The sequence below is a fragment of the Neolamprologus multifasciatus genome, chromosome 2 (genome assembly GCF_963576455.1).
Source record: "Neolamprologus multifasciatus chromosome 2, fNeoMul1.2, whole genome shotgun sequence".
Classification (NCBI taxonomy): Eukaryota; Metazoa; Chordata; class Actinopteri; order Cichliformes; family Cichlidae; genus Neolamprologus; species Neolamprologus multifasciatus.
In genome coordinates, this window is record NC_140440.1 from 25,505,638 (window position 1) to 26,078,556 (window position 572,919).

The 572,919-nt window shown below is 41.0% G+C and overlaps 33 protein-coding genes and 1 long non-coding RNA gene across 58 annotated transcripts; 21 read left to right on the forward strand and 13 right to left on the reverse strand.

Moving 5' to 3' along the window:
* Window positions 1-15,317: 15,317 nt before the first annotated feature.
* LOC146524464 (spindle and centriole-associated protein 1-like) lies at window positions 15,318-43,273 on the reverse strand. Of its 3 annotated transcripts, XR_014877671.1 has the most exons (9): window positions 42,374-43,273; window positions 41,416-42,308; window positions 34,131-34,218; window positions 33,173-34,065; window positions 25,258-25,345; window positions 24,300-25,192; window positions 16,386-16,473; window positions 15,428-16,320; window positions 15,318-15,353 (listed from the first exon to the last, which is right to left on the reverse strand). XR_014877671.1 is itself a non-coding variant. In XM_085183180.1 (6 exons), exons 4-6 carry the CDS (start codon window positions 33,287-33,289, stop codon window positions 24,855-24,857), a joined length of 543 nt encoding a protein of 180 aa, XP_085039306.1. In that variant the 5' UTR covers window positions 33,290-34,065; window positions 34,131-34,218; window positions 41,416-42,308; window positions 42,374-43,270; the 3' UTR covers window positions 24,449-24,854. The 3 variants fall into 3 exon arrangements, 1 of the variants encoding a protein (XP_085039306.1); XM_085183180.1 differs by lacking the exons at window positions 15,318-15,353; window positions 15,428-16,320; window positions 16,386-16,473 and having other exon boundaries at window positions 24,449-25,192; window positions 42,374-43,270; XR_014877672.1 differs by lacking the exons at window positions 15,318-15,353; window positions 15,428-16,320; window positions 16,386-16,473; ... (2 more) ...; window positions 33,173-34,065; window positions 34,131-34,218 and adding an exon at window positions 41,306-41,341 and having other exon boundaries at window positions 42,374-43,265.
* Window positions 20,281-23,498, forward strand: LOC146524465 (uncharacterized). Its single transcript, XM_085183170.1, has one exon. The coding sequence runs from the start codon at window positions 20,535-20,537 to the stop codon at window positions 23,268-23,270; it is 2,736 nt and encodes a 911-aa protein (XP_085039296.1). The 5' UTR covers window positions 20,281-20,534; the 3' UTR covers window positions 23,271-23,498.
* LOC146524466 (uncharacterized) lies at window positions 38,170-49,381 on the forward strand. The gene is made up of 2 exons (XM_085183206.1): window positions 38,170-39,495; window positions 46,884-49,381. Exons 1-2 carry the CDS (start codon window positions 38,281-38,283, stop codon window positions 49,053-49,055), a joined length of 3,387 nt encoding a protein of 1,128 aa, XP_085039332.1. The 5' UTR covers window positions 38,170-38,280; the 3' UTR covers window positions 49,056-49,381.
* A 455-nt stretch (window positions 49,382-49,836) lies between these two features.
* On the reverse strand, window positions 49,837-69,156 carry LOC146524467 (spindle and centriole-associated protein 1-like). 2 transcript variants are annotated; one of them, XR_014869315.1, is made up of 7 exons: window positions 68,789-69,156; window positions 67,831-68,723; window positions 60,014-60,101; window positions 59,056-59,948; window positions 51,141-51,228; window positions 50,183-51,075; window positions 49,837-50,108 (listed from the first exon to the last, which is right to left on the reverse strand). XR_014869315.1 is itself a non-coding variant. In XM_085132586.1 (4 exons), the coding sequence occupies exons 2-4, from the start codon at window positions 67,945-67,947 to the stop codon at window positions 59,611-59,613; spliced, it is 543 nt and encodes a 180-aa protein (XP_084988712.1). In that variant the 5' UTR covers window positions 67,948-68,723; window positions 68,789-69,156; the 3' UTR covers window positions 59,205-59,610. The 2 variants fall into 2 exon arrangements, 1 of the variants encoding a protein (XP_084988712.1); XM_085132586.1 differs by lacking the exons at window positions 49,837-50,108; window positions 50,183-51,075; window positions 51,141-51,228 and having other exon boundaries at window positions 59,205-59,948.
* LOC146524468 (uncharacterized) lies at window positions 55,039-58,253 on the forward strand. Its single transcript, XM_085132574.1, has one exon. The coding sequence runs from the start codon at window positions 55,291-55,293 to the stop codon at window positions 57,925-57,927; it is 2,637 nt and encodes an 878-aa protein (XP_084988700.1). The 5' UTR covers window positions 55,039-55,290; the 3' UTR covers window positions 57,928-58,253.
* A 3,380-nt stretch (window positions 69,157-72,536) lies between the features above and the next one.
* LOC146524469 (uncharacterized) lies at window positions 72,537-75,969 on the forward strand. The gene has a single exon (XM_085170391.1). It carries the CDS (start codon window positions 72,735-72,737, stop codon window positions 75,453-75,455), a length of 2,721 nt encoding a protein of 906 aa, XP_085026517.1. The 5' UTR covers window positions 72,537-72,734; the 3' UTR covers window positions 75,456-75,969.
* Window positions 75,970-82,953: 6,984 nt separating this feature from the next.
* On the forward strand, window positions 82,954-140,880 carry LOC146524470 (interferon-induced very large GTPase 1-like). 2 transcript variants are annotated; one of them, XM_085179630.1, is made up of 10 exons: window positions 82,954-83,155; window positions 89,366-89,403; window positions 93,524-93,616; window positions 93,756-93,787; window positions 93,898-94,006; window positions 100,085-100,672; window positions 133,427-133,461; window positions 133,640-133,748; window positions 135,063-135,100; window positions 135,226-140,880. In XM_085179630.1, exons 3-10 carry the CDS (start codon window positions 93,553-93,555, stop codon window positions 139,975-139,977), a joined length of 5,727 nt encoding a protein of 1,908 aa, XP_085035756.1. In that variant the 5' UTR covers window positions 82,954-83,155; window positions 89,366-89,403; window positions 93,524-93,552; the 3' UTR covers window positions 139,978-140,880. The 2 variants fall into 2 exon arrangements, with proteins under 2 accessions (XP_085035756.1, XP_085035746.1); XM_085179620.1 differs by lacking the exon at window positions 89,366-89,403.
* A 6,460-nt stretch (window positions 140,881-147,340) lies between these two features.
* hspa4b (heat shock protein family A (Hsp70) member 4b) lies at window positions 147,341-155,669 on the reverse strand. The gene is made up of 19 exons (XM_085171432.1): window positions 155,353-155,669; window positions 154,712-154,769; window positions 154,349-154,489; window positions 153,956-154,078; window positions 153,046-153,145; window positions 152,521-152,654; window positions 152,187-152,431; window positions 152,028-152,104; window positions 151,779-151,930; window positions 151,519-151,625; window positions 151,272-151,405; window positions 149,874-150,058; window positions 149,681-149,782; window positions 149,359-149,514; window positions 149,142-149,267; window positions 148,928-149,035; window positions 148,707-148,826; window positions 147,993-148,154; window positions 147,341-147,902 (listed from the first exon to the last, which is right to left on the reverse strand). The coding sequence occupies exons 1-19, from the start codon at window positions 155,457-155,459 to the stop codon at window positions 147,696-147,698; spliced, it is 2,544 nt and encodes an 847-aa protein (XP_085027558.1). The 5' UTR covers window positions 155,460-155,669; the 3' UTR covers window positions 147,341-147,695.
* A 1,619-nt stretch (window positions 155,670-157,288) lies between these two features.
* On the reverse strand, window positions 157,289-158,863 carry uqcrq (ubiquinol-cytochrome c reductase, complex III subunit VII). Of its 2 annotated transcripts, none has more exons than XM_085171583.1 (3): window positions 158,734-158,863; window positions 157,918-158,089; window positions 157,289-157,469 (listed from the first exon to the last, which is right to left on the reverse strand). In XM_085171583.1, the coding sequence occupies exons 2-3, from the start codon at window positions 158,069-158,071 to the stop codon at window positions 157,375-157,377; spliced, it is 249 nt and encodes an 82-aa protein (XP_085027709.1). In that variant the 5' UTR covers window positions 158,072-158,089; window positions 158,734-158,863; the 3' UTR covers window positions 157,289-157,374. The 2 variants fall into 2 exon arrangements, with proteins under 2 accessions (XP_085027709.1, XP_085027716.1); XM_085171590.1 differs by lacking the exon at window positions 158,734-158,863 and adding an exon at window positions 158,397-158,551.
* Window positions 158,864-159,597: 734 nt separating this feature from the next.
* Window positions 159,598-163,849, reverse strand: gdf9 (growth differentiation factor 9). Its single transcript, XM_085171524.1, has 2 exons — window positions 163,044-163,849; window positions 159,598-161,540 (listed from the first exon to the last, which is right to left on the reverse strand). The coding sequence occupies exons 1-2, from the start codon at window positions 163,417-163,419 to the stop codon at window positions 160,600-160,602; spliced, it is 1,317 nt and encodes a 438-aa protein (XP_085027650.1). The 5' UTR covers window positions 163,420-163,849; the 3' UTR covers window positions 159,598-160,599.
* Window positions 163,850-164,567: 718 nt separating this feature from the next.
* On the forward strand, window positions 164,568-180,092 carry LOC146524474 (septin-8-A-like). 3 transcript variants are annotated; one of them, XM_085171499.1, is made up of 10 exons: window positions 164,568-164,676; window positions 172,049-172,163; window positions 172,293-172,488; window positions 172,951-173,137; window positions 173,213-173,374; window positions 173,691-173,787; window positions 173,940-174,108; window positions 174,524-174,656; window positions 174,755-174,945; window positions 177,749-180,092. In XM_085171499.1, the coding sequence occupies exons 1-10, from the start codon at window positions 164,638-164,640 to the stop codon at window positions 177,750-177,752; spliced, it is 1,293 nt and encodes a 430-aa protein (XP_085027625.1). In that variant the 5' UTR covers window positions 164,568-164,637; the 3' UTR covers window positions 177,753-180,092. The 3 variants fall into 3 exon arrangements, with proteins under 3 accessions (XP_085027625.1, XP_085027608.1, XP_085027617.1); XM_085171482.1 differs by having other exon boundaries at window positions 178,602-180,092; XM_085171491.1 differs by lacking the exon at window positions 164,568-164,676 and adding an exon at window positions 170,233-170,388 and having other exon boundaries at window positions 178,602-180,092.
* sowahab (sosondowah ankyrin repeat domain family member Ab) lies at window positions 164,668-169,225 on the reverse strand. The gene has a single exon (XM_085171470.1). It carries the CDS (start codon window positions 169,134-169,136, stop codon window positions 167,763-167,765), a length of 1,374 nt encoding a protein of 457 aa, XP_085027596.1. The 5' UTR covers window positions 169,137-169,225; the 3' UTR covers window positions 164,668-167,762.
* On the forward strand, window positions 179,933-183,949 carry ccng1 (cyclin G1). The gene is made up of 6 exons (XM_085171558.1): window positions 179,933-180,123; window positions 181,013-181,276; window positions 181,364-181,617; window positions 181,943-182,021; window positions 182,253-182,363; window positions 182,799-183,949. The coding sequence occupies exons 2-6, from the start codon at window positions 181,013-181,015 to the stop codon at window positions 182,988-182,990; spliced, it is 900 nt and encodes a 299-aa protein (XP_085027684.1). The 5' UTR covers window positions 179,933-180,123; the 3' UTR covers window positions 182,991-183,949.
* Window positions 183,530-187,844, reverse strand: nudcd2 (NudC domain containing 2). The gene is made up of 5 exons (XM_085171574.1): window positions 187,742-187,844; window positions 187,381-187,662; window positions 186,884-186,932; window positions 186,448-186,599; window positions 183,530-184,307 (listed from the first exon to the last, which is right to left on the reverse strand). Exons 2-5 carry the CDS (start codon window positions 187,567-187,569, stop codon window positions 184,224-184,226), a joined length of 474 nt encoding a protein of 157 aa, XP_085027700.1. The 5' UTR covers window positions 187,570-187,662; window positions 187,742-187,844; the 3' UTR covers window positions 183,530-184,223.
* A 117-nt stretch (window positions 187,845-187,961) lies between these two features.
* Window positions 187,962-196,638, forward strand: gabra6a (gamma-aminobutyric acid type A receptor subunit alpha6a). The gene is made up of 10 exons (XM_085171512.1): window positions 187,962-188,286; window positions 188,366-188,472; window positions 188,583-188,650; window positions 189,045-189,265; window positions 189,395-189,477; window positions 189,577-189,720; window positions 190,665-190,817; window positions 190,900-191,150; window positions 193,433-193,677; window positions 195,676-196,638. The coding sequence occupies exons 1-10, from the start codon at window positions 188,240-188,242 to the stop codon at window positions 195,692-195,694; spliced, it is 1,338 nt and encodes a 445-aa protein (XP_085027638.1). The 5' UTR covers window positions 187,962-188,239; the 3' UTR covers window positions 195,695-196,638.
* A 114-nt stretch (window positions 196,639-196,752) lies between these two features.
* gabrb2a (gamma-aminobutyric acid type A receptor subunit beta2a) lies at window positions 196,753-228,466 on the forward strand. Of its 2 annotated transcripts, XM_085171447.1 has the most exons (10): window positions 196,753-196,954; window positions 197,092-197,192; window positions 197,639-197,706; window positions 209,999-210,219; window positions 218,025-218,107; window positions 221,585-221,722; window positions 221,939-222,091; window positions 224,373-224,617; window positions 225,087-225,227; window positions 226,396-228,466. In XM_085171447.1, exons 1-10 carry the CDS (start codon window positions 196,881-196,883, stop codon window positions 226,750-226,752), a joined length of 1,581 nt encoding a protein of 526 aa, XP_085027573.1. In that variant the 5' UTR covers window positions 196,753-196,880; the 3' UTR covers window positions 226,753-228,466. The 2 variants fall into 2 exon arrangements, with proteins under 2 accessions (XP_085027573.1, XP_085027583.1); XM_085171457.1 differs by lacking the exon at window positions 225,087-225,227.
* Window positions 228,467-228,589: 123 nt separating this feature from the next.
* atp10b (ATPase phospholipid transporting 10B) lies at window positions 228,590-251,117 on the forward strand. Its single transcript, XM_085171421.1, has 21 exons — window positions 228,590-231,458; window positions 235,364-235,568; window positions 235,873-235,958; window positions 236,271-236,377; window positions 238,232-238,363; window positions 238,586-238,713; window positions 238,863-239,115; window positions 239,482-239,678; window positions 240,433-240,597; window positions 241,038-241,560; window positions 241,651-241,751; window positions 241,840-241,966; window positions 242,070-242,254; window positions 244,597-244,864; window positions 246,437-246,513; window positions 246,605-246,730; window positions 246,832-247,032; window positions 247,146-247,226; window positions 247,386-247,490; window positions 248,183-248,370; window positions 249,509-251,117. The coding sequence occupies exons 1-21, from the start codon at window positions 231,049-231,051 to the stop codon at window positions 249,771-249,773; spliced, it is 3,930 nt and encodes a 1,309-aa protein (XP_085027547.1). The 5' UTR covers window positions 228,590-231,048; the 3' UTR covers window positions 249,774-251,117.
* Window positions 250,746-257,633, reverse strand: fbxl3l (F-box and leucine-rich repeat protein 3, like). 2 transcript variants are annotated; one of them, XM_085171543.1, is made up of 5 exons: window positions 257,194-257,633; window positions 255,494-255,854; window positions 255,100-255,222; window positions 254,722-254,893; window positions 250,746-253,764 (listed from the first exon to the last, which is right to left on the reverse strand). In XM_085171543.1, exons 2-5 carry the CDS (start codon window positions 255,833-255,835, stop codon window positions 253,121-253,123), a joined length of 1,281 nt encoding a protein of 426 aa, XP_085027669.1. In that variant the 5' UTR covers window positions 255,836-255,854; window positions 257,194-257,633; the 3' UTR covers window positions 250,746-253,120. The 2 variants fall into 2 exon arrangements, with proteins under 2 accessions (XP_085027669.1, XP_085027662.1); XM_085171536.1 differs by having other exon boundaries at window positions 255,494-255,878.
* A 4,557-nt stretch (window positions 257,634-262,190) lies between these two features.
* Window positions 262,191-280,563, forward strand: atp7a (ATPase copper transporting alpha). The gene is given in 24 exon segments (XM_085175739.1): window positions 262,191-262,482; window positions 263,780-263,910; window positions 265,066-265,570; window positions 267,237-268,019; window positions 268,142-268,354; window positions 268,444-268,607; window positions 268,779-268,940; window positions 269,051-269,127; window positions 271,446-271,668; window positions 271,803-272,036; window positions 272,153-272,244; window positions 273,596-273,657; window positions 273,660-273,722; window positions 274,623-274,777; window positions 274,868-275,002; window positions 275,084-275,278; window positions 276,511-276,693; window positions 276,790-277,003; window positions 277,095-277,241; window positions 277,322-277,464; window positions 277,635-277,838; window positions 278,162-278,279; window positions 278,386-278,488; window positions 278,587-280,563. Coding segments are annotated over 23 exon segments (4,572 nt in total). The 5' UTR covers window positions 262,191-262,482; window positions 263,780-263,790; the 3' UTR covers window positions 278,864-280,563.
* A 1,694-nt stretch (window positions 280,564-282,257) lies between these two features.
* sfxn1 (sideroflexin 1) lies at window positions 282,258-291,008 on the reverse strand. The gene is made up of 11 exons (XM_085175768.1): window positions 290,876-291,008; window positions 288,667-288,836; window positions 288,403-288,573; window positions 288,003-288,101; window positions 287,809-287,884; window positions 287,454-287,539; window positions 285,418-285,545; window positions 285,282-285,331; window positions 285,029-285,078; window positions 282,785-282,832; window positions 282,258-282,639 (listed from the first exon to the last, which is right to left on the reverse strand). The coding sequence occupies exons 2-11, from the start codon at window positions 288,828-288,830 to the stop codon at window positions 282,543-282,545; spliced, it is 969 nt and encodes a 322-aa protein (XP_085031894.1). The 5' UTR covers window positions 288,831-288,836; window positions 290,876-291,008; the 3' UTR covers window positions 282,258-282,542.
* A 325-nt stretch (window positions 291,009-291,333) lies between these two features.
* LOC146524484 (serine/threonine-protein phosphatase 2A catalytic subunit alpha isoform-like) lies at window positions 291,334-295,431 on the reverse strand. 3 transcript variants are annotated; one of them, XR_014876585.1, is made up of 9 exons: window positions 295,167-295,431; window positions 294,532-294,741; window positions 294,037-294,210; window positions 293,862-293,951; window positions 293,503-293,664; window positions 293,270-293,388; window positions 292,284-292,374; window positions 291,552-291,613; window positions 291,334-291,446 (listed from the first exon to the last, which is right to left on the reverse strand). XR_014876585.1 is itself a non-coding variant. In XM_085175788.1 (8 exons), exons 1-7 carry the CDS (start codon window positions 295,266-295,268, stop codon window positions 292,302-292,304), a joined length of 930 nt encoding a protein of 309 aa, XP_085031914.1. In that variant the 5' UTR covers window positions 295,269-295,431; the 3' UTR covers window positions 291,490-291,613; window positions 292,284-292,301. The 3 variants fall into 3 exon arrangements, 2 of the variants coding, with proteins under 2 accessions (XP_085031914.1, XP_085031907.1); XM_085175788.1 differs by lacking the exon at window positions 291,334-291,446 and having other exon boundaries at window positions 291,490-291,613; XM_085175781.1 differs by lacking the exons at window positions 291,334-291,446; window positions 291,552-291,613 and having other exon boundaries at window positions 291,647-292,374.
* A 4,792-nt stretch (window positions 295,432-300,223) lies between these two features.
* Window positions 300,224-304,763, forward strand: atp5po (ATP synthase peripheral stalk subunit OSCP). The gene is made up of 7 exons (XM_085175846.1): window positions 300,224-300,331; window positions 300,603-300,653; window positions 300,738-300,848; window positions 301,142-301,271; window positions 303,349-303,461; window positions 303,637-303,723; window positions 304,509-304,763. Exons 1-7 carry the CDS (start codon window positions 300,305-300,307, stop codon window positions 304,617-304,619), a joined length of 630 nt encoding a protein of 209 aa, XP_085031972.1. The 5' UTR covers window positions 300,224-300,304; the 3' UTR covers window positions 304,620-304,763.
* A 122-nt stretch (window positions 304,764-304,885) lies between these two features.
* Window positions 304,886-307,041, forward strand: LOC146524486 (uncharacterized). 2 transcript variants are annotated; one of them, XM_085175821.1, is made up of 2 exons: window positions 304,886-305,329; window positions 305,485-307,041. In XM_085175821.1, the coding sequence occupies exon 2, from the start codon at window positions 305,566-305,568 to the stop codon at window positions 306,310-306,312; it is 747 nt and encodes a 248-aa protein (XP_085031947.1). In that variant the 5' UTR covers window positions 304,886-305,329; window positions 305,485-305,565; the 3' UTR covers window positions 306,313-307,041. The 2 variants fall into 2 exon arrangements, with proteins under 2 accessions (XP_085031947.1, XP_085031956.1); XM_085175830.1 differs by having other exon boundaries at window positions 305,590-307,041.
* A 33-nt stretch (window positions 307,042-307,074) lies between these two features.
* nsd1a (nuclear receptor binding SET domain protein 1a) lies at window positions 307,075-321,304 on the forward strand. Of its 4 annotated transcripts, none has more exons than XM_085175712.1 (24): window positions 307,075-307,200; window positions 308,233-308,482; window positions 309,043-309,908; window positions 310,230-310,371; window positions 310,517-310,689; window positions 310,774-312,565; window positions 312,661-312,776; window positions 313,736-313,955; window positions 314,060-314,163; window positions 314,268-314,327; window positions 314,427-314,621; window positions 314,717-314,809; window positions 314,923-315,046; window positions 315,128-315,328; window positions 317,006-317,185; window positions 317,889-318,045; window positions 318,138-318,343; window positions 318,428-318,540; window positions 318,633-318,902; window positions 318,999-319,115; window positions 319,226-319,367; window positions 319,508-319,614; window positions 319,722-319,920; window positions 320,217-321,304. In XM_085175712.1, the coding sequence occupies exons 3-24, from the start codon at window positions 309,060-309,062 to the stop codon at window positions 320,996-320,998; spliced, it is 6,342 nt and encodes a 2,113-aa protein (XP_085031838.1). In that variant the 5' UTR covers window positions 307,075-307,200; window positions 308,233-308,482; window positions 309,043-309,059; the 3' UTR covers window positions 320,999-321,304. The 4 variants fall into 4 exon arrangements, with proteins under 4 accessions (XP_085031838.1, XP_085031847.1, XP_085031828.1 ...); XM_085175721.1 differs by lacking the exon at window positions 307,075-307,200 and adding an exon at window positions 307,218-307,769; XM_085175702.1 differs by lacking the exon at window positions 307,075-307,200 and having other exon boundaries at window positions 307,776-308,482.
* A 1,044-nt stretch (window positions 321,305-322,348) lies between these two features.
* slu7 (SLU7 homolog, splicing factor) lies at window positions 322,349-327,186 on the forward strand. Its single transcript, XM_085175755.1, has 15 exons — window positions 322,349-322,557; window positions 322,789-322,945; window positions 323,037-323,190; window positions 323,282-323,362; window positions 323,516-323,680; window positions 323,782-323,847; window positions 323,945-324,076; window positions 324,607-324,704; window positions 324,836-324,903; window positions 325,321-325,460; window positions 325,816-325,977; window positions 326,070-326,171; window positions 326,287-326,364; window positions 326,465-326,584; window positions 326,670-327,186. The coding sequence occupies exons 2-15, from the start codon at window positions 322,797-322,799 to the stop codon at window positions 326,847-326,849; spliced, it is 1,695 nt and encodes a 564-aa protein (XP_085031881.1). The 5' UTR covers window positions 322,349-322,557; window positions 322,789-322,796; the 3' UTR covers window positions 326,850-327,186.
* Window positions 327,187-327,302: 116 nt separating this feature from the next.
* Window positions 327,303-335,225, forward strand: c1qtnf2 (C1q and TNF related 2). 3 transcript variants are annotated; one of them, XR_014876590.1, is made up of 4 exons: window positions 327,303-329,181; window positions 329,537-329,749; window positions 330,933-333,354; window positions 333,674-335,225. XR_014876590.1 is itself a non-coding variant. In XM_085175806.1 (3 exons), exons 1-3 carry the CDS (start codon window positions 329,160-329,162, stop codon window positions 331,571-331,573), a joined length of 921 nt encoding a protein of 306 aa, XP_085031932.1. In that variant the 5' UTR covers window positions 328,226-329,159; the 3' UTR covers window positions 331,574-335,224. The 3 variants fall into 3 exon arrangements, 1 of the variants encoding a protein (XP_085031932.1); XR_014876589.1 differs by having other exon boundaries at window positions 328,226-329,181; window positions 329,492-329,749; window positions 333,674-335,223; XM_085175806.1 differs by having other exon boundaries at window positions 328,226-329,181; window positions 329,492-329,749; window positions 330,933-335,224.
* Window positions 335,226-335,460: 235 nt separating this feature from the next.
* On the forward strand, window positions 335,461-352,877 carry ccnjl (cyclin J-like). Of its 2 annotated transcripts, none has more exons than XM_085181468.1 (6): window positions 335,461-335,778; window positions 336,418-336,501; window positions 339,927-340,137; window positions 348,874-349,173; window positions 349,265-349,424; window positions 349,516-352,877. In XM_085181468.1, the coding sequence occupies exons 2-6, from the start codon at window positions 336,433-336,435 to the stop codon at window positions 350,027-350,029; spliced, it is 1,254 nt and encodes a 417-aa protein (XP_085037594.1). In that variant the 5' UTR covers window positions 335,461-335,778; window positions 336,418-336,432; the 3' UTR covers window positions 350,030-352,877. The 2 variants fall into 2 exon arrangements, with proteins under 2 accessions (XP_085037594.1, XP_085037587.1); XM_085181461.1 differs by having other exon boundaries at window positions 335,462-335,778; window positions 336,415-336,501.
* Window positions 352,878-356,278: 3,401 nt separating this feature from the next.
* LOC146524491 (gastrotropin-like) lies at window positions 356,279-357,518 on the reverse strand. Its single transcript, XM_085181480.1, has 4 exons — window positions 357,366-357,518; window positions 357,098-357,258; window positions 356,901-356,990; window positions 356,279-356,773 (listed from the first exon to the last, which is right to left on the reverse strand). Exons 1-4 carry the CDS (start codon window positions 357,430-357,432, stop codon window positions 356,714-356,716), a joined length of 378 nt encoding a protein of 125 aa, XP_085037606.1. The 5' UTR covers window positions 357,433-357,518; the 3' UTR covers window positions 356,279-356,713.
* Window positions 357,519-359,834: 2,316 nt separating this feature from the next.
* On the reverse strand, window positions 359,835-370,785 carry LOC146524492 (alpha-1A adrenergic receptor-like). The gene is made up of 2 exons (XM_085181448.1): window positions 369,153-370,785; window positions 359,835-361,011 (listed from the first exon to the last, which is right to left on the reverse strand). Exons 1-2 carry the CDS (start codon window positions 370,114-370,116, stop codon window positions 360,467-360,469), a joined length of 1,509 nt encoding a protein of 502 aa, XP_085037574.1. The 5' UTR covers window positions 370,117-370,785; the 3' UTR covers window positions 359,835-360,466.
* Window positions 370,786-422,655: 51,870 nt separating this feature from the next.
* Window positions 422,656-428,421, forward strand: LOC146524493 (T-cell immunoglobulin and mucin domain-containing protein 4-like). Of its 2 annotated transcripts, XM_085131995.1 has the most exons (6): window positions 422,667-424,544; window positions 424,686-425,021; window positions 425,109-425,165; window positions 425,247-425,335; window positions 426,223-426,310; window positions 426,459-428,419. In XM_085131995.1, the coding sequence occupies exons 1-6, from the start codon at window positions 424,502-424,504 to the stop codon at window positions 426,542-426,544; spliced, it is 699 nt and encodes a 232-aa protein (XP_084988121.1). In that variant the 5' UTR covers window positions 422,667-424,501; the 3' UTR covers window positions 426,545-428,419. The 2 variants fall into 2 exon arrangements, with proteins under 2 accessions (XP_084988110.1, XP_084988121.1); XM_085131984.1 differs by having other exon boundaries at window positions 422,656-424,544; window positions 425,109-425,335; window positions 426,459-428,421.
* A 7,513-nt stretch (window positions 428,422-435,934) lies between these two features.
* Window positions 435,935-441,327, forward strand: LOC146524494 (uncharacterized). 5 transcript variants are annotated; one of them, XM_085131760.1, is made up of 14 exons: window positions 435,935-436,129; window positions 436,236-436,574; window positions 436,728-436,856; window positions 436,928-437,119; window positions 437,237-437,307; window positions 437,381-437,627; window positions 437,720-437,809; window positions 437,928-438,080; window positions 438,225-438,353; window positions 438,449-438,613; window positions 438,973-439,016; window positions 439,120-439,222; window positions 439,298-439,328; window positions 439,405-441,327. In XM_085131760.1, the coding sequence occupies exons 1-14, from the start codon at window positions 436,066-436,068 to the stop codon at window positions 439,460-439,462; spliced, it is 1,815 nt and encodes a 604-aa protein (XP_084987886.1). In that variant the 5' UTR covers window positions 435,935-436,065; the 3' UTR covers window positions 439,463-441,327. The 5 variants fall into 5 exon arrangements, with proteins under 5 accessions (XP_084987886.1, XP_084987884.1, XP_084987887.1 ...); XM_085131758.1 differs by having other exon boundaries at window positions 435,937-436,129; window positions 437,720-437,803; window positions 437,895-438,080; XM_085131759.1 differs by having other exon boundaries at window positions 435,942-436,129; window positions 436,952-437,119; window positions 437,720-437,803; window positions 437,895-438,080.
* A 31,214-nt stretch (window positions 441,328-472,541) lies between these two features.
* Window positions 472,542-476,178, reverse strand: egr1 (early growth response 1). Its single transcript, XM_085180832.1, has 2 exons — window positions 475,968-476,178; window positions 472,542-475,146 (listed from the first exon to the last, which is right to left on the reverse strand). The coding sequence occupies exons 1-2, from the start codon at window positions 476,176-476,178 to the stop codon at window positions 473,813-473,815; spliced, it is 1,545 nt and encodes a 514-aa protein (XP_085036958.1). The 3' UTR covers window positions 472,542-473,812.
* Window positions 476,179-476,810: 632 nt separating this feature from the next.
* On the forward strand, window positions 476,811-513,617 carry LOC146524496 (uncharacterized). 2 transcript variants are annotated; one of them, XM_085180839.1, is made up of 5 exons: window positions 476,811-478,435; window positions 478,521-478,592; window positions 486,041-486,102; window positions 497,867-497,953; window positions 498,845-513,617. In XM_085180839.1, exons 1-5 carry the CDS (start codon window positions 478,348-478,350, stop codon window positions 498,872-498,874), a joined length of 339 nt encoding a protein of 112 aa, XP_085036965.1. In that variant the 5' UTR covers window positions 476,811-478,347; the 3' UTR covers window positions 498,875-513,617. The 2 variants fall into 2 exon arrangements, 1 of the variants encoding a protein (XP_085036965.1); XR_014877287.1 differs by lacking the exon at window positions 486,041-486,102 and having other exon boundaries at window positions 476,811-478,592; window positions 497,867-513,617.
* A 54,881-nt stretch (window positions 513,618-568,498) lies between these two features.
* LOC146524497 (uncharacterized) lies at window positions 568,499-570,241 on the forward strand. Its single transcript, XR_014869309.1, has 4 exons — window positions 568,499-568,687; window positions 568,931-569,016; window positions 569,344-569,415; window positions 569,575-570,241. It is a non-coding gene; the product is annotated as an uncharacterized LOC146524497 (long non-coding RNA).
* Window positions 570,242-572,919: the final 2,678 nt, after the last annotated feature.

Genomic DNA, 572,919 nt, shown 5'->3' on the forward strand with positions numbered 1-572,919 from the left:
CACAGGAGCCGCTGGAGCCCCTTTCTGCACACAGCTTTAGTGTTTGCTTTGAAATTCAGCTTTGAATCAAAAGGGAGATATTTATAACACTGAACACTTTCCACATTTTGACTGCACACTCCTAAGTTAGAGGCAGGGTAACGATGCTGTAAAGCATGGCCCGCTTTACCTAAATAAATAAAGAGGGCCACAATTAGTAACCGACACATAGTGTTGTATTAAATGAAACTCAGTAAGAAATTGTCTGGAAATTGCCTCCCCCAGGCCATAACAAAAACTTCACTATCATGGGACCACCTTCTTGCTCCTTTCTTAACCTCAGGCTATCCATGTTTGCACATGGAAGTGTGGGATATCCCAGAACACAGATGGATTAATAATTTTCTTTGACCAAAGGTCTCCTGCCTATATGATAAACTGGTAATGGTCAATCTCCAAAAGTTAATTCTGTTCATCTGGACGTAGCGTTTTCAGTGGGAGAAACGCTTCGTCACTCATCCGTCTTAGCTGACTGCAGGTTTCCCCAAAAGATGGTAATGGTCAGGTTTTGCTTTCCCCTCCAGCACTCAGGAGAAGATACAGGAGTGTAACAGTATGATAATTTGGCTCAGTGATAAAACACCCAGGACTTAATTACCTGCAGCGCAAACACAGCACAGGTTGAGAATAAATGAACGATGTGACATATTTTCAGTGCCTACCAAACAAACCTGAGCGCTGCATTGCGATGAGGTGTGCAAGCCAGCAGGTGCAGGTGGAGTGGCTAATTTCGGAACAAACAGTGATGGAGCTTCTCCTTCGCACTTCACACAGACACATTTACTCTGCTGGAGAATATTCAGGCAGAGCAGGATGTGCTGCCACTTTTTAAAACATAATTTGCTCGACGAGAGTTCTGTTGAGCAAACACGCAGCTCATTTAAACACAGCTGAATTATCCTGATGTTTCAGCCCTCTGCTGGGGTCCAATTGAAGGTAATAAATTAGAAAACATTCTCTTCAGTGTCCGCTGTTCTCACTTTATGGCTATTAAACATCACAAATAGTTTAATTATATTTGTTTCCTAAATGCCTACTCACTTTCTACAGAATTTATTATCACCACACTGTGAGACCTGGATTTGATAAATATGGGAAGGACCTCAGGTTTTATGAATGTAGTGTACCAAATGCCTACTACCTGAAATCTAAATCTTTGGCTGTGTCTGTCCTTCCAGTGTTCTCCTTGCTTCAGTCAGAAGTTAGAGCACACATCACCGGCTTCTGCTGTCCAAATTTGTTTGGTTGTGTGCCGGTTTTTCACAGAGGGGCCAGCGTCAGTGCATCACTACATGCTGCATTTCGGTTTGCTGGCTAGTAGCAGCAGCAGCTACGCTCAGATGATCAAGCTAAATTTCTGACACTGTCACAGTTTTATTCCACACCACACACTGTGATGCAGGACCAGGACTGAATTATAGGAACTGAGGTGAGATGACAAAGCTTTGAGAGCAGCTCCATGAAAATATAAATATCAGTGTTATCCTTCAGCCTCTTAGTAGCTGCACATATAGAATAAATTTCAAAATCCTGCATCACCTCAGTCTCAAGTGACAAGACTTGGCATCAGACCTCGAGGTCAAGGTCACGAAGATGCAAACTTTTCGAGACTTGTACTAGATGTATCTCTGGTATCAATTTGAAAATACAACATTGTATTTGCAAACCTGGGCGTCCATAGCATGCAGGCAGGTGGCAAGTTCAAGGTGGGATCCTTGACCTTTAAAAGGAAGCAGGAAACAAACAGAAGATAACTGACTGAAGATGAGCTCGAGCATGATCACAGACAGTGAAGCACAGAAGACAGAAGCACGTGAAGGGATATAAATCTGTCTAATTAAGAAGCAGAAACCACTGTGAGTCTATTTCAACCTCGTTAGTTTAATATTAAAGCGACAGCAGGTGCAAAATTACAAAACTCTGAAGCAGAGAATGGCTTGGCAGACCGTTGTTCTCTCCTGACGGATTTTTGTCTACCTCTGATTTTCTTTGTGTCCATCCCACCAATTCCGGTGGTCTCGGGCAAATGCCAGTTCAATAAAGGGAGAAATTTCAGAGATGAATTCTTCTGCGTCTCTTTCCGTTATACGTGTGATGTCTTATCCTTCATATTTTGTTCTGACATGTGTTTGTAAGCCACCATGGCATTTTCTGGCCACACACTGAGTTTGTTTCCTCAATTTGGCTCTTATCAAACTTACAAGGGGATAAAACTAAACTGAGACTAAAGTTACACTGAAACAACAATGCTTCTCTTTACTCTGTGTTGCCTCTGAAGTATAAAACCCAGTGGGAAACATAATCAGGTTTGTCTGCAACAAACCAGCATCACTCAGCGTGAAACTAAAGGTGACTGTCTTAAAAACAAGAACCAGATTTCTTTTGCTTTCCAGGAGTTCTGTTATCCTCGCTTATTGTGGATGCAAAGACCTGATACAGTTGTTTGTAAGACAACATTTATGGTTATTCCTGACATACAAAGTGTGCAACAGACACATTACATAGTTATCTATGATGTGCATAAATGAGGAAAAGGACAGAATTTCTTCTGAATTTCCACTTTCATTGATTTCCACCTGTGATGTTTCATTTCCCAGCATTTTCACATGGCACAGTTTAACAAACCCATAATACGATCATATAAACTGCAATATTGAATAAAACAAGGAGTCAAACAGAAAAACAAACAAACCAAAAATGGTTTTAAATCCTGATTTGTATCAGCTACCTGTTAACCTATATTAGTTCCTTTCAGATTAATCAAAGTTTCCTTTAGTTGTTCTTCTAACTCTCTGATCAATACAATCGATAGAACTCCACTCCGTTCTATTGATTAAATTTAACCTGATTCAGTCCACCCAATGCTTTCACTCACTGTATGCGCAAACTGTCTAGTTATGATACCCAGTAACACTTCAACGAGTTACCAATACAACTCAGACACAATGAATTTGTCTTGAAAGGTGCTATATAAATAAAACTGTACTTTTATTTACTTTCTTTACTCACTTTTTATGTTATTGCAATAACACTTTTTACACTGTTTTTAACACAAAAGAATTATCCTCATTCAAAAGTCATGTAAGAACCTCATTAGCTTACGGAATGTTGATGTTATTTAAAAAATTCATACAAAAACATGACCTCATTCAAAAATGTCATGTGACAACCTCATTGGCTTATGGAATTCTGATGTCACAGGCTTCTAGGGCTTTGATCCTTTGAAGCTTTGATTTTAGTCCGTTATTTGCAGCACTTGTGTTAGCAGCATTCAAACGTTCACCAGTAAAGCATTTTCAAACATTTGGATCCTTTTCGTACTCACGGTATACAGACTGCAACATGTCTCAGAAAGAGCAAGAAAGACAAGAAGCTGACCCCAGCTCTATTCCATGGTATGAGTCCCTAGACCCTTATATCAGCTCTCTTCCTTGGGATGAACAGGTAGAATTAGAGGAAACGCGATTGGAAGAAATGGAGAATGAAAATCTCATGAACAGAGAAAAGATTAAGATCCTGACAGAAGAAAACGAGAGAAAGAGCGCTGAATTAGAAAAATTATCCTACCAGCTTCAGGAAAGGGAAGGAATCATTGAGGAGAAACAATGTGCTCTCCAAGATAAGAAGAATCACGAGCTCCAAGAAAAGCTTGATGAAGCTCTGGAAAAAATTAAAGATCTGCTCCAAAAGGAGAAAAAAGAGAGCATTAAAGGGGATAAAATGCTCAAGAAAAATCAGGAGCTCCAAGAAAAGCTTGATGGAGCTCTGGAAAAAATTAAAGATCTGCTCCAAAAGGAGAAAAAAGAGAGCATTAAAGGGATAAAATGCTCAAGAAAAATCAAGGGCTCCAAGAAAAGCTTGATGGAGCTCTGGAAAAAAATAAAGATCTGCTCCAAAAGGAGAAAAAGAGAGCATAAAACAGGAAAACATGGTCAAGAAGAATCAGGAGCTCCAAGAGAAGCTTGACGATGCTCTGGAAAAACTGAAAGAAATTCACCAAGAAGAGAAGCAACAGTCCACACAGCAGAGAGACATGCAGAGCAAACTCCAAGCCATGGAGGAAAAGTACAAAGCGCTGCAGGTGAAACATGATAAAACTCTGCACAAAAGTCAACAGTTGCTTCAAGACAAGAAGCAAATGGAAATGAAACAGAAAGAAATGGACTCCAAGCTTGACGAGATGGAGGAAAAACACAGATTGCTCCAAATCAAGCTTGAGAAAAACAGTGCACAGAAATAAAGAAATCATTCAAGAGAGAGAGCAACAAGAAATTCTCGAGAAAGAAACAGACTCCGAGCTTGAAGTCTTGGAGGAAAAACTGAAAATGATGCAAATAACTCTTGAGGAAACAGTGCTCAAAAATAAAGAGATGCTTCACGAGAAAGACCAAAAGAAAATACATCAGGAAGAAATGGATTGCAAGCTGAGGAACATCGAGAAACAAAATGAAGGCTTGCAAGTAATGCTTGATGAAGCTCTGGAGAGAAACAACGAGTTTCTTCACGAGAAAGACCAACAGAAAATACAACAGGAAGAAATGGATTGCAAGCTGAGGAACATCGAGAAACAAAATGAAGGCTTGCAAGTGATGCTTGATGAAGCTCTGGAGAGAAATAAGGAGATCCTCCAAGACAAGAAACAAGAGCGCGTAGAGCAGAGAGACCTGCAGAGCAAACTCCAAGCCATGGGAAAAATACAAAGCTCTGCAGGTGAAACATGATAAAACTCTGCACAAAAGTCAACAGTTGCTTCAAGACAAGAAGAAAATGGAAATGAAACAGAAGGAAATGGACTCCAAGCTTGACCAGATGGAGGAAAAACAGATTGCTTCAAGTCAGGCTCGATAAAAAAGTGCACAGAAATAAAGAGTTCATTCAAGAGAGAGAGCAACAAGGAATGCTCGAGAAAGAAACGGACCGCAAGTTTGAAGTCTTGGAGGAAAAATGCAAAATGCTCCAAATAACTCTTGAGGAAACACTCCTCAAAAATAAAGAGATGCTTCACGAGAAAGACCAACAGAAAATACAACAGGAAGAAATGGATTGCAAGCTGAGGAACATCGAGAAACAAAATGAAGGCTTGCAAGTAATACTCGATGAAGCTCTGGAGAGAATAAGGAGATCCACCAAGATAAGAAACAAGAGCCCGTAGAGCAGAGAGACATGCAGAGCAAACTCCAAGCCATGGAGGAAAAATACAAAGCTCTGCAGGTGAAGCATGACAAAACTCTGCACAAAAGTCAACAGTTGCTTCAAGACAAGAAGAAAATGGAAATGAAACAGAAGGAAATGGACTCCAAGCTTGACCAGATGGAGGAAAAACACAGATCGCTCCAAATCAGGCTTGATAAAAAGCGCACGGAAATAAAGAGCTGCTTCAAGAAAAAGACCAACAGAAAATACAACAGGAAGCAGAAAAACTTAATCTCCAGAGGAAAAATCAAGCACTCCAAGAATTGTATAACGAAACAAAGTACAAAACAACTGTACTGGAAGGAGAAAAGAAGAAACTGGAAAATCAATGCTCAGTGATGCAGAGTAGCATCAATGAGATGCTGAGAAAAACCACCGAACTTGAGGAACTTTCTAAGACCTTGAAGCACAAAAACACTGAAATCCAGGCGCAAAAGCAAGAACAACAAAAAAACATAAAGACCTGCAGGATAGACTTCAAAAAATCCAGAAGAGAAACCAGCAGCTGGAAGACATGCACACAGATGTGCACAATGCAAAGCGAATAGAGGAGGCAACAGTTAAAGAACTGAAAGACAAGCTTAAAGAAAAACAAGAACAATTAGAAGACATGGTGAACAGATGCAACAAACTTGAGAAAGCAAACGCAGAAACAATCGATGAGCTGAAAACCCTCATCATTGAGAAAAAAGTGCTCGTGGAAGAGTATCTGAAAATGAAGAAAAAACGCTTCCACTGGTTCTGGAGGAGGGGCACTGCTGCTTCTCACCTGATGTAACCTCGTCTTCCTCCACCTCTATTCCATCTTCATTTCCCCCTTCCCCTTCCCCTCCCTCCTTTTTCCTTTTTCACCCCCGACCAGTCCGGCAGTTGACTGACCCTCCTGAGCCTGGTTCTGCCATAGGTTTCTCTTTTAGGTTTGGTTCACTTTAAAAGGAGTTTTTCCTATCCACTGTCGCCTGGTGCTTGCTCAGAGGGGATTGTTGGGGTTTTCCTCTCTCTCTCTTTCCTCTTTCTATCCCCCCTTTCCCCCCCTTCTGCCTTTTCCTTTACCCAATAAACACAATTGCCCACATTTTACATGTGTTTGAAAAATGTCTTCATTCAAACAATAATTCATCTTAGGTATAAAAACAAGAAATAGGTAATAGCTGCATGTGTGTTTGTGTGTGTGCATAATATACATACTTGTTTCCCAGAAAGAATGAATACTAGATGGATAGAGACAGGTTTTAAAGACTAGAAATGAAAACATGTGAGTCCTGTCTTTAAATAAAAATATATAATTCCCTATATTCCTATCTATTCCAAACAACGGTAATAAGTAACAAAGTTTCAAATTTGTCTTTCACTTTGACTCTTAATTTACTAACCATGAACAAGAGTTCAGAGGTCAAATGTGGCACGATACCTTAAATCTTTCTATGATACTTTCTGTATGTGGACCAGAGATGGGCAACACCGCATAGTCTGATTTCTTTTTTCAAGTAACGAGTAAAGTAAAAGATTACTATTGCAAAAAAGATCATCAGATTACTGTTACTTTCCCGTAAGCAGGCTACATTACTGTGTTACTAATCCTCGTCATTTTCTTCGTGAGAGTGTCTCATGACAATGACGTACGAGCGTGCGACGTCCGTGGCAGCAACAGACGTGTGTAGATCAACAAAGGATAATATGGAGTGCAGGAGAGAGTACGACCATGCAGGGTTTAAAGCTCACTTTGAGTTGATTCCGTAAAAAGTGACAAAAACATTGAAAACATACAGTAGTGAAGTTCTTAGCTCCCTGTTTTAGGCTCTGCCGTCCGCTGCTGTAAACCCTGCCTGAGAGGCACATCGTCACCAACTCATGATTTATCAGCATAGCTGGACTAACAATAACCTAAGCCCAGTCCCACCTGCAGGGCTGTAGCCTCCTCTCTCAGAGTCATGGTTTCAGCAGTGAGAGCTCAATGAGCCTCTGCTGGCTCTTTCAGCTCCTCCTCCAGTTTTCTCCTCTCCTGTGCCTCCTTCATCTTCCCTCTAACACATTACAGGCAGACAGTGATTTAAAACACATATAGCAGACTGCAAATATTTGCATCAAAGCAAACCTGCGCTAAATTTAAAAACTGATTCTATTTATTTACAAATGTGAAGACCCCTGAAAAAGATAAGAACTGTGCTTCAGCATATTTACATGAGACTTTCAGCATTAGTGATGCTAAATCAGTAATAGTAACAAACATTTTACAGATCAAGCATTTCTAAAATGTGCTTTTGCTGCTATCTAAAGATTTCAAACTTGGAATTCATGTCTCCTTGCATCCCCATCAATGACATGACTTTTTAAATAAACCAACATTTAATAAGAAATGAGTGTATCCTATATCCTATAAGCTAAAAGATGCAGTGACAATGGTAACACAGTCTTATTTTTTGTTTATGTGAGTAAAGCCTGCATGGATTATCTTTAGTTTGAATAATAATTTCCAAAAGCTTGTGTGACAAAACCTTTTTTGATATCCGGCAGTACCTTTTTAAGGATGTGCACCAAACATCCCAGTGTAGAGACCAAGGCCAAAGAAAATCCAGTGTGGCTTTGTGTCCTGTGCTTTTTGGGACTCTGTGCAGATGTTGGTGCTGTAACAGGGCTCAGTGCAACCAAATCCAGCTCCACCTGACCCAACATGGCCTGCAGCAGGCCCAGACTGGACTGATCCCCGCTGAGAGAGGCAACAGGGGAGCCGTCCAGCTCTGAACCCTGGGAAACACACTTCCTGGCTCTGCTGGTGTGATTACCGATCCAGTCTGTTCAGCTCATCTTCAAACAGAGTATTTCATTTTGGAGAAAATCCATCCCTTGCAGATATTACCTGACTTGCTCTGAGGCGGATCAGGATTAAGAACCTGAGAAACCAGGACTGATGTTTCCTCTCTGAACAGCCACGGTGGCATTGAGAGCTGAAATGACATTAGATAAGTGTTTATGTTCACCTCTAATGCCAGATATATAATAAACGATTTCAAAGAAAGTTCACATCAGCTGTGTTTTTTTAAGCCGTTTCTTCTGCAAACCACTTTGCAACCAACCTTCTTTTTCAATTTGCCAATTACTTCTATGTGGACGCTGGGTTTGGAACTACAGTGCTGGGAATCCTTGATTTGAACATTTTAAGGTTCAGGTATTTAATATGTAACTGTAGTTAGATTTGTTCTCAGGAATTGAAGAAACAACAGAAAACATAAAAGTACAGCAAAAAATACTGACAACAAAACTTAACACTAATTTTGGCCATCATATAATCCACAAATGTGACTTTTTAAATCTTGTCGTTTTTACAGTTTGGGACCAGAAACCTTTGTCCGGGAGGAAGAAAACGATTCACACTGTGTGAAGGATCATCAAGAAAAATTAACCAGCTGACCGCTGTAACTGTCTGGTTTACAGAAAATTTCAGCTGTGGTTCTCCAATCAGCCTTTTAGACCACTTAACAATCTGAGAGGGTTTCTGCTCTTTTCAGATAACTATCCAAACCACAACACCAAGGAAAAGGACAAAACAGATTCATTAAAAGCACGGTGAAATAAAACCATCATGGTTTTATCAACGTGGAAACAAAAAAGCCTTCTTAAACACAGGAGCCGCTGGAGCCCCTTTCTGCACACAGCTTTAGTGTTTGCTTTGAAATTCAGCTTTGAATCAAAAGGGAGATATTTATAACACTGAACACTTTCACATTTTGACTGCACACTCCTAAGTTAGAGGCAGGGTAACGATGCTGTAAAGCATGGCCCGCTTTACCTAAATAAATAAAGAGGGCCACAATTAGTAACCGACACATAGTGTTGTATTAAATGAAACTCAGTAAGAAATTGTCTGGAAATTGCCTCCCCCTGCAGGCCATAACAAAAACTTCACTATCATGGGACCACCTTCTTGCTCCTTTCTTAACCTCAGGCTATCCATGTTTGCACATGGAAGTGTGGGATATCCCAGAACACAGATGGATTAATAATTTTCTTTGACCAAAGGTCTCCTGCCTATATGATAAACTGGTAATGGTCAATCTCCAAAAGTTAATTATGTTCATCTGGACGTAGCGTTTTCAGTGGGAGAAACGCTTCGTCACTCATCCGTCTTAGCTGACTGCAGGTTTCCCCAAAAGATGGTAATGGTCAGGTTTTGCTTTCCCCTCCAGCACTCAGGAGAAGATACAGGAGTGTAACAGTATGATAATTTGGCTCAGTGATAAAACACCCAGGACTTAATTACCTGCAGCGCAAACACAGCACAGGTTGAGAATAAATGAACAATGTGACATATTTTCAGTGCCTACCAAACAAACCTGAGCGCTGCATTGCGATGAGGTGTGCAAGCCAGCAGGTGCAGGTGGAGTGGCTAATTTCGGAACAAACAGTGATGGAGCTTCTCCTTCGCACTTCACACAGACACATTTACTCTGCTGGAGAATATTCAGGCAGAGCAGGATGTGCTGCCACTTTTTAAAACATAATTTGCTCGACGAGAGTTCTGTTGAGCAAACACGCAGCTCATTTAAACACAGCTGAATTATCCTGATGTTTCAGCCCTCTGCTGGGGTCCAATTGAAGGTAATAAATTAGAAAACATTCTCTTCAGTGTCCGCTGTTCTCACTTTATGGCTATTAAACATCACAAATAGTTTAATTATATTTGTTTCCTAAATGCCTACTCACTTTCTACAGAATTTATTATCACCACACTGTGAGACCTGGATTTGATAAATATGGGAAGGACCTCAGGTTTTATGAATGTAGTGTACCAAATGCCTACTACCTGAAATCTAAATCTTTGGCTGTGTCTGTCCTTCCAGTGTTCTCCTTGCTTCAGTCAGAAGTTAGAGCACACATCACCGGCTTCTGCTGTCCAAATTTGTTTGGTTGTGTGCCGGTTTTTCACAGAGGGGCCAGCGTCAGTGCATCACTACATGCTGCATTTCGGTTTGCTGGCTAGTAGCAGCAGCAGCTACGCTCAGATGATCAAGCTAAATTTCTGACACTGTCACAGTTTTATTCCACACCACACACTGTGATGCAGGACCAGGACTGAATTATAGGAACTGAGGTGAGATGACAAAGCTTTGAGAGCAGCTCCATGAAAATATAAATATATCAGTGTTATCCTTCAGCCTCTTAGTAGCTGCACATATAGAATAAATTTCAAAATCCTGCATCACCTCAGTCTCAAGTGACAAGACTTGGCATCAGACCTCGAGGTCAAGGTCACGAAGATGCAAACTTTTCGAGACTTGTACTAGATGTATCTATGGTATCAATTTGAAAATACAACATTGTATTTGCAAACCTGGGCGTCCATAGCATGCAGGCAGGGTGGCAAGTTCAAGGTGGGATCCTTGACCTTTAAAAGGAAGCAGGAAACAAACAGAAGATAACTGACTGAAGATGAGCTCGAGCATGATCACAGACAGTGAAGCACAGAAGACAGAAGCACGTGAAGGGATATAAATCTGTCTAATTAAGAAGCAGAAACCACTGTGAGTCTATTTCAACCTCGTTAGTTTAATATTAAAGCGACAGCAGGTGCAAAATTACAAAACTCTGAAGCAGAGAATGGCTTGGCAGACCGTTGTTCTCTCCTGACGGATTTTTGTCTACCTCTGATTTTCTTTGTGTCCATCCCACCAATTCCGGTGGTCTCGGGCAAATGCCAGTTCAATAAAGGGAGAAATTTCAGAGATGAATTCTTCTGCGTCTCTTTCCGTTATACGTGTGATGTCTTATCCTTCATATTTTGTTCTGACATGTGTTTGTAAGCCACCATGGCATTTTCTGGCCACACACTGAGTTTGTTTCCTCAATTTGGCTCTTATCAAACTTACAAGGGGATAAAACTAAACTGAGACTAAAGTTACACTGAAACAACAATGCTTCTCTTTACTCTGTGTTGCCTCTGAAGTATAAAACCCAGTGGGAAACATAATCAGGTTTGTCTGCAACAAACCAGCATCACTCAGCGTGAAACTAAAGGTGACTGTCTTAAAAACAAGAACCAGATTTCTTTTGCTTTCCAGGAGTTCTGTTATCCTCGCTTATTGTGGATGCAAAGACCTGATACAGTTGTTTGTAAGACAACACATTTATGGTTATTCCTGACATACAAAGTGTGCAACAGACACATTACATAGTTATCTATGATGTGCATAAATGAGGAAAAGGACAGAATTTCTTCTGAATTTCCACTTTCATTGATTTCCACCTGTGATGTTTCATTTCCCAGCATTTTCACATGGCACAGTTTAACAAACCCATAATACGATCATATAAACTGCAATATTGAATAAAACAAGGAGTCAAACAGAAAAACAAACAAACCAAAAATGGTTTTAAATCCTGATTTGTATCAGCTACCTGTTAACCTATATTAGTTCCTTTCAGATTAATCAAAGTTTCCTTTAGTTGTTCTTCTAACTCTCTGATCAATACAATCGATAGAACTCCACTCCGTTCTATTGATTAAATTTAACCTGATTCAGTCCACCCAATGCTTTCACTCACTGTATGCGCAAACTGTCTAGTTATGATACCCAGTAACACTTCAACGAGTTACCAATACAACTCAGACACAATGAATTTGTCTTGAAAGGTGCTATATAAATAAAACTGTACTTTTATTTACTTTCTTTACTCACTTTTTATGTTATTGCAATAACACTTTTTACACTGTTTTTAACACAAAAGAATTATCCTCATTCAAAAGTCATGTAAGAACCTCATTAGCTTACGGAATGTTGATGTTATTTAAAAAATTCATACAAAAACATGACCTCATTCAAAAATGTCATGTGACAACCTCATTGGCTTATGGAATTCTGATGTCACAGGCTTCTAGGGCTTTGATCCTTTGAAGCTTTGATTTTAGTCCGTTATTTGCAGCACTTGTGTTAGCAGCATTCAAACGTTCACCAGTAAAGCATTTTCAAACATTTGGATCCTTTTCGTACTCACGGTATACAGACTGCAACATGTCTCAGAAAGAGCAAGAAAGACAAGAAGCTGACCCCAGCTCTATTCCATGGTATGAGTCCCTAGACCCTTATATCAGCTCTCTTCCTTGGGATGAACAGGTAGAATTAGAGGAAACGCGATTGGAAGAAATGGAGAATGAAAATCTCATGAACAGAGAAAAGATTAAGATCCTGACAGAAGAAAACGAGAGAAAGAGCGCTGAATTAGAAAAATTATCCTACCAGCTTCAGGAAAGGGAAGGAATCATTGAGGAGAAACAATGTGCTCTCCAAGATAAGAAGAATCACGAGCTCCAAGAAAAGCTTGATGAAGCTCTGGAAAAAATTAAAGATCTGCTCCAAAAGGAGAAAAAAGAGAGCATTAAAGGGGGATAAAATGCTCAAGAAAAATCAGGAGCTCCAAGAAAAGCTTGATGGAGCTCTGGAAAAAATTAAAGATCTGCTCCAAAAGGAGAAAAAAGAGAGCATTAAAGGGGATAAAATGCTCAAGAAAAATCAAGGGCTCCAAGAAAAGCTTGATGGAGCTCTGGAAAAAAATAAAGATCTGCTCCAAAAGGAGAAAAAAGAGAGCATAAAACAGGAAAACATGGTCAAGAAGAATCAGGAGCTCCAAGAGAAGCTTGACGATGCTCTGGAAAAACTGAAAGAAATCCACCAAGAAGAGAAGCAACAGTCCACACAGCAGAGAGACATGCAGAGCAAACTCCAAGCCATGGAGGAAAAGTACAAAGCGCTGCAGGTGAAACATGATAAAACTCTGCACAAAAGTCAACAGTTGCTTCAAGACAAGAAGCAAATGGAAATGAAACAGAAAGAAATGGACTCCAAGCTTGACGAGATGGAGGAAAAACACAGATTGCTCCAAATCAAGCTTGAGAAAACAGTGCACAGAAATAAAGAAATCATTCAAGAGAGAGAGCAACAAGAAATTCTCGAGAAAGAAACAGACTCCGAGCTTGAAGTCTTGGAGGAAAAACTGAAAATGATGCAAATAACTCTTGAGGAAACAGTGCTCAAAAATAAAGAGATGCTTCACGAGAAAGACCAAAAGAAATACATCAGGAAGAAATGGATTGCAAGCTGAGGAACATCGAGAAACAAAATGAAGGCTTGCAAGTAATGCTTGATGAAGCTCTGGAGAGAAACAACGAGTTTCGTCACGAGAAAAGACCAACAGAAAATACAACAGGAAGAAATGGATTGCAAGCTGAGGAACATCGAGAAACAAAATGAAGGCTTGCAAGTGATGCTTGATGAAGCTCTGGAGAGAAATAAGGAGATCCTCCAAGACAAGAAACAAGAGCGCGTAGAGCAGAGAGACCTGCAGAGCAAACTCCAAGCCATGGAGGAAAAATACAAAGCTCTGCAGGTGAAACATGATAAAACTCTGCACAAAAGTCAACAGTTGCTTCAAGACAAGAAGAAAATGGAAATGAAACAGAAGGAAATGGACTCCAAGCTTGACCAGATGGAGGAAAAACACAGATTGCTTCAAGTCAGGCTCGATAAAAAAGTGCACAGAAATAAAGAGTTCATTCAAGAGAGAGAGCAACAAGGAATGCTCGAGAAAGAAACGGACCGCAAGTTTGAAGTCTTGGAGAAAAATGCAAAATGCTCCAAATAACTCTTGAGGAAACACTCCTCAAAAATAAAGAGATGCTTCACGAGAAAGACCAACAGAAAATACAACAGGAAGAAATGGATTGCAAGCTGAGGAACATCGAGAAACAAAATGAAGGCTTGCAAGTAATACTCGATGAAGCTCTGGAGAGAAATAAGGAGATCCACCAAGATAAGAAACAAGAGCCCGTAGAGCAGAGAGACATGCAGAGCAAACTCCAAGCCATGGAGGAAAAATACAAAGCTCTGCAGGTGAAGCATGACAAAACTCTGCACAAAAGTCAACAGTTGCTTCAAGACAAGAAGAAAATGGAAATGAAACAGAAGGAAATGGACTCCAAGCTTGACCAGATGGAGGAAAAACACAGATCGCTCAGGCTTGATAAAAAAGCGCACGGAAATAAAGAGCTGCTTCAAGAAAAAGACAAACAGAAAATACAACAGGAAGCAGAAAAACTTAATCTCCAGAGGAAAAATCAAGCACTCCAAGAATTGTATAACGAAACAAAGTACAAAACAACTGTACTGGAAGGAGAAAAGAAGAAACTGGAAAATCAATGCTCAGTGATGCAGAGTAGCATCAATGAGATGCTGAGAAAAACCACCGAACTTGAGGAACTTTCTAAGACCTTGAAGCACAAAAACACTGAAATCCAGGCGCAAAAGCAAGAACAACAAAAAACACATAAAGACCTGCAGGATAGACTTCAAAAAATCCAGAAGAGAAACCAGCAGCTGGAAGACATGCACACAGATGTGCACAATGCAAAGCGAATAGAGGAGGCAACAGTTAAAGAACTGAAAGACAAGCTTAAAGAAAAACAAGAACAATTAGAAGACATGGTGAACAGATGCAACAAACTTGAGAAAGCAAACGCAGAAACAGATAGAGACAGGTTTTAAAGACTAGAAATGAAAACATGTGAGTCCTGTCTTTAAATAAAAATATATAATTCCCTATATTCCTATCTATTCCAAACAACGGTAATAAGTAACAAAGTTTCAAATTTGTCTTTCACTTTGACTCTTAATTTACTAACCATGAACAAGAGTTCAGAGGTCAAATGTGGCACGATACCTTAAATCTTTCTATGATACTTTCTGTATGTGGACCAGAGATGGGCAACACCGCATAGTCTGATTTCTTTTTTCAAGTAACGAGTAAAGTAAAAGATTACTATTGCAAAAAAGATCATCAGATTACTGTTACTTTCCCGTAAGCAGGCTACATTACTGTGTTACTAATCCTCGTCATTTTCTTCGTGAGAGTGTCTCATGACAATGACGTACGAGCGTGCGACGTCCGTGGCAGCAACAGACGTGTGTAGATCAACAAAGGATAATATGGAGTGCAGGAGAGAGTACGACCATGCAGGGTTTAAAGCTCACTTTGAGTTTGATTCCGTAAAAAGTGACAAAACATTGAAAACATACAGTAGTGAAGTTCTTAGCTCCCTGTTTTAGCTCTGCCGTCCGCTGCTGTAACCCTGCCTGAGAGGCACATCGTCACCAACTCATGATTTATCAGCATAGCTGGACTAACAATAACCTAAGCCCAGTCCCACCTGCAGGGCTGTAGCCTCCTCTCTCAGAGTCATGGTTTCAGCAGTGAGAGCATCAATGAGCCTCTGCTGCTCTTTCAGCTCCTCCTCCAGTTTTCTCCTCTCCTGTGCCTCCTTCATCTTCCCTCTAACACATTACAGGCAGACAGTGATTTAAACACATATAGCAGACTGCAAATATTTGCATCAAAGCAAACCTGCGCTAAAATTTAAAAACTGATTCCATTTATTTACAAATGTGAAGACCCCTGAAAAAGATAAGAACTGTGCTTCAGCATATTTACATGAGACTTTCAGCATTAGTGATGCTAAATCAGTAATAGTAACAAACATTTTACAGATCAAGCATTTCTAAAATGTGCTTTTGCTGCTATCTAAAGATTTCAAACTTGGAATTCATGTCTCCTTGCATCCCCATCAATGACATGACTTTTTAAATAAAACCAACATTTAATAAGAAATGAGTGTATCCTATATCCTATAAGCTAAAAGATGCAGTGACAATGGTAACACAGTCTTATTTTTTTTTTATGTGAGTAAAGCCTGCATGGATTATCTTTAGTTTGAATAATAATTTCCAAAAGCTTGTGTGACAAAACCTTTTTTGATATCCGGCAGTACCTTTTTAAGGATGTGCACCAAACGTCCCAGTGTAGAGACCAAGGCCAAAGAAAATCCAGTGTGGCTTTGTGTCCTGTGCTTTTTGGGACTCTGTGCAGATGTTGGCGCTGTAACAGGGCTCAGTGCAACCAAATCCAGCTCCACCTGACCCAACATGGCCTGCAGCAGGCCCAGACTGGACTGATCCCCGCTGAGAGAGGCAACAGGGGAGCCGTCCAGCTCTGAACCCTGGGAAACACACTTCCTGGCTCTGCTGGTGTGATTACCGATCCAGTCTGTTCAGCTCATCTTCAAACAGAGTATTTCATTTTGGAGAAAATCCATCCCTTGCAGATATTACCTGACTTGCTCTGAGGCGGATCAGGATTAAGAACCTGAGAAACCAGGACTGATGTTTCCTCTCTGAACAGCCACGGTGGCATTGAGAGCTGAAATGACATTAGATAAGTGTTTATGTTCACCTCTAATGCCAGATATATAATAAACGATTTCAAAGAAAGTTCACATCAGCTGTGTTTTTTAAGCCGTTTCTTCTGCAAACCACTTTGCAACCAACCTTCTTTTTCAATTTGCCAATTACTTCTATGTGGACGCTGGGTTTGGAACTACAGTGCTGGGAATCCTTGATTTGAACATTTTAAGGTTCAGGTATTTAATATGTAACTGTAGTTAGATTTGTTCTCAGGAATTGAAGAAACAACAGAAAACAAAAAAGTACAGCAAAAAATACTGACAACAAAACTTAACACTAATTTTGGCCATCATATAATCCACAAATGTGACTTTTTAAATCTTGTCGTTTTTACAGTTTGGGACCAGAAACCTTTGTCCGGGAGGAAGAAAACGATTCACACTGTGTGAAGGATCATCAAGAAAAATTAAACCAGCTGACCGCTGTAACCGTCTGGTTTACAGAAAATTTCAGCTGTGGTTCTCCAATCAGCCTTTTAGACCACTTAACAATCTGAGAGGGTTTCTGCTCTTTTCAGATAACTATCCAAACCACAACACCAAGGAAAAGGACAAAACAGATTCATTAAAAGCACGGTGAAATAAAACCATCATGGTTTTATCAACGTGGAAACAAAAAAGCCTTCTTAAACACAGGAGCCGCTGGAGCCCCTTTCTGCACACAGCTTTAGTGTTTGCTTTGAAATTCAGCTTTGAATCAAAAGGGAGATATTTATAACACTGAACACTTTCCACATTTGACTGCACACTCCTAAGTTAGAGGCAGGGTAACGATGCTGTAAAGCATGGCCCGCTTTACCTAAATAAATAAAGAGGGCCACAATTAGTAACCGACACATAGTGTTGTATTAAATGAAACTCAGTAAGAAATTGTCTGGAAATTGCCTCCCCCTGCAGGCCATAACAAAAACTTCACTATCATGGGACCACCTTCTTGCTCCTTTCTTAACCTCAGGCTATCCATGTTTGCACATGGAAGTGTGGGATATCCCAGAACACAGATGGATTAATAATTTTCTTTGACCAAAGGTCTCCTGCCTATATGATAAACTGGTAATGGTCAATCTCCAAAAGTTAATTCTGTTCATCTGGACGTAGCGTTTTCAGTGGGAGAAACGCTTCGTCACTCATCCGTCTTAGCTGACTGCAGGTTTCCCCAAAAGATGGTAATGGTCAGGTTTTGCTTTCCCCTCCAGCACTCAGGAGAAGATACAGGAGTGTAACAGTATGATAATTTGGCTCAGTGATAAAACACCCAGGACTTAATTACCTGCAGCGCAAACACAGCACAGGTTGAGAATAAATGAACGATGTGACATATTTTCAGTGCCTACCAAACAAACCTGAGCGCTGCATTGCGATGAGGTGTGCAAGCCAGCAGGTGCAGGTGGAGTGGCTAATTTCGGAACAAACAGTGATGGAGCTTCTCCTTCGCACTTCACACAGACACATTTACTCTGCTGGAGAATATTCAGGCAGAGCAGGATGTGCTGCCACTTTTTAAAACATAATTTGCTCGACGAGAGTTCTGTTGAGCAAACACGCAGCTCATTTAAACACAGCTGAATTATCCTGATGTTTCAGCCCTCTGCTGGGGTCCAATTGAAGGTAATAAATTAGAAAACATTCTCTTCAGTGTCCGCTGTTCTCACTTTATGGCTATTAAACATCACAAATAGTTTAATTATATTTGTTTCCTAAATGCCTACTCACTTTCTACAGAATTTATTATCACCACACTGTGAGACCTGGATTTGATAAATATGGGAAGGACCTCAGGTTTTATGAATGTAGTGTACCAAATGCCTACTACCTGAAATCTAAATCTTTGGCTGTGTCTGTCCTTCCAGTGTTCTCCTTGCTTCAGTCAGAAGTTAGAGCACACATCACCGGCTTCTGCTGTCCAAATTTGTTTGGTTGTGTGCCGGTTTTTCACAGAGGGGCCAGCGTCAGTGCATCACTACATGCTGCATTTCGGTTTGCTGGCTAGTAGCAGCAGCAGCTACGCTCAGATGATCAAGCTAAATTTCTGACACTGTCACAGTTTTATTCCACACCACACACTGTGATGCAGGACCAGGACTGAATTATAGGAACTGAGGTGAGATGACAAAGCTTTGAGAGCAGCTCCATGAAAATATAAATATATCAGTGTTATCCTTCAGCCTCTTAGTAGCTGCACATATAGAATAAATTTCAAAATCCTGCATCACCTCAGTCTCAAGTGACAAGACTTGGCATCAGACCTCGAGGTCAAGGTCACGAAGATGCAAACTTTTCGAGACTTGTACTAGATGTATCTATGGTATCAATTTGAAAATACAACATTGTATTTGCAAACCTGGGCGTCCATAGCATGCAGGCAGGTGGCAAGTTCAAGGTGGGATCCTTGACCTTTAAAAGGAAGCAGGAAACAAACAGAAGATAACTGACTGAAGATGAGCTCGAGCATGATCACAGACAGTGAAGCACAGAAGACAGAAGCACGTGAAGGGATATAAATCTGTCTAATTAAGAAGCAGAAACCACTGTGAGTCTATTTCAACCTCGTTAGTTTAATATTAAAGCGACAGCAGGTGCAAAATTACAAAACTCTGAAGCAGAGAATGGCTTGGCAGACCGTTGTTCTCTCCTGACGGATTTTTGTCTACCTCTGATTTTCTTTGTGTCCATCCCACCAATTCCGGTGGTCTTGTGCAAATGCCAGTTCAATAAAGGGAGAAATTTCAGAGATGAATTCTTCTGCGTCTCTTTCCGTTATACGTGTGATGTCTTATCCTTCATATTTTGTTCTGACATGTGTTTGTAAGCCACCATGGCATTTTCTGGCCACACACTGAGTTTGTTTCCTCAATTTGGCTCTTATCAAACTTACAAGGGGATAAAACTAAACTGAGACTAAAGTTACACTGAAACAACAATGCTTCTCTTTACTCTGTGTTGCCTCTGAAGTATAAAACCCAGTGGGAAACATAATCAGGTTTGTCTGCAACAAACCAGCATCACTCAGCGTGAAACTAAAGGTGACTGTCTTAAAAACAAGAACCAGATTTCTTTTGCTTTCCAGGAGTTCTGTTATCCTCGCTTATTGTGGATGCAAAGACCTGATACAGTTGTTTGTAAGACAACACATTTATGGTTATTCCTGACATACAAAGTGTGCAACAGACACATTACATAGTTATCTATGATGTGCATAAATGAGGAAAAGGACAGAATTTCTTCTGAATTTCCACTTTCATTGATTTCCACCTGTGATGTTTCATTTCCCAGCATTTTCACATGGCACAGTTTAACAAACCCATAATACGATCATATAAACTGCAATATTGAATAAAACAAGGAGTCAAACAGAAAAACAAACAAACCAAAAATGGTTTTAAATCCTGATTTGTATCAGCTACCTGTTAACCTATATTAGTTCCTTTCAGATTAATCAAAGTTTCCTTTAGTTGTTCTTCTAACTCTCTGATCAATACAATCGATAGAACTCCACTCCGTTCTATTGATTAAATTTAACCTGATTCAGTCCACCCAATGCTTTCACTCACTGTATGCGCAAACTGTCTAGTTATGATACCCAGTAACACTTCAACGAGTTACCAATACAACTCAGACACAATGAATTTGTCTTGAAAGGTGCTATATAAATAAAACTGTACTTTTATTTACTTTCTTTACTCACTTTTTATGTTATTGCAATAACACTTTTTACACTGTTTTTAACACAAAAGAATTATCCTCATTCAAAAGTCATGTAAGAACCTCATTAGCTTACGGAATGTTGATGTTATTTAAAAAATTCATACAAAAACATGACCTCATTCAAAAATGTCATGTGACAACCTCATTGGCTTATGGAATTCTGATGTCACAGGCTTCTAGGGCTTTGATCCTTTGAAGCTTTGATTTTAGTCCGTTATTTGCAGCACTTGTGTTAGCAGCATTCAAACGTTCACCAGTAAAGCATTTTCAAACATTTGGATCCTTTTCGTACTCACGGTATACAGACTGCAACATGTCTCAGAAAGAGCAAGAAAGACAAGAAGCTGACCCCAGCTCTATTCCATGGTATGAGTCCCTAGACCCTTATATCAGCTCTCTTCCTTGGGATGAACAGGTAGAATTAGAGGAAACACGATTGGAAGAAATGGAGAATGAAAATCTCATGAACAGAGAAAAGATTAAGATCCTGACAGAAGAAAACGAGAGAAAGAGCGCTGAATTAGAAAAATTATCCTACCAGCTTCAGGAAAGGGAAGGAATCATTGAGGAGAAACAATGTGCTCTCCAAGATAAGAAGAATCACGAGCTCCAAGAAAAGCTTGATGAAGCTCTGGAAAAAATTAAAGATCTGCTCCAAAAGGAGAAAAAAGAGAGCATTAAAGGGGATAAAATGCTCAAGAAAAATCAGGAGCTCCAAGAAAAGCTTGATGGAGCTCTGGAAAAAATTAAAGATCTGCTCCAAAAGGAGAAAAAAGAGAGCATTAAAGGGGATAAAATGCTCAAGAAAAATCAAGGGCTCCAAGAAAAGCTTGATGGAGCTCTGGAAAAAAATAAAGATCTGCTCCAAAAGGAGAAAAAAGAGAGCATAAAACAGGAAAACATGGTCAAGAAGAATCAGGAGCTCCAAGAGAAGCTTGACGATGCTCTGGAAAAACTGAAAGAAATTCACCAAGAAGAGAAGCAACAGTCCACACAGCAGAGAGACATGCAGAGCAAACTCCAAGCCATGGAGGAAAAGTACAAAGCGCTGCAGGTGAAACATGATAAAACTCTGCACAAAAGTCAACAGTTGCTTCAAGACAAGAAGCAAATGGAAATGAAACAGAAAGAAATGGACTCCAAGCTTGACGAGATGGAGGAAAAACACAGATTGCTCCAAATCAAGCTTGAGAAAACAGTGCACAGAAATAAAGAAATCATTCAAGAGAGAGAGCAACAAGAAATTCTCGAGAAAGAAACAGACTCCGAGCTTGAAGTCTTGGAGGAAAAACTGAAAATGATGCAAATAACTCTTGAGGAAACAGTGCTCAAAAATAAAGAGATGCTTCACGAGAAAGACCAAAAGAAAATACATCAGGAAGAAATGGATTGCAAGCTGAGGAACATCGAGAAACAAAATGAAGGCTTGCAAGTGATGCTTGATGAAGCTCTGGAGAGAAACAACGAGTTTCTTCACGAGAAAGACCAACAGAAAATACAACAGGAAGAAATGGATTGCAAGCTGAGGAACATCGAGAAACAAAATGAAGGCTTGCAAGTGATGCTTGATGAAGCTCTGGAGAGAAATAAGGAGATCCTCCAAGACAAGAAACAAGAGCCCGTAGAGCAGAGAGACCTGCAGAGCAAACTCCAAGCCATGGAGGAAAAATACAAAGCTCTGCAGGTGAAACATGATAAAACTCTGCACAAAAGTCAACAGTTGCTTCAAGACAAGAAGAAAATGGAAATGAAACAGAAGGAAATGGACTCCAAGCTTGACCAGATGGAGGAAAAACACAGATTGCTTCAAGTCAGGCTCGATAAAAAAGTGCACAGAAATAAAGAGTTCATTCAAGAGAGAGAGCAACAAGGAATGCTCGAGAAAGAAACGGACCGCAAGTTTGAAGTCTTGGAGGAAAAATGCAAAATGCTCCAAATAACTCTTGAGGAAACACTCCTCAAAAATAAAGAGATGCTTCACGAGAAAGACCAACAGAAAATACAACAGGAAGAAATGGATTGCAAGCTGAGGAACATCGAGAAACAAAATGAAGGCTTGCAAGTAATACTCGATGAAGCTCTGGAGAGAAATAAGGAGATCCACCAAGATAAGAAACAAGAGCCCGTAGAGCAGAGAGACATGCAGAGCAAACTCCAAGCCATGGAGGAAAAATACAAAGCTCTGCAGGTGAAGCATGACAAAACTCTGCACAAAAGTCAACAGTTGCTTCAAGACAAGAAGAAAATGGAAATGAAACAGAAGGAAATGGACTCCAAGCTTGACCAGATGGAGGAAAAACACAGATCGCTCCAAATCAGGCTTGATAAAAAAGCGCACGGAAATAAAGAGCTGCTTCAAGAAAAAGACCAACAGAAAATACAACAGGAAGCAGAAAAACTTAATCTCCAGAGGAAAAATCAAGCACTCCAAGAATTGTATAACGAAACAAAGTACAAAACAACTGTACTGGAAGGAGAAAAGAAGAAACTGGAAAATCAATGCTCAGTGATGCAGAGTAGCATCAATGAGATGCTGAGAAAAACCACCGAACTTGAGGAACTTTCTAAGACCTTGAAGCACAAAAACACTGAAATCCAGGCGCAAAAGCAAGAACAACAAAAAACACATAAAGACCTGCAGGATAGACTTCAAAAAATCCAGAAGAGAAACCAGCAGCTGGAAGACATGCACACAGATGTGCACAATGCAAAGCGAATAGAGGAGGCAACAGTTAAAGAACTGAAAGACAAGCTTAAAGAAAAACAAGAACAATTAGAAGACATGGTGAACAGATGCAACAAACTTGAGAAAGCAAACGCAGAAACAATCGATGAGCTGAAAACCCTCATCATTGAGAAAAAAGTGCTCGTGGAAGAGTATCTGAAAATGAAGAAAAAACGCTTCCACTGGTTCTGGAGGAGGGGCACTGCTGCTTCTCACCTGATGTTACCTCGTCTTCCTCCACCTCTATTCCATCTTCATTTCCCCCCTTCCCCTTCCCCTCCCTCCTTTTTCCTTTTTCACCCCCCGACCAGTCCCGGCAGTTGACTGACCCCTCCTGAGCCTGGTTCTGCCATAGGTTTCTCTTTTAGGTTTGGTTCACTTTAAAAGGAGTTTTTCCTATCCACTGTCGCCTGGTGCTTGCTCAGAGGGGATTGTTGGGGTTTTCTCTCCTCTCTCTCTTTCCTTCTTTCTATCCCCCCTTTCCCCCCCTTCTGCCTTTTCCTTTACCCAATAAACACAATTGCCCACATTTTACATGTGTTTGAAAAATGTCTTCATTCAAACAATAATTCATCTTAGGTATAAAAACAAGAAATAGGTAATAGCTGCATGTGTGTTTGTGTGTGTGCATAATATACATACTTGTTTCCCAGAAAGAATGAATACTAGATGGATAGAGACAGGTTTTAAAGACTAGAAATGAAAACATGTGAGTCCTGTCTTTAAATAAAAATATATAATTCCCTATATTCCTATCTATTCCAAACAACGGTAATAAGTAACAAAGTTTCAAATTTGTCTTTCACTTTGACTCTTAATTTACTAACCATGAACAAGAGTTCAGAGGTCAAATGTGGCACGATACCTTAAATCTTTCTATGATACTTTCTGTATGTGGACCAGAGATGGGCAACACCGCATAGTCTGATTTCTTTTTTCAAGTAACGAGTAAAGTAAAAGATTACTATTGCAAAAAAGATCATCAGATTACTGTTACTTTCCCGTAAGCAGGCTACATTACTGTGTTACTAATCCTCGTCATTTTCTTCGTGAGAGTGTCTCATGACAATGACGTACGAGCGTGCGACGTCCGTGGCAGCAACAGACGTGTGTAGATCAACAAAGGATAATATGGAGTGCAGGAGAGAGTACGACCATGCAGGGTTTAAAGCTCACTTTGAGTTTGATTCCGTAAAAAGTGACAAAAACATTGAAAACATACAGTAGTGAAGTTCTTAGCTCCCTGTTTTAGCTCTGCCGTCCGCTGCTGTAACCCTGCCTGAGAGGCACATCGTCACCAACTCATGATTTATCAGCATAGCTGGACTAACAATAACCTAAGCCCAGTCCCACCTGCAGGGCTGTAGCCTCCTCTCTCAGAGTCATGGTTTCAGCAGTGAGAGCATCAATGAGCCTCTGCTGCTCTTTCAGCTCCTCCTCCAGTTTTCTCCTCTCCTGTGCCTCCTTCATCTTCCCTCTAACACATTACAGGCAGACAGTGATTTAAACACATATAGCAGACTGCAAATATTTGCATCAAAGCAAACCTGCGCTAAAATTTAAAAACTGATTCTATTTATTTACAAATGTGAAGACCCCTGAAAAAGATAAGAACTGTGCTTCAGCATATTTACATGAGACTTTCAGCATTAGTGATGCTAAATCAGTAATAGTAACAAACATTTTACAGATCAAGCATTTCTAAAATGTGCTTTTGCTGCTATCTAAAGATTTCAAACTTGGAATTCATGTCTCCTTGCATCCCCATCAATGACATGACTTTTTAAATAAAACCAACATTTAATAAGAAATGAGTGTATCCTATATCCTATAAGCTAAAAGATGCAGTGACAATGGTAACACAGTCTTATTTTTTGTTTATGTGAGTAAAGCCTGCATGGATTATCTTTAGTTTGAATAATAATTTCCAAAAGCTTGTGTGACAAAACCTTTTTTGATATCCGGCAGTACCTTTTTAAGGATGTGCACCAAACGTCCCAGTGTAGAGACCAAGGCCAAAGAAAATCCAGTGTGGCTTTGTGTCCTGTGCTTTTTGGGACTCTGTGCAGATGTTGGTGCTGTAACAGGGCTCAGTGCAACCAAATCCAGCTCCACCTGACCCAACATGGCCTGCAGCAGGCCCAGACTGGACTGATCCCCGCTGAGAGAGGCAACAGGGGAGCCGTCCAGCTCTGAACCCTGGGAAACACACTTCCTGGCTCTGCTGGTGTGATTACCGATCCAGTCTGTTCAGCTCATCTTCAAACAGAGTATTTCATTTTGGAGAAAATCCATCCCTTGCAGATATTACCTGACTTGCTCTGAGGCGGATCAGGATTAAGAACCTGAGAAACCAGGACTGATGTTTCCTCTCTGAACAGCCACGGTGGCATTGAGAGCTGAAATGACATTAGATAAGTGTTTATGTTCACCTCTAATGCCAGATATATAATAAACGATTTCAAAGAAAGTTCACATCAGCTGTGTTTTTTAAGCCGTTTCTTCTGCAAACCACTTTGCAACCAACCTTCTTTTTCAATTTGCCAATTACTTCTATGTGGACGCTGGGTTTGGAACTACAGTGCTGGGAATCCTTGATTTGAACATTTTAAGGTTCAGGTATTTAATATGTAACTGTAGTTAGATTTGTTCTCAGGAATTGAAGAAACAACAGAAAACATAAAAGTACAGCAAAAAATACTGACAACAAAACTTAACACTAATTTTGGCCATCATATAATCCACAAATGTGACTTTTTAAATCTTGTCGTTTTTACAGTTTGGGACCAGAAACCTTTGTCCGGGAGGAAGAAAACGATTCACACTGTGTGAAGGATCATCAAGAAAAATTAAACCAGCTGACCGCTGTAACTGTCTGGTTTACAGAAAATTTCAGCTGTGGTTCTCCAATCAGCCTTTTAGACCACTTAACAATCTGAGAGGGTTTCTGCTCTTTTCAGATAACTATCCAAACCACAACACCAAGGAAAAGGACAAAACAGATTCATTAAAAGCACGGTGAAATAAAACCATCATGGTTTTATCAACGTGGAAACAAAAAAGCCTTCTTAAACACAGGAGCCGCTGGAGCCCCTTTCTGCACACAGCTTTAGTGTTTGCTTTGAAATTCAGCTTTGAATCAAAAGGGAGATATTTATAACACTGAACACTTTCCACATTTTGACTGCACACTCCTAAGTTAGAGGCAGGGTAACGATGCTGTAAAGCATGGCCCGCTTTACCTAAATAAATAAAGAGGGCCACAATTAGTAACCGACACATAGTGTTGTATTAAATGAAACTCAGTAAGAAATTGTCTGGAAATTGCCTCCCCCTGCAGGCCATAACAAAAACTTCACTATCATGGGACCACCTTCTTGCTCCTTTCTTAACCTCAGGCTATCCATGTTTGCACATGGAAGTGTGGGATATCCCAGAACACAGATGGATTAATAATTTTCTTTGACCAAAGGTCTCCTGCCTATATGATAAACTGGTAATGGTCAATCTCCAAAAGTTAATTCTGTTCATCTGGACGTAGCGTTTTCAGTGGGAGAAACGCTTCGTCACTCATCCGTCTTAGCTGACTGCAGGTTTCCCCAAAAGATGGTAATGGTCAGGTTTTGCTTTCCCCTCCAGCACTCAGGAGAAGATACAGGAGTGTAACAGTATGATAATTTGGCTCAGTGATAAAACACCCAGGACTTAATTACCTGCAGCGCAAACACAGCACAGGTTGAGAATAAATGAACGATGTGACATATTTTCAGTGCCTACCAAACAAACCTGAGCGCTGCATTGCGATGAGGTGTGCAAGCCAGCAGGTGCAGGTGGAGTGGCTAATTTCGGAACAAACAGTGATGGAGCTTCTCCTTCGCACTTCACACAGACACATTTACTCTGCTGGAGAATATTCAGGCAGAGCAGGATGTGCTGCCACTTTTTAAAACATAATTTGCTCGACGAGAGTTCTGTTGAGCAAACACGCAGCTCATTTAAACACAGCTGAATTATCCTGATGTTTCAGCCCTCTGCTGGGGTCCAATTGAAGGTAATAAATTAGAAAACATTCTCTTCAGTGTCCGCTGTTCTCACTTTATGGCTATTAAACATCACAAATAGTTTAATTATATTTGTTTCCTAAATGCCTACTCACTTTCTACAGAATTTATTATCACCACACTGTGAGACCTGGATTTGATAAATATGGGAAGGACCTCAGGTTTTATGAATGTAGTGTACCAAATGCCTACTACCTGAAATCTAAATCTTTGGCTGTGTCTGTCCTTCCAGTGTTCTCCTTGCTTCAGTCAGAAGTTAGAGCACACATCACCGGCTTCTGCTGTCCAAATTTGTTTGGTTGTGTGCCGGTTTTTCACAGAGGGGCCAGCGCCAGTGCATCACTACATGCTGCATTTCGGTTTGCTGGCTAGTAGCAGCAGCAGCTACGCTCAGATGATCAAGCTAAATTTCTGACACTGTCACAGTTTTATTCCACACCACACACTGTGATGCAGGACCAGGACTGAATTATAGGAACTGAGGTGAGATGACAAAGCTTTGAGAGCAGCTCCATGAAAATATAAATATATCAGTGTTATCCTTCAGCCTCTTAGTAGCTGCACATATAGAATAAATTTCAAAATCCTGCATCACCTCAGTCTCAAGTGACAAGACTTGGCATCAGACCTCGAGGTCAAGGTCACGAAGATGCAAACTTTTCGAGACTTGTACTAGATGTATCTATGGTATCAATTTGAAAATACAACATTGTATTTGCAAACCTGGGCGTCCATAGCATGCAGGCAGGTGGCAAGTTCAAGGTGGGATCCTTGACCTTTAAAAGGAAGCAGGAAACAAACAGAAGATAACTGACTGAAGATGAGCTCGAGCATGATCACAGACAGTGAAGCACAGAAGACAGAAGCACGTGAAGGGATATAAATCTGTCTAATTAAGAAGCAGAAACCACTGTGAGTCTATTTCAACCTCGTTAGTTTAATATTAAAGCGACAGCAGGTGCAAAATTACAAAACTCTGAAGCAGAGAATGGCTTGGCAGACCGTTGTTCTCTCCTGACGGATTTTTGTCTACCTCTGATTTTCTTTGTGTCCATCCCACCAATTCCGGTGGTCTCGGGCAAATGCCAGTTCAATAAAGGGAGAAATTTCAGAGATGAATTCTTCTGCGTCTCTTTCCGTTATACGTGTGATGTCTTATCCTTCATATTTTGTTCTGACATGTGTTTGTAAGCCACCATGGCATTTTCTGGCCACACACTGAGTTTGTTTCCTCAATTTGGCTCTTATCAAACTTACAAGGGGATAAAACTAAACTGAGACTAAAGTTACACTGAAACAACAATGCTTCTCTTTACTCTGTGTTGCCTCTGAAGTATAAAACCCAGTGGGAAACATAATCAGGTTTGTCTGCAACAAACCAGCATCACTCAGCGTGAAACTAAAGGTGACTGTCTTAAAAACAAGAACCAGATTTCTTTTGCTTTCCAGGAGTTCTGTTATCCTCGCTTATTGTGGATGCAAAGACCTGATACAGTTGTTTGTAAGACAACACATTTATGGTTATTCCTGACATACAAAGTGTGCAACAGACACATTACATAGTTATCTATGATGTGCATAAATGAGGAAAAGGACAGAATTTCTTCTGAATTTCCACTTTCATTGATTTCCACCTGTGATGTTTCATTTCCCAGCATTTTCACATGGCACAGTTTAACAAACCCATAATACGATCATATAAACTGCAATATTGAATAAAACAAGGAGTCAAACAGAAAAACAAACAAACCAAAAATGGTTTTAAATCCTGATTTGTATCAGCTACCTGTTAACCTATATTAGTTCCTTTCAGATTAATCAAAGTTTCCTTTAGTTGTTCTTCTAACTCTCTGATCAATACAATCGATAGAACTCCACTCCGTTCTATTGATTAAATTTAACCTGATTCAGTCCACCCAATGCTTTCACTCACTGTATGCGCAAACTGTCTAGTTATGATACCCAGTAACACTTCAACGAGTTACCAATACAACTCAGACACAATGAATTTGTCTTGAAAGGTGCTATATAAATAAAACTGTACTTTTATTTACTTTCTTTACTCACTTTTTATGTTATTGCAATAACACTTTTTACACTGTTTTTAACACAAAAGAATTATCCTCATTCAAAAGTCATGTAAGAACCTCATTAGCTTACGGAATGTTGATGTTATTTAAAAAATTCATACAAAAACATGACCTCATTCAAAAATGTCATGTGACAACCTCATTGGCTTATGGAATTCTGATGTCACAGGCTTCTAGGGCTTTGATCCTTTGAAGCTTTGATTTTAGTCCGTTATTTGCAGCACTTGTGTTAGCAGCATTCAAACGTTCACCAGTAAAGCATTTTCAAACATTTGGATCCTTTTCGTACTCACGGTATACAGACTGCAACATGTCTCAGAAAGAGCAAGAAAGACAAGAAGCTGACCCCAGCTCTATTCCATGGTATGAGTCCCTAGACCCTTATATCAGCTCTCTTCCTTGGGATGAACAGGTAGAATTAGAGGAAACGCGATTGGAAGAAATGGAGAATGAAAATCTCATGAACAGAGAAAAGATTAAGATCCTGACAGAAGAAAACGAGAGAAAGAGCGCTGAATTAGAAAAATTATCCTACCAGCTTCAGGAAAGGGAAGGAATCATTGAGGAGAAACAATGTGCTCTCCAAGATAAGAAGAATCACGAGCTCCAAGAAAAGCTTGATGAAGCTCTGGAAAAAATTAAAGATCTGCTCCAAAAGGAGAAAAAAGAGAGCATTAAAGGGGATAAAATGCTCAAGAAAAATCAGGAGCTCCAAGAAAAGCTTGATGGAGCTCTGGAAAAAATTAAAGATCTGCTCCAAAAGGAGAAAAAAGAGAGCATTAAAGGGGATAAAATGCTCAAGAAAAATCAAGAGCTCCAAGAAAAGCTTGATGGAGCTCTGGAAAAAAATAAAGATCTGCTCCAAAAGGAGAAAAAAGAGAGCATAAAACAGGAAAACATGGTCAAGAAGAATCAGGAGCTCCAAGAGAAGCTTGACGATGCTCTGGAAAAACTGAAAGAAATTCACCAAGAAGAGAAGCAACAGTCCACACAGCAGAGAGACATGCAGAGCAAACTCCAAGCCATGGAGGAAAAGTACAAAGCGCTGCAGGTGAAACATGATAAAACTCTGCACAAAAGTCAACAGTTGCTTCAAGACAAGAAGCAAATGGAAATGAAACAGAAAGAAATGGACTCCAAGCTTGACGAGATGGAGGAAAAACACAGATTGCTCCAAATCAAGCTTGAGAAAACAGTGCACAGAAATAAAGAAATCATTCAAGAGAGAGAGCAACAAGAAATTCTCGAGAAAGAAACAGACTCCGAGCTTGAAGTCTTGGAGGAAAAACTGAAAATGATGCAAATAACTCTTGAGGAAACAGTGCTCAAAAATAAAGAGATGCTTCACGAGAAAGACCAAAAGAAAATACATCAGGAAGAAATGGATTGCAAGCTGAGGAACATCGAGAAACAAAATGAAGGCTTGCAAGTAATGCTTGATGAAGCTCTGGAGAGAAACAACGAGTTTCTTCACGAGAAAGACCAACAGAAAATACAACAGGAAGAAATGGATTGCAAGCTGAGGAACATCGAGAAACAAAATGAAGGCTTGCAAGTGATGCTTGATGAAGCTCTGGAGAGAAATAAGGAGATCCTCCAAGACAAGAAACAAGAGCGCGTAGAGCAGAGAGACCTGCAGAGCAAACTCCAAGCCATGGAGGAAAAATACAAAGCTCTGCAGGTGAAACATGATAAAACTCTGCACAAAAGTCAACAGTTGCTTCAAGACAAGAAGAAAATGGAAATGAAACAGAAGGAAATGGACTCCAAGCTTGACCAGATGGAGGAAAAACACAGATTGCTTCAAGTCAGGCTCGATAAAAAAGTGCACAGAAATAAAGAGTTCATTCAAGAGAGAGAGCAACAAGGAATGCTCGAGAAAGAAACGGACCGCAAGTTTGAAGTCTTGGAGGAAAAATGCAAAATGCTCCAAATAACTCTTGAGGAAACACTCCTCAAAAATAAAGAGATGCTTCACGAGAAAGACCAACAGAAAATACAACAGGAAGAAATGGATTGCAAGCTGAGGAACATCGAGAAACAAAATGAAGGCTTGCAAGTAATACTCGATGAAGCTCTGGAGAGAAATAAGGAGATCCACCAAGATAAGAAACAAGAGCCCGTAGAGCAGAGAGACATGCAGAGCAAACTCCAAGCCATGGAGGAAAAATACAAAGCTCTGCAGGTGAAGCATGACAAAACTCTGCACAAAAGTCAACAGTTGCTTCAAGACAAGAAGAAAATGGAAATGAAACAGAAGGAAATGGACTCCAAGCTTGACCAGATGGAGGAAAAACACAGATCGCTCCAAATCAGGCTTGATAAAAAAGCGCACGGAAATAAAGAGCTGCTTCAAGAAAAAGACAAACAGAAAATACAACAGGAAGCAGAAAAACTTAATCTCCAGAGGAAAAATCAAGCACTCCAAGAATTGTATAACGAAACAAAGTACAAAACAACTGTACTGGAAGGAGAAAAGAAGAAACTGGAAAATCAATGCTCAGTGATGCAGAGTAGCATCAATGAGATGCTGAGAAAAACCACCGAACTTGAGGAACTTTCTAAGACCTTGAAGCACAAAAACACTGAAATCCAGGCGCAAAAGCAAGAACAACAAAAAACACATAAAGACCTGCAGGATAGACTTCAAAAAATCCAGAAGAGAAACCAGCAGCTGGAAGACATGCACACAGATGTGCACAATGCAAAGCGAATAGAGGAGGCAACAGTTAAAGAACTGAAAGACAAGCTTAAAGAAAAACAAGAACAATTAGAAGACATGGTGAACAGATGCAACAAACTTGAGAAAGCAAACGCAGAAACAATCGATGAGCTGAAAACCCTCATCATTGAGAAAAAAGTGCTCGTGGAAGAGTATCTGAAAATGAAGAAAAAACGCTTCCACTGGTTCTGGAGGAGGGGCACTGCTGCTTCTCACCTGATGTAACCTCGTCTTCCTCCACCTCTATTCCATCTTCATTTCCCCCCTTCCCCTTCCCCTCCCTCCTTTTTCCTTTTTCACCCCCCGACCAGTCCCGGCAGTTGACTGACCCCTCCTGAGCCTGGTTCTGCCATAGGTTTCTCTTTTAGGTTTGGTTCACTTTAAAAGGAGTTTTTCCTATCCACTGTCGCCTGGTGCTTGCTCAGAGGGGATTGTTGGGGTTTTCTCTCCTCTCTCTCTTTCCTTCTTTCTATCCCCCCTTTCCCCCCCTTCTGCCTTTTCCTTTACCCAATAAACACAATTGCCCACATTTTACATGTGTTTGAAAAATGTCTTCATTCAAACAATAATTCATCTTAGGTATAAAAACAAGAAATAGGTAATAGCTGCATGTGTGTTTGTGTGTGTGCATAATATACATACTTGTTTCCCAGAAAGAATGAATACTAGATGGATAGAGACAGGTTTTAAAGACTAGAAATGAAAACATGTGAGTCCTGTCTTTAAATAAAAATATATAATTCCCTATATTCCTATCTATTCCAAACAACGGTAATAAGTAACAAAGTTTCAAATTTGTCTTTCACTTTGACTCTTAATTTACTAACCATGAACAAGAGTTCAGAGGTCAAATGTGGCACGATACCTTAAATCTTTCTATGATACTTTCTGTATGTGGACCAGAGATGGGCAACACCGCATAGTCTGATTTCTTTTTTCAAGTAACGAGTAAAGTAAAAGATTACTATTGCAAAAAAGATCATCAGATTACTGTTACTTTCCCGTAAGCAGGCTACATTACTGTGTTACTAATCCTCGTCATTTTCTTCGTGAGAGTGTCTCATGACAATGACGTACGAGCGTGCGACGTCCGTGGCAGCAACAGACGTGTGTAGATCAACAAAGGATAATATGGAGTGCAGGAGAGAGTACGACCATGCAGGGTTTAAAGCTCACTTTGAGTTTGATTCCGTAAAAAGTGACAAAAACATTGAAAACATACAGTAGTGAAGTTCTTAGCTCCCTGTTTTAGCTCTGCCGTCCGCTGCTGTAACCCTGCCTGAGAGGCACATCGTCACCAACTCATGATTTATCAGCATAGCTGGACTAACAATAACCTAAGCCCAGTCCCACCTGCAGGGCTGTAGCCTCCTCTCTCAGAGTCATGGTTTCAGCAGTGAGAGCATCAATGAGCCTCTGCTGCTCTTTCAGCTCCTCCTCCAGTTTTCTCCTCTCCTGTGCCTCCTTCATCTTCCCTCTAACACATTACAGGCAGACAGTGATTTAAACACATATAGCAGACTGCAAATATTTGCATCAAAGCAAACCTGCGCTAAAATTTAAAAACTGATTCTATTTATTTACAAATGTGAAGACCCCTGAAAAAGATAAGAACTGTGCTTCAGCATATTTACATGAGACTTTCAGCATTAGTGATGCTAAATCAGTAATAGTAACAAACATTTTACAGATCAAGCATTTCTAAAATGTGCTTTTGCTGCTATCTAAAGATTTCAAACTTGGAATTCATGTCTCCTTGCATCCCCATCAATGACATGACTTTTTAAATAAAACCAACATTTAATAAGAAATGAGTGTATCCTATATCCTATAAGCTAAAAGATGCAGTGACAATGGTAACACAGTCTTATTTTTTGTTTATGTGAGTAAAGCCTGCATGGATTATCTTTAGTTTGAATAATAATTTCCAAAAGCTTGTGTGACAAAACCTTTTTTGATATCCGGCAGTACCTTTTTAAGGATGTGCACCAAACGTCCCAGTGTAGAGACCAAGGCCAAAGAAAATCCAGTGTGGCTTTGTGTCCTGTGCTTTTTGGGACTCTGTGCAGATGTTGGTGCTGTAACAGGGCTCAGTGCAACCAAATCCAGCTCCACCTGACCCAACATGGCCTGCAGCAGGCCCAGACTGGACTGATCCCCGCTGAGAGAGGCAACAGGGGAGCCGTCCAGCTCTGAACCCTGGGAAACACACTTCCTGGCTCTGCTGGTGTGATTACCGATCCAGTCTGTTCAGCTCATCTTCAAACAGAGTATTTCATTTTGGAGAAAATCCATCCCTTGCAGATATTACCTGACTTGCTCTGAGGCGGATCAGGATTAAGAACCTGAGAAACCAGGACTGATGTTTCCTCTCTGAACAGCCACGGTGGCATTGAGAGCTGAAATGACATTAGATAAGTGTTTATGTTCACCTCTAATGCCAGATATATAATAAACGATTTCAAAGAAAGTTCACATCAGCTGTGTTTTTTAAGCCGTTTCTTCTGCAAACCACTTTGCAACCAACCTTCTTTTTCAATTTGCCAATTACTTCTATGTGGACGCTGGGTTTGGAACTACAGTGCTGGGAATCCTTGATTTGAACATTTTAAGGTTCAGGTATTTAATATGTAACTGTAGTTAGATTTGTTCTCAGGAATTGAAGAAACAACAGAAAACATAAAAGTACAGCAAAAAATACTGACAACAAAACTTAACACTAATTTTGGCCATCATATAATCCACAAATGTGACTTTTTAAATCTTGTCGTTTTTACAGTTTGGGACCAGAAACCTTTGTCCGGGAGGAAGAAAACGATTCACACTGTGTGAAGGATCATCAAGAAAAATTAAACCAGCTGACCGCTGTAACTGTCTGGTTTACAGAAAATTTCAGCTGTGGTTCTCCAATCAGCCTTTTAGACCACTTAACAATCTGAGAGGGTTTCTGCTCTTTTCAGATAACTATCCAAACCACAACACCAAGGAAAAGGACAAAACAGATTCATTAAAAGCACGGTGAAATAAAACCATCATGGTTTTATCAACGTGGAAACAAAAAAGCCTTCTTAAACACAGGAGCCGCTGGAGCCCCTTTCTGCACACAGCTTTAGTGTTTGCTTTGAAATTCAGCTTTGAATCAAAAGGGAGATATTTATAACACTGAACACTTTCCACATTTTGACTGCACACTCCTAAGTTAGAGGCAGGGTAACGATGCTGTAAAGCATGGCCCGCTTTACCTAAATAAATAAAGAGGGCCACAATTAGTAACCGACACATAGTGTTGTATTAAATGAAACTCAGTAAGAAATTGTCTGGAAATTGCCTCCCCCTGCAGGCCATAACAAAAACTTCACTATCATGGGACCACCTTCTTGCTCCTTTCTTAACCTCAGGCTATCCATGTTTGCACATGGAAGTGTGGGATATCCCAGAACACAGATGGATTAATAATTTTCTTTGACCAAAGGTCTCCTGCCTATATGATAAACTGGTAATGGTCAATCTCCAAAAGTTAATTCTGTTCATCTGGACGTAGCGTTTTCAGTGGGAGAAACGCTTCGTCACTCATCCGTCTTAGCTGACTGCAGGTTTCCCCAAAAGATGGTAATGGTCAGGTTTTGCTTTCCCCTCCAGCACTCAGGAGAAGATACAGGAGTGTAACAGTATGATAATTTGGCTCAGTGATAAAACACCCAGGACTTAATTACCTGCAGCGCAAACACAGCACAGGTTGAGAATAAATGAACGATGTGACATATTTTCAGTGCCTACCAAACAAACCTGAGCGCTGCATTGCGATGAGGTGTGCAAGCCAGCAGGTGCAGGTGGAGTGGCTAATTTCGGAACAAACAGTGATGGAGCTTCTCCTTCGCACTTCACACAGACACATTTACTCTGCTGGAGAATATTCAGGCAGAGCAGGATGTGCTGCCACTTTTTAAAACATAATTTGCTCGACGAGAGTTCTGTTGAGCAAACACGCAGCTCATTTAAACACAGCTGAATTATCCTGATGTTTCAGCCCTCTGCTGGGGTCCAATTGAAGGTAATAAATTAGAAAACATTCTCTTCAGTGTCCGCTGTTCTCACTTTATGGCTATTAAACATCACAAATAGTTTAATTATATTTGTTTCCTAAATGCCTACTCACTTTCTACAGAATTTATTATCACCACACTGTGAGACCTGGATTTGATAAATATGGGAAGGACCTCAGGTTTTATGAATGTAGTGTACCAAATGCCTACTACCTGAAATCTAAATCTTTGGCTGTGTCTGTCCTTCCAGTGTTCTCCTTGCTTCAGTCAGAAGTTAGAGCACACATCACCGGCTTCTGCTGTCCAAATTTGTTTGGTTGTGTGCCGGTTTTTCACAGAGGGGCCAGCGTCAGTGCATCACTACATGCTGCATTTCGGTTTGCTGGCTAGTAGCAGCAGCAGCTACGCTCAGATGATCAAGCTAAATTTCTGACACTGTCACAGTTTTATTCCACACCACACACTGTGATGCAGGACCAGGACTGAATTATAGGAACTGAGGTGAGATGACAAAGCTTTGAGAGCAGCTCCATGAAAATATAAATATATCAGTGTTATCCTTCAGCCTCTTAGTAGCTGCACATATAGAATAAATTTCAAAATCCTGCATCACCTCAGTCTCAAGTGACAAGACTTGGCATCAGACCTCGAGGTCAAGGTCACGAAGATGCAAACTTTTCGAGACTTGTACTAGATGTATCTATGGTATCAATTTGAAAATACAACATTGTATTTGCAAACCTGGGCGTCCATAGCATGCAGGCAGGTGGCAAGTTCAAGGTGGGATCCTTGACCTTTAAAAGGAAGCAGGAAACAAACAGAAGATAACTGACTGAAGATGAGCTCGAGCATGATCACAGACAGTGAAGCACAGAAGACAGAAGCACGTGAAGGGATATAAATCTGTCTAATTAAGAAGCAGAAACCACTGTGAGTCTATTTCAACCTCGTTAGTTTAATATTAAAGCGACAGCAGGTGCAAAATTACAAAACTCTGAAGCAGAGAATGGCTTGGCAGACCGTTGTTCTCTCCTGACGGATTTTTGTCTACCTCTGATTTTCTTTGTGTCCATCCCACCAATTCCGGTGGTCTCGGGCAAATGCCAGTTCAATAAAGGGAGAAATTTCAGAGATGAATTCTTCTGCGTCTCTTTCCGTTATACGTGTGATGTCTTATCCTTCATATTTTGTTCTGACATGTGTTTGTAAGCCACCATGGCATTTTCTGGCCACACACTGAGTTTGTTTCCTCAATTTGGCTCTTATCAAACTTACAAGGGGATAAAACTAAACTGAGATTAAAGTTACACTGAAACAACAATGCTTCTCTTTACTCTGTGTTGCCTCTGAAGTATAAAACCCAGTGGGAAACATAATCAGGTTTGTCTGCAACAAACCAGCATCACTCAGCGTGAAACTAAAGGTGACTGTCTTAAAAACAAGAACCAGATTTCTTTTGCTTTCCAGGAGTTCTGTTATCCTCGCTTATTGTGGATGCAAAGACCTGATACAGTTGTTTGTAAGACAACACATTTATGGTTATTCCTGACATACAAAGTGTGCAACAGACACATTACATAGTTATCTATGATGTGCATAAATGAGGAAAAGGACAGAATTTCTTCTGAATTTCCACTTTCATTGATTTCCACCTGTGATGTTTCATTTCCCAGCATTTTCACATGGCACAGTTTAACAAACCCATAATACGATCATATAAACTGCAATATTGAATAAAACAAGGAGTCAAACAGAAAAACAAACAAACCAAAAATGGTTTTAAATCCTGATTTGTATCAGCTACCTGTTAACCTATATTAGTTCCTTTCAGATTAATCAAAGTTTCCTTTAGTTGTTCTTCTAACTCTCTGATCAATACAATCGATAGAACTCCACTCCGTTCTATTGATTAAATTTAACCTGATTCAGTCCACCCAATGCTTTCACTCACTGTATGCGCAAACTGTCTAGTTATGATACCCAGTAACACTTCAACGAGTTACCAATACAACTCAGACACAATGAATTTGTCTTGAAAGGTGCTATATAAATAAAACTGTACTTTTATTTACTTTCTTTACTCACTTTTTATGTTATTGCAATAACACTTTTTACACTGTTTTTAACACAAAAGAATTATCCTCATTCAAAAGTCATGTAAGAACCTCATTAGCTTACGGAATGTTGATGTTATTTAAAAAATTCATACAAAAACATGACCTCATTCAAAAATGTCATGTGACAACCTCATTGGCTTATGGAATTCTGATGTCACAGGCTTCTAGGGCTTTGATCCTTTGAAGCTTTGATTTTAGTCCGTTATTTGCAGCACTTGTGTTAGCAGCATTCAAACGTTCACCAGTAAAGCATTTTCAAACATTTGGATCCTTTTCGTACTCACGGTATACAGACTGCAACATGTCTCAGAAAGAGCAAGAAAGACAAGAAGCTGACCCCAGCTCTATTCCATGGTATGAGTCCCTAGACCCTTATATCAGCTCTCTTCCTTGGGATGAACAGGTAGAATTAGAGGAAACGCGATTGGAAGAAATGGAGAATGAAAATCTCATGAACAGAGAAAAGATTAAGATCCTGACAGAAGAAAACGAGAGAAAGAGCGCTGAATTAGAAAAATTATCCTACCAGCTTCAGGAAAGGGAAGGAATCATTGAGGAGAAACAATGTGCTCTCCAAGATAAGAAGAATCACGAGCTCCAAGAAAAGCTTGATGAAGCTCTGGAAAAAATTAAAGATCTGCTCCAAAAGGAGAAAAAAGAGAGCATTAAAGGGGATAAAATGCTCAAGAAAAATCAGGAGCTCCAAGAAAAGCTTGATGGAGCTCTGGAAAAAATTAAAGATCTGCTCCAAAAGGAGAAAAAAGAGAGCATTAAAGGGGATAAAATGCTCAAGAAAAATCAAGGGCTCCAAGAAAAGCTTGATGGAGCTCTGGAAAAAAATAAAGATCTGCTCCAAAAGGAGAAAAAAGAGAGCATAAAACAGGAAAACATGGTCAAGAAGAATCAGGAGCTCCAAGAGAAGCTTGACGATGCTCTGGAAAAACTGAAAGAAATTCACCAAGAAGAGAAGCAACAGTCCACACAGCAGAGAGACATGCAGAGCAAACTCCAAGCCATGGAGGAAAAGTACAAAGCGCTGCAGGTGAAACATGATAAAACTCTGCACAAAAGTCAACAGTTGCTTCAAGACAAGAAGAAAATGGAAATGAAACAGAAGGAAATGGACTCCAAGCTTGACCAGATGGAGGAAAAACACAGATTGCTTCAAGTCAGGCTTGATAAAAAAGTGCACAGAAATAAAGAGTTCATTCAAGAGAGAGAGCAACAAGGAATGCTCGAGAAAGAAACGGACCGCAAGTTTGAAGTCTTGGAGGAAAAATGCAAAATGCTCCAAATAACTCTTGAGGAAACACTCCTCAAAAATAAAGAGATGCTTCACGAGAAAGACCAACAGAAAATACAACAGGAAGAAATGGATTGCAAGCTGAGGAACATCGAGAAACAAAATGAAGGCTTGCAAGTAATACTCGATGAAGCTCTGGAGAGAAATAAGGAGATCCACCAAGATAAGAAACAAGAGCCCGTAGAGCAGAGAGACATGCAGAGCAAACTCCAAGCCATGGAGGAAAAATACAAAGCTCTGCAGGTGAAGCATGACAAAACTCTGCACAAAAGTCAACAGTTGCTTCAAGACAAGAAGAAAATGGAAATGAAACAGAAGGAAATGGACTCCAAGCTTGACCAGATGGAGGAAAAACACAGATCGCTCCAAATCAGGCTTGATAAAAAAGCGCACGGAAATAAAGAGCTGCTTCAAGAAAAAGACCAACAGAAAATACAACAGGAAGCAGAAAAACTTAATCTCCAGAGGAAAAATCAAGCACTCCAAGAATTGTATAACGAAACAAAGTACAAAACAACTGTACTGGAAGGAGAAAAGAAGAAACTGGAAAATCAATGCTCAGTGATGCAGAGTAGCATCAATGAGATGCTGAGAAAAACCACCGAACTTGAGGAACTTTCTAAGACCTTGAAGCACAAAAACACTGAAATCCAGGCGCAAAAGCAAGAACAACAAAAAACACATAAAGACCTGCAGGATAGACTTCAAAAAATCCAGAAGAGAAACCAGCAGCTGGAAGACATGCACACAGATGTGCACAATGCAAAGCGAATAGAGGAGGCAACAGTTAAAGAACTGAAAGACAAGCTTAAAGAAAAACAAGAACAATTAGAAGACATGGTGAACAGATGCAACAAACTTGAGAAAGCAAACGCAGAAACAATCGATGAGCTGAAAACCCTCATCATTGAGAAAAAAGTGCTCGTGGAAGAGTATCTGAAAATGAAGAAAAAACGCTTCCACTGGTTCTGGAGGAGGGGCACTGCTGCTTCTCACCTGATGTAACCTCGTCTTCCTCCACCTCTATTCCATCTTCATTTCCCCCCTTCCCCTTCCCCTCCCTCCTTTTTCCTTTTTCACCCCCCGACCAGTCCCGGCAGTTGACTGACCCCTCCTGAGCCTGGTTCTGCCATAGGTTTCTCTTTTAGGTTTGGTTCACTTTAAAAGGAGTTTTTCCTATCCACTGTCGCCTGGTGCTTGCTCAGAGGGGATTGTTGGGGTTTTCTCTCCTCTCTCTCTTTCCTTCTTTCTATCCCCCCTTTCCCCCCCTTCTGCCTTTTCCTTTACCCAATAAACACAATTGCCCACATTTTACATGTGTTTGAAAAATGTCTTCATTCAAACAATAATTCATCTTAGGTATAAAAACAAGAAATAGGTAATAGCTGCATGTGTGTTTGTGTGTGTGCATAATATACATACTTGTTTCCCAGAAAGAATGAATACTAGATGGATAGAGACAGGTTTTAAAGACTAGAAATGAAAACATGTGAGTCCTGTCTTTAAATAAAAATATATAATTCCCTATATTCCTATCTATTCCAAACAACGGTAATAAGTAACAAAGTTTCAAATTTGTCTTTCACTTTGACTCTTAATTTACTAACCATGAACAAGAGTTCAGAGGTCAAATGTGGCACGATACCTTAAATCTTTCTATGATACTTTCTGTATGTGGACCAGAGATGGGCAACACCGCATAGTCTGATTTCTTTTTTCAAGTAACGAGTAAAGTAAAAGATTACTATTGCAAAAAAGATCATCAGATTACTGTTACTTTCCCGTAAGCAGGCTACATTACTGTGTTACTAATCCTCGTCATTTTCTTCGTGAGAGTGTCTCATGACAATGACGTACGAGCGTGCGACGTCCGTGGCAGCAACAGACGTGTGTAGATCAACAAAGGATAATATGGAGTGCAGGAGAGAGTACGACCATGCAGGGTTTAAAGCTCACTTTGAGTTTGATTCCGTTAAAAGTGACAAAAACATTGAAAACATACAGTAGTGAAGTTCTTAGCTCCCTGTTTTAGCTCTGCCGTCCGCTGCTGTAACCCTGCCTGAGAGGCACATCGTCACCAACTCATGATTTATCAGCATAGCTGGACTAACAATAACCTAAGCCCAGTCCCACCTGCAGGGCTGTAGCCTCCTCTCTCAGAGTCATGGTTTCAGCAGTGAGAGCATCAATGAGCCTCTGCTGCTCTTTCAGCTCCTCCTCCAGTTTTCTCCTCTCCTGTGCCTCCTTCATCTTCCCTCTAACACATTACAGGCAGACAGTGATTTAAACACATATAGCAGACTGCAAATATTTGCATCAAAGCAAACCTGCGCTAAAATTTAAAAACTGATTCTATTTATTTACAAATGTGAAGACCCCTGAAAAAGATAAGAACTGTGCTTCAGCATATTTACATGAGACTTTCAGCATTAGTGATGCTAAATCAGTAATAGTAACAAACATTTTACAGATCAAGCATTTCTAAAATGTGCTTTTGCTGCTATCTAAAGATTTCAAACTTGGAATTCATGTCTCCTTGCATCCCCATCAATGACATGACTTTTTAAATAAAACCAACATTTAATAAGAAATGAGTGTATCCTATATCCTATAAGCTAAAAGATGCAGTGACAATGGTAACACAGTCTTATTTTTTGTTTATGTGAGTAAAGCCTGCATGGATTATCTTTAGTTTGAATAATAATTTCCAAAAGCTTGTGTGACAAAACCTTTTTTGATATCCGGCAGTACCTTTTTAAGGATGTGCACCAAACGTCCCAGTGTAGAGACCAAGGCCAAAGAAAATCCAGTGTGGCTTTGTGTCCTGTGCTTTTTGGGACTCTGTGCAGATGTTGGTGCTGTAACAGGGCTCAGTGCAACCAAATCCAGCTCCACCTGACCCAACATGGCCTGCAGCAGGCCCAGACTGGACTGATCCCCGCTGAGAGAGGCAACAGGGGAGCCGTCCAGCTCTGAACCCTGGGAAACACACTTCCTGGCTCTGCTGGTGTGATTACCGATCCAGTCTGTTCAGCTCATCTTCAAACAGAATATTTCATTTTGGAGAAAATCCATCCCTTGCAGATATTACCTGACTTGCTCTGAGGCGGATCAGGATTAAGAACCTGAGAAACCAGGACTGATGTTTCCTCTCTGAACAGCCACGGTGGCATTGAGAGCTGAAATGACATTAGATAAGTGTTTATGTTCACCTCTAATGCCAGATATATAATAAACGATTTCAAAGAAAGTTCACATCAGCTGTGTTTTTTAAGCCGTTTCTTCTGCAAACCACTTTGCAACCAACCTTCTTTTTCAATTTGCCAATTACTTCTATGTGGACGCTGGGTTTGGAACTACAGTGCTGGGAATCCTTGATTTGAACATTTTAAGGTTCAGGTATTTAATATGTAACTGTAGTTAGATTTGTTCTCAGGAATTGAAGAAACAACAGAAAACAAAAAAGTACAGCAAAAAATACTGACAACAAAACTTAACACTAATTTTGGCCATCATATAATCCACAAATGTGACTTTTTAAATCTTGTCGTTTTTACAGTTTGGGACCAGAAACCTTTGTCCGGGAGGAAGAAAACGATTCACACTGTGTGAAGGATCATCAAGAAAAATTAAACCAGCTGACCGCTGTAACTGTCTGGTTTACAGAAAATTTCAGCTGTGGTTCTCCAATCAGCCTTTTAGACCACTTAACAATCTGAGAGGGTTTCTGCTCTTTTCAGATAACTATCCAAACCACAACACCAAGGAAAAGGACAAAACAGATTCATTAAAAGCACGGTGAAATAAAACCATCATGGTTTTATCAACGTGGAAACAAAAAAGCCTTCTTAAACACAGGAGCCGCTGGAGCCCCTTTCTGCACACAGCTTTAGTGTTTGCTTTGAAATTCAGCTTTGAATCAAAAGGGAGATATTTATAACACTGAACACTTTCCACATTTTGACTGCACACTCCTAAGTTAGAGGCAGGGTAACGATGCTGTAAAGCATGGCCTGCTTTACCTAAATAAATAAAGAGGGCCACAATTAGTAACCGACACATAGTGTTGTATTAAATGAAACTCAGTAAGAAATTGTCTGGAAATTGCCTCCCCCTGCAGGCCATAACAAAAACTTCACTATCATGGGACCACCTTCTTGCTCCTTTCTTAACCTCAGGCTATCCATGTTTGCACATGGAAGTGTGGGATATCCCAGAACACAGATGGATTAATAATTTTCTTTGACCAAAGGTCTCCTACCTATATGATAAACTGGTAATGGTCAATCTCCAAAAGTTAATTCTGTTCATCTGGACGTAGCGTTTTCAGTGGGAGAAACGCTTCGTCACTCATCCGTCTTAGCTGACTGCAGGTTTCCCCAAAAGATGGTAATGGTCAGGTTTTGCTTTCCCCTCCAGCACTCAGGAGAAGATACAGGAGTGTAACAGTATGATAATTTGGCTCAGTGATAAAACACCCAGGACTTAATTACCTGCAGCGCAAACACAGCACAGGTTGAGAATAAATGAACGATGTGACATATTTTCAGTGCCTACCAAACAAACCTGAGCGCTGCATTGCGATGAGGTGTGCAAGCCAGCAGGTGCAGGTGGAGTGGCTAATTTCGGAACAAACAGTGATGGAGCTTCTCCTTCGCACTTCACACAGACACATTTACTCTGCTGGAGAATATTCAGGCAGAGCAGGATGTGCTGCCACTTTTTAAAACATAATTTGCTCGACGAGAGTTCTGTTGAGCAAACACGCAGCTCATTTAAACACAGCTGAATTATCCTGATGTTTCAGCCCTCTGCTGGGGTCCAATTGAAGGTAATAAATTAGAAAACATTCTCTTCAGTGTCCGCTGTTCTCACTTTATGGCTATTAAACATCACAAATAGTTTAATTATATTTGTTTCCTAAATGCCTACTCACTTTCTACAGAATTTATTATCACCACACTGTGAGACCTGGATTTGATAAATATGGGAAGGACCTCAGGTTTTATGAATGTAGTGTACCAAATGCCTACTACCTGAAATCTAAATCTTTGGCTGTGTCTGTCCTTCCAGTGTTCTCCTTGCTTCAGTCAGAAGTTAGAGCACACATCACCGGCTTCTGCTGTCCAAATTTGTTTGGTTGTGTGCCGGTTTTTCACAGAGGGGCCAGCGTCAGTGCATCACTACATGCTGCATTTCGGTTTGCTGGCTAGTAGCAGCAGCAGCTACGCTCAGATGATCAAGCTAAATTTCTGACACTGTCACAGTTTTATTCCACACCACACACTGTGATGCAGGACCAGGACTGAATTATAGGAACTGAGGTGAGATGACAAAGCTTTGAGAGCAGCTCCATGAAAATATAAATATATCAGTGTTATCCTTCAGCCTCTTAGTAGCTGCACATATAGAATAAATTTCAAAATCCTGCATCACCTCAGTCTCAAGTGACAAGACTTGGCATCAGACCTCGAGGTCAAGGTCACGAAGATGCAAACTTTTCGAGACTTGTACTAGATGTATCTATGGTATCAATTTGAAAATACAACATTGTATTTGCAAACCTGGGCGTCCATAGCATGCAGGCAGGTGGCAAGTTCAAGGTGGGATCCTTGACCTTTAAAAGGAAGCAGGAAACAAACAGAAGATAACTGACTGAAGATGAGCTCGAGCATGATCACAGACAGTGAAGCACAGAAGACAGAAGCACGTGAAGGGATATAAATCTGTCTAATTAAGAAGCAGAAACCACTGTGAGTCTATTTCAACCTCGTTAGTTTAATATTAAAGCGACAGCAGGTGCAAAATTACAAAACTCTGAAGCAGAGAATGGCTTGGCAGACCGTTGTTCTCTCCTGACGGATTTTTGTCTACCTCTGATTTTCTTTGTGTCCATCCCACCAATTCCGGTGGTCTCGGGCAAATGCCAGTTCAATAAAGGGAGAAATTTCAGAGATGAATTCTTCTGCGTCTCTTTCCGTTATACGTGTGATGTCTTATCCTTCATATTTTGTTCTGACATGTGTTTGTAAGCCACCATGGCATTTTCTGGCCACACACTGAGTTTGTTTCCTCAATTTGGCTCTTATCAAACTTACAAGGGGATAAAACTAAACTGAGACTAAAGTTACACTGAAACAACAATGCTTCTCTTTACTCTGTGTTGCCTCTGAAGTATAAAACCCAGTGGGAAACATAATCAGGTTTGTCTGCAACAAACCAGCATCACTCAGCGTGAAACTAAAGGTGACTGTCTTAAAAACAAGAACCAGATTTCTTTTGCTTTCCAGGAGTTCTGTTATCCTCGCTTATTGTGGATGCAAAGACCTGATACAGTTGTTTGTAAGACAACACATTTATGGTTATTCCTGACATACAAAGTGTGCAACAGACACATTACATAGTTATCTATGATGTGCATAAATGAGGAAAAGGACAGAATTTCTTCTGAATTTCCACTTTCATTGATTTCCACCTGTGATGTTTCATTTCCCAGCATTTTCACATGGCACAGTTTAACAAACCCATAATACGATCATATAAACTGCAATATTGAATAAAACAAGGAGTCAAACAGAAAAACAAACAAACCAAAAATGGTTTTAAATCCTGATTTGTATCAGCTACCTGTTAACCTATATTAGTTCCTTTCAGATTAATCAAAGTTTCCTTTAGTTGTTCTTCTAACTCTCTGATCAATACAATCGATAGAACTCCACTCCGTTCTATTGATTAAATTTAACCTGATTCAGTCCACCCAATGCTTTCACTCACTGTATGCGCAAACTGTCTAGTTATGATACCCAGTAACACTTCAACGAGTTACCAATACAACTCAGACACAATGAATTTGTCTTGAAAGGTGCTATATAAATAAAACTGTACTTTTATTTACTTTCTTTACTCACTTTTTATGTTATTGCAATAACACTTTTTACACTGTTTTTAACACAAAAGAATTATCCTCATTCAAAAGTCATGTAAGAACCTCATTAGCTTACGGAATGTTGATGTTATTTAAAAAATTCATACAAAAACATGACCTCATTCAAAAATGTCATGTGACAACCTCATTGGCTTATGGAATTCTGATGTCACAGGCTTCTAGGGCTTTGATCCTTTGAAGCTTTGATTTTAGTCCGTTATTTGCAGCACTTGTGTTAGCAGCATTCAAACGTTCACCAGTAAAGCATTTTCAAACATTTGGATCCTTTTCGTACTCACGGTATACAGACTGCAACATGTCTCAGAAAGAGCAAGAAAGACAAGAAGCTGACCCCAGCTCTATTCCATGGTATGAGTCCCTAGACCCTTATATCAGCTCTCTTCCTTGGGATGAACAGGTAGAATTAGAGGAAACGCGATTGGAAGAAATGGAGAATGAAAATCTCATGAACAGAGAAAAGATTAAGATCCTGACAGAAGAAAACGAGAGAAAGAGCGCTGAATTAGAAAAATTATCCTACCAGCTTCAGGAAAGGGAAGGAATCATTGAGGAGAAACAATGTGCTCTCCAAGATAAGAAGAATCACGAGCTCCAAGAAAAGCTTGATGAAGCTCTGGAAAAAATTAAAGATCTGCTCCAAAAGGAGAAAAAAGAGAGCATTAAAGGGGATAAAATGCTCAAGAAAAATCAAGGGCTCCAAGAAAAGCTTGATGGAGCTCTGGAAAAAAATAAAGATCTGCTCCAAAAGGAGAAAAAAGAGAGCATAAAACAGGAAAACATGGTCAAGAAGAATCAGGAGCTCCAAGAGAAGCTTGACGATGCTCTGGAAAAACTGAAAGAAATTCACCAAGAAGAGAAGCAACAGTCCACACAGCAGAGAGACATGCAGAGCAAACTCCAAGCCATGGAGGAAAAGTACAAAGTGCTGCAGGTGAAACATGATAAAACTCTGCACAAAAGTCAACAGTTGCTTCAAGACAAGAAGCAAATGGAAATGAAACAGAAAGAAATGGACTCCAAGCTTGACGAGATGGAGGAAAAACACAGATTGCTCCAAATCAAGCTTGAGAAAACAGTGCACAGAAATAAAGAAATCATTCAAGAGAGAGAGCAACAAGAAATTCTCGAGAAAGAAACAGACTCCGAGCTTGAAGTCTTGGAGGAAAAACTGAAAATGATGCAAATAACTCTTGAGGAAACAGTGCTCAAAAATAAAGAGATGCTTCACGAGAAAGACCAAAAGAAAATACATCAGGAAGAAATGGATTGCAAGCTGAGGAACATCGAGAAACAAAATGAAGGCTTGCAAGTGATGCTTGATGAAGCTCTGGAGAGAAACAACGAGTTTCTTCACGAGAAAGACCAACAGAAAATACAACAGGAAGAAATGGATTACAAGCTGAGGAACATCGAGAAACAAAATGAAGGCTTGCAAGTGATGCTTGATGAAGCTCTGGAGAGAAATAAGGAGATCCTCCAAGACAAGAAACAAGAGCGCGTAGAGCAGAGAGACCTGCAGAGCAAACTCCAAGCCATGGAGGAAAAATACAAAGCTCTGCAGGTGAAACATGATAAAACTCTGCACAAAAGTCAACAGCTGCTTCAAGACAAGAAGAAAATGGAAATGAAACAGAAGGAAATGGACTCCAAGCTTGACCAGATGGAGGAAAAACACAGATTGCTTCAAGTCAGGCTCGATAAAAAAGTGCACAGAAATAAAGAGTTCATTCAAGAGAGAGAGCAACAAGGAATGCTCGAGAAAGAAACGGACCGCAAGTTTGAAGTCTTGGAGGAAAAATGCAAAATGCTCCAAATAACTCTTGAGGAAACACTCCTCAAAAATAAAGAGATGCTTCACGAGAAAGACCAACAGAAAATACAACAGGAAGAAATGGATTGCAAGCTGAGGAACATCGAGAAACAAAATGAAGGCTTGCAAGTAATACTCGATGAAGCTCTGGAGAGAAATAAGGAGATCCACCAAGATAAGAAACAAGAGCCCGTAGAGCAGAGAGACATGCAGAGCAAACTCCAAGCCATGGAGGAAAAATACAAAGCTCTGCAGGTGAAGCATGACAAAACTCTGCACAAAAGTCAACAGTTGCTTCAAGACAAGAAGAAAATGGAAATGAAACAGAAGGAAATGGACTCCAAGCTTGACCAGATGGAGGAAAAACACAGATCGCTCCAAATCAGGCTTGATAAAAAAGCGCACGGAAATAAAGAGCTGCTTCAAGAAAAAGACCAACAGAAAATACAACAGGAAGCAGAAAAACTTAATCTCCAGAGGAAAAATCAAGCACTCCAAGAATTGTATAACGAAACAAAGTACAAAACAACTGTACTGGAAGGAGAAAAGAAGAAACTGGAAAATCAATGCTCAGTGATGCAGAGTAGCATCAATGAGATGCTGAGAAAAACCACCGAACTTGAGGAACTTTCTAAGACCTTGAAGCACAAAAACACTGAAATCCAGGCGCAAAAGCAAGAACAACAAAAAACACATAAAGACCTGCAGGATAGACTTCAAAAAATCCAGAAGAGAAACCAGCAGCTGGAAGACATGCACACAGATGTGCACAATGCAAAGCGAATAGAGGAGGCAACAGTTAAAGAACTGAAAGACAAGCTTAAAGAAAAACAAGAACAATTAGAAGACATGGTGAACAGATGCAACAAACTTGAGAAAGCAAACGCAGAAACAATCGATGAGCTGAAAACCCTCATCATTGAGAAAAAAGTGCTCGTGGAAGAGTATCTGAAAATGAAGAAAAAACGCTTCCACTGGTTCTGGAGGAGGGGCACTGCTGCTTCTCACCTGATGTAACCTCGTCTTCCTCCACCTCTATTCCATCTTCATTTCCCCCCTTCCCCTTCCCCTCCCTCCTTTTTCCTTTTTCACCCCCCGACCAGTCCCGGCAGTTGACTGACCCCTCCTGAGCCTGGTTCTGCCATAGGTTTCTCTTTTAGGTTTGGTTCACTTTAAAAGGAGTTTTTCCTATCCACTGTCGCCTGGTGCTTGCTCAGAGGGGATTGTTGGGGTTTTCTCTCCTCTCTCTCTTTCCTTCTTTCTATCCCCCCTTTCCCCCCCTTCTGCCTTTTCCTTTACCCAATAAACACAATTGCCCACATTTTACATGTGTTTGAAAAATGTCTTCATTCAAACAATAATTCATCTTAGGTATAAAAACAAGAAATAGGTAATAGCTGCATGTGTGTTTGTGTGTGTGCATAATATACATACTTGTTTCCCAGAAAGAATGAATACTAGATGGATAGAGACAGGTTTTAAAGACTAGAAATGAAAACATGTGAGTCCTGTCTTTAAATAAAAATATATAATTCCCTATATTCCTATCTATTCCAAACAACGGTAATAAGTAACAAAGTTTCAAATTTGTCTTTCACTTTGACTCTTAATTTACTAACCATGAACAAGAGTTCAGAGGTCAAATGTGGCACGATACCTTAAATCTTTCTATGATACTTTCTGTATGTGGACCAGAGATGGGCAACACCGCATAGTCTGATTTCTTTTTTCAAGTAACGAGTAAAGTAAAGATTACTATTGCAAAAAAGATCATCAGATTACTGTTACTTTCCCGTAAGCAGGCTACATTACTGTGTTACTAATCCTCGTCATTTTCTTCGTGAGAGTGTCTCATGACAATGACGTACGAGCGTGCGACGTCCGTGGCAGCAACAGACGTGTGTAGATCAACAAAGGATAATATGGAGTGCAGGAGAGAGTACGACCATGCAGGGTTTAAAGCTCACTTTGAGTTTGATTCCGTAAAAAGTGACAAAAACATTGAAAACATACAGTAGTGAAGTTCTTAGCTCCCTGTTTTAGCTCTGCCGTCCGCTGCTGTAACCCTGCCTGAGAGGCACATCGTCACCAACTCATGATTTATCAGCATAGCTGGACTAACAATAACCTAAGCCCAGTCCCACCTGCAGGGCTGTAGCCTCCTCTCTCAGAGTCATGGTTTCAGCAGTGAGAGCATCAATGAGCCTCTGCTGCTCTTTCAGCTCCTCCTCCAGTTTTCTCCTCTCCTGTGCCTCCTTCATCTTCCCTCTAACACATTACAGGCAGACAGTGATTTAAACACATATAGCAGACTGCAAATATTTGCATCAAAGCAAACCTGCGCTAAAATTTAAAAACTGATTCCATTTATTTACAAATGTGAAGACCCCTGAAAAAGATAAGAACTGTGCTTCAGCATATTTACATGAGACTTTCAGCATTAGTGATGCTAAATCAGTAATAGTAACAAACATTTTACAGATCAAGCATTTCTAAAATGTGCTTTTGCTGCTATCTAAAGATTTCAAACTTGGAATTCATGTCTCCTTGCATCCCCATCAATGACATGACTTTTTAAATAAAACCAACATTTAATAAGAAATGAGTGTATCCTATATCCTATAAGCTAAAAGATGCAGTGACAATGGTAACACAGTCTTATTTTTTGTTTATGTGAGTAAAGCCTGCATGGATTATCTTTAGTTTGAATAATAATTTCCAAAAGCTTGTGTGACAAAACCTTTTTTGATATCCGGCAGTACCTTTTTAAGGATGTGCACCAAACGTCCCAGTGTAGAGACCAAGGCCAAAGAAAATCCAGTGTGGCTTTGTGTCCTGTGCTTTTTGGGACTCTGTGCAGATGTTGGCGCTGTAACAGGGCTCAGTGCAACCAAATCCAGCTCCACCTGACCCAACATGGCCTGCAGCAGGCCCAGACTGGACTGATCCCCGCTGAGAGAGGCAACAGGGGAGCCGTCCAGCTCTGAACCCTGGGAAACACACTTCCTGGCTCTGCTGGTGTGATTACCGATCCAGTCTGTTCAGCTCATCTTCAAACAGAATATTTCATTTTGGAGAAAATCCATCCCTTGCAGATATTACCTGACTTGCTCTGAGGCGGATCAGGATTAAGAACCTGAGAAACCAGGACTGATGTTTCCTCTCTGAACAGCCACGGTGGCATTGAGAGCTGAAATGACATTAGATAAGTGTTTATGTTCACCTCTAATGCCAGATATATAATAAACGATTTCAAAGAAAGTTCACATCAGCTGTGTTTTTTAAGCCGTTTCTTCTGCAAACCACTTTGCAACCAACCTTCTTTTTCAATTTGCCAATTACTTCTATGTGGACGCTGGGTTTGGAACTACAGTGCTGGGAATCCTTGATTTGAACATTTTAAGGTTCAGGTATTTAATATGTAACTGTAGTTAGATTTGTTCTCAGGAATTGAAGAAACAACAGAAAACAAAAAAGTACAGCAAAAAATACTGACAACAAAACTTAACACTAATTTTGGCCATCATATAATCCACAAATGTGACTTTTTAAATCTTGTCGTTTTTACAGTTTGGGACCAGAAACCTTTGTCCGGGAGGAAGAAAACGATTCACACTGTGTGAAGGATCATCAAGAAAAATTAAACCAGCTGACCGCTGTAACTGTCTGGTTTACAGAAAATTTCAGCTGTGGTTCTCCAATCAGCCTTTTAGACCACTTAACAATCTGAGAGGGTTTCTGCTCTTTTCAGATAACTATCCAAACCACAACACCAAGGAAAAGGACAAAACAGATTCATTAAAAGCACGGTGAAATAAAACCATCATGGTTTTATCAACGTGGAAACAAAAAAGCCTTCTTAAACACAGGAGCCGCTGGAGCCCCTTTCTGCACACAGCTTTAGTGTTTGCTTTGAAATTCAGCTTTGAATCAAAAGGGAGATATTTATAACACTGAACACTTTCCACATTTTGACTGCACACTCCTAAGTTAGAGGCAGGGTAACGATGCTGTAAAGCATGGCCCGCTTTACCTAAATAAATAAAGAGGGCCACAATTAGTAACCGACACATAGTGTTGTATTAAATGAAACTCAGTAAGAAATTGTCTGGAAATTGCCTCCCCCTGCAGGCCATAACAAAAACTTCACTATCATGGGACCACCTTCTTGCTCCTTTCTTAACCTCAGGCTATCCATGTTTGCACATGGAAGTGTGGGATATCCCAGAACACAGATGGATTAATAATTTTCTTTGACCAAAGGTCTCCTGCCTATATGATAAACTGGTAATGGTCAATCTCCAAAAGTTAATTCTGTTCATCTGGACGTAGCGTTTTCAGTGGGAGAAACGCTTCGTCACTCATCCGTCTTAGCTGACTGCAGGTTTCCCCAAAAGATGGTAATGGTCAGGTTTTGCTTTCCCCTCCACCACTCAGGAGAAGATACAGGAGTGTAACAGTATGATAATTTGGCTCAGTGATAAAACACCCAGGACTTAATTACCTGCAGCGCAAACACAGCACAGGTTGAGAATAAATGAACGATGTGACATATTTTCAGTGCCTACCAAACAAACCTGAGCGCTGCATTGCGATGAGGTGTGCAAGCCAGCAGGTGCAGGTGGAGTGGCTAATTTCGGAACAAACAGTGATGGAGCTTCTCCTTCGCACTTCACACAGACACATTTACTCTGCTGGAGAATATTCAGGCAGAGCAGGATGTGCTGCCACTTTTTAAAACATAATTTGCTCGACGAGAGTTCTGTTGAGCAAACACGCAGCTCATTTAAACACAGCTGAATTATCCTGATGTTTCAGCCCTCTGCTGGGGTCCAATTGAAGGTAATAAATTAGAAAACATTCTCTTCAGTGTCCGCTGTTCTCACTTTATGGCTATTAAACATCACAAATAGTTTAATTATATTTGTTTCCTAAATGCCTACTCACTTTCTACAGAATTTATTATCACCACACTGTGAGACCTGGATTTGATAAATATGGGAAGGACCTCAGGTTTTATGAATGTAGTGTACCAAATGCCTACTACCTGAAATCTAAATCTTTGGCTGTGTCTGTCCTTCCAGTGTTCTCCTTGCTTCAGTCAGAAGTTAGAGCACACATCACCGGCTTCTGCTGTCCAAATTTGTTTGGTTGTGTGCCGGTTTTTCACAGAGGGGCCAGCGTCAGTGCATCACTACATGCTGCATTTCGGTTTGCTGGCTAGTAGCAGCAGCAGCTACGCTCAGATGATCAAGCTAAATTTCTGACACTGTCACAGTTTTATTCCACACCACACACTGTGATGCAGGACCAGGACTGAATTATAGGAACTGAGGTGAGATGACAAAGCTTTGAGAGCAGCTCCATGAAAATATAAATATATCAGTGTTATCCTTCAGCCTCTTAGTAGCTGCACATATAGAATAAATTTCAAAATCCTGCATCACCTCAGTCTCAAGTGACAAGACTTGGCATCAGACCTCGAGGTCAAGGTCACGAAGATGCAAACTTTTCGAGACTTGTACTAGATGTATCTATGGTATCAATTTGAAAATACAACATTGTATTTGCAAACCTGGGCGTCCATAGCATGCAGGCAGGTGGCAAGGTCAAGGTGGGATCCTTGACCTTTAAAAGGAAGCAGGAAACAAACAGAAGATAACTGACTGAAGATGAGCTCGAGCATGATCACAGACAGTGAAGCACAGAAGACAGAAGCACGTGAAGGGATATAAATCTGTCTAATTAAGAAGCAGAAACCACTGTGAGTCTATTTCAACCTCGTTAGTTTAATATTAAAGCGACAGCAGGTGCAAAATTACAAAACTCTGAAGCAGAGAATGGCTTGGCAGACCGTTGTTCTCTCCTGACGGATTTTTGTCTACCTCTGATTTTCTTTGTGTCCATCCCACCAATTCCGGTGGTCTCGGGCAAATGCCAGTTCAATAAAGGGAGAAATTTCAGAGATGAATTCTTCTGCGTCTCTTTCCGTTATACGTGTGATGTCTTATCCTTCATATTTTGTTCTGACATGTGTTTGTAAGCCACCATGGCATTTTCTGGCCACACACTGAGTTTGTTTCCTCAATTTGGCTCTTATCAAACTTACAAGGGGATAAAACTAAACTGAGACTAAAGTTACACTGAAACAACAATGCTTCTCTTTACTCTGTGTTGCCTCTGAAGTATAAAACCCAGTGGGAAACATAATCAGGTTTGTCTGCAACAAACCAGCATCACTCAGCGTGAAACTAAAGGTGACTGTCTTAAAAACAAGAACCAGATTTCTTTTGCTTTCCAGGAGTTCTGTTATCCTCGCTTATTGTGGATGCAAAGACCTGATACAGTTGTTTGTAAGACAACACATTTATGGTTATTCCTGACATACAAAGTGTGCAACAGACACATTACATAGTTATCTATGATGTGCATAAATGAGGAAAAGGACAGAATTTCTTCTGAATTTCCACTTTCATTGATTTCCACCTGTGATGTTTCATTTCCCAGCATTTTCACATGGCACAATTTAACAAACCCATAATACGATCATATAAACTGCAATATTGAATAAAACAAGGAGTCAAACAGAAAAACAAACAAACCAAAAATGGTTTTAAATCCTGATTTGTATCAGCTACCTGTTAACCTATATTAGTTCCTTTCAGATTAATCAAAGTTTCCTTTAGTTGTTCTTCTAACTCTCTGATCAATACAATCGATAGAACTCCACTCCGTTCTATTGATTAAATTTAACCTGATTCAGTCCACCCAATGCTTTCACTCACTGTATGCGCAAACTGTCTAGTTATGATACCCAGTAACACTTCAACGAGTTACCAATACAACTCAGACACAATGAATTTGTCTTGAAAGGTGCTATATAAATAAAAATGTACTTTTATTTACTTTCTTTACTCACTTTTTATGTTATTGCAATAACACTTTTTACACTGTTTTTAACACAAAAGAATTATCCTCATTCAAAAGTCATGTAAGAACCTCATTAGCTTACGGAATGTTGATGTTATTTAAAAAATTCATACAAAAACATGACCTCATTCAAAAATGTCATGTGACAACCTCATTGGCTTATGGAATTCTGATGTCACAGGCTTCTAGGGCTTTGATCCTTTGAAGCTTTGATTTTAGTCCGTTATTTGCAGCACTTGTGTTAGCAGCATTCAAACGTTCACCAGTAAAGCATTTTCAAACATTTGGATCCTTTTCGTACTCACGGTATACAGACTGCAACATGTCTCAGAAAGAGCAAGAAAGACAAGAAGCTGACCCCAGCTCTATTCCATGGTATGAGTCCCTAGACCCTTATATCAGCTCTCTTCCTTGGGATGAACAGGTAGAATTAGAGGAAACGCGATTGGAAGAAATGGAGAATGAAAATCTCATGAACAGAGAAAAGATTAAGATCCTGACAGAAGAAAACGAGAGAAAGAGCGCTGAATTAGAAAAATTATCCTACCAGCTTCAGGAAAGGGAAGGAATCATTGAGGAGAAACAATGTGCTCTCCAAGATAAGAAGAATCACGAGCTCCAAGAAAAGCTTGATGAAGCTCTGGAAAAAATTAAAGATCTGCTCCAAAAGGAGAAAAAAGAGAGCATTAAAGGGGATAAAATGCTCAAGAAAAATCAGGAGCTCCAAGAAAAGCTTGATGGAGCTCTGGAAAAAATTAAAGATCTGCTCCAAAAGGAGAAAAAAGAGAGCATTAAAGGGGATAAAATGCTCAAGAAAAATCAAGGGCTCCAAGAAAAGCTTGATGGAGCTCTGGAAAAAAATAAAGATCTGCTCCAAAAGGAGAAAAAAGAGAGCATAAAACAGGAAAACATGGTCAAGAAGAATCAGGAGCTCCAAGAGAAGCTTGACGATGCTCTGGAAAAACTGAAAGAAATTCACCAAGAAGAGAAGCAACAGTCCACACAGCAGAGAGACATGCAGAGCAAACTCCAAGCCATGGAGGAAAAGTACAAAGCGCTGCAGGTGAAACATGATAAAACTCTGCACAAAAGTCAACAGTTGCTTCAAGACAAGAAGCAAATGGAAATGAAACAGAAAGAAATGGACTCCAAGCTTGACGAGATGGAGGAAAAACACAGATTGCTCCAAATCAAGCTTGAGAAAACAGTGCACAGAAATAAAGAAATCATTCAAGAGAGAGAGCAACAAGAAATTCTCGAGAAAGAAACAGACTCCGAGCTTGAAGTCTTGGAGGAAAAACTGAAAATGATGCAAATAACTCTTGAGGAAACAGTGCTCAAAAATAAAGAGATGCTTCACGAGAAAGACCAAAAGAAAATACATCAGGAAGAAATGGATTGCAAGCTGAGGAACATCGAGAAACAAAATGAAGGCTTGCAAGTGATGCTTGATGAAGCTCTGGAGAGAAACAACGAGTTTCTTCACGAGAAAGACCAACAGAAAATACAACAGGAAGAAATGGATTACAAGCTGAGGAACATCGAGAAACAAAATGAAGGCTTGCAAGTGATGCTTGATGAAGCTCTGGAGAGGAATAAGGAGATCCTCCAAGACAAGAAACAAGAGCGCGTAGAGCAGAGAGACCTGCAGAGCAAACTCCAAGCCATGGAGGAAAAATACAAAGCTCTGCAGGTGAAACATGATAAAACTCTGCACAAAAGTCAACAGTTGCTTCAAGACAAGAAGAAAATGGAAATGAAACAGAAGGAAATGGACTCCAAGCTTGACCAGATGGAGGAAAAACACAGATTGCTTCAAGTCAGGCTCGATAAAAAAGTGCACAGAAATAAAGAGTTCATTCAAGAGAGAGAGCAACAAGGAATGCTCGAGAAAGAAACGGACCGCAAGTTTGAAGTCTTGGAGGAAAAATGCAAAATGCTCCAAATAACTCTTGAGGAAACACTCCTCAAAAATAAAGAGATGCTTCACGAGAAAGACCAACAGAAAATACAACAGGAAGAAATGGATTGCAAGCTGAGGAACATCGAGAAACAAAATGAAGGCTTGCAAGTAATACTCGATGAAGCTCTGGAGAGAAATAAGGAGATCCACCAAGATAAGAAACAAGAGCCCGTAGAGCAGAGAGACATGCAGAGCAAACTCCAAGCCATGGAGGAAAAATACAAAGCTCTGCAGGTGAAGCATGACAAAACTCTGCACAAAAGTCAACAGTTGCTTCAAGACAAGAAGAAAATGGAAATGAAACAGAAGGAAATGGACTCCAAGCTTGACCAGATGGAGGAAAAACACAGATCGCTCCAAATCAGGCTTGATAAAAAAGCGCACGGAAATAAAGAGCTGCTTCAAGAAAAAGACCAACAGAAAATACAACAGGAAGCAGAAAAACTTAATCTCCAGAGGAAAAATCAAGCACTCCAAGAATTGTATAACGAAACAAAGTACAAAACAACTGTACTGGAAGGAGAAAAGAAGAAACTGGAAAATCAATGCTCAGTGATGCAGAGTAGCATCAATGAGATGCTGAGAAAAACCACCGAACTTGAGGAACTTTCTAAGACCTTGAAGCACAAAAACACTGAAATCCAGGCGCAAAAGCAAGAACAACAAAAAACACATAAAGACCTGCAGGATAGACTTCAAAAAATCCAGAAGAGAAACCAGCAGCTGGAAGACATGCACACAGATGTGCACAATGCAAAGCGAATAGAGGAGGCAACAGTTAAAGAACTGAAAGACAAGCTTAAAGAAAAACAAGAACAATTAGAAGACATGGTGAACAGATGCAACAAACTTGAGAAAGCAAACGCAGAAACAATCGATGAGCTGAAAACCCTCATCATTGAGAAAAAAGTGCTCGTGGAAGAGTATCTGAAAATGAAGAAAAAACGCTTCCACTGGTTCTGGAGGAGGGGCACTGCTGCTTCTCACCTGATGTAACCTCGTCTTCCTCCACCTCTATTCCATCTTCATTTCCCCCCTTCCCCTTCCCCTCCCTCCTTTTTCCTTTTTCACCCCCCGACCAGTCCCGGCAGTTGACTGACCCCTCCTGAGCCTGGTTCTGCCATAGGTTTCTCTTTTAGGTTTGGTTCACTTTAAAAGGAGTTTTTCCTATCCACTGTCGCCTGGTGCTTGCTCAGAGGGGATTGTTGGGGTTTTCTCTCCTCTCTCTCTTTCCTTCTTTCTATCCCCCCTTTCCCCCCCTTCTGCCTTTTCCTTTACCCAATAAACACAATTGCCCACATTTTACATGTGTTTGAAAAATGTCTTCATTCAAACAATAATTCATCTTAGGTATAAAAACAAGAAATAGGTAATAGCTGCATGTGTGTTTGTGTGTGTGCATAATATACATACTTGTTTCCCAGAAAGAATGAATACTAGATGGATAGAGACAGGTTTTAAAGACTAGAAATGAAAACATGTGAGTCCTGTCTTTAAATAAAAATATATAATTCCCTATATTCCTATCTATTCCAAACAACGGTAATAAGTAACAAAGTTTCAAATTTGTCTTTCACTTTGACTCTTAATTTACTAACCATGAACAAGAGTTCAGAGGTCAAATGTGGCACGATACCTTAAATCTTTCTATGATACTTTCTGTATGTGGACCAGAGATGGGCAACACCGCATAGTCTGATTTCTTTTTTCAAGTAACGAGTAAAGTAAAAGATTACTATTGCAAAAAAGATCATCAGATTACTGTTACTTTCCCGTAAGCAGGCTACATTACTGTGTTACTAATCCTCGTCATTTTCTTCGTGAGAGTGTCTCATGACAATGACGTACGAGCGTGCGACGTCCGTGGCAGCAACAGACGTGTGTAGATCAACAAAGGATAATATGGAGTGCAGGAGAGAGTACGACCATGCAGGGTTTAAAGCTCACTTTGAGTTTGATTCCGTAAAAAGTGACAAAAACATTGAAAACATACAGTAGTGAAGTTCTTAGCTCCCTGTTTTAGCTCTGCCGTCCGCTGCTGTAACCCTGCCTGAGAGGCACATCGTCACCAACTCATGATTTATCAGCATAGCTGGACTAACAATAACCTAAGCCCAGTCCCACCTGCAGGGCTGTAGCCTCCTCTCTCAGAGTCATGGTTTCAGCAGTGAGAGCATCAATGAGCCTCTGCTGCTCTTTCAGCTCCTCCTCCAGTTTTCTCCTCTCCTGTGCCTCCTTCATCTTCCCTCTAACACATTACAGGCAGACAGTGATTTAAACACATATAGCAGACTGCAAATATTTGCATCAAAGCAAACCTGCGCTAAAATTTAAAAACTGATTCTATTTATTTACAAATGTGAAGACCCCTGAAAAAGATAAGAACTGTGCTTCAGCATATTTACATGAGACTTTCAGCATTAGTGATGCTAAATCAGTAATAGTAACAAACATTTTACAGATCAAGCATTTCTAAAATGTGCTTTTGCTGCTATCTAAAGATTTCAAACTTGGAATTCATGTCTCCTTGCATCCCCATCAATGACATGACTTTTTAAATAAAACCAACATTTAATAAGAAATGAGTGTATCCTATATCCTATAAGCTAAAAGATGCAGTGACAATGGTAACACAGTCTTATTTTTTGTTTATGTGAGTAAAGCCTGCATGGATTATCTTTAGTTTGAATAATAATTTCCAAAAGCTTGTGTGACAAAACCTTTTTTGATATCCGGCAGTACCTTTTTAAGGATGTGCACCAAACGTCCCAGTGTAGAGACCAAGGCCAAAGAAAATCCAGTGTGGCTTTGTGTCCTGTGCTTTTTGGGACTCTGTGCAGATGTTGGTGCTGTAACAGGGCTCAGTGCAACCAAATCCAGCTCCACCTGACCCAACATGGCCTGCAGCAGGCCCAGACTGGACTGATCCCCGCTGAGAGAGGCAACAGGGGAGCCGTCCAGCTCTGAACCCTGGGAAACACACTTCCTGGCTCTGCTGGTGTGATTACCGATCCAGTCTGTTCAGCTCATCTTCAAACAGAGTATTTCATTTTGGAGAAAATCCATCCCTTGCAGATATTACCTGACTTGCTCTGAGGCGGATCAGGATTAAGAACCTGAGAAACCAGGACTGATGTTTCCTCTCTGAACAGCCACGGTGGCATTGAGAGCTGAAATGACATTAGATAAGTGTTTATGTTCACCTCTAATGCCAGATATATAATAAACGATTTCAAAGAAAGTTCACATCAGCTGTGTTTTTTAAGCCGTTTCTTCTGCAAACCACTTTGCAACCAACCTTCTTTTTCAATTTGCCAATTACTTCTATGTGGACGCTGGGTTTGGAACTACAGTGCTGGGAATCCTTGATTTGAATATTTTAAGGTTCAGGTATTTAATATGTAACTGTAGATAGATTTGTTCTCAGGAATTGAAGAAACAACAGAAAACAAAAAAGTACAGCAAAAAATACTGACAACAAAACTTAACACTAATTTTGGCCATCATATAATCCACAAATGTGACTTTTTAAATCTTGTCGTTTTTACAGTTTGGGACCAGAAACCTTTGTCCGGGAGGAAGAAAACGATTCACACTGTGTGAAGGATCATCAAGAAAAATTAAACCAGCTGACCGCTGTAACTGTCTGGTTTACAGAAAATTTCAGCTGTGGTTCTCCAATCAGCCTTTTAGACCACTTAACAATCTGAGAGGGTTTCTGCTCTTTTCAGATAACTATCCAAACCACAACACCAAGGAAAAGGACAAAACAGATTCATTAAAAGCACGGTGAAATAAAACCATCATGGTTTTATCAACGTGGAAACAAAAAAGCCTTCTTAAACACAGGAGCCGCTGGAGCCCCTTTCTGCACACAGCTTTAGTGTTTGCTTTGAAATTCAGCTTTGAATCAAAAGGGAGATATTTATAACACTGAACACTTTCCACATTTTGACTGCACACTCCTAAGTTAGAGGCAGGGTAACGATGCTGTAAAGCATGGCCCGCTTTACCTAAATAAATAAAGAGGGCCACAATTAGTAACCGACACATAGTGTTGTATTAAATGAAACTCAGTAAGAAATTGTCTGGAAATTGCCTCCCCCTGCAGGCCATAACAAAAACTTCACTATCATGGGACCACCTTCTTGCTCCTTTCTTAACCTCAGGCTATCCATGTTTGCACATGGAAGTGTGGGATATCCCAGAACACAGATGGATTAATAATTTTCTTTGACCAAAGGTCTCCTGCCTATATGATAAACTGGTAATGGTCAATCTCCAAAAGTTAATTCTGTTCATCTGGACGTAGCGTTTTCAGTGGGAGAAACGCTTCGTCACTCATCCGTCTTAGCTGACTGCAGGTTTCCCCAAAAGATGGTAATGGTCAGGTTTTGCTTTCCCCTCCAGCACTCAGGAGAAGATACAGGAGTGTAACAGTATGATAATTTGGCTCAGTGATAAAACACCCAGGACTTAATTACCTGCAGCGCAAACACAGCACAGGTTGAGAATAAATGAACGATGTGACATATTTTCAGTGCCTACCAAACAAACCTGAGCGCTGCATTGCGATGAGGTGTGCAAGCCAGCAGGTGCAGGTGGAGTGGCTAATTTCGGAACAAACAGTGATGGAGCTTCTCCTTCGCACTTCACACAGACACATTTACTCTGCTGGAGAATATTCAGGCAGAGCAGGATGTGCTGCCACTTTTTAAAACATAATTTGCTCGACGAGAGTTCTGTTGAGCAAACACGCAGCTCATTTAAACACAGCTGAATTATCCTGATGTTTCAGCCCTCTGCTGGGGTCCAATTGAAGGTAATAAATTAGAAAACATTCTCTTCAGTGTCCGCTGTTCTCACTTTATGGCTATTAAACATCACAAATAGTTTAATTATATTTGTTTCCTAAATGCCTACTCACTTTCTACAGAATTTATTATCACCACACTGTGAGACCTGGATTTGATAAATATGGGAAGGACCTCAGGTTTTATGAATGTAGTGTACCAAATGCCTACTACCTGAAATCTAAATCTTTGGCTGTGTCTGTCCTTCCAGTGTTCTCCTTGCTTCAGTCAGAAGTTAGAGCACACATCACCGGCTTCTGCTGTCCAAATTTGTTTGGTTGTGTGCCGGTTTTTCACAGAGGGGCCAGCGTCAGTGCATCACTACATGCTGCATTTCGGTTTGCTGGCTAGTAGCAGCAGCAGCTACGCTCAGATGATCAAGCTAAATTTCTGACACTGTCACAGTTTTATTCCACACCACACACTGTGATGCAGGACCAGGACTGAATTATAGGAACTGAGGTAAGATGACAAAGCTTTGAGAGCAGCTCCATGAAAATATAAATATATCAGTGTTATCCTTCAGCCTCTTAGTAGCTGCACATATAGAATAAATTTCAAAATCCTGCATCACCTCAGTCTCAAGTGACAAGACTTGGCATCAGACCTCGAGGTCAAGGTCACGAAGATGCAAACTTTTCGAGACTTGTACTAGATGTATCTATGGTATCAATTTGAAAATACAACATTGTATTTGCAAACCTGGGCGTCCATAGCATGCAGGCAGGTGGCAAGGTCAAGGTGGGATCCTTGACCTTTAAAAGGAAGCAGGAAACAAACAGAAGATAACTGACTGAAGATGAGCTCGAGCATGATCACAGACAGTGAAGCACAGAAGACAGAAGCACATGAAGGGATATAAATCTGTCTAATTAAGAAGCAGAAACCACTGTGAGTCTATTTCAACCTCGTTAGTTTAATATTAAAGCGACAGCAGGTGCAAAATTACAAAACTCTGAAGCAGGGAATGGCTTGGCAGACCGTTGTTCTCTCCTGATCCCTCCTGATGGATTTTTGTCTACCTCTGATTTTCTTTGTGTCCATCCCACCAATTCCGGTGGTCTCGGGCAAATGCCAGTTCAATAAAGGGAGAAATTTCAGAGATGAATTCTTCTGCGTCTCTTTCCGTTATACGTGTGATGTCTTATCCTTCATATTTTGTTCTGACATGTGTTTGTAAGCCACCATGGCATTTTCTGGCCACACACTGAGTTTGTTTCCTCAATTTGGCTCTTATCAAATTTACAAGGGGATAAAACTAAACTGAGACTAAAGTTACACTGAAACAACAATGCTTCTCTTTACTCTGTGTTGCCTCTGAAGTATAAAACCCAGTGGGAAACATAATCAGGTTTGTCTGCAACAAACCAGCATCACTCAGCGTGAAACTAAAGGTGACTGTCTTAAAAACAAGAACCAGATTTCTTTTGCTTTCCAGGAGTTCTGTTATCCTCGCTTATTGTGGATGCAAAGACCTGATACGGCCGTTTGTAAGACAACACATTTATGGTTATTCCTGACATACAAAGTGTGCAACAGACACATTACATAGTTATCTATGATGTGCATAAATGAGGAAAAGGACAGAATTTCTTCTGAATTTCCACTTTCATTGATTTCCACTTGTGATGTTTCATTTCCCAGCATTTTCACATGGCACAGTTTAACAAACCCATAATACGATCATATAAACTGCAATATTGAATAAAACAAGGAGTCAAACAGAAAAACAAACAAACCAAAAATGGTTTTAAATCCTGATTTATATCAGCTACCTGTTAACCTATATTAGTTCCTTTCAGATTAATCAAAGTTTCCTTTAGTTGTTGTTCTAACTCTCTGATCAATACAATCGATAGAACACTCCGTTCTATTGATTAAATTTAACCTGATTCAGTCCACCCAATGCTTTCACTCACTGTATGCGCAAACTGTCTAGTTATGATACCCAGTAACACTTCAACAAGTTACCAATACAACTCAGACACAATGAATTTGTCTTGAAAGGTGCAATATAAATAAAACTGTACTTTTATTTACTTTCTTTACTCACTTTTTATGTTATTGCAATAACACTTTTTACACTGTTTTTAACACAAAATAATTATCCTCATTCAAAAGTCATGTAAGAACCTTATTGGCTTACGGAATGTTGATGTTATTTAAAAAATTCATACAAAAACATGACCTCATTCAAAAATGTCATGTGACAACCTCATTGGCTTATGGAATTCTGATGTCACAGGCTTCTGAAGCTTTGATCCTTTGAAGCTTTGATTTTAGTCCGTTATTTGCAGCACTTGTGTTAGCAGCATTCAAACGTTCACCAGTAAAGCATTTTCAAACATTTGGATCCTTTTCGTACTCACGGTATACAGACTGCAACATGTCTCAGAAAGAGCAAGAAAGACAAGAAGCTGACCCCAGCTCTATTCCATGGTATGAGTCCCTAGACCCTTATATCAGCTCTCTTCCTTGGGATGAACAGGTAGAATTAGAGGAAAAGCGATTGGAAGAAATGGAGAATGAAAATCTCATGAACAGAGAAAAGATTAAGATCCTGACAGAAGAAAATGAGAGAAAGAGCGCTGAATTAGAAAAATTATCCTACCAGCTTCAGGAAAGGGAAGGTATTATTGAGGAGAAACAATGTGCTCTCCAAGATAAGAAGAATCACGAGCTCCAAGAAAAGCTTGATGAGGCTCTGGAAAAAATTAAAGATCTGCTCCAAAAGGAGAAAAAAGAGAGCATTAAAGGGGATAAAATGCTCAAGAAAAATCAGGAGCTCCAAGAAAAGCTTGATGGAGCTCTGGAAAAAATTAAAGATCTGCTCCAAAAGGAGAAAAAAGAGAGCATAAAACAGGAAAACATGGTCAAGAAGAATCAGGAGCTCCAAGAGAAGCTTGACGAAGCTCTGGAAAAACTGAAAGAAATCGACCAAGAAGAGAAGCAACAGTCCACACAGCAGAGAGACATGCAGAGCAAACTCCAAGCCATGGAGGAAAAGTACAAAGCGCTGCAGGTGAAACATGATAAAACTCTGCACAAAAGTCAACAGTTGCTTCAAGACAAGAAGCAAATGGAAATGAAACAGAAGGAAATGGACTCCAAGCTTGACGAGATGGAGGAAAAACACAGATTGCTTCAAGTCAGGCTTGATAAAAAAGTGCACAGAAATAAAGAAATCATTCAAGAGAGAGAGCAACAAGAAATGCTCGAGACAGAAACAGACTCCGAGCTTGAAGTCTTGGAGGAAAAACTGAAAATGATGCAAATAACTCTTGAGGAAACAGTGCTCAAAAATAAAGAGATGCTTCACGAGAAAGACCAAAAGAAAATACATCAGGAAGAAATGGATTGCAAGCTGAGGAACATCGAGAAACAAAATGAAGACTTGCAAGTCATTCTTGATGAAGCTCTGGAGAGAAACAACGAGTTTCTTCACGAGAAAGACCAACAGAAAATACAAAAGGAAGAAATGGATTGCAAGCTGAGGAACATTGAGAAACAAAATGAAGGCTTGCAAGTGATGCTTGATGAAGCTCTGGAGAGAAATAAGGAGATCCTCCAAGACAAGAAACAAGAGCGCGTAGAGCAGAGAGACCTGCAGAGCAAACTCCAAGCCATGGAGGAAAAATACAAAGCTCTGCAGGTGAAACATGATAAAACTCTGCACAAAAGTCAACAGTTGCTTCAAGACAAGAAGAAAATGGAACTGAAACAGAAGGAAATGGACTCCAAGCTTGACGAGATGGAGGAAAAACACAGATTGCTTCAAGTCAGGCTCGATAAAAAAGTGCACAGAAATAAAGAATTCATTCAAGAGAAAGAGCAACAAGGAATGCTCGAGAAAGAAACGGACCGCAAGTTTGAAGTCTTGGAGGAAAAATGCAAAATGCTCCAAATAACTCTTGAGGAAACACTCCTCAAAAATAAAGAGATGCTTCACGAGAAAGACCAACAGAAAATACAACAGGAAGAAATGGATTGCAAGCTGAGGAACATCGAGAAACAAAATGAAGGCTTGCAAGTAATACTCGATGAAGCTCTGGAGAGAAATAAGGAGATCCACCAAGACAAGAAACAAGAGCCCGTAGAGCAGAGAGACCTGCAGAGCAAACTCCAAGCCATGGAGGAAAAATACAAAGCTCTGCAGGTGAAACATGACAAAACTCTGCACAAAAGTCAACAGTTGCTTCAAGACAAGAAGAAAATGGAACTGAAACAGAAGGAAATGGACTCCAAGCTTGACCAGATGGAGGAAAAACACAGATCACTCCAAATCAGGCTTGATAAAAAAGCGCACGGAAATAAAGAGCTGCTTCAAGAAAAAGACCAACAGAAAATACAACAGGAAGAAGAAAAACTTAATCTCCAGAGGAAAAATCAAGCACTCCAAGAATTGTATAACGAAACAAAGTACAAAACAACTGTACTGGAAGGAGAAAAGAAGAAACTGGAAAATCAATGCTCAGCGATGTAGAGTAGCATCAATGAGATGCTGAGAAAAACCACCGAACTTGAGGAACTTTCTAAGACCTTGAAGTACAAAAACACTGAAATCCAGGCGCAAAAGCAAGAACAACAGAAAACACATAAAGACCTGCAGTGTAGACTTCAAAAAGTCCAGAAGAGAAACCATCAGCTGGAAGACATGCACACAGATGTGCACAATGCAAAGCGAATAGAGGAGGCAACAGTTAAAGAACTGAAAGACAAGCTTAAAGAAAAACAAGAACAATTAGAAGACATGGTGAAAAGATGCAACAAACTTGAGAAAGAAAACGCAGAAACAATCGATGAGCTGAAAACCCTCATCATTGAGAAAAAAGTGCTCGTGGAAGAGTATCTGAAAATGAAGAAAAAACGCTTCCACTGGTTCTGGAGGAGGGGCACTGCTGCTTCTCACCTGATGTAACCTCGTCTTCCTCCACCTCTATTCCATCTTCATTTCCCCCCTTCCCCTTCCCCTCCCTCCTTTTTCCTTTTTCACCCCCCGACCAGTCCTGGCAGTTGACTGACCCCTCCTGAGCCTGGTTCTGCCATAGGTTTCTCTTTTAGGTTTGGTTCACTTTAAAATGAGTTTTTCCTATCCACTGTCGCCTGGTGCTTGCTCAGAGGGGATTGTTGGGGTTTTCTCTCCTCTCTCCCTTTCCTTCTTTCTATCCCCCCTTTCCCCCCCTTCTGCCTTTTCCTTTACCCAATAAACACAATTGCCCACATTTTACATGTGTTTGAAAAATGTCTTCATTCAACAATAATTCATCTTAGGTATAAAAACAAGAAATAGGTAATAGCTGCATGTGTGTTTGTGTGTGTGCATAATATACATACTTGTTTCCCAGAAAGAATGAATACTAGATGGATAGAGACAGGTTTTAAAGACTAGAAATGAAAACATGTGAGTCCTGTCTTTAAATAAAAATATATAATTCCCTATATTCCTATCTATTCCAAACAACGGTAATAAGTAACAAAGTTTCAAATTTGTCTTTCACTTTGACTCTTAATTTCCTAACCATGAACAAGAGGTCAGAGGTCAAATGTGGCACGATACCTTAAATCTTTCTATGATACTTTCTGTATGTGGACCAGAGATGGGCAACACCGCATAGTCTGATTTCTTTTTTTCAAGTAACGAGTAAAGTAAGGGATTACTATTGCAAAAAAGGTCATTAGATTACTGTTACTTTCCCGTAAGCAGGCTACATTACTGTGTTACTAATCCTCGTCATTTTCTTCGTGAGAGTGTCTCATGACAATGACGTACAAGCGTGCGACGTCCGTGGCAGCAACAGACGTGTGTAGATCAACAAAGGATAATATGGAGTGCAGGAGAGAGTACGACCATGCAGGGTTTAAAGCTCACTTTGAGTTTGATTCCGTAAAAAGTGACAAAAACATTGAAAACATACAGTAGTGAAGTTCTTAGCTCCCTGTTTTAGCTCTGCCGTCCACTGCTGTAACCCTGCCTGAGAGGCACATCGTCACCAACTCATGATTTATCAGCATAGCTGGACTAACAATAACCTAAGCCCAGTCCCACCTGCAGGGCTGTAGCCTCCTCTCTCAGAGTCATGGTTTCAGCAGTGAGAGCATCAATGAGCCTCTGCTGCTCTTTCAGCTCCTCCTCCAGTTTTCTCCTCTCCTGTGCCTCCTTCATCTTCCCTCTAACACATTACAGGCAGACAGTGATTTAAACACATATAGCAGACTGCAAATATTTGCATCAAAGCAAACCTGCGCTAAAATTTAAAAACTGATTCTATTTATTTACAAATGTGAAGACCCCTGAAAAAGATAAGAACTGTGCTTCAGCATATTTACACGAGACTTTCAGCATTAGTGATGCTAAATCAGTAATAGTAACAAACATTTTACAGATCAAGCATTTCTAAAATGTGCTTTTGCTGCTATCTAAAGATTTCAAACTTGGAATTCATGTCTCCTTGCATCCCCATCAATGACATGACTTTTTAAATAAAACCAACATTTAATAAGAAATGAGTGTATCCTATATCCTATAAGCTAAAAGATGCAGTGACAATGGTAACACAGTCTTATTTTTTGTTTATGTGAGTAAAGCCTGCATGGATTATCTTTAGTTTGAATAATAATTTCCAAAAGCTTGTGTGACAAAACCTTTTTTGATATCCGGCAGTACCTTTTTAAGGATGTGCACCAAACGTCCCAGTGTAGAGACCAAGGCCAAAGAAAATCCAGTGTGGCTTTGTGTCCTGTGCTTTTTGGGACTCTGTGCAGATGTTGGTGCTGTAACAGGGCTCAGTGCAACCAAATCCAGCTCCACCTGACCCAACATGGCCTGCAGCAGGCCCAGACTGGACTGATCCCCGCTGAGAGAGGCAACAGGGGAGCCGTCCAGCTCTGAACCCTGGGAAACACACTTCCTGGCTCTGCTGGTGTGATTACCGATCCAGTCTGTTCAGCTCATCTTCAAACAGAGTATTTCATTTTGGAGAAAATCCATCCCTTGCAGATATTACCTGACTTGCTCTGAGGCGGATCAGGATTAAGAACCTGAGAAACCAGGACTGATGTTTCCTCTCTGAACAGCCACGGTGGCATTGAGAGCTGAAATGACATTAGATAAGTGTTCATGTTCACCTCTAATGCCAGATATATAATAAACGATTTCAAAGAAAGTTCATATCAGCTGTGTTTTTTAAGCCGTTTCTTCTGCAAACCACTTTGCAACCAACCTTCTTTTTCAATTTGCCAATTACTTCTATGTGGACGCTGGGTTTGGAACTACAGTGCTGGGAATCCTTGATTTGAACATTTTAAGGTTCAGGTATTTAATATGTAACTGTAGTTAGATTTGTTCTCATGAATTGAAGAAACAACAGAAAACAAAAAAGTACAACAAAAAATACTGACAACAAAACTTAACACTAATTTTGGCCATCATATAATCCACAAATGTGACTTTTTAAATCTTGTCGTTTTTACAGTTTGGGACCAGAAACCTTTGTCCGGGAGGAAGAAAACGATTCACACTGCGTGAAGGATCATCAAGAAAAAGTAAACCAGCTGACCGCTGTAACTGTCTGGTGTACAGAAAATTTCAGCTGTGGTTCTCCAATCAGCCTTTTAGACCACTTAACAATCTGAGAGAGTTTCTGCTCTTTTCAGATAACTATCCAAACCACAACACCAAGGAAAAGGACAAAACAGATTCATTAAAAGCACGGTGAAATAAAACCATCATGGTTTTATCAACATGGAAACAAAAAAGCCTTCTTAAACACAGGAGCCGCTGGAGCCCCTTTCTGCACACAGCTTCAGTGTTTACTTTGAAATTCAGCCTTGAATCAAAAGGGAGATATTTATAACACTGAACACTTTCCACATTTTGACTGCACACTCCTAAGTTAGAGGCAGGGTAACGATGCTGTAACGCATGGCCCGCTTTACCTAAATAAATAAAGAGGGCCACAATTAGTAACTGACACATAGTGTTGTATTAAATGAAACTCAGTAAGAAAAAATTGTCTGGAAATTGCCTCCCCTGCAGGCCATAACAAAAACTGCACTATCATGGGACCACCTTCTTGCTCCTTTCTTAACCTCAGGCTATCCATGTTTGCACATGGAAGTGTGGGATATCCCAGAACACAGATGGATTAATAATTTTCTTTGACCAAAGGTCTCCTGCCTATATGATAAACTGGTAATGGTCAATCTCCAAAAGTTAATTCTGTTCATCTGGACGTAGCGTTTTCAGTGGGAGAAACGTTTCGTCACTCATCCGTCTCAGCTGACTGCAGGTTTCCCCAAAAGATGGTAATGGTCAGGTTTTGCTTTCCCCTCCAGCACTCAGGAGAAGATACAGGAGTGTAACAGTATGATAATTTGGCTCAGTGATAAAACACCCAGGACTTAATTACCTGCAGCGCAAACACAGCACAGGTTGAGAATAAATGAACGATGTGACATATTTTCAGTGCCTACCAAACAAACCTGAGCGCTGCATTGCAATGAGGTGTGCAAGCCAGCAGGTGCAGGTGGAGTGGCTAATTTCGGAACAAACGGTGATGGAGCTTCTCCTTCGCACTTCACACAGACACATTTACTGTGCTGGAGAATATTCAGGCAGAGCAGGATGTGCTGCCACTTTTTAAAACATAATTTGCTCGACGAGAGTCCTGCTGAGATAACACGCAGCTCATTTAAACACACCTGAATTATCCTGATGTTTCAGCCCTCTGCTGGGGTCCAATTAAAGGTAATAAATTAGAAAACGTTCTCTTCAGTGTCCGCTGTTCTCACTTTATGGCTATTAAACATCACAAAGAGTTTAATTATATTTGTTTCCTAAATGCCTACTCACTTTCTACAGAATTTATTATCACCACACTGTGAGACCTGGTTTTGATAAATATGGGAAGGACACCAGGTTTTATGAATGTAGTGTACCAAATGCCTACTACCTGAAATCTAAATCTTTGGCTGTGTCTGTCCATCCAGTGTTCTCCTTGCTTCAGTCAGAAGTTAGAGCACACATCACCGGCTTCTGCTGTCCAAATTTGTTTGGTTGTGTGCCAGTTTTTCACAGAGGGGCCAGCGTCAGTGCATCACTACATGCTGCATTTCGGTTTGCTGGCTAGTAGCAGCAGCAGCTACGCTCAGATGATCAAGCTAAATTTCTGACACTGTCACAGTTTTATTCCACACCACACACTGTGATGCAGGACCAGGACTGAATTATAGGAACTGAGGTGAGATGACAAAGCTTTGAGAGCAGCTCCATGAAAATATAAAAATATCAATGTTATCCTTCAGCCTCTTAGTAGCTGCACATATAGAATAAATTTCAAAATCCTGCATCACCTCAGTCTCAAGTGACAAGACTTGGCATCAGACCTCGAGGTCAAGGTCACGAAGATGCAAACTTTTTCGAGACTTGTACTAGATGTATCTATGGTATCAATTTGAAAATACAACATTGCTTCGTTTTCAAGTTATTGTATTTGTAAACCTGGGCGTCCATAGCACGCAGGCAGGTGGCAAGGTCAAGGTGGGATCCTTGGAAGCAGGAAACAAACAGAAGATAACTGACTGAAGATGAGCTCGAGCATGATCACAGACAGTGAAGCACAGACGACAGAAGCACGTGAAGGGATATAAATCTGTCTAATTAAGAAGCAGAAACCACTGTGAGTCTATTTCAACCTCGTTAGTTTAATATTAAAGCGACAGCAGGTGCAAAATTACAAAACTCTGAAGCAGGGAATGGCTTGGCAGACCGTTGTTCTCTCCTGATCCCTCCTGATGGATTTTTGTCTACCTCTAATTTTCTTTGTGTCCATCCCACCGATTCCAGTGGTCTCGGGAAAATGCCAGTTAAATAAAGTGAGAAATTTCAGAGAGGAATTCTTCTGCGTCTCTTTCCGTTATACGTGTGATGTCTTATCCTTCATATTTTGTTCTGACATGTGTTTGTAAGCCACCATGGCGTTTTCTGGCCACACACTGAGTTTGTTTCCTCAATTTGGCTCTTATCAAATTTACAAGGGGATAAAACTAAACTGAGACTAAAGTTACACTGAAATAACAATGCTTCTCTTTACTCTGTGTTGCCTCTGAAGTATAAAACCCAGTGGGAAACATAATCAGGTTTGTCTGCAACAATCCAGCATCACTCAGCGTGAAACTAAAGGTGACTGTCTTAAAAACAAGAACCAGATTTCTTTTGCTTTCCAGGAGTTCTGTTATCCTCGCTTATTGTGGATGCAAAGACCTGATACGGCCGTTTGTAATACAACACTATCATATAAACTGCAATATTGAATAAAACAAGGAGTCAAACAGAAAAACAAACAAACCAAAAATGGTTTTAAATCCTGATTTGTATCAGCTACCTGTTAACCTATATTAGTTCCTTTCAGATTAATCAAAGTTTCCTTTAGTTGTTGTTCTAACTCTCTGATCAATACAATCGATAGAACTCCACTCAGTTCTATCGATTAAATTTAGCCTGATTCAGTCCACCCAATGCTTTCACTCACTGTATGCGCAAACTGTCTAGTTATGATACCCAGTAACACTTCAACGAGTTACCAATACAACTCAGACACAATGAATTTGTCTTGAAAGGTGCTATATAAATAAAAATGTACTTTTATTTACTTTCTTTACTCACTTTTTATGTTTTTGCAATAACACTTTTTACACTTTTTTTAACACAAAAGAATTATCGTCATTCAAAAGTCATGTAAGAACCTGATTGGCTTACGGAATGTTGATGTTATTTAAAAAATTCATACAAAAACATGACCTCATTCAAAAATGTCATGTGACAACCTCATTGGCTTATGGAATTCTGATGTCACAGGCTTCTAAAGCTTTGATCCTTTGAAGCTTTGATCCTCATGAATCCTTAAGTAGGGGTGAGGATGAAAAACTTTTAGTCCGTTATTTGCAGCACTTATGTTAGCAGCATTCAAACGTTCACCAGTAAAGCATTTTCAAACATTTGGATCCTTTTCGTACTCACGGTATACAGACTCCAACATGTCTCAGAAAGAGCAAGAAAGACAAGAAGCTGACCCCAGCTCTATTCCATGGTATGAGTCCCTAGACTCTTATATCAGCTCTCTTCCTTGGGATGAACAGGTAGAATTAGAGGAAAAGCGATTGGAAGAAATGGAAAATGAAAATCTCATGAACAGAGAAAAGATTAAGATCCTGACAGAAGAAAATGAGAGAAAGAGCGCTGAATTAGAAAAATTATCCTACCAGCTTCAGGAAAGGGAAGGTATTATTGAGGAGAAACAATGTGTTCTCCAAGATAAGAAGAATCACGAGCTCCAAGAAAAGCTTGATGAAGCCATGGAAAAAATTAAAGATCTGCTCCAAAAGGAGAAAAAAGAAAACATTAAAGGGGATAAAATGCTCAAGAAGAATCAGGAGCTCCAAGAAAAGCTCGATGGAGCTCTGGAAAAAATTAAAGATCTGCTCCAAAAGGAGAAAAAAGAGAGCATTAAAGGGGATAAAATGCTCAAGAAAAATCAGGAGCTCCAAGAAAAGCTTGATGGAGCTCTGGAAAAAATTAAAGATCTGCTCCAAAAGGAGAAAAAAGAGAACATAAAACAGGAAAACATGGTCAAGAAGAATCAGGAGCTCCAAGAGAAGCTTGACGATGCTCTGGAAAAACTGAAAGAAATCCACCAAGAAGAGAAGCAACAGTCCACACAGCAGAGAGACATGCAGAGCAAACTCCAAGCCATGGAGGAAAAATACAAAGCGCTGCAGGTGAAACATGATAAAACTCTGCACAAAAGTCAACAGTTGCTTCAAGACAAGAAGCAAATGGAAATTAAACAGAAAGAAATGGACTCCAAGCTTGACCAGATGGAGGAAAAACACAGATTGCTCCAAATCAAGCTTGAGAAAACAGAGAAAAGAAATAAAGAGTTCATTCAAGAGAGAGAGCAACAAGAAATGTTTGAGAAAGAAACAGACTCCGAGCTTGAAGTCTTGGAGGAAAAACTGAAAATGCTGCAAATAACTCTTGAGGAAACACTGCTCAAAAATAAAGAGATGCTTCACGAGAAAGACCGACAGAAAATACACCAGGAAGAAATGGATTGCAAGCTGAGGCACATCAAGAAACAGAATGAAGGCTTGCAAGTAATGCTTGATGAAGCTCTGGAGAGAAATAAAGATTTTCTTCACGAGAAAGACCAACAGAAAATACAAAAGGAAGAAATGGATTGCAAGCTGAGGAACATCGAGAAACAAAATGAAGGCTTGCAAGTGATGCTTGATGAAGCTCTGGAGAGAAATAAGGAGATCCTCCAAGACAAGAAACAAGAGCCCGTAGAGCAGAGAGACCTGCAGAGCAAACTCCAAGCCATGGAGGAAAAATACAAAGCGCTGCAGGTGAAACATGATAAAACTCTGCACAAAAGTCAACAGTTGCTTCAAGACAAGAAGAAAATGGAACTGAAACAGAAGGAAATGGACTCCAAGCTTGACCAGATGGAGGAAAAACACAGATTGCTTCAAGTCAGGCTCGATAAAAAAGCGCACAGAAATAAAGAGTTCATTCAAGAGAGAGAGCAACAAGGAATGCTCGAGAAAGAAACGGACCGCAAGTTTGAAGTCTTGGAGGAAAAATGCAAAATGCTCCAAATAACTCTTGAGGAAACACTGCTCAAGAATAAAGAGTTGCTTCACGAGAAAGACCAACAGAAAATACAACAGGAAGAAATGGATATCAAGCTGAGGAACATCGAGAAACAAAATGAAGGCTTGCAAGTAATACTCGATGAAGCTCTGGAGAGAAATAAGGAGATCCACCAAGACAAGAAAAGAGAGCCCGTAGAGCAGAGAGACCTGCAGAGCAAACTCCAAGCCATGGAGGAAAAATACAAAGCTCTGCAGGTGAAGCATGACAAAACTCTGCACAAAAGTCAACAGTTGCTTCAAGACAAGAAGAAAATGGAACTGAAACAGAAGGAAATGGACTCCAAGCTTGACGTGATGGAGGAAAAACACAGATCGCTCCAAATCAGGCTTGATAAAAAAGCGCACGGAAATAAAGAGCTGCTTCAAGAAAAAGATCAACAGAAAATACAACAGGAAGAAGAAAAACTTAATCTCCAGAGGAAAAATCAAGCACTCCAAGAATTGTATAACGAAACAAAGTACAAAACAACTGTACTGGAAGGAGAAAAGAAGAAACTGGAAAATCAATGCTCAGCGATGCAGAGTAGCATCAATGAGATGCTGAGAAAAACCACCGAACTTGAGGAACTTTCTAAGACCTTGAAGCACAAAAACACTGAAATCCAGGCGCAAAAGCAAGAACAACAGAAAACACATAAAGACCTGCAGGATAGACTTCAAAAAATCCAGAAGAGAAACCATCAGCTTGAAGACATGCACACAGATGTGCACAATGCAAAGCGAATAGAGGAGGCAACAGTTAAAGAACTGAAAGACAAGCTTAAAGAAAAACAAGAACAATTAGAAGACATGGTGAAAAGATGCAACAAACTTGAGAAAGAAAATGCAGAAACAATCGATGAGCTGAAAACCCTCATCATAGAGAAAAAGGTGCTCGTGGAAGAGTATCTGAAAATGAAGAAAAAACGCTTCCACTGGTTCTGGAGGAGGGGCACTGCTGCTTCTCACCTGATGTAACCTCGTCTTCCTCCACCTCTATTCCATCTTCATTTCCCCCCTTCCTCTTCCCCTCCCTCCTTTTTCCTTTTTCACCCCCCGACCAGTCCCGGCAGTTGACTGCCCCCTCCTGAGCCTGGTTCTGCCATAGGTTTCTCCTTTACGTTTCTTTCACTTTAAAAGGAGTTTTTCCTATCCACTGTCGCCTGGTGCTTGCTCAGAGGGGATTGTTGGGGTTTTCTCTCCTCTCTCCCTTTCCTTCTTTCTATCCCCCCTTTCCCCCCTTCTGCCTTTTCCTTTACCCAATAAACACAATTGCCCACATTTTACATGTGTTTGAAAAATGTCTTCATTCAACAATAATTCATCTTAGGTATAAAAACAAGAAATAGGTAATAGCTGCATGTGTGTTTGTGTGTGTGCATAATATACATACTTGTTTCCCAGAAAGAAAGAATACTAGATGGATAGAGACAGGTTTTAAAGACTAGAAATGAAAACATGTGAGTCCTGTCTTTAAATAAAAATATATAATTTCCTATATTCCTATCTATTCCAAACAACGGTAATAAGTAACAAAGTTTCAAATTTGTCTTTCACTTTGACTTTCACTTTTGGGGCGATTGTGGCTCAAGAGTTCGTCTTGTAATCGGAAGGTTGCCGGTTCGAGCCCCGGCTCGGACAGTCTCGGTCGTTGTGTCCTTGGGCGAGACACCTCACCTGCCGCCTACTGGTGTTGGCCAGAAGGGCCGATGGCGCGATATGGCAGCCTCGCTTCTGTCAGTCTGCCCCTGGGCAGCTGTGTCTACAACTGTAGCTTGCCTCCACCAGTGTGTGAATGTGTGTGTGAATGGGTGGATGACTGGGTGTGTAAAGCGCTTTGGGGTCCCCAGGGGGGACTAGTAAAAGCGCTATGCAAATACAGGCCATTTACCATTTGACTCTTAATTTCCTAACCATGAACAAGAGTTCAGAGGTCAAATGTGGCACGATACCTTAAATCTTTCTATGATACTTTCTGTATGTGGACCAGAGATGGGCAACACCGCATAGTCTGATTTCTTTTTTCAAGTAACGAGTAAAGTAAGGGATTACTATTGCAAAAAAGGTAATTAGATTACTGTTACTTTCCCGTAAGCAGGCTACATTACAGCGTTACTAATTGTCAGGAGAAAATTGTATATAGTGTGATCAGCTTCATGAAATGTGTTCTTTTATTGATCACTAAGCAAATGTCTGCGTGACTTTTGACATGAACTCTTGTTTGATAAACAACTAACAGCTTCCTCTTTTCTAAGAACATACAGACTTAGAAATGGGGAACCTCAGCTCTGAGTTCTTAGAGTAACTCTGTTATCTTTGTACACAAATACACACAGACACAAGCTTGTATAAATAAAGAACGCAGACAGTGACACAGCGCGAGTCTGTGAGTGTATCCTGTACGAGCGCTCTGTGACCGTCCTCGAGAGTAAAGACAACTGCAGTGTTTGTGTTTTCTAACTCAGGTGTCTCAGCTGAAGAACTGCAGGGTGATTCTTAGAAATCCCCTGTCACTAATCCTCGTCATTTTCTTCGTGAGAGTGTCACGTACGAGCGTGCGACGTCCGTGGCAGCAACAGACGTGTGTAGATCAACAAAGGATAATATGGAGTGCAGGAGAGAGTACGACCATGCAGGGTTTGAAGCTTACTTTGAGTTTGATTCCGTAAAAAGTGACAAAAACATTAAAAACATACAGTAGTGAAGTTCTTAGCTCCCTGTTTTTGTTTTGTTGTTGTCCTCCCCGGTGTTCCCCTGACTCTCTTGGTATTTGATGCATGAATGCTTCCTCGGCTCAGCTCCTGTCCCCACACCCTGTCGTCACTTTTTTAAATACTTCCATCACACCAACAGGCACTTTAGAATCACCAATTGACAAGCATGTCTTTGGACAGGCTCAAACTGGAGAGGTGATCAATGGACCACAGCGCTGCACACCCCTGGCAACTTTGGGGGTAAATCCACTGGTTTGTGGTGGTTGCCAGGTGAAATCAGGGTCTGCTGCACCAAAAACATAATTGTGATTGCTTTGGTTGCAGTCAGATTGCCATAGTCATCTGCAGTTTGCATGTTGGATGCCAACTACTCACAAAGCGGTGGGAAAAGTTTGGTTTGGTTTAGTTTGGCTTTCATCTTTACTTTTGCGTCCTTTCTAAAAACGCTGACATATAGGTCTGGTCTACCTGGACTGGCAGCATGTTCGAGGTGTCCCAGGCTCGTCTGTTTGGTGACGCGGTAGATGAGCTCGCCCGGCTCGCTGTCCTGGTTGCTGGCTGACAGCTGCAGTGTGGTCAGCTTCTGAAAAATATATTTTCTTATGTTGCAAGTCTCAAATCTTGATTGCCTGGATCCATTTAGTGTTTTATCATATCTGCTTTAAGCAGTCAATCTCAGGTAAAATGAACTGTTCTAGCTGCCAGGAAGGACACAAGCACAGACCCAAGATAAACAAAGACTGGATACAGTCTTTATATTATCTGCATGTCGTTTGAAATCTACAAGACATGCTGACTCCATGTCTGTGTAGGTTACTAGTCAATCAGGTCATGCTTGTCTTAAGAGAGGCAGCTGGACTCCTTTAAAACATTTCACTTCTCATCCAAGAGGTTTGTTCAGCTTGAAAAACAAAAAGGTGAAGAGTCCCAGCTACTTAAACCCTAATGGATGTTGTTCTCTATGGAGGTGGTAGCTGACCTACCTACTATTAATCATGAGCTAAGGTTTGAAAAACCGCATGTGTCATTACCAACAGGGGCTCCAAGTAAAATCACTGGCATCATGGGAGAGTGTCTGCATCTAAATTTCACTCTTTCATGGATGCCAGCATAGGCTTGTCAAATAAAGCCTGATTTTAGTTTGGTTTTCCTTCTATAAATAGAGATATTTCTAAACTGGAAATGTTCAAACCTCAAACTGGCGCAGAAAAACAATTCAAAGGGTATTAAGTGTCTGATGGTTCAAATTACCTTGAAGGACAATCATTGCAGTATACTGTAAAATGAAACACTGCATATACATATTATACTAGAGAGTACCTGTGTGTAGTATGAATAACATAACCACCGCACCAGAGGTGTAAGCACCTTTTGCAAGGCACTCAAGGAAACCAATGAACAGCCTCAAAAATAAATGAACAGGTGGAGATGCAGACTGTATTTGCAGATTACAGCTCCACCACAAATCAAACTTCCATATTACAGCGAGACTGCTCAGCAAGGAAAAATAGTCAATCTCAGTAAGACTGAATGAAGACAGACTAAAAATTAATTGCATCTGCTCACACATTACTCAGCTGTAAGGGTTTCTAAGTACTCAGATGTAACACTGTGAAGGAAAACCCAAAGAAATGCCAAACAGAAGTTCATTCTAATAAATTGGAAATGTGGGTCAAGTCCGTCAAAACATTTTAATTAAATCATTAATAAAACAGATAAAAATATTAAGAAGACTCCGTGTAATAAACATCTTCAGGTATGCTGGGTTGTGCTTCTTGCTACCTCACGTGAGCAGACAATGCAAACCAGCTTTCTCGAGCTCTCTCCTTGTCCATCTATTGACAATGGAGAAAGTTTTTTTCAAATCCAAGCAATGACATGTGAATAATGCACAGTGTGTGTGTGTGTGTGTGTGTGTGTGTGTGTGTGTGTATGTAAAGACCTAGTAAAATCTGTGAGTCTTCAGTATTAAAGGAAAAATGTAACTTTTGATGCCTAAAGTGAGGGTCTGGGTGCTTGACTTTATCCTTTTAGAGGGAACCATAATTTTAAAGTAGTGTACGTTTTTTTCCTGATCAATCACCTCTTCAAGGTGAATTTAACATTTACAGTGAAGAGGGTGAAAATAATGTAAGATGACAGTGCCACTGCTGGCACTGACATCTCATGTGAAACCCACTTTAGTGTTTAAGTAGTACAAGAAACAAACAAACAAGAAAACATCCACAAATATTTCAGAAAATGTAGTGGTTTTTTTTTTTAATTTCAAATATTGTATAGCAAGAAAAAACTGCAAATGTGAACACATTTTTTTCTCACTCTTAACTAACTGAAGCCTTTCATTCACTACCAAAAAACAAATTGGTACTCTCTTTATGGCCAGACACGTGCCAGCACTTTTAATTTTGCTTCTACTTAACAAAATAAAAATGCAGACATAAGTGTACACATTAGTTTTTGACTGCTAGTGAAAATTGTTTTCTTTACAAGTAACTCTCTCACTGAGCTAACACAGCCAATCCCTCGACACGTTTGTGCTCTCCGCTCATATTGCCTTTGTATTAAATAATTTTTTTGCCTTTTAAAGAACTTATTTTAACATTGCACTGAACAATAAAAAAAATCCTCCCTAACAAAGAAAAGTAACTTCAAGGGCCAAAATGCATTATATTTTTTCACGTCAATATACGGGCTGCAAATAGGGGTGATGTGGGCCGGAAGTGGCCCCCAGACTGTGATTTTGAGACCCCTGTATTAGACAGTGATCTTGAGATTCACTAACAAGGAGCACTGAAGTTGTTATGCCAGCACATAGTTTTGCAGCACTTTACTAGGACACGTCCTGTTGGCTTTTCCTTGTCTGTATTTTACAGTTACACACCCATACTCAGGAGATCCAGTGAGATTAATTCTAGGTAAGAATTATACTGTAGTTCACCCTGCAGCAATATCACTTTCAGTTTCCTGGTACACCAGGTACAATAAAATATGCTATTTTATAACTAAATCACAGATTTGTACTCTTATGTGGCCTTCCCAAGTTTTACAGCTTCATTAGCAATGTCTCACTATCATGACGATCCTTTAACCACTAAATGACAATGAGGAGTGATGAGGAATTGTTTACGGTAGATGCTTTATGAAAGTACTTACAATACTATATTATACTACAAATAAACTGCGCAATTTTAAAAATGCATTAAAAATCCAATTTAAATTTTCAAAATTAAAAGTATTCATTCAACTGAAAAATCCCTTACCAATGTTATTCTGCATTATCATGGGCTCAGCTGAAATACTTTTGTAAATCCAGTTTATTAAATATGGGCCTCACAAGACAGCAACTAAAAACATATTATTTTATAGAATATGAAGAACAGGCAACAATTTTCCAATCTTCTGTTGTTGAATTTTGGTGAGCCTGTGTCACCTGCAGTCTCAGTTTCCAGTTCTTAGCTGAAACGAGTAGGACCTGGTGCGGTCTTCTCCTGCCGTAGCCCATCTGCTACACAGTTGGAAGTGTTGTGCATTCAGAGATGTTCTACTTCATTGTAACGAATGGTTGTTGAGTTAAATGGTTTGAGTTGAGCCTTCCTATCAGCTTGAAGCAGTCTGCCTGTTCTCCTCTGAACTTTGACATCAAGAATTATCACCCACCCACAAAGCTGGACTGCCCGGTGGGTCGATGGTGATTGGGCCAATGTTTTTCTCTCTCTCTTTTTTTGTAATGGTATAAACAATAAAAGGTGGTGGGTTGGCCAATTGGTCATGATCGACTCTGGGCTGGACCAATTACAGCCAAGGAGGAGGTCGGATGCACCCTCCCCCTTGATTGGGTAACGGCTCTGAAAGCAATCTTATTACAGAGAAACTGAAGAAAATAGCATTGAGGTGAAAGGGAACACGATTTGTCGCGCTACAATGAAAAAAGACACAAAGTTATTCTGTCTTTACGCTGTTATCTGCCTCTTCTTCTCTCCCCCTCCCTCTCTCATTGCTACTTCAACCATGAAACTAAACAATGATCAGCTGATCAGCTCTCTCTTGTTTGTTTATCTCCCACTTTGCGCCAGAAAGAGGAAACCAGCGGATGCCGCACTAAACAACAGCAGCACGTTTAACTTGATACGCTTGTTTTATAATTTCTTTAATGTTACTTTCTAGTAATATTAAAGCTGATGTTTTCTTGAGCCACAGCTGTAAAAGCTGCTGGTCATGATATAGTTTGGATATCTGGGGAGAGGAGACAATTTATCCAAAACCTCAGTGATATAAAAATGAAACGGGATCTTATTGATTTATTGCAAAAGGAATCTGGAAGTAAACGTTATCACGCCTTATTTCAGTTTTTAAAAGAGGAAAATGTTGGGTTTATCTAGGCACAAACCCTGCTGGAACACAAGCCCAAACTGCATGACAAAACAAAACAAGACAGAGCTCTTTGTCTTTGTGGCTCGCGAGGGAAGTCTTTTTTTTTTGTGCCTGTCCCGTTTGGCTCTTTTGCGATCAGAATTAGGCTATGTCCACACGTACCCGGGTATTTTTGAAAACGCAGATTTTTCTATGCGTTTGCACCTTTCGTCCACACGTAAACCGCGTTTTCGGTCACTGAAAACGGAGATTTCTAAAAACTCCGGCCAGGGTGGATATTTTCTAAAACTCCGTTTTTGCATTTACGTGTGGACGAGAAAAACGCAGAAAACGCAGCGTCAAAGATGTGCGCCTTTTTTGACATCACAGTGTGCGCCACGTTATTGTTTCGGTGAAAATTTCTACAATACTGTTACTGTTAATTGTAACAGTAGAAAGACGCCCAATGGATTTACTTTACCAAATGGACCATCCCAGCCTTGCCGTAATGGTCTATTTGATTCACCTTTTATTGTTTATTTTATTTTTTCTTTTCCCTTGCTAGATACGGGACAGACTTGAATGAGGAAAAAAAAGGGGAGAAAGAAAGAGGGAGAAAAAAAACAGGGAGAAAAAAACAGCGGAGAAGAGGGACGGGGATAAAGGGCAAAAAACAAAAACCAACAAAATAAGCAGACAAAAAATACATATATCAATCACCTGGATCACCTGTTGAGAGCAATAGAATAAACAACATCATAATGATCTATGTGAATATAACAGTAAATACTAAATGTTAAACATTATTGTGCAGCATGTAAGATGGACAGCGCACAGTGTGCTTTGAGGTAGGAGCCAAAAAGGGTGTTTGTGTGTGTGAGCACCCGTGTGTACACCTGTGAGCATGAATGCGCTTGTTTTTAAAAGGTTCCTACATGTAATGATCTGCTAGAGGGTGTGGGGAGCCACAGCCCTGTCCTCCAGGGCATGAAGCAGGCATATCTGAACAACATCAGTGTCTATATCGTGTGTGTGTGTGTGTGTGTGTGTGTGTGTGTGTGTGTGTGTGTTTCTAGCTATAGGTTACCATACATAGACATACGACCTGCACTCAGACCTAATAAGGATATGATTTTTATCAGCATGCAAATGATGATATATTTCTAAGCATAAATGACAATATAAAAAATATCACTTCCAACAGCAAAATTGCTTGGAAGGATTTGACGGTTTTCTCTTCTTCTTCTTCTTCTTTTTTTTGAGCGACGTTCCAGTTCTCACTCCATACTAGCAATGCACTTTTGAGGGTTTTTTTTTTTTTTTTTGCCAACTGCCAATAAAAATATAAAAAGAAGAAAAGAACTTAGGGGTCTCATGGAAAATTCCATGAGAAAATTCCACCCACACCACACCAGTTATACTTTCACTTCTCCTTTTGACATCAATGGCTTGAAAGTCATGCAACGATTCAAAGCTTCTTTTGCCTCTCACCAAAGCAGACAGGTTTATTAGGAGCAGACTCAGCATAACTTTTCTCTCTATAAAAAACAGCATCTGTTAGGGTTCATAAAAAGGAAGCTGCGTGGACAAAAACCAGATCGAAAAAAAGCAAAGGTGAGTTGAGCCAGCTTGGCAGTTTGTCTTGAAACAACGATTGTTGTCATTTTGACTTTTTTTCGCAAAATAATATTTCAATTTTGTGGCTGGAGTTGACGCACCTGAGTGGCATCCGCAATTAGCAAGTTCGGCCGAATGGCTCCCTGGCCTCAGTCGGGCGATGGGTGGCGGGACGTTGTCTGCGGAGCTGCTACAAGGAAGGCGGACGCACTTCCGTAATCCGTAATCACGCCTCACCGGCTCAAAGTCTGTGCTCTTACTGTTGTGGTTGTTGTTGTTGGAGTGTTTGGCAGAGCTGAAAAGCTGCAGCCGTGCGAGTAGTTAGCAATCATGAGTGTCAATAAAGATTATGCTGAAAGCATGGAAATATGGTCGGGTCTGCCGTGGTTCTGTTACAAACTTTAATCTCAAAATTTCTACTTTATTCTCAAAAAGATCAATAATATTTTTTCTTAATACTCTTTTTCTTAATACTACATAGATTTCTAACATGTGATTAATGCAAAATCTTACAGTTAATGCAGCGTTGTAGGAGACAAATGCCCAATCCATTCTAGGCAGTTTCTGAGTGATGTTACTAGTAAGCTCAAACTCATCTCTTTCTTCTAAGTCACATGATGTGTTGGAAATCGTGAGATGCTACCGTTATGCTTTCACTTTTTCTTTTGACATCACTGGCTTGAAACTCATGCAAATATCCAAAGCTTCATTTGCCTCTCAGCAATGCAGATGAGTTTGTTAGGAGCAAACTTGGCATAAATTATCTCTCTTTAAAAAAAAAAAAAAAAAAAAGTTAAAATTCTATTTTGAGAAAAAGTCAAAATGTGGAGATTAAAATTGTTGGGAGTTAGAGGAACAAATCAGCCATTTCATCTTGTCTTGTGAAACAACATACATGAGGGTGTAACCATTTGGTACAAATCTGGCCAACTCTTGCAAGGTTGTTTTTTTCTTTCCTTCTGACCAGATGCAACTTTCTTTCTTTTTAGCATCCTTATATGTATCACTACACTGTGATTATGTGTTAAAAGAAAAATAATTTCTGATGATTTCACTTACTCATCTACCCAGGGCATTTGAGGGTAAAGCCGCCTTGACAGTTTTTCTTGATCTAGCTTCAATTTTACAAATTGAAAATTTTTAAAATTTCTGCAATGTGTGTTTGTGTGTGAGTTGTAAAGAAGGATTACAAATTAAAGGAAAAACTGAACTTTTGATTTCTAAAGTGAGGAGGTCTGGTGGTGCTATGGATGTTGTCAAGTAGTGTCTGAGTGCTTGGCTTGGGTCCATTTATTCTCTTACAGGGAGGGGTCATTTTTAAAGTATAGTATTAACCCCGATTCTTTTGTCCCCATGATAGAACAGAGAAAACCGACTCATAGTGTGTTAAAACATTTATATTTCTTTTTATTCAATCATCTTCCGGAAGAGAGAGACCCCTGCACAGCCCAAACGCCAGTTGCAGGATCTCTAACATTAGAATCATAAACTGTGTCTCTCATAGGTATTATTTTGGTACTTTACACGTCACACAGTTTCGATACCAACATTCCTTATATGGCAAAGTTCCTCTTTTCTGTGTCTAAATCATCGGAAATTATTTCTCTTAATATGCCTGTGCACTAAAACTTCCTGTGCAGCTTGCAATAACTTCCCCTTTCTAAGGTTTGTTGCCAGGGCAACCTGTCTGAAATTAGTTTCACTCTGTCTGTTGCTCATACTGTACAAAAAACCTGCAGTTTCCTGTCAGCCTGTGACCTAGTCTCAAAGCTGGCCTTCTTTTCTACATAAAACAATCTAATGAGCAGATACGCATTAAAAAAATATCTCTCTATTTCTTAACAGTTCCCCCTTTTTCATTTCTCTAACTAATCCCTAATTTATCACATTAAGTTTATTTCAATTTAATCCAATTCAATTTTATTTATATAGCGCCAAATCACAACAAAAGTCGCTTCAAGGCGCTGAATAGGTACAGAGAAAAACCCAACAATCATATGACCCCCTATGAGCAAGCACTTTGGCGACAATGGGAAGGAAAAACTCCCTTTTAACAGGAAGAAACTTCCGGCTGAACCAGGCTTAGGGAGGGGCGGCCATCTGCTGCGGTTGGGGTGAGATAAGGTTGGGGTGAGATAAGGAAAACAGAATGAAAGACATGCTGTGGAAGAGAGACACAGGTTAATAACAGATTAAATGCCATGTTAAGGCTGTCATTTTTAGCATCTACATGGATGTTAAAATCACCCACAATAATTATTTTATCTGAGCTGAGCACTAAATCAGATAAAAAGTCTGTGTAATCAGACAGAAACTCTGTATAAGGCCCAGGTGGATGATAGATGATAACAACTAGGACTGGTTTTTGAGTTTTACAGCTGGGGTGGACAAGGTTAAGCATCAGGCCTTCAAATGAATTAAAAGTCTGTCTTGGTCTTTCGTTAATTAATAGGCTGGTGTGAAAAATTGCTGACATACCGCCCCCTCGGCCTGTGCTTCGAGGTTTCTGGTAGTTAGAATGACTCGGGGGTGTTGATTCATTTAAACTGACATAATCATCCTGCTGCAACCAGGTTTCTGTAAGGCAGAGTAAATCGATTTGTTGATCAACTATTAAGTCATGTACTAACAGAGACTTTGAGGAGAGAGACCTAATATTTAATAATCCACATTTCACTGTTTTACTCTTTGGTTCAGATGTGGATACTGTATCTTTCTTTCTTTGTGATTTTTTTTTTTTATGTTTAAGTTGTTTATTGCTGGTTTTTAGTTAGTTTTTTTGTCTTTTTGGGAGCTGACACAGTCTCTATGGAGATGGGTTTTTGGGAGGGGTACCATGAGGAGAGAAGCTCCAGAGAGGCGTGTTCCATGTTAAAAGCTAAACTATAACAAAAGAGATTATGCTAAACAAACAAAACCTTTCAATTGCCCAACCCTATCTGTCCCCTCAACCGGTTGTATGTTTTCAGTGTTTCCTCATTATTTTGTCATAATTACTTCTATCCACAACAAATAAATCAAACAAATAAATCAAGCTGTGAGACAGCACCTTGCATTTACGCCAGGCTGTGAGCTGCCCTAAATCTACTTCCTCTACCCCCTTTTCACCCAGTTTAATTTTCTTTCAATCCCAGTTCAAAACCACTCCCGACTTCCCTCAGTGCTCACTGTAAACTCCAAAAAGATATAATTAGCTTTTCTGGTAAAAGGTCCTAGATTATTTTGTCAACCTTTGGAAACATCCTCTATAGACTTGACCCGTTTCATCTTTAAAATTTAGGCCTGGTTTCTTCGCCCCCTTTAACGGGTAGCGCATATCTTTTATGCTCACATTTAACCTGTGTCTTATGAGCTTTTAATCTCCTAAACACATTTTCTGGAACAATGGTTCTCTGTGCTCTGTGCTTCTTTTTGGGGTTCCCCTTTCTCTGGTTGGTTCCATTCGGTCTGGGGCTTCCAGGATTCTCACCACCCCTGTGGCCGCTGTGGTCCTGGAATCTTCTCCTGTAAAGGATAGAAAACAAAACACCTCCCTCTGCTACACCTCAATAATCTACTGTGTTCATCCATTGTTCCCTTAATTATTCAAAGTTGGTTCAAAATATCATGTTCTGGGCTCTATCCTTTATATTAACTTTACTTAATCTTAATTTACTTAATCTCAATGCTCTTTATGTGTGTGAGCAACACTTTTAATTTTATTAAACACACCCAGGGTAAGATATACACCATCCCCATATCAGCATAACTCTCCGCTAGAAAGCACACTCCAAAATTTTGTCTATCAGGATTTACGCCTCTTTTTGCTTCAAGCAGATACATAATATGCAAAAGTTACAGTTAATGACAATTAGACAAGTTTCCGTTATCTGCAACATTTTTGTTTCAACCATCTCACCCCCACACGTTTCCTGTTGACTTATTCATGGCATACTTATCTTTAACACCTTCTACATCACTAGTTGCTAAGCAAAGATAAAGCAAGATGTGTTCCACCTTTACCCTAAAAAATAAATCTATGTGATGTTTGTGTATGTAAGCATGTTATGCATTCATCCACTACACTCCACGCCATCCCTGCAATATATCAGTTCAGACAGTCATGCTGAACGAAGCTTATGACCTTCTTAAGGCTGAGTGCTTAACAACTCTTTATGAGCACAAGGCAATGTGTATATGAAATGATTATAAACGCTTATTCTACTAAAATACATCCAACCCAAGTCAGACATTTTCAATCAGTTAAGCTTAAGCATATAAGGAATCACTTATGCATAACACCGTACTTAAATTATCAAACACCCAACAAGTCATAAAATGATCCTAAAACCCATTATTTCAAATTAAACCTAAAATTCCCCCTTTTGACACCTCTTATGTGTCACAAACTGAAAATGCTTTACCAGAGCTTAGGAAATCAAAAGAAAAAACGTTAGTCATATTATTTCTCAAAACACCTCAGCGATCCTCCTCTCAGGTATATCTGCTCCGGGCCTGCAAACCTGTGTTTAAGAGATGAAATCAATTTAATCATCATGTCAAATCTTTTCGAACTCCTGGCTCCATCCAGAGCCTGCATCCTTGGAACTTCCTAGAAACAAAACCTGTTAACCTGAACTTCACATTTCATACTCAGTTTTCCCCACTTATGATCCAATCTGTGTTATAAGAAAGAAAACTTAAAACAGAACAGTTATCAGTCATGTGTTTCTTCAGTTAATGGTAACATGAGTTATATCAAAAAAAAATTCCCCTTTAGCATTTGGCATTTTCCCAACAATATAATGTAATACCATACTCTAACCCCAGTCAATAAAACAGAAATTTTCTCAAAGCAAACGTCAGCAACCCAAAATCAGCATCCCCAGAATTAAGTCTTCCACTTCACTGTTGCTCTGCTTGGAGCGGCCCATCAGGGAGAAAGGACCCAAAGACACCTTGCTGTCAGAGCTGCCGGTTCGTTTGTGTCCCAATTTGAATTTCTTCTTAACATCAGGAGAGTTGACATTGAGACCAGATCAGCAGCTGCCACTCAGATATGAATTCTTCTCAGGCAGCGTCCCCAGTGTGGACATGGACTGTGAGATGTTATGCTACAAGTTTGATTTTTGGGCAAAGAGCTTTCGAGCTTAGATTTCTTTTTCTCATCCATGTTATTGCTCTTTAACATGTAACATGTTAATAATTAATAACTGTATTCATTGTCTTTAGCCAGGAGTGAGAGCTTGCTGGTGAGGTTTAGTAACACATGGCGCTTTGAACAATTCAACCAGAAACTTGGCCTGAACGTTTCCAGTGATGTTAACCTATAACTTTCTTCCGACTGCTGCATGTGGAAAATTGATCCAGGTCTGCTAAAAGTATTCTCATTCCTAAGTGTAAACGTGTTCTTCATTGCATTTATGTTATGTGGTCATATTAATTGATTGTAAGCTGCTTCTTCATTGCATGTGTATTTTATAATCAGGTTTAATTCATGCCTCTTTGCACTGAGCTGTGGATTCAAACTATCTCACTTCTGATTCTTTCCAAAAATAATTTCACATCTAACAATTTGTGTATGTGTGTTTTCTATTCATTCACGTAATTGTTAGTTCATGTATTTATCTTTCTCTGTCTTTTTCTTTTCTTTTTTTTTTGTGATGTGGTGGACAATCCTAAGCCCCCATGAGTTAAACCTCCATTTTCAATCCAATTATATCCTGTACTCTCTCACTCGAACTCGTCCGGGCTTGACCTCTCACTGGTCCCTGTCCCTCTTCTCACAGTGTCCTGTGTAGCCTTCAAATCTCCAGCAAACACAGGCCCAACTCAGCTGTTTCTTCTTCTCTGTTTCTTCTCTGTTGATCTTTTCAGTCTTTGCTTGTAGGTTATCTCCCAGCATGACAAATATCACGTCAAGTGCCTTCAAACAGTCATGTCACTTGTCAAGTTTCCAGCTTGTGATTGAAAGCTCATGTTCCATCAGTAGTATTTATACATGCTGCTGCTTGACCCTTCAGTGTTATAGGTCTTTTTCCTGCTGTTGACTCTTCAAGTCCACTGTGTTCTGTCTGTCTTCTGTCTTCATCAGGAGATTGACTGTCCTTCTTCTTAGGATGGGGACAGAATGAGAGGTGAAGCTGTAAAATTTCAAGCCAAAGGCTGGCCTGTTTGTTGTCCCAATTCTGTTAATCTATCCTTTTGCTGCTGTACTCATGTTTTTAGGTTGAGAAGAGTCCACCTGTATTAACACACTAAAACAGGTAATTAATATCATTTTATTACTTTTTTTTTAAGACATTCAGTCTCTAATTCCTCTGTTTTCATGTTGCAACGTCTCTCACCAGCTAACAAGCTATATTTAGACTTGCTGGTTCACTTCCTATTTGACACACACACACAACTCTCTTCTCTCAGACTTCCTCTTTTTCCCGCACTCTGCTATGAACCTACGTAGTGTTATTATTACTTATTTATTATTTGGTACGAATCACACAGAATCACTCAAATCCAGTACTCACAACATTCACACACTTAGAATCACTCAAAATACGCTTTCCTAAGAGTATTTTATCAAACATGCTTTTTAGAATCAGAAAGAAGAAGTAGACCGCACCCAGTAACTGCTTATTCAGCCTTAAACTGAAAGAAAAACAATTAAAACCTCTAATAATTCTCACATCACACACCAAAATGGAAAAAATAAAAACACACCAGCGTTTATTGCTGAAATTCTTGCCTGGTTGAACTTTCTATTCAAACAGAGATATTTTTGACTTTAATGCCTCAGGTTTTTAGGCCACAACCTCTGCAGTTTGCACAGTTCACCCACTATAGGCCCAAAAACAAATCAGTTTATCAACCTTCACTAAGACAAATCCAAACTTTATTTATTTTGTTCTAATATGCATAAGCCAGCATCGGAAAACCCACAAATTCAGCAAGGTTCACAAAAGTATATCTATATAATCAGCAATCATTGAAAGCATTTCACAGCATGCATATTGTCATTTCAACACACACTCTCAGCATCCTTTCAGCCTTTAAATCACTGTTAAATTGCAAAGTTATTTTAATTGCCAAAAATACTTATTTTATATTACAAAGATATCTCATAGTCATTACAACAAACACAGGGATCCTTGACATACTCAACACAAAATCATACACAATTTTGACAAATTTAACAAGCGTCCAACGCTAAGGTCCAACCTTTTTGTGATCAGTTAACCAGTATCAGTTCCAAACTGTGCCTGGCCCAATTTCTAAACACCCTATTTTAATTTTAAAAACATCCAACGGCCAAGGTCCAACCTTTGCTGCCCAAAAAAGTGCAGATACCATTCCAAACGGCAAAGTGATCCAATCACTGGCTATTTTAGACCAAGGCCCCAAATCTTGGCAGGTGCCACCTGGAGTAATTCCTCACGCCGGAGGGTCTTTTTACACATCTGTAAAAAGCGGGAGGTCTCCACCTCGAAGCTTATGCACTTCTTAGAAGTCAAACTTCTGTCCTAGGATACTTTATAATAATTTGAAACAACAACCAAAAGTCCACCAGAACTATTTGACTGATGCAGGTCCAACCTTATGATCAATAGGGACTCAAACCCATAAAAATGACCAATTACCTAACATCCTAAACACACATTACTCCTTTTTCTCTTTTACCATGAAACTCCATGTCCCTTTTAACTCAGTACTGTCATTCTCCAAGTTTCATTATCATTACTTCAAAGTTTTACTTTATTCTCAACACTTTAGTTTTACCACTACTGAGCCAATTTAATAGTTAAGATCATCAACTCAGCGAACAGATAATTTAGAATTCATCCAATCTGCGCAGATTTGCTTTTTCTCTGAACAGGTTTGTGCCTACCTTTAAATCTTTTTAGACCAGTCTTCTGTTCGCCTCATATCAGATCCAACCTTTGGCCACATTTGTTCTCTCTGTTGCAAGGAGAACTGTGCGGAAACACCAAATATTAACCCCGATTCTTTTGTCCCCATGATAGAACAGAGAAAACCGACTCATAGTGTGTTAAAACATTTATATTTCTTTTTATTCAATCATCTTCCAGAAGAGAGAGACCCCTGCACAGCCCAAACGCCAGTTGCAGGATCTCTAACATCAGAATCATAAACTGTGTCTCTCATAGGTATTATTTTGGTACTTTACACGTCACACAGTTTCGATACCAACATTCCTTATATGGCAAAGTTCCTCTTTTCTGTGTCTTATCTATTAATATGCCTGTGCACTAAAACTTCCTGTGCAGCTTGCAATAACTTCCCCTTTCTAAGGTTTGTTGCTAGGGCAACCTGTCTGAACTTAGTTTCACTCTGTCTGTTGCTTATACTCTACAAAAAACCTGTCAGCCTGTGACCTAGTCTCAAAGCTGGCCTTCTTTTCTACATAAAACAATCTAATGAGCAGATACGCATTAAAAAATATCTCTCTATTTCTTAACAATAGTATAAAGTTTTTCTGAATGATCATCTTTTTACCCTCAACAACATTTAACATTTAGCATGAAGAGAAGATAAATGCTACAAATCATAAGGTATAACCAGATCTCAGCACCAACGAGAATTTCTGAGTCAATATATTACACAGTGATCTCTGTCAGATTTATATTGTTGGATTGTCATTTATGCTTAGAAACATATAATCGGTAATGCTTAGAGATATATAATCAATTGCATATTGATAGAATGTCTCATCCTTAGTAGTCTGCAAAGACTCTGTGTGCGTTCCAGAGTGCTCTGGCATACACACATATCCTAAGGTCATGAGAGAGGTCGTACTTTCTCTTTCTGATTTATAGTATAGGAGGACACCTACTCTGTATCTGTTTACGTATAAGTGCCTTTTGTTTAGGTGGTCTGCTGGGCTCCTAGCACCAGCTTTGGGGAGTTGTTCGCAGGGTCATATTTTGACCCACATACACACACACACACACACATCCATGTACACATGTATACACACCCACACACACACATGCATACCTACACGTACACACAGACGGTACTCTTTGTTCACATATATGCCTGTTTAAGATGTCACATGTTAATGAACCTATGCATATTCATGTAACCATAATAAAGAGCAGTGCTACGGGGGAGCTGACTGAGAGTGACTGGGGTTCGAGCAGCAGGAACAGCACTCATCTCGGTCACCTCCCTCGTGCACAAGATCACACAAAGAGCTCTGGTGACTTGCGTCTTGCTTTTGCTAGTTGCAGTAAATTGCCTCGGCTGTTCCAGCAATAGGTTTGTGTCTGGACAGACCCATCAATCTCCAGCTTTACTGTCAAGGAGCACTGAAACTGCTCTGCCTCGACATTCTGTTGCAGCAATTTACTGAGACACATCATGGTGGTTCCTTTAACAAACACCTGTTTGTATGTTTGCTGTACTGTTATACACCCAGATGTAATAAATTTTCAGTGAAATTAAATCTATTCTGGTTGTTACTTATACCATGGTTCACTGTGAAGTCATCTTCCTATCAGTTTTCTCACCTTGGTACAGCTGCTGTGTAAAATAAAATATGCTATTTTATTACTAGTGTCTTGTTATATCAGTGGCTGGAGCTTGTCACAAACTACTTTTTCTGGTTGTTTGTGTGATGTCTGTGTAATGTCGTCTCAGGTTCGGGTTGGGATTGGATCAGTTTTGTAGCAACAGCCCCTTTTATTCAGCATCTGCATTTATGACAAAGGGCAACAAAGTAGAATGATTAATTCTCATGGACAACCAGCATGAGCCCTTTACTTGAATCCTCCATTACTCTGAGAATTACCCACAATTCTTTTCTCTTAACTGTATACATTTACATTCTGATGAATACATTGGCAGTGTGATTGTATTGTGGTTAAAGTTTATGCCAACAAAGAAAAGAACCTTAACAGAACTAATTTGCATCTCAAATTTTCAGTATAAATTTTTTATGAAAATGGAAAAATAATTTACATTGTAAATAATTATACAATTATTATACAATTATACATAATTTACAAAATGATACAAAAAGGCATTTTAAAGGAAAAAAAATTGTGTGAACAACTTAAAGCTGTTCTGCAGCAATGGAGGTTGATCAAACCTACAAAGTTGGTGCTACAAATTCCTACAGGTGTCCAAACATTTCTTCATTACTTAATACCACTCCCTCCACAAACAGAAGTGGTTTTAAAAGTCACACTGTGATGAGAATTTAAAAAAAAAAAAGGCATTTAAAATTGCAAGAGAGACAGGCCATCACAATTAAGTGTAGGCCTATCCTGCAGAGAAATTGTAAAGAAACTCAAAGTGTCAGTGGGTACAGTTTCCTTCATTCCACAAGGGAAAAATACTTTTGTATTTTCTGTCTCTGATACACAGACCTACAGTGAAGATGAGAAGCTGATGACATGGAGGATCACGATAATGCAGCAGGAGCAGGAGGAAGAGAAGAGATCAAATCATTGAAAAAAGGTCAGCTGAAACCAAAAACGTAAATATTTATGATTTAAATATGGTTAGCACACCAAGCATTGTTTGTATACTGATCTGGTACATTTGTTTGTTTTTTTTGTGTGTGTTTGTTGTTTTTTTCTTTTCTTTTCTTTTTTAGATGAGCTGACGGTAGATGAAACTACAGCAATGGTAAATACAATTGTGAATTGTATTTGGTTTCTACTGGTTATTTATTTATTTATTTTTTAAAGAAAACAATGTGAGCATGTATGTTATATAAAAATCACTTGTTTTCTTAGTCTGGTCCAGTAAATAAATCTGGTGAAACTCAACCTTCAGAGAATATCAATCAAAGTACAGGAGGAGAGTCTGAAAACGCATCTGAACCATCTGAAACCATTGACAGAGGTAATAAGAAAATGGAAAAACTGACTTAACATTTTAGAATGTGTGTGTTTTAAGTTTAACCTGTGTGGAAAAATCATTAAATTACTAGAAAACACCAGTTTGCAGAAGATGGTGAGAAGCTGAAGGACAGAAATCTGATACCTTTAAGAATTTCTACAGGCATAAACTAAAAAAATAAAATGTTTTTTTTTAGCCCCTGGCAGGGCTAGGGGGGCTGGGAGGAGGTGCTGGCCATCAGATTGGGGTCTGGGATGCGGGACCACCTCCCTGCTACTGCAGATAAGGAGGTGGTCCGCTTGCCTCCACCCCAGAGAGAAGGGTTACATCTCCTGGGTTTAGGTGCGGCTTGCCCCTCTGGGGGCGGGGGTACCTGGACCTGGGATATGGAGTATGTTTGGGGAGTGCGACTGTCTGTGCAGTATCTGTCTACACGTTGGGTAAGTGCCGAGTATTTGGGTGTGCATATGGGGTGGGAATGCACGTTTGTGTCCGCGTGCGCCTGTTCGTCTGTGTCTATATGTCAGGTTGGGTCTTAGACTCAACCTCTCTGGGTACATCTCAGGCCCTCCAAAGTACGGAGGCCTATCTCCCCTCACCACACTCCCTGCCTGTCACGGATAATGGAAAAATGCAGACTCAGTCGCGGAGCTCTGGGTGCAAAGTACACAGTGCGTTTATTTACAGTGCCCAAAAAACAGTTTCAAAACACAAAGTGAAGTGCAAAGTCCAACGGTGATCTTCTCCAAACTCCCAGTGGTGCGCAGGTGAGTTCCCAAAGTGACATCCAAGTGTGTGTTCTCCTCCAATAGCTTAACCCCACGGGCTCCTTCTCTTCAACCTCCAGCTCTGTATCTTTTCCTCCTACAAATGAGCAAAAACACCAAGTGAGGGGGCTAGCCGGCTAAGGCTAAGCTACAAGTCAACAAACACTTCACTACCAAGCTTCCAGTACAATCCAGCGTCGACTGCCATCTGGACACACAGTTAAATACCTCAGCTCACAACGAAGGATGATCAGTGACAGCTGGGTGGCAAATTAGGTGCAGGTGTGTCAGCCACTGGGTAGGGGAGGAGGAGAGAGAGAGAGAAACACACACACACACACACACACACAGGCAGGTCGCCCCCGGGAAGGACCGTCCGACCATGACAGTACCCCCCCTCTAACGGGAGCCACCGGGCGACCTACGAAACCTGTCAGGGTGCCGACGGCGGAACTCTCTCACCATACCGTGATCGAGAATTGCAGACCGCGGCACCCAGGAACGCTCTTCCGGACCGTACCCCTCCCAATCCACCAAAAACTGGAAGCCCCTACCGCGGCGCCTGGCGTCCATTATGCGAGTAATGGAGTACGCCGGAGCGCCAGCGATATCCCGGGCGGGTGGCGGGGGCCCGGGAGGCGGGCACAATGGGCTGGTCCGGACCGGCCTAATTTGAGAAACATGAAACACGTTGTGTACCTTCATGTTGCGCGGGAGGGCCAGTCGGACAGTCACTGGATTCAGGACGGCTTGCACAGAAAAGGGTCCAAGGAACCGGGGGGCCAGCTTCTTGGACTCAGTCCACAGAGTGATGTTCCTAGAGGAAAGCCATACCTGCTGGCCCACCCGATAGGCCGGTGTAGGGATGCGGCGGCGGTCAGCCAGTCTCTTGTTTTGTGCACTCGTACGCAGTAGGGCCGCATGACCTCCAGCTCCTGGTTCGCTCGCTCAGTCTGCCCATTAGTCTGCAGGTGGAAACCAGAAGACAGGCTGACCTGGACCCCCAGCTCGGTACAAAACATCTTCCACACCCGAGAGGTGAACTGGGGTCCACGGTCAGAAACAATGTCCAGAGGAATGCCGTGAAGGCGGAAAACATGCTGGGTCAAGAGCTGGGCAGTCTCTAGAGCGGTGGGAAGTTTGGTAAGGGCAACAAAATGGGCAGCCTTAGAAAAACGGTCAATGATGGTGAGTATAACAGTTTTACCAGAGGACGGAGGGAGGCCAGTGATGAAGTCCAGAGCGATGTGCGACCACGGCCGTCTGGGGACAGGCAGTGGTCTGAGGAGTCCCGATGGAGGGGAGTTGGACGTCTTATTTCGGGCGCACACAGGACATGCGGCCACATACTCCCGGACGTCCTGAGAGAGAGAGGGCCACCAAAACAGTCTTTGTAAAAAGGTGACAGTACGGTTCCTGCCCGGATGGCAGGTAAACCGTGCGGTGTGTGCCCAGTGGATGACCTTACCCCTGACCGCTGAGGGAACGTACAATCTACCTGCTGGACCGGTGCCGGGGTCGGGATCTTGTCGCTGAGCATCTCGGACCACCCTTTCTATCTCCCAGGTGAGGGTCCCCACAATGCATGAGGCCGGCAGAATGGGCCTCTCCTTCTCCTCGGGGTCCGCGTCTGGCGCGAACTGGCGTGACAAGGCGTCTGGTTTTGTATTCCGGGACCCGGGCCTGTAGGTAATGGTTAGGTTAAACCGTGCAAAAAACAATGCCCACCTGGCCTGTCGGGCGTTCAGGCGCTTAGCCGCTTGGAGGTAGGCGAGGTTCTTGTGGTCGGTCCACACGATAACAGGATGTTCGCTCCCCTCCAACCAGTGCCGCCACTCCTCCAGCGCCAACTTGATGGCAAGAAGCTCCCGGTCGCCCACGTTGTAATTCCTTTCAGCATGAGTGAGCCGACGGGAGAAAAAGGCACAGGGGTGTAGTTTACCTTCCTTGCGCTGAGAGAGAACTGCCCCAACTCCCGAATCAGAAGCGTCCACTTCCACCACGAACGGCAGGGCGAGGTCAGCCTGGGCCAGGATGGGGGCCAAGGCAAACAGACTCTTGAGACGGTCGAATGCTTGCTGAGCTGCTGGAGACCACAGGTACGGCTGTTTGGGTGATGTAAGTTGTGTGAGAGGCAGTGCTACCTTACTGAAGTCCCGGATGAAACGTCTGTAGAAGTTGCTGAATCCCAGAAAACTTTGCAACTTCCTCCGGGTGCCGGGCACAGGCCACTCCAACACAGCTTTGACCTTAGCCGGGTCTGCTCGCAACCGGCCCTGTTCAATGATGAAACCCAGAAAAGAGACAGTTGAGGCATGAAACTCACACTTCTCCGCTTTACAAAACAGCCGATTCTCCAGCAGGCGGCGCAACACCAGTCTCACGTGCTTAACATGCTCAGCTCTGGATCTGGAGAAAATCAGAATGTCGTCAAGGTAAACAAACACGAAGTGGTTCAAAAAATCTCGTAGAACGTCATTTACCAGGGCTTGGAAAACGGCAGGGGCGTTAGTGAGTCCGAACAGCATTACCAGGTACTCGAAGTAGCCCAGATGGGTGTTGAAGGCCGTCTTCCACTCGTCCCCCTCGCGGATGCGGACCAGGTGATAAGCATTGCGGAGATCAAGTTTGGTGAAATGGGTGGCTCCTTGAAGGAGTTCAAAAGCTGAGGCGAGCAGAGGTAGAGGATATTTGTTTTTGATAGTGATCTTGTTCAGTCCCCGATTGTCAATGCAGGGGCGCAGGGTCGTGTCTTTCTTTTCAACAAAAAAAGAAGCCTGCACCCAAGGGAGAGGTGGAGGGACGGATGATACCTGCTGCCAGGGAGTCGGTAATGTAGCGCTCCATAGACTCGCGCTCAGGTTTCGAGATACTGTAGAGTCGGCTAGTGGGCAAGGGGGCGCCTGGGAGCAAATCAATCCCGCAGTCGTACGGACGGTGGGGGGGCAGCGATTGGGCCCCGTCTTTGCTAAAGACTCGACCTAGATCATGATATTCGGTGGGCACGGTTGACAAATCGGGGCGAGTGGGCGGCCCCGCAGGGTCGTCTGACATGCAACCCGGCACTGCAGAGCGTAAACACTGCTCATGGCAATGGGTGCTCCACCCCACGATACATTCCTTGGCCCAATCAATCTGTGGATTGTGTCGCTGGAGCCAGGGGAATCCCAAAACTAAGGGTGTGTCAGGTGCCTTGAAGAGAAACAGGAACATCTGTTCAGTGTGATTGCCAGAGAGAGTGAGTGGTATTTCTTGAGTGCGGTGAGTGACAGCAGCTAAAGGCCTGCCATTAAGCGCTGACACCTTGAGCGTTTCAGGGAGAGGAACAACAGGCAAACCCATCTTGTGGGCCAAAGCCTCATCCAAAAAACTTTGTTCAGCTCCCGAGTCTATTAGTGCATCACAAGAATGGGTGCGGGCTCCCACGGGCTCCTTCTCTTCAACCTCCAGCTCTGTATCTTTTCCTCCTACAAATGAGCAAAAACACCAAGTGAGGGGGCTAGCCGGCTAAGGCTAAGCTACAAGTCAACAAACACTTCACTACCAAGCTTCCAGTACAATCCAGCGTCGACTGCCATCTGGACACACAGTTAAATACCTCAGCCCACAACGAAGGATGATCAGTGACAGCTGGGTGGCAAATTAGGTGCAGGTGTGTCAGCCACTGGGTAGGGGAGGAGGAGAGAGAGAGAGAAACACACACACACACACACACAGGCAGGTCGCCCCCGGGAAGGACCGTCCGACCATGACACTGCCGGTGGCTGATGCCCTCAGACGTTGGTGTGTTGGTGGTCCTCGTCAACTGGGGCTGGGCGCTCATGTATGTACTGGCTCACTCCTGGTGGCCGATTGGCGGGGCCTGGCGCCTGTGGCCCGGCTGGGCCCCTTCTTGGGGATGGGATGCCCTCTGGCCTCTGGGCCTGAAGCTCGGTCCTCTCTGGCACAGCTGGCTGCCGGCAGAGCCCGCGGGCACGCCACTGCAACCCCCTCTGGCCTCTTCTCCGTAGCTGCTGGGTGACCTCTCGTTTGGGGCTCTACTCAGCTCTTCCCAGGAGGGTGGCACGGTTCCCCCCCTTTTGGTGGTCCTCCTCGGGTCCTCGTATTCTGGGGCGTCTGGATATCTGGGGCCTGGATCTCCTCCATACCTGCTTCATACCCTGGGGGACGGGGCTATGGCTCCCCACACTCCCTAGCAGATCATTACATGGAGAAACCTTTGGAATACAAGCATGCTGATCCACACAGGTATGCACACAGGTGTACACACGGGTGTTCACAGACGCGAACTACACCTTTCTTGGCTGCTGCCTCAAAGCACATTGTGCGCTGTCTATCTTGCGTGCTGCACAATATTGTTTAATATTTAGTATCTACTGTTATCTACTGCTAGCTAGTTTATTGTGATGGTGCTGTTTTTTATTATGTTGCTCTTTTTTTGTTTGCTTTCTCTTCTGTTTTTTTTTTCCCCATACAGGTGATCCAGGTGTTTTGTTTGTTTTTCTTCCTTTCTTCCCCCCTTTCTCACCGTCTCTTCTCCCCTCTGGTTTTCTTTCTCTCCCTCTCTTTCTTTCATTCTTTCTCCCTGTCCTATCCCCCAGTCATGTCTGTCCCGTTTGTAGCAACCGAAAATAAAATAAATCATGATCCATAAAATGGATCATCATAGCAAGGCCAAGATGATCCACTTGGTAAAATAAATCCGCTTGGCATCTTTCTTGGCCTTAAGACAACAATTCTGATGGCTAAAGATCCAAACGGGACACAAAAAAACCAAACAAAAAAAAACATAAAATGTAGCGACTTCCACAGTCGCTAGAGGCCGGGGATGGAGCCTGCCTATTTGCCTGATGCGCTGTCAACTTTACGCAATAATGCAAGAGGTGGAATTGTTTGCTTATTTATTAAAGTGCTTTGAGAGTTTACAGAGTAATGTGATCATCTTGCGATTTGGACTCTTACAACGTCACAGGATCTAATGTAACAAGGCGAAACATGTTGTGCAGCGGTCAACAAAAACTACGGCTACCAGCCCTCCTCTCTGTCAAAATCAAAACCAGTGAATGACAGACTGACAACGCCCTCTTAATGTCACCGCTAGCACCCACGTGACTCCCATTACACACCACCATAGCAATCAAACAAATAAAACCCAGTGATCATCAAAAAATTCAATACATTTAATTATGGCTCCTACATAAAAATTACTTTAATTTCTTCTTATATCCAATTACTGTCATTAAAAATAATTATTCAGACTGTGGTTTCAATGATGTCTGTATTGTGACATGCTAATATTGTTCTTTTTCTACAGTGACTCCTGATGGCACACTTGTACTAATTGGTGATCCAGCTTCCATTGAGATCGGACCAAAGAACATTTTCCTTGACCATGACGAGCAAACAAATGTGGATCCGTTTTCACCAAACCTCTATAATCTGTGTGGTCGGCACATTTGTGTCATTAACATGCTCCGTCTACAAACAAAGGAAATCCCTTTAAATCAGGGATTTCGTGCCTTTGTCTTTCTATTACCCAACACTCTGCATAGCAGCCAGTACAGCTCAGGAGTGCAGTGGCTAGAGAGAACTTTTGGCAGAGGAGCACTTTCTTATTTAATGACAGTGGTGACTCATGAAACAGGTGAAACATGTGAAAGTGCATTAAAAGAGCTGAAAACTAACATAGATTTCAATGAAAAAAGATACCACACATGTAACAGAAGTATGATGAATGAAAAAGAGGTAGCCGATTTGTTAGAAAAAATAAATGTCATGGTCTCTGAAAATGATCCCCAAAGCTGCAGTGGACTGGTGTGTGCTGAAAATAGAGAGGAGGAAGGACACCTGGAGCACAAATCCCATGAAGAAGAAAGGAAAGACTTAAAGAGAAATGAAAGAGGTATCTATCTGTCTGTCTTTAAGTGTTTTAGGAATTTTTCAAGCACTGCTGCAGTTCTTAAAACAAATTCACATGGCCAGCACAAAAATGAACTGAACTGTGAATCTTAATTTTATTATGTATAATGAATTTAGTGACTTATTTCTCAACAGTGAATTTAGAATCAGCTCCTGTGATATTTTACCATACCAGCTTTATTTATAAAGCACTTTAAAACAATCCAGAGTTTACAGTGCTGTACATATACAAATAGCATAAACAGAAAATAAACTCAGGCATTATTATTGTTGAACCCATGAAAAATTTAACTGTCCTTGTCGGCAAAATCTGATTCATGTGATGGATCTGTGCTAGAGTGCTGTTTTTTTTTCTTGTCCAAACAATATTAAAATCAGAGGTGTAGATTCAAATTGATTTTAATTTCAATAATGCAATATTGATTCATTAGGTCCTGAATCTATTTTTAAATATAAATGCATTTTGCCAGAAATGCCAGAATCTAAAAAAAAGCATCGATCTGAACTCCCTCTCATTTTTGCATTTATTTCCTGCACAGCTCTCTCTTAATACTTAGAGCCCATTTCCCATAAAACATCTCAATTTTCTGCATTATTTGCTTGCTTATTGTGTAATTATATGTGACTCCCAGATAAACATAATCAGCCTATATTTGTAATACAGAATTTCCCAATTTGAAACACAATAACACGATGTCTTTCTCGAAGCCTCCCGAAGGTCTGTTTCTAATTCTGACAATACTCCAGTATCATCTGCACACAGAAGGACAAAGTCTTAGACAGATCTTAACATCATAACTCATTTCCATTCTAAATTTCTCAGCCAGAGCAAAGAACAGGGGTCAAATTTTCACCCTGTTGAACCTCTATATTACAATCAAACAATTTAAAATAGTGACTTAGCATTTTGATATAAATTATAAACAACTATATAAATTCTCCCATTTGTATCTTCAGCAATTAACATTTGCCATAATATACTTCTTTCAGTGAAAGCAAAAGCTTTTTTGCAATATATAAAAGCACCTCTTTTATTATTCTTTAAATGTTTTATCTGAATTTGGACCTCTTCTTCAGTGAAAAAGTCATTATTAAGATTCATTACTGAACATATATTGTCCGTAAAATATATTCCAAAAAAATAATATAAATTTTCATCACTGTTATGCTGATGACACCCAGCTCTACATTTCTTCTAAACCCAATTCACCCCATCATGCAATCATGCAAAACTGTTAATAGTGTATATCATAATGTTTTATAGATGTTGTTTAAAGTTGAAATAATAGGTAACAGGTTTGAAGTTTATGTTATGTGCTGTTTATATTTCCTGTGAAGGATCAGTCGATATGATAAATGTATTTTTGAAGAAATGATAGGCTGTATAAATATTCACGCTATGTTTAATGTACCCCTTTGTCTTATTGATGACTTATTGGATTATTTCTTTGAAATTTATACTGTAATTAATAGGTTAGGATTTCCCTTACCTGAATGAAGTTCAAGTAATTCTAAATCTGAATATGTCATATCATCAATTTGTATATATCATCAATTGTATCTAATTAATTTAATGCATCCCTAATTAACTTCTGATCTAGACAATCAAAACAAATTTGGAAAATCTTTTGTATAGTCTGGCCCTCATTATTCTTTACATTTATTGTTTTCCTCACTGGTACTACATTCTTAAGCTCAACACAGATGCGACAATGCTTATCAGATAACATTTTATCGAAAATATCACCTTCAAAATCTACCACATTAGACAAAATGAGGATGACATAACTGCATAATTAATAATACTGCTATCATTATATTTTTATTTAAGATAAGAGGCCAGCAGCTTTTTCTGTTTGTGCATTGTGCAATCAGTTATGATCAGCGCTTTGTACGAGCTCCTAGCATTAGCAAGTAAACGGGTTTCATTGATCTGTCAATGTAACAGATGAGATTCTTCTTGCTAACCAACCTGGACAACATGTGGAAATTAGAGAAGATGGGTGGGAAAATTAATTAGTAACTCCTTTAGTACACGAGGATGTAAGGGGCTAGGCAATGAAGAGAAAATAGTTCTGGGACCAAAGTAGGCGTTGGGGCAAAACTGAGGAGCTGGACCTGGAAGCAAGAGTGAAGCTGTTGAGGGTGCTAGCTCAGTGGCCATCACTGAAAAAGGACCAACTCTGAGGGTTGGCTGGTTTTCTTTGCCGTCTTGTCCCAGGAAGCCAACAATGGAAATAGGCCAACGATGATGGAGAACATTCATTGGAGTCTTGCATCGATGGAGTCGATGAGCTACCTCAAGTGGTATAGTTGGAAGTTGACATCCGCAACCTAGACCCTCAGTCTCTGACTCAGGCTCAATGGACAATGGTGGCAATGGACCCATAGTCTCTGGCGCAGGGACAGGCTAGGGGCTGGCCGCCACAGAGATGGGTGGCCTTAGGTGGAGCAAAACTTTAAGCAGTTTAAAATCGAGGAAGCTGATAAACACAAGCAGTCTCTGGCTGAGGACCAAAAAAGGATAGTCTCTGAGTTTGAAGTACTATTGGCAGTTCTTGAGTGAGACACACCATTAACATGTACACTATAAACTCGGCCACCAACAACATTTCAAAGCACCTCGCCATTCTAGCTCCCTTTGTGGGAAACAAACTGCATGACATCAAAAACTTCACTGACTTCATCAACAACATCTAAAAACTTACAGTGGATATTGATATGCTCTTATATCTTTTTTTATACCATTTTTAGTGTTTCGTTTGATATGCTTTTATTCCCATGTGAAGCACTTTGAAATAACTTCCTGTTTTAAAAACCGCCTTTTACTTACTTGCTTAGACCTCTGCCTTAACACCACATATTTTAAACACAACGAAGGTTTGTACAGACAAAAATATAGTGTCACCCATTTTGGCCAAACTTTACATGGAGAAGTTCGAAAGTATGGCCCTTGGCTCTTTTAAAGGGACAGCACCTAGCCAATTGTAAAGATATGTAGATGACACCCAGCTCAAAATCAAAACCCAAGAAGTAGGAACCTTCACTGTTCACATCAACTCAGTGGATAGAAACAAAGTTCACCAGGGAAGATACAAAGGCTAATAGTTTGCTATTTGTGGACCGTGCTGTGCACATTGAGAAGAATGGAAACCTCAACATTGTAGTTTACCAGAAGCCCCCCACACTCTTTCACTCCCTCCAACCTCTGGATTACAAACTTGGAGTAATATGGATCCTGCCACACTACGCAGAAAACATGACCTTTACGGCATAAGGGAAAGAAACGGAACACATTTGTAAAGAAAACTCTCAAAACGTGGCTATCATAATTTTCATTTCATTTCATTTATTTATTTATTTCACACTTGGTACAACAATTCAAACAAACCAACCACACTTTCTATCAAAAAGCACTACAACCATGTGTGAAAAGGAGCAGGAAGAAGAAAATATTCTTATTAAACCCTGCCCCCTATCTACAATCCAATTTATATTACAAGTGGGCACCAAAAATCAGGGAACAAACTAACATTAACATTTATCTCCGGTCCTAACCCAAACCAAACAACAAATTTACAATCAGAATATACAAATTTACAATCAGAATATACCACTCCACATAGTAACAAGGGGAAAAAATAAAATTAAAATAAATAAAACAAAAAATTATAATGGATCCTTTTTCAATGAACTCCAATTTCATTCACATTCTTCATATTGAGTTATCGTTTTAAGCATGTAACACTTTTTAAAACAATGTAAATTTATACAATTCTTTATATTATAATGAAGTGAGTTCCACAGTCGTATACCCCTAACCGTTGGACTCATTAATCTTTGTGTAGTCCTAGCTAACTGATGCTTAAAATAAAATTTCCTTCTGCTATCTTCTCCCCCTGAGCACAATAAAAATACTCTTTGTAACTTAAAGGGCAAAATATTATTTTTAGCCTTAAACATAATTAATAGTGTCACTAAATCTCCTAATTTTAATAATTTCAATTTTATGAATAATTTATTTGTATGTTCTCTATATTTAACATTATGAATCATTCGTATCACTTTCTTCTGTAATAAGTTTAGAGGTTTTATAGTATTCTCATATGTATTCCCCCAGACTTCAATACAGTAACTAAAATATGAGAAAAACAATGAAAAATATAAAATGTGCATTGTTTTATAGTCTAATAAATCTCTTACATTTCCCAAAATATAAATGTTTTTAACCATCTTCTTTCTAATATACTCAATATGTGATTTCCACGTCAAATTTTCATCTACTATTACACCCAAAAAACAAAATTCAGTAACTCTATCAATCAATTCTCCATTAATGGACATAATGACTTCATCCTCCTTTACACGATTGCCAAATATCATGAATTTCGTTTTTGTCAGATTCAAAGATAATTTATTTACATCAAACCATATTTTTAATCTTAACATCTCAGAAGTCATAATTTCAACCAAATCTTTCAAATTCTCTCCAGAGCAATAAAAATTTGTGTCATCTCCAAATAAAATAGAATTTAACCTTTTTGATACGTCACAGATATCATTAATATATAAATTAAAAAGTTTAGGTCCCAAAATAGAACCTTGAGGAACGCCACATACAATCTTCAATCTTTCAGAGGTGTTACCGAGATAATGTACATATTGCGACCTATTTTCTAAATAACTCCTTAACCAAGTCAATGCCACTCCTCTCACACCATAATTATACAATTTAGAAATCAAAATATAATGTTGTAACGTATCAAAAGCTTTTTTTAAATCAACAAATACCCCAACTGTATATTTATTATTATTGGTTGCAGATGAAATATCGTCAATGAAAGTCAACAATGCTAATGCCGTTGATCTATTTTTACGAAATCCAAATTGATTTTCATTTAATAGTTGATATTTTTCAATAAAACTATCAAGTCTTTGCGCAAAAAGTTTTTCGAGCACTTTTGAAACTGTGACAAAAGAGACGCTGGCCTATAATTGTTAAAACTATGCTTATCTCCTGAAATATATAAGGGTATCACTTTTGCCACTTTCATTCGATCAGGAAATACTCCTGATTGTAACGAAAGATTAAAAATATAGCAAAGAGGAATACTTATACAATCTAAAGTCTTTTTAATTACAACCATGTCTATACTATCACAGTCAGTAGATTTTTTATTTTTACAATTTTTTACAATTGCTACTATTTCTTTTATGGTAGTATCAGCCAAGAATATAGAATTAACCATTCTATTTTCTCCTTTCCAGGCTTCCTCATATTCTGGGTCATCATTTTTTATAATTAAATTTGCTAAAGTGGGTCCAACATTTACAAAAAAGGAATTGAATTCATTTGCTACTTCAGCCTTGTCATCGACAACTTGATTATTCTTAATGAAATAATTAGGCCGATCTAAGGGTGTGTTCTTGTTACCCAATACCTCCTTAAAAATATTCCAAATGCCCTTAATATTATTCTTGTTTTCCTGAAAAAGTTTATTATAGTAGTCTTTCTTGGCTTTCCTCAATATTAATACCAACTTATTTTTTATAAACTTTATATTTCATTTCCGCATTCTTAGTTCTCTGTGTTATATAATCCCTATATAAATTATTTTTCTTTTTACACGCATTTGCAAGACCCTTAGTTATCAAAGGTTTCATATTCTTATTCTTTTTCTTATACTTAAATGATACCAATGGACAATGTTTATCATACAAGGCCAAGTAAGTATTTAAAAAAAGCTCCATATGCAACGTTGACCTCATTAACATAAACTTCCTTCCAGTCCACTTCCATGAGCTCTTGTCTAAACTTGTTAATTGCCTCGTTATTTCTTAACCTTCTATGACTCACAAAACCAACTTCTTCCTTTCTTTTCATATAAAAATTAAAATTAAAATGACTGGTAGATGATCGCTTATATCATTTATGATGAGGCCACTCATAATATTACTCTCCAAGCTATTAATGAAAATATGATCAATTAATGTTTCTGATTTATCTGTTATTCTACTCAGCTTCATAATTAGAGGATAAAATCCTTTACCAAGTAATAATTCAAAAAAATCTGACGCAGCCTTATCATTTGCCTCTTTACAAAGATCAATATTGTAATCACCACACAAACATAAAGTCTTATTTCCCTTAGCCTTACTCAATAAGTCTTCTACTGCCTCTGTAAATAACTCAATCTGTGACCCCGGTTTCCTATATATACATGTTACAATTATATTACTTCTTCTTTCTATATCCAATTCCACTGTCACAGACTCCATTAAATCGTCTATAGCCACAGACATACATTCAACTTTTTTACATTTCAAATCACAATTAACAAAAAGTGCCACCCCTCCTGCCTTCTTCTTAGTTCTGTTTACAAAGTATAAATCGTACCCTTCGATACAAAAATGACAACCCCTCTTCTCATCTAACCATGTTTCAGACAGAGCAATTATTTGAAACCTGCCTCTCAAACTATACAGAAAATCTTTAATCGAAGCAAAACTTCTATAAAGACTTCTGCAATTAATATGAATTAATGAAAATGTATTAGCTGTTTCAACCTTATCCCTGAATTGCTCCTCTGTATAATATTCACATGTGACATTAATTGTATTAAGCACATTCCTTTCACGGTCAATACCTATTTCAAAATCATATGATTTATTATCTGAGTCGTCGAGCATTATGCATAATTATTCTAAACTATCTATTAACCTCAAAAAAGGAAAGGGATCCTTAGCAATCGCACATTCATTTATCGACATATTTTAAAGTCCGTTGATCTTGTTTTCTTCCATGTCCAATTTACAATTTCCTTTTGTCCTTTTCCACCCGAAGTAGCATCTGTTTTTGTAAAGGATGAACTAATTGTTTTTAGGCTCATAGCCATGATTGGTCGTAACCGTTTGCCTATCTTGATAATGTTATCTCGTATAAATGTCCAATTCCTCAAGATCCTTAATCGTTATAACCTTGGCTTCTTCTGGTGTTCCATTCAGTTTAATCATCACTTTATAGTTCCTGGTCCAGGTTGCTTGATTATTTTTCTCCTTCCGTAAAATGCGAGCTTGTCTAGCAATATCTGCATTTCTTTTTGTAAGATGTTCATTCAAATATACTCCGCTTCCTTTCAAAAGGCTGGAACGCCTCAGCAAATCAACTTTGTGTTTACGGTTTACAAATCTCACTACAATTGCTGGAGGAGCATTAGTGTGCCTTCTAGGAAGGGTATAGCATGCAGATATATTATTACTATGCAGGGGAAGTTTTTTATTCGAAAAGAATTCCACAACCTGCCGTTCCAATGACTGTAGCTCCTCCATCGGGGGCTCGTCTTCTCCTCTTTTTGCACCGGTCCCAGACTCTGTGACTCTCGCATAACTCCTGTGTTTAGTTTCCAGACCTGTAATAATCACTTCCTCAAGTCGAGCCTGCTGTTCTAGATTGTCCACCTTCCTTTCCAAAAACTGGATTGTCTTATCTTTCTCCTTAATCAGGTTTTTTAATTCTTTGATTTGGTCCATCATCGACATTAATATTCCTTGTTGCTTATTTACTTTTTCAATTTCCGACGTCAGCGAGTTAAGTGAATGTTTAATCTCCTCCAGATCTTCTTCGACTTTCTTCATCTTTGCCATTTTGTCTCTTATAAATGTCAATCTTAGTTTATTTATTTGCCCAAACAAGTTCTATAACTGAAATTGTTTGGAGTTTTAACACCAAACATCATGGCACCACCGCGAGGACGCCAATCCGGCTGTAATTGGGCTTTTATCAAATTGGCATAGATGCACAATAAACAAGGTCAGACACCAACTAGGGACGAATGGAATGACATCCCTTATGTAGCAGTTTTACCAGAGAAACTTAGGAAAGTCTTCTCCAAGCACAACATCCCTTCAGACCCAGCCACAAACTCACACAAAAACTGGTTTATCCTTAGTAGAAAATCCCAGACACAAGAAATGTTTTGTCACTCATCCACCAAGTGACTTCTTCAGTCTCATCTGACTGCAGGTTTCTCCAACCTTATAAACAGAACATTTGCAAAATGACTGAAACTAGCACCACTGGCGAACAATGGGCTGTGGGGTCAGTTCCTTGATCATTAATATGCAAATTGTCATGATCATTGATCAGTGACCATTGATCAATGATCATGAGTATCATTCCCAGAGAGTTGGGGAGTGGCTGCAATCATGTCGTTGTAAGATGGTAAAAGATTGTAAGATGGTGAAGGGGCCTTCATCAAATCAAGAAGGCCCTGAGTAAATGTGGTTATCCCAGCTGGACATTTGTCAAAGCTGGAAAAGCACCTAAAGAAAGCTCCAGCCGATGCAGGAGAGAAGGACAACGTTTGATAAGGAAAACGCTCGAAAGCACTTTCCGCCTGTGAGCAAAGACAAAACCAAAAAAACTCCATCCTTTCCTATTGGTGGAAAAATGTACCATGTCGACCAATCGAAAAGTGATATGGCAACATGGCATTTAGTTGTTTAGGAAGAGGGAAGTTTTAGGAGTGACGGCGGTATTTTGAGATGTGAGAGATTTGCGACGTTTAGCGCAAATCTTGTGTAGTTAGTGTGTAGTGTAGTCAGTAGTTTTGCTGTGTGTGTCAGAACAATGAGGCGACTGCTGAATGTTACAGGTGTTACAGGAGTGGCCTGCAGGTATCAGGCTGTTGTTCTCCTTTATCTCATAGTGGACAGAAATTATTTTTTGGAGTGGCACAAATAATTTGTGTGGCATCAAATTTTATGCAGAACACCTGATTGCTCTGTAAATAGTTTTAAATGTTTTTTTTAATGCCTTGGCTGCATTTTTAGGTAAACAGCTGCAAAACCTTTGTTGTTTGCAAATCTCAGTTACTTTTTTGAAGAAGTAACTATATAATTAATTGCCCAACATTGGTCTTTATATACTGTATTTTGCAGACAGAGAGGACTCTCAGGACAGGACTCTCTCCCAGACCACAGACTCATACTCATAATACAAGTCAGAGCTTTATAAAAAAAAAAGAAAAAAAGTTGTCTTCAAAATTGGAGTTCAAGTTATTTTTACTTCCAATAGTGTTAACATACTACACAGGTCATGAACAAAAATTTTAAATTTTCATTGTAAGTGAGCTAAAGCAGTTAATTAGAAGTAGTCTAACATAAATGTAAATGCCGTAATGTGATTATTTGAATAAACCATGTAACTTGGATGGATTCGATGCTGGCGTGACCACAGTGCACACATCTGTTGTTGCTCACAGTGATCCAAGTGTCCACTCAGGGAGTTTGTGTGTTCGCTCAGACACATGAAAAATTAGAGGGAACATTGCTCTTAATGATTCTCTGGAAAAGAGTAGAATTCTTAGAACAGAGTTTATTAAACATTGTCATATGAACAGCAGAACAGTATATTGCAGCAGAAATAACACATAGCAAGCAAAACAAACGAAAAGTGAAGCAAACCTGGGGTGTAAAGCGTTAAAGCAGCGGTCCACAACCCCAGGGCAGTCGTTTGGTACCGTGCCGTGATAGTTGAGGCTCGGGTGTGACAATCATGGTTTTCAGGGTATTTATTGGTTTTAGCATTATTTTTTTAATCGTTTTTATCGTTAACTCGGTTTCCCTGGGTCTTTTCCCTTGTGTTATGATTAAATCTTCTTTTTTGGTACCGGTACTGGTTTTACTTTGTTGTATTTATCTGCGACACGTTAAAGGCTGGTTTGTGAAAATATTTTCGGACATAAGCCGGTCCCAAAAAGGTTGGGGACCACTGCCTTAAAGCACAAACAGAAGACACACACAAAAGACAGAGAGGAAAGAAGCAGGAGAAAAAAACTACCCAATGCGTATCGGACTCATGTTATATAGGGAGAGTGATCCCCTCCTCCTGTCATCGGGTACCCTTTCATCCTTTTTTTTTCTTTCCATCTTCCACTTATGATACATACAACCCTACACCAGAACTTCTTGCAAACCAGTCTCTCATCCATCATTGCATTTGGGTCCCTTTGACAGTTTCACGGCCAAAGTGAGTCTGAAAGACCACAGAAAGGCAGTTAATCAGTTAATCCATTCAACAATTTTGTTGGGCGGGCATGCCAGACATAAACTGCTACCTCGCCTCTGTCAGTGCGCCCCAGGGTGGCTGTGGTTACATTGTAGCTTACCATCACCAGTGTGTGAATGTGTGTGTGAATGGGTGTGTAACCCAGTGAGTTTACACAACTCAGTAACACACTACAACATTGTTATTGTTAATTGTGATTCATCATTACTCTGTTAATCACTGAGTTGATCAAAAGTAAATCAATAATAAAAGATAAATACTATAAATATAAGAATGAAACCCAAAGAGTATATTTAACACCCCTACTGGTTAGGAAGGAACAAGCCCCGCCTTCCCCTGCTCTGTACCGTCACGTGCTCAGACACAGAGAGAGACGGAGGTGCATGAGACCATCGCTGATTTTCACCGCCAAGCTTTTTGCTGGAAAATAACTATTAACTTGATAAATTGAGCAAATATCCATACTGGAGATCTGCATGGACCTTGGAAAAACGGACCTGATTTGTTGTGAACATTTTGGACCTTGAAACCATCGCGGTGAGTCAGAAGCTGTTAAGCTAACCTTGAAGCTAAAAAAGCTAACAAGAAGTTAACGGGGAATATAATGGCCCAATTTCAATGTTGTAGATCTGCACGGGAGCGGATGAAGTGGACAAGATCCTCTCTGAGAGTTGAACATTAGAAGTGTGCTGGTGAGTTTAACTGGGACTGGGCGAATCAGGCTAATCGAAAAGCTAACTAGCCTGGTGCTTATAGCTGTAGCTGTAGCTGACCACGTTTTCACTGTGGGAGAACACACGGGGTTTCCCACGGAGTTCAGCCATTCTGAGCACTCAGCTTGTGTGCTGATGATATTCTAGTATTACTTGTTGAATATTAAATGCACTAAAATAAGATGATGGAATAAGTTAATTTTGATCTTAAAGGTCATGAATCTACTTTATTTTTGTTACATTTGATGCTCGAGCGGCACTGGATAGATGTCCGTGTGTATTCTTACTGTGCTGATACGTTACCACATACTGTAAAACTACAGCCTGTGGGTTTTTGTATATTCTTTTGGTAATTTTATTCTGTACATTGAGTGTAAATAATATATTGCTTCATTGCTATGCAGTGTAAAGCAATGCTCCTGTAATTCAGTTAAAGGGCAATACTGTAAAAAAATAATCTACCATAGTTTATGGTTTATTTCTGATTTCTGATAGAAATGTGTACCTTGATGAATAAGCTGATTGTGATTTAAAGATTGCATTCATGATTAAGATGCACTGTATGGACTATAGTTAGAAATTAGAATTAATGTTTTGTGCTTGTTTTGTTATAGCACTTGCATTATTTACACATATGGCCATGTATATCATTAGAGTGTGAACTGAATTAGTAATAGTCCTGTTGTTTACAGGCTAGGTTTTTTTTATGGGATCGTGAGACCTGGATTTCTTCCTGACGAGGAAGATGGCGAGCCTTTCCCTTTGAACCGAACCACAGCCATTCCGAGTTGGCCCAGAAGGGCAGGTTGCTCTTCTCTCACGAACAATTACAACAGTGCGGTAGGACGAAATCGCACCAATCACAGACTTCTGACCTATTGGATTTGACTTGACTGAACACTGACTATTAAGCCGGCAAGACTGACATATCTGAGCTCAGATAGGATTCTGATTGTTATTATTATTGCTGTCACTGTATTTTATTTTATGTTTTCATTTTTGTTCATGAAATGCTGTTAAATTGTTGCTAAATAGTTTAATACAATTCATAGCAAATTTACCTGTGGCTCCAGTCATTCTTCTCCACGCAACTCACTTTATCCCTCCTACGAATCTAGCTATTGGCCCAATCTCTCCATCTTACTTTAACTTTCCCTACCCTATCCTGTACTTGGCTACAGAAAGTGGCGAGCCAGCCAGGAGGGTTTGCAGAGTTGTTAGTCCACCCAAAATTTAATAAAACATTTAAGAGTGCCTGGAGCTTCACAGTGACTTGTTTTTTTTCTACTGGTACTTTTACGTGTCCTAACAATGGAAGTTGTGAAAACAGAGAATGTTAAAGTTCAAAATGCTGTCTTGGTCAGTGGTTTAACTAACACAGACATTGATAAAGACATAATTGAGTTCTTAGAAGCTTTCGGTCCTGTCAGTAGGCAGATTAAGTTACCAACTGGTGGTCAGATTATTGTGGAGTTTCAACATGAGGCTACTGCTAAAGAACTAGAGAAAAGATATTTGCCTTATGACAGACCTTGCACTTTGAAACCAGAAGTTGTCTATCACATTCAAGACCTAGCCAGTGCGTATAGCATTGAAACCAGCGCATCAGCTACTGTAACTTACCTGTCACAGCTTAAAGATGTGGCAGCACGAAGCAACCGATCCTTTAAAGACCTTTTGATGGATGAACTAGCTAAAATTGGGGAGTCATTGGGAAGGGATGCCCACACAGTTGAGCCTTCCACTGAACAAGAGCCAGTGCCCCACAGTGATGAGGCTCTACCTTCTCCCTCTTTAACACCCAATAGCAATCATGTAAGTGCCTTGAGTACTCACCCACCGGCAGAAGCTGAGAAACAAACCCCTCAGATTCCCACTAACCTTCTAAGCACGCCTGAAGTGCAGCGGGTTATTGTAGAGCACATTGTTAAAAGCAGTGAAATCGTTCCCCCACCAAACTCGCAATACAGACTGAAACCTTTTTCAGGAAGAGTTCCACATCCTCCTTTCGAAACTGACTATGACACTTGGCGCAGCAGCGTAGAGTTTTGCTTGACTGATCCCTCGCTCACCGAAACTCAAGTTGTGCGAAAGATTGTTGAAAGTCTTTCACCCCCTGCAGTGGACCTGGTGAAAGCTCTTGGTCCAAAAGCAAACCCCAAAACTTACCTTGAACATCTTGATTCTGCCTATGCAACTGTAGAGGACGGTGACGAACTCTTTGCTCGCTTCTTAAACACCAGTCAAAATGGAGGTGAAAAACCCTCACATTACCTGCAAAGATTGCACACAGTGTTAAACCTAGTCATAAAAAGAGACGGAATTGCTTCTAGTGACATCAATAAACAGCTCCTAAGACAGTTTTGTAGAGGGTGTTGGGACAGCTCATTGATTGCAAACCTTCAACTTGAACAAAAGAAAGACGACCCACCTCATTTTGCAGAGCTACTCCTCCAACTACGCACCGAGGAGGACAAACAGGCAAGTAAAGCAACCCGCATGAAACAACATTTGGGGATCCAAAAGACTCGTGTTTATTCTAACGTGCAAACCACACGCTCTCAAGGTAGGAACGATTATGAGCATGAAATGGACAGCAATTCGTCTGACCTCCAGAAGCAAATTGCTGACCTCAGGTCTCAAATCGCACAGCTCAGAGCGGACAAAACAGAGAAAAGATCGCAGAAACTTCAAAAGGAAGCAAAAAGGAACACAAGTACCAAAACTCAGAACAAGCTGGAACAGATACCACAAATTGCTGCAGTGTCAACCAAACCCAAACCTGGATACTGTTTCAAGTGTGGAGAAGATGGTCATATCGCTTCCAGCTGTAGTAATGATCCCAACCCAGCATTAGTAGCAGCTAAAAGGAATGCCCTCAGACAAAAGCAGCGAGAATGGGAAATATCCAGACCAGTTGATGAGTCCTTTAATTTAAACTAGAAGGAGCCCCTGTCGCGGGACAGATGGGTGCTAAATCTGAACCAAGTCCCACTGAGAAAAAGACAACAAAAGCCCAATGTGAAACAGCTAATGTTCACTCAGTGCCTAAACTTCCCAAAAGACTTGTGGGTAGAAAATGCACAGCCAGAGTTGTTATCAACGGCGTTGAATGTAGTTGCTTGCTCGACTCAGGCTCTCAAGTAACCACTATTGCCAAATCCTTCTATCAAGAACACTTACCTGATCATCCTATAAAACCCATCAGTGATCTCCTAGAGGTCGAAGGTGCGAATGGTCAGACAGTCCCTTACTTGGGATACATTGAGACGAGTATCATGTTCCCAAAAGATCTCGATCAGGCAGAGCTTGAACTATCTACTCTTGCCTTAGTTGTCCCTGACATTCGCTCAAACTCAGACACACCTCTACTAATTGGAACAAATACACTTGACCCCTTATATGAGCATCTTTGTGAGAGCACCTTACCTGACTTTAAGGTACTCCCTTATGGATACCAACAAGTGCTAAAGACATTAGCTTCCAGAAAAAGACAAACTGACAGTGGCAAGATCGGCTTGGTAAAACTTCAAAGTAGAACCCAAGAAGTCCTTCCTGCAAATCAAAAGCTACTAGTGGAAGGTTTTATGCATGCTAGCCACGCCAAGCCTGAACAGTGTGCACTTATTGAACAGCCCACTACCGGCTCCCTACCTGGTGGTGTGTTTGTAGATTGTTGCCTTATATCTCTGCCAAAGCACGGACCTTATAAAGTTCCTGTGTTGCTGAGAAACGAGACTAACCATGACATTACACTGCCCACTAACTGTGTAATTGCTGAGTTAGTTGCCCCTGACTGTGTCATGCCATGTCCTGAGCCTGAGAAAGGTGACCAAAAGGTGTCTGCAATGTGTAACTCTCAGCAGCAGACTTCAACCTCAAGACCCCCTCTCAGTTTCGACTTTGGTGAATCACCACTATCTGAAGAGTGGAAAAAGAAGATAGCTGAAAAGCTAAACACCTTCTCTGATGTTTTCTCACACAATGATCTTGATTTTGGGCATGCCACACATATAAAACATCACATCAACTTAAAAGACGAAACCCCCTTCAAACAGAGATCTCGCCCGATTCATCCCCATGATTACGAGGCAGTTAAAAAGCACTTACAAGCCCTCTTAGATGCAGGCATAATCAGAGAATCTGAATCTCCATTCTCATCACCGATAGTCGTGGTCCGCAAAAAGAATGGTGATGTGCGGTTATGCATTGATTTTAGGAAGCTTAACTTGCAGACCATCCGCGATGCCTATGCCCTGCCAAACTTAGAGGAATCATTTTCTGCTCTTGCAGGATCTCAGTGGTTCTCTGTGATGGACCTTAAGTCAGGGTACTATCAAATCGAGATGTGTGAAGAAGATAAGCCAAAGACTGCCTTCGTGTGCCCCTTCGGCTTCTACGAATTTAATCGTATGCCCCAGGGAATAACAAATGCCCCAAGCACTTTCCAAAGGCTTATGGAAAAGTGTATGAAAGACATCAATCTGAAAGAAGTGTTAGTCTTTTTGGATGATTTGATAGTCTTTTCCAGTTCCCTTGAAGATCATGAGACCCGACTCATTCATGTTCTTGAGCGACTCAGAGAGTACGGGCTGAAACTCTCGCCCGACAAATGTCGTTTCTTCCAAACATCAGTCCGTTATCTAGGCCACATTGCATCTAGAGACGGCATAAAGACTGACCCCGAAAAAACTGAAGAACTCAAGACCTGGCCGAGACCCCAAACCTTAAAAGAACTCCAATCGTTTCTTGGTTTTACCGGTTATTACCGGAGATTTGTCAAAGATTACTCAAAAATTGTCAAGCCCCTCACCTCCCTCACAGCTGGCTATCCTCCGAGACGAAAGCATTGTAAAAACCCACCCAGTGATCCAAAGTATCTTAACCCCAAAGAACCCTTTGGTGATCGTTGGGGACCAGAGTGCCAGAAATCGTTTCAAACTATTATTGAAAAACTCACCACCTCACCAGTCCTTGGGTATGCCGATGCAAAGCTACCTTACCTGGTACACACAGATGCCAGTACAACCGGACTTGGGGCAGCTCTTTATCAAGTGCAGAATGGAACCACACAGGTTATAGCCTATGCAAGTCGTGGTCTATCCCGTAGTGAAGCTAGATACCCCGCCCACAAGTTAGAATTTCTAGCTTTAAAGTGGGCCATAACTGACAAGTTTCATGACTATTTATATGGGAACACATTCACAGTCATCACCGACAATAACCCATTGACTTACCTTCTGACCACAGCAAAGCTTGATGCCACGAGTTATCGTTGGTTGGCTGCATTGTCCACCTATAACTTTGACATTAAGTACAGAGCTGGGAGACAAAATCTTGATGCAGATGGACTATCTAGGAAACCACATGACAAACCTGAAGACGATCCAGTTTTTATTGAGGAATGTCAACGCATTGACAAGTTCAGATCCCATCTCTTGTCCTCAGTCAAAGATGTTGAGCTCCAACTTCAATCTGATACTGTGATGGCAACCTGTCAAAGACATATGGCCTTGGACCAGACTGAACCCTCTTGTACTCTAGTCCAGTCACTTGCCATGTCTGCAGTTGCCATTCCAGACATGTTTCAAGAAGAAGGCAGTGATAACAATCTCCTAGCCTTACCCAGATACACCCATACTGATCTTGTCAACCTGCAGAGAAAAGATCCAGCCATTAGTAAAGTCATCAAGCTGCTGGCAGCTGACTCACGTCCACCAGCCAATACTAAGTCTGAGTCTCACGATGTTCTCTTACTTTTAAGGGAGTGGAAACGTCTTGACCTCCAAAATGACTTACTGTACCGGAAACGCCAGTTGGGGCCAGAGACCTTGTTGCAGTTAGTCCTTCCTGATTCCTTACGCTCTACAGTTATGCTCAGTCTTCATGACAACATGGGGCATTTAGGGGTCGAACGCACACTGGAACTCATTCGGTCACGTTTCTACTGGCCAAAAATGGCAATTGATGTCGAAAAGAAAGTGAAAGCTTGCAAGAGATGTGTCCGTAGAAAAGCCCTGCCAGATAAGGCTGCTCCTCTGGTAAATATTAAAACTTCCAGGCCCATGGAGTTGGTCTGCATGGACTTCCTCTCAATAGAACCAGACAGTAAAAATACTAAAGATGTCCTAGTGATCACGGATCATTTTACAAAGTGTGCTGTGTCCATTCCAACCAAAGACCAGAAAGCCACCACCGTTGCAAAGAACTTATGGGATAACTTCCTAGTTCATTATGGCTTTCCAGAGCGACTTCATAGCGATCAAGGGAGAGACTTTGAATCGCGTACAATCAAAGAACTGTGCTCTCTGCTCGGGATCCGCAAAGTCCGAACAAGTCCTTATCATCCTCGTGGCAACCCTGTTGAGCGATACAATCGCACGTTACTCAGTATGCTTGGTACCTTGAAAGACACTGAGAAACATCACTGGCGTGACTTCGTAAAACCACTTACTCACGCTTATAACTGTACAAAAAATGATGTAACAGGCTATTCTCCTTATGAGTTAATGTTTGGTAGACAGCCTCGCTTGCCCATTGATATTGCCTTTGGCCTGCCACAGCCAAACAAGCCACAGTTGACTCATTCTCAATACGTCAAGCAGTTGAAAAGCTACCTCGAACAGAGCTACGAAATAGCCATCAAAAACTCCCAGAAAGTAGCTGACAAAAACAAGAAACAGTTTGACAAAATCATCCGTGAATCCACACTACATGTGGGAGACCGAGTCTTGGTTCGAAATCTCCGCCTGAGAGAGAAGCACAAATTAGCGGACAAATGGGAGCAAACGGTATATATCATCACCAAACAAATGGAAAACTTACCAGTATATACTGTAAAACCGGAAAACGGAGATGGACCCAACAGAACACTCCACAGAGATCTGTTACTTCCCTGTGGATTTCTCTCACCAACAGAGCATGAACCAGAGCGAGTCACAAAAACTAACAGACCACGCACAAGACAAAGTTCAGCTTTGGAAGTTGACTCTGACCAAACACTTGAGGAAGAGGAAGATGAATTTTATTACCCTGAACCTCCACAAGTGAAAGACAGACATTTCTACCAAGTATGTGCCATGCCGCCAACACAAGGATTCAAACAAAACAAATATCCTGTAAATGATACCGAACAACCTAACACATTACCGGACATGACAGTCTCACCTGAAAAGGAAATTGAGAACGAAACTGAAACATACTTACCTGAGCAGGAAACTGAGAACGAAACTGAAACATACTTACCTGAAGGTGAAATTGGAAGTTCAACTGACACCAACTTACCTCAAATGGACAGTGAAACAGCCCTACCTCAGACAGAACGTGAAAGTGAAGCAAACTTACCACCAAGTGAAAGTGACACAAGCCTACAAAACAACACACCAAGTGAGTCTGAAACAGACACTCGAAAAGACAAAAATGTTTTGTTGACCAGTTTGTCAGATTCACCGTTGTCAGAGAACCCAACTCATCAACTTTCACCTGAAAGACAAGTTGAAAACGATGATGAACCTAAAACCTTGCAAACAGAAACACAGATCAGAAGATCTGAAAGAATTTGCCAACCGTCCCAAAGACTCACTTATCCTCAGCTAGGTAACCCACTAGTAACAGTGGTTAAATCACTCTTTCAAGGATTGAACAAAGCTTTCATCGACTCCCTTGCTCATGATGTTGACTATTCCTCTAGAGCCATGCACGGGGACGTGCATGAGATTTAAGGGGGGAGGATGTAACCCAGTGAGTTTACACAACTCAGTAACACACTACAACATTGTTATTGTTAATTGTGATTCATCATTACTCTGTTAATCACTGAGTTGATCAAAAGTAAATCAATAATAAAAGATAAATACTATAAATATAAGAATGAAACCCAAAGAGTATATTTAACACCCCTACTGGTTAGGAAGGAACAAGCCCCGCCTTCCCCTGCTCTGTACCGTCACGTGCTCAGACACAGAGAGAGACGGAGGTGCATGAGACCATCGCTGATTTTCACCGCCAAGCTTTTTGCTGGAAAATAACTATTAACTTGATAAATTGAGCAAATATCCATACTGGAGATCTGCATGGACCTTGGAAAAACGGACCTGATTTGTTGTGAACATTTTGGACCTTGAAACCATCGCGGTGAGTCAGAAGCTGTTAAGCTAACCTTGAAGCTAAAAAAGCTAACAAGAAGTTAACGGGGAATATAATGGCCCAATTTCAATGTTGTAGATCTGCACGGGAGCGGATGAAGTGGACAAGATCCTCTCTGAGAGTTGAACATTAGAAGTGTGCTGGTGAGTTTAACTGGGACTGGGCGAATCAGGCTAATCGAAAAGCTAACTAGCCTGGTGCTTATAGCTGTAGCTGTAGCTGACCACGTTTTCACTGTGGGAGAACACACGGGGTTTCCCACGGAGTTCAGCCATTCTGAGCACTCAGCTTGTGTGCTGATGATATTCTAGTATTACTTGTTGAATATTAAATGCACTAAAATAAGATGATGGAATAAGTTAATTTTGATCTTAAAGGTCATGAATCTACTTTATTTTTGTTACATTTGATGCTCGAGCGGCACTGGATAGATGTCCGTGTGTATTCTTACTGTGCTGATACGTTACCACATACTGTAAAACTACAGCCTGTGGGTTTTTGTATATTCTTTTGGTAATTTTATTCTGTACATTGAGTGTAAATAATATATTGCTTCATTGCTATGCAGTGTAAAGCAATGCTCCTGTAATTCAGTTAAAGGGCAATACTGTGAAAAAATAATCTACCATAGTTTATGGTTTATTTCTGATTTCTGATAGAAATGTGTACCTTGATGAATAAGCTGATTGTGATTTAAAGATTGCATTCATGATTAAGATGCACTGTATGGACTATAGTTAGAAATTAGAATTAATGTTTTGTGCTTGTTTTGTTATAGCACTTGCATTATTTACACATATGGCCATGTATATCATTAGAGTGTGAACTGAATTAGTAATAGTCCTGTTGTTTACAGGCTAGGTTTTTTTTATGGGATCGTGAGACCTGGATTTCTTCCTGACGAGGAAGATGGCGAGCCTTTCCCTTTGAACCGAACCACAGCCATTCCGAGTTGGCCCAGAAGGGCAGGTTGCTCTTCTCTCACGAACAATTACAACAGTGCGGTAGGACGAAATCGCACCAATCACAGACTTCTGACCTATTGGATTTGACTTGACTGAACACTGACTATTAAGCCGGCAAGACTGACATATCTGAGCTCAGATAGGATTCTGATTGTTATTATTATTGCTGTCACTGTATTTTATTTTATGTTTTCATTTTTGTTCATGAAATGCTGTTAAATTGTTGCTAAATAGTTTAATACAATTCATAGCAAATTTACCTGTGGCTCCAGTCATTCTTCTCCACGCAACTCACTTTATCCCTCCTACGAATCTAGCTATTGGCCCAATCTCTCCATCTTACTTTAACTTTCCCTACCCTATCCTGTACTTGGCTACAGAAAGTGGCGAGCCAGCCAGGAGGGTTTGCAGAGTTGTTAGTCCACCCAAAATTTAATAAAACATTTAAGAGTGCCTGGAGCTTCACAGTGACTTGTTTTTTTTCTACTGGTACTTTTACGTGTCCTAACAATGGAAGTTGTGAAAACAGAGAATGTTAAAGTTCAAAATGCTGTCTTGGTCAGTGGTTTAACTAACACAGACATTGATAAAGACATAATTGAGTTCTTAGAAGCTTTCGGTCCTGTCAGTAGGCAGATTAAGTTACCAACTGGTGGTCAGATTATTGTGGAGTTTCAACATGAGGCTACTGCTAAAGAACTAGAGAAAAGATATTTGCCTTATGACAGACCTTGCACTTTGAAACCAGAAGTTGTCTATCACATTCAAGACCTAGCCAGTGCGTATAGCATTGAAACCAGCGCATCAGCTACTGTAACTTACCTGTCACAGCTTAAAGATGTGGCAGCACGAAGCAACCGATCCTTTAAAGACCTTTTGATGGATGAACTAGCTAAAATTGGGGAGTCATTGGGAAGGGATGCCCACACAGTTGAGCCTTCCACTGAACAAGAGCCAGTGCCCCACAGTGATGAGGCTCTACCTTCTCCCTCTTTAACACCCAATAGCAATCATGTAAGTGCCTTGAGTACTCACCCACCGGCAGAAGCTGAGAAACAAACCCCTCAGATTCCCACTAACCTTCTAAGCACGCCTGAAGTGCAGCGGGTTATTGTAGAGCACATTGTTAAAAGCAGTGAAATCGTTCCCCCACCAAACTCGCAATACAGACTGAAACCTTTTTCAGGAAGAGTTCCACATCCTCCTTTCGAAACTGACTATGACACTTGGCGCAGCAGCGTAGAGTTTTGCTTGACTGATCCCTCGCTCACCGAAACTCAAGTTGTGCGAAAGATTGTTGAAAGTCTTTCACCCCCTGCAGTGGACCTGGTGAAAGCTCTTGGTCCAAAAGCAAACCCCAAAACTTACCTTGAACATCTTGATTCTGCCTATGCAACTGTAGAGGACGGTGACGAACTCTTTGCTCGCTTCTTAAACACCAGTCAAAATGGAGGTGAAAAACCCTCACATTACCTGCAAAGATTGCACACAGTGTTAAACCTAGTCATAAAAAGAGACGGAATTGCTTCTAGTGACATCAATAAACAGCTCCTAAGACAGTTTTGTAGAGGGTGTTGGGACAGCTCATTGATTGCAAACCTTCAACTTGAACAAAAGAAAGACGACCCACCTCATTTTGCAGAGCTACTCCTCCAACTACGCACCGAGGAGGACAAACAGGCAAGTAAAGCAACCCGCATGAAACAACATTTGGGGATCCAAAAGACTCGTGTTTATTCTAACGTGCAAACCACACGCTCTCAAGGTAGGAACGATTATGAGCATGAAATGGACAGCAATTCGTCTGACCTCCAGAAGCAAATTGCTGACCTCAGGTCTCAAATCGCACAGCTCAGAGCGGACAAAACAGAGAAAAGATCGCAGAAACTTCAAAAGGAAGCAAAAAGGAACACAAGTACCAAAACTCAGAACAAGCTGGAACAGATACCACAAATTGCTGCAGTGTCAACCAAACCCAAACCTGGATACTGTTTCAAGTGTGGAGAAGATGGTCATATCGCTTCCAGCTGTAGTAATGATCCCAACCCAGCATTAGTAGCAGCTAAAAGGAATGCCCTCAGACAAAAGCAGCGAGAATGGGAAATATCCAGACCAGTTGATGAGTCCTTTAATTTAAACTAGAAGGAGCCCCTGTCGCGGGACAGATGGGTGCTAAATCTGAACCAAGTCCCACTGAGAAAAAGACAACAAAAGCCCAATGTGAAACAGCTAATGTTCACTCAGTGCCTAAACTTCCCAAAAGACTTGTGGGTAGAAAATGCACAGCCAGAGTTGTTATCAACGGCGTTGAATGTAGTTGCTTGCTCGACTCAGGCTCTCAAGTAACCACTATTGCCAAATCCTTCTATCAAGAACACTTACCTGATCATCCTATAAAACCCATCAGTGATCTCCTAGAGGTCGAAGGTGCGAATGGTCAGACAGTCCCTTACTTGGGATACATTGAGACGAGTATCATGTTCCCAAAAGATCTCGATCAGGCAGAGCTTGAACTATCTACTCTTGCCTTAGTTGTCCCTGACATTCGCTCAAACTCAGACACACCTCTACTAATTGGAACAAATACACTTGACCCCTTATATGAGCATCTTTGTGAGAGCACCTTACCTGACTTTAAGGTACTCCCTTATGGATACCAACAAGTGCTAAAGACATTAGCTTCCAGAAAAAGACAAACTGACAGTGGCAAGATCGGCTTGGTAAAACTTCAAAGTAGAACCCAAGAAGTCCTTCCTGCAAATCAAAAGCTACTAGTGGAAGGTTTTATGCATGCTAGCCACGCCAAGCCTGAACAGTGTGCACTTATTGAACAGCCCACTACCGGCTCCCTACCTGGTGGTGTGTTTGTAGATTGTTGCCTTATATCTCTGCCAAAGCACGGACCTTATAAAGTTCCTGTGTTGCTGAGAAACGAGACTAACCATGACATTACACTGCCCACTAACTGTGTAATTGCTGAGTTAGTTGCCCCTGACTGTGTCATGCCATGTCCTGAGCCTGAGAAAGGTGACCAAAAGGTGTCTGCAATGTGTAACTCTCAGCAGCAGACTTCAACCTCAAGACCCCCTCTCAGTTTCGACTTTGGTGAATCACCACTATCTGAAGAGTGGAAAAAGAAGATAGCTGAAAAGCTAAACACCTTCTCTGATGTTTTCTCACACAATGATCTTGATTTTGGGCATGCCACACATATAAAACATCACATCAACTTAAAAGACGAAACCCCCTTCAAACAGAGATCTCGCCCGATTCATCCCCATGATTACGAGGCAGTTAAAAAGCACTTACAAGCCCTCTTAGATGCAGGCATAATCAGAGAATCTGAATCTCCATTCTCATCACCGATAGTCGTGGTCCGCAAAAAGAATGGTGATGTGCGGTTATGCATTGATTTTAGGAAGCTTAACTTGCAGACCATCCGCGATGCCTATGCCCTGCCAAACTTAGAGGAATCATTTTCTGCTCTTGCAGGATCTCAGTGGTTCTCTGTGATGGACCTTAAGTCAGGGTACTATCAAATCGAGATGTGTGAAGAAGATAAGCCAAAGACTGCCTTCGTGTGCCCCTTCGGCTTCTACGAATTTAATCGTATGCCCCAGGGAATAACAAATGCCCCAAGCACTTTCCAAAGGCTTATGGAAAAGTGTATGAAAGACATCAATCTGAAAGAAGTGTTAGTCTTTTTGGATGATTTGATAGTCTTTTCCAGTTCCCTTGAAGATCATGAGACCCGACTCATTCATGTTCTTGAGCGACTCAGAGAGTACGGGCTGAAACTCTCGCCCGACAAATGTCGTTTCTTCCAAACATCAGTCCGTTATCTAGGCCACATTGCATCTAGAGACGGCATAAAGACTGACCCCGAAAAAACTGAAGAACTCAAGACCTGGCCGAGACCCCAAACCTTAAAAGAACTCCAATCGTTTCTTGGTTTTACCGGTTATTACCGGAGATTTGTCAAAGATTACTCAAAAATTGTCAAGCCCCTCACCTCCCTCACAGCTGGCTATCCTCCGAGACGAAAGCATTGTAAAAACCCACCCAGTGATCCAAAGTATCTTAACCCCAAAGAACCCTTTGGTGATCGTTGGGGACCAGAGTGCCAGAAATCGTTTCAAACTATTATTGAAAAACTCACCACCTCACCAGTCCTTGGGTATGCCGATGCAAAGCTACCTTACCTGGTACACACAGATGCCAGTACAACCGGACTTGGGGCAGCTCTTTATCAAGTGCAGAATGGAACCACACAGGTTATAGCCTATGCAAGTCGTGGTCTATCCCGTAGTGAAGCTAGATACCCCGCCCACAAGTTAGAATTTCTAGCTTTAAAGTGGGCCATAACTGACAAGTTTCATGACTATTTATATGGGAACACATTCACAGTCATCACCGACAATAACCCATTGACTTACCTTCTGACCACAGCAAAGCTTGATGCCACGAGTTATCGTTGGTTGGCTGCATTGTCCACCTATAACTTTGACATTAAGTACAGAGCTGGGAGACAAAATCTTGATGCAGATGGACTATCTAGGAAACCACATGACAAACCTGAAGACGATCCAGTTTTTATTGAGGAATGTCAACGCATTGACAAGTTCAGATCCCATCTCTTGTCCTCAGTCAAAGATGTTGAGCTCCAACTTCAATCTGATACTGTGATGGCAACCTGTCAAAGACATATGGCCTTGGACCAGACTGAACCCTCTTGTACTCTAGTCCAGTCACTTGCCATGTCTGCAGTTGCCATTCCAGACATGTTTCAAGAAGAAGGCAGTGATAACAATCTCCTAGCCTTACCCAGATACACCCATACTGATCTTGTCAACCTGCAGAGAAAAGATCCAGCCATTAGTAAAGTCATCAAGCTGCTGGCAGCTGACTCACGTCCACCAGCCAATACTAAGTCTGAGTCTCACGATGTTCTCTTACTTTTAAGGGAGTGGAAACGTCTTGACCTCCAAAATGACTTACTGTACCGGAAACGCCAGTTGGGGCCAGAGACCTTGTTGCAGTTAGTCCTTCCTGATTCCTTACGCTCTACAGTTATGCTCAGTCTTCATGACAACATGGGGCATTTAGGGGTCGAACGCACACTGGAACTCATTCGGTCACGTTTCTACTGGCCAAAAATGGCAATTGATGTCGAAAAGAAAGTGAAAGCTTGCAAGAGATGTGTCCGTAGAAAAGCCCTGCCAGATAAGGCTGCTCCTCTGGTAAATATTAAAACTTCCAGGCCCATGGAGTTGGTCTGCATGGACTTCCTCTCAATAGAACCAGACAGTAAAAATACTAAAGATGTCCTAGTGATCACGGATCATTTTACAAAGTGTGCTGTGTCCATTCCAACCAAAGACCAGAAAGCCACCACCGTTGCAAAGAACTTATGGGATAACTTCCTAGTTCATTATGGCTTTCCAGAGCGACTTCATAGCGATCAAGGGAGAGACTTTGAATCGCGTACAATCAAAGAACTGTGCTCTCTGCTCGGGATCCGCAAAGTCCGAACAAGTCCTTATCATCCTCGTGGCAACCCTGTTGAGCGATACAATCGCACGTTACTCAGTATGCTTGGTACCTTGAAAGACACTGAGAAACATCACTGGCGTGACTTCGTAAAACCACTTACTCACGCTTATAACTGTACAAAAAATGATGTAACAGGCTATTCTCCTTATGAGTTAATGTTTGGTAGACAGCCTCGCTTGCCCATTGATATTGCCTTTGGCCTGCCACAGCCAAACAAGCCACAGTTGACTCATTCTCAATACGTCAAGCAGTTGAAAAGCTACCTCGAACAGAGCTACGAAATAGCCATCAAAAACTCCCAGAAAGTAGCTGACAAAAACAAGAAACAGTTTGACAAAATCATCCGTGAATCCACACTACATGTGGGAGACCGAGTCTTGGTTCGAAATCTCCGCCTGAGAGAGAAGCACAAATTAGCGGACAAATGGGAGCAAACGGTATATATCATCACCAAACAAATGGAAAACTTACCAGTATATACTGTAAAACCGGAAAACGGAGATGGACCCAACAGAACACTCCACAGAGATCTGTTACTTCCCTGTGGATTTCTCTCACCAACAGAGCATGAACCAGAGCGAGTCACAAAAACTAACAGACCACGCACAAGACAAAGTTCAGCTTTGGAAGTTGACTCTGACCAAACACTTGAGGAAGAGGAAGATGAATTTTATTACCCTGAACCTCCACAAGTGAAAGACAGACATTTCTACCAAGTATGTGCCATGCCGCCAACACAAGGATTCAAACAAAACAAATATCCTGTAAATGATACCGAACAACCTAACACATTACCGGACATGACAGTCTCACCTGAAAAGGAAATTGAGAACGAAACTGAAACATACTTACCTGAGCAGGAAACTGAGAACGAAACTGAAACATACTTACCTGAAGGTGAAATTGGAAGTTCAACTGACACCAACTTACCTCAAATGGACAGTGAAACAGCCCTACCTCAGACAGAACGTGAAAGTGAAGCAAACTTACCACCAAGTGAAAGTGACACAAGCCTACAAAACAACACACCAAGTGAGTCTGAAACAGACACTCGAAAAGACAAAAATGTTTTGTTGACCAGTTTGTCAGATTCACCGTTGTCAGAGAACCCAACTCATCAACTTTCACCTGAAAGACAAGTTGAAAACGATGATGAACCTAAAACCTTGCAAACAGAAACACAGATCAGAAGATCTGAAAGAATTTGCCAACCGTCCCAAAGACTCACTTATCCTCAGCTAGGTAACCCACTAGTAACAGTGGTTAAATCACTCTTTCAAGGATTGAACAAAGCTTTCATCGACTCCCTTGCTCATGATGTTGACTATTCCTCTAGAGCCATGCACGGGGACGTGCATGAGATTTAAGGGGGGAGGATGTAACCCAGTGAGTTTACACAACTCAGTAACACACTACAACATTGTTATTGTTAATTGTGATTCATCATTACTCTGTTAATCACTGAGTTGATCAAAAGTAAATCAATAATAAAAGATAAATACTATAAATATAAGAATGAAACCCAAAGAGTATATTTAACACCCCTACTGGTTAGGAAGGAACAAGCCCCGCCTTCCCCTGCTCTGTACCGTCACGTGCTCAGACACAGAGAGAGACGGAGGTGCATGAGACCATCGCTGATTTTCACCGCCAAGCTTTTTGCTGGAAAATAACTATTAACTTGATAAATTGAGCAAATATCCATACTGGAGATCTGCATGGACCTTGGAAAAACGGACCTGATTTGTTGTGAACATTTTGGACCTTGAAACCATCGCGGTGAGTCAGAAGCTGTTAAGCTAACCTTGAAGCTAAAAAAGCTAACAAGAAGTTAACGGGGAATATAATGGCCCAATTTCAATGTTGTAGATCTGCACGGGAGCGGATGAAGTGGACAAGATCCTCTCTGAGAGTTGAACATTAGAAGTGTGCTGGTGAGTTTAACTGGGACTGGGCGAATCAGGCTAATTGAAAAGCTAACTAGCCTGGTGCTTATAGCTGTAGCTGTAGCTGACCACGTTTTCACTGTGGGAGAACACACGGGGTTTCCCACGGAGTTCAGCCATTCTGAGCACTCAGCTTGTGTGCTGATGATATTCTAGTATTACTTGTTGAATATTAAATGCACTAAAATAAGATCATGGAATAAGTTAATTTTGATCTTAAAGGTCATGAATCTACTTTATTTTTGTTACATTTGATGCTCGAGCGGCACTGGATAGATGTCCGTGTGTATTCTTACTGTGCTGATACGTTACCACATACTGTAAAACTACAGCCTGTGGGTTTTTGTATATTCTTTTGGTAATTTTATTCTGTACATTGAGTGTAAATAATATATTGCTTCATTGCTATGCAGTGTAAAGCAATGCTCCTGTAATTCAGTTAAAGGGCAATACTGTAAAAAAATAATCTACCATAGTTTATGGTTTATTTCTGATTTCTGATAGAAATGTGTACCTTGATGAATAAGCTGATTGTGATTTAAAGATTGCATTCATGATTAAGATGCACTGTATGGACTATAGTTAGAAATTAGAATTAATGTTTTGTGCTTGTTTTGTTATAGCACTTGCATTATTTACACATATGGCCATGTATATCATTAGAGTGTGAACTGAATTAGTAATAGTCCTGTTGTTTACAGGCTAGGTTTTTTTTATGGGATCGTGAGACCTGGATTTCTTCCTGACGAGGAAGATGGCGAGCCTTTCCCTTTGAACCGAACCACAGCCATTCCGAGTTGGCCCAGAAGGGCAGGTTGCTCTTCTCTCACGAACAATTACAACAGTGCGGTAGGACGAAATCGCACCAATCACAGACTTCTGACCTATTGGATTTGACTTGACTGAACACTGACTATTAAGCCGGCAAGACTGACATATCTGAGCTCAGATAGGATTCTGATTGTTATTATTATTGCTGTCACTGTATTTTATTTTATGTTTTCATTTTTGTTCATGAAATGCTGTTAAATTGTTGCTAAATAGTTTAATACAATTCATAGCAAATTTACCTGTGGCTCCAGTCATTCTTCTCCACGCAACTCACTTTATCCCTCCTACGAATCTAGCTATTGGCCCAATCTCTCCATCTTACTTTAACTTTCCCTACCCTATCCTGTACTTGGCTACAGGTGGATGACTGGATATGTAAAGCGCTTTGGGGTCCTTAGGGACTAGTAAAGCGCTATATAAATACAGGCCATTTACCATTTACCATCTATGCTGAGTAAGGGTTTACTTCTTCACCTTCTGGTGTTTGAGGCGAGAACCAGAATCCCAGGTACATGCCCTGCAAAGGCCAGGTTTATTTGCTTATAGAGATATTGAAAGAGCTGTACACTTCGGCTTTACACTCATTTAAAGAGCTGTGTGCTTTAACCTTACAGCCGTTTAAGGGGCCTTATGTGCGGCCGCAGAACGGGCCGCATGCCTTTGCTTTACAGCCATCCAAACAGCTACATGCTTCTGCTGTACAGTTAAATGCAGCTGCATGCCGAGAAGGGGTCTTATGCGCATACTTTAGCAGTGCCAAGTTTAATTAACCCTTTGTTGGACTAGTCACAGTTGGCCAACACTATCAAAGGTTTCTTACTAATCCTCATTGTTACATTTTTAAACAGTATTAATCAACATGTGCAACTTGTTGGATGAACACAAATCTTTCATTAATACAATGGTAGATATATTTAACCTAAGTATATGGGTCATGTGATTTGAACATGCAAGTTAAATGCTTAGCACAGTGACTCCACTATATAAACACTCCATTTTGAGTGTGAATAGTATATATGAGTATATATGATTACACACAATTTATGAGAGTAACTATGATTACATGTCTGGTGTTAACAGGTATATATGTCATAATAAAATATACAACACACGCTGCACCAAAAATTCATCCACCCCAAAGATTGGGTGCCCTGACACAAAGAGAGTAATGTACTGTATGCTGTTAAGGGCCAGGAGGATTGCCATGATTTATACCTTGGGGAAACTAAACAACTTCTGGCAAAGCAGATGGCACAACACAAAAGCGCTAACTCATCAGGCTAGGATTCTGCAGTCTATTTACACCTACAGGCCAGTGGACACCCTTTCAATAATGAGGATGTACGCATCCTGGACAGGGAGGAACGATGGTTTGAGCGGGGAGCCTTGGAGGCCATTTACGTGAAAAGGGAAAGACCATCTCTGAATTGAGCAGGGGGCCTAAGGGTACATCTTTCGCCATGTTACAATGCTGTGATTGCAGCCCTTTACCAATAGTCAGTGGCCATGAATGGTGCTAATGGGCTTTGATCAATGGGCTTTGATCAGCGGTTGATCAATGGTCATGACAATTTGCATATTAATGATCAAGGAACTGACCCCACATTGTTCCTTCAGTGGGCTGGTTTCAGTCATCGTGCAAATGTACTGTTTATAAGTTTGGAGAAACCTGCAGTCAGCTGCAACTGAAGAAGTCACTTGGATGAGCGATGAAGCATTTCTCCTACTGAAAACGCTATGTCCAGATGAACAGAATCAACCTTTTGGGATTTTCCTATCTGAATGATTGAGGATGCATCAAAACATGGCACAACATAGAAGAACCTTCTCGACAGAAAAAGACTTCCTGCTCAAACCAGCATTCCTCAAACCATTTCTCCAAGCCATACTTTATTTGCTTTTGCTATTACATTTCTTCAAAATTCTGGTACCTAAAATTGTGTATTCTCTTTTGTCAGTAGAGACTGATGCATGCATGTTTGAACTACAACCAAATGTTGGCTAATGCTTTAAGATAATGTGCTTGCATTTTTCTAGTCTGATTACTCTATACCTTGAAGCACTTTCTGTACCGTACATATAGATACAGCCAAAAAAGTGCCGCTCCCAGTCAGGCTTGTAGCCTACCTTTACCCAGTTGCAAGCCACTGGCAGTCACCCCTCTTTCTCCTGGAGTGTATCTAGTTTCTGCTATAAACACACCCCTTTCACTCAAATTCAGAATGTCACCAAGAGATGGCACTTTCTTCACAAAATAGATGAAATATGAATATGAAATATTTACTCTTTCATCCATTTTAATCTGAACTAATAAAAATGCAATTTTTAACAAAAAATTTATAACGATAAAAGGTATTCTTACATGCAAACCTCCTTAAAAATCCAAACCCAGATATGGATGTTATGTCTGGTACAACTTAATTTTTCATTTAGCCTATTGTCTGTTTGATTAAATATGAGCATGGCCTACATTTTTTTTAGGTTACATTTTTTCCCCTTATTTAAAGATCTTTAACTTTTAAATTGTTTGAAAGCCTTGAGTTACCTATCATTTTCTATATAATTTGTATTAGAGAGGCCAGACTTTCACCTATTGTAAGATTTTGTTTTGTTTTTAAAGTTAATGTCCAGGCTTTATGAAGGTGTTTTAGAGTTGCTCTTTAGATACTTAATGCTTTATACACTATTCTCATTCTCCCTGTCCAGGATTTGTGCAGTGGTTGGATTTAGGTGGGTTTAGTGGTTGGATTTAGGTGCAGGACTGGGAAGATCCATTTAGTGCCTTTATGTACAGTGAAACAGTAGGGAAGATTAGTGAAAATGTTTGCTGTGTGGCTGGCAGTGGCTGGACCCAAGTGCAGGACTCCGAGACAAAACATTAACTTAAACAGCAGCTTTATTTGCTGGAAAGACAAACTTGGCAATACATAAAACAAAAACTCAAACTAACTAGACTGGAGATGCATGGCATGACCTAACCTGATGATAGAAGACGAGGAATACAACAACAACACTCCACGTTTGTTGCCTACTCCACAACAAACGTGGAGTAGGCAACAACTGGCAGGGAAAAAACACAGGGCTTAAATACATACTGAGGTGATTAGGGAATGTGAAACGGGAGGAGAGCACAGCTGGGAGTCATCTGACATGACAAGACAAAGGGGAGGCAAAACTCAACACATTGGTATAGTACACAGACTTTCAAAGTAAAACAGGAAACATAACAGACGCGGACTTGACTAGGGGATACAGTTGACAGAGAACAAAGAGACACACTGGAAGAAAAGACTGTACATTAAACAGAAGTAACACAGAACAATACCAAAGAACTAGAACACAATAAATGTCAAAGAACTAAGGAGCCAGCAGTACTGGAGACAGAAATCAAAACCAAGAGAATCAAAAAACATCATGAAATCAAGGATAACTAATACAAACAGAAAAACACTGAGTCCACTAATCATGTCATAAGAAAATAAACTGCTGATAACACCTTTACTTGTCTTGTTGCTGAAATTTCTTGGGAGTGGTTTAAGTGTGGAGTTGGACTGGCATTTTGGGTCCCGGTTACCCCTAATACTGGCTAATTACAGTAATGTCTGGTGTTTGTGTTAGACTGTAATCCTACAGCAGGATACCTCAATGCCAATACCTCAGAATATTTTGATGATATTATGCACTGTAGGTGCATAGTATCACATTCAAAGGTTTTGAAAAGTTATTATGAGAAATATATTTCTGAAATTGTTCCGGGTCGTAACAATCTACAAAGCTAGGTCCTCATGGAAAGCCTCAGCTAGTTCATTATAGACAGGAGAAACAGAATAAAGATCAGGTGGATCTGGAGATATGGGAAGATCAGAGGTGAGAGGTGGGGTTGCTGATCTGAAACGGTGTGGGTGACAATGTGGACTCCAACATCAAATGCGGTATTCCCCCTCCAATTAATGCAGGGATTATGAGATCCTAACCAGAGATGACCTAGGACCAGAGGAGTCAGTGGAGCTTCACAGAGAGAGATGAGAGGAGAGAGAGGGGAACAAGGGAGCGTGACAGAAAGAAAACACATCTGCAGCAGACAGGGAGCCAGAGAGGACTGAGGGACTGTGACACTTTCTTCTGTATACATCCTGTAAATGGGCACTTTAGAAACAGTTTAACTAACATTCATGTCTTTGCCTGTGGGAGACTGTTCATTTTACAATAAGAAAATCAATGTATAAGTCAGTTTCACTTCCTGTGGTATAAATGTGTTTGAGCATAAATGTGTTTGAGCATAAATGTTTAAAAAGTTCATTTTAAAACTAAAAGTGACATTAATAAGGCACTGTCTTGGAAGTAAACTCATACAAATTGAGCCATTCTCTGTCCTGTGTGAGGCTTCTGTGATGTTTGCTTTGTCCACTTTTAGTTACTGAAACAGTATCAAAGCCTTTAACACTGAAAATGCACAAATGAATATTGGATGGTTTCCTTTACCCTGCATTGTATAATTATTATTTTACTTTGCAGAAGAAGATAAGGAGGAGGTTTCAAATGAAACAAAGGTAATTGTGATGTATTTCTTGTAAAAATGTTTATCCTTCATTGAACATTAACAGCTTGGATAAGGGAAGTGGAAAACAGTTCTGTTTAAGAATTTGCTTTGTTACAGTTTTGTCCTTTTCATCTTTTTACATTAATGGTTCTTAGTACACAAACAAATACAAGTATTTGTTTTCTCAGGATGATACAGGCACTGATGTTAAACAGCCAGAGAATATGGATATCAGCACAACATCAGGAGGAAATGCTGAAGCCAAGCCCCCAGGGTCATCCCCAAATCAAGAAAAAGGTAAAGTGTTAATGACGCTTCATTTTCCCAGTAAATTATAAACTGACAGAAAAATATCCGAGATTCAATTCTATTTATGGTTTTACACCATGTGATAAAATGCAGGAAAAAAAAGACTAATTACACTAATGTCCGGTGTTTGTGTTAGACTGTAATCCTACAGCAGGATACCTCAATGCCAATACTTCAGAATATTTTAATGATATTATGCACTGTAGGTGCATAGTATCACATTCAAAGGTTTTGAAAAGTTATTATGAGAAACATATTTCTGAAATTGTTCCGGGTCTGAAATTCTTCCGGGTCGTAACAATCTACAAAACACAATGCAACAAGGGAAATACTGCTCCAGGGAGGAAGGTAATTCACATATCCACAGCACAGCAAAACGCGAGAAGTAAGGCGGCCTTCTTCCACTTGTCCCCCTCCCTATTCCTCAGCAGGTGATAAGCATTGTCGAGATTCATTTTGCTGAAAATAGGTGGTACCTGTATGAGAGTAGAATGTTTAGACAAACGACATAATCTGCTGGAGGAGGGGGGCAGCACTGGGAAGGTTAAAGGCACAATCGTATGGTCTGTGAGGGAGGAGAGAGAGCTAGGTCCTCATGGAAAGCCTCAGCTAGATCATGATAGACAGGAGAAACAGAAGAAAGATCAGGTGGATCTGGAGATATGGGAAGATCAGAGGTGAGAGGTGGGGTTGCTGATCTGAAACGGTGTGGGTGACAATGTGGACTCCAACATCAAATGCGGTATTCCCCCTCCAATTAATGCAGGGATTATGAGATCCTAACCAGGGATGACCTAGGACCAGAAGAGTCAGTGGAGCTTCACAGAGAGAGATGAGAGGAGAGAGAGGGGAACAAGGGAGCGTGACAGAAAGAAGACACATCTGCAGCAGACAGGGAGCCAGGGAGGACTGAGGGACTGTGACACTTTCTTCTGTATACATCCTGTAAATGGGCACTTTAGAAACAGTTTAACTAACATTCATGTCTTTGCCTGTGGAAGACTGTTCATTTTACAATAAGAAAATCAATGTAAAATTCAGTTTCACTTCCTTTGGTATAAATGTGTTTGAGCATAATCTATGGAACGCCAGAACTGCCATAATGAATTAATTAAATACACCATTAAATAATTAATTAAATGTGGCAATAATTAATTAATTAAATGTGTAAAAAAGTTATTTCATTAATTATTTCCCATTTTAATTAATTATTTCCAATTTTAATTAATTATTACAAGCTAGAAATTTGTATTGGATTGAGCACATATTGACTTGGCTATTTGGTTCTACTTGAAATTGCAGGAACCTCAGAGAAGGACATCAGTGGAAAAAAGGAAAAGGTAAAAAAAAAAAAAAAAAGTCACTGTTTATTTAAGAAGGTATTAAAGACAATTTACTTTATTATACTGTTTAACAGTAGAATTTCTTTACATAGACTACATGTTTATTTGCTTATTTACTGCAGTCATGGAAGGGTTCTGAAGATGGCAGAAAGACAACGTCACATAAAGAAACAGACCCTTTTGTCAGACTTCACCTTCAAGACAAATTTCAGCAGAAGTTGTCACCAGCAGATTTTCTTCAAATATGTTCTCCTCTGAAACAGCACCATGTGACATCTGAGAAAGATATAGCTCGCATTTTTCTATACAGGCTGATGATGTTAGATTACAAGGCCAGATATATTCCTGTCAGATCAGACAGTCCTGAGGGGACACATCCAAAGCCTGTTCAAGACAATGAGACCCCTGAGAATGATTTCAGTGATTTGGATGATTTATTAAGGAAGAGTACAGACAAAGATCACACAAAACAGACTAATTTGCATCCAATGGACGTTCAGATGGCAGTATTTCACTGCTCAGACAGCTTCCTTAAACAGATGATGATTACAAAGCTCTCTCAGTGTCAGTATGCCTTACCTTTGCTTGTTCCTGACCCAGTCACTAAGGAGATCAAGTGTCCTCTGTGGACTTTCAGACAAATAACAAAAACCTGGACGGTAACTGAAATCAAAGATGGCTCAAACATTGTCTCGACAAAGAGTGTTCCAGTCTGCAAAGCTAAGACACCCTTGGTATCATTTTTCCGCCTGGGTTCTCTGTCAGTGTCTAAATCTCAGCTGATGAACACTTTGATCAACGACCGTCACAGCACCTTCTTCCACAGAAACTGTCCAGGAAGCACCAAGTCTCGCTATCTGATGGATGGCGTGGCAGAGATTGCCTGGTACTGTCCTGCTGGAAAACCAAATGATGCCTTCAATGACTGCATTGCTTTTTGTAATCTTCATGGTGATGCTCTGTCGATTGAAAAACAGCGTGACATACTTATTGAAAAATCTTCCATCAATATTATTCTTGTTGCATCTTTGCAAAAGCATGAAGAAAGCAAGGTATTTATATCAGGTCTTCTTAAATCTCATAAGCCTCTCATTTGTCTCTGTTCTGATGACAGCTATAATATTAAGAACAAAAAGGCAAAATACATATTTGGTCTCAAGGACAAAAGCCAGTCAGATGTATCTGAACATCTGACACAGATCATTAGAGAAGTTTTATCTTTGCTAGATGGTTCCAGCTTGAAACCATCTTTCCACCTTGAAACCATGACTGAGCTCTCTGGAATCAGAATGGATGAAAGTGACCCAGCCTGTGAAAGAGGGAAATCTGCTGTTAAGAAAATTATGGATCTCATTACAATGGATAACATGGATGTCTCAAAGATCAAAGATGAATTCCTTCCTTATCGAGGCCATCTGTGGCATCAGTGGAGCAAAATACACAAAGAACTGTATCATCTGAAAGGAAATGTTGAAAAGGAGAAAAGTAAAAAGCAACAAGAACTGAAAACCATACGTCAGAAACAATGTCATGCTTCCTGCAAACTGATCGAGTTGTTCTTTGAAAGTCTCTCAACATTGCAACCACTTGATAAAAAATATTTTCTGAAATGGATTCAAATCTTAATGGATGCCCTCTCCACAGATGATCTTTCTGTCATTCTCGAAAGCTATAATGAAAAGTGGTCTGAGGTCTTGGCTTTAAAGAACAAATCTGACAAATCGGAAGTGTTGGCCTTGACAGACAAGCAGAAAAAATCTGACTTGTTAATAAAAAAACAAACTGAGCTTGAAAAAATATCCAAAAGACTGCAGTCTGCAACTTTTGGTTTGGAGCACATCTTCAGAGAAATGGGACAGATCTATGAAGCTCATAGAGCAATAGAAGGAGAGAGCAGACACACTGACTGGTCTAAATACCCTGAGCTGGCTGCACAGCTGATGATATCAGGACACCCGATGGAGCTGATGGATGGTGATGCAGGTCACGTGCCTTCAACATGGATCTCCAGTCTTTTAGAGGAAGTCATCAAGAAACTGGGGGACCAGAGTGTTTTTGTGTTGTCAATTTTGGGCCTACAAAGCAGTGGAAAATCAACAATGCTGAACACCATGTTTGGATTGCAGTTTGCAGTGAGTGCAGGCAGGTGCACCAAAGGTGCCTTCATGCAGCTGCTCAAAGTATCAGAGGAGATGAAGAAAGACTTGAAGTTTGACTATCTTCTAGTGGTCGACACTGAAGGACTGCGCGCTCTTGAGCTGGAAGGTAGCATCACTGGTCGCCATGACAACAAACTGGCAACATTTGTTGTTGGTCTGGGAAACCTGACACTGATCAACATCTTTGGAGAGAATCCATCTGAGATGCAGGACATCCTGCAGATTGTTGTTCAGGCTTTCATGAGGATGAAGAAAGTTCAACTTTCTCCCAGTTGTGTGTTTGTTCACCAGAATGTTACAGATGTTGCAGCAGCAGAGAAAAACATGGATGGAAAGAGACGCCTGCAGGAAAAACTGGACCAGATGGCCAAACTAGCAGCTGAACAGGAGGATTTCAATGCTGACTGCTTCAGTGATGTCATTAAGTTTGATGTCCAAAAAGATGTGAAATACTGTGCCCAGCTATGGGAGGGCAGTCCACCCATGGCTCCTCCTAATCCAGGTTACAGTGAGAGCATCCAAGAAGTGAAGAACACCATCCTCTCTAAAGCTTCACAGTCTGATGGGATCACTCTCACACAATTCAAATACAAAATCCAGGACCTGTGGAGTGCCCTCCTCAATGAAAACTTTGTTTTCAGTTTCAAAAACACGCTTGAAATTGCAGCATACAGAAAACTGGAGATCCAATACGGAAACTGGACCTGGGCCCTGAGGAGCAACATGTTGACTATTGAATATCAACTTTATAACAAAATTGAAAATGGAAATGTTGACAAGGTGGAGGTGAGCTGTCTTAAAAAAGAATCAAATAGAACATATGAAACAATCAGCGAAGAAATGACAGCATACTTTGAGGATGATAAAGACAAAGAAATCTTTGCTCAGTGGAGAGGCCGATTTGAAACCAGAATCAGAGAGTTTTATGAGGAACAGGTGAGCACAGTGAAAACAAAACTGGATGAAGTTATTCAGCAGAAGAAGGCTTGTAAAAAGATGGATGATAAGAAGAAAGAGTTTGAGGACAAGCTGCTACAGAAGAGCAAAGAGCTCGCTCAGCAGCTGAAGGATAAGGCCAATGATGAAGAAGAACTTAACAAGCAGTTCAGCTCTGTTTGGAGTGACTTGGTTAATGAATTAACAGCTGATATAAAACCTGTTGATGACATCAACCTGGAAGAAGATCAGTTTACTATCCTTCGAGAACTTGGTTTTGAAGAGAGTTTCACAAATGAATGCAAACAAAATGGCAGATACAAGAAAATATCCAGCATTAGTGATTATTCAGATTATGTAAAACAAACAAAAGTTGTTCAAATGAAATTGTCATTAAATGCATTATCAAATGAAAACCAACAACAGATCAGTTCACTCATTGAAAAAGCTGTAATTGAGTCACTTGATGCAATCAAAAGCAAGCCTGTAGCTACAAGAGGCTACAAACTAACTTATTTGCAAGAAGCAGCCAAACAGGTAAAACAAGAAGTCGACAATTTTCAGAAGGAGGGGAAATGTGCTTTGAAGAAGACGTTTACAGTTGATCTCATACTGTATGTGTGTTCTAAATCAGAGAGTTGGATTCTAGACTCACAGAAGAAATTCAAAATTAACAACGAGCCACTGACTTATTTAGAAAGCAAGAAAACACAGTATTACAATGTTTTTAGAAGCTTTTGTGAAGGAAGCTCATCTGCTGTTGTACTTGGGGAATTGATCTGTGAAAAGCTGAAAGCTTCCACTGTTGAGGCTGTCTGTAACAAGACTGCCATTGGTCTGGCTGGAGAGATGAGGTGTAATTTCCCAGCATTCAATGGGAACAGGCTGAACCTGGAGAAACATGTGCTGAAGTCACTCGCTGAGAAAGAAGACTTTGATGATTTCATCACCTACATCACAAATCCAAGAAGCCAAACAGAAGCTTTTATAAAAGCAGAAGTAAAGAAATACATCTTCACAGATCTCAGAGATATACTCAAGAAAAATACTGAAGATTTAAACACATTTGTGAATCGAGCTTTATTTACAGCAACACAGAAAGTCCAAAATCAGACAGGAGACATAAACATGTGGCTGAAGGAATTTTCTAGTTTGCTAAAAGATGAGCTAACATTTGAGACCATTAATTCTCAAAATTTCAGTGACATCAATGATTTTGAGTTTCTGAAGGAAGAGATAAAGAAACGATTTGATTCCATCACTGAGCAAACTAGCAGCCTCTTTTTGGACAAACTGAAGGAATCCAGGCTGAAGCCTGATGAAATCCTCATTGATCAGCTGTGTAGGTGCTGCTGGGTAACGTGTCCCTTCTGTGCAGCTGTATGTACTAACACCATTGAAGATCACAGTCCTGATGACCACAGCGTCCCTTTTCATCGACCTGTGGGACTCAAAGGATGGCACTATAGACGCACAAAGGAATTCAGCATCAATTTCTGCACAACAAATGTTGCAAGCGGTCTCAAATTTCACCCTCATCGGGATTCAGAGAAATCTGTTCGCTATAAACAGTACAGAACTGCTGGTCCAGAGTATGCTAACTGGAGAATCACCTCTGATGACTCTAAACTGGTGTACTGGAAATGGTTTGTGTGTCGATTTCAAGAGAAACTGGAAACGCACTACAAGTTCAAATTCCAGGGCAGTGGAATAATTCCCTCTGACTGGATTAAAGTCTCTAAAGCTGATGCCATTAAAAGTCTGAATGAAATGTGTTAAAGGGTCTAGAAAACAGGACTCTGTTGAAAATGATTATACTTTTTACTTTTACATCATAAGGCATGATTAATGATCAATAAAACAGATTTTGTTCATTTATTTCCTGTTATAATCCTGTTTCATATTTACAAAGTTTCTTCCATGTGTTTAATTTGTTGAAATGGCAGGTTAAGGTGCTTTCTTTTTGTGTAATAACAGCTTAAAATTTAATAGAAACTAATTGAATAATACAGCAAAGTATAACCGCATGCAAATCATACTAGAGCAAAAAAATTCTCATCTGACTTTTCATGTTGTTGATGTTTAAGGTCAATGCAAATTGATTTATCCATTTTATTCTCTTTCTTGTTTTTTAGTAGTATGAAATATGTAAACTAACATTTTTCAATCATTTGAATTTGTTTCATGGATTCACAGTAATGTTTTTAATCATTTTATTTTCACATGTTCAGATTATGATGTCTTATCACTTTTAGATATTAATCTTAATGTTGTCTAATTGTAAATTTTTAAGAGTAAGAAGATGTTGGTTGAATTCTTTCATTTAAATAGTAATCCATACACAAATTTAGAGCTCATTAAGTTTGTTTGAACAGTAATGTAAGTTTGGTTAGACTTGTTCTTGGTTTTATTTTAACTACACTGCTCGTGAGGCTACATTCCTTAGGGCTATGCCTGTAACACTCTGCCTATTGCCCTAATATTAAATAATTTTTTGAATAATAATTTTTAAACATACATAAACAAGTAGAGGTGACATGGGCCGCGAGATTGGGACACAGGCATTAGAGCCTCTTAATGCGTGTTTTGTTTGGGTTTCCACTGTCGTGGAATTACCAAAAATAGAGAGGGCATAGCCTAACATATGAAACAGGAAAAGTGTAATCCCAACACTGTGTGTGTGTGTGTGTGTGTGTGTGTGTGTGTGTGTGTGTGTGTGTGTGTGTGTGTGTGTGTGTGTATCAGGGGCGATTCTAGGATCAGAGCTTTGGGTGTGCTGAGCACCCAGAGAGCTGCCCAGCCAGGCAAAATAAACTTTACACGTCACGATGAGACTTCTTCCCTGTCTCTGTCAGTCCCTGCATCCTTAAATGTCTCCAGTTGTCCCAAGTTCTCTATGACTGTCTCCTTGGTGCATATAAACCCCTGTTCCTCCCTGTCCTTGTCGTCTGTTGTCTTCGTCTCCGTTATCAGTCATCACAATTTTACCATCTCTGTGCAAGTCTGCAAATTTCTTTATTAAATCATAAGATTCTTAAATTCATCAAGTCTCTGTGCCTGGATCCTCATCACAAAACATGACATCACTGTTTTTGTCACTGTACATTTTAACACAATTTAATCCCCAAATTTTGAAAAGTCTGTAACAAAACCATCAAATCTGATAAAGTTTATTTAAATGCTGCAAAAAAAGAATGGGTTGGAATAAAAAAAATACATATCCTAACCTTAATTGCTGCGGGAGAATAATGAATGATGATCATAGTGAGTAAAAAGTAAACTGACTGCATTTTTTGGACAGAGATTCACTTTTAATGAGTATGTATTATATAATACAGATACATAAAAAATACTCCCAAAACAGAATAGGTTATTACAAATAAATTATTACAAAATATTAATAAAAAAAATATAAAAATGGAGGCAACTTTGCCTGTGGTAGAATGTATACAATGTATGAAAAAATCTTTACTGCAGACACTAATTTGACTAGTTTAATAATACTAATTTTGTGTTGTAAGATTTATGAGTTTCATGCTTGGTACTTGGGAGAGCTTGACATTTTTATCAGGTGGTACACACTGTAAAAAGTTTGAGAAACACTGATAAGTGTATGTGTGCTTTTGGAAAACATTTAAAGCTGCTGTGGCACACACACACCGGGAGTTATAAGGTTAATGGGCATTCAGTCAGCATTCAGTTAGCTAGTTAGTATCCATTTCAAACAGGACAGTGGTAACAACAGCAGGCTACAGACAAATTTAAGTTTTAGATTTTAAATAGGCTGTATACATTTCAAAGGGAGCAACAGGACGGTCAAATGTCGCTGATTTTACTACAGAGCAGGACGGATTGTAGGGTAGCAAGCATCGTCGAAAAACAAGTTTTCAACACTGCAGGTTACCTGGGTGTAATGTTTTTCGGCTAAAAAGAAACATGGTCTGACTCCTACCTAACTATATAAAGAGTAACTGCAGGTTAGATGCAGCTAACATGTCCTGTTTTCAACCAGGCACTAAGGTTAGGGAAACCTGCAGTCAGCTGAGACTGAAGAAGTCACTTGGATGAGTGACGAAACGTTTCTCCCACTGAAAACGCTACATCCAGATGAACAGAATCAACCTTTTGGGATCAAATCTAGGAAGTTAATCATATTATTGTAAATCTTCATCTTTAAGCAATGATATATTTAATCTCCAATTTTTACTTGCCAGAATGATCTTCTTATGTATTAGTATTAAAGATACAGAGCATGATCGCTGACAGCTATAGGGTGTATTTCAGTGAATGAAATGTCACTCAACAGTGAGCTGCCGACTAGGAAATAATTGAGACAAGAGTAGGAGTGATGGACATGTGAGAAAAAAGTATATTCCTTACGGTTGGGGTGAAGGGAAAAAGTTTAAGAACTTTTTGAGGGAACACCATGCATCGCACCTCATGTACTCAGCTCATGTACGCAGCTCATGTACTGCTTAATTATATTTGGGACTGCCAGTTGCGCTGAGTTCCTGCTGTATTGAGGCTGTCCATTTCTTCAGTTAAGTTAAGTTAAGGTCACCCCCAAGAACAAGTGAACATTCTAGGTGTTCAGAGAGTGCACTAAACAACATGGAAGAATGAGGAGTCATCAACATTTGGGCCATATATACTTACAATACATAACTTTTTGTTAAATATAGATAATTTAATAATTAGAAATCTACCCTCTGGATCTATAACTGTGTTGAGTACTGTGCAATTAACATTTTTATGTATTAAAATTGCTACTCCCCTTTGCCTAGGGTTTAAGAATAATAATAACAATAATAATAATAATAATAATAATAATAATACACATACTGGATGTTCGTTGTCTCATCCTGGACAGTGTCTCTAACACTCACTAGTGTTGATAGCCCAGATCTTGTTCTTGCCATTCAGCTGACTCCTCTGGATTTGCCTGACCCGGGGCAGGTATTTGGTGGTTACGGCTTTCCTAGCAGGTTCTTCATGGTTTTCATTTGCCTGGTATATCATGGTTATCTTTTCCCAGGTACTTGTAGCTGTCCTTGATGTCTGCAATGTTGCCTTCTGGTAGTCCCCTTAGTTTCGACTACCATCCCTTTCTTTGTTACCATCCAACTACACTTCTCCAGTCCGAATGACATTCCGATGTCGTTGCTGTAGTTCCTTGCAGTGTGGATCAGTGATTCGATGTCTTGTTCACTCCTGGCATACAGCTTGATGTTATCAATGTAAAGGAGGTGACTCACGATTGTTCCATTATGTAGTTGGTATCCGTAGCCAGTCTAGTCAATGATCTCACTGAGGGGGTTCAGGGCTATGCAGAACAGCAGCAAGGACAGAGCATCTCCTTGATAGATCCAGCACTTGATGGTGACTTGTGCCATTAGCTTACAGTTGGCCTCTAGTGTTGTTTGCCACATTCCCATTGAGTTCCTGATGAAGGCTCCAAGGGTCCTGTTGATCTTGTATAGTTCCAGGATCCATGTGTGGGGCATTGAGTCATAGGCTTTCTTGTAGTCAATCCAGGCGATGCACAGGTTTGTCAGTCTGGTCTTGCAGTCTTGGGCAACTGTTCTGTCTACCAGTAGCTGGTGTTTCGCTCCTCTGGTATTCCTGTGAATTCCTTTCTGTGCCCCACTCATGTATTGAGCCATGTGTCTGTTCGTGCTAGCCACAGTGAGGCCTGACAGGAGCTTCCATGTGGTACTGAGAAAGGTTACTGGCCGATAGTTGGATGGTACTGGTCCCTTCTGGGGGTCCTTGGGGATCAAGACTGTCTTGTTGTTAGATCTCCCCGTGTCTTTGCTCCTGTGTCTCCCTCTGTGTATCTGTGTTCATATAGCTCTGAGTTCCTGTGCCTTGTTTCCCCTCGTGTTTTATTCCATGTTTCCCCAGCCCGTTATGTCTGTGCCCTCTCTCTCTCCCTCCTCTCTGCATCTGTGTTCTTCCTGTGTTACGTTTAAAGTCTGCGTCTTGGGTCAGTATCTTCAGTTCCGTGTCCTCCCTGTCTCGTTATGCGTAATTGTCCTCAGCTGTGCTCCCCGTATGTTCCCACATCCCTCATTACCTTCTGTGTATTTATGTCAGAATCTCCCTCTGTTCCATTTCGCCCCTCAGTTGATGCACTTTCGTCCCTCAGTGTTGTGTGCATTTCCCCGTGGTTTCCCCGTGCCTCCTTGTGAGTTAGTTTTAGTTCTTCCCAGTGTAGTTTCGTATCGGCCTTTGCCTTTCTGTTAATAAAATCGCGTTTTGAGTTTAACCTCCCGTTTACGAGTCCAGCGTTTGGGTCCAGTCCTGCCTGCCTGCACAGCACATCATGACAAAAATAGCATGAGCCATCATCTACAACACAAAGCTATTCAGCACCTGCTGACACAAAACAGTAAATAGGAAAATCTTACTAGTTCTACTTTAAAAAATATTATCAGCATTTTTCTCATTTTAGATTTGAGTCTCTAAGGTGTGCTTGCATCTAAACCACGCAATCAGAGACTAAAATTAATATTCATTTATCTAAAATATTAGGTAGCATCTCAGATATATTAAAGACATATCAAGTGTAATCTGTTAATAAAAGAACTCCAGGTAATTTGGGAAAAAGTTAACATTATCTCTAGTTATGAATTTTAGTTGTATTACATAAAAACACTAAAAACAAGCACTATTTGCTGTAATCACAATTTGCCATTCAATCTTTCTCACAATAAAATTCACAATTAAACAACTCTGCCTCTGTCCATTATCTATGAACCACAAACATGGATGTTTATGCTTCTTTAAAAGATGATCAAATGCTATCTTGCTGCTCTAGAAGGTTTTAGTGTTAAAAAAAAACAAAACATGGACGAACTAACAGGCCCCAGAAGTCAAGAAGAAGGTCTCTGCTGCCCCCTGGTGTTTGACCTGGATAGGAAAACGCTCAAACAGAAGAAACTTCACTGCAGATATTTTAAAATTAAAATTAACACATTGCTCAAAATGTGCCTTTTAGGAATAATTAAGGACATAAGCATAACTGCACAGTGTATACATCAGGCAAAGATTGTGTTACCTTACTTAACACAAGTCTGTGTACTTTGCTGCAGCTCTGGTAGTCTTCCTTTGTGGTAAGGCCAAAACCTCACTGAGTGCAACAGTCCTGATTAATTCTGCTCTCTGACATTTCATGTGTTTTCATGCACATGTTTCTGGAGGGAGACAGGAAAGAAGTTTTACTAATGAGAAGAGAATACATATGATGCAGCTGGTATCTGCTTGGACCCTTTGGTTTTTACATGTTTTGCATCTAGTTTCAATTAGAACATGCAAAATATATGTTGATATATGGATGTGTGATACCATTAGTTCAGTTGCACCAGTCACAGTGTTTATTAAGCCACATATTGTAATAAGAAACCGTGATTTTGATATCGTGTGTATGGTATGTTATGTAATGAGACGATTTCAAATTGTATGTCAATGTTAATAAAAAATGCTTGATAAAGATCGAAGGTCTGAAATGTTGCGTCATTCTGACCATCAACTGGGTTTCTCAGGGAGCATTTCCCCTCATGAAACTTAAAAGCTGTTGTATTGACCTAAAACAAAGTCCGTGCTTCGTGAACTTCAACATCAGAGGCCACAAGCTGGTTAAAGGTTATATGTAAGCAGGGTGTGCAAATGTTGAACTAAGATAACTGATAATCAGTGAATGGCTGGTGTTATTTGATACAGTATCTCAATAGGATTTTGTAGGACGAATAATCAAAGGTAATTATAAATGAATAGATAGTAAATACTGAAATATTGTAATTATGAATACATTTTTAGAAATTGAGTCAGATGTTTTATTTCAGTCCTACTAATGTGCAGCTGTAGAGGGGTAAACATGTGTCCATTACAGTTGATACTGTGCATTAACAAGAGGTGCTTAAAAATGACGTGAAGATTTCACTGGACATTTTATTAATATTACCTTGGTAACACACCCAGTACTTACTGGGTACTGCTACCATTTTGCCCTCAGAACTGCTTTAATTCTTTGTAGCATAATGGTAAATGGCCTGCATTTGTATAGCGCTTTTCTAGTCCTTAAGGACCCCAAAGCGCTTTACACTACATTCAGTCATTCACCCATTCACACTCACATTCACACACTGGCGATGGCAAGCTACATTGTAGCCACAGCTGCCCTGGGGCGCACTGACAGAGGCGAGGCTGCCGGACACAGGCGCCACCGGGCCCTCTGACCATAGACTTAACAAGGTGCTGGAAACATTTCTCAGAGATTTTGCTCCATACCAACATGACATCAAATAGTTGAATCTCCCAATCCACCACATCTCAAAGGTTCTCTATTGGATTGAGATCTGGTGACTGTGAAGGCCATGTGAGTACAGTGAACTTATGTTCAACAAACATGATTTAAGCCTTGGTTATCCTGCTAAAAAGCTGCCATCAGAAGATGGGTGCAGTGCAGTCAAAAAGGAATGATCAGCAACAATAACCAGGTAGATTGTGGGATTTTTAAACAATGCTCAGTTCGTACTAAGGGCCCCAAAGTGTGCTATGAAAATATTCCCTATACTGAGACACCACCAGCCTGAACCGTCAATACAAGGCAGGATGCGTTCATGTTCTTTATACCGATATCTGAATGTTGCAGCAGAAATTGACTCACAAGACCAGGTAATGGTATTCAAGTCTTCTGTTGACCTGTTTTGGTAAGTTTTGAATTGCAGCCTCTGATTTGTTCTTAGCAGACATGAGTGCCATCCAGTGTTGTCTTTTGCTGCCATAACCCACCTGCTTCAAAGTTCCATGTGCTCTGCACTCAGAGATGCTCTTGTTGTAATAAGTGGCTGTCAGTCTTGCCTTCCCATCAGCTTAAAGCAGTTGAGCCATTCTTCTCTGACATCAACTGCACATTTTCCCCCAGAAAACTGGACCAGTCTCTGTAAACCCGATGACTGGGGAAAACAAAAAAATCCCACATCAGCATTTTGTGATATACAAAGACCTATCCGGCATTAACGACATCATTCAAAGTCACTTAAATCACCTTCCTCATTTCTTCCTCATTCTCATTCATTGTAGCTTCGTGCTATTAGCACTGAAAAATTCTCTGAAGAATGATAGATGGCACATGTCCCGTGATGGTGCAAGTGATTTTCAATAACTTTATTAAAACCATATTGTGACACAGACCAGAACACTTACAGAGCACACAACAGAAATAAATACCATCATGTGTACAGCGCTCATTGCCGAACAGAATTATTGCAGCTGGCTTTTGATTTATGTCATCCAGAAAGAGAGAGGGCATGCTATGTCATCAGACAGAGATACCACCAGGAGCTGGGCTCAGTGTGCCAAACACCCTGCCTGCTTTTTGACCGTAGAGAGCAGTTCCTTAAACACGTCATCGGCTCTGATATACAGCTAGGCTGCGTCTCAATCTAAAACAATCAGCTCCTGCTCAGCTCTGCTCGAGGAGGCATCGGGCTGCTTTAATCAAGGTCCATGTCAGGCTTGCTTTCTGTAGTTTCTGAGGCAGGATTGCCCGCAGCCTCGGTCGTTCCCTTGTCTGCCGCTGCTTCCTGGGGTTTCTCCTGGCCGTCGACGGGCCCGTTCTGCTCTGCAGGGGTCTCCTCTTTGGGAAGCTCCACTTTGGGTTTGGGCTTGGTCACGATCGGGTTACAAGCACCGAAAAGCTCCTGTGGAAAAATGAAATGATGGGTTGATTCAATAAAAACTGAACTAACCCTACAGTCTAATATTCCCAGTGCTTACAATCTTAAACTCACCCTTGTTTTTGCTTTAATGTCTTTGACTTTGACAGATGGATCCACCGCCAGGCTCTGTTTGCTCTGCTGGTTCATGGCACTGTTCATCCAGATCATTGCATCGTTGTTCAGTTTGTCCACCTTGTTTACATCTGCCTCATCTAAATGGTCATACTGCTCATCCTGGAAATCAAACAGACAATATTATGTGCTGTGCAGGCAACAGAAGCTATTAACAGTAGTTCTCATTGTTGCGGCTCCTCCAACCTATGGCCGCGACAGGCTAAACATGAGGACACAGATGACGCGCAACAATGAACCCATAAAATACACTTCTGTACCTTTTGCTCCTTTTATTCCACATGCAACTGTCCCATATACAAATCAGTGCCTGGGATTAACTTATTAAACAAATGCACAGATATAATACATCAAAATAATTCAAGCTGCGATCAAGCTGCGGTCAACAGAAAGTTCTGCCTCATGCTCACCCTACCTTTCTGCTCATCAACATCAGGTGCTGTGAACAGGTGAGTGCAACCACATTTAACATCTACCACACCCATGAGACATGCCCCACACCCGTGCACCAATACAGTGAGTCCATTTAAACCAACCCACATAATCAAAAAGGAACAACTCATATGGCTCCTACACTCATGTCTTTTAAACAATACCGTGTAAACATATTTAAAAACAAATACATTTCTTAATACTGTAGTTAATAGTAGTTACCTTCATTTTGTAGGCTTCGATAAATTTCATGTACTGCTGGATTTGTTTTCCCAGCTCATCAAAAGCTTTAGGTCTCTCTTCAGACTCTGCATACCTGTCCTGAATCGGCTGACCGAGTTTCTGCAGAGCACACCATAAACACATCAGTTAGAGAAATCAATATGTGATCGACTAAGACAAGAAACATAAAGAAATAAAAAAGAAATCAGCGCAATAATCACCTTCAACTCTGCCAGTTTGTCAATGTACACCTGTTTGGGTTGGTCCTCTCCATCTTCATACAGCCAGTTTTCAGTATCCTCCAGCTTTAAGGACAAAACATCTCGGTCCTAAAGAATTAGAATGATTTCACATTATGTCGAGGGACGTTGAATCTGCTGCTAATTACATCACGGCTTATCTTAAACGATGAATGAGATGATGCTCTTCACTCACAGATTCGCTGACGAACTTCTCCAGCATGCCGTGCAGTTTGTCCCTCATTTCGTACACGTACTCTTCTACATTATTCTTAGCGTCGTTCCTCTCCTTCTCCAGCTTATCCTGCATGATCATCTTGCCCTGAGGAGAACAAACACAGCCATTCTTACTCCCAGGCGAGATGACTGGATTGTGTCGTGTCAGTGTGAGAGATGGGTGAAAATATAGGTACCTCATTTTCTACAAAAAGATTGAGCATGTCGTTTGCTAGCTGCCACTGTGGGTTGTTTTCAATTGGAAGCTCCAGAACTTTTGTCTTGACTTTGGGTTTTTTGGCTTGTGGAGGCTGATCGGACTTCTTCTCACCCTTGTTCTCCTCTGTGGAAGTCTAAGGAAAAAAAGAAAAGGTATAACAAAATATAAACACACAGTATTATAACATTTACACAGTCTAATGAATTCGCTTCATAAGGATAAAACATAAGAATGAAAACATTACAGGGTTCTTTAATCTGGGCTATCAATATTTAACTGATTCTACACAAACATCTCACCTCCATCTCTTCACTCTCTCGTGGCGTCTTCTCTTCTGTTTCTTTCTGAGCATCTCCCTCGGCTGAGGGCTGCTCATCCTGATCTGTCTGCATTTTGCTCTGCTGTGGGAAGAAATTTAAGAAGTCTTTAAGAAGAAGCATCTCACAATGAGTACCACATGACTCTTTGTGATGAACCGTTTGTCCAAACTACCTCTCCATCTTTGTCGGCAGCCTGTTCTGTTTCCATTGGTTCCTCTGCCTCATCAGACTTCTGCACTTCAACCAGAGAGGCACTGGACACACTAAAGATTCCATGAATGTTCACCCGCACTTTCACTTTCACTTTGGAGCTCTCACCTGATGCCTGGGGGACAACTTTCTGGATCATAAACTGACCTGTGGAAATAAAGGGTTAAAAGGAGTAAAGATTAAAAAAATTAACTAGGAAAAATAGCTTCAGTGAAGCTTGTTAATCGCTGCCGGTCATATCCCCAGTCATTAAAAAGATATCACTCAGGGTCAGTTATAGGTCTGCATTTTTTATTTAAAAAAAAAAAAAAAACCCTAGGGAGACTGCAACATATTAAAACCTGGGATGATAATGGTGAACCGTGATGTATTAGGTAGAAACTGATCAAAGAGAAAGAAAAAAAAGATGATTACTGGAGATCATTTTAAAATTTAGTGAGATCAAACTGGTAAAAAAAACAAAAAACAAACAAAAACACAAAAAGGCCACGTTTAATAGTGAAATTAAGAGGATTTCCAGCACAAGGAACTCAAAGCATTGGGCCTAAACAGCTGTGTAGCCTTAAGAAAAACTCTTATCAGTGAGACTAATAAAAAATGCTTCAGTTGGCAGAAGGAACATAAAAATTGGACTCTGGAGCGACGGAAAAAGATCATGAGGTCTGTAAAGGATTTACTGTGATGGTCACATCAGGGTACAAAGAAAGGTGGATTAAGTGATGCAATCATCATCCACAGTGTAGAGTACAAGCTTGTGAGAGCAGTGTTGATGATGTGGCATTACTTCAGTTGGTCAGTTCTTGGTTCAACAACATTCTGCACCCAAAACTTCACCTGATAATCTGGATATAGTGAGTCAACAGGTTTTTCGATCATAGGATTTTTTTTTTCATCTTCATCATCGATGGTTCAATTTGTGAAGGAGTTATTCAGGTATCACGAGACATCAGTTTTAATGGGACACCAACTGGTCCAGACATTAAACCAACTGGGTATGCTGGAGAAGACTATACACAGTGGTCCACCTCTTCAATTGTGAGCACAAGATCTTGGTGAGATATTAATGTGATTCTGGACATATATAAATCCTAAGACATTGCATACGCTTACTGAAAAGAAGTGATGGCAAATGAGCACCATCATCAAAGCTTATGGGGTCAAACTACACATTAGTGTGTGATTTGTTTGGCCAGGCAGTAAATTTGAAAGTCAGGAAAGGTACACCAACCAAGATATTCTTCTAAGGACTTTATGGGGGGGGGGGGGGGGGGGGGGGGAATAAAAACTTATAGGTACTAATCTAGCTGTGTGTCTGCTTGATGTGTAGGTAACACAGCTTTAGGAAGGTTTCATTTCTTACCTATAGTGGGATCTGGATAAGGCAGCTCATTAGGGGAACTGTAGTAAGCCTCCAAAGAGAAAGGCTCTTTCCGGTAGAAAGTCAGCACTTTGGAAAAGGGCGCAGCATGGTTTTTGGGAAACACCTCGCAATCACTGCAACAAATGAATATTAGATTACATTAAATAACTAAGATAAATGTGAGCATAAATAAATAATGATGACGATAATAATAATAATGAAAAACAAAGAAGTCTTTTTCTTTTACCTCACACCGTCCTCTGCAGCAGAATGCCATTTCAAAGAGATGGGATATGGAACGGCATCTGTGATGGAGAATTCACGGACTTTGAAGGCCGGAGACAGGATTGCGCACTGAGGAGAGAGATGGCCTTGTGTCAATGAGCGCTGCAGTAGCATTATATCATATTAACCCCTCTCAATCACCAACACTTGTTAAAGTTCGTCAGATGCAAACAACTGATTATTTCCCAGTAGACATCAGAATAAAACCCGACTGCAGTGTACCTGCAGAGCGCATCCTCTGGCCACAGCTTCATCAGCATTCAGTGTAGTGCTCAACTCCTTTCCAAAGAATTTGCTGATTCTCTCTTTGACAGCTGGGATTCTGGAAGCGCCGCCGACTATCTCAACCGCATAGATGTCTTCTTTCTTCAGTTCTTATGAAATAAAAACAAAGTTTTAATCTTAAACATGAAGAAAAACTAATGAGTTCCTTTTGTAAACTCAATTAGCCAAAAACTAAATTAAACTTACTGGCCTGTTCCAACAGACTCTGCAGAGGGGGTTCTACTCGGGCCAAAATGTCAGCACACATCTCTTCAAACTGAGTCCTGCAAAAGAAAAGAGGAACATGCCGTTAGATGCAAAGTAGATATCAACAATCAGCAAAAAATTACTTTCTTGTCAAACTACCTGTTCATTTTTCCAGTGACATCGATGTCATTCATGAAGCACTCGATGTTGAGTGGCAGGTCAGAGGAGTTAGCGCTCATCAGTTTCTTAAGTTTTTCACACTCCTGGTAGAGCCTGACCAGAGCCCGGGGCTTTGACTTCACATCAAGCTTGTACTTTTTGCCAAATTCCTCGCAGAAATGTTTAACGACCATCTCGTCAAAATCCTTTCCTCCCAACAGCGGGTCACATGCTGTGGCAAGAACCTGAGCGGCAGGGTAAAGAGTTATGGTTATCACACAAACTCAGTTGTAGACTGATAAACTGTGTGCAGTGCGCTGGGATGTCTACACACCTTGAGTTTGCCTTTATTAAAGGCACACACAGATGTCTGGTATCCAGAATGGCCCAGGTCCACAAACACCACATTCCTGGCCTTCTCCTCAGGAGCAGGCAGATCCTGTTTGTAGATTCCATAAGCCAAGGCAACTGCAAGGACAATAATCAAGTCAATTAGAATTTTTAGGTGTACCTTATTAACTAGTTAGAAGATAGAAGCTAGTATGCTTAGAAACAACACCAAGCTAGAGTGGCTTTGTATGACTCAAAGCTCAAAATAATCCTCATCTTATAATTAACTATTTTATTTATACTGGGCAGTAATGTAGCCCTTTTAGTGCCTGATATGATCATATTATGATATCTCCTTTTAAGAAAAAAAACTGTTTGAAATTTGAGTATGTAGAGCATTCGACTGATTTGAGCATCCACCACTTTGAATATGACAGAAAATGATCAAGAGCATAATAGGTCTCAATTACTGTCAGATCAGAGTTGATTAGTAAGATGCACTTCCTTGCCTAAAAGCCCTGGTACAGACCTGCAGTTGTCTCATTCATCAGCCTCAAGCAGTTGAGTCCAGCAATCTGAGCAGCATCTACTACAGATCTCCTCTCAGCATCAGTGTAGTAGCAAGGAACCTGGTTAGAACAGAAGGGAGTCCATTGATTAGTCAATTAGTCTGGTTAATCAGCCCGCAAGGTGGCACACACTATAAGCTGGATGATGTGATTCTGATCTTTCTCAGCTGATAAACAGTAGATAATTTGGTCACACGACTATGCTCTCATGTTAAGCAACACAATATATCTGTGTCTGAATTACAGCAAAGTCACAGACTGAATGTCACACGCATCTTTAGTATTTGCAACAGGTTTTTATTGTTTTGAAGGTTGACAAACGGAAGGAAATGCTTGTGTATGATTGCTGAGAAATAAACTTTCACTGCCAATTTGAAAAGAACTCTGAGCAATTAAAAAAAACAACAACTTATAAGCAGCTGTCTCAAAAATGAATCTCTCATCCAACTCCAGTCAGCTGTCCTCTGCCCTGCTGCTTGGAAGAGTTAAGCATAATGGAACATGACTCACGTGTCTGCCTGCTGCAAGTTCTGGTTTAGAGTGCAGCAGATCTCCAGAGCAGAAGAATCACTACTGTAACTAACAGAAGTTCTTGGACGTGAGTTTAATTATTAATTCTAGAATAAGTCTGATGCACAATCAAAGGTCATGGGTTTCTGATAGAATATGGATGATTCAAGAATTAAGACTGGATTTAGTGAAACCAAACTATGTACAACATAGACTCTCTGTTGTATGCCATTCTCTCAGAGCTTGTGTGTTATTGTGTTAACCTACTTAATGAAAGACAGATTCAGGACAAGTCTGATCAGGTAACATGACAAATGCATGTGTGTGTGAGGCATGGACTTGTTATGACAGCATACTTACAGACACAACGCAGTCAGCCACGGGTTTCTTCAGGGCGTTCTCTGCTGTCTCCTTGAGCTTGGTGAGAAGCATGGCGGTGACCTGTTCAATGCTGAATACCTTTTCCTCCTCCATGTACATCACCTTTAACAAAAATCCAATTGACAGACATGGAAGTTTATTACGTGTCAGCTCAAAATGAGTGTTTTGTATATCAGCAGCTTTTTAAAAAATATTCCAGTTAGTGACACAGAGCAGCAAAAGGTTCTCAGAGGTTTTCGATTAGATCCTCAAAGAAAAACAAACCCATTATCAGCCGCTAGACCGTTAGACCAAGTTTACTGTAAAGTCAGGTCTGGAAAAAGAATACCAAAATTTTAACTATAATGCAAATGTTCCCGCTTCTTCTCTTACCTTGATGCCTGTTGTTCCCGTGGGCATTTGTGCAATATCGTAGACCATGTTTTCTTTGAGGGACTGCACATATGGATCTGAAAATGCCCTGCCATGAAACTTCTTGAACCCTTGGACTGTGTTCTTGCAGTTTGTGACAACCTGTTTAATGAGAGAAAGAAAAGAAACAACTCTGTTTAATTGACGCACAAATACTAACTGCGCAAACTGTCAATTTATGACTTGGCAAATTGATTTGTGTTGGTGCAGTTTCTGTGTAGAGAGTTGTTCATTCTCTGTGCACTGTGTGATGAAGCGACCCCCACCCCGGTCTCCTGAGCAAAACCTGTACCCAGCACCCCTCAGCTTCTCCTGAAAACATACCTGGCTTTTTGCAGCTGCACCAATTGATCGATTCCGGGGTCCAAAAGAAACACATGCTCTAAAAACAGAAAACACAATTCACCTCTCTCATCTACAACAATTACTTCACAATGGTGCAGTTAGTTCACCAACTGGCGATATAATATTAACCTTTTCACGTGTATTTTTTAAGATTCTGAAATCACAATTCTATGGTCCTTTATGTGGTTTTTCTGTGGACCGAGAGCGTTAAAAATGAAGCACAATAGGCTGATAATGTGGTTTTGACAGCCTGGTTCCGGCCTCCTCCCGTCAGCCTGCAGTAAAACATCCATCACCTGACTAGTTAGGTCACTTAACGACCTTTAAATGATTTTTTGATGGTATTAATATATTCAAACCCCAAAAGAAACAATAAATTAAAATTAAGTTATCCCAGGGTTTCTTTTCTCAAACAATTTCGTTCCGGCTTGCTAGCATTAGCTTTAGCACTCACATGCTGTTTCCTGTTGTGAAATCTGTTAGCATGCTAACTAGCTAGCAATGTTAGCTTCACTCAATATTAGGATATAGAAAAGTACATTCATTCACATTCTGTAGGCGTTATCAACGCAGACGATAGATTGCAAAGCATCCTCAATGATGTGACTAGTCGTACTTACGGTGTACATCGATCGCTGTATTCATTGGCGACAGTTTCAATCCCTCCGGCTCGGGCTACTGCTACATAGCAGTTCAAAAACCCGACGTCAAAGCCTACAACTGACATTATCGCTAGTTAACTTGGTAGTGTGGAGTTACAAGGAGGAACAAAAATACAGTTCGGTGCTCAAAGTGACAACGGTGGCTACAGAAGCTCTCAGTCAGCGGACGGTGATACACCCTTGTTCTTCTTGTTCCATGAAGCTGAGCAGCAGCATGCGGTACGCCGGCAGATGCGTGACAGCGTTCAGGAATTTTCTGTCTGTGCACTGACCAATAGCATCCGACTGCGGGGACCAGAGAGATGTCATGCGCCACCTACAGCTCAGACCCGGTATCGCATCAGCAGGTCTTTTTTTTTTTCCTTTGGGGGTCGCAAAAGCGGATCATGTTCATCACCGTTCATAGCATCCTCTTCTGTCACACCAACCCTCTGCATGTCCTCTTTTGGTACACCCATGAATCTTTTTTGTGGCCTTTCTCTTTTCCTCCTAGGTGGAAGCTCCATATCCATCCACCAACTCTTTCTCATATCTTCATGGTATGGGTCATCATCTTTATCGCTGTATATTTACTACCACTCGGTCTGTCACACTTGTTTCTTCTCTTCTCTATCCCTCAGGAATCCTTTCACTCTCCAGGACTGTGTTAAACTATCTGGTTAAAAACTCAGCTGAGCTCTGCATACCTCCACAGGTATGTCATCTAAACCAACTGCCTTTCCACTCCTCATTCTTTTTATAGCTGCCATCATTTCCTCCAGCTAATCCTCTGCACTTCCTGGTTTACATCTTCCTCTCTCTCTCATTTTATACATTCATCAGGTCCTCAAAGTACTCCTTCCACCTTCTTAGCACACCCTGGTCACTGATTAGTACATGCCCATCTCTATCCATAATCACCCTAACCTGTTGCACATCCCAGTATCTCACTAGAGTCTGTATCATCGCTGTCTGACTTCTGGTAGCTGTAGTGTCAACCATTTGGAGGTTGGTATTTTCTTAAGTATCACAACTACTTCAAATCAGCTGTAATAAAATTGTCTGGCTGTTAAGACTTCTGATTATGTTTCTGGCAACTCTCACCAGCTAAACATATCAAGCAGTCACATCAGCAAATCAGCATCAGGTGATGCAAAATCATGTTGTTACAACAGAATGTTCTGCTTTTACTTTGACACATAGCACCCACCTACGCTGTTGCAGATCCTGCCATGGCAACAGCACTCACCAGTGACTGTGGTCAGCAGGACACTGTATTCTACAACATCACAAAGTCAATCAGCCTACTTTTATTAGACACTCATGAATCTGGAGATTCAACTAACACAGGGAAGGAATACAGTATATAAAGTTCACTGTCGTGCAAAAAGACAGCTGTGGCACTGCCTCTACCCCTCGGACTCAAAGCGTGGGGATGATTCCAGAAACACTGAGCTTGAAAATAAATACATTTATATGTCTTATATATCCATTCCTCAGCACTGCTTTTATGACTGACTAGTATTAACTTCTGCAGTTGAACCATTTCTGTCTCATCAGTATTATTCTCATGGGATCAAAAATAGCAAATAATCCCATCAAACTGTTCAAACTCGCTCAAACACAGATTCCAACATTTAACCACATTTTTTTTTTCTGTGCACTGATTTTTTTAATGCAAAAATATGTATTAGAACATGTAAAACTGCAACCCTATCACAACATCCACCACATTCTAAGTAAAAACATGACAAACTGGTGTGCACAGGCATCAGATGATTGGCCAGAACATCACCAAACGTCATTTGTGAGAGTACCACACTTATCCTCGAAATGTCACACTCTAACTTAACTATTTTTTATTTTGTCATTCAATGTTAGGAATTAAAGTGAACCAACAGTCAATCAAAACTGATTCACATAAATATTTTCACTTTTTATTGGTTAGACATACAGACTTGGAATTATAAACAGAGGGCAGTTTAGAAAGGCGGTGCGTGTTCATTGATCGTTCTCGTAGTCGGCTGAATTCTTCCTCTTGCCCTGCTGATGGACGCTGTTGCCCCAGCTGTAGGTCAGATACATAAGGACCATTGCTGCAAAAAGGATGATGACAAAACACATTAGCATTAGCGATCTGACACTTCATGCACCTTACTGTGAAATAAGTGTCTTTAGTAAATCCTTAAAAATCATATTGTCTGTTCACTCCGTTCTCTTCAAATCTTCACTCATGCTTCACACATGACACGACTAAAACACTTCTATTATATTAGCACAAATACTGTTATGGTCAAACTTATAATCAATTAATTTAACAGGTCGCTTGTATTTTTATAGCTTAAAATACAAGCGTTTTTAGCTCAGAACCCAACTTCCAGATTCCAGGTGAAGTTTAACTAGGAAAATATGAACGGCTGAAAGCTGAAACAAACAGGCCAAGCATGCCACATATGCTCTTATTTAATTATAAGAATTTACTGATATTGACATAATGAGCTGGTATACCAGAATCCTAACATAGTGTCAAAGAAAAACACTCACGGGGTGCAACTTTGAAGAAAGACGACGTGACCCTCCTCCACACATTTGGGATTCCCTTGGAGAAGTAGTTGGGGAAAGCCCTCTGCTCAAAAGGGGACAGACTGTATGTGATTATATGCCTGACCTTGGCCAAGTTTCCAAAGTGGCGTCCCATGTTTACTGGAGAGCTGGGCTGAAAAGACAGCAAGACGCATACAATCACAGTCATCAGTGCTTAAGTGTTTCTGTGAACTGGATTTAAAGCAAATATTTTTAACCCAATAGCTGGATAATATATCTAATGCTCTCCTCAGAAACCAGCCTGTCATTGGAAAGGGGGTTATTGGGGTTACTGGATTTTGAATATACATAAAGGGCAATACATACGTGTCGTATTAACTTTAACGTAAAGTCGTCATTTAAACGTTAGCTTATGTAATGAGGTTCACAAGTCAGCTTTATAAAGCGGTTTTATGTAACAGTATTACATAAACAATCACCTGCCCTTGTCTTAAAGACTTCCTGTAATAGTCACTAACACAGAACCCCCAAAAGGGTGCCAGATTATTGATCCGTAGCCTGTCTCAAAGAAGACAACATTAAAATCCCAAACGAGCTAAGGTTAGCCGCGCTAGACGTTAGCTCGTCTGTTAGCTCAAACAGGCTAGCTCCTGAGGTAGAAACAGACCTTGAGCTTGCACGAAAGCGTGGTATTTGAATCGCAATAGCGTCACACTAGTTCAGTTTCGCTATAAAATTTACTGACATGTCACGTTTTGGTATTACGGAAAAATTCAAGAAAAACTTTGCAGTTGAAATAATGACATTGAGACTCACTGCTTTGCTTGTCCACGGTGTTTCTGAACACTTCCGGTGTTCGTCGACCTTTGTTATTCAGGCGTCAGCTCACGCCGAGGGCATTACTGCCGCCTGACGGGCTGGGGTTTAAACGGCAAGCCATGATCTGAGTGAGGAAAATGTGTTTTTTCTAGTTGCAGGTCTATTAATACTGTGCTCGTGTGTTTTCAGATATTCCAATATTTGATTATGGGCATCATCTAGTTTAGGCCGCAGATCCTAGCTGCCACAGCAAATCACACTCAGAAGGTGCCAATATTAATCGACTAAGCTCTAAAGGTTTTTTTTCCTCAGTTAGGACTTGAAGCAAAACAAGTAAAGTTGTGGTCGAAAGTTCCCATACACTCATCGTGGGCATGGATGTCATGTTAATTTTTATTCAATGATCTAGGGTGGAATGATTGTGCATCATAGATCTTTAATCACTTAAAAAAAAACAAGAATTGGGTGCAGAATTGAATTTGTGTTGGATTTTCTTTAGTGTACATCTGTATACAGGCTTAAATATGAATATATACACTCCCACTAATATTTAGCTAAATGTCTCTTAACGTGTTGCACTTCAACCAGAAACTTTGGTCGCCATAAGTAAGCTTGAGGCATATTTTTGGCTGGATGACCACTTTTCACGGCACAGTTGGTAGTTCATTTAAATTGATTACTTTCAAGGCAATGACTGGGCATTTAAACATAGTCCACAATTTTTCACAAGGGTTGAGGCCGGCGTTTTGGCAAGACCATTACAAAAGTGTAATATTAGTCTGCTTTATTTATTCCAAAACCACTTGTGATGTATGCTTGGCATCATTGTCCTGTTGGAACATCCAATTAGATCTAAGTTCATACTGTCTAACTTTGATTTAAGGTGATGAAGAAAGACACCTCTCATCTCTGTGGCCAGATAGCTCAATCTTTGTCTCATCTGGCCATAAAACTTTTCTTTTTCAGAAGATTTCCTCAATTTCAGCACCACTCATCTGTATTTGGCATTGTACAAAGAAAACACTATTCCAACAGTAAAACGCTCTTTTCTTTAGTGGCTCATAGCTTTTCACATAATTCCATTTAGACAAAGACAAGGTTTATGCATGTTATTTTTAATTTTTTTCAACTTTTGCCTACATAATTTCATTCTTTCGAATATTCCTAAGCTGAGCACAGACACACAGTGAATTCATTCAGTTTGCATAAATAGACATGACATGCATTTAGTCTCATTCAACCAGTACAAATATATAAGCATGCAGTCAGTTCACACGTATGCAGTCACTCAGTGACCAGAAGTAATAAATACACACTGAAACCTCGACAACTTTCATTCTGGACATTATGCAGACAGACGTCTGTAATCCCCATGAATAAAACGATATGTAAAAGGTTTGGGAAGCGTTTGTGACTGCTTTTTCTTTTTGTCCAGAACAGGGCTACTTAAAATTTGGCAAATTGTGTTAAATTAAAGAATAATGACAGACAACCCACCCAGAATAAATTAACAAAAACAAGCAAACTTAAAATAAATCATACATCACACATTTTTATCTTCAAGTGTGTTAGATTCATTACAACATTTCTAACAGCTGAAGATCAGGATTCATCTGCACCTTTTCTGCCTTAACAAAACCGAAATAAATGCCACACTTTTACATGATAAAATACTTTAAGTAAACACACCTGCTCCAGACCAAACTTCTTTCATGCACAACGATTTTATAAATTCATGAAATCACCGAGCCTGGTCAGAATATTTGATGCTTCGAAACAGTCCACCTGTGTGATGACTGCTGATGAGGGTTTTGTTGACATTCTGATCAGCCTGAAAAACAGAAAGGCATGTTGGTTGCTGGCTTAGCGACATGTACACCTGGTGGCGACCATGTCTTCAAACTCCTTGTAGACGTAAGAGCCGTCCTCTTCAAAGATCATGACACTGAGGGGGCTGTAGTGGGAGGGGACACACGAGGGCCTGGGAACAGAGGAGTCAAGCTTCTCATAGATGAGGTTTTGCACCATGGTGTGGACGGGTGACCCGTAGATGAAGCCCGTGATCCTCGGGCAGATTCCCCTGCAGTACCTGGGATTGTACTTAGGAGGAAACACAATCCAGTGGTCCAGTTTGAGCTGACTGAAGCGCACCCTGAAATCATACAAGGCGCAGTCACGTGTTGGGAATTCGGAACTTGAGAGAAGCTCAGGCAGCTGGATGTCCAACCTTGTATCATCTCGTTTGCTCTTTGGAGATTCCCTCTTCCATCTCCTCTTGCGCCCACGCCTGCGTTCTGGTTTTAAAGCCCCCTCCTTCTGAAAATTATTAAAGGCCACAGATGGCCTTTTACTTGCTTTAGCACTCTCTAGTGACCTCTGGTGGGCGATTTTACTGGTGTCATTGAGGTAAAGAAGTAGAGGAGGGGACCTCAAGGTGATCTCCAGGGGACCTTTGCAACCATTGCCCTTGGCTCTTTGTTCCTCTGGGCAGGTGATGTTGACAAGCAAGTGTATGTTCTTTTTTGGAAACTTTAGGAGAGGCAGAAAAAATGAAGTGATGTCAACCTCCACCCAGTTTCTCCAGCTCCTCCTGCCTGTGCTGGCTGAAAAGTTCACTGCACGTTGGACCCCTGGACAGAGCGGGCACTGATTCGACCGCTCATACTCCTCAATAGTGATGTAACACAGAGAGCTGACAGGTGCTGAACTTTCATGGTCCAAACTGTACAGCAGGGCCGAGTTCAGAAGTTGCTCTTTTCTTCTCACTTGATGGAGGCTGTAGGATAAATCCTGCATAAAACTCTCTGTGGAAGAACACAAGAACACAAAGGGCAGAAAGTCACCATCATGTCATGATGCAGACGTGCTCAAGATTACACCAAATTTTAATTAGGTTGAATAAACATGCACAACTTATACATGTAGCCAATTCCACCAATGACATTTTACTTTTAAGGGAAGTTAAAAATGCAGGATTAGTGACAATAATGTGTTTCCATAATCAGTTACATACAAACAAAAACCCCTAAAAACGCACACTTTTTGTATAAAAAAAAACAACAACTTTTGCACACTTTTAAAAATATATAGAATAAGAAATATTGGTATATTGTAGCATACCCAAGTATTATCACACTAAAGTTGAATGACTAAAAAAAAAAAAAAAAAAAAGACCTCAAGCTAATATCTGTGAAACCATACATGTGGTTTGGACCGTTTAAGATATTATGTGTTGTATATTAGAAGCTATAAATAATATATCTGTCCCCTGTCTGCAAAAAAGATAGCAAGCAACACAATCCCCAGAGCAGGTATGACCAACTTCACCACACTGGCCTAGTGAGTTTGTGTGTCAACAGTGCAAACAGCGCACCTAGTTGAGCAAGGGTGTGTGCAAATGTACGTGCATCTCTTGGCAGCGAACATCTACCTGCTGCTCTGCCTAATAACAAAAAAGCGCAGAGCAAAATGGATGATCTGGGGAAGAAATATAGGCAGAGAGGGAGGGAATAAAAATGAGAAAGAAAAGGCAGCTAAATGCTGCAAAAAACATCCCAGTTATGAACCAGATCAAACAAACACTCACCATACATGCAGCCTAATGATTTATCCAGGTGCCCCAAAAGCCATAGCATTACCTTGAAATTCAGTATTTAGGATTGTTGGCAGTCCCAGGTTGCCTCTCTTAATGTTATAATATGAATAAAGTTATTCATTTATAACTAACATCAACGCACAACCTGTAAAATCAGTGGTTAGTGTATTGCATGTACATGGTGGACTGGAATTATTTACGTATGATCTCAGTCTGCCCCTGGTACAGCAGAGAGAAGTGGGTCAGGTCAGTGTAAGATGATGAGATGTAGTATAAGGTATGGTTAATGTCTAGGTAAGGTGAAACATGAGACAGTCACAACATTGTAATACCATTAAATGAACCACTTTTTGTTCTGTGTTGAGTCAGTTTGTTGGGACATTTGACTCAAAAACTTTATTTATGTTACCAAATATAAACTGAGATACTTATCCTAGGGTGCATCTGGGGCTTGAGGTTCTTCTGAGATCCAGGAAGCTCTGGTAATCTCGCTTTGCTTTACCTCATCTTTGAAAAAGTGACCTATATCTCCAAATCACTGAAACTCTATAATCTTAAGCACATGACCCTTAAAAACTATCATTTGGGGTGTTTTAAGGCTGTGTGTGATGTTTCGGAGCCTATTCGTTTATTTAAATGGCCATGGAGCATCAGTGCTGCATGACTGTTTTGTTTTCTCCAGTGCAGTCACCTGTCCGTGTGACTTGCTCACCTTTGTTACTTTGTGCCAGGCACTCATCCTGTGGCTTGATCAGTCGGACAGTGTTGTAGATGTTGCTCCCGTCCACACTCCTCTGCACTCTGGAGGACTTCTTGTAAACCTCCGTCAGATATTTCATGTACCTGTGCTCGGGTTTGAGCTTTTTCTTCAGACCGTGGTTCCACCTCGACCCCCCATGCTCCGACAGAGCTTTCAGCAGCGGGGAGAAGATGCTGTCGTACTGGTAGGTGAAGTCGGTCAGTGTGTGCGGCGCGTTAGTGGCAGGCCTGGAGGGCGCAACCAGCGGGAAGCTGCAGGTGACGAGCAGCAGCAGAGCGACAGTGCGAAAACGACGAAGGGCAGCTGACATCAGCATTTGTTTTTCCATTATAAACAACGAAACCGGTCAAAACCTATCGGGACTCTCTGTGGAGAGCTCGAGGTCAACAGGAGCGAACACGTGCTGCCGCTGATCAACACGCGCAGGTGTGGGCAATCAGCTCCATCACTCATATTACTTTGTCACGTAAAAGAAAGCTGCTGCAGGAGCCCCTGTGGCTTGGTCGTGTGAAAAATAAGAATCAGAACTGCAGCGAGCTTGTTTTATATGTAGCACAAGTGAGAGGACTGTGTTTTGTAAAGCACCAGCTCTGATTAAACTGTGAACCTTTAACTTCTGGTATTGAAGTACGTTTCCGGTTATTGTAAAAACCAGGTCAGACTACACATTTTAACATTTAAAGTGGGAAACCGAGCCCTCTAAACAGATCTGAAACACATTTTAGCAAATTTAAATACATTTAATCCTAAGGTAGGTGAATTTTAGCAGAGCTACACTGTCTACCAGTATCTCAGAAATTATTTAAATTGTTATTTAAATTATTTACTTTTACCTGCATATAAAATCTGAAATGGTCTCTTGCCTTTTTATATTTCTGTAATTTTGTAAGTTTTAGATCCTATGCTGCTTAATTTTTAGTTATCCAGTAGTACTCGCGGAGAAAAACTGGGGGCGCAGCTCTCCCAATTTTTGCTGCCAAACTTTGGAATAGCCTACCTCAAAATCTTAGGAAAGGAAAAGAAAACATATATAAATACGCCTTGTTAGTGCTTCCACCTAATAATAGAAATACCACTGTGCAGCTATATCTGCTGCATCATTTATCATTTTATTGTTTATGTGTTTCTGATGCGTTTCTTGTTTGTTTAAATGCTTGTTTCAACATTTTTATTTACCTCATTTTATAACATAGATTTATTTTATATATATATATATATATATATATATATATATATATATATATATATATATATATATATATATATATATATATATAGGTTCCTCCAAACTTCCGGCGCCTCTCTTATTCTTGTGTTTTAATTTTAAGCGAAAAACCTAAAGCAAACCTAACCTAAAGCAAAAAATTGTCAAGAAATATATAGTTGGCTGGTTATTTATTGGAAGTATCAACCGACCGTTTTATATAAGCGTATGCTGTCTGCTAGGCGTAAGCTAGCAAGCTTAAGCAGTTAAACTTAACTGCTATTTTAAACTTAATTGCAAAGACGAACGTGTTAGTAAGGGTATTCTGTATGTTTCAGGGAAATGGGATCCCAGCAGGAACCATTGGTTCCCATTAACACGGTAAGAGATAACTCAACTTAATAATTAAACAAGTTTGAGAACAGTACAGTATTATGCTATAAAGAACAAGCCATACAAATAAAATTTACTTTTTGCCAGCTTCCTAGTACATTTTTTCCTTTATTTCTTTTTACACCATTTTATTTGGACATCTTGAAAAGGCTTCCAACAGATTTATGTGGTGAGTTTGAAATAACCAATCTGGACCATGTCCCAGACAAATGTGTATAGTTTTTGACAGTAACTGTTTATTTCCTCCATCAGCTCTCTGGGAAAAGCTCGTCAAATGTGACAGTATGTTTTGTCATGTCATCACTAGAAGTGTGGGTTTATGTTTACTGAACAGCTTCTCACCATTGGACCTGACATACTGTGCCAGATGACTAATTTGTATTGTTATTTCCATTATCTTTGGGATCTAAACATCAACAATAGCTGGTATTAGCTAACATTATGCCAGCTTATGTTAGGCTCGAGCGTCCTGAAAATCACACCTTGCCTCTGAAAAACAGTTTGGTTACATTTTCATTTTGCATGAGAGTTTATTCACTAAGCATCAGAGTCCAACGATGTTAGATACACTGGCAGATATAGAAGTGCTTAGCAGCAGAGAAGTTCAGAATATCCTCAATATCAGTGTCATCTAACAGAAGTGAGTTTTACTGGCTCTTTGACTCATTTCGGACTCCTTTCACAAAGCCTCCTCCAGAGTAAATAGATGTATGCACCCAGCATATTGCTAACGTAAACGGCTACAGATGAACGTCAGCCAGAGCATTTTGAGTGGACTTAGGGGTAAAAATGTAAAATGCTGCATTTTTTTTTCTATTCCTGATTTATTGATAAGGGGTGATATTATTCAAAAATGTTAAAATATAGTGTGTAGAAAAATGTTTTTGTACAGAAATGCAAAGCAGCTGGCTATGGCTGTTATAGAGCAGTCTGAATGTAATGTTTTGCACTCTCTTGGCTGCCGTACACTGTAGCTAGGATTATACATTAGAATTAGGAGGGGTAAGAAATCAGAACTCAATTGACTGCAATCTACTGACATCTAGCGGTGGGATTTTACACACTGTACCTTTAAATGTAGGGATTGCATGTTCTCTCCTAGTACTCCAGCTTCCTCCACAGCCCAATAACTTAATCCAAAAAAACTGGCTGTCGGTATAAACGTGATTGTGAATGATTAACTTGCTCTAGTTGTTGATCCTGCAATAGGTAAACTGGAAAAAATAGCAGTGAAAATGTATGGATGGATAAAATTATAGGGGTGGTATGGTGGTGCAACGGTTAGCATGGTTAATTCATGGTGTCTGGTTCAAGTTCCAGAGTCTTTGTGTATGGAGTTGGTGATTTTAAATTTGTGATTAAATATCTTCATTGGGTATATTGTTATTTTAAACGTTAGTATCACTATCAGTCCAGAATATCACAGTCTCCACTCACAAATTGTTTTGTCCTTGATTGGCACATTGCAGCCACTGGTTTTTATAGTGTTCCCACAGATTTCTGTTTATTGTAAAAACTGTGATCCCTAACTTTGTTCTCAAACACCACGCTTGTGGCACATCATATAATTATGGCACCACACTACAGCTTTTTGTACTGGTGTTCTCTGGAGTGTAACTATGAACTCAAGGGACCATTTCAGAGCTTTGGTTATAACTTTGCCCCAGTTTACTACAAGTACTGAAGCAAATAAAATCTGTTTATCTACAGCAAGTGCAGTTAGTATATAAAGTATATAAAAACAAAACATTTTTATTAACAGGATCTAATCTAGTTACCCTAGAAAAACTTTGATGTTTAGAAGTTTTGCTTGGATCATGGGACATAGGAAACCTTTCTGTGGGAGATTTCCTTTTATAATCACATGACACAGTTTCTATGAGTGGAGCTGTCCTTTGTCTTTATGTAAGCAGCTTCTTTTCCTAAATAACAACACAAAGGACATTGCTCTGAATACGGCTTTATTGTCCAAGTGCCTTTTAGACCCAAACTTGTTTTCAGACTGGGTCAGCTAAGTAACAAATGAGGTTATTTAATCCCAAAATGATGTTTTGATGCATAGCTGGTCTTGAAAAAAAGACTTATGTTTAGTCCGTCATGTCTAAACAAGGAAATATGTTTTAATAAGTTTAGGTTTAGTTATTTATGGATCTGATAAAATATTGCAAAGGCTTTTTCCACTTCATTGTGTTGAAGGTATTAAATTCAATTTAATTAAATGTTAATAAAGTCACTGCAATAGTTAGTGTTCCTTTGCTCATTAACTTTTGAATACAGTTTAATCTTATGTATTTATTTAAAGATGGGGAAACTGCTATGTATTTATTGCAGTATGTTTTAGAGCTGTGGCTGATACTGCTTATCCCACAGAACAGTGTCCTCCTCATACAGTACAAACTGTTGACAAAAAGTGTATAATGCAAACACTGCACTACCCCAACTAGTTTCTTTCCTGCTTTGCTTTGCTTTTATTCCACTCTCTTTGCATGTACTAACACTGAGATGTTGAATATGTTAAAACCTAACTTTATTTGTTTCTTCCGCTATTCTGAATGTTCCCTTTTCCTTTGACAAAGCTAACTGATTTCATGTGGATGATAAAAGTGATTGTAAATGTGATCAGCAGCCCACAAAAGCAATGAGCATACTAGACCAATATATTACAGGTTGATGAGTTGAAAGTTACTATTTCCCAAGAAGTAAGGAGGTACAATCTATTTTTGTATTTCCTCATACTTTGAAAAGTCAGGAATCGAGAAGTGACCTGTAAATATTTACAACACAGTAGGTAATGAAAATATGCATGGCTATACACATTGTGGTGTTAATCAGTGAGAAAAATAACACATCAGTTTACATGAAATTTAAGATAAACAATGATCATTATAAATACCATTAATAATTTATTTTTTTTTAAACACACTGTACAATGCCATACAAAATACAGTAAGTTCTCCTCTGTAATTCAGTGAAAGACTATAAGATATGTAAAGCCTTAATAAGGTGTAAAGTATAAACAGTGTTATCTCCTTCAGGTTTAATAGTTCATGTCACAGCTTGTTTTGTGATACTTCTTACCAGTCATGAGCAAACTTAGTCTTTTGTTTCTTCCCATGAGGCTGAAACAGTTTACTGATTGTGTTGAAGCCTTTCGTCTGCTCTCTGTACTTCTCTATATCTTCTGCTTTCAAATTCTGCTTCATACCCAGAAGTGCTCTGACCTCAGCCGGAGCACCTTTGCCCAGGTAGTAAAAGGCCTTTTTGCCATCATTGTCTCTTTCGTTTACATTGGCTCTGTATCTTTGCACAAGCAGAACTATGACCTCAGTGTGCCCATGTATGGCAGCGATGTGCAAAGGCGTGTAGCCTCCATGTGCTTTGGTGTTGACGTTTACATGGATGCCACAATTCTTGGGGATGTCCATGAGTTTGCGTATCATTTCGCTTCTGCCGTCCTTAGCAGCCCAGTGAAGTGCTGTGAACCCTGACATGAAGTCTTTCCTCTGGGCTAAGCCAGTGTCCTGCAGCAGCAAAGCATATATATGTCCCCACATCCCAGCTGCACACTTCACCAACCACTCATGAGCCAGTCGCTCCAAAGGCACAGACTCTGAGTACTTGGCATCATCTGCTTGTCTTGTGGACTTGTTTGGCGGCCTCACCTCTGGTAAAACTCGTGGGTGTGTGTCATCTGTGTGTGTGACCATCTTACTTTGGATTTCTCTGGATATACCCTTGCAAGCGGAAAAGTTTGCGTTTGAAGTTGGTGCTGGTCGTGTAGAAACTTTAGCACTCGAATTAATTGGTTTGTCTAAAGTTATCTGCTGATGCACTCGGGAGTGTGATCCGTCCAGTGCTGCTGCTGCACAGTCTCTCCCTGGAGATTTCACAGCTATGACAGCGAACACAGCTCCAGATTTCCCCGCTCTGCTCGCCTGATCTCCGGAGATATTCAGGATCTTAACAGTGGTCGTATCCTCGATACTCACGTTTCCAGATAACACACTCTTTTTCGGCATTTCCCACAGGGACATGTGTTTTACATCGGTGTTAGAACTGGGATTAAAGTTTGAGGCGTCGCCTACGTTATTGTTTTCTATATCTGAGTCAGTCCTGGCTGGCTCGGCTCGGTCTGGAGATGTGCAGGAAAAACTCGTGTTTTGGCTGGAGAAGCTCTCATCCATCTGCAGTTTCAGCGACACATCCTGTGCCGCCTCTTTAATAAAGTCCTGGTACCTTTTCTTCACGACCACAAACTTCACCTCGTCGATCTGTTTGACCACAGCGACGCTGTTCACCAGCTTCTTGAAAAGCTCCCTATTGTGCTGCTTTTCCGCGGGATCGCTGCAGTTGATGCTTCGTCTGAAATAGTTTAGCAGCTCCGAGTTCTTTACTTTGCCTCCATGCTCTAGTAAAAAGGACAAAATGGACTCTTGGGTCAGATCCATGTTGTCCCGGCGGCGCAAAAATATGAAAAGATATAGCGGATGATTGTAGAGCCCAAAGGATAATCCCGCACTGCCTGCTCCCCTCTCTGCTGTCCTGCACCAACCTGCTGCTTCCGGCGCCTCTCCAAATAAATCCACCCGTATGTTATTGCGGCCCTCCCAGTTAAAAAGACTGTGTGCAGGGCTGACCTTCCCGTGATCAGTGGTTTCATATAAAAGCTTAAATCTTCTGTATTTTGTCTTTATCAGCGTAGTATTTATTTACGTAGTACATGAGTACATGAGTTTAGCTTAATTTAAGATGTGTTTGTATGTATATGTGTGCGTGTATATATATACGAGGTTACACTTACATACCACAGATATATTCAATTTCTCAAATATGTCATCATTGAGAGCTTATAAATTAAATTACATTGAAAAACGAAATTGATAAATACACGAGAACTGGAAATAAACATATTAAAAGCTGTCTGCATGTTGTAGCTGGTCACGGACGCCTATTTAAACTATTTTGCATTTTTTACACGGTTAGTTTTTCCTTTAATCATATATTTTCTCTGCAAAATTACATTTTCAACCATGGTTATCAAATAAATATTTAAGTAGCGTTAAATAGAAAAAGTAACGTGAACAGGTATTAAATGCATAAATATTTCCACGGTCCTACTGTGTCGTTCATTTTCTTTATAGGCTCTGTACTCTGCTGTAACCCCACAGAAATTTCATAATCGCAATACAGTTATATCTTCGTATATAAAAACACTTTCTGGGCCAGATATTACTATTTAGTGTCACTTTGTGTAAATATATAAACCTCGACAATTACGTGGTACAGGTTTTCAAGTCAGAAAACTGGATGAATATTGGAAAGCGGCAGAAAAAACTCCCTCTAATAAATAAATTGTACAATTTTCATTTCTATTGAAAATAATTACAAATAATAGTTAAAAAGTGCTCCCATTGTGAACCAGGTTGTTGAGGTTTTCCGTGCAAACCCAGTCAAAGCCGTTATTATCGTAATTTCGCGTAAAATCTCATCAAAAGCAACTATCTCGGTGTAGTTTAGTATATTTCGAGCTGCTGTAATATCATCCTCCAGCACCGAGGGGGTGTTGCCTTCAAGTAGCCATATTGAGAGCAGTGTGAGTCTGTGTGTGATGTGGATGGAGTGCAGGTCGTGCTGAACACTCATAATTCCTGCACACAGCCACTTGTGACGATGGCGGCCAGCGAGGTGGATGCTTTTGCGGTAAGTACGACGGTGGGCTGTCTGCGGGCCTGCAGCGGTGACGAGCGGTTTTTAGAAGAGAAGCATTGAGCTAGCAAACGGTTTCTTACATTTGTGTGTAAATAAGAGCAAGGTGATGTGTGCGGGGATTGCAGCAGGAGGGCTGCGGTGATGAGGAAAGCTCGTTATGTGTAATGAATCGCGATGAAGATGGTTGATTCAGCGGAGAAATGCTTCGTCGCTCCGTTTTGAGGAGCTGGTCCTCGGAGACGTGCGGAAAGCGCGCACTTCAGCATCCAGGCGCGCTGTCTCGTACGAAACAGCACGGCGCCCTGCTGTGTGTCAGTACTTTCCTGTTCACCGTGTCAGCACCTCTGACAGGTGTGCACTGGTGCTGAATTAACAGCACGAAAGGAGCATGTGGTTGAAGACCAGGCCAGCAATGACTGAGAGACTGAGTTAAGAGGATAAACATAAGTAGTAGTAAGTGGTAGCTACCAGCTCATCAACCGTCAGCATCATATTGCTCAGCAAAAACATGTCAACATGTTTTTGCCAGACATGTAATTCAGGGTAATGACATGCGTTAATTAAATCCTATCATGGCTCACCTCACATACCTGGAATTTAGTTTCCTGTCTACTTTGTAAAGGATGGAAGAGTTCAAGTTAATGTAGTGTTTGTGTTTGTGGAGGGGAGCGAGGGGGGTACCAGGGCAGCCAGCAGCTTGGATATCCTCCCATCCTGTGAAATAACATCCACATAAAGAGCTCTTTGTGTGGGTGGGTGTGTGTGTATGAGAGAGAGAGATGTGAGGGAGAAGCAGAGGATTGTTGTGTTGAACACATCCTGGTGCTCATGTTGAGCCTTTTTGCAAGATGCCAGGCTCCCAGGGTGAATCTGGTATTGGAGGAACAGTCTCTCACTGCCAACTTACCAGGCCGTAGCATCATTCATCCTACTGCGTATAGTTTGGGCTACGATATACAAACTCGCAATACCCAAAGCTCAAGCTGGGAATTCTGAGTGAGTTTATCAGCTTGAGTCAATGGCTACATATATTAGGTTCACTGATATAAGTTACTTATAAGCGCCAGTTTTAAAAATAATTCATAGAAACAAATATTTGTTGATGATTTAAATGTTCAATAATAATAATATCTTTATTTTTGTACCTGAGGGCTGAGGGAGGCTGTACCAAAGTTTAGCTGCTATAACGTCTAAAGTATGCTGCAAAACAGTCCCAGGGAGTTTGGTATATACAGAGCAGCTTGTGTATGTTGTTTTTTTATGTGTAATTAATTCATTTTTACTATGAATACTGAATTACACTTGAAGCCAATGAAATCATGAAAAAACACTCTAATCTACTCCATTTCATAACACACGAAGCACATGATACATTTAATGTGACATCAGTGCTAACTGGAATTTGGTTCACTATTTGGATAGTTCCTTTTTATAGATGGGACTGTTCAGTGTGTTAATTGGAAGAGGGAGAGAGGGAGAGAGAGAGATGACCTCATTTGCAAAAGATGCTTTTAAGCCTAAGAGCAGAGTGTGTGTGGATGGGATGTGACAGATGGACCTTTTAAGCTCACCATTCCAGTCACTGTTTTATTTTGTTGGATATTTACTAGCATAGGATGAATATGGTTTTGTTTTCATTGTAATTTCTCAGAATGAAGAGAAGCGAACTCTGGAGCTCAGTGGTCATGTGGGGTTTGACAGCCTTCCAGATCAGCTGGTCAGCAAAGTATCTGCACAGGGATTCTGCTTCAACATCCTCTGTGTGGGTATGTCTGAACCCAGGAGGAGCTTCAAACTTAGTCCTGTAACCATAACAAGAGTTAATTTGAAATTCACATGCACTCATTCTGCTTCATCCGTAATTTTCGCTCTTTGTTTTTCTGTCTGTTTTTAAGGTGAGACCGGGATCGGCAAGTCCACGTTGATGAACACTCTTTTCAATACAACATTTGAAAATGAGGAAGCCAGCCACTATGGGCAAATGGTGGAGCTGCGCCCGCACACGTATGAACTGCGGGAGAGCAATGTCAACCTCAAGCTGACTGTTGTACACACTGTAGGGTTTGGAGACCAGATCAACAAAGAACAGAGGTACAGGTTGCTGATGGATGTGATCATGGACTTTTAGTTAAAATGACTGCTATCCAGACTGAGCTTTTTTTTCTTTTCTTTTTTTTTAAAGAGGAAGAAACAGTTTAGAAATCAAAGAAAACCTTTGAAAATTCACAGAGGTTACACTATAAACCTGATAGATCAGTGCCAACCCTGAATCACTTTGCCATTTTTCTCTTATGCTGACACAATTTCCGATTGTAAAATCGAGAGCCAGCTCTGCCCCGCTGCTGGCATTTAAATTGGAGAAGAAGAAAGGGAACGGGGGAGTGACTGATAGAGCAAATGTGGTTTCAATAGCTGTTTTAGTGCTCCATCAGCAGGAAGTGTACGCATCTAACACGCTTGGCTGTGTACAGAGTTTTTACCATGGTTACCGATATGTCTGTTGAACAACATGAAGTTGAATGTTCATGCATGTAATGTGTTTTTTTACTGCAGCTACAAACCCATTCTTGAGTATATCGATGCCCAGTTTGAGAAGTTTCTTGAAGAGGAGCTAAAAATAAAGCGCTCCCTGTTTAACTACCACGACACGAGGATCCACATCTGCCTGTATTTCATCGCCCCCAACGGACATTCTCTGAAGTCCCTCGATCTCGTCACGATGAAGAAACTGGACAGCAAGGTGAAAGGAGAACCAAGCTCTGTGTATTTCAGCAGTTATTACTGAGTCCGTGACTTATCTTCTGGTTATCTTCAGGTGAACATCATCCCCGTGATTGCAAAGGCAGACACTGTGTCCAGGAATGAGCTAGAAAAGTTAAAGATCAAGGTTATGAGTGAGCTGGTCAGCAATGGAGTCCAGATATATCAGTTTCCCACAGAGGATGAGGCTGTTGCAGAGATCAACTCCTCCATGAATGTGAGTCCTAAAAACAGATAAACATAAAAACATGTGCACCGTGGATTTGGTACCTAATGCTTTTTTAATGCTTATTTGTAGTCATCAGTTAATCTGCATGCTTGCTCTCTCTTCTTTAAGCTAACTAATATTATGCTGATAATCACATGTAAGGATAATCAACTTTGTCATGCCATTTGAAAATAGATGTTCATTGGTGAGGAAACAGTATTTTTAGAAACGTTATATAATGCATAATGGCATATTAGGATCCTGGATATGACACAGCATTATTAATAGCTCCATATTCTAAGATTATCAGTACTCTTTGTCACAGACTCTTCTGCCGTTTGCTGTGGTTGGAAGCGTAGACGACGTGAAAGTAGGAAATAAGATGGTGAAAGGAAGGCTGTACCCCTGGGGATCTGTGGAGGGTGAGTTTGCTGAAATGGTTTGGCAGTCATCATGAGGAAGCTGTTTAGTCAGATGCCTGCTGCTCAACTCCAGATTTTTTATTTATTTATTTATTTTAGGTATAAACATGATGGATTTTATGAGCAATTAAAAGACCAGTTTTTCTTTTCAGTGGAAAACGAAAAGCATTGTGATTTTGTGAAGCTGAGGGAGATGGTGCTGCGTGTGAACATGGAGGATCTCCGGGAGCAAACGCACGCTCGTCACTATGAGCTGTACCGTCGCTGCAAGCTGGAAGAGATGGGCTTCAAGGACACAGGCACTGACAGCCAGTCGTTCAGGTGAAATTAGGGAAAGGAGTGATGCAAATGCATCTGGGCAATTTACTTTATCAAAAAAAAAAAAACCCCAAAACAGAACTCTAGCTTTCTTATGAGGTTAAAAATGTGCAAATAACTTGGATTATTCATAAACAGCACATTAAAGTCAATGTTTTAAGGAGATTTAGATAAAAATGTGACTTGAAAACTATTAATCCCTCTGTATCACAGTTAAAATGTTTTATAATTTTGAATGTTGAGTTAAAATATTGCTTGTTTATTATTATTTATTACTATTGCAGAGCATTTTTCTGGATGAGTTCTGTTAGCTGTAGTTAACATTACAGCGTTTGCTCTACAGATTTTATGGCTCAACGAAGTGTGAAGTTATAGGGCAGTAAAGTGAGCATATTATTGACTTTACCCTGATCTCCAGCCTGCAGCAGACGTACGAAGCCAAGAGGAAGGAATTTCTTGTGGAGCTGCAGCGCAAAGAAGAAGAAATGAGACAGATGTTTGTCAACAAAGTGAAGGAGACAGAAGCTGAGCTGAAAGAGAAAGAAAAAGAGGTGAGGATTAACAAAGTCATAAAAGAACTCCTGTGTGATCATATCTGATATTTGGCTTGTATGACATTGCTCTGTATATACATTATCATCACCCGTAGCTTCATGAGAGGTTTGAGCAGCTCAAGCGTATGCACCAAGAAGAAAAGAAGAATCTGGAGGAGAAAAGACGAGAGCTGGAAGAGGAGATGAATGCCTTCAATAGGAGGAAGGTTGCAGCAGAGACACTGATGGGACAGGCACTCCAAGGTTGCTCACAGCAGCCATTCAAAAAGGACAAAGACAAGAAGAAGTAAGTTAATGTGTTTGCATTTACCTTGTGCTGGTTGCTTCATTCACACACTGATTGTCAGCAGAACTGTTAATACAGTCAATGAGTAATACCATGAGATCAAGCTATTTATGGATAACCATTGTCAATCTACATTATATTCACTGACCTTCCATATCATGGAGGTCAGTCTTTGTGGTGTTTTTTGGAAAGGGGGGAGCAGTAGAACGTGATTAACGAAATAGTGTTATCTTCCCGGAGGCCATGTTGGCTCAGAAAAGGATACGGGGACAGATTCAGACTGACACTGTGTGCCCAGACACTGTAGGAAGGGTCACAGCTTGGATGACACAGCCTGATGCTTATGTCTCTGCAGGCTGACCTGCCAGACTGTATCTCGGGCAGGGACAGTTCTGTTTACATTGGACTGGTCTCACCGATGCTCACGCCATGCAGAGCACAGATGATACTCATACATCCCGCAAAGAGCTGTAATCATGATGTTGCGTATGCTTTAAATGCAGCTTGATCCTGGCATCAGCCTTGTAAAACACAGCACACCGAAGCTGTCTTAATAGTGAGTAAAATAGAAAAATGAAAAGAACTGAGTGAGCAGAGTTTCTTGGAAACATTTACTATTAATGGTAAGGGCTTCAGTATTCCAGACAGTAAGATTTTATGAGGCGTTTAGCCAGTATAATTACATGTGAGGTGGATGAAGAGATTTCAGGTATTTTAATGTTTTAATAATTTTTCCTGCTATTCTTATAACACTGTTTTGAAAAAGCAATAAATGCATTTTTATGCATTTCAAAATTAACAGCTTTGTACACTAAGCATATACACAAAGGGATTTATAAAATAATCCTTTAAATTTGTCATATGAAAGATGAGGAAATGTTTGTAAAAATCTTACTGTAGACAAGAGTGAGTTGAAGCTTTAAGGTAAGATTGCAAGTGGAGAGTATTTAAAGTCACTGTCTAACCAAAAAGTCTGGTTGTTGTTGTTTTTTTAAATACACTCACTGAGCACTTCATTAGGTACACATTGCTAGTACCAGCTTGATCTCCCTTTTTACTTCAAAAAACCATCTTAATTTGTCATGGTACAGATTCAACAAGGTGTTAGAAACATTCCTCAGAGGTTCCTCAGGTCCATATTGACATACTAGCGTCACCCAGCTCCCGCAGATTTGTCAGCTACAGTGGTCCCTCGCTATAACGCGGTTCACCTTTCACGGCCTCGCTGTTTCGCAGATTTTTTTTTCCGTGCAATTTTGCATGCTTTTTTTTATATTTTAATTTAAATTTTTTACAGCACATTGAGTTCTGTGTCCTGATTGGCTGTAGATTATTGTCAATCAATCTCTTCCGTGTCGTGTCTCCTGTACACTACAGAATGCGTTTAGCTTGTCAAATTTACATAAATCTTCGATCGTTAGCAGCGTGACTGTGCTGTACTGTATGTTTGGAAGTTTTCTCCCCAACAAACACAACAATGTCGACAAAACGTTTTGCACTGTCAAAGGCACCTGCGGTAGCACCCAAAAGGCAGAGGAAGATGCTAACCATCGCACAAAAAGTTGCACTTCTGGACATGCTAAAGGAAGGTAGAAGTTACTGTATTTTTCGGATTATAAGGCGCATTAAGCAAAACAAAACAGTCAGATAAGTCAAACTTTACTCAACTCATTCTTCTTGCTTCCTCCACTTCCATATGATTGAATTACACTGAATTGAATTGATTCTGTTAAATTCTCTCACAGCTGCTCTATTCTGTTCTGTTCTGGACCTGAAATTAGGGTTTGATCTTTGGTTTCATTCTATAATACTGGACTTATTTTTCTACAAAGGTTTGAACTGTGAGAATGTTTAAACAAGAGAGGAAAGTGTGAAAATGTTCATGCCTGTCTCAGAGAAGTGAATAAAGTGAGTAGTGAGGTGTTTTACAGCCTTAAAACATCTATAATATTTGTAAATAATAAAGTTGGCTACTTCACGGATTTCACCTATCGCAGGTTATTTTTAGAACGTAACTCCTGCGATAAATGAGGGGCCACTGTATACATCCACAATGTGGATTTCCCATTCCACTACATCCCCATTGTGCTCTATTGGATTGAGACCTGGTGACTATGGAGGCCATAGTACAAGGGTATTGTACTGGGGTTTTGTACTTACTAACTCATTGTCATGTTCAAGAAATCAGTTATCCTGCTAAAAAGAGCCATCAGATGATGGGTACTCTCGTCATACAGAGATAGTCATGGTCAGCAACCATATTCAGTTAGGCTGTGGTGTTTAAATAATGCCTAGATAAGAAGAGTCCTAAATTGTGGTAAGAAAATATCCCCCACACCACCAGCAGCCTTCATTCTGATTATGCCATCCAAATTTTGCAGCACAAATCAAGATTCATCACACCAGGCAACATTTTCCATTTCCTATTGTCCAATTTTGGGTTATTTTGCAATAATGAGCAGCTGAACAGGTGTACCTAATAATGTGGCTGGTGAGTGTGTATAGCCATTGTTGGTGTATAAAGAGTTAAGCTGTCAGTGTTTTCCTGTTGGACTTGAGCTCAGAGACAGTAGAAACCTCAGACTTGTCACACAGCTAAATGTATCTCTGGGATATTTGTTAGTAAATGTGATTTAAATGTTAAACTGTCAGTAATGGGAGTTGAGCTGCCAGCATATTTCAACACAAACACTCTTGCGTTCCAATTCATTCACTATTTACTTTTGATTCCTGCCATATTTCAGATCCTTCATCCTTTTTTTTTCTTTTGCCATATTTTGTCATATTTCTTTTCCCCTTTCAGTTGATTTATGGATCAAACATCAGTGGAAACCAGGAATGTTTGTGCCATCAGCATGGGAAAAACGATCTTACGGATGAGAAAGGGAGCCTTGTTCAGTGTATTTAAGTTTCATATGCTGATTGTGCTAAACACATAATAATAAATGAATGGACGTTTTTCATAACATGTAACTTGTGTAGTTTTATGTTCTTGACAAGAATGTATGTTCATCTTCAGTTGTAAATTTAAGTCTCTGGTTCTCAATGAGACACTAACAGAACTTTATATTAAAAAATGAATATTGAATAATCTTTTTACGTATATATGAATACATTTATTCACAAGATGCTTTGTAACGTATATGAATATACTGATCTTTTTTAATTGTTGTTTTTCTCAGGTGATATCTTTCAATTGCCTAAGCAGTGTTCTGTGCAGCGTTATGAAGAACATGATTAAATTTACTGAGAGTGAATCTGAAAATGAACACAATTTCTTTGTCTTCATTTACATTTAAATAAAGAGAGATGATGGGAAACAGAATAGAGCATCAGTTTGTGTGTCACCTGAACCCATTTCCATCGGAATGCCTCAGTGCTTTGGGACTTCCATCGCATGAGCCCTTTGGTTGACTCAAAGCATTTCATATTGTAGCTGTTGTGTCGTGCCATACCCAAAACACATCTGATGATTTTGATTTATTTAACAGTGTTGCTTGTTTTATTTTTATATCAATCAGTGGCAGCAGCAGGAAACCCAGCAACATGATTTATTTTTAATCAGCATGTGCAGTGTTGTTGAATTTGTCACATGACCTTTACTGACTGATGCTTGTTTGGATAAATGATGATGTGGTTTTTCTTTCCTCTCATAGCTTCTTTAGTCTCCCATCTGCGTGCTCCCTAACCTCAGGAAGGAATTTGAATTAGAAGACTTTCTACCACGTCTAAAGATCACAGACTAACAACTCAAGTTTATTATTTTTACATTGTTAAAATAAAAGTTTTGCTGAACTGTCACTTGAAGTGAGTCAAAGTCTTCCATGTCTACTAAACAATGTTCTTTTTAAACAGCGATCTGTAGCATGGTCTCTGCATGGCTCCTAAACTGCAAGTATTAAAATATCTCCAATACCAAAATTTCCAATTTTTTTGTACTAAATGTGCTACTTTCGTCTGTTATGTTATGCTTGTTGTTTCTGATAAATGACAAGTTACACTGTGAAATATATACTATAAACTGACATGATTATTGCTGTTAAAGGTACTGATTGTGAATCATTATGATTTAGAAGCACTTTAAAACAGTTGTAGTAAATATGCTTTCCTTATTTATATCCAATTATAAATGGTACCCTGTACTACTAACTTGTCAAGTCTTTGTTGTGTTTGATATATATATAGATATATATCTATATATATATCTATATATAGATATATATGAAAGAGAGAGATATTTTAAACTGTATATAAATTCAGGATTAGATATAAATTCAGGATTAGACCTCTTTATGTCATAAGATCTATATACTGGGTCTGTGTAGACCTGCTTGGCAGATTTTTAAATCCTAATGTAATAAAGAGTTACTTTATTGAAAAATAAACTGTGTACTCTCTATATTTACTTTGATTTTTAGACAGAAAAGACCAAAGGAGTGATGGAAAATGCAGGTTCCTTCCAGATTGTTCCAGAAACTTGCCAGTGGCCCTCAACATAGTATGGTTGTTTTTTTGTGTGTGTGTTCCTTAAACTAACATCTGGACCATGGAAACACTTAAAAACATGAATTTGAGAGGAAAGTTGTGTGCGTGTGTCTTTTTTTTTTTTTAATAGTTTTCTATGATTTCGACACCCTTTTAAAAATGTAATATATTTTACTACCCACTAAAGACATTACTGTGTAAATGTTGATATAATTTGTATATCTGTATTTATTTATTAATGAATTTAAAAAAAATAATCCAATATAATTTATATACCAAAGGAGGCAACTTTATTACGCAATTTTGGGTCGTATCCCACCTTCTGACGTGCGATTGGCCCTAATGCATGAATGGGGTGGACCTTGTAGGTGACTAGCTAGTTAAATATCCAATTAAAATGTAGAGCTGTTAACGTCACTTGTTGAGGACCAATAGAAAATCGGCATGGTTGGTCATGGGCTTGGTTTTATGCCTGTTTTAACGCCTTAACTGTCCTTTTCCCCGTCGCCTTACGCCAAGGGTAGGGGGTGTGCATAGGCAGAAACTAACCTATGCTTAAAACTTTCTTTAGTGAAAGTTCATACTTACACTTTTGTGTGTTTTATTTCTCCATTCACCCGCTTATTTGAAGCGCGTGGATTTTTTTCACCTGCTCTTTTTTTTTAAATATAAAAAGCAACGTAACTGTTTAAGGTAAGTAAAGCCATTTTCCTTATATGATATATGATTTATCTAGTGGTGTTCGTGGCTCTAAACAGTAAATGATGTGTTGCTATCAGCCAAAAAAAAAATGCTACTAGTTTTAGAAATGGGTTTTTAGCTAGCGTTAGCTTTGATTGCTAAACAGTTTACGTCAACAACAAAGAGTAGTTTGTCATTTTCTGGTTTCTATAATAAAGCATGGAGTTTAACTTGCATAGTACTTACAGACTTATGTTGTTGTTTCACTCTTATCTTTACTGTTTAAACTGTGTACTGTCACTTTGGTTTGCTGTGCCATGCTTTGCGTTAGCTCTCCTTTGGTGTGTATGGCAGGGACATGTCTCGACATGACGCCGGTCTTTGCCCTGACATACACAAGGCCTGCTGATGTGATACGGCTACATGTATTGTGGACTCACAAACTAGCACTAGAGCTGTGGAACTCGTGTTTTACACACTTTTAGTAGCAGAAATGTCGCTTTAACTAAAAACGGAGAAACTTTCTTTAAGCATATCCCTGTTCTGTATTCGTCTCATTTCGCCTCCTGTTTATATACAGTCAATGCTCCTGTCCAGTCCAGTTTAGTCCAGTTCAGTGACGGGCATGTGTTAGCGGAAGGCTTGTTGCAGGATCTTGTTAGTAAACTACGCTCACTGTATTTGTTTAACCATTTTTGTTTCGGACTAGATGTCCTTTAAATACACCAGTCTAATATTTTAATTACGTGGCAGACAGAGCCTTGTCTTCTTAAAGAGACTAAGATGTTTATCAGAGTTATGTTAATACTTTATGCACATTTTATGGTCACACAGTTAATCCCAGTGTATATTTTGTTTGTTTTTTACTGTATCACTAAGTTTTATTTTCATGTCTGTGCAGATGATTGACACAGTAACAGGCCCTGTGGCACAGCCCTTTGCAGCCCAGCTGAAGGCCCTGATTGATCTGGAGGGCCGATACCAACCAAAGCTGAGTGGCTTGAGGTTCATTGAAAGCGCCCAGGACAATGGCCTCAGAATGACTTCCCGACTCAGGGAGCTGGAGGTGAAGGACCTGCTTTCGCTGACCAGGTTCTTCGGTTTCAGTTCAGAGAGCTTCTCGCTGGCTGTCAGTTTGCTGGACCGATTTCTGTCTGTCATGAAGGTTTGTAAATGCAGTACATTTTGCTTACTTTCTTAAAATCTTAGCAGTTGTTCCGTTCTCCAATATCCATTTCCCCATCTCCTACAGATTCAGCCAAAGCACCTTTCTTGTGTCGGTCTGTGCTGCTTTTACATCGCTGTGAAGTCCACAGAAGAAGAGAAGAACGTGCCTCTGGCCAATGACCTGATTCGCATCAGTCAGAATCGCTTTACAGTGTCTGACATGATGAGGATGGAGAAGATCATCATGGAGAAGCTCTACTGGAAGGTGAAGGCCCCCACGGCCCTGCGCTTTCTCCGCGTCTTTCACAGCCACGTCCTGGAGCAGCTCGACGCTGAGAGGTAAGGACAGACGGTCACACCAACCTGCAGGGCTGAGCTATGACTCAACGAGATTATATTTACTCTACTAAAATGTGTCTTCTCATATTTGGTTTGAAAGCTAACACTAACCAAAAATATATTTTTTTAGCCAACAGGCACAGTCCTGTTTGAAATCGTGTAGACTTTTAGACATGTGACAGGGTGTTAGAAAACAAATATGCAAGTCCCCCCTTTTCAAACGTTACCTTTTAAAATCCTTTTGGTTGGCTTTTTTATCACTATTTATGTAAGCTGTACTTCACATTCAGTTTGCTTTGACACTAAAAGCATTTTTTCCCTTTAGCATGAAGATCCTGAGCCTTGAGAGACTGGAGGCGCAGCTGAAAGCCTGTCACTGCTCATTTGTCTTCTCCAAAATAAAGGTAAGCCAAAACAACTACTCTCTCCACATTGAAAATAATGACTTATTTCAATGCTTTTCTGTGCTTTTCATTAAAAATCAGACTGCTTTTGTCTTGTACACTTCTCGTTTGTTGTTGTATTTCAGGTATAATGTAGGTCATCTGCGTCGATTTACTTTTAAATGTTGTCATAGTTTCTACTTTTTTTTTTTTTTTTTTTTAACAAGAGACTGTGTTTGTGTTTCTGTGCAGCCATCTCTGCTTGCCCTGGCTCTCCTGTGTTTTGAGGCCCATGATGAACATGACCCAGAGCACCTTGACAAAATATCTGAGGCCTTGAGCAATCTGCAGCAGCAGCTAAATGTAAGTCCAGCTCTGAGCCTTTTGCTTTAAAGAATATATACGAGCAGTTGAAACTAATCCTTATTTTAAACTGGGCCTCAGAAGACACAAGCCCTTTATGCCAACGTTCTTCTGATTGGTTGCCCCTAGCAGGCAGAAGGTTTAAACAACAAGTCAGTGGGACTTGTGTGCTCATGGCTACACCCGTGTGCCTTATTAGGAGTAGGTCCGTCTTATCAATATACAGGTCAAAGAGTAGGAAAAACTATCAAAATGAGCCTTTTGCTCAACTCAAACCAAAATGGCTCATTTTTAACATTATTGCATATTGGTGTTTTTGTCTAACAGTTAATATAAGGTGGTGATGATCCATGCAGTGTAGCTTAATGAATTTTAATGCTTCTTGCAAAGTGTTAAGCAGAGAAAGATGTGACGCCTCATTCCTCTTTCCTGCAGATCAAAGACGGGGATCTGGTTTGCATGCGGGAGCTAGTTGGAAAATGCTTGGCTGAGTACGCCACCACTAAGTGCTGCAGGCCAAACGTCCAGAGACTTCGCTGGACTATTTCGGGAAGAACTGCACGTCAGCTGAAGCACAGCTATTACAAGATCACTCACCTTCCCACCATACCTGAATCAGCTTGTTAAAACCTGGGTGTCCAAGTGGGTGACTTTACATGGAAAGAAAAATTACAGCATTACCACTGTTACATCTTTGTCCTCTGACTGGATGTAACATGCAGTATGGTCACCCACTTACAGCTCCAGCTTTATTTTCCTTAGAGACCTTCATCTGTGATGATGGATGTCTTTAAGGAAATGCTTTTTTTATCCCTTAAGTTTGTAATCATATGTTGATCAGACACACATTTTTCTATCCCTATGACAAGGAGTAATTCTTCCTCAGAAAGGCTGAAGTTTTACTTTCTTGGTTGAGCCGTTTGCACAGGTGTCTAGTATGTTCTTGTTTAAATCCGTACCACGGTGTTTGGTGTTTCCCTGGAACGGGTTGCTGGTTTTAAGCTAATAAGTATAGAACCACCTAGGTCCTCAGTCCACCATGTGGAAGAGGAGGGAGAGGGATTTTGTGAACAGCAAAAAATGGAACCAAAAGATCGGGCCCAAAGTCCTTCACTCCCACCCTAGGTTGCTAAGCTGTCCTGAATGCACACTCCTACCCAAGGTGATTTTTTTTGTTAAAGAAAACATTTTATTTTGATGTGGCGAGGGAGCTCTGGTTTGTACCAGGGAAATGAAGCTAGTGATGATCCTGTTATCTACAGCTCATCAGTGTTTGAGATGAAACGTTACCAACGGTTACAGATGAGTTGTTTTCACCAACTCTTAATTTGTGGACACCGTGTGAAGCACCACAAATATACTGAGTTAAGTTGTTAGTTTTTTAGAGAGCACTCAGAAAACCCCAAAAAAGGTCATTGCAGTGGAAATTCAGGTTGAAATTTATATCGCATTTTCTGTGCCAGTTTCCCTGTTTAGTTTGATTTTAGTGACAAAATAAAATGTGGTCTCAAATTCAAAATGACTGAATACGCCATCTGATTAACCTATGTATTTGTACCTTTCAATAAAACTTTATTGAAAAGCTATTGCTGAGTGCACTTTGTTTTTATTAAAACATGTCAGAAAATTCTCATAACGAGAGTTATCAACTTCCTTTGTAGAGCCTTCCCACTCCCCACATCTGGTTTGCACAAAATCAGTCCTTTGAGGACGAGACCAATGATGTGACAGCCAGGCTTTTTAGTTCGTCTCAAGGCAAATTCTTGTCACAGTAGACTGAATGAATCCACTGTTGTTCTGCATATTGTGCATGATGGGCAGAGGTAACTCCTCAAGCATGTACTAGCATCATGGTAAGGGTCACTTCTGTAAGCTGGAAAAGTCTGGACCGCCACCGGCAAAATTCCCAGAGATCTCTGCACCGCTGAAGTCAAATCCAGGATTCTAACAAAGAAAAAAAAAAAGTAAGACATACTGCTGATTGTTAATCTGTAATTAAGATTTGCTGAGGATAGATGTATCTGAGTTTAAGAAACAGATGTAAGAAGACAAACTCATCACTGAGAGCTCATCTCAACAATTTCCAGAATCACAGCAGTAACACTGCAATGAGTGTTTAATAAAGTCTAAAGACACACTTATTAGGCTAGTTAGTGATAGTAAATTAGCCACAGGTGTGCACACAAATGGTTTGTAGTCTCACCGTTAGCCCTGCAACAGACTGGTGACCTGTCAGCCTCTCACACAATATCAGCAGAGAGACTTCAGCTCATCCTGATTTGGATAAATAGTTAAGAAGATGAACTGATGAATGGATTGCTTGATAAAGGGCTTTGAGGTTGAAAGCAATGCCTTCCTTAACTTAACAGATCATCACCTTTAAAACATTCTCAGGAATGAGCTCTGACAGCCAGACTTTCAGAACCCCTTACAGGTTTCATTACGCAAAAAATGTAATATGTTAAAAGTCAGTGACTCAACACCCTGCTACATAATTGCAAGTTAGCAATGTTGCACATTACATCAGAAATCTCTATCGTAATGAGGAAGACATTTTCCAATCTTTCCTTCAAGCTGAAGTGTTACTGCTAATCCTACAACTCAAAGAGCATGTCAGCTGCATTTCTGAGAATTAAGGTGGCATGGTTATTTTTTTTCCTCCTTAGCCTACCCAGAAATGACCATCACAGAGTTCCCTTGATTATTTCCCTTCATTATTTATGGATTTGCCTCATTTATAAGAAAACAGATTTATCACAACCTGGGGACTGAGTTATTATTAATGGATTGGAAATGAAAACATTAGTCAGCTGTCTATATTTCAACAATCCAAAACATACACCTGTCCAACTGCTCGTTAATGTGCATATCTAATCAGCCAATCACATGGCAGCAACTTAATACAGTTAGCCATACACACATGGTCAAGATGATGTGCTAAAGTTCAAACTGAGCATCAGACCGAGGAATAAAGGTAATTTAAGTAACTTTTTTGGATTATTAATATTTCAGAAACTGCTCATCTCACTGCAATTTCCCCACAGACCCACCTTTGGGGTTTATGGAGAATGGTTTGTTAAAGAGAAAATATCCAGTTATTGGCAGCTCTGTAAGAAAAAATATATTGTTGATAGTGGAGGTCAGAGGAGAGTGCCCTGACTGCTTCAAGCTGCAGGTAGCAGGAGCTTCAATAACTCAGTAACTACTTGTTACAACCAAGATGTAGAAAATAGTTTCTCTGGAAACACAACATGCTGAAACTCAAAGCAGATAAACTACAACAGCAGAAGACCCATCCTGTCAGCTAAGAACAGGAAACTGATTCTACAATTCAAGCGGGCTCAAATTGGACAATAGTCTCAATCTCTGCTGCAACATTTGGATGGATCCACGTGGCCCTGTATCAAAAGTTCAGACTGCCGGTGGTGGTGATGGTCTAATGATACTGGAGATAGGCTGTGGTGTTTAAATTATGCTCAACTGGTACTAATGAGCCCACAGACCAAAACCTGAGTATTTTTGCTGACCATGTCAATCCCGTCATGACCACAGCGTACCCATCTTCTCATGGCTGTTTCCATTAAGATAACACACCATGTCACAAATCTCAAATCATCTCAAAGTGGTGTCTTGAACATGACAGTGGTCTCAAATGGCCTCCACGGTCACCAGATCTCAATCCATTAGAGTACCTCTGGGATGTGGCAGAACTGGAGATTCACATCATGAATGATGACAAATCTGCAGCGACTGTGTGATGCTATTATGTCAACATAGAACAAAATCTCGGAGGAATATTTCCAGCACCTTATTGAATCTGTGCCATTAAGAATTAAAGCAGCCCTGAAGGCAAAATGGGCTCCAAACCCAGGCAGTTGTAAGATGTGTACCTAATGAAGTGACCAGTAAGTGTATGTAAAGCCTTTAAAAGTTTCCTTTTTAGAAGGTGGTCCTAACCTGGCTGAAAAAGTCGCACCTGTGCAGTAGAAGAAACGTATTAGGATTACATGCGTGCAATATACAACAGTCATTAGGATGTACAGTAGAGTTGACGGTGCTACAGAGGTCAGCGAATCAAACTCACCTCTCGCTGAAACCTCTCCAGAGTGAGTTTTCTCTGCATCTGGTCTTGGACCCAAGCATTCGCACAATACTCCCCCTCCAGCAGCGAGGACCAGCAGTTCCCTGCTTCTCTGTTGGTCTTCATCAGAATGATCCGGATAAGACATTTATCCTCTGAGGAAATGATCAGCAAAGCAAACAATGCATCAAGCTGGCTCTCATTAAACTCTAATTAGTAGGTAGTTTTGGAGAATGTCTCCTTTCTATTTGACCATTTCTAATTCAACAATGAAATAATACAAAGGGTGAACATAAAGCCCCCAGTAACTTAACATAAGTAACATAAAGACATGAATGGATGAATATCACAAGTCTTAACACAGCCAGTCAACAGCAATCATTAGAGTTATAAGGATAGTTATTAATTCCCTTAATATTTCTGTGAGCTTGTCACTTACCTAGTGTCCATGTGGCCTCATCTGATACAGTTGTTCCAAATAACTTTCCCTGGCAAAAATAAAAAATAAATAATATTTTATATAAATAAGAATATCCGTTTTATTCATATCAGCACACCTGGACCTGTTCTTGGAAGAGTTGAAAGACCTGCACATGATGACCCGACAGGTCTAGCTGCGTTACAGTTATATACGCTTTGCGTACACACAACAGCCCGACTGATTTCATTGTACGGTATCAAAATAGGCGACATTGCTGATTAACTGTGACGTTGACTTTTAGGTCCAACTGTGATAAGTATGACGGAAAGGGGCTACATGAATGGTCTTACAAGGCTGGATTGTGTTTACTGGTTAGTTCAGTCACTGGGTAAGAGAGGGTGAGAGTGGGGTGGAGCTGGAGGATACACCAGGAATCGCATTATCTTACTTTCTGCAAATAAAGATCACAGCATGCAGGTTCATCTCGGGACCTGGGAGTCACTTTGGTGCCCTACCTTGAATATTTCCTTTCCCTTGACCAACAGCTCGATGTCTCTGGACCCCAGGTGACACTTGACCTCTTTAGCAGTGGTTCCGTGAGGCACGTTGACTTCAATGAAGACCTCCTCCATGGTCTGGTACCAGGAGCCCCATGGCGTCTTGCAGGGGACGACACCGCTCCTCTCCTCGAAGTGTACCGACATGCTACGGCTGCACGCCGGCTCACGGGTCGGCTAACCTCCGCTGACCAGCTTCCAGCGTGAAACCGAGCAGGTCGAAGATACGCTGGGGGCTTGCTGTGCGGTTAACTGTTACAGTTACCTATATGTTTTTTTTTTTACTTTAAAGGACTGTTTTTAAGTTGGTGTATTTTACCTCTCCCTGTGGTGTTTTCCCCTCACAAGCTCCAAATTTCTTCTTCTTCTTCTCAGTCTCGGTGTCATTTCCGGTTGTGAAAATCACGGAAGCTGCAGCGCCATCTACTGCCCGATAGGATGAACCAGTAATTAGAAAACCTTGCTCCCATGAGACACACCATAGACTCTTTAGCTAGGATTTTTCTTTCTTTTTAATGTTACTGAGATGTCACGTGTTGTATTTATTTCCTGTTTTTAATGTTCCTATTTTAACTATTATTAGTTAGTTATTTTAACTAAATAAAGCAGCTAAAGCCGGAGTTTTTCTAAAAATGGAGTGGATTTTCTAATCTGTTAATTAGATTACTCTCCCTGCCTCGTTGCTTCCTGCGTCCATATGCATACCTACTGGTAACTTTAGCGACACATAAGCAGAAATCCTGCTCTGAAGTGGCTCTTTTTTCTTTTTCTTTTTTTTTAATTTTATGAACTTGTGAAACCTGATTCAAAACCAAGGATGGCCGTCCCTTCATTAACGTTAGCTGCTTTTATCTGCTGGATGAGGTAAGTCCTGTCTGTGGAGTTAAACGTGGAGCAGAAAGCAGTGATCGTGCGAGTTTAAGGTTTGATTTTCTCTCTGCAGTCTAGGTAATGTATGGGGAAATGAAAAGATATACTCAGACAACATCACTCGCATTCTGGACAGACTTCTAGATGGTTATGACAACAGACTGCGACCCGGTTCTGGAGGTAATTTAAACTTTATGTCCTAATGCCTTGCTCCTTCGAGATAAAGACATTATGCAACAGCACTTTTTGTGCTCTTAGGTACATTTTGCTTTTGTTAATTAATGTTGCAGGCGGTGTCACCGAGGTGAAGACAGACATCTTTGTCACCAGCTTTGGACCTGTTTCAGATGTTGAAATGGTAAGATAGTACTTCTGTCAGGAAGTGTGTATGTGCTGACTGTGGGAGATAATAGTGCTTCAGTGACCAGCCTTATGGGCACTCTGCCATGAGACCATCTAATGAGCTTTAATCTGTTTGACCAGCCCTATAACTCCGTTATTGATGGCCTCTAAATCAATATGACAACATGTCAGAGAGCGAGGATGGCTGAGTGGATTGATTAATGATTATCCGGGATGAGTGGCATCCATCACTGCCTCATCGTCTTCCCTCACCTTTCACTCTGTATTGAAATGTCGCCTCGGTCTTGTGCGTGCTGATGAATGGAAGAAGATAGAAATTTCATTCTTGAATCTGGGATTGTAGTTGTGGGTTTTTTTTGTATCAAAACAATATTACGTTTGTGCCTCAGGAGTACACCATGGACATGTTCTTCCGCCAGATGTGGGTTGATGAGAGGCTGAAATTCGAGGGCCCCACTGAAATCCTGCGGCTGAATAACCTCATGGTGGACAAAATCTGGACGCCAGACACTTTCTTCAGAAACTCCAAGAAGTCCATTTCCCATAACATGACCACACCCAACAAGCTCTTCCGCATCATGCAGAACGGGACTGTCCTTTACACCATGAGGTGATTTTTCACAGTGAACGTGTAGTTTTGTTCTTTGTTTTTTTTTGTTTGTTGGAGCAGATCATCTTTGCTAAACACAAGACCAAATCAAAACATTTATCAGAGACTGATCCCAGCTCCTGCTTTCAGGCTCACAATCAGTGCAGAGTGTCCAATGAGCCTGATGGATTTCCCTATGGACGGCCACTCCTGTCCTCTGCGGTTTGGAAGCTGTGAGTATTTCAGACCAACGCTAGCATCCAGGAATATCCAGATTGATAAATATGACCAAACCTTGAGCATGTTGATGTGATATTTTCTTCCTGTTTTAGATGCATACACCAGCAGTGAAATTTTATTTACCTGGAGGAAGGGGCCAATAGCTTCCGTGGACTGTCCCAAAGAGTCAATGAGTCTTCTGCAGTACGATCTTGTCGGACAGACTTTGTCCAGGGAGATATTCAAATCAAATACAGGTAATGCAAAAAAACAAACAAACCTATTTTCATAAGCAGCCTATTATGGCCGTAGCCACATATACAAGCATAATTAAAAGATCCTCAAGTGTTTATTAATGTTTGAGTAGAAAGGGGTCAAATGAGTGTCTGCAAGCCCTGCACTAGTGTCCATTACTCCCCGCAGGAGGCCGATATTTAAAAGCAAAGACTTCCTTGAGCCACCATCTAAGATGCTTAAGTGGTCAGGCCCTAATGCGTACCGTGCACCTTAATAGAATAGAATAGAATAGAATAGGCCTTTATTGTCATTGTACATGTACAACAAAATTCTGGGTGCTCCACATCAACTTTGCCGGAATAAAATATAAATAGTAAACCGCTTAAAAACCGTGTAGCACCCCAGTGGATGCTCAGGCGGGGTGGGGGGTGAGTTTTATGTGTGTGCATTTTCTCTTTTTACCAGGAGAAAGCCTTCCTGCTGTGAATCCAGCACATTCCTCGAATGGAGCAGAAAAGGATGAGGCAGGCTCCAAAATGTAGCGATGATACACATTTAAGAAACACAGAGTGAGACAGAGGACGTCTAAATAAGTGTGTGTGAGCGTGCATGATGCAGCACGTTTTCGGTCTGTGAATGTCTGCATGCATGTGTTCACACAGAGCAGGGCAGCAAACACATAGTGGCACTGCATGCTCTCCGCCAGCCCCCACCTCACTGGCTCCTTCCCCCTCTTCCTCTTTCCTTCCTTCCTTTTTTTGTCCCACTGTCTTCTCTCCTCTCTTCCTATCTCCTCTTTCTTTTGCTCCCTTAGACTTAGCAGCCTGTTCCTGTCCTGGCAGCATCAATAACTGGTTCTCTCAGCTGCTATTCCCTTTTGAAGGGCAAGCAAGGGCATCCGTTCTGTGTGACCACGCTCTGTCCCTCACACTCGCTGTCTTCTCACGTGCTGTTTATCTTGCAGGTCACTACTCTGTGCAGGTGGTCTATTTTCACCTCCAGAGGAAGCTGGGCTACTACCTCATACAGACCTACATCCCTCTTATCATGGTTGTCGTACTGTCACAAGTCTCTTTTTGGATCAACAAAGAGTCTGTTCCTGCACGCACAGTTGCTGGTATGCCCCCTCTTCCCTCATGCCCAGTTTGATCTAATCTCCCTCTGCATGTGTGATTCATGAATACTCTGCTGCCCTTCAGGCATCACCACAGTGCTGACCATGACCACCTTAAGCATCAGTGCCCGCCAGTCTCTACCTAAAGTAGCCTATGCCACGGCAATGGATTGGTTCATTGCTGTGTGTTTTGCCTTCGTGGCGTCAGCTCTCGTCGAATTTGCGGCAGTGAACTACTTCGCCACCTTGCAGGCCCACCGTCTGAAGAAGAAGGCAGCCAGACAGGAGAAGCTTGAGGTCCTGGCCACCGGCAGCGATGATGATGACACAGTTTCGGTAAGCAGTTTTCATATTAAAATGTAGAAAAGCTGTATATAACTTCTTTAAAGGGGAACCCTACTGATCTTTCCACCAGAGGGCCTGATAAATGACTCAAAAATTAGCAAATTTCATTGGAGTGAGAACAGAATGAATCCTCTTTAGCCAGCTCCTCAGCTCTGTGGGATAACGGTTACAAGCTACATTTACCGTTAAGAGCCAGTGTGGCTGGGGTTTACTGTGGGTAATGCAGTCACCAGATAGTGTTAAGAAAGATGAATGTAAAGAAGCCATTTCTAAATCTGAACCACCTATTTCGATGCGTTTTAAAAGTCACTGTCAAGCACTAATGCTTAAATGTTTAGGGTCATTTAGAAATGTCTTGCTTTTAAAAGAAAACTACTTTTTACATTAAATCGATCAGAAATAACAAAAACTGATAAATGGAATTATTAATCATGATTTTTAATGCATATGTGGGTGGCATTTTCAGCAATCGTGACACTAATGGCACTTTCATCATCTAATGCAAGTTTATAATGCTGAAAACATTACACTCACACTAATACAAGTGGCAACACATTTAGTGAGTGAGTGTGTGAGAAATCAGCCCCTGTGCTTACACTGTAGTTTTAAAAACCCCACATTTTTGTAGAACAGTCATTATTCTTGATGTGAGAAATGAAGGCTATTCATGTGGGACCCTGACATAAAACCTCTGGTGTGTACTACTTCCTACACAGAACAGGACCGCCGTTTCTAACCTGAAAAAAACAGAGAAGTGGAGATCTGAGCAGCTGAGTCTTTAGTCTGAGAAACGAACACCTCACAGGTCCTCAACTGGCAGCTTCATTAAAGTGCCAGATTGTAGTGGTTGGAAAGAGAGTAGTACACTCCTTTGCGTGAATTTTCTTTTGGGCAGTTTCTTGTGTGGTATAATCTTCATTCACTTGGAAAACGACCAAATTTATTTTTTCAGGTTGATTGTGAGACTCTAATCAACTCCACAGGGGCTCAAGGTCCAGACAGTTCTCAGTGGAGTTATCGTAAATGAGAAAAAATATTTTTAGTGATAAATCAACCTTTACATTGGATAAACATAAAACAGGTAACATAAAATGTCAACAGAACAAACAGGCTTTTATAGATATTCCAATAAAATAATAAAATCAAGGATTTATAGTTCTAATTCCATCAGTTATTAATTGTTATATTAGAACAATTTGCTTTTCTTTCAAAACCATGGACATTATGGAGTAACCGTAATGCTGAGAAGTAGTGTAAGTCTCGCAGTGGTGTAATGGAGCAATTCTAAATATGTAGTTTAGATTAACCTGATCTTTTAAGAGATAATCCATTTTTTCAGCAAAGCAATACAGCAAAACTGTATACTGTATGTTTTAAAGGCTATATCTGGGAATGCACTTATTCATTTTGTTGCTAAGGAGGGATATGTTGCCAAGATGCAGTGAGTTTCCACTTATGAACATGGAGACTTGTATACCCTATAGGCTGCATCTTTATAGCCAGTTTCATGAGTTGACTGGATAAGTGTTGTCTTAAAAATTTTTTATAGGAACGTAATGCTCAGTTACATCATCTTTTCCACGGTGTATTTACAGTGCTAATAATGGTAAATCTATAGGTACAGAGCCTCTGAGTCTCTAGTTGATGCAGTGATGTTAGTGACGAGCAGACAGTCAGCAGCTGCAGAAGCAGAAAAAAGAAACCATGTCACACACACGGCTCTTTTTCTATGCATTTCCAAGTAGTCCCCCTGCCTCTTTCACTCTTCTCACTTGGGGCACACCATGCATTAAAAAGTAATATGGGCTGTTGTGTACTCTCATCTCTGGGCTAGCTATATACTGTCTGCTTTATGCTAATACAGTAAGCCACCCCAGTGTCCTCCTGGGACCTGCCTCACGTGTAGATCTCATGGTTAGATGCTCGCTTTAAAAATAGCTTCAGTGTGAGAACAGAGAGCAGCTCCAGCACTCCTCCCCGTGTGATCTCACAGCCATCATATATGCATCCTCAAAACTTCCTGCTGCTTCCTATAGAAATGTAGAGATGCATGCCATGGCGAGAACGCTCCTGTGGAAACAAACACGGCTTGCAGCCTTGCATACACAACACTAACATGTTAGCATGTGTTGCCATTTATAAATTTGGAGGTTAAAAATCTGCCCTATCTCTCTACCCCCTCCCTTTCAGTGATTACCACAAAACCAACACTTACCTCATTTTACCTCTTTCCGCTTTTCCACAAAATCATTCCTGCTGCTCCCCCCCATCAGTCGGACAGCAGCCCCCGGGAAGGCCTGAAGAGGAGAAACCACTCAGTGAGCCGCAGTGAGCCAGGAGATATTCCCCATCTGCCCATTTTCCTCCAGCAGGGCTCAGCCATTCCCCAAATCCCACAGCTGGCCGGCACCAGCCCTATTGATGCGTATGCCCGCATCCTCTTCCCCCTTTCCTTTGCTCTCTTCAACTTGGTTTACTGGTATATCTATCTGGTCAAGGACACAATGGAGAAGCCCAGGTAAACATCCTGTTCTTAATTACACTGGTACATCTATTTTTGTCTATTTGTTATGTCTAATAGGGCAAAGGCAACGTATATAGAAGTCCAGACATTTAAAAGGTAAGTAATCATCAATAATTCGTGAAAAAAAACAAGGTGGAAACGAAATGCGTGATGCCAAGCATGAGCTTATTCATCTGTGCTAGAGAGCTCCATTTTGGTCCAGACACCACTAAGCACAAAACTAAGACACATCTGAGTACATCTGCTAAAGGCTGCACTTTTATTTCAGTGCATCAGAGAGGAAATGGGCACCACTGGCTTTTGCCCTAACATGATAAATACATTTTCCAGTTCAACAAAGAGTTTCTCTTCTTTCCTTTTCACGCTGCTTAAAATAACAGGTATAAATAAAAGACATTGATTTAAATTAGACCACAGTCCCCTTCAAGATGGTCTCCTCGAGCAGCTCTGCATCGTTCCTAGCGTTCCTGCTATTTATGGAGCTCAATATTCAAGTTCTGACCTTCATTTTGTGGATAATTACAAGCGACAGGAGTTTTTAAGCAGATGACTCCACAGAGCGCAGCCAGGGCTTTCACAGGGTTGGATCACAATGTCCTGAGAGGTCTGAGGGAGAACATGCGCCGTTGTGCTAACAGAGGATTCAAAATGCAGCGGTTTTAGCCACAGGACACAATCTGCACTCACTCTACCCCAAAATGAAATTTTACTTCAACAGTGCACCTTAACAGACTCACACATGCCAAACGGTTTGGACAGGACATCTGGTCTGGGGAGCAATCTAAACATAGCGGGGGACATAAAAGTGGTGCAGCGGTGCACAAGTAGACTGTGGGTTTGCTGTTTTGAATATATTCGTAAAGATTATCCAGACAAGATAACCTTATGAAAAAGACACAACTTTTCAAATGTATTTCTCCTTGTTTACATCTCAATGTAAATGGTTAAATCTTACCTTCTGAGTCATGCTGAAAGCAGTGAAAATGGCTGACATAGAGTTGGAGGGTATCCGGCATTCTGCAGATGAAGTTAAAAACATCTTACGATAAACAAAAAAAACAAAAAAACGTGTACACGCATACTTAGTCCGTGTCTCAAAAAGCCACAATCCTGTCTTGCTCATATAATAGTTTCAGTGGAACCATAACTACCCACAGTTTTTGTCAAACACTCATCTAGGCAGTGAAGACATCAATAATTTCTAATGCTGAAACAGCCCCTGGAGCTGTAGGCGAAAAAGGAAAAGAGAAAAAAAAGGAAAAGGAGAATGATGTTAGGTGGCGTTGCTGCTGCATTGATGCCAGCGCTGAGGCTTTTATCATCATCATCATAGATTTACAATACAACAACAGGCTGGACTCTCAGCTAATTTGAGAGGAAAGTAAGCACCACGCTCTGGTTTCTTTTAAGTAAGGTTTACCTGAGGGAGGGTGGCTGTGTTAATGACAACAAACCTGAGTTTACTTTGTGCATCAACCACACGAACAAGCTTCTCTTCTTCACTTTCCCACCTATAAGTGAGCCACTTATAGAGCGCAAAGCTCCATGTCCAAGAAGGAAAAAGAGAGGTACAGTACAAAAAGACAGAGAGAGGCCGAGGGAGAGATGGTGGGGGAGAGACAAGGAGAGGGAGAGATCTGTTATGTAACACTGGGGAGTGCAAATCTGCTCATCATGCTTCTCATGTTCCTGTCAGAGAATTTTTATGGTTGTTTTGTTTATAACGTTCTGCAGAATAATGAGAGAGACAAGATGGAGAGCATGAGAGCAGCTGCATCACATCTCTCCCCCTTTATATTTTCGCCATGTCTCTCGCCTGCTACTTTTTTCTTTTTCTTTTTTTTTTTAAGGAGAGGACAGGGAGCACGGTAACAGTTTTGGCTGTGCAGTATACTGCAGAGAGAGCATCTCTGAATGTGGAAACAGAGAGGCTTCTGTACACTCTGCTCACCCCCCCCCCCCCTTCCACTCTGCTGTATTCTGGTGTTGCAGGGTTATGGAGCTAGACTGAGAAGACCTGGAAAAGGGCATGTGCAGCCTGAGAGACCTTCAGCATCCAGCCGGCTTCACCTCACCCTCCTCTGCCTCAGCGAACGAGCTCTCAGCATTCACTGTGCTCTCATCTGACAGAGGAAATGAATCAGAAACTCATTTATTCTCCCGCTGCACATCTATTCATTTCACAGGCTATGACCACTGCCCACTTGTGTTCTGATCAGTAGCTGAAGAGCCGCCCTTTCACGGGCCTCGGCCACTTTAAAACCCCAACGCGGCACACATGACAACTTCTGAGACCCCCGGACCGAAGCTGACGACACACACACACACACACACGGTATGCATGACGCCCACACACACGCACAAACCAAGAAACACATCAAAAAGATGTGGATGATATAATCTATGATGGCTTTAACTGGTGGTGATGCAACAGTGAACCAACACTTTCAGAAGCCTGCCCTCTACAGAAGCACAGCTCCCACTACAACAACATCAAAGGCAATTTAGAGGAGGCTGCATCCCTCCTTGAAGGCTCAAAAATGTACTGAAACCTGAAAAAGAAGAAGAAGACTTGTGGGCTTGTGTTTTCCATCCCACATTTCTGCTTTGGTGCTCCCCTTGCATTTCCAGAAGTACAGCAGGTCCTCTGGAAACACTGCAGGGAGGAGTACGATATATACCCATGGGTGATGGTGGTATTCTTTTCCAATTTTTGTATGTACGATGCATAAAAGATAGTTGTGTAAAGGTAGACTCGTGTACATGTGATGGATTGATTCTGTTTTTCACCACTCAATATATCCGGTAAGATGAAAACAGAGGGAATAAAGTTGTTCTTAACTTAATCTGACCATTTTAAACCCTGCAGTTTATCCCATTCTTCGACCTTGTCAGGAAATAGACAAACTCATCTGCCGTGTAATCAGCACGAAGAATAAAAGCAGCCTAAACGAACGCGGTTGTCGGTGTTTTCATTCCTGCCACAAACGCTTGTTTCTTCATTACGCACATTCACTTGTCCCTTTAATATTTTTCTCTGCAATGGAAACTGCTCATCCACCATCATCAGTCTCCACTCTTTGATCTTGGGCTGGCTGCACGCATGCGCCCCTCATTGGCTCCTCTGCACTGTCTGGAGTAAGTTGGATGTGCGCTCTTCTCACTCGCATCCCGAAGGCGCCTCAAAAACTGTTGCGATGGGGAGGATCAGGAAAAACCACTTTGGGATTTTGACTTTTTCTTTACTAGTGACTTTTGTGTGGGCTCAAAGGTAATCTCGTTTTTTGCGTCTGTGTGTCTTGCTTGCGATTTTAGCTCTGTGAACGCGTGCCTGGCGCGTGACATTAATGCGCTATTTTTTTTAATATGTGGTTCTTTTCTTGCATTACACCACCCTTTTCTCCGCAGCGTCAAGGATATCAAAGATCCGAGCAATATGCCTCTGGTAAAAGAAACAGTGGACAGGCTGATGAAAGGATACGACATTCGGTTGAGGCCAGATTTCGGAGGTAACGAGCAAATTGAAAACGGGAATGTCATGTTTTCACGCCCTCCTGACGTGCGATACATGTTTAATGAATCGCAAAATCTGCTTTCATTTACATAATTATCCCTTCACAGTCAAATAGGCCTTTCCAATTAGCCCAAGAGAGATGGTGTGCATATATTTCATATGATGATGGGGGGCTTTTAACGTGATCGATACCGCTCATCAATGTTTGATTACGCCGCTAAATAAATGAAATTAACACCATTTAAGCTCATCTGTGTATCAAGCGTGTAGGGTTTTTTTCTTCTTCATCGGGCTGATGATGCACAAGCCTTCTGTAGGTGCGGGGTTCGGAGAGGAACCTGCGCTGGCGTCACGAATTTGTTAAAATTTACATGATGGTGAGAATAATTCATGTCCCGTGTTAATGCCTCCTTTTTCACCACCCCCTTCCTTCCTTCACAGGTGCCCCGGTGGCTGTGGGGATGAATATAGACATAGCCAGCATAGACATGGTCTCAGAAGTCAACATGGTAGGTGAATCTTTATTATCATTACCGCCCGCTTCATGTTGCCAAATTTACCTGGCACGGCCGCTATGTCCTCTGAAGTGAGCTATACTTATCATGGGGGCAGTATACGTGATGGAGCCAGGTCGTTAATTACATTTAGAGGTGGGGGGATGTAAAAAAATGTGAAGGCTTCCGTCCCCCCTCCTACTACCCCAAACACATCATCGCCATCCTCTCCTCAGTCTCCGCATTTGCAGTTCTGGTGTGTTGCTGCATTTGAATTCAAAACACACACTCACTGGCGCACTCGGACGCACAGCCCCGGCTGCGCGCACGGAGAGAGCTGCTTGTGTGTGTGTGTGTTTGGGTGCGTGTCACTGCTTCACGTTGTCAAGCCTCGGTGCTGTAATTTTGTTGCCTCTCTCTCATACACACGCACAAAACACGCAAAAAAAGGAGACCTACCTTTCCACCTTTCCTCTAAATGCGCATAATTTCGCTCTTTTTAATTCAACGGCCAATCTCATCATCAACCTCTACGCAAGCGATCTCCCCTCTATTTGTCAGATGACGTCAGCAATTTGTTATTAATAAATGTATAATCACACGGCGGTGGAAAAGAACCCCCCCCCCACACACACACACACACACACACACACAAAAGAAGGAGGGTGTGTGTGTGTGTGTGTGTTTTGGTTCGGGGGTGCACAAAGATGTAGAACTTCTGCGACTTGGAGATAGGGCAGATGGGTTAGGGGGGGGGGAGGGAGGATTTAAGCAGCCCATGCAAGAGCACCACCTATTGATCCGTGTGACTGACAGACAGACGGACCACTGCAGCACACATGACACTGCCAAGCAGTTTAAGCTACTTCACTGCAGCTGTAGGGCATCAAATACTGTCTGCCTCCATTGTAAAATTAGTGGTTTTGCTCATGGGAAGGGGGGGGGGGGTAATGAAAATATTAAGGCCATATTGAAGAACTCAGAGTGTGAGAAAAGATGATTTCTAAAGCAGCCTCTCTGCAGGGCAACATAATAGATGTGTTATATAAGAGCGTGAAAAACAAGTTTGCCACCAGGAATGGAAGGAGGTGTGTTTTCTATCATTAGCAGAAGCTTTTTCTTTTTTCTTTTCCTTTTTTCTGAGCTGACGTCTAGTTCATTTTGTTTGTCAGATTTTGATTTGGCAGCCCGTTAAAGCCGCTGTGTCTGATGGTCGTTTGAAAGCGGACAGAGTGGGCTTTCTTTCTTTTTTTTCAGCAGATAGATACGACAGTGATGTGAGTTTGCTTTGGGTGGGGAAAAGCACTCAATGGTCAGAGCTTCTCCTTTGATGGAAATGATTCATTTTGGTGGAGGATGCTGCCAGAACGGAAGTGCCTTGGGGGTCCGGGGAGATTTGAAATAGAAACCCCTCACCAGCTTCCGCCTCTCCTTGTTTCTCTCCCTCCCTCTCACTCCCTTCCTCTCTCCCTTCTCCATCCTTCCCTCCCACCACATTGACTGGATCCCTGGATGTGACTCTGGGCTCAGCAGCCATGTAATCCACCTCTGCCTTGCTCCAAAGGGTTATCTTACTTAAGAACTAGGCATCTATGCAGGCATTCATCTGGAAAAAAACACTGCTTCATACATCCATGTGTGTGTGTGTGTGTCTGTGACAAAACACAAAAATGAGCGCAAACAGTGAATGGCGACTGACGTCATGCAACTCCCCGTGGCTATGAGAGAGCATTCATCTCTCTCATTTCTCAGAAAAGCTCTCCCTGCCAAATCGGCACAAGCGTCCCTCTGACACGACAGACAAATTTAGACAAAAAGAAAGGGAAAAAAAGTCTAAGTTCTTGTGGACTTGTGCTACGTTGTGAAAAATCCTCCTTGCAACTTACATAACACGCTGGAATTTCCTCCTCCTCCTCCTCCTCCTTCTATCTTCACGTCCGGCTTCTCTTTGGTGCAGTAGAGGATAACAGCAGTTGACAAGATTGATCTTGGAGAAATCAATAATATCACCGTGCGCCATGATCACGAGGATGGAGTCGGTGACCTGTGCTTGGTGCAGGGCTGCTTTGATCTTCCTCATCAGGGGCAGCTTGCTTTTAAGATTAAAGTGCTGAGAGGGAAAACAACAAGGAGAGAGAGAAGCGAGGATGAAACTGGTGATGAAGGCGGCGAGGAGCCGGGTGGGAGGGATGTGAAGGTTACTGTGATCAGTTTCGGCATCTCCTCTAATGATATCTGCACACATGGTGTGAGCTGAAGTTAAGTTGCTGCAGACCTTTCTGCCAGCACAGAAGATCAGGAGTGTCCTTCCTAAACGCAGTGCCGCTTTTTTCCATTTTGACATGAAGTATTAGCACACGTGTGTATTCCTTGTCAGTTATTTTCAGCTTCCCCACTGAAATTATACAACCTTAAAACTTGTATCAAAACCCAAGATTTTTGTGGCAGAGTCACCTAATGAAATGGAAATTTTCTGCATGCTTGTGCATAATTTCTCACACTCTTTTGGAGGTCTGCTGTATTTTAAAGTAATCTATGGGACCTTTGTGGTCCAAGGTTTGGCTACAAACCACAAGTTTGTTATGACTTTGGTGCAGGGTAGGGGGTTAAAAACAGAGCAAATTAGATGACTGCAAATGTGCATCGTGCAGTCTTGTCTAAACAGTGTCAGAAGACATAGCCACTGGGAAAACAGGCATCAAACAATGTCATGGACATGTTTTTTTCTTCTGCCTATAGTGCCAAGCTGGCAGTTAGAAGAAAATTGATTTTTTGTAATTTGTGCAAGTGATCAGAATTAAAACGAAGAATGCAGAGATGTTAAGCTGATTTTGAAGGTGCTGTCCACCTTCACCATCTTCAAGATCAAAAAATGTTCTGCAGGCTGCCCTAGTCAGAGCAAAGACTAATTTTCTGAAAGCAAAACTGACAGTCTAAAGATATAATCAGATGGGAATGATTTCTGAAGAAGGTTTTCTAGGGATAAATCCAACTTCATCCAAGTCATGTCTGTTTCCAAATGAATGCAGTTTGTGGAGGGGAAGGAAAATGGAGGAATCAGCTGTATGCAGGGCCATCTCCAGAATGTTTTTATAAGGGTGGCCATATGGGGGCCACTAAAAGTATTTGGGGTGGCACACCAAAAACATAATTTCCAGTTTTATTATGCTGTTGTCAAGTATAGGTTACCTGAAAAATATGACAACAATGATACCAAAAAAAAATTGAATTGATGCCACAAACGCCACAAAAACTGATTGATTGATTGGGAGTCCCAGGCATCACTTTAATAATTCTCAGTATTAGATCGTGTAAGAGTGTGAACTGTTACCTGTCCAGGGATTGGCACCAGCTTTTCTGCAACCTTATTACATTATTACCAACATAGGACAGGAAGGGGAGGGCAGCAAATTTTCTGGGGTGGCCAATGCCCCCACCCCCAGTGGCACCCCTGGCTGTACGAAGTGATCTTGAAATCAGCTGTTTGTGTGCAGGCCCGCTTTCATGGTGGTGTGCAGCACTGGGTTGCAGACAGCTGCTCGCTCCTCTAATTAACGCTAAAAACGCCTCTGGTGGAGAATGAACTCTGCATTTTGAATGGGGGGTGGCTGATTGAAGCCATTGTGGCATTTTATTTTATTTTATTTATTTATTTTTTGCTCTGACATGAAGGCCATGGCGGTTGTGGGAATTGTAGTTTTGCTGCTCCTCTCGCTGTTTCAGTGCCTTTTCATGTGTTTGTGCCACAGCTGCGAAGTAGTATATATATATATATATATATATATATATATATATATATATATATATGGTCTGCAGCACTGGCCTGCTCAGGCTCAAAGGTCAGCCATGTTGTGGGGCCATAAAAATGTGCAGGTCAGTCAGCGCTGTGGTAGCAGCCTCGCCTGCATGACATTACAAATGTGCTATTTTGAGAGGAAAGTGTCCTCTGAGTCCGAGGTGTGACCACACATCTTTGCTGGGTGGGCTGTGCTGACTCACTGGGGTTAGTGCAAAATATGGCACAGATATGATATCATGGCCGAGACCCCCAACCCCAACCCTACTCCACGGTTTATCTCTGTCTGTCTGTCTGTCCTCTCCATCACTCATCTCCCTCACTTAGCAGCTGAACTTTTATTTGCATAATGCTGTTTGTTTATTTCGCTGAAACCACAGATCCAGGAACCCAAACCCTGGTTACGGTGCATTAAAAAGTGTTCTGCACACAGCCGGTGCAGCTGATTAAATACAAGTCGAGTCTGTTGTCTCAGCAATGCATCAGCGCTGCATAATAAAGCCTTCAGTATGCGATCCATATGTTGAGCATAGCTGTGCACTGCAAGGCAGGAATGCGGAGGAAGTTAAATGAGTATTTTCACTCCTCTTTTTCTCCCTCTTCTCTTTCCCGGTTGTTAATTACATGTAAAATACCTGAGGTTTGTGGTTGTTAAGAGGCACTGCCTGTACTATAATACTGTTCTCTGAATGTTAATTAGCTGGCTGTGAATTAAAAGATTTAAACAAACCAGCTGTGGTGGCTTCTGGGATGGAGGAATTAGTGGGGCGTGAGTGTAGCTTTTTATTAAGATCTTTATCCCGACTGGTGCCGGTTGTGTTTCTTTACGTGAGTAACGGGATCTGGCCGTCAGATAACGGCGGCCGATGACCAGAGGGACGGGAACGGCCGTGCAGAACGTCCGTGTGATGCAGCTTCACTTGTGTGTCTGTGAATTAGCAACCATTTTGATCTTGTTTGTCCAAACTGATCCTGTTCCATTTTATTTTCAGCTTGTGGAAAATAAGCTTGTGTTATTTTTACTCAGTGTTGCTATGACAACCCAGCCATTTCTTTTTCCTCTTTTTCTTCTTCTTTTTTTATATGGTGGATCCAATGAAGTCAAGGGGAAAAAAGGCCTCTTTTTTTTGTTGATGAGACTTTTTTGAGGTTTTTCTATCACTTATATTCCAGGTGAAGGTTGTTTTGACTTTGTTTTAGCATTTTGTTTTTAATTTCTATTTCTCTCCATCCATTTTCTTAACTTCTTATACACCTGGAGTCCTGGTTGTGGCTGGTTCAAAGCCTCTGGACACTCTGAACACCATCCCATCAACACAGAGACACAGACAGGTGTTCACATCACACCTGGAGTCAGTTTAGGATCAAGCACTTAACCTAGGGAGAGCATGCCTGGTCCAAACCTCCAGATCACCAGAAGCTTCGAACCTACAACCCTCCCTGCTTATCATCTAAGCTGATTAAAAACTGATCGAGCTTCTGCGTGATGAATGGCTTTTAAAAATACCACCTAGTTACCTAAATTTGCACATTTTCATTCAGATATATTCACACCTTTCTACCATTTAAATACAAAAAAGACTTTTTTTTCATGTGTTGCTGCTTCAATTCTTCTTTCTGCCTTTGCTCTGCTGAGCTTTCCAAAAAAAAGATTAAGAGAAGAATCCAGGTTATCCAGAACACTGTCATTAGTAATGCTGAGTGGACGCACACAGTAACAGATTAATATGGTAAGCAGTATAATTACAACAGCGCAAGAACAACACTTAATCCTGCAGCTTTCTTACATGCATGCCGGCTCTTCTGCTTTAATGTTTAGTCCATGGTCACTTAAACTGTTAAACATAAGGTACTGTAAAGAGGCACACTAATGAGCTTTATGCTACACCTAAAGGTAAAATCTGGCAAAACATACATTGTTAAATATGGAAAAGTATGCATATTTTGAACACTAGGTATTTAGTAACTTAAATGGAAATGCAAACATTATGCCAATTTTTAAACGATTTCTTCCAACGGGACTTATATAATAACAGGAAATCGCTGCTTTGCTAATGTACTGAATGTTCTTATTATTAACTTACCCTTGTAGAGTCCCGCAGCATAAAGTTGCACAAACTTTAAATTGGTTTTAATCTAATTTCATTGTGGCCAGTGCAAAGGGGAGAAAATCTAAGATTCCTAAAGTGGGATGTAAGTTATCCAGCTCCATTAAAAGCCTTTAATGTGTTTTGATGACTCTGTTAATGATTCTGTCAGGCACTTTCTCCACTGAAACTAAGTAGCTGAAAAATGACCAACTGGAAAGAGAGTCATAAAGGCCATGTTGTCACTTCCCTCAGGATGTGCATGGCTGGCAACTCATTCAGAATGCACTTACAGCCCCCTTGACCCCTAATATTTAATTTGAAGACTGTACTTAACCAGAAACCAAGATAGAGAATGACAAATGAATACGCTCAGCTTGACCAGTTGTTCTGGGTATGTGCCTCCGCTCGTAAATGCTGAGACGTCTGCAGACAAGCTCGTTATTCCCCAAATGTCCAGTTGTCTCCTCACACACAGTAGATTTTGTTATTAGCAGATTCTTCCTGCTTTTGCTGGAGCGCCTGACAGCAGGACCAAGCACAGGAGAGCATTAGCAATATGGTGGACTTCTGTCCACTGCTATAAAGCTGCAGAGAGACGAGGGAAAGGTGCACAAACCAAACATCCATGGATCCGGGGTTTTTTTTAGTATTTATTTTTATTTCATGTGTATATTTCACCACAGTGAAAATATCTTTAGTAAAATTATTATTATTATTATTATTAATAATAATAATAATAATCTTTTAATGAAGACAACGAACAAGTAAAAATGTTTTTTTCATAAATATTGTAATGTATTTATCATTGTGTGGATATAGACCACAGAGAGGCTGACTGGTCTGTCGCAGAAAATGTTTGACAAAAAAAGGGAGTGCTGTGTAGAAAGCATTATTAACAACAAGTACAAATTCTATCCATCACATTTAATTATGTTTTACGGTGGGAATTAGTGCAGGACAGCGACTTAATAAATTATTAATTAGAAATTAATAAAGAACATGAAAGTGACTGTCTGTGGACGTGTCTTTTCACACACTGTAAAAAATTATCCCGTTGATTAAGAGTAAATACTGGCAACGGGGTTTCTCGTATTTTAGCGTTAGTTTCCTACTAAGTCTACACTGCAGCAAATCACCGTGGTAACACAAGCACACCCAATCAGAGTGAACGGCTGTATTTTATTTGTATTACTGAGCAGCGTTCACGGTACCTTATCGTTTTTTAAATTTGTTTTGTTTTTACAATTTTCTTAGAGTAAAGTTACAGTTTCTTACTCCTTATGTTTATTATGTTATATGTATTATATAAAATCTAGTGAATTTTCACTACAATCAAGGTAGCAGGGTAGTCAGTGCAAAAGTATTTTTTATTTTTATTTTTTTAAGATTATCAAGGGAATTTCACCTTTACCTAAATAAATGTATGATAAATATCATCCTTTACTGTTGATTAGCAATTTCAATAAACCAAAACATTCTCTGGGAAAAAGGAGACTTGGAAAATAATATTACCTAAAAATGAGTTTAATCTGAAAAGACAAAAACATCCATCAGTTTCAAGTTTCAGGCACATACCATCACCCTTACCCCTTCCTAAACCTAATGTGACTGCTTTGTACAGACAGAACAGAGGAAGCAGTTTATATGTTTATGAAAAGTGAATGCTTAAAGTCAACTTTTCCCTCAAATCTAAATTTACAAACCCAGCAGTATATTGTGTTAAGCCCATCTATGCACAGCCCCCCTCTTATGTCGCTTGTGACAGCTGATGTAGTTGTAATGGAGGACTTGTAACAACCATAGTCTGTCAGATTTCTCAGGGAAACACAAATGTACTCCTTGTCACTCTGTCAGGTTCTTAATGGGGGTTTGTTAGCCCAGAAACATATCTGCAGCGAGACACTGTCACTGTACACCCAGCCTTGATGTTTTTTCAAGTTAGCCGAGCCTCGTTTGTATGCTCTTTGTGTTTATGTATTCGGTGCTGTCATGCCTTTTCTTTTAAATGTTGGTGCTCTCCACAAGATGTCTCCCTCACTGATGCTTACTGGGCTGTCTGTGTGATGTTAATGGAGTTTCTGAGAAGTGCTTGTGACAAGGAGATTGAAGGTCGCTCTGGAGACCAGTGCTCAAGCATGGGATGCTCCGACTAGCTGCAGCTTTTTTCTGGGTGCGGATGGGAGAAATATCAATCAGGATTTTCTCTCCTTACACAGCCCTAGTGACTCAATGCTAATATACAAGATGCAGAAACATATTTGTCAGATTTTCAAAGATAATCTCATTATTTTTTTAGGCTTTTGAGGGATTATTTGCATAAAAATAACATGGTTGTCCTGCTTATTTTACTGCACAGCACCTGTACAGCATGACTCAGCCAGCACTTCGTCTGTTACAAAACTGTTCCCTTGCAGTACTCTGTGTTGCAGATTTGGTTCTCAGGCTGCACTGAGAGAGAGAGAGGTGAGGCACTCAGGTGCTCAAGTGATGTCCAAGTCAAGGTAAACAGCACCATCTGCAAGGACGTAATTATGCTGCCATTTTACAGCACAGCCAGGAGGCAGCGTGCAGGCCCAGGTGTTCTCTGTGCATATCTATACTGTTAAAACCTCTAACGTAGACACACAGAGGCCCTGCAAATATGCAAGCTCAACACTTTAAAACGAGGACAGGCATCTTTAAAATCCAGGTTTAGCTAATTTAGCATTCACATCGTTTGGTGTCCACTCCTCATCTAATCTGAGAGATCACAGTCAGAAAAGCACACGTGTAACTGCCTCACTGTCACGCTGTCATGTCAGAAATCTTTATCTTATTAGTAACACCTGAACTTTTCCTACTATGACTGGATAAAATGTCCGCTGTGAATATGTGACTCATTTAGTATCCGAGTACAGGAGACGCTTCACAATGATCCAAAATCAGATTTTTATTTTTATTTGTTGCCTACTATTGAGTGTTTACTGTTTATACGGGGAGTAGCGACAGATTTTGGTAACAGCCTGTTATTTTTATTATTTTTTATTATTTTATTCTAATCGGTGAATTAAAATAAAGCTGACTTTACTTTAGAATTGTAAAATTTGAAAATTAAAAACAGAAGTCCGGAATCAAAGTTGGAATTTTGTCAGAAAAATGTCAGAATTTTTTCTTTTTTTCATTTTTATTTTTTCAGTGGCCCCTGTCTTCTTCCATGAAAAGTGAACAAACTCTTATGAAAAAAATAAACTGAGCGTTGAAGCCAAACTGGGTTTTCTGAGATTTATTGAAAGAAACTCTGCAGAGGGGTCAATACAGTACAGACAGTCTTTGCATTAGCATCGATACAGAAGAGATACAGATTATTACTTAATTCATTACCTGAACTTACACCTAAACTCAAAAAGTAGCAGTCCTTTGAGTGTGGCAATGCTCCTTGTTTAGAATATAACTGAAACAAGTATGGAGGCTGAAAGTCCAGAAAACTCAGTGTGAACAAGTTAAATTGAATAATCACTATAACTGAAGTTAAATGCATCGTGTCATTTTAAGAAAGGACATTTCATTTTCAGTGTAATAATGCTGAAATGGACTGAAACTAATATCACCAGGTAATCACCAGAATTTGCTGGTTATCTTTCTGTTATATCTTCGTGACTCTTAAATCTTTAGGTTTTAGTTACTCGAGTAAAAAAGTTGAGAGCTGGGACTGCAAACAAGAAAATCAAAAATAGGATTATGGCACTCCCAGTTCACACCAGTGACTCTATATTAAAGATGGACCTGGCAACTGTGACATCACCCTTTGGTTTATGGACTACCGTTTTTGTCACCATCTTGGCTGTTGGAGGCAGAAGTAAGAATATTTGGACACAAACCTTCCTCACAGCAGTTTATCATGACCTTTTAATCTAATGATTTGTGTTTCTGGGCACAAATTTGGCATCATTTTGTTTACCTCAATATAAAATTCCCATCATGAACACAACTTTTCATCGTCCCACTGTCATATGTCCTGATTTGATTCCATTTTCACTATGTTAATATTTTCCACAGTCTTCATTCGGAGGGTGGAGGGGTTTGTGGCTGTGGAGCCGATTAATTCACTGTTAACGCCAGAGACTCAAATTTGAGCTACAGACAGCTTTTCAGATGTAATTTCTGTCATTTTTAAATATGTTATTGATTAATGCTGTAACAATAAATGTATAACATTTGATGTATTTGTTTTTGAGAGATCAGAGTGATTTTTTCTCTAGAACAACATAAATAAATTACACCATAAATTGCACACAAAAAATGCTGGATGCAGCAAAAATTATGTAAACTAAAACTCACATATGCAAATATACACACACGCGCGCGCACACACACACACACACACACACACACACACACATATATATATATATATATATATATATATATATATATATATATATATATAAAAATATCTCAGAAGGTTCATTAAACACTTCGATTTCCAAAAATTAGAATTTACTGGCAATTATTTCATAGTTAAGGCTTTATAGGGTTAAAAATATGCCGTTGGTTTAGGCACTAAAAAGGATTTAGTTAATCTTTGCTTTCTCGGTTGCCATGACAACGCCTCCCTATTGCTCGTGTGTTTATGGCATGACTTGTATGTCTTGCTGAAGCACATTACTTACAAATACACTTACTGACACGAAGGAACCCGACAATTTGTGTTCATGAACCACAGCAGTTCGACAAAAGTTGCATAGCTAAATTATTAGCATCTCTAACGCTTGCTTGCTTGGTTAGCAAGGTGCATACACAGACTCTATCGCTATTATCCGAGTCTGAGTGTTTTTGAGTTGCAGCTGGGGCTTTAAAAGCAAGGATACTGCCTCAGCAGAATATCTAGTAGTGACCAGATGGACTGCACTGGTGCAAAGGTGGGCATTTTAACATGGAAGTCTATGGGGATTGACTCACATTTGAAGCTAGCCTCAAGTGGCCGCGTGAGGAACTGCAGTTTGTTGTCTTTATTACTTAGCCTCCTTGTCACATTGTGACTTTATCCACCAAAATGTCTTGAGGTGTTTCTCTCTGCAAGACTGATACCACATTAACAGAAAGTTTCCACAACAATAATTTTTGTAACCATCTTCTTAGACTGGGTTAATATTATGTGTTATTTTTTTTTATAATTCTGCTAAAGAGAGGCCTGTTTGTTTTCCTGCGATAAAGACAGGAGTGTATCACAGGATGTGCTGCCTGGGTTTGTGATGTACTCTGAGCCTGCAGGCAGCAGCTAACGATCCCAAAGGTGATAGAGATATCCGATCGACAGGCTGATAATGAGACAGAGAGGGAGCGAGTGTGAGAGGAGGGTTCAGTGGGAACCCTTGTAAAACAGGATAAGGAAGCAGCTGTCCTCGCGTGACTTTTTTTTATTCCTGAAAAAGAAAAAATCAAGATGGCAGAATCTGGTGTATTTTTAGATGGCCTTTTTTACACTAATACTTCGGTCGGGCACGCTGCACACAGTGAATTTAGTGTTCAGTGGCAACTGCGCGGCAGCGTCACGCCAATGTGTTCTGATGGGGCTCGGAAACATAGAAACACGGCGATAAGTGATGATGATGGCTGCTTGGAGTAAAAGCTCAAGGGCCTTGTTTCACGGACCGTATTTTTTAATTTGTTTTCCCACTCGCTGATTGCACTGCAACACACTGTAACCAAGCAGATCCGACTACAGTGCTGTTTTTCGCTGTGGCTGTGTGTGGGTGTGAGTCTTTTTTTAAGAGTGAGAAGCAGAGAAAAGATACACACAGAGAGGGAGGAGGAGGAGGAGGAGGAGGTACGGTTTTCTACCACATCTCTGAGCATGTGTAAAAACAAACTGTACAGTATAAATACTGATTTTTTTTCCCCCCCTCCCCACTAAGGTTAAATCTGGAAAATTCTCCCCTGAATCTTAGTCGCTGTGATTGTTTATTATGCAAAGTCAGAACATAAAAAAGAGAGAGAGGGAGGAAGCCCCAGCTGCAGATATCTACCAGGAGTTTGCATTAAAGAGGGTATTGTCTCTGTAAAGCAGAAGGCAGCTTCATTCGCTCAAGTGGAAGCAGATATTTTTAGCATGAGACAATAGTCAGCCAGCTGAGAAAGTTGCCCTCTGGTTATGGTCTAAAAATTAATGGAGGATAGTTGAATATTAACCCCCCAACCCCGGCCACCACGGGCCCCCTAGTGCAGGCTGTGGCCTTTCAGACCACCGACGACCTTTTGGCTGACCTTCTCACTATGCAGAGCCCATGAAAACGTGCCACAGCTCAGACATGAGCGTGACATGACATCCCGGTAGAGCTTTATGTGCTCCCCGGTTGAGATGGTGATGAAAATAAAACATATATAAAAAAATGTACAATGAGTTTGACTGTGGCGTTAAATGTAGTTCACCTCTGTTTGGCAGGACTACACCTTGACAATGTACTTCCAGCAAGCGTGGCGGGACAAGCGCCTCTCCTACTCTGAGATTGCTTACAACCTGACTCTGGATAACCGAGTGGCTGACCAGCTGTGGGTCCCTGACACCTATTTCCTCAACGACAAGAAGTCCTTTGTGCATGGCGTCACAGTGAAGAACAGGATGATTCGTCTCCACCCCGATGGAACGGTGCTGTACGGACTCAGGTAAGACTTTTATGTGTCATAGCTGTGTCTTTATGAATTGTTTTTATTGGCAAATGATCTGGTTGGACCACAAAAAAGAAAAAAAAAAGTAAGAAAATAAGAGAAGATATTTCAGCCTCTACAAACTCTACTCAGAGCAGTCAAGCTGCACTTTTCATACGCAATGAGGGATTATTACGAGGCCGCCCATGGTGCCGCTTTCTGAGATGATTAACAAGGTTGAAAAGAACACGGAGGCCAAGCGAGGCAGGTGTGTTTGTGTAGCGCTGCTCAACAAGTAGGCATTTTAAAATAAAACCCAGGGTTATATATATATTGAAAAAGGCAGTGTTTTCAAAGAATAACCTAAATCTGATTATTAAAAAAGCTGATATATGACACAAAATTAGCACCTGTTAAAGTAAGAAAAAGTGCAAATGTGTGTATTTCCTGTTTTTTTCCCGCTTCTTTATTGATATCAAAGGATTGGTGATTGTGTTTGGGCACAGAAAGGTTACGTTTGACTGTTTAAGTTAGAGTTCAGTGATGTCAATAATCTATACCACTGACTTATTGACTTTCCATGCTAATGTCATCGAATTAATTGCACACAAGCCACAAATCTAAAAAAAAAATAACACCCCGGGTCGTAATGAAGTATAGGAGGTGTGTATAGGAGGAACTATGTGCACTTGTACTGTAGCCTTTCATATCTCCTGATGATCATCAATAATAAAAATCTGAACTGTCTCTGATTGTGTGCAGCCCATCTACACGACGTCTCTTTGTGGCGCAGGGCTGCGATGCCTCTGAGGATGCTGTCATCCATAATTGATAAAGTCATAATCAATAATGTAGCAGTTCAATACAAACACCGAATCTGTATTTGTACTGACGCTGCGTATTTGACTGCATATGCTAACGCAACCCGTCCATCACTCTGCCACTGCCTCCTCTGATCTGTCACCGCCTTTTCGTGTGCGTGTGTGTTCATGCATGTGTGTGTGTTAAAAGCTGAGGTTATTGTTGCTAATTCAAGATGTTGCAGTCGTTCCCTCTCTTGACTGAGATGCCCTTCTTGCGCAAAGGCTGCTTAAAAAATTTAAGTATCTGCACTGCACCACATTATTCATCGCTACATTTTGTCTCAACAGTCAAGAAATGTAATTCCGAACACTCTGACTCAATTATATAAGCCTAACACATATTTTTTGCATAACAGCCAAAAAGCAATGAAAGCCAGGGGAGTTGTAAGAGTGTTGTGAAATTTTAAGGGGGTGTGCGCAACAGAGACATGTGGTTTTTACCTCGGATGCGTTGTCCTTGTCAGTGCCGGTGCCTGCCGGCTTCTCCGTTATTTGGTTCGTGGGTTTGGTCCAGGTTTTATTTGATGCTAGCGAGTCCAGACACAAGCTGCTGTCAGAGTCAGCCCGGCCAGATGCCTGCATGCTCTGAGCACACTGACATGTACCTGTAGAGACGGGTCAGCTGGTTGCAACAACACAGCTTTAGTGGGTGTGGAGAAGATGGCTAACTGAGAGTCTATAGGAAAGAGGACGTATGTGAGCACACATACGTCCGACGTCCGGGGATGTGAATTCATTTAAGGCATGTCATCGGGGTAAAGGTCAGCAGTGGTGGAAGAAGTTTTAGTTAAGAGTTAAAGTAAAAAGGAAACAGTAAAGGGGAGAACATTTTAAAATTATGCTGCAGAAAGAGCATAAAATTATATCAGCATGTTATGACAAATTAAAAACGGATGCATTATTAAGTAAGAAAGCTTTTACTGTGGATACTAGTCATTTTGACAATAAAATTCACTTTCTTTACACACTACTGTTTAATTCATACCACTGCATCATATGTCTGAAGCTGACTGACTGTAGCTAAAATATAAAAAAAAGGAAAAGTGGAGTAACTACAGCTGTCAAATACATGTATCTGAGTAAAAAGTAGAAAAGTAGAGATGAAATGTTTCCAAGTAGTTCAACCATAATTACTGTCCCTGAAAGCCATTTCCTAATTATTTATAAACATGTAAACCGTGAAAGGGACCACTTTCATGAGTAAATCTATATGTATGTAGGACATAAACATTAACTATTGATGTAAAAGTACATTGAAGAATCAGAGGGTAATTAAAATTATTACAGCTGTGCCTTTGAAATCTTGTAATCTTGTTGCTTTTGAAATGGTTGCTTTAGCCATGAGGACCAGGTCTTACAGGTAGTTGCACTCTTCAGTGCAGCTTAGGTTTGTCAAAAAGGCGATGAGTGTGTTATCAGTTTGCAACTGAGTAGGGTCAAGGTCACAATTCCATGTAAACTGGGTGTGAATGAATAAATCGCAGGAAATCATAAACCTTTTGCTGTCTGTTGCCGTCTGCATATAAAGAAATCGACATGAAAGTGGAAAAACCACACTGTTTAACTACTTCCACTCAGTGTACATCCAGAATCTCTGAAATTCAGAAATTCCTCCAAAAACAGTGACATAGTTTCTTCAAGACAGTGATTCAACTGCAACATGACAAAGACAACCTTGGCAACCTTGCTCTGACGTAATAGAACCAGAATACAACCAGTTGGCAACTAGTCCAAGTCTCCTACTGCAAAGAGATGCATTGCAGATAAGTTGTATCCATAAGCACAGACTGAGTCAGATTGATCCCGATGTGTTTATAATCTCTCTGCTTGTATAAATTTTAAATACATTTTTGCAAATCTTAACTGATTTTTCTGAAAGTGAGTCAGATGACAAGTGTTTGGAGACAGGTTGCCTCCCATCAGGCGACCTGTGCAATCATCTTGCAATCTAAAGTGGTCCCCCAGTGGTTGAGGACTTTGGATACTCATCTACTTGCAAGCCATTGCATTAAAAAAAAAATGAAATGCAATCATCCAGCAACCACCAAGTTTTCCAAGTCGTATGTATTTTGTGATTATTTTTTTTCTATTTTGATTTGCAGCAATGTGGCAATCAAAAAGTCATTGACTTCAGTGATTAATATCCACTGGCAGTATGGAGTGGGTGGGTCCCACTTTTCTGTTTTATTATATGGATAAACTCTACACAGCACTTCCAGAGGCCTCCAGTGGCACACCTGCCAATTTTGAACTAAACTGCATGAATGGCTGTTAAACATCACAAACATACAGAGATTTTCTCATTTCCTCATTTATTAGAGCAAAGTTTTGCATTAAATTAATAAGAAATGAAGAAGGTAGGAAACTAAAAGATGTCATTTAGAAATCTATGGGTGCTGACATGTTTATGGAGCTGTGCGGTCAGGATATCTTCACCTCTGCTGTGATATTAAATCACTGGAGTAGATGGAACCACATGCAGGACACAGCGACTCTCTTATTCAATCTGCACAATATAAACACAGACATGTTACTCAACCAAACAACCGTCTGTAAACGTTTAAATACATTTTCAATTTATTCTAAAATCTACCGACTGATCTGCTGACTCAGCCTCTGGATAGAGCAAACTAATTTTGGCAAGTAATAATTGTCAGCTAATAGTCATCACATGCCATCCTTCTAATGCAAGTAAAGCCTGCTCAAATTGACTTATCAATAGTGCTTCAACTACAGACTGAAAACCAGAAAGCTTCCTGCCCCTATAATTTTACCCCTTTACTATATGCTGAATCGCTCTTTTTGGAGATTAAGCTAAAATGTTTGACTATAAAATATCATGTAATATTGCTAAATCCTTAGATAATGAGGGGCAAAAGTAAACGTATTATTGATCTTGCAAGAGGAGTATTTGTGCTGAGCTGAAACCAGCTAACACGCTAACTGGCAAACACTAGTAGGTTAAACTGTTTAGTTTGCAGGAGATGTGTGTGTCTGTGTGTGCAATTTGTGTCTCTGGGTACATGTGTGTGTGAATGAGTGAGTGTTATTTTCAGGGGTGCACACGAAGGAGGAAGACTGAGAGTGTTGTTTACTCCTTATTCAGTGGATATATAGTGCATCCCAATCCTGCCAAATCCTGGTCTTCAATTACCAGGAGGAGCAGAAAATTACAACAGTGCTCCCAACTGTCACTTTAGAGCTCGGTTTGACTCTCGGGGAGAGGCAGTCTGATCTAATTACCCAGCCCCTGAAAAGGCTCAGCCAATAACACAGATACCGCCCAGGCTGCGAGGAAAAAACACACATATACGCACACAACAGGAAAACACAAACTCCACTTAGCTTTTCATTTTATGCAGGGATGGAGGAAAAAATGAAAAAGAAATATACACACAGACACCGAGTGCGTGACTCGTGCTGTATGTCGCTCCACATTGGCATACAGAGAGAGACTGAGCCGAAGAGGGAGAAAGAGACGTGAAGGTCAGACTTCATTCAAAATGGAGAAATTATTAGGATTCTCCCCACTCCCCCTCCACCCTCCCTCCTTTCTCTGTGAATATTGTAACTCCTTTTGTGTTGTGAGAGGACACATCCTTGTGCTTTGGAGACTGACGTCGTCTTCTGTCAGGCCGAGGAGCATTTCTGCTCTGCAGCTAAAATGCGCGATGATATCCCGTGCGAATGCTGTCAATGGGATCACTTTTAGAGTTATCTCCTTCTGAAGGCGAGAGGGAAACGTAGAAACCTCTTTATTTTTCCTGCTTTTTGATTGGATGTGCTCTGTGACCTGCCTGAGCAGGAACAGACAATCCTGCATGTGTTAGCTCAGCTCAACATGGGCTCTCTATCCAAAATGGAGGAAGCTTCTCCATCTTAATTTAACTTCTGAAATGATCTTTCTATTTTTTTTCTCCTGATGCCTGCATGCATGATGAAATGTCAGTTTAAGTAAGCCTGCACCAGGTTTGGAACCTGCAAAAATCCTCCTCCCCTCTGCATTTTGGCCTCTTCTTCTCTGATGCTCCCTCGAAATGAGATTCTGTCTGGGAATTCGTGGTGGTTGTGTTATGTCCGTAAACAAGGTCATTTGGAATAAAGGTGCACAGGCCGCCTTAGGGGGGTCCACACACACACATATACAGAGAGAGAGAGCGCCTGGGTTGAACTGTGAGAGGAACATAGACAAAAAAAGAAAAAAAAAAACAGCCTTTTTTAGACTCTGTCCTATTAGCTCCGACGCAGAGCAAATGTAGCGTGTTTGATTCTGCGTGATCTGCGAGAGCGTGGCCTCTCCGCCGGCAGGTTGGGATGAGCGAGAGACGGACCGGCTCTGATGTTGATGAAGAGCAAACAAGCCTGCGCTTCATGACAACTGCTGCTGCTGCTGCTGCTGCAGAGGTCCACAGCAGACTCTCTCTGCAGTGGAGATGACGAAGACGAGGAGGAGGAGGAGATTCAAAGATGGGGAGGGAATCCTGCAGAGAGAAACCCTCGTCCTGCTTCTCCTGCGTGCTCATTATTTGCATTTTTGGGGTAATTGTTAGCGCAGGTTTTGGATGCTCTAGCTCAGCCGGGTGGGGTGGGGGGTGGGGGGTGCAGAAGCAGTTCTTGATCAGCCGTGCGGAGTCTCAGACGAGAAAGCTGTGAGACTTCTGCTGATGATGTAGGTGGGCTATAAATAGGCTGTTATTTTTACCCCTGCCATTTTGGCCTCATTTCTGCTTTTCCCCTGTGTTTCCTCTGTGCCACCGCGATGATTTAGTGATGGCGATGGCGATGATGGTGAGTGATGAGTGCCCGGCTGTGCGAGCGCAACATCCTGGGAAGTTGTGGCCATAAAAAAGGGGTAAACTAGGACAGAAATGAGCCTCCTGTTTTAATCCCCCAGTGCACCATGGCCCTGCTAACTGGCTCTTACATAAGAGCCCAGAGAGCAAGAAAAAAGGAGGCAGAGACTGAGAGAGCCCGAGTGTGTGAAAGAAAGACTGTGAGTCTCTGCAGCTCAAAAAAATGAAATCCCAAACTTGCCAGGCTCGGCCTGAGGGAGCTGAACATCTTATGCAGAAAGATTTCAAATAAAGTTTGCTCTTAATTATTAAAGACAAGGCGCTCTTAAAGATGCGTCTGTAGATGTGATGAAGTTAACCGAGAGAAGGCATTGTGATTGTATTTTTTTATTGCCATAGTGTCCCCGCAGCTCCACGGGACCACGTTCTTAATCTCAAAGCAGCAGCGATTTGAAAAATGTGTGAACTCAGAACATTTTTTTGCCCATTTCTATTCATGTTTAAAACATTTACAGGCACACCAAACAATATACATTTCAGCACTTTGTCATATATTTTTTTCCCCATGGTAGCACTTCCATTATGATTTTATAAATAGTGGAATGACGTAAAGTCTTTGATTTTTCAAAATAAGCAAATCCAGACACCACTGCTTGTTTTTTTTTTTAATGGTAAACAACAGATTTTTTGTTATTTAATATTTATTGTCCCTGATTTATAAAATTGCATATCCTCTCGAGGCCCAATTCCTGAACAGAGATGTGCAAAGGTGACCCTCATAAGCCCTCAAATAAGGACAGCGGGTTTGTTTTACAGCTTAACACTGTAAAATGATCATCATGAAGCCCTTTTGTTCACATCACCTCTCTTATAAGGACAGTTTACCTTTCATTTATTTTTGTATTAGTTCAAATTCAGTGATAAGCAGCAAGATTCATTTGTTTCCATTACAAACACTGTATTTCACAAAATGGTGAAACTGAAGAAATAAAAGGACATATGAACTAATATATTGATGGAAAGTGCAATTATGAATAAAGACAAATTATGATTGTGCGACACTGAGGGATCCTTGTTGTTGAACTGAATGTCCAATGAATGTAAAGTGTAAATGTAGCGTGACTTTTACTGGATGATCTGGCTACTCAGTGGCCTTTTTCATTGTCACGTACAAATGAATGGACCGCTAACACAATAAATCGATGATGTGACCGTAATCAGCTGTGACAAGGAAAACCCGCGGTTATGACAAACACTTCAACCTATACTGGGAATTCTCCCACAGGCTGCTATTATTATTAATGGTCGCGTGACGCCATCATGTTTTATATCAATCAGTGTGTTTGTGTGCGCGTGTGTGTGAGGGGGTTCGTCTCACACGTCTACGCTAGATTTAGCCCCCATAGTTAGACTGTGTGGCCAGTCTCTCTCAGACAGCCTCGGGGGTTTGGTGCGGCCGGGTGCCAGCCCGTCTCAGCTCTGGCCAACTTGTCATCTATAACAGGAAGTGCGTCACCCTGACTGAACTTGTTGGATATGACTGGCCTGTGCTCGACGGCTCTTTTTTTAAGGAGCCCATTAACCAGAGGTTGAACCCTGCTTTTTTTTTTTTATCTCTTTATGGGATAAAAGTAAAACTAGCATAGTGTCCAAATTCCACACTTTGTTAAGTACAATAATTACTAGCTTTAATAGTTTCCCAAGCTTGTCATTAGAATAAAATATGCAGTAAATTTCATAATAAAAGCAGAAAAGATTTTCTCAATAAAAAGACATTGTCAGCATCAGCTCACGATTTATGGAGGCTTGAACTGAGGCTAATGTAAAAAAGTGTGCTTTAACAAGAAGGAAGCCAGACAGAACCAGGCTCCGGGAGCGCGGCCATCTGCCTCGGCCGGTTGGAATGGTTGCTCGGATTTGCCAAACAGCATCTGATTTTGAATTAATCCTGATCCCCACATTTGATGGCATTTTCCATTTGAACCTATTATTTCCGGAAGAATGGCTTTCATGTCTGGTGCTCTTCAGGTTTGCCAACATCCTGCAGGGATGTTTACATTACTCTGCGCAGTGAAGGTCAAATAAAATGAACCCAGCCTGCTCGTGGCCGCCTCCACCTGTTTCTGCGTTGAATCCTATATTTCTTTATCCCTCTCTCTGTGTGTAGGATCACTACAACCGCAGCCTGCATGATGGACCTGCGCCGCTACCCTCTAGATGAGCAAAACTGCACCCTGGAGATCGAAAGCTGTAAGTACCGTTGTCCCTGACAACCAGCTCTCACACCCACACGAAGACATCGAATTAAAGAGATCCCACGTACGCATGCAGCTCGGAAAACCGTCCTGAAAACAGTCTGCCGGCCCAGTGGCACCGAGGTAGAAAGACAGTTGATAAGACAGGATGTAAAATGCTGAGAAAGGCTGATGAGATATCAAGAGATATGCATCAAGAAGAGGAACATCACTAATGGCTCAGTGACTGATAACATCCAGCCTAATTAATTCAACTGCTACTGCAGTGGCTTCCCAAGGCGAGGAGGAGCCTGATTAGGTCCAGTATTTCAGGAGGGTGCTGATAGTGGATGTTGTATTCAGCTTTCTCGTGAAGCCGCCTCCATGTTTGTGAAGTACAAAGACTCAGTTTCACGTGGAGTTTGTAATTGTACGTGATCCGGTGCTCTCGAGTCAGGGGAGCGAGGAAAGAGAGGAGAAAGACGAGGTCCTCTGCGTGTATTATCTGGGTCCCCTAGGAGAAGGATTATGGGGCTGGGATGTGGTGTAGGCCCAGTCTTCCCAGGTTTGATGACACCATTGCCAGCAGCGTTAAGCAGCACAAAAACAGCGCGGGTCAGAACCACCCCCCCACCCCCACCCCCCGCTGCTCCTCTCCCATTATGCTTGCCATCTCTCTCCCCATCACCCTCTCTTTCCGTTTCTCATCTCCTTTCTTCACACGGTCTCATCCTCTTCTTTTTTTTCCCTCCCAGCCTTTTTATCTCTCTCTCCATCACTCATATGCTCTTTTTTTCTCTCCTCCTCTCTCAGGCAGAAATACACACACACACACACACACACACAGCTCCAGTTTTGATCACCAGGCAGTATCTGCTCTCATATGGATTAACTGGCAACGGTTTTAACGTTGGAATCTCTTCATGCCAGAGCATGCTATTTTATTCAGACTAATGAGCCCAGAGAAGTCTCACTCCCCTTGATAAACTCAATGCATTTTTAACAGACACAAGTCTTAAAACCCCAGAAACCCCCGATACATCACATACTCACTGCTGCGGCTCAGGCCGCTGGACTCACGTGCTGCACTGAACAAAAAAAAAGAAAGCATTTCTTCCCCTCTAACACCAACTAATACGATCTGTTATGCACATATAAATGCTGACATACAGTATCCATGCACATCTTTGGCTCAGGCACTCTTCTTCACATCAGTCTTGATAGACCAGGTTGAGTGCAGTGATGTAATGCACTAACAGAGACAATGGTCTGGAACGAATGGAGCTACAAACTAACTGAATGTACTGGCCATAAACTGCTCCCTTCATATCGAAAAAAACCCTCCCCTCTACCAAATGACTCAACACCCCGCTGATCCCCAGCCTGACGTAGCCGATAAGAACTTAACCGAGCTGCACCTCAACAGCAGCATGGTACACTAATTGGGGTAACGCTGTGACGATAACGCTAGAGCTTATTTATCTGCTGGTGTGGAGTTCCAGCATCCACTGCTTTATGCTCTGCAGATGCATTCAGTATTCAGTGCCGTAGTTTGCCCTGGCAAGAAAAGCTTTAATTAAAGAATAAGACTCATTTTAAACAAATATCGGAGAAGTTGGTGCTTCCTCTGCACCAGAGAGCTTCTGTGTTGCACTGATGGACATGCTTCTTCATTACTGTCATCACACACTGTGAGTTTGTTTTGAGTCGATCCCACGTACTTCATCCTGCTGCTGTGAATACTCACCAGAGCACCAAATGTGTTGCAGAACCTTAACAGATGCAGAATTTACTCCTGTTTGAGTAATATTGGCCATGAGCTACAGGACCCAGCTGTTTCGGGGGATTTCTTTTTTTTTTTCTTTCAAACAAAAACAGCAAAAAAAAAAAAAAAGAAGAAGAAGAAAGAAAGAAAATCTGTATTTGTGTGCCATTACCTTAACTGTCAGTGATGCAAGATGTTAAAACCACCCTGGAGACAGAGTCTCTTTCTTCCACAGCAGACACATCGCAGTAGGAAAAGCACAGGTATAAATAATACACTGAATGGTGGCTGTTGAGTTTCCTGACATTGTGCATGCAGGTTCGTGCAGAAGGAAGCCATTGCTGATATTATTAGTAACACCTGAGCTTCTCCAACTATGACAAATCAAAATGTCTGCTGTGAAAAAAAAAAGGCCTGTGGGTGAAGCCAGCTGCCCGTCCGACCAATAACAACCCGACGTGACTAACTTCACCTTCAGTGTCAGCGCCATAGCAACAAAGAATTTTGTGTTAATTTTTAAAAATCAAAGCCTCGGAGTTTAATTATTCATCACATCTGAATAGGTCACTGCCTCTATTTTGAGCATGCGGCAGTCAAAGTGGAGCTTTGGAGTAGGGAGACGGCCATTCCCTGGGTGAGCCCACGACACCGCTCCGTTGACTGTAGCAGGATAAAGTTCCGACGACAACATGTTTCTTGGTGCATATACATGCTTCACACACAGAGAGTTGAAAATGCTGAGTGTTGATTAATTTTTTATATGCAGATAGGTTCCTTTGTCTCCATTCACGATGTGTGCAGCTATGTACAAATTAGCTTCCTGCTTTAAAGTGCTGAAAAATAAACACGTTGTCAACCAGATAACTTCTTGCAGTTACACGAATTGTTTCAGGTTGATGGAAACAGGTTACTGAAACAAACCTGCAGTGAACCGGCAGCCACATATTTAGTGAGCGTCCCTCTGTTTCTTGTCCTGGTGACGGAGCTGAAAGACTTCTACTTCCTGCAAGTTCTTGAAATCACCAACAATCACCTCCTTCTTACGCTCATGGTTAATTTTGAGTGACAAATGGATGAATGCATGTTTATAGAGATTACGCTTACACAAAGTTTGTCAGCAAATACTCAGAGCACCGCTCAAAGATTTCTGAGGGCTGTAAGTGTTTCTGTAATCTTCCCTGCTGTTTATAACCTTCAAATTTTAAAATGTGACAAGCCCCTAATGCAAAGATGGCCTCTGCAGCAGTGGCTGGCTAAATGGGAGATCTTAAATGTGTGTTAGTTTAATGATCCTCACCCTAACCACAACCATAGAGATTTGTTTCTGCAGTGAGCGCCGCGGGCCTTTTTTCTGGCTTGTGGCTCTTAAAGTCAAATTGCAACACCTCCTTAAATTTTAAACACTTTAAATACTTTAAACCAAAAGTGATTTCATATTTTTAGAGCCCTAAAATGGCACCTTCATTCTATTTTCCAAGAAAGCATAAAATATGTTGTTAAATTTCCTGTTATTTAAAGTTCCTAATCATCTTATGACCCTTCAGATGTAATCAGAGTTGGTGACGGCTGCTGTGGATATTGCCAAGCATTAAGTATAGTTAAGGGCAAAGACAGACAAAACCGCAGACAACGACTTTTAACATTGCAGCACTTTGCTGTGATATATTATAGAGCATTAATGGATGGTGATAATGTTTCTCTAAGTGTCCTGGCTTTTTTCCCCTGCAGATGGATACACCACAGACGATATTGAGTTTTACTGGCGAGGTGGAGACGGCGCAGTGTCCGGCGTGGACAGGATAGAGCTGCCTCAGTTCTCGATCGTCGACTACAAACTCATCTCCAAGAATGTCGTCTTCTCCACAGGTGCGCAGAAGCGTCACTGGGTTTTGCAGGTTTTAATTAGCATAAGCTGCTGCGTTAACAATTATTTGGCCTTTTAATTTTAACATAAAATCGACAGTCAGTATTAGAGAGAGAGAGTGTATGTGACAGGCTCGCTTGCGTCAAGGAAAATGTACTTGGTGTCACTGAGGAAACTCTATTTCTGTCCCACTTCCTCTGCTCCTTTGCCTCCTTCAGGTTCCTACCCCCGCCTGTCCCTCAGCTTTAAACTGAAGAGGAACATTGGTTACTTCATCCTGCAGACATACATGCCTTCCATCCTGATTACCATCCTCTCCTGGGTCTCCTTCTGGATCAACTACGATGCATCGGCTGCCAGAGTGGCCCTGGGTAGGATCGGCTCGCTTCTGCTCAGCGCTGACCCTCAGAAATAACCCAGAGCCAAATGATAGCAGAGCATGAAAAGAGCCATTTAACGTACATTATTATGCTCAGGATTTCTGCATTATTGTGTCTGTGCCGAGCCTGATGTTTTCCCTGTATTTTCTCAGCGTTTACTTTTTTTCCTCATTAGCTCTAAGCACAGTGAGTGATAGCAGTGTGTGATAGGCTGCCTGGCTAAATGTCTGTTGTTCAGAGATGACTATATGCATGAGTCATGCAGAGCGAGAGGCACTGCAGCTCGACCTTGAAGTGTGCTGTCTTTCTCTCATCCTGTCTGTCTTTTGGAGCCTCTCGCTGGCCGGAGATCGCAGCTTATCAGAGCCCAAGCGCAGCTGTATTTGTTTAAATGCACCATGCACGTTGGAGCTCACGCTCTCACGCCAATGTCAAACTGGCACGTCGGTAGCTTTTGCGTTTTGCGCGTCTCTTTCTTGTCACACACCGTTTGTTTTTTCGGAAGTGGGGACGGCTGGCAGGTCAGAGTCCCAGACGGTGTCTTTAGAGGGTAACGTGATTTAAAGATGCCCCCCCCCCCCCTCCTCCCCGCTCTGCTCTCAGCGTCCTAACCAAAAGAGAACAAGTGCAGCCAATGGGGAGATGAGGCTCCGTGCTACAGTGACAGTGCTGGCTGCCAGGTTATTTATAATACGTGTGAATCTGACCAAATGCAGATTGTGCAGGCAGATGACTAATGTATCAAACACAATGTGTACATGTCAGGAAAGCAGGTGAATCGTGCTGTGACTAACAACAGATGTTTACAGTGGCAATGTGGCCCTTTTTTTAAAGCCTACAGTTTGTTCCATCATTTGGTTGCACGACGGGATGTAAGCTATCGCAGTCTCAGGTGTTTTTTTTAATCCATATGGACTCACATTCTCTCAAATTTGACTGCTTGCGTTCATTAAACACTATATATTGTACAGCATAAGAGCAAATGCACATGTTCCCGAGCATGTATACTTTGGAGATGAGCATCTGAGCTCAGTTAGTTTGATGCTGGGGCAAATTCCAGCGAAGCGAGAAAGACATCTGTGTTCATTCATTATGCACTGCCTCTATAGTAGATCCTCAGTTGTAAGCAGCTTATATAAAATGCAGAGTTGTGGCATCAGATGAAGAAAACTGTGCAGTTTGTTGCCTAAAACCAGTGGAATAAAATGGCAGACAGTAGCTATAGTGCACCATAGCCTGCACAGGGAATGACTCACCTATAGACTTGGGCAGAGCGGTGCTTTGGGCCAAACGCTAACATCAGCATGTTAAGCTCTGCATGCTAATGTGACCACACTGATGACTAACATCAAATTTAAAGGGTTCATCGTGGTAGTATTAGTATTAAGGTGTTAAATAATCAGGCCTCGTCTTATCTTAAAGACCTGATAGTATTGTATCACCCAAATAGAGCACTTTGCTCTCGTACTGCTAGTTTACTTGTGGTTTCTAGAGTATTTAAAAGTAGAATGGGAGAAGAGCCGTCAGCTTTCAGGCCCCTCTTCTGTGGAATCAGCTCCCAGTTTGGATTTGTGAGACGGACACTATCTCTGCTTTTAAGATTAGGCTTAAAACTTTCCTTTTTTGATAAACATATAGTTCGTGCTGGATAAGGTGACCCTAAATCCTCCCTTAGTTACACTGCAGTAGGTCTAGGCTGCTTTGGGCTTCCCATGATGCACTTTGTTTCTTGCCTTGCTCACTCATTATGTGTTTATAAACCACTCTGTGTTTTATCATTAGTTAATATTAATCTCTGGCTCTCTTCTACAGTGTGTTTTTTGTCCTGTCTCCCTTCCCCCAACCGGTCGCAGCAGATAGCTGCCCCTCTCTGAGCCTGGTGCTACTGGAGGTTTCTTCCTGTTAAAAGGGAGTTTTTCCTTCCCACTGTTTCCAAGTGCTTGCTCAAAGGGGGCAGTTTGACTGTTGGGATTTTCTCTGTATTATTGTATGGTCTTTACCTTACAGTATAAAGCACCTCAAGGCAACTCGGAAATACATAAATAAAATTTAATTTTAAAAAAAGTATTAGCATCATAAACACATGCTGCAGCTGCAGATCAGTTCTTGATTTGCTCTTAAAGCTTTAAATTCTAGACAGAAATCTGGATGAATTGCAAAAGTGATTATCATTATAACAGTTGAATATCGCGACTAAACTTCACTAACACCTGACACAAAACGTCACATGCGGGGCTTTTGTCTCTGAAACTGTGACTCTGCTGATCTCCAGGGATCACCACGGTGCTGACCATGACCACCATCAACACCCACTTGCGAGAGACGCTCCCCAAGATCCCCTACGTGAAGGCTATTGACATGTACCTGATGGGGTGCTTTGTCTTTGTCTTCCTGGCCCTGCTGGAGTACGCCTTCGTCAACTACATCTTCTTCGGCCAGGGCCCCCAGCGACAGAAGAAGGCGGCCGAGAAAGCAGCCACCGCCAATAACGAGAAGCTGAGACCCGACCCCAACAAGGTACGTGCGCGAGCCGAGCTCCTCCAAAGGTATCCGTGTTGTCAGTTAATGTGCGTGTTTGTTTCTGTGCGAGAAAATTACCTCTTCTCCTTTCAAGGTCAATGTGATGCTGTGATCAATGCTTGATGTCCTTTACCAGCACTCTTTACTCCTGCTCTAGCTCTCCATTTCTCACTGGTTTAGCCCTGTGTATCAACTTTATTACTCAGCTAGGATCTGAAAGAGTGAATGCAGAAGCAATGACTGGCTTATACTTTATCTCCATATTTCTGTGTCTCCCAAAGGGCAAGGCGCCTCGGAAAAATCACTGGCTGTGGTGCCAAAGCCTTCTCTTTAAATTTTATTCAGCTGCTAAAGTTAGCAAGAATAACGGCAGCATAAGAAAAAAGAAATCAAACACCCTTTCCTTCTGAGTGTGGCAAGCTACGATTTCCCCCTAAGTAACAGTGCTGATTTTGTATGCTTGCAGTGGCTGGTGGGAAATGTAGTTCAGAGAGATGATGCTCTGTATGCCAGAATGAAACAGAGGGAAATTGACGCATATGACTCGATGTGGGATCCCATCTTTGTGGACGATGCCGCATTAGGACTAGGCGAGCAAAGAAATAAGGTACTGGAGGTTTTGAAAGTCAAAACTAACAATGTCATCAATCTGAATCAATCCAGATCAGAGGAAAATGCTGTAGTTTTTTTGTGCATTTCTTTGATTTTTTATAGATTTTTTAAGGCAACCTTGATCATCACTCCCACCATTGTGTTTTTTTCCCTCTCTTGGTTTGCTCTTCATGCATTTTCCTGACAAACATGGCTTAGCAGTTTGATTTCTGCAGGCATTAATTTAATCTTAACTTGGGCTGTACATCTGAATTAATGGGAAATGAGAACAAGAGAAATGAAAACATCAGTAGCTCCTCTTAAGATAATATCATCTAGACCGAAATACTGTATCTCTAACGTGACTGATTAATCTCTTGAAACTAAGTGAAGCAATTGAAAAGAAAAGAAAAGCAAAGAGGAAAAAAAAGCATCTCCAGATAAGAGAAAGAAATCATTTGCAGTTTGATGAAAAGCTCCAACTAAGTGGCTTCGCTTTAAACCCCCTAAAAAAAAATCAACAAAATGCATCAGGCTGACATTTACAGCAGGACGGGATTGGATTATTGGGATGTTTTTCCTCAGAAGTCAGGCTATGGATGAAGAAATGTTGATCCGAATTCACTTCCCACAACGTCTTTCCTGACCTGCCCTGAACCTTTTAGCCTCTCCATCTTTGCAAAGTCCTTTACAGTTTCTCTCAACCTTCTCCTGTCACATTTTCCTTTTCCTTTGCTTTTCTCTTTTCTGTTTTTGTTCAGTTTGTCTTGTGAATCGACAGAATTTTAACCACACGCTGGTTGAAATTCTGACATGGCAATGAAGGTTTCTCCATGAGAATTAAGTTTGTGGAGTGCGTTGTGCTTTTCCAGGAGTGTTATCTCATAGTCTTGTGGTTGTATTGTCACTCAGATAACGACGACAGATGATCAATGATTTACTTAGAGCTTTTTTTAAAGTGCTTAAAATCTTTTCTTCACTGTAAGTAACACGATTTTTGACTCATTTGCATTACCCATTCTAGCACCCCATCAGTGTTTTTACACAGTAAACTGCATAATTATCATTACAACTTCAATTATAATTTTGCTAGACGTAGACTGAACGCTCCAAAATTTCCTCCCTGGCAGTAACTTCTCATGGCTGCGCCTGTTTTGTTTTGTTTTGTTTGCACCTTCACACAGATGACCCCCGACGACAACATCCTCTTCAGCACCCTGGAGATGAAGAATGAGATGGGCGGCGCCGGGGATCTGTCCCGGGGCCTAGGAGCACCCGGAGACCCCCGCAACACCATGCTGGCCTATGATAGCTCGACGCTGCAGTACCGCAGGGCAGCCATGGCACGCCAGAACTATGGCCACAGCGCCTTGGAGCGCCACGCCCAGAAGAAGTCGCGCCTACGGAGACGGGCTTCCCAGCTCAAGGTGAACATCCCAGACCTGTCTGACGTGAACTCTATTGACAAGTGGTCCAGGATGATCTTCCCCACTGTCTTCTCCTTCTTCAACGTGGTCTACTGGCTTTACTACGTCCATTAAACCGAGCCGGCTCGCGGCAGGCATGTAAAGAAAGAGGGAAGAAGGGGAGGAGGGAAAAAATAAGAGGAGATGAGAGAGAGGATGTGTGTGAGAGAGAGAATGTGAGATGAACAGTGCACCAACTTTTTTTAGGTGGTTCGTTTTAGAGAAAATACGGAGATACAAAAGACTTTTAGACGGACTGCAGCAGCACCCAACACTTCAGTCGGCAGTGACTCTTTTAGGATTTGGGAAACACCTTCAAATCGACTGTCAAGCTCTTGAGAAAAGAAGAGAGAGTTTTAAAAAGACAGAAACGGTGCCTGTTCCAGAATTTCAATATATCACTAATATTTGTCATTCGTAGCTTACTCTCTGTGGATCAAATATTTATGCTTGTGTTTGCATATACTTTTAAGGATTTCTTTTGTTTAGTATCTATTTACTTCGTAGCCGAGCTGTCTGCATCCAGGAAAGCTTTATAAATGATTTTAAAGGAGTCATCCTTGGATAGTCTATTTTCCTATAATTATTGTATATCAAAAACATCCTTTAAAAGCATGCTTATGTTTGATTTCATTTGCATCTCACGATGATGATGATGATGATGATGATGATGGAGTGCAAAGCATTTTTAGTTGTGCTAGTAGAGGTTGTCCTGTCAGCTAACGTTTGCAGCTTTGGCTTAGCACGACTCACCTGGGTGGATTGTTTTGAGCGTCGCTGGATGGGAACAGGTGGACAGCAGGGGGCGTGCTCTTCTCTGGATGTCTATGTGGGGCTTTCGTGGTGGCAACGCTCAACAGGAAAAGCTTGCTGTGTGCCGAAAGAAGAGTGGACACTGAAGCTTCAGCCAAGTTTCTGTTTTCGCTTTTGCTGATGGAATCGAATCCATTTCACCACGCGTGTTTATTTCTTCTTCTTTTCTTTTTCTCGTTTGTTTTGTTTGACTTAACTTGACTCCCTAAACTTTCCGCCATCACGCAAGGAGCTCGAGAGGCTTTGAACAGCTTCAACGCAACCTAGGCTGCTGTGGGGACTTTGAGCTGAGTTTCATTGCAACCAGACTTGCTGCATAAATATGGCAATCCACAATCCATCATTATCAGTAGAATTGAATGATAGAAGTATGATGCGTTCCATTGTGCTTATAGGTTTCTGTTTTGAAAAAAAAATGTAGATAAACATAAAGTCATATTTAAAGAAAAAGAGATGATTCATTTTTATAAACCAGTACTCACATTATTGTGTAAATATTATGGATTTATTCTATTTAAATGGGTCTTCGTTGTTGTTTTTGCAGTTGAATTACAGATCAAATGTTCCATTCAGTCGAGAAAATAAAAAGATAACGAAAAAAGAAAAGAGCAATTTAACTGAGGATAAAAAAAAAGAAAGAAAAAGAAAACACAATTCACAACTTTGCTGACTCTGTACCTTTTGGGATTTTCTCTCTTTTTTTCTTTTTAATGGACTCTTAAAAGCATCTACTTGCTGAAACTAAAGCACTTCCAGACACCAGTGACTTTTGGGTCAATGTTTTGCTCTCCGGAAACGACTTAACAAGGACCCCACTATCCAGGCATTGAAGTCAGGCATATTTTGTACAAAGTTTCTGTAAATTCCAATTGTAATATTTCATAATGACTGTAAATATCTTGTGTAATGATTGTCAGCAATTATGAAGATGTATCTAAATTCAATTAAAACTCAATTCAGTCTATCACTTCAACAACAGAGTACATGGGTGGCAGTTTTATGTGTCCTGCATGAATGAGAGCCTGATTACTGACTGTCTGAGCTGCATGGCTGATTGAGTGTCTGCATGAGCGAATGAACAACTGAGCCCAGCACGGGGAATGAGTAGGCATGTGAGAGGAGCAAATGTAGGGGTGAACAGAGAGTCGGGAGTGCTGCAGCTGGGACTATTGGCTGCATAATGGATGGAGTGGAGGAGTTGAAGTGAGAGGCCGTGGCGGTGGTCTAGGCTGGCTGTGATGGGCTTGGCTGGGGTTTGAGCGGGGCTGAGCTTAACCCGGGCCTCAGGGGGGGCATTAACGCAGAGAGCCATAGATATGGAGGCACTCTGCAGACTCGACTGTGGCCCTCTGGCTGAAGCCACGAAGAGAAAGAAAATAAAGGACAAGAAAGAGAACGAGCCATCCATGCAACCATCCGTGCCACGACCTCTCGCTGCATCCTCCCCGTCACGCAGCAAAAGCGAGTGCACTCTGCGTGCACTGGCTGACCACTTAAATGGATGCTGGTGAATATTTAATGGTGCAAAACACTGAATATTTATTATTTAAAGCGGGATTTTGTTCTAGTGTGAAGCTAATGTCTGGGTTTTAAGCTGAGGAAAGTGAGGAAATAACTGGTGAATATAAAAAAAATCAGGCAAAAAATGCAGATGAAAATGCACAGAAAACCAAATTATCAGCCAAAGATTTCTGTCACTAAGCTCTGGAAAATAGAGGACAAAAGAACAGCGAGCCTGAGACAGCATCATCTTTGAGTGTTTTGTAGTTGCTGTTTGTTTATGAGAAAAAAAAGAGGAACTACGTTTTACGTTTGAATAGGACTCTGCATGTGTGAAGCTGCTGGGAGTAAAAAGAAAAACTATCTCAAAAGGCAAATTGGTGTAAAAACTGATGTAATGTGACATGTAACCTTGTTCCTCCATGCATCGCTAAAAAAGCAGCTCTACACGACTGTTGCCCGCTCAGTATAACAGATGTATTATCTCACTACAGAAGACAGATGGTTTGTGCTAAATTGGCCCTCTCTCCCTCTCTTTCTCTTTTTCAAAAAGGGCATTAGTGTTGTCATGTAAGGGGGGGGGGGGGGGGGGGGGGGGGGATGAGAGGCAGATGCTTTCTACTTTTTTGTGTTTCCATGTCACTGGCATAATTAGTAATGCACAGACCTCTGTTCTGTGGAATCTGGTGTGTGCGTGTTGTTGTTCCAAGACCGTGTTTGTTACTGTGTGTGTGTGGATTCACAGCTGCGCCACTGTGAAAGTCGGTGTGCCAGCCAAGCCAAACCCAGCCAGAGCTGACTGGGACGGGTGAGAGGGTGAGTCTGCCGCACTCCCTTAATGCTACACCCAAAGCCACCCCCCTCCTCGCTGTAAACATATTTGATGGAAAAACACGCTGAGCTCCCCGGTGAAGCTGAACCTGATTGTGTCATCTGTTCTGTAACAAAATAAATCACCTGCAAGGTCATGCGTGGCATCCTTACTGTGTGTAAAATACTACATATAGATTTACTGCAGTCACTATAAATATGCCTGAAGTTTAAATTTAAGCACGTTAAACGACTAACCCGGTGCAAATCAGGCCTCCTTAAACAGGTTTGGCAGACTGCTTTGGAAAAGACAACATATGTCAACATGAGGAAGTGGAAAGCATCCTACATGCTTGCCATCTGTGCAAGAGGCTGCTTTGCTGTAGTCCATCAAACATAGACTCGCACACATGCATGTGAGCAGTTCCGCTCACAGACTCCAACATGATTAATGCCATCAAAGTTCCAGCTCTCGACACGCCCGTCCGGAAAATTCTACATCTGTCCTCGTAAAGCGGTGACAAGAAGTCACCTGTGAAGCTTCTGTTGCTGACCTCTGACCTTTCTGCAGAGACAGCAGACCATGAGCATTGGAATTTATGTCTCCCGTGCACCAATAAAGAGCCTTGCTATCCATTGCCAGTTTCTCTTCATATATACTGGCCCTGGGCAGTCTGTTCAGTGTTGTGCTGTCAGTTCAAATCTCCCTATGACCCACTGCACCAATTTTCTGCTCTGTAACTATGACATTGTCAGCTTTTCAGGGCCTTTGACTTGCATATGTGATAGTAGCTTTTTGTTTATGTGTGTTATTTTTTTAATCAACACCCAAAGTCTGTAATATACCGACAACACACTACACAGACTCACCACACTGAAGTGTAAGATTATTTCAGTTGAAAACATGATATAACTTAAGGAAGGAGATCACTTCCAGCCAAACTGAAATCAGCTGATTCATTGAGACACATCACAACAATTTTTTTGGGTGTAATCACCTGGCTTACTTTCCCCTGACAGCTCAAGCACGAGGAATGCAACACACCTGTCAGTGCAAGGGGGAGGACTCAAGAGAAGAACTAGGTGTGTTGTCATTTGTTTCGGCACAGGCCTCACACACTCACCTAGAATCTCTGGAGGAAAGACGGAGCCTGAGGAGAGTCTATTTAACACAAACCAGCAGTGGATTTCTAGAGGATGGGAAGGAAAAATTGGTGAGAAGAGGAAAAGGAAAAAGAACAGGCAACCATGACGTGGAGGAGCCCGCTGGCCCTGGTGAGGGATGCCCTGCGAGGTCAAAGGGCACGGGAGAACGAACTCCGCAGCTTAGAGTCTAATCTACCTTATGAAGGATTAGAGAAGGGAAAGCAACCTAACCGCTACTTCCCATCAAATGCCATCAAGACCACAAAATACAGCCTCCTCTTCTTCATCCCCATGAACCTTTATGAGCAGTTTCACCGTCTGGCCAACCTCTACTTTGTGGGGCTTGTTATTCTGAACTTTATCCCTGAAGTGAATGCTTTCCAGCCAGAAATAGCCCTTATCCCAATTTGTGTCATCTTGTCTCTGACCGCTATGAAGGACGCCTGGGAGGACTTCAGGAGGTACCAGTCTGACAGGAAGCTTAACAACATGCCATGCTTCATCTACAGCAGGTAACTGACTAGATGACAGTCATGTCCCAAATATAGAAACAGCTGTGCCGTGCTGTTTATGCACGACGTGCCCCGAACGATCCACATCTGTGCTTGTGATTCCTCTCTTCCCTGCTGTTTGATTGCGTAGATCTGTACAATTGTGTTCTACCTCCTCTGCGCTGCAGCACCCCCGTGGGAATTTTCGACTTAGAAATAGAACATGTGTGGGTGATTATTCCTCCTTTGAAGAGCCTCATAACAATATCTCTCACCGTCACATTGTGCACATTTGATGAAATCCTTGTTCGGGCATTGCGTCAGCAAAGACAGTAATGTTAGACGTTATCTGTTTTTTAGAATTACTGGTGAAAAATGAATAATTCACAAAGGAGGATAAACTCTGTCATTTCCATCCCTCTTGCTGCTGTGATTTTGGAGTACAGTGGGACATGGAGGAAGTGGGGAGGTGGGTATTACGTGAGACTGGAGACACTGCCTCCAATGATGAAGCCTCAACTTCTGGTGGGGTTTATAATTAACCCACCGCCCGCTGCTGGTTTCCCCGAAGAGGCAGCAGAGGTATTAGGAAGCCTCATCTGGGGGAAAAGCCCATAGTGTGAATCTGTGTGTGTGTGTGTGTGTGGTGACAGGGTCCAGGTGGCCTGAAGGGTGGTCTCCAGACACAACATTTCAAACACTTCAGAGAACACGCCGGTCCATCTGGACACTAGTTGCCTCTGCTTCACACACAGAGCAGTTGTGCGCTGCTGTGCAGGTTCCTGTGGGTCTCTCACGGCTCACTGGGAGGGGATGCTAAAGCTTCATTTTGGGATCATAAAGCTTAGAGCAAAATCATTTGGTTGGGATTTCTTCGAAGTATACAAATATTTCTGAAAGAAGCTCAGGGATGGATTTTTAGACCTCCACACACATCCTTCCTTTCTTCTTGGGAAGCCATTTTTACAGGCACGATGACAGAAGCCTTTCCACCATCTTTACCTGAAAAGACTCACGTGGAGGTGCAGACTGATGACAGAGATCAGACTTTAATCAATCGGGCCATCTCTTAAGCACGTAGTTTTTTCCCCCATTATCTCGACATAATTTTGTTTTCAAAGCAGTGTGAAGTGTCTGAGCAGAACGTGCTTATCTTCTGGCTCATTCTACCCAAACACTTGTCAGTCTACCTGCGTGGAAACGTGCCGAGCATGAAGCATGCCAGCTGTTTCTCACAGCGTTTGAATGCCACGTCGCCCTCTCCTCTTGTTAAGTATGTCTCACCGCATAGCATTACAACCAGTCACCACACCTCGCAGGCTGTTCCCATATCTGCTGTTTAAATCAGCTAAACAAATCTGGCTGATATTATATCATCACTGCTTTCAAGTATCACTTGATCGCCAAAGAAGTAGGCAAACTAATAAAGTTGAATCAAAAATGTATTTTTTTGTAGTTCTCTAGAAAAGAAACAAATGTGGCTCAGAGCAGTTTAATTTAATAATTGTGAGTCTTGAGGTTAAACTTTTCTTTTTTGGAAATAATTGGCTGTCTCCATTAAACAGCTCACCGACCCAACAACTTCCTTCTAACGCTTGCCAAGTAACATATTCAAGTATTTTTTCAACTGTTATTTGTGGCACACAATGACTACTGCGTAATTTTAGCCGCAAATGTTTAATCTTTGAATAAAGTCAGGTTTTAGGGAAACAGGTTTCCCTGTTTCCAGTCTTTTGTTCTAAGCTAACAGAATGATTGATAAAATAAATCAGATGAATGATGTCAAAGGTTAGAGCACACACTTAACACCTCCCACACCTGGAATTCAACTGCCTGACGTATAAAAAACAAAAATTAGCGTAACAACTGTAAAGCCTTCTGGACATGAAAAGGATTGTGCGTGCATCTCGTGAGATTAATAAGCACAAGAAACTAAAAATATATAAGTCTGCGGTCCTGGCTTTGTTTGGTGTGAGGCGTGGTGTTCAGCAGTAGCTAACCGATCAGGTCCTGCATGCAGAGCAGCATACCTGCATCTCTCACCCTCATGGCTAAGCCTCACTACCTGGAAACATCCTCATCTGTTAATGTTCAACGTGCAGTACTTCGTTGACAAACACCATCTCTACAATTTTCCTCTTCTGAAACACATATCACATTTTGTGTCGTCCGCCCCCCCCCCCCCCCCCCCCCCCACAAAAAGAAACCTGATATAATTTTCTCTGCTCCTGCTGTTTACGCTCTAACTTCAACCACTTCATAACACAGCACACGTGTGATTCCCCAAAACCGATTTTTTAAAAGAATTCGAGGTGTAATTTTCAGTTCATTTAAAAAAAACAACAACTTTCCAGTAGGTTCAGTAGAATGGTTTGTATTTGTATTATTATTTTTTTTACTATTTTTAACCTCCTAGGACCTGGCATCCACATATGTGGATATCACATTTTGGGTTGTCTACACCAAAATAATAAATTCTGCTCTACAAGGGCCTGATATCCACTTACGAGGACATCATACTGCCACTGTTCTATCGAAATTTTAAACAAATGTCCTCATATATGGATCTCATTTTTCTCAGAAACAAAAAACAGGTAAAAAAAAAAAAAATCTGGAAATTCATTGTTTTTACATTGATCAGGTCCCAGCATGCCCAAATATCAAAGCAAAATTAAAAATGCATGCCATGGAAGAGTTTGGGTCTTAGGAGGTTAAGTAAATGTAACAACTAGAGGTCACAAAGGAAAGAAGAAACTAATTAAAGTTTTAAGTATTTTTAAGTAATGACTACTGTAGGGGTAATTCAGAGGAAAGGACAAGGGACAATTTCATAGAGTATCATAATGGTCCATTCTCATAATATATTTAAACAGGATTTTGCGGTACTATCTGTAGTACACTTCAGTTAATGTGTGAAAATAGCCTCTAAAGGGAGGTGCTCTGGCATGCTCTCTCATTCAGAAGTGATAAAACTGAAGCCATACGCTTAAGGCCTTTAAAGGTTTGTGAAGTCATGTCCCAACCTAAAGGACAAAAATAAGCTAAATGGAAAAAAACAACCAGAACACCATCACGTTGCCAGAAGACATGGTTAAAATAGACTCTCAACTGATGTTTAATAAGGATTTTTTTATACCGTGAAGTTAAAAAGGTAAAATAATTCATTAATTTAATTTAATTTAATAATATAAAAGCTGTTGTATTTAACTAATACCGAAACCAAACTGTTTACTTCGTCCTTTACGCCGGGCCTTGAGTCCACAACACCTTTCAGGTCTAAAGTGTTTTAGTGTTGTCACTTTTGAATGAAAGGGCACTCCAGAGGACCACGTATGAAGGAGAGCATAGATTTTGCACTGCATTTCATTTTCACCTCCACCATTGCCATTTATACTACACCAAAGTAAGTAATTGGTAGTTAATGGATTATTATTGTGCAGAAAAACTGAGATGGACTGTTGAAATGGCACTTTTCTTATATTATAATGCTTTAAATGTGTGTAAACATCTTTACACTGACTGAAAGGGGGCTTTCGTAAGTTTAGCCCACTTTAGATCAAAGTGGACCACATGAGGCCCACATTGTAAAATGAGTTTGACTTCCCTTCTTTGTGTTATAGCCTGCAACCCTAATAATACTGTGCAACTTAAGAAGTGCAATAATTTATTTCTTCTTTCTTTTGAGACCTCCAGTTGTTCTGTTGTATCTATTGGTAAGTATTTTAGCTGCTTAGTCTGGGCAATCATAAATTGCAGACAGCATCAAAAGTGTTATCATTTGCATACATTTATAAAAATAAAAAAGATGGCTATGTCTTTAATGAATGAGACAAAAACCTCTGCATAAATTAGTATAAAAGTTTTTAAAAAGAAAAAAAAAATTCAGATAAAAATGCAATGATCGCTGGCACCTGACATCTCTGCAGGAAAGAGAAGCAGTTTGTGGAGAGACACTGGAAGGATGTGCGAGTGGGAGATTTTGTGAAGGTGGTTTGCAATGAGATCATTCCTGCAGACCTCCTCCTGCTTTACACATCAGACCCCAACGGTGTGTGTCACATAGAGACAGCCAACCTGGATGGAGAGACCAACCTGAAGCAGAGGACAGCTGTGTCTGGAGTCTGCAACACGGTGAGAGTTAAATCTGCCTCCCGGTTTTTGTTTTCTCTTCCCTTCTTTCTCTGCGTGACTGAAATTGAATACACTCTGAAAACAGTCGTGCAATGTCCGGATGTTACTTAAAGTGCAAATCATTGCAACTTGTCAAAGTAAATGAAGACATACCTACTGGATTACATAGCTTTAACACATGTATTTGGAGAGGGATTACCATTCCTGGGTGCAGGAGACATCTTGAAGTACAGGTTAAGCTGCATTTAAAAAGTTTCCATTTGTACTGATTTTCCCGTGTCTCTTCTCTCTTTCCTTTTCCCAGCATCCAGAATTTGAGCCTGAAAGCTTCAATGGGATCGTGGTGTGTGAAAAGCCCAACAACAACCTGAATCATTTCAAGGGTTACGTGTGGGTATCAAATACACAGACAACATGAACCCCTCCCTGCACCCCCAGTTTCTATTAGCCTTTCAAAGCAGCCAAGCAAAACTAATTCCAACCGCCTTGCTGGACTTTTTGATTCAACCAGAGGCATTATTGGGGCTGTAATAGACTAGAATCGATTTTCTCAGGCACCACGGCTCTTACAGGTGGTCTGCCTATGTTGGCCAGCTATAGACATAAAGCAGGAGAATTGCTAATGGGGAATATATAAGCAGTAATGAATATCTAACGAGATCTGACAGTAAAAAGGAGGCTTCTCACTTTCTCCTGCTGCAGAGAGAAACCCGATAAGCAGAAGGTGGGAGCTGGAATTGAAAGTCTGCTGCTGCGAGGCTGCACAGTGAGAAACACAGACCATGCTGTTGGCTTTGTGGTATATGCAGGTATATTTTCCATTTTCTCGGCTGGTTCGCTGTTTTAACCTTGAGCTTTTAATGTTTGTTCCCACCACGATTCTTGAAATACTGAGATCACAAGAAGATGCTTTTCGCAATCTACAAGCGTAACTCTACAAAATTACTATTTAAAAATGTCACATTTTCTTTACATTTATTCATTAAGTTTCCCTTTATTATTCTTTACTGTCAGAAAAGTAATTATTGTGCAGTGTAATGAAGCCAGCTGCTCTGTGAGACTTACATAATCATAATTGTAATCACAGACTGTATAAAAAGGACAGAAGTAGCCATCGTGCCTTCACCCACAGTTTACTTATAGTATGCATCTATATTAACTGGTCAGTGCATTCACCTAACAGCTTGGGGTTTTGGAGTCAGAAGTGACCAGATTTAGACCAGAAGGTGGATTGCTAAAGCACAAAAAGAAAAAAAAAACACAGGAAACAACAAGGTATAGGAACTAGAGACCTGGATGTCTTAAGGGGTGTGCAAACAGGCGAAGTGGGTGGGTCCTGACTGAAGCAACTAGACTACCACCAAGAGTGACGTGTGCTGTTGAATGACATATAACAGAATAGCAATTACATTAGAGAGTTACCCTGGCAACAACTGATGGTCAGCCACAAAGTGATGGCGAAAGTGATCACTTCCTGTGTGAACGTACTTTTATGCTAGAAAAACATCTGACAAAGAAGAGGACATGACTAGTTATACACAGAGGGCTGTGTATAACTAGCTAAACACAAATAACAAACTTAAAATAGGACTGAGTGAAAAACAAACAAGGGTTCAGAACCAACCCTAGAACAGCCGATCATCTTCACCAGTATTCACACTTCATATACACTAGGCCAAATAGTGGTATGTAAATGAAATCAAAACAGAAACTCTACTTAACAAGAATCAAGAACAACAATGACTTCAAAATTCTGGGACCAAAGCCTGAGACCATAACAGCACTGGTAAAAAGCAAAAACACAGATGCTGGCCTGGTCCAGGTCATGGGAGCAGCAGTCTAAACAGAGACATCTAGGCCTTGCTCTCTCCACCAGATCTTCTGGAGGGACAACGAGGCATTGACAAGCCAGCTAAGAGATAGAACTCATCCAGACTGTCTTGCCTACATTTTGGTCTTTGTAGGACAAAACACTTCACCTAGGTGGAGCTAGGAGCCATCATAGTCGGATGCTAAACCACCTCATCTGGCTCCTTTAACTGTGGAGGAATTTACAGTCCACTCTGAGTCCCTCTTAAATTACTATGCTCCTCACACTGTCTGTATGAGAGAGCCCTGTTGCCACTTGTATCAGCGACATTATTATTTCTGTTGCTGCTTGTAGCCTCATGACCACAGATGAAGATGGGAACATAGATGTACTGGTACATCAGTCTTCATTGTGACAAACTGGTGTACCATCGCTCACTACAAGTATCAGCACTTCCACCATGGCTTCAATTTTTAGCCCCGTATGCTAATGTTAGCATGCTAAAAAAAAAAAAAAAAAAAAAACAAAGCTAGCATGATGACGTTTGCCACCATGTTTAGTGTTTATTTAACATTTTAGCATTTATGAATTCGGAGTCTTGGACTCAAGAGATCGAACAGATGAAAATGATGTTCATTTTGCATAAATGTAATACTGTAATAATGTATATTATTACAGTATTTTATTACAATATTTAAGATTTTTTGCTTTTTTTAGTGAGCACAACCTAATGTGATGCTGTGACAGTGGCACAATGACAGTAAAGTCTCTTACTGCATGTCTTAACGTGTGATACCGATTTTCACTCACCATGTGGGGTGTGGAATCAACACCTTCTCCTCCTTCCTTTAAGGCCGTGAAACCAAATCCATGCTCAACAACAGCGGGCCAAGATACAAGCGCAGCAAACTTGAGCGGAGGCTGAACATAGACGTCCTCTTCTGCGTCATTCTCCTCTTCACCATGTGTCTTATCGGAGCACTAGGTCAGTAATGAATTACATCTCTTAACCGTAAAATCGCTACACAAAATGATTCATGTTTGATGGCTTTACATTTATGAGGGGACATTAACTTCCAATAAAAAAAAAATGGGCACAAGCCCAAGCTCATATCAAGACAGAAGACAGAGGACGGTATGCTGCTAATAATAGCTTTCCTCCGTGCACTGCAGTCAGTGATTAATCCTGCTGTCCTCCTGTATGCAGGTCACTACTTATGGCTTAATGCTATGCATGTTGTGCCCCCTTACCTGGTACCCCCCACCAGCGGTCAGCTGAACAGGCCTAGTCTTACTAGTTTCTACATGTTCTTCACCATGATCATCCTGCTGCAGGTACTGCTCTCTCTGACGGTTTAGAGGGTGTTGTTATTCATTTTGAAGTCATTAAACTAATCTTCTCTCCTCTTGTCTCATTTACTGTCCTCCTGTTTACTCTCTGGGTTACCTTTCACCTTTTTTCTATTTACTCCTCTCCTCTAAAGATCCTGATTCCCATCTCTCTCTACGTATCCATCGAGTTGGTCAAGATCGGCCAGATTTTCTTCATCACTAATGATATTGATTTGTATGACGAGGAGACTGACAGCCGCATACAGTGTAAGGCTCTGAACATCACAGAGGACCTGGGGCAGATTGAATACATCTTCTCAGACAAAACAGGCACCCTGACTGAGAACAAGATGGTGTTTCGGAGATGCTCCATCATGGGAACCGAGTACCCACACAAAGAGAACGGTAAACATCTTCACTGAGTTATTTTAACCTAAAGCTGATGCAGTTTAGCTAACCTCACAATTATGACCTGTTTTGTAACGTTGTTACAAATGGTGTTTTCATGTGCAGATTTCTCCAAATGAGAATTTGGATGTCTGATTAAATCAGACAAAAAACTAGGATAAAAGAATCAGAAGGTTATCACTAGTTTAACAGAAATATTAAGAGAGGTCTCTTAATTATTAATAATCTTGCTGAATACTCTGGTGTTTTGACTTAATGAAAGAGTCCTTCCACTCAGCTGTCTAATCTCGTATTTTAAACAGTCCCTCAGCACTGTTAGTGTATTAATGCATGTGTCAACATGTTTTTGGGGGTGATTTGCAGCCATCCGCCTGGCTGTCCTGGATGAGCCCGAGGCAGAAGAGGAGGTCATCTTCAACCAGCATGCACGACCTCTACCGACTCGTTGGTCCTTGGATAGTGAGGAAGCCAACGCTGAAGACACACATGGCCATGGCAGCCGACGCAGAAGCAAAGTCACAGGAAATGCCCAGAATGATGTGGCCTTCAGCAGCCCACTGGTACGATAATGTTTATTTTTCTTTTTTCTCTCTGTCTGGATACCTGCTTTCCTCCAAATCTGTTGTTCAGTTATTGCGGAATCCACAACTTCAGTTTTAAACGAGGAAGTCCGCCCTCGGCCTTATTTCACATCTGAATTCTTATTTCAACCTAATTTCAAATTCTTACTTTTTTACCCAAATGTGACCCAACCTTCTGTCAGAAGGTCCCAGTCCCTGCTGCAGATGGCCGAGCTGCTAGGTGTCAGTGATGAGCACATCCATTTTGGCTCAAAGCTGCCCCTGTGTCTGTGACAGGACATATGGTCATGCTGAGCATCATTTGGCACAGGCCGGTGATGTCACATAAACTGTAAATGTGCACTATAGATTAGTCATCGTCGTCTTGATTTACAGTACAGTGACTCTGCGCCTATTTTTATCTGCGGGGCAGAGAGCGGAGGCCTGGGCATACAGGCGGAGACAGAAAAAGTCTTATGTTTATGCCAGCAATGTAGTACACAGCCCATCTTTAGCACTCCTCATGCTGCGTCTCAAACAGAGCTGAATGCTCGTATGACCGTACACTTCCTCCCTTCCTTCTGTCCTTCTCTCCTCGCAGCTCTTCCTTAAACATGGACCAAACAAAAACACAATGAAAACAGAGAAACGTTATCCAGTCTCCTCAAGTCAAAGCTGGAAAAGCGTAACGTAAGCAAGAAATCTACTAATAAAAGTGTTTCATTAACAAAATCATTAACTTGCTCTCCGACAGGAAACTGAGGTGGTCCCAGACGGGAAGCTGTTTCAGAAGATTAGCAGGACATCAAGCGGCAGCCTCAGTCACAGCCAGAAGACAGATGCTTACCTGGATTTTTTTCTGGCCCTCGCCATTTGCAACACAGTGGTGGTTTCCATGGCAACAACAAAGAGAAGGAGGGTGAGTGCTCAGTTTGCTGCGACAGTGGATGGGAAGTAGAGATGGAGGGCACATCCGGTGGAGAAATGAAAGATGAAAGATGTGCCCTCTTTAAACTTCCAGTGTCCTATAACTATAAACTTTAAATATAACAACAACAAAAAAAGAAAAAAAACAGTCTTCACTAAATTGACATGTAGCAAGTGGAGATTTGCAAACAGGGCAAGCGTCATTAAGTTGAACATTTGCTGCTCTGAACTGTGCAGTTCTGAAGTCTGGCAGATGGATGATGGATGTAATCTGTGTGTTTTTCCCCCCTGAGTTCACAATCAAAGGTTAATGCACAAAAAGAAACTGAGTGGAAAAAGAATTGTTACTGGGACGTTTTGCCATATGTGTAATGTGAGAAGAGGTCTTCCTAAAGCTATTTAATGAATTTCTTGATTTTTTTTTTTTCTCAGGTGAGTGTGTCTCCACAAGCCAAGCACACAAATACTCCACTGGAAACTTTATCCAGCCTGATGAGAAATGCTGGCAGCATTTTTAAATTCTGCAAGCGCAATCCCAAGAGACACCGTACCTTCACAGAGGACTCAGAGGAGAATTTTCAACCCTCTGGACAAACAGAGGGGGTCAGCACCACCGCGCTCCGGCCGTGTTCGCTTCATCCTCCATCCCTGAGCGACGAGCCCGCGCTGACCTCAGATAATCTGAGATATGAGGCGGAGAGTCCAGATGAGGCTGCCTTGGTCTATGCTGCCAAAGCATATGGCTTCAATCTGCTGTCTCGCACCCCTGACAGCGTTTCAGTGAGACTACCATCTGGGGAGGTGCTGGATTTTGAGGTGCTGGACACCTTGACCTTTGACTCCAACAGGAAGAGAATGTCTGTGTTGGTGCGACACCCAATCACCAAAGAGTATGTTCTGTACACTAAAGGCGCAGATTTTGCAATCATGGAATTACTTGGTACACCCTATGCAGGTATGTTGAGATAAGAGTACATTAAGTACTTATAGTATGCATCTATATTAACTGGTCAGTGCATTTCTAATTAATTTGTAATATTTCCAGAGCACTTCAGTGGCAATAAGAAAAATATAGCAACTGTTACTCAGCGTCATCTCGACTGCTATGCTAAAGAGGGGCTCCGCACACTGTGCATCGCAAAGAAGGTGCAAAATCATACATTATCCTATTTACCAGCATGATTTGCTTATTTAAGTGAAGCTATGTTTCATTTTTTTTCTGCACGTGTTTCAGGTTGTGAGTGAAGCAGTGTATAAACGCTGGTCAGTGGACAGAAAGAACGCTATGGCTGCTATAGAGAATAGAGAGAGGCTCGTCATGGACACTGCTGTGCAGCTAGAGAAAAATCTCACCCTGCTAGGTGACACATCCACCAATCGCGCATTGGTTGCTGTATACTGTATATCTTTGTGATAATATTTGTGTGCGAATGGTGCCTTCATTTGAAATATGTCCGCCTGCAGGAGCTACAGGCATTGAAGACCGTCTGCAGGAGAACGTTCCAGACACCATCCAGGCACTGCGCGAGGCAGGGATCAAGGTGTGGGTGCTGACAGGTGACAAGCCAGAGACAGCTGTCAACATTGGATATGCTTGTGGGCTCCTTGAAGACGAAGACCTGGTGATAAATATGGGCTGCAAAGACAAGGTGAGGAGGCCTCACATTTAAGGGTTGCTGACTGAGGTGTTTTTCATTATGGCATGTGTTGAAAAGGGAGCATTAATTTATTTTTCAGGAAATCAAAGTAATGTATTTAGGTTGTGCAACCTACAACACTCGTGTGCATGGTAAATATGTAGATAGTACAGATTCAGCAAACAAGGGAAAGTTCCCAGGACGAGACACAAATCCCCTTTGGGTTGTGTCAGAAATGACATCTGACTTGGAAAAGGCACCAGTCAAAAGTAGTTGTATCCTAGGGGGCCAGTCCTAGTCCCTGTCCCAAGCCTGGATAAATGTGGAGGGTTGTGTCAGAAAGGGCATTTAAGATGTTACACTAAGCTAACTGACTAACAGTGGCATCTTCCTATTTACAGTGCAGATTGTGGTGTCAAATCATGGAATCTAACTTTTAACAAAAAATAATAATTTTAAATAAAAGGTTAAAATAAAATCTTGTTAATGTCTATCTTCTGGTAATTTAAATAAGTACCCAATCTGATAAAATTAGAGGTGTTGATTTAGTCAGAATAAGGAAATCTGACCAAAAAGTTGGTGGAATTTTATACAAGAATTTCTACACCAGTCAAATCAGAAATTTACCTTCACTTTCAGTGTTCCTGATGCAAGAGGAGAGGTGTTCCCAGTTTTCAAGACAAAAAGCGCCACTGTTTGAGTGTTAATACTACCACTAATTAAATAAAACAGAAATTAAAGGGAAATTTACAGGAGACTCAGAAAAAACCTGAGAAACATTCCCGGTTGCCTAGTTTTCTGTCTGGAGATTTGCAGGTGTAGAGCACCTGCAGCGATGACCCTCTGCATGAAAGAAGAAATCATCAAAGCAAATTGTTATCTTAAGAATCTACTGGAGCAGATTTTTTTTAAATAACAGCATTTTCGGGCTCTTGCAGTTTGATATTGTTTTTAAAAAAAAATATTGAAGTTAAATGGCATAGCTGACCAAAGAGCACGAAGTAGAAGACCATTAAACTGTTTGCATGGTTACATTTAATTGTATCACCTATGTCTGAAGAGGAAAATATTATAGTGCGCATACATTAAAACAAAAAATTTTACAAACGTCTTGTAAAAAATGTGGAATTAGTTTAAATCCTGAACCCTTTTAGTTGAAGTTCATAATTATTCAATAAACACACAGATTCACACCATTAGTAAATAATAAATACTCTAACAGGGTTCAAAGGAAAGAGGACCAATTCCTCCATTATTTTAATTCATCAAAAACTAAAAACATTGTGAAGACCGGAAGCATTAGTAGCTAACAGATATGAAAAGTCTATTAAACATTGGCCTTTTAAAGCAGATTAGGGAAATGTGTAATTTATATCACACATTCACATACAGCTTGTTTCAGGGGACAACACTGATTTTCTTTGATGGTCTTTCAAGGAAAGTTGTGTGTTTTCCCAGCAGTAACTTCAGGGTAAGTTTCTCCTCCTGTGAGCTTGTATCCTTCCAATTTAAATGACTGAACCTTTGTGACCACTTTTACATTTTAACTAAAGGTCAAACCTCCGCATTTCCATCAGAGAAAGATAAGGTGTCAGGTGTAGCCCTGCTTCTCTTAGGTCATTAAAGAACTGGTACCACCGAAATGAAGCCTTCATAACAACCTGACCATGTCTAATCATCGGCAGCCTCAAATAGACTGAAATTGGCTGTCGGCCCTGAGGGATACATGTGGGACTTTCTGAAACAAACGGGCTGCTGCGCTTCCCTCAGATGGACTAGTCACTGATGATGAATGGAGTGAGATAGCCTCAACACAATAACTAATGCTTTCATATCTAATTACCAGTCTAATGTTCAAACCTCAGAGGAAGTAATTCTCTCATAATCCAGAGTGGAGGCATATTAGAAGCGAACCATTTTTTTCTACCATCGTAACTCGGTGATCACCTGAGAGATACACTCCCACAACCACCGTCCTACCAAAGCCTAATGAAATTTAAAATAATAAAAATAGAAAAAAAAACCTTTTTCTTCCATCAGTTTCCTTTTTGTTGGAGTTATTTACACACAACAATGATGAGTCTGATGGGACCAGAGCCTGATATCTGCTTGTATTCAGAAATCATGAATGTGAATCAGCAGTAGAGTAATCGTGTTGCTAAAATACCAAAAAAATGGGCATGTTTATTTTTTCTGGAAATCTGTCCAGAACCCAGGCGTATTTAGTTTTCCATTATTAACAGAAGAGGAAAGTAGGAACTCTTTACAACAATTTTATTTTTCTACAATTTTTAGCTCACATTTGACAAACTTCAAAGCAAAAATCATCTAAGTGATCAGCTGCTGTTTTTCAGCTCACGTGTACGAACATCCTGGACTGCACCCTGGAAGAAGTGAGGAGGTACAACGCTGATCCTCGTAATGTGGATACCACCCTAAACATGTCTCTGGTGATTGACGGTCTTACCCTGGAAAAGGCTTTGTCGCCGGACCTGCTGGATCGCTTTGTGGCCCTGGTGAAGCACTGCCGCGCCGTGCTCTGCTGCAGAGTCACGCCGTTACAGAAGAGCCGAGTGGTGAAAGTGATCCGGGAGAAACTCAAGGTCATGACACTCGCCGTTGGTAAGAAAATCAATGAACTGCTTACATGTTCAGTATAGTAAAAAGTTAATTTAATGTGTTCTTGACTTCTTCCCATCATACATAAAATACAGTAAAAATAATATAAAAGTGACCAAGAACATTTTCTTTGTATAATTTCTGAACCAAACACTAGAACTTGAGATGCAAGACAAAGACCTGAAACTTACTTTTAAAATTAATCCATGCTGAGGTCAAACACAGGTACACTTTGGGTCAAATATTTCAAGAGGTAAAACTAAAAGAATAAGGCAAAAAGGAAGAAGTCATTGCCTATAGGAGAGGCTCACATAGACACTGGAAAGCTTTTGGAAACCTCAACATATCAGTGAGACAGTCTGACTGGAAACAATGGGAATTGTGGCTGTATTAGCTGATGGTCATGACAATAATGTAGCAAAGTGAAAAAGTGCTCATACTGATCAAGTTAAAATTGTCACCTGTATTTGGAGCCCACTTCAGATGTTTGTTTAATTGTTGCGCTTTAGTTCACTTCACAGAAAGCCGCTCCTACAAAAGAAACTTTCACAGGACTGTGAAGTTTAAACACACCCATGATTCAGGAGCTTGTAGAACCACCTTCAGCAACAATAACTATAAGAAATTGTTTTCGTTATTACTTTATCAGATTCTCAAATCATTGTAGAGGAATCTTTGGCTCTCTCTACAGTTTTCAGTTCACTGAGGTTTGCAGGCATTTGATTATGTGCACAGCTCTCTTAAAGCATTTCAGTCAGGTTGAGGTGTGACCAATGCAGCATCACGATTCTTTTCTTTTTTTTAATCTTCCTGTTGTAGATTTGCTTCTCTGTTTGGGATGATTGCACGAGTTAGTTTCAGCTTAGCTTTAACTGTCAGAGGAGTTGGTTGACTCAATGACTGCAACGTGCCCAGCTTCTGCAGCTGCAAAACAAATCCAAATGATGCCGCATCCATCACCATGCACTTTTGTGAGGTGCTTGTGATGATATGCCATGTTTAGTTTTTGCCAGACGTGGTGCTATGCATTACTGCCAGACATCTCCACTTTGATCTCACCTGTCCAAAGGACATTATTCCACAAGTCTTGTGGTTGGTTCAGATGTAACTTTGCTGCCATGTTGTTTTTAGAGAGAAGAGGCTTTCTCCTGGGAACCCTGTAAAACAAGCCATACCTGTCCAGTCTTTTTCTAATTGTAATACATTATTGCATCATATTGCACCAGACCAGCAAACTTATAGCAAATGATCAGTTTGTTTAGCAGCACCTGGCTGCTACTTCCTAAGTCCTAAGGAAGTGGTAAGGGTGTGCTTACCGAGAAAACGTTTATTTTCATGCAAATGTATGGTTATCAGAGAGCTTTTTAGAGACCAAACACAGGGCTAAATGAGATAAATTAGTAATCATACTGACACGTTTCCTGATAGGTTTCCCATAGCAGCTTAAAACGTGATAATAAGTCAGTGTCGTGTTCACTAACGACTTAAATCCATGTAGTAAAGAGAATAAGACTCAATACAGTGCATAGAGCTTCTGTGTAAACCACTAAATCAGCGTCTGTGCTGTGTTTTCAGGTGATGGTGCAAATGATGTAAATATGATCCAAGCAGCTGACATTGGCATTGGGATATCTGGACAGGAGGGGATGCAGGTTGGAATTGATTTCTTTACCTCCTTGTATGTGCTTTGTTCTCCTGCCTCACAGCCTCAAACGTATCAAAACTCGTCTTTGTCATCTGCAGGCCGCCATGGCCAGTGATTTTGCCATATCTCGCTTCAAACACCTGAAGAAACTTCTCCTGGTCCACGGACACTGGTGCTACACTCGACTGGCCAACATGATCATTTATTTCTTCTATAAGAACGTGGTGAGTGTTATATGTTATATCTGCATCCCGATGCTCTGCTGTCTAAATTAACATCCTGTCATGATTCATCCTTTAACCGTCTGTGTTTAAATGTTTCTCAGGTCTACGTAAACTTGCTGTTCTGGTATCAGTTCTTCTGCGGATTCTCTGCCACTGCCATGATTGACTACTGGCTGATGATTTTCTTCAACCTTTTCTTCACCTCTGTGCCACCCATAATGTTTGGACTCATGGACAAAGACATCTCAGCAGAGATGCTGCTGGGTGTTCCCGAGCTGTACAAGACTGGACAGGGTGAAGGGGTTAGTGACACTCCCAAAAAGTCATGCAAGCGTTCGGTGTTGAATAAAAATGTGCAGAATACTTTGATTAGTTTCTGTCTTCGTGAATTCCAACTTTTGTGTTGTTTGTTCAGGATTACAGGTTTACAACTTTCTGGGTTTCCATCCTCGATGCCTTCTATCAGAGTCTGGTCTGCTTCTTTGTTCCATATTTTGTAAGTGACAGATTTTAAACAGTCTAATCTTTGATTGCATTAAGTAATTCTTTCATAACAGGGCGTCATTTGATTTATTTACTGGTTAGCTACTCTATGTGATAACTGCTTTCTGCTTTATATTTGATAGTGTACTTACTTTACTCACTTTTATCTCAGGTCTACCAGGATTCAGACATTGATATGTTCACTTTTGGAACACCTATGAACACATCTGCTTTATTTATCATCCTGATGCATCTGTCAATAGAGATCAAATCCTGGGTGAGTTCTGAACTGACATAATCATGATATACCTCAGTAGAAATGTCTTTAATTCACTTCTTTTTATTAGTGCATGTTCAAATTCTAACATTTGTAAGACCTCTAAACTGGTTTTAAATGAAAGGAAGACACACATAAATTAGAAAATGCAATAGAGAGTTAACCTAGATGTTTTTTCTATGTTTCCAGGAGAAAAATGTTCTTGAAATCTGGATGATTTATAACAGCCTCTCTGTGAAAACTTTGTGAATATAGGCAGAATAAAGTAAAACTAAGGAATAAGGGTCTACATCATTTTTTCAGTAATTATTTTTAATCCACAGCTTTTACTCCAAATATTCAAAATACAAATATTCGTATCTCTTTTTAGAAAGACTAAATTTTATGCATTTACTAACAAACCACTAAACTTATTCCTAACTTTTTATACATATGCATACTTGCCAAAATTTTAAGTGAGGTATTTAATTTATATGCAAGTTTAACAGAAGGTAATAATTTTTTTTTAAAGCATGGAAACAAAGTAATGCAAAAAAAAAAAAAACTGATGAAGAGGGCGGGGTGCATGAAAAAAATCTTTTTGCCGTAAATATTTCTCTTGCTGCAGAAAACAGAGAATTAACGGGTATTTGTTGCTAACTGGATTGTTTCCACCACATGTAATTGCTGTTTTTTTATCATTTGTGCCGCAGACGGTGGTTCACTGGATAATCATGCTGGGCAGTGTGGCATTGTACTTCATCGTGACACTCGCCTACAGCGCCGTCTGTGTAACCTGCAACCCTCCCTCTAACCCATACTGGATCCTCCAGAGCCAGATGGAGGACCCCATGTTCTACCTTATCTGCATCCTCTCCATTGTGGTGGCTCTCCTGCCCAGGTACCGTGTCTGTCACTCTTTAAACTCAGTGGGGTTGAAGATTTTTAATTGTCCAGAGTTTTGGGGTGTATTTGTGAGCACTTTCTAGCGTTGGTAAGTCTTTTCAGTGTCAATGTTTAACAATCACATAGTCTAATTTTAAAATATGAGCAGCATAAGGTGGGTTTTGCTGTGTATTTCCCTTCATTTCTACTTTAAGGAGTCACCAAATGTGAAAGGATGTACATACACTTACAGATCTATTATTATAGAAAAGCAACAATTAGTTGCACAGGTGTTAATTAACACTAAGGATATTAAACTCTAACGTTCTCCATTTTTTTTGTCATATGACAACCAGAGGAAAATAAAAATGTTCTGAAACCAATAATAATTCTTTTAATAAATGTATTTTGCGTTCAGCACAGTCGACAGTACGGTGACTCAAAATGGAATAAAGAGAAAAAGCAGCAAATATTCTCTATTTTTAGTTAATGAATGACTCATTCAATGCTGGATTCATGTTCAAAATATAACTCACTTCCTAATCGATTTTCAAAAAACCCATTTGAGCAGTTTTCCTATTATGTTTATATCTATTTCCTAATTCATGTCTATTTGTGTTGAATTTTCTAGCCCAATGGTTTTCAACAGCAAATCTGAATCATCCTGAGGTTTTTAAAGGGAACAGACAATGCTACTTTTCTCTAATGCTACCCTTTTTTTAGCCACTTAAAATCTTTAAAAGAGTAATAGAACATCTCTGCACAACAGGCCATAGATAACCTTAGATGAGCGGCAACAGAAAAAACAACAAAAACAGAAATCACGATTTTAGTCTACATTTGCACACATATTTAAACCTAGCGGGTCTCATATTTTAATTACTTCTATTGATCTAGAGCACGCTTTGACTTGTGTACATCATTAACTGCTATGCAATTATGAGGCTCTTACAGTGCGTAAACCCTACCTGCAGAATTGTAGTTGAATATTGTTAAACGTGAAGGTCAAGAAGGACTGCGCCACAGCTTGGTCTTCTTCTCGGTTGCTGATGCGTCTGAAAGTGCTGATATTTAGAGAGAACGTTCTGATTTACATCAAAGGGCTGCATATTTTTCACTGGCCTACTTTCTCACCACCACACTCTCTCCCTCAGGTACATTTTTCACGTGCTGCAGAACTCTATCGCCCTCTCCCCGTTCATACAAGCTAAGCATCTGGACCGTAAGGACCCCTCCATCAGAGAAGAGTGGATGAAGGAGTTGAGGAGCTACAGGGGCGGCGGGCAGGTCAAACGCTCTAGGCTCTCTACCCCACCCTCTCCCACCCTGGAAACCCCTGTGGACTTCATTTGCGAGTCTCTTGCGGTTGCTGATATCATGGGGGATGATTCCACACTGAATGCCATAGCTAAAAACTAGCAAAAGTCTGCAGACTCACAGGGAACATGAAGGGAAAAGGAATTCTAAGATGATTATTTATTCAGAGGATTTTATATACATGAAGTCCCCCTGTATACATTAATGTTTCATTTTTGAAATGCAATCAGGGAGATACTGCTGCTCTCTAACTGGAGTTTATTTTGCAATAAACTACGTGACAAAAGCATGTGGGCCGTCTGTTCCTTCCTCTCCTCCTAACAAAGTAACACATAAGCCTGTTAGTTTCCTGATGAGGTTTCAGCGCATAGTGGTAACCCAATTAGTCATGCCACCCACCCCTTCAAAAAGTGGCACTTTTCCAGGACAAAATGCTTAGCTGGTTTAATGTGGTCCTCTCACCTAGATATCCTAAACAGCCACAGTTACAGATCCTCTATTTAATTTGCTGCGATTATTAATATCATTAGTGGCATTTATAAGCTAGCCTTGGAGTAATTTTTGTGTTCGGTATGCATGTCTGTGAAAATTACCATGGAAATGCATGGAAATCAAATTTTATTTTCCACACCAACAACCAGTGTGTGTGTGTGTGTGTGTGTGTGTGTGTGTGTGAATGTTTGTGAATGTTTGTGTGTCAAGCTTTATGTAAATCCAGCTGGAGCATCTACATCAAACAAGCCAAAAAAGATAAATTTAGAAGAATCAGAAGCAAAGACTTCTGAGCTACAAAGTCTGCTGCTTTTTAAAAAAAATGGAAATCGAGTGTGCACAAGCAAATCCACTTGTAAAAAAAGGCTGAGGTATCATTGGTATACCTCATTATACAGTAGCAGCTCTGCTTATATAACGTCCACCCCCCCACCCCCCCAGTTAGATCTTTGCTGCCCTCTAGCGCTGAAAACGAAGTGCTGCAGAAAGGTCAAACGGGACAAAGTCAGCTTGGATCAGGCTTCACTGTTTAGGAGATCATGCAACATTACAGTTATGTAAACATGTTTTTTTATTTATTAGTATTTAAATACAGCCTGTGTAGAATAAAAAGCAGTTTCAATGAAGCTGACATCAATGCTGCACATACACAAAAACCACTAACAATAAGTGATATAAATTTATACAGCAATTCCTCTTCTACTAACTACATCCACGCAAAGTAAACAAATACAAAACAGATCTTTACAGCCGTATGTGGGACAGCGTGTCATTGCACATCGTGGGCCTGTAATGGTTCATTTGTACCTTTTGCACAAAACTATCGTCGTAATCAGATTTGATACAAATACTTCAGTTTTAAACAGAGGAACGACTGTGAGTTGGTACTCCCTTACAAGCAAAGAACCAACTAACTACATATTAAATCCCAGGACAATAATTATAAAAAAAAAATGTAAATTTTCCATGTAATGTTACATTTAAAGGAATCTGGTAGTACATTTTATACCAAACATATTTCGCTTAATGATTACTTATTTTAATAAATAAATCTTTGATTTGATAGATTTCAACTGCCTTTGCCTCAAAATTATTCCTTCATGTTTATGAGGACAGCAAATCTTTTTTTTTTAAGTGCACATGTTTTTGTTTTGTTTTTTTAAAAAGGAAAAAAGAAGAAGAAGAACTGTTGACCTGACAGTGTCACAGCATAAACTGACCACGTCACCACATAACCTAATCTGAGTTCTGCATATTCATTTCTGTTCAAAGCCTTTAGTCAAACACCTGCTATCACCTGATTTTTAACACCTGTCAACTAAATGAAAAGACGGCAAAGTAAAACAGGCCAACAGACAAAAGACCCATTGTGTTTTCCGTGGAGGTGTGACTCGCTCCGACTCAACAGGAAACTCCTGTTCTTTCTGCAATGAACCGGTATCACTGTGGTTAGTGTCCTCACCTGAATGCATGCAAATGTGGTTAAATCCAGAAAAATCTGTAACTTGAGGAAGAGTTTTAAATTAACTGGTTAATTATTTCATTAATTTATGTAATGAAATAAGGATGTAGATGTAGAAACGTAAAGGACTTGTGAATTATGTTTGGGGGATTTTTCCCTACCAACGACCAGCAGATGGCAACGTCACGCTCTTTTATACACCATGGTTAAAAATGGAGCCCATCATTCAACTGCAACCAACATGTTTCATTACACCATTTAGTGACAGACAGAAAGCAATCAGACGTTTTTATGCATGAACTATTTTCAGAGAAGTGTATTATTCTTACTTAAAATTCATTGATGGTACCCAACAGCTACAGAAATTACCCATAGTGAGCAGGCCAAGACGTGCCGTGAAGAAATGTTTTCACCTTTCCTAATTTTGTCCCCAGCTTATTTCTCATGCTTACATGTTTCAGATCACCAAACAAATTTTAATATTAGACACAGAAAACTGAAGTAAATACATTTTGCAGTTTTTTTTAACAATGACTTTGCTTACTGAGAGAGAGAAAAAAAAAAAAGGTACCCAAACCTACCTGGCACTTGTTTGAAAGACAAATTCCCCCTAAACCTGATAAGTGGTTGTGCCACTGTTGGTAGCAAGAACTGCAATCAAACTATCTGCTGTAGGACCTGGATGACCTGCTGTAATTAAAGGAACCATAAATTCTGCTCTCTACCAGAAGATCCTGAAGGAAAATTTCTGGTCATCATTTCATGGACTGAAGCTCAATCAAACTTGAGTTACGCAGCACGGTGATGATTTGAAACACATCAGCAGGTCCACCTCTGAATGGCTCAAAAAAACAAACAAAACAAAAAACCCTAAACAAACAAAGTGAAGGTTTGGGAGAAGCCAAGTGAACGTATGAACTTAGATTGAGATACTTCGCCATGACCTTAAGTGTTTTCAACTCTTCTTCTGCAAAGAAAAGTGGGCAAAAATCATTGCAAATTATCACAAACACTTGATTGCAGCTCTTGTTGCCAAGAGTGGCACAATCCCTTATTAGATTTAGGGGTCAGTTACTCTTTCCCACAGGATCAGGTAGACTTGGATAGCTTTTGTTCCCTTAATAAATTAAATTGTTATTTAAAAACTGCATTTTGTATTCATTCTGACTCTTTGTATGACATTAAGATTCGTTTGATGGTCTAAAACATGTAAGTGTGACAAATGTGCAAGAACACAAGAAATCAAATCATTTTCACATGATAGAGATAGGGTGATGGTGGTGCGCTGGCAGTGGATTTTCACCTGGGAAAGCAGGGTTCCAATCTTACACAAAGCCAAACGTATATGCCTGTGCTTCTCTGGCCCAAAGTCTTTCTCCAAGCAGGGCTTTCCAGTCAGGGGCCGTTTTTCCTTTTCTAAATCTTATGTCTATTAAATTTTTAAACTGTAACCATAGTTTAATGCCATCATTGATAGCTCTGGCTTCATGTCAGCCTACCAGGTGGGCATCATATCAGGAAACCACATCCGCCCGAGGTGCTTCGACACCTCACTGTGGATCTGCTCTATGTTGTAGCTGCTGTCTGGGATCAGCACCTCCTCCATGATTGACAGCTGTGTCAGCCTGCCCCCGCACATCTTCACAAACTCCACAAAGCCACTGCAGGTCACCTCACACTCACCGAGCCCGATCGCTGTCAAGCTCTTGCAGCGCTCTGCGATGCGGATTAACTCCTCATCCAGGGGCTCAATGCCATTGGCGCACACAACCAGCTCCACCAGCCGAGGGCAGTTCAGTCCAATGCGGCCTAGCATCATTTTACTAACAGCTCGGCCAAAGTACAGGTGGGTGACGGGGGTCTCCTCACAGAAAAAGGGCTCAAACTCCTCCTCATACAGGAAGAAATACATGACTATGTTGACCTTCGGCGAGTGGCGGATCAAAGCCTCCCAGCTGCTCCTCTTGATGGTGTGAAAATGTGTTTGGCCGGGGTTTTCACTCACCACGTCAATGCGCAGATGTTCCAAGTGAACGTGTTTTTCAGAAGACAGGGCAAGAAGAAGCTCATCACTTAGGAGATGGTAGTTCAACGCCAGCTCCCTGAGGCCATGACACTGGTCTGCCACACACAAGATACCTTATGAAAAAGAGAGAAGAGTGTCTTAATGTTTTAGAGCCTTTGAGAATGTATATACCTTTATTCAAAGGAGCTTGCAAAGAAAAGCGTCTGGACTTCTTTAAGTTGCTTGAAGACGGTTCACCAGACGGTTCACAATGAGCTCACCCGAAACCCTGGCTGATTGGGACCCACACCCAGTTTCACACCTTGGCTCAGGCGATTAGAGGATCATCAGGGTGTCCTTTTGTCCCTCTGCGGGGGGATACTCCCACTAGGTTTAAATCTGGGACTCCCCACCATTTGACCTTAGAACTGAAGAAGCTTCTCGGATGAGAGGTGAAATGTCTTCAAGCAACTTAAAGAAGTCCAGACGCTTTTCTTTGCAAGCTCCTTTGACTACGATGACCTGGATGACTGAGAACCTTCACAGACATATATACCTTTATATGAGTATGTTAGTTGAGGCACGGTTGTACCCTTAATCACAGACTGTATACTAAAAGGTGTTCATAGCTTCTGGGTATTAAAGGTTTGTCCTTAAAGCTGCATTCTTTCTTGGGCAGCAGGGGTCAACTGTAAAGAAATCTATAAGAAGATAACCTTACTTCTCACTTGCTTTATGGCCACAATAAACACTTTCCTGATGATTTTATGGTGGTATGGTACGATTTCACAGTGGGGCCACCTTGTGACTGTCAGGTTACTACCCAACTGGTCTATAGTGTGCTTGGGTTTAGGGTCAGCTCACCTCCCCTGTCATATAGTTTAAAGGGTTCATAATGGGAGTCCATAAGCTGACAGGTGACATCATGTTGTTTATGTTCACCTTCATAAACAGTCTGTGAATTTAATTTTCTTTTTGGCAATCAGTTCCACGCTGAAGTACCTCAGTTCCAAGAAAAGCAAAATTGAGCATCTTGTTGATGAGTATTCACAGTGCCCACTTTGAAGCTAAAATACTGCAGGTGTACTAACCAGCTGGGGAGACATGAGGGCAGCTGCTCATCTTCAGCAACTTAAGGGTGTCACTGTTGTTGGCAACCAGCACCTTCAGGGACGGATCATCCACTGGGGTGTCATCGATCCTGATGGAGGATAATGACTTGGAGTTTACGAACACCACCGTCAGGGCAGACACAAAATGGGCCTGAGGAGATACCAACGATGTTCATCAAACCAGGATTCATTATCTGTTATTGCTGATGTAGAAAACTGCAAATCTTTTTACAGGAAGTGGAAAAAATAATAATGCACCAGGGGAAGCGGTGAATACAATCTTCATGATGACTTGAAATACCAGCATATATTATGTGTGTTTTAAAAAAAATCAAATATAAACAGGCCATTTCTTACTTGAGATACATCCATGAAGCTGGGCCGTGCTGTAGAAATCAGCCCCAGGGTCTTGATGGTGCAGTTCACCAGCTGAGAGAGAATGTCACAAGCTGCCTCTGCAGATTCGGTGCAGCTGTCCACCTGATTTACCAGCAGTGATTCAACATTTTGGAGAGGAGGGAAGAGACATTAAAATAATTGATGAAAGACTGAGGTGTAAGAATCACTCTAGATAATTAAGCACGTCGATGCCAAAACTGCTGACATGTGATGCTCAATTCTGCAGCAGTTCAGGTTAAGGAGGGCAGGTATTGTTTATAAGACAGTGCGTTATGAAAATGGAGGAAGAGAAAGAGGCCACAGCAGGTGAAACAGGTGAGAGGAAATGAGAGACGGCAGGGGAGGCTCTTACTTTGAAGCTAACATACTGCAGGTGTTGGGCATGCTTCTTGATGATCTGCTGAATGAGGTCAGGGTGAGTGGAGCGTAAGTAAGACGTGGCTGGCTGATTGAGCTCAAACTCAAACTTCCTCCACAGGTCAGGGGTGTGAAAGACGTCATTCCAGCACCGGCACACGGATGATGCCCTGGCCCGGTCGACCAGGGACAGATGCTGGAAGATTTGCAGGACGACGTGATGGGGCAGGTTCCCCCAGTCTTGTGCTGGAGTCATCCACTTCGGTCTCTTAGCCCGCTCTCCGAGGGAGGGGAAAATCTGGCACTGTGATTTCAGACCTGTCCTTCCTCGCTTCATTCTGAAGCAAATCAGCCCACTGTGGTGTCATAAAATCAAAGATCTGTTTAAAAGGGATGTGCAGGGTTAAGATTTTACTGTGTGCTGGGATTACACAAGCCATGAATTGCAGTACAGTGTGAACTCAGTTTATGCTGGTAGCACTGAACAGGTTTTGTGTTTAGGGACAAACATCTCCAATTCTATAATTATCTGCTTTAACACTATTTACCCACTTAATTATAGCTTCCTGAAATGTTTCATTAATTATTTTCTTTTAGAGTTTTATGTTTTTAAAGCCCTGATATAATAAAGAAGCTACATTTGGCTGCTCCATTATTCACAGGGAGTCACCACATTTTTACATGCGATTGTCTTTCTGTCAAAGCCCCAATTTGAGTGTTTTTTCTAGTCTCAGGTTTCTCTCAGAGTTCAGGGTTCTTGTGCTTGCTGGGCAAATGTGTAACTATGGAGCCACCAACGTGCTGATAAATCAGAGAGTTTTAAATGTGTCTTGATCCAATGAGAATTTTCTCTTTTTTTCACACATTCAGTATTTGCCAATGACATTTTTTCTGTTTAGTATAATTTTTTTTAAAAAGAACAAAGAACTTTATATTTATCCACTAAAAGCACAGAGTTCTCTAACATATAACTCTCTATGTTATCTGCGTTCCATGACAGCCAAACTATACTCAAACAAATAAATGCTGTCAGAACTAGATTTATGAACTCCCAACTATGTCAAAGGACACATGAGCACTGTATAACGCAAATATAAGGTACGTATATAACACTTGATATTAAAACGGAAGTCTTTGTCCTTTATCTTACCACCACCACACTCGAAGAAACAATCTTAGACACTATAAGCACCGACATAATTTAATGCATCAGCGACCAGTCTAAAAACTAAAAGTGTCTAAAAACTAACCGAGATGCACTGTAAAAATCTGTCTGTGAGCTGATGTTGTTTTTATTCAAGAGTCAATACTGGCTCCAGAATATGTACGAAGGTCTTCTAAATAAAGTATCAGCTAATGGTGTTCGCGTTTCACTAACCATGAAATATGCTAATCTGTTTTAAAACCCATTTATAGTATTGTCCCTCTGTTATTACCACTACTATTGCTTTCCTTGCATTGTATTGTGTTGCTGTTGTTGTTACCGTCGTTGCATATTATTGCATGTTGCACATGCTCAAAAAAAGCTGAACAGAAACTTTAAAATGCATAAATGCAGGTGTCCTATGAGCATTTATGAGTCTGCAGCAAAGCTGACCGAATCGTAACACAGCCCTTCTCCTCCAGCCTCCTCCAATTCCGCAATCGATCTTTTACTCACAGTCCAAAATATCAATAAAGCTCAGAGTTACTTACCCGAACGGCTTAAAAACGACGCCTTCCGCAGGGTTTCGTGCTCTGCCAGCTGAGATGACAGCGTCCACTTGGAGCCATGGCTGGAGATGACTGCAGAAATGCTGGCTGCTGTTGATATAGGACAGCAGGAGCAGCTCCCATAATAAGCTCTCTTCACTTTAGCGACAGCTTGACGGGCGCTGCCGAGCAGCCGGTACACGTGAGCTGAGGAAAACATGGATCTGCATCTCCCACCACCATCTTGCGCGCAGAAAAACAGATTAACAGTTCTGCGTGAGCAGAGGACATATATTTTCACATTTCAGGAAGTCGGAAGGGATTGTTTATACTAACTCTAATTTATGTGGTCACTCAATGAGCGTTGTTGTCCTCATGACCAGTGAGCAGAGGGCACAAGATAGTGTGTGCACGCGTGCACACAGAAACTAGGTCAGTGTGTCAAAGTGTGCGTGCGTGTGTTTGTGTGACGGAGAGAGTGATCTTGTGGACATGCTCATTAAAACCCCACACAGGAACACACTTTATAAACCCTTGATTATCGAACCTGTGCCGATTAAAGCAGTTTATTAACCGCGGCCGTCAGCGGTGAAGAAAAGTTAGAATACGACGTCAGGTGGTTTCTTAGTGTTATGAATCTTGCTGCTTCACAAACTGGCACATCTAAAGCAGATGGCAAAACAATTATACCTGATAAAAACGTTTACATTGATCTAAACTCATTAAAAAAATAGCAGTCACATGTGGGTTTACAAGCTCAAGGTGAAAAACATCAAACCATCCGGATGTTTACATCTGGATTCTGTCATGCCTATGGTGTCAGTCTGCTCTTAAAAATACTGGCATGGTTTTGTTGTTATTTTAACCTGTTAATCCTAATCAAGTTGTAAATCACGGTTTGTTCCTCCGACTTTGGCTGCTATTTCTCAGTACCTTACAGAACTTTGGGCTTTTGGCAACCCCAGTGTTTTAGGCCTATTGCATGTCTGGATACTGAGTTTGCAGAGTGGAATAGCAAGAGAGGGAGGAGCAGACAAGAAGAGATGGTCATGTTTATCACTCTGGGGACTACACTGTGCAGGGCCTTTCCAAAATTACTTTGAAATGGAAAGGCACAAGAACAATTTGTAGAAAACTGACATAGAAAACCTTGGGCACAGACTCTTGTGCAGCCTGGGGTCTTAACTAAGAGAGGTTTATTTACAAAGAATCTTTCGCAGTCAATGTCACAAAGTGCCTGATGTCAAAAGTCCAATCTTCACATTTTAAAATAAGTATGAGGCCAAGAGGCAACATATTAAAGTCAAACTGTATAGGCTACAAAATGGATCTCTGTTGAACACCACAGGATGGGGCAGCCCTTTTTTTGACGAGAAATTATTAGTAGAGTGAGAAAAACTTTTGTCTGCAAGAATAAATTTTTATGCAGACACAGACACCACCTGATGTAATGTGTTTAATAAGACTGTGCGATCCACATTATCAAACTCAGATCATAGAAAACCAGAACAATCTGAAGTGATTGATCATGTGAAAGATGGTGCTGCACAGGAGTTTACATTTGTCATTCTTCTATATTTCAAATCATCAAAAACAGATTTTAACTTTAGACAAAGACAACACGAGTAAATACAAACTGCAATTTTTTAAATAATGATTTCATTTATTAAGAGAAAAACAACTATCCAAATCTACCGGTCCCCCGTAAAAAAGTAATTGCCCCTAAAATCTAAAACAGTCTTCTACCACATTTGGCAGCAAGAACTGTAATCAAATGTTTGCAATAACTGGCAATTATTCTTTCAAATTTTGTCCCACTCTTCTTTGCAGAATTGTTATAATTTAGACACAATGGAGGGTTTACATTCAACAGAAAGGTCATATCAAAGCATCTGAGTCTGATTTATTTCCGGACTTTGACTAGGCCACTCCAAAACTTTCATTTTATTTCTCTAGCCATTCAGAGTGTGTTGTTGTTGCTGGTGCTGGTAGTTTTTAGATGATTTTCCTGCTGCGTAACTCAAGTGCGCTTGAGCCTCAGGGCACTTTACCATTCAGGATTTTCTGGTTGAGAGCTAAATTCATAGTTACGTCATTTACAGCAAGTCGTCCAGTTAGTAAAGCAGCAAAGCAACCTCAGACTATCACACTGCCACCACTATGTTTTAATGTTGATATGATCTTCTTTTTTTTTTAAGTTTTAAACCAGATATGACTGGACACAAACTTTTCCAGAAGTTCAACTTTTTGCCACAGAATGTTTTCCCAAAAGTCTCGGGGATCATTTAAATGTCAGTTATTTTGTTTTTCAGCAGTTTCTTTAGATTGTTGCACAATGTGTTGCTTTTTCTGTTATCCCCCTTCACTCTGTCACGCAGGTTCTATTTAATTGTTCATTGATTCAACAAGTCTGGCAGTAATTAGGGAAAAGACAAAATCTGCAGCTTTTCATTTAGGTCTGAAAAACTGAACACAACACTGACAATTAAGCATTGACACTGACTAGGCCACTCCTAAACTTTCATTTTATTTCTCTAGCCATTCAGAGTGTGTTGTTGTTGCTGGTGCTGGTAGTTTTTAGATGATTTTCCTGCTGCATAACTCAAGTGCGCTTGAGCCTCAGGGCACTTTACCATTCAGGATTTTCTGGTTGAGAGCTAAATTCATAGTTACGTCATTTACAGCAAGTCGTCCAGTTAGTAAAGCAGCAAAGCAACCTCAGACTATCACACTGCCACCACTATGTTTTAATGTTGATATGATCTTTTTTTTTTTTAAGTTTTAAACCAGATATGACTGGACACAAACTTTTCCAGAAGTTCAACTTTTTGCCACAGAATGTTTTCCCAAAAGTCTCGGGGATCATTTAGATGTCAGTTATTTTGTTTTTCAGCAGTTTCTTTAGATTGTTGCACAATGTGTTGCTTTTTCTGTTATCCTCCTTCACTCTGTCACGCAGGTTCTATTTAATTGTTCATTGATTCAACAAGTCTGGCAGTAATTAGGGAAAAGACAAAATCTGCAGCTTTTCATTTAGGTCTGAAAAACTGAACACAACACTGACAATTAAGCATTGACACTGAAATTGCCCAAACTGACAAAGACTAACAGTAAAGTCTTATTTTATGGTTGCAAGGCTTTAACATGGAAGCTTTTTATGTCACTGATGTTTTATTTGTTTATTTGTTTGTTTTGTAAGCCATAATTCAACAATTTAAGTTTGTAACTCAAAGTTTCAACTAAATAACTTAAAATTTCAACTTATTCACAAGTCAGAGTGAGTAACTCGACATTTTGAAAAACCTAACCTGAAGTTTTGGGATAAAAACCCAAGACATAACAATTTGACATTTTGACTCAGTGCTGCCTGAATATTATTTTATTGTTTACTTTATTTACTTATTTTTTTCAGTGAAGGATACAATGTTCCATAGTTTAAGGCTTAATTTTTTACATCCAGTCTCGTGTTTATTTTTGTTGCCTATAACAACCTTAATATCTGTAGGTAGATGAGAAGCAAAGTGAAGCATAGAAAAAGCATGAATACATCTTAAAATGTATTATTATTATTATTATTATTTCGACTTCAGTAAAAATGGGATAAATAATATCCTCCTGACTACCAGCAATGCAAATTTGTCCTCTGTAGAGCACCTTTCTAAACCTGAATATCTCCCATACACTGCATACTACACAATTGCCTCCTTTTGGTATCTACAGAGGACATCTAGGGCTTTCCAATGATACCAAATGTGAAGGGGTGGAGCTTTGGGAACTTTAGTTTTTTCATTAAGGAACATGGCGGCCATCGCTGCAAGCACATTTTATGGGAAGAAGAAAAGTAAGTGCATAAAACTTCTTATTGAGCAATTTTTAGCTATAAATGTTGTTAACATATTTTAAATAAGTCTCTTAATAACACATTAAAACACAGTATGCTTAATTCTAACTTCATTTTAGTATAGTATTGAAGTGTTTAAAAAATGTCCTCCATAGTGGACATTTGTAGTCATTTCCTCCATTTTGTTCTGTTTTTTTAAATGACCAGAAAAGGAGTCCTTTTTAGAAGCAGAAAGAAATTAATTGCAGTTTGATGAGGGAAACCCAGATCTTGAGTTGTCTGATGAAGAAGATCATAGGGAATAAGCCCTTCAAGAAGAAAGGAGGAGGAGCCTCAGAGATGGTACTCAGACCTGAACTTGCTGTCATTAAGTGGTTGGACAACAAGTCAGTTGTCATGGCATCCTCTGCCTATGGCAATCAACCTCAGGACAGACGCACAAGATGGTCTAAGAAAAACAAAAGGTTTGTCCATGTGCCAAGTCCACTGGCAATTGCTGAGTACACTACCAATATAGGTGACGTGGACCTTGTTGCCGAATGTTGAGTTTCTACAGGATGGTCTCTTGCACTCAGAAATTGACAGTATGTGCAGTTCTCTACTTTTTGATCTGGCAATCACCAACTCGTGGCTTCAGTATAGCAATGACTTGCAGTTTTGGGGGAAGAAACCACTACAGTTCCTTGAGTTCAAACTTCTCCTTGGTGAAGAGTTGAAGCAAATATTTGCCATCAAAGTTCATTTTTACATGTTTGGCCTTCCAATGTCCTCTGCAGTGGACATGTGATATCTAAAAAATGTAAACTAATTAAACTTCTAATTACCTTACAAACATTGGGGGATTTAAAAATTTTTTTTGATTGGACAACATTTTTTTTTCCTGGTAGTCAGGAGGATATGGGACAAATAAATTCTCTTCTGTTATTGCTCATTGTTCATACCCTGAGTTCCGTCTTCAAGGCTCGTAAACTAAACTGTCGACTGATAATTCGAGTCCACTAAAGCGAACCCGTTAACTTACTAGTAACCTCTTTGCATGACATCTAATCTAACGACACCTAACCACGATTTATATAAAAGATGGTTACTTTTAGAGAACGCCACAGCCTTGTAGGCAAAGTCCAGGGAAATTCCACCCTGTTACGTTGCCGTATCTCTCCTAGCTCCGCCTCTATCCCTTGACAAACAGGAATGCAGCCGCCCGTCACGTCAGCATGAGGAGACACAACAAAATCAGCTCCACATAGCAGAGTTCTGTGATAACAGAGGAATAAAACTCTCAATCCAGCACTGTCAATTATTTCTAGCAGTCCTCACGATGCAGCGACGTGTCCGCTTTGTTGACTGTAACGTAGGATGAAGAGTAGATACCAGCTAGTTAGCTTGCTAGCTAAACTTAGCCAAGTACTAGCCTGTGGCTAACAGTTTGCTTCACGCTGTGAACTGAAACGGTAAGTTTTTCTCAGATATTTCTGTGGTGTCACGTTGGCCGCATTGTAACTAGTAAGAGACGGAATTGTTTCCTATATAATCCTAAAACGATTATATTTATATTGGATAATATTTTTGGTATTTTTAGCTCCGTGGAGGTGATACTTTCTGTTACAAATACTGCTCACAAAAGGGATCAGTAGCTTTTTCGTACGGCTGACAAGTCACCAAACTAGCTTTACAAATACTTTGCATTCCATTGTAGTTGATGCGTTTTTTATGTAACTGACCTTTTTCTAAAAAGCATTACAAACATTCACTAAGTTACCTCTTCTGTGTTAACCTAACGTTTATCTAGATTAGTTCATCGGTGTCTCGCTTTTTCTAAACGTGGCCCGGGTCTTTCTCTCTATTGTCATACGAGTCCCTTTATGTCATTCAACGGATCCGATCTGAGGAGGGTTTAAGAGCCTCATCCGTTTCATGGGATTTTAAACGGCTATAGCTACAGCCAAGAGTGCTGTTTATGTTTATACGCCAGATCCGTAAGTGATCGTCTGTATGTGTGACATTATTCACTCAAAGCCCAGGAGGGGATAACAGAGATTATACTTAAGTTAAACATTATTTATCCACCAAAACTTGAACTTTAGATATGTTTTCAGCCCATCAACGAAACGAACGTTATTGTAAGCCAAATGAAACTGGGATCATGTTTCAAGCTTCACCTTCGACGGCAATGTTTGGACAACCTGATTAGTCCATGCCAGGAAGGAAGTACAGGAACAATACTCGTCTTGTACAAACAAAACTTTGTTTTGTTTCCACTCTTTGTCTAGTAAATGTACCAGAATTGGAAGCACCAACTGCATGTCACAAAATTTAGTTTAGTTTTTGTAAAGCTGCAGACCACCTGTGCACATCGGATAACATCACCCTACTGTCTTTTTCTGACAGTTTCAAACCTTGCTATAGAAATAAAAATGGAGATTCACCCTGATGACACATTTTTAAAAACAGGCGAACTTTAAGCTGAGCAATTTTTATATCTGATGTTAAGCTTTTTTTATTTTAGTAAAGCAAAGATAACCCTGACGGCTGTCTTGATTTAAAATCAAAAAATTAAAAACACTTTATTGGTAATATAAGGCATCGTGTATGTTTAGTTTTGCATGCGTGTTTGTGTTTGCCCCATACATTAACGAAACTGTCATTTTGAGAAGAACTACCCCGTCTCTCTCTACTTGGCTTTCGTGATCTTTTTCCTCAAAGCGAAGACTTGGTGGGAAAACCATTGTCTTTGTTGTGTTTTTTTAGGAAACACAGTCATGACACAGAAACGCAGCCTGTGTTCAGTTTCTCTTGGAGTGGAGGGTATGACCTGCGGCTCTTGTGTCCAGTCCATAGAGCAGCGCATTGGGTCTCTTCCTGGAGTGATGCATATAAAGGTAAACGCGGGCTCTTTAGAGCTGTTTGTGGTGGTTAGTGGGTTTGAATTTTGTTTTAATAAATTTTTAGTTTAAATGTCATGCAGCAGTCTTTGTTGAGGAACTGATAATAACATTTTGCTGACTCAATACTTCCCTCGTGATACTTACTGTTTAACTACAGGATCTGAAATAACTAGATGTTGTAACAGTGGTCAAGTATTTTAAAACCATGTATTAGATCTCATAAAGAAAAAAAGTATATTAACTAAAGGTTCCTTCCACCCGTATTAGGCCTGATTGATACCCTAATCTTACCCCCTTGGGACTCGCTCATCTGATTAAGAGCCAAGTAGCATCGATGTAGCCATGAGAGAGGGTTTAATTGCAATAGTTGAGGCCTGCTGTTTTGTTTATTGTGTGTTTACCCCTGAGGCTGAGGGTAAATGAGACGATAATGTAATAGTGTGTTCCAGATAACGCTCTGCCCTTTGCGGGACTGTGACATCAGCTCAATACATTCTCTGTGTGTATCTACAGAAAATGTCATTTGTGTCTTAAGACAGTTTAGGTCCTGGATTATTTTACATTAATCTATACAGACATGATCTGCGAAGAGTAAATAGATTTATTTTATGTTCTTAGTAGAACAGTCATTGTCGGATTAGTTTTTCCCCTTTATTCTGAGAATAAAGGTTAACCCTGCAGGCAGCCACACTTACTCACTCACTTGCTGGTTAACTTACGGCCAAGTCAGGTGATGCCTTCAATGTGTCACATGTTTCTTTCTTGCTAAAGTGAGAGCTGAGGGGATCATGCTGACAGCACATGCTGTAAGCTTGCCAAAGTCATGCATTTCTTTTCTTTTTTTTGTTTGTTTGTTTTAATAAAGGTTTAGTTCTGAGACAAGACAGTAAAAGCATTAGGTGATAATAAAATCTAAATAATCTGTATGGCTACACAGGACCAAAAATATCCCTTTCATAGTATCGGAATTAACTCTGAACCGGCATTAAGTGCTTAAGAGTATTACTGGAGGTAAATCTGATTGTTGCTTGAATAAAATAGAAGCCACATCTTAAATGTAGCTATATTGCATATTAAGGTTAAGCTTAGCATTTATTCCAATTTTGTTTACTCCATTTTACATTTTCTCTTTCAACTCCACTTTTGTAGGTGTCTTTAGAGGGCAAGAATGCAACTGTCATATTTGACCCCAGCCATCAGAGCCCAGAGTCTCTGTCAGAGGCCATTGAGGACATGGGCTTTGAATCAAGTCTGCCAGCTTCCAGCAAAGCCACACCAGTCCCTACTGATATCCAGTTGGTCTCCACCTCGGGCATGACACCCACAGCCCAACAGGAAGCATTGAAGAAACTATCACAAATTCAGGGAGTGCTGGATGTCAGAGAGAACCTGCCACAGACGGGCCTCACCGTCACCTTTGTTCCCTCCCTGACGTCCACGCAGCAGCTTAGTGAGGCGGTGGCCAGCGTAACACCGCCGGAGATCTCCACACCGAGCAGCCCTTTGCAAAAAGACCCCACCTCCTGTCCATCTCAGACCACGCAAGGTGGAGCGGCCATCCTTAAGCTGCGCATTGAAGGAATGACCTGTCACTCCTGTATTACCACTATTGAAGGAAAGATTGGTAAACTCAAAGGGATTCAAAAGATCAAAGGTGATGTGCTCGACCCATTTGCAAACTTACAGTCATATATAACTTTACAGTATGAGCTGGAAGAGATGTTCTAACACGACTGCTGAATTGCACGTCCTACATCTCAGGCGTCATGTCATTGTGGATCAGCGAGGCTGTCTTTAGGTTCAGCATGTAGAGATTGTTTAGTGCGATATGATTATGACTCATGAAATCCCGGCTGGTTGGAAAGAATGACTTGTAGACGGGATTATGGTGGTTGAGTGCAGCATGATCCCTGCGTTCAATGTGGTTGTTTGCACAGCCTGTCAGTGTACTGTTTGCTCTGTAAAATTTGTTTCAAACTGACGCAAAAAGGGCAGTTTTATAGTAATGATGACATTTATTTTCCTTTATAAAAAAAAGAACAGAAAAAGTTATGCGTATTTGAAATTTTTCGAAGTCAGTTTTTAACTTTCGTAGTTTGTTGCCCTGAAGCTCAGTATTGGAGAGGATTCTTTTGTTTTTTTGCATGGTATTCATACTTATTAACCCTGGGTTTTTGGCATAAGATGACTCCGGACATGTAAAATCCATTCAAATATTTTGTGAGCTAAAAATATCTTTTGGGCTCACCTATTCTTTTTGCAGTCGTTCATACAGGATGTGTAGTTTAACTTTCTGATGTTTTGGATCCAAATAAACAGATCTGACCAATCAATAAACAATCGGCAACAAGTGCCGTCGTGGCTAAATACTGCTCTGGCTCATGATCGTAAATGGTAAATGGTAAAGGTAAAATGGTAAAGCGCTTTACTAGTCCCTAAGGACCCCAAAGCGCTTTACATATCCAGTCATCCACCCATTCACACACACACACTGGTGATGGCAAGCTACATTGTAGCCACAGCCACCCTGGGGGCGCACTGACAGAGGCGAGGCTGCCGGACACTGGCGCCACCGGGCCCTCTGGCCACCACCAGTAGGCAACGGGTAAAGTGTTTTGCCCAAGGACACAACGACCGAGACTGTCCAAGCCGGCGCTCGAACCGGCAACCTTCCGGTTACAAGGCAAACTCCCAACTCTTGAGCCACGATCGCCCACAAAATCGTCTCTCTGAAATGAAATTATCTCTCCCTCTTCAAGCGTGGTCCCATCTCTGCTAAAAGAGCTCAAAGTGCCCCACTGACATCCTGAAATATGTAAAAAAGCGAGCGTGATACAGTTTTAACTTCTAGATCAAAGCGTAATATTGTCCCTGCTGCTGCTTTCTCGTGAGAATTTGATGAACCCAGAATCTCTGTTTCCTTCTTTACTTGTTTCGGAAACATCAGGATGAACTTTTTTTTTTTTGTCACAGTCCGTGTTTTTTTTTTTGTTTTTTTTTGAGGATGAATGTTCCACAAAAATATAACGTGTTTGGTTTGTAATTAGGCCAAGTTCAGATCTGGAATTTTGTGTTGTTTTTATGCAACATGTTCAGTGTGTAACGGCCTTCAGAGTGAAGTAAAGGCTTTGTCTCCTGAAGCTTTAAGCTGGACCATCAAAATGATCTCACATTGATTGTATCTTGTGTGTCTGATTCTCTGCCAACATCTTTGTCCGTGTTTCACACACAGTGGCTTCCGCTTCTTGTCAAAGAATTTCATTTGTTTTTATTTGCTTTGTGCTTCTGTTTTAACTTTCCTGTTTCCATCTCTTCCACAGTTGTTTTAGAGTCTCAGGAAGCTACACTCGTCTACCTGCCTTACCTCCTCAGTGTCCAAACCATCATTGATCAAATTACTGTGGTTGGATTCAAGGCCTTTGTGAAGTCTAAGCCCCGCCCCCTGCAGCTGTCCCCCAGTGAAATGGAGCGCTTTGTTGATTCTCAAAAACAAACAATTTCGTCACCATCTGAGACTTCAGAGGAGACTGAAATCTTCATAGACACCACGCTCGTCGCGCTTAGGGTCAAAGGCATGCACTGCCGTTCCTGTGTGGTCAACATTCAGGACAATATCTCAGTGCTGCCTGGTGTGTCTTCTGTGGAGGTGTCTTTGGAGAACGAGAAGGCCTCCATCTGCTATGACCCCCAAAAGGTCACAGTGACTCAGCTGCAGCAGGCAATTGAAGCACTGCCTCCAGGAAACTTTAAGACTCAACCGTGGGACTCCTCCGGTCCCCTCAGTCCTGTGTCCACATCACCTGCTCCCACTTTACCACCGTCATCATCATGGCCTACAGGAGCAAACCAGGCTAAACCTGCTGTCTTGCAGCCTTGTTTTAATCAGCCACTGGGATCTGTAGTGAATATCCACATTGAGGGCATGACATGCAACTCCTGTGTTCAGTCCATTGAAAGCGTGATCTCCCAAAAGAAAGGGGTCATGTCAGCCGAGGTCTCTTTGACTGATCACCAAGGGATATTTGAGTACGACCCTCTGCTGACCACACCAGAGGAGTTGAGGGAGGCCATAGAGGACATGGGCTTTGATGCCTTTCTGCCTGGTAAGAGGACCGATTATGTTGGCATTTAATTACCCATGTGGTTTCAGGCCTAGAGCACTTTTATTTTTAGAGGCTAGTGAGCAAAATTAGCATCATTAATGAATAAATCTTCTTGTAAACAGAGACCAACTCTCTGCTGCCTGCGCCACATCCTCTTTCATCGAAGTCTTCAAGTATAGCACCTGTCAAAGGTAAAGAGGTGGACAGTGACCACCACAAAGAAACCCCCCAGGGACTTAGTGGAAAAACCAACTCTAAATGCTACATCCAGATCGGAGGGATGACCTGTGCTTCCTGTGTGTCAAACATCGAGCGAAATCTCAAGAATGAACCTGGTGTGTTAAAGTTTTTTTGGGTTTTTTTTGATAGGATAATTTTTTGGCTTTCCTTAGGAACTAAAGAGAAAATCTGTGATGTTGTGCAGGTATCTACTCTGTTCTGGTGGCACTAATGGCGAGTAAAGCAGAGGTCCGTTATAACCCTGAAGTCACCGATCCTATGAAGGTAGCCGAGTGCGTGAAGGAGCTGGGCTTCACCGCCTCTGTTATGGAGAACTATGAAGGTTCAGGTGGAAACGTTGAATTAGTGGTGAGTCACTGTGAGGCTGCATTGACTTTATGTTCATTAATGCATGCATTCAAAACCATAAACAAACATTTCTCAATAAGAATTCACTAGATGAGGTGCATTCTTCCCTTCATATTCTCATTATTTTCTACCTCTTCATCTGCTTGTCTGCTCCTCTTCACCTTCTGTCAGGTCAGGGGAATGACGTGCGCTTCTTGTGTTCACAAAATTGAATCCAACCTCATGAAAGAAAAGGGGATTATCTATGCCTCTGTTGCCTTGGCAACCAACAAAGCACACATTAAATTCGACTCTGAAGTTATTGGACCACGAGACATCATCAAGCTGATTGAGGTATTACGCCTTCCTCTGTTTATTTATGCATGTGTTCAGTTATACTTTTACTAATTCATTGGTCTGGATAAAAGTCTTTAAAGGCCTCATCAGGAGTTTGTTTTCTGTAGAATCTAGGGTTTGAAGCGTCTTTGGTAAAGAGGGACCGCACTGCCAGCCACCTGGACCACAGCAAAGAGATACGACAGTAAGCAGCATTTGGTGTTTGTCAATTTAAAAACCTGTTGTTTGTGTAGTTATGTATGTTACCATACTGTGTTGGGACACGAGTCTGGTGTTCAAACTTTTTCTTTTTCTTTTTTGTTCATCTGAATGTTGGCTTGATCGTTTATCTGACTTTCCTAAGAAAAATCTTTTTGTAGAGTGAAGTGCTTAGGCCATTATAGGCAGTAAAATGTTAACTTATCAGAGAGTGATACTAGGGATTGAAACTAATCAGTTAGTGAGGTATGTTGAGCTTGAAGCTAGTTGTCAGTGTCACAAATGTAGCTCTCTTTGTACCCAATAAGGTAATCGAGCTAAGGTAAGCTGCACATGTAATATGCTTCAGAGGAGGTTATTTTCATATTCAGCTCTAAAAAGCACTCTCAGCTGAGGGAAAACATTTCATATGCAAGGCCACGAAGGCCAAGTCCACTTGGAGGGTGCATGCGTAATTAAGCATTGTAGTGTCGTGTCTTGCTGCAGGTCATGGGACAGAGCCCTGTTTTTAGTCCCTCTCTTATTTACGTCCTTCAGATCCAAGCGACCTCTCACATGCCCATGGGAGAAGAAGCTGTAACACTGACCTTACACTCAGCTGCACATGCATTCATTTGAAAATTGCGGGGCAAAATTGAGGATACGGTACAATGTGTCGTACCTGGAGCATATAACTGTCATTTTTCTTTATTCAAATTTTTTATGTCTTTGAAGCCATTTACTTGATTTGCACTGTTTTAAATAATATCACGTGCCATTTTATAAAAAGCTGTTTAAAAAATAATAATACTAATAAGACCTGCAAACCTGTGGTTTCTACAAGCATCCAAAAATGCTGTCAGAGATCAAATATTTTAGGAACTGAATAGAGGTGGGAATCACCAGACACCTCATGATACGATGTTATCACACTGCTTCATTTACTATTTCATATTATTGCACTTTTTAACATTTTGAAATATGCTGAGTATTGCTGTAACAATTATTGCGATTTGTCACCTGTTCTTTAATCAGCAGAGGTAAACTTTATTATCTGTTTTATCTAAAATAATGTTATCTCACTTCATTTATTTATTTAGGTTTTCCTCCAAATAGACTGTTAACCGTACAACACTGGCTTGAAAGCCAGGCATAAGTGGCGTCATAAGACCTGGTCAGTCTGGTATCAGTCTTATATCAGACCCTGTTCAACTGCAGGCTGATATCATTCTGCATTTGTATGGGGTCAAGCTGGCAATAACATGTAATCTGTTCCTGATAATATAACAGTGAAGTGTGATAAGTGGGCGACTGTGGCTCAGGGGGTTGGGAAGCGTATCTGTAACCGGAAGGTCGCCGGTTCGATCCCCCGTGCTCTCTGTCTTGGTCGTTGTGTCCTTGGGCAAGACACTTTACCCTACCGCCTACTGGTGTTGGCCAGAGGGGCTGATGGCGCGATATGGCAGCCTCGCTTCTGTCAGTGCCAGTGCAGCTGTAGCTACAACCGTAGCTGCCTCCACCAGTGTGTGAATGTGAGAGTGAATGAATAGTGGCATTGTGAAGCGCTTTGGGTGCCTTGAAAAGCACTATATAAATCCAATCCATTATTATTATTATTAAGTGGTTGAAAATCACACATGTTGCACTAAAGATAGAAATATTAACACATTCAGCAGAAATTTAACTGACATTGATACTCAGTGGCCTTCCTGTACTACAGGAACATAATCAGACTGATGGCAACATGTTGGCATCTGTCTGCATTTATAAATTAGACTGCAGTTATTGTCAAACCTTCAACAATCTCTCTGAGTGATTCAAGTCAGTTCAAGTCAGACTGTGACCAGGCGACCTGTTCACTCAACTTTCGATCTAAAGTCATTGTGAGTGTGTAAGACCTTCAAGCTCTGAGCAACCCTTTTTATTTTATTTTATTTTAACTTGTGTGGCTGAGCCATTAGCTTGGTGTGAATTAGGAGGTTGCTTTGTCAAGCTAAGTGTTACCAGTGTTTAATGGTTTTTGAGTTGAGATGATTTAATGTAAGTTGGCTCGACTAACATTATCTCAGGGTTTTGGTGCATGAGATTAGCCCTGTTGTTTGTAGTATTCCCAGAGCCTTTATATTTATTTAATAAATATCATTATAATATTGCCCCACAAAATATTGCTCCAAATTGTGTATGAGTGTAGTTTTGTTTAGTCATACTGGCTGTGAGAGAGTTGTGTCTTGGTTCTTTTTGTTATGATTATTAAAGTCAGCATATGTTTGCTTTGTTGTTTTAAAAAAATCTGTTACTAAGTGAATATTATCTTCCCTTGCTAAGGTGGAGGAAGTCTTTCCTTGTGAGCTTGGTTTTCTGTGTGCCTGTGATGGGTATGATGACCTACATGATTATTATGGACCACCAGATGACAGTTTCACATCATCACAACAATACGGCAGAGGACCGCAACCGCTACCACTCCACCATGTTTCTGGAGAGACAGCTGCTCCCAGGCCTCTCCATCATGAACCTCCTCTCCTTCCTGTTTTGTTTGCCTGTACAGGTAAATCACAGGGATTAACTTCACTCCCAGGAAACATGATAGGGAACTTTTAGTAGTAGTAGTCGTAGTAATAGTAGTATTAATTTCGTGGAGTCATATTAATGGTTTCTGTTTTGTTTTTTCTCTCTCCTTAGTTTATTGGAGGTCGCTACTTCTACATTCAAGCCTGGAAAGCCCTGAAACACAAGTCTGCCAACATGGATGTGCTAATTGTTCTGGCCACTACCATAGCCTTCACCTACTCATTCGTTGTCCTAATTGTGGCCATAGCGGAGAAGGCAAAAGTCAATCCCATCACGTTCTTCGACACACCGCCTATGCTCTTTGTCTTCATCTCTCTGGGACGCTGGCTGGAACAGATAGCCAAGGTTTAGCTCATATTTATTAATATCTGTGACATTTCAAGTAACTTTACTTTTTTGAAAAGTCTGCAAATCGATACACATGTATAAGAAGTCAAATTGTTTTATGTGCCGTCTTCCAGAGCAAGACTTCTGAGGCTTTGTCCAAACTGATGTCTTTACAAGCCACTGAGGCCACAGTTGTCACTCTCGGCAGTGATAATTCAGTTCTCAGGTACTCCTGGTTCTCTGCCCTCACCTTTCACATGTTGACTTGGTTTTAAATGACAACATAATGAAATGTTTGCAGTTAGAGTACCTGTTGCAGGGCTCAAGACTTAACTTTTTGCCATGGGCGCACCGGTACGCCTAACTTTAAAAATTTAGGCGTACCGGCACAAAAGTTAGGCGCACACAAATTTTTCAACCGCATCGCTTAACACTGCAGTTTTACATGTGCACCTTCTTTGGGGGGGAAGTCCATACAGACAATATTCATTTCTAAATTATTAACTAACAATCTTGTGCTTAAAGTGCTTTGTCAATATTGTAGAAAATGTTAAACTTAATCATCATCTTGGCCTCCTCTGACGACATGTTTGCTGCTGCTGAAAGGCAGTGGGGAGAGGGGACACTTGGGCAGTGCATTTATTGCAGCATATAATGTGTTTTCTGGATACACTGTGCTTTTTCAGTATTCAGAGATTGATGGCACCGTGTCAGAGCACTGGCTATGAATTTCAGACGGATCAGGCCTTAACTTAACAAAAAAGTTATCAATAGTTATTTTCATCTTTTCTTATTACCCACAGCTACATCCACTTCTTTCAGGCCTAGGCTGCTCACTAGGGCTGGGTATCATCACTGATTTCTATAATCCATTTGATTCCGGTTCTCAAAGTCCTGATTTGATTCAGAGCTCCGACAGTGTATCCGTGCACGAGCCGTCGGGTGAGAAAGCCGAGAAAGACTAAGCTGATTCTGATGCGTCGGGTCCGCTCTGTGTTTACGTCTTTGTGTGGAATCCGTTAATGAATTGATATCGCCTTATTCAGACTACTCACCTCTCTCTTCTACCTGCACTTTCAACTAGACCACGGCCAATCAGAGAGGTCCTGCCCCTGACTATCTCTGATTGGTTTAGTCCACGATAGGGGCATAATGTGTGTCTGTTGTTGACCACACGGAGAGTTGCAGAGATGTTTTGTTTTGGTTTTTTTTGTTACCCGAACAGTTGGTTGCACAGGTGCGACCAAATCTTCTTTTTTTTTTTTTGTCGCACCACTGAAAAATTTGGTCGCATTTGCGACCAAATTGGTCGCACTCTAGAGCCCTGTGTTGAAATAGACAACAGCATAACTAAAGGTGTATAAAAAAAAAAAAAAAAAGCAGGGGAGTTTCCAGAGTTAGTGTCAGATTTAATTGACAATTTTGATCTTGTGTGTCTTCTAACAGCCTTTCCTAAACAGTCTAGTATCATTATTATTAATAATCTTACTATTTTTTTCAGTGTCAAAAATGAATTTGTTTTTATAGTAGTTTTGTAGAAATAGTGTTTGACATTATTTTATGTTTGTGTGTTGCAGTGAGGAGCAGGTGGATGTGGAGCTGGTTCAGAGGGGTGATATAGTCAAAGTCGTTCCTGGGGGAAGTTTCCAGTCGATGGGAGGGTCATTGAAGGACATTCCATGGCCGATGAGTCCCTCATCACAGGTTGGTCATCATTAATTGTAGGACCTGTATCTATGCATGGACTGGTGCTGGATGTCTATAAAAAGTGTTAATAGGTCACTTATGCTCATCGTGGGCATGAATCTCATGGTCATTTGGGGCTTTTAATCCTTTCTTTGAAATGTTATTTTTCTAGGGTGGAATGATTGTACAGGATAGATCTTTTATTACTTTAAAAAGACAAGAATTTGGTTCATAAGTTTAGATTTATTTTAGATTTTCTCTAATCTATAATTAATATTTAGTTCTTTCAGCCAGTTACACCTCACCAGGTGCCTTTGGTAGCCATCAACAACCTTGGCATAATTCTTCCTGGACATTTGACCTCTCTTGGCAGAATTGGTAGAGTTCATTTAAATTAGTTTGTTTCTTGGCACAGACTTGACTTTTAAGCATAATCCAAAATTTTTTAATAGGGTTGAAGTTGAGACTTTGAGAAAAAACAATTTCAGAAGCTTAATGTTAGCCTGCTTCATTCATTCCAGAAGCAGTTTTGTTGTGTGTTTCTGGCTGTTGATTTCAGGGGAAGGTGACGAATTCCTTTATTGTTATTTTATTATTGTTACATGGCATCCACTGACAACAAAACTGCCCAAAGCACGATGCTACCATCACCATGCTTGACAGTGTTCTTAGATGCGAAAGCCTTATCTTTTCTCCTCCAAACATACCTCTTGTCAAGGTGGTCAAACAGCTCAGTCTTTGTCTTGTCTGACCTTAAAACCTTTCTCCAGAAGGCCAAAAGCATCTGGTTGGAGTGCAACTTGCTATGGGAACCAAACCAAATATTATTGGGGAGGGGGGGGGGGGGGGGGGTGTTGTTTATTTTTTTTTCTTACCTGTACTGCAGCTTTTTGACCAGCTGTTGCTTTATGACTCCAGGTGAGGCCATGCCAGTGACGAAGAAGCCCGGGAGCTCGGTGATTGCAGGCTCCATTAACCAGAACGGCTCTCTGCTCGTCAGTGCTACACATGTTGGCATGGACACTACGCTGTCTCAGATTGTCAAACTAGTGGAGGAGGCTCAGACTTCAAAGGTGAATTACATGGTTTGGCCTGTGCACTGTATATACCAGCTTTGAGAGTAATGCTGTACAAGTGTTTATGTCTTTACTTTGTATTTTTAGGCTCCCATCCAGCAGTATGCGGATAAAATTAGTGGCTACTTTGTACCCTTTATTGTTGGCATATCTGTGCTTACCCTGATCGCCTGGATCATCATTGGCTTTTTGAACTTCTCTCTGGTGGAGATGTACTTTCCTGTGAGTTCTTTTCCTTTTTACTTCAGTTTTATGTCATTTTTATGAATTGGGAAAAAAGCTAACATCATTTCCTTCACGCAGGGTTACGACAAATCCATTTCCAGGACTGAGGCTGTGGTTCGCTTCGCCTTCCAGGCCTCCATAACCGTGTTATGCATCGCCTGTCCCTGTTCCCTTGGCTTGGCAACCCCGACAGCTGTCATGGTGGGCACAGGGGTCGGAGCCCAAAATGGCATCCTGATAAAGGGGGGAGAGCCACTTGAGATGGCGCATAAGGTGTGTTAATGATGATTTTCTGACACCTCTGTGTTAGCCAGGCGGTTATATATGAGAAAGCATCTGTCAGTTTTAACACGTTGAATAAAGTTATAATTACATAAATGCAGGCAGATATCAGATGGGTGAGACTGAATGCATTAAATTTGATTTATCGATGTAGTGCCACATGTATGCACTTATTCGTTTACGTGACATGTATAGTGATTTATTCCCATCATCTAAAATGATCTTTTTAGACCTCACAAGTGCATTTACTGTATTTTTTGTTTTAGTGGGTTATTTTCACCTCTCAGGTATGATCCTCCTGAAAACCAGCCTGTTCGTTTATGTCTTCTGTAATGGACATTTGTTGTTGGTCTGTATCTTTTGACTTATTTGAGCTACCCTACTAAGTTCCGATGTACTAAATAGAGCAACAATTCCCAACCCGTGGGCCTCGGACCGGTACCGGTCCGTGAGTTGTTTGGTACCGGTCCGTGAGAGTTGAGGCTCAGGTGTGAAATGTATGGTTTTCAGAGTTTTTATTGGTTTTCAGCATTATTTTGTTATTGTCTTTATCGTTAACTCGGTTTTCCTGGGTCTTTTCACGTGTGTTATGAATAAATCTTCTTTTTTTCGGTACTGGTACTAGTTTTATTTTGTTGTATTTATCCGCGACACCTTAAAAGCCGGTCCGGACATCCTGGGTTTTCCACTGATGTCATGTGTTTGGGTGGCCTCTTTTAGCTGCAAAGAGGAAGGAAATCACAAAGAAAATGTCAAACAAAAAATGTTCAATGGGAAGATTTCTCTCCCCCCCCTTCATGCCATAGGTGTATCTACTAAAAATCTCAGTTTACAATCTCAGTGGCCGCAAGCTCAAGGTCAGAGTTCTGTGAGAACAAGGTGCTGTAGGATTTTGAAATTGATACAGTAGGTATATCTACTAGAAGCCTGAGGGGTAGCACTGAGGGCGACAGTATTTTTATATTGTAGTTTTCTGTTTCATGAATTGTAATAATTTTTCCACATTCTTTAATTTGCTTGAGAGCTGTTATTCTGAAAAAAATTCCCATCTCCTGCTTTAATTGTTAAAAAATCTTTAAAAAAAATCTTAAAGACTGTTAAAGATGAGACACATGAATAAATAATTCAATTCTCAATGCTGGAGGTAATAAACGTCTTTTATATTTCGATATAATTTCTAGGGTCACAAGTAAATAACTTATAATATTATCTTTCATATGCAGGTTCAGTCTGTGGTGTTTGACAAGACCGGCACCATTACATACGGGGCCCCAAAGGTTGTTCAAGTCAAGATCGCGGTGGAGGGGAATAAGATGCCTCGCTCCCGCCTGCTGGCCATTGTAGCCACAGCTGAGAACAACAGTGAACACCCGCTGGGAGCCGCTATTACCAAATACTGCAAAAAGGTTTGCCTTTCATCAGATTTGACCCCACGGTGAGATGAATGATAATCTACAGTATGTATATGTGGAAGATGTTGATCCATTGTTATTTGCGTGCAGGAGCTTGGCACAGAGTCTCTTGGCACGTGCGTGGACTTTCAGGCGGTGCCGGGCTGTGGCATCCGATGTCAGGTGAGCAACACGGAGAGTCTGCTGAAGCAGTTGGACAGTGACAGCGAGGACAACAGCCAGCGCAACAGTGTCCTAGTCCAGATCAGCGACAGCCAGACATGCACCAGCTCCCATCCACTCATCATGGACCCACAGCCGCAAAGTATGTTTGGAAGTGCATTCCTACTGCACGATTACAGTTGCTGTAAAGTTGTGTTTCACTTGCTTTTATGCCTTCTTGCTGTTGTTTGCAGGCCTGGTTCAGACAGCCACCTATGTAGTCCTGATTGGGAACAGGGAGTGGATGAGGAGGAACTGCCTGCAAGTCACACCTGAAATCGACGAAGCCATGATCGAGCACGAGCGCAGAGGACGCACTGCTGTTCTGGTGGCCGTAGACGGTGAGTAGCAATGTTAAAATTTACTCTTTTCTCTCACTTTCTGACTGCTTGAAACTTAAACCTTTTTTTTCTGTGCATAGACCTGCTGTGTGCAATGATAGCCATAGCAGACACAGTGAAACCAGAGGCTGAGTTGGCGGTCCGCACGCTGACCAACATGGGTCTGGAAGTTGTGCTGATGACTGGAGACAACAGCAAGACAGCTCGGGCTATTGCTGCTCAGGTAAGCAAAGCAGACGAATGAAGAGCTGATTAATACTGATGCTATCATTAGACTTTTGTAACAGAGATGATGGCTTCGATTTTTTGCTTTTCTGCTTTAATGTCATATTAAGCTGGAAACCCAACACGTGTTTGATTTCTGAGCTCATCATTCTGCTTTTTGTCCACCAGGTCGGCATCAGGAAAGTGTTCGCTGAGGTGCTGCCCTCCCACAAGGTGGCCAAAGTGGAACAGCTGCAGCAGGCGGGAAAGAGGGTCGCCATGGTGGGTGACGGCGTCAACGACTCGCCCGCTCTGGCCATGGCTGACGTGGGCATCGCCATAGGAACCGGGACAGATGTGGCCATAGAGGCCGCAGATGTGGTGCTGATCAGGGTGAGAATCTGATCCGACAAAGGTGTCTGTTTTGTAACATGAAAGCAGCACAGATGATATTTAGCATGATGTGAATCACATGCAGACAACACAGCAGACACAGAGGTCACCAGTCACTCTCCAACTTGAGAAACAAAAGTCTAACATAAAAATCCTTGTAGACTGAAATAAAAACAGTTGATCTGTTTGTTTTTTTTGTTGTTGTTTTTTAAAGCTTTGTGCTAAGAGCATTTTACTTAAAGCATTTAAACTTTTTCACCTTTTTGCCACAAATTGCTATTAACGCCCTCCTCATTTACCCAGTGTTGTTCTCTTGTCTTCAGAATGACCTGCTGGATGTGGTCGGCAGTATTGACCTCTCTAAAAAGACCGTCAAGAGGATCAGGATCAACTTTGTCTTCGCTCTTATCTACAACCTGGTTGGAATTCCTATTGCTGCTGGTAGGTTCTTTGGTGGGCTGAATGCAGAGTGAGGTCATCCACTTTTTTTGTATCATAGGGAAATCATTTGGAGCTCTGTGGAAATACGAACCTCATCTATTTACAGGGGTGTTCCTTCCCATCGGCCTGGTGTTAAAGCCGTGGATGGGCTCTGCTGCCATGGCGCTGTCATCCGTCTCTGTGGTTTTGTCCTCGCTTCTACTTAAATGGTAATGAAATATTTGGGGTTTTGTTGAAGTATTTTGTGTGTATCTTGTGTTAATTCATAAAAACTTCTGTCCACTTTATCCCCTTCATCTTTATGTAGTTACACTAAACCCACTGCAGAGAAGCTGGAGGCCAGACTGGGTACCAGCAGGCGGCAGGGCAGCCTGTCTGACGTCAGCGTCCACATCGGCATGGGCGAGATGCGTCGCCCGTCCCCCAAACTTAGTCTGCTAGACCGCATCGTCAACTACAGTCGAGCCTCAATCAACTCGCTGCGCTCTGACAAGCATTCAGTCAACAGCTTCGTGCTCATCGACCCCGACAAACACTCGCTGCTGGTCGGGGAGGCTGCGAGCCACGAGGATGACTTGTGTTGAATCTGAGGAGCTTACAATAGAAAGTGCATTTATTCCAGGCTGTGCCATGCTAAGTCAAAAGGGTTACATTGAATAATGGCCCTTCCATCTGCTGTAGGTGCCCTCAGGGCAGCACTGTTTACGTGAAGAAAGCTTTCCCTTGTTTTCTTTTAGCTCAACCCACTGATCACACTCTTCAGACTATGATGAGATGGGTTTTGTTGAGGTTACGCTCTTGGGGACACTCCTAGACAAACCCATTGACACTACAATCCACAACTCTCACGTGTCAGCTTCTTCAGAGCCATGAAGCAGGGGCCACATCCAGGAAGCAGAGCTGTGATCATCGTTGCAACTTTACAATCTTGAACATCTATCCAAAGACATTTAAACAGTGGTGCCCTTCCTAAGAGTGGACACAGTAGAGTTTTATTTTAGTTAATCTTCCTTAAATGGAAAAGTGTTGTATAATTATATTCCAAACTATTTATACTATTATTTATCTATTTTTTTCACTACATCAATGTAAAACATGAAGTTCTTGAATCCAAATGTAAATTATGATTTTGACATTCCCAAAAAATGTGTGATTGCTTAGAAAGGTTACGCATCAAAACTTTATAACAAGCTGCAAAAGGGATTGTTAAACAAAACTAAGGAGTGAGATGTGAATGTCAGTGTTACCTAAAGTGCCAGTTGAAGTGCTACCTGGCACATTCCAACACATTCCAAAGATAGCAGCATTCAGAGGTTATCTTGGACTTGATCTTCACAAAGTGTGAGCAGAGGTCAATTTAAGCTCTAGTTTCAGCATGCGTCAACTCGCTCCAGCTGTAGTCAGTCATCTGTCAATGTATGTGAAGATTGTTTGCTGTTGCAGTGAAGCAGAAGTTGTTACATGGATTATGATGTTCTTGGATGTCTTTATGAGTTGTTGCAATTAGGCTTGTGTTTTGAAATGGCTGAACTCTAAATGCCGTCGTGTCCTTCCTTGTGTCTGCAGTAAGCAAGGTTGTGTTACTGTTCTTGTGTTTCTGTCGTTAATGCAAGGCTGTCACTTTCTCAGCTTTTTTTCTTTCCTTTCTAATAGGATTGATGCTGTTGCACGTGATCAAAGAGACTCAGCACGAACAGAGTAAACACAGCTGTGTCCCAGCAATCCGCCAAACAAGTTACTGAGAAGCAAACGCTGAAGAATAATAGTAATAGTTCAGTACTATTTAGATCCCATCAGATCTGAGGAGGATGCTGAACAGCCACTGCTGTTGTGAATCATTAGAAAACAGTTGAGCTATTTTGGTTTCTGAATTATTTCTCTCTTGCTTTTCCTCCTGCTGATAAGTACATCAGCACGTCCTGCCACTTCCCCATGATGCACTCTGGTCTGGTCAGTTCTGCCAGTATGCTGTTTTTGTGCAATGCCTTTTTCAAGTGTCCATAAGGCCTCAGATATCTGTGTCCATGTTTGCGCGTTCTTCTGAACATTGTGTGCCTTTTAGAATAAAAATGCTTTCGTAACATCACATTGCTGTTTTTGCTTTAAGCCACTAGATGGCACTGTGGATCAACAAAGACCCTCGCTGTGGGATTTTATCAAGTTTATTTCATCTGGTTAGTCAAAACATTACATCACCCCAGTGTACTGCAAAACAATCAGAAAACATTCTTTGTCACAGTATTTTAAAAATTATTAATGCAAGCTATAAATGACTTCCTCTCGAGTTGATTCGTCTCGCTTTGGCTGTGTTGAAATTTCATTTGATTTGGTAAATAGAATTTTCTTAATTGTTAGAGTTAACTGATCAAGCACGGACTGAAATCGGTGTGGTTCTAAAAATGTGCAGCATTTGGAAATCTGCTACAACATTGTGCTTTTCTAGACACACCGCAAACAGCTGGAATTGGAAAGTGCTACATTCAGTCACCATGAACACGAGAATAACAAATTTTTACTTCAAATAAACTGGAGAGAGCTCCAGGGCGTCTCTCTGAAAACACTGAAAATCTAGAATTGTAATTTTACAGCGATAAATTCAAAGAGATTACAGAGTTTAAACATTTAAAAACACCTCACAAAAAAAATTACATCATATGGGAAGGAGTCTGTAAATATTTCAAAAGCATTTCATTTTTGTTGAATGCACGCTGGGTTCTAGAAACACATTTGAGTTGGGTTAAAGGTGTGAGTTTTGTTGCTTTGAGTTAATCTTTGTTTTGTTTTTTTCTCCCACTCGTGATTTTAGAAATGTCCGGTGATGAGCTTGGCCTGGCACCAAAAGTGAGTTTACAACAGTTTACAGACACATTCTTTTAGACACAACAGGTTAATCAACTGTGTCCAAACACACGTTATCTGAATCCTGACTGCAGAACAAAAGTACAGAGCGTAAAATCTACCTGCTTTATCAGCTCGCTTGGCTTGAACTTGGTCATGGCATGTGCTGATATGACTGAGGTGCAGATCGCCTCTGTCAGTGCGCCCCAGGGTGGCTGTGGCTACAATGTAGCTTGCCATCACCAGTGTGTGAATGTGTGCGTGAATGTTGGATGACTGGTTGTGTAAAGCGCTATACAAATACAGGCTATTTTTACCATTTACCAGATAAAGTAAAAGGGGGCGCTGGAGGTCTTTGCTTCAGATATCTTTTTGGCTGGGAGTTTGTGCATTCCTCAAACTCACCGGACTCGAAATGTTACTGGTTGAAGTTTTCAAAGCAGGCAGAGTGTTAGCGAGATGAACCATTTAGGTATGGCGTTGACAAATTGCATCCATGAGAAGTCTATAACATCTACAACATCTATATCTGACACTCTAAATGCATATAACGATGTAAAAACACTTCTGCCACCTTGTGTTGTTGTAATCAGATCTCTCATACTAGAATTGGGCTTGGTAGAAGTGAGAACCAGCGTGTTTTTTCTGAAATGATTGATATGAATTTAACATTTATTGTCAGTGTTCCTGAACACAGCCTCTGTGTCACTAAAGAGGCAGAAAAATACTTTTCAACAAGCCAGAGAGTGGTTTGTTCACACGTGTCTGGCAAGTAGAATAAATAGAACAATAAACACTGATTATTCAGACATGAAATAGCACCGTGCTGGCCTATTATAACATCCCATTTTAAAGGGTGTATCCCTGGAGAAGGCTTGTTTAGTATCACTCATTTGGCAGGTGAGTTAAAGTGAATACCAGGAGGTTGAAATCCTTGACAGAGGTTTAAAAAGTACAGATTTGGCAAATGTAATCAGATCTGACTAGTCAGAATAAAGACCAGAAAAAAGAAAAACCGCCGGGCAGACAGATGTGACAGTGGTTTCATGGCAACATAAGATCAACAAGTCACAGACATTAAAGTAATAAAAACATATGGCACAGAAGAAAACCTTACGATGGGCCACTAAACATCTGTCGAGATAAACATCAAACTTTTAATCCCGCTTGGAGAACATCTTCAGCAGTTTCAGTAAACTCTACAATCACTGACAAACGTGAACAGCTCATTACAAAGAGGCTGACAGCGAGAGGGAGTCCTCAGATATCCATCTGGATCGGTGGAGGTGAGGAGAGAAAAACTTAACTTTGGCACACTGAATGAGGAGAGCTGGCAGAGACGTGAGGAGCAAGCCTGCAGCTGTGTTATGGCAGTGTTCGGATGAGGTTGGGCGGTGATTGGGGGGGGGGGGGGGTTGCACACACTCATAGCCCTTTGTTGAAGTAAACCCTCTCCACTCCTGGGTGGTTGGCACGGATTTTCTCCTGCAGCTCCGGCTCCAAGCGGCTGACTGACATAGAGCTGGATTAGAGGGCAAAAAATAAATAAAAGGGGTTAATGGGTCAAATGCATACAATGTAGGCATGTAATGCATCCTTTTGGGCAGAAAAAGACTCATGCACACTCTGCATATATTCACATAATAACTTCAAAATGGTTCACTCACCTTTTCTGAGGGAATAAAGCACAACAGAGTGGTGTGGCAAACACAAGGCTGAAAAACAAGAAATGGAAACGATGAGCTCACATGTTTTTAAATTAAAGGCCTTTCGAGCTCACCGAGATTCAAACTTGTCTGAGATTTTTAGTAGATACACCTATGGTATCAATTCAAAGCTCTTATGTTGCTTGGTTCTCAAGTTATCGCATTTGCAAACTTATGTGTCCACACCGCCTGGCCAGGTGATAACAATGCCCCATCAGCTTAGTATAGATGAGGGGTAACAAAAGCCCCCCAAGAACTATGTCTCAGACTCTGCAGGCCTCAGTCAGCATGTGAATTTAAGAAGTTCATGACAGCACAATTAGAAAAAGACTGAACGGGTATGGTGTCTTTGGACAGGTTTCCAGGAAAAAGCCTGTTCTCTTTAAAAAGAACATGGTAGCTTAAGTTTGCAAAGTTGCATCTGAACAAACCTCGAGCTTTCTGGAGCAACTCAACCACAACATACCAGCACACCTGATACCAACTGTCAGGGAGGATGGTGGAGGGCTGATGATTTGGAGAGCCTATTTTGCAGCATCAGGTTGTAGAAACCCTGCAGTCGCTGAGTTAACAGTGAACACATCTGTATACCAAAGTGTTCTAGAGTCATGTGGAAGTCATGAAAGTCATGTGACAGGATGATAATCCCAAGCACAGAAAAAAGGTGCAATGGCCGAGTCAGAGTCTGACTGAAATACTGTGACATTGTGGCATTAATGAATGCCTGCAAACCTGAATGAACTGAAGCAACGCTGTAAGGAAGAATGGACCAAACTGTTTACATAAACTCACACATTTACACAGACACACTGCTGTGATGGTGGAGGCTTCTATAAAACAAGGTTATCATTTCAAAGAATGATGTAAATGTCCATTTATCGGGAGCTTATTGAGGGGAGATACTGATATCAGTCTGATACTAATACCAGTGCTGGTACTGAAATTATTGGTATTTGGATCAATCTGTCCACCTATAACTTAAAACAGAGGTCTCAATCATGCAGCCTAGGGGGGCAAAAGTATTTGAAATTTAAAAACAAACAAACAAACAAGACAATATTTGTGGGTGTTTTCTTGTTTGGTTCGTTGTTGTTTTTTTACTACTTGAACCCTAAAGTGGCCCTCCAATGAGATGAGAGCTGCAGCAGCGGCCCACCGGTCATTTAAGTTTGAGACCCCTGATCTATAACATCACAGGGAGGGGGGAGAGCTTTAAACCTGCATTCTATCAGAAGGCCACCAGATGGCGATAGCTCTGATTATAGAAATCTCCATGAAAAGCTTTCATTCTTGACCTCTGTGAACACTGCTGAGGTTATGGGATCAATCACTTCTTTGGGGGCACGTCAAATAAAAAAAATGAAACCTATTCTGTAAATCTCGGTCGTACCATGTTTCAAAATGGAGGATTACCTAAGATATGGAAATCACACACTCATGAGCTAACTAGCTATCAATCAGAGCCAGAGTCCGTGTCACATCCATTTTCTGGCAAGCAAGATGGCAGCGACAAAAACGTTCATCTCGAAGCTTCAAAATGGGACTCTAGAAACTAACAGGTGATGTCACACCTTCAATTTACGAGGGGCAGCCAATGAGAAGAAAGTCGGCATAAATGGAGGGCATATACACTATCTGTAAACCAAAAGCACAAAGCACTGTTGAAGCACTGATAAACACCAGGTGTACTGTAATTTCATCCTTGTGGGTGCAGAAACATCTGCACATTATTTAAGTAATGAAGCATATAAGTAAACTTCCATTACACATTGTGGAAGTGTGTGAATTAGCGTTCTCCTAAAAGGAGCCTGCTTCCCCATTTTTGTGGATTAGCTTGCAAAATGTGGTCCTAATCACAGTCATGTGAGTTACACAAGACTTTAACTGGTTGCACCCAGGGCTCGTGAGGCAACGCCGAGTAGGAAGCACAAAGTGAAAAGCTGGGTGATGAGGTGCGAGTCATCATTAAAGAAAAAAAAGGAAGCAGCAGTTATTGACCCACACACGCGCTAAAGCATCTTCATATCGTTATCCACTGAGCTAACAAATTTTATGAGGGCATTTTATTAGGGGCATTACACTACACTGTGAATGGAAGCATTTATCATCAGTGTGATCTTATGTTATGATTGTGGGGTGTTTGTAGTAAAAAGAAGACTGCACATGATGGTGAACGTATCAGGTGAACTATCTCTGGCAACTCACCAGAATCCCACCAGGCTGACTTGAATAGGTGCATTCATCCATGGGAACCTCTGAAAAAGGCCAGGCAGAAAAAAATGAGTGAGAGGCACAAAAGCGGCAGAGAATCCGAGAGCGGCCTCGTGCACTCGGGGCTTTTAGTCTCTCTAATATGTGATCATAAATAGGAGCTAGGCAGTTAGATCGTCTAACTTGCTGACATTTAATGCAACAAATGCATTTCTCATATTTTGTCTTAACTCCGGCGTGTGCTTACCCTCAGAAAGGCCTTCTTTTCCAAATGGTTCATTAAAAATGGGGGAATAGCTGAAAAGAGAGGAAAATTGATTTTATTTCTGAAATTAATAATAATATCTGAAGCCAGATGTTAAAGTGAGAAAACACTTCCATACCCATTCCCGGAGAAGCCATGAGAATCCTGGAAACCACAACCTGAGAGATCGCCTGCTGCGCAGCCTTTGATGACTCTCCTAACCTGTTGTCATTTTCATCCATTATAGGTATACCATGCTGAAGCTCTCTGAAGACAACAAGCAAAACTGGTAACAGTTCTGGAGATAGATGATTGTGAATGCTGAATGCTGTGAATAATATGCATGGAAATGCACAAGAGCTCCTGCTGAAGAACCTGGAAACTGAAATGAAATACAGCAACAGCTGGGAAACAAAGTGGAGGAAGAGGCTGTGTAATGCATCTTACTTCAATAAATTAAATGTCAGGAAACCTGTTTTTCATGAAAACAACTGAAGTTTTCTTATAAAAGTGAAAACACTGAATGCAGTTTCACTGCATGCTGTAAACTCTGAACAGTACATGTATGAATTTATCATATCACGGGGACTCCTCACACAGATGGACGAACTCCCCGTTCTTCACAGTAATACATCAGAAACAGCAATGAGCAGACAAATATTTATGATTTAATTAAAGTATGGAAATCTGAGTGTATGACCTGAAAACACAGAACAATGACACCTTATAGTAAACTACACATTTTAGTCATTAACTAGTTGCTTATTAGCATTTATATCAGTAACCTTTTTGCACTTCTTAGCACCTTTGTCTGCACGACAGCACATTAGGTTTTCCATCAGTAGCCTTCTACTTACTGCTTACAGATACTACGCATGAATTATGATCTTAAAAGACTTTCCTATCCAAATAATGCCAAAAAATATCACTCAAAGTCATGTCTCTTAAACTGAGAACATGTTAACAGTTCTATAGTAAAGTCTGGACCTGATTATCCAATGGTGTAGAGGAGGCCATGCAAGACGCAAAAGCCCCAAAAGCTTAACATAATTTTATTTTCTTAAACTTTATATCTTGAAATCATATTTTCAAAAGCATGGAGATATGATTTTTTTACCATAACAAAATTATATCATTGGTAGAATACCGTAGTGCAATAGTAGTAGTTTCTCCCCTGCGCTACCGAGATTAGCAGTCACTCCCAAACGCAGCTAGCTATCCTGCATACAGAACTTCCAAAACAAAGGAAACAAGGAGAAGTCGAGATATCAAATGACAAAAATGGAATGTGAAAGTTTAAGGAAAATTCCCATTTCTTGTTCAACATATTCAGAAGGAAAGAAAATAAATGGCTCTTAAGTTTGAAGTTGCTGAGACGTTAAAGCAGGGTGACGCCCAAGTAGCAGCACCTCACAATCACAGTGGATTTATGATCTGAAACGCTGATTGAATCCAAATAAAGAATCCATGCGGGACCTTAGCAGTGAGCGACCTGCTGCAAGCATCCAGGAAATATTTCTGCTTTCCCTGCATTGTTATTTTTTTCCAAAAAAGAGAAAAAAAAAAGATGTTTTAACGATTCCTTTTACAATTAGAGACATCCCAAATGTGTGCGTTTCCAGAGAAAAGCTTTCTGGGCATTAATTACTGTTTTAATACCCATCCAGGAGCAGCACTGTGAAAAAGAGCAACAGATAGAGGGAGAGACAATCAAAATAGCATTGTCCTTATAAAAACATAAAACAGCTCTGACTGCTTGATTATTCATTATCATTTCAGTAAGGTGCAGTGTTCTCCATTTATAACTATTCCTGTATGACATGTCTAATGATTGAAGAAAGGAAAACAAATCATCAGAACATCAAAACAAGCTGAGCCCAGGGTTCAGTAACTTGATGTTCTGGCCATGTTTTGTAACCAACTTGGAGTTTGACACTATTAACACACATAAAACTTCTCTGCTCTTCTTTGTTGTCAATTCATTATAGCACAAAAGTACTGCAGTTAGGAGAACTCAGGACGGTTTAAATAATGTCATCAAGCCAGTGTGTCGCTCCTCCTGTACCGGAGGTATGACACTGACTCTAATCAGTTCATCTTTGAGACCGAGCGAATCTTTAGTATAAATATTGCATTAAGAGTGGATGGACAGATGGACAGACCAGTAATCTTTACCTTTGTCGCATCAGCGGGATGTTGATACAGTTAGCAGCAGCTACAGCAGCAAATGGAACAAACCGTCCGATCAGCGGTGAAACGTGCTGCAGCGGGAGGAAAGGAGGAAGCTCGGATGTAAACATAGCTTGAAGAATTCACACCAATATTTCAGATGCTTTACAGAAAGGCCTTTCTGCCACAAAGTCCAAATAAAAGCTCGCGTGACAACATGATTACTGAGCGTGATGCTCTAAACAACATGGGCTTTCAGTGAGAAACAATTCATGTGTGGCTAACTTCATACCAGCACACCCACATGTCTGAAGTCAAAGCATTAATAGGAGATGCAGGATGGGGTTAGATGAACTGATACCTTTGTTAGTGCATTTAGTCCTAGAGCGGTGGCAACAGCCCCCGTGGTGGCAGACACATAAGCTGTGCCAAGCTGACTGCGAACAAAAGAGGCACCGGTCACGTCACACAAACAAAAACCACCGTCCACACCAGCACTGTTAAATTAAGGGGTTAATATGTGCCGGCATCAGCGCCAAAGCAGCTGCCTCTTACCCGACCGTTATGGGAGCGTCACCACTCCTGTTGGTGTAATTCACTATTGCGTTGAAAGACTGATTGATCCACTGCCAGAACAGCACAGCAGGAGTTGTCCTGTAAATTGAAAATACAGTTTTAAATCATTAAAAATGTGAATTACTGGGTGTAAACAGATATTTGTACTCTCCTGTGTGGGAATGCCATCATCCCAACAAGCATCAATAACACTGGCTCCTTCTATAAGCAAAAACAGCGATGCTGCATGCACTACACCAGCCTGTGAAACTTTAGCAGCAAAATTTAAACCACCATGTGTGAATTTCCCTCGATGACATGCTCTGCTGCTTAAAAAGAAGCTATAATAGGCCTGGGTGTGGCTGTGACAGTCTGATAATTAACTCGCACATGATCTTACTTGTAAAATGTCATCATGCATCCAGTGATCGTCATGTTCATTGGAACCTGTGCCGACATGCGGCCTATCAGGATCATCTTCTCTCCAGTGTCGGGATGGAACGCTGAGTCAAAAACATACTTGGCTCTCCACAGTTCATCCTCCGTCAGCCCTGGAGAGACTATACCTTCCCTGCAAGACAGCGAGCGTGTAAAATCATATTTCTTGTTTTACACCGGCAGTGAGTTTACAGCCTGTTTCTGAAAAACTGGGCGGGCTGGTTACCTGTAATCGGTGATGATTTTGTGCGCGTGTGCTAGTTGTTCATTTGTCAGGAGAATGTTCCTGGGATCTGTGACGGTGAAGAAATGTTTAGCCCGACCCACAAATGTGCTCTGGTCCCAGCGGGGCTCCTTGATGTTTATGGAAGTGGAAAGCTCGGCTGCCATTTTTATCTGGGGAAACAAAACGTTACAGGTGCAATAAATGTATCCGATTTTGCACATGGTAATACTTATCATAGTCGTTTTCGTTTCCACACTTATATTCCTGGACTACAGCAGAGTGGCTGTGCATGAGTCACAGTTTGAAATAATCCTGGGCATCGATAAAATAGATGGATGGACTGCTACCGTGTCTCTGCTATATTTGAACCCTCAAAGTGGTTTCTACCACAAGTCCCATTCACTCAATCACACACACAGACATGTACTATGCCAAAGTGCTTTCAAACATTCTCACACACACTCTGATTAATGCATCTCGGGCAACTCGACGTTCAGTACCTTTTCCAAGGATGTGTCAACATGTGGAGCGGAGAAGCTGGAAATTGATTCACCAACAATCTGATTGGTACACAACCCACTTAATACCACCTTCTACATGTTTTCACTCCCTTCAACCGAACTTCTCATTGGTTTCCCCTTGCAAATAGAAGGTCTGAACAGCAGGTGCATGTGGATGACATCATACAGACCCCAAAAAAGTTGGGGTTTTTTTACTAGTGTTCAGAGCAGTCTCAAGTCTGAGTTAATGCCTCACATGGAAAGGCAGGACGAACAGGTCAAAGCATTTCTATGAACCTTATTGTGAAGTAATTATGAAATAATAACACTGAACTAAAGCTCCTTTTCACATTTACAACGTTTTCCAGAAACTGGCCGAAACTATTCCAGGAATCCAGGGCCCTGCTCCAGCACTTAGTTAGCTCCTCTTCAGGCTTCATTTCTCTTGGAGACAAAAGTCAGCAAGGGAGGACTGGCGGAGCACAATGCTTCTTTTGCCACGCTGCTGATTCAGCATAATGTGGCTAAGTGAGGGCTGACCTAACAGGAGGACTGCGAAACACCAAATTGCAACTGGGCACACACACCAACTCCCAGTCTGAAAAGCACCCTGCAGGACAGCTGGGAAAGTGGTATTTTAACCAAAAAGTTACAAACTGAGTAAAGTTTGTGGCTTTATTTGCCATAACTGGGTACTTACTTAAAACTTTATTATATTAATCAGTCTGAAAGCAGACAGAACTGGCTTGCAATGGAAAAACACCAGTGGATGGTTTTTTTGTGGATGTGCATGCAGCATGCTGTTCCAACCCAGCTTGATCTGGATTCTTTGCCTCAGATGAACAACTGTGAGAAGGCATGCAGCAGCAATGAACTCGAACTGAAGCATGGCTGCTGGATCGGCATTAAATAAGAAATCTGTGCAATACAGAAAGCATGCTGTCGCTTTAAATTGAATTAAACTCAACGGGGGTTCTCACGAGATGTCAAAAAGCCTTCAGTGGCCCAATAAGACACAAACTTACTGCTGGAAAGAGGTTAAAGGGCACTTCCTGGCCTCAAACCCCCGAGTTAGGGTGAATAATATGATGCCAAATCATTAATAAATGCGCTGTGAAAGGAGTGAAGTTTGTACCGACACGGCCTTTGATCCATAAACGCACAGCTGGTTCTGCCCTCAGTCTCAGCCAATCAACGCCGGCCTGCGTGGCTACACATTAACCTGCAATTCACAACAACTCCTTACAATCAATTGTTATTTATCCCACATATTTTAACCCCTGTATCAGCCTGGTATGTGCTATAATACAAAACGCCGCTCTCTGTGCGTGGTCGCAGGGTAAACATGCCCCCTGAATGGATACGGTTTGTTGTCCAACCCGACGTAGACCAGTTAAATCTGGACTGTAACTGGAGGTGTTTCTGTGATCCGAAGAAAAAAAGGCGCCAAAATCTTCCCCCCAAAACAATGAAAATCAAGGTGGGACCGTTTTAAAAATGCCAAATTAGCCACTACATCTGTCCAGCCCGTTAATTGTCCAGCTGTGCGCCCCAGATTCAACTAGTATCAGCCTGCCACATCCACACAGGAGCAGTGGGATCCCAAGGAGCAAAAAGCTGTCTGATCACTGCTTGACACGTCGGACACACAAAGCGCACACGGCACAAAACTGTCGGTCCGTTTTGGGAAACGAGCACAGGTTACTTACTGCACTGTGGTCTCCGGAGGTCCGCAAGAGGAGTCCCTGAAAGGCTGCGGCCAGCTAATTTTCAATGCAGCAGTGTCAGCTCGGCTGGAGGGCGCACAGGAACCGCGAGGAGCTTCACCGACAAAATAAAAGCCCTGCCTCGCTTCTTACTAGGGAAAAACATCTTATAATGACAGGGAAAAAAACACGCAGTGTTGATCCGATCTTTCGCAAAGCAGCAGGAGCTGTGATCAGCAGTCTGAGGGGAGAAACTGAGCTGCAATCCTCCAAATCCTTTAAATCATACTTTTATTTTCAGCACTACATCCGCCGGTGCTCTGTGAACTATCGCTACATTCATTTTACAGGCAATAAATCAGTAATATCTGTTAAAACTTCGGAGGATTTCCACACATGCACGTGTAATAAGCGGATATTAATAGTGGTCCATGACATGTGCATGAAAATTAAAGCAAACGAGAGGTTATTTGGTTAATATCAGAAATGCATAATAAAAAATTAAAGTAAAACATCATGCTGCAAACAATGTCCTACCTTTTTCCATGTTAAAAAAAAAGACTGTGCAAAAATCCTGTTTTAGAAATTAAATAAACAAGAAAACAGATGTTAAAATGACCAGTTTACTGCAAATAGTCCACTCACAATAAAGCTCATTATCAGTGTCTGAGCTGATCACCTGCACCGATTTTGGGTGTCTGTTTCCATCTAGTGGTCACTCCTCGGGAATAATGTCATAAGCTGTACAAAAGGGGAAATAAATGACACAGCAACTCCAGTTTTAATTTATTTTATAGCTGTGAGTGCAAAACATTAAGTTATATTATTATTTTTATTTATTTTACATCTGATGTCATTTGTAGCAGTATTGCCTAGTTAAATGAAATACATTAACTCCCATATGAGACAGCAGAAAGAGAACTACTTACACTATAACGGGATATAAAAAGAACAAAGTTTGTCAGTGCCATGTGATAAAAATCAAATACAAAAGTGCAAAGAGAACACACTCGTTTCTATCATCTCACAAAATAAGCACTTTCGCTTCGGTTACAAAAAGAAAAAAGTTCACATTGTATGCACTGCAATCTTTTGTTTGAGGCCATGCCGAGTGAAAGATGCAGTGTATATACTGTATGTGGCGACACACTCTGCTTATCAACATCTAGTCGTTATTCTCAGCGTTAGTTCAATCATGTTTCCTGACAATCCAGCAGGTATTATGACAGTATTGTTCATAGTAGCAATCATTTCTAGCAATTAAAACATCATGCACAGAGAGGAAGGAGTTAAAAGGACGGTGGTGTTCATCTAGACGTTACAGTTTCCATTTTATTGTAATTATGGCACACATTTTCAGGGGAGAGGGATTGAATGCTTCTTTTCCCCAAGCCTCTGTGCAGCCCATTACCGTTCTCAGCAGTGATCTTTACAGGAAATAGTCCGGCGTACGTCGCGTCACGTGGGGCTCTCCTCTGCGTGGTGCAGGGTCAAACTGTAGGCTAAAACAAACAAAGGGCAGGGCTCTTCGTCATCTCATAGACTGAATAATAAGGTTTATTTATTTAAGTCTGCAAAGTGAGATTAATTGTTTAGCCAGCTATGTCAACTTTAAAGTCAGAGTTTCTGTGTCACAAAGGTAGCCTGGCTAAATCACCATGGTGACCAATGCTGAATGCTCAGCCTGGTCGAGAGCAAGTTATGTTCTATCGGCTAAAAGTGGCAATTTTTCCTGATTCTTTTATTTACAGTAAGTTTATTATAGATTGTTAAACTAAAACCACTGAATGAAGTGCAAACATTCCCGATGCATTACCACAGTAATGTACATGTAATTATTTATGCTGAATCCAGAATGCACACCAGGAATATTCGTTCAATGAATAACATTAATTTAATTAATTTGATGTGCCAACAAACTAAAGAGATTTCCCCGTCTCCTTCATTAGGCTATGAGACAGTAACCTTTAATGCTTAAATGGATCCAGTTTAAAGTGTCAGAGCTCTAATGTGCACCCATCACCTTAGAAAGGAACAGACAGCAGCACTGAGACTGCACTCTGCCATAAAATTATTAACTTGAATTAAAATGTTTATTTTACTTTACTCTGTGCACTAAATTGCTAGATTATGTTCTTTATAGACTAGTCATCACCACTTTATCATTATCATCTGATAGCATCGGTGACTGAAGTAGGTAGCACTCACGGGGATCATTTTGTGAGGAAGAAGAGTCATATGACATAAGGGGTGACTTAACAACGAAAGTTGATAACCAGGTGTTGCTGAGCCAGCTAAAGTAATGAAAGACTGGCTTTGTTGAACTTTGTACGTAGCATCCCCCCCTCATTGCAAAAAGATACGTTTGCATTATTAGACATGACAAACTTTACTTACAAGGAGTATTTCAACGTGTCATCAAGCTCCATGATTGCTGCCTGGTTTCCACAACGATAGCAATAGTTTGGTGCACTGAAGATCGTCACTACATTGCGGTCGTGGCACCAGTTATAACCCTAAATCAAGACATCAGCTTCATGTTAGCTATTTTACAGCCACTGACTGTGAAGGGTACATCTGACGAAGAAAAAAACAGAATTACTTGTAGTACACAAACAAAGTCAGAGTACCTCCATAACCAGCTGGTGGGCTCTTGAAACCAAAGTGAGGCCGTTTGCGTGGTTGAATGTCTCAGAAATGTCCTGCCCGAAAGTGTAGCCAGCACCGCGTGGTGATATGCCCCAGCCACCACGGTCATCAGGATCTGACCATAACAAGTCACACATTGGACCCTGAAAGGTGAAGGGAACATGTTGTTTAGTGCAATTTCTATTCAGTAAAAAGAACAGAGTTAGCATACAGTGATTACCTACAGACTCCATGGTGAACTTTCTTGAATGCATATGCTTACACTAAAGCAGTCAGCTGGGATATTTCCTAAATTAATCTCTAAACATCTCTAAAAAGCATTTACGTAATCTGTGTTTACCTCATGAGGAACCTCCTGCAGGCGATCCAGCGCTCTGATGTGTTCCAGTGTATCTATTGATGGGGATAATCCTCCATGGAGGCAGAATATCTTTCAAATAAGAAATATGAAATAAACAACACATAACAGCTCAGTGTACCTGTCCTTCAGGTTGGGTCTGAAAACACAACATTACCTGGTTATCTACCAGCGCGGTAAGGGGAAGATAATCAAACAGATCTGTAAAGTACTTCCAAACGTTGGCATTTCCATATTTCCTCAAGCACTCGTCGTAAAAACCGTACACCTGCGTGATCTGTCTGCTCTCGTGGTTCCCTCTGAGAATTGTGATTCGTTCACGGAACCTTACCTATGAAGAAAAACACATTTGTAATAGAGGTTTGGTGCATCAATCCAAATATTGATACGGGTATCAGATCGAAACTAGCACAATAGGATGGATACTTTGCTTCTATCCTCTAAGGTCAGTAAATTTATAAACATTCATCTCACAAATCATGACACACTGCTCTCCCCTCAATAAGTTGCCTTTATACACTAAACGTATCAGTAATACTGGCTCTTTGTTTACTTGGAATTGCATCAATACCAAAATTTGCAGTTCTGCACAGTTTTACTTCATTAAAAAAAATTAAGTCCAACATGTTAAGATTACTTTTTTTTGAAATACCTTAAGAGAAACCAGAAGTGTAACAGTCTCCACAGAATAGTAGCCTCTGTCAACATAATCTCCCATGAAGAGGTAATTAGTGTCCGGAGATTTCCCTCCAATCTTAAACAGCTCCATCAGGTCGTGAAACTGTCCGTGGACATCTCCACACACTGTCACTGGGCATCTCACCTCCTGCACATTGGACTCTTTTGTCAAGATCTCCTTGGCCTACGCATGAGAACCAAGAAAACAGGTTAGCATGTACCAGAATGTGGTACAGTTTGGGAGCCTGTGGAGTAAACAAGTTATTAATAAGCCAGATTTTAATATTCCTGCTTTTAAAAAAAATCTGATTATTAAAGAGTTTTCTTGTGTGCTTCTGTAAGTGCACTTTAGGACAAGCAGTGGGCGTAGGTAGGGAAAACATTCGAAGGCATCCCCCCTCCATCTTCTCGGCTTGTCTTAGAAATCCACTGCATGCAGCTACAGTCAAATGGTGTGCTCCTGTAAGGCCACATGCAATAACGTCTGAGTCCAGGCAATATTTCTATTAAAGGAGCCATTCGGGGGGGCTGTACGGGCTAAGCGTCGGCTAGCACTGCGGAAAGCTAATAATGTGGGGTACTAATATTAAGTCGCCTGGTAAACCTCACCTTTTCGCAGAGGACTTTGACCTGATTCTCTGTCAGCTGCTTGCACTCGTTCAGTTGTTCGATCCATCCGTCCAGCTCCTTGGTGAATGACTTGTCGTCCATGCCTGCTTTGCCGTCAGCTAGCGAGCCGACCAGCTGTAAAATTCCTCGGGAAAATATCTCGCTATTTCGTTACGTTTCGGTGTCCCTGCTACGCTACGTCCTACTGAGAGCTCTGGTATATTCGCAGCTAGCGCGTGCGTGTGCGTGTGCTCGCACGCGCGTGTGCTCCTATCCAGGGGCGGATAAGAAATTTTCTTAGGGTGGCATGGAAATCAAACGGGGTGGCAAAATCACAGCCATTTCTTTACACATGTGCAGGCAGTGGTGGTTTTTGATATGGGCGACATGGGTGGTTGCCCAGGGCGGCATTGTGGCAGGGTTGGCATCATGGCATCGGCAAAAAAAAGTTGCTTGCACCCATGCTGCCCCGACATCATGCCAGCGCATTTTGGGGATTGCATGGGAACCAATCGGTTTTCTATTGCCCATTTGCGGGGAGTAAAGGCGTCTTCCGTTTGTGAGGTGCACCTGCTGCTTGGAGAGGGGCAGGGCAGAGGGGGATTCTCTGGCTGGATGGAGCACAACTAATAACCATCTGGCTAAATAAAACAAAATAAAAACAAATCAACAAAACAGGGTCGTCAACGCCGTCATCACGATTAACATGATTAAAGATTTTAACGCAATTAATCCATTTGGAGTGCAGAATGACTCAAAATCCTTGAAATGTCTCTGTCAACACATTTCGGGCAGTTTGTCCAAAGTTTGTCAATCCTGCGCTCCGGATGGGCTGATTGTATTAAAAAAAATTTTTATCACGTTAATCGTGATTACGGCGTTAACGCGTTTAACGTCCTACAACAAACAGAAAAACTGAAAACATTATGATATAGACTTAAAATTTGCACTGATGTGTTTTCTAAAGTCTATCACACACATATATGTGAAATGTGAGTGCGAGGACTCTCGTTGAGCTTGCTGCTGCTGCTGTGCTGAAGTCTCACACACAACCTGTCAAAAACTGCTTCCAAATAGTGCACATTTCATTATAATATTGTCAATCTAAGCCCGTTATGTATTAAGTATTTTTCCTGGGTTTTGTGAAATCCCAAAAAAAAAAAACCTATACAAGGTGTAGGTCTATTAGTTTCTGTTGTGCGGTTGGGTGTTAATACTGGAGTGCGAAATTACCGATGGAAGATGGACAAGAAAAGGTCAAAGCCATCAGGTCCTTGGTTTATAAAAAAAAGAGTAAAGAAGAGGAGAAATGAGCAAAAGATACAGGTAAGCAGATGTGTCTTTGGATAAAGGCAGGTATTATGTATCCTGAAACAAGATAACATTCATTAGTAGGGATTGGGAAAACTTTGTTAGCCACCTTTGTTAGCCACTTGGCTATGATAGTAAACAGTAGACAGACAGATGACACTGATGTGGCTTATTGAATGTTTGGGACTGTGTTCAGCATAATATTAATTAGCCATTAATTGGGAGAGGTGTATTGTTGATTTGTCTGCTATTGTCAGTGTATGATGAATTATATTGGCTGTTTGTTGACCATTTGCATACTCTTGCAGAGGGAGTGTTCGCCCAGGGCACCAAACAGGCCACGAACGCCCCTGTGTGCAGGTGTTACATTCTGTAATATGTGTTATTTATGGTTATAATACGTGTAATGCTATAAGTATGCACATTTCATATAAACATAGTCTGTGACTTTCTTTAGCCCATATTTCAGTTACATAAAAAAATTGAATTTTGATTTTATGCACTGTATAGCATATATAATAAATAAGTAAATAAGTAATAAATCCAGAAGCTACACAAAATGAGGTGGATCAGTTAGAAATACAAGTTTAACTTTTCACACTCTTTTTATTAAATAATCAAAATCTTATATGCTTTAATTTATACAAGATGTCAGAAATCCCCACTGCCAAGAAGACTTTTTTTTTTTTTTTGATTTTACCAAAAATTACTGGGTTAACCCTCTGGAGTCCAGGGTATAATTGGTCATTTTTTATTATTTGTGATTTTACCTCTATATTTCAACTGTTTATCTTGCCTTGTTTGGTATCATGCTTTTCAGCACAATCTCACATGTCTAAATGTAAAGTTATTTTTTCATTTTAACATACTGTATTAAAATTAAAATGACACAAAACCCCCCATATAATCCAAGTAGGAAAACATTTTGGGGTTTTTTGCAAACAGTAAAGTTTGCAAAAAAATACCCCAAAATGCAGCCAATGGCTGAGCCATTTTTGTACAAAAGTTTAAAACTACTACTAAAACTAAAATTAAAGAACAATAGGGTATCACAATAAGATGTGACAAATTTGTGCTACTCCAAAAAATGCTTTGTTTCCAGCACAAGACAGAGGAGCACATCCAGCTGGAGACACATTGCAGTCTGCCTTTGGTGGCCTCTGTCGCATTCACTAGTGCCCTCATTGTTTTACACACAAAGCAAAACTACACACCAAACATGCCAAATGTCACAAATCTCTCACATCTCAAAGCTCGCTATGGATATTACTATCTCTCTCACTCACTCTCTCTTGCCACTGTTAGTCCCAAAACCTTTTCCCTGTTCCTAATCAACCAAATGCTGATTGGTCAACATGGTACATTGGTGCATTGATGCACAACAGGAAAGGGGTTGCATTTTTGTCTTGTTTTTTGTGTTTTGCTTGCAAACAGATAATGCTTGCAAGCGATGTTCTTAGAAATCACAGTTTTTACCATTTCCTCCTGCACTAAATGTGACAATAGTATTCAGAAAAAAGCATCACATGTAATGACTCTGGTTTTCCGTGGCCTATCAACACATATAGTTTGAAGTCCATTCAATTTCAACACAAGTTGAAATGGAGACTCAGCGTGGCTGCGTCTTGTTGCTCTGTCATCTTTAATCAGTCATGTGATTTGGACACGCCTGCACATCCATCAACCTGAGAGGGTTAATAAAACTCACCTTCATTCTTACCTTCATTTTTAATTGGTGGGGAGGGGATAACACTATGCCATATATTCAGTTTTATAATGTATATTCAATGTTCATTGTAGCTAGGCTCAAAGTGGTAATGCTATTTTATTTTAATAAACAACATTGTTATTGCAAGAGATTATTTTATGGTGGTAAATTCCACCCCATGCCACCACAGTAGGTCTGCCCCTGCTCCCGTCAAATAACTGCGCAAACCACCATGTCAAAAACATGCAGTGATTTATTGAAATGTGCAAAAAGTGTTTAGGATCATTGTCATGTTGAAAAATTAAGTTGTTGCCAGTCAGATGCTTTCCAGATGCTATTGCATGGTGGATCAAAATCTGAAGGTACTTTTCTGCATTCATAACTCCATCAGTTTTGTCAAAGATAAGAAACACGGGCCGAAATACACCTCTAAACCATAGAAGAGCCTCCATAGTTTTAGAGATGGCTGTAGACACTCACTGTTGAACCTCTCTCTCTGACCTCCTCTGTACATACTGATTTGAACCAAAAGTTTCAGATTTGGATTCATCACTCAATCAGACCTGTTGCCACCGAGTTTCAATCCAGTTCTTGTATAATGTGACATAGCTCATCCCTTTTCCCCTGTATCCCTGACTGAAGAATGGCTACTTGACAGCCATCCTTCTAATGAAATCATTTCTGATGAGGTTTCAGTGAACAGTATGTATATAGGACTAGATGCATCTCTCCAGTCCGGTGTCAGATCAGGTAGATAGTTTATTAAGCTTCCCACTTCTTTTTGTCTTCCACTTGTCTGGTTTGCTTTTTTGGTAATCACCTAATTGGTGCAAAAAATGCTATTTTAACTCTATCAAACTGTGTTAACTTTGGCTAAACACACAATTTAAAATTGGTTCTCTGGTAAGTTCTCTGTTATGTTTAGACACAACACTGGTTTATTCCTTGAGTTAGGTGCCTTTTTATGCTTGAATGATTCATATTTTTGTTTCTTAACTACCTTAACAAACATCTTGCTTCCTCAGAAAATGTCCAGATTCAAGTCAAGGACTGAAAATGACTGAAAAAGCAGCCAATGTACAAAGAAAAACTTTCAAAGTCCTCCAGTTAGCCTGGAGAACTACTGCTCAACAACGTTTTAAAACTTAATAAGAAGTTTACAAGTCTGGCTTCTTTGGAGAAAAACATAAATAAATGAGGGGTGACTCCAGACTTTTCCCCCAGTGCTAAATATTTTACATTTTAACCAGAAAAACAAAAATGAATAAACTGCTTTTTTAGTCTTTCTTAAAAGAAAACCAAGAAGGTGGCGTGACACAAAAGAAATTATCCATGCAGCATTTTAGCATATAGAGTCACCTTGTTTAAATGTTAAAATTAAAATGGCTTCATAGGACTCATATAATGCATTCACCAATTAATGAGAAATAACTAAACTCACAAAGTATGCTTTAAAATGTAAAACTAGCAGCTCCCTTTTCTCACTGTTTTTGTATTCCAATTAGTTATTAGACTTTCTAAGTAATTTCCTCTTCCTTTAGTCACTCAGCTAAATCTGGGGCAAAAAAGTGAAGCAGTGAAACAACTGCAGTTTATTAAATGACCACTTGAGGTTGTTTCCAAATGTCAGTCAATGTCCATATACTCCCAACCATAATTTATAAAATAAACATCATGTTGTTTTCAACATTCTAATGCAGCTGTTTTTAGAGGTTGACAAAATGTTACCAGTGGGTGGTTCTATGGTGGCTTTGTCCATCTTTTATGTACAGTCTCTGGTTTTAGCCTGTTAATGTGACCAGGCATATCAAATACAGAAACAAGTTGTTGTTTGCTATTGCCTACTTTAAATCTTAAGAGAAGTATGCTATATTTCTCCTAATACTCAAAAAAGACTTCCTCGATGGTATATACATTTGCTATAGCTTAACATATTAATTACTACACATAATATAAACAAACAAAACAAACTTATTTAATTCCGTAACAGCTTCTTGTTTTGGGGACTCGTATTCACGATGAACTGCACCGGAAGAACTACATTACCCACAGCAAGACGCCTTCCTCTAAAGTACACATGCGCAGTCGGTCGTTCTACTCTGGACAGCTGTAGGAGAAAATGGCAGCATTCATGCTAGGACAGCAGGTATGACATTCAGTTATGTTTTAAATTTTAACATTTATAATAGGGCTCATTTTTGTTTTCATATCTTCCAAAACTTGTTTGGTGAGTTTTATTAATTATGCTGAGCAGAAATGAGCGCTGAACTTTCAAAAAGAATTCACACGAGGCATTGCACTTGAATGACTGCTAACGTGTTAGCCAACCAGCTAACTGAGTTAAACGTAAACGGTGCAAAGCGGGCCGATAATTCATCAGCTCAGGCTTTGATTTTCATACAAATGTTATTTTGCAGGCACGCCAGTTCAGCACGTCTGTGATCAGACCTGCAGCCAAACTGGTTAAGGTGAGTGACGTGCAGTGCAATAACCTTCTTCAGTAATTTGTGACAGGGTGTTAAGGTAACTTATCCCTGTAAATGTCCTTGTAGCCTCCCATCCAGGTGTATGGAGTGGAGGGCCGTTATGCCACTGCTCTGTTCTCAGCTGCCAGTAAGCAGAACAAACTGGACCAAGTGGAGCAGGAGCTGGGAAAAGTGTCTGTAAGTCAACAAAAAAGGAAACTATTTTTAATGTTGTTGCCACTGAATGATGAAAATGATGCTTTACTTAATATTTGATCACAGGGTTATGTGCATATTACTGTGATATATTTAAATAGCATCGCAGGATGTTTAAATATATAGTTTGTTTGGTTTTTAATTAATAATGAGATTAGTGACCTGATTGTTAAATATTGATAATCCAAGCAGTTTCGGTACCATCTACCTTTCGTCTAGTACTTACTTCCTTTTTTTTTTTTTTTTTTGCTGTTGTCTGCCACATTATTTTTCAGGCCCTGATCAAGGACCCTAAAATGAACAGTGTTGTAATGAATCCTCATGTGAAGCGCAGCCTCAAGCAGAAGACCTTCAACGATGCCCTTGCAAAGGCCAAGGTTTCACCCATCACCGTCAACCTCATCAGTGAGTGATCACAGAATTAATGTATGAATGAGGATTGTAGTAAGGTTACTGCTGGGACCCCTGTGTCATTAATCGTGTTTGTTTGTGGTGTGGTGTGTAGTCATGCAATACATTTGAACCTAGTTGTCATTTTCAAAGACAACAGTCCACTAGCACGTTCCAGATATGATGTTACCAAGGTCGCAAAGTAAGGAACATGCTAGTCGTGTGATGGTTGCAGCACTTATACATGCAGGTCCTTGAGATTTCACATGGTTCATTATTCTTAATGCTAGGGCTGCACGATTAATCGTTAGAAAATCGCAATCTCAGTTCATATTTATGTGCGATCTCATTTCCAAATGACAACGTTTAAAAAAAAAAAAAAAAAAAAGACGACGACGATTGTACCGCATTTTGATCCGGGACGTAATCTGCATGAAAACAAGCGCTCACTCTTCCTGCTCAACAAATGACAAGGGCGGAGCCTTATACCACGTGATACAGAAGCTGGCTGCTAAAATTGGCAGGGAAAAAACAATGGCGAACACGTCAGGGATGATGAGAAAGTGACTGGAGAAAATCCGTCCCGGTCAACCACCCAAACATCAATAACAGGAACCTTATACAGCTCTTCCCTATACCCGTCGAACTCCCGCAGGCGCAAAGAAATTACGGAGGCTATTACTCATCACCTGACCAAAGATATGGCTCCCATCAACACTGTGCAAAACGAGGGATTTAGGAAAATGATCAACACCCTAGACAAAATCTACACAATGCCGTCCCGCAACTATTTTTCTATTGTTGCACTACCTGCTCTATACACGCAGTGTCGAGCAACGGTGGAGATGGAATTTCAAGCAGTACAACATTTTGCGGCAACCACAAAACGTGAGACATTTGTTGTTTTTATGTTTATTTATTGTTTTTATGTCCAGTCTCAACTGTTACGAAGTTGATGTGCAGTTAATAAACGCAATAAATATTTATATTGGAAAAGAAAATTGTGAGAGAATCGTGATCTCAATTCTAAGAAAAAAAAGTCGTGATTCTCATTTTATGCAAAATTGTGCAGCCCTACTTAATGCCTAATTGGGCATGTTTGGTTTGAATATTGTTTAGGAACCTCTTTCTGATTAAAAAAAAATAAAAAAAAACATCTTGTTAAGCTTAGTATCGGTCTGAAGCCTAAATGGTGTTTTCTTTGCATAGCTCTTTTCGACCCTATTTGAACACTCTAACAAGGCTTCCTTACTACAATCCTCATTCATACATTAATTCTGTTGCATATTACAGATCTGCTGTTGTAACCCCCTTGGAGAAAAAACAGAGCAGCTAGAAGTATGTTGATTATAAGAAAATAACATGTATATGAAAATACTTTGACACAACAGCCATAAGGTTTGGACCACATTCACAAGCTGTGTTTTATGGGGTCTACGGACCAGGTGCTCTTGAACATTCCTAGATCCAGGCTTAAAAGAGAAGAGACAGCAGAACCTTTTCAGGTGCAGCTCCTAATCTGTGAAACAATATACCTTTTCACATAAGAGCTGCCCAGACGCTCCATTTTAAAACGCTGATGAAAAAGAAACTGGTTATTCTCACTGGTTTACAGTCTAAGTTGAGCAGGTTTTTCCAGGTTTTTTATTGTGCAAATTTTATCCTGTATTCCTATTCACTTATATGACAGTTTGATTACTTTTTTCCTCCTTTAATCAAGGTTTATGGTTGTATTGTGTATTTTGGTGTATGTTTGTTGTTCATTTTGTGACTCTTATGTCTATATTGCATAGCCTGTACAGCACTTTTTCAACTGAGGCCATGTCCACACTAGCCTCCACGTTTTTAGCCAAAAACGCCGTTTTCAAATCTATCCGGGCTAGTGTGGACGTAGCCTGAGTTGTGTTAATGTGCTATAGATGTAAACTTTGATTTGATTAAGGGTAAATAAGTGTTACTAGGAAGAACTGGGCAAAATCACACACTGTTTACTTTAAACTGATGTAATACAAAAGCTACACTTTGCTCTGAGCAGATAGAAAAGTGGAGAATCTTGCTCAAACATGTATTGTCTTTTTTTCTCCCTCTTTAGATGTTTTGGCTGACAATGGTCGTCTTACTTTAACTGGGGATGTTATTAACGCTTTCAGCAAGATGATGAGTGCACACCGTGGAGAGGTGATCTGCTCCGTCACTACTGCGCAGGTATGAAATGGGTGTATATGCAAGATATGTTCCTACATTATTTTTTTTCAGATACTGAAAACAGGTCACATCACTTAAGCAATATTTGCTGCTGTATATATCATTCATTTTATCAATTGCAGTATTATTGATTTAGACATATTGTACCTTCATAATGAATGTTTATCCATTGCAGCCTTTGGATGAAGCTAATCTCTCCGAGCTGAAAGTAGCTCTTAAAGGCTTTCTTCAGAAGGGTGAGACTATCAAGCTGGAAACAAAGGTACAACTCTAATGCACAGTCCCAGAAATCTGCACATAACCTTCTTGCTGATGAATTTTGTCTTCAGGGGAAAACTCTTTTTGTGCACTAGTCAATTCTAAGATATGGAGTTATTTTGCTTGCATAACATGTCTTATCTCAGACTGGTGAGATAATGTTTAAGCGCACATTTTGGTGTTTACTACACTGTCTGTTTGACACTCATGAAAATGAGTGCAAATTTAACAATTTGGATAATTTACATAGTGAAGCAAATATTTTCTGGAAACTGGCATTAAAAAATATGAATTTAAAAATGTACATAATCAACTAGAGGAGTTTGTATTGTGATTGGCTGTAAGATGAACATTTAAATAGTGAATTCCAGGAAATGGAAAAACATCTTGCATCTTTTTTTCCCCGCAAGGCTCTGACCAATCATTTACATAGAAATAAAGCTTTATCAATATTTTTTTTTAATCTGTTTTCAAGGTAATTGCTAATAATTATGTTCATATCTTTCCGTGCCTAAATTATAGAACATTATATTTATTTTTTCTGGCTGTTGACAAGTTAAAATGTTTATAGATTAAAAACTGACGTCCATTGTGTCCTCTGCAAAAGCCTTTAATTGTATATCAAAGAGATTTTAAATGTGGCTCAATCCACTATTTTAATCCCCCCCCAAAAAAAGAAAATTTAAAAAAATGGAAACTTGTGAAACAAGAAATCATTGTCTTATGTTAATGTAAGGGGAAGTCTCGTGTTCATATGTGTTTGCTAACAATCGACCTGTCTCTTCACAGTCGGATCCTTCCATCCTGGGGGGCATGATCGTCAGCATTGGAGACAAGTATGTGGACATGTCCACCAAAACAAAGATCCAGAAGCTGACCAAGCTCATCAGGGAAACTTAGTCCTGTGGACTTAATTTAGCAAAGACGACCATTGGCTAAGGGGAAACTTTGAAAATTGTAGATTTTGACCTGTTTCAGCACTGTTGTTGCCCTATAAATCCAGTGTTTGTGCTTAAACTGTTAATAAAAACTAAAAAAAATTGATCGCTGATGTTTGTTGTCTTTGTAAAGCACATATACACAGCTTCCATTATACTGACCAGTGATCTCATTGCCAGATTAGTTGATACATTGTCGTTACTACATTTTAATAAATGTACAGTTGGTTCAATACAGTGTGCCAGTTACAATATTACCGCTGTGCTGTTGATACAATTTTGGTTCCATGGCTACCACAGTTCCATGCTTCACTACTAGATACATTTTTGATACTTTTCCGATTCTACAGAAACCCATTACGTCACACCGATCAGTCCCTACGTTTCTTGACCGCTTTTATCGCGCATGCGCGGTTGTTGTCTGCTGGTTAAATTTTTTTTTTCCTTTTCTTTTTTTTCTGGGTGAAAATGGCTGCCACTCTCATCCAAACCTCTGCGTAGAGGATTAACTGAGCGTTGAAATATGCAGCAGACCCGCTTCGAGACAACACTCGCAGACGCCAGGGCGTAGTTTGTGCAGCGCCTTCACAAAGATGTTGTGGCCGTCAGGGAGAGGAAGTGTAGACGAGTCGAAATTAACCCTTTCCACTCCAACGTCCACCAACAAATGAGGTACGAACTGTTCATCTTTCGTTCTTTGAGTAGTTCGGCGATCTAGTAATCATTTAAATTTATTGTTATGCATGCCGTGCATTTTTGCAAACTATGACTCTGTTTGAACATGTTTATTTCGGACATCACTTATCTTTGTTTGTTTTGTGTTGCAGTGCTAAAAAGGCCTGTTTGAGCTACTAGAAGTCAGCTACTAAAAACTGGATTGTCAGTAAAACACGTGGCTTTTCTAGCTCATGTATTTCTATGTACCCCAACAGAAAATGATGCACCAAGTGACCACCAGCAGCAGTGACTATTGCATGAGTGCACTAACAGAGGACTGTCATCCAGGCAGCCACTTTGATTTATGTAGTACACAGTCCAACAAATTCTACCCCTCTCCGACAAACCCTGGTTTGCAGCTGTCCCTCGCCGGCCTTGCCCCTTTGCCACAGGGCATGCACAAAGCCATGGCGTGCCAGTTACAAGACACCCAGAATGACTTCCAGCCACAGGCGGTGAGAATCAGAGCCGGTGAAGCTCTAGGGCCTGAGGGCTCTAAGAAAAAGAAGGGCACAGCGAAGTCAGGGCGGAGAGGGAGGCCATCGGGGACCACAAAGTTAGCTGGGTACCGTACAAGTACTGGGCGTCCACTTGGGACAACTAGAGCAGCCGGTTTCAAGACAAGCCCAGGCAGGCCTCTTGGAACCACCAAAGCTGCAGGATATAAGGTGAGCCCTGGGAGACCGCCTGGCAGCATCAAGAGCCTCACTCGCCTCAAGAAGCTAGAATTCGGATGTGATGGCACCAGCAAGCTGGACTTTAGCAACTGCAGTGCTCCCAAGAAGCTGGACTTCACTAGCTGTGATGTTTCATCTTTTCCATACACCATGATGGAGAAAAGAGAACTTTGTGAGCACGGTAGCAATAAAGTGGATGAAACCACAGAGATAAATTCTGCAGCTGCTTCTCCGGTGTTTGAAAAACATTTGGTTGCATGAAGAAGAGGACTAGAAGGAATTGTGGCATTTCATGTATGCTGGGAGAAAAAGTTGTTTGTTTTATCATTTACAGTGGTTCTAAGTTTTCATTGTACAGTGATTGGCATTCTCATCATCCTCTCCTAATAAACAGCTGAATCACAAATATGTTGCTCCAGTGTGGCAGAGGTGCATGCACATGAAATAACACCAGTCAGTATAGTTAGTGGTTCAGACCTCAGTAACCCTGATGTATTCCTCTGAATTGTGACATGTTCTCTTACTCTGTTCTAAGACATGAATATGTTTGTTTGTGTGACATTTTCTACATGCATATACATTTTAGAACAAAAAAAAAATATCATGAAACCAAATCTTTCCCGAGCATAAATATGTAACCATGTAGTCGTCCTTTGTGTTTTGTCCGCTTGTCTATTATGTGGTTTATTTTGTGATACAATTCAGGAAAGCAGGAGCCCTGCGGTACGTTTTTATTGACTCAAACTGGTAAAGCTTAAAGCATAATACCCCCTTTGTTGCTGCACTTTGTAAATATAGTTTGCATCATGTATTGTAACAGCCTGTTTCCATATCCACAGTCACTCGATAAGCACACCCACTTGTGCATGTATGTTAGACTGATCAGTAGAGGGGGGGAACGACTAATGCTTTGTGGCGTATGTAATAATAATAATAATAATGATTTCCTGTATGTGAAACCAAAATAAAAGAAAGAAATCGACTTTTTCACAGTTTCCTGTCACTTGTAATTCTTGCTCTGGACACAAGGGGGCTTGAGTCCTGTGACATGACAGTCACTTTATCATAATACCTTTATTTACACCTTGTTAGACTAATTTAAGGCGTACCGACGTTTATGAGCTTACTTTTTGGGCGTGTTCTTACCAGGTACGTGACAGAAGAAGAGGTTAAAAAAACTATAGGTCATGTTTTTTTGGGGGGAAGCCGCCATGATGTGAGCTGCGTCTTTAATCTTTGTGTTCTGTACATGATCATTCACCAAAATATAGAAGTGCACCGCCTTTGGAGACATAAACAAACCACAGTGTATGATATTAAACATTTTAAAAGCCGGCAGAGGGTAGCTGCTCTGCTGACAAGTCGGCATGTAACTGCACGCTCTTTGATCTGAGGACTGGCCCACTGCAGCGAGCCTTTTGTGCTTCTCTGTTTGAGTTTGCGCGTTTGTGGATCTGCTTCAGTTAGAGCAACAAGACACGCAACAAACCATCAAAGTTACGTGCCGGCGGGCTGAAAACGGACGCCGACAGATTTTTTTTAATCACAGGAAACCAAAAGAAAGAAAGAAACCCGTTCATATGCTCAATGCCTCAACTCTCGATCGTGCTTTCCTGAGCGCCTGGCGGCCTGTTTCCTCATGTCAGAGCGCTCCGTGGAGAGCCAACATGGCGCGCGGAGAGTGTGATTTGACCGTAAAGGCCGTGTGGTTATTATCGGTGTGCAGTTCTTTTTTTCTTCTTTCCTATATGGTCGATCTTTCTCCTCCTACACACACAGGCACACACATCCGCACACAGGCCTGCATCAACTAGGAAAGTTAAACAATAGGACTGAAGGTGGAGGGGGGTTACAGCAGAAACGGGACAAACTACTTAGAAATCCGTTGCCTTCATTTATGATTACTACATACCAATAACTACTGCAAACTTCACCTGGGTGTGCACGCGTGTGAGCGTGCGTGTTTGTCGTGCGTCCGTGCTCGCCAGTGTGTGCACGCGTGCACGCGGAGGGTGAGTGTCACGGCCCTCTACAGACGGGGGGTTGGGTAGCATTGCGGATTGGTTACTGCTCACCAACACACAGCCTGGGCTTGTTTTAACATAACCAGGGGCACATCGACAAGCAGGCAAAAATAATAATAATAACCATGTAGTAAATAAACTGCTGTGGCTGTTACAGGACCGGTTGTGGCTCACTGAAGACGTTGCGGCGTAATGGAGCAGTCGGCTGTTATTTTTTATTTAAGGTGACATTTTTTTAAGAGGGCCGACGCTGATGAAGCGAGAATGAGAGCCGTGCCTTGGCCTACTACTAGTGCTGCTGCAGCTGGGATTGTGGAGATCTGCTTTCACAAACCGAGAGAAACACTCGCCTGGTGCCACATTATCAAAGAGCAGCTGCTGGCTTCGCGATGACCGACCTCCAAACGGTGAGTTTTTCGCCTTTTTTTCCACGTGTTGATAGTGCGGTGAACTTGTAGTGCCGATCAGACCTTTTTTTTTCGTGAGTTAATAGTAGCTTCCTATGTCGGTGTGCGGCTGTAGCTTGTTTGTGTGAGCCACTGACTGTTTCTGTGATGGCTCAGTGTCACCTCCTCTACTACAGCTTCAGCGCTCCTCCATTGACTGTACAAGTCAGCGATCGCCGGGGTGACCCACATTTAGCAGACAAAGCGCTGTTATTTTCTAATAGTTTGTGAATGAAGTGTGTGAGCACGGTTGTTTTCTGTGTTTTGTCTTGTGCCGTACGACTGGCCTCTAGAATGGAGGCCATGCAATGTCGGCTTATCGGCGTGTGTGTGTGGGTGCCTGTGTATGTGTGTGTACGCGCGCACTGGCCATGGCTGGACCTTCATGGATATGCTTCTGATATTTATCACTGTACAAGCCACTTTGTTTACACATCTCTATAAGCACACAGGAGTGTATTTAGAGAGAACTTTTATGGCACGTTTACCTTGTCTAACCCTGCCTGTGTTTCATTTGACAGGATGTAGGCATGACAACATGAAGCAGTCATACAGACCGGGTCTTAGGGTAGGCTCAGTGTTTGGCTCAGGCCCGCCAGAGCTGAGGCCCCACAATGGCCCTGTGAGCACTTCCTATGGAAACCAATGTGGCATTGTGAAGCGAGGATCAGACCAGTCATCAACTGCGCAGCTGCCATCCTCCAGCCTCAAACAACCCGCTTTACTAGGGTACAATCAGACTAACCGATCTAAAAGCTACAGTTCTTTGAGGAGGCCCTACGACCTGAACACTGCGATCAACAAACCTGACCCAGAAAGGGACCTTCATCCTCGGAACAACTTGCTCTGTGCAAGCCCAATTAGCGACGACGACGATGATGAGTTTGAGGCGCCAACTGTCCAGTTGCCTCCTTCTCCCGGCAACAGTGACATGGAGCCTGTTGGGACTCTGCCGGACATGAGCAGAAATGGTTTCTTCCTACACAGTCCTGACAGCTTCGAGCGCTGTTCCCCCATTCCAAACGGATGCTTGCATTTTGAATCCACACTATTCGACAGCAGCGATGTAAAGGGGGACGATGAGGATGGGGACAGCGGCGAGGAACTCGCGCCTTTTGGCCACTCCCCACAGCCGAGTCAGGATCGAACTGTTACAGAGTGTAAGACCACATGCGACTCAGGGGTGGATAAAAGAACATACAAACCTACAGTCTTTAATCTAATGTCCAAAACTATATCTGAGCTCAACCCTACACTAAGCCCCAGCGCGCTGCCAGACATCTCCATGAGAGATGGGTGGAGTTTGGGTGAGGAATCTGACAGTGATGGTGAACTTCTCTCCCCTGTTGACCCAGGACTTATCTCACCAGGTGGCACCAACTCTAATGTGAGTATAAAACTCTTGAGATACAAACTTTGCAACTTCTGTACAACCAAATCCACACAAGTTTATGTGGCTATGTTATAATCAAGCATAGCTTAACGTACGCCATCTTCCAAGCTTTAAAATTTGACCCAAAAGAGTAGAAAACAGTTCAAATCTGAGGCCAGCAAAGCAATCAATGTGATGTTTTGTCATCACCATTAGAATTCAAAAGCGGATATCATCTATTCTTGTCATTATACATGTCAAGAATTTTGATTTGATACATGCAGCATTATTTTTTTTCTGTATCCCTTATTATTGTGTTTTTCTTGTAATGATTAGTCCAACAGCCCAAAGAAAAGGCCTCTTCCTGCAGTGAAATACTTGGAAGGGGATTTGGTGTGGGCAAAATTCAACAGACGGCCCTGGTGGCCCTGTCAGATCACAAGCGACCTGGATCAGGGGATTCACACTAAGATGAAAGGTGAGATTTGATGTGAATACTGATTATTTTACACAAATCCGTTTCACACAACTTGACTGTTTTGTTGATAGTTTGTTGACGGCATTGTAGTGTGTGTCAAAGTTCACACTGCTCTTTCTTCTTTTCAAAAAACATTTTGATCCAGTTCCCAGTCCTCGTCCTTGCCGGATGTATTTCTTGGAAACGATTGGCGAGATTGTAGAGTCTTCCTGGGTCCCAGGGAACGTTATTCTACCTTTTGAAGGAGGCCATCAGTTTGAAGACCTTCCTGTTCTCAGGCGGCGAGGGAAGCAGAAGGAGAAAGACTACAAGTATACGGTATAATTTGTGAAGTGAATCTTTGAAAATCTTTTGTTTGCTCACTGTGAACAATATTTCAATAACTATATTACTTCTCTGCAGATACCCAAAAGTTTGCTGACTGCGTGGAAAGTCAGTGTAGCAGAAGCTGAGTATCTGCTCCCGGGTCGGCAAAGGAAAAGTGAAACTGTGCTGTCAGTGTCGGTCAAAGGAGATGAACGTATACCCAGCCCGCTCCCTAATGAGAAGGCACACAAGAGCCCGTCTGTCTCTGTGGACTCCAGTGAACCTCCAGCATCTTCTACAGCCTCCAATGGAAACGAGCACCATCTCATCAAAAACTCTGCAAATCAAGGCAATAACAATAAAGCTCAGAAGAAGAAAAAGAAGTGTCTGTCAGACATATTTGGTCATATAGTTAGTGGATCAAAGGAATCCTCCACAGGCCAGCTTCACACAGCACCGCGTGCACTGAAAGAAGAGCCGAAGGACTCGCCTTATGCTGACCTGGATTCAGTTCCGATGCTGCATCGACCGAAACGCACAGCGCTGTCTCCAGTGCACAGTATAGAGGTCCAAAGAGAAAAAAGTTCAACAAAGGCTAAAAAGAGTACAGAAAAAGTGAGCCGGGGTGCAGGCTCATTTAGCAGCTTAAAAAACAAAAGGACATCAAAAAACACAAATTCTGACCAGAGGTTGGACAGCTGTGTTGAAAGTGAAAAGACCTCGGTGGATCTTCCTGCCAGCAGTGGCCTGATGACGAGGGCTCTGCAGGCAGAGGAAGAGACCGATTTCAAAGATGCAGTGGCCACGAGCCACTTCTCAGCAGAAGCCTCTGTTGATGAGTCTCCTGCTAATACACCTACTAATGCTTCCATGAACACTGAAATGTCTCCTACTCGGGAATCCTCCTGCAGTTTATCACTGTCTGTAAACCACAGCTCTCCAAAAAGGCGTGCAAGGAAGCTTGATAAGAAGCTAATTCGTAATGGCTCATGGATTAAGTCCAAGTGTGTGGCCACGACTGAGTCCACTTTGAAACCTGTTAAGATCAAGACAGAAAGCACTGTCAGGGATATCACAACCACTTCTCAGTCCTTGTCCCGGTCACCGATGGATTCCTTTCCAGATATCCAGGAAATAAAGTTTAAATCTCTTGCAAAGGAGGACAGCAGTGACTCTGAAACTGCTGCATTTCGTACTGATTCCAATTATAAATTCAGTACTTTTCTGATGCTTCTGAAAGACCTGCATGATACCAGGGAAAAAGAAGGCAAACCGCTGACAATCCCTCCATCACCTACCCTTATCAAAGAGGAACCCCTAGTGATCCCTGCTTCCACAGATGTTGACACTCCCAATGGTTCTTGTGAGGGATTAACTCATGGGGTCAAACTTGAAAACGGCCAGTCACGCAAATCCACAATACCCCACAGGACAGAGGAAAGGACAAAGATTAGGACTAAAGGCATCACTGGAACTGACACCAACCACTGTGAAGACTCTCCTGTTCGTACTCCGCCTGGAAGCTCAGAAAAGCAACGTAGGAAACAAAGATTACCCGCCAAACTTAAACTTAGCATATCTGGCCTTTCCTCCGACCTGGCCGACATGGCTTACGGCAGGGAGTTTGTTAGCGGCCATGCCGATTTGGCCGATTCTGGATCGGTTCCTGTTGTCGCTGCCGATCCTTCCACCAGCTACCTTGATAGCAACTCAGAAGCCATGTTGGCTCCAAAGAAGCGCTGGCAGGTGGTTGAGGAGGCTGCCGAGAGGAAGGGCGAACTCCTGAGTGAGGCGTCTGATGAGATGATGGCATCACCGGATCTTGAACCGGGGGCTGAGAAGTGCACGGAGAGCGACTCGCATTTGTCCGACGGAAGCAGCTCAGCCGGTAAGACAAAGCGCTCCTTTTGAGCTTCATCTCCAGAGCTGGTAAAATCAGTAAGTAAATGATACATAATTGATTATTCTCCTATTTTTATTTAGAGAACAAACGCCTCCGGAAACCCACCAAACGTCTGTTGGAGTCGACCGAGGAGTACGAACAAATATTTGCCCCAAAAAAGAGATCAAAGAAGCACTTGTCAGAATCTTCCCAAATGGTAAGAAATGTATGATTCATTTTCCTTTTAATAAAAATGGAAGTAAGCAACCTCTTTCAAGCTATAAATACAACGCAAGTGCTAACTGTACAGTCTTTAGTGTCGAGTTTGTTGACACCCTAAGGCTCCACGCAGTATATCCACAGGGGCCTGCAACATGCTTTGCTTTAAAGCATGAATTTTGTGCGGTATCATTTAAAAGTGAATCTTTAGAGATGGGAACAATTTACACCAATAAAACAAGCAGATTGTGTCCATAACTCCCTCCCGCGTTATCACTGGGACAATAGAAAACAATCTGTCATAAAATCACTCCCAGCTGTTAATATTTAAGCCCGTTCACATACTCATCTGACGCTAAGCTCCAACCAGCTGGATTGGTGTGAGGATTATGAGGTCCTTGGAAACTTTTGTTCCCTGGAAGCGGTCCCTAAGTTTAGAAAGTTTTAGAACCTCTAGCTTACAGCATATATTGTCCTTAAAGGCATGTTTAAGAAATGTGCATCCTGTATATATTGTGCACATACAATACAATATAAGCTATGGCTGTAGCCTTTTTGCTTTTCTGTATATTCACACCCATTTCAAACAGACAGATGTTTCTGTTTATCCGGTTGACCCATCTAGAATTACCCACTCAGTAGACATAAAGCTATCTCTTTGTACTTTGCCAGAATTAAATAAAGTAAATAAAGTGAATTGCTTTCAAATCAGGTAATAACATCATTCTGATTATGCCTTGATTCATCGGCCTATTGTTTTGACATTTAAGGTTTTTTGGGTTGAGTGATAATAAGATATAATTGTAGAAACAAATTTGATAAACAACAGCTATGGCTGCTACATGTTGCTGGAACATGTTGCCGCCACAGTGCACGGAAACGATTGCCCCGTGTTTAGTTTAAAACCTCGTATGTGATGGATTTCAGCAGTGCTTTGTTGTCAATGTGTACATTCAGCAGACTTCAGGGATTGCAGCACTCCACGACCTCAGCATCACGTCAGAGACCGTTACCCCAGCCTCTCCATCAGACGAGCCCGCCGAGGCTCCGGCAGAGTTGGAAAAGAGTCCGTCTCAGGACGAGCTTTCTCCTGCAGCACCTTCGGTAACTTCAGTCACGACACAGCCCCCCTTTGACCCAGACACCCCAGAGGAAACTGATCTACCTCCTGAACCAGGTAAATAAGCTAACAGCGTAACCGGTGTATTTACAACATCAACTATTTTTCCTGACTCTTAGACGCTATTTTAAAATATGCAATACTGAATCGTTTTACTCCAGAGACGGAATTGTTAATCCAAGAAAGAAAGAGGCCGAGAAAGCTGTCGCACAAGGTGCTGGACTGTAACATAGAAGAGGTGCCTGCTGCTCCTGCAAAGAAGAAGGTAACTGAGATGACATTAGGTAGCTAGGAGCGTTTGTGATAGGGACAAAAGCTTTTTCTGTGAGCGCTCTGTAGTAGCACTGAAAGTATTTTTTTGTTCTACAGGAGCAAAAACGTCACAGTGCAATTACGTCAGAGGCGAAGGTGTTGGTGAAGAAAAGACAGGTACTAAAACCTCGTGATGTGGTTTCTCTGATTCTCGTATAACACCAAACAATATTATACTAGAATTAATCATAAAAAAAATCTCATCATATTGGATAGTTGGGATTTGTGAAGAACGACAAGCCCATGTTCAGCACATCCTCTTCTCCTGCTGCTGCTTCTGCTGCCTCCAAGCCCCCAGAGAGCAGATCTCCAAGCCCCAAAGGATCCAAGACCCCTAATCAGGAGGCTGAGGTGGAGGCCTGCAGCACCGAGGAGAAACAAAACACTGGAACACTAACTCCCAAAGCCGAGGTGTGTATGTCGTACTGATAAGCTGCTGAGTTATTGGTCGTCCACCTGTGGTATTTCATTTACAAGCAGCACTTGACCAACAACTACCTCCGTAGGTGCTGCCGGCCGGCTGGAATGACAGTCTGTCCTCACAGGTGGATGTAAAAGGCAAAATAGGAGCTGCATCCTTGAAGGAGAGTGTCTGTCAGGTGAGAGGGAGTCTATCAGAAAGTGTAGATTTTCTGCTTGGTTTGTGGCGCATTCTCTGTATTTGGGAGCAGTAAATCATTAGTCGGGTCTCTTCCTCCGTGTGTTTGAGCAGGTGTGCGAGAGGACGGGAGATCTGCTGGTGTGTGAAGGCCACTGTTACGGAGCTTTTCACCTACAGTGCATCGGCTTGTCGGCGCCTCCGAAGGGAAAATTCCTCTGTCGTGAATGCAACGCTGGTGGGTACGCCTGAAAGCACAAAAAATGCACGCTACGGCATACCTGAGTTTAATTCTCCTGGTTGTTAATGATCCTCTCAGGCGTTCACGCGTGCTTCGTGTGTAAGAAGTCCGGAGATGGGGTGAAGCGCTGCATAATCCCGCTGTGTGGGAAATTCTACCACACGGACTGTATAATGGCCTACTCGGCCACCCAGCCTCACAACAAAGGCTTCCGCTGCCCCCTGCATGTGTGCCTGTCCTGCCACATTACCAATCCCCTCAACATCTGCAGCTCTAAAGGTGAGCGCCACTGCTGGCTTTGATCCAACCAGCCATCTACTTTCTCCTCATCCAAGTTAGGCCACAAGATGCCACAAGATGCTTCTATGTTAGTATGTTTTACGATTTTGCTGAAACCAGGGTCGTTTTTTGCAAGACTTCAACTAGGTGACATGTGAGGTTTTTTAACAGGACAGCGAATTAAAAATAGAGCAGTAAATATCTATTTAAAGTGTAGTGTTTTACCTTTAATTAGGAAGGTTTAACAACTAGAATCAGTCTGGTTAGTAAGTGCAGTCATTTGTTTCCCAGGAGGAGACAAAAATCCATTTTGTGGTTGCGTCAGGAAGAGCATCAGATGTTCAAATTTGCCAAATCAAACATGGAGCTACCCGCTGTGGCCAGCCCCTTGTGAATAAGGGAGCAGCTTAAAGTGGCTTTTAAACAGCCCACGAAAATGTGTTTAAAAGTAGATCTCCAGCTGGCTGATAGTTATTTCTTCATTTTCACCGTGGTTTATTATTAAAAATTTGCATCCAGTCCAAAGAGGTGTTGATGCAAGTAAAGGAAGTCTTGGATTCATAGCAGAAATAGCAGAAACTTTAGCAGTGAGCGCATCAACAACACCTTGGTTTATTCTTAAAAAGAAGGAATGCACTTATGAGCACTGCCCAACCAAGAAAAAAGGACCATGAGGACTAAAGAGAACGACTGAAGTGGATAATTGCAGAATTCTTCCCTTGGTTAAAAACCATCTTTTCAGAACATCTAGCCGAGTCAAGAGCACACTCGACGAGGCAGGCGCATCATTGTAAAGGTCTATAAAAAGGTGGCTGCATGAATGGAAATGCAGAGGGTTTATCTCAGCATACAAACCACGTGATACACTCAAACAAAGAAAAGGGCAGATTAGACTAGAAAACATCTAAAATAAATAAATAAATAAAGATGCTGCCCTTTTAAACATGATCTAAGCACGTAGTGTTAAATCTCTTACAAACTGAACCCTTTCCAAACTCAAACTCTGCTGTAACTGCAGGCTTTTCGAGGCCCTACAGTTTCACCTTGCTGCTATAATCTTGAGGCTCGCCAACCACAGGAAGGATTCTTGTTTCTTAAATAAGAGCAACAGGTTACGTGATTCTGGACACAGTCTTTGTTTGCGTGTCTCTTGTTAGTTTGAATATTGATGGCCTCTTTTGAACTCTGGATTATTTAAGGGCTTTGCACTTCATGCCTGGAGATATCAGGATTTGTTTCTGTGATTAAGCTTTTTCTTATGAATGACTCAGTGTCTTTGCATAAGCACAGGCTGACACCCGAGTATGTGATTCATTGCTCGTGTGTCATGTGAAATTAGGCATTTAGCCTGAGATTTTTGACACTTACAGCCTCACCTACAGTACCAAGTGTACATCATAATCCTTGACTTTTAGCAGTTTAAAGTGGCTTCATAAAATACTGATTGTGCAGGATTTTGGCATGTAATGCAGAGTTTTAATTCAGTGGACTGACGTGACTCCTTCTATGTGCTTTCTACTACGATCTCTCTTAATAATCCTGTAAGACTGAGTCTTATGTTCAAAATCCAGGGACAACATTTGGATTGAAAGTGTTTTAAAATTGCTCCATAAATGGTATGTGTTGTTTTGTTTTGTTTGCCTGAATTAAGCCGTGCTTCCTCTCACTTCCTCTCAGGTCGGTTGGCTCGATGCGTTCGCTGTCCCGTCGCCTATCACGGCAACGACAACTGCATGGCAGCGGGCAGCTTGGTACTGGCGAACAACAGCTTCCTCTGTCCGAACCACTTCACTCCTCGCAAAGGCTGCAAGAACCACGAGCACATCAACGTTAGCTGGTGCTTTGTCTGCTCTGAAGGTGAGCGCAGTCTTGTAGCGTGTGCATATGTAAAAATGAGTTCAGGATTAAAATATGAGCTTTTAACAGACCGTCTCCACTGTTCAAATGTTACACAAAAAACACACACACAAAGGAAGGCAGCTGTTCAGCGCCGGGCTTTATTATTCAATTCAACATAATGCGCTCCAAATTATTTTTATGCTCTGTCCCATTTTCCACTTAAATGCTCCCACTTGGCAAATGGATCTATAAATGTATTTCTGTTTCTTGTCTCTACTAACAAATCTGCCTCTGAAACCCAGCAGCTATAAAAACACACAATTTGACTGCTGAAGTCACATGTTAATGTTTAATGCTCTTATTTCTGACACTGATTTAAATTAGTGCCGCTGATCTCATTTAAATACACCGACTCACCTCATTTAGTCCTGAGTATCTACATTTGTACTGATTAGTGTCACTTGTAGTGGCACTATAATAAGTCAGTTACTGAATTTGCTTACTGCTGATGATAAATATTCAGCTTGGTGTTTATTTACTTGTTTTACCTCACAAATGCTTACATGTGATATGGACTGTTCTCCCTTACCAACTTAGAAGAAAGTTTGCAGGCCCGTGTGACCTTGTAATCACTGTTCAAAGCATAACTACGGACTGTTGCAGGCCATATTATGACGCGTTATAAAAAAGCTCCCTAATCACTCATGGGTTGCGTTTCTAGGGGGCAGTCTGCTGTGCTGTGAAGCCTGTCCTGCTGCTTTCCATCGGGAATGCTTGAATATGGAGATGCCACAGGGTAGCTGGTTCTGCAACGACTGCAAAGCTGGAAAGAAGCCCCGTATTAAGGACATCCTGTGGGTCAAGTGGGGGCGTTACAGGTAGGTTAACAACACTGGCAATCACACAGAGGCTCTGGCTAACAACTACTGGAGCCATATTTGTATTTCTGAAACCCGCTGTGTCTCTTCAGGTGGTGGCCTGCTGAAGTCTGCCTGACCAAAGAGGTCCCAAATAACATCTTAAGGATGAAACACGAGGTGGGAGAGTTCCCGGTGCAGTTCTTTGGCTCCAAAGATTTCGTGTGGACATACCAGGCCAGAGTGTTCCCCTACATGGAGGGCGATACTCACAATATAGAAAAAATGGGCAAGGGTGCAGATGCAGTATACAAAAAGGGTGCGTGCTTAAGGTTGCTGAGTGCATCTTGATTCTTGGTGTAAGGTGCATGTTTAATAGTAAAGATCGTGTGTCTCTTTGTAGCACTGAATGAAGCGGCCGAGCGGTTCAAAGAGCTTCAGGCAGAAAAGGAGCTGAAGCAGCTTCAGGAGGACAGAAAGAATGACAAGAAGCCTCCTCCATACAGACACATTAGGGTACCGTGTGTACATCTGTGCTCATCTAGCCAATGGCAGAGCAGTTAACTGAGATGTGCTGTTAAAATCTCACCCCTGTCTCTGTTTCTTAGGTAAACCGGCCAATCGGGAAGGTGCAGATTATCACAGCTGACCTCTCGGAGGTTCCACGATGTAACTGCAAGGCGCTTGACGAGAACCCGTGCGGCATCGACTCTGAGTGCATTAACCGTATGCTGATGTACGAGTGTCACCCTCAGGTGTGCGCGGCAGGGGACCGATGCCAAAATCAATCTTTCACAAAGCGCCAGTACACACCTGTGGAGATTTTCAGGACTCTGTCCTGCGGCTGGGGTTTGCGCGGCTTGTCGGACATCAGGAAGGTGGGTCGGAAGTGAATCAAGCCAGCATTGATCGCTTTAGTTACAACCACATTTTACTCATTCCTCGGTTTCTCCGTCTCTTTTTGTCTCTCCCAGGGAGCTTTTATCAGTGAATACGTGGGCGAGGTGATAGATGAAGAAGAATGCCGCGCCAGGATCAGGCACGCTCAGGAGAATGACATCTGCAACTTCTACATGCTTACACTGGACAAAGTAAGTATCTGAGTCAAATACCAACAGATGCAGCCTGAACACGGCACGCTTGATTAACAGTGCAGATCGGATGACGTGTCCGCACTGATTTGCGCTTTTTTTCACTCCAGGATCGCATCATTGACGCGGGGCCCAAAGGCAACCAGGCTCGCTTCATGAACCACAGCTGCCAGCCAAACTGTGAGACTCAGAAGTGGACTGTGAATGGGGACACCAGAGTGGGGCTGTTTGCTTTACAAGACATCCCAAAAGGTTTGATAGTTTGTTTTTTGTTTTGATTTGTTTTGGGGTTATTTTTATTTTTTTAAATTTTAGGGGGGGGGGGTTGTATTGAACAAGATCATCCAGATTATTTTAATTAAACATCCGATCTAATGCAACAACTACTTCAGGTGAGGAGCTGACTTTCAACTACAACCTGGAGTGTCGTGGGAATGGGAAGACCGCCTGTAAATGTGGAGCACCCAACTGTAGCGGTTTCCTGGGTGTCCGGCCAAAGGTAAAACTTTATATTTATTCACAACTTTACCTTCAGTTAAATGATCCTCTGACCGCACTTACAAGAAGAGCTGCCTTGTAACCTTCCTGTTCCTCGTCCTCGTATAGAACCAGCCAGCAGCTGAGAAAATGAAACCTAGGGAAGGAAAACGGAAGGGCACTATGAAGAAGAAGACCAAGCAAGAGGTGACCAAGGAGAGGGAAGATGAGTGCTTCAGCTGTGGTGACGGGGGTCAGATAGTTTCCTGTAAGAAGCCGGGCTGCCCAAAGGTCTATCATGCTGACTGCCTCAACCTGGCCAAGAGGCCTGCAGGCAAGTAGACTTTAAGGAGAGCACACAATATGATAGCCGTGTGTAGCCAATCGTTTTTTACATCAAGCTCTCAGAGGGTTTGAATATCCTCAAGCATGCGTGGAGCAAACAGAGGTGACTGGGTGGTTTCTGAGGTGAAGGTTCTCCAAAAAAAGGCAAAAATAAAATGTAATTTTGATGAACGTGAACTTGAAGAGAAATGTTAATTATTATATTTTTGTTAGCTATTTGTGAGTCAAAAATCTTACTATTTGCGCATGTTTATTGTATTCATTCCACATTTGATTTGCCTGCAGGCCGATGGGAGTGTCCATGGCACCAGTGTGACGTATGTGGCAAAGAGGCGGCTTCATTCTGCGAGATGTGCCCCAACTCGTACTGTAAGGAGCACAGAGAAGGCATGCTCTTCATCTCCAAGCTGGACGGCAAGTTGTCCTGCAGCGAGCACGACCCCTGTGGGCCCGACCCGCTAGAGCCAGGGGAGATACGCGAATACATGCCCAACACGACCTCCATGAGGCCCGGGGCTGTTGATGCGCCCGTCGCCCCTTCTTTTGTCCCGGTCACCAGACGAGTGGCTCCTTCCGCTCCCGTCTCTGCCCCGGCCAGCCAAGCGACTTCATCGAGGCAAGCGCCTCCTCCTCGTCTCTACATCAACACCAAGACTGCTACCTCAAGCTTCGTCCCCTCCGCCAGGTCCTACCTCACAGGCAGAACTGACGAGAAAGCTCTCCCCACTCCTGCCTCCTCCGAGGCAGAGAGGGAGGACGGGGAGGTGGAGGATGGGGAGGTGTGCGGGTTGGACGTGGACGGTGTGGAAGACGACGATGAAGAAGACGAAGAAGAAGAAGAAGAGGGCGATGAGGAAGAGAACGATATGGAGGAGATGGAGATAGTAGAGGACGAGGAGGATGAGCCACTGTATGGAGGAAATCTGCCAGAGGATGATGAGGAGGAGGATGAGGGTGGGGACGAGTATGACACTTGGGGAGATTATGTGGAGGAAGATGACGGAGAGGTGGAGGGCGAGGACTCGGAGGACTGGGGGAGAGTGGAGGATGATGACAAGTGACTGTTCATCCTGTCCTTCCTTATATCTCAGCAGCAAAACTCAGTAGACATTGAAAGGCCTGAAAGAGTTTCATATTTTGGTACCTACTTGAATGCAACACTGCCTTCACTTTGGTACAACATTGCCTTCTCATCTGCACACCGCTGGACTGACAGCAGGGATGAGTACTGGTGCTAAGGCTTCGACGGCTGCTTCACTCAGCCCCTTTCTACTTCTGTTGATATGTATGTGTCTGGTGCTGTTTTGTTCTCTTGTTGTTTCTCTTAACAATGTTTACATTATTTGGCTTTTTTTTTTTTTTTTTTTTTTTAAAGAAAAAAAAAACCTGTTTGGAATATAAGAAAAACGGTGGGAAGCTTCACCTGACCAAACTGTCATCTTAAGGGCATCTTATGTTGTTGTCACTGTCTTAACTTTGTCTTTCCAATCAGAGGAGTCCTCAAAACATTGTTCTCACATGTCCGTGTTACAGTTAGGCAGAGGGAGTACCTGCCTGGTGCTTGTGACGAATGCAGAAATGAACCCACTGGAGTCTTCTTGCTATAAATGATCTTCTCACAACAAAAACTACCCCAGTTTCTTTTATTTGACAACAAGTAGCTCACAGCTCAGGATCTTTGGCACAGAGAAATAAAAGACAAAAGCATCATCTTCTCACAACCTAAACATGAATCACAGATGTTGCCAGTGTTGGTTTTATAACCGCTGCTGCTGTTGCACTTCTCCTTGTACTTACTGGATCTCAGTATCCAAGGATCTGTCCACATATAACTGGAAGAACCTTTTATGAAGCATCTTTTATACACATACACATTGTTGGACCACCTTTATGCTTTCAGAGCTGTCTTAAGTCATCATGCTCAAGAAATCAGTTTGTGAGGATTTGAGCTTTGTGACGTGACACCATTAAGCAGTCATCAGAAGATGGGTACATGGTGTCATACAAGAATGGACACTATTACTATTTTTTATTGGCAGCCAGATTTAATATTTCTACATGCTTAAATACACTCAGGTGCTGCCATGTGGCTAGCTGATTAGAGATTTGTAATAATGAGTACGTGGTCAGTAATTATGTACAGACACACAAGTTCATTTCACTAGGAGAAATCGTAAATTAAAGCCACATTAGCGACTAAATGTTGCACAAAACTGACACAGTTCTTCAGAGAAACACTTCTGAGTGAATTTTAACAATACAGTTTAAGCTATGCTTTTTTAGACTTGAGATATCAGATCAAAACACATTCAAATAAAGGGTTAGAAACTAACTTGCTTCGACTATTGGGAATGAAATTTCCCAAGTAAAAGAAAGTAAAGACCACCTGTTTTCTTGCGGTTCAGGTGCTGTACTCTGACTGTCCTCTAGAAGTCGCTGTTTCCGGCAGCGACTCCACAGAAAGGACGTGACGTAACTATAGCTGATGTAAAATGGCGACGATCGCATTTTAGTCAAAACAGAACCGACGAGTTTTAAAAAAAGGGGTCAAATACAGGGAAAGTTGCTGATTTTACGGAAGGAATATAAACATCAAGTTTATTTGTGGAGCCTTATCAAGGTAAGTGAGTGAATTGGTTTATGAATTTTCAAAGAAATTAAGTAAAATGCCTCTTCTACGTGTACGTCATTCGGCAGTTAAACAGCTAGTTTGGCCAATACTGCAATAAAAACTGTAGTTTTAGCCTTTGTTTTAAGAAGTGAAACACATAATTGCTGAGTGTAGGTGAGTAGAACGGGTGTTTATACTAAACCCGTGACGGTGTCCCCGGCGGCGTGTTTCTGGCGGCAGGTTCAGTCATGACCGAGCAGACCAACGTTAACTCGGAGGGGATCGTGGGCCTGGATGAGCCCAAGAAGATGACCAGAGAGGACTGGAGGAAGAAGAAGGAGCTGGAGGAGCAGAGAAAGCTGGGAAACGCTCCAGCTGAGGTGGACGAGGAGGGAAAGTAAGTTTGTGCCTGTGCAGAAAGTGTGTGCTTTCAGGCAGCTGATGGAAGGAATGGTGTTATATGTAACGTGAACGCATCTGTCCTACAGGGACATAAACCCCCACATCCCACAGTACATTTCATCAGTGCCGTGGTACATCGATCCATCAAAAAGGCCCACACTAAAGCATCAAAGACCACAGAGTGAGAATGAGAAGCAGTACTCAGCAATCGGAGAGTGGTACAAGAGAGGAGTGCAGGAGGTGAGAATGAGGCGAGTTTTTCTCTCATGTGGACACAGAAGTAGATATATTGCCACAAAATCTAAAAGCTTCACTTTGTGTCTCCACACAGAGTGCAGTTGCAACTAAGTTCCGTAAAGGGGCTTGTGAAAACTGTGGTGCCATGACACACAAGAAGAAAGACTGCTTGGAGGTAAAACCGATGAAACAGTTTTACAGTTATCTGCTGGAACAAATTAATATTCAGGGTTTGCTTATCCTGGATATCAAAGGAGTATTATTATTATTATTATTGTTATATTATTTGTACTAAGTTAGCGTCTTACCTTTTATTTTGTCCCACCAGCGACCCAGAAAAGTTGGTGCCAAATTTACAGGAACAGGGATTGCTCCAGATGAACACTCTCAGATCCAGCTCACCATGGACTATGATGGAAAGCGTGATCGCTGGAATGGCTACGACCCCGAGGAACATCAGCGCATTGTTGAAGAGTACGCCAAAGTAGATCTGGTAAGCAGACCAGCATGACTGAACTCCAGAGGTCAAAACATTGGTAAGCCGATGTTGTTGTGGTCCACCACCACATGACTGAATTCTTATTTGTTTCTCAGGCCAAAAGGACACTGAAAGCACAGAAACTTCAGGATGAGTTGGCCTCGGGAAAACTGGACCAGACTGTAAGTGCTCACTCATATTAACATGGTAATAATACATTTTTCCCAGTTTTGGAGGCAAATATCAGACTGCAGTTTAATAACCTTACATTCTTTGTAGGAGCGGGAACATGACAGTGAAGATGAGGATGAAGACAAATATGCAGATGACATCGACATGCCCGGTCAGAACTTTGACTCCAAGAGACGAATCACTGTCAGGAATCTGCGTATCAGAGAAGACACAGCTAAAGTAAGAGCCACGTAGTAAAACATGAGTCATTTGTGCTTTTTCTGATGATAAACTGTGTACACAGGGATAAAATGAATACAGAACACAGTGTTACTGCCCACATTATTGTGTAAAAGCTGTGAGCCACACTATGTTCCTTTTATATTTTTCTTACAAGGAGACAGTTGTATCGAGATCTTATTTAAATTGTGAACATGAAAAAGCTTTGAATGTCCTTCAAGCAGGCTGGAAAATTATTACTGAAGACAACTTACAGAAAATACAAGAAGGCTGTCTAAGAGAGTTCAGGCTATGTTAATGAATAAAGGCAGTTATACCAAATTTTGATTCAGAGGGCTGTTGCAGTTACACAGACTCTGTTTTTGCGTCATGTTTTGTTTCATTCGTGTTTTCACGCTTCCTTCATGTTTGTTTTCAAGCAAAATATAATAAAATCAAATGACTTTTCAGCAGTCCTGTGTATGAACGATGGGGTACTGCAGTTTACTAATTTCTCTGTAATCTGAACTCCTCGTGTCTGTTTTTCACAGTACTTGAGAAATCTGGATCCAAATTCAGCGTACTATGATCCAAAGACACGAGCAATGAGAGAGAACCCGTACTCGAACACTGGCAAGAACCCTGATGAGTAAGTTATGGGTTTGTTTTTTTGTTGTTGTTTGTTTGTTTTTTAATTAAAATCAACAGAGGAATAGTATAAATAATCTCGGAGTAACTGAGTGGACACTGAAATCATTTTTGAACTGTTTTGTGTAACAGAGTGGGGTACGCTGGAGACAACTTTGTTCGCTACAGTGGAGCCACAATTTCCATGGCTCAAACACAATGTAAGTCCTAAAGTTATGGTTCCTTCTTTTCAAACACCTCACAACCTTAACTCTTTAGGTTTTGGAAGTATGACTTTACTTATATTGGAAATGAGTCTAGAGATTTATTCATTTTTGGCCACTGTGACCAAAACTGTTGAATGTTTGACTGGATTATAATAGGTTACCAAAAGTAGAAAAATCAGCATTTATAGAGTAAAAATCAGCTGCAAAAAATAAAAAGCAGCCTGCTAACAATAGTGGTTAACATCTATACATCTATTTAGACATGGCTAAATTAAAGAGTGCCTCTCCTGTCACACGTATGTTATATATGAGACACCAAAAGGCAGGATCTTAGTTACTTAGTAAAGGCTTTTTCTTATCTGATAGGACCACAGAGTGTAATTTGTAGTAATTGTCATTGACTCGTGACAGTGTTTGCCTGGGAGGCTTATGAGAAAGGCTCCGAGGTGCATCTGCAGGCTGACCCCACCAAACTGGAGCTGCTGCATCGCTCCTTCAAGGTCAAGAAGGAGGACTTCAAAGAAGAACAGAGGGAGAGCATCCTGGAGAAGGTACACGGCTGATATATATTCATTTAGCAACAGGATGAGGCCAGGAAGAGTGAACTGTACATAAGAGATGGGAGAAACTTTCTTCAACCATCTTATGAGTGCAGATGTTGCATAGTTTGTCCACCGGATGGCACTCTGCAGCTTGTTTGTGGCGTTGACTGCAGAGTCAACGCCACAAACAACCAGTTGATCTGAGAAGTCGGGCTTGGATCAGCTGTGTAAAGGAGAAATGACTAAAAATATTAGGGATATCAGAAAGAAAAAAAAGATTGGCTGATATATCAGACCGAACTTCATATCAGTCACAGTCTGGGCTTTACTGATGACGTTTCTGCTTTTTGTGTGTGACAATCAGTATGGAGGCCAGGAGCATTTGGATGCACCACCACGGGAGTTGCTGTTGGCCCAGACGGAGGACTACGTGGAGTATTCGCGTCACGGCGCTGTGCTGAAAGGACTCGAAAAGGCTGTTGCTCGCTCCAAATATGAGGAGGACGTGCTCATCAACAACCACACTGTAAGAAGGGCAGACAGTAGCAAAGGTGTGGCTAATTTTGTTACATTTTATTTATGTTTTATCCTAAAATCAAGATCATATCTCCTCGTTAGTGTATTTGGGGTTCCTACTGGAAAGACGGCTTCTGGGGGTACAAGTGTTGCCACTCCATGGTCAAACAGAGTTACTGCACAGGATCAGCTGGAATTGGAATTGTAAGTACATTTACTGAGAGTATTTGAAGCGTTTGTTTGATGGATAGGATATCAGTTTATAAAGTGGTCACAGATTTCTCACTTTCTGACTGTGTTTGTTTATGACCCCCTGCAGAACAACTCAGAGTGCACTCCATTTGAAGAGGCAATAACTGAGCCACAGGAGGAAGAACAGCCCAAGACTCTGCTAGAAGTGAGGGACACTGTTTTTTTTTTTTTTTTTTTTAAATGCTGCAGTTAATGTTAATAAGCTTAAATGTAATGTTCATTATTAAAATATTCGTGATTACCAGATGCATCAAGATAAGATGAAAGAGAAGAAGAAGAAAAAGAAGAACAAAAAGAACAAGAAGCGCGACTCCGACAGCAGTGATTCGGAGGATGACGAGAAGAAGAAGGAAAAGCTGAAGAAGGTAATGTTTTTGTTTTTGTTTGACTGCCGTGTTTGTTTTGATGAGTTTCTCCGTGTCTGACCTCCAACCACCGTCTCCCTCTCAGGCTCTAGAAGCAGAGGACAAGCGGGTGAAGCAGGTGGAGATGCTAATGCAGCTGGATGAGAGGAAGAGGCCGTACAACAGCTTGTTTGAAGTAAAGGCGCCCACTGAGGAGGAAATGGAGGCCTTCCGCATGAAACGCAGCAGGCCAGATGATCCCATGGCTTCCTTCTTGGGACAGTGACCTTTTCAGTCCCTGCAGATTCCCCTAAACTCTCCCCAAGGACTCTACTAGAGCAGCTGCTCAGTAAAATATAAAATCCCACATTCACTCAAGTTTTGTGTTTTGGAAAGAAGTGCTGGAGAAACTGTGTACAGTATTTTGTAAAAGTTAATGTTGACACATTGTTTTGAAGCTGCATGTCCATAAAATGTAGAACAACAACAAAAAAGGTGTTTCGCTTCAACAGGAGACATTTAAATACTTTCAAAGTATTTATTTACCTTTCAAATTCAGTCTTTACAGGAAACATGAGAAACGTAACTGCATTTCTTTTTATAATAAAATCCATTTGCCTGAATGTATGGTTTTTTGTTGTTGTTGTTTTTTGTTTTTTTTGCGGGGGTGGAGGGTTGTACATGAGGTATGAGCAATGGGTGGAAACATGACTTGGGCGGCTGATCCTTTTAATTTTGCTGAACCTCAGTAGCTGTATATACATATTGTGTTTTCCAGTTATGGACTCCAGATCCAAAGAAAGACATGGAGGAAACTTAAGTATGTGGGGTGATTTGTAAATTAGTACACAACAACAGAAAGTAATATGGAAAGAACTCTTCAAAAGGCATTTCCAACATTTCTGTCAGGTGAGACTTCATCGATTTAAGTACTGATCTGGAGAGAAAGCGGAGGATTACTTCATAGTGACCTCCACTACAGGCCAAAATGAAACTGAAGCTGCCCTTCTAGTTTCTACCCTTCACTGAATCCCTGCTGTAGGGAATGGCTTGTTTATGTAATGTTCTCAGTGATCCCCGTGTAAGTGATCAGGGTCTAAAAACACAGTTCTTTGTAAAAATACCCACCAGAGTTATTATAGTTATTGTATTTTCTAATTATTTATTTATTGTTTTTAAATTTCATTTTGACTCTCTTGTTAGTTCCGACAGTGAACCTGTGCTTTTCACTTTACTTTTTAATTGTTTATTGTTTTAATGTTTTGCTTTTTTCAATATTAGCTTTAGCCTTGCAAAATATCATTTTACAGCAAATGCTGGAGGCAAGATTTAAGAAGATCAGTTCAAATTTCACACAAAAACCCCGCTGCTTCTGAAAACAGTTAATTCACAGTCTTGTAGACTCATTAAAGATGTCAGTTAAAAACTCATGGGGGCAAACTGTAACTTTAACAAACTAACAAACAAAAACTAAAGACATTTCATCAATATTTGTATTTAATTTTAATTCGTTTTCCAGGATTACAAAATCATGTCAGTTAGTTTTGACCCCGCCCCCAAAGTCTAGTTTTTATTTTAGGTAACACGGTTTTTCACATGTAAATGGAGTTTTAGAACTATTTTATTGCATAAGCTTTTAAAAACCATAAACGGAACCTTGCAAGGTGTGTTTACCTTGCAAGGTTCAGCGACGAACAATTCGGGATAATTTATTTGGAAAAAAAAAGAAATAATTATGCACTTTTTAATTTAGCTTTTTGTAGCCTTAGACGTGTGTTAAGCATAACTAGGGCAGAGATAAAGAGGGAAAGAAGGGAAAGGACTAAAATCTCAAATACCTAAAAAAAAAATAAAAAAATAAAAAAATCACCCAGAGCGTCACCTAATGGACTGAACTGAAAAATGAATGCCAAACATGAGATGGCTACCTCTTCATTCACTGGGTGATTTTCTGGAAAGCCCTGATGAGGGTTCCAAGGTGGAGAAGAGGACACCAAAAACAAGCGGTCAATCCCAGCGTTCCTTATCTCAGACTGCAGGGAGAAGTCTGTCCTTGTGCGCCTCATTAACCAGGTGCACACATTATCCACGTGCATTACACATGAACACAGTCAGAAACCTAAAAAATGGCAGACGTGTTTTTTCAGTGGTTCCTCTTTCTTGTGTCTCTTGTTTTTTGTAAGATGTGCTCTACATTTTTTCATTTTCTTTTTCTATTATTGCAACATTTGACCACTTCTGAGGACATTAGTATCTAAATCCACAACGTGTAACAAGCTAAATGTTTCTGCTTTATCCTTTTTAGCCCTCGTTGTGTAATCTCTTGCTTCCTCACAGCAGAGTTTGTGAACCACTGATGTGTCACTGCTTCAGCTGTTGTACTGACTTGAATGTAATGACATCATGGTGAAAGTATTTTTTTTTTTTTTTGGCCTATCACTCACATAAACAGGGCGGATGTTACGGAGGCTCTGGGCTGCACATTTCTCTGCAGAGCTTCTCTTGAAGAATGCTGCCTCAATCGTATGCTGGAAATGTAGGAAGGTTTGTGCACGCTGATGCAGAGAAAGGGCTCAGACAGAGCTGAAAAATACCCATGAGTCATAATTTCTCAACTGGTGAGTTCTTACTCTGTGCTTTTAAAATGGCTGACACACTCCCTTTATATAACCTACTGTAAGCTGCATGCTTTTATGTAACCAGAACATATAACAGATGCATCAGATTTGTCATTAGTTACTGAGGGATTGCATGAAAATGGCCACACCATCTAGATGCCCGTCCACATGTTGTGTTAGGTTTTAGTCTCTGGTTGACTCCAGGAATCTTTTACCAGATGTTTGCATCATCTGATTAATGGTTGCAAAACTCAAATCAGTATAATTGTTGTAAACAGTTGCTTCCCCTTGCCTCGTTGTGACTCTACAGTTCCCATCATGCTCCAGATGTTTGTGATGATCTATGTGCTGTCAGTTGTCGTCTCGCAGTCAACAAATCCCCCATCTAAGAGAGGTCGGAATTTCACCATCCACTCATCCCAGCTGGTCTGCAGTCTGCCGGGCCCAGTGGGGCCTGCAGGGAACCCAGGAGCCCCTGGATCACCCGGGGTCATGGGCCCCATGGGGCCCCCCGGGACAGACGGCCAAGATGGGAAGGATGGAGAGAAGGGAGAGAAGGGAGATCAAGGTAGTAGTTAATCTCTAGTTGTATGTTACTGTGAACTTGAATGATCTTCACATCATATATAATCTGATTTTTCTTTAGCACAACCTCTCCAACATCTATGCACAGATGTCTGAAGTTGCAAGTTCTTAAGTGTAAAGGGAATGTTTTTATTGCCATTTGACTCTTTTTTGGTCATTGGCTTCATATTCAGACCTTTTTCAGTTGCTTAAAGGAGCCTGTTGATTTATTATTTATTATCACAAGTTTTGAAAAGTCAAAAAACATCTAAACAGCCCTAACATGCCAATTAATATGCTCTTTTCTTTTGTCAGTGACAATTTCACAGGGAACGTTTTAGGCTCTTAAGAGCTTTTGGTCATCAAAACAATTAAACTACTCTCACAATTAACAGGACACTTTGAAAACAATCAGATATAGGGAAAAATGAGGGTAATAGGTATGCTAGTCCACCATGTCCACACGCTTTGCCATGATACACTGCTCACACTGCTCATCCTGTTCCTCTTTGCACAAAGGAGCAGACACCAGTCTCTAAGGACCTTATATGGCCTGTCCAGCTCTCCTAGAGTAACTGTCTGTCCCCTGGAATCTCTTCTATGACAGCAAACCTTATGTTAATGGCACACAGTGATGTGCCATTCAAGAGTTGAACTACCCGTGGAACCTCTAGAATCCAGGTATCACCTCATCCTGCCAGTTGTTACCAGTGACCCTAGACAAATGCAAAAGTAGTGAAAAAACACAGTCAGAGGGAAAATGTCAGTGGCTTCCACCTGTAAAACCATTCCTGTTTGGGAAACCGTTTCATTGTTGCTCCTCTACTGCACCTGTTGTTAATTTCATGAACACCAAAGCAGCTGAAAGTGATTCACAACTCCGCCATTTAACTGACCAGATCAATATCACAGAAGTTTAACTGATTTTCTACTAAATGTGTTCCTTTATTTATTTTGAGCACAGTATTTGTTTAAAACACGATTTTGGATTTTTTAGCCTTTATTTAGATAGAATAGTGAAGAGAAGACAGGAATGCTAGGAGGTCTTGGTGAGACACATGGTAAATGGACCCGGGCATCTTCAATAGCCTTAAAGAACATAGCTAAGCTGCTCAAGCATGTCAGCTATACTGGTGCCCAGATTATACTATTTTATTGTCATCTTGTCATTATTTATGTGTTATCAGGTGATCCAGGGAGACCTGGGAACCCAGGCAAACCGGGTGAGAAAGGTCGTGAGGGTATTATTGGCAAGGCCGGACCTCGGGGACTGAAAGGACAATGTGGAAAACCCGGCATATCTGGAACCTGGGGACAAAAAGGAGACGTGGGTGACATGGGCGAGGAAGGAGCTCCAGGTGGTTGTAACTGTGGCAAGCAAGCACGATCAGCTTTCTCTGTGGCTGTGACAAAGAGCTATCCTAAAGAGCGCACGCCCATCCGCTTCACCCGGATCCTGCTGAATGAAGGGAATCACTACAATGTCTCCAGCGGGAAGTTTGTCTGCGTTATCCCTGGAGTTTATTACTTTACCTATGACATCACACTGGCCAACAAGCATCTTGCCATCGGGTTAGTTCACAATGGGCAGTACAAGATCAAAACATTTGATGCAAACACTGGGAACTATGACGTGGCGTCTGGTTCTACTGTTCTCCACCTGAAGGAGTCAGACCAGGTCTGGCTGCAGATCTTCTACTCGGAGCAGAACGGACTCTTTTTTGATCCTTTTTGGACAGACAGCACCTTTACGGGCTTCCTAATCTACCCTGACCAGGAATTTCTTAATGAAGCAGATAGAAAAGCAAATGCTCAAGATGAAAATTAATGAACTGTAATGAAGATTTATATCTAATTGAACTTCACAAGTTTGGGCTTTGTGGAATTTCAGTTGTTTAAGACATCCGTCACCAGGAGGCGCACTAGGAAAGAAAGAAAATCAACTGGAGGAATCACACAACAAAGCCTTAATAGTGAACAAAAAACATTTTACCTGAAATATTATCCCCTTTTCTCTTAAAATATTTAAATTTATGTAGCCCAAAATAATTTAATTCTGTTTCTTTTTTTTAACTCCTTGATAGGAGATGGCACAGTGCCTTCTTCTTTTTTTTTTCCTTTTTTCCTTTATTAATCATTATAAAACCCAATTTGAAATAAAATCTAAATTATATTGTAAGATAAATTATTTTACAGTGTTTGTGTTTTTGAGTCAAAACTGGTTAGCACTGTCCTGGAGTGTTTCTGTGTGGAATTTTCATGTTCTCTCCAGGTTCCTCCCACAGTCCAAAGACATGCAATTAGGTGGGTCAGGTTAATTGGTGACTCTAAATTGCTGGTAGAATATAAGTGTGAATGGTTATCTCTCTCTTTGTGTTGGCCCTGGCGAATTGTCCAGGGTGTACCCTGCCTGTCACCTGGGATACGCTCTAGCACACCCCTGCAACCCTGAATTGGATAAGAGGAGGAAAATAGGTGGAACAGTTTTTGAGTATTTGTGTATGGTTCATTAACATGGCGTGTATTTTTGTGTTCAAGTTCATAATTACTTTCATGACACATAGAAGTGTATTCTATAAACTAACATCTTTTAAATAAAACGAATAAGCATTTTAGAAATCAAATAACTCATCTTAGAGTTTTACTAATTTAATTAAATGTAATTTCTACCGATTGCGCCACTGGAGTTTTGCACATGCTATCAATTTAAATGGCATTTTACTTGAACACTTGTATTAACTCGTATTGCATCACTTTTTTATGCCCAAAAAATTATTTGAACAAACTGAAAATTTATTCAACTCAAAAAGTTTTTCTTCCAGCGAGTCATGAAATGAATAAATGATTGTAAACAGAAATGATGCACTAGGATAAAATAATATGCATGTCATGCCAATCACATGCGTATCAAATTATATAAATATTAACCTGCAGTTTTGTGTTTGTAGAAAGTTTTACATTTATTTCTCACTTAAAGTCATCATGCTCCAGTCTAAGGTTGCTTCATGGGCTGAATTGCTTAATAGAATTCAGGTTAACACTTTATAATACAATCTGTGATTAAGGGCATAATCCTCCTGCAATTAATTCAAATTTTAAGGTATTTTGTTTTAAATTATAATGTAACTTTCCTAAAAATACTTAAAGGTAGATACATTAGAATAATTTGTATGTATTTAGATGTATTTGTATTTGCATGTATACAATTTTATGTAGCACATGAGTAATTTAAGTAATACACAACTTCATGTAACTTACAGGAGAGAAGAAATAATGACATTTTAAGTCATTTTAAGTAGTGTCAAACTTCTGGGTATTTTACAGGAAAGGAGACAAAAATGATACTGTGAGTAAATTTAAATACTGCATAAACAATTTTAAGTACTACATACTTTCCTGGTAATTGTGCCATTTTAAATTATAAGTACATTGTGCTTTTTGGGTTGTTGGCCGTATTGTAGAGTGAATTTAAGTTACGCATTATTTAAAATTACTTGTACATGAATTAAATGTATTTACAGTATAAATACTTCTTTTTTTCTGTAAAAACAAAAAACAAAAACACTTTTGCCCCCTTATGCCAGTGTACCTCACTTCAAGTATTTGTAGGTAGAGATATTTTTTCTTCCCCCCTTTCTCACTGTCCCTCTCCCCTTCTGTTTTTCTTTTCCTTCCTCTTTCTTTCTCCCTTTCCTATCCCTCACTCATGTCTGTCCCGTCTGTAACAACTGAAAATAAAATAAATAATAAAAACAAAGGTCGATCAAATGGACCAATACGGCAATGCCATGATGATCCATTTGGCAAAATAAATCCATTGGGTATCCTTGTTGGTCTTCAGACAACAATTCTGACGGCTAAAGAACCAAATGGGACAGGCGGAAAAAAAAAAAAAAAAAAAAAAAAAAAAAAAAAAAAGTATTTGTAGGTAAATATAATTACATTGTAATTTCAAATAAACTACATTCCACTGCAATTCCATTTAATTAGTCGTGGGCCATACTGTAAAGTGTTACCAAATACAGGACAATGACAGACTACATTAAGGAGACAAAGGATTGGAGAAACACAAGAACATGCTGCACCTCCTGTGTTTCTTTACTTTTAGAGGCCATTCATCACCATTTCATGGACCACAGGGGGATTTTTAACTGGGGTTTTATACTCAAATGTCTCAAAGTCATCTGTGGGTATTCACATCACACATGGAAGCAATTAATCACACTTGATCTAATGTGTTACTTAACTAAAGTAACGATAACCCATGATACTTCAGGGAAGAAATGCAATTCTGCATTTAAACTTGTGCTTATGTAAAAGTACGGATGCATCAATGGCAAACCTGAAAACGTCATTTTAGAATAGTTAGTGTAGAGCTAATTTAAACAATTTACCCAGTCTTAATGTAAAGTGTTAATAGCTATTTGGAGTCAAATCTTTTGCAGTACGCTTCATGCAGGCACAGCTTCTGCTACAAACACTCAGATAACAGCTTTCTTAAGTAAACAGGAAGAAAGCAGCATTTTATTTATATACAGGCTCAGCTCCCCTGTTCTTATGTTTGCAAAATCTTCCTTTTTGTTTGGAGCCTGGAAGCATGCTGTATATTCTCCTACTTAGATGGCTCTAGCTAAAAATAACCGAATCACTTCTAAAACGTGTTATACTTGAATCAAACACTTTCCTTCAACAAAAATGTGAAAATATGATGCTTTACTCTCATCTCTGTCAGTGGCTCAGTAGGTAACCCAATGCACCACTATAGAGCCTCATGTTCCCATGCAGAGATGCTGAGTTTAAATCCCCCAAAATCAGCCAAGAGTGATGTTTAGCAAAATGGACTCACACAGGTTTGCACTTAACGAATGTCAGTGTGATATCTAACTTCCTTTAAACAGCTGTTGTCATTATCAAACAAATATACTGAAGCAATTCCTCAGCTAGACCCTATCCTATTCCTTCCCCTAAACTAATTCAAACAGATACCATACTGAAAGCACAGTATCTGCTTCACTGCTTTTGTGGTTCCCCGGGTTCCAGCATTTACTTGGGGATCATGGGGACCAAAGCATTCAACCAATGTTTTTAAGAAGCACACACAAGCTCTTTATATCTTGCAGTTTAAGATAATTGTTAGCATAAATCTTGTGCCAGATAAACAGTTTATAAAGGCTGTTGAAGCCTGTGTGTATTGTTGTGTTTTTTTGGTACTGATACAGGGGAAAAGCTTAGAGTAGAGCTTAAATTTCTGTATTTCTTATTGTTATATATTTGTCATATTTACATGTTTCAGATCATTAAGAAAGAAAGAAAGAAAGAAAGAAAGAAAGAAAGAAAGAAAGAAAGAAAGAAAGAAGAGGGGTCCGATACTTCTTCACTGCACTGTACAGTTAGCTCTCACACTTGATAGCATTTAAATAGACAACTTCAATAACAGCACTTCCAAAATCACTGGAATTCTTGCTCAAAGGGAATACTGTCTGGGATTTCTGTCTTAAAAGATAGGTAAATGTTTAATATAATATAATATAATATAATATAATATAATATAATATAATATAATATAATATAATATAATATAATATAATATAATATGCATTCGTTAACATTTTGTATATTAAATAAATGAAATGAGATCCTTTGCTGAACTGTGGCCGTTTGTAGTTCTAGCGGTGACCTTTAAAGACTACAATTCCCAGGCTGGGGGAGGAACCTCATGTCTAGCGCACGAGCTCTGTAGACCAACAGTAGCAGCTGGCTGAGCCGAAGAGGCTACTTTGTTAACAGCGAAGCCACCGGAGAGAAAACAGCTCAGCGGTTTATCTCGGAAAAGTGTGAACAGTTTGGGGGAAACGGGGAACCCGAAGGCCTGTCGGTGGGATTTAACGGTGGCACCTACTCTGTTTTGTGTTATTAACTTTGTTTTTTCGCCGACAAAAAGAGGTCTTACTCAAAGTTGAGCCGTAGAGGAGTTCTGTCGTTCAGGATGTCGGACTGAGACAAAGGGGTCTGGGGGGCATTCCCGACGGAGCGGTGAGTGAAACAGGCGATAACTACCAAGACTAAAAAAAGAAAGAAAAAGTTTTCTTTGTTGCTGATTGCCGGAAAAATAAGCTGAGTTTGTGATGAGCTCAGTATTTCTGAGCCTGGTGGGCACAGTTAACTTAAAGCCCGTCTGTTTGGCCGCAGTCTCGTGGTGCAGAATCGCCTTCAGTCACAAATGTAGGACTGGTTGGTGATTTGCCGTCGCGACGAACAACCACGTTAAAAAATGAGATTTTATGGAAGGCTGCTTTGATGAGACTGACCTACAGCATGGTCGAAGGGGGCATTTAACCGATCCATTAGGTTTCCGAACACAGAAAATGGCCTATGCGGGGAAATAGACCTGTGCAGCGAGATAAAGGTGTTTAAAAACTTTATCAAAAACGCATTCCTCGAAAGGGTATTTATTTATTTATTTTTTACTGTCAACGAGAACAAAACAGCTAGCTTACTAATCCTACATTTTAAATTAAAAAGAACGGTTGTAGAAAGACTTAAATTCAGCTTTACCTTCTTTCCTCTCATGTGGTAAAAGTAGTCTCAACACTTTCAGTGTGGTGGTTATACTGGCTTGGCCTTGCTTTTTTCTTCAAGTACCTGAACTTTGTCTGATTTTGCTTTCAGCAGGTAAAACTAGGAAAGATGGAGAGGGAGCTGGAATGGTGGAAGGATCAGTTAGCTGCAGATATCCATCAGTCCCTCCGCATTAAGGTGAGTTTGTCTGAACTAAGCTCTGTTTTAACAGGAAGTTTTATTTTGCCGACCTTCTTCTGACTGCTTGCGCTTAGGATAGCTTAAATTCACCTTTAAAAACAGTAACCCCCGCACCTCTCCTCACAGCACTAGGCTTTTGCAGCTTTTCAAACAGTGAGCCCAAAATCAACAGTGTCTGTGAATTAAAAAATAAAATAAAAAAACTTGCTACACACTGCAGTGCAGTGCTTATCTTTATCACCAGCTCAGAGGAAGTCTAGAAAAACGCCAGCAAACATTGACAGTTTTACTTCTGCCTAATCAAATCCGTGAATTAAAGTGATTAACGGTGAGTCAATAAACACTGATGTTAAACTCTCAACTGCAGCTTTGGCAAAATTTGTTACTCAAATGGATTATAAGTGTTTAGTTTTAGTTTTTTAATTGCACCCTTTGCCTTGTTCTAAATACCAAGTGATTACTATTGATTTTCAGAAGAAAATGTTAAAAGTAATTTTTCTTTTTTTGAGCAGTTGTGGCACGCATTGGAATTAGACCCTGAGCTGTATTGATATTCCACAACAAGATGTAATGTTGCGAGGAAAATATAATTACCCGGTCCTGCTGTCTATTTAAACATAGTCTAAATTAGATTACATGGAGGATTTAAGGCTCATTAATTGAGAACATCTTAATTAACCTCAGAGCGTGATCATATTTCTTCACCATGTGTCACTTTAATGGAGACATCTGTCACTTTGCTGGCATTTTCATCTTCATAGTGATGGAGCTCAGGTTTAGAAGATCAGGTATCTTAAATGTGCCACAAATCGCAAGAATGTGTGTAGAATGAGGAGTGTAGCGTATCGGGTGGTTGTGAGCTGCATGTAATGAGTCACACGCTTACATAGCATTTGAATCAGTTTACGCATGCTGGACAGTGTCTGACTCAGAGCGAGCTGTCAATTACACTGAAAGTCTCTATGCAGAGCTGGAAACAAAACAACACGCCCACTCTTTTCTCATCTGTGACAATGAGAGACATGCTGTCCGTCTCAAGTGTTTCTAGTCAAATCTAAAGCAACTGTTTTCACCACAGTATGATATGCAGCACTAAATGATGTAAAGTTACAATACAGAAATACCTGGTGGATGCCGTGCAAACCTGCCTGTGTTGTACTGCAGTGAGTTAGACAGTTTCAAATCAGGTTTTTCTCAGTTTCTAAATTATTTTGATCAGGCGACTGATTTGTAGACAGTTGTAGTGTTTTTTTATACATTTTTTTCCTTGCCATGGACTTTAATCTTTTACCCAAATTCACAGGAGTCTTGGTCATCTACACAAGGTTGCAGATACCACTAGATGTCTTCATGTAGAAACACACTACAGTTGTGTCAAAGAAAATTGGGAATTTCTTTACAATCATTCCTTTACCTAGGCCATATTGAGAATAAAAGATATATATGAAAGCCAATAGATCATAGAAAATCACATTGGGTTTTAAGTAGTAAAAATAGATAAGAATCAAGTTAAGTAATAATAGTACAATAAAGAGGATTAAACCAGATAATGCAAATTGAAGCATGGGTACACTGTTATCCCCCAATTACATGTAATAAATGACCATAAGACTTTCATTTGAATTTGAACAGACCTCAAGATTTCAGATTTTGTTCTCAAGACTAAACTGTTTTTATGCTGAAATGACTGTTTAACTTATGGATCATTAACCATGCCAGATGAAAAAAGAATGCTGCTTTTAGATGACTTGAAAGCTGATTTCTCTAAACAGAACAACTCATTTAAAATCTAGAGTAAATCTTTTTTTTTCCCCAAAAAATAAAATAATTGTCAGTTGCTTGGTTGTTTTATGTCTTCAGAAACAGTAAATTTCCATAAACCTGTAATGGAAAAGATTGGTGAGTCAGTGTCAGAACGGTGCGTAAAAAGGCCCTCACGCGGTCTTCACATTTCCTGCATGGCGCCTTTACCCCCACAGTCTCATCCAGCCTTAATGATGTGTGCTGCAGCGATAATGCCCTGATGTGGGAGATAGCGGTGGTGTGTAGCATGTGGCAAATTATCAGACATGCAAATCAGTAGGCAGCTGTGGAATCCTTAATTATGGTGCGGATCCCCCACAAAGGCTCCTCTGCACTCCTCGCAGACCCCCCCAGAGCCCTGCAGACTCCAGCAGCCCTCCCCTCTTTTCACATCCACCCCCATTCTCCTGCTGCCCTTGTACCCCGAGACAAACAGATGGAGCAGAGTTTGGGGAGGACTGGCTGATATGATAGGTCATGGCACCGGGGGTTGGTGTTGCTATGTTGATTTGGTAGGGGGTACTGCTTATTTTTGAATTCCACTGAAGTGCCAGTCTGAAGACTTTTTTTTTTTAGTTTTGCATTCACAGCAAGTAATTTTTGTGCAGCGTGCCGGCTATAATAGTACACATTTCCATCAGTGCATTTCAGAGAAACGGTTGATACTAGTATTGGCTGATCTGCCAGGTTTTTTAGCTGCTGCCCTCCAATTTGTGATTTATTTTAATGGAAGAATGATAAACAAGAATGGAAGGCAGCGGTTTGTGGATATATAACAACTGATTACTAGTCAGATTGGACGATTTGATCCAACCTAAGCTATGGGATATTCTTGAACAGCAGTCCTGACATAATGTGGATATTTTTCCTTTATTTTAAGGACTCCTTGCTGGCGCTAAAGAGATTAATCTGCCAATCCTTGATCTCTTTTCAAATCCCAAAGCCCTTGTTTTTATGCATCCAAAGAAACATAAAAACATATTCGAGTATTAGTATCATGAATTCAGGGGGAATAGCTGTTCTGTGTACGTGCAGTTCCAAATGTCTCCTATTTCTTACTTTGAGGCAGATTTTGAAACTAGAAACTTGGTCTCTCTCCAGTTTTCTGTAGCTGATTGGGAAGATACCCAATGCTGATTCAATGCAAATGCCCCCAAGTGTCTTCATTCCACTTTGAAACACATGCAGCTAATTGAACATGAATAGGAGATGGGCTAGGGGTGAAACCTAATCCTATCTACCACTCAACCTCCACTGGAGGCCCTCCCCTTCCCTCCCCATACCACATACACAACTCGTCACACACAAACCCTCACCCCTTTGTTCAGAGACCCCTGCAATGACCCAGATTAGCTCCAGTTTTCTGCTGCAATGGTGAATTAAATGAAACCGATCCAGGGTTGAATCATAATCAAGAGTTTTTGGTATAAAAATAATTTCCTTTCTTAATATGAGTATCATACCCACCACTCTCCTGACAGTAGTGAATCTAGTCAGCATGGCTCACCATTATTATGCATATTCTTTTCGAGCCCCACGCTTTTTCATCACTGCTTCCTGCCCACCCTGTTCCTCTTACACCCCGTCGTTAACATCCCTGTTATCTTTTCTCTCTTCAGGAGCTGAAGTTGCCGGCCTACCGGGCCCATTCTCCCCAGATTGGCATGCGACGGTACTTTGCAGACTTGTTGGCCATCCTGAGTAATCGCTACCAGCTATGTCCTACAGCACGTCACTTGGCAGTCTACCTGCTGGACTTGTTCATGGACCACTATGACGTGGCTGTCAGGCAGCTCTACGTCATTGCTCTGTCCTGTCTGCTGCTAGCTAGTAAGTTCAGAATCAGCTTTTTATTTTCTCAAAACGTGCCCCATGCTTTTTCTATATTCCAAGCATTTAAAAAATATTTTCCTTGATAAAATCCCTACATGTAATCTCAAAATAATCCCATTATGCTTTTAAATGGATTAGAGGTAATTTCACACCTCTTGATAGCTGAACGTGTTATCACACAGGTAATAAATGGGCTGCTGTTAGAGAAACCTTGTTCTCCAACACTATCTTTCACAAGTTAGCCCCACTCTTCAAGTTGATTGGAATTAGTTTATATATGAAGCCATGGCTGTTTGGATCTGAGTTTTTTGATACTCTGTGTTTTAGAGCAGTAAATGTAAAAAACAAACAAACGCTTGGTTGTGGTGCTTTTTGGCTTGTCTTCTAACATAAAAAGGACCATATGAACATGTTAAGAAGCATGAAGGTGATTTTCTTTCTTAAAATTCTTTTTTTAGATGAAAGTTTTAATTGATGTTCTGAATGGTTTTCTTAAGCTTTAATCTGACAGGAACCTTTACTGAGGTTAAAGTTTACGTTTTCATCTTAAAAAGTGTTATATTTCATCTTGTAACTACACAATGGTTGCACTGTGAGTCTGTTGTGCTAAAAGAAATGCTTTGACTGTGGTTTGTGCACAGATGGCACAAGGTGAAACACTTCCTGCAACTAAGCTATTTTGAGTTACACTCTAGAGATGCTTTTTCCCCTTCCAGCTCCACCTTCTAACTGAACCGTATTGATAGTTTACTGTTCACTGTGTTGGTTTAAGATAAAACCAGGTTTCCAATGTGACAGCATGATGGTTCCATTGTTTTTGAGAAACCGTTGGGATTATACTCATGCCTGCAGAACTTTATCTTTGTCTTTGATCCTTGTTGTAATATGATTTGAGTGGCTACTTCAGTTTGAGCCTGAGATGAACTAGTGTTGCACTTTCTGAGGTTAAAATGTCCTCTAATTAAAGCTGCAAAACATTTTGTTTAAAAAAACAAAACTCATTTAATTGATTGCAAATTCCAGCTTACCCAACATCCCAATACAAATCTAATTTACTACCATTAGTTGTTCACTCTCTAATGGCAATTTTCTGCTGTGATCAGCAGAGAAAATATGGAGATATTGTGTGCTTTCTTATTGTCAGCAAACACTTACAAAGACCAAATCCAGCTGTGATTTGAGTCTGCTAATAGAGTGATGTTTTCCATCACAGAATTCCTTTGTTCTTCCAAACTTATTAAAAATGCATCAGTGTGCACAGATGTGAATGCTTTGGTTGTAGTTGTATCGATTTTCAAGTTGTCTTTGTTTCTGCAAAAGTGAGTGAAGCAGTGGTTTAGTTTGATTAGTAACAATTTGCTTTTCTGCTCTGAAGTCAAAAAATGTTTCTTTTTGTTTTGTGTAAAGCAGGTGTGTTAATCAACATCCCCCCCTCCCCCCTAGTGCAGATTCAGGGTGTAGGTTGTGTGGTAGTTATTAGTGTCTGTATGCCTGTCTGGTGATTAACAGACTGTGAGGATTTCTGTACGTTAATGTAGCCCTTGGCATCATGGGTAATTAGACTAATGATGCTGTCAGAGTAAGAGTCTGGAACGGGGCCCGTTCACTTGGGAGGGCTCAGTTTGTGTGTGTGTGTGTGTGTGTGTGTGGAGTCGCATACATGCCGCTTTTGCAATCAGAAGTCTCTGTGGTGTGATAAATTTGAATATAAGACTTGAAAGAGTTTTTTTTTTTTTTAAATCAATCTCCTGAGAATCCAAGAATAGCTTTGAGTTTGTTAATTTAGTGATATAATTATTATCAACTCAACCTGGAAAGAGGTTATCCTTCTAATCACTAATAATTAATCAATTTAAAAAAAATCTTTTGATTGTGGCTTTCGGATACTAAGGCTTTCTCTTGCTCTCCTCTCTGTTCTCACTCCTCCAGGACTTGAGGGAGTCTCTGTCATGATTGATGAGGGCTTGAAAGTGCATTTCAATCAAAGTTGTCTCGGGTTTTCATCCGCGCCTTGGAATCTGGCCTAGTTATTGAACAACCTCCCCAGGTCTCACTGACTGGCTTTGACAGGCACATACATTGTCTTTCTTTAAACTCTCCTGGCTTTCAAACTCTGTTAATTAATCAGTACCCCTTTCATACTTCTCAGCAGTCACTGCCTAATCCTGTTTCTCCATTATATCTGTGTTTTTTGTGGGAACTTGTGAGTGCTTGTGTTTGCGCAAGGATGAGCTCCTCTTCATTTGTGGTAGTAAGGTCAGTTTTTTATAAACCGAGTAAGTGGAAATGAGGTTTATTGACTGCTGATTTTTATTTTGAGAAGAAAGCCAATATATTCCCTCAGAATTAAGTATCTGTTGTGTTGAAGTCCTGCAGTGATACATCAGTCTTGTTGACATTTTTTTTCTGATCAGGACAGGTGAACGTTCCTAAGTGAATCTCAGTTACAAGCTCTCGCTGAAGGTGGTTTTCATATATTTTGTTCCATGAGCCCTACAACTCTTATTGCCTGTTCTTATTGTCCTTATCTTCAACGTTATGCTGCTCTGTTGTTTGTTAATTGCCCCTTGGGGATAAATAAAGTCTTCTGATTCTGATTCTACAAGAAAAGAGCATCCTGTGAAACGGCACAACTAAAGAGACTACAGCGTGCACTTACATAGGCGTCGGAGCCCGGGGGTGGGGAGGAACTGTGTGCCGAGGGGCACCTGCCATATGCTCTCCGAGTCAGGCCTCAAACAAAAGCCAGTCAATGCAAGCAGGCCAGCCAGCCAGCCAGCCAGACCCTTCCCATAGAGGGGGAGGGGAGCACACTCCAAGGGGTGGAGGTTGTTGTGTGTGCAGGCTGTTGTGTGTGCAGGCTGTTGTGTGTGCAGGCGTGTGTTTGTGTGTGTGTATGGTAGAGATTTGCCGTAAGCTAATGTCACTAAAAGAGGACATGGTTGCTGTGGCAACCTTGTGATAAACCCACTGAGTCCTTTCTTGTGGTCACCTCATTAAAATCCACATTCATGTCTGATCCATTTCAGAGTTTGCCATTAAAATGCCGCCACTACTACCACCAACACACAGACATAAAACTGGCTTGTTCTGGTAATGTCCCTTTACCTTCTGCTGCTGCTGGCTCTGTTTCCTCCTCGTTCTCTCACCTTGTCAGGGTCGGGCAGAGAGAGCCAGTCCTGGGACAGGATAGCCAGTAAAAAGCACTCCCACATCCCTGAGGGGGTTGGGAAATGAGTGGAGCGGTACTTCAAAGGCAGGTTGACTGCTGATGTTAAACAGGGTAGAAAGGGAGAGAGAGGTGGTAGCCTGCAAAATGGGACATGTTAGAACTGAACCACTCGGTGGGGTACCCTAAAATGTTGATTAATAGGGGACTCACTTCCCTCTCTGTCCAAATCTGTGATTCTGATTGAACGGTTGACATGTGTTCACAATAAAGAAGTGTGGGATCCACAAGTTTGCTGGAAAATGTTATTAAAAATATCCATAAACAGATGTGGCAGTTCATCTTTTTGTTTGAGATATTTTTTGTAATTATAACCCCCAACTGCAGGCAAATGTCAATATTTAGTCAGATTTTGCGTTTTGTTGTGCAATGCCTGAAACTCCCCACGAAATCCCTGTGTCACCACACATACTGCATGGCATTTCACACAGTCTCTAGATTCAGTCTCTCAATCCCGCCCACACGATCTCTCTCTCACACACACACACACACACCTACACACACACACACACCTACACACACACACACATATCTATATATATATATCCACCCAACCATTCAGCATCAGGGGTCAAGGGTCGGCCCAGGCCTACATTGTAAGAGCTGGCAGAACCTGGGGTGTCAACACAGAGGTTCTGTGATGGAGCTGTGTCTAATTTTTCCCTGCCAATGAAGGATAAACCGACAAATACATTGTGTTTAAAGAACAGGGGAAATTCCTTCATGGCTGTCAAGTTGAAGAGAGAAAGCAGGGTGAGCTTTATTTATGTGAGATTATCAGCATTAATTGATAGCAGTAAGAAATCCTGTTTGGGAAGTCATTCACATGTACTACAGGGCTGTTGGTCGATTTATCTGAAGCTTTGTTGTGTATAAAGTCTTTTTTTTTGGTCATTCAGGGCTTCTGGTTTAATGTGTCCTTTTTCAAATATATATTTAGATTTTCACCAAGAAATCTGGAAAGATGCTTTAATAGTTGTAGATGTGGTGGAGAACTACCAGGTGAAGAAAGTTTGAAGGCTGATTGAAAACTGGTAGAGTTGTACATTGTCAGCAAAATGGAGTGAAACAGAAAATGAGTCCTGTGTATGTGAGAGTACAACTATCAGGTTTTCTAACAGCCCCTATCACTCTAAACTGCTTTCCATCTCCACCCCCAACTCCCATTTTTTCCCTAAATGACACACCTGGGAGGAAGCCTTGCATCCTGGTCTTACCTCTTCCTAACCTTAACCTGTGACACACATCATTAAGTCTGAATTTTCAACAACGCTCCACATTTTCTCATCATTATTATCACCAGTGGGTTCTGTGAGAAATAATAGGTGTCTTGTAGTTGCTCTGTATGGAGAAGTACATGGTTTAGATGAAAAAGAAAGCTTTTAAATAAAACCCTTGGAGTTTCACTCTATACTCCTTACTGACTTGAGATACAATCATGTAGCCGTCTGCATTCCAGGTGAGCTGAACTCACAGGAGAGGAATGCATCATCTCTTTCATACTGGCAACAGTGAAACGGCACACTGTTATCCCAATAAAATGGCAGTGAGTAGATATGATACAATTCACAAAGCCAAACACTGTGATTAGTACTTGTATGATTGTATGTATCATTAGTACTGGTTTGTGTACACTTGTGGATTTAACAGTGTAGTGCTATATACTGTTTTGCACATTTGATTTTGTTTTTAATTTTTTAAAACAGACGGAAATGACTCTATAATGCTATTTAGCTCTGGATATTTATCATTTAACAACAATTTTATATAACAACAGTTTAGGTAAGTAATCAACAATTTAAATAGTATTTGAAGAAAAATGTCTCAAATTAGTCTAAAGTAATTTTCTTACAGTAGTTCATCTTGTCCATTGGCTCCTGGAAAGCAGTGTTAGATTTTAGGTGCTGTTGTAGGAGGAACAAAAAACTATGATCCTAGAAATCTTAGAAATGGTATTCTGATGTCACAGAGTTTCTGCTTGAAACATGAAGTTTGTTTAATGTCCGATCCACCACTGCTCCACCTGGTAATCTCAAAAATGGTTCCTGGCTGCACTGTATGTGTGAAAATGACTTAAGCCTTCTGTTAGAGGAAATTATATACATTTTCATTTTTGATTGCTGTTTGGATAAAAATGTGAAATTTGGGAACATCATCTTTCAATTTTGAGGAACCCATTGGCTATTTTTCCACTATTTAACTTAATTAAAGCTAGTTAATCAGAAAAAGCTACGAATAGATGGCTGGATAATGTATAGTTACATTTTTAGTGCTCTTTTAGATAAGATTTCCAAATGGTAACTGGTCTGATTTATTGTACTTCAGAATTAATAGAACCAGGAGCTACTTGTACTCTTAGTTGTAGGCTTTCTGATTTCATCTGTCTGTTATGGTGCAGGCTTTCTGTCATTCAGAACAAGATTCCTCAGACCCACCCATGTCTGTTATGGAGAGAGAGCTATGTTACACTGTATTCGCCACACATGAAAAAGACTTGCTGCTGCAAGTGTGTGTCAAATCTAGTGAAGTATAATTAAACTTTTTTGTTCAAGAGGAGGACTCTGTTATCGCCACTAAGCACAGTATCACAGTATGTGTTTAGCTTAGACAGTCGAACCCTTCCTCATACAGCCTCTTGAAACATGCTCTCGTGTACTGGGAATGGCAGCAATGCATCATACAAGAATGTCTTAATCTTATTGCAAATCAGAAACCGAGTTGGTGAGAGACACTCTTATTATGTATATGTTATGGCTGTTAAGGGTTATTCTCTAGTGAGCTGAGGCACGCAGAGAAGCATGAAATGTGCTAATCTTGATCATGCCTATCTGTTAGTGTGATTGCATGTAGTTCAGACTTGTTGAATATGAAGTGTAAATGATGAGGATGGCCTTTCAGACATTAAGTTGCTATATTCAGATGCTGTCAGACTGCGGGAGAGGAGTGGGTGGGTGAATAAAGTGAATTTATTCACCTTCCTGTGTTTTTTGATGATGTGTTCACTTATTGAAATGACACACTGTAATCTCCATGATATTAACTTAAACCTGTTTCTGGTTTAAACACTTGTTATGTTTGGCAGGTTTGACTGAAGATTATTTTTGGTCAGTCATTGTTGTAAACCAAAGGAATAAGCACAGAACACAATAAGGAGCTTGACTTGTGTGTCTAAGGATCAAAGAGACTGGGGTTATGTGGGGATAGGGGGCAGTGATGCCTTTTTATGGCAGTGTCTGTGTGGACATAGCAGTCTAGGAGCAGACGGGGACCTGATCCAAAGGATATGAGGGTGAGAGAATGGGACTGAGCCATGGACTGAATCTGAGTGGTTGTAAAACAACACTGTTTCTTTGTGCTTCCTGTTCTGCCTGATAGACACGATTACTGCTTCTCTACTAATTACTGTCTCACCCCCACATCCCTGCATGTTGGCCTGCCAGTCCCATTCCCTCTCTCTTCCTTCCCCTGCTTAATGGTGGTTTGCAGCATAGGTGATAAAATTTACACTTGTAGGAAGACACTCAAGACGCTCTACTAGACGTGGGCTCAAATATGAAAATGAGGTCTGTTGAAGACAATGACAGTATCAGGTAATTGTTACTGTTTGCTTATAACTGTAGCTGGGAAAGGTTAGTAAAGCTCCTGTTTTCAGTGTTTCATTGGCCTTGTCTTAGATTAGAAGATTTACTCCTGCAGAGAGTTTTCGTTGTTTCCGGATTAATGCATATTTTCGCCAAGCTGAAGTGTAACATTTTAATCCTACCAGCGTGATATAATGGGGTAACATTTCGTCTCCAGGCAGGAAAAATATGTATTTTTGATTATTTAAATGTCTGCAAATAAATTTTTATTCTCAACGTTATATTATGTAAATTCTATCCTTATAAAGAAAGCAAGAGAGAGCAAATTGGACATTTAGACATAAATATGCTTTAATAAACGTGGCACGTCTGGTGGTCCTCAAAATTAAAAAATTAATTCATTAATCAGATTAATATTGGCTTATTGTTAAGCTATTGGGTTAACTGTATTTTTTTGCAAATGATCCCTGGCAACACGATCACATGCGGTCCTGTTGCCAGGGCCAAAGAAATATTAAATCTAGTTTAGAAACCTTTTCTCTGTTTCTTTGTCTATAATACAGTAGTGATTTATTTATGTGTTTATGTATGTATTTATTTATTGAATGCTTCTCTTAGGCGCTTCTCAATTAGACTAAACTGTATTAACTTGATCTGTTCCTATTTATCAAGTCTAAGCAGTATGAAAACATTTGTTGCAGAGTATCATGTTGTAATCATTGACAATATTTTCGGTGTAATTTATCTGCTAGGATCCACTTTTGTATGTCCACAGGAGGACTTATACTTGTTTAAAAACTGCTTATAGCTACATTATGTTTCATCCTGTAACACATTTGTTTAAATTTAAAGTGTCTTATTGCACAGCTAAATGTCCAAGGTTTCTTCCCAATAATCAGAAGCAGTATTAAAAAAAATTGAGCTCTGATTTTGAGAGCCAGCAACTTCCATTGAAAGTTAGTAGTAAAAGCAGGCTTTAAAGGGAGTCTGTATCAGTGTAACCCGACCCCTCCTCGCCCTCATTCTTAATGTTTGAGAAGAGGCCTGTTGGACCCTTGGATTAAAGGCAGAAACACCCCACTTCATTGGTCACATGGACCCCAGAGGCCTCAGGGCTGTTGCTATGGAAAGCAGGAAGTCTTAGGACAGGGAGGGGGGCTCACCAAAAATGACGATTCTCTAATGTCTGCGAGTGAGACAAAGGGACAAAAGTACTGAGGATTGAGCTGACTGTGTTTTTCATAGAAAGTCCTTTTATGGTCCACTGTAAGCCTCCCTGGGCTTATTAGTATAATCACTTTGCTCTATGGCCAGATGTTCGGGAGTAGCCAACTTAATTGCAAATTCTTAGTAGGTAATAAACTGCTTTAGAGCTAACCGTAAACCTGCTGCACATGATGGTAATCTTGTTAAAAAGAGGGAAAACAATTAATAAACATTCTTGTGCAAAGATCATCATCACCCTATTCCAGATGCAACTCATTCTGGTTCACATTTTCCATTCTTACTTACTTTTCTGTCAGTACATGAGATGATGTTAGTTATGAATTGCATTTTTTGTCACCACAAGAGGTGCAGCTAATGACCGTTTAAATGAGTTGGTTCATATTTTATAAATCCATTAAAGCCTACAAAATGTATTATATATTTTTAAAGATATTAAAGACTTTTTTGTTCAAAATCTTTACCCATAACACAAAAACCATAGCTAAAAGTCTTCTGCATTGGTGTAATGCTTTATATTTTTAAGAACTTGCAAGCTAAGTGCAATATAGAGGTTGCCTCCTTGAATACATATGTAAACTGTTACATAAGTTAAATAAATATTGGATGTTTCTATTTTTTTTGTCTTTATGGCTCTAAAGTCTGAAGGTGTAACTAAAGTTTTATAGCCACCCTCACTACATCTTTGCTTCTTTGCAGGCAAATTTGAGGAGAAGGAGGACCGGGTCCCCAAACTGGAGCAGCTGAACTCTCTGGGGTTCATGTGCAGCCTAAACATAGTTCTCAACAAGAAGGATCTGATCAAAATGGAGCTCCTGCTGCTCGAGACCTTTGGCTGGAATCTGTGTATGCCCACACCCGCCCACTTTATTGACTACTACCTCCATGCCTCAGTGCAGGAGGGCGACCTCTACAATGGCTGGCCACTGTCCTCCCTCTCCAAGACCAAGGCTTTCATGGAGAAATACACACACTACTTCCTGGAGGTTTCATTGCAGGGTGAGTTTAAAAGACGGTAGTGAACTGTACTTTACTTAATGTGTCACACAGGTGTTGAACATGGAGTGATGATCTTTATTCTCTTTTACAGACCATGCCTTTCTGAGTTTCAGGCCATCCCAGGTTGCTGCTGCGTGTGTGGCAGCATCTCGTATTTGCCTTCAGATTTCTCCAAGTTGGACAACTGCTTTGCATTTACTAACAGGGTACACATGGGACCACCTCACCCAGTGCATTGAGCTGATGTTGCTGTAAGGGACGCACAAACCCACACATTTCTTGACTTATTTCATTTTTGCAGGAGGTGTGATAACAACTGAAATATGTGCCTTTCCCTTTTAGTGCACATGACAACGATGTGAAGGAGGCCAATAAAGCCAAATCCACACCTCCTCACCGGCCCTCCTCTCTGCAGTCCCAGCCGCAGACCTCTCACCTCTCTCCAGTGTCAGCCATCCAGAGACCAGCCTCCTCCACCTCCTCCACACCACAGCTGCTCTTTCAGCCAGATAGCTTTCCACACATTTCTCAGCATTCCCCATCCCTATCCCAGCTGCAGGCACTAGCTGAGTCCCAGGCTTTGGGGTCTGTGGTAAACATGTCTCAGGACTTTCTTCAGAGTCACAGGATGGGTCTTCTAGCTGGGGCTGCCTCCATCACTCCTGCGGGGGCGTTCCCCTCCTACCCAAGCCTAACCTCAGGTCTCCAACCGGGGACTCGTGGGCTGCCGCTCCAGGGCCCCATTTCTGTGCAGATGGCCCTTGCTGGAGAGCCGCGACATTGTCTGAGCATGGCTTACAGTGGGAGCTACCTAGGGGCTCATCACACGTTCACAGCCGGCTGCTTTGACAGGTGACGCCAGGAGACGGAGAGGGAACGCAAACCCCCACGGGAGTCCGCTGATAGAGACCTCCAAATCCCCAAACACCCACTTACAGACCTCCTCTCTCTCTCCGTCGCCACTGCAACAGCTTCAGCTTGCCCAGCTCCCTCGTCCCTCTCACAGAGACGCCTCAGACGCAAACAGAGGTCCAAAAGCAAGAAAGATCCAGTGGAAGTCATCACACTGACATGACAAATGCTCCTCTGCCTCATGAAATACTGAGGCGCTGTGAAATTCTTATCCCTATATTCCGAGCTGACTTTATAAATCTGTGTTATTTTGAGACTGTCATCACTGTGAATGAGATGAAAGCAGCCGTGTGATCCAACACCCACCTCATTCAGTGCCTGTTCTCAGTTGTGATAGCTGAGCCAATTTTAGAAGTGCACAGAAGACAAAGTATTTGTGATAAGCATATCTTGCTGCTTGACGTTTTATTTTTAGTTTTTTTTTTATTACTAATCCCAAAAATTGAACATGTTTATAGAGAAAATTTGGCTGATATTGTTTTTTTGTTTTTTAAGCCACCATTTCAGAGAGATGAAAGAAATGGAGGCTTGTTGCTGACGTGGCAGAGCACAAAGAGACTGTGTATGTCAGTGGAAATTTTACTTGTGTCTCCTGCACGTCATTGAACATTGATCTAATGAGCTGAAGGGCTTCTCTGAGAATTCCTCACAACATAAGACCTCAGAGGGGACGAAGAAGTCATTGTTCTGTGCACAGCAGGTGAAGTCCGCAGCTCCATCAGGCCTGCGGTATTTTTATCCCCGCCTCCCTCGTCATCTTTTTCTCTCTCTCACCTCCAAAGTCGAGCCTTGTGGCTGAGCCCTCACGCATGCAGGTGAACGTGTGGCTCTGTTAAAGCTGCAGGCTTTGTCATGCTAAAGTTTTAATTTCTCCAGCACCACTCAAAGAATTAAAAGACAAACTGATGTGACTGGACCAGCATGGTAAAGGAGACACAATGCTGGTGTGTGTTGTACATATGAATTGCTGCTGCCTTCTGAACTGTTGGTTCTGTGTCTGTGTTAATGACTCAAATGTTTACATGAACCACTATGTATCAGGGACTTTAACAAGATTATACTTGAATATGATGCCATTGAAACATGTCATAGCTTTTATTTATGACTTTTTTTTTTAAAATATTCATTTTTGATATTATGTAGTTTTTTGCCAGCTTAGAAATCCACCGTTGGTCAGTTAGGGTTTTTTTTTTGTAACTGTTCATAGAAACAGGCTCAGGTTTTAAGGCTGAAGCTAGCAGCCTTTCCTTCATTATTCTGTGCTTATGCTTTAAAGTGGATGCTAATTCAGCATCTGCCGGGGCTGTAATACTCCCCTTATTCATCACTGGACCATACTGTGTACAACTCAGTAACTGAATGCATGAAATAGTCTGCTACATGGCTGAATAAGCCCACGGTCGCTTGTTTGACACACCAGTATCTGCAGCCTGTTGTTTCTAATTGTTCCACATTTCTTCCGTCTTCCCAGTGCCGGCTGGTATCATAGTGATACTGTAACTTTGCCGACTCCAATTTTCGGTATTTTTTTTTTTACTGTATTTTGACTGAATTAGGGCTGCAAATCATCTATTTGGGTTTTAGGTTGAGGAACTGTCTGATATTTCTGAAATCAGCTTAAAAACATTAATGATGTTAATTGTATTCATGCTTTTTTTTTTTTTTTAAAACTCTACTTAAATATAGAAAATCTGCAGTTATATATGGCAAAGAAAAGCAGGCTGGAGTCAGGAAACATTTAAAGTACACATCAGTGAATCTGTTCATTGTTCCAGCTCTTGACTGAACTGATAGTGTCTTCTCAGCTTTGTAGAAAACTGTGATGTCTTTCTGGAAGAAGTGTAAACTCAGATATGCTACTTGGAATTTCTTGAACCTTGAATTGCCTGCCGTTTAAATGTCCCGACTTTTCACTTCATTCTGGTGTTAGTTGTGCATGTTGGGCAGCCTCCTCATGTCCGTGCCTTGTCCTGAGCAGTTGTCAGGCTCACAGACATGTACAGATATTTGTTAGACAACACTACATGAAGCTTCCTGAAACAGCATTACCCAGATTAATATAATCCTGCATCCACCAAAAGGACTTGTTGATGTGTTTCAGTGATATAAACCATGATACTATGCCTTTGTTTTCTAACTCTGTGTACAGTTTTGTTGTATTTTATGCATTCCATTTGTCTTCATTATATTTTAGTTCAGTCTTTTTCTGATTCTTTCATTGAATGCTGTTGGTGTGAATTAGAGTTTTTTGTTTTGTTTTTTAGCTAATTTTTCTCTTTCTCCTAATTCAAGAGCAACTTCTCATTGAGGTGTCAAAGGTGCAATACGTTGTTTTTGTTTGTTTGTTTAAAGTGACCACAGCCATCACTGTCTCATGTTTACCACTGGTTCATCTTTTATAACTTATATAAGTTTAAAAAAAAAGAAAATTATAATTGTGACTTGACTTGCTGTAAGTTGGATCTCCCCTAGAGGGGGGCGGCGGGTTCTGAACACAATGAATATGTTGCATATTGCAGCATCAGGCTTGGGAGTGATAGATATTACCGAATGCATTTGTCTTTTAGCCAGTTTAACCATGCTTTTTTTGCTTTTCTTTTTTTCCATAAGAAATGCTGATGCCAGTCACACCAAACAACCCTCGTCTAATGTGATAGTAAAAATGACACCACAAACATCCAACTTGTATTTTTATATTCTTTTGTAGCCTTGGTTTATGTGACACTGAATGATAAAATGATCTGTTTTTATCATAAAGTGCCATGAAAAAAATAAACACACAAAAGATTGAAGTGAGTGTGTGAAAGGTGTGTTTCTTCTCAAGTGCCTGCAGCTTTTCGGGTGCACACGGTTCCCACTGTTACTTTGTCTTAGAGAGAAGACAATGTAACAACTCCTGCAGGTTTTACACACAGCCCTCCAGCTGTGACCACATACTGTCACTGCAGCACACCATTCATTAAACCTGCCCTGCGTTAAGCTAAAGCCAGTGGAGCAGTTTAAATACATTTATTTAAGTGCTGTTACTCGTGTTCTAATAATTTCTTCTGCTTTAAAATAATAAAAATACCTGGCAGCTGTGTTTAGATCTTTTTGAGGTTATATGCAGAACTAAAAGTACCAGGCAGTAATTCTTGTCTGATTATGCATGAATGCAGACTAGCATGTGCATACTCTTCCAGCACTTTGCAGTTAAGGTCAAATCTATAGCAAATAATTTAATCAGTCAGTCCCACACTGTAACCACTGGTGGGGTAGTAAAGGAGCATCACTAATCAGAGTGCTGATGAACAAGTTAAGCCTCTTTTCTGCTCCTGCCGTCCACCTCCGCAGCTCCATCAGTGCTTTCTATGCTGTGTGGCATTTTGACATATAGAAACCTATTCAGTGATGGGGCTTTCTCTGACAAACAAGACATTATCCTCTTGTATAATGCTTGCAAACCGACCACCCTCCTCATGTCGCACGCACAATAGTGAACTCTTAGGACTGCTGAGCCTTAGCTTTGTTCCCTGCAGCACAGCGGCATATTTATCTTACTGTGTAACTGAGAAAATCTGGAACGTTGTTGTTTAATCATGTTTGCTTGCAAATATTTAAAAATTTCAGTCACAGAATCCTAAAGAACCAACAAACAAATAAACATGATACCACTGTGAGGAATTTTCCAGATCTTCAGTCTTCAGGGGCTCATCTGTAGAGGTGTGGATGAGGGGAGGGGGAGGGTGGTGCTCCAGGCGTCAGTTTGTTAATGGATCATTTTCCTGTAGGCTTTTGTATGCAGAGCTACAGAAGAAAGCTCCCGGCTTCCTTTGAATGTGTCCTCAGGAGAGGAATTTGGAAAAGGGTTGGGTGAGGAGGGGGATGCAGAGAAAGCTGCTCACCTCATGTCACAATGCAACATTTAATCAGTGTTATTGAAGGGCTTCTATTGTAATTACATCTAACACATGGCTAGAAATGTTTTGTTTATAAAGGTTAATGTGGGTGCCACTTATTTAATACAATGGATATTTTTGTCTTGGTACAGCAGGGGAGTGCTATATATAGTTTAAAATATCCAGTGCTTACTTTAGTGGGTTCATTGTCTGATTAATACAGTAAGGATCCATTGGACAGTTTTTTTATAATGTCATGTAAATTTGTAATAACTGTGTATATAAGTTGACTTGACAGTAAACAGCATGGTTGATCATGTATCATGTATTTCCCCCTGTATCATTATTTTATTTCATTTTATTTTATCCAACCTCACTTAAAAACACTGATTCAGAAGCACAGGTATTCTGTCAAATACGCCTCCCACCCCCCCTCCACATAAGTACACATGACATGAAAAAAACCCACATGTTTGATGTTATGCTCAATAAAAAAGCCCAGCTACATGATAGGAACCTTATGATATGACATCATATGCGGGATTTTAACCACACACGAGCTTAAAACTTGACAGATTATAGATGGTGATTACAGTGGTTCTGTTTTTTCTCTTTCATGATGAAATGTACCATTGATATAGAATTTCATTAGAAGTATATATGCATAAATACTTCTTATACATTTGCGACTGTCCAAGTGAACACAGCCCGGTCTTATAAGACTGATAAAAGTTTTTTTCAACTATATTTACTTTCCTTTGTATTTTTAAAAAAAAAAAAATCATTTGCATTATTAAGGCAAATAATTCCCATAGTGTTTCGAAACAGACTGAATTTTTTTTTTCTCTTGCAAAGATAGAAATCTTTTTTACTCTACGCCGAGAAATTGATTTAAAAGCCAAACTCTTCTGTTTTTATGAAGAAATAGGGCACCTCCTAGTGGTGAGATTAGAGAAACGCACCTGTAGCCTGGCGTGTCGAGCACAAAAGTCGTATTAAAACCAACAGCCACAAAACCACATGCTGAGGGTGAATCGGACGGACTAGACGTGCAATAACCGAACAATCGCGATTTTTCTCACTACTAAACTGTGCTGTTTCAGTCTTTCCTCACTCTAGAGGTTTTAGAAATGGACTTGGTCCTTTATCTATGACTAAAAAAAATCATTTATTTTGGAAAACATAATGTACAAGGTAAGGCAGAACTGGAAGAGGAGATGTAGCATCAGTTACCTCTCATCATCCCACTAAAACCTAATGGGATGGGGAGAAGCACAGATGTAAATACTTAATGTCCCACGTCAATGGTTAATTAATAGTTTTGATGAATCAAAACACCACAAACTACAAAAAAGATTAAAGAAGCAATCTTTACTAGCAGGTTTATTTTGCACACATGTGTATGGGGTTGTATTTATGATATCTGTCCCTCCTCGGGTTTTCATGTATCAAATGTGCACAGAAATATATTTTCCCATTTGTTAAACTGGCATTGAATTTGCTTTGAATTTGCTTTTCCGCTTAACTGAGTTTATTACAGTATAAAGTAAAGAGAGTAAAAGAGAAGTTGACTTTGAGTTCAAGAATCATTTCGACACAAAAAGGAAGTGATGAAAATGACAGGAAACCTTGCACTTTAAAAACTGATGCTGCAGAAGTTCTTCTGCAGTTTATCTTGTTCATCAGCGCATCAGCTCTGTGGTATCACCGTCAAGTTTCAGGGAAAATATGAAGATAATAAAAGACTCCGAGGAAGTTATTAAAATTATTGTACCGCTTGTTTATGCCTTTGTTAAGGTGCACTGTGGATTTCAGCCTGACGATTCATATCATAAGCTAAACGAAGTGCTTTATGTGTTAATGCATAAAAAAAGATAACATGTTTTGAAAGGAAGGGAAACTGAAAAAGCATCAGATGCACAGACTGTGGTGTAATATGAGCAAAAGACTCATTTTCCTCTCTCTGTCAGCAGATGTGGTTTTACTTCTGTTCTTCGAGACCAGCTGTGGAAGATTGCACTGCGTAAGCGAGTTTCATTCACTGGTAAAGAAAGATGAGAATGATGATCTTTCACAGGACGCTCTGTAATTACGGAACAAGGTCTCGCAAGTTTGAACAGAGTTAGAGACCAAATAACAACACCTTAAGGTCGCTGTGTGCTTGCAGCGTTAGAATCAGAGGGTAAAGTGTGACTTTAATAATCGTAATAATAAAGGCCTTTATGTCAGTGTGAGTTCAGCCTGTGCTGTTCTTCACATCACAAGAAGACAGCGGACAGAGCAGTCAGAAAGACTGCCTAAAAACTGATCAAGTATTCTGTTAGTTATTCAAATCATAGTTTAATAGTCATGAAAAAATCATTCAGCATAAGGTGATGTAAGAGATCACCCTATGCTTATGATTTCACATGAATGAGACATACAAGTAAAAAAAAAAAAAGGCTGTAAAACAACACATAAAGGAAGTGGATGGAAAATCTGTTGACTTTCAAAATCAGAGCACAGTGGCAGATCATTAGCACTTTGAAGGTAAAACAGGAGATGTTCACTGGATCAAAAATGAACACTGTTACAGATGAACATGTTTAAAAATACAGTACATAATGTTGTTTGGCCACTTCTGCTGTGTTGGGCCTAAATTTCAGACCCGTGAGGTCCAGCGACGCTCTTCCTCGGCCCATTTAACAGGCACTGTCATGCTTCACCTTCTGCAGCCTCTTTTCCATCCAAGCGTGTTGAGTCTCGCGGTGTTAGATCCTCTTGTTGATTCTTTTGAAGGTTACACCCTTCTCTCCTGGAGTTACACAAGTCTGCATACGCAAAAATGAAAAAAAAGAGGATTAAAGATAATCTGGTATTAAAAGAGCAAATGGATTTATTTAAGGGATTATTAATCTCATTCAAAAAGTGCAGTGAATAAGTGCCTTCTTCTCCTACCATTACTAGCTTGTCATCAACGATCTCTGCTGTGAAGAGGTACTGAGGGAACTGACATGAAATCTTGTCGCCTTCCATAGTTACAGGCGCCTTAAGAAAAATATCGTGGAGCTTTGGTTACATGAAGGTTTCATTAAAAGTTGTGAACACTGTCAGCTGCAAATCCTAAGTTTTCTCTGTGCATTTTAGTTCCTCACCTTGAATTTGGATCCTGTCATCGTCGTCAGCTCACATTCTTGACCAACAATAAATGTATTGGACCAGGTCCAGTTCGGGATGGTTTGTGTCCAGGTGAAGTTATTCCCGTCCTGCACCACTTCAGTCACCGCCTTGTGGTCTGTCTTGGCATTTTGAAGACCTGTGAACAAGTGGGTTAAATCCCGGAGCAAGAAGTCCAACAAAGTGTAAACAAATGATGCCTGACATTAGTTCATTTGTGGCTTAAAAAAAAAAGTATCCTCATACCAACTGCTTCCAGAAAATCCTCATAATTCTCTTGACTCTCAAGCTCATATTTCCCACTGAACCCCATGATGCCAAAAGAGCAGAAATAAAAAAAGGGAAGGAGTTCTTGAGTCAAGAAAGGAGTGGCCTGCTCCCGTTGAACCACCTTTCTGTTCCTTTCCACTTACACGTTTCTCACAATGTGTCACCCCCACACGTGGTATTTTTCCTAAGACTAGTGTCACAAGCTGCAAGGTATGTCCACGCTCCTGCCTGTATCAGGTTTTTCCAGCCCTTCGCTGATGTAAAAAAGGACATCTGCATGTTTGAACATGTGGTGTAGTAAAACAGAAGATAAACACAGTATGTCCTAATGCCAGCATCATGTCAAAGGAGGTCGTTCAGGTGAGGTTCAGCAGTTTACACCAGAAAAGAACTTCCTTCAAATGAAAGTAGAAGCTACTGTTTTGTGGATTTATAGAGAAATAATGGGGAAAAAAAAACTGCGTGTCATTCCCCCTTGCTCTCTTTCTGCTTTCCTGTCTGATCTCTACTGCTGTGCTGTGAAAAAAAAAGTATGTTTGGTGGCTAAAAAACAGCAAAAAAGTGAAATCCAATTCCACAGAACAAGTAATATATATTTTTTATATCACCGTTAAGTATAAAAGGAAGATGCCAGAATATTCACACCTGAGACTGAATATGTGACATTTTTCTGAAAAAGATTTATTAAAATGAATAAAAAGAAACATGCAAGACGTTTGCACATTTCTCTTGGTGCTTGCAATCAAGAAGGTATTTAATCTTGAAAGGAGGTGAAAATAAGGTGAAAACAAGGCTGCTGAATAAGATGTTAAAGCCCTCTCACCTGAATGTGTTAAATCTTGGACCTTTGCGAGAGCGATGGCTTCATTTCAGCTGGTAATAAAGAGTGAAACGCAGTGCTAATTTATTTCCTCCTCTGCTACCTGCAACTCTTTGTAAGCTCCACTCACCTTCCACTCTGAAGCAGAATACACAGCTGATCTCTCTCGAAGTGCTGAATGTACTGTGTTGTACTAAGTGGTAAAATCCATGTAAATTATTAGCATTTTTTTAAATTACAAAGTAAAATCACTTTGTTATCTTGTTATTTTTAAACAGCTTCCTATGTGGATTGTACAGATTCTTTAAATCTGGGGTGATCGTGGCTGAAGAGTTGGGTGTTCGTCTTGTAATCGGAAGGTTGCGGGTTCGAGCCCCGGCTCGGACAGTCTCGGTCGTTGTGTCCTTGGGCAAGACACTTCACCTGCCGCCTACTGGTGATGGCCAGAGGGGCCGATGGCGCAATATGGCAGCCCCGCTTCTGTCAGTCTGCCCCAGGGCAGCTGTGGCTACAACTGTAGCTTGCCTTCACCAGTGTATGAATGTGAAAATGAATAGTGGTATTGTAAAGCGCTTTGAGGGGTCCCGAAAAGCGCTATATAAATGCAATCCATTATTATTATTATTAATGCGTTTGATGATGTGTTGGTGATCTATAGACATGCTGGTGGGTGGATATTGCTCAATTTGTATTTTATCCATCCATCCATCCATCCAGCCAGCCAGCTTCTTCTTTTATCCAGCTTAGGCCTGCAGAGCGAGGAGCCGGAGCCTATCTCAGTTTTTGGGAAAGGTGCAGGGTATGCCAGGATGCTGTGACGTGACAATACCATACTTTACTACTTTACCCTTATTACAAATCAAACAGTGTAACTGTGTGTCTTTGTACCTGTAATGAATCACAGACAAAGCCTGCTTTGAATCATTGGTGGAAAGGACCAACGACTGTCAAGGAAAGTTCCAGGAAGTGTGACTTTATGAAATACACAAAGCAGGAACTCCAGCAACACTTGAGGGAAGATGAACAACTTTAATAATTGACCAACGCGTTTCGGCTTGTGGCCTTCATCAGGGTCATCTTTATGAAATACATAAAGGACAAAATAAAAAGGTGGATTTTGCATCTTTTAGTAGATAAAAATTAAACTGCTGGATCATTTTTGCTGCTAATGTAATAGCGTATGAGAAGCAGATAAATTAACATAATAAATCTTTAAATATGTGTAATGATTACTTGTATGTGTTGAATTATTTGACAAAAGTGCAGACAATCCCCTGAGTTCTGTGTTAGTTTTTGTTCTTGAGGTTTTTTTTTGCACTTTTCTGATCTTCTTTATGTTTCTGTCTCCAGTATTGGATCCTCTCTTTTATATCTTCTAAAAAAATCTGATTTATCACACTCTTAATTGGTAGTTGGTGACTAATACTTTAATGACAACCGATCATGAGCTGTGTTTACGTTAACTATCTATATAATGAGGAAAACCTTTTTAAAAAAAAATCTAATAAACACCATCTGCTTCCGCTTCTATCATCAGACTGATGTTAACACCTCGGATAATACCTGAGTGAGCTCTTTGTTTGCCAGAGCAAAGTGAGAAATGAAGAGTTGGCCTTGAAGCAGCATTCGAGCAACGTTCTACTTTTATTTATTCACCACATTTCTACAAACATACAAAGAAGATGATATGGGAAGATTGTGCGCACAGCAGATAAAACAGGTTATACTTTATTTCCACAATATACCATAAAGATACCAAGTCACTGCAACAGAACAGTGATCGTTTGTCTTTCCACGCTTTTTACACGACTCGGGTTCTTCGACACGTTCGGTCTTTGTACAGAGCAGATGTGGAGTTGTAACTGAAAGGGAGTGATAGAGAGGCTGTGCTGGATGGAGGTCCTTTCAGTCTTTTCTCCTAGAGTCTGAATAAAAAAAACAAACATGCATGCACAGATTTGTGTGCAGTCCCAAGAGGGCAGCAAACACTGTGTCAGAGCTGTTACTGTCTACTGAAAGAAACTCTACTTTCAATCTCAGTTACAGCAACATGGAACAACATACCTGTGATACAGCAGCATAGTCAGTACTCTTCAACTTACATTGACAGCTTATGACAATGATAATCCACTGACTGATGAATGATCATGGGACCATGTACAGTGAAGCCTGTGAAACCCTCCTTCCCTGCTCTGTTTGTTACTGTGATCCCTATAAGGAATGAACCAGTAAGTCCCATCTTAGTACGACGAATGAGTCACACTTTGTCAACAGGCACAATAAGGTCTTTGTTGACCCCTCCCTTATCTTTATTCTTCACAAAGGAGAAAGAGAAAACTCCTGCTGTAGTTTCCTCAGCGGTTCTCCCCCCTCTCGGCTGGCAATCGATGGGGCTGCCGGGCAGCAGGTTGGGGGTGGAGGGAGTCGGGGTGGTAGCTCCCCAGATGTATAATGCTTCCCCCTCAGGGCAAGGCGGCAGACCCTTACTCAGGTAACTCGGGCTCGGGCTGGCTGAGGACGGCAGAGTACGCTGGCTTCCGTTCAGACAGCCGGAGTTGTGGTCCGTCGAGTTTTTGCGTGAGTTTCCAGAGGAGCTGAAGGTGGAGGAACGGTAATTATACTCTCTCCAGCCGGGACGTTTGCGCTGGTGACACTGGCATTTCAGGATCCGGATGAAAGCCAGCTTGAACTCGCGGTTGTAGCAGGGGTAGATGATGGGGTTCAGGCAGCTGTTGAAGTAACCAAGCCAGAAGATTACTTTGAAGAGGGATTCAGGTGGCCGCAGGTGCACATTAAAAGACCCTGGGGACAGCAGGGGGTAAAAAGAGAAGCTGCTCTTAGTCATGAATAGTAAGCATGGCTGATGTAGTCGCCTACACATTCTACACATTCTCCAATACAACAAGTGAAAGATCCTTTTTCGATCCAGGGAGGAGACACAAACTGGGATCTGACAGAATCTGCCAAATCAAACATGTGGAGCTACCGGCCTTCGGGGCCCTTTGTGAATAAGAGAGCAGCGGCTCCGTACAGAAATCCTAATTTCTTCTGTTTTTTGGCTATTTCACATAAAACTAACATCAATCCTTCTATTTTCTTTCTCTTATCCAGTCAGTAATGTAATGCGGGGTGGTGGAGGGGTTGGAGTCCAGAGGCCCCATTATAGCTAGCTAGCTTCTTGGCTAACACATAGACAACTAATCACACTCACATTCACACCTAAGGCTAATTTAGAATGGCCAGTTTAAATAACCTAATGATAACTCAGGTGATACCGTGTGATTAGGAGCTAAAATGGGTGCCTACCACTTTAAGGATGTTAACGCAATCACAGCAGCGGTTTAGTGACTTGAGGGGCGTGGCCTAAGTAGACGGCAGTGTCATGGTTTTCTGACCTGTACACAAGTAAGTTCTTATTTTTGATTATATCTAAATGGAATTCATTATTACCTCTGTAGTTTGTAAAAGATAAATAAACCGTCAAATCCTAATTCAAGTGAAATCAATTTTTCTATATAAGAACATGTGTCAGCCATAAACTCTTTTATTACCCTACACGTATTCTAACGTCTCAGTTTTGACTATTTTCCCTGAGCTTTTTAACTTGTTTGTATGCACTTGTTTGTATTAAATCTCAGCAAACCAGCCTGCACAGTACAAATGAAGCCAATTAGCTGAGTTCCTGACTGTTAGACTCCAATTAAGTAACGCTTATCCTAATAGTAAAATAATGTTGTTAACTAGATTTTGATTGTTACTGTAAAAACAAACTATCAAAAATCTCTGATATAATTCAGATTTGAAAACTTGGGTCTTTAAATGACTGATTTATTTTCAGAGATATGCGTGTTCACCTTGTTACACCCTTCTGCAACTCCTTCTCGCCTTGTAGTGTGCGGCAGTGCAAGAGTCTCTGGGTGTTGCCAAGGCTTAATTGCCAATTGTCTACACCAGAGGTGTGGGTAAAGGCATGGCTGAGGATAGCTTGGGGGAGATGACACTTCTTCTCTTCAATTGCTCTCTGGGATTTTTTTTTTTTTAAGTTGATGTCCTATCCATCCTCTTCCATTTATCCTTCTCAGGGTTCTGTTGAGGTTATTAAATGATTTAGAATAAAAACAATGCTTCTGCAAACTTTATGAACAAGTCTCTCTTGTAAATGAGACATTAGGTCTCAATGGGACTACCTATATAAAAAAAGGTTAAATAAAAATAATAAATAAAAACGTTGTGGCTTTTGAGCCGGATTGAAACAGCTTTTTAAATTTAAAGATTGATCTGATGGCTAGAGTAATTCAACAGTTAACATACTAAAAGTGTTGTTTACTCAAAGACCTTACTCATTTTAGGTAGTGTCATGTGTTCTCACTGTTTCACCAGCAGAGATTCAGGATTCATGGCAACTACTCGCCTTCTGACTCAACCCCCACACTCGAAACACAGTCGTGAAAGTTGACCTTTTCACCTGAAGCATCCGAAGCTGAGATTCCAACGACCTTGTACATGTCGGAAAAAACGTGTATTAAGTTGTGCTAAAGAAATGTTTTCACCAAATGACTCATGAATAAGCATGCAGTCCTGAGCTACATTTATACTGAGCGATGATATGCTAATTTTTGCCAAATTTGAAGATTGAATCTCTCCTGTGAAAGTCAGCAGAGGTTATTTATATATTCTGTAAGGGAATATGAAAGTGTACTATGGCACCTCAGAGTCATCTGGAGGCTGAATAAATGTAACTGACAGAAAGTGATCAACATGGATCGATTACAGCCATTTAATCAGGTCGTTTTAAGATCATTTTCTACTCGTTACACATTACTGAGACTTCCTGGTTTAGTTATCCTTTATTGATGTTGCATCGTATCCAACAGGTGGCAGCACTGATTAAGATAAACAGGGTTTTTTACTCTTAGACCATTTGCAGTCTCCAGATGAGGATGTGAAGACAGTCAGTTCCATATGTTATTCATCATTACAGAAAACCTTGTATTTAGGAAGGCCTTCACAAGCAGATAATGTGTTTCCTTAGGCAGAAAAGGTGAGCTGACCCTGAATTCCCTTTTAGATAAATGCACCGTGGGAGAGACGAGCTGGTCTGAAAAGGGGGAAAAAAGGTTGAAGTGAAATGACAGTTTGTCCTGTAAGAGGTTATGGAGGTTACACTAGTAACACAAGTGTCTCCTTTCTGCACGGTGCCTAGTGGCCTTGTCTGTGTTTACACAGGTAACATGGCTGAAGCTGTGCGTATGTGATCGTTGGTCAGACTCAACACGAAAAACGAAATGACAACATTCTGAAAGAGTATGAGGCAAGTTTGCCATGTATGATAATAAGTGGATCTGGGCTGGGTTAAATTGCATTAATCTATCCCCCCGTGGTGCTTTTTGTCCTACTGTGGCTGAGCTTAAATACAGGAAGGATATCTTACAAGCTAATGAGGTGAGAGGGGAAGCCTGAAGACTAAAATAGGGGATTAATAAGCACAGCACAGCGTGATTAGTGTGAAACAGACACATTGTGCGTATGCGCGCGTGTTTGTGTGTAGGCTGATGTGAGTAAAACAACATTTCTTTACACCAGCCCACATTCCTAAATTGATATCACATTCCTGGATAGGCTGAGGATGCACCACGATCTCAGGCTTTCAAGTGTGAAATTACCTCTGACAAGCAGAGACACCTCAGCTTACTTCTTCATGAAAATCAGATCAACAGCTTTAACGATTACTCTGAGAGCATGGAACCAGACGTGATCTTTCCAAAACACACGCACGCACACGCACACGCACACGCACATGCTGCTCTGGACAATTTGTAATCTTGATGAAAGTGATTGTTTGACAATATGAGGAAATGTCGCTTTCAGCTTTCATCCTAATGAGTGGCTCCAAGTACTAGAAGCTGTCTCTCTCTCTCTCTCTCTGTGTGTGTGTGTGTGTGTGTGTGTGTGTGGTAGCTAGACTGTGAGATGAGATTGCTGTCTGAATGAGTCTTGGCCCCATAAACTCCAGATGAATCGGTGTCTTCTTGGTGGCTGGTATTTTCACATGCTATTTTCCCCTCTGCTTGGCCACTTAAATGTGATTACATAACTGTGTGAGCTATGAGCGTGATTGGGATACAGAGGAGGGGATTTGGTGAATTAAAATACGGTCATTCCTTCATTTCTCTCCATGTCTGTCTCTCTCCATTCATCTCCATTTGTCAGTCTGTTTCTCTGTGTAGTAGCTGGCTGCAAATCAAAAGGATTTGACTGCCTGCATCACAACTCTGCTTATTCTTTCCTCACCCATAACCTTTTCAAACTGATCAACCCTGATTATTAAATATTTTGCGTGCTTACGTTCTGTAACATCTCGGTTCGGGCGACAGTTGTATAAATCTACACCACGTGCATCTGGATTGGACACCGAGAGCAGCATCCGCACAAGCAAAACAGATACGAAGCACCGTCTCCATCCTCGGAAACCCCCTTTAACAACATCCCGATCATCCCACAGAGAGTATAAGTTGGGACCTTGCCATCACGTTCCCGTGTCTCCTTTCAACACAAACGTGGGATAAAAGTGTAGGAAGCGCTGGCTGACAGCAGACCTTCCAGCGTCCAGACATGGTTCATGTTTGTGTGTTTAAGTTCTGTGTGAACGTGGTCCATTTTTGTCCTCTTTCAAGTGTTTATGTTTAAAGGCTATAGTATAAACGGCAGAGGAGGCGTTGGGCTCAGCCCTGGGACAATAGTATACAGATAAACGTGGGCGGGTTGTGGCCTCACCCTTTCTGTTAATAGAAATGTTTGCACCTCCTTCCTGAGGACAGGCACACGCATATTTCACTCTGAAACACAGGAACATCTTAACAAAACATGGCATCCTGTTATTCTAACTAATTGAAGTAGTGATGCCTATTCTGTGCCATGTACACACACACATACACAATCTGCTCTCACACATCCTGTTTCATAACACAGCAGCAAATATGATTAATATGTCTTGATCTGAGAGGACACGAGCATTATTGCCCTCTCGCATTGCTTTCAATGAAAACCGTAGCGTGAAGCTATTTTGGGAAAATTGAGCTGACATCCCAGAGACCCCTCGTCTTCACCCCTGGTACCCCGTGGCACCTCCTGCTCTGCTCTGCCACCTCCTTTCTTTTTCATTGCTTTGACACTTGGCTCTCTAATTATTTTTCCTCCTCAAAAAAGCATTTGAGTTATCCCTGGAGCGCACAGGCGGGCCAGCTCAGCGGCCTTAAAAGCCAAAGAAGCTGTCTGAGAATCCCACAGAATGAACTGTATCTGCTCCAAAAAATGCGGAAACAACACCTCAGGTGTTGGATTCTCTCACATTTAGACACGCTGCTTGCACCGCTTGTTCGATGCGAGGCCTTCACAGGACATTAGTGCCTATGCTGGCTGTGACAGAGCTGTGGGAAAATATGTGCAATGAAGCACTAAAAACTTGTGTGTGAGGATAACAGTCGATCTGGTTCTAAAATATATTTATTTGTGTGTATATTTATTTAAAGTTAAACATTTTCCCCTTTAATAACAATATGAAGAAACCTTTTCTTCATTTATGTCTGTGCAGGCCTGAAAAGTCAATTAACTGATTAGTCGGTGGAGCAGAAATTAATTAGTAACAGCGCTGATAACTCAGAATTACTTTCAGTTATTTAGCAAGCAATTCAATATGAGCTTCACTCATTTTACTCATGTGGGAAAATTGACTTTTGTTGTTCAGTAAATCTTGTAGATTTTGTAGATTTTAATTGTTTATGAATAAGATAAACGCATGAAAATGTCTAATTAAGCTGATAAAACTATGAAATTCATCTCATCACAGACATGAGATAAATAAATATTTGTAAACAATCATAAAATCTGCTTCTGTGCACAGTGGCCTTGGAACACTTTAATTTGCATGTGAACCCCTGTTGCTATAGCTTTTGCTGCAGAGTTGCCTTAAGCTATTATCTTGCATGTGTTATATATTAGACCTGCTTAAGGGACACATGAGATTTGAAAGGTCAGAGTCAGTGTAAATATATAGTTATCAACAGTAAAAATAAACCATGGAGTGTACTGGCTGCCCTACTCCACCTCTCACCCTATGACACCTGGGATAGGCTCCAGCCCCCAGTGCAAACCTGGACTGGATGGATGGATGGATATAGTCTAACTTAGATATTTGGATGAAAATGAGTCTTTAGGGAAAAATAAAACACCAGTTTTTACACAAAATTAAAAGACTGGAAATCGGCTTCAGTCTGGGTCAGTTTGTCAGATGAGTCAACACAACAAGCATCAGGAGGCACTGGTGCACATGATTAATGGAAGTGGGATGTTTACATGACTGTAAAGTTGCCTTTACAAATTGTTGTGTTTGCACTGTAGTGCCTACTCTGAACTTCTTAAATCTTGTTCCCGAAAAATCTAAATCAGAATCAAATAAACTTTGGAAACTCGCTGAAGCCAACCTGAAGTGAACGCAAGCGTTACATTTTTAAAAGAGAAACAGCCAGACTAATAGGCTGATACATTCGAAGTTTAGGTATGTCGCTTTTACCGACAAATATGCAGATGCTGAAAGTTCACAGCAAGTGTGTGTTAGATTTTTCGTCCAAAGTAGCTGGCTTGGAGTACACTAACTTAAAAAAAATTTGACGTTGTGTTTATAATCCTGAGGTTTTTGCTCCAAGTTAAAGGCGTAAAAGGAAAAAGGACACTTTAAAACCTGAAAAGGAATGACTCAAACTGTGGGAACCGTTGCTGCCTGCTTGCCATTTATGTACAATGACAAAAAAATAAACTCCACAGTATTAACAGGCGTTGCATAAGATAGGCGAGACCTGTAGCTAAGGGACAGTTCACATAATTCTTCACAGGTTAAAACTTGATGGATCTGAGGTTGCAGTGGCTCCTTTTGGCCAGCCTCACTTTGATCTCTGAAAGCTTTTAATTGTTTAAAAAGCTGCAGTGATGGACGAGGCAGAAGCATCTGCAGCCACGCTGACACAATCGCTCAAGGCAAAAACGAGCATAACTTGCAGTGCATTCACATAAACACGGATAAATATTTCATCACCCATCCACTGCACACCAGCACACACACGTGCACACATCACCAACCACATAAGTTACAATACGAATCAGTGGCAGTGTGCAGAGGAAGGAGCAGGATAATAACAAGTGTGAAACAGGAAATCCCACTCTGTAGGTGGAGGCTCGGATCAACACAGGGATAGTGCCGCTGTCCTATCAGACTTAAGACGTGAGTCACACCAGAGAGCAGAGAGCAGGACAAACTTTAACTTCAAAACAACATCTCCCACAAATCTGTATCTGAAAATAGAGGTGCCTCAGGGCCCCGGTTCAGCTCCCTGGGTTGAGCAGGCGACCCAGGCTAACGCAGAGGTTTGAATCCGCCCCGAGGCCTTTTACTGCTTGTCTTCCCCAGCTTTCCTGCCTTCTCTAGACTGTCCCAACATAATAAAAGCTAAACAAAATAAAGGCTAAAATAAAATATGTTAAAAAGAAAACAGAGGGAACTCGGTGCCCAGATTTGACATGACTATATAGTAGCACCATTCTATGCCAGAGTACTCTCTCTGTGGATGCTTTTATGAATCTCTTAAGCCACTTAAAGTGGGCAGTAAATAAAACTGCATGGTGCTTTGTCACAATGTATTAGTATTCTACACCAGAGACTGTAAAGAGAAACTTGGGGGCTGGTTTTTGGCAGTGCCTAAAGAGGGCCCTTCTGAAGTCCACCCCTGAATGTAGGCGTAGAAGCCTCTCAAAACTGCAAATTCAGAACTTTGTAAAATCACATTTGGTATGTACATTCGGTATCTCATCCAGGATACCTTGGGGCAAAATAATCCCTGCCATGTAGCACTGCATAGTGATCCTGCCTCAGGCACTGCGTGTGTGTGTGTGAGAGAGGACGTGATGAGCTGCAGCTTGAAGCCAGGTGCATAAACACACTCCCTTATAACGATGCTAAATGAACACATGCAGACACATGGCTGTACACAAACATATACATATAACCCACGGGGGCACCGTGGGGTTAATCCCCACACAATCAGACCATCCGGCACATTCTTGTCTACAGCGCTTGTTTTTCAGTGAGGCCATTTCCCCCTCCCCTCCCAAATGCCACTGCTAAACAAAGACTTGATGTTTTCTCAGCCTGCAATATATTGCTTCATTTCCACTGCAGTTTTTTAAACATTCACGGCAGAGTGCTGTTGAATGCTCGCCAGTGCCAGTGGCATCATACGGGAGCCTCAGCAGGCTCCACGGGCTTCTGAAATGACTGACCAGAGCAGAGAGAGGCCACCTACCACTCACAATGTATTTAGTGCAACAACAAATCAAATCAGACACTGAATTATGCTGAAAACATTTGGATGAGCTTTCAGTGAATTCCACTTCCTTGAAATGTTTTGGCGTTTCCAATGGGGCCCTGATTTCAGAGACAGTGACAGGAAAGAGAAAAGGAAAATGGTGAACTTTTGCGACATAAACAGAGGCTTAGGCCAGATCAATGACATAGATTCATTCATTCTGCGTCACATATTGCTACAAGATAGGGGGTTTTACTTCAACAGTAATGGCTAAACCCGTAGAGCCCACCGAGACGTTTAATGACAGCAGAGCAACCCAGGAGATTCTGTGTGCGGCAGATATGATTTGCAATGCCTGCAGCAGCGTTTAACAGCAACAGTTTAGCTTCCCAGAGACATTTATGTGACTGACATTTATTTTCTGCAGGCTGTTTTTGACCAATTAAATATCTGTTTTTAAACTGGTTTCCAGGGGAAAAAAAGGTTGTCGATGTCTTTTGCAAATTGCTTCATGTAAGAAAAAAAAAAAAAAAAAGTATAGTCGTGGGGCGTACAAAAGACCCCCACTGAGTGACGTACGGAACCTACCTATGGGTAAGGCGAGAAAGAAGGGCAGCCAGCAAAGGGTAAACATGCCGACCACAACTCCCAAAGTTTTAGCTGCTTTCTTCTCCCGGGAGAATTTCAGCAGTTTCACCGTGAGCGAACTTCTAGCCTGGTGCGCGCGGCCCTTCCCCGTGCCAGAGCTGCCGGTATCCTCGTGCACCTGAGATCCCTTGTGGATCCTGAGGGTCAACTCGCTGGAGTTCATCCTCTCCCGCATCACACCTGCCTCCAGGTTCTTAGTGGTCCTTTTGGCGACTATGTACACACGGCAGTACATGGCCAGTATAACGACGAGAGGGATGTAGAAGGAGCCGAGGGAGGAGAAGAGCGCGTAAAACGGCTCCTCGGTGATGGGACATATCGTGTCGTCCGGCGACGGTGGCTGTTTCCACCCGAGCAGAGGGCCGATGGAGATGACCACCGACAGCGCCCAGACCCCAAGCATGGCCAGCAGAGCCCGCTTCTCCGTCACGATACCCGGGTACTGCAGCGGGTGGCTCACTCCAATGTAGCGGTCAATAGATATTACGCACAGGCTCATGATGGACGCGGTGCAGCACAGCACATCCACCGCCGCCCAAATGTCACAGAAGATCCTGCCGAACACCCAGTAGTCCAGGATCTCCAGTGTGGCTGACACAGGCAGCACCGTGGTGCCCAGCAGCAGGTCCGCGATAGCCAGGTTGATGATGAAGTAATTTGTCGGGGTCCGCAGGTGCCTGTTGCACACCACAGCGAGGATTACAAGGATGTTGCCCGCAATGGCAAACACGATGAAAGCCCCGAGTACCAAACCGAGCGGGATGGCTCGGGTGAGGTCCATCTCGCTGCGCACCGTATGGTTACCCCCAGAGCTGTTAGTGAAATTGAACTGGGAAGACGCCCCGTCGAGTTTCGAGGAACCATTTTTCCATAAGTCTGTGACATTGTCAATGCTCAGACTCATTTTGACTCACAAAGTCCTCCATAGCAGGCTCCAGACCACTTGTAGCTTTAAAGAAAGGGCTTTAACACAAACTGCCAAAACGGTCTATGTGCGCATGGCTCACTGCGCTTCTTTGAGTTCGCTTCCAAACGTTTTATCAGAGAAAAGCGATCATTGTGCAGCCGTACGTTCCCCATGCAGTTCGTCTCCCCCCACTCTCCTGAGAGGTTAGTGGAGAAGTGAGGGGGGCAGCAGTCATCTCCTGCCTCTTCTCCTCCGCACACAGCGTTGCCATATACTGACCAAACATACCTAAATACGCGCTTATGAAGTGCGCGTGACGCACTGCACGAAGAGCCGTGATTGCGCAGAATACGCACATAGTGTCGTTGCTTCATTTTCTTTCTTTCTTTCTTTCTTTCTTTCTTTCTTTCTTTCTTTTGACTTTGCAGGACGCAGTGAGGAATCGCGCTTTTTGGGTGAAGCACTTCATTGGTGTCCGATTTATTTTTCCCCACTGTGGGAGGGTGCTTAACTGGGCATTTACAAGTTCCACAACCACATAACTTTGTGAGAGTAAACCTCGTTGGTGCAGTTTTTTTTAAAGGTACTTCTAGCTTGCTTGGCGGTACGCTGGTAAAAAAGTGTTTTGTTGACAGAGAAAATAATGACATAATTTTAAGCCAAGGTGCCTGACTGTAAGAGATGCTGAGTTTCAGTGCGGTAAATATTCAGGATGTTCCAGCAGTCAGCTTAGATGGTTAAGCCTTCAACTTCAAACCGATTAAGTTCAAACGTAGATTACACATCACATACAATCCTCTCTCATATGACAGGTATCTCTCGTCAATTATATTCCTATTTTGGTAAAATGCAAGAGTTCCTCAGAGTAATCTCATCTTGGGTATAAGTTAGGAAGAAGTGGCAGGCTTAGTGGACTGGCACATGCGCATTCCAGAGACAAGTTCCTCTCTCAGAAGCACTTTATAAAAAGGCCAACCACTATGGGTCTAATTTCCACAAAAGTAAATGTTTTTTTTTCATGTTTATTGAACTACAAAGAATATATATGTACCTACAAATAATTACCAGTACATAAAATTTAAAAGTAAAAATTAAAGGTTTACAGGAAAGAAGAAAAACAAAACAAAACAACCCAGCAGAACTTTAAAATAATGTCCCACTATTAATAATCAGCAAGGTGTCAAAAAGTGATTAATTTATAATTTATATGGCATTACTCCTCCTTAGTATACCATTTATAAATAAAAATATATGTTCACGATTATAACTACAGCACTTACTGTAGTCATAAATAATAATAAATACAGATATAAACATATCTGTATTTATAAATGATATATTAAGGTGGAGTAAATATAAATGACGAATTACACACTCAGTATTAGCTTTCTAAATCTTAATAGTGTGACATTATTATAAAGTGCTACCAATAATTCTGCTGTAACTTTAGTAGTGAGTTACTTCCATGTATTTATAACATAAAATCAAACAATATTTCCTCCAATGTGTTCTGTAAATACTTATTCACAACATAAAGAAAGGAAATATTGTTTGTTTTTATGTTAAAATGCAGCAGATTTACACCCTATTTAAAATTTCTTAGAGCGTAATTTCTTTCCTGGAAGAAAATAACTGAGGTTACTCATTACTTAAACACTGTCAGATTAATTACTTCTTCTTTCCTGCAAAATTTTGAATATTTACTCCCTTATCCAAGTGTGTGTATTTGTAGGTAACTATAATTACATTTTTAATGTCAGATAAAATGTAACATTCAACATTCCTTTCAGTTTTAGGGAAATTGCACCTTTAATCATGGGCATTATTATAAAGTGCTGCTGAGCTGTTTAACTATTTATGCTACACAGGCAGCTGACAAACACACAAAGGTGTCCTCTGATAAACCTGAAGTTGCATGCTTTACGATTTGGTGCTCTGCAAAGTTGGCTTTTATTCACAGACCAGATTGTTTGAAAGAATTTGTCATGTTTAATAATTGTGGGAAACACAACACACACATGACCTGCAGCAACGACCTGAGTGGTCTCCTTTGGACAAACGAATTACTACAGGTTAGACCAAAAGTATGTGACTAATTTAATATAAATTATGTCAAAAGTGCTGAAAATGAATTCTCCACTGTGATGTCATAGTGTCAAACATTTTCATAAAGATAGTCATGAAATATGCAGGATTCATGAAGTAAAATGTGTTTCTTTTTCTTCTTTTTTACCGATATACCAAATAAAACTCGCATAATTTCTGAACTGAGCATTAAGAGGTTCTTCATGACTAACATGTGAAGTGACTGCTTCTACCTCCTGCGTATTCACAAGGCTTATTAGCATCCATCTCTTTAGAGTAGAAAAAATGCGAAATAATCCGAGAGTGAAAAGAAAAGTAAAAGCATTTAATGGTTTTGGATACGACGATTTCAAGGCCAAAATTGTTTCTCTGAAAAACAACCCGAGTGGAATTTATTTTCCCGCTAAAAGGAGAGAAATAACTTGCTCTCCAGACTGGTTTATCTCGACATTTTAAACAAATAAGGAAGTGAAACACGTAGACCTGCATTCGTTGATCTCGTCCTGCAGGTTTCTCCATGTTTTTCAGTGCACAGTCACTACTTGTTTATGTTCCTCTCAGTGCACTTACACCAAATATGTGCCAAGAAGATTATTTATTATTTAAATCTAAACCAATTCACAGCTTCAGTGAACACAGAGTGCTTTCATTCCTGTCAAGTCCTAAAGATTATGACTATAAGTTTATGAGCTTAATTTTTTATTAAGTGTAAGAACGATCAGTCATCCTGATAGAGCTCATAACAGAAGCTAGTGTTCAGTCCCCCTGCTATGTGACCAAGGCTTTAATCAGCCTTGGTCTTATCAATGTTTGAAAGTTAGAAGGTCAAAACATTTAAGTCGCCCAACACAAATAAATAAATGAAAAGAGTTCATGGAAGCACTTTTTCAGCTAAATCAGGGCTCAGAAAGACTCCCAACTAAAAACCAAGAGGCTTCTTTACCACGAGGAGCAACATTCCTTCAGAGGAGGATTAGGAATTAGCCTCTCAATCCTTCAGCAGGCACCAGAGTACTTAAGTATTTTGTGCATCTTCCTTAAAAGAGGAATCACCTGGAATTATCTCAAATAGTATCTATGACTGGATTTTACTGCGTTTCACTGACCATTTCACTTGATTGAATACACTGAGCCTGCAGATAACATAAAAGCTGCTCAGCGTGCTGCCAAGTGCCCCGGGTGAGCGAAACCTTTAGTATCATTTGCTGAAAATTCGACTTCAGCACGAGCATCCTCCTTTCGTTTTATGTGCTTCTGTGGTGAGATTTGCCTCAATTTCAAGAGGATCACTTTTTCTTCTTGGCAGGAAAAACAATATAAATCTTGAATTACATAAGACAAGGAGCAATTTGCCTTCTTTTGTACAGACACAGGCTTCTAGTTGTGCGCAGCATTCTGTCATTATTTTAATCTATTTAACATGAATCAAATGAGATTACGAAAGTAGACAGTAGATAAAAACAGACCCACATTTATTTTCCACATTTATTTTGTTCTGAAACGTCAAAGATTTATGTAGTGTTTGCACAATCCTGTTGCTCTAAGTTATATTTTAAGGACTGATTGTCAAACATGAATGCGAGAAGGAGGCTTTGCTTGAAACTGACATCTCTGTGGAGAGCTGTGTCCCTCTTTGACCTTGTGCTGCTCCTCTTCAAAAACCTGACCTCTAAGTGACGTGGTGGCGGAAAAGCTGTGGACGCTCACACCATATGTTCAGTATTATGCAGTCCAATAAAAGAGAACAACCCAAACACACGGTGCTGGTTTAGGATCAGCACAGCGTGACCTGTGAAAATAGAGAAACAGACACACGCATACAGTTTTTACTTATGTAAGAAAGTTTCTTATTTCACAGGATTCTCTCCTTATGCTTGCTGTGGATGTTTTTATGCCATCAATAGGCACGCAGATGCCAGCTGGTAGTGAAGCCCCCACATACACTTAATCTATAGCTGCCCACCTGGTTGAGTGGGCTTCTGTAGTTTAGTCATGTAGCCTCTCCCAGACCATATATGGGTGATGTTGTGTAATACTCAGAGACATTGAAAATACTTTTTTTGTTGTTGTATAACTGGGCTTTCAGATTAGTAGCATGATTTTTTGGAATGACCATAAATAGACTCGAGGAGCCGAGATGCGATCTGCTCTTCCAGGATTGTCACTCTTTTCTTCGAGCATCCATCTCATACAGAGATGTTTTTTTCTTTTCTTGGTCATCAAAGTAATGAATAGCCAAGAACACAGGCTCCTGCTCTATTGTAAAATAAATCAGGCTCGGATATTCAGCGGATGCTAGCTTTAGAATGATGTTAATAAAAAGTATCAATTAGTGGGAAAAAAGTTATTTCTTTTCCATATTTAAACACTGATTTTCGGAAAACTTGCAATATCAATAAAGTGATACTGCGTGGCAGCAACCCAGCACCTTTAGCCATGCAGATATGGCCACAACTATCTGTCAAAGTTCAAAAATCAGAATGGGGAAGAAAGGTAATTTAACTGGTTTTAAACTGGTGGTTGTTGGTGCCAGAGTGGGCTGTTCTGAGTATTTCAGAAACTGCTGGGATTTTCCCACACATTCATCTCCTGAAAAATAGAAAATATCCAGTGAGTGACAGCTCACTGGGTGAAAATGCCTTGTTGATGTCAGATTAGAGGGGACTGGCCAGACTCCTTTGAACTGATAGGAAGGCAACATTATTTTTGCAGCCAAGGTGTGCAGAAGAGCATCTCTGAGTGCACAACATGCTGAATCTTGGAACAATACAGCAGCAGGAGACCACACCAGTGAACACTCCTGTCAGCTAAGAACATCAAACTGAGGATTACACTTCACACGGGCTCACCAAAATTTCACATCAGAAGTTTGGAAAAATTGTCTTACGGTAGGTCAGAAATGTTCTTTTCTCCCTGTTTCCTTTCCTTATGAACGACCTCCTCAAATGACCTCCTGACAGCCACTCTTCCACTGAGACCATTTCTGATGAGGCTTCAGTGAACAGTAGATGGATTAATCGAGGCGCCACATGCATCTCTCAGGTCCTGTGTCAGGTCTTTGCTATATTTTTTCCTATTTCTTAAGGGTATGACTTTACGATATTGTACATCTACTGTAGATAGTTTTTTAGGCCTGCCAATTCTCCTTTTGTCTCCTTGTTCAGTTTCCTAAAAGTTTAAAGACACACCAATGGCTCTTTGGGAATAACCTTGTTGGTGCTAAAAATACAATTTTATGCCTGTCAGACTGTGTTGTCTTCTTCACACATTCAGCTAAAGAACAAATTATATGCTTTTGCAACAGGCTGCTAGTAACAAAGTGCCTTAAGATACAATTTACAAGAAATCACAACCATTTCTTCATAATTTAGGAACAGTTGGGGATGTTTTATAGTGATGTCTAACATATTGTATATAGGACTATAGAGCGAGCATAAAGGAAGCAAAATGAGAAGAACAGAAAGCAAACTGAACAAAACATAGACATTAGTGTTATCGCACTCACTCAGTAAGCATCACATCAGTGGCTTCCTCCTTAACTGACTGAAGCCAGAATCATCCATCAGGCCGCAGTGGTGGCTCGGGGAACAATCCTCCACCTGGATAACTGCATGTGGTTAAAGTGGTGCTTTCTCTGTAGGCACAAGCTTTGTGGAAACAAATGACAATCTGAAAGCGAGGCTGGATTTAGGCTTTGTTATTATTCGTTTCAGGTAGAAAAGACCAAACATAACTATAGAGGTGAAAATGCTGCTTTTAATTAAACCAGAAACCCTCACAGCTTCACTAATAAATGATTTTACATCAATAATGCAGCAAAGGGCTGCTTGCTGTGGTGAACCACTCCTGAGGTACCCTGAGATCTGTCAGCCATTTCAGATGGTATTGGCATATTAATTTGCTTCTATCAGTTGTTTTTATCCTCATTGCCAATCCACTGCTTCCATTGCCAACTAGTTGGCAGTTATCATGTCATTCAGTGTTTTTTGTTTCACTCTGCTGAATGGAGGTTATGTGCTCAGTTATATCAGGTTAAAATAGCAACAGAATTCTGCATTTAAGGCTGGAGGATTGGCAGATTTAAAGTCTTTTGGACCTAAAATAATCACACTATGATTTGTTTTCAAGTGCTGGCTGATAAGGTTTAGGAAAAAGTAATTCCCAGTCAGTGGAACCATACAGTTTTCATAGGGACAGCCAGGCTGAGACCATCTCCTTACTTTATTTTTCACTGTAGGAAAAATATTTTTGGTCATGCAGATAGAAGTGCACTTTGAACTTCCTATCTAAACAGGCTTTAAAAAGACTTTCAACTGATTAAAAAAACGTCAAATTTCTCCCTTTCATTGTTGCTAGAGTTCATAATAACTGGATGCCAATTTATAGGCCGGTCGTGTGGAGAAATAATTCCTCCTTTTTGAGATGGTTGTTACTGGCTTAACTCCAGCAGCATAAACCGTTGTGTGGTCCCCTAATGAGCTGTGTGCGGTAGCCAGACTTTAGGCACTGCTGGCCACTACTAGCTTAGGAGATCACACTGTGCAAACCACACGTTACCACACATCTCTGGCTACCTTACCATGATAATTACCACTAGAAATTATGCCTTTCTTCTCACATGACCACTAGTCACCATGATCTTTATAATCTGTGTTGGATTACAAAAGTATACTGACCCTGATAGAAGGTAGTGAGGATGACTTTAGATACAAAACGATCATTCGCTGGGTTGAAATTGTCAGAATGGTGCTTCTGTGGTGCTTTCAAGTGTCTCCCAGTGTCCTATTATCAAATAAAGCTTTCCATATGTATCATACTTTGAACAATAAAAGTTTCTTAAAACAACTTCTCTAAAGGGAGGTCCCTTCTGGGTTTGTTCAGAGGAGCAGACGATTCACACCTCAGCTCATAGATGTGACAGCCATAAGCGTCTGGTAGCACATTTCCCATGAACCACAGCACAGAAGCCAAACCCACGCTGGCTTTAATGTTTTCATTTCCCTGGCAACAGACATCTGGGGCAACTGATTAATGTTTCTAATTCAAGATAACATGAAATATTTTGGCAAAATACCGATATGTCTGTCCAGGTCTCCTACGATTGTCACTGTAAATGGGAAACAGAGTTAAAATGCCCTTTGAGACTTTGTTATGGATAAATGAAAGCGGGGAAGGAAAAGAATGTATCAGCTGAAGCTACTCAGAACAATTCAGCCTTATTTTCTTGTGTCTGACATACTCCACTGGATATCTATACAAAAAAGTCCAGACATGGACCAAATCTTTTCACCTAAAAAAAAAAAAAAAAAAAAGAGTAGTAGCTATTCCCTCTCCCAATAAGTCAAACTGCTGATTTTAGAAGTTTGGCAATGTTTCATGAATGCCTTTCTGCCCAAACTGCTTTCTGCTGCAAATTGAAATACCTGCAGAGACGGTGGATATTAAGAACGCAGCCGTGACAAGCCACAATATAATTTAATATGCTTTACAATGTGTGCACTGCACATTGCCTACCCAGCTCCCTTACCGCGTCCTGCTGGAATTTATGTCTGAACAGCAACCAGACATCTTCCCTGCATTTTTACACTCCTTCTCCAGTTTCTGGGTTGCATCAGTTGCATTGCAGTAGCGTTTAAAGGCGAACAGTAATGGCGAGGATAATGTTGTCATTGGTTTGAAGCAGCGGGATTTATAGTATTCTTGTCAGTAAAAGTTTTTCATTGTAATAATGAGGTGCTTTTGGTGGAATGGTGGAAAAACCGTGAAACCATATGCACTTCAAAGTCAGGTGGTTTTAACATTAACTGCTCTGAACCACAGACAGAGAAGTATCCAACACATACTTCACCATTTGTCATGCTTTTCTTTTTTGTTCTCATTATTTTATTTTCATAATTATTGCAACACCGAACTTGAATCTATCTAAGTGTGCTGCTGCGGTTGGTTCTAATATTGCTGGCTGCTGTGCGGTGCCATTACCTGTTGGTTACACTGTAACATGAACTTCCTCTGCTAACAAAATCGAGCCTGTTGACACAGCGACTGTTATCAGACTGATTCATTTGTTTTTGTCTAATGTGAATCGAAGCAGTTTAAACTATTTGAAAATTGCTCTCGCACTTGTGGATCTTGGATCGGCGCTGTACAATAATTTAAGGACAACAAGATCCCAGTGGTTACATCACAACTTCGAGGCGGCTCAGCAGAAGGCATCAGTCACTACAGAGTAATGAAAAGGGAAGAAAACGGATTTCATCAATGCTGCTCAGCTGCCAGTTTGCCAGAGGAGACTAAACTGTTTTGGCTGCACAAAAGAACAGATGAATAGTCCTTTCTCTTGCTCAAAAGCCCAGCACATGGTTGAGTTTATCTGGTAGAAGTTACATGGAAACACTATCTTTTGGCTCAGCATCTCTCTGACATTCACTTTATCTGCTTCCACCTCTCTCTGCCTCTCTTTCGAGTCGTTATACGTTATGATCCCTGCCCACACAGTTACGGTCACAATGACTGCCCGTACAGTTGCATAAACCATACAACGGGACATTTATTGATACGGGATCTGCTCTACTGGAAATGCACAGCTGGCAAAGAAGCGATTTCCTCTCTAAGTGTAAAAACTGCAAGTCTTGCACTATCTTAAGTGCTATTTATATTTGAAAAAATCCCCCCTAAACTGCAGCCAATGAAGGTAGGAATGGATCACTTGAATTTGATAAAATCCTGTACAGTTTCTGGCTGAAATGCTCAAGCCTGCGAAATCAGTGTTAGTGCAAGTTGTTTGACAAAGACAAAAGACCCTACTGTAGTTGGGTTGTCAGAAGGTGTGTTCATCAGAGTGGATTCCTGGCCAATGATGCTTAAGGCTGGAAATGGCCTGGCAGGAGCCCAGGCCGTACATACAGCCTGAGTGCTGCTGAGTGGACACTTTAGCAATGCGGTGAGATCCAACCATTAGATGATTGCCTCTGTGGTTTTGTGAAGGGGGTGAGACTTGTTATGTCTTTAAAGTTTCCTCTGAAGGATCACGATGAAGTCTTTGATCCACCGTGTTCCACCACAGCAACTCTGGAAAATCTTAAAAAGGACTCTGGCACGATATGGAAAAAACACTAGTGATCTCTCATTGCAGACTTAAACGAGCGATGCCTTTAGGCAATTCTTTAGTTTACGGTATGTAAATTAAATTGCAGCTTTATTTCCCCATAAAAAAACCCCATCTAGTCTCTTTTTACTCTGGCATGACGTTTCACCTCCGCTTTGCAAAGACGTGACAATACATTCTGTCAAATAGCCTGTTTGTGGCATTCTCATCGTATTAAAACCTGTATTGTAGTAATCTGGTAAACAAAAAGCCTCTGTTTTCAACATCATTATTCCAGGAATACCAGCAATCCATGTGAAGGCACCATGTTACTGCACCTGGAAATGGACGTAAGTAGCAATTTGTTGATGTGGAATTGTCTTTCAAATTCAAAAGAAAGTGCAAGTATTTGTCATTAGAATTTAAGATTGATTGTCACTTTGGCACAAGTTGTGATTAAAGAGTATGTAAGACTACAAATGTGTTAAGTGTGTAGTGTGCATTCTTTTTTTTTTGTCATTGTGGAAAAAATGGAGCTGACAAACTAATATTGACATGTGAATAAAAAGCAATCAGATAAATTATAGTGTTTCAGTTTTCTTTGTTCGTCCATCCTGCAGCTGATGCAACTGGAATCACAGTTACAATAAATTCAAATCTTTACTGTGCTGTTTTATTCACTCATGGTCCTCATTTCCGGCTTCGGCCTGTGTCTCAGTACATCAAGGAAATTAAAAGGGCAAGAAAAGGGAACGGAAACCTTTGTGAATCAATTGCTGAATGATAAGGACATCTCTGTACGCTAATCAACTGTGGGGCTGCAAACTAAATCTAAACTTGGCGCTGGACCATTAAAGTTAAATGAATTGCTGTCAGTAAAAGCCACTCATTTAAGTTATGCACTCACAATATATCAAGGAAATGTTTAGGTTGTCTTGCTTGTCTGGTATAGAGAGAGTAGAATCAATAAGTTCAACAGGAGAAACAAAGATAAAGTTTAGATAAAGTGACACTTTCTTGGTGAGCTGCACACCTTTCCTGACAGGTTATGGATTATTTTATACAGTATTGAACACAGGTGATATACTGGGGAATAGAAACCACAATCACGGCTCAAAGAACGACAAAGCAGTTAGCCCAGCGTAGACCTAAAACATATCAGATTCTGAAGCCATGGAGACATTTGTGTAGCCTAAGAGTATTAATCACACTGACACTGCTGTTCCAACATAAACACCCTCAGTGTATAACTAATGATGTTTCATCATTTCAGTTGCGCTTTAGTCCTAATTAGCAAACATTAGCATGCTAACACAGTTAACCCAAGATGCCGAACTTTGTAAACATTAAAAGGGCTAAACCCTGTCACTGTGAGTTGTTAGGATGTTACTGCTGTTACTGCAACTTCTGCATGTGTGTGTCCGTTTCATGTTTTTGAGAGCATGAAATGGCCACAGTGTACCGGGATGTCTGTTACACGTTCTGCCGTGATACTGGGTTGACTGATGTTAGTATTTGGTGGTCCCGTACAGAAGCACTAGCATATGGCTCTAGAGTGTTTACACTTTCACAGTGTTTCAGAACAAACAAATCAGTCATTGACTTCTATAAAACACACTTTTCCCTAAACCGATATCAGGATTGGACATTGTCTTCAGTCTGACTTTGTGTTTTGCTCGTCTGTCTTAGGATATTTGTTGTGGTTTGGAGTGTACAGGATGTGCTGCAAACAGAGCCAACGTTTTCAGCCATCTGCCTTCCCTAATATGAGCCATAAATCTTTATGGAATTTGGCTCATACCTTTTTGGATTCGGTAAAAACTGCAAAATTTCCTTGCAATTATTTTATTTCCTAAACTGTTATCTGCTTCAACTGACTGGTGATAAATCTTGATGGGCTTTTTTGCATGGGTAATTACACATGAATTACCCATTAAGATAAGAAATGTGCAATGTCCAGAGGATAGCCTGGAAATATCTTGGAAATTGACCTTTCTTTATCAGCTATTTAACCCAGAGGGCGTAGTCCCAGTTTCTCGTTAATCCTCCCCCCTCCACCATGAAGTTCTGTCCTGCGGTATTAATTGTCAGTATTGGCAATTTGTACACAAGATATCAGCCGCTGTGTTTATATTGCTTGTTTATCCAAGTAAACTGAACAGACCCATTTGTGGAAGAGCCAAGTTGGGTCATATCAGCTCAACTCAGAAGCCTTAAGGAAAGGTTATTGAGACTGGGTGAAGGTGATGACTCTGCAAGCCCCAGGTTGTCGAAATTATCCAGACAAAAGTGTATGCTCTGATAATAATTGTACCCAAGGACAACACATGCGTGTTGCTCTTACTGTTTCCCTTTTTCACTGTGGCAATTTTTTTCCTATCTTGTGGCTTATGTTACAGAGACATGTCTTTAACCTCAGCTGAGAATTTTGTACCTTAATGTTATAGTAGAAAAACGGTCAATTTAAGAAAGGGGAAAAGTGGATTAATTGTTCATATTTTACTAATATTCATTCATTTACTTGGAAATGGACTAGTATTTGTACAGAGTTCCCAATCTCAATCACCAATAAAAGCTTTAACTACAGTATTGTTAGAAAAGAAAGACTTCACAGGACTCTATACATGTGAAGTAGTCAGACTCGAACGTCAAGGAAGGTGGTAGGGAAGCAGACTACGCAGACATTTCGGGTTTCCAGAGGTGAGCAATTTATTTACAGTGAACTCCATTTAATAAAACTTCCCCCCAAAGTAATTCAATTAACAAAACTCAAAGGTACATGGCTCTGGTAACACAGCTCACCTCTCCTCTCTCATCTGAATCTGGCAGAGACTGGCATCCCTTCAATTAGCCCAGCCAGTACCACTCACTTGAGGGAGAACTGAGGGATCTAAAACTTTACACAGATGATTAAAAAAAGACACAAAAAGATTAAACAAATCCCTTCAGAGCTTGAAAAAAAACAAAAGGAAGCATTTCTATGGAAAAAGAAACCCCTCCACTTGGTTCGACCTGCTGATGTCATGTGTGACATCATCAGGACTTAAAATGAGGAAATGCTAGGGGGGCATTTTCCCACACCTGACCCTCATGAAGACTGAAAAGAAAGAACAAAGTAAGTATGAACAAATGACTGAATCTGTAACACAATAAAATTGCAGAATGTTTGTTTTGCCGGTAACAGAACGCTTACACAAACGAATACCCGGGATAGTTAGTGCAGCAATGTTACTTGACAAATAGCAAATTATAGCAAATAAATAGAAACAGAATAATGTGCAAAAAAAGGTCAACACATATGGGACAAATGGAGAGCATTGCAACTGCTCATCCACTTTGTTACAATACAGTCTTGTGAAAATGTAAATACACCTTTACTGCTTCCATGGGAAGCACCTAGCTGCGAGTAGCAGGTAGCTGCTACTAGCTGCCACTTGGTGTTGCTAATCAAATGCACTTGATTAATTGATCATCAGCAAGTGTCAGCACCTCTTTAAAAAGAGTTTGGCAGTTTATTGGTCTGGAGCATTTAGGTGTGTTTCAACACACAGTTGTGGAAAGTTCATGACAGCACAATTAGAAATATTGAACAAGCATGTGTGTTTGGAAGAGTTACCAGAAGAAGGTCTCTTCTCTCTGAAAAGAAATCGGCGGAATGGCTTAGGTTTGTAAAGTTGCATCTGAATAAACCACAAGACTCCTGGAACAATGTCCTTTGGACAGACCAGACCAAAGTAGAGATTTTGGGCCAGTAATACATAGCGCCACATCTGGCAAAAATCAGCACAAACACCTCATATTACCCATCAAGTATGATGGTGGGGGCGATGATAGGCTTAATTTATAGCCAAAGGAATTTGGGACCTGGCAGTCACTGAGTTGACCATGAACCTCTCTATATACCAAAGTACTTTAGAGTCATCCATCCAATCCATCCGAGAGCTAAAAGTCAAAACCGGGTCATCCAACAGCATAATGATCCCAAGCACAACACCAAAAATAAAAATCAAGGAGTTACCATGACCCAGTCAAAATTCATCAAGGTTCAACCCCACTGAAATACTGTGGCAAGACCTTAAGAGATGACTTCCTGCAAAACTTCAATAAACTGAAGTCACTTTACCAAGAAGCGTGGACCAAAAGTCAACCACAACAATATGAGAGACTGATAAAGTCCAACAGAACTTCAAGTTATTGGTGATAAAGCTGGTTTGAAAAGCTGAAGCCACTGAATCACAGGGTGTACTCAGTTTTTCCAGGACTGTTTTGAGTTCTGTAAAAAAAAAAAAAAAAAAACTTTTTTTGATTTCATATGTGCTCAACAAACCAAGCATTCTCAGAGAACTCACCAGGCACCGGCAGAGTAAAGATTTAAACCCAGTCCCAAGGTTCAGGCAAGACAGAGAACAAAACTTAATGTATCGGTAAGGTCATATAACCCCATATATGGTACCTTTTAAACCGTAAGAAGTATAAATATGTACTGCTTGGCGACATATGTGTGCCTTTTGGCCTTTTAGAACCTACACGTTGTAACCTTGAGGTGTAAGAATTAGCCCTTGGGGATACACTCATGCTGACTGTACCTTTAAGGTCATAAATGGAATTTCAGTGTACCCCTATTTCTGAGAGTGTAGAGATTTTCCTTCAGGTCCAGCTACACCGTGCTCATCCCACACTTATTTTCCATCTCCAGTGAAAATTTATTTTGGGGTCCTTTAAACCCATCAAAGGTTCTCTGCTCTTCGGAAAACGTCTTAAATTTTGAAAGGAGACACCTATAGTATAGTTAAAAGCAGGAAAAAAAAAAGAAGAGACATTCAGGAATCTATGGAATGCTTTTCCAGTAAAGAAAATATGCAAAGAAAACAACGACATTTCTTATGGGAAGAGACACTCGTTCAGGATCAGTTTGGATAGCCTGGACATGTGACATTGAAAAGATATGGCACACGCTGATATTACTGAGTGCAACCAGAGAGTGCAGGTCCCTGAACTCTCTGGTTGCACTAGGCCCCCCTTTAAAAAAAAGAAAAGCTGTCAGTATATATCAAACTAGTTTTTCCTCATAAAAACATTATGCTCTTCGAATCCCCCTCTGCCGTTCTTGCATTTAAAAATATCTATAACGCAGCTGTGGCTTAGCTGGTATGTGTGTTGCTCGAGTTGAAGGTCATTACCCTATACGAGTTTCCGTCACATCCCCATAGACATGGACATTTAGTAGCATCAAGCAGCTGAATACGTGTTCACCAGGAATAAAACCATAAATTCTTAAAGTACAAATGGCATAAAAATCACTTTTTAAAAAAATTACACATCCAGTAGATTTAGAGCAATTCAGTCTGCAGCCCATTTGTACCCATGTTTCTAACTTTGTTCTGAATGTAAATCGTTATTTGCTCTCATTTAGCTCTACTTTGTGCTTCACCAATCCCTCTCCAGGGAATAACTGGCTCTTCAGTTGCTTAATGGTGCACTTTGTTCACCAGCTATTTCCAGACTGTGCCTGTCTGCTGTATGGTGCAGTGTTTTAGAACTTCTGCCATTTTCCTCTTTGGTAAAAAAACCAACAAAAAAGATTAAAAAAAACCTCTGTAGTTATTATTTTTGTATCCACTAACTCATAGTACATATAAAAAAGGCCGATTACATCTGATTTAAACTTGTAAAACTTCAGAAAACTTGCACTGCTGACCCCAATATGTATTCTTGTGCTGGAGTTATCCAGCCTTTACCTCTATAAAGACACAGGTTAGTGCAAAACTAACAAAAATCATAGTTTAAATGATAAGAACTGCAAAAATAGACCCCAGGTTGAAGAATCTTGAACTTTAATTGATAATCTGATCACCTTTAAATTGTCAGGCCGTCAAGGCAGATGAGTTCTTCTGCTGAGCGAGAGAATCGGCGTGTGTAGTACGGCAAAAAAAGAAAAAAGCTTGTAAATGAAAAGGCTCACAATAAGGTTAAGAGTGCATCAGGAGATTATGAAGGTCGTGCTGTGTTGTGATATCCCCCAACAGTCAGCTGGAAGGACTCATCGCATAAAGTCTAAGAAGAGAGATGCTTTCCTTAGTAGCAAGAGATATCGTTCCCAAGATTAGATGGGAAAAATTATTGGGTCACATACTTTTTGTTTTTGTAGCTACTTAAAAACCTCAGCTTCACAATGCGAGTACACTGAGCTTGTCCTCACTCGCTAATGTGGAATTTCTGCTTTTTGTTATCTACATCTGCTCCAACAAACTGGAAAATATAAGTTCTAGTTTGCTTACACGCTGAAACGCAACATGAACAGCAGAAACGTTTGCTTAAGGCGTTGTGATAATCTCAGAGTCTTTCAGGGGGACGTGCCAAGAAGGAAAAAGGACACGAATCGAAATAAACTTTGCATGGAAGTTTGTAAATAAGTCCCAAAATAAGGCCTAACAGATAGCTCTCTTGACACTGACCATGGCCAAACCTCTGTGAGGAGGGAGATATTTTGATCCTGAGAATCGTTGTGTACCATGAGATCCTCCGGTTGCAAACAGAACCAGGGACTTTCTGTAGCTGATCGAAAAATAGGTCTGGACCCATTCAAAGCCACTGAAAACCCAATGGATTGTCGGCGTTCGCTGAATTCCAAATTGTGAGACATGCGCTTAAGCCTCCAAGTCCAGCTCCTACTGGAAACTAATTTCAGGTGCTTTTACTTGCCAGTGATAAAAAAAAAAAAGATATCAAAACCACTTCTGTTTACTGTCATTCATCACTTTGGTGATTTATCCCAGGAGTAAGGTCTGAAGGAAAATACTTGGGGCTCCGCAAAATTTTTCTTTATCTTCGATTCATGAGAGGGTCTTAGATTAATATCTGCTCATAGAAATCAACGTGCTTTCCCTGTGAGGATATTATCAGTTATGTAGCCCAATAAAAACAAATCTCAGCTGGGTTTTTGGATGTCATGAAACTGTGTGAGCGCAGATGCTTGGAGCATATAAATATTTAGGAAAAGCTCAGATTCTTCAATGTTTGGAACACATGGTTGCAGTTACGCTGGGAGAGATACTAAACATGCACAATGACAAATGTGTTTGTATATGTATGTTTTATTTATTTTAACTCGAGTGCATCTACTGCATGTGTGTGGCATGTGCATGTCTACAGGACGTGTGGGTACGACTGGACACTGTGTCTCCAGGAAGTTGCCACATCCAGCCGAGAAATATTCCAGAGCTTCCGCGACAGAAAAATGCCGTTTTTCAAATTGAGGTTTTTTGGACGCATTAAACAAACCAGATACGAGGTGTGAGTTTTAGCGGTGCTGCTCGATTGATTTTGTTACCTTTGGACGGAGCTGTTCTTGGACGTGCCTTTGTATTTACTGCACGACTGTAAGATTGGAATTTTACTGCTGGAAAATGTACTTTTTAAAAATGCAAATATCTTTTAATGAATGGATGTTAAAGCAGCGTGCTGTTCTAATTTAGTTTGCTCAGTTTTTAACACAACATAGATCTAATTATACTTAATCATTTCTCAGCTAACCCTATTTAATTGTAGAATTAATTTAATTTTCAGAAGACTGAGGTATTCTGTTTGTCCTTCAGTCCTTAGAAGTATCTTATATCAGGAACACTGGCTGAAAGCATGTCTATTTAAAGCCCCACTGAAAAAAAGCATACAATGCCATTTACTTCACCAGAACCTAATAAAGAATACAGTCAAGCTTTCAGATAGGGTCTCTTTTTATTTCATCCTCCTTTGTCATTCTGTCTTCTTTTAAGCCACACCTTTTTGGTAAATACTTTCTATACCTTTTTTTTTTTTATTGGAATGAAAATGTGCCATTCAATTTTGGCTCACATAATGCATCAATGGCCTGCATGATACTAATTTCAAGGGACATTGGTTCTTTTGGTGAGCTGCAGTGTAAAAGCTCAATAAATGGGGATTCATTTCCACTGACAGCGTGTTAGCGATGACTTTTTGAGCAATAAAAGGATTAATCACATATTGCTTTTACTTGCTTTGAAGTTAGGTGAAAAACTCTTGAAATATATTTTGGCAAGATGGGGAAATTGTTTAACGCCAACTGACATTAAACCGACAAAAACAAATATATTAAATGCTCTAAAGACACAGGTAATCAGGGACTGTGTGATTGGTCAGACACAAGGCTCTGAGCTGAAACCACCGTGATGAGCAGCAGACCGACCCACCCGCTTTGACGTCAGTGTTTTCTATTTTATCTGGGCTTCTGACCTCTGAACAGCTTTTTGATGAAAACCGCTCATGTTATACATTGCATATATTATGATATATATATATATATAAAAAGGACTGAAAGTGTACACTCACTGTGAATTGTGTACACCTTCCTATTACCAGGTCTGATCCCCTTTTGCCTTCAGAACTGCCTTCATTTGGGATGACATTGATTCTACTGGGAACATTCCTCAGACATTTTTGCTCATATTGCATGACAGTTGCAACGGATTTGTTGGCTGAGCATCCATATGAATACTTCGTTCCACCACATCCCAAATCTGCTCTATTTGTCCGAGATCTGGTGAGAGTGACGGTGAACTCGCGGTCATTTTCATTTTTGGTGTCGTCTCCTGCTGCTGTAGCCCATCTGCTTCAAGATTTGATATGCAGTGCATTCAGAGCTGCTCTTCTGCAGTCCTTACTATTGCCTTCTTATCAATTCAAAACAGTCTAGCCATTGTCCTCTGACCTGGCATCAAAAAGGCATTTTCACCCAGATAACTACCTAGCATGAATATGGCTAAATGCATTGAAATGCTGATTAGCTGATTAGATATTTGCATTAACAAGCATTTAAACGGATACTTAATAAAGTGGCCAATGAGTGTATCGTAACCATTTCTTCATGTTCTTGCTATTGCGAGCTAAAACACAACCCGAAAGAGCTCATTACTCTACACAGAAACAAACTTTGAACAGCTTCAGTTCAACAGCCTCTTTTTCTATAGCAACACAAACCTCTTCCTAAAAAGGGGTACAGTATGAAAGCCTTTTTTAAGGCATTTTGACAAGTTACAATGTAAACCGTTTCACTGTCAGGGGGCTGCTATTGGCCACTGTCACACTGCCAAGGCTGTGACACTCGAATCAAGCAGAGCCATCACACATTTTATTAGTAACACCTGTTCTTTTCCTACCATGACCAGTCAAGTGTCAGCTGGGAGAAAGGCCTACACTAACAGTGCAATTTCACATTAGACTCACTTGAATGTTTTCTCAGATAATAAAGACCACCTGCTTTTAAGGACTTCCACTGTTATTCATCTCCACAGACACACACAGACAGACACATGAACAGGGAGGCTGTAAATTGAAAATGAGTAAATGATTACAGGAACAAAGTGAAGAAGGTGTCCAAAGACGTTCCTGAATGGTTTAACGATTATGACCAGGACCCAAACTAACTGAAAACCTGAGGGAGATTTTTACTGCCTCAAACCATTACACAAATGTCAAATGAGAGAACTTATTGAGACACTTCTAACCATCCCTGCAACAAAGTACAGTTACTTTGACATTGTTATGTTGTTGACCAACACCTTTCCACTGCAAGTTGGTCTTCAGTGCAGTTTGTCAGCTATCTAAACTGGTTATGAAATCCCCGAATTACACACAGTTGGAAGTATTTATTCCATATCACTGACTATAATTAGTGAGTGATTTTAAAGATCTCTAAAAGAGACAAGCCTTGTAAACATATTTCAAATATATAAACGTTTTTTCATAACTAATCTGGCACTCTGCAATTGGTCAACATTAATAGGAGGGAGCAAACTTAATTACCATGCTCAAAATCTACAGGGATTTCCTATTCTAGACCAAAGTGTAGTAATGTAGTGGTTGTAATTTTAGTGTCAGTGTGAGCCAGCGGTAATTGCTTGCAGACCACAGTCCCCGTGGTTGACTGAACTTAGCAGGCCCATGGCAGCTGCTGCACTGCAGCTCGTTGTGTTTTTTTTTTTCCCTTTCTCTGCTTGTCTCAGTTAAGTCTGATAAATGTTTGCCGACTCGGTTGCAATGAGCTATGTTCTTGGCCATGACAATTCAGGGGAGGATCGCATCATTCTGAAAATTTTAGGACATTCTTAACTTTTCTATGATTTATTTCATGTGATCCACAACAAGAAGCACCTTTACAGATATATTTTACAACACCCTTTCAACTTCACTGACTACTTCTGAAAAATACAACCTTGAGGGACATATAAGTTTGGATTCCCTCAGGACCAAGAGATGCTGGAACAGCATCCGGCCTCAAAAAGTACGGAAATTCTTATGCTGCTAAAACATCTGTGGATATGACATGAAGTTGATATTTTAACAGCTTGAAGAGGTCGGCGTGACGGATGATCCGTTTGTTCAGAATGTGTTCCCTACTGCTTGAAAGGGCATGCACATGGACAACAATGTGATCTTATCCACTTATTGAAGGGGGCATTATTGGGCCAGTAAAAGGTGCTCTTTGGCTTTCTGTTCATATGAAAACATTAAATTAAAAGAGGTTATTGTGTCCTTGATGCTCCAGGTAAGTCTTTAATGCCACAAATATATTTTTGTCTTAACAAGAAGGTCAATCTGGAGCACTTTGTTGTTAACAGCTACACGAGTGCAAAGGTTCTTGGGCACAAATGTGCTGTGGGGAACTAAAGTTGAAATTCACCTGCAGAGTTTGAATGCCCAGAGGGACAGAAATCACATTATCTGGGTATGTGTTTACATCTTTAACAGTGGTCCATGGCCCAGGGGCATTTGACCACTTGCCCTAAAGGGTAGACCAAGCATGTACATGGACAGTCTGGTATGCATAAGGCCATATAAACAGCTTCTGTTCTCATTTGTGGCTTCCTGTTTCTCCCTGTCTTCCTCCGGAGTCCCAGCAAGAGGGACTCCGGAGGAGCTGTGACCAGCTTCCCATGTGAAAACTTGACTGGGTCTGCCAAAAAGGCCATGGCTTTCCTTGATCATCTAGTGCTCACAGTTTGCCACATACTTGTGGAATAGAAGCCCACAAGTATCTGCCTTCACAGTAGTGGTTGTAACCATTTGGATTAGTGACTATTTAATATGCAGACGAGACACAAATTTCCTGTTTGAGTTTCTTTGGAGGAAATTATGGACACCAGTGGACTCTATTCTTTGGCCCCGCTTGCAATGGTTAATGTGTTAACATGTTGAAGTACATTGTTAATTTGTGAGATTTCTGTGAGTGATTAAAACACCAGCCTTTTTCACTACAGAAAGCACTGCAGCTGGGAAGCTTTCCAGAAAATTCCTCAGAGGAGCAGGTGAGAACACAAATATCCCAACTCATTGAGTGGACATTAAGCAGTCTTTATGTTGCCAGTTCCCCAGGAACAAGTCTGTGTGATGTACAATTGATCCCATGTAAGAATAGTACAGGGAACTGTCCAGAGAATTCACAGTGACCAAGTGGGCGTCATGAGTCCGGCCGTCTGCACGGTCTGCTTCAGCAGGGAGAACACATCTGATGCACAATCTCCCGCTGTGTGCAACATGTGACAAAGGGCAACTGGGGACAGAGCTAAGCTCTGATTCTTCTAAGGCTGCACGCCAGTCACCGAGCTCTCGCTCAGAGTAAGCAAGTCTAGCCAAAAAATGCTGAATGAACAAAATGTATTTTAACCTTTTAATGAGGAATGATTAGAAATTTATAATGCCTTATTAGAAAATCAAAGTGCCATTTACTCGTCTTTATTTCATTCTCACTTATGACTGAGAAACTAGCAGAACAGCAGGGATTTTAAGCCCTATACAATTCCCTTTTTTGTACTATGGTGGTTTAAATGAATTAGGGCATTCACAGCTGACCATCTTTGACTCCTGCGTGGACGTGCCCTTAAAGCATCAACATTAGCTGTGTGAAATCAGGACAGAGTCCAGCAGGAGGCTTTTTTGTCTTCTTTCCTGTACTCTCCTCATTTAGTTCAACAATGCAAGGTCACTCAAGGCCCTGAATGGACATAGGGGGTGATTAATGTGGGCCTTAAAACTACAGTCACATTCAGCCTGTGTAAACAGTCTGACCATAAGCAGCACTGACCCATCACATCCATGTTGCAGCAGTCAGGAAGGAAAGCATACATAATGCCATTTATCACTAATTTCTTCTATGTCCTGTATACAACACTACTGTGTTACAGTTTAACTAATGGAAAGGAGAATCAAGTGCTTTGCGAGTTTCTCATTGAAACTGGCTGTGGATCAGAGGAAACATGATTCAGTGATAACTGTTTTGATTCAAAGCAGGATGGTATGCGTGTAATGGCTTCTGCTGTTCAATTTAAAAGATGCTTAAAACAATATGGAACATGCTCAAATCTCTCATATATAGAAAAAAACATTTTCTCACAGTTTATTGCTCACAGGAGACGACAGGAACCTCTATAAAGATGAAACGGAATTCAAAACCCACTGGTCAGTAAAGCCTCAAAAAGTAACTTGTGTGGATGGCTTTTGTATTTAAAACTCCTGTTGCTTTTATCTTAACTATGACTTATTGAGAGTGATGGAGAGCATATTTCACATCGGTGTTGCATCTTGTCTTTCATTAAAGTCATTTAGCTTTTGTGAATGCATAAAAACGCCTTTCTAAATCTGTTTGTTACAGTTTACCTGCAGCACAATTTCATTGTTTTTAACTGTAACTACAGCCCACTAGACCTGAAGTCAGAGATAAACTTAAGCCAGTGTGGTCTGCCATGAATGTGATAGGGAAGACTGCAGTTTTGTATTAATTGAGCAGACTTGTGTTAATTGAGCAAATATATTCTTAGGGCAATTTAGCTATAAAATATGCAACCTGGGACAGAAGCTTAATAAAGTATTGTAGCTAGTTAGCACACATTTACCAAGTCAAAGAACCTGTTTTTATTATAAAGGTGTCAGCTATGGATTAACTGTCAAGCTGCAAGTGTGGCTGGCAAGGTAGGACCCAAATGCAGGACTCCAAAAGCCCAAGGTAAAACTCTGCTTTAAAAACTAAACAGCTTTCTTGCTGAGCTCTCACAGAATACAGGAAAAACAGGTCAGGAGTAAACGATCTGATTATAATGCATCACAGGAAACACACACGAGGAAGGTATTAAAACCCGATTCTTTGATCCCCATAACAGAACAGAGAAAACACGACTCAGAGTGGTCAAAACATTTTATATTTAATTCAATCATCTTCCGGAAGAGAGAGCCCTGCACAGCCCAACGCCAGTTGCAGGATCTCTAACATTAGAATCATAAAATGTGTCTCATATAGGTGTTATTTTGGTACTTTACACATCTTTGCAGCGTCTTTCACCAGAGTCTGACCTTCTTTAAAATCAATTTTACCAATTTTACCAGTAACTACCGGACCACAACTGGTTCGATTTTCTAAAATTCTAAATCTATTTAAAAACATTGACCAACCCAAGGTTTATTCCTCATTCTCACACCCGAAATCCGGTTTTCTACTGACCAAATAAGTGCATACAGAAATGATCCTTGGATCATTAACTATTTTTAACCAAGGTCCCAAGTCTTGGCAGGTGTCACCTGGGATAATCCTCACACCGGAGGGTCCTTTTACACGTCTGTAAAAGGGAGGAGGTTCCCACCTCTGAACTTTGCACTTAACCAAAATGACCAATCACCTATATATTCTCAAACACACATTATTCTCTTTGTCTTTTACCATGAAATAACCTGTAACCTTTAAATCAGTACTGTCATTCTCAACGTTTCATTATCATTACTTTAAAGCTTTACTTTATTCTAAAGAATTTAGTTCTACCACTACTAAGCCAATTTAATAGTTAAGATCGTCAACTCAGCGAACAGATAATTTAGAATTCATCCAATATGCACAAATTAGCTTTTTCTTTGAACAGGTTTGTGCCTACCTTTAAATCTTTTTAGACCGGTCTCCTGTTCGCCTCATATCAGATCCAACCTTCGGCCACATTTGTTCTCTCTGTTGCAAAGGGAACCGGGCGGAAACACCAAATATTAAAACACGATTCTTTGATCCCCATAATAGAACAGAGAAAACCCGACTCAGAGTGGTCAAAACATTTTATATTTAATTCAATCATCTTCCGGAAGAGAGAGCCCTACACAGCCCAACGCCAGTTGCAGGATCTCTAACATTAGAATCATAAAATGTGTCTCATATAGGTGTTATTTTGGTACTTTACACGTCACACAGTTTCAACAACTCCTTATATGGTACAAGTTCCTCTTTTCTGTCTGGCTTCCCGTATTTATTAATATGCTCTACACTAACTTCCTGTTTTTCAGTCTGGCTGAGCACTTAGTTTGTGAGTCAAAAGTGGCCTTGCTTTACAAACCTTCATTACTAAAGTACATAAAACAATATAATCAGAAAATAAGCACTAAGAATATATTAATTACATGACAAAGGACACAGATATGAGGGAGGCAAATGAGGGTTTAAATACAAGGGCAGTGTGGAGACACCTGGGGAACATGGCCAAATGAAACTGAACATAGTCTCTCATCCTATGTGCATTATCAGAATAAAACAGGAAATCACTAAGACTGAGAAGAACACATAGGAACCTGAAACAGACAAAAGACAAACAGAGACCAGACTAGAGGAACAGAATGACAAAAAGAAAGAACAAACCTGTAGAACAGCAGCACATAAATGATAACTCCAAAGGTTTCTTATTTCTTTACCTTAAACTAATTGGGCTGGGACGAAGAGGATCCTGTCCCTGAAAGGTAAGGTGTGGTTACCGCACACACAAACAAATAGAGTATATAATTAATACAAATGTCAGCCTCCAGGATGTTGCAGTTTACAGCTGGTGTGATCATTTGTGTCATTTTCTCCTTGTGTCATTGTGTGATGATAACCCTACTATTGTACTGCATTTTTACGTTTAACAACTTTTCAAATGTATGCAATAAGTTGCAATAGGGAATTTAATTAGTTAATGTTATAATGAAAGGTTTGGTCTCTGGGCTTTATGCCCAAATAGATATTGGCACGTGAGGTTTATGTTCATCAAGCTTGGCTTAAATGTAGGCAGTTATTAATTATTCAGTTAAAAAGGATTGCTTGTAGAACACACTTGCTCCTTTCTGTGGTTGTATTCCACTGGGAACTTTCTAGTAGTGTATACATTTGTCTTTTTTTTTAAATTTCTAGACATATATTACGTATATTAACAGCTTGTTCATGCAAATATCTAACCAGGAAATCAAAGCATCAGAATGAGGAAGAAAGATAATTTAAGTGACTTTCAAAATGTCATGGTTATTGGTGTAAAACAGGCTGATCTGAGTACTTCAGAAAATAGAAAGAAAATATCCAGTGAGCGGCCGTTCTCCTTGCTGATGTCAGAGGCCAGAGAAGAAAGGCCCAACTGTTGCTGCTGCTGATGCCCATCTCTTTTTGACCATAGTGTACCCGTTTTCTGATGGCTACTTCCAGCAGGATAACAGTAACAGATTATCATCATCGCTGTACAGCAACTGTGTGATGCCATCATGTCCATGTGGACATGAGGAATGTTTCCAGTGCCTTGTCGAACACTTTGAAGAATCAAGGTAGTTCTGAAGGGAAAGGGGGCTCCAATGCTGTACTGTATACCCAATATAGTACCCAACATAGCCACTAAGAGTGCTGTTTTTGTATCTCACAAGCTTATCTGATGGGATTGTGGGTATTGCATACCCAACCATCCTAATTTGATTAGTTAATTATGTATCTTGTCACATTGTATCCACACAATTAAAACCCAGTTCTGGGTTCTTAATTCTAACTTCTTATCTCTTTGCAAATTAGTTTTAGCTTAACTGAACATATCTGTTAATGGATCAAAACACAGTGAGTCATAATTCACTGCCTTTATCTAACTGATCAATAGTTTCTCTTCACCTTGCTGGTAGTTCAGGTTTTGCAGTTTTACTGCAGATTTATTTGGTCTGTGATATTTTTCTTTCACTTCTTATACAATAGAGGTGAGCGTCTCTGAATTTCACTGCTGAGTCCATCTCTCAGTTGCAGAAAATAACCAACAGTTTCACAGGGAATAAATCCTTGATAGGAAGCACATCTGTTAAAAACAAGGTCTGGGGATTATGGACCTATATCTTATATGGGCTTCAGACACTGTTGAATCAGCAGACATCATCCTTGGCTAGAACCTTTTGCCTTTAATCTGGTTCTCAGGTGAGAGAGAACAGCTTATCATTGCTTATAAAAATTTAAAAAAAGTAAAAATTACTTTCACGGATTCAGTCAATCACTAAAGTGAGTCTTTTGCAGTTTACTGGCTGAAACGGAGCTGAAGTTGTTGTGAAAGATGCCTTCCTATCAGCAGGTTACCAAATAAAGAAATTCACATGGCACGGACCACAAGACATTCAGTATTTACTTTCTATGTCATGTTTACCGAAGGTCTAGCTGAACACTTAAGCTCATTAACAGTCATTAATTATATTTCTCCTTGCTCTCTTTTGTGAACGATTATGGTTCAGTCTAGTTTGTTAACAGCAAAAACAAATTTGTTGTGCACTGACATTTTTTGGATTATTTCGCTTTTCGTTGTCAGGATGTTGGTGCCTCAGCTTTTTACATTCCTTCTAGACAATAAAGACCACAAACAATGTGATCTATTTATTTTTTCTGATTGTAACACAGGCAGGAGTTTTTTTCAGTTTCAGAGTTTGTAATCCTTAAAATGAGTACAACAATCACACAGTTAAAAACAGAAGCTTGCTCATCCTTTGCCTGCATATTCTTGTGTGTTATGTGACGGCTGTGTGCAGGCAAGAAAAGGACCCAAAGTGCAGACTCCGGAGACAGACGTGGACTCAAAACAGCTTTAATACTGAACTCGAAAAAGGTAACAAAACTGAGACTCCAAAAAACAAACTCAGGCAAACAGACAGAACACACAGCATAGTAAACGGTAGATCACAACATGGACACAGAGAAACACAGGGCTTAAATACACAGAGGGAGCAATCAGGGAATGGGGAAACAGGAGGGAAACACAGCTGGGGCAACTCAGGCCTAACGAGACTAAGGAAGCACAACCAGACACATTAACATGAGACACGGACTTTCAAAGTAAAACAGGAAACATAACACAGACTGAACTTACAGACACAGACTCACACGCAGGCACTACAACGGAGGGAACAGAGACGTGGGACCAGGGCAGACGCAGACACTGACTGGACACGGGGATATAGCAGACAGGGGAGACAGCAACTAAGGATTACACAGAGACATAAACCACAAGACAGAACTCTAACAAAGAAACCAAAGACTAGAAATGATTAACGTTTTTTAATTAATGTGTTTTTATTTAATGTGTTTTTATCCACACATTAACGCTGTGGATAAAAACATCAAGTTCACCAGGGAAGACACAAAGGATAACTGTTTGCCTTTCCTGGACTGCGCTGTGCACATCGAAGAGAATGGCAACCTCAACATCGAAGTTTACCGGAAGCCCACACACACGGACCAGTACCTCCTCTTTGACTCCCATCATCCTCTGGAACACAAACTTGGAGTAATTAGGACCCTACACCACCGGGCAGAACATGTTCCCTCTAAGCCTGAAGGAAAAAAGAAGGAACACACGCATGTAAAGGAAGCACTCAAAACGTGCGGCTATCCTAAATGGGCATTCTTAAAGTCAGCAAAGAGGCACAGAAAAGAAGATCAGACACCAGCGAGGGAGGATAAGAAGGACAGACGCAACAACATTGTCATCCCCTGTGTAGCCGGTGTATCAGAAAAACTCAGGAGAGTTTTCTCCAAGCATGACATCCCAGCAACACGCTCAGACAAAAACTGGTTCACCCGAAAGACAAAACTCCAAAACACAGACTTAACAATGTGGTGTATGCTGTACAGTGCAGCGAGGAATGCCCAGACCTCTACATTGGAGAGACCAAACAGCCACTTCACAAGCGCATGGCACAACACAGAAGAGCCACCTCCACGGGACAAGACTCAGCAGTCCATCTGCATCTTAAGGATAAAGGACACTCTTTCGAGGATGCCAATGTTCATATTTTGGACAGAGAGGACAGATGGTTTGAAAGAGGAGTGAAAGAAGCCATTTACGTCCACTGTGAGCGACCATCTTTGAACAGAGGCGGTGGTTTACGACACCAACTCTCTGCCATCTATAATCCAGTTTTGAGTTCCCTCCCCAGACGCCTTAATGCCCACTCACACCCTGGGCCATCTGACCTCAGGAATTCGATAATGATAAGGTGGGGCCAGGTTTCACAATGAGCGCACCCAAAACCCTGGCTGATTGGGACCCACACCCAGTTTCACACCTTGGCTCAGGCGATTAGAGGATCATCAGGGGGTCCTTTTGTCCCTCTGTGGGGGGATACTCCCACTGGGTTTATATCTGGGACTCCCCACCATTTGACCTTAGAACTGAAGAAGCTTCTCGGATGAGAGGTGAAACGTCTTCAAGCAACTTAAAGAAGTCCAGACACTTTTCTTTGCAAGCTCCTTTGACTAGAAATGATAAATAATATAATAAACTCAAAACCCTGGTCAACGACCCAGGCATCCTAACATTGTGTTGTGGATGTCATGTTACAGAAGGGGATGATGACTATGTACGTGCATGTGTAACATGTACCGCCCCCCAGAGAGGTTTATATTTGGAGTTTATTTCCCCAAATATACTGAACAAGAATGTGCCTTGGATTTTGGCAATCTGTGAACAGGATTTTTTCCACAGCTGTCTCAGCTAATTTGTCTCTTCAATCTTGTAAGGCGGCCACAGTCCACAGAAACCCCTTTATATAAACACACACTGGCATGGAGGATATCTTTTATTGTGAGAAAAAAGGAAGGTTTTTATAAGAATATATAAATGTTAAAAGGAGATTTTCTTTTTAATGTAGCTGAGTGCATATGAGATACAGATATATAATTTGATAAAATGGTCCCAAATGGTCCCATTTTCATAGCATTCAACCATTATTTATAGATGAGTTTAAGGAGTCTGGAGATGAGTTGGTGTGGAAGCTCAGTATTATAATTTCTTTCACAGCAGCCCGAGACTTGCCGAGTCAAGACAAGCTCCATCCATTCAAAACAATCAAGTTATTTAAAGTTTTAGGAAAAAGTCTAAACCTAAAGCTAAATTCCTTCTCTTTTCAACGTGAGGTGCAAATTTGGATTATAGTTGGTGTGAACACTGTTGAATGATTTATAAAGAAGCTATGAATCAATTTTTTAAGGGAATACCATAATCCATGATCTCATAATCTGAACAGTCATTTACAAATGTGAGTTCATTAGAATGTAGGTGCATTAGTCTGTAGACCAGGGGTAGGCAACTCCAGGCATTGAGTGCCAGTGTCCTGGAGGTTTTAGATGTGTCCTTGATCCAACAGAGCTCATTCAAATTGTTAAATTACCTCCTCAACATGTCTTGAAGTTCTCCAGAGGCCTGGGAATGAACTAATCATTTGATTCAGGTGTGTTGACCCAGGGTGATATCTAAAACCTGCAGGACACTGCACCTGAGGCCTGGAGTTGCCTTCCCCTGCTGTAGATCTTATTCCATAGGTATGAACTGTTTTATCACACACACACACACACACACACACACACACACACACACACACACACACACACACACACTTCAAAGAAAGTTTCAGTAATGTCGGCGATCAGCAGCTAACAGAGGCTAACGGTGAAAAAAAAAAAACAGCAGCACTTACAGAAAGAAAAGTTCAGGATATCCCCAACAACACACCTCGGCATTGCTGTCATCAGACAGATATGAGCTTCACTGACTCGATGAGTTGTATCGGGCTGCTTCATAAAATTTTACTGCCTCTTCAAGAGTAAATAAATGTGGACACCTGCTGAGCAGGCTAGCAGATGAACAGTGCGCAGACATGTTTGGCCTATAGTGGCTACTGCAGCTGGAATATTTAAATCTAGGTTTTTGATAGATGACAGACTGAGGGGTTGCATTACAGTTTTTTACAGACGCTAGGACACATTTCTCAATACTTAGGTCACTTTTGCAAAACTCCTCACACAGTCAGCACAACAGAAGTCTATGTGGGCTAAACTGAGGATCAGTTATCATTGTTTTGGCACAAAATGCATTCAATGACTATATCTCTCAAATTTCATGAATTATTTTCTCACTCAGACACAACAACTGACAAAAATCTTTGTACGTACAGGACATTTTGCATGTACTTACATACTGTTTTCAAAACTGTTAAACTCATGGTCAAAACAATAACATAATGCAAAACTGAATAAGACAGCAAAATTCAACAGCAATATTTTATTGAAACATATTTTAAATCTAAAAATGCAGTTTAACCAGCCACAGCTGATTCTCATTGTAGATGAACATGTACACAGGTGTTACTCCTTCAATTTCATTACAAAAGGAGACAACTGCTGAATAGGTTTGTTTTGTGATGTAAACATGGACCCAGCCAGAAATGGAGAAGTGGCTGAAAGAGGAAGAAGAGTGGCTGGGAGGGGGCGAGGAATACGTATGCATGGTGGAAGAAGAATAAGAGGAAGATCAAGAGCTGTAGTCTCAGATGAGATCAGAGCTACTGTAATTGATTATGTAGTAAATCATGGTCACTCAATGAGAGAGGCTGGTCAGAGAGTGCAGCCAAATCTGCAACACTCTACAGTGGCATCTATTGTTAGAGTTTTCCGGCAAACCAACAGGTAATTTGTATTCTGCAAGGGCATTTGCACATTTCAGAAGTAAATAAGCTTTTGTGTAATTGTTGTTGCATTTCTGCTTAGGACTCAACGGTTACCTCACACAGGAGGGAGAGGACGGATTTTCACTGATGTGCAGGAAACTGCCATTGTTGATATGGTCATCAGAAACAATGGGATAAAACTCACTGAAATTAGACAGAGAGTCTTGGCAGACAACGTTACTTTCGCAAATATTCACAGTGCAAGCATAACAACAATTTCTAGAGTCCTGAAAAAACATCAGGTCAGGATGAAACAGTTGTACACTGTGCCTTTTGAGAGGAACTCTGAACATGTCAAGCAACTCAGGAACCAGCATGTCCAGGTAAGATCACAATAAAATACAGATCTGTTTTTGAACAAAACCAAACACACACAAAGACAATTTTTACAAATTTACTACTGTAACAGCTTATGTTGCCTTGTGGATTTATGTTAGAGAGTCATGGAGATTGAAGGCAGGCAAACACACCACATTTTCATCTTTGTGGATGAGGCAGGTTTCAACTTGGCCAAAGCACGGCGACGAGGGAGGAATGTGATTGGGAAGAGAGCCACAGTGAATGTCCCGGGCCAGAGGGGTGCCAACATCACAATGTGCGCAGCAATATCCACTGATGGACTGCTGTTACACAGACCACTAATTGGGCCATACAACAGTGAACGGCTCCTTGCGTTCCTGCATGATCTCTATGGAAGGGTTGTGCTAGGTGAGGAAATGGATGCGGAGAGAAGGAATCAGCCAACATTTATAATTGTATGGGACAATGTGGCATTTCATCACTCCCGTGCAGTCACCGAGTGGTTTGCAGCCCATCCCAGAATGGAGTCTCTTTTCCTCCCACCTTACTCTCCATTCCTCAACCCCATAGAGGAATACTTTTCCTCATGGCGGTGGAAGGTTTACGACCATCGTCCACATGATCAAATGTCCCTCCTGGATGCAATGAATGCTGGATGCCTGGAGATATCAGCAGAAGATTGCCAGGGATGGATCAGGCATGCCAGAAGATTCTTTCCTAGGTGTATTGCCCTAGATGACATAAGATGTGATGTGGATGAGAACCTGTGGCCAAATGGAGAAGACCGAGTAGATTAGCATTACTATTGTATGTGTATCAGTGGATGGTGTGTATACAAATTCTTGTATTTTGGGATTACTTAGTGCAAAAAAATAAAAATACATAAACAAATATTAACGAATTCTGCATGATGTCTGATTCATTCCAGTAACATATATTGAAATTATAAACAGAGATGTGTCCTTGTTTTACACAAGAAAACACTGTGTAATGCTACATGTTGTTAGTGTTGTACATGTTGTTAGTCAGAATTCTGAGAAAAAAGTCAGAATTCTGACTTTAATCTCAGAATTCTGACTTTTATCTCAGAATTCAGGAAAAAGAAAAAAAAAAGATGTGCCCACTTTTTTTTTTTCCAGTGGCCCTAATCCTCTTCCGTAACCCCGTGTGTATTTTGTCCTCAAATTTCATTTCATTTACTGACACTGGAGAAAGTTACCCCAGGAGAAATCTCCTCACTGTTTGCTGTGGGATACACAATTGATTCATCTGTTTGCTATGAGTGTTGTAGCTGAGTGTTTCCAGCCCTTTGTATAAGGTTGCATCCCCAGACAGTTTTTAACACACCGTTCAGTGGCTTCGGCTCACTTTCTGGTTGGTTTCTTTATCTTATTTAACTGGAAGAAGTGCTTCTTGAAGGCATTCATTTGTTATATTAACCCTTATGCCCTCTTCATTTTTTAAAACTTTTTTTTGATTTGCCGATCACTTTGGCTGCGCTATAGCCTGCTTTTTAGTCAAATTCTTTGAAAACTAGTGTCTTTTACTCCTACATGCCATCCCTACTCTGTTGATGCATGTTGCACCTTTTCAACACCTTCATGAACAAAAATGTACATGCACAAAGTCTACCATAAGATCCTGATAAAACAATATTTTTTCTGCTTTTACCCCTCATAAATCACTTAAACAACTTGAGCCCCTTTCAAAATGATGACATTAAATTATTTTTAGGATTTTAACCCCTTAAATGCCATTTGAATTTAAACATTTGAATTATTAAGTATTTATTGAAAAAACTTACAAAAAACAATTATTTTTCATATAACAAATAGGATGGGGATGGGACACTGCTGTTGATTAGAGTCTTGGATATGTCAATGATCAGCAACAAAACTGATTTGTTTGTATCTTTTGTGTAGTGCCAGATACTCCCTCTCGACACCTTCGTGCCCCATTCACTTTACTGAAATCACTTTTTTAAGCCTTTCTGCCAATGCAACACAAAACCATGTATTCTGTTATGTCAGCATTTCATTTTGAAGAAAAGCAGTGATATTTGACATTTTTACTGCATTCCACCAGGTACAAACTTCTTACTGTTGTAGGGCAATCCATGAAATTCTTGTACTTTTGCCAGTTATATTATGGAGCTGTGTGACCACCAGGGAGCCCCGTTTGTATGGATGTGTGTGTGTGTGAAACAATTTTCAAATCAACATCTGGTTCATTCAGTGGAAACATTTATTATGCAAACTGCAACACCACTGATAACTTCAACAACAAAAGAGAATCACAACAAAAGATGAAATATGAACAAATTTGAAACCAAAATACCCAGGCTTTGAATATGTGATGTGTGAGTGTGTTTGAGAGAAAGAGATAAATACATTGCGTGTGTATGTGTGTGCATCTGAGAGAGTGTTTAAATCTCTAAACACGCACTGATCGTTTGGGGGGGTGAAAAAGGTCATCTTGGAGGGATGTGTTTGCTGTGTCTTTGAAGACATGCTTCAGTCGAAACATGGCTTCTTGCTTTTGCTGTATTCAAAACAAACTGTTGTTAGTGTGTTTATGCACCTGGCTGCTTTCACAGCCAAAGACAAGCATGCATCTTGGCTGAGGGGTCATTTCATTTGTGATCAGAGAAGGAGAAAGACCTGGAGCAATTGTGGTAAAGTTAGTCAGCTCGACCAGAAGGAGAGACGTGTGCTGGTTCTGCACAGGCCTAAAAAAGGTCTTCGTCCGCCTGCATCAGGTTTAACAGGTGCACTTGTAGAGAGCACCAGGTCACATACTGCAGGACCTGCTGGCCTGCTGCTGGAAATGAACTAAACACACACACACAGCTGTGGCAAAAACCTTAAATTCGGTGGTGATCTAATAAACTTGTTAAGAACTGTATATTTATCTACTTAGATGAGGTAGAATGAGGGCCTAACAATTCATGTTTTTACAGGAATGAAATAAACATTAAACTGTAAATAATTTTAAGTAGTGTGTAATGTCCAAGTAATTTAGTGGAAAAACAAATTTCCCTATCTTACACTGTACATATGCTGTACTTTTATGGCCATATGTGGTTTTGGTCTAGTAAGCACAAAAAGAAAGCCATAAGCTATATAACTAAACTGTACAAATCAAAATGATAAATAAAAGTATTAATAACTAATAAGAACAGTTAATTATGTTAATAATTTTGTTAAGTTTTAGAATTGCATAAAAATAAAATTTCTCTATTCATGTGATTTTTTTTTTTGTATTTATTTTCTTTTACGGTTCTTCCAGTTCTGCTGTATGTTTGAACAGTGTTTGTGAAAGTGAAGCTATTTAAATAGTTCAGTTTAATTCTGAATAATGACTCCATGTTCAGTAAATGAGTTGGTGTTTCTCTTTGCCCTGTTGGAAAGGGCAATGACATTAATTCATTTACTTTGGCTGCACATCAAATGACGAACTATATGATACTTTTAGTTAAATGCTGGCTATAATAGGAAAATGTCCTGTATTGAATTTTGCTTTTTAAGGAAACTAATTAAAATGACAGAGCATGTCTAAGTTGCCAAAGAAACTATCCCCGGCACCCAATATTGAAGGAAAGGGGGAAAAAAATTCCCCAAAACATTTAAAACAGTAACTCAGTGGGTTGAAGGGTCCTCTCAAAAAGGAGGAGGCAAGTTTTAATTTCCTTGGCGTGCTGAGAGCGGGGAGTCATCCAAGACCACCAGAGGCTAAGTTTAACTTGGCATGAAGGCAGTGAAACTTGTCAGATGTAGACAATCCATAAGATATACCATGTAAACCTAAAAAACCCCACAAAGTTCAAGCGACAGGGAAATTCTGCACACAAAACGTTACCATTTCTAAACAAAACGACAAGTTGTTGTTGGACAGTTAATTTTTCTTACCTGTCTGGCACTACAGGAAACCAATGATGCACAAGCTATTAATGGGAAAGTTCACATAATTCAATTAAAAATAATTGAGTTACAAATGTCATTCTCTTAACACAACAGTTTTTCAGTATAAAAACACTTTTAGCCTGTGTTGAAAGAATGCTATTTAAGAAACAGCTCGATGTTTTTTAAGTAATTATTTAAGAAACATCAGGCTATTGGTATGTAGCTGCACTGTGCAGATTTGGAAAGTAAGCCTGTCGCTTTCAGGCTTTGAGTGACTCCACCTGCACTTTAGTTTTGCTTTTCATCAGTGCAGCTCTCAATGTTTTGAACAAGGCAGAAGTGTTAGCAGCTGCTCATGAGAGCAACAGCTATCATCACACACGAGCAGACAGTTTCACTGCTGTGTCTTTTTGACCAAAGACTGAAGGAGCAGGCGCCAAATGTGAAACTTTGACTTTAATAATTTTCACAGGAAATATATTTCTGAGAGTGACTTAGAAAGCACCCAGTACGTGATTTTAGTGAGTAAAATTTTAATCAGGCAGCAGCATCAAGGTTTGTTTAGTACTTTGATGATTCTTTGACTATGAAGTCTCTTCCAGAGGCACAACTCATAGTTGTCTCAATCATCCACATCCAGCTATAATACAGCACGCTGTCAAAATCCATCAGCTTAACCTATAGGACCTTTACTGACCTAAAACTGACATTTGGATATTTCATCTTATCAGTGACCAAATACTTGCTGCACAGTGGCATGCTAATGTACAGGATTTCACATTTTTCTCATTCTTCCTGCTGATATCTCGCTCTGCTATCCACCGCCGTCTCACGAAGGGCTAAGCTTTTAGGGTCATACTTACTCAGAGTTTTGAAAAGGGATCCTGTAAAGGAACGGAACAAAATATGTTTTGGAAAGTAAATTGTAAAGACAGTAAAAATGAAAAAGATAAAGGTTGATATGCAAAAAAACTGAATCTATATTGTCAGAGCTGCTTAAGCTACATGCTAACTTGTGCCTAGCATGTAGCGCATCTTTCGATAATTGTAACCATAGTTTTTCAAAGATATGGAAGATGGCTACTTTGATTAATTTGCTTAGTAGCAACTGGGATCATGATCATGCTGTAATACACAGTAGGCGTATGGTGTTTTCTTATAACTCAATAGCTATTCGGCTAATTTTTTAATGTAACCACATGGTTTTTTTTGTCAACTGTATAGCGCTGTCAGTTCATTTATCTTTCTTCCAACAACCTCTTTCTTTTCAGAGTTGCAGTAATTTTGCATTCATGCTTTTATTCTGAGCAAGTATAAGATAAGAAGAGCCTCTCAACTCAATTTAGCCTCTTGGCATTGCTGAGCAGTACTTACATGCTCGCGTAAAGACTTCAGTGTGGTCTGTGTAGAGCTTTTTCCAGAAGTGTAAATCAACCTTTAGATCTTGGTAGGAGTGTTTATAGCGCAATCTATGGATGTTTGTCAGTGGTGGCTGATTTAATGGGAAGGGGAAAAACAATAAAATATTGACTGCATCTTGTTTCCTTCATTTTAGTTGAAATTTGGGCATCAAAACTGCAGTAATTGCTTTTATTCATGCTGTTGTCTTAAATGTTTGTACCTACTGTTACACTCCTATCCAGCTACCCAGTATGTACAAGGAAAGAACTGTTGTGCATTCAGCCTGCACTCAGTAAACATGAAATACATCAGCCTAAAAATTTGGAAAAGATGGTTTTTATAACATTTTAAATGATGTGCAGAATGTTCTGAACGGCAAACAAATATTTGTTTTCGAAAATATGCCCTGAAAAGGTCGTTAAGAACAGTTCACAAGTGACTTGAGGCACTCAGTTAAGTTTGAAAAATACATTTTATACCTGAGGTTAATCTGTATCTTTAAACCTGCAATAAATGATTTGGTTTGCTCCCTTTGGTTCTGCAGACATTGCAATTACTGATATTATAACCTTTTCAGCTGATATTGCAAACTCGTGAGCAAACGTACGTTCAACAAATTACACCATTATCATTAGGTCAAAGTTGTGCCTCTGGCCACCTGATGAATGTAAAACCGTTATCCGCTCTTCTTTTTATTTTCTGCCTGCTCCGGGGAGAAATACCTGGTGACTAAGCTTTTAAATCCTGCAGTATGTTCACCTGCTAGATGCTGGTTCTGTCTGAGCTGTGGGTATCTGGTGCGAAGCGGGTAGTGCATAGAGGATTTTAAGAGCTCCCTGCTGTGGCTGAAAATGATGCCATGTGCACAGTGAGAATGAAGTGTAAAGTACGAGAATAGACAGCTAAACAGCAAATGGAAAGTCACCATAAAGTGCTGAAAACTGAGGGGAGCTGCAGAATCAGGTTTAAGATATCCCCTCCACACTATCACACTGATTTCATATGTACTGTAACTTAACACCAGGTGGTAGAAGGCTGCATGTAAAGATGAGACTGTTTCTACACCCAGTATCACTGAAACAGGGCTGAAGGTGGTCTCTGCTATGCTTTGTTTGATCTTGGTAACACTGTTTAGAAACAGTGATGTCAAATTTTCCTGTAGTAAACCTTTAGAGTAGCAAAGTGGAAAAATTAAGCCACTAGAGTTTAGAAAAGGTATTTAATTGTGACTGGTTTGCTGGAGTGTGGCATGAAGGATAGAGGCTCTGTAATCCCAGTAAAATTTATAGGTTTGTTCTGCACTGATATGATGACATGCTCTGCATTTTGAAGACTTTTGTGTGTTATTATTAATCTCTGGCTCTCTTCCACAGCTTGTCTTTGTCCTGTCTGCTCATCTCCCACCCATTTGCAGCAGATGGCCACCCGTCAATGAGCCTGGTTCAGCAGCACATTTCTTCATGTTAAAAATGAGTTTTTCCTTCCCACTGTCCAGTCTTGGTATGTCCAGTCTCAAATCCAGTCTTTAAGTGTTAACGTATGAACCCTGCTTCTGGGTCCAAACGATTCTGTGGTTATTAAGGCTGTTGTGCTTTTAACATGTTTTAATTCTTTGTATTTCTTTCTATTTAATCAAGCCCCTAAAAAAAAAAAAGAAAAAAAAGTCAGTGATCTCTGTCGGCCTCTCTTTGTTTTTATTACAACTATTCATTTTAAAGCTCAGTTTTTAAAACCTTACGATGTAACTACATGTAGCAGTAAGTGAATGACTAACCTTGTATCGTGGATGGATTATCTCAGCTGTTCTCCTGACTGAAGTTTGGTCCGTTTACAGCATCCTGCCATGCAATTGCATTTGTCCCTAACCATCGGGAACTCTCACATTAACCTTTATTGAGTGGAAAAAAGTTATTCTTCATCCTCCAGCTTCACTGTGTTTATATTATGCTAACATAGCTGTGTTGCTAGCGATCACGTAGCACATCATTAAATACCAGCTAGCCCAACTTCAGCAACCCTATAAAAGTCACTGCTGTTTAGTTTATTGTCTTTATTTATGTTAGAAGTGATAGCAGAGTTGTACGTTTTAATTTTTCAGAAATCTCTCAGTCAGAACATGCTATATCGTATTTAGGTGGAAACTAGCGAGGTAACTTCCTGCTAACTTCTAACTCCGTTAAATTTCATAAATTCTGTTTTAATGGATGCCTGGATGTTAAACTTAATTGTTAAACCTGGTAAAGCAGCAACACTGATCATTTTATTAAAGATGAAAAAATTTAGACAGTTTTCAACTCTCAGTGATGCCACAGCGTTCATTTGACTTAGGGACCTGAAGCAGAGTTTAGACCCAGAAACGGCTAATGACATCAGACTTAAACACTGGATAGCCTGGTCATAGAGGATCATATGATTGTTGGGGTTTTCTATGTTTTGTCTGTATTATTGTAGGGTCTTTACGCACCCAGAAGCAACTATTGCTCTGATTTGATGCTATATAAATAAAATTTAATTGAATTATGCATGTACACGAACATAAATTAGGAAGCCTAGAAGTTTAGATTTTTACTGGGACCAGCAGATATTTAATGAGCTGTGCTGTTACCATTTTTTCTCATAGTTAAAGTGCGAGTGCCCACTTACCACAAGAAAAGTGAGCCAAGCAAGTCAGTGAACCCAGTTATATTGGCTTACTGTTATTGTTTAGTCTTTGAGTTCAAACAAATTCAAATAATGTCCATTATTACAGACCAAGAAGTTCAACTGGGTGCTGTGTTAAGTCGCCACAGAAAGAAATGCTTTGTGGAACAAATTAGAAGGAAGCACATAATACCCAGGAAAAAACATTAGCAGCAAATAAAGCAGCGCACGGTATTCACAAGATTTTTCAGAACCCATTTTTTTTGGCAGCGTTGCTGTGTGTGTGAAAGATTAGCTGAGAAACAGTTTTGTATTCGAGATATTTCTGTTACCATCAATCCGTCTGACAGTCTTTGCAGAGCATCCCAAAACCATTAACGCCTTAGAAGCTATTAGTTCAGTTACTGCATTAGTTAACAGCATTTTTCTTAACTTGCGTGCACATACACACACACGCGTGCTTATTACAAGTGAGCTTGTATGTCATTTGGAAGCAGAGCTGCAATCTCCTTTCTGTTTTAATTACTGCCATTACAGGAAATAGTACAGACAGGCTTTTGTGTCATGTTCTCACACTTTGTGCTTCAGCCAGACTCGCACAGCATTCAGGAGAGCTGCTCCCAGACTCAGGCGCCTCAGTAAAATCATCAGTCATGTTCAGCTCTGCTGTGCCTGGTCTTGACAGCGAGAGGGACACAGATTTGCAGCATTACCTTATCGTAGTTGGCCTATATCTGCTTTAAAAATGAAGGCCTGTCAGGAAGAAAAATATGCTGAACATTTTTAAATTTTGTCATTTCCCAGGACAAAATGTGTACTTTCAAAGCTTTGATACATTAGGGACCTTCGACTGCATGTTCTTCTCAGTCAGCTTTAATTGTAATTTGGCTTTTTGCAGAATAGATGTGTCCAAATATCCAGTGTGATATTTTCTTTCCTATGGCGTCATTCACCTTCACTGAACAGTACAAAGGTAAATGGAAAACAGTTAGTGACACAGAACGGTGACATGTGACAAGTTAACCATGCAGGGAGGGTGAGGTGGGTGACAGCTGTGCACGTGAAAATATTTCACATACTCATTTACTTTTGTAAATCACTGTCAAGGTTTACAAATAAACATTTGTCTTATCTGAACTGGAGTCCAAAAATTTTTTAATTTCTCTTTGATATTTGGGCATATTGGGACCTCATGAATGTAAAAACAAAGAATTGCCAATTTTTTTTATTTTATTTTTATTTTTACCTGATTTTTGTTTCTGACAAAAATGAGATCCACATATGAGGACATTCATTTTAAATTTTGATAGAGCAGTGGCAGTAGAATGTCCTCGTAAGTGGATATCAGGCCCTTGTAGAGAAAAATTAGTGTTTTTAGGTTTAGACAACCCAAAATGTCAAAATGTCCACATATGTGGACGCCAGGTCCTAGGAGGTTAAAGAATTGCTTTTTTTTTTCTTTTAAATGTAAGTATCATCAATAAGCTAATAAAACAGTATTTACCTGGGATTTTGAAACAGTTCTTAATGTGCTCAACAGGATGTTAAGTTGTTGTTTTCTTTTTTTTTACTTTATCAGGTGTACACTAACCCCTTAAAACCTGAAATATGAAATAGTTGCCAGAAAATTGTAAGTTTTGAAAATGGAGAGTTTATTGAACTGTTTATTGTTTAAAAAAGATAATTACATTTTAATTTTGTACTTTTTACAGTACTAATACAGCTCTCTGGCTACAAACCTATGAACCTTCATTCCTTTATCTTGCATGGCTAAGATGTGTGTTAGCTGAAAAATACCATATAGGAGAACTTTGGCAGGTGTTTAGAACTTTTACAGGATTGATGTACTGACATGAAACTTTAAAGCTGTATTGGTGCCATCAAAAAGAAGTATGAAATGACTCTTGAGATCTCACTGTTGTGAGGTAATCACAAGCCGGTTTCTAGTTTGCTGCTTCATATTAAATTTTTCAAAGCTATATGTCTGCATGGGCTGTGCCATACAGACTATTTTACAGCTGGATACAGATTAATACTAAGTGTAAAGTTTAGTCTGTCCTAAACTGACATCCTTGGTAATTACCAAAATCATTTTTGTTGTTCTGTTTATGTTAATAAATAATATAAATAATAAATATTCATTCATTTATTATTCGGACCTGCATATAGATTTGACAAAGAAATTACAGCTTTCACTTTTTACTATTCTTGATGAAACTGGGACAAGAATTACCCACATTTCTATTTTGCATCCCATTAAAATAATTTATTTAAAAAAAGGTAACAAGATTTAAAATGGAAAAATAAAATTCCTCTTATCTTTGGTAGGTGGAACAGGCTCGAGCACTCCTGTGACCCTAAACTAGAAAAGCGGAAGGAAATGGACGGAAGAATTGTTGGGAAGAAGAAACGTTTTTTTGTATTTTATATATCTGGTAAGAACGTACAAAATAGCTGAGATGAGCTCGTTATGTCAACAATCTGTTATTCATAAGAACACTTGTGATTGTCTTCTTGTTTGTGCTCGGGACTCTTTAGTCCCGAGCATAAACACACAAGATAACCATAATACCCTTGTTTCTAGTTTGTACTGATGAAAGGTACAGACAAGAATTACTGCAGTCTCTCAGAACAAACACTGCTCTTTTGAAATCCACAGACTTCAGCCAGAACAAACAGCAATACATTGGAAGCTTGTAAAATATCGTACCTCCTTTAGTCTGTTGTGTACTGGCAACTGTGTTGGAGGAGAAAGTGGAAAAAAATGTGCAGTGTAGCTTGGACAGATGTGAGGAATTGTGCGCACAAGATGTGCACATCTCCAGGGACTTTGTGCTTGTTGTTGAGAGAACAGCCAGCAATTTGCCAGATCGCCTTTCTTCTAATGACTTTTTGATGTGTCAGGCCATAAACAGTGAGTGTGATGTAAGTCTGGATGCTTCACATTATACATAATTTAAATTTTAACGTTGAATGATGTTATTTCTGTTTAGGATCATATGCTATTAAAAAAAAGCAACATATTTAATTGAGTGAAAAAAGAACCCTTTCTCTCTCTCTTAAACAGAAAACTCAGTTTAACTTGCCACTCTGTCTGAAGTGGAAGTATCTTCCCATATGGAAAAGATATATATAAATCTTATAAAGTTTGTATCTGTCTTGTGTAAAACTTGTATGAAAAGCATACAAGAGTGAAAACACATATAAGATCCCTTGAAAAATTATATAATGAAACTTGTATGTTTTGGATACTTACTAAAACAATATATGAAAGTAATGAGAAAGTGGCCACTTTCATGAGTAAATCATGTAATCCTTATATGACTTACTCATGAAAGTAGCCACTTTCATATAATAAGTCATATAAGTCATATAAGTTTTTACTATTTCTTTTCCATATGGGTTTCTTTGGCTAATTAAAATGCCACAGGCATCTGTGAGAAACTTGGTCAGTCCTGGCAGACTCTGGGCCAAGAGAGCTGCACAGTTGCAGCTCTACTGTCTCCAAGGAGATTGCAGTCCGATTATAAAGAAAGGCGTCTAGGTTTTTAACCTGTATACAGACAGGCACAATACTGCGGAGATGAGAGGTCACGTTGCGTAACCTGAGGAATTTCACTGATTGGTCATTCATGTCTGGGTCAGGGCTGATGGACTTTACTAGAAACCCGTGAAGCAGAAAGAGAGAGAGGCAGAGGGAGGAAAAAAACCCACACTATGCACAGAAGGTTTGTGAAAGTCGCCTTTGCTCTTGGCTGGAAGGCAAGATTAAAATCATTCTGTATCACTCGATCTATTTCAGAACTATTTTAAGCTTTGGACTGACACAGGGAGATGTGTCCACATTTTTTAATAGCTGTCGCTTTCTATTTTTAATGTAAACAAAACCATATAAAGCAATTTTCTAAAAATGCCTTATTCAGTATATTACAATCCAATTTGTTATTCATGGCCCAGATGCAGGAACACTGCAGCAGCAGAAGCAAAGTCCATCAGAGTCCATCACAATGACAGGTCGTGTAAAAGCTCTACATCGAGTTCTTGACCATTAGGAACACTATGGAGCGAGGTTTGAACGAGTGGATTCAGGCTCGGGTGGTTCTTTTGTGCTGCTGCTTTCCTGACTGCAGCAAAAAGCACAGCTACCATCCAGCGAAGGCAGTGGAGAAGACTGTGATGTAAACAGTGCACGCTTTTTAATAAATGTTATAACAGGAGGGACATCCTCTCAGGCCTCGAGTGTTTCTAGTGAGAAAAAACAAATGTAAACAGAAGTGTTGTTTGCTTACGAAAGACTCCAAAGTGCACACTTAAACAAATCTGCGCATTAACCTAAAAAAGATAAACCGAGTCCACTTAGTAGCATCGTGCGGTAGAACTTCCTTCAACAGAAGCACAGTCATCATTTCCATTTCTTTTCTGAGCACTCTAAAGATTTTTTCATCCATTTTCAAAACTAATTTAACATCTACACTTTTAGGACGACCGAGCAAAGTCAGCAATATTGCATGAGAAAGATCATGTGACGTGACCGAAAGATTCAGGAGATGAGTTGTTCATCTGGATGGATTATTTTTCTTTATCTTGTCAGATCATTTGACTGTTTTTAAAGCTGAGTCAATATAAAGACCTGTTGAAAGCCTAAACTGAGCCTCAGACAGATAATAAATGTCTATATCCAGACTCAGCGTTACATAAAGTCCTCACTGGAATGTGACATCTGCCCCTCAGGTGAGATTTTGTTTTCCCAGTGACTCAGTGCCCTTTCTCCAGCTCCTAATTGTGTTCATCTATGCAGATAGTGTGTTTCCTTCCCGTCTTTGTTTAGGTTCCACATATAAATGGGTGAAGATGAATGATGTCCTCTGTAGACGAGATGGTTGAAGGGAGATGAAATGCATGCGTGAGTATAATATGTGTGTAAAAAATTCCTGAAATTCCTTAAGGAGGTAAATTGGCCCAAGTAGAGATTCCTTTTTTGACCTTGACTTGGAGGCAGCAGGGGCAGCAGCAGTGATGTGAGAATTAACAGAAGATTAATGACTGTCAGTGTCTGAGAAGCTTGTCAATTTAAATGTCTTATATTCTAACATTTGCCAAAAAGAAACGTAAAAAGCTGTCTGAGTATCTTTTTTAAAACACCCCTTGATTTCACCTCCCTGGTTGTAACTTATGTCGGGCTGTTGTGTAAAAGCCTCACAGAGCAGTGGTAACTTCAGAGCTAATGATGTCACTGTAAGGCAGGCTGTAGAAATGACCTTTAACTCATAATTCTGGCTGAACCGAAGCATGATAAATCACCCTCCCTCTGTCTTTAACAATGATTCAATCAGAAACCACAGAAGGGGTGTTACTCCTGTTGATCTGGTGAATGATGAAGAATTGGCTGAATCCTTCATCTATTGACTGACTGGTTGTCAAAAACTGGTTGTTTTTGGCTGCACTTTCAGTGTCTGGATGCAGCAAGGTTCATATTACTAATATAAAATTGTGACTTTAGCGTGATTGGTTATATCTTCTTTAGAAGTTATTTGTTCAAAAGAGGTGGATAACCAAATGTCAAATAATCTTTACTGATGCATCCACATATTGAAGCCTTGTTCGCTTTACTCTGTTTCAGTAAGATTTCATAGTGTGAGGAGCAACTGTGACACTAAAAAAACCTATAGTCATGAAAAAATTACACCCACTTTTAATTTGTAGATATTTTTATATGTGTAAGAACATATAAAAAGTCCTCGCCAGGTTTGAAAATAATGACAATATCATATGACATGTTACACTTTGTCTTAATTTATTTAATAACAACAAAGCCAATAAGAAGAGCTATTGGTGTAAAACTAAATACACCCCATCATTCAGAAGCTTGCAAAACCAACTTTAGCATCAGTAACTTGAAGTGATCATTGTCTGTATGGTTTTAGAAGTCTCTCACATCAATGTGAGGAATTTCGGTCCACACTTCTTTAAAATGTTGCTTCAGGTCATTGATGTTTTTGTGCATACGTTTAAGGTCCTGCCACAGGCAGGTTGAGGTTTGTGTTGTAGTTGCTGTTGTGCATGGGATCTTCATCCTGTTGGATGACTCAGTTTCAGTCGAGCTTTAGCTGTTGCACAGATGGCCTTACATTTGAGTCTTGAAGACTTTGATATTTCCTAGTCAACTCAGTGATTCTAAGGTGGACAGACCCTGTGGCTGCAAAACAAGCCCAAACCGTCACCCCTCCACCACTGTGCTTGACAGGTGGTATAAGGTGTTTTTCTGTGCATTAAGGCCAAATTTCTCCACTTTGATCTTGTCTGTCCAAACGAGTCTTTTTCTAATGGTACTGCTACAAACTTTAATGTTTAGCATGCCAACTGAGGCCTGTGCAGTCTGAGATGTAGCTCTAGTTTTTTTTTCTTTGCAGTTTCTCTGAACATTGCACAGTCTGACCTTGGGTGGAATTTTCTGCTGGGAAGATTGGCAACTGTCTTGAATGTTTTCCGCTGTTATAATCTTTCTCACTGTTGAATGATAGACTTCAAATTGTTTAGAATTGACTTTCTTGGCTTTCCCTTTCCAGATTGACAGGCAGCAACAAGCATTTATTTAAGGTCATTGCTGATGCCTATCCTCCTTGGCATTGTGTTAACACATGTGAACGCTTCAAACCAACAAACCTCCAAAACTCCTGTTTTCATAGAGGTGCTCATACATGCTGCTGATCTGTTAATTAAGTGCATTTAATTAGCTGCACTAGATAGGCTGCTACTTACCCTCTTAATACCTATGAAAGGAATAAGGGTGTACTTACTTTTCTAACAGTGTTTAACTTGGCTTAGTTTTTATTTAATACTCTGATGTGTCATGTGTTATTGTTAATAAGTTTAGGATTTTAAGGTCCAGATTTCTTGCTTTATTTATTTTTTATTAACCTTAGAACTGAAACAGTGTATTTGAGTATGCTTAAATTTCTACATTATGTATATTAAAGAAAAAAAAATGGAACGCTCTCAAAGGACTGTTCAAGAAAAAGTTTTAAGTCTGATTTTATTATGGATTGGGCTGCTGTACTTAGGACTTGACACCTTTGGGTGATTACCATTATGTTGAGTCAGGCTTAATCACATGACAGGGGAAAAAATCATAGAAGCTGCAAGAGTTAAGCCAGCAGGAGGACTGACAGACCTTTCTTTTTTATAATTTGCCCATGATTATGTGAGTTTGTCTCATTTTGAGCTTTGCTTTGACAAAATGTTCTGAAGGACGATGTTCTATAAATCTTGGTTTTGTAGGCACTGCTATCCCACACTAAACAGTCAAGCAGTAAAAGCTGATTTCACATCTCCACTTTTAGTGGACTGATGCTCAAGAAACTCTTTCCCATACTGGTCCCCTGTTCATGTCCTGGTATGGTTTTCTCAGCATCTCTCTGTCCTGTGTTAGTAGCAGGGGTGGCCAGGCCATGTGAGTAATGAAAAAAGGACTTTTTTTCCCAGCAGAGAAAAAGAGTTGGATCTGGATCAGCTTTGGGTCAGGAGAGCTTCTTTTCTTCTGTACATCCCTAATCATCTTTCCTTTAAGGGTATGTTTATGTTTTCACATTTTTCCCCTCTCCGATTGTGCCGAAGGAGAGTGAACTCATGAGAATGCTCTCGGTTGAGTGTCTTCCTCATACCGTGTAGGCATGGAGGCTTAAACTCCTACCTTTTGTTCATGGCTACAAAGCATAAAGAACAGATGAATATGAACATCATCAAGTGATAAGTCACTGACCCATAAAACAAAGTTTGCAAATCTCCCTTAATGATGCTGCAGTGAGTACAGTGATGGGATTCATGGCAGCGTCCCAGCACACTGCATGTGGGAGGAAAAAGAGATGAGCATCAATACTGGGAATGTTCAGAGTTACTGTGCTACGTGTCTTTTAAAAGGCAGTAATGTGAATACTATTTATTTTCTTAAATTCAAAACAAACAAACAAAAAAAATCTCACTTGCTACTGTGTTGGAGTGTATAATGTTTGATCTCCACATCCTGTCCTCTCCAGCCCTGCTTCTCATTCCTATTTTGGCTCCACTTTCTTTCATTTCCAGCCTCTTTTCACTACTTACTCATACTTGTCTTGTCTTTCACACAGTGGGACTGAAATTCTCTCCTCATTTGCCTTAATCTCCTCTGTCCCTCTTTCTTTTCCCTCACCCAGCCTTCTGTCTTCCAGGAGCGTTTGGAGGCATTTCCGCTCCCAAACTCATCATGAGCTCTGGTCTCCCCAGTGGGATATTAATAGAGAGAAGAGGAGTGGAACATTGAGACCCACTCCCAAGAGAGATGAGGGTGGGAAGTAATAAGTGGGGAAAGGGCCGATCTCCATAGTCACCAGCAACCATAAATCCATCATGTGTTAGTTGCATGCACACAGATTATGTTATGTTCTTGTAGAGAAAACAAAAAAAAAAACCTTGACAGAGAGAAAGGCATTTACAATAATATGCAAAACACAAAGAAACCAACTCTATAACCCACCAAAACACTGTTTCTGCTCAGTGGGTGCTCCTATATAAAATTCATAACAGTTAAATTTACTCCGAGAAACAACTCTGAGCTGATTCTCATTCATGACCGAGAAAAGTGCCATAATATTCAAAGAGCAATTTACAGTCTGGCAATTCCAGCAAATTGCCGAACTTGCAACTAGAGATGAGTGTATATATGCACTTCAGTAATATTACCTGTTGTTTTTATAGTAGTTCTGAATCACATCGAACAAACATACAACCTAGCACGGTGTAACAAAACAGAGAGCTACAAGGAAAGTTTAAAAGATTTATTCCTAACAGTAGTTTGGACACTGAAAAAACAAAAACAAAAATTTACCCTCATATGCATATTTAGTAATATATAATACAATATATAATAATTGGCACATCTTTTTATGTATATAAACATAGTATTTTAACCCTAAATCATAATCTTTTCCTAATCAAGTGGTTTTTGTGCATAAGCTTAACCTTGGCAAGTCATCTAAACTTCACAAATATTGACTGAAAAAAACAACAACTAAGGTGTAAAAAATATTTGTTTTATGTGAGTCTAATTTGCACTTTTAGCAGTAAAGTCGAAGCACATTAAGTTTCTTTTCTCTCTCGAATGTGCTTCTCACTGTGACGCAGAGAAACCATTTAAGTGGCCATCACACACCATTGCTTTCTCTCTGTCATTGTTCTCTCAGCAAAAACACTGTCACCTTGCGTCATGACTGGTCTGTGGATTGTGGAGTCGACATCAAATTTTGCAGCGTGCAGCTACTTCGCAGTGACCATGCAAACCACGGCGGGAACTTAGGTTGGCAGAATATGAAAGGCACCGCTGCCAGCGTCACGTGGCCTCATTACACAAGACTGACGACAGTGCTACTGTACTACTTGGATTCAATTTGAAACGTGGGAGTAACAAATAACACTTGATTTATGCACCATGAGGGACTTAAGGGTCACAGCAGCAGTTAGTCTACAGCGCTGGACAAAAGTCTCGAGTCACCCTTCATTTCTCTCCAGTGATCCAGACCTTCTTGTAAATATTAAAGTGATCTTGAACAATAGTTCTCCCAGTTTTCTGAAGGTCTTTCAAGGTTTACTTTTGATATTGGCTGCTTTATTGTGTTTGGCTAAAGGATTAGTTGTTTTTGGACTGATCTGTTCTAAGGACTTTTGCCCAGTGGGAAGCTGCCTCGAGAAACGTACACATTATATTGCCAAACGTATTCAGTCATCTGCCTTCACACACATATGAACTTTAGTGACGGCCCATTTCTAATCCATAGGGTTTAGTATGATGTTGGCCTTTGCAGGTATAACAGCTTCAACTCTTTTGGGAAGTCTTTCCATGAGGTTTAGGAACATTTCTGGGAATTATTGACCATTCTTTCAGAAGCACATTTGTGAGGTCAGACACTGTTGTTTGATGAGAAGGCCTGGCTCACAGTCTCTGCTCTTATTCATCCAAAAAGTTGTTCTATCAGGTTGAAATCAGGACTCTTTGCTGGCCAGTTGAGTTCTTCCACACCAAACTCAGTCATCCATGGGTTTATTCACCTTGCTTCGTGCACTGGTGTGCAGTCATGTTGGAATTGGAAGGGGACATCCCCAAACTGGAGCATAAAAGAGTCCAAAATGTCTTGTTATGCTAAAACATTTAGAATTCTTTCACTTCTGTTGGATTGCCAGATGGAAAAGAATAAATCGTCAACACGCCTCCACTGCTCTAGAGTTGAGTAGCGGCGTTGCTTTACACCACTGCATCCAATGCTTTGTATTGTCCTTGGTGATGGAGGCTTGGATGCAGTTGTGAAACTGAAACCCATCGCATAAAGCTCTCTATGCACTGTTCTTGACCTAATCTCTACGCACTGTTCTTGAGCTAATCTGAAGGCCACATGAAGTTTGGAGGTCTGTAGCTGCTGACTCTGCAGAAAGTTGATGATCTCTGCACACAATGCACCTCTCTGCGATTTTAGGTGGTCTACCACTTCATGGCTAAGTTGCTGTTGTTTGCAAAACTTCCACTTTGTTATAATACCACTAACAGTTGACTGTGGAATATTTAGCAGCAAGAAAAGTTTGCGACTGGACTTGTTGCACAGATGGCATCCTATCACAACACCATGCTGGAATTCACTGAGCTCCTGTTAGCGACCCAGTCTTTCATAAATGTTTGTAGGAGCAGTCTGCATAACTAGGTGCTTAATTTTATACACTCGTGGAAGTGACTAAAATGCCTGAATTCAATGATTTGGGTGAGTGAGTGAATATGGATTTCCTTTTTCATTTTTTCTGGACAGATGTATAGCACCTACTGGCGGAGTTCATCACTTCTATTCAGTAAATGTAGCTTTGAGGGTTCAAAAGGCTCAATATCAGCGGTGCTTTCTTTTCTCCTTATCTAACAGATTGTGTTGACAAGTGAAGGCAAAAACAAGCTGTCATTAGAGGACAGCAGCGGCACACAAACTGTCAGGACCGATGTGACCACGAGGTGGTGAAATGTAATACTGGGAGATTACATGCATTTAGCTTAAAAATCAGATATTCGACTAAATTTCTACCCTAAAGTATTTTAATTTTCTCTTAGTGATGTTAATTTTAATGATCTCTTTCTCTAGGATTGTTGTCCCCCTTATACACTATGGAGGGGTCATTTTATAGACCAAAGAGGTATTCGCCTGATCAGCACTTGCTCGAGAGGAGAGAGTGGATACTCCGATGTCAGCAATATTGCAAATCAATGCATTTTCCCATCTGCCTGCTATGATGGATCACTTTGGGGAACCTCAAATTGACTGAGAAGGAAGCTGATGTATGTGCTGTATTAATATACTCATTATTCTTCAAACCCGAGTTCAGTGTCTTTCTCTGCTTTTGTTTCAAGTTTCAAGAAATGGAGCTGACTGCAGCAGCTACCAACATCCTTAACAACTTCTAAAAATGACACAAAACTTTGACCTACGCAGTCCAACTTCTTCTTTTCTGTTTGCTCATGCTTTTATCGGACATCATCAAAAGTCACCTATAGCTATAGATTTCTCAGTACTGGCACTCCGGCCTTTGAGCAGTTTTTCTGCTCCGAATGACATTTTTAAATCATTGTCTGTACAGCTGACTGACGGAGGCTTTGGTTTGAATTCCAGAGTTAAATCACAGAAAACAAGACTCTTCTGTAAGGGGAAGCTTAAGCTTAAGCAACGAGACTTTAACTCATAATAGTATTAAACTTACAACAGGCATCTCAGTAGGCTGTACTCTCTAAAGCATAATTCAAAAAGCATGTCTAATATTCTTACTAAATGTACTGTCATTTTTAAAGTTTTAGATACTATTTAATTGTTAGTTATTTTGAATTTGAGGATAAAATTTCATATTATTTTATTTATGAAGTGCATCAGAGTCAGCATCAGGTTTTTGGAGTGAATGATGGCTGAAGTGTGGCTCTGCATCCCGACTCAGTTTGTGAAGAGATTCAAGTCATAAAAGTGGGTTTGCTATTTTAGACATGTGCTACACAAAATATACACAGTGTAACTGAAAACACTGTGAACCTTTGTTGGTATCAAACAAGAGCAAAATCTTACGCTGATTAAAATCAGAGTCAGCTCTACTGGCCACAAATATGCACACACAGGGAAGTGGGCTCTATTTTGTTTATTGCACACAATGTGCTTAACAGACTTGACAATCAGACAACAACAGCATAACACACAATAACATTTATAACACATATGCATATGTGCAGTGGTGCAGAATGTGACAGTCTTGGAATAATAGGGTGGATAACCGCTTACTATATGCACTGATATAGATATGTTCAACTTAACAAAATTGTATTACTGTTTAGGTAGAAACAGTAACTGAAACAAAAGGTCTTTGTGGTTTTGGTAAGATGTTTTTCAGTTGTTAATCCTTAGTTCTTGTTTAATCGCACTTCACTCATAAGCTTATGATATTATAACATGCTTTCTGAAGTTATATTTTTATGTACTTCTATCTACTTTATCTGCTTCTATGCCCAGGGACTCCAGATGGAAATTAGCTAGTAGCTAAATCTGGTACAATGCATCTTTTCTCTTAGGAGATTAATTTTTTATTTTTATTTTTTGTACATGGTCCTGGACAAAAAGTGGAAATGAAATGAAACAAACAGTATCAAAGAGGGATGTAGACTCTGTGATATCACCCTATCACCCTTGTTTTGGAATCTGCATTTTTGTTGTTTTTTTTGTGGAGACAGAAGTTACCATATATGGATGAAAGGGTGGAGAGTTGAGTTGTCAGCTAATGCTTTTGAGGTTACTCGGCAAGTTGCATTAAATAAACTGTATGAGTGCGTACACACATATGCACATATCTACTTTTTGGTGCTAACGGACAGAAAAATAAAATTGTAAAATTTGACTCTTGAACACAAACACACACACGTAGTGAAAGGTCTGGTTTAAGTAATGGACTTGAAGTACTAGAAGTGTGGCCTAAAGGATTCCAGTTGTGAAGTGTTGATATTTACAGATGCTTGTCATGAGGGGAAAAGTTATCCACAGAGACCAAACTGGCTGTTAGACATGCTTTTAATTATGTAATATAGTTTTTGGCACTTCACTTCACATCACCTGTTTTTAATGTACTACACCCATTACCCCTGTCTTCACCTATCACTGCTTTTCAGATGTTTTGCAGTATTCAATGTTTGTGTCTCTGGTGATTTCTCCCTGTGTATGACCTTTGTCTGCCATCGGAAATTTGCCTGTCAATGTTCCCTGCTTGATTTGTTTGTCCTCGCTGACTGCCTACTTGTGCATGACCACGGGCTGTTTGGTTAAAGATTGTTTTGGACTACCTGTGCCACAGAGGTCCTCTGTCTGGTTCCTCTTTTCTGTGAAACTGTTAGACAAAGGGCAAACACTGCCATAACAAAATCTCATAATTCTGCTGTCACCACATGAAAATAGATTAAAAAAAGAATAATAAAAAAAAAAACCTAAGCAAACCCTGAAATTAAATTGGCCAGATGCACATATTAACAATAGACTCTCATTCTCAACTGATAGAAACCCTGGATGCAATTATGTTTCCCTCAGACATTTTTTGCTAATGCAATTTAGAGAAATTAAATTTCTCAGAGACATGCTTGCTTTAAACTCTCCCATCACACTCTTTGTCAGTGAAAATATTCCAGTCTCATTAGGTCTGCTGTTAATATGAAAATATGAGAAGTGATTAGTGGCTTCATGAAATGACAAAACACAGGACATCACAGAGGGAGGACAGTGATCTATGGAGCGCTCGAGCAGCTCGGTGGTAGCTGACAGTGTTGACAAGTGGAGGTGGAGACAGGCCTGTCAGAGGTGAGTGGAGGGCATCGCAAGACTGGCAAAAACAAAATATTTTTCTTAGACTCTTGTCATTATGTGCACACAACACTTCCTTTCCATTAGTTATGCTTTTATAATGGCGACTTTTTACCAAACACACATATTGTAAAGTGCATATGCACCTGCATGCACTAAAATGTGTTGCTGTGGGATTGTGTATAAATACCATTGTGCTTTCCTTGCTTCTCATGTCATTTTCACCTTAAATTCAAAAGAAAAAATAGTCGTAAAACAAAATCCACCTTCAACTCTAAATTGGACAAATGTTAGCAGACAAAGTGTTTGAAGGCCAGGCTAGGCAACTAGGCAACATGACTCTTAAACAAGACCCAACTCAGACAGGCACACAGTTAAAACAGTTTATTTAAAGAGGAACAGGACTGAGTGAAAGCCACAGGGCTCGGGGAATAATGTGTCCTAAGGAGAGGAGAGAAAGAGTCGGGTCCAGCGGAGCACAGAAGGAAATTTCCTAATGATCCAGTTTCCAGGACAGTCTCAAAGGTATGCATGAATTATCTTAATTGGAATGGATAAGCTTGGAGGGAGGAGCACTGGCCTGTCCACACAAAAGGGGTCTGTGGGTCATAGGAGGGTGGCATGGCGAGATGGAGAGTGTCCTAGAAGAGAGATCCTAAGGAGAGTGCTAAACTCAAAGAAGGCAGGTAGGTTGCTCAGGTAAGTCTTGAGGTCCCTTTCATCTGCAGAGATACACTGGAACAAACACAGGATCATCAGGTTCAGTACACATACATATATCAGTAGGAATAAACAAGGGTGAGCCTGTTTACGATGTGGAGATGACAGACAGTTTGTCGGAGTCCTGATGTTGAGAAATATCAGCTGCTGATGAGATCAATGAACCACAGGTGCGCTCGCTGAGAAGCTGCCTGTAAAATCAATCCGAGACCAGACACAGAGAACGGAGTCAAACGCAACAGCCCAATACCGTACTATGATGGATGGATGAGACAAATGTGTCTCTGTTCTGTAAAGTGTGAAGTATGTTAAATAAGACTATAACTGGACAGCTTGTAAAAGCAGCGCGTGTATTGTTTGGAAAGCAGTGGAATAAGAAATAGGAACAGAAAGCAACTGGGAGTAAAGAGCTTCTTCAAAATAACGCTCATTCTTTTGAGATGTGCAAAACGACAAAACAAAAAGGAACAGTGTGTATTATTTCAGGTCTGTTAGCCACTTTGAGGATCATCCTGAACCTTTTGGAACTTTATAAACAGCGAAGTGTTTTTAGATATAAAGGGTAACCAGCTGATGTGTAGAGTGCTTGATTTATTGTAATATCTGTAGGTAGTTAGTATTCTTACAGTATGTATTTATATTAATGTTTATATAGGTGCAGCTATTATTTATGCTCTAAATCTTGCATAGTCCTGCACCATTGTTGTTGTTTTTTGCATCATAACACCTTGTTTGCATACAATAATGTAATTCTGATCCTTATTGTAATGAGTGGCAACTGTGGTTGATGTAATTAAAGTAAAAGCACCAGGAACCTGACAGGGCCAAAGTGACGTGGGTGCACTGAGTAACTGGAAAAATCTCACAAAAAGGATGTTTTTGAAAGTCATCTCAGGAACGAGCTGAGCCCTTTTAAATTGTCAGCCGCAGGGCCAGAAGAGAACAACTCATCCCAGACAAATTACAAAAACAATTTTGAGTGTCCTTCCACTGTTTTCCTTCTTTGCCAATTTTACCGCTGAACATAAACTTTAATAAATCTCCTGAAAAATCTGTACGCAAGCAGCGTGAAGGAATTCAGATGGCCAGAGTCTCACCATTTCATGTTACAATCTATAGATAAATCAGGAAAACAGGCTCATAGCTGGTAGTGACAGATGTGACACTTAGTCATGTTTCCTGTTTATCTGTGTGTGTCATCGATCTTTAACATTTAAAGTGTCCCATAATAAATAAATGGAGGAACGCACAATCTGTTTATATTACAGAATATAACATTTCCAGCCTTTTGTCCCCCTTTTCTTTTACACGCGAGAGTTGAGGTTTATATGTACAATGATAAACTCTGGAGTACTTCATAACAACAGATGAGACATACATTTTTCCCAGTGGGCTCATTGCGCATCACAAGAATTCAAGTCCAAATGTAGACAAGGCAGCCGTAATTTCCTTCTTCATTTTTAAAAAGAGAAGTGAAACCTCCAGTATTCGATAAAACAGTATGTGTGGTGAGGGAGAAGCTCATTACATCCTCACTTGAGGACATTGTTAACAATAGCCTACACATGCGTGGTCTGTTTTGCTTTTGCCTCTGGATCCTGATCCGAGGTAAGTCGATATTTGGTGCTTTTATTGTTTCAGACTATATGTAGTGTGCTTGTTGGTGTAGGAGTGTGTGTGGGTGCAGTAGTGGTCTTCAAATCGGGGTTACAAATGTAATCTGTATCATCTATTGCTGTTCCTTCACAGCGTCCTTCAGCACCAGAGTCACTGGCCTCGTTGGGCACAATGTCACGTTGACATGTAGGTATGACACCAAAACCCATGGAGTCCTGAGTTTTTGTTGGGGCAAAGACAGGGTGCCCACGTCCAAATGTTCCAACACCATCCTCTCCTCCACCGGTGAGGCTGTGTCTAACAGAAGGTCCTCCAGGTACCAGCTGTTGGGCCGAGTGACAAATGGAGATCTGTCGCTGACCATCCTCAATGCTCAGAGGGAAGATGCTGGGGTGTATGGCTGCAGGGTTGAGATTCCTGGGTGGTTTAATGACCATAAGGTCAACATTGAACTGATCATAGAAGAAGGTAACGCTCGTGAAAAACTTCAGTGTTGATCACAAAATCATTGATGTTTTTTAGTAGAAAAAAATTGGGCTGTTTTGTTTTTCATAGCTGCTGTAGAACAACCTGTTACACAGAACTACATAATATCTACTGCTGGAACAACAGGTGAGCAAACACCTACAAATAAATATGTTAAATTTTTAACACAAATTGTATCTTATGGATTATACCAACTAACTATTTCAGATGCTACAGAAATACTGACAGCGTCGGCATCTGAAAGCGTGGAAGTTGGTCACCAACAAATGGACGCAGTTCAAAGTGAAACAGAGCAGGTATTTGACTTTTTATTTAAATCAGGAGAAAGCTGTGTGTTATGATACATCAATTCCTATTTTTATAGCACACTTACAAAGTGCTTCGCAGTTTTACTAAAATCACACATTAAAAACAAGCATATATGTTCCAGTGTGCATAGACAGACTCGACTTATGGTCTTACAGTCATTCCTACATCCACACTTACATAAACACATCAGATGTAAACAATAGCCAAATACAAAAGGAGAAAGTGTAAAGAAAAACAGCTGTTTGAAGCAAAGCACAGATTGACCACATGAGCTGACGAAGGCTGTCCTAATGTTTTTGGCACCACAACCTCTAAATTGTGATCACCTGTGGAGTTAAAATAAAAGCGTGGAAGAGTTTAGCGATCAGATGATCGGAGAGGCCGACTGACGTTATAAGGTCGCAGCAGCTCTGCTATAGACGCAGGAGCCTGTCCATGTGGAGCTTTATGTATTATTAATGAAGGTTTAAAATAGAGTCTGGTTTTCAGGGGAAGACAGTAAAGAGAAGCAAGAACAAAGTTAACTCAGATAATGAAATGTTTTACAGCACGGTATGACTCATGGATGAAAACAGGAAACCTGTGGCGTTTATTTTCCTTTAGATTTTTCGTCTAGCAGCTAGAGAAGAAATGACACTAACTTGTAGTTTTGTCTTTTTATTTACTTATTTATTACGATATTTAGAACATTTGGATTTCCTCAAATTAACATTTTGTCTCTAGATTGATGTGACACTTAGAAACATGATTCAAAAAACGAGTGTAAAAAAAAAGTGCAGGAAGATTCTGATTATTTAACATTATTTATGTAACAGATTAAAAATTATATGGCCATTATAATTGACCTCACGATAAGGTTTATTTTTCATCGCAGGTGATTTTCTTCTCGAGCATTGGGAATATTGGCAGGATGGCAGGTCTTTTATTGCTCACCATAATCATAATCCTCTGCTTTATTTTCCGTAAGTATGGAATGGATTATCGTTTGCGAGTCATCTCCCATTCCTGATTAATTCAACATTAAAAGTGGGCGTCTATCAAACAGCTGAAGTCACAGAGCGGGCTTTCCTTCTTACTGAATATCTTCATATTTGCATTTCTTCAATCTAGGAAGGATGTTCCTGATGAAGGAGGCACTGAAACATCACAACTCCGTAACTGCTGAGAATATTTATGAGAGCATCGCGATGACTTAATGCTGTTGATCAAAAATAAGACACCAGATTTCTACAGTATAAGGAACTTCTGGCTGCAGAAGTGGATGCCTGACGTATGTCTAACCTTTCCATTTCCAGAGCCTCTGCTTAACTAGTTCCCAGAAAAGCAGCTTACAGGAGTCCACTACAAAGATCTCACAGAAAAGGGTGCAATTGTTTCACAAATCGCAAAAATAACCTAAAGATTAATTACTTTTTGCATTTTGTCTTTCTTACTACCTAGAAGAGTCGTTGGCTTGTCAATACTTGCGGACACAATGCCACCTACTGGCCCTACTGAGCAATAATAAGCAAATGTGAAAAACAAGTTTGTTAGGTATAACAGCACTATTATCTCAGTATACACCTCTCAGCTGTAATTGAAAAAACCTTCTTATGACATGGCTCAAATGAACTGTGAAACAGCTATTTAGTGATGTGAAAAAAATGTACTGTACTATATGTTATATAAGCTTTTTTTTAACCACTGAATAATGTAAAAATGGAAGATGATTTGAGAAAGAACCTTTACATGCCAAGACTAATTGCTTATGGTTTATTTATTTCTCTCTAAGTCTTGTGTCTGAGTCATTTAAAAAGTTTTGTGTATGTTCTGTTACACTGTATTAGCAAACTGAATAAATGTAATTACCTCTACCTCATTATAAATCTCCTTTATGTTGAAACATAACTGCTTTTCTCTGGAAGCCAAAACTAATTAAACAAAAACCCGAATAATGTTTTTCCTTGTTTAGTTCTTAGCAACACACGTGGGACTGAAAAATATGTATACATTGTGGCAACCAGTAAAAACCAGTACAGGACTCAAATGCACCACACAGAGCCAGGAGGCTTTAACTTAAAAAGCCCAGTGTTTACTCGACAATCCCGTACACATGACATCAATCAAAACAAATACAAAAATGCTTTAAAATATCTTTGAAGTAGAACAAATAATAAAACATATAGATTTAATACAGGTGACCTCACACACAGGGGGTAAAGTGGGATTTGGCAACGTCGACCTTACGCTTGTGGGTGGCTGAACAGCATTGTTTATGTTTTTTTATCACATACAATGATGTCTGTCACAGTTTGTTGCCTGTCCAGTGCTGAACTTTGAATACCATAACATTATTATTATGTCATTTGTTTTGCATGCTGCATCACGATAAGTAAAATGACAACTTACGAAACACAATCATGTTCAGGTCCAATATCTCAAATGAAAATCTAAAACGAAATAGCCTGAATTCACCAGTTTATCAAACATGAACAGTCCTTACCATTTAAAAAAAAAAATCTCATATTTTCGTACATCTTGAACTTTCTATGTTCATCTCTGCCTGGGAAGTACAGCAACTGTACATTGGCTAAAAAGACACACAGTGATGCAAACTACATGTATGAAAAGTTACATTTGAAATGAGCCACCCCTCAAAAATGTTTCATTTGTGCTCGCTCCTGTTCTGCAGCACTAGTTAGATCCTCACATCTGCACCATGAACGCACAACGGAGCTGAGATGGGAAAAGGTGATGTGGTTATGTTGCAAGTGACACTGTGGGATATCATTATTTTCTTATCACTCCATACCACCAGCTTGAAGCAACTGCAGGCTGCAGCACATGAAAAATCAACTCCCTCTACTGTGTTCTGTATTATCCTGACTATCAGATCTAATTTCTCATTAACTGAAGGTTGACTGTATAAAAACACTCAATATTACTACAGTTTGTTGTTGTAATGACACATTTTTTGGAAGTGATCAAAGAGGAAGCACTGTGCTGAGTTACTTAATATCCAGCAGAACCAAATATTTGCTCAGCAGTCTGAGAAATAAGCAGAGAGTCCAGAGCCCTTGAGTGAACTAGTGTTTTTGTTTTCAGTCATCATTTCTGGTAAACCAAAAATTACAAGTGTTTTTTGAAGTTTTATTTTGAATATATCTTTGCCAATGAGCAAAAAATGTGAAATTGTTTAGATTTGTCCTCCTATCCAGATCAGCATGTCATGAACAGATAAACAAAGAAAATATGAGAAGGGGATTCTGCACCTGTGGCACCTCCTGTGTTGATTGAACCACACAAGAAATGATCGATCGGTTCAGTTCAGATTTCTGCACATTTCATTGAAATAATGCTGGATTTTGGATGGGGAACCAACGCAACAAAAACAGAAGCAGCTCTGTTCCGCTTTAGTGAGAAGAAAAATGAGTTGTAAGGCGCTTACACTAAAAACAGCACCATGCAGTTTGGAAATATTTTAACACTGAAATCACACTGTGCTCAGTTCTGTCTTGTTTAACAGGGGAGTTAACGTAATGAGAGAGTTTAATAGATGGAGCGTGTGCTGCCTAAAACAACTGTTTTAGGCAGCGCACGCTTACTGTAAGCATGTGTTGGAAACTACGAATGTACTTCTACAAGTTTCATTTAGACTTAAAAGGTGTGAAGGTTCCCTTTTGTACCAAAATAAACTCGTTAGTTAACTCCAGTTGATTATAGAGCCACGATGCAACATCCAAGTGATGCTGCCCAACTTTCATTATCCACAAATAACAAAATGTGAGCACTCTAAATATTGATTAAATCCACATTTGGGCATAATAAATATTTAACACGCCTTTTTTAGATGGAAGATGGTCTAGCTGAGACAAAATGTTTTCCCAGCACTTTGTGGGCATCAGTAAAGTCAACACCTGTCCTCTATCCCTGCAGGAGAAACAGTGGTTGTGATAAACATGGTGATAAAGCCTCTCGTCTGCTAGCCCACTAGCTACGTCACCAATCGGCATCTCGCCAAATTTTGCAAATTAGAAATGAATCGGGAACTTTGACTTCTGATCCAACGGAAATCAACTCAATTTTTAAGTCATTTTATAGTTCTCTGTATACATCAGAGTTCCCCTCTAATTCTATAGATATGAACCAGTTTATTAACAAATTGGATACCCCTACAATTACAACCTCAACAGCAGCAGAAATTGAAGCACCACTCACTTTGGATGAGGTTATATCATCAATCACATCCTTACAGTCTGGAAAGTCCCCTGGTCCTGATGGGTTCCCTGCCGAATTTTATAAAAAATTCCACTTAAAACTGGCCCCCTTGCTGCTGTCGGTCTTTGAGGAGTCAATGAAATGTGGCTCTCTCCCTCAGACACTAAGACAGGCTTCTATCTCATTACTGCATAAAGAGGGAAAGGATCCTACCTGTTGTGGCTCCTATCGACCATTAAGCCTTCTTAATGTAGACTTTAAAATCTTATCCAAACTGCTAGCAACCCGTTTGGAAAGAGTTCTCCCCTCTATTATATCAGACAAAAAGACAGGCTTTATTAAAGGAAGACATTCCTTTTTTAATATACGGTCCCTTCTTAATATAATATACTCCAAAAATCATAGCACCGTCCCTGAGGTGGTGATCTCATTGGATGCTGAAAAAGCATTCGATCGAGTGGAATGGGAGTATCTTTTTGCAGTCTTGAGGAAATTTGGTTTTGGTGACAGTTTTATATCTTGGATTCACCTTTTATATACTACGCCACTGGCATCTGTTTGTACGAATAATGCGAATTCTGAGTATTTTACTCTATCACGTGGTACACGTCAAGGTTGCCCACTCTCACCTTTACTTTTCACTTTAGCAATAGAGCCTCTTTCTGTGACTCTCAGAACCTCGCCTCTGTTTCAAGGCGTTATTCGTGGTGGTACGGAATATAGGGTTGCTGTGTATGCAGATGACTTGTTACTATATGTTACAAATCCAACAATTCATTTATCCTCTATAATGAAAATACTTCTGAGTTTTGGCTCTTTCTCTGGGTACAAGATTAATATACAAAAAAGTGAATGTTTTCCTATAAACCCAGCTGCAAAAGAGCTTAGACAGACAGATTTTAATTTCCATTTAGCTTCTTCAGGTTTTATATATCTAGGAGTGCATATTACCTGTAGCTCTCTTCACGACAACACAGACACAGGTCGGTTCTTTGAAACGGGCGTTTATTACTTGGGGCTTCTCTCCTCAGCTTCACCATCACCAGTACGCCGATACGCCATTACGCCATTACGCCAGTACGCCGTGAGAACTGGTCACGAGCGAACAGTACAAACCAATTAGCAACTTTACAGTACACATATTAAGTCCAAACACAAATAAAAAACATTTCTCAAATGACAAATACCTCGTTGGCTGCTTGTCCTGAAAAGAGGTCCTTAAGTCCTTGTATTGCTTTTTCTTTTAGCAAACTTTTAGCTTAAAATCACTTCATGAGAGACATCTGCTCCCTCGCAGTCCATGCAAAGTCTCGTGTACTCTCGTTAAGGGTATTCTCACGAGACACTAGCTCTTACACTTTACACATGTACATTTCAAATAAAGACATTTCAACACAAACTATATATATTCATGAAATTATGTAACTTATTATAAATCAGTCATCTACATCATGAAATCTAAACAGAACATTTTAACAGCATTTACATTACCAGTTCATTTAAAGCTTTGCGATCAGCAAATCTTAACCCTTTGGTGACCTATGTAAGGTTGGCTTTTCAAAGGTGGGCAAATCTTCCTGTATCACTTCTTGGCAGGATTAATATTATAAAAATGAATATTCTACCTAAATTCCTCTATCTTTTTCAGTGTATCCCATTGTTTCTACCTAAGTCCTTTTTCAAATCTGTGAATTGAATGATTGCATCATTTATATGGGCAAATAAGACCCCCAGGATTAGTATGACCTCACTACAACAGGGTAAGCTCAGTGGGGGTCTTGCTCTGCCCAACTTGATGTTTTATTATTGGGCAGCCAACATTCAGAAGTATACCTATTGGCTGACTGATCCTCAGGCTTCTTGGTGTTGCCTTGAGGCTCAATCATGTTTCTCTTCCTCACTCCCAGCACTATTATTTTCATCCCTTCCTGTTTCCCTGTTACGATTCACAGACAACCCTGTTCTAATTGGCTCTCTAAAAATATGGTATCAATTCCGGCGTCACTTCAATTCTGCTTCTGCTCTGACCCCAATGTGCAACAACAACCTCTTCCCCCCATCCCTGGTAGACTTCTCTTTCCGTATATGGGCAAGAAAAGGTATCAAATGTTTTTATGACCTCTTCAAAGATAACACTTTTCTCAGCTTTAGTGAACTTTGTTCTTTGTATGATTTGCCCTCGTATCATTTGTTCCACTACTTTCAAATAAGACACTGTGCATCTTCTATCTTGCCAGAGTTTCCAAGTCAACCTCTCAAGCCTAGGTGGGAAGACTTATTCCAGTTGAAGCCTCACAGTAAGGCTCTAATATCACAAATATATACTTTAATTATGGCATCGGGCAATTACTCAAAATTACTCAAATTACTCAAAAGAAAATTGCCTTGAGTTGGGAACAGGAACTGGGTCTTCAGTTTGTTGAAGGTTACTGGGACAAAGTAATTGACAGAATTCATTCTTCAGCATCATGTGCAAGACTCTCCCTTATTCAGTTTAAGACGGTATACAGATTACACTTCTCAACTTCTAGATTATCTAAAATATACCCCAGCATTCCTGACCTGTGCAACAGATGCAACACGTCCCCCTGTGATTTAACTCATATGTTTTTTGCCTGCCCGTCTCTTCAATTATACTGGACTTTTTACTCTGAAGTGCTCTCTCATGTTTTGAGCGTTACTCTCATGTCCATGTCCATTAGTTGCCATTTTTGGTGTTTCTGAGGACGCCACCCTGAACCTTAGTCGTAAGCAACTGGATATTATTGCTTTCACTTCACTGCTGGCACGGCGTCGAATTTTGCTGTCCTGGAAAGCTCCTCACCCTCCAGCCCGATCACGCTGGCTGGAAGATGTTATGTTCTTCTTAAAAATGGAGAAAATTTAATTTAGACTCAGAGGAAATGTTAATAAGTTCTCACAGATGTGGCAGCCTTTTATCATTTACTTTAACTCATTGAAAACACTTAAAACAGACTAAACTTTTGTACCACAGGGTTCCCTTTTGTTATGGTTTTGGGAGGGAGTTGATTTTTTTTTTAAATTATTATTATTTTTTTTGTTTGTTTGTTTGTTTGTTTTTTTCTTTCTTTTTTCTGTTTTATTGTTATCATCCGAATCTTAATGGCCTAATCTGTTTTGATATATGTCTTTATATTAGTTAGTGCTTGCTGTATTGAGCCTGATATGTCAAATTACATGTGCAAAACTTTATAAATAAAGAGGGGAAAAAAAACAAACAAAATAAAAACAGTGGTTGTGTTTTTCACTGTAGTAAAGGAGCAAGGCAGCTCAAAATATAGATGAAGCAAGATTTTTCAGATGTGGCTGAACTAGGTATTATTTTCATATTTATATTTACACACGCTGACCACTTTATTAGGTAACACAAATATCAGTTTAATCAATCACATGGCAGCAGCTCAGTGCATTTAGGCATGAAGACACTGTTGAGACGACCTTTTGAAGTTGAAACTGAGAGCGAGCATCAGAATGGAGAAGGAAGGTGAATACGTGAATTTCAACCTGGCATGGTTGCTGGTGGTCTGAGCAATTCGGAAAGTGACGATCTGCTGGGATTTTCCCCACACAACTGTCTGTAGGGTTTACCGAGAAAAATGATATAGGTTTAACAGTTAAATTGATAACAGGTTATAACGTTAAAGCCACTGAGACTGGGTCATCCTTTTTTGTCTCCTAGTTACAGAGTTAATATTGGAGGATTTTATTATCTGTTTGTTCTAAATGAATTCTGAAATAGTTCATATAAAATGATCTCTCGATTCTAAACAGAAGTAATACTTGTCTCAAAGAATTCATTTCAGCAAACATTTTCCTTTGAAGAACAAAGATGTGCAGATTTTTTTTCTGCTAAGATATTTGTTGACTTTATTTATTTGAAGAGAAACCTTTTGACCCCCACTAATTTGACCCCACCTGGGGTGATCATGGCTCAAGAGTTGGGAGTTCACCTTGTAATCGGAAGGTTGCCGGTTCGATCCCCGGCTTGGACAGTCTCGGTTGTTGTGTCCTTGGGCAAGATACTTCACCCGTTGCCTACTGGTGGTGGTCAGAGAGCCCGGCAGCCTCGCCTCTGTCAGTGCGCCCCAGGGTGGCTGTGGCTACAATGTAGCTTGCCATCGCCAGTGTGTGAATGGGTGGATGACTGGTTGTGTAAATCGCTTTGGGGTCCTTAGGGACTAGAAAAGCGCTATAAAAATACAGGCCATTTACCATTTTTAATCAGTATGAAAGAAAATCATACTGATTTGTTCAGAACAAGGGCCGCCATTCTCAGACTAAAATAAAATGTGAAAACGTGTTGTTTGTGTCTCAGCACTAATGCTGTTCACATAAATGAATGATAAATCCATTGTTTTACTGTTATTTGATGGCAGATTATGCACTTATATGGCTTGAAAAAAGGCTGCTGTTGTATTAGTAACACAATGCCACCTATTGGATCTAATGCCAAAATATTAATGAACAAAAAATAACCAAGGTCACTGTAATCTTACCAATGTATACTTTGTTGCTGTATTTTTTTTTAACACAAGGGCTTCACTGTTTTACAACATACTAGTCTGTAATCAAATCTCTCTTTAATAACAATATCTCAGAGCAACATTTTTGCTTGCTCTGAGATATTGACTGTAAAAACCATTACACGGATTTTCACTTCAATTCATTAAAAGAAAGTTGCTTCTCTTTTGCTTTTAGTTCCTCTCTCTATAAAACCCCCCAGTGGTAATAATATAACCTAAATAGAAGAAATTAAGAGTGAAAGTAACTGTTTCCGATCCCCTGGAAAACAAAAAAAAAGTTTTCAGTGAGGTCACAAGAAGACGACACAAGCGGCACCAAGGCTACACTGTCACACTTTGTTTCACCCTGTTTCTCATGAATGTTAACTGTATGGGGGCAGCCTGATAGGCTGGGTTCTGTACTACGTGGGTAGAAGCAGTGAGCATCTGGTTTCCAGCTAACCACATTGTTTCTCTGCTCTTTCCATGAACTCCATGTTATGTCTCTTTCCATTTTATCTTTTAAAGAAAAACAAGCGAAATCAATATGTTAAGTATAGTTTATCACAAATCCTTCTAGACTGGAATTTCACGCAGAGATAAACGCAAAATGTGATGGTACAAACAATACTGTGCAAAGATCTTGAGCCACCCCTTATTCTTTTATATTTTGTTTCAAAGGCCAGACTGTCTTCCTCATCCGCCATGCAAAACCATCATGTAAGTGTCTGACTGACAACAGTTTGATTTTTCAGCATGAAAATGATCTCAAACACACCGCCAATACCGAAGCTTAGACAAAAACACTCATAGTGGAACTGTCAGTCATGGATTGGCCTCCACAGAGTCCGTACCTCAGCATTATTGAAGCAGCGTGGGATCATTTTGACAGAATAAGGCAGCAAAAATCCAAAGATGTGCTTTGATTGTCCTTTAAAAAGTCAGGAGAAGCATTCCTGAAGACCACTTAAAGAAATTAGCAGAAAGCTGACTGTGTTGAAGAATAAGTTGAAGTTTGTTAAAATATACTGTTTTGCCTTATATACTGCATTTCATTATATTAAAAAAACAACAACGGATGCACAAATTACCAATGTTCCAAATAAATTATTAAGAAATAAGATATGCTAATACAGTAATGTGTTCAAGATGTTTGCACATTACTGTATTGTACTGTATTATTAATGATTATTTTAATTAATTTTGTTTGCTCACTCACTTAAGGTACTGCATGTACAAAAAAAAGTTTGCCTTTCAATCCTGTAAAAAAAAAAGATGATAAAAAAAAAATCTACTAGCTTTTTAAAAACATGTCAGAAAACAGTTTGTACCACATGTGTCTTGGGTTCTTATCAGAGAAGAAGTTCTTTGCTGGGTTACCAAACAGCCACCATGCACAAATGTTTACTCAGCACTCAAAGAAATCAGTTCAATGGCCTTTGGTTAAACCAGACTCTCCTTCTTTTTACATAAAAAAATGTAATTAATGCGTTAAATTTGAGAACACAATAAATATTTGATTTCAGTGCATCAAAGTGCATTGTATCTCTTTAAATGCCTTGCGCTGATGAGTAAATAGCATGTTTTGAAGTTACTTTGAATATTTCCTGCTGGAATAAATTAGTAATAATTTAAAGCATTAGTCTCCGAGATGCAGGGAGGATATATTGAATAGTTAATGCTCTATACCACTGCTACAGAAGCTGAGAACCAACACTGGGAATGAATTTGTCATTTTGATAACCTTGATTCTGTGTCTGTCTAATCATCAAAAAGGAAACAGTTTGCCCCTTCTAGTAAAAGGAACCAAAACCACAAAAAAGGAAACAGCGCCTTTCTACATTCCTCTTCTGCCAGCAGAAGTTGTTTGTGTGTGCTTATCAAGGAAGCATCATGTGATGTGGAAATATTTCAGAGCTGAAACCACCCTGGGTTTCGTTTAGTGGTGTTTAGCAGGTCAACCAATCTGTCCTTTGATTTAGAGAGAAGAAGGTAAAATGATTATTTTGGCCAGCAAACACCTTGCTGTGTATTGCAACCTTCTCTTTTGTTTTCTTGCAGGTAAGACAGCCATGCATATGATTTGCATTTGATTTAGCAGTGCAGTGAGTAATTAATGTACTTTTTCCATTTAAAAAATGTAAAAAAAATCTCAATGCCTTTTCAGGTTTCGTGTCTGCAGAAACTGTAACAGTCACGGTGGGAACAGATGCTATTTTAAAATGCAGCTATGATGCAAACTATTACGGCAGGCTTTCTGCATGCTGGGGCAAGGGAACCATACCTAACAGCGGCTGTGCCAACGAGGTGCTAAAGACAGATGGGACGTCAGTGATCAGCAGGTTGTCAGAACATTACCTGCTCATGGGCAATCTTGGCCAGGGTGATGTGTCTCTGACCATCAGGCACGCCGAGGAGCAGGACTCCGGCGTGTATGGCTGTCGTGTGGAAATACCAGGCTGGTTCAATGACCAGAAACATCACGTGACTCTGAAAGTGAATGCAGGTGAGACAAAGACAAATTTAATAAAATAAGCAGCGTGTTTAGTCAAAAATCTTTTTTTTTGGGTAGTTTCAGTTTTTTTCTGGTAACTGATTAGTCATCTCATTATTTCAGCGTTGTATAAGCTCATATTTAGTTTTTTCCCTTTCCTTTTAGTTCCACCGAATCCACTGAGAATCGAGGCAAGAGAGGTGAAGGAAAGGACCGTCACTATTCGCTGGAGTCCCGTGTTTGACGGCGGCCGTCCCATTACAGCTTACAGGGTCGATATAAAAAACAAACAGAGTAAGCACAAGAAAACCGACCCAGTATCCATGACAGATTTTGAGATATTTCAAAAGTTATTTTAAAGTCAGAATCTATGGATTTGTGCTGCACAGCACCCTGGGAAACAAAAAAAACCACCGAGCTGCACGATCCTTCACTGACTCACGTGACTTTGGTGGATTTGAGTCCATCCAAGACCTACAACCTCCGCGTGTTCGCCATCAATAGCGTTGGGATGAGTGAAACCAGCAACGTTCTCACTATCACTGCAAAAGAAGCAGGTTTGTTTCAGCATAATTTATGTGTTAGTATTTTTATGATAAATATAATGATCTAGAATGTAAAAACAAATTCACATTTTTGGTGGTTGCTCCCTTTAAAATTTGTTTTCCCTGCAGCACCACAGGGCCCGCCCCTGGATATGCAGCTTGTGGCCCTCAGTTCCAGAAGCATCAAAGTAACCTGGAAGGTAAAGTCACAGTTCAGCACTGTTTCCTGGCTTGTGACTGGACATAGTAGACTAACTCTTTTCTCTCGACTAGCCTCCGAGGGCTGAGCTGAGAAACGGCGTTCTGCGGGGTTACAACATTAACTACAGAGAGTTTGACCCCGTGGCCAAACAGTTTAAACGGTGGCAGTATTTAACTGTGGCGGCCACGCGTGAACAAGAGACCGTCACTCTTGTAAACCTGAAGCCTTCTACCATGTACGGCGTGCTCATACAGGCCAAAACAATCGCCGGGGTCGGACCAGCTTCAAATGCACCTCTCTGCTCAACTCTGGATGAGAGTAAGTTTTTAAAAATGACAAAATATGACTAAAAACGATTTTTTGTCATATTTTTTTTAATATCAGTTTGATTTCATATATTTTATCTAAAGTTCCTAAAACAACAACAACAACAACAACAGTAACTACTTTGCCTTCTTCCACTGCTGCCACAATGCGGCTACATTTTTCCTCGGGTACGTGTTATCGAGCAAGTGTAACTTTTTCCTCAATTATTTTTTGAGAAATGACTTACTGGAATTGCTTCTTCTTTTACTCTTCTACAAGTTTACGCAACTTCTGCAACCTCAACAACTTCAGCAACCCCATCAACTTCAGCAACCTCAACAACTTCAACAACCCTATCAACTTCAGCAACCTCAACAACTTCAACAACCCCATCACCTTCAGCAATCTCAATAACTTTTTATGCCGCCACAGTTTGGGAGCAAAGCACTGCCAGTATCTCAGGAGGTAAAACATTTAAAGGGAACATTTGTTTCCACCCCTGATTTAGTTTCTGAAAATAAAGGTTCCCAGACATAACTCTCATACTAAAACCAGAAATCAAACGCTTGAAAAGATAAAAACTTCTTTTACTTGTTAAATATCTTCTAGTGCCCCCAGATCCCCCAGTGATCGAGTTAAAGAAGGTGGACGGCAATTCGTTTTCCCTTTTTTGGAATATTAGTTCCGAAGGTGACAGCCCCATCACCGGGTATTTCCTCGAGTACAAAGCAGTGAATGGTAAAAACTTCACTTTAATACAAGCTCTAAAGCTAAATTTACACTGTTAATCCTCATATCACTCTGTGATATTAAGTTAAATATTTTCCTTTCAGCTTCCTGGGATTACACAAAGAACGCTGTGGACTTTGGAGCCCATGAGACGGAGGCCACAATAATAGAGATGAATCCCTCGACATACAACGTCCGCATGTTTGCCAAGAACAGCCAGGCCACCAGTGCAGCCAGCAATGTCCTCACGATCACCACTGGGGAAGCAGGTGTTGTTTTCATTAAAAAAATGTATTATTGCTCCTGTAGTTGTGTGTTTGTGCAGTTCATCGGGCAGAACAGGGCTGCTTTTCCCATATGCTGTGGTTCATTAATGAACGGGAAATTGTTTCCTCGTGTCAAGGCAGAAGAACAGTTTTTTGTTCATATTCTATTATCTTGCCCCAAAATTTAAACGGGCGACAATTTTATTATTGCCTTTTATTGTAGTTCCTCCAACATCAGGAAACTGCTTCACAGTGGGCCTGTTTAGTTGCACTCGTTGTTTCTGCGTGTTAAGCTGTTTTGCTGAACACAGCATTTGCTGGACTTCCTCCTAGCTCATTTCCTTTGTGGTTGTGCATTGTAGGTCATCAGAAGGACATTCTCATTACCAGCATGATGCCTTATACTGTAAGTATTTGGATGCTACCATAGAAAAATCAAACAACTACACATAATGCTAAATAGTTCACTTGATTGAGCAGATCAGCTTTATGGTACTCCTTTCTTCTAGGCAAGCCCTTTGAACAGTCCTAGTCATCACCTGATAGGCATCTTTGTAGCGGTGGGCCTCTTGGTGGTAATAGGCGCCATATTAACCACGTGGCAGCTTCGCCGTAAGTGTGCTTAGCAGCGTTGCTCCTTATAGAAACCCAGCTTCCTCCCCTGAACTGTATGCTCTCTCTTCACAGGACTAAAACAGAAAAAAGGCACCCTGAGCATGTAAGTGTTTGCGGCACACGCCACGTTCACCTTGAGAAATGATCTGCTTAAAACTGTCACTTTTTCTCGTCTGCAGCTGGCTGGGTAATGGAGAAGTACGCTACACAGACTGCGAGTCACTACACGAGCTGTAAAACACAGAGTTAATTTGGGCTGCGGAAGGATCGTAGAACTAACCGGGACAAAAAGTACTTTTAAATTTCACATTTGCAAAAAAAAAAAAAAAGATGTATATTTTTGTCTGTCACCGAGGAAAGATGACTAATTTGCTAAAACGTCACCGACATGTCGGGCTGATTACAACTAACCAAAAGAAAACACTCATTAAATAAGCTTACAAAAAGGGGGACTCTGGGTTCTATAAAGCAGCTTCTGTTTGTGTGTGTGGTTGCGTTTCTAAAGTCATCATCGAATCATCAGTTTTTTTGTTTTTGTTTGTTAATTTTAGTTTTGCATGTAATGGGAACGCACGACAGCTCTGCTATTGTTTTTGTGAAACTTTTACAGTGTTTGTCCATCTGCATGTATTTTATTTCACGGTGTAAACCACAGTGTGTTTATTTAACAATCACAGAATAAATTAACACTTAGCCACAAGCTGTGCTGAATGCATTTGTTTAAGGTGTGCTCCATAAATCATCAGTTAAAACCACAAATGCTGCAATCACAACTTTTTTTTTTTAAATAAAAAAAAACCTGCTGGACTTAAAAGTGAATTGTAATGGCTGCTTTTGCTTAAATCTCTTCAGTGGAAAAAAAAACTCCCGACAAATTAATTAAAAGTTACATTTTACCACTTTATATAATTATAAATGAAAAGTTAGAGCTGCTTCTTTATTGAAATCATTCAAAACTCAACAACCATCTCCAACCACCAGAGGGCACCAGAGTTTCACTGGTAAGCTGATGTACCGCTCTCACTGAGCTCTCACGTCGCCATCAGCAGAGCCGTCCTCAGCGGCTGGCGCTGCAGCCAGCTGGATTTCCATCCATCTGTCCTGTAAATCTCTTAATAGTCCTAATTAAGGAGAAGAGGAAGAGGAGGAGATCTGATACCTCCGTGGAGCTTTGAGGCAGCTGCCTGAGAGGGAGTCTCAGACTAATGGGGGATCACAAGGGGGGATACCTAAGCCATGTGTCTCAGCGGGGACCACATGGCACAGTAGTGATCAATGTTTGTGTGTGCACGCATGGATGTTTTTTTTTCTTTTTTTTTTAAAACGACTTCCACTTCCTGTTTCTGCTTGTTTATATTTCTTTAAAATGTCCTACGACTAAACCACAGATGGAAGAATTGTTGTTTTTAACTTCACAAGCTAACTTCCTGAGAAATGGACTAATTCTCTACAGTGGTGTAAATATTGCTTGATTATTGCTTTTCTGTGGTAACCCATCACAAACTCAGAGCTGCTGACGCACAAAGTCACAGTACACTTTGTGAACCTGGCCTGTAAACAAAGCTCCACCACATCCCTCTTTTCTGGACTTCCTCTCGTCTCGGGACCCCTCACTTCTGCTGCCTCGCTCCCGTTTTTCCACTTTCCTCTGCCTCTTCAATCTGGCTTTGCTTACATTAATATCGGCGCCCGTTCCTGTCCTGGTGCTTTCCTCCAAACTTCCGCATCCTTTTCTTCTTTCATCCATCTTCCTCTCTGTTCTCAAGTCCCTCTGATTAAACTGTGTGGCACTTACGCAAACAGACGAAAACAGGCAAGGAAGGTTGTAGGAAACGCTGGTTCGATGACTTTGATGAGGTCCCTTTGATTGGCCACACAGCCAAAAACCAATTTACCTCCCAGCCACCTCCACCCACAGCTTCATTGGTTCTTGCTGGACCATGCCTGCCGCCGGAAACCCACACAAAGCGAGAAAGCAGTAGAACTCTCTTCCTCCTGCACTAAGAAATATTGACACCCTTTCCGTATTTAAGACACAGCTCAAAACACACCTGTTTAGACTGGCTTATTCGCTTTAATGCTGATTTTATCTGTTGTCACGCTCTGTTTTGTAATTTTAACTTATTTTACGTATTTAGGGCCCGAGCACTGACAGTGCGAAGGCCCTATTGTATCTGCTCCGTTTCTTCTTCTTCTTATTATTATTCAGGCAAAACAAGGGCCTTTTTGAGGGCCTAAACATGGTCAAAAACTCATGAAATTTTGCACACATGCCAGGTCTGGTGAAAAATTTTGTATTTTAATGGTTTTACATATGAGCAGTGGGAAATGGCTCTAGAGCGCCACCTATGCCTTGTTAAATGCAGCCCTACGACCACATAGTTTGAGCTACATGTATGAAATTTGGCACACATGTGTACCATGCCAAGACGAACAAAAAAGTCTGTGGGCCCATTGATGCAAACCCAACAGGAAGTCCGCCATTTGGAGGTGAAGGTGACATTTTGGCTCTAATTTTGCCATTTCCATGCCTCGAACTTTTTCGAACTTCTCCTGGGGATTTGGTCGTATAAGCTTCATCTTTGGTCAGTTTCAACTACACACCTGGGCCATGTTAAATTGCGGAGCATTTGAGTTTTCACAATACAGTGAGGCCGTGGCGCCACGGCGAATTTCGATGACTCGCCATGAAAATCTTATTGCCTCTCATTCTGTCATACATTGTCCGATCTGGACCAAAGAGCACACATATGATAAGACTCCACCCCTGAATCTATTTCAACTGCCATATTTGACATCAAGTACAGCGCCACCTAGTGGGAACAGGAAATGTCATGTTTTACACTTTGGGGTACAGTATTGTGATGGGTGACATCTGCAGCCTCAAATTTCTCCAGGAAAGCCTTAAGGAGTTGGTCTTGGGTTACAGTGAAAACTGTGAGTTTTCGCGAAAGGGTGTGACCCCGAAAGCATGGCGAACTTTGATGTCTCGCCATGAAGAAACAAATTAGTATAACTCAATGAAATCCAGTCTGATCAGTACCAGACTTTACAGGCATGATGTCAGACCCGCCCTGAACAGATTGATGTGGCCATTGTCAGGAATACGAAGAGCGCCACCTAGTGGCAACAGGAAATGTCATATCTTACACTTTGTTGTACTGATTTTCACAAGTTCATCGTGGACACCTCAAAAGCGGTGAATATCACCGTCAGTCCATCATGATGCTTCGGTGAGAAAATTGTGACTTTAAACTGAACGGCGCACCCTGGTGGCAACGTGGTTCACCATGAAAAATGAAGTTGCTTTTGAGGGGCTTGGAAAGTTTAAAAAGTCTTGAAATTTGGCAAACACCTCCAATGTGATGAAGGCTTTGTTGTTATGTGATCATTTTTATTGAATAGCGCGAAATGGCTCCACAGCGCCCCCTGCAATATTTCAAAACAACAGCCCCTGCTCTGTGTTTCATCTATGAGTCTGACACCTGGTAAGCTTATGGAAGATATCAAGATGTACAAAGAAGTCTCTTGGAGCAATATCCCAAATCCAACAGGAAGTCAGCCATTTTAAAATCAATGTGTAATTTTGGCGACATTTCCCCCTCCTTTTAGGCACCGTACTTTGACGAACTCCTCCAAGGGATTTCATCAGATTGCCACGATCTCCAGTGTGTGGAATCTAAAGACCTTTGTGATGTTAAATTGCGAAGCTTTTTACGTTCAGGAAAACGGGGTGGTCATGGCGGCACGTGAATGTCAATCACTCGCCAAAAAGCAGTAATCTGCTGTCACTCAAAAACACAAAGTCCAATCTCTCCCAAAGGTCGCAGGCGTGATGAGACTCGACCTCGGAAATGTTTGTTATGCCCTTTGTCAATAATGGTTATGGCGCCACCTAGTGGGACGACTATAATCATAATTGAATGAGATGAGATGTTAGTTGGTGGTTAAATGAATGAATTCCATCAATGTGACATGAGATCGGACGTGCTGGTTTTAGGTGTTGGGCGTGGCTCGACACGCCAGGGTGCGAGGGCCCTCATAACGCTGCTTGCAGCTTTAATTTATAACTATTGTTCCTTTTATTAATTGTGTTTTTTGTAAGGTGACCTTGGGTTTCTGAAAGGCACCCTCAAATAAAATGTATTATTATTATTATTATTATTATTATTAGTCAATATACAAAGAACGAGGGGTTGAGACACCAAAGGGACAGCTGATCTCGATGATCAATTTAGTGTACAATATATGCGTCATCATCCCAACAGTTTTTACTTCTGGTCCTCTTTAAACATCTGGGATCAAACATGCATTAAGGTAACACCAGAAAACTTCTTATGAAGGCCGTGCAGAGCTGTGTCAGCTGTGCCTGCTAAAGGCTTCACTGTGAAATTTGCAGGTGGGAGCTTGAAGACTGAGCATGTATGGTTATAATAATGGCACTAGCAGTGGGGACAGAGTTAGCACTGTAATAAATCATGCACTATGGTTCTGGCCACATCAAGGCCTCAACATTCAGGAAGTGGGGACGCTGAACGGTACCACATACACCAAAGGCTCAGCTCCACAGGAGGGGCTGATCTCCAGGCCCCGTTGCCCCGGAACGGATGCACGGCCCTGGGGCCAAGGAGCTGCCAGATGTTGGCCCTTCTGGAGAGGCTTATGAACTTGAGAATAACAGAGCAGATGAGAGTATTGAACAGAGCACAAATGAAAAGGCCAGAGAGTTAAGTTGGAACAAAAAAGAGAAGGCAAGTCACAGAGGCAGCCTGTGAAAGCATGCAGGGGTATGGCCTTTTTGCTGATGAAAGAAGCACTAATTGATTCAAGTCTTTATTCAAACCCCCTGCAAACTACAGCACAGGGAACTTTTCATCTTCTTAGAGCTGCAGCATGGCTGTCATTGTGGAAATGAAAACAGTCCAACGCAGCGATGCTAAAATCAGAACCAATTGTTCTGCGTGAACTGGACTGATGGCAAACTTGTGTTGGTTGTTAGGGTGTAAAAAACAACAAAAAAAATTCACCTCATTTATGAAGCGAGAGCGATCTGAGGGCACATTTGTGTTCAAGATGATGTGATCTGATTAGCCGACCTGAACCACACGGAAGTCAGCGCACATGTTTGAAGGTCAGACATAGCAGTTGCCATGGAGATATCACAAAGGAAACCATGTGCAATGTTGTTCTCCACAGTCATTTCCAGGAAGGACCCATCAGTTCATCTGGGTTTGTGTGTGTTGGTTTCTGCGTACTTTTCCTTGCGAGGCTCTCAGTGTGGGTACAGCGTTACAATATTCATCTGTTAAAGATTTGATTAGCATTGATTCATGCTCAGACTATTCAAACTTCCAAAATGTGCACAATGCAACTTTGTAAAATCCCTGAACTCTGTGATACATGTATGTAAACTAAGCACACTGTAAATATCCATTATAGCATGCTATTACTGAGCAGATCTTGAGCTAAGTGGTGAATTTCAACCTTCTCGGAGGTCTAAGTTTCCATAGAAACACACTAGACTTTATATTGATGTAGCGAGTTTATAAAATGCTGGAGAAAAAAAAATTGCATTTGGCAGCCAGTCATTGAGGACAGAAATAGCTATACTGACATGCTTGTTGCTTCCCTTTGCACACCCATAATCCTTAATGCTTGCAGATATTTCCATAAACGTTTGAACATCCAAAACCATAGCCTGCACGATTCATATCACACGTCACCTCTCATTCAGACAGCATTAAGTGTCAGAGCTTTGAACAGAGGCATGGCTCTTAATCTGTTTAAATTTGCTTCCATCTCCACGCTAACACCACTGACTTTTGCTTTTTCATACACCTGCCCAGAGGCGAGTTCTAGTAAAGAGAGGCGTCAAATTGGAAGACCTCCATCGTCCTGGCAGCTGAACACAGTGGAAGTCTTGGATCTGTTCAGGGGATTGGACCAGCTGAGCTCTGCAATGGAAGACAAGTGGCTGGCGCTGTTGAATGGGAGAAAGATTGTGGAAGGATGGAAGGAGAGGTGGTAAAGTAGAGGAGGAGGGAGGGAGAGGTAATCACATCAGGGGATTAGTGGCTGTTATTAATGTTGGATAAGGCTCTTTGCTGTCACTCTCTCACTTACATACACACACAGGCACACACACATTTATGCCTTTCTCTCTCTCTCTCTCTATCTGTCTATCTATCATCTGTCTATCTATCTATCTATCTGTCTATCTATCTATCTGTCTATCTATCTATCTCCTTGTCTGTCAGACAGTAATTCAATTACGCAGTTGCCTCTCCTCTCCTCGTCCAACCTCTGGCCGAAGGCAATGCGTTATGATTTTGGTTTATAATATTCTCGCTACCTACTTCACGAGGGAGAAAAATGATCTGCTCCTATGTGCATATGTTTGTGTGTGTGTGAAGGAGTGTTTGTGCGTGCTTGTGCTGGCATGCCACCCCTTGAAAGATGGCCATTCAGTGGTGAACAAACAAGACATTTGTCTAAAGTCTTGCATCACCTCAGGGAAGACTCTGTGGAAATGTGCTTTGCCAGGTTATCTTTTACTGTTATTTTCAGCCTCTCTGTGATTCACAAGATCCAAACTCTGTGGCGTGATTTGTGGGGAAAAAAAAATTTGACACATGTCATTTGTGCTTCATGCCATAATTAGGTTTTTCTTCGCTCCAGTGCCTACACACGCTAATTAACAAAGTACGTCTATAAAAACAACACTTTCTGACATTAGTGGGCATGCGGGGCTGTTAAAGAGGATCATAAGAAAATGGTGTGGATTTATTGGCTTCGGACGCTAAATCCACACAAACATACATGCAAGCAGATAGCCAGACAGTCGGAATGGCTTTCCTGTGAGAAGATATGGGCCCGGGCAAAAGACGCACATTTGCAGACTCTTTCATCAGTGAGAATTTGCCTCAGCCTTGCAGAGTGCCACAAAGACACCAGCATCCCACCGTGAGCTGCAGACACAGCTGCACCGCAGTTTCATCATCTGAATGGAGTTTCACAGCAGTCACGAGGAAACCAAAGTCCCCGAGCTCTATCATATCACCCGAGGACCCCGGAGGCTCAGCAGCATGTCAGAGAAGCTCATAGGCGACACAAATAAGTAAATAGGCAGAATCCACATGCAAAGGAGAAACACTACAGGGAGGGATGGAGAGAGTTTGAGAGGCAGCCAGCCATTTGGCCGAGCAGATAGAAACAGCAATAAAACATATATTCAGGATTATTGGACTTGATCTTTTAAATGCTTTTGTCTTTGCTTCTTCTTTGACAGTCCAACTAAAAAGAGATTAAGTTGTGCGCAAAACATATTCACAGGTGTTCAGTACAGATGTAGGTACTTAAATAAATTAGTACTTTGTTGCACTTGTCTCCAAATAAGTAAACAACTGTAAAAGTACACGGCTTTCTTAAGTTGGTCCCTACGAACAAGGGGATCTGAAGGCCCTGTGGAGATACACACACATATCCCCAGACATATACACACACCAATCTATCTGTCTGTCAGCTCTGTGCTCATAATCACATCCTATCCCCTCGTGTTCCCATACACACAACCCCCCGCCTCGCTTCAATGTGGAGGGAAAGAAATGAAGGATCCTTCCAAATGCTCTCTAAGATTAAGGCTTTGTGTTTTACATGTGTTATCGTTGCTTCCCTTCGTTATCCCCCTGCTTTTGTCTCAGCCTCCTCCTCCAATTAGAATCGTGTCCCTTTCATTCCTCCGTTTGCCTTTCTTCCACCTGTGAGAGCGAGCAGACGAAGAGCAAGGAGAGGGAGGAAGAGGAGAAGAAGAGGAAGAAGAAGGAGAAGGAATGAACTGGTGGAGGAAAGATGAAAAGCGCGCCACACGGAGCGAGTGGCGGAGCGTTGTGGAATGCGGTGTCTGAGGGGAGGATGAAGGCGCTTGTCACGTCTCATCGCACAAACGCACGCACACATATGCAGGCACACACAACCTGGCTGCGGTGCAGCGGAGACACGCAGCCCCGCTGAGCCGAGCTTTGAAAAGAAGAAAGTGCAAAGGGAATGAAAAAGAAGAAAGAAGAACAAGCAAGAAGAAGCCACCGTGTTGGATGTTTCATTTTGACCCATATTTGTCCTGACGCATAAATCAAACAGGCGCTGAGGAGCCCGGTGCATCTGTCACGACAGGGCGTTGGAGAAAATATCTAAGCTGATCCACCCGAATGCACACACCACCGGTGGCATGAACCACAATTCGGAACTGCAAATAATGAGAACAATAGAATGTATATATACAATGTTAAGGCGCATAAGTCTTGATGCCAGCATTTTTTTTTTCATGAATGTGTACTGCTCTAACAAGCATAAAATCATTTCCTCATGCTCCCCTGCTCCCTCCCCATTGCCCCCCTTCCCTTCCCCTCTTTGCCTCCAGCCAAGATCAGTGCTGTCTGTCCCCTGGCCCACAGTTTGGCCTCCTTGGCTGTTTATGTGCGAGGTGAGGACAGCCTGGCACAGTGCCTCTGTGTGCGGTCAGGCTGTGTTTACATCTGTCTGGCCCTGGAGCCTGGAGACTGGAACCTGGAGCTGTGCGCCGGTGCATCCTGGACATCACCCAGAAGACTTTAGCAGGACCTGAGCACTGAGTCTCAGTCAGGTTGAGACGGTGCACCACCGCCCGATGAATGGCCCACAGTCTCAAAGAGCCACCCATGTCTCTTTGCATAACTGACCCCTTTTCCTGCTTTGCACCTATATCATCTTCTGCTTTTTGTTGTTTATTGCCTGCAACCATCGACCTGCTCCACACTCTCCCCAGACTTCCCAGTATCTTTGAGAAAGTAACACAAGAAGCAGAAAACTGCAGACTATTTTGCTCTGATTGAATGTCTATATATTAGTACTCAGGATTTGTGTGTCTGAGATATGTTTAACATGCACTAATCCGCTCGAAGCGGCAAAGAAGGGAGAGATGTGAATAGCACTAGTTGCGGTACATGAACAGAGTGATCTGCCTTTTGTTTTTGATAGCTGATGAATATGCATGTGGCCCCGGGAGTGACTGAGTTTGGGGTGGGGTGGGGGCTCAGAGGAGCATGTTAAACAATAGAATTACATCTCTGACATGCATCCACCGCGAGGCTGGGATTAAGCACAGTGCAGAAGAGGAGAAAAAAGAAAACAGAAAAGAAGGAAGAAGGGAGAGAAGGATGGAGATGGAGGGTGAAGCGATAAAAAAACGGATCCGCTGCTTATCTATTGAAGAAATGGAGGCCTCGGGGAGAAGAGGGGAGGGAGGAGATGGGGAGGGAGGCAGTGGTGGTAAAGAGAGGGGAGAAACGGGAAGAGGAGGGGATGGCGGGGAGCGGGTCGTCAATCCGATGTATTTAATTTCTTTTTCTGTTAGTGAATCATCAAGGGGATGATCCAACAGTGGATCAAAAGAACAAGCAGGGGAACGGGAAAAAAGCAGATTAATGCGACAGAACAAAGGAGCAGTCTCTCCAAGACGATCACAACTCCTCTTTCTCTATCCTGCACTTCTTCTCTGCTTGTTCTCATCTTTCTATACTTTCTATATTTTCTGTGTTTCCTTCCCTCACAACTTTTATAAATGCTGTGAAGACACAAACAAAACCTGAGAGCATCCGCAGAAGTTTATCACATCATAAGAGAGTGCTTGACACTGGATATTTCTGGGCCTTGTGGCATCTCCAAAATCCCCTTGAGTGGCAAAATGTGGAGCATCTGATTCATCTTTATGTGCTTCATCTGTGTTCTGCTGTGCAGTGCGAGCAGCTTCCCGTGAGGCTGCGAGCAGACCACTTGTTTAGTCTGAGCTGCCCTGGCTGGACGAAACTTGAACGCGTTTGTGAAAAAACTACAGATCTGAGTGGTGGATGTCCAGCGAGCGTGTCCCTTTTTATTTTGAATCCCTGGGTTTGTTCATACAATGTTTTCGTTTAATGTAATGCCTTAATCCGGACGGTTAGATACTAGTATAGCCATAGCATAGTTCCCCTCGAGTGACCCTGGTTTGTGGTGCTGTCTGAAGTGTTTTCATGCAGTACTGTTGTTGGCTCAGAGCTGCTTCTTCTGTCTTTGTGTCAGTGAGACTACAGCAGTATGGGACCATATCTCAAAAGTGTCAACAATGTAGTGTGAATATTCAGCTCAGGGGGGATTTGGATCACATCACTTTGTCTGTGTCTGTGTGCGTTAGTGTGTAGGAAAGGTGGATGAGGGTTTTGCCAGGTCAGGCTTGAATGGCACTTCAAAAGACAAATGGGCTGCTGAGATGGTGCAACGGTGTCCAGTTAAAACAAATATGAGAGGCCACAGTGGTGCCATTATTAATCCCATTTTACATTTCACTGCATCCCCTTGTTCCAGCCCTCCATAACACTCTTTCTTTTTTCCTTCTCACTTTCTCTCCTTCTCTCTGTCACCTTTTCTGTGATTCGGCCCGAACTGCTGCAACTCCTACTCAGTTCACCATAAATCCTCTTCATACCTGCCTGCCTTCTCCAGATGGCAGGTATGGAGATAGTATGAGTGTGTGTGTGTGTGTGTGAGAGCCTGGTCTTATTCCACACTGTACCCAACCCCCTGACTTTCTCTCCCCGTGATAAACTAGAATAAACTGAAGTCTGAAAAAGTCAAGCGGTGTCCAGCCAAGCTCACGGATGGTTGACAGTCAATATTGACCCTGGGCTCAGTGTCTCTCTGTGCATGCTCCCCACCCCTCCATGTCACCTTGACTTGCTCACACACAGATAGGACCAAGGCTTGACACAGCTGCTGACCCTGGTCTGGGTATTTTCTCATCGTCCTGCTGGTTAAGAACAGCCTAAGGGAGGGTGTGAATCTCTTCCCGGGTCTGCGAGACAGCACTGAGTGATGTATGGGAGCGAGATATTGTCACTGATGCTTAAGTTTGAAGGTGCATCGTTAACTGCTCTTTGCCAAACAGCTACAACAAACCCTCACGCCTGTGTACCGTATTAAAACCCGGCTTCACTTCTGAGAGTTTGCGTGTCTGGAAAGAGCCAGAGAGAAAGTAGAAAAGTATTGCATGTGCATGCTCTGATGTATCAGTGTGCCGCTCTGTACTTGCCTTTGTGTGTCTGTCATCACAAACACCTAACATTGAAGGAGACAGGCTGCCTCCTGACAGTTATTTGCTAGTTTTGGTCTCTCTGTGCTCCGTCTAACTTTCTGTCTCTCTTCCTTTCCCCCAAATTACCCCTGGAGGACCGAGCGAGGGTAAACACAACCACTGAGAAAAGGCTCACGACACACCGCTTGTTACTGTGAGAAGCCTCCCTCTCTGTCTGTTTTCTCTTTTGTTTATCTGCGGCTCGTATGATTCCCTATTTGTCACCCATCTGGGTTCTATAGAGACTGCATGCATGCTTTTTTTTACGCCGCACACAAAGCCAAGTGAGCAGCAGCGGCAGGCGTTACGTCGCTGGATGAACGATGCCTACATTCAGGGAAGGTTTTGTTGCAGCTGGGTCAGCTGCTCCGTCAGTGAATTACAGAGAAAATTATAACGTTCCTCTGAAGGTTGTGAAGGGAAGACTACACCTGTGAGTGTGGGAGTTCCATGTAAGTTCCATCAATTATCCAGGTCACCGGCTGAGGTGAGATGCCACCAGCTTGAGCATCAAGGTTCAGCTGCACTGTGTAGGCCTCAAGCAAACTGACACAAGTGATTTATTCATGAAACCCTATCACCAACTCCTTCACTCCCCTCTGAATATGAGCTACCTCTCTGTGATGAAGAATTTCTGACTTGCCTGATTATAATATATCTGAGACTAGTCGGTCATATGATACCTAGATAAGTGGATTCATAGATCCCAAACACTTCACCAAGTAAAATGTGCCTGTAAATGCTAATGCTAATCAATGTTGAAAATGAGCAATGGAATGTTTAAGATGAGCATAGTCCAGCAATGAGTTACATTTGATCTAAAAAATGCACAGTAGTATGTAAGATGTGTTAGAATAGCACGGTGCAGTGCATAACTACTCAGTACAAATGAGTGTGGATGAGGGATGCTAGCAGGGGTGCTAGGGTGCAATCACTTCTAATATGTGTCTTGAGAAAACACACTCCATGTTTTAGAGTAGCTGATTAGTCTAAATTAAATAGCTGAATAATCAGTTAGGAAACTAGTCACTAAAACAGCCCTACCTTCTTCCACCTGTGGGACTGGATGACACTTGTTGCCACAGCAGACATCCAAACAGTAGGATTCAAGAGCCTGAAAGGAGTAAGTGCAGTTCTTTCACTCTTTATAAACTTTCAGGAAGCAAATAGTTGGAAATACTTGTTGTGCTTTTCGTCTTTGTTGGCTGATTACTATTTATTAAGGAGACTGAACCTGAAGTACAAAAACACAGTGCTATGTTTTATAGAAAAGGGGACCCTTACTGTTTTAAATCTTTACACTGATATTCCTATAGATAGAATAGATAGATAGTTCGTACAGAAAAGTATTTTATTACTGCGAAGAGGATAGATAGATAGATAGATAGATAGATAGATAGATAGATAGATAGATAGATAGATAGATAGATAGATAGATAGATAGATACCAGCTACCAGCAGCAACCCCAGGTGTAAAAAGCATCTGTGATTAAGGTGTGTGTGTGTGTGTGTGTGTGTGTTCATGCATGCCTTACACCTTAATCACAGACGTTTTTGGTTTTCATCAAAGCCCCTAATTTTCACAATTCACATCTTATAAACCTGCCCCCTGCTTCAGTTTCTCACAGCACACCTGCACTCAATATGAATCCCCCGGACTCCCCACCATATCGCACACCACACATGCAGAACCTGCTCGTGTGCTCTTAAGTGGCCCACAGCCTCGCCATCACTCTGTGTCATGTGTCCACTGACAGGCGTTACACATGAGCTCCCCTCCCACAGCCCCACACTGCTCTTTCATTCAACCTGGAGTTTCATTGCAACAGGATATCCTGAACACTTTACATTTCCTTCAGTTGTGCTGCAGATGTGCTCGACTGGCACAAAGCGAAACAGAAAGAGAGGCAGGGCTCGCGCCGCTGTCGGTCGGCCAATAAGAGCACGGCCAGCTACCAGTTCACATTCATGTGTTTCTTCTTTTCTCTTCATGTTAACCCACGTCTGTTCACTTCCACTCCGCTGCATCCCCAAGGTGACGGCTGGCTTCTGCTACCATGGCTCATGCCTAAAGGCAACAGGGCGAATGGGCCTGCTGTCCTTAGAGGTTTGTGACCAGAGGCCATCTGTCCCCATTGATTCTGCCCATGTCTCAACGGCATGTTTCTTTGATGAGTTCTGTCTGAATTAGTTAGCATGAGTTACCCTCCACCGTGGTCAAAGTTACCTCCAAAGCCGGGTACAAGGAGAGGCACTCTTGGTGTTAACTTCTGGTAACATCTAGATTCTTTTGTTGCCATATTGTGAAATCTTAGGAATCCCAATGAAATTCCTATTGCACATATTTGATCGGACTTTAAATTCCAAGGCTACAGAGATAGAATCATGGAGGCAATTCCAGCCCTTTTTCACTTAACTTAAAATATCATTTGTTTACATCCCCTCCAGAAAGTCCCAATGTGCTGGAATGCACAAGGAAAAGCACTCTGAAGCCTCAGTGTGTTTGTAACCCTATAAATAAAGGTGGCAGTGGGGAGTGCGGTTGACCATAATTACACAGGCCCTGTTAAAGCTGGGGCGCACTCTCTGTCTGTCTGCCTCCTGATCCCGTAACCAGCCATAGCCACTCCCATCTATGCACAAACACACACTCACACAAATGCAGAAACACTTTCAGATGGGATGTGGGCCAAAAGTTTTGTTTTTCTACATCTGTCTGGACTTTTAAAACAATGTTGGCAGTATATTACATAATTGGAATATTTAAACAAACAAAATTTTTCTGGTTTTGTTTTTTCCCCCCTTTTCTGTGCGTGTGCTTTTATTTGTTTTGTCTAATCTCTACATCGCGGATCAATTACAGAAAGTTAGCTTATTGATTTTGCTTTTAAAACATTGGTTGGCAAAACTATGTGAAGCTCACTGAATGTTAATTTTCCAAAACCTTGCCACTGAACAACATTTTCGCCCCACTGCAAAAGCTGCGCTGAGTCCCGATTGGAGTGGCGAGACTGTTTTTAGTCCCTTTTCACTATGTGTATTTTCATCTCTGTGCATGTTCACATGCTAAATCTCCATCTGGCCGCTGTGAAATGAAGTTCACAGCATTGGAGTTGAGATGTAAACACACATTGCACAGTGTTCTCTTTCTTGCTAAGCTGCAGAGACAGACATTTACCAAACTGTGCTGTATGTCGCGTATCTGTACCAGCCAAAAGTGGTTTAATGGTGTGTATGTGCGAATGTGCACCTGCGTGTGTGTGTTTGTGTGTGTGAAAGCGCCTAAGTGCACACGGGGAGAAACGTGTACGCAGATCAGCCAAGATTTTCTTTTTTACACTGATTTAAGCAGCCAGAATAACGCTGCAAAATTCTATACTCTCTGTCGCATGGTACAATTTGTTCCAAAGCACTTGCCTTGCTGTACAAAGCACAAACAGGCAGCCAACTATAGCTAGCTCAGTCTATTACTGTCAGCAGGCCAACTGCCAACAAGAAACACATCCAACAGTTTTAATACCTTGTTTTCACAAAAGCAGTTTTTCACTCCAGCTTATAAAAGCCAAATGACAATAACAGTAGCATGTATAAGAAAACCAGCCTGGGTTGTGTAAAGTCTTCTTGAAACTGGTGTTGCAGATGGCCAGTGGTCCCATTCTCCCCACCTTCTCTGTCCTCTTGTGGTTTGGCACGGGAAGTGTGCACTCTGGGCGGGGTAAGACTGGATAACATGGTCAGGGTTACATGTTTTATAGTCATTTATCTGCACTGTTTGAATATGAGCCTTAGTCCAGTTTACAGCTCTTTGAAAAAAAAAAGTCTATTATTTGTCACACTTGCCTTTCCTTTGAGATTCTCTCACGCTGAACAACTGAGAAAGAGAGAGAACGAGGATGGAGAGAGCAGAGTGTCGGGTTAGTGTGATTACTTTCTCCACATTGCTCTATAGTCCATTTATCTCAGAGGTACTCCGGTGCAGAATTGCAATAATGTATTTTAATGCACCTCCACATGAAAAAAAAAAAGTTGACCTGCTGCTGCATGTGTCAGGCTTGAGTATTCATCCCCCCACATTTCTGAGCCTCATGCACCACTGTGCCTTGTAGCATTAAACATTCAGGAGAAACAAATGAAAAGAACTCTTAAAAGCTTTAACCAATAGGCTTTTACAAGCCTACCAGGCTGCATTCGAATAAAAACAAAGACTAAAGTGGTCTAGACAGCAGGAAATCCAGCTTTGAAAGAATACAACTAAAGTTAAATGCTTTCCCTTTGGTGGTGGCAAATGCATTGCAGTGTACCATATATATACTCATTTGGCTTATTGCTTGAAGAAATTGAATTGGTGCCACAGAGATGCAATATTCAGATCTTATGGGGACTGAAGGAGAGTTGCTGGCGACCATAAAGACAAATGAGCAGAGGACGCAGTGTTTGTGGAGCTTTTGATGAACAGTGATGTATCATCACATGCAGTACCTGTCTCCAGCACTCAGCATCAACTCCAGTTATCCGAAACAAAAGCAATGGCAAATTTCACCAGGGAAATGTGGGGATACGATGAAATTCCTCACTGGTTTTGGTTCAGAAATGGCATTAGTGATGGAGAGTAAATCTGCAGTATCCAGAGGTGTCTCTCCATCTGTCTGTGTGCATGCCTGTCTGTCTCTTTTTGCCCAGTGTCCTCTAGGTGTCACTAGAGATGTTCAGGGGCCCAGACCAGACAAGGATGACTTCTAAAGTGTGTGTTAAGAGTGTGTGTCCAAATGTGCGCCTGTGCGTGCGTGGAAAAGAAAAAAAAAAGAAAAAAGAAGAAGCAGCAGCCTCTCCGGTGCACTGACAGCCTCAATCCAGTTGCCGTGGTGATATCCTCTCCCAGGTGCATCAGTCACATCCACACACAAACGTGCGAGAGCACACACACGCGCGCGCGCGCGCACAAACACAAACACAAAGGGGACGCACACCTCTTTTTCTTGGCTCCACTTGCTCACATGCCTCAACACCCACAGCTGGCTGTTTGTGCCCTTCCCTCCAGTAGCTTAGACAACCATCATTAACACCGGTGTCCCTGCGCTTCTAGTGTGAGCTCCGCCGTGTCACTCTTTCTCCCCAGGCTGCACACCGCGCACCCTGCCTTTCCGCAGGTGTCCAACCCGTCCCCCCACACCCCACCCACCGCGTACTCGCTAATGAGAGTGAAAATGAGAACAATGGGGAGAGGAGCGCGGGGCCCGCCAGCTCATCTGGGCTCCGTTGATCTTGTTAATTGCGTCCGTGGACGCGCTCCGCTCCCTTTGAAGTGTGTCTGAAGAGCCCGCTTCAGAGACTGGCAATTACCGCACATCATGTAATTGCTGCAAGACAGGCAGCCATATGAGAGAATTCATGTTATGTGTGTGTCAGAGTGCGTGCGCGTGTGTGTGTGTGTGACAGAGAGAGAGGAAGAGAGAGGGAGATGATGCCTTCCAAGGTGTTGTAACAGCATAGCTAACGTCCTGTCAAACCGCAACACCTTCAGAACAAAATCTTAACAGCTTTGATGCAACAGACAGCTGCATTTTCCAAAATGACTACTTACTACTTTGTTAAAAATCAATTTGCACGGATCAAAAGAAATTCTTCCCCTTTAGAATTCAATTAATCTATTTATTCTCATAAAGTGTCATCTCTGTGGTTTTTAAAAGGAGACTTTCATGGTCTGTTTACATCCTCCACTCCTACTTATAAATGTTTTGAGGTCAGTAGAGCTTTGTGATCCTTGGTAGCAAAAGTCTCGTTGTGTCTCTTCAAAGGCCACGTAAAGTCCCCTTTTTATGAGTTTCATTCCTTGTCTTTGTGGGCTGAAGCGTATAGTTTGCAGTCGCTTTTTTTTTTGTCGTGTCAGACGTGTTTCCACTGCTTTGGGTGCTGATGTTTCTTCGAGGTTTTGCTTAGCAAGGAAGAAGTTCAAGGACTCGCATAATAGCAGTGATCGAGATCTCAACCCTAAAAGCAGACTATTACAACTATATCAGCACTTAACTGTAAGCAGTCTGATTATTGAGATGATACTAGACAGCCCTGTACATACAACACAGAGAACTGGTGGAACTAAAGTGGATGGATTAGCTTTCCTTTCACAATTAAATCAAGGCCGGATATAATGCTTTTCTATCACTACAGACTATCTATCTATCTATCTATCTATCTATCTATCTATCTATCTATCTATCTATCTATCTATCTATCTATCTATCTATCTATCTATCTATCCTCTTTGCAGTAATAAAATACTTTTCTTTACGAACCATCTGACACACTGCCAACCTGCTCTGAGCTGCAAATCCTCTCTCTTGTCCTCCTTTGCCATAAATCTGATAATTTTACAGTAACATGCTGCTGTGCTTTGTGAAAGACACAGATACAGCGAGGCAACCCTGTGCTCCCACTCCCACGTCTGAATACAATTGAAATCGGTACAGATTAAATGTACCACTCTGGGCTAACTACAGGTGTAGGATAAACACTGTGCCACATACAGATGAGGAAACAGTGCACATTGTCAGACTTGTCTGACACACTTAATGGCATCCCTGTGTTTGTTTGAACTCTAATACAGGAAACAGGTAGAGTATGCAGAAATTTGTTGTCCTTTGTTGTAAAAGTAGGAAAAACAGGGCAGTTCTGTGGGTCAGTGCTCCACCTGTCTATAATCCTACATGATGGAGTGACAGATTTAGAGTCAGCAGTACTGTCAGGCATTTCACTCAGCACCACAAATTTCAACTTCATGGTAGAGCTTTAAGAAAAGTTGCTAAGTCAGGTTGCTTCATTGACTGGGAACAAAAGTTTTAACACATTCAAATTCATTTAATGGCTAAAATATTTCAGTCCAGACCACCTCCAGACAAGGAGGTTATATTTTCAGTAGCATTTGCGTGTTTGTCATTTTGACTATAAACACAGTAGCTCGAACAGTTTTGAGTGAATTCTGATCAAACTGTGTAGGGGTGTAGGGTCTGGACATGTTAACAATCCATTAAAATTTCACTTACATCCTCCAAAGGCTTCAAGGTCAACTTCATGATATTTTGGTGGAAAACTGACAAAAAAGTTTTCTAGCTTAGGAACTATGATTCTTGGTGCGGTGTGAATTGTCAACATATAGAAAGGACTGTATAAAGATTTACTATATCATGATACATTTGTCATCTTAATAGGGCTGGACCGATGTAGGGGAGGAGGGAGGGAGAGGGCAGCGAGGAGAGGGGAAAGCGGCCTTGGTCTACTATGATTTGAAGTGCAGAGGGTTGGGGGTGGGCACAAGGAAGAGGGTGCAGGACAGGGTTGGGCTTTAGGGGTGGAGGTTGGGGGTGATTGAGGCAATCTCAGCGGCACTCCCGCTGAGATTGAGATCCAAATTGCCACTAGGTGTGAATGTGCGAGTGAATGTGAGCGCGAATGGTTGTCTGTCTCTGTGTGTTGGCCCTGCGACAGACTGGCGACCTGTCCAGGGTGTACCCCGCCTCTCGCCCTATGACAGCTGGGATAGGCTCCAGCGCCCCCCGCGACCCTGAAAAGGAGAAGCGGAAGCGAATGGATGGATGGATGATACATTTGACCTCTGACCTCTCCTTTAAGGTCATTAGATTGATGTGAAGGTCAAACTGACAATAATGCTATATAGAGCTGTTTATGTCTCTTATTGTCATTGTCTGGATTGACAACAGATAGGCATACAGTAAATCTTACATATTTTAAATGTCATGTTACTTTAGACCTCTGGCGTCTTCTTCAAGGATAAATAAAATCTTTCCTAGAAATGCCTTTTATCTTTAAAACTATGATTAATTATGATTATGATTTGTTTGGGTTGGTAACATTTAATAAATTATGTTAGTATAAGAGCGTCCCAAGTATCCCAATATAATTTTATCGAAACATAATGGCACATTTAAACTCTGACTTGACATCTGCCTTTCTCTCAAGTTGGCATTTCTAGTTGTTATATCTTTAAATAAAATACTGCAGAGTCAGATAGAAATATACTGTAATATAATATAATTAAGCACAAGTTATTTATGTACAGTTATTTACAAATCAATACATATTGTCCATTACCTACTCTAGCATAATGTTTATATATAAAATACAATACTATTCCCTTAAAAGTATATATTACAGAGAAAGTGTGCTGTCTTGGTGGAGGTTTGCATTCTCCGAGTGGCAACAGGAAGAAACCTGCAGCAGAACCAGGATCAGGGAGGCGCAGCCTTTTTTTCCCCCTCACTATGTATTTATACACCAAGCTGCATTTAATCATGAATTGTTATTAATCTCTAGCTCTCTTTCAAGGCCTGTCTTTCTCCTGTCCTCCTCCCCTCACCCCCATCTTTTGCAGCAGATGGCTGCCCCTCTCCAAGCCTGGTTCTGCCAGAGGTTTTTTCCTGTTGAAAGGGAGATTTTTTTTCCCCACTGTCCCACTGTTTGAACTGAAAGTAATTTAAAGTGATCTATGAAGTTAGTTACTCAATTATAACCTGGGTGAACTAAACTTTGAATTAGCGCTAATGAAATGTCTGTACATTATAGATATATATATACATAATCAACAAGAAGCATTCAGAGAATGGAAACCTTCGCCAAGGCAGCGCACTGTCTCTGTAAGTAGACAATAGTAGGCAGTAGAATTTTAATCATAGTTTCAATCAAGATAAAATATATTTTTCTTGAAAGTTTGACTTTGTTTGATCTTCAAAACGAGGTCAGAGATCCAAAGTAACATGATATTTAGAATGCCTATATATCATTTCCTATATTCAATATGTTTTCAGTATAAACAAGGGCAGGAAGAAACATAAATAGCTCTATTTGACCTTCACATCAGTCTATTGACCTTGAAGGAGAGAATTATTTTTTCAATCTTTTTAAGCCACTTTCTATATGTTGACAACACAGATTTCACTTATAAGCATTGTAGTTTTTAATTTATTAGGCTGTTTATAAATTTTCAATCAAGAAATCGTCAAATTGACATTTACAAACTTGGTGGATATAAGTGAACTTTTAAAGGATTGCTAACATGACTCCTCTCTACACCCCTACAAAGTTTTATCAGAATTCATTTAAAGCTTTTAGCATCCAGCACAACACTGTAATGAAAGCACTAAAATCTGGTGCAATCCGAAACAACAATACCTTTGTATTCGTCACACATATGAACAATATCTGGAAGAATGTGTTTTTTGTGTGTAAATGCATGTGTGTGCGAATGTTATTTTCATGCTGGTCTGTCAACTTGTAAAATGATTCTGTTTGTTGCAAAACAATTAAAATATGTGACCTAAATGTCAAAGGAGGCCCTCGGGTCTAATAACGCATCAGTTTTAACTGATTTGCCTCCCATCTGTGGAGGAATGTTTTTGAGACATGCCTCACCTTAATTGTCAGGTAAGGCTTCATCAAATTACAATCATGTCTGGCATTTTTCATTCATTAAAAGAAGTGTGACCTGTCCAGGTTGGATCTTGCCTTTTGCACTTTAACAGCCGAGATAGGCTTCAGCTCAGTTTACCAATGAGTCTCAAAAAGTCATATTGAAAATGGAAAACAAGGATTATCCAATATTACCAACACACTATTACCGGTTTTGGTAGCACATTGACTATGTGCATTTGTTTCTTTTGATCTGCAGTTGCAGAGGTGGCAAAAGTACAGTACAGCACTACAGATACTACTGTTAAAAAAATATTTCTATTACCTATTTTTGTTCTAAGCTAACTGAACCTTGTTCCATATTAATGTAATAGTAAAATAATAACAGCTTCTAATAAAAGCACTCAGCTTGAATCACTTAAGTAGAAATTTAGCAGATGGTGGAACCCTAAAATCGACTGCAGTGGCTCAGGATGGGGAGAAGAACCACAGTTTCTATTGTGGGCTCTAGTAGATTTTCTTAAACTACAGGCTGCCCGTTCCATCCTCTACACTGTCAGTACACTGTTTATGCTTTCTTTATACTAAACAGCATGAAGGGGGAATTCAGCAAAGGAATCTAAGCTTCAAATTCATTTTTGCTATACTCAATATAACCTAACTCTGACCATGAGCACCACAGCCACTGTGCACCAGTCACACACAATGCTTCATGTTAAATAAAGCTTTCAATTTCCAGTTTATCAATGAGTAGTCCTTACCTTTAAATCTAACCTCTCTTCTTCCTTTACTTGTACATCCTGTCCTGTCTGTCTTATCTTTCTCCATCTCTGGTTGAATTTAGCTCTCTTTCTTTTCTCTTCCTTCGAAATACAGCAGCTGGAGCTTTAGCTAGCAACACACTGTGTGACAAACACAAACAGTTTGTCTGTTTGCTGATGTTTGTTGAGCTGATAGAAACATTGCAATTGAAATTACCTGCTGCTTTAAAAGTTACTTCCTTTCTGCTCCTCTCTCCCTCGTTCCTCGCCTGTAGCGCTAACTAGATACTGAAATACCACAATCACAACTTATGGACTCTACACTCGTGCCGGTCCACTTTAACCCCTGACTATGGTGCACGGGTTTGCCTCTTTCATCTCTTTTTATGCAGCATACATTCATATTTAATAGACAAATAGGATTGCCTTCCATGTTTTACTGTTTAGAGTCAAATCAGTTTGTGTCACGATCCGTGGGAGTGTCTGGGAATTTTCCTGTCTGAGTGGCTTTGGTTCCTTTTTGACAAAAGGGTTACGACATGGGGGATAGAGAGCTTTTGGCGGTGAAATTAGCCCTGGAGGAATGGCACCACTGGCTGGAGGGAGCCTAGCACCACTTTATCATTTTGGCCAATCACAAAGATTTAACTAACCTCAAATCTGCCAAAAGACTCAACTCATGTCAAGCCCAGTGGTCCCTGTTCTTTGCTTGTTTTAACTTTTTCCTTCTCCTACCATCCAGACTCCAGGAACATCAAGCCCAAAGCACACTCCCATCAATAATCCTTTGACTCCAAACTGCAGGAATCCTTCCTTCCACCTGCAGGGTGGTCTCCCTCTCCTGAGAAATTAAGGAAACCATCCACCAGGCTCCCCAGAATGAACCTGATCCTTGTACTGGCCAACCCGACTGGCGGTTTGTACCCTCTGCCAGTTGATCAGTCATCATTCACTGAGCTCACACAACAAGGTTTGCTTGCCACTATCAGTAGAACAACACCATTATTTAGATGTCATTTTTGGTGGGATTCCTTGGATGTAAGGCAGCCTGTTCCATGTGTGCCTGTGGTAAGACCTCCTCTCAGCACCCATCAGGTTTGCTCCAACCATTAGCCACAAAACACCGGCCCTGCTCTCATATAGCACTAGACTTCGCTACAATTGAACGGACAGACGGAAAGGTTAAATCAGGAGCTAGAGTCAGCTCTCTGTTGTATAGCATTCCAGAATCCTGCCACTTGGTCCAACAAGCTATCATGGATCGAATATTCTCATAACTCACTTACCTCCTCCACCACAGATGCCTCCTCCTTCTAGGTCTCCTTCAGTTATCAGCCACTTTTGTTCCCCGAGAATGAGACGGAATTTCCCATCCGTCCGATCAGTGCAGCATCACCTACAGCACTGTCAGCACGTCTGGATCAGAGCGCGAGAGGCCCTCCTCCGGACCGTGGAACGCCAGCGGGACGACTCAGACTGACATATCAATGTGGACAAAAGGTATGGCTGTCTGCTAAAGACATTTCCCTGTGGACACTCTCTCCCAAACTGGTGCCCCGTTTCATAGGACCATAAGAAATCGAGACCATCACCAGCCCCTCTGCAGTAAGACTCAAACTTCCAGCATCCTGGCACAACCACTCTATTTTTCATGTCTCTCAAATCAAGCCTGTCCACCCTTTGCCGCTGTTCCTGACAATCCCTGATCCCACTTGCTTCCCTCCTACCCTTCATGCTCCACCTGGACATTTCTGGAAATTCAGGAAACAGACAGATTCTCAGTGCTTGCCCCCTGCTCAGGATAGTCCAGCCGTACCCTGTCCGAAGTATCTCATTCTCGGCCTGCAAGTAAGCAAACTCCCTTCCATTAATACTCACCTCTACATTCGATCAACTACCTACTGTCTTTGTAAATAAAGTCTTGCTGGGAATTGAGTCTATGCTGAGTCTCCCTTTGTGTCCACGTGTTGCTCGAACCTCAGGTTTGTGACAGTTTGATATTTGAAAGCATGCAGTGACATGACAAAAATAGTAGAAAGTAGAAAGTACAGATATTTGTTAAAAATGTAGGGAGTAAAAAGATAGCTCAAACAAAATGGGGCCTGATTATTCAAGATCTTGTGTGATAAGGGAATGATTTTAAATTCAATTCAGAATTTAGCAGAGAGCCAATGAAGGGACGCAAATATGGGTTAATATGATGTCTATTTCTAGTCCTTATCAGTACTCTCACTGCAGCATTTTGAATCACTTCTCCAGAGCAATTAATTAGCACCTGTCTGTTGCCACTTACCAAGCTAAATTAGTTACACAGTATACTACTAATGATGTCAACGAACAGACAGATTACTTTAAGCTCAGCTAGAAAAAAAAATGCAAGTATTTTCTATATGCTGGAGCTGTGCCAGTTCACATTTGTTGCAGATCTTACTTTCAAACATGTTAAAACAGCATTTGTAATAGTTTGTTAACTGAACTCTGCTCCTTTAAATGTTTTCATGTAACACACTCAATATCACTCTCAGCTGCTTGCTTTTAGCCTTCTCTCATTCTGCCTCTGCATCTGCAATCCTCACTCGCTCACAAGTTCTCATGCTGCCCGTGGGGTGACACAGCGGTAGTCTGCACTGGAGAGGTGTCCGTTTTGAAACTGAAAACTGACTGTCTGATTTTTTAACACTGAAGGCCCTGAAACACAGTAAGTGTGCAGCTTAGGCTGTTCAGCAGAGAGCAAAATACACAGGACACATAAAATAATAAATATTCTTATAATAATAGCAATAATAATAATCTGTTTCAGTGGGATGCATACTGAATGGAGTAGAGGAGACATAAGCATCTTAAAAACAGAGAGCAAAGTAGAAAGAAAAATAGCAAAACAGCTGTAGAGACTCTTATAATGACATCAAAAGAAACAAATGCACGTAGTCAACATGCTACCAAACAGGTGACAATACTGTTGGTAATACTGGCTAAACCATGTCCCTGATCACCAGCTCTGCAAGTTAGCACAACACAACTAATTAGCTTCTAGGTGGTTGTTTTTCCTTTTATAATAGGACTTTTTTAGACTCTTTGGTAAACTTTTGTCTACTCTAGCTGTCAAAGGGCAAGAGGTGGGGTCCACCCTGGACAGATCAAATCTGTCGTGTCTTTTCATATATGGAACATGTAGGATGTGATTGTAATTTCATGAAGCCTTAAATGTCACATAGGGTGTGGTATATCTCAAAAACATTCCTCCACAGGTGGGAGGCAAATCAGTTAAAACTGGAAAGGGCCGGCTATTATGTGCTATTAGACCCGAGGGCCTACTGTGACATTTAGGTTACATATTTTAATTGTGTTGAAACAATATTGAAATATTGTGAAATATTTTGCAAGCGGACAGACCAGCATAAAATGTAAACATGAGCACACACACACATGCATATACACACAGAAACACACATAGCAAGAGGGGAGGGAAAAAAAGGCTAGCATCCAGGCAGCATGCCGAAGGGCAGCCAGCCAAAAGAGTGGGAGAGGGAGAGAGAGAGAGAGAGAGAGAGAGGAAGACAGACAAAGAGAGAGAGAGAGAGAAGGCGGGAGAGAGGAGAGAGGAGAAGCAGGAAGGTCCTTACATAGCCTACAGGAAGAGCTGTGTCAGGGCAGGAAACTCCATGTTTGGGCACGGTGGTTTCCTGGCTAGCTAGAAGACTGACATTTCCTCTACTAGTTGGCTTCTGCAGAGTGGATCACATGAAGGCATGAAGGAGGCTGCAGGGGTGGTGGTGGTGGGCCTCCAGTTGGGAAGGGCTGGGCCCGATCTCTGGTTTCAACTCCAGTGCTCCCTCCCTCCCTTTCTCTTTCTGTGCTTCGCTCCCTGTTCAGACTACAGCTTGCAGCTTATTGCTTTAACAGACACTTCACAGGTCAGCATACATTCTTTGCACCAATTACAGTTTAAGTGACTGCAGGAATGCAGCCGGGAATTTTGCATGACATTTTGGTGCTATGTTAGCATAGCCCTGCGCCTACTTAATAACCCATAGGAGTTAATGACAGCATGATCAACATGTGGATAGCATCTGCATATACATCTACAGCATGCAAACCATGGATCCACTTAGCTCTGGGGTGTCTATCTGTTTTGTATTTCCAGAATTACTGGATGAATACTCATGAAATTTGACACAGATATTTGTGTTTCCCAGAAAAATAAATTCTTGGCTTTTCTACTACCACAATAATCAAATCATTTCTTAATTTGTCCATTTTAGGTTAAGAAAAATAGGCACCCTGACAACTTCTAATGTTCCTGCCAGTCTTGGATGTAAAATAATTCACACTGGCCTACAATAAACCTAAAAGGGTATATGAAAGCGATCACCCTGCTAGAATTTTTGTAGCGTTCTATTAGCTTCATTAGTAGACTCCATGCTGATGTTAGCTCAAAGCACAACTGTACCAGAAAATCAGCGCCTCTGTGCAATGCTAAAAGTTATTTCTGACTCCCGAGTTCAAAGAAAATGCACACACAAGCGCTTTTACTTTAAACTCTGGCATTCAAGTGTGTGCTGTTTCCGTTTAATTTTCAGCAAACAGACTTGCACACACAGAAAGACATCTCTGTGTTGTATTTAAACTCTTCTCAGTCTGACTTTAATGATTCTGGTGTTTTCTCTCCTCATTGCTTTCCCGTTTCAGAAGACGTGGGAATGGAATAGATGGGTAGAAATCGGAGCAAATACTCAAACCCAGATACTTTCAGTCAGTGGCTGAAACCACGTCGAGGGCTCATGCTTCGCTGCTTATCGATCGAACATCTGTGCATTTGTCTCAACAATAAGCTTCGACTGCACCCAGACAGACAGACAAATATACAGACAGATGTTTCCTGGTAAACAGCTAGTGCTCCAATCAGACATAAATCTGCAAAAGCGACAAGTTTAAGTCGTGCACCTGCCCTCTCGCTCGCTCACACGTGCTGAGGAAAAGCAGCAGACTGAGGAAAAGGAATTAAAGGGGAGAAAGAGGATGGACCGTAGACGAGCAGGGTGTGGAAATATAATCTGAGACACGAAAACTCACAAATAAACAATAAACACATCCTGTCACGTCTCCCTGGGAGATTACGTTATAACTCGCTGCAGAGAAGCAGTATAGTGTAGTTCTGCTGCTTCATACCAACGCGTGGATGGAGTGGTGATGTTGGTGTTTGTGGCGACAGAGGACAATTTATGTGTGCTTGTGCGATTATGTGAGAAAACACTTCAGAGGGAGAACAAACGATTGTTTATTGTTGATTTATGAATGCTAAAGGTAAAAGTCTAATGTTGTGCTTTTACCTTTAACATCCCCATAATGTTGGAGGAAATGAAATGAAAGATGGGACGAAGTGTGTTTGGGCACGGCAAAGCGGAAGAATAGCCTTTCATTTAACTGCAATTTCTCCTCATTTTTTACTGCCTTGGAATAACAGAGAGACCCTCGTTTTCATCCTTACAGCAGCTTTTAGCCCGCTGGTCTGGATAGAATAACTGAAAAGAGCTGGGGTCATTACTCACAATGGAGGACTCTATTAAGCAGCAGTGTACAGAGCTAAATGCACACACATGCAAGCACACACGCTCGCACCCCGAGGTGCAGAGACAGCACAGCGGACCCTGTGTGTGTGTGTGTGTGTGTATGTGTATGCGCGCGCATGTGCACGTGGACGGGTCAAATGTGTGGCCCTCTTTGTATAAATTACACTTAACTGCAGGGATATTTCCGAGCTGTAAAAAAACATACACACACGGGCTATGCGCACTCTTTGTAATCTAGCACCATTATTGGCGGCTTCACGTACATTAGAGGATGAAAATGATGGAAGGCGAGAGGAGATAGGGCTGCTGAGGGGTAATTTCACCGAGGGGGCATCCGAGGTATTTATAGCCAAACGATTGAAGCGTTGAAAGCATACTGAGTTTATGATCTGATCACAGATGTATCCTAATGGAAACATGATAGCCAGGGAACAGTAATGCACAGCTTACCCTAGGCTTAATGTTTTGAGTCGACTGTATAGAAAACTTTACTTTTCTATCACCTTGTCAAAACATTTGAGCACCCAGCCAAAAATTTCCCAGGTTAAAGTTGGGTTATAGCTGTGGTCAAGGCAGTAATAACCTGTCAACTGTTTCACATTAGGAAGCGTAAAAGCCTACATACACACTTGACAGAGCTGACAGATGCTGACATGCCACTGCATGCAGTCACAGGCCCTAAATGAGGACCTAACGGTGATGATGTGACAGAGATGTGGCTGTGCTCAGTGTGCCACACACTGCTTACTTTTAACTAGCTGGAGGCAGATGAGGACAGGCACAGAGAGGAAGCAGAGGAAGAGATTATTAGATTTGTATTTAAATAAATCAGCAGATAATTCGATTAGATTAGATTAAAGGAAGAGTACATTTTGGGAAAATGCTCTTTATGACACCACGCTTCCCGGGTGTCTGTAAGGTAAATATGAACAGAACTTCCCCCTGCTTTCAATCTTTTCTGCCATGTTAAGTTCACAGGCTATTGGCTTCATATTTACCTGTAGCCATAAAAGTGTTATTAGTTTTCTAATTAAACTTTCAGCAAAGGCAGCAATCCATTCTTTTAAACAGACCCTTGAAATTTCCGGCCCTCAGAGTTTCCGATGAGAGCATCAGGTATAAAACGAGCGAGCTCATGACTTCATATGAGCATTTACATATGTGCGTGTGTTTGTGTTCATGTGCATGTGCTGTTGGACAACAGAAGCTCCCAGCAGGTATCCCACACTCCTGCTCCCCAGACGCAGCATGCTGATGACATCAGCTGGTGTGAAAGTAGCCATTAGTTCCACCTCATCACTGAGGGACAAATATAGCAGCGCAAGGCTTTCATCAGACGTGGAGGACAGCTGTAGTGAGGGGGCGGGAAAGAAAAACCTGGCCAGATGATGATATACATTCCCCGTATCCCTCCTCCGCCCCAGTTCTCACTTCTCCCTCTCCCCCGCGATCATGCTGTCACCCCTGAGACTCATAACACCTAAAAGGCTCCTGCATATAGGCACACATGGCAAAAACACTTAGGTATGCACTCCCACACGCAGACACACACATAAACCTGTTTGCCTAAAATTACATTCATTTGAAAACAGGAATATCCTGTTTTGTGTACGTTATAATGCCCCCGCTTTCAAATGAGGTTTAGCAGCAGGCAGATGACAAGGGGTGCTTTTGTAATACCTGGCGCTGCATTATGAAAGCACAGCAGGCACAGAGCACCGAACTATTGTTAATGTTAGTCAAAACTATAAAACACCGGGATAAATTATGTCTCTTTCTATTGCTGGTAGTCCTGATGCTCTTATCTTTGGTCCTGAACTAGTAATGCACGCTTTCTTTCCTGTATTAGCAATACAGTTTTGGGGCTTTTTTTTGTAGTTTTGTAGGCCTTCACTTCAGTCATTATTGACTCGATCCACAGGTATTACCTAACAAGTAGGTTATGGATCATTTTTGGCAGTGGGGTTAGATTAAGTTATAGTCTGTGCTGATGTTCTATGGAAAAGCAGCGCACTTACCGGTGTGTGTGTGTCTGTGTGTGTGTGTGTGTGTATGCGAGTGAGCGAGTGTGTGCACTGTATCTCAGAGCAGGTGGCTGCGGTGCTGGAACAAACACCTGGCCTGCGCCTTTTGAGTGACAGGTGGTGAAGTCACTGCAGGGCACATCTGGAAGGTGAAGCGAGAGACACAGATTTTGTGTTCGGCCTCTGTCTCTTTCAGCTTTTGATGCATCACAGTGAAGCAAAGGTCGCTCTGATCTGACCCACGGAGCACAGTAGTTGATTTTGTGCCTGTTTTATGGTTCTATTTCCAGTCTATAATAGCTGCAGCAGAAAGCCAAACTATGTAATGCAAATTTGTCTTGAGTTATATTCAGTCCTGAAGCCTGCAGACACACAATCACATAATCAGAATATTGTAGCGCGCACCTATAATCCGGGCTGCTGTGAAAACTGAATGGCCCTGAAATATAACTCTGTTGCTTTATTTGAAATGGGCAGAATCTCTACTACTCTATTATTGTCCCGAAGCCAGTGCAATAATTTACACTCCTCACCAATCTAAACATTTACATGAGTCTTTTTGCTTAAACGATTGTTGTTTAGGAACTGAGGTCTTGCACGGTGCTGTCAGAAGCCTCTAAAGTGCAGTTGGAAGACATCCGCCGCACAACACGCGTCCCCTTTTGATAAAAAGAGAAAACTCTGAGAGGCATGACTGCATTTATTTACCCAGCCTCGCAGACCCTGCTCAGGGATTGCATATGATATTCCGACTAACAGACAGAAAAGAAAATAACTCAAGCCCACTTACTAGCCTTGACACATAAAGACTTATGAGGGCCTGTTTGCATTTCAGAGCCACCCAGGTGCCTTTTGTAAAGCTGTAGTGTACTTGATGCTTAGTTGAAGAGGTGTCATATTTGGAGGTACTTAAGCATGCACTGTTTTGTTGTCTGTTCAAAGCCATGTACTTCAAACAAGCATGGCTTATTAAGTAGAGCTAAAGTTGCCAGGACACCTGTAGATTATTGTGGAAGTGATACGTCAAAAATCTCTTTTGTGTGCCGCAAATAATTTCAAAGATGCTTGTAAGCTACGCTGCTCTTACATCTCGTGTGTTTGAACAGGTACACTGCAAACACACACATCCACACATCTTAACCTAGAAACAGTGAACAGATTTGTGTTATTCTGACAATCTATTATGCGCTTGTGTGTCTTTAGATTCACAGAGAGGATCTGTTGTTTCAGGTTTACTGGAGCCTTTTTTCCTCCCTTATTTGCAACCCGAGAAGACATCTGAATACAGAGCGACTGCCTTTTTGTCCAGGTGTGTCATAACTTATGGAGTTTTTGACTCAACTCCTTTTCAGCCTGTGCACATTTCCTGAATACCATATCTGTAGAAGTGTTGCAATCTATGTGAAATGTACATGTGAGGAGGTTCGAAATCAAGCAGTTTCAATATAACCTACTTCTCCCCCCAAAAGACACAACAGGTGTTGAGTGCAAGAGGCAGAACAGGAGAAAGCACCTGACGACCGACTCTGCATTCCCTTTTGGCAAGATTTAAAAAAAAAAAAAAAAAAAAAGCCATCCCAGTGAGGCAGAGTGAGGCTCTGAACATGAGATCAATGGAGCATATTTAAAAGACATTAGAGAGCAGTCCTCCTGTCACATTCCTATGATAAAGTACAGGAATCTGGCCCCGAAGCATACAGTACCATGTATCTATAAAAGCGATCCTCCAGTGTCATTCCTCATGTGCTTAATCTCCAAGTGGAGATAAAAGATGGAGGATGGCCAGCAGGGTCTACGGGTCTGGGTCATCCTACCCGACACTGGGATCCCCCCAGCGGGCCGGCAGATGTCAAGGGGTGAAGGTAGAGGAGAACGGATAGCTGCCGGCCCTGGAGCCCCTCATTCACTTTCTAACTTGCTCACATTAAAGAGAGCTCTAATCACTGCAGGGACTTGGCCAATGATGTGCGTATCAAAAGGCATATTTCAAAAAGGCATCTTAAAAGGCCCGAGGGCGAAGAGGCAATAAGAGCACATTTGTATGTGGATGAAAGGGAAAAGTGCAGACAGACCTTGCATCAGAATACAGCGGGGGGAGATCATTAGCATCTCCAGCAAAATATGCACTAGCAGAGAGGGGGAGAGAGGTACAGTCAGAGAGGGAGAGAGAGGCAACAAGGTGGCAGTGGGACGGGGTTGTAGGGCTGAGGGAGAAGGGATGGTTCTCTTCGCCATTCTTTCTTTTTTGTTTTACACAGTTCCCAAAAAGAATAAGAGAACAAATAAATTTTTGAACAAAGGCAGGGCTCTTGAAATGGAAGCCCGCTGGGGGTGTGAGGTGGCTCCATTGTGAGTTACAACAGAGTGAACGCATCTGCACTCCCAAATCCTCTTACACTCCTCTCTCACCTCCCTAAAGAGAACAGGCCCAGTGCGTGAGCTTTGATATGCGAGGAAGAACCTTGAATCAAAGGATGTGATGGGATACACAATTCCCTAATACATTGAGCAATATTGGCCCGTTTCTCTTTCTAGCATTTTGGTTTTGGACTGTGACAGAGTCGCGGCACAGCCTCCCCCGTCTGACCAAAACTGGTTGAAATACTGTCTCCTAACACGGGAAAGGACTGAGAGAAAAGCGCCGCGTGTGGTTTTCACATTGAGTGAAGGACTTTCCTAAAAGCAGGGTAATATGAGAAAGTTGTGATGCAAAAGCTGCTGAATTGCTTTTTTTTTTCTTGCAGCCAAGAACCAAAATAAGTCTGTAAACAATGACAGGAAATGACAGATTCTGGGATTTTAAGCCACACAAGGAGTTTCAAGATCTGCCTAAAAAAAAGGCTAGATATGGCTCTGAGTGAGGAACATCATAATTTAAACATCAAGGTGTCTTAACTCAGCACAGAGACCAACCACAATGCTGATTTGTGTTTGTGTGATTTTCTGCTGCACTTTCAAATATTTATGAAAGTGTAGCAGCGGTGCAGACAATATCCAAGAAAATGGACCATTGTAACTTTATAATGCATTTTTTTTCTCTCCTTTAATTTTACACATAATTCAGCTTACACACACACACAAACACACACGCATAGTGTCAGCAGAAGTGAGGGTGGTGGACGGCGAGCTTTAAAAAGACAGTAGAATAGAACAAAAGCTGGTAACTTGGCATATTTTGCACACTTGTACATGAGCAGCATGCAGACGCACAGCGTGAAGTAACTACAGTAGTTTGAGTCGTTAAAAGATGTCTATATTGCACAGAGATGCCTGCGCACTGTTCACGCACAAATACCCACACACCGATATACAGACACGCTCATCAGACCAAATTTGGAAATTTGGTATCAGGAGACCAATTATCTTAATTATTTTCCCTTTCCCTCCATTATTCTCCTCTACTTGTTTTCCTGCTTTCTATTTTAGCTGTGTTTGCATTTGTGAGTATTTTGGTTAGTGCATTTCACAACACAAAATTACTCCAAAGCTCTGCGAGAGGAGGGATTGTGTGTGCATGTAAGTGTGTGTGTCTACATAGGCTAAAAAATCCGGGCTGTTTTATTTCCATACTCAAACATGTAGCAAGAGTTCCTTGCCTAGGGAACAGTGGCAGATGAGTAATGATGGTGCGAATAAGCTGTTATTATATTCTGCTTGAAAACCCAAAGAAACAGCATTTAAACCTTCAGGGCCATTCTGTTCAGCTGCTGCCATGCAACAGTTCAGACTAACCTACACGGATATTGCCCAATTGTGTGTTACAGCTCATTCACTACGAGATGACAGCATCTCGCCAACCATGGAAAGGAAGGTAATTATATTGTGATGGATTTCACCTGCACCCCATGAAAATAACCCCGTGCATGTCTAAGCACAGCTGGTTTCAGACATCCCTACCTAAAACTCATTTCGCGATCATGGTACAGACGGGAATATTTTTTCTTATTTTTTGGTCTTTTGCTAAAAGATCAAATTGCTTGTAGGCTGTTTAGTCAACGGTGAGGGCCAGCGATATATCCTAAAATCTAAAAAGAAATGGAAATTTAGATAAGCTGGGTATCTTCAAGAGCAAGTGGGACCTAGATAAGAATTCCTCATCTTCAGTGTTTATAGGCATGGGAGTCATGGGTTAGCGTTATCATTAATAAGAGGGTTTGAAATGGAGACTTTCCACAAGATCATGCTTTGCAGATTTGCCCTTAAATTAAAGGGCAACTTTCTGTGATGTAAAGCTATGATGTAAATCCACTGATAATCTGCCGGCAATTAACATGTAAGCTGATGAAATGTATACCATTTAAGCACGAGCATCATGCATGGCAAAATCAAGAGTGGAGATTTGATGCAACGAAGATGGCCTGAAGAACCAGTGAAAATGTTCAAAAATGCACATGAAAACAAATCTACATATATATTCAGATTTTTATTTATATTTCATTTCTGGAAGGATATCTTGTACACCAAATATCCCGTTGGCAGTTAAGCGCATTCAATGTGTTTAGAAGCCAGAAACAGTCACTTGTTTTAACAAACACAATTACAAAATAAAGATAAACCACAAAATAATGAACTGCATGTATATAACATACAAAAGAATCCCATGCCTACTCAGTAGGTAACTTCAACATTCCAGCTCTTGAAGATGTAGATATTTACATTTCAGTTTTACAAAAATAGACTTTATAATTTTTATCCTTTTTTGCTTACATTCTGATAAAATGAAGCGGTGCCCTCGGAGCTCGTCCCTTCACTCCCTCTGTGTACATTCTGTAACAAAAATAGTCCCTCAACCCTTAAGGCGAGATGCTGTGCATCGTCTCTCGCGCTCAGCCATGTCACACAATCAACAAGGCTTCACAAAAGGCACCAAATAACAGGAGCGTTTGTCTTGTTTAAGTTTTTTTCTAAAAAAAAAAAGAAAATGTTTTTTTTTTCTTTTCTCTGTTTTTCCATATAACTGAGCGATATGTCACATGTGAGAAAGAGAGAAAGAGATAGTACCAGTGGATGATATTTACAAACAGAAACGAACATCACTCTTACTCATGCTTGAATACTTAAGTGCGTTTTTTTTTTCTTCAAACAATGTCGAAACGTATCACAGCATCATCACTACATAATAGAGAAAGTATGTAGAAAATATGGCCCTGCTCACTTCAAATAATACAATGCAAATATGCAAACAACTGTTCACATCAGTGGTACCAAAGAATGATAAAAACGAAACATGGCACATGTACAATATACATATATGATAGCTTATGTATATCATTCATTGTCTTTAGTACTGTATGACCGCCTGCAAGGACGAACATGCCTCTGTACTTCAACTGCAGGCGATCTGTTTGTCTCATGGTTATTGTGTACCTATAACAGAGACTTGCCAGTTTCTCTGTCTTCAGAGTCCCATATGCACTTGAAGTGCTGCATTTGTTTTAGAGACAGAAAAAAAATCCCTTTTCATCTTCTATTGTCTTTGCCCGGTCCTTGACATGTGTCTTTTTCTCTCTTTCAGGTAAATCTCAAGATTCACCTAACACTGCACAGGGAGCAGAAAAGTGCTTTTTGGAGGGGGAAAAACAAAGTCCTTTTGATGCTGATTTCTTTCCCCTCAAAAAACCTTAAGGAAAGAGAGGTACGGAGAGACTTAAAAAAGTTCTTGTCTTTGCTCGTTCTTAGCAGATCTCGATTGTCCTTGGGGAAAGGGTGGTCTGCATGTCTGGGAGCGGGGTGGGGACGGGGGAGCTGTAGATGTTGGATGCCACTGACGAGGGGAAGGAGGAGGCCACCTGGGATTGAAAGGTGCTTGACATGGACACCGATGGGTAGGTGGTGGCGACGGATGGAGATGGGTAGGAAGTGTGGACGGGAGAGGAGTAGCAGGAGGTGACTGGAGAGGGGTAAGAAGACACTGGAGAAGGATAGGAAGTGATGGAAGAGGGGTAGCTGGAGGGAGGTGAGGCTGCTGAGACCGGGGCTGCTGTTGCGACCACTGCTCCCACCTTCTCTGCTTTCTTGTCCTTCTGCCGTAGGTGGATCTTTGTGTGTCTTTTCCTCTCGTCGCTGCGGGCAAATTTGCGTCCGCAAATCTCACAGGCAAAAGGCTTCTCGCCGGTGTGAGTACGGATGTGCGTTGTCAAGTGGTCGCTGCGGCTGAAGTTACGCATGCAGATGCGGCACTGGAAGGGTTTCTGACCTGTGTGGATGCGGATGTGACGCGTCAGCTCATCAGACCGTGAAAAGCGCCGATCACAGGTCTCCACGGGGCAAGCGTACGGCCTTTCGTGGGGTGGTGTCTTGCTTGGCCGGGTGGGGTACTTGCGCATGCGGCTAGGCTTGATTAGCTGGGACTGGTAGACACTTTTTAAGTCCTGGGAACCAGTCTGGGTTGCAAAAGCCTTGATGGTAGAAAGAGGAGTCAGGGAGGGCTGGCTTGACTGATTCTGGAAGGGCTTTTGGTCAGGAGGGACCAGGCTGATCTCTCCCTGCTGCTGAGGGAAGAGGTAGTCAGGAATCATGGGCACAGGGAAGCTTGTGCTGCAGGTCTTGCTATTGGGATAAGCAGGGGGTGGGTACTGCACTGTTCCAGCTGAAGTGGGAAAAGCCTGGCCCTGGTCTGGGAAGATATCAGAGTTGGAGCTGGAGTAGGTTGGGGCAGCTGAGTAGATTGGGTTGGGTTCACTGTGGTGAATCGAAGAACTGAGGCTGGAGCTCTGAGATGAGGACGAGGAGGTAGAAGAAGACGAGGAAGAAGAGGAAGATGGGACTGAAGAGGAGGAGGATGAGATGGTCTGTGAGGCTGCGGGGGAAGAGCTAGAGCTGGGCGCAACATTGCTTATCAGCCCAGAGAACAGGCCCAAGATCGGCTCCGCCCAGAGGCTGTTGCTGCAGGTGGTGGCAGGCTCAAGGGTGAAGCTGCCTGTATAGGAGATGGGGGGCAGCCTTTGGGTTGGGTAGGTCTGCTCCACCACTGGCTTCTCACAGTTGAAGGGGATATCAGGTAACGTATCTGCAGGGAGCACAGAGAAAGCAGAGACATAAATCAAACTGTCAATATCCAGAGGGAGGGAGAGGGAATCCTGCCAGAGCAGTGGACAGTGTGTCACCCCTCTCGCCTGTCACAGATCAGACAGGTGCCCACACAGAGAAACACCCTCAAACTAAACTCTTTCCCCCTCAACCCTAGAACTTTGTCTATCTAAACAGCAACAGAAGCCGCATGCTTTCTAAACACATTGGCTCAAACTCTCTCAATCTTTCTTTTATTTTCCTACTTCCTGTCTTTCACAAGCTCGAGCACGCACACACACAAGCACAGCGTTCGGATTCCTAAAACCCATCACAGAGCCAGAGGCGATTGATCATCGAAACTGCAGTTCAGCCGTTTTTGGAAATGCAATTTGAATTGAGCTGTAGGAGTGTTGAGAAGCATGCGGTGGCAGAGCAGAGTCTGAGTCTTTAGAGACCTGACAAGGATATAGAGCTATCAATAAATTAGTGTTAAGTAAGGTGTTTTTATTTCTCTGTATTTAGTTTTAACAGAATTATAATATTAAACAATAGTGTTCAGTGAGCTAAAGGGGAAGACTGCAAAACTACATGCAGCAGACTTATAACTAAAAATCTTAAATGTCAACTTAAATCAAGCATGACTGTTTAATCCAGTGAAATAGCAATAAACAGCAAACATAAACAATATTTTTGTAAGTTGCATAGCTGTTTCTGTCAACTCTTTCTTGGTTCATTATAGCTCTACAGATGCGTTTAATTCGGTTTTAAATGCAGCATAAACAACCAGAAGCAATAGAAAAAAAAATCTCCAGATCTTACCTCCAGCGAGGTGGTCATACTGGTCTCCTGGCTCCCCGGAGCCAAAACCGGCACCTTCTGGTGCAGACGCAGAGAGGAATGGGGTCCCTGCAGAGCTGAGCATCATCACCTCCTCCAGCTTAGGGTAGCTATCCATGGGGGAGTGAGAGAACCTCAGGGGCTCGGAGTTCTGCAGGGCTGGGAGAATCATCTCAGTCTTGGCTGCAGCCATCCTCTGCTGGTGCTGAAGCTGCAGGGCTGAGACTGCGCTGGTGGCTGGTGTTGAGTGCGTGGAGGCTGGGCGCACGTTAGCAGAGCGGTGCCTCGCAGGTGGAAGGAATCACTTAGCCCCGTTCAGGGAGCGCTGCACACTTCTTCTGATGCCGAGGAAGATGCAGCTTTTCTGTCTTTAGTCCGTGACTCTTGCTCTCCCGTGGTCCTGTCGTTGTCCGTGTTTCTCTTAGAGGTGAGTAAAGATCCACTTGTCTTTTCGGAAAAAATCAAACGTCTCCTTTATACTCATTCCCTAAGATTCATCAAAATTAATCTGTTGATTAATTTCGACTTTTTGTAATAAATTACTTCTCCAATTCAGGCTTTTTACCTTTTTGGATTGATGTTGTTTTGAGTTGACGTTTTACTTTTTAATGTGATTTTTCTGTCAGTGAGATCTATTTGTTTGTCTCTCTATCTCGGCTCTAACAGTTGCTCTTGTGGGCTCTCAGGGCTGTCTATGAGCCGAGAGGTTTCCCCGCTCCTTTTATACGTGCTTTGTGACGTAGATGTCCATATTTGGAGCATAGGAAGCCCATATTTAGGCACTGCAGTGGAGGACACATGACGCTGGCCTGGGGGGGGGAACAGAGAGGAGAGACTTTATATTAAGCTCTAACAGTAAATTGTGAAGACAACGCCGCTCTTCCTCTCTCCCGAATCAATGTATCTTCATAGACAGCAGCATTATTCTTGCGCTCTCCCGGTCGTCCCATAGATTTGATTTGGATTTCCCATCTGTGCAGCAGGCAGCGCTGCTGCCGGAAAGCCCTGCTCCGCCGTGCCTTATAAGGTCGTGACTACATAAGGACCTATTCCGGTGGGTTTCCATTTCCCCTGTCCTTATTTGGAGCTTCCTTTGGCAAAGCCGATCGCTGTTTAGCAGCGAATGAGAGAATGGAGTGCAAATCATGTCCAAACGCTCACAATAACTAATGTCAGCGACAGAATTATGGTCCTGTGTTTAAAAGCGCAGCTTAACTCGCGGTTCGCCTGTAACCACTCTGTGAAACAGACGAACTGCGCTGCGTGGACCGAGTTAGTGTTTAAACAGACGCAGAGAGCAAGCCAAAAACACGACGAACGCTTTTTAAACACAGTCCCAACAACAATTTGGGTCCAAAACACGCAAAACCCAACTGCAACACCAGCTCACGCACAACTTTAACGCCCTTTTTTCAACAACTACTGATATTTACGAGTTGCATGGACGAGCGTTTCTCTAAAACCTCTGCTTAAGGACCTATTCCGGTGGGCTTCCATATATATATATATATATATATATATATATATGTGTGTGTGTGTGTGTGTGTGTGTGTGTGTGTGTGTGAGGACAATTCTCAAGCAGCGGTCTGAGAATTAGGAGGCTGCAAACTGCTGGATGGCTGCAAACTTCTCCTAAATTAACTTTCCATCTCTTTCGGCGGTGTCATTGATTAATGAGGACAGATAGGTGCGGCTGCTGACGAGGTACGGGGCGATCTATCTAATTGAGGGGTGTCCCCTGCTCAATATTCAGGGAATCTCTCTGCCACTCAGCAGCCTAATGGGCCGCGTTAACAACATTGTGCACAGCTGCCAGGACGCCAGCGGGATACCGATGTTACCCCGGCTGCTCCAGCTTCGGCTGGGGCTCCTGCACTCCTCGGTGGAAGCTGACGGGAAATCGATGTGTTTCCCTTGCTGCTGACTGGATCTATATGTGAGCAACCTTATTGGGAAATATCGTGGGCAGGAAACTTTGAGGTGGTCCAAGAAAAGGAGAGGGAGGGAGAGAAAAGATGCTGCCGATTCAATATAATTTGATTTACATTCAGGGTTTAGTGAATAAAAGGCCTTTGAACCAAGTTTAAACTGCCCCATCCCGAGATGCCGCTGTCACAAGCATGCTATCACAATCGGACTGATTGAAAAAACTGACATAGATCGATGGATCGATTGATGTGGTAGCAAAACAATCATTCAGGTACGCACAACTGGCGTTTGGTCGTTGCTGGATTGCATCCCCTTGCAGGCATTTTCCATTCAGCCTCTGGCATGTCTCTGTTTACCCCTATTAGAGTGATAGCAAAATTCTGTCATATATTATGAATGATCTGGAGCAGAGGCTCCTTTACAAAATCCAAATATGCCTGGAGTAGACGGCACAGCTGGAGAATGTAAAATTCTGTTTATTCATCAAGATACTGGACGTATAAATCTAATACATTTTGAAGGTATGTGGCAATGCCTAGAAAAAAATGCTAGCCTGTCACCGTGCACACACACAGTTAACGTTTGGATTTACATTCTGCTTTTCAGCTACAAGAATTCTCCTCCTCCATGGGCCTGTTACTTTGACGATAAAAGACCAGGAGACAGCCTACAATGATGGTGAGTTACACAAAATGATTTTAAATGTGGCAAGGTGATGATACCAAATCTAAACTCCTGTCTGCATCCACCACCGCTGTCATGCATCAGCTACCAAGGTCGATAAATTTGTGGAAAAGCAAAGAAGAAAAGAGCAGAGAGCAGCAGATGAGAGAACTCATCATCTGATGACAATGTAATAAAATCAGGTTAGGGAAAACTCTCAGAAAAGTAATAAAGTAATAAAGATGATAAACAGTTCACAGTGGTTGTTTGGGCCTCTCTTCACTCTGATGCATGGAGGGGGTGGAAGCCAGATGCTGTAAGGGCAGGAGAAGGAGAATTAGTCTACGTGTGTAGATGCTCAGGATCTGTGTGTACTTTTGCATATTTGTGTATGTAGGTCAGCGGTTTCTTCTCATCGGTAAGTTCAAAATAACTGCCCACACAAACCAGGCAGAGGAGTCCTCACCTGATCAAACTCCGGTGACCTATGAGGGAAAAAAAGATAACTAACATTACACGCAACAGTCATGCCCCTGTTCTCTCTCTCTCTCACACACACACACACACACACACACACACACACACACAAACACATAAGCATAATCTGCACGAGCAATGGTTAATATTTAACCATGCCCTGATTTGAAAGGAAAACACAAGGAAGTAGGTAGATGTGCCAAAAAACAATAGAAAGAGCATCCATGAAGAGGAGTTGGAGCAATAGAATGACAGGGAGGTGAGCGCAATAAGTAAATATGTGAAATTGAAAGAATCCCAGGCAGGTGGAGAAAAAGAGATGAAGAAGGTGGGTAGGAGGATAGAAAAATAGAAAATGAAAGAAAATCCTCTCACCCACGGTATCTATGTGGGAGCAAATATCAAGCTTTGTGTTGGCATTTTTCAGAACCCAGTGCCAGGCAGTCAGTCAGGTAGACAGGGCAGCCAGGGAGGCAGGCACTCCCACTCCTCCGTCACATCGCCTCACCTCCTGGGCTGCCCACACCGAGCCGTGGTGCAATCCCTCCCCATTAGCATACAGGTGTGCTCCCCTGATGGGCGGACCAGGATTAGAAGGTGGGTGATGACAGCTACTGAAGCCTGGATGTTACACAATCTGGCAGAGGAGACACGAGGGTGGGAGGGGTAGTGTAATGACACAGAGAAGAAAAAAAAGCGGGTCCTGGTTATTTTGGAGCACAGGATCATAGTTTCATAGTTTTATTCGAGCATGTGGGAAAGTGTGTGTGTGTGTGTGTGTGTGTGTGTGTGTGTGTGTGTGTGTGTGTGTGTGTGTGTGTGTGTGTGTGTGTGTGAAGGGGGGCAATTTTTTATTATGATAAAAATTAGATGTGGCCTGGATGTGTTATATACACAGCCAGAGTTGATAATTAAATGGGAGAAGAGCGGAGGCCTGATCGTCTCGGGCAGAGTGACAGGCTGAATATTAGCCCATAGTCACACAGTGATGGGGAGAGAAGCTGAGAACATGATAGGAGGCTATTTGATAAATGTCATTTTTCTCTCAAAGTTTTTTTTTAAAGTGACATCAACAAGAGTATGCCTCCCTGACCTTTTTTTTTTTAACATGTAGAGAGAATTTGGACTAATTGACATGCGTGACAAGCCAAATGGATCTAATGGGATTCTGGAAACTGCCTTTTTGGGGAAGACATCCAGCAACGTGTGTCTGTTTAAATACTTGACACCGTCACTCTGTGCTCCAGTCATCATAAACCTTGGCTCGCTTACTGAAATCTAAAACAGCCCATGACAATACAATGCAGAAGATTACAAGATTACAGCACACCACCTGTTGCTACTCTGAAACAGTTATCCCCCCCCCCCCCCCCCCCCCTCTCTTTTGAGAGGATTTCAGGAATGCCAGTGTGGAAGGCAGGCTCTGTGTTTAGCGGCGAGACTTTAAGATCACAAGTTTTCTTTTACTATGGGAGCTGACCTACTAAAGCTTTAGGCCCCAGTGATGTTTGAAAAACAATCTGCTCACTCTAGCAGTCAGTGCAAGCATCCCTCCTTGTCATATTACCCCGCAGGCTGTGGAACAGGAAGGGCTGTGGTGTATCACGGAGAAAGAGAGCTGCGGCATCCAGTAGCTGCTCCATCTTCATATCCGTCTGCTGCTGCCTCGTGAAGGTGGAAGGTGACAGAGCGACAATTCCCAAAAACATCACACAGACACCCCCCCCCCCCTCCCAACCCTGTCGTGTGCCCCAGAGGTTGTGTGTGACTCACAGAGGACCCAGCTTGTTTGTTTGATGCTTATGACAAAAGAGCTGACCCCTGACCTTTCAGCTCCGGATGAGTCACCGGCAGCACACTGAAAGTCAGGGCTTCCCCACACTGTGCAGCATTCACAGCAACGGGTAACATTTAAAGGTTGCTACAAAACGCTTTCTTGTGCCATAATCCGTGGGTGACCCCAGCATGCTGACAGGACCGATGGATACAAAAAACAGGTCAGCTCAATATTCATCATCCACAGCGAAGAGGTTCTGTTTGATGAAACGTTATAGACTCCAGAAGCTTGTGTACATTAGTTTTTCTGATCAAAATAATAATAGTTAGTGACTTCTGATACGACTGCTTGGAAAAAAATCTATTCAAAGTCATATTTATATTGACAAAAGGCACCTGTTGTGCTGTTACTGACTGTTGTGAGATCTGATCCAAATAACCTTACCACAAACTGTACCTGAGATAACAACTGAAGGTAGTTGCTGAGGTTAGCATCTAGACTGCAAATATCTGCTGGCAACATTTCTTTTTCCTTTCCAGTGTTGGAAATTAAGTAAATACATATGATTTCAAAGTTAAGTTTTTAGTATAAACAGTGCACTTTTTACCATGCACTCTATTTTTAAAAAATGGCAAAACCTTTATTAATTTTTGCTCGTTAATACGTTTAAAATGCACCCATCCTCTTCAGTCACTTTATGCCATGCAGTTTGCAAAGAAAGAAACCAGGCAGAAACCAAATTTATTTCAAGTTTACATCACACACTGGGTTAAAACTCCTCATTCTGGCTGATTAACTGAGCTGGCTGGAAGTCCTGTTCACAGTGCTGACGTCTTCACATGGGCAGAGAGACAGACAGGAAGAGACGGGGAGTGAGGGAGGCAGAAAGATGTGGCCTCAGCGTCCAGACTGAAAAGCAACTGATTTGTTTTCTTTAGTGAAGATGTTTGGGCGTGACTCGTGGCACACGTACTCACAGCAGACAGAAAACAGAGTCGTTTTCATTCCACTAAAAGTCTTCGGCTTTTTGTCAGGAGTCTAAACTTTGCTTTAGTCCGCAGTCTGACAGGGCTCTTCCCGGCCACATCTGTTTCTGTGGAGGAGACGCTTTATGCAGTGTGGGTTTAATATTGCGTCAGACGGCCACACCGTCATCCCGCTCACTTCTTGGACCTTCACATTTATTGAGAAAATGGCAAGAAAGGGGAGACGGTTTGGTTTTTATCTTCTCCTTTCCGGAACCAAGAGCTAAAAACACATTGCCTGAGCTACTGAAAATTTGGTAAACTTAACCTGAAATCACACCCGTCTCTCAAAGGATGACCTCTCTAAACCCATTGTCACGCAAACAGTTAAAGCACACACACAAACCTTTAAGTTATTTTCCAGAGTTTATTTGAGTTTTTGAGTCAGATCAGAAGTTGCCAAGACAAATAGTCTCCTTGAGTCCGATGGCCAAAGCTGTTTCCAATAACTTGCTGTGAAGTGAAAATGACAGTCTGAGAGAGAAAGAGTGAGAGTGAGGGAGACGCAGACACATCCGCTCAGGTGAGAGTTATTTGTTTTTTGTGTTGGAGCAGAAGTGAAGTGAATGAGTGGAGAGGGTGAGAGGCAGGGAGATAAATGAGTGAAGAGAGATACAGGAGCAGAGGAAGTGATGGAAAAGAAGAGCCAGAAAGCGACAGAGAGTGAAAACGACTGTTAGTGGGTTGTTGACAGGTGAGCCTGAGGGCAGGCACGACGGGCTGATTCAGGTAAAGCCCCTCTCCCTCCCCCTTCCCACCTTAACCCCAGCCCTCCCTCCCCCCTCCCATCTATCCCCAGCTGGAGACTGCCGATGTGGGATAGCCTACAGGGCTGGGGAGACAGGTCTCCATCAGAAAGCCCCGCAACCCTTTGCAATCACACAATAATCATTTAACTCAGAGTGCCGTGTGTCAACAGGCATGACGGCTGACGAGGCAGACAGACAAGATGACAAACAACAATAACTGCAGCGGCCGTTGCAGAGAAAAACAAATGAGAAAATAGAAAGAGGGGCGAATGAATAAATGAATATCTGTCAGAAGCATTTGGCTTACGGGACAATGGTTTTTTTCAGGAGTCTCTGCTCAAGGGCCAAATGTCACTTTGGGTCACTTAGACTGAAGATTCAACAGCACATCTTGTAAACTCAAACCCCGCTGCAGCTGGAGAAGAACACATCTTATGTGATACGTAATTACCGGTAATCTAATTTACACTAATGCTTTAAATTATCCATTACAAATTAAGAGGGTCAGAGTTGTCTCCACTTCTCTTTACGAAAGGCCTTGAAAAAGACTGGCAGTGCGGGTTAATGGCGCAACTGGATTAAGGAGACTAGATTCATACATAATGCAAGCATTTACCTTAATGGGAGAAACGTGACTAGTGAGCCGTGTTTACATTAAAGGAGGGTGAGAGTTCAGCCGAGCCGAGGGAATATTTTTCTGCCTACGCTGGCGGCAGACAGTGTAATGAATTTCTATAAAGCGCACTGCAAATAAAACTAAAGACACACAAAGGAGATTGCATGTTGATGGTTGTCGGGCGATGCTGACAAGGAGAAATGGGTGAGGACGCTGTTGAAACTTGCAGCGGTGCACAGTCTGGAAAGAAAACATCCAGTAGCCTGACACTGAACTCCAGATCTTAAAAACAAAACAAAACAAAAAAACTTACCCACAACATCATGGAACAATGGACCTCCATTGAACCTGGGCTTTTAACACGTGCATAAAGAGGAGCGATCAAACAGGAAGTGAAAAGTTTGAAAATAGTTTTATTGCCACAAGAACTGCGACAAAGACAAATACGCTCCGTTATTTGTCCTGCAATCCGAACACACAAACACACGTGGCACATCGAACGCAGCCTCGTTTACACAGGCGTGATCGTGTCCAAGGGCCGACACGACTACATGTATCCACAAGTGTGTCAACAGCACACACCCAGCATATAGTCTGACATTCTCCTGGCCACAATACACCACACAATTAAAATAAATCTTGTACGAGGGCCACATGGTGCTGCCTTTCTTTCTTTTTTTTTCTAACAAGGGAACAACTCCATAGCAACACCAGAGAAATGTTTACTTATGAATATATTTGGATTTGCACTGTCGGAAACATAAACAGGCTTAGTGTCATAATTTAGTTAGGAACAGGAGTTGTCTTTGTATTGACTTAAAGAGTCAAAGAAAAGAAAATAACGTGAGCTGGAAAGTCATGAACTTCCATTTTTCTCGCAGTGGGATTGTGACAGTGTGTGTTCTCATTACGAGCACACGACAGCCCTCCGTGGGTCTCACTCTCTGAGTTTCTCTCTCCCCCATCTATCTCTGCATTCCCAGACAGCTTTAGCAGTTCAAACCCTCGCACTGCGGCATTGTCACATACTACACTGGTTGCCATGGAGAAATAGTCCTCCTGGTCTCCAAGGTACCCGAGTCTATTGTCTTTGGCTTCTTTATTTAGATGAAAACATGATTTGTTGGAAGGGATCTACTTGTTTTTTCACTGCTTCTCTTTGCTGCTTTCCCTTTCTTCTTCTTCCTCCTCACGCGCATCAGTGTAACGTTGCATGATGTGCATTGTTTCATCCTTCTCCTTTCCAGGAGTTTGACTACGCGCATGTTTGCGTCAAGCTCGTCTGATGTTTTGTAGCAATTAATTTCAGTGTGTCTGCATGTCAGCGCCCCAGGAGGGGGGCTGTATAAAAGTTTTCCCCATTGCCACAGCTCTTGCCAGGGCTTATAATTGCCTTCTATTACCAGGGCTGGGTGTCACAGTGCCTGCCTGTCTGTCACCAAGAGACTCTCAACTAACGACAGATGATGAGGCAAAGGAGTTGGAGTTTTCTTACTGCCGCTCTTTTTGGCAGAAGAGATAATACAGGATATATATATTAGACCAGCGGTTCTCAAAGCAGGGGCCAGGGACCCTCAGAGGTCTGCAAAGCGATTTGGTGTAAATGATAAAATTGGGCTGTGATGTTATTAAGTGCAGAAAAACACACATGGACCAATTTATAGCAACAACTTGAGCGTACTGCATCCATTATGTTTAGCTCCACAAAAAATCTTATACAGCAGTGTCACATCATTTCATGAATGCAAATAGCTTTGGCAATGGCAATGAGAACTACAAAGAGCATTAAATATATGTTCGAAACTGGTTCTGCTTAGAGAGAAACTCACTTAGAAATCTGCAGACCACAAAACAGAAGACAGAACCACCGGATTATGAAGTAAGCAAGAAAGTGTGATATGTGTATGCTCCTGGTTGTTGTGTTATGCAAATATATCACCCACGGTGATTTCTGAGCTTTTGCTGCTGCAAAAGTTGATTTGGAAACACTTATGTAAAAGCCATGCAGTCGAAAACAACAAGATTAAGTTTAAAGCAAAAAAAAAAGAAAGAAAAAAAGAGTTAAGTGATTCTAATGTGGCTTTAAAAGCAGCTGTGAGAGCTTACAAACACTTACAATCAGCCAGTTTTAACCTTTGACCCTGTTTATTTGCATGTTTCCAGCTCCACTCGCAGCTGTCACCAAGCTGTTACTTCTGTACTTGCTTGCAGTGCAGCTGAAAACCAAACAGGAAGTGACATCACATCCGTTGCTCCGTGAGTGGAGCAAGCGGCTGATGGGTGGAAAGAGGAAGTAGACTGTGTTTCGTTCTCATTCAGTGGCTGTGGCTCAGACGTCCCAGACTCTGTGGTCTTGTTTAAGGGCAGCCAGACAAATAAAAATATCTAATTTAAGTCACTTATCTACTCAGTCACATAAAGTTTCCCTTTTACTCTCAGATGGCGGTCTTAAAACACCACATATAACATTTTTTATAAACATTCAAATCTCCTGGGAAAGACTTTCTTGAGCTGTGACTCGCTCATTTCTGGTACTTGCTTTCTTGCATGTTATATAAATTACTGACCTTAACTCACTGTGTTTCCCTCGTCTAACTCAGCCATTCTGTTTTATCACAAACTCAAACTCTATTTGCTTTAATTAACTATGAAGTTGACACTTTTGAACCAAAGTTTTTTCAGAAAGTGGAAGTAATTTGGATGGAAGTGTGTGTTTTCCAAATTCTCTTCTGAATCTACTGAATGTAACTCTTAATCTGAACCTGTTAGTTTACTAATACTCCTACTTTTTTCTTTTTGTCATGCATGGTGATGCAAAGGTGGAAGGAGAGGTTTCGGAAACTGTGACGCGGTGCTTCGTCAGCGCAGAGTGCAAACCAGGGTAGGTTACTGTTGTGTGCTGTTGTGGGAGAAGCGTGCAGCGGCTTGTTGTTCTGGCACGAAAGCTAAGTGCTGAGTGAAGTGGGTGCAGGTGAACATGCTAAGACAAGCCAAGTCAGTGTTTGTCCTGCCTTGCTGACATGTATCACGTTTGCACACCTACTGTTTTTTCTCTTTATCAGTTTCTCGTATCTTTCTGTGCTGAAGGATTTAAGCTTCTACTAAGGGAAAAAAAAACCAAACAGCTAAGAGTAATAAATCGGATCATATTATAAATAGACTTGGTCTTTTAAATAATTTCAGATAAGGCATGGATGACTCCCTTTCAATCTCTGAATCCTGTAAGTTTTTGCAAGTGTCTGCCCACTTAAACCTGAACAATCCTCTCTCTAGATTGAGCAGAAGTGTTTCATCATCTATTTGTTGCTTTGATGATGATGATGACGTGGTGACGATTATGCGACGATGATGATGGTAGTCTGACTGGGCTTGGATAGATCCACAAATAGGCACAAATTGTTTTTAAAAGCTGCCTTCATTTCTCATTTTCGGAATGGGGAACCAGAGAAAAATGAGTCAGAGCAGATGTGTTGAGCTGCTGAGACAGCAAACGCTGATCTGGGATCAGTTCTACAAAATGGTTTAATAGGGAAACAGAGTCTATCAGGGTTAAATGGGGGGAAAAAAATGGTCCAAGATTTGAGTTCCGATGAAGGTTGGTGTGTAAAGTGCTAAAAAAAAAAAAAATTAGAAAAGGAGATGACCGACTGTGAGAAGAAAAAATAAACCAGGAGTTCTACAGTACAGGCTGTTGGGAAAAATGTCCACATGGACACACACACGCACGATATCACTCATGAGTGAACGAGCCAGCAGGAACAAGGGGAAGCAAGTGGAAGTGAGAGGAGAAGGAGGGGAGGACTGTGGGAAGAGAGGCAGGAGGGAAAGAAGGTCTGGAGTGAGTCCAGGGGAACTCCAGACTTCTGTTACCCAACATTCTCTCTCAACAGTGGCTGGGAGACTGCTGCTGCTGCTGGTAGAGAAACACAAGGCCCAGAAAGTGAGCAGCCACTCACACACATTCAAAATTCACATAAAACCCTTACTCCTTGATACACACATATGCTGCCGTGGCCGTGTCACCATAGTAACACACTGACCCCGGCCTTACAGTTGCACTCCCGAGCCTGATCTCCTGCAGGGTTCTGAGGACGGGGTGGAGTAAATCTGTCTATTTTTAGCTGGCTCACTTTTTTTTGTGCTGGTGACAATAAGACTTTCTCCAAAGTCCGGTTTACTTCACATCAGGCTATCCAAGTTCCATGTACATCCACATGATGTGAATAAGGGATGAATGTGGGAAAATGAGAAAATGAAGACAAGGCAGGAAGTAATAACGGGGGGGGGGGGGGGGGGGGGACAATAGATGTAAACTAGCAGACTGAAACTATTAAGACTATTATGTGTTCATATAGTCTTTCAAACAATCTTGATTCTACAATGTGAACAGATCAGCAGTGTACTCTGAATGTATTTATGTGTGTGTATGCGGCGAAACACACACCCACATGAACGCAGACCAGACTTTGACCAACATGACTCGGCAGCATTTGGGTAATTGCCCCACAGTTGGCTTCTGCTTCCAGCTACACTGAGCTAGCAGAAGTGGAGTGTAACTTTAGCTGGACTGAAACCCACTCTGGCCCTGGCCGCGGTTCAAGTCCGCCGGTCTGTTTGTTCAACCCGCCTCATCACAGCCGCACTGATTCTAACTGAATGCCAGCGCACGGAGGTGGGTTAAGCCGAGGCCTCACAATACCCTTGACACAAAGGGTGGAGAGGAGAGCTGCTCCAGATAATGGGGCTGATATTGATACTGCTCTTTCTTTGCTGATACAGTCCAGGAAGTGATCTGAATATCTTCAGCAGTGTCACGCCGGTGCAATTTTAACGTTATTTTTCCCCTTAGTTTGTTTTTTTCCCCCTTCTTCTTTTTTTGTTTTTTTCCATGTCATGTATTTGTATTTGGTCCCTCTTGTCTTTCACTTTGCATTTTCCATTCACTGCCCATTTCTTAGTTCTCCTTTCCTGTGGTGTCAAATCATGAGCCACAAGGTTAAAATAGCCCATCGTACGCTATTTTTACGCTGACTTATGATGCCAGATTTGACCGATTTTGACGTGGCTGTCATTTCACTTCCTTAAATTCATCGACTGGTCTTAGGCACATGACCTGACCCCAGTCATGGTACATATCTATGGAATGTGTTGTCTTTGATACAAACAGACTTCACTTCTTGTGTTTTTGTCTGTCTTTGGCACACTTTCATGGCTAAGCCGTTAAAATGATCAGTGACATCACATCTACGTCAAAACTATGGTCGGTCAGTCTCTTTTCTGGCTAGACGTCAGCCATGTGACCGTCATGGTCAGTTGTGTCTTAGTGGCTAACTGTCCTGACTTCACTAGCTCCTCTCTAATCCTACAGCTTGTTAATTGGTTTAGGCTGTTTCCTTTGTGGCAGACTGCGTCACAAAGTAAACGTAACCTCAGCCCAGACATAAGTATATTAACATGGTTAAGTAAAAATAGCTACGGGTGGCTAAATAAAACTTCGATGTATGTGGAAGTGAGTATTTTGGGCACCTGTGATCTTGTTATTGGCGTTAAATTTAGCTCTGTGGTCCTCAGTGAGGAGTGGAAACAGTGACAGGGACCTGTTTTGCCACAACACACTTCCTGTGCACTGTGAGTAGTGAGTAAACCACAACCCAGTGACGCAATGTTCGGAAAAAAAAACAAAAAAAAAAAGCGAGCAAAAGAAAAAAAAAGAAAGCAACAAAGAAGAGAGGAAAATCAGTAATCAGGAAGTTGTGGCTTCATTTGAAAAAGGAAAATTGTTGACTGAACTGTAAATGGATACTGTAAGTGAACTTGTGTGAATTTCCTGTATGCGGACTTTCCCCTTTCAGATAACACAATGATAAGGTGAGCATAGACCTGAGTATAGGGCTGCTATTATTGCTGTTGCTAATGTGCGTGACTGAAGAGTCATATATACAGTCATATATACACAGTCATATATACACAGGCATACTGGCGTTTTATTTCTCCTTTATATTTTCGAACTCTTGAGCCGTTGTAGCTCTTCTCACTTCCTGTGGGCTATTCTTTGCCGTGACCTGAGCTACAAACGCAGCACAAAGCCTTTGCAGGACCACAAAAAAGGGACTTTGTACTATAGACTCAAGCGTGCTGCAGCTTTTCCTGATAATGTATGATAGTGGAGTCTCATATTAGGAGGCAGTCTTCTGAAAATACCCCGTTCCTATAAAGTGCTTATTTACACGAGTGAATTTATAAGAAAACACTGAGCAAATGTTGCCTATTGTTATGTGATTATGACATTTATATCCATGACCACGAGCTGCTAGTCAGAGGAAATGTGAAATGACTGCATGCGAAGATATTTTTGGTTCATTTGTGTCAGCTACCCTAAAAAAGCATAAATGAAGATGCACACTTTTTTCAGTTTGTGTGGGAGTTGGAACAGTGCAAGCTCGGGAGTATATGTGTGTGTGTGGTTGTTTGTGTGTGTATATTTATGAGTGTGACATAGTGTTGGAAAGAGGCAAATTTATAGTGTGAATTTTCTCTCACTCTCTCAAACAACACTGAAAGTCATGAATCATCTCTGCTGCACAGAACTAACCACAGGAAGTACCCATGGAACACACACTCATATATACATGCACCACTCGGTATACAAAGCACAACCAAATACAGTGAGAATGATCTACTGGAACAAACTACAGGCCAGAAATAACCCATAAACACAGACCCATAAACTCTGAATAGCTCAAGAGTATCAATTCGTCAAGTTTGTTTCCAGGGATTTCTTCATATCGATTACAAGTCTCAACAACACAGAGCAAGATTTTTCTTTTAAACGGGCACCAAATCTTGTAGATCAATAAACTTTTGTCGAGACCTCATCACAACATCTCGGCCGTTTCCTGCAAAAGACAAGGTTTCCATGGTGACCCCTACACACTTGGGAAGTACAGTATGAAAGAAATAAGAAAGTGTGTGTGTGTAGCTTGTGGGAGACAGGGAGAAAGCAAGCCAGTGCCAAGCCTTGACCCCTGAAGTCTCTCTTTTTGTGTATGCTTGTTTGGTGCACTGCAATATAACAGAATAGTGGCTCATTATTCCTGCTGTATGAGCCTGGTCCTTGGAGGAGCAGTACAGGCACACGAATGGACGCCGAACAAATCACGTTGAGCACCATCATTTTGCCTTTCTGTTTCTGTTGGTATCAGTCAGGAGCCTTGGGAGCTGAAAAATGAACCAGAGAAGGAAGAGCAAGAAATGCATTTCCCCAACTGACCACATGAGGCTGGCTGCACATGTCAGTAGCCAACTTTACAGCAGAAATAAACATATTTACAGCCAGCTACACAAATAGTTTGGTCTATAAAGCATGTAAAGCATGACCCACCTATCTGCATTTTATTAAGGCTTAGCATGACAGGCTGTACTGACAGGTGGGTGTATCTGCTACCTGTTGGCTAATCTTTATCTTAGCTATTTCCTGCACTAGACCTGTTGACCATGTTTTAAGATTTTGATTACTTAGGAAGCATTTTTAAAAGTATTAGGTAATCTAATACTAAAAGTAGGAAATCTGTGCTCTGGTTTGTTAGGGGACATTCTAGTATTTTAGTTGTGAGCTAATTAGCAGGTGGAGCGGTAGTTGGCACTGTGGCCTCATAGCAAGAAGATCTTAGCCTGTTCTCTTCATGTCTGCGTGGGTTCTCCATGCAGTTAGTGGGGTTTGTTTAACAGTTGAATGGGCTGTTAGTGTGAGTGAGGGTATGAATGGTTGTCTGTTGTGTTAGCCCTGCGGCAGACTGGTGACCAGTGCAGGGTGTACTAGTCTCTAGCTCCCCTGTAATTCTGATTAGGATAAGCAGAAAAAACAAATGGATGAATATTTAGCATATGTTTGTGTCAATGTGATACAGTAACAGTCTCTTACTGCAGCTTGCTACCATTAATAAATAACTTAGATCTCCACCTTCTTCCTTCTTCGCAAAATCACAAGTATTGGTGGCCCAAATGCAAAAAGTTAGGGCTAAGAGAGGTTTACAAACCAATGGGTGAAGTCAGCGTTGTTGCATCTTCACTGGTTAGAATATAGTGAAAGATGGAGTTGTGAAGCAGTTACAGAGAGTAGATGCTCCTGTCTTGTTGCCAGTTGATGCCATTATTTTGATCCCTCAGATGCAGCCACAGGGCTGGCATGCTTGGTTGTCCAGGTGATGGCTACCGTGCAGACAGAGGGCCTGACCGGTCTTGGCCCACTCTGTTACACCAACTGTGCCAACTTACCGTCAACTGGACACTAAACGGCAGCGACACATATGCCGCCTTTCTCTGCTTTAGACCGTGGGCACATGTTTTCCAATCTGAGAAAAGATAACCTAAAAAAGGTGCGGAGCCACTTGAAATCATGAGATCTGAAATCAGATTTGCCACCCTCAGATCTAACCACATCAGTTAAAAGCGCGTTGAATTATCTGACCCGGCATCAGCGGTGTAGGGGGGGAGATTTTGTTGCTGGTGGGCTATAAGCAACGCAGAGAAGAGATTTGCAGAGACAGCCCATAACAGCTCCCTTGGAACCAATGACTCAGATATGCAGATGTGTTTACTTCCCTTCTGTTTCCCACCTCAACCAGCACACAAAAGGCAGGGGGAATGAAAGTGCCTGATAATGTCTTTAAGTGTTGCATTTATATATTTATATACGTTATAAAGAACTCATTTTTTACTAAAACTTAGACAAGCACTTCAAATGGGCTCTTTGCCTCTTCCCTCTATTCCCTCCCTCCCTTCTGAGGGTATTCATCTTTTGTCTAATGCGTAGCGCTGCTCTCTGTTAGTTTCTTTCTGACACCATGCCAGCAGAGTCATCTGCAAAGGGACTCATGTAGGGATTAAAAACCATCAACAGATCCCCTTTAACAGAGCAGCAGAGAAAAAAATGGTTGAAAAAAAAAATGCAAAAAATAAATAAATATAAAAACTCCAGACAGTTTTGAGAAAACTTGCAGAAAGAAAATGCAGATTGTCACCTGACCCTGAGGCAAAGCAGCCCTAAATATAATAAAGAGAAGACAACAGAAGAAGACGAGGCGACACGACACGGGTAATGTGTTTTCTCTGCTGGTGTCGTCTGGCAGATCTGGGATGATTGAGTGCTGATGCCTGCCTGGGCTGCTTCAGAGAAGATCGTCTACCCCCCCCCTCAGCTCATGCACACACGTGCACAGCCTCTCCGATGACACACACTGACACATGTGCGCACACACACGCACACACACACACACAGATTTCTGTTGTCGAAGTGACAAAAACATCAAGGCGTATTAACTGTCATCATCTCAGCATCTCTTCATCTCTCTTTTTGGTCCAGGGAATATTTCAAGGTAACACATTATTATTGTAGTGTGTGTGTCTGTGTAGGAGCGCATGTTGTTGTTGTTTTTTTTGTTTTTTTTATAGTGGATGTGTGTCTTAATTAGAACGGGGTTTAGTGAATTAGGCCAGGGTGTGTAATAGACTCAAATTTGCATAATCTCTGTTGAATAAATCCGAGTGACGAACATGCAAGCACAAAATCATACCTACTTACTGTACGGTGTGACTTCACTTGGGGAAAAAAAAGTGTTTATGACAGTAATCTATAGTCTTTGCTTACAGAATCTGCGTATTAATCTCTGTGCATTTCTATAATCGCCCTGTATTGTGAAATAACAGCAGCAGATACAGACAAACAGGTGCTGGCTACAGAGGAAGTTGATTGGCCTGATTCCACAATCCATTTTCCCAAGGCTTCCACACCCCTGCAGCTGTCCTCAAGAATATGAGAACTGTATGTGCGCACGAGCTCGTGTGTACGTGGGTGTGTACATGTGTGTCGTTGAAGTGCATGTTTGCGGTTATGACAAATTCACTCCTCGTGGCTTGCCAATAAGCAAGACAATGATCTTTATTGACAAAGAAAAATGAAATGCCGGACCTAATTCTGCGCCCACAAGTGAAAGTGAAAATTTAGCAGTCCCGAGACCGATTTATCGGGACTGATTTTTTTTTTTACATTTTCTCAAAGTTTTAAAAAGTCTGACCTGCTTGAGAATGAGCTTCCTGATGTTCAAAGCAAAGTCATATTACAGGTTTGCGGGGCTTTTGGCTGTTTTGCATGGCAGAATGTTTTGAACTGAGCGGTGACAGCCTCAGCCCGACTGAAGAGTCTACTTCAACTCGCCTCATTTCTATTGGAAAACACTTCCACTCTCTCTCCCTCTGCCTCCCTTTCTCTCTCTATCCCTCTCCCTCACCGTCTTCTCTCTGAAGCTGCAGATCACTTGAAAAAGAAAGGGGAAGGAACATGAATAAAAACTGAAGGCACTTCTCTTAGATATGTCTCTTGATGCTCTTCAGATCTTTAAGGCTTCATCACAGGGAAATGCAGGGTTACTCCAAGAAACTGAAGGACTGTGACTTCCTAATCTACTGTACAAGACCTGAATTTGAGAACTCATCTTTATAGCAGTTTCTCCTTTTCCTCTCACGCAATTTTGATCTCTAGTGTTTAGTTTTTATTTATTGATGGGCAGGTAGAGGTGCGGCATCCTTCAATCAGTACTTTTTCACTTTTTCTTTTGGATGAAAAGGAGAAAACCAGGGACCATATAGTCAAAAGAAAGCCTTGTTCTGTCTGTCCTTGATCAGTTCACACTCTACTGCCTCTAAAAAGAAAGGAAAGATTTTAAGGAAATAAACTTTAGATTTCTATTTTTTTCGCTTTCACATACTATAATTAATCTATTTTCTTCAAATGGAAATAAAAAATAACTGTGTTTAAATAGGCTGGAGAAACAGTTGCAAGCACTCCGTTTTATTTAAAGGTTCAAGATCTGTAAGAGGACATTTGTTAAAGCTGCCCTCCTGATGAATATTTACAGAGATTGCTTTAAAGGAGTTGGAGCCAAACCCGTGTCTGCACTAAGTCCTATCTCCTCCATCCAGAGCAGGTCAGACATAATGACTGATGTTCCAGACATAATGAAAACACCCTTGCAAAGTGAATCTGATTGGATATCAGCTATCAGTCATCGTTTAGCAACAGCAGTGCACATGAGCTGCCAGCCGAGTCCTTTTCTCTCTCCCTGTGTCTTTAAGCAGGAGTTCACAATGAAGTGCAGCAGTTGTTACCTCTCCAATGTAAACTGTGTGTGCATCAGATAGAGACATTTTAAAATCTGGGGGAAAAAAATGCCTCACAATTTTATTCAGTAAAGGCTACTTTCCATTTAAACGATAGTATGGAAAGTTGCCTTTTACTTTCATTTATCTCTTCAATGCATAACATCATCAGTTTTGGAGACTTTACAGAACACATGGTAGGGCTGTTTATTACAGTTAAATATTTAGCTACACCACCACAGTTATTTTTCCCATGACGATCTTAGAAAAAAACTAAACCGAGGTATCATTTACTCAGCTCTTCTCCTTAAATAGTGTCCAATTTAATGTGCTGAGCTGAAGAGAAGCAGGACTTTAGTCAAGGCTTGTGCCAGTAGGGATGTTAGTATTAAATTAAATGTTACTTGGTCTGAGTCTCCTGTTCTTTACAATAAACAGCCACACTGTTCAGACCCTGTAAGTTCATGGGAAACAGCGTCCCCTTTTGGAGAGCAAAAGCACAGCTTTAAGGAGCGGCCCCCATTAAAGTGATTTGTGACCTTCCACTCAATTACTGTATATGTATTATGTCCTGCAGTCATGAAGTTTAACTTTGTATGATTGTATTCTAGTTTCTTGATTGTCACATTTTTTGAGAGTGGACTAATTGCCCCGCTCTTAATTGTCCCTTCCTTTGCTCAAAATATTATACAACACCCCAGTGAAGACAGCTGAGACTGAGCTTTCTATTGTTCCTCTCGTCTCTTGTCGCCGCCGCAGCTCCTCAGTCTCCTTTACACTCCCTGGGCATCGCATAGCCAGCAGATTAATTAGACGAGTGATAGCAATGTTCTCTCTTAGTGCTGGCCCACTGAGTTTTCTTTTTCTTTTTCACTTCTTGTAAGCCTCTAATTTCTCTCTTTACATTAATGGAGCTTACTCGGTGTGCTGACCCATGGGAGAGGCAAATTAAGTCTCTTTTTCCCTCTGAGGAGGGGGGGGGGGGCTGCAGTTTATTCCAGAACTAGTTTGTTTCATGCATTTGGAGAGGAAACATATTTTACCAGAGTATTATGTAGGATCGTAGACATCCTGAATTTAAAAACAAACAAACAAACAAAAAAAACGGATATCAACCATCTCTAAGAACAAGCATATTGTATTTTGTGAAAGCGGGCTCTGTTTTAATGCTCCTCCATTCAATGTCTGTCAACCCTCTCTGGACAAGGGTCCTGGTTGGTTGCCTTGGAAACGAGCATATGACTATTCTGAGAGTGAGAGACGAAGCGAGTGTAGTAAAGGTAAGTCACTCAAGGACCCTCTGGTCAACCTGATAAAGTGTGATGAAAATCAAAGGCCACAACTCAGCAACGCCTGCGATTCAGCAGAGAAAGAAGAGAGCGAGCGAGAGGAATAAAAAGTTGTTTCTTTCCTGAAAGATTTGAAAAGAAGCGAGCACAATGGAGCAAATATTGCACCGCTTTGAGAAACATGTTTTATAAAGTGTAGGAATCAATAGGAAAAGATCTTCTTTTTCATCCCATGTACGAACACAGTCAGCGCTGTCATGTGTGACCGACTCTCTGTCACTTATTTTCCTATACACATTTCTTACATACGTCTCTGGACAATATGTGCATTCATTACACGTGTTTGGAGTTCAAGCCACCCTCTTTACACTAAACCGTTATGTATGAGTCCAGGTCTCGGGCTCCAATGCTTTTTATTCATGTTCTTTGAGGAGGCTGTCAGGCATAATTACGACAACATGCTTCTAACCAGCATGTTTGGAGAGCCTCTGCTTCCCAGCCCCCTCCTCCTCACACTTCGCTCTCTGCTTGAATTTGCTGCTGCTAATGCACATGTTAGTATGTATCACAAAGCGCATGTAAATGGATGGTAACAGTGACTACAGTGCTGTGGTTTTAGTTAAGGCAACACAAAGCAGGAAACTGTTACGTGTTGCACTTGTTAACGCCTCACATCTTATTTAATGAACAGCAGTGCAAGGATTTAATAGCATAAAACCCATCTGAGAACTTGTTGCAGCTCTCCTACTATGCCTCGTGTATGAGTAAGATAAAGTGAATCAAGGTTGCGGTGAAAAAATAGAGCAAGAATAAAAAACAGGATGAAAGAAAGGATACTCTATTACTTTTGTCATAGTAGCCATTCCTGCTGCATGTCATGGAGTTATACACATGCGTATACAAAGCTGCCATGAGGTCAGCGTTTGCTTTCCGCCTTTTGTCTTCATCTTCCTTCTACCCTTGTGATCCAAGGTGACAGTGCAGGGCCAGGGTGAAGAGGGAGAGCGAGCAAGTGCAGTGCAAGGGCAGAGAGACTGGCCTGGGCAGCTTGGATTGGGAAATGTGGGGCCTGTTGGTGACAGCTCAGTATCTAGATGGGGGGCCGATAGAGCCACTCCAGAGGGCATAATTCAATCGCAACTTAACCATGATAAAGACAGAGAGACAGAGTTGGGGAAATAAACCGAGAGAGAGTTGGAGGCAGAAGAGTAGAGAGCAGATAGAGTCATGAGTAGAAAGAATCAGATTACCATGCTTTTAAATGGGAGGGCTCGATGACACTCATCCGACCTGATTTAAACGACAGAAGCGTAAGGAATGAAGTCTTCAGCTTGTCTGTCCCCTGACCCTGCCGGCGAGCGATGAGAGCGCGAGAGGGGAGCAAAAGAATCACTCATGCTTGGAGTGAGATGGTGCCTAATCGTCCAGTGGCCGGGACTGAGTAACTGTGACTGGATGCATGCACCGCGGACGACGGGCAGGGACGATCTGAAAAGCTAAAAAGTCCTAATCAGGTTTTTTACGCAAATGGGCGGTCTGCACGCGGACAGCTCGGGGCTATGTGTGATGAGGCCGTCAGCCGCTAGTGGTCCACAGACATGACACAAGTCATTTCACCTCAGCTCCGCTCAGCTCATGCACATTCACAGGATGCTAATCGTGCCCTGCTTTCCCCGGGTGATGCTGTCTGTGTGAATGTAGCCAGTCTGTGTAGCTGGTTGGCTGGATTGAGGGCTTTTAGTCTTCTTATCTGAAAATATATATTTTTTCCCATTTCGCCCTCAGTTCCAGATGCTCTTTGCTTTTGGGCTGTCTATTTTTACCTGTCTTCAACAATCAGGTATCAAATACTGTGAGAAACAGTTTTGCCCCTACAGTAAGAGCCCCTGTGATTATAGTTGAAGGGCCTGGATATTTTCCTTCAAGGTGTGTGCGTTTCCCTGAGTTTATGTCAGTGTGCGTGTGTGTGCGTGCATTTATGCCTGCACATGTTTGTCTTAGACTATTGATCTGGCCAGCACACAGCAGGCATTAAATGAGAAGAGGCTGTGGCCGACAGATAAAGAGGGAAAGAGTGATGGGTGGCAATAAAAGAAGGGGATCTGTAGGCAGGGAGAAAAAAAATCACCTTTTTTGAATTAAAAAAAGCTTTAAAGATATAACTTTGAATTGTTTTCTCTTTATTTATTTTTTTCTTTGCAGTTTTCCATGTTCCTGGATTCTCACTGTGGTTCCTGCATCAAGCTCAGTCACACCTGCACAAAGTTACGAGCCGTGGACAATGATATGGTACATGACAAAAACAGTTTCTCATAAACCCTCCATACTCTTTACAAGCACACAAAATGTGTACCCCTCAACAAACACATAATGAATGTGCTCTTATAAATCAATTTGGCTCCACGATACAACCGGATCTTGGGAAGTGGCTCGGAAATATCAAAACAACCTTGGGGACTTTGGGTTCACTATGAATGTTGTGTGCCTCCACTATGTGTGCTCTTTATATCTGCTCTTTATTCAATCAATCTGCTCCCTACTCTTTCATCCATTAATTTGGCCTCTCTCTCTCTCTCCTTCTCTTTCTCCATCCATTATTTCTGTCATTGTGCTGTTTGTCCTGTTCAGTGGGCATCATAAAGCAGTCAGGAAGACTAACTTGCATGTGATGCTCGCAGAGCAGGCAGTGGAAATGTCACAGTATTTCAGGTACCAAGGCTTATTAACGAGGTCTGTCTAATACGAGGGGACAGGAAATGAGCAGGTTCTCCTTAACTGCTATCGTAAAGATGATAGATGTGTGATTGCACTTAGAAATGCATGGAAAAACATGCATGCATGGAGAAACCTTTATAGCTGGGGTTCTCAAACTTAGCAAACAGCCTCTAAAGCCAGAAAAAATGAACTCAAAGCCAAACTCTGTATGTTCACATGAAAAGAGAGACATGTTTGTCAGTTGTTTGCAGCTTATTCATACAATGTACTTCACTCACGGGAGGTCAAGAGCACCATCTGTGCATGTTCAATTCTTAATTAGATTCACAGCAACTGAATAATGTATTTGTGCGACCAAAATAGATTTGAGGTGGGGAATACCTGAGATTACGATAGGAGTCTGTTTTTGACACATTTCCTCATTGACATCGTGGAAGTCGTCGTGTTTTTTCTTTTCTATTTCAGGCACAGCTTGTCCCGTGTCAAGCCAATTAGTCGATCTCATTAACCAATGCTGTCAACCAGAAGACTGCGGTTTGAGTCCTGTTTGTGAGTTCTGTTTCTTGCATTCTCTTTTTTCTCCCCTCACAGTTTACTTTATATTCACATTCTGTTTGGTTAGCTATAGGCATCAAATATACTTGGTTAGTTTTAATGAAATATCACAGTTTGGGTAAAGCTTCAAAACTCCCACCGACAAATGATGGCCAAGCAAAGATATGTGGCCATTTTCCAGTGGTCCGGTTCATTTAACTCAAAGGTTTGCATGATATTAAAGTGATTTTCCCCACAATGTATTCCCTCTCTCATGCACACCCTCTCTTATTGTGGATTTAGCTATGATAGCTAATGACCGGGGTGTGTTTACACTGGAGTAACCCTGTTGTGGCTGCCTTGTTCACCCATTGACTTCTCATTGGCACTCACACAGTATCTTTTTGGCATTAACATGTACTTTAGTCCAACAGAGTTCAATAGAAGCTTCTTTACATCTGAAATATGTAGCTGTGACAAGTCTGTGGGCAAAAAAGTGGTCTGCTGTTTTCCTCTGTGTCATAGATGCCACACTGTGGTAAACAAGGGAACCTTTTTAATGTGTAGTTAAACTGAGCAGACTTAGTTCCAAAATCTAACCCCACAGTGAAAACAAACAAGTTTACTAAAATAAACGACATGAAAAAGTACAAATATATAAATATTTTTTATAAAGAGTTGCCATTATACAATATTGTACCATCATTCCTTATACCTAGTGTTAGGAAGGTTGTTGCAACAGTCGCACTAGAAGAAAACAGCGGCTGAGACCAATTTATTGCCTTTATGATGGAACCAGGTGTGAGAGCGCCCACAGTTAGCTGCTATGCTCAGAGACAGTGATAAAACAGCAACAATCGCATTGGTCTGCTATCAGTCTGTGATAACATGGAGATTAACTGTGATAAATCACTGAAAATTGCAAGTCTACTGTCAGACTTAAGATAAGGTACGCTAATCAGCACAGAGTGTCTGCGTTTATAAATTAGGAGGAAATTATTGGTAAACCTTGACTAATTTGTCTGAGACTCCACTCAATCTGAGTCAGACTGCAGTTGTTTGGAGGTTGCCTCCCACCAGGTGACCTGTGCAATCGCCCTTGCATCGAAAATGGTCATGCAGAAGTTTCGGAGCGCTTCCACGCTCAACCTCTGGGTGACCAGCTGGTCAGTTCAGCAACTTGCAATCAGCTGCCAAATGCAAAAAAATTCAGATTCAGATGACTTCATTAATCTACAAAAAGGGCAATGTGTTTGCAGCTTACCTACACAACCTACAGCCTTTAAACACCAAAGACAAACACTGTTACATGTGAGGTCGAGGAAAGAAAAAATAAATTAAAAATAAATTTTAGTTGCAAGGAGGTTGCCGTTCTTATTTAATTATTTAAGTGTGACATGTCCATATAATACATGCCTTTTTTTGTTGTTTTTCTGTTTGTTACCGAGAAAAGAGTTAAAATGGACTGTGATGCAGGAGGACTTTAAAGGAATCGGAAATCTAAAGTGTGAAATTTGAGCTAGTTAAAGCTCCCCACAGCTGCTCATTTCAGTCAATGAGATTAAAACCACCTCTTCAGCCTGCAAAGGGGCGCTGTTTTTACTGACTTACACCACATTTGCCACTTAATACTTGATCACTTGCCGTCATTATGCATCTGACAGATGGCAGAAGATGACTAATGACTATTTGCACATTAATGCTTTTTGTGTGATGAAGAAGTTGATTCATCGCTACCAAAGTCATAGTGTGTCACAGAGTGTAAGCGCAGGTTATGTAAAAAGTGTGTCAGCTTTGCATCTGTTCTAAACTGCATGCAAAACAATGCCGAGCTGTGCAGCAAACAGATATTGTACCAAAATTCAAAAAGGAGGAGCTTTGTAATGCCGGTGTATCTCCTCGCTGTCAGCGCTGACACGCTCATAAAACACAAGGCCTCATTTTAAGTCAAACAGGAAATAGCCTGCACAATCCTGGGAACAAACAAGAGAGGACAGCGTTGCGGTTTGATTGGACCGTGAACGGTCGCTGTCGTTACAAAGCACCACTGTAAGCTCCATCGATTATCAAAGGGCTCCGAGCTCAGACGGGGAGTCTACTGATCTTTCCCAAGCTCAGACATGAAAAGCCCCCGGTGACAGCTCATAGCCTGGGCTAGATCATACCGCTGAGCTGAGGAGGGAGGGGGCTTCTGTGTTGCCTGTTTTCTAACCACCTGCTCCACAGGCCGTGGCTGTGTTTTCTTGTTTTCTCTCTCTTAACGCTCCGCTTTGTCAGAGGCGACGAGGATGCGCTTTCATGCGAACTCGGGGCCAGCAATGACATCGGCGTGTGAGAGACACTTGGTACAACAACGCAAGGCAACCTTTTATTACGGCTATGCCTCATTACTTTTTAACCAGCGTAATCGTATGTGCTGCTCCTCATGAATTATTCACAGGTGAGCTCTCGTCACAAAATGACAGGGGGAGATGGCAGAGAGCTGCAAATGAAAAAAAAAAACAACAACCAGAAAACAAGCATAAAAATAGGAGATGGTATATGTCAAGAACGTGAGGCTCCGATACGTTTCCTCATGCTTGCCATTAACTTTCTTTGCAGAGGTGTGAGCTCACAACACTGTAGAAAACATACAGACACGGGTTTCACAATATGGATCACATGCTAAGAGTTTGTTTGTTGCTTTCAAATGAAACAAACCAATCTGAAAAGTGGTATGAGGTTTTAGCTCCAGTGTGTTCGCCTTTCATCAGCAGCAGCTTGGCAGCGAATGGAAAATATAAAAAGAAAGAAGGAGTTTCCGCCAGTGCCTGTCTACACAGAGACTGCTCCCTAATAGTGCCAGCGTGCAGCAATTCATCTACGGCGCACTTGCGGGATAGTCTTCAGTGAGTAGGAGTGAATGGAGCTGCAACAGCTGAAAAAAATATTTACACCTTATTGTTTTATGTTTTTACAAATATAGTACGTCAAATTTTCAAATTCAAAATTGAGTTTAGCAAAGCACTTATGTGTTTTTGTTTTCTCCCACAGAGAGGCCGCTGTTCATTAGCATTACGCTAATGTATGCTGATTGGTCGGTCAGCATTCACTTCAACTGTGAATTGATGGCTTCAATCAAAACAAACGCGCGCGCGCGTGTGTGTATGAAGCAGACAGCTGTGGTGATCAAATTTGCCGACGGCTGAAATTCTATTGCGGGGCTAAAGAAAGGTCAGAAGATCACCTGAGGTGCTCAGGTAAAGAGTTTTTAGCAGTGTTGAGGAGTTTGTGTGTGTCTGAGAGAAAAGGAAAGCTGAAAGCAGTCAAACCCTCCGTCACTGCTCTCTCAGTCAGCTTCCCCTCATAATTTATTGTTCTTCTCACTCCTTTAACTTCCACATCTTCTAAGTCCTTGGATCAGATCTTGCAAAAAAAAAAAGCTCTTTATGAATCCCTCTAATAAAAAAAGTGAAACTGGAGTTTCTGCAACTTTATTAACTGAACAAAAATCTGAAATGTAAGACATGTTAAAGTTGCCTGAGCTGTTTTTTGTACAGCTGTGTGGGGCAATATTCATAGACTTTCGCTGACTCTGAGGCTCCCCTGAGCGTCTGCTGGTGCTATCACACACACCCCTGAGGATCACAGCTTTCTAAAACATCCATGATCAATTAGACACCAATTAAACAACGTGTTAATGAGCTGCCTAATGACTTAACAGCCATATTTCCTCTGTGAGCTTTCTCTGCACAGGCTTAGGATGCCTCCCTTGTGGGCAAAGACCGAGTGCCAGGAGTCATAGAGTGGCTTAATTTTGGTGTTATTACATCTTATTCTCTTGACCCCCTCTCTCCATTATGTTTTGGTAGAAGATGCCGTTTGATCCCTTTAATCGTGTATTGGCTGTTTGAAATGTCTTAAAGTGCTTGGTGGAATGGCTCGCGAAGGATCTGAGGAGCATACTGTAAAGATTTGTAGTAGCACAGGAATAACATATTGGCGTTTGTTACATAATGTGGCCTACTGCTAAATTCGATCCTGCATGACTTGCAATGTGCAATATTGGAGCTCCGCATTAGTCGTTCTACTGACCAGCAGTGCCCACATGGGTTAGCGCAGCCAGGGCTACACACAAGCTGCCGTGACTCAGAACTCAAAAGTGTGAGAAAGTACAATAAAATTAAAGGTGAGTTCTGAAACCTCTAGTTCACCCGTGCTATTCTCTCGCTCCACTCCTCCACTCCTCTGAGTCAACCGCCTGCTTTTCAAGGCTTTTATCCACAGAATGCAGAGTGAATCACTCCGTTTATATCATTAGATTTTTTATTTTTTTTTGGCCAAACTTTGTTTTAAAAAGTTGAAAATGCTAATGTTATGTAGGGGAGTGAGAAAAGGAGCTCAGAGGGAGATGACCCACTTAGTGTAATTATCACTAACGAAGAGATGGGAAAGTTGCGAGCTGGGGAAAAACACCCGGGCCTAAATGCGTTAAATTAATCCAGATAATTCAATAGGCGATGATGAAAGGCCACAATCAAGCCCCTTCTGGCTGTGGTGTTTGACTAATAGTGCACTCGCCTGTTTTCTATAACCTTCCTCTTGTTCTCTGTGTCAGGTGGTGTGGCTGTGGTCACTGCTGCTGGGGTGTGCCACACCACACCACAAGCGCATTTACATCCACGTATTAACACGCGCGCACGCACAAGGATAAGCACACCACCGTATATTGTCACCCTCGGACATTTCCGGAGCCTCATGTGAGATTCATACAGTGCGTTCAACCGTGGCTTTCCCCCCGGGGATATGCAAGTGCAGCGTCTTGAGTTTTAGTAACAAGATCATTAAAATAATCAAATTATGATAAGAGAAAGTCATTCGTGCTGAAACTAGTTGTTTTGAGTCCATCAGAAGCTATGCTGTTAGTGCGCAAAGCGACGACCGAGGAGAGGGCATCATCAACATTAGCTGACAGCATGGGAAAAAGCCTGCGGTGGGTCTGAGCAATAATAGCATTACCAGCGCTTTCTCACAATAATAACGTCGCAGGAATAAAAGAAAAGTTCCCCTTTTTTTGTAAGTTAAGTGTCCCACTTTTAAGCCTTGGAGCAAAACAATCTTCACTCATCAGATCCTGTCTTAATATCTTGTCAGAGGAGATGTCTGACTGGCTCACCTCCTGTTAGCAGGCTGCTGGTCTCTTTCTGGAGGCAATGCAAAACAAAAGCATCTCTTCTTAATTCTTCAGCGCGAAAACAGAGAGGGAAAGGAGGCGAGACTCGCGAGTGTCTGCACCTTTATCTCCACTGCAAATATTTGCCTAATGAGAAACATATTATTCCACCTTTAATTACAAATGTGCCTTTCCCTTCTGCTTACAAACATCTCCTTTGAGACGTTGTCTTATTACAATTGCTGTTTAATCTGAGACGGAATTAAAGCAGCAGTAATTAGTTTATAGAGGAGTCTAATTGTCTTACTGTGCCTTTAAAAAAAACATTGCTTCATCTCCTCAGGAACTTTGAAAGTAGGATAGTGTCTCCCCGCTTGCAACCCCGCCACCTCCCCCCAATTCAACTTCTTTACTGCAGCTGTGCAACAAAACTATTAATTTAAACCAATAATCTCTAAGTCATTACCACTTATCAAAAGGGCTGCAAATTAATTATGTTAACTGCTGGAATTTTTCATTAGATCTTTAAATGTGTGCACTTCATCAGTTCTGAGAACTCAGCAATTTGATTACAGTTGATTTCTCTCCATTTAATGAAGCGAGCGTTTTGTTTTTTTTCCCCGCTGTCCTTTTTGTCCGTCTCCCTCTTTTTTTTTCATTAATTGGATTATGATCAATGCGAGCTTTAATGTTATGGAAAACTTAGCCAAAGCCTCTATCTGCTATGACACAGTTTCCCGCCAGAAGATTAGAGAATGCCGTATCTTCGGTCGTCAAATATCAAACTGTCTTTCCTTAACGATGTAAGAGTGAAACGTTGCTAATCACTGCTGACGAACGCACACTGCTGTTCTACAAAGATAATGAGTCTGCCAGAGTCAAGGGGAGAAACAAACAGCCGAAAGAGAGAGGAGAGGAGATGGGGAGAGACGAAATGTGACAGATCAACAAAACACAGATACTACAAGTGCAAGCGCAGACTGACAACTCATGTGTACAAAAACACAGAAGGAAATGAAATAAAGGGAGATATGTAAAAGGGTGTTAGGTGTTGGTGGGGGGAGAGACCGTCACATTGTTTCAGGTTAGAGAGTTGACCTAAATGAAGCTGTGAGACAGAGCTGGAGAGACAGAGTCAGAGACATTACTGAGACATGTGTCAACCACCAGGGGATGTAAGGTGTGAAAGAGAGAAACAGAGTGAAGAAGGGTGAGAAAAGGGGGGAAAACTGAGGGAAGAGGAGGGCGAAGCGGGAGCCGTAAGGGATGAAGATCGACTCTGAAATCGTTGGCGAGAAAGAAGACAGCCGAGTGAGCCTTCTCTTTTGTGTCCACTTTTGAGAACTTTTTTGCATCAGTCGAGACCTAAATAGAGGATTTCCCACATGAATCGCTGAATTTAATTACACCTGCTCGTCACTGCTTTGGTTTGGCTGTAAAATCAAACCGCCGATCCACACCAGCTAAGAACTTTAAAGTCCTGATGATCTGTACACGTTTCACATCCCCACAACTCGCACAAAGTTGATTTATAGACTTGTGAAATGCACCTGTGTGCTTTAGCCTCCTCCACCCTGGACCCGAAATGTCACCCGGACGCATAAATACACACAGACACACATGAGCGGACGCATCTACACACATGCACAGGTGCTGCCGGGTGGACCGTGGGGAAGAGGTGAGAGCGCTCTCGCTCCACTGAGTGGAAAACCTGATCTTCTTACCTCAGCAACTTCAGATGGAGCAACTCAGTGGAGAGACATCTGTGTGAGCGCGAGTGTGTGTTGCGCGAAGGGGAGCAAGGGCTGAGGAATAAACAGAGAGATTGAGGAGGAAGTGAGAGATAGGCAGACGGAGCTGGAGACACTGGGCCCTCAGCTGTTGTCATGGCAACACATTAGCGAGCCTTAGGGTAAACAGGTGTCTCCTTTTAACTTAATAAGTCCAGCTAAATGAGCTAATCAGCACTTGTGATATGAGCCGCAGGCCTGAGGAGGAGCTGAAAAACTCCTTGAGCCTCCCTGAACCCAACCTTGTTTCTCACCAGCGCGTCCGGCGGCCAGCCCGTCCAGGGTCAAATGGATTTACACAGCAGCCCGCCATTCAATTGAGTCAGCACTGAACCACCAGCTACTGCTGTTTCTGTGTATGACCACCCACTACTGTCATTAGCATCAGAGAGAGAGAGAGTACCGGTTTGTGTAGATTATCATTGCTACGCGTGCCATTATCATAACAGTTACGATAGCTACGCCTTGTTGAATGGATAATCAGCAAGGTATTATGTGCTGGGATAATAGCACCATGTGAAAATGGGAGATGCACTCCCGGCTAACGTGCACAACCGTACTAATTATCACGAGCAGGGTTCATGCTGCATTTCGTTAAAGCTGTATATCAGCGCAGATCTGATTACGATAACAACAGAGTGTCCTGTGATGATGGTTATTAGGACCGTTGCGGCAATGATGAGGGTGTTATTTCAAGGGAGGAACTTACCTTTGTGAGTTCAACAGCTTTGCGTGTATGTCTGTGTCTGTCTTACCCACTGAAAATCATTGTGAATCTGTCACAAGACTAGCATTATCGTTTGTACAAAACACTTTGTCTGAATGGTTGAATTATTTAGTTTAAATAAAGTCCTTCTCCAAGCAAGTTTTCACACTCAGCCACCATCTTAGCAAAACCGTTATTTAATGTTAACAAAGACCAAGCTCCTTACTAAATGGGGGACATGTGGCACTTGTGGCACAAAAATGAATGTATACAACTACCAGTTAAATCTGGTGAAAACTGCATTAAACATTTGGTAAGTGTGAATGCCGCAGTTTAGATGATTGAATTGAATTTGATTACATTTGATTTATATAGCGCCAAATCACAACAATGGTCACCTCAAGGTGCTTTATATTGCCAGGTAAAGACCTACAATAACACCGAGAAAATCCCAACAATCAGGCAAAACCTGTGTGCAATCATATGGTGACAGTGGGAAGAAAAAACTCCCTTTTAACAGGAAGAAACTTGCAGCAGCACCAGGCTCAGGGAGGGGCGACCATCTGCCACGGCCAGTTCATGGTGAGGGGAGGGAGACAAGACAAAAGTCTTTTTTTCCCCCTTCCCCTTCTTCCACAGGTGAGACATAGCAAAGAACAAATGCTTTCTGTTACTGTGCTTAAGTAGAAAATTCAAGTATCATGTTTTTTTTTTTACTTTTATTTCTTACTCCCTAATACTAATATCTCTACTTTCTGCTCTTTATATTTTCAGTCCAGTTTAAGTTTAAGAATTATTATTTCTCATCATATTTCTCAGACATCTAATTTATTTGAATCTAAATGGAGGCAACAACAGCAGATAAATCTTATTGGTGTATCCATCATCAGAGCTTATTGCACAAGAAAAGATGAAAGAGACAAAAATGTAATTTATGCATCATTTTTGGCACTATACTTAGTGGTTTACATGGTCAAAATGATTCAGAACAGCATTTATGGTGCAGATGTCCATAAATTGTGGTGGCGGTACCTCAACATCTAGCTGGATTATTGCACCATATTTACAGTACACATCATCTGGCCTAAGTGAAGGAAAAGCTTAAGCTTAAAAAAAAGAAAAAACAGCTGCAGGGGGGAAAGAAAAAAAAAAATCAGGAATCTCCAACTTAACCATGACACCCATCTCAGTGGCAGTACAGCCACTGAAACCGTGATCCAACTATTAATATCTCTCAGGAGGAGCTGCAACTCCCGTCAGTTGATCCTCCCCCTCCAGGAAATAACAATTAACCAACTAAACCACACCAGTGCTCAATCTATCACTGAAAATACAACTTCAACACTGAACAGTGGCAAAATTGATGTAGTTATATTAAGAGAAAGTACTCAATATGTAACACCTTAAAATCATCACATCCTTCAAACCTCAGAGAACAGTCTTCCTGCTTCATACCACACCTGTCACGTCCCAGAAACTTCACCATAAAAGATGTCCTAAAGGACCTGGACTGGTTTGGCACTTCCTGGGTCTGAACCAGTTGCAGTCCAGGTGCAGTCTGAAGAACAGTTGAAAAACAAATAAATTACTCAAACACAAACATTAAAACAAGCAATTTTAGTAAGACTCTATTTAGCATTTCTTGTTTCTTGTTGATTTGATGCACAGGCATACAGAACAGCTCGGTTAAAACCATTATGTATTGTGTATAGAGGTCTCAGGCCTCCCCATGGCAGTGACTTCTGCACAATAAGACAAGGGTTTAGTATATTAGATATTGGATTTGTGTTAGTTTGCATAGGTATTTGCCTATGCAGAGCCTACACAGAGGGGTTTACATCCAGTGTAAACATGTTTGCGTGCAGTTCTCCAGTTGCTTGACGTTGATGACGCAGTGCATAGGTCAAAATCTGATTGGATTAAAAGTGGAACGGTAAAATAAAAAGCAGCAGAGTTCACGTGAACTGGATAAGCAACAAACAGCTACTACAGTGGTCTGCAACGCTTTCTGTAGAGCTTATATACGCTATTCTAGTTTTTGTCCACTGAGGTTCACTTGGGTCAGAGTGATGGAGATTTTGTAAACCTGACTGTGATGTCTCCAGGTCATGTCCCCAAAAGAGTATAACTGTCATTTATGGTTTAAAGAATTTCCTTGTGTTCTTAAGCTAATCACTCACATAATTAATATATATCTATCTATATATACACAACCATCCTAACGCCACCATTTTTTTGTAATTCTCCCATAGATTTCCCATTCAGGAACCTTCAAGCGTCATGACTAAAACCTCATAATTTCTTGTGTTCTCAGTTTGCAAAGTCCATAAAATCTGTTTGTGCGTGAGACGCCTGCATCTGTGGGACTTGTAACTATTGTTAGCAGCTGTCATTAGGAGAGACTTTGCCTTAATTATCTCATCACTGTCTGCCTCATGGGATTTGCATATATCCTGCAAAAGCTAAGAAAGCCAAAGGGGGGGATTCATAGCCATTTCAGTTCTTTATTGGCTTTAATTTTCAACACAAAGGTGCAGACACGTGATGACAAAAATATGATACTGAACAAAAGCGTTTGGCAGGTGAAATCACAGACTTGCTGTTTTTCAGTTGAATCTGCTGAAACGGGAGGTTCACTCTTCTCATCTCATTTTAAGAGGGCAGCATTTTTGTTGCCTTATATCTTGCCGCCTCTGTGGGCATGTACACATTATTAAGCTGCTCAGGCCTCTCACCAGCACCAGGCCTCCACCCCTCTACCCCGCCATCACTCTCCTACCCAGGTCCCCAGAGATAATCACGGTATTACAAATGAAAAGTCAGAGCCATAAATCAGTACTCCTCCACCCCCGGCCCACCTCACAACACCACCGCAGGTTCTCCGCATTCCTCCCCATCTCCCTCACTCTCCTCTCCAGCCTTCATTTAACCTGGGAAATTGCCGGCTTCGCCCGTTTTAGTGTTGCAAAAAAAGATACACACACAAAACCAGAGAAAGGAAAGAGGGACGGATTGGGGGCTGGGAGGGCTGAGTAATCCGGGATTTCCACTGTGTGACTTCAGCAGTTGGCCCATGGTATCCATCAAACTCGCATCTGTGTCACACACATCCCTGTGTGAGTGTGTGTGTGTGTGTGTGTGTGTGTGTGTGTGTGTGTGTGTGTGTGTGTGTGTGTGTGTGTGTGTAGAGAGAGAGTGTGAGAGTGTGAGTGAGTAAAAGAGAGAGAGCTTTGCAATCCTGCATGACTCAGATGCAGCTGGTCTGCTGAAGTGGATGTGCACGGACAGTCGAGGGTGGAAAAATACACAAAAAAATATAAGCCAATTTTAGGAATCTAATGTCCTGTGTGGAAATCACGCATCAGACTAATACGATTTTAGATTTAGACAAAAGAAGAACAAACGGCACAGATCGGGAGAAATCAGTGCATCATAGATAATAATATACTCTTGTTTTATTCACGCCTTTAACAACCTGTGTTGTAAAAAGTGCCAAATGAAGACACCTTTCTTCCCAGCTAGTAGAACTCTAGACACAAGTTGATGAAAAACTGATGTAGAACGGTTGAAGGCGTCAGACGTCGCTGGCTACAGATGAAAAGTTGCTGCTGTTGTATCAAACAAATGAGGACAGAGGGACTGACATGCAGGCTGATCCAGGTGTCAGGCTGTGCAGTACAGCAGCTAATAGCAAGAGAGAAGGAGAGAACAAGAAAGGCAAGGAAGAATAGATAGCAGGAGGGAGGGATGCCTCCCCCCCTCCCCAGCTTGTCAGTCAGTCACAGAGGGGGAGAACGACAGGCCACAATGGGGCCCTTCAACGGCTGGCTGAAAGTTGTAATTTAGCATGAAGAGCCATCGAGGGGCGAGCCTAAATATAGCTCCACATATACATTGTGTCTTGTAGAGAGAATAGCAATTAACAGCCAATTAAATGAATGACTGGGGTCAGCAGCAGCAGCAAACTAATGGTGGGTGTGTTGCTGCGCTACTGGATAATCCGAAGAGACAAAGAGAGAGGTTTGGGAGTGAGAGAGGGCGCATTTCTCAACATTTTCTTTTGAGCAAGGCAGCATAATGAGATTTGAAGGGTTCCAGTAATGCGTCACCTGTGCATCAAATAAATTGCGTGCTTGTATAAAGAACTCATATAATAACTACTTTATGCATGTCATCCTACATGCATGCACTCAGACATCAATGCACTGTGAACTGGGACTTGCAATGGAAATGCAGGGCCTCCAGCTCCAGCAGTAGCTTTTGCAAGTCGAGGGTCTTTATTGGTAACAAAAGACCTTTAATCAGGTGTAGCAGGGCTAATGTCATATTCAACTAAGGAGGTTGATTCAACAGAGGACCTAGCGTTGATTTGATTTGAGCATGATCACTTAGTTCATTATATTGCCCCACACTGGGCTGTTTTATTCTATACTGTTGTTTTAGGAGCAGTAGATCATTATTTAGTGCGGTTTTTAAAAATTAATAGAACTCGGTGTGACAACACTTGCACAGGTTACTTTGACTATTGTAATTACCTTGTCCTGGGTGACACACTTAGGGTACAAAAGCATGTATGTGATCTTCATTCAGATTACAAAGAGGTCGTATGCTCACGTGTCAGTGTACTCATAGCCTGTATATAAAAGATAGAGACCGCCTACTTACTGGTTTCTGGACTCTACATTACAGAGCTTTGGTTTCTTTATACCTCGTTCTAGATACTTCAAAACTAATGAGTGATGTGGCAAGTTAGCACGTTCCAAAAAAAGCGCGGAAACACAGTAGCCACATTCAGGTATCACTAGCAAAACCAAGTATTTTTGTCTTTTGCACTTAAAAACAGCTCTGCAGCACATTCAAGGATAGAGTCTGGTCAGTGCTCTATGCATGGCTTATTTTAAGAATCACAAATGCACATCAATAGCAGTACAGAGTTTACGTGGATGGTGGCAGTACAGAGTGCCACCATCTTGGATTGCTAACCCGGGGTATTCGACAAAAACATATCTTAGTGGGAACTGGAATTTCCAGGAAAGCACCATTATCCGGAGCAGAAGATACCATATTTGAACAAAAATATTAAAAACAGCATTATTCAATTTAGGTTTAGTTGTATAGCATCAAGTCACACAAAAAGATTCTACAGTGTTCATGGAAAAAGCCCCAAGGATCAGATGGTCTCCTGTGAGCAGCACTTTGCAACACTGGGGAGGAAAAACTTGCTTTTAACAGGTTTTAAGAAACCTGTGGGAGAGCCAGGGTCAGGGTGGGGCGGCTGTTTGCCCCTTTCAATCTTTTCAAGGTGAGACGATAAAGCAGAGAAAAGACAGGGATACGGAGCAGAACATGCACTGTGGGAGAGAGAAGACGAGTGTTAACAACTTGCAGTGGTGGTGTGTAAACATGTGGGGACTGAAAAAAGCTGAGTGGAGAAGATATACTCAGCGCACCACAGTGTATCAAGCAAGCTTAGTTACACCCGATAGTTAATAAAATCCAAATGGGTAAGTTATAAACATTCACTCATGGCATGCAGTCGCTATGAAGGGATAAACTGTCCACTGAGACCAGACTGTGCTGTGAAGTTGGGCTTTTTAATGTTACAGTCTACAGGGATTGAGCAGCTTGTTGAACAAGCCTGAAGTGGCCATTAGAGGAACTGGTTAACGAATGAGTGGAGGACACATGATGACTCATAAGAATCTGTAATTTTTTTTAAATTAATTTAATTTTGGGCATCTGCGTTATCATTTCCATAACTCTCCATTTCTGTCTGTCGAAGCTAATGCACAATCCCAGAGTTTTAAGGATCCTGAAAATGGTGGACTAACGTGGAGTCCAGGATTAACATATCAAAAGCTACGGGTTTACGAAAAAACATATTTGTGTGGACGTGGCTCAAGTCACTGCGGTAGCCGAAGAACATCGAAACAAGTCCCCCTCTAATTGCCTCGCCTTTGAAAAGGCAACTACTTGCTTCAAAAAAACAAGGCGAGTCATTAACGCTGTTCTGGCAGCAATCCCACCTCCCCTCCTCATCCCCACTTCTCCTGCTCTCTCTCTCTGCTGCAGCTGATAACACCTTGTTCAGAGCCAGTGATCAAGGCAGAATCATCTCCTTCTCACCCCCATCTTTTCTGCAACTCCACCTGCGTAATTGCCGCACCTAACCTTTTCAGCGCTGCCTCCGCTGGGAGTCAGCCAGCCAGCCCAATTGGGCTGCGGGTATTAATAGAATCTCATTTCATGCCTCCATCGGATAAAACAAAGGTTGGGTTTCACCGAGCAAGTTTGATCTTTTTACTGCGACTGTTGAGAAGGTAACTGCGCAGTGTGGATTCAGAAAAGCGTGTTCTCGTGTGTGTGTGTGAGAGAGGGAGAAAGTCGGCAGGGCCACGTTGGGGTTTGGCGCGGGCAGCTGGGTGGGCAGGAGGGTTAGCCAGCAAAGTGTATAATCATGGTAAAAATCCATCAACAACTCCTGCAGATTACATGATAAAATACATAATTTGCTCTTGCCCTCTAGAATGACACCGAGTCTGGTATTTGCTTTTGCCTTTCTCTCTTCCTACTCCTGAAAAACAAATCTGTTTAGGCACAAAAACAACTTGGTTAGACGATTCTGGCAAAACTAATTCATAATTATGGCGACAAGGTGACAGAATCACAGCATCTAGGGATTCTCAAGGGAAATCATCTCAACATCAGGGATTACAGTGACTTAAATGCAAACAGGGGACCTCATATAAACTTAGTTCATGAATAAAAGTATCACTGACTGGTATTTGTACAATGTGGTACACGACCAGCCTGTTGTCTCATTCCTACAGTCCAATTATAATGTAGTCACCTGTTTTCATTGCTTTTACAGCTGCTTTGTTGCCTCTTATATTATTGTGGGCATTTTTAAAATATATATATTCTCCCATTTTGCAGTACATATCAATAATGTCTGATTGTGAGGAGAAACTGCTGTCTGGGCACTCTTGCAGTCATAGCGTTGCCCACGCTGTACTCTGTGGAGCAACCATAGTTAATCCTTCAGTTTGACTGTCAGCCTCATTATATTTAAATATATATATATATATATATATATATATATATATATATATATATATATATATATATATATATATATATATATATATATATGTATATATATATATATATATATATGTATGTATGTATGTATATATATCACACCTCCTGGATGAATCCACACTTTGTCACACATGTTTGTATATGGTCTAATTATGCCTTTTGCCCTTTGTGGTTTTAATATCCTGGATTGCCACAGTGGTTGAAAATGGATCTGTATGTTATTTCATGGTGAAATGGACCCAGGCTGAGGTTTCTGACCTTTCTGTGCTGAAGTTAAATGAAACTCATTAGTGGCTAAATACTCCATGACGTATTCTCTGTGTTAACACATTCTTCTTTTATTTATTTATTTTTTTCGCTGAGCTTCTTCAATGTGACTTCTTTTAATTAAGCTCCAAATTAGGGCTGGATTGTCTAGTTTGTAATTGTGCCACAAAAAGCCGTTCCCGCTCACACATCATATGATTTTTCCAAAGATCACGGCATAATCAGCGGTGTTTAAAGGTGCTCTAAAGGATATTTCAGGTTGCGTGACATGTCGTTTTTTTTCTTAGCTTAATATGAGGTTGCTTAAATGGCCTTTATTTAACACAGAGCCCTTTGACAAACCGTATTGTAACAGTATTGTCCTCCTATTTAGAGATCAATGCAGCCTTACCACGCACACTCTGATGTGAGCTGCTTGTGCCTGAGATGCATCTTGGGAAATCTCTTTAATGAACAAACAAAGCGATCAGCAGAACAAGCTTTCTGGTTAGCAGTCACATTACTAACATACTGAGGAATGCGTGCCCACATCCCCATTTAAAACCTTTGCCTTTTATCATTAGTCTCTTTCTGTCTTTCTCCCTGCTTTTTCTTCTTGTTTCTTGCTGCTTTGTGTCTTTCAGCCCTGTAACCAAGGCTGTGGCAAACACTTTGCGGGCTGTTTTTTCCAGCCTTAATAATGCATAGATGTTGTGGATGATGTGGCAAAGACATCTTTGTTCAGGGAATCCCTGGTGTGACACAAATTGATGGAGATCTATGAGAATCCAGCTTGTTACGAGGGAGCCAGGGCTATTTATGAGGTGGGTGTTAGTGGGGAGGGGTGTAAGGGGGCAGATACAAGGCAGAGGAGAAGGAAGGGCGCAGCAGGTCTCCGAAGACCAGGCAGCGACTCTCATTTAAAAAGCGATCGAGAACGAGCAAAAAGTTTGCTTTCATCCAGGAACAGAGTAGAAATCATTATACGACATAAGCATACACCCTATGCGCGATTCACACACAAACACACACGCGTGCACGGTCGCACAGTTCAGTGAGTCTGCTATCCTCAGCTCAAAGCTCAGTAAATTAAAAGTCTGACCAGAAAAAGCATTTATGTGCAATATGTGCAATAAGGAGGTGTGTGTGTGGGTGGGCTGCTGTCTTAATTGGGAATTAATGAGGGGGACAGGGTGACAGAGGAAGTGGGGGCTGAGAGAAGGTTTGTAGGGAGAGTGCGACAGAGAGAAAGAAGCAGAGGAGGGGATTACCTTGGAACAGTATGGTGAGTGGGAGGGCTTTTCCTGTCAGTCCTGCCCTCTGGTACGCTGTTGGACAGGGATCTCCCTTGAAACAGCTAAGATTTTCCTGTCAGTCCTGCCCTCTGGTAGGCTGTTGGGACAGGGATCTCCCCTGAAACAGCTGCTACACCCTTCTTTTCTGATGACACATTAAGTTTCTACCTGATTAAGACTTTTGAACAAGTAAAACAGTAAAAAATGGAAACACATGAAGAAATTGTTGCTGTGTTATGGAGCCACCTTTGGGCTTGGGTTTAGACAGATTATTTGCAGCCCTATTTAAAGTCTGTAGGAACGGCTTCATAATCCCTCATTTTATTCAAATCAGAATAGATTAATGAGAAATGAGAGTCTGACTTATACTTCATGTTTCAGAGAATACTAAATGTGATTATTCATATGGCAGTTTTCTTTCACTCCTCCTATCCTTTCATCTCCCGCTCTCTTTCCTCATCTCTGTTTCCAAACCATCTTCATTGGTTCCTTTCTCCCGTCTATATTTATGTACTCCATATTGAAAAGTTCTTCTGCGCTCAGAGCGAAGCTGTGCGTGGCTCCTCACTGCAATTACTGATTAATTACAGGGAATTAAAGCAATTAGAACTGCTGAGATATACAATTAACGAACACACGCTTCATGACGCCACGCACAGGCTGTGCAATCACTAGATTGCAATGCAAATACGTCTCTCTTTTAATCTCCCTCACAGTTATTCTTTCATTTTCTCATTCTGCTCTCTAGCACTTGCCAACACGTACACACACACACACACACAACAGGGAGGCAGGTTTTCCAGTTCATTAAATAGTATTTAATTTGAAAATACCTCTGTGCAGAGGGAGATGTGAGAACCCCGAGGGACAAAAACTAAAGCAGGAGTGGGCAACGACAAAGGGATTCCTCCATCTGTCGCCCTCGATCCTGTGAACTGGGGAAGGCAGGAAACAACAGCGCTTCAGCAACCACAGAAAAGTGGTGAAGAGATCTTTGTGATGGCATTTTAGGGCACAGAGGGCAGGGCCACCTATTCAAATGTATGGCCAATTTAGATTTGCCCAGAAAACATAACCCCATCCATGTCTTTGGACTGTGGGAGGAAGCTGGAGTAACCAGAAAGAGCCCGCCCTGACATGGGGAGAACATGCAAACCCCACACAGAAAAGCCCCAGCTAGCAAGTAAGGGATTCAAACCCAGTGAGGCAAACCACCGCACCACCACGCTGTCATGATCTAAGGTGTGCCAGGCTGTAATTGTGGAGCAAAAATGGCAAAATGGGAAATTTCAGGAAACTTGCTTATTTCTTTCTTGCTCATTGAATGTAGAACACCAAGAACGATCATGTTTGTAGGGTAAATATGAAGACAGAGCCAGTAACCAGTTTGCAAAGATGAAGGATGGAAATATAAAGTAAACTTGACCACAGACAGTATATGAGAGTCTAGAGTGCAGAAGTGTCTTAAATCTATATTCTTTTTAATGTGGCTACTAAAAATAGATGCATAGAAGTCTAAGCAAGAAAATGAGTCTACTTCTGTCTCATTAAACATTTTTCTGGAGGCTTCACTTTCACACTCTAAGTTTCAAGTTTTGTTTAACATAGAAGTATATTTATTCTGTACAGCACTTGTTAGAGTAGAGTTCACCTCAATGCAAGGTATGGCTGAGGGCGTGGCTACACTGTGACTGGTAGATGCTGCTTTATGAGAGTGAAGAATCCTCAATTTGTTAGACCTCGTCTAGCTGAAATGCATAAGCTGGGGATTTAAAAATATCCATGAATCTAACTTTAGCTTTGTCTCAAAAACCAATGGATTATATCTATTCTTTGTATACAGACTATAGGTTTGATGCCCTGCAGTTTAAAAAAAAACTGGAACAAACGCAAAGCAAATGCACTTCTTCTTTTTCACTTGTCTTTGTAAGATGTGTTTAACTTATTTTGGATAGTTTTGCGATCAACCTGGTGTCAGTCCCATTTTATAAGCACTCTTTAAATCAGTGTAACGCCATTACTGTTTGTGCTAAAGAGAAAATTCAAACAGTTTCGGAAAGAAAATGAGATCAGCTTTACGAGGATATTTGGTACATCAAGGTAGCAGAAAACATTCACAAGGTGGTGCTTTCTGAACACAGACAGAAAAATCAGATCTGCCCTAATTTTACCATGTGCGCTTCACATTACCGTAACTCCTCAACCAGTTTGGGTTAGAGTGAAAAATGGTTCCTGGAAGATGAGAATTATTTTGTAATTTTACAAAATTACAAAATAAGTCCAGACGGCCTGCGTAATTCTTCTGAGATGTAGTCAGCGGTTCACAAGAGTGTAGCTGCATGAAAAAACACCACGCCTGGCTCATATTAACACCATTCATTCAGTGTTTTGTTGATTAATTTAACGTTCACTCATAAAGGTGTCATGGTGCCATAAACTGCTTCAGATTGCTTGATTCCCAGACTGCTGTACGGGTTTCCTCATGATGCTCTGTTTCCCTCCCACACTCCAAACATCATTAGGTAAGAACCGCAATGTGAATATGAGTGCGAGAGTGTGTTTGTCTGTCTGTGGTGGCCCTGTGAATGTCTGACTGGTGATCCTTCCCGAATCCCTGGTGACTGTGCAGAAAGATTGAGTGGGTAGAGACTATAAATGAAGTTGTGACTTTCTCACCCAGTTCAGAGGAAATGCGATTGTGTAAGTGTTTCTCAGGCTGTGGTTGGAGCGACGCACCAAGATTTCCATCATCTGTTCTGTCGGGATGCAACGATTAATTTCAAACGCAGGGAAAAATGGTTGCAGAGGAGCAGAGGTACATGAAAAGGAGAGCATACAGTAGCAAACACACAATCCACTGAACTAATATAAGCATAAACTATACTGTTATTGTACAGTAAGTGAAAACTGACAAGGATAACTCTGACAGCCCAAAGACAAAAAGAGAGACTTGCAGCTTAGGGGACTTATTGTGCCCTCTCTTGAGTTTCCACAACAATGACATACTTTCACATACAACGATACGTGATTTGAAAAGCAGGGAGGTTGAAGAGAAAACAATTCGTAAAACAAATAAAACTTGAAGTGGAGAGATTGATAGGTGACAAGATGCTCCTCTACTCCTCTGTCTCCCTCTTTCTGGCACGCTGAGTGTGATGCCCTGAGGCGGTGCCCACGGATATACTCTCCTTTTTTCCCCCCTAACCTCTTTGCCTTCACTTAACAAAAAAGCACACCATCTCCATGACTCGTATGAACTTTCTCTTAAAAACTTTTCTCACCTGCACGTATACATCCTGTGCGTTTACACCTATCAAAAACTGTACACTGAGATAAACCATTTCAAAGTGTATTATAATTTCCAAAACAAACCCTCACTCTTTCCGAGCTTATATAAATGCTGAAATATTCATATACATACATATTTCTTCTCTTCATTTTTTTTTCCCGTTTGCCGAGTTTCAAAAAGGAACATTTTTCTGCACTTTAGGATTTGCTATATTTATGAGGAGTGCAGGAAGTGTCCCCCAGGCAATACAGTGACTCATCTCATGGTCCTGCAGCAGTGAAGAGATGAACCTTAGACCACATACTCACACCTTCTGCAGCACACAAATACAAATGCACGGAAAATGTTATGAGTGGAGAGAAGAGGTCGGCGTTCTTTGAAAGCGAAGGAGGAATACTCGCAGTCAGCGTCATAAAAGAGGAAAAGAATGTGTCAGTAATATAAAGCTGATTAGCCTGGTATCTCTACTACCCACAGAGAGAAGGATTTGCCTTTAAATCTATGCGGATCCTTTATACTCGACTTAAAATCAAAGGGTAATGAAAACAAGCGGCTAATGGAAATGAGTTCAGGTTGGTCACTGGTAAAAAATAAAACCACAACCTGTCTAGCATTGATGCCTTTAAAGACAAGTCTGTAGCTTGCTGAAGCAAAAAAGATGAGGCTTATATAATGTCATCAGTTCTGCAGAAATGTAGTAACAAATCAAATAAAAATTAACCTGAGACTGACACTATAAAAAGATCCCCTCTTGAGATTTTCAGCACCTCTAATTGATTTTTCTTATTCATAAAACATTTGCAAAGCAAGTATTTTAAATCCTGCGTTGCTGTACCAGCTAGCGGTCTTCACAATCTTTATTTATATGGACTCTGGGCTTTACCCTCAGTAGATTCCCTGCTGCTTTATCCTATTGATGCTTTAGCCTCTACTGGGTCTAATCACAATCGTCACTTATGCTGAACACATAAGCTGGTTGGGAGCGGGTTATGTTCAGAGTTTTGGTTTAAAATCAGCCGTGGACGCCCAAGCCATCACACTGCCTCCACCATGTTTTGGATCATGAGTTGTTCCATGACTTCTCTATACTTTTTCTTGCCATTATTCTGGTAGAAGCTGATCTTGATTTTATCTGCCCAAAAATGTGGCACATGTTAAGGAGCTGAAACTCCTAAACCCTTCATCAAATCGAATGTGGATGCCCTCAAATGAAGGCCGAGAGTCTACACATAATGTCCATGTCAATTATATACCTATAATGGACCTAGCTGTAAACTATTGACAATAAACTGGACTGAATTGAAAACACCACTGCGCTGTGCTGGAAAGGTCAGACCTGTCTCTATTTTCTGAGGCGGCTGAGGTCTTTTAACATCTGTCGGACGATGCTTAGGATTTTCTTTGCGTCTGTTGTAGCTAGTGCTATACTCTATGCTGTTGCACTGAGGCAGCAGACTGAGGGTTGTGGATCCCAACAGACTAAATAAACCGACCGGCAAGCCCACAACACTGTGGGGTCAGAGAAGGACTCTCTAAAGGTGGTGTTGGAGAGGCGGCTATTGCAGATAACTTAAGGACAATGCTGGCCAGCCACAGGAGCACATTCAGTGAGAGACTGAGATTACCCAGATGCACCACTGAACGACCACAGGAGATCATTCGTGCCTGAAACAGCTCAACAGCTAAAGTTGATAATTGTCTCCAGCCGATCACTGTAAAAAGTGATGCTGATATGTCTCCTCCACCCGGAGGGTGCCTGGCTGCAGGACAGGTCTTTAAACCTTTCTCCTTCATCTTAGTGAATGGAACAAGGGTCAAACTAAAACAAGAAGCGTTCACCACAGATGCATTACTACTTATTATGCAGTACTTTACTTAATTACTCACTGGAAAAAGTACTTTGGCTTTACTCTGTAAATGACCTGAAATGCACAAACTGCCACAGTCCCACCAATATCAGTGCAAATCCCTAAACAAATGAGGACACACATATAACTTTTATTGTGCTTTTTACATATGAAAAAAAACAAAGTTAAGGATTAGCCATATACTGCTGGGCGGTTTACCATGATTCATTGATTGTTTTTTGTTCACTGATCTCTTTTCACTCTGTTTACTGCATTAAATCATTAGCAATTCTCAAACTCTTTCCCCTCACCCTCAACCAGTTGCGGCAGATTGCTGCCCCTCGGTGAGCCTGGTTCTGCCAGAGCTTTCTTCCTATTAAAAGGAGTTCTTCTTTCCCACTGTCACCAAGTGCTTGCCCATGGGGCAGGTCATGTGACTGATGAGATTTCTTTTTAAAAAAATTGTGTTTTGTGGATAAGCGTCTAACCTTGTCAAAGGATTGGCCCAAATTTCATATTTTTCTGTTCTCTGCCCTCTCCTAGTGATGATAGAATAATGTAGCATTTACAGCCACCGTTTACATTATATTTCTGTACTTTAATTTGCATTCGGACATTTTCCAGGAAGTCGTATCAAAGATTGATGAGTTGTTCATTGAAATGCTGCCAAATTCAAGGGTAGAGCTGTGTAAGTCTGCCACTGCTCTTGGCTCATTTGTGCACAGTCCCCTCAACACTGGTAGTGCAGTGAAGAGCGCTGATCTGGGTGCTCTGTCCTCTCTGTTTGCACCTCTATCCTAATGTTTCTTTCCTCCACTGAACACATTTCATATGTCTACTTTGTCTCTCTAAACTATCTAAGGTGCTGTGATTTATGCTACATGACTTAACCTTTGTGCAAAGTTCTGGCTTACACTCTCTTCAGGATGCTGAAGAGAAGAGTGGCTTCCCTAATTTACTGGCAACTCCCTTCACTGTGGTCTTGCATATCTCTGCTGTTCCTCTGTGGAAGTGGCATCGGGATTAAGAGGGAAAAAATTGGCCTAAATTGTTGTGAAGGATAAAAATTTATCCTTCACAACAATTTAAGACAAGCTCCCAATACTTGACTCATCTGAAATGTGTGCCACTGGATCACTGGCATTGATGCAACACACACACACACACAGCTCTCCATCCACATACTCCTTCCCCACCAGTTTAAATTATTAGTCTGTTTACATTGGAAACTGATGCTACTAGATACCCAGCTTTTATTAGGCTATTTTATGCTGTTTATAGATTGTTGTCACCATTTTATCATCGTCATCTGATAGTGTCTCGGACTGAAAAAGAGTCACATGATGCATGAAACACCAGTTTTTTATGAGCCTGTGTGGGCGAGAAACCTGAAGCAGAACACACAGCTCAACAGCTAAAGTTGATAATTGTCTCCAGCCGATCACTGTAAAAAGTCTCCTCCACCCCGAGGGTGCCTGGCTGCAGGACAGGTCTTTAATCCTTTCTCCTTCATCTTAGTGAATGGAACAAGGGTCAAACTAAAACAAGAAATGTTCACCACAGATGCGTTTTTCCCAAAGATGCTTTATGCCATTGTGAGTAGGTTTTATCGTACTGTCTTTGGGGGTCTGTTTTATGATAAGTTTGATTTTAATTACTGGGTGCTGTAAAACTGGAGTGTAAGGTGAAGGCTTTGACTGACAACGGCAGTGACAGATTAACGTGCCTATTTGTGTTCAGTAATTGCAGCTAGTGGAAGGAAGTGGAGCCAGGTCGTCCATCTTTTATCAACCCAAAGTTGTTTAAAACAAGCCACAGACTGAGACGATCTGTTGGCTGAGGGCGGCTAATGTTTAGACGCTACATCCAGAATCACATTCAAAATCCTTCTACTCCAGTGTTGCGGTCATTACTCAAATATACTAATGTATTGTATGTTACGGATTACTTTTTTTGAAAGTACGTCATTCTTGAAGAGCTTTGCAAGTTAATCATTTAAGCCACATGTTGCCTAGATTCTTACACTGTGAATTCATGTCTGTCAGATAAATGCATAGTGTCTTTACTGAGCTTTCTTTACTGAGCTTTGTGCAGATGCTGCATAGACTCAAGATGGAGCATCTGCTGCAAGGGCCGATGCCGCCAGTTGGTACAGAAGCCTGACTCGGATGGCCGTGCCTAAGACCAAACTCATATCTGCCTCATCGCTGATTAACGTTCACCGCTCACGCCATCCTTGAGTGTGACTGCAGGGCTTAACACATGTAAGGGACCAGTTGAAGATGTCAGGTCCTCGGTGAATCCACTAAAACAGATAACCGTTCTGTGCATGGCACGCTTTGCACAAATGTTTTTTGTTCAGCTGGAAGGAGCATCGTTTATAAACCCTCCACAACCTACAGACAGATGGAAGGCGGGGAGTCTTGGGTTTGTTTTGTTTTTATTAATGACACTGTCTCAGATTTGTGCACAGGAAAAACTGCTTCCTGTTTGGTTGCTCAGGAGCTGCAATTTTTGTTTTTTGATAGTTTGGTGTGCCCTTGACTGTTGTAGTTGTTGCCGGCTAATCTGCTGTATCATGTTGCTTCTGACATGTTAGTAAATTAATGTTGTTTCTTGAGTAGTGAATCAAACCTAGTACAGAGCTGCCTTCTTAGAGTTGCAGAGATTATTGAAAAGAATACAGGATTAACTAAACACTTAAAAAGTATTTTGTGAGTGTGTGAATGACTGTAGATTTATTACTGTAAAAATTAAAGCAGTAATAAGCATGCTGATTCCTAATTATAATTTACTGTTAAGTGAAGATGAGGAAAATTTGTTTTTAAAACAATGTTAAGATTTTAAATATTATCATTAAATGATTTTGCACATGTCTGTTGGTCTTCAGTCTTAGACTAAACCATGTTTACTGATTGCAAAGCATTGCAAATAAAATACATTGAAAATGATACAAGTATCTGACTGCGTGTCCAGCTATGAAAGCAGACTGACAAATATGTAATGTTTTTGTTTAAGGCAGTGGTTCCCAAAGTGGGGGGTGCAGAGCCATTGCAGGAGGGGCACGGTATGAATTAAAAAGAAAAAAATAATAATAATGCTTGGACACTGCTAGCATAATGGACAGGTTTTTGACGGGGAAAGGCAAAGGATGATGCATCGCCGAGTATGGTTCCAAACCAACTTCCTTCCCCTAAGCCAAAGACGGGAAAATATGATGAAGCATATCTTGTGTCCCCGACAGAATTTGTCCCCTGCGTCCAGGAACCACTGGTTTAAGGAGACTTTCTTGCTTCCAGCCAATTGGCTCTTGGGGGGGGGGGGTTGACTTTTTTTTTTCAAGTAACAAAACATAAAAAATTAAATCTAATAGTTTTCTCGAGTATTTTTTCTTAAATTACTTGCATATCTTTTGCCTGTCTATTACTGTGTAATGCACAACTACTGCCAGAAGGGGGCAGTGATTAACATTTACGCTGTTTGCTAATAGCTACAAAATCAAACCACAAAAACTTAAGAAGATGAAACTGTCAAATCTGTGAGGCACAGAGATTAGACGCTACTTTACAAAAAGGTGAAAAATAAAAAGCCGAAGTACACTCATTTGAGATCAGTGGCAGTTTTAAATGTCGAACAGTATTTTTGCTTGACATCGAACCTCTCAGTTAAATGTTACAGTTTTTTTCAACAACCAAAATCTCAATGTCTTCTTTGACTATTGTAGGTATTGGTAATGCTAATTTAGCATTAGGGAAGGACAGACCCAAGTATCCTTCCTTGACTCCTTGGTACAGTTCATTTATAAGAAAAAGGTGCCTCTGAATATAATCCAGGGAGGAATAACATTTACTGTGACAGCATAATTGGGAAAATGATCCCAATTATATTGTAATATTTGAACAGAAAGTGATATCTAGAGGACAGTGCTGAAATTGTCAAAACTGAGAGGTTAGTGCCAGTGAATGCTTTACTTTTTGTTTTAGTATCAACATTATAAAAAGGCATGTAAATGAGATGTAGATTTGTAGCACAATAATATGACCTTAAAGGCAAAAAAGAGCACTGCTGTTTAAAAATTTGCATTTGAGTGCCAAGGCCATATTTCCATATTGTTTAGATCTGCGTGTGTTTGTTCTTGTTCATGTGTTTGCAGTTAAAAAAAAAAAAGGTAATCTGTCTAATGTCATATATATTCTTACAGCTGTCACTGTTAAGAGCAGATTTAGTGTATATTAAGGTTGCACCATCATACGCAGACCAGCTAAAAACGCCACAGTCGCTCAGCGGTGAATACAAAAAAGAATGACAAGAGGCCATTTTCCCTATTTTCATCTCCCCGTTAATCCTCACTCCTCTTTGCACGCAAGCTGCGGAATACTTTAACAGCGCCGTAAATGGAATGCAGTTTACCATCACTCTCCCTCCCTCTGTCCCCCTCCTGTCCCACTGTTTCCCACAGAACAGTTTAACACATTATGACCGCACTGGCGTACACTCGCTCAAATGACATCTAATGCATTCAGCTCGGATAATGTGCACCGTGGCATGTTGCATTTCCATACCGCTGCTTAGTACATCACCGTCACAGGAAGCCATTATGGTAATACAGCACCTGAGGGAAGAGAGACGGAAAGAGGGAAGAAGTTGTCAGAGAGTTGGAGGGAAGGGGAAAGATGGAAGAGAGGAAGACGCAGGCTTACACAGATTAGAGAAGGGTTAATGGGTACTCGCAGGGGAAAATGGTGTGCAAAGACAAGGACGTGTGATGTTCTGATGTGCTTTGTAGGCTCATAAAGTAAGTTTGCTTGCAGGTGAACAATAAATGTGATACTGTAGCTTTTGAACTTGAGTACAGGAACTACTTAGGTTCCAAGAATGTGCTGTACACATTCTTGACTAAAAATCTATTTTTGAACTTGTCCTCGGTTCGTGTGAACTCTCGGCCATCAGTCTCAGCTACAGTAAATATTAAACTTTAATACTGAAGTCACTCTGGTCTTGGTCAAGACTCATTTAGGTTGAACCAGCCTTTGCTCAGAGTCATTTGCTCATCTCTGGAGTCTTGGACTAAAATTCTTTACAGTAACACTGGTCTACATGCACGAGTCATCATGCAGAAGAGCATGTAATGCCCTAATACCAAGTGACATAAAGCATAAAGGCTTAGCCTTGTTGCTGTGTGATTGGCTGATTAGATATTTGCACTAGCAAGATTTTGTACAGGTGTGCCTCACAAAGGGAACATTCCCTTTAATATCACCTTGAAGTATGGATGCACTTTTAAGATAAGATCACATTTATTAGTCCCACACGTGGGAAATTTGTTTTGTTACAGCAGAAAGTGGACAGTGCAAAGTTACATAGCAAAAATTCGAAAAACACTGGAATAAGATAAGATGATAAGAATAAGAATAGATACTGTACACAATAGAATAAAATAAATTAACAAATTTACAGCCAGGCTAGCTAGCACTCACTCGTGTTTGGCGACACAAACACGTGTTCATGTTCAAATATATTAAATTGAAACAATTATGCTGCTTGCCTGTTCATTTTAGGACACATTTTAAAAATGTATTGCCTGCCCTCACAGCCTGGCTCCCACTTACCTGGCAGACCTTCTACACATACACAACCCACAAAGGTCTCAGACTGGCTGACTAGTCGCTTCTTGTTGTCCCCACGGCAACACGGAAACACCAGGGAGACCAAACTTTTGCTGTGGACATATTTCAAGGTCTATTTTAATTCTATTTTTCCTTGTTTCACTGTTATTATTTTTCCTTTTAAAGTGGATTAACATGCATTTTGTATTTTACTGCTGGAAAGCCCATTGATCTAATATGCAGGGTTTTTTTTAAAGTGCTCTATAAATATAGTTGGATCAGAATAATGCCAGACCCAAGCCATCAAGACATTATCTCATTGAGAGACATAATTATGGATTCATCCATCTTTTATACAGTAATGTTAATACAATGCAGAGAAGTGTTTTTGATCGGTGCTTGCACAGGCAGTGATAGTAGAGATATTTTTCACCTCTTTGGTTAAGTTTAGGGAAAAGGACTTGGTGAGGGTTATAGGCAGAGTTTTAGTTAAAGGAAATCATCCTCAAACAACAACCGACACAAGGTTTAGGTTTTGGGAGCAAAATGTACATTATGCATTGCTTTAAAATGGAAGAGGAGAACAACCGCTTTTGTAACCAATTCATAATTACTCTGACCACAGGAGGAAGCTGTCAGTATAAAAAATATTGTATTGGGTGATTTAGTTTTTCTTTTCTTTTCTTTTTTATTTTGAAGGACAGTCAGGCTCTCATGGACAAAATTTTAATGCCCAGCTGTGGATCCTTCAGGCCGCTACATGCTTTTTGCATACTGCCCTTGAAAATAGAGCTCCAACACAATACTAGAAAATGCAACTTTATCACCTCTGATGCTACATCACTCTACTTAACTCGCTCCTGATCCTCACTCTTTCCATGCGCCATTATCACAGTCTCACCTTTACTCACTTCCTTTTCAGTTTCTCTTCCTCTTCTCCGTCTCTCGTTCTATCAGTCAATAACACACAGTGACAGCTTATGTAACATGTCAAGTTCCAAACTGAACTCAACTCTCCTTGATCTGCAGCCTTTTCCCTCTTCTAAATGACTCACTTCTGTTATAACACTTCAGCCCGAGTGAGAGACACAGCGGAGAGGGCGGGAGGAGAGGGGTGGCAGACAGAGACATGACATGAGAGAAGAGGAAACGCAGGTTTAATTATTCATACCTACTGCAGCAAAAAGAGAGCAAGAGAGGGAGAGAGAGACACCGAGGGGAAAGACAAAAAGAGAGGGCGATAAAGGAGAGCGGGGTTGACCCAAATGGGAAGGTATTCCTAGTGCAGTAGTGCACTCTGGGAGCCAAAGCTGTGCCGCCCTGGGGCCATGAATGTGAGGGAACTCCACCTCAAGCTGCCAGAAGGCCGCAGAGAGAAATCAAGTGGGAGAGGAGAGAGATACTCATGAAATCTATGAGAAGTAGCCCATTAGTTGTATTATGCTTCCTTAGCTCAGTCTGGCTGTTATCTATATTGAATTCCCTTTTTACTTTCCCTCGAGCCTAACATACCCTATGAGCACGAATACAGGAGAGAGTGGAAGTTTTAGTCGTAATTTTCACTTGGGACCGTATCCACCAAGGTGTGTGTGTGTGTAATGCACTTATGAAGCGGGGAAAATGTGAACCAAAGTTCCCAAATCCCACCGACCTACCCCAGAGACATCTCATCACGAGAGATGACGCGCCGCTGCGGGAAATTAGTGCCAAGAGAGCGCAGGGCCCCCCCCATTCATCTGCGGTGCTCCCTCGAGACCAGCTCCCTTTCATCTCCTCACATCCTCGGGGTGCCCAACAACAAACCTCCGATGGAGAAAGAGGGGAAAGAAGCACGGAGTAAGAAGAAAAGGGAAGCTGTGGCCTGAGGTGGGATGACAGCAAAGCCTGAGCATTCCCAGCTAGGGGTCAACCTGTTCTGTTTATCCTAGTTTGGCTGGTGTGCTCACGAGCCGGGTGTCAACATAACCTTATTTCCTCTCTCTTACCAGAGGTTATGTATGCGAAACCGAGGAGGTTCTGTGTGGAAGTCAAAGCACAATTGTCTTTATTTTAACACTGATCCGCTCACTGAGAGCAACAGCGGCTGCCCGGCCGAAGACGCCGAAACCGTATTTAATATTCCAGAAGGAGAAGAAAGTGGGCCTGTGCAGTGGTAGACCAGCTGATTAGCTGTGATGTGTCTTTGTTGATGGTGGGAGTGAGGGAGGATGGGAACGGGAGGAAAAGAGAAGGGAGTTTTACGGAGATGAGTTGTGGCAGGTGTTGGACAATGACGGGAACAAAAGAGAGATTTTGAACATTGTACTTCAAAAAACTCTTTCCCCTTTCTATTCTGTGTGAGTCTTTCTTCCTCTCCCTTCTTCCTCTCTTAATTGCTGCTCGCCGAGTCCCTTGTTCTTTCTTCTCATCCCCTCTGTGTTCTCCTGTGTCTCCCTGCTCGGCTCCCCTCAGTCCTCATCCATCTCCCTGCTCTCATTTTAATGTTGTCCTCTTGAAACCCCCCCTCACTTCGTCTCCTCTGTTCTAACTCGCTCCGCTCCATCTCTCATCTCCTTCATCCTTCTCTCCTTGGCTTTGCGCTCCTCCGCGATGAGACGCTCACAAATAGCTTTTGAGGAGGCAGCGAGTCGTCACGGACGCAGTGACTAAACTTCCGATAAAATCAATGTTTAATTCAGATGACTGCAGGCCATTGACAGAAAAAGTGGAACCCTTTCATCTATATAAGGACTGTGAAAGAGGGGGGGGATTGAGAGAGATGGAGGGAGAGGACTGACAGGATTAATGGAATTGTCATCAGTTGTTTCTTTAGCAGTGAGAAGGAACCATCAGCCTGCTGTTGCCACCTCTCAATAACATGTATTTACGAGCGTGTGTGTGTGTGCAAGTACATAAATGATTTTTCCTCTCACCTGCTGTTCGTTCTTCCTCCTGTCTTCCTGCATCCATCTGAATCATCCCCGCCTGACATTTATCTCATGTCATTCACAACACTCATCTCTTTCTTTTGGCATTTTTAGGATTCACATATATATATGTAATACTGATCAAATGCTGCTCTCAAATCTACCTGTAAAATGTGAAACAAGGCTTCAAAGCTTGACCTGCTCATACGTCAAATATGAAACCGCACAACTAGGGCGAGCCATTTCAGGTCAGGTTACAAACATGCCGAAATGTCTCGTGCACGCATGTGTATTTGCATCACGTGTACGTGAAGATCAACCCTTCTGGCTCCGCGTTCAAATGTCAGACCTTTAACCTTTTAAAATTTGACCCGAGGCGGCACCCGGGCATGTCAGTCGCCAACTGCCACGTGCCGGAGAAAAATAAGACGTAGAAATGAGATGAAAATGCCAGCACTCGATCCTTCTATGTGCTGAAGAACAGATTGAAGTGTCATGTGGAGAGAGGAGAGAATCTGTTCCCATACAGGTGGTGAACAGAAGGTGAAGGCTGAGGGGAGGACGGGGTGGAGAGAGGGAGGCGAGGAGTGAGAGCAGAGGAGAAAAGAGGTGCGGGAGGAGGGCTGTTACTCTCATTACATAATGAATGAGGTGAGAAGCCACACATTTCCTGTAGAGGCTTTAGTCGTTTTTATTCTGATGCAGACTGAAGCTTTTGAATCCAGCACCTTTAATGCACTCTCACTTGTCTGAAAAAATACATGCAGGGACACTGAATATGAGGCATAAATCTAACCCTAAAACACTGCCAGGTGCACATGTCTCTACATTTTCATTGTATGCATGCATAATGATATAGTATATAAGGTATAAGCACAATTATAGTGAGGGCAGACATGCATGTGGGAAATGTGCATGTGTGCTGCATATTTATGTGTGCACATACAATTGTGTCAGTGCGAGCGATTGGCTGACAGACAGCTCAAAGAATGACAGGTGACCACGCTACAAAGATAGAGATGTCTAGCTCAGCTGGGGGTTGAGAGGCGGAGGGGCAGGGTGGGGAACGGCAGGAAGCCCGGAGTGATGACTACATCGCCGCAGCCCCTGTCACTTCCCATTAGCGGCCCATACACACGAGCACAGTGGCTGTGATTGTAATTAATGCCGGTTTGGGTTCTGTGTTTGTTGCCGTTTGTGCACGTGGCAGCGCACGAACCAGCGTAGATGTGTGTGTGAAAGACCTGAGAGCCTCTGTGAAGAATGAAAGCTGACAGAATTTATGGTGGCGTGCTGTGTGTAACAGCAACAGGATGCTGCCGCACACACTGTGACACCATTACCCCTCTGCACGTCCTGTCATGCCGACTTATGGGTCTTGTGTTACCCACCGGTCAGCTCCACAACTTCCACTGAGCACGTACCAGAAAGAGCAGGTAGCACGGTGAGGCGCTGACTGGAAACTTAGTCAAGTGAATTTTTCATCTTCTATCCTACTTTTATAGCTTACGGGTTTACTATCGTTATTGTGTTGTTGATACCTCAAGTTTCTTGAGGTATCACTGAGACAGTGACATATGAGGAGTGGCTACAATGTTTTGCCCATAACTGGTTTAAATCTAATTGATTGTTCTGTCAAGAAAGTGACTTTGTGGACTTCCAGACTGCTTCCAGGATAGCTTCAAATTTAGAAGCTCCCTGGAAGACCACTGGATTTTAATTTGAGGAAGAGACTTCGTATGGAGGCCGCTCTGGCATGTAGTGCAGCTGGTGAGAGAAGGCTGTACTTGTGTGGAAGAATACTCTGGATTTAAAAATGACTGCACGCCGCTGCACAATGGGGTGCATTACAGTTCGGGTTGTTTGCGCTGAATGTTTTCCCTCAGATGCCTGAAGATGATACAATACAACTCAACATTGACAGTTTGACCCTGTGGGAAAAAATGTAACGCATATTTCACAACATAGCTGGTGAAAAGAAGAGAGAAAAAAAGTAGGGCCTCTTTGTTGTGCTCCTGTCTGCTTCTCCACTGAAAACTGCTGCCTGGTCACTGGGTCATAGCTCTCATTGCTTTGATGTGAAATTCAGGTCAGGTTTACGCAGACGTGGATGTTTTCTACCTGTTCAAGTTTGAGGTCCTTGGGAAAACTGCAGATTCGCATATGGAAATTGTTCAAAACGTGGCTTTCTGGGACCAATCAGAAAAAAAAACTGCAGCAGTGGTGGAAACGGTCCAGAAATATACAAGGAGAATGCTTTTTATGGGGAGAGCAGCCAGATTTAATCAAGTATGGTATTTTATTTTTAATATCGGAACACCAGGACTGCACCTTGTACAATACACATGGTCCAGGTTGAATGAAAGATCCAAGAGGTTGAAAGCTCCTAAGACACCTGCATTGTGGAGGTATAATACTCTGAGACTGTGCAAAAAAGGTTTAAAGTTTTTATTCCAGCAGAATCCACCTGAAAGAAGTGTGCCTCAGGTCTAGAAGAGCCAAACATCCAAGGTGTTTACAGGAGTTTAAGTTCAGGACCCTCTCTATGGTTGTGTATATCTGTACATTTGTTGTTTGTTGTTTTCACTGTGGTCTTTGTTTGCTGTCGCTGTAGCAGCCCGGTTTTTCTCCCATAGGAGACACTGGAAATAATTACCAAGGGACTGCTTTGTTTTCTGAACTACGTGGACTTAAACAGACCCCCCCCCCCCCCCAATTGAGAAAACAGGACTACAGGCAAAAGGTTTTCGCAGTGCACAAGAATTTAAATCTTTATTCTACTTCTATTTGAACACACAGCTTAGTCTCGTACCCACAAAGATGCACTAACAACACAAGCCAAGCCAAGAGTCAGATACACAGAAAGGTGACATCCCTGTTTTCAAAGGAGAGCAGAAACAATATGATATCATGGACGAGCGTGCTCCAAAACAAAACAAAACCTCTGTGTCAGATCCAGGTCTGCCCAGAAATCTGTGGGTGGTGCTTCACGAGTAAGGCCCACTAATCTGAGAGCGGGCTCTGACCCAGATCTCACTGAGTGGGAACCACCCTGACCATCTGTGGGTCTCCACACCCTCCTGGCATCGCACACACATGCTCGTACAATAACGATTCTTTCCTCAAAAAGTAAGGCAAAGAGGAAGAAGGACGGGGCGGCTTGAAAGAGAAGAGGCAGAAAAAGGAGACTGCGAAAGAGAGGAAGAGCAATACGGCTTAGAAAAATGTCACATTCCTCCGGTCGGTTTAATAGAAGGGCACTGCTATAAATCCACCTGCTCAACGACATACATGGCACAAGCTGGCTTTCAATACCATTTTTTGGCTCTCTTTTTCTTCCTGGCATTGAAGTGTGGGTCTGGAAGGCGGCATTGCAGGGCAGGCAGGCGGCACGGTCGAGTCGACCTTCTGCAGTGGCTGGGCAGGAGGGCAGGAGGACACCCTGCGCCCCAGCCCAGGCCTGCCGAGAGGCCATCTGGACAGGGGGAAACACATGCAGAGTACCTGGCCAGACCTGGAGCTCAACTCTGACTCACACACACACGCGCTCACTTACACACTTACACATGTATATATACACATAGCAGCACTCGTACGACAATTAGGAACAGACACACACACAGAGAAGTATAAATGTGGATCCCGATATGTTCGGCTGCTGAACATTCACAGTCGATGTATATCTGTGGGTGAGTATATGACACACAAAATGCTCTTGGTAGATTATATGTATAATCAAGACTACATCAGTAGACTATATCCAGCTTGATACTCCCACTCAAACCCACACATGCTTTCCACACGGCACTCGTAAGTCTATGGTGATGTTAACGTTAAGCCCCTCAGATTCTGCCTGCCAATGAGTGTTTTACATTTGGTTAAAACAGATTCTGCCTGTGTTGCTTTGGAGAGTGCTACATTTGGTTAAAAGCCATTATTATGGTAATGTGAGGGTGCTTGAGATAATGGCAAGATGAGAGCAGCTCGACTGCCTCTGACATAACAACCCTACTCTATCTATCTCTTCAGCTTCTTTTCGCTCGCCCTCTCTCTCGCTATACTGTACCCTGCCCACCCTCCCCTCCTCTATACCTCACAGTTTCTCTCCCTGACTCACCTCTCTCGCTGATCGCAAAGGTGTGGTTTTTTTCCTCCCTTTTCCTGCTTGCAGCATAGCTGTTTTGTCGTTAAAATCGAACATTATTGTGGGAGAGCTTTTGCCGTGGCCACAATTCAACTGTTTTTAAATGGACGCGTTTTGCACAATGCTGTTGGGGGGGGGGGGGGGGGGGGGGGGGGGGGGGGGGGGGGGGGCGTTTTTGCACTGAGGGTTAACATTACACTCTATCTTCTATCTGTTGTCATCTATCCCGGGTCCTACCTGTGTGACAAGGGTTTTTCCCCTTGGAGGAGGGTGGATGGCAGATTTAGTGCTGCGAGCAGAAAACAGAGGATCAACTCAGAGAAGAGGAAAATATAAGTCACTGGTTAGGAGTTTTTCAGGTCACTGGCGATGAAAAATCAGGAGGCAATGATGATGATGACAGAAGAGGGACAGGGAGAAATGGAGGAAGAAAGTCAAAGAAAGAATGAGGGAGAGAAGAGCAGAAAGGGGGTAAGGGGGGGGGGGGAGATTGGGAGCAATGTAATGCCATCCACATCGAATTTCCCTTAATATGATTTTGTGTTCTGTGTCTATTCAAGTCAGCCCTGATTTGGTTGTGTGTATAATCGCATCAGAGCAGGGATTTGCTTTGGCTTTTTCACTGCTGTTGTGTTGTTTTTTTCCCTCTTATTGGAGTTGGCATCAGCCTTCATGACACAAATCCCTTCTGATAAATTAAAAATGATTGATTCAGAGTCAAAGATGGAAACTGCAACGCAGGGAGCGAGCGAGCAAGCGAGCGATCGTATCCCCCCCCCCCCCCCCCCCCCTTAACTCGTGTCTGCACACAAGCGCATGCTTTTAAGTGCATGCATGTGCACGGATGCTGCGCTGCCCTTTTTCGGTTCATGCAAGCGTGCGAGCCTTGTCGCCGTGGACAATGTGTTAGCAGGGCCCCTACAGTACGCATGTACATTTGCGGGTAATGCAAAACGAAGGATTGGCTTATGACACCGTATTCCTGACACCTTTAAAGAATGTGCGAAGATTGCAGATATCTGACGTGTGAACCTCAAAGCCATCAGTGTGCATTTAATGCTCTGAGCCGCGTATCTTGCCAACATCGACTAAAAGCGTGAAATTCGAGACCAAAAAAGTGTGAAAATCCACCAAGAACATGGAGTGAGCTGCGAATATCTACATGATCTCTATTACATACACCAACATACAATGTGAAGGCTTAATTGAGTGAGCATCTATATAAGTCTACTTTGTCTTACATTCACTTACTCCAACTAAAACAGATGCACATGCTTTCTGACACACACTCTCTGGTTGTGGGCTCTGGCTCTCCCAATTAAGCAGAGGAGTGTTGTGGAGCATCGGTGTCGGGGGATTCTGCTTTCTTCTCCTCTGTCAGGACCCATCACAAAGGCTCCTCATTAGTGTCAACCTCAGCTGTGCCACCACTTTCTCCTTCCCTCTTCCTCTCTCCCTCTCCCCTATTTTCTTGACTTTTCCTTTCTCCCTCTACATCTCCATCTCTCTCCTGTTTGACTTATTCACATTTTTATTGATTGCTGAATACCTCTCGGAAAAGCTGCCACCGATGGCCCCGTTGTTACCCCCGTTGGGTGCGCCGTGGCTCCGTCTGGCTCTCTCTGCAGTGGATCTCATCTCTCATACAGACAGAGCAGAGCCGTCGGCTGCACTGTGCTCCCGTGACAAACAGCAACAAACAGGTGTGTTTTCACAGCACTTTAATGACAACAAGTGAAGAAACATTTCAGCAAAAAGACGGGGTTACAAAGTTGGTCTGTTCATTAGACCAGCAGAGATGGTTCGGAAGAAAAGTTGATTTGTTGAATCGACGTGTGGTATCATAGACACATAATGATGTTAATGATCAGCGCGCAGCGAACGAAGCGGCGGCAACAACATGTAAACAAGGCGACAGGGGAGTTGGCGTGGAAGCACAGAGTTCAAAGATCACTCGATGCACTCAGAGGGCGAGATGTGGCAGATAAAACAGATGATTGTTGTTTGTTGTTGCAGTTTTCCCCTGAGCAAACCGCTTCCTCTTCCCCTTTACCCCCTACTGCTACGTAGTTCTTCTGGTCCTATAATATAATAAAAATCCCATTCTGTTTGTGTGTGTCTCATTTCATTCTGCAATTAAGAAATTGAGCTTTGATTTCAAGGAAGGGTTACGGGTGCCATATTGGGATGCAGTATGAGATCCTCCACTCATCAAGTTCCACTCCCCAAGTCCCAGCCTGAGCCTCCCCATCGCTCACTCCGTCTGACTCGGCTCACTTTTTCTGCACAATTTGGTATCAAAGACATGATAATTAGGCTGAACAGAAGTTCATCTGGCTTCTATTATTTCTCTTTAATTAATAGTGTATAATAATGACTTACAGTTACTCCAGTGCACTTTGTGACTCATTGTGTGTGTCTCTGTGTGCGTGTGAGCGAGAGAAGGAGAGTGTGAACTGGAGCCTGCGCATGAATATCTTTTAGAGCACACATAACTTTAGATGCCGCACAGATAAAAGGCGGCAAGTGTCAAAAGCTCCCAAACTTTTCTCCGTTTTCTTCTATGTCTCCTCTCCTCTCCTTTCCTCTCCTAACCTCCTTCCCTACCCCGCATTTGGAGACCTAATGAGGACATTTCTGTCACGCTCCTCAATCACACGCACAGCTGCAAGCCCCAGCCGGCTATAAGTCCCAGGTATCTGAGACTTCACTCCTCCCCCCCCCCCCCCCCCCCCCCCCCCCCCCCCCCCCCCCCAGATGAAAAACAACAAATAAATAAATAAACAAATAAAAGCACATTTAATGTAATGCGGCGATGTGAAGAAGAAGAGGAAGGGGGAGTATAAGAGAGAAGACTTAAAAGGAGACACAGTGGGAACAGAGCAAGGCTGAATTCACTAATCTCCGAAGAGGCATAAAGTGAACATGCCAACCACCTTCGGCTCCAAGGAGAGAAAAAAACAAACAAATTCCACTGGTTTGGTGATAAATAGGATTTAAGTTATGGTGACAGCTCTTCTGTATGTATGCGTATGCATGCTGTGAGCTTGACTGTAAGTGCATGTTTGTGTGTTTTTGTGCGCCTAAGCACATTCAACTGATACGCAGCAATGGGCATCCTTCCAGCGAGCCCCGGATGCTTTGCTCCGCGTTCGTTGTGACTTATCTCTCAGAAACAAAGATGGATGTGTCAGTGCGCTTATTAAAACATGCTTTTAGCCCTGGCCGCCACTCTTCAGGAGGAAATCGCTTTCTGGCGGAGATTGACAGAACAGAAAAGAGAAAACAACATCCTCATTTAGGCCCAACATCTCGGACATGATTGCTCGCTTTAAGCTGGGTGTTCCTATTGAGGTTTTTTAATTGTTGTTTGCTTCTTTTGCTCATAGCTACATATTCACCAGCCAGGCAGTCATGGTTGGAATCTTTAATTACCTTCAATACTCATCCCCTTATTTCAAACAATTGCGTGATTAAATGGGCGCTGCATATATATGCGTTCCTCCTTTCTGCGTCCTCAAAAACAGCACAGTTTAGTCAACATTTTAAATTTTTTTCAGTTAGTTGGCTTGTTTGTTAAACTGTTGAGCTTGTGTTTTGTTTTTTAAAGCCACAGTGCACAAGCCCACAAAGACTCCACTCGTACAGTGGCATAGTGGTGGCCCGGCTTTTTTGAACGCACCCTGCTCAGATTCAATCCGGCTTCGCCTCTATCACATTATCGCGCAGACATGATGGTGTCAGCTTACAGAGAAAATAAAAAGATTGTTGTTGACAAATCAACGCTGACAAGAGTAGCTGAAGAGATCCCTCCAGCTTCACACAGGATTAGCTGTGTGCCATCTTAAAGACAAACACAGTGGCCCATGTGTTGCTATTTCTATCAGGGATGAAAACAAAGGCAAAGGGGGGGGAAGAGGAAGGCTTGTCTTAAGTCTTGGCGAGATGATGGGCTTTCTTCATTCAGTATTAGCAGATTAGACATGTTTTATGAGCCAATCACTCCGGATGATGTGCGTCTGTGGGTAAACGCAGGAACACAGCATGGTTTGGTTCACTTATGGATTCATAATTAAAGAAGAAATACAATATGGAACGGGAAATGTTGTCATCTGTTGAGATGGAGCTCTGCAGCGATGTATCTGCTCCAGCTCCGTCTTCTGTCAGCTGAGCTGAAATTCGGTGCACGTTTGATCTTAAATGGATACTTTATTCATGAACTGTGCAGCTAAACTGCAGTTTGCACACATATAGCTGTCAGTCTCGTCCTTAACGTTCACATGCATCTGACACGTTTAAGAAAGAAAAGAGAAAAAAAAAGAATCTTTTGTTTGACCAAAGTATATTCCTCTCTGTGAGATGGCAGATGCCCACTAGCTATGATAGCGCTACACTTTTAGTCATGCAACAGTAATTCTTCGCTTGCTTGCTTTCTCCCTGTTTACTGATTTGCTTCTGATGTCTTGCCAGAGTAATCGAGGTAATCTCTGGGAGGAGAAGAGAAGATGAGGAGAGTGGGGAACAGGCAGAAAGGGTCTGCCAGCACATGAAATCAGAGCTTATATAAGTGTAGCTAAAACTCCTGAAATTCACCTCTTGCACACAGTCTTGGCCCACCGACGACCAAGGTTTAGGTTTTTTGTGCTTAATTAAATGCAAAGCTGCCTCATTGGAGTGAATGGAAATCCTACAAACAGCCTTCTCTGATTGCGTTGACACTTTGCAACATAATGTGTGAATCTGAAACTTTTCATTCCATCTCTCCTGATATCGGTTCTTAACGAAGTAGGAACAGGATCAGTCCATGCATGGAAATTCGCTTGACAGAAATCCAGCCAACAAAGACTTGGTGATGAATCAATCAAGAAATCAGAGTTGGTTTTCATCTCTGGGCTCACAATCAGTTAATGAATCAGTCAGTAATTATATCTTCAGCACCTTTTGTACAAGTTAGTGCAGTCCCTAATACGTTACAGATGACTGACAATCCAATAATAACACAGTGCAATTACAAACTGTTTGAACCAGTTTAAGACTAACATGAGCAACAACAACAAAAATAATTACAAAACAAAAACTTTGATTATGAAACTAATACAATTAGTAAAAGGCAGTCCCAAATTAAATATTTGAACTTTTTATACTACAAATCACAAAAATGAAACTTGAATGTAAAAACATATACAACGAGGCCAATGTTGAAAATGGTCATATTAATATTTTAAAAACATAAATATATATAAAATATGATTTCTTTTACAGCAGACAAGATGTTGGCTATAACAACAACAGCTGGTTATAAGCTAATGCTATTTCAGCTAACGCTAGGCTCAAGTGTCCTAAAAATCGCATTTTCAGTCTGATAAACAGTTTCATTACATTCTCACATGCATGAAAGTTTAACTGCCTGACTCTGAAAGCATTAGATCCACTTCAATGAAAGTTTCAGTAACACTGGCTAACAACGGCTAACACCGCTAGAAGAAACACCAACACCTACTCACAGAGAAATTCAGGATATCTTCAACAACAATTGCTGTCGTCACATAGAAGTGAGCTTCACTGACCAAGTGTTCCATACTGGACTATTTTAAGAATAAGTACATGCTTCACACCCACATTTTGACAGCTGAGGTAAACACTGACCTGTCAAACTACACTCACTACAGATGAGCACCAGCCAGTGTTGGAGGTGACTTGCATTAGAAACACACTAATTAGAAACACACTAATTAAACTATTTAATTGACACACATTTTTCCTGATTTATTATGTCAGTGTTTTTCAAATATATTCAAATATAGTGTCTGGAAAAAGTTTTTCATACAGACAACAGGAGAAACATCAGCTGATTACAGCTGTCATAGCCGACAGAGGCTCATTTAATGCTACAAAATGTTCATTTTGTGATTTATACATGTAGTTTTGGTCAGTTTCCTCATTTCTGTTGTCAGATCTACTGCCATTTGTGATTTCTGGTTCCAAATATCTAATATGGTTCAATTCAATTCAGTTTATTAATATCAGTTTATTAATATCAGTTTATTAATATCGCACCAAATCACAACAACAGTCTCCAACAGTGCTTTACATTGTAAGGTAAGACAAGACAAGACTGAGACAATAATAGAGATAAAATGCCAACAATCAGACACGGCCCTGTGAACAAGCACTTGGCAACAGTGGGAAGAAAAAACTCCCTTTTAACAGGAAAGTGCAGGGAGGGAGACAAGACAAAAACTAAGTGAGGGTTCACAGCAGTGTTAATTTCATTGATTGTTAACTTTTGTCATAGTTTTCATGAACAGCCCTTTTTTTCATACGAAAACAAGATGATAACCGAATAAAACCTAATGCACAAGGACAAAATCTACATTAACATGTATTGACACTTTCATCAGTGAATAAAAAAGATGAAAATCAGTACTAATTAAATAGTGTGGAAAGACAGAAGCCTAAGCTTTAAAGTAAAGAGCATCTCCTGAATTTCAATGGGACCTGGTTCCACAAAAGAGGGGACTGAAGCACGGTCGCAGCTAAAATGCTAAAGTCAAGGCTTTAAAGCAGGACTTCTCAGTCCAGTGGATGATAGCCCAGTGGTAATTTACGTCTTTTTTATACAGTGTATAAACATGATGAATAAGTTGTACGTCTGCACAACACAACAGCACACACTCACTCACGTGGCTTTTTTCTTCTGGCCTCTTAACCTTTATTTTGCTGCATTAAATGATTAAAGTTTACTACAACAACCACACAGCCTAAATCCTCTTATTCCTATCTTAACACTAAACTTACTAAACACTTACTTGAAGAACTGAGTGTTTCATGTACATAGACATACAGCAACAGGTAACACACACACATATGTGCGCACACGTCTCTGTCAGGTCAGTCTTCATTATCAGCTTATAATCAGTTTTGTCAGTCTTTAATGTGGCTCCGTGTTTATAATAGGTCGAGTTGTGGTGGGTACAGCTTGCTGCCCATGATAGAAACGCCTCTGTCTGCTTCCTGCCATGTCCAGGGGGGACAGCCTGTACAAGCCAGCCCCGGCCTATCCCGTGCCCTCATGTGCCACCCTGCCTAGTCGTGTGGACATCTGCCATTCTGACTGGTGTCAGTGCCCGTTGCCTCACTTTGGCTAACGGCTTGTGACACTCCGGCACCCCCCGGGCACCACGCTGCGCTGAGTGGTGGGCATTTCATTTGTGTAGCGCATTTACAAACCAGCAGACACATTGACCTATTCTTTTGGCTTTAGCATCAATGTCAGACTGCTGCCCGCCGCTTGTTCACTCCAAACACCTCCAGATAGACCCAGATGCCAGATAACCCCATCAGTGGAAAACATCAAAGAGACAAATAAGCGTGCCGCCGAACACGCCTATCAGGGGAGTAGTGGAGTTAACCCTTTCAGCGGAGCACCTTTGGGAAAACTTCAAACGCTTAACGATGCCATGGGCAGGAACAGCTAGTGATTACCGCAGCAGCTGCCTACAGTGGTTGCTATAGAGACAGCTGAGGAACCAAGGAAAGTATAAACTCAGGCCTGTTCGAGCTGGTGGAGTTCTGATAGCAAAGTACAAACTTTCACAGAAGTGCTATCAGCAGAAGTTTCTTCTAAACTTTGAGGCAGTGGAAAATGTTGTGGGATGCATATGCGCATCAGCACATCGGGTTCCTACAGGCCTGTATTAAATGACTCTACTGTTGACCAGCAAAAGTATGGATCCTCTGTGTGCCATATATCCTAGACATATCGTTATATAAGTGTTAGCCTGGGGGCAGCTCACTCTCCTGTCTGTCTGCCAGTCCTGCTTTCACACTCACCCTGAGCACATATCTTGTATCAAACGACACAGCGTGCTTCTATTTCTGTGCACGCTGCTATGAAGACATGGTTTTAATGCTCCTGTTCCCTGAAGCGATCCCTCAGTGTAAACACACAGAAAGATGAGGAAAATATAGAACAGATGTTTTTTTGTGTCTTTTTCAATCTATGCAGCTCGTGTCCAGCACAGAAATGCGACACAGTCCGGAGACTGAAAAGAGCACCTGGTTACTGAATATTCCCGCTGGCTTCAAGACTATCAAGCCCTTTCATGTAGCCTCTATATTACATTACTGTATACACATTATTAGAGAGAAGGGGCCAAGGTGTATTTGTATGAGTCCCAGGTATGGGAAGTTATGATTACCTATGGTGGGATAATTCTCAGCTTCATAAAGATGGTGGGTGCGGAGCAGCATCCTTAGGTGCGTGCGAGTGCAAGCAGTCATGTATGCATTGGCATGTGTGTGAGTGTTAGGAGGCCGTGACCACACCAAAAGATCCATTTAGAGGTAATATGGTCTTTCTTTCTAAAGGTGAGAAAGACCGAGGGAGAACGAGGCAGGATGAGAGAATGTGTGGACTTAAAAGCCTCTGGGCCTTTAAGAGATTACTACCTTATTGCTTTGAGACTATCCAATCTGACATCAGCTGTGTAGCACTAAGAACAGCTGACCACACACACACAGACACACATAAACATACACACACAGAGTAATAAAGAGTGAAACACAGGCTTAAAGCAATGACGCACAAAGAGATGGCCAAAAAGAAACAAAGCAGCATCTTTGATCGCCGTAGAAAAGTTAGTGTTGTTGCACTTGATACAGACGTATATTGGTGAACTGTGGGGGGCAGCGTGGGGTAGGGGTCCATGACAGAGAAAGCTTGCATGAAGGACAGAATGAATAGAGAAGAAAGAAAGCTTAAAAGGGAACAGGCGGGTGGGTGTAGAGGTTGAGATACTGGAGAAAAGGTCTTTCCTCAGACTACTGTGGAGTTCGGAAATCTCCATTCAAGAGCAGAGGGTAGGAGGCCAGCGTGGGTGAGCGACCGAGGAAAACCCATAGAAGAAACAGAGTCAAGGGAGCGCGAGATGACTGGACTGGTGTTGGAAAGTTAAAGATTGTGTAGGTGGGAAAAAGAGAAAAGAAGAAGAAGAAGAAAGGACAACAGGCACAGGAAGGGGGAGTGGATGTGAGCTGGAGAGACGGAGAGGGAGAGCGGTAGTCCCGTCCATCGCCCCCTCAGCCCAGTTACAGTGTCATGAGGAGAGAGGAGAGCCTAGCTGCTGGTAGCCACCCACAGAGCAACAGTAACCAGGGGAGCCCTGCTTCTGCCTGCCTGCCTCCCACTCTACATCCAGTAACAGCCAGTACCCTTCCTCCCACCACATTCTACATACAGCTTCTACTTATTACCTCACCCACACACACACACACACTCTCACTCCACACTCCGGCAGACGGATGATTAGTCAATAATGGTGAGAACGAACTGATAAACAAATGGTGTGAAAACTGTCATATGACATGGAGGTGTACTGCTCCTCCGTGGGGTTTCCTCTGGTATTTTACAGAGTGGGTGTCACATTGACACGTAAATTCTTGCAGCAAGTTTTTATTTTTATGGATGCAGGTAGGATGATGAAACTGTGTTGTTAGTTTTAATGGCTGTGGATAAACTAGAACAAACCAGACAACAGGATGTTGCACTAGCTAATGATACAGAGTCAGAGCAGAGAGGATCATGTTCTCGTATTTTTTCCACTGATAAATCTTGATCCAGTTTCATATTTAATGCATTTAGCTGTTTTAGTCTTTACTCTTTAAACAGTCAGAAGCCATTTCTGAACTCGGTGACAGTGTCAGGAAAATCATATCAGAACATTATCTAGAGCTGCCTTTCCTGTAGCACACAGCAGGCTCTAGTCTGTGTTCTCACTACTGGAAATACTCCATTTGGTTTCGTTGAGGTTACCTCCTGGGTAGATCATGCATTTGACATTCACTGTATTAACTGTATAGCTGTGAACATTAGGTTTTTACATGGGTTCAATCATCGATCACATAGGCTGCTGGCAGGGTGAAGATCCTGACTTGGAATTGTACTTTCTTACATATGACTCCACTGGGTTATTGTTAGCAAAGCATGCAGTGCATGTGTGAAAACAGCTTTAGTTTAATTGGGGTCACATAAGGAGCTTTCAGAGTTGATGGTGGTTTTACAAAAAAGCGGTAAAGAATAACCACAGCTGTCAGGATAACCCACTTGAAGAACAAAGCACATTTCAAGTTCATATCCACAATTATTTTTTTAAAACAATGTAGCAACATTAAAAGCAAACCATCCAAACTCGTAAACTTTTAAAATATTACAGCAGTCCTTCTCATAGTTATTTTAATGGAAACTAAAGTATGAACTGACAAGGCAACATTGCCTTCTCAATGCAAATAAAAATCTATTAAAAGTTAATGCTGTGTAGACTGAAAATAGTTTTCATTTAGCCTTAAATACTAAGTACTTTGTATATTTGTCATGCTTAAAAAATACATTTTAACATTAGAAAGCGATAACCCAAAACAAAATGTAGTTTTTTAAACGATGATTTCATTTATTAAGAGGAAAAAGTTACCTGAACCTACCTGAAGTATGTATTAACTGTGATTAATCACATTTTTTGGTTTGGGTTACAAAGACATTTCTAAGGCTTTGGGGCGAGTTAACAATACTGAGAGACCTTATCCACAAATAAAGAAAACTGGAACAGTGGTGAGCCTTCCTAGAGTTACTCCAAGAACGCATCAACGACTCATCCAGAAAGCAACAAAAGAAATCAAACATCTAAAGAACTGCAGACCTCACTTGCCTCAGTTGAGGTCAGAGTTCATCATTCAACAATAAGAATGAAGCTGGGCTAGAAAAACATCCATGGGAAAGATCCAAGGAGAACAGAGAGGTTTGCCAATAAACAGCTTGATCATAAAGAGTTGGGAAAACATTCTGTGGACTCACAAGCAGAAGTTGATCTTTCAGGAAGGTAGGAGTCCGGTTACATCTGGCATAAAACTAACATAGCAGTTCATTAAAAGAACATCATACCAGAAGTCAAACATGGTGGTGGCAGTGTGATGGTCTGGGGCTGCGTAGCTTCTTTAACACCTGGATGACTTGCTGTAGTATGAAGTACGAATTTTGATCTCTACCATCTTCAATGGATTCAACAAAAATGGAAAACCTGTTGCTGGTGTTTTCCTTCAATGCACTCTTGCTGATACTTTGCTAGGAATGCAGTACACAGTTTTAAAACCTGTCTCTGGATATACCTTTGATATTTAATGGCATGCAACTCTAAAAGCAAAAACCCAAGTATATATTAAATGTAGATAGAGATTCCAAGGTACCTTATCAACAGTCTACCAAAGAAATTATCCCAGTATTTAGGGGTCATATGATTGATACCATTTGATGGCATTTGAGTCATCATTCATAAGAGCTGGCCGTGGTACCGATCTGCAGCTTTTAGGTCAACAAAGGCTATTTAAAAAGGGGTTCTTCTTTTCTTTGTTGTTTAAATGGCATCATGAGTAAAAATGCTGTGTTCCCCTGCACACACACATACACACACATGCACACTATGCTCTTTCCCACAGTAGTTGAGCTCCAGAGTGAAAAAACAGAACTCAAGCCTTGTCTGTGCCCTTAGGATGTGGAGAAGAGAGGGGGAAAACGGGAAAGGGCAGAGCGAGGGGAAGAAAGAGACAGAGAACATTTGAGAAATCCAGAGGCTGATGGCTTTGCAAAAGATGAGCACAAAAGCACACACAATGATGCACAGACTCACACAGAGGGAGGGAGCTATGCACAGACAGGTATCCAGACACACTGAGTGGTTAGCCCTTGGGCTTTCCCCGGAAAACTGCAGCTTCATTACAAGAGTAAACAGACACACACACACAGACAGATGTACAAAGGGCTTCCCCGATGCTGTAACAGCTGTGAGGCCTGTCAAACAACAACACCTATAGACACCAGAGAGCAGGTGAAACGTAAAGCATGCATTATTCAGTGAATCAACCGATGATCCACACACATATGTAGACTATAAGCAAATAAATATGGTGAACAGTGTGTGACAGAGTTGTGTGTGAGCCTCACAACATCCAGAGTGCTACTCACAAGGTGTTTTTTTTACCAGGAGTTTTGTTTTTTTTTGTTTGTCTAGCTGCTTTGAATAAATAAGGAGGCAGGATTACGTGGAAGGAAAACCCATTAATGTCAGATTATTGATGTAATATTTATGAAGCCATATCAAGAGGGTCGTGTTCATTATTCAAAGCTACAGTTTTAGTACGTGTGTGTGTGTGTGTGTGTGTGTGTGTGTGTGTGTGTGTGTGTGTGTGTGTGTGTGTGTGTGTAGGTGTGTGTGGACTTGCTAACAGACTGCAAGAGCAGATGTGGGTGGAAAAGGGCTTTCCCGGTGCCATGAAACAGTGAAATGCCTGCTACTCTTATGTAAACATGGACTCAAAGGATCTTTTCTGTAAAGCACACACCTACACACACACGCAAATAAACAGCCAATCTGGATTCATGTCAGATGCTTAGGGCAACTGTTACATAAAGACAAATAATAAAATGCCTCCCTTAAATAATGCACACCGAAGTCGCACACGCATCGATGATCGTGAACAAACACAGACTATACAACGCACTTGAGTACATTAGTAACACACAAACACAGTGACGTTAAGCTGAAATGCCACAAGAGGGGAAAAAAGTCACACACAAAAATCACACCAACAAGGACGAAACAAGATTTAACACCTAAGCAAAGTGTTAAAGCTGCTGCCCAAACTGGAGCTGCTTCAATAACAAAAGTTTCCACGTGCAGCAGAAATGCGCTCGTATATCACAGGTTATCTCTTGGATCTGATCTGCCATTAAGGGCAGACATTTAGCAAAAAAGTAACAGCAGATTTCGCTCCTTCATGACACAGTCTCAAAAAAAAGCTGCATGTCAGCACTTTCACAAAGTCTTTAATCACAACACGGCAACAACAGCAGCAGCAGCACAGAAACCTGGAGCCCTGAGCCGAGCAGAAGTTTTGCCACAGCTACTCGATGTGAAGCGAAGAAAGGGAAATTTGCATCACTGTTGGCTGAAATCTGTCGTCTTGATTAAATGTTCAGGAAAGAAGCAGATTTCACATTCATTTCCATCTTAGTGTAAGGACAAGAAAGACATTGTGGACAAAAACAAGACACCCTCCATAATCTTTAGTTACAATATTATATTTGGTTAAATGTTCTGATTGTTCAAATATGTTATTTTCTTTGGTTGTTGTAAAATAATGTGTGCCCCAGCCTCCAGAAAGACATAGTGCGGGAAGGGTAGTTATTCCTCCGTTACACCACAAGAGGGAGTATCCCCTAAAATGAGCAGCTCTAGCGGGAGTAAATAAGCCCAGCTACTAACCATAAGGCAGTGCGTCTAAAAGAGCTATGAGAGGTTGTACAACTGTATAACGATGCACTATGTCTATACATTTGCAGGTAAGCAGATACAAAATAGGAAAAGAACTTGAAATGTATCTCAAGATAAGTCCCCAGGGTTGATGAGAATGTGGGAAAGTTGGCCATTGATCCCCACAATGTGTCATTAGCAGAGATGGGCAGGAACGCGTTACTTGTAACGCGTTACTGTAATCTGATTACTTTTTTCAAGTAACGAGTAAAGTAAGGGATTACTATTGCAAAAACGGTAATTAGATTACCGTTACTTTCCCATAGGAACGCTGCGTTATTGCGTTACTAAAACCGTGATTTTTTTGCAAGGATGTCTCATGACAGTGACGTAAGCGAGTGCCACATTCGTGACAACAGCTGTGTGCAGATCAACAGTGGATAATATATAGAGTACGGGAGAGAGTATGAGCATGCAGCGTTTAAAGCGTGGAAGTACTGGCCTTACTTTGAGTTTGACTCCATAAAAAGTGACAAAAACATTAGTGTCCGTTGTGCGTGGGAAGAAAACTTCTTTTTACACAAAAAAAAAACCCTAAACAAGCACAGAGTGCGCTATGACATAATGGGAAATTTACAGAGAAACTCGCGGATTCTTCAACTGACCGCTGCGGCACACCTGCACCAGAGCACACCTATGCCACTCCTGCTTTACAGGTGAAAATAGAGCAACAGGACCGCTAGTCTTTGACTTTATTTATTTTCTGCTGTGTTTTACTTGCATCTATTTGAAAGACTGAGTGTAAACACACACAAAAAAAAAATTTTATGTGCTGGAATGTGCAGAAAATAGGTTTAAATGTTAAACTAATTTCTTCAAGTCAGAGAATGGTGCATATAATTTAATTTTTGCTTGATGCGTAAAGTTAAAAGATTAAAACTGATAAAACAAGTTTTTTTAAAAAGAGACTTTTCCATTTGATTACATTTTGTATGATGGATTATGCAGAAAAAGTAGAATTGGGATGAAAGATCTATGGCTTTATCACCTATTCAGGTTGTAAATCGTGTTTTTAAAAAGTAACTAAGTAACTAAGTAATTAATTACTTTTGAAAATGAGTAATTAGTAAAGTAACAGGATTACTTTTTGGGGGAAGTAATCAGTAATTTGTTACTGATTACTTTTTTCAAGTAACTTGACCAACACTGGTCATTATTATAGAAGTTATTGGTAGCTATGTAGATTAGCCGTGAAGCTAATGATTAGAAGCTAGAGCTAATTCACTAGTTTGTGTGGAAACCTTGTGGCGCTGTTGTGGATCTGTACCTGTACCAGGCTGTAATCACAGCGAATGAAGACTGGTGAATCACACTATCTTTTGTTTATGTTTATTTCATTGATGTACTGTAAGAAGTTTTAGTGTTTTGGGTTTATACATGTCTATACATTTGCAGTAAAGGCGAACTCACAAAGCTACACTGGTTTCGATTCATCTTAATCCAAGTGTGCAACATAAGTTTTTTTAAGAACATTGTAAGAGACCGTTCTAAATGAACTGAACTGGGAGGCAGCTAATTATTTTATGTACTTATATATTTCAAATATTCTGAAGATGGCAAGAATTTTTTGTGTTTGATTTGTGCATTTTGACTACTTGGGAGCAGCAAAATGAGCTTTTTTTTTCATTTTCTGTGCTTATCAAGTGAAATAATCCCGTATTTCCAGAAATGTTTTACTGACATTTGCATATCATCAACCTTTAAGTCGAATATTCAAATTTTTTTAATCCCTTCCCACCTGTAAGCGTAAGCGTCTCTTTAGGAGCCAAATACTCCACCATGTTGCTAACTAGCAGCTAACTACATCCTTTTTGCACATAGCTCACGTTTAAATGATCTCCGTGAACTCCTTCGCACTTGTTTTCATGTTGCACTGTTAAACAAGCGTCAAGTCAGCCTTTCTTTTGGCAACTTAGCAACAGAGTCACAAGAAACACACCTTGCTGCTACTCACACTGACTGATGACATCAATTCACGCTCACTTCTACACTTCCTGGCACTAAAACAAATTAGCAGTGTGTACAAAATATTTTCAAAATAAAACGACAACACAATTAGAAAGTATTCCCCTTCTTAAATCTATAAGAGTTCAGTTAAAATGTGGATTGTCTTATTTTTCGGGCACAACATTCACATTGTCACTTGATATCATTATATGAATAGAGATCGTTACTTTTTCAACCATAAGTCTCACAAGCAATTAATCAGGTTAACCAAAGATGAGACTGGGAAGAGAATCATAAAAATATTTAAACTTGCTGTGTCAGTAGAATAATCATTAGGTTTACATTAAACTATGTAATCAAGCTTTTTGTTTGGTATAAAACTCATGCGATGGTTTTACTACAGACGCAGATGATCCTGTATGTTCTGTATGTGTATGTATTTCAACTCAGATGTAACGCACTAATGACAAAGCCAAACAAATAAGGGCAGATGTTGTGCTTTAAAGAGAAATATTACATCAGTTTTACCGTAATTTCACAGTTGCATTAATGAATGTTATTGTAGACTCAATTGCTACATTTTGCATCTGCCTCTCAGTGTCAATGCAGTCCAGTGTTACATTATACTCATTTGTTACTGTTTGTTGGTTTTCTATAGACACGCACATGCGCACACACACACAGGCAGGTGTTAATGCTACAATTTGTCAGCTCTGTTCTTTAGATCAGTGTGATTCATTTGCTCTGTTGTCTTTGAAATTCTCTCTTCTTCATTATTGATGAACGCTGCAGTACTTTCTTAGCTTGTGGTGCACGGTAAATCAAGCTTGGTGTGTGTGCATGTGTGTGTGAGTCTTACATGCAAATGAAATGTCCCCATAGTAATAACAGCCTTATTAAAGCGCAGATTACTTTAAATGTTAATTAAATTCCTCTTTAAGTTGCATTATTATGTATTTATGCTACACTCCAACTGCAGTATCACTGTCTTTGCCCCCCCCCCCCCCACACACACACACACATCCAGTAATTATGTCGCCTCGCCAACATGGCGATCGTTGTCCCTTCATTTCTCCTCCTTTTCTTAACCTCCTGCTCTTCTCTGCCTCCTCCAGTCCCTTCTTCCTGCGTCTTTTTCGTTCCTGTCTGTTCAGCACATTAAAGCTCAGCGAATGCCCCGAGTTCTCGTGACTCACCCCTCCTGTGTGCCTGCGTGTGTTTGTTTATGTGCGCGTGTGTGCATGTAGGCTCATCGGCCTGGCATGGAGAAACAAATTGTTTTCAGTCCTCTGCCCCACGCCCAGAGAGGTCTTCAAGGCGACTGTCGGGATGATCCCGTGTCTGACATACACGCCTCAGCAGGATTTCCTCATTCATTATATACGTTCAGATTACTATTAGTATGTCCAGAGCTTCTGTGTAGTGTGTATGTTTATTAGACGTGCAAAAATGAGCCATAAAAACATTTTTGCTGCTTGGAGCAAAACTGTAGTCATGATCTTAACCATAACAAATATACTAAAATGTTAATTATTTATTTAATCATTTTCAAAGAAAATGTGCCCCGGATCCCTAAAATGTAAGAAAACTCTACAGTCAGCTTAGCTGTGATCTCTACGGTCTTTTTTAGTGCATATTTTTGTTTTTCCTGCTCTTATTTAAATGTCAGGCCATGGTACAGAATCCCCAGAGGTCTTGGATTTGTGGGAAGTGGCCAACTGAAATGTAAAAACACAAATTTGGCAACAATCCGATGGATTTTTTTCACTAATCTATCATTTTTGGTGAATCAGATTAACTCAACCATACAGCCATGGATGCTGCTGAGGAAGCTTTAACCTGTAAACTCGAAATCTCTCTACATTAAATATCTGCATGGCTTTTCTGTCACATGGATTTTGGTAAGTATGCATGTTGATAACAGTGATTTTTTTTTTTCCCCCAGCAAAACTTCCTTGACTTGAAAATTCAGTTTCGCTGATTTCTCTGTCGCTTTGTGCCTCTCGCACAAAGCTGCAGTAAAAATTAGCATTAAAAAGCACTCACAAATGACATGAACAAGATTTATTTCTCCGCAGTGGCAGCGAGCACAACACGCAGGGCTGCCGATAAATGTGCCGCATTCACAGGTTAACAAGATATTTAGGGCAAATGATAGCTAACGAATAGTAACTGAGACTCGCCCCACAGAGAAGAACATCAGAGAGCTGCTCATAGGAGACCTGCTAGCGCTCAGTGATAACACAGGTACCCACACAGAAAGTTTTTCATAAGTGCTTCTAACCAGTGTCAAAGCTCTGCCGCACTCTTTGTCTTTACGGTGAAGAAAATGAGTGATATCGACGCTTCTTCTGGCTGTTTAGCAGTTGCTGTCAGCGCCATGTCACAGCCATGGTCTGACTATAGGAGCTCACTTTAGTCCTCAATGTCTGTTGGCCCATGAGGCCACACTTTGTAGAGTTTGCCACCTCATTACCCTGCTGCATTTACTTATTGTGCTTGTAATAAATAAGACAGGCTTCTAGCTGGATGTGAAGAATAAAATTACCGTGACACTAAAAGAAAACAACAAAGAACGCTCTCTCCTGTGTAAGATCTTTAAAGTGTTGAACATAAAGACTTATTGTAGAAAGAGATTTTTCAAAGATTGAAAGGAAGAAGCTGTTTTTTTCCCTTGCTTGACTCTCTACAGACTCTTTATTCCAGAGTTTAGGAGTATTGATCACAAAGGCTCGATTACCAGATCTCGACCTTGGGAACGAGGAGAAGAAACGCATCCTCAGAACTTAGGTGGTGTGGGGAAACCTTTTTTTAGCAGCTCAGTAATATGAAAAATGCAAAGGTCCTGTGTTTAGCTTTAGTTTTTACAAACACTTAAATTTCTGTTCTGTGAAACAGGATCTCGCTTCTTAGTTCAACTTGAGATCCTGGCAGCTGAGTAGAAAAATATAATTCTACTGGTGCCAGTAAGTTTGGCAACAGTAGTCAAGATGGAGAACAAATTAATGCATAAATTACAGTCTCCAGATTTTTAGCAGAAAGCAGTGTTCTAATCTTAGAGCTGTTCCTGAGAAAATAGAAAGCCCAAGCAGCACTAGTGTAATGTAACACCAACAATCCTGCAGCCATGGGCTGAGGAACGGAACGGCGAGCCAATTCCGCTTGAAATCTGCCAGCAGATATGACGGTATGTGCCACGATGGGAAAGTGTACATGTTATTAAGTTAGTTTTGTTATTTAATATGTGGATCCGTATCATATCAAACGAAAAGTGCCGCATCTCTGCTGCATTGCCGAATTGCCCCCCAGCGTTGAAAAGAAACGGGAACCTCGCCGTGGCCCCTTGTTAAAACTCCCCATGTGTGCACCGCTCAGCAGCGAGGGAGAGGGTATCCTCCTGTCTGCGCACACACATCAAAAAATTACACACCGCACACCTCACCCCTGGCCAATGCGCCGGCACCCCCACCCACCCCCGCAAATCTGTGTCGGTTATGTAAAACGTGGGGCGAGGAGTATGGGAAAAGGTCCCCGGAGAGCAACATTGTCATCATACATTAAACAGCACCCCAGGTCTGACTAAACACCCGCTCATTAATAAACAATGAGGGAAGCGGTTAAAAATAGATCCCTCTCTCCACACCTCTTTCCCCCCCCTGGTTCTCCCCTTCTGACAGCAGCCTCTCCATATGGAGAGGCCTGCCCCGCTCTGCTCTACTCTGGGCTCCTTCATGTAGGGATCAGCACCATGGAGAGCGCCACTGTCACGGCTGCCTGTGTGTGTGTGTTTGCGTGTGTGTGTGTGCTGACAGCTCACCAGGTGTCCTCTCAGTATGAGTTCCACAGTAAACACGAGCAGAGCGGTAAACACAAGCCCCGCTGACGGTAATGATGTCAAACCCACATCTAACCTTATCCCTCGTCTTCTCGCTCTCTCCGTCCATCCTCTTCCTCATCTGTCTGTGAGCTTTGTTTTTTTGGGGGGTTTTTGTTCTTTAACTCGATGCCATCTAAACGCAACTCTCACTCCTCACCTCACTTTTGCTGCCCTTTTTGACTCAGCCCTCTCCATCTTGCATTCCCTTCTTATCCTCGCCGTCCGCATAATGTCTACAGGTTATTCTTCTCCCATCATGAAGCATTTCAGTGCACCTCAGTGCTCCCATCAACACTTCAGGTCGCCCTGGTCTGCGTTTTTCCTCTATGTTAACGAACTCTATCTATTCTGCTGTCTAATTTGAGATGCAGGGCTATTTTTTACCCTTTCCCCCAAAGGGCAGATGGATTTTCTTTTTTCATGAACCTGGAGAAGAAGAATGATGAGGAGAATTTGAAAGCCCAAAATGTGTTAGTGGGGTTAACATAGAAGAAGAGGGTGACAGTGCAGACATTTTGGCAATCTTCAGTTCTTTGGAAGAAAGCAGGACAAACATGAGCGGTGCATTTAGACTTGTTTTTTCAGTTACATTTGGATGTCAGAGTACAAGAAAACAGAAACAGGTTGTGCTGATGCATGGAGACATTACTTTTGAGTATTTCCTTTTTCCCTTTGGGGTCACTTGTTGATTTTAAACCATTAGTGCTTCCTTTTGAAACAACTTGACAACACAGAGACAGAGATCAAAAAGGAGAGACACCAGACAGCAACTCAAAGGATCTTTCCACATCTGAGGAAATGCAGTCTGTAACTGTTGTGTGGCTAACTGCGGCTAATGCTGGCTTGATAATATGAAGGTGTTTAAAATAAAATGTGTAATATATAGGACTTCTCTGAATGATCAAAATACTTTTGAGTTTTTGAAACCTTCATTAATTTCTTTTCTTTATCAAATCCAGGGGAGTGGAAACAAGATGGAAACGCAAATATGGCATTTTTAAAGTTGAGGTAAAGATTATTAATAATTTAGTCGTGTTTGTGTCCACCTGATTCATGTGATTCTCTCTGTTCACGTGTTTCCAAGAAAATTATCAGGATGTTCAGCTACTAAATGCTCCAGCTGTGTTTGATATAGAGCTTGTATTGTGTTAATGTGAGTTTTTAGAGCTATTTTAATGCACTGAGTATCAAAACATTAAAGCTAAACAATGATCTTAAACTCAATATAAAGCTTTGTAATGTTGATTTCTAGTGGAGGCTCATGACACCGAGTGTCACCTTTGACATAATCACAGTGTTTTACTGTTATCATATCATCCATCCATTTTCTTGCGTTGATTAAATTCAGGTTTGCAGCGTTGCCGGAAGTTGTGCCAGACGTCATAAGGCAAGAGGCAAGGTACATCCTTACACTGGCTGCTGTTCAGTTTTAGAATTGATTTTCAGATTTTGTTGTTTTTAAGGCAGAGGTTGGCCCCTCCTTGCCTCTCTGATCCTTTTAGCTTGCAAACTCCCAGTAGATCACTCAGATCTGCAGAGCAAGTGCTCCTAGCAGTGCCGAGGTCCAGATTAAAACATAGAGACAATCGGGACTTTATAGCAGCTGCTCGTAAATTGTGGAACAAACTACCTCTTCATATCAGGGCCTTTATTCCCTGACATTTAAAATACAGTGAGCTCTTTTGTTGTTTTCTCATTTTATGTCTTTTATTTTATATCATGCTTTATTTTATTTTATTTTATTTTATTCCTTTAGCTGTCAGCAACTGTTGTTTTTGTATCTGCTATACAAATAAACTTGACTTGACTCGACCCCAGACAGGCTGCCAGTCTGTAACAGAGCATGCGACAGGCTGATATGACACAGAGACACCATTCACAAATGTCTTACACACTGTAGACTGTATATAAAATTAACATGGCTTGTTTTGTAGCCGGGAGTTTAACATTTTGGCTACGGGTGTTTTCACCTCTCATCTTCAATAGTCATCACTGTTGTTATTTAGCAGGAAAAAAAATCTTCATCCAGCTCCAGGGCCTTGTAGCTAGTTTGCAACCCTATTTTTGTAAAGTACTGATGCTTCTGTTGAGTTTTTGGTGTTTATGTAGTTTAACTTCCGTCTTCACTTCAGAAAAATGTGGCTTATCTGTGCGGCCAGATCTCAAAAGGTGTAAATGATCACAAATTGTGATAGCTAAACAATCACAGTCAAGCGCAGAGAATAAAGTGATACAGAAGTATGAAACAGTAAGCAGTCTACTGTACAAGAGGCCAACTAGCTAACAGAAATAGTTAATGAAATGAAACCCTGTGATAACCCCTTTAGATGTTTCTGATGCAAACCTGTGAACCTACCATTTCGAAATTATAAAAGAGCAGCTGAGTGTAGTTTTTTTTTTTTTTGCTTGTTAAAATTTATTCTTAAAAAATCCAACAGAAATATATTTTAATTTGCCCGCAGAGATAGAGCCCAGAATGATTCATTTTTTATGTTTAAAACTCTCCTGTTTATCACTGCCATCGAGACCTCTACGTGCCTGTGAACATTTCCAGGTAAGTTAATCACACGCTGCTGCGGACTCCTGGAGGCTTTGAAGGTCAAAAGCTCCACCTCTGGTTGGCAGCCAGCTGTCAGTCTGCCCAGTCAGGTGGAGGGAGGGAGAGTTTTTAGGGATGGCAGCCAAGCCTTCTTGCAATAAATAAAACCAAAAAGAAAGAAAGAAAGAAATCACAGGGTGATGAGCACATGAGATCGGGTATTAAAGTAAGTGTGAGAGGAAGGTATGAAGAAGGGAAAGGGCAAAGGAGAGGAATGAAGAGAGGGGGGAGGAGGCAAGTAGAGAAAGAGGGGTGAAGGTGGACAAGCAAAGTTGTCAGCAGAGGAGGAAAAAGAGCGAGGGATCATGGAGGAGAGGGTGGCAGATGATGCAGGAAGATGAGCCAATCGTCCTGCTCACTTGACCCTTCCAATTACCACGGCGACGGTTAATTAGCGCCGAGGTAAGCTCCGGTAATTACCACATTGTGTCTCGGACAAGAGGCTACGCACGCAGATCACACACACAACACGCACACACTCACAACATGTGCGCAAACATGTTGCTATGGATACTCGCAATCCTTTCTATCACTGTGCTGAAAAAAAAGTAGATAGAAATAGATAAAAGAGATGAGAGGAGATAACAAGAGCAGAAACAAGAAGCAAGGAGAAAGCAAACAAAAGCTCTACAAAGGCAAAAGAAGTAGGAACAGTGCTTAGTTCAAAGGGGGTGGTTGGTTCTGTGTGTGTCAGCCACATTGTCAGAGACACAGTTTAACAACAACTCTCACTGTCTAGGAATGACAGGTGAAAAAAAAAAGAAGAAGAAACTATAAATCGGTCACCAGGCGCACACAATAGCTATTAAACTCTAAAATGCCGTTTTCTTCTCAGGGACGACAGGAAGCTTAAGCAGTCCAACTGTACTCCAATGCCTCTTGATAGATAAAGTTCGAAAAATATCTGCTGTTGGTGCCATCAGATTGTTAGTGGCATTTTCACCTCCTCAGTGTTACACCAGGGGTTTGTCTGGATATTTGAACCTTTTGGTAGGCTCTGACATACTGATCCTCTGCCACACACACACAGGATACAGTGCATCTGTGCACGCAGTCACACATGAACAGATGCAGGTGCATGTGTAGCACCGCACGGGCCGCCTCGCACGACCACAGATGCGACAGATAGGTCCTGACACTCTGACCCGAATCTTCACCCCTGCCAACACCTTAAACCCTGATGCTGTATGTCCTGAAACACTCCTGTGCGCATACACACACGCTGAAACGTCTCCCCTGTTTAGCTGACAAGTTACATAAGCTGTCGAAAGCTGTATTTCTCATAGGCAGAGAGTAGTAGAAACAGTAGCCTCCTTACACGTCAGTGGATATGTGCTCAAGCAACCTCTGACAGGCCAGTTTATGGGGCCATGTTTGGGTTAAAAGACATCGCCTTACTGGTTAGGGGGATGAAGCGTATGACTTCGAGTCTGATCAAGCTTTAATGTAGTTGTAGTTAATATATTTGGAATCAAATGAATGGCTACTAAGTGAAAGTAATAAGTCAGTTCGGATCCTCACAGTTTTCAATTAAATCAGATATCACATTAAGCCAAATGCTCACCACAGCTCAGACATGCTGCCGCACGCAGAGGAGAGCCTCTCCTCGGTTTCTTTGTTGGTAAGACAGCGCCACCATGTGTTCAATGCTTCTATTGAATCTGTTCCTAATGGTAACTATATTCTGATTTGCACTCAGACTGAAATGTTTACTTTAAAGCCTTTTTATATTTTTATATGACACATCGTCAACAACAGATATGGACAAAAGCGTGAAAAAAAGATGGAAAAATTAGAAAAAAACAGAATATTATGAAAAAACTCAAGCAGCTGTGATTTTCAGTCACTTGCTGCTTGCTTATTGGTATGTATGCAAATCCTCCTGTAGTGTAGTAGATAGTAGTGAGAAGGAAAAGACCTGGTTTGTCTCTGATGATGTTAGAGGTTAGAGTAAATGCCTTGAAGGGGGAGCTCTGCATCATTTATATTTTCTAGCAGTATGGTCCACTGTTTGCAAGCCCTTGGCAGTCAGTTCACTGAGCCATATTGTGATAGATTGAGGCTGTATTCTCAGTGCTCTCTATAGAACAGTGGTAGCAGTTACCTCCTCCAAAGCCTTTCAGCTTCCTTATAAATAACTGTGTTGGCTGAGCTGAAGAACCAGGAGAGGGATTCAAGTTCCTGGGTGAGTTAGACACAAAATGAAGCTGCTCCTTCTCTCAACAGCTGGACGGTGCAGTCAGAGGTCTCAGGGCTAGTTCAGAATTGTAGGACATGTTGTGTCCCACCCACAAATTCAAAAATGACGCTTTACACTTACAAAAGGTAAAATTTAAGTCTAATTTTAAAGAAAATGCATACAAAATATTTAAAATAAAAAGCAGTTCTTGAGCACATCCTAAAAATGCTTTTTTTCTCTTTTTTCTTTGTAAAATTGCATGCCAACTATAACAGTTAAACTAAGTTATAAATCTTTTTTTTTTTTACTTTGTTGATACATTCTTCTTACAGTTGTTAAAATAATGTTTAAAAAAGTTTCGTTCCTTTTCTTGTGTAGCTACATTTACCCTTCATGTTCACAATCCATTCCATCCCACAGTTTCTTTTTCTGTATATTAAAAGAATCTGTTAAAAACATAAAACAAATGAATAAATAACATTTCTTGAGCATTTTTTGTTACATTTATGTCATGATCTACATTCAAAAGTAATAGTTTAACCCTGATAATGTTGTGTAACCATGTTGCTTCAATAATCACACAGTTATTTTATATCTTTTTTAATATAAAAAAAAATAAAAGACATTGCTTTTGGAACACACAGGATTTGATCCATTGCCTTTGTAATAGTTTGAATGATTATATGAACAGTGTGTTTGACCAATGATCTCAAAACGAATGCTGAAATTACTAATTTACTAAACTTGATCCACACTTCAATAACTAAATATTATTGAAGTGTGGATCAAGGTAGATTTCAAAAGTTGCATAAATTAATGAGTCTTCAGTCATTAATAATTTCTCTTATCTTATGATTGTTGAGAGAACAGTTGTTGGCCTGGCTCATCTGGTCAGGTCAGCTACCCGTCTTCTCTTTTTGTTGGATCCTGTAGAGGTGAAAGTTAAACTGCACTGAATATTTCACCTAATTATACTTCAGATGACTGACTTTCCATGTTATGGAGCAGTCTCCATCAGAGGGTCGCTCTGACCTGAGTAACCTCACAGACTGTATGTTCAATCCCATGCAGCGCTGCTTATTTATGGATATTTACATTTTTATCTTTCAAACACTGACTGTCTCAAGTATTAGTTCAGAGCCATGTTGATGCTGTTAACCATTTGCCACATGGTGGCAGTGTAAACCAGAGGATGTTTAATAATCCAGAAACAGGAGGATGGACTCATCGCTCACTCAGGCTGAAGCACTTGGGCCTCGTGGATTAACCTCCAGGGGGCAGGCACTCTCAGATGTGTCACTCTCCCATGTCTGGCCCCCAGGGTGGGGCCCCAATGGTTCTGAGTGGGTGAAGTTGCTTAAATCCTTGTTGTCGTCACAGGGGAGTCAAAACTGTTAACTGTACTGCAACATAGAAATTAAGGTTTTAAGTTTGGGCTTCATAGATAATTGGCAAACCTTCTGGAGGAAACCTGGTCTTGTTAGGAGAGATGGCATCCATCCCACTTTGGATGGAGCAGCTCTCATTTCTAGAAATATCGACAAATTTATTAAACCCCTCAAAACATGACTATCCAGAGTTGGGACCAGGAAGCAGAGTTGCAGTCTTACACGCCTCTCTGCAGCTTCTCTCCCCCTGCTACCCCCCCAAAAACCCATCTCCATAGAGACTGTGTCTGCTTCCAAAAAGACAAAAAACAAACTAAAAACCAGCAACAAACAACTTAAACATTTACAAAGAAAGAACAATACAGTATCCACATCTGAACCAAAGAGTAAAACAGTGAAATGTGGATTATTAAATATTAGGTCTCTCTCCTCCAAGTCTCTGTTAGTACATGACTTAATAATTGATCAACAAATTGATTTACTCTGCCTTACAGAAACCTGGTTGCAGCAGGATGATTATGTTAGTTTAAATGAATCAACACCCCCGAGTCATTCTAACTACCAGAAATCTCGAAGCACAGGTCGAGGGGGCGGTGTGGCTGCAATTTTTCACACCAGTCTATTAATTAATGAAAGACCAAGACAGACTTTTAATTCATTTGAAAGCCTGATGCTTAGCATTGTCCACCCCAGCTGTGAAACTCAGAAACCAGTCTTACTTGTTATCATCTATCGTCCACCTGGGCCTTACACAGAGTTTCTGTCTGATTTCTCAGACTTTATATCTAATTTAGTTCTGAGCTCAGATAAAATAATTATTGTGGGTGATTTTAACATCCATGTTGATGCTAAAAATGACAGCCTCAACATGGCATTTAATCTGTTGTTAGACTCAATTGGTTTCTCTCAAAATGTAAAAGAACCCACCCACCACTTTAATCACACTCTAGATCTTGTTTTAACATACGGCATAGAAACTGAACATTTAACAGTGTTTCCTGAAAACCCTCTCCTGTCTGATCATTTCTTGATAACATTTACATTTACAATAATTGATTACGCAGCAGTGGAGAGTGGACTTTATCAAAGTAGATGTCTTTCTGAAAGCGCTGTAACTAAGTTTAAGAATATAATCCAGCCACTGTTATCATCGTCAATGCCCTGTACCAACACAGAGCAGAGCAGCTATCTGAACGTTACCCCAACAGAGGTCGATTATCTTGTTAATAATTTCACCTCCTCACTACGTACGACTCTGGATACTGTAGCTCCAGTGAAAACTAAGGTCTCTAATCAGAAGTACCTGACCCCGTGGTATAATTCTCAAACACGTACCCTAAAGCAGATGACTCGTAATCTGGAGAGGAAATGGCGTGTCACAAATTTAGAGGATCATCATTTAGCCTGGAGAAATAGTTTGTTGCTTTATAAGAAAGCCCTCCGCAAAGCCAGAACAGCTTACTACTCATCACTAATTGAAGAAAATAAGAACAACCCCAGGTTTCTCTTCAGCACTGTAGCCAGGCTGACAAAAAGTCAGAGCTCTTTTGAGCCAACCATCCCTTTAACGTTAACTAGTGATGACTTCATGAACTTCTTCACAAATAAAATTTTTATCATTAGAGAAAAAATTACCAATAATCATCCCACAGATGTAATATTATCTACAGCTACTCTTAGTTCCATTGATGTTAAGTTAGACTCTTTTTTTCCAATCGATCTTTCTGAGTTAACTTCAATAATTACTTCCTCCAAACCATCAACATGTCTTTTAGACCCCATTCCTACAAAACTGCTCAAAGAAGTCCTGCCATTGATTAATTCTTCGATCTTATATATGATCAACCTATCTCTAATAATCGGCTATGTACCACAGGCCTTCAAGGTGGCTGCAGTTAAACCTTTACTCAAAAAGCCATCTCTAGACCCAGCAGTCTTAGCTAATTATAGGCCAATCTCCAACCTTCCTTTCATATCAAAAATCCTTGAAAGAGTAGTTGTCAAACAGCTAACAGATCATCTGCAGAGGAATGGTTTATTTGAAGAGTTTCAGTCAGGTTTCAGAGCTCATCACAGCACAGAAACAGCTTTAGTGAAGGTTACAAATGATCTTCTTATGGCCTCTGACAGTGGACTCATCTCTGTGCTTGTCCTTCTTGACCTTAGTGCAGCATTCGATACTGTTGACCATAATATCCTATTAGAGCGATTAGAACATGCTGTGGGTATTACAGGTATTGCACTGCAGTGGTTTGTATCATATCTATCTAATAGACTCCAGTTTGTGCATGTAAATGGAGAGTCCTCTTCACACACTGAGGTTAATTATGGAGTTCCACAGGGTTCAGTGCTAGGACCAATTCTGTTTACATTATACATGCTTCCCCTAGGCAGCATCATTAGAAGACATAGCATACATTTTCACTGCTATGCAGATGACACCCAGCTCTATCTGTCCATGAAGCCAGATAACACACACCAATTAGTTAAACTGCAGGAATGTCTTAAAGACATAAAGACTTGGATGGCCACTAACTTTCTGCTTCTTAACTCAGATAAAACTGAGGTCATTGTACTCGGCGCTGAAAAGCTTAGAAATATGGTATCTAACCAGATTCTTACTCTGGATGGCATTACCTTGGCCTCCAGTAACACTGTGAGGAACCTTGGAGTCATTTTTGACCAGGATATGTCCTTCAACGCACATATTAAACAAATATGTAAGACTGCGTTCTTCCATTTGCGCAACATCTCTAAAATTAGAAATATCCTGTCTCAGAGTGACGCTGAAAAACTAGTTCATGCATTTATTACTTCCAGGCTGGACTACTGCAATTCATTATTATCAGGATGTCCAAAAAACTCACTGAAAAACCTTCAGTTAATCCAAAATGCTGCAGCAAGAGTACTGACAGGGACTAGAAAGAGAGAGCATATTTCTCCTGTTTTGGCTTCCCTTCATTGGCTTCCTGTTAAATCCAGAATTGAATTCAAAATCCTGCTCCTCACATACAAGGTCTTAAATAATCAGGCCCCATCTTATCTTAATGACCTTGTAGTACCATATCACCCTATTAGAGCACTTCGCTCCCGCTCTGCAGGCCTACTTGTTGTTCCTAGAGTATTTAAAAGTAGAATGGGAGGGAGAGCCTTCAGTTTTCAGGCCCCTCTTCTGTGGAACCAGCTTCCAGTTTGGATTCGGGAGACAGACACTATCTCTACTTTTAAGATTAGGCTTAAAACTTTCCTTTTTGCTAAGGCATATAGTTAGGGCTGGACCAGGTGACCCTGAATCCTCCCTTAGTTATGCTGCAATAGATGTAGGCTGCCGGGGGATTCCCATGATGCATTGAGTTTTTCCTTTCCAGTCACCTTTCTCACTCACTATGTGTTAATAGACCTCTCTGTATTGAATCGTATCTGTTATTAATCTCTGTCTCTCTTCCACAGCATGTCTTTCATCCTGTCTTCCTTCTCTCACCCCAACCGGTCGCAGCAGATGGCCGCCCCTCCCTGAGCCTGGTTCTGCCGGAGGTTTCTTCCTGTTAAAAGGGAGTTTTTCCTTCCCACTGTCGCCAAAGTGCTTGCTCATAGGGGGTCATATGATTGTTGGGTTTTTCTCTGTATCTATGAAGCGCCTTGAGGCGACTTTTGTTGTGATTTGGCGCTATATAAATAAAATTGAATTGAATTGAATTGAAAAGTTCAGGGTTATAAGGAATGCAGCTTGTATACTTTAAATAAGTAAACGAAAATAACAAATTATAGAGATAAGACTAGTTTGCAAAATTTAAGATGCAAGATTAGCTATTCCATTCTAATCTAATTGCCAATATAAATCAGATCAATCCAAGAAATGGAAGACCAAACAGCAAGCCCCGAGACCATGGGCGGACATTGTTTGTGAGGGGCTGCATCAATATGCTCAATAATAGGCTAAGGAGCTTGGAAAGAAAATTGTCTGGACTTCTTTAAGTTTCTTGAAGATTTTTCACCTCTCATCCAAGAAGCTTCTTCAGTTCTACAATTGGTGGAGAGTCCCAGATTTTTAAGCCCAGTTGGGAGTGTCCCTAAGAGGTTTGTGGACCCCCTATGGATCCTCTGCCTAATCACACGAGCCAAGGTGTGAAAATGGCTGTGGGTCACAATCAGCCAAGGTTTCAGGTGAACCCAATGTGAGACGTTGCCCCACCCTATCATGTGGCTTACTGAGATCAAATAACCCATGAGGTGAGTTGTCATTAAGGTGTCTGGGAAGGGATCTCAAAACTGGATACAGATGGCAGACAGTTGGCGTCGTAAGCCACCACCTCTGTTCAAAGATGGTCGTTTACAGTGGACATAGATGGCTCCTTTCACTCTGTCAAACCATCTGTCTTCTCTGTCCAAAATGTGGACATTAGCATATTGATCTTTGAGTGACCTCTGTCCTTTAGATGCAGATGAACCGCTGAGTCTTGATTTTGACCCAAGTGTTATCAACGTATCTGTACAAGTGGTTAGGTAGTCTAGCTCCTTAGAATATGATGACCTCGATGACTGAGAACCTTCACAGACAAGCTCAATATTAATTTTATCTCTCTATAAAGATCTACTAGTAAGAGTAGATGTTACAGTTAGGCAATGAAAGTGTGTAAAAGGTATATGATAAAACATCTTATTACTATTTAATCAACATTACCATAAACATTTGATAACAAAGTCTGAGCACCGCTTCTTCCCACTTCCTTGTTCACTAAGATCGGTTTCTTCCTTCTGGACGAAGGTTCAAGTTTAGAAACATCTTTGTTCCAGCAGCCATAACTCAGATAAATAAATTACAGTTTCACTTCATACATGATGCTCTGTGGATCATTCATTTATTCCTCTATTCAGTGTGCTGTATTACGCTTATCTGTTGTCAGTGTTTGTTTTGAAAATGCATATGAGGATGTAAAACTTATCTATGGTAGACCATTTCTACCTGCAGGTACAAACAAAGTCCTGAAATTCTTTCAGTAGCACGTATCCTGATGGACCAGCTTCATTCAGGACTCACTGCATTCCTGCAGTTTCACCTGAGGCTGAACCCATTGTTACACATGCACATGGATGGATGGATGTCTATGTGTGTGACTGACATTTCAGTTACTGACATTACAGAAATGAAAGCATTCCTGCTGTTCAACCCGTGGCTGTACCTGATCAGCCCTCGATTTGGATTGTTGGGTGTGTGTGTGTGTGTGTGTGTGTGTGTGTGTGTGTGTGTGTGTGTGTGTGTGTGTGTGTGTGCGTGTGTGTGTGTGTGTGTGTGTGTGATTGACATGATGTACATTAGCAGAAACGAAAGTAGTGCAGGGACATTCACAGTGTTTGTGTTAAAAGGATGAGGGGGACACTGACATTTTTCTGCAATGTCTCTGCTTAAAAGCTTCTTGGATAAACATTAAAACAAGCTGGCAGAACTCACATTGTCTGGTGGTTTATCACATAGCATTATCAAATCGTACTGACCTCACAATATTTGTGGTCGTTTACTCAAATCTGAGTCCTGTATTTCCTGTATGTCATTTTCCCTCAATTATTTTGGCCCCGTTCCCTATTATATCTATCCCAAAACTGATTTCAGACCAGGTCCCCCTTACATAGAGAAGAGTATGACAAAACATTGCTGTCTATCCCGAATGAGCCTGAGTGAGGATATCAGTGAAATCTCACACAGTTGGGATTGTTTTCATGTGTTTATCTATAAAAGGCTCCGAGACAAGTAACTGATTAAACCAGCAAACTGAATAATGATCAGGAAGTAACAAATCAAGCCTACAGGAAAAATTTATATTGGAACTGGTGTCAATACAATTGTGAACAAAACAGCAAAACTATCAATATTTTATTCTGATATTCTAGTTTTATAAAATACACTTATACACAAGATGTCACATTAATAAGAGTTGGAGAGTAAAATATTTTCAGCCTTACAAATATCTTGGAACAATTACTGAGTCTAAACTGAGCTTTGAATCAAACTGAAGCTGTGTGCAAAACTCCACATCAGTGTCTGTCATGTTGGAGGAAACGTCATTTCACACTGGGTTTCATTTCCAGCTGCTTTTACTGAGCTTGTTTTGTCTTTGGTGTCAGGATTGTGAAAGTTATCTGTAAAAAAACAAAAACTCATTAAGTCAAATTGTTTCATTTTCTAAAAGCCTTATCTGCGAGTTGAACCCAGAATCCCTGTATAACAGACAGTTACAGAGGTTGGCTGGTTTGATTTTATCAGACCATTCAATCCTTTTTACCAGTATAGGTTTTATATTTCTGGATGAAGGCTTCTATTCATAAAAAATAGTTTTACTTCATACATGAATCTGTGTGGATTCTCTATTATTATTTATTCATTCAGTATGTTTGTTATGCTGATTTTTTTGTCTGTGTTTATTTTGAAAATGTGCATGTTGGGATGGAAGACTAGTCTTTAGCAGACCATTTCCACCATTTCTCAAGTCATTTGAACTTCATCTTGAATTTCTTTCTGCTGCAAACATGATGTTGTACCAGCTGCAGTTTCACCTGAGACTGGACCCATTGTTAGACACTGAATACTAACTAAAGTGTTGGAGATTTGCTTTGCATGTTTATGTGTGTGTGACTGACATTTCGGTTATAAACGTTACAGAAACAAAAGCATTCCTGATGTTCAGCCTGAGGCTATAGATGCCTGATTCAATTCAATTCAATTCAATTCAATTCAATTCAATTCAATTCAATTCAATTCAATTCAATTCAAATCAATTCAGTTCAGTTCAGTTCAGTTCAGTTCAATTCAATTCAATTCAATTCAATTCAATTCGATTTTATTTATATAGCACCAAATCACAACAAAAGTCACCTCAAGGCGCTTCATAGATACAGAGAAAAGCCCAACAATCATATGACTCCCTATGAGCAAGCACTTTGGCGACAGTGGGAAAGAAAAACTCCCTTTTAACAGGAAGAAACCTCTGGCAGAACCAGGCTCAGGGAGGGGCGGGGCCATCTGCTGCGACCGGTTGGGGTGAGAGAAGGAAGACAGGATAAAAGACATGCTGTGGAAGAGAGACAGAGGTTAATAACAGATATGATTCAATGCAGAGAGGTCTATTAACACATAGTGAGTGAGAAAGGTGACTGGAAAGGAAAAACTCAATGCATCATGGGAATCCCCCGGCAGCCTACAGCATATCTAAGGGAGGATCCAGGGTCACCTGGTCCAGCCCTAACTATATGCTTTAGCAAAAAGGAAAGTTTTAAGCCTAATCATGAAAGTAGAGATAGTGTCTGTCTCCCGAATCCAAACTGGAAGTTGGTTCCACAGAAGAGGGGCCTGAAAACTGAAGGCTCTGCCTCCCATTCTACTTTTAAATACTCTAGGAACAACAAGTAGGCCTGCAGTGCGAGAGTGAAGTGCTCTAACAGGGTGATATGGTACTACAAGGTCATTAAGATAAGATGGAGCCTGATTATTTAAGACCTTGTATGTAAGGAGCAGGATTTTGAATTCAATTCTGGATTTAACAGGAAGCCAATGAAGGGAAGCCAAAACAGGAGAAATATGCTCTCTCTTTCTAGTCCCTGTCAGCACTCTTGCTTTTGGTTTAGCTGAAGGCTTTTCATGATGAATTGCATATGGGATCACTACAGGTTTTCGCTTGGGCAGCGGTTGTCCTTCTCTCATGGCGAAAACCATCTTACAATGCTGTGATTGCAGCCATTCCCCAACTCTCTATGAATGGTACTCATGGCCATTGATCAGTGGTCTTTGATCAGTGGGTTTTGGTCAGTGGTTGTTGATCAATGGTCATGAGAATTTGCATAATTAAGATTAAGGAACTGACCTCCCAGCCCATTGTTCCTTCAGTGGTGCGAGTTTTAGTCATTATGCAAATGTACTGTTTATAAGATTTGGGGAAACCTGCAGTCAGCTGAGACTGAAGAAGTCACTTGGATGAGTGACGAAACGTTTCTCCCACAAAACGCTACGTCCAGATGAACAGATTCAACTTTTTGGAGATTTGCTTCCCTGGATGATTGAGAATGCATCAAGACATCTCCTATGATTGTTTTGAAAATGTGCATGTGAACATTGTTATTGACGTTAGAGAAACAAAAGCATTCCTGCTGTTCAACATGACGTTGTACCCATAGACACGTGATTAAGTCTGCAAACCTGTTACAAAGATTGACTTTGCATGTGTCTCATAAATAAGGAGGCATAGGTGAAACATAAACTAGACTAAAACTCAACTAATCCCAAACTAAAAATAACAACACAAGAACTTAACATTATTCCGTAATAACATAAGAAATCAAAAATACAAAATAAACTCAAAATTCTGGGTCACAGACCAAGACCCCTGAGAGTACAACTCAAATGACAAGCAGCTAACCCTTTGCAGAACCAATTATGGAATTACTAAACAAAAAAAGACATAAAAGTTGTCCTTTTTTTTAGTAAACTATGTTTTCATTTTGTAAATACGTGGTGTTTTATAGGTTTTCTGTCACAGTTCACGAGGCAAGCCATGTGGGAATTATTAATGGACCCAAGATGCAGGCAATGCTGATGTGAGTGAGCTTTATTCAGCAGGATGACATACAATAAAAGGTGAGGGTGGCGAGAACAGAACTGACAAAACCGAAACTTGGAAAACTAAGAACAAAACAAACCTGAAACCTTGAGACACAAACAGAGCTGCAGGGAGACATAGACAGACGCAGGGGAACCATACAGACAAACTAGCAACGCACAACGGAAAACACAGGGCTTAAGTACACACAGGGCAATCAGGGAATGGGAGGCAGGACGGAGACACATCTGGGGGGAAATCACAGCTGATGAGACTGAGGGAAGTAAATCAGAATACAATAACCCGAGACACTGGTCAAAAGACCCAGGACCATGACACTTTCACAGATTAACACATAAAAACTATTTGGCAGGTAAACAGTATCACATGATACTCAACTTCAGGAGTGACTGCATTTCTGCACCTCAGCCTGGCACACCCACCGATTGTTAGATCCCTGATGAATGCATCAAGCCTGCAAAGATATTACAAACATGACTTTGTATGCTTTCATTTGTGTGACTCTCAGGGTGTACAATAATAGAAATCAAAAGTAAAACTGGAATGAAAAATAAAGCAATACAATAATAACAGGCAGTTTTGATTTTAAAATAAATGTTCAGATTATTTGGTAATCTATTACAAGAAAATATTTAATTACATTTTTTACAGTATGTAGTGCTAAATCAGTTGCTTCAAGGCATTTCATACTCTAAAGTAAAGACCGGACAATAATGGAGAACACTTGGCTGTTGAACACTTGGCAACAGCGGGAATGAAAAACTCCCTTTTAACAAGAAGAAACCTCCAGCAGAACCAAGCTCACGTAGAAGAAGCCACCTGCTGCAAATGTGGCTTAGGGGAGGAAGACAGTACAAAAGACACACTGTGGAAGAGAACCAGAGATTAATATTGACTTATGATGAAATGCCGAATGGTGTATAGACACACAGTAAGTGTAAAAGAACAGTAAAGAAGAAAATCATCATGGGAAGCCTCCTGCAGCCTAAGCATTTTGCAGCATAGCTAAGGGAGGATTCATGGTCACCTTATCCAGCTGATCTAACTACATGCTTTATTAAAAACAAAAATGTAAAGTCTGATCTTAAAAGTGGAGCTGTTGTCTGTCTCTTTGAGGTGACAGACAGATATTGAGGTGTGCACTTTTTCTTGCTTTCCAAAAGCACCAGAATCTATGGCAGTTTGTATGCTGGTCTAAGCGAGCGGCTTTGCCACCTTTACTTATACTGGTCTTCCCACACTGGTTAACAAATGTACTTAGCATGCGCACAAATAAAATATGCCCTCAGCAGCACAGAGGGAACCTGGACAAGAAGTGTTGTGCAGTGACAATAACTATTTCATGAAACACAACTTTTCTGTGCAATGTTAATTACTTAATTTTCACTATAAATACTTCCTAGCAAAGATCGACAAGAAACTGGTGCTTGCTTGGTTGCCCCAACCCTTCAGCCTTGACAAACAGCATTCCAGCAGCAGATTCTCCAAATTGATTGGCCAAGGGAAGGGACGATAGAGTATATAAAGCCTGGGCTAAAGAACACCCATTTATCTAAACCAAATGATTAAATTTGGTTTAGATAAAAAACTAAACAGTAGTAAAAGTTCTTCACAAAGTCAACGCGCGGGGGAGGGATCTATCAGCAAAATTTCAAAATTTATCATGAGTAAAAAACACAAGCTCACTTCAGAAAGTAAACCTTGTATCCAAGAAGCTGGTGGTGGAATACCTCTGGTAAGTGCAGCAATAAATCTTCTTGCTTTTCAAAATTCATGTTATTGCACATAATTTTGACATCAGATATTGTTTATGGCTTTAACCTATGTAAATGTGCATCTCTGTTGTTGTCTCTCCTTCATATGTTATTGCTTACTATGGCAAATTTAGCAAATCTGCTTGGTTAACAATAATTCTGTGATCAAACTGGTAGATTACAGAGTACAATTTGCTTTATGTCAACTTTTTTTTTCCACAAAGGAGGCCCAAACAAACAAGATTTGGGAAACAAAAATTATTGAAAGTATACATTCAACTAACATCTTAAATGGATTTGAACAACAAAGGTAAGCATATGAAAACAAAATATTGTAGCTAAAACTGCTCATGTCATAAACTGGGAGAAGTACACGTAAAAAGAGAAGGAATCAATTTTGTAGTGAAACTTAAATAATTTTATTATATTCATGATTTTCATTTATTATGTTTAAATTTATCAGTTTTTAACATTCATGTTGTTTTATCTTGCTCCTTTAACAGTAATACTTTAACTACTTATCAATGTATAGTTTTGCAATGTATTCTTACTTCAATATGTTACCAATGCGTCCTTGAAAAAGGGACAATTAAATTTATCTCTAAATATCTGTATTTCACATTTTATTCCCATCAAGGCATAAGACGATAGATCCCTCCCCCTTCGAAAATTTTATTGATTCAGTTCGTAAGAATTATACAACTACTGGGTAAGTATTACAATCTGCCCACATTGTGAATGATTCATCTGACACAGAGTAACTTAGCACTTCAGTATATTAGCAGTTTGCAGTTACACTGCTCTTTGCTCTTTGTGCTGTGTGCAGCATATGGGGATGTTTTGTACAATGATTTTTCCCCTTATTCAGGAAAGATGACCACAAGAAGAAGGATACATCGTCTGACCCGAACACTAATCTTACTAAAAAGAAGAAAATGAATAAAATAAAAATGTACGAAGATATAATGAAGGAAGAGCACCCAGTAATAGGAGAAAATGTGTATATTTATACATCACGGAAATCATATATAGAAATTTCAAATGACAAATGCAGCCAATCTGCATTTGTCATTATCTGCATGGAAGATAATACGGTAAAGATCTTTGACGAGGTTCGTCCATATATTCCAACAAAAAAACGTCGAAGACCAAATCAATATACAAACACAAGACACAGTGAAGAAATTTTACTTGATGATGTGAATACATTTTTAGCACAAAATGATAAAAAAATTAAATGGATTTTTTTTTATTCATATTATAGTCCATGTTTAGAAAGGTATGATCAAATTGAGGGTTGTATGTTTTTGATTTTAATCAAAGCTTATGAATGGTATGTAAAATATGATGCTATCACAGTTTTGACATACACAATACCTTGGGGACTTTGTGGACCAGGTTACTTTAATGAGCTTTCACCTGAAGACATCATGAATCCTGAGAGTCCTTTCAAGTCTCGTGTTGAGGAATATGAGAACATTCCCTACAAACTGGATTATAAGAATTTAAAAAAAAAATTAGAAAAACGTTTAAAATTGTCACATGGTGAAAACAATGAGAATATTAAAGTTGCTCGAGAAGCTCTAGTGGAGCTGGCTGCAGAATTATCAACTCGGCTGCGTAAAGATTTCTTGGAGCTTGGAGATGAGAAAATTGATTCTTTAATACTTCTATCAGAGAAAATTAAACCTATTCTGAAGAGGTTGTGGAGAGAAAATGTTAACAATAGTTTTGTGTCATTGGTTAAAGAAAATATTACAACAATATTTAACCAAAAAGTAGATGATCTTTTTACACAGGACCTAAAGTCACAACCTGGAATCAACAGCTTCATCCAGCTTCACCAGCTTCATCATCCAGTAAAATTAATAGATTAATACAGACAAATCTTTTAAATTCAGATTTGTATTTTGTCTATGATTAAATAAAACAGAATTGTGACAACCAACTCTGGTATTTTTTTCCTCATCAACAAATTGTACACTATTTTCCTGCTTACACAATTAAAGCAACGATACAAAGATGGATGAGAACAAAACACTTTTAGATTTTAAGATACAAAGAAAAGAACCCACTAATAAATTAAACCAAGAGATAGTGTGAACCTCCAGAGTCAGCTACCAAAGTTTGCTGTCTTTGAGGGTTAAATGTGTTTTTTGATTGTTTGTTTTGTTTTAATCTAGTTTTTAAATTCTAGTTTTTGGGTTTTCATACTGTCTTGGAAGTTTTCATACTGTCTTTCTTCACTGAGGCTGCTCAGAAAGATTTAACAGGCACACAGAGCTCTGTAAAGAAAGTTTGCTTTCAACCATAATGGACACAATGCAGAGAAACACAAAAAATGTGTGTTTTTTTATTAGTATTTTAATTACCATTACAAGACTTTGTTAGGTACTATTGTGCTGTCACATGAAATTATTCTTTTGATATGGAGCTTTGAGAGTTGGCACTAACAAGACATAAATAAACATCCCTGTATACAAGACAATATGTAAAAATGACACAAGATAAAAACACAGAGTGACATCCTCTTAACACAAGATATATTTTCAGCATGAGATGTCTTTTTATTCAGTGTAAACAGAGATGGGAAGTAACAGCATGCAAATACTTCGCTACTGTACTTAAGTAATATTTTCAGGTATCTCTACTCTATCTCTACTATACTTGAGTAGTTTTTAAAACTACTTTTTAGTTTTTCTCATTATCTCATTTTCAAACAAGTATCTGCACGTTTTATTACATTTTCAAAACAGGCTACTGTTACTTTTGGTTTAACGCATTTGGGAGGGGTAAATATTTCGCTGCTGCGACACTGTGATCAAGTGAGCCCTCACATGTGAAGTGACAGTCAAGCTAGCCACACCCCCAGCCGCACCTACAATATGGCTTAGAAACAGTCTTCTATGTCCTGCCATAATTTTTACTATTGTATTATTCAATCCACTTCAACATTTGAAATATTATATATATATATAATATTATAAATAAATAAATATATATTTCTATTCAACCTGACCTTATCCCCAGCTAAGTAAAATTGCAGTGCTATATTTTTGATATTGTGTATTTTTTTAAATTTTATTACAGGAAAACTGTTAGAGGTGAGGCAAGTATTTCACTGGATTCTTAATCTGGGTTACCCCCACTCTTCCTCTTGTGCCTAACAGTTCTTTGAACAGTACGGTTTAAGACAAAATGAAAAGTAAACTCCAAAATTACAGTACTGTACTTCAAACATTCTCATCTTTGAGCGATATTACAGGGAAACTGTTAGAGGTGACGCAAATATTTCATGGGTTCTTACTCTGGATTACCTTCACCCTTCCTCTTCCTGCTTATAGCCCAACTGTATGGTTTCACGGAAAGGTATACATAGAGAGAGAGATGCTGTATTTATCCTGCCACATAATGAAGAGTTATTGTACACTTTTACAGAGAGAACAATAATGATTTCCTGAACTATACTTTATGGCTCAAATGTTGAATCAGTTACTGGGAGAAGGAAGTCTGCTGCTTCACAAGAGTGGAATGGAGCAGGTGTGATTGTCCACAATGGAGTCCCGCAGTCAGCTGAGACTGAAGAAGTCACTTGGATGATTGATGAAATGTTTCTCCCACTGAAAATGCTATGTCAGGATGAACAGAATCAACATTTAGGAATTGAGTTCATTAATATTGGTTAATATTGACATTTGAAGCCGGAATATAACAGCCCATTGTGTAGCTGGTTCATGATCTTTTACTTTTATTTGTTGTTACTAAGACTCGCATCTCCCTTACTTGTAGTAAGTTGTTCTTTATTCAAATTTTTGTACTCCAATTCTTTGTCATCTTATATGTAGATTTATATGTCCATAAGAGACATTATAGTCTCTTCACAAAAACAACAAACACCCAACCAGTAGAAGTAGTAGATGGCTGCTCCTCCCTAAATCTCATCCTGATGGAGGTCTCTCCCTGTTAAAAGGGAGTTCTTCCTTCCTGTCATCTCTTGCTCACAGGAGATTTTCTGATTGCTGATGTTCTCCTTAACATAGCTGGGTCTGCCTTACAATATACAGTGTCTTAAGACCGCTGTTGTGAATAGAAGTTATATAAATAAACTCAGTTTGTTGATGAAACGGATAACAAAGTGTATATCATCTCTGTTTACGGAATCATCATGTGGGTTAGATGATGACTAACTATATCAAGAGACAGGGTGAGGCTC

Bases quoted from the DNA above. Each gene is read 5' to 3' on its own strand.
- LOC146524465 (XM_085183170.1), top strand. From the start codon at position 20,535: ATGTCTCAGAAAGAGCAAGAAAGACAAGAAGCTGACCCCAGCTCTATT.
- LOC146524464 (XM_085183180.1), bottom strand. From the start codon at position 33,289: ATGAAGGAGGCACAGGAGAGGAGAAAACTGGAGGAGGAGCTGAAAGAG. The intron at 25,346-33,172 runs GTGGGACTGGGC...ATGTCATTTCAG, and splicing joins AGGAGGCTACAGCCCTGCAG to CTCTCAATGCCACCGTGGCT. The intron at 25,193-25,257 runs GTAATATCTGCA...TGAGCTGAACAG, and splicing joins TCCGCCTCAGAGCAAGTCAG to ACTGGATCGGTAATCACACC.
- LOC146524466 (XM_085183206.1), top strand. From the start codon at position 38,281: ATGTCTCAGAAAGAGCAAGAAAGACAAGAAGCTGACCCCAGCTCTATT. The intron at 39,496-46,883 runs GCCATGGAGGAA...GAGAAAAAAGAG, and splicing joins ACATGCAGAGCAAACTCCAA to AGCATTAAAGGGGATAAAAT.
- LOC146524468 (XM_085132574.1), top strand. From the start codon at position 55,291: ATGTCTCAGAAAGAGCAAGAAAGACAAGAAGCTGACCCCAGCTCTATT.
- LOC146524467 (XM_085132586.1), bottom strand. From the start codon at position 67,947: ATGAAGGAGGCACAGGAGAGGAGAAAACTGGAGGAGGAGCTGAAAGAG. The intron at 60,102-67,830 runs GTGGGACTGGGC...ATGTCATTTCAG, and splicing joins AGGAGGCTACAGCCCTGCAG to CTCTCAATGCCACCGTGGCT. The intron at 59,949-60,013 runs GTAATATCTGCA...TGAGCTGAACAG, and splicing joins TCCGCCTCAGAGCAAGTCAG to ACTGGATCGGTAATCACACC.
- LOC146524469 (XM_085170391.1), top strand. From the start codon at position 72,735: ATGTTAGCAGCATTCAAACGTTCACCAGTAAAGCATTTTCAAACATTT.
- LOC146524470 (XM_085179630.1), top strand. From the start codon at position 93,553: ATGGAGGATCACGATAATGCAGCAGGAGCAGGAGGAAGAGAAGAGATC. The intron at 93,617-93,755 runs GTCAGCTGAAAC...TTTCTTTTTTAG, and splicing joins GATCAAATCATTGAAAAAAG to ATGAGCTGACGGTAGATGAA. The intron at 100,673-133,426 runs GTATCTATCTGT...TTTACTTTGCAG, and splicing joins CTTAAAGAGAAATGAAAGAG to AAGAAGATAAGGAGGAGGTT.
- hspa4b (XM_085171432.1), bottom strand. From the start codon at position 155,459: ATGTCAGTTGTAGGCTTTGACGTCGGGTTTTTGAACTGCTATGTAGCA. The intron at 154,770-155,352 runs GTAAGTACGACT...TTCTGTTTTTAG, and splicing joins TACAGCGATCGATGTACACC to AGCATGTGTTTCTTTTGGAC. The intron at 150,059-151,271 runs GTAAGAAATGAA...TTATTTCCACAG, and splicing joins TTATCCAGATCCCACTATAG to GTCAGTTTATGATCCAGAAA.
- uqcrq (XM_085171583.1), bottom strand. From the start codon at position 158,071: ATGGGACGCCACTTTGGAAACTTGGCCAAGGTCAGGCATATAATCACA. The intron at 157,470-157,917 runs GTGAGTGTTTTT...TCCTTTTTGCAG, and splicing joins TTTCTTCAAAGTTGCACCCC to CAATGGTCCTTATGTATCTG.
- gdf9 (XM_085171524.1), bottom strand. From the start codon at position 163,419: ATGGAAAAACAAATGCTGATGTCAGCTGCCCTTCGTCGTTTTCGCACT. The intron at 161,541-163,043 runs GTGAGCAAGTCA...GTTCTTCCACAG, and splicing joins CCTGGCACAAAGTAACAAAG to AGAGTTTTATGCAGGATTTA.
- LOC146524474 (XM_085171482.1), top strand. From the start codon at position 164,638: ATGGGATCCCAGCAGGAACCATTGGTTCCCATTAACACG. The intron at 173,375-173,690 runs GTGAGTCCTAAA...TCTTTGTCACAG, and splicing joins AGATCAACTCCTCCATGAAT to ACTCTTCTGCCGTTTGCTGT. The intron at 173,788-173,939 runs GTGAGTTTGCTG...TTTTCTTTTCAG, and splicing joins CCCCTGGGGATCTGTGGAGG to TGGAAAACGAAAAGCATTGT.
- sowahab (XM_085171470.1), bottom strand. From the start codon at position 169,136: ATGGATCTGACCCAAGAGTCCATTTTGTCCTTTTTACTAGAGCATGGA.
- ccng1 (XM_085171558.1), top strand. From the start codon at position 181,013: ATGATTGACACAGTAACAGGCCCTGTGGCACAGCCCTTTGCAGCCCAG. The intron at 181,277-181,363 runs GTTTGTAAATGC...CATCTCCTACAG, and splicing joins GATTTCTGTCTGTCATGAAG to ATTCAGCCAAAGCACCTTTC. The intron at 181,618-181,942 runs GTAAGGACAGAC...TTTTCCCTTTAG, and splicing joins GAGCAGCTCGACGCTGAGAG to CATGAAGATCCTGAGCCTTG.
- nudcd2 (XM_085171574.1), bottom strand. From the start codon at position 187,569: ATGTCGGTACACTTCGAGGAGAGGAGCGGTGTCGTCCCCTGCAAGACG. The intron at 186,933-187,380 runs GTAGGGCACCAA...TATTTTTGCCAG, and splicing joins AGGGAAAGGAAATATTCAAG to GGAAAGTTATTTGGAACAAC. The intron at 184,308-186,447 runs GTGAGTTTGATT...TTTCTTTGTTAG, and splicing joins TGGAGAGGTTTCAGCGAGAG to AATCCTGGATTTGACTTCAG.
- gabra6a (XM_085171512.1), top strand. From the start codon at position 188,240: ATGGCCGTCCCTTCATTAACGTTAGCTGCTTTTATCTGCTGGATGAG. The intron at 189,478-189,576 runs GTGAGTATTTCA...TTCCTGTTTTAG, and splicing joins TCCTCTGCGGTTTGGAAGCT to ATGCATACACCAGCAGTGAA. The intron at 190,818-190,899 runs GTATGCCCCCTC...GCTGCCCTTCAG, and splicing joins TCCTGCACGCACAGTTGCTG to GCATCACCACAGTGCTGACC.
- gabrb2a (XM_085171447.1), top strand. From the start codon at position 196,881: ATGGGGAGGATCAGGAAAAACCACTTTGGGATTTTGACTTTTTCTTTA. The intron at 197,707-209,998 runs GTAGGTGAATCT...TCTGTTTGGCAG, and splicing joins TGGTCTCAGAAGTCAACATG to GACTACACCTTGACAATGTA. The intron at 222,092-224,372 runs GTAGGATCGGCT...GCTGATCTCCAG, and splicing joins GGCTGCCAGAGTGGCCCTGG to GGATCACCACGGTGCTGACC.
- atp10b (XM_085171421.1), top strand. From the start codon at position 231,049: ATGACGTGGAGGAGCCCGCTGGCCCTGGTGAGGGATGCCCTGCGAGGT. The intron at 235,569-235,872 runs GTGAGAGTTAAA...TCCTTTTCCCAG, and splicing joins TGTCTGGAGTCTGCAACACG to CATCCAGAATTTGAGCCTGA. The intron at 238,364-238,585 runs GTCAGTAATGAA...TCCTGTATGCAG, and splicing joins GTGTCTTATCGGAGCACTAG to GTCACTACTTATGGCTTAAT.
- fbxl3l (XM_085171543.1), bottom strand. From the start codon at position 255,835: ATGAAGCGAGGAAGGACAGGTCTGAAATCACAGTGCCAGATTTTCCCC. The intron at 255,223-255,493 runs GTAAGAGCCTCC...CTGGTAAATCAG, and splicing joins TGCAGTATGTTAGCTTCAAA to GTGGACAGCTGCACCGAATC. The intron at 253,765-254,721 runs GTTAGTACACCT...CTTTTTCATAAG, and splicing joins CCCTCATGTCTCCCCAGCTG to GTATCTTGTGTGTGGCAGAC.
- sfxn1 (XM_085175768.1), bottom strand. From the start codon at position 288,830: ATGGCAGCCGAGCTTTCCACTTCCATAAACATCAAGGAGCCCCGCTGG. The intron at 288,102-288,402 runs GTAAGATCATGT...TTCAATTTACAG, and splicing joins TGCATGATGACATTTTACAA to GACAACTCCTGCTGTGCTGT. The intron at 287,885-288,002 runs GTAAGAGGCAGC...TTTTGTTCGCAG, and splicing joins GACGCTCCCATAACGGTCGG to TCAGCTTGGCACAGCTTATG.
- LOC146524484 (XM_085175788.1), bottom strand. From the start codon at position 295,268: ATGGACGACAAGTCATTCACCAAGGAGCTGGACGGATGGATCGAACAA. The intron at 293,665-293,861 runs GTAAACACAGAT...TTCACCTTTCAG, and splicing joins TGCAGGAGGTTCCTCATGAG to GGTCCAATGTGTGACTTGTT. The intron at 293,389-293,502 runs GTACTCTGACTT...GTCTTGATTTAG, and splicing joins CCCACCAGCTGGTTATGGAG to GGTTATAACTGGTGCCACGA.
- atp5po (XM_085175846.1), top strand. From the start codon at position 300,305: ATGGCAGCATTCATGCTAGGACAGCAG. The intron at 300,654-300,737 runs GTGAGTGACGTG...ATGTCCTTGTAG, and splicing joins CTGCAGCCAAACTGGTTAAG to CCTCCCATCCAGGTGTATGG. The intron at 303,724-304,508 runs GTACAACTCTAA...GTCTCTTCACAG, and splicing joins CTATCAAGCTGGAAACAAAG to TCGGATCCTTCCATCCTGGG.
- LOC146524486 (XM_085175821.1), top strand. From the start codon at position 305,566: ATGTATTTCTATGTACCCCAACAGAAAATGATGCACCAAGTGACCACC.
- nsd1a (XM_085175712.1), top strand. From the start codon at position 309,060: ATGAAGCAGTCATACAGACCGGGTCTTAGGGTAGGCTCAGTGTTTGGC. The intron at 312,566-312,660 runs GTAAGACAAAGC...ATTTTTATTTAG, and splicing joins CGACGGAAGCAGCTCAGCCG to AGAACAAACGCCTCCGGAAA. The intron at 318,344-318,427 runs GTGCGTGCTTAA...GTCTCTTTGTAG, and splicing joins AGATGCAGTATACAAAAAGG to CACTGAATGAAGCGGCCGAG.
- slu7 (XM_085175755.1), top strand. From the start codon at position 322,797: ATGACCGAGCAGACCAACGTTAACTCGGAGGGGATCGTGGGCCTGGAT. The intron at 323,848-323,944 runs GTAAGTGCTCAC...CATTCTTTGTAG, and splicing joins CGGGAAAACTGGACCAGACT to GAGCGGGAACATGACAGTGA. The intron at 324,904-325,320 runs GTAAGTCCTAAA...GACTCGTGACAG, and splicing joins TTCCATGGCTCAAACACAAT to TGTTTGCCTGGGAGGCTTAT.
- c1qtnf2 (XM_085175806.1), top strand. From the start codon at position 329,160: ATGAGTCATAATTTCTCAACTG. The intron at 329,182-329,491 runs GTGAGTTCTTAC...GTGACTCTACAG, and splicing joins GAGTCATAATTTCTCAACTG to TTCCCATCATGCTCCAGATG. The intron at 329,750-330,932 runs GTAGTAGTTAAT...ATGTGTTATCAG, and splicing joins GGGAGAGAAGGGAGATCAAG to GTGATCCAGGGAGACCTGGG.
- ccnjl (XM_085181468.1), top strand. From the start codon at position 336,433: ATGGAGAGGGAGCTGGAATGGTGGAAGGATCAGTTAGCTGCAGATATC. The intron at 349,174-349,264 runs GTGAGTTTAAAA...TCTCTTTTACAG, and splicing joins CCTGGAGGTTTCATTGCAGG to ACCATGCCTTTCTGAGTTTC. The intron at 349,425-349,515 runs GTAAGGGACGCA...TTTCCCTTTTAG, and splicing joins TGCATTGAGCTGATGTTGCT to TGCACATGACAACGATGTGA.
- LOC146524491 (XM_085181480.1), bottom strand. From the start codon at position 357,432: ATGGGGTTCAGTGGGAAATATGAGCTTGAGAGTCAAGAGAATTATGAG. The intron at 356,991-357,097 runs GTGAGGAACTAA...ATTTTTCTTAAG, and splicing joins TGACAGGATCCAAATTCAAG to GCGCCTGTAACTATGGAAGG. The intron at 356,774-356,900 runs GTAGGAGAAGAA...TTGCGTATGCAG, and splicing joins TTGATGACAAGCTAGTAATG to ACTTGTGTAACTCCAGGAGA.
- LOC146524492 (XM_085181448.1), bottom strand. From the start codon at position 370,116: ATGAGTCTGAGCATTGACAATGTCACAGACTTATGGAAAAATGGTTCC. The intron at 361,012-369,152 runs GTAGGTTCCGTA...TGCTGTCCCCAG, and splicing joins CTTTCTCGCCTTACCCATAG to GGTCTTTTAATGTGCACCTG.
- LOC146524493 (XM_085131984.1), top strand. From the start codon at position 424,502: ATGCGTGGTCTGTTTTGCTTTTGCCTCTGGATCCTGATCCGAG. The intron at 425,022-425,108 runs GTAACGCTCGTG...TGTTTTTCATAG, and splicing joins TGAACTGATCATAGAAGAAG to CTGCTGTAGAACAACCTGTT. The intron at 425,336-426,222 runs GTATTTGACTTT...TTTTCATCGCAG, and splicing joins TTCAAAGTGAAACAGAGCAG to GTGATTTTCTTCTCGAGCAT.
- LOC146524494 (XM_085131758.1), top strand. From the start codon at position 436,066: ATGATTATTTTGGCCAGCAAACACCTTGCTGTGTATTGCAACCTTCTC. The intron at 436,575-436,727 runs GTGAGACAAAGA...CTTTCCTTTTAG, and splicing joins GACTCTGAAAGTGAATGCAG to TTCCACCGAATCCACTGAGA. The intron at 436,857-436,927 runs GTAAGCACAAGA...TTTTAAAGTCAG, and splicing joins CGATATAAAAAACAAACAGA to AATCTATGGATTTGTGCTGC.
- egr1 (XM_085180832.1), bottom strand. From the start codon at position 476,178: ATGGCTGCAGCCAAGACTGAGATGATTCTCCCAGCCCTGCAGAACTCC. The intron at 475,147-475,967 runs GTAAGATCTGGA...TGCTCCCTGCAG, and splicing joins GTATGACCACCTCGCTGGAG to ATACGTTACCTGATATCCCC.
- LOC146524496 (XM_085180839.1), top strand. From the start codon at position 478,348: ATGCCTGGAGTAGACGGCACAGCTGGAGAATGTAAAATTCTGTTTATT. The intron at 478,593-486,040 runs GTGAGTTACACA...GGTGATGCAAAG, and splicing joins GGAGACAGCCTACAATGATG to GTGGAAGGAGAGGTTTCGGA. The intron at 497,954-498,844 runs GTACATGACAAA...TTTCTATTTCAG, and splicing joins GAGCCGTGGACAATGATATG to GCACAGCTTGTCCCGTGTCA.